Source organism: Homo sapiens, chromosome 7, assembly GCF_000001405.40.
Source record: "Homo sapiens chromosome 7, GRCh38.p14 Primary Assembly".
Lineage (NCBI taxonomy): Eukaryota > Metazoa > Chordata > Mammalia > Primates > Hominidae > Homo > Homo sapiens.
Window position 1 is genome coordinate 86,601,960 of NC_000007.14, and position 523,061 is coordinate 87,125,020.

Here is a 523,061-nt window from a genome sequence, read left to right on the forward strand (position 1 = left end):
CTGATTGGTGTACCTGAAAGAGATGGAGAGAATGGAACCAACTTGAAAATCATATTTTAGGATGTTAGGCATGAGAACTTCCCCAACCTAGCTGGAGAGGTCAACATTCAAATTCTGGAAATGCAGAGAACCTTAGTAAGATACTTCACAAGAAGACTATCTCCAACGCACATAATTATCAGATTCTCTAAGGTTGAAATGAAAGAAAAAAAATTAAAGGCAGCTAGAAATGTTAGGCTACATACAAAGGGAAGCCCATCAGACTAACAGCAGACTTCTCAGCTGAAATCCTAAAGCCAGAAGAGATTGGGGGCCAATCTTCAACATCTTAAAAAAAAAAAAATCCAATCTGGCAAAACTAAGCTTCATAACCAAAGGAGAAATAAGATCAGTTTCAGACAAGCAAATGGTAAAGGAATGTGTTACTACCAGACCTTCCTTACAAGAGTTACTGAAGGAAAAACTAACTATGGAAAGGAAAGCCCCTGCAAAAACACACTAAAGTACAAAGACCAGTCACACTATAAAGCAACCATATAAACAAGTCTGCAAAACAACCAGCTTAACATCATGATGACAAGATAAAAATCCATACATATCAATGCTAACCTTCAATGTAAATAGGCTAAATGTCCCAATTAAAAGACAAAGAACGACAAGCTGGATAAAAAATCAAGACCCATTGAAATGCTGTCTTCAAGAGACCCATCTCACATGCAGTGAGAAACATAGGCTCAAAATAAAGGAATGGAGAAAAGCCTACCCAGCAAATGAAAAACAGAAAAAAGGTAGGGGTTCCAATCCTAGTTTCTGATGAAAGAGACTTAAAAGCAACAAAGGTCAGAAAAGACAAAGAAGGGCATTATATAATGGTAAAGGATTCAATACAAGAAGATCTAACTCTCCTAAATATATATGCACCCAACATAGGAGCACCCAGATTCATAAAACAAGTTCTTAGAGACCTTCAAAGAGACTTAGACTCCACACCTCTATGTACATAAACTAGAAAATCTAGAAGAAGTGGATAAAATTCCTGGACACATACACCCTCCCAAAACTGAACCAGGAAAAAATGGAATCCCTGAACATACTAATAATGAGCTCTAAAATCGGGACAGAAATAAATGGCCTACCAACCAAAAAAGTCCTAGGACCAGACAGATTCAGTTGAATTCTACCAGATGTGCAAAGAAGAACTGGTACCATTTCTACTGAAACTATTCCAAAAATTAAAGAGAGGGACTCCCTCCTAACTCTATGAAGTCAGCATCACCATGATACCAAAACCTGGCAGAGATACAAAACAAAATAAAAAAAAAAACTTCCAGCTAATATCCTTGCTGAACATTGTGGAGAAATCCTCAACAAAATACTGGCAAAGTGAATCCAGCAGCAAGTTGAAAAACTTATCCACCATGATCAAGTAGGCTTTATCCCTGGGATGCAAGCTTAGTTCAACATACACAAATCAATAAATGTGATTCATTATGTAAACCAGAACTAAAGACAAAAACAACGCTATTATATCAATAGATGCAGAAAAGGCTTTTGATAAAATTCAACGTCCATTCATGTTTAAAAAAACTCTTAATAAACTCTGTATTGAAAGAACATACCTCAAAATAATAAGAGCCACATATGACAAACCCACAGCCAACATTATATTAAATGGGTGAAACCTGGAAGCATTCCTTTTGAAAACTGGCAAAAGACAAGGATGTCCTCTCTCACCACTCCATTCAACATAGTATTGGAAGTTCTGACCAGGGTAATCAGGCAAGAGGAAGAAATAAAGGGCTCCCAAACAGGAAGAGAGAAAGTCAAGATCCCTGTTTGCAGATAAAGTGATCTTATGTATAGAAAACCCTATAGTCTTATCCCAAAAACTTCTTAAGCTGATAAACAATTTCAGCAAATTGTCAGGATACAAAATTAATGTGCAGAAATAACTAGCATTCCTATACACCAACAACAGTCAAGCCAAGAGTAGAATTAGAAACAAACTCCCATTCATAACTGCCACAAAATAATAAAATACCTAGGAATACAGCTAAAACCAGGGATTTGAATGATCTCTACAAGGAGATCTATAAATCACTGCTCAAAACAATCAGAGATAATTCAAATAAATGAAAAAACATTTCATCCACATGGATAAGAAGAATCAATATCGTGAAAATGGACATACTGCCCAAAGCAATTTACAGATTCAATGCTATTCCTCTTTTTTTATTTGTTTAAACTAATTCAATTCTCATTTTATTTTATTTTATTTTATTATTATTATACTTTAAGTTTTAGGGTACATGTGCACAACATGTAGGTTTGTTACATATGTATACTGCGATTCTTCACAAAACTAGAATAAACTATTGTAAAATTCACATGGAAGCAGAAAAGAGCCTAAATAGCCAAAGCAATTCTAATCAAAAAGAAGAAAGCTGGAAGCATCACACCACCTGACTTCAAACTATCCTACAGGGATACAGTAACCAAAACAGCATGGCATTGGTATAAAAATACAGACAAAAACCAATGGAAAAGAATAGAAAACCCAGAAATAAGACCACACACCTACAACTATCTGATCTTCAACAAACTTGACAAAAACAAGCAATGGGGAAAGGATTCCCTACTCAATAAATGATGCTGGGATAACTGGCTAGCCATGTGCAGAAGACTGAAAATGGACCTCTTTCTTACTCCATATACAAAAATTAACTCAAGATGGATTAAAGACTTACTTAAATGTAAAAGCCAAAACTATAAAAGCTCTGGAAAACATCTTAGACAATACCATTCTGGCCATAGGCACAGGCAAAGATTTCATGATGAGGACACCAAAAACAATTGCATCAAAAGCAAAATTTGACAAATGGGACCTAATTAAAGAGCTTCTGTGCAGCAAAACTGTCATCAGATTAAACAGACAACCTACAGAATGGGAGAAAATTTTTTGTAAACTATGTATCTAACAAAGGTCTAATATTCAGCATCCATAAAGAACTTTAACGAATTTACAAGAAAAAAAAGTCCTATTAAAAAGTGGGCAAAGGACATGATAAAACTCTTTTCAAAGGAAGACATGCATGTAGCCAACAAGCATATGAAAGAAAGCCCAACATCACTGATCATTAGGGAAATACAAATCAAAACCACAATGAGATACCATTTCACACCAGTCAGAATGGCTGTCATTAAAAAGTCAAAAAAAAAAAAAACCACCCAGATGCTTGTGAGGTTGTGGAGAAAAAGGAACACTTATACACTGTTGGTGGTAGTGTAAATTAGTTCAACCATTGTGGGAGACAGTGTGTGATTCCTCATAGACCTAAAGACAGAAATACCATTCAAACCAGCAGTCTCATTACTGGATATATACCCAAAGGAATATAAATCATTCTATTTTAAAGATACAGGCATACATATGTTCACTGCAGCACTATTCACTATAGCAAAGACACGGAATGACCATCAATAATAGACTGAATAAGGAAATGTGGTACATATACACCATGGAATACTATGCAGCCATAAAAAAAGAATGAGACCATGTCCTTTGCAGGGACATGGATGGAGCTGGAGGCCATTATCCTTAGCAGACCAACGTAGGAACAGAAAACCAAATACCACATGTTTTCACTTAAAAGTGGGAGTTGAATTATGAGAGAAATGGACACATAGAGAGAAACAACATACACTGGGGCCTGTCAGAGGGAGAAGGGAAAAGATCAGGAAAAATAAATAATGGGTACTAGGCTTAATACCTGGGTAATGAAATAATCTATACAACAAACCCCATGACACAGGTTCACCCATGTAACAAACCTGCATATGTATCTCAGAGCTTAAAATAAAATTAAAAAAAGAAGATTCACTACAAAAAAAAGAAAATAAAGCTGCAATGTGCACCCTTGTAGACATACCTTTACACACATTTAAATGTTCTTATAAATTCCAGGGTTTTAATATTTAAGACAGAAGATAAGGCATTTGTTTGTTTGTTTGTTTGTTTGGAGACAGAGTCTCTCTCTATTGCCCAGGCTGGAGTGCAGTGGCGCAATTTAGGCTCACTGCAACCTCTGCTTCCTGGTTCAAACAACTCTCCTGCCTCAGCCTCCCATGTAGCTGAGACTACAGGCACATGCCACCACGCCTGGCTGATTTTCTTTATATTTTAGTAGAGATGGGGTTTCACCATGTTGCCTAGGTGGTCTCAAACTCCTGAGTTCAGGCAATCCGCCCGCCTTGGCCTCCCTAAGTGCTAGGATTACAGGCGTGAGCCACTGCACCTGGCCTGACATTTTTAATTTGGTTTGCATAGTTCCACCATTTTTCTACTCCTTATAGAAGTGTGAGAGTGCCCATTTCTAAGAAATCTATGAAATAATATTTTTTTTTACTTTGTCAGTTTTGTTGGTAAACATTTCAACTCATTAATCATTTTTAGAGAGTAAAAATGTAAAAGAATTAATCTCTACTATAAAAAAATTAAAAGAATTTCTATAGGCCAAAAGATAATGATATCACATAGAAATCTAGTTTATAAGAAAGAATGGAGAACAGCATAAAAAGTAAATTGGTCAGTAATTATTAGCAGCCCTTGAAATTACTTCTATACTTACACATATTTTGTTGTCTTCCTAAAGATAATTAACATTTAAATAAAAAATAATAACAAAAATATGTTTATAGAATATTTAGAAGTAAAATATCTGACAACTGAAAAATATATTGTCATAAATTTCTTAAATTTTTATGACATAATAGGATTTTTTAATATAGACTGTGAAAAATTATAAATGCATATTTGTTATCTAAAGAAACACCACTGGAAAACAGAAAGAGGAATGACTAAAATGAGATAAAATGTGTACTTACAAAAATTAAATATAAACATTAAAGCATAAAAGGTTTGAAAGCTAAAGGATTTTTTAAAAAAGATTCATTATGTAAACAGTAAGCATAAAAAACCTGGTACAGCTATAATAATACCTAGCAAAAAACTTGAGGATAAATAGTATTACCTAGAAATTAGAAAACATATTTAATTGGATGATAATAAATGCACAACAAATTAAAATTAGTGAAATGCATCTAACTCAATTCTTAAAGGAAATGTATAGTTTTAAATGTAACATTAGATGAGTAGAAAGGTATAAAGCAATGACTTTTGTTTCCAAGTTTAGAATCTTTGAACAGTAAAAATAGAACCTAAAATAAACATAATAAACAAAATAATAAAATTAAAATAGAAAAAAGAAACACAAAAATAATAGAGAAAATCAACAAAACCAGAAGTTAATTCTTTGATAAAATTAACGGAATTAATAAGTCACTAGAATGACTTTTAATAAATGAGAGAGAGAGAAAGACCCAATGTAACACAAAGAATGAAAAGAGGAACTTCCTCAGAGATGCTGCTAAAACTACCAGTCTAATAATGGAATATCATGAACAACTTTATCCCAATAAGTTTAAAAACTTAGATTAAATGAAAAAAATTATTAAGGCATAAATCACCAAAACTGATTAAAGAAAAAATAGAAATGCTAAATAGCCATCTAGCCAATAAATAAACTCAATTATAATTAAACAAATATCCTCAGCTCCCCTACACACACACACACAAACACACACATACACACACACAGAGGAATAAACAAAAAATACTTTAGGCCCAGACAGCATCACCAGCAAATCTCAATAAACATTTAAATAATAATCCATACTAATTGTATACAAAAATTTCAGAAAATACAGAAGAATGAACATTAACAACTCATTTACTCATCTTATGAGGCCAGTATTTCTCATTATCAATACCAGACAAGAACATTACAAGAAAATAGATTATTGACAAAATGTTTTTGAAAAATATATTCAGAAATTCTTAAAAGTATAAATCAAATCCAACAATATTTAGAGCTCAGATACCATACTCAAGTTGAGTATATCACAGCAACTCAAGATTAGTTTAATATATGATAATCTATTGATATAATTCACTGCTTTTGTAGCTTAAGGCCAAAAATGTTATATAAATATTTAATAGATGAAGTTGGCATTTGACAAAAAAAGCCCCTATAATTTCCAAGCCTCTTAGCAAACTAGGAACAGAAGGAAACTTCTTCAATGTGATAAGTGACAATCTACAAAAATTCGCATTTAATATATTTAACAGTGAAATATTAGATATTTTCCTTCTAAGATGATGTAAAAGGGAAAGATGTCTGACCTAGTGACACCTATTGAACAATCTATCAGAATTGACAATATTTTGCTAAAGAGAAATAAGAAAATTATAGCAATAAATGCAGAAAAATAATAAAGATCTCAAATCAATGCCTTTATTATTCACCTAAAGAAACTAGTAAAAGAAAACAAACCCCAACTTATGCAGAAGAAAGCAAAAATAAAGATCAGTGTGGTAAACAACAAAGGGGAAAACAAGAAAATCATAGAAAAATCCAATTAAAACTTTGAGAACACCAATAAAATTGAGGAACCTCTTGTCAGACTAATCATGAAAAAAAGAAAACACAAATAACAATGTGAAGAATAAGAGCAGTGACATCACTAAATTTTTTTTAAATTTTTAAATGGCAATCAAGGAATACTATGAATAGCTTTGTGCCAATAAATTCAAGAACTTTGATGGAATCAACAAATTATTTGACAAACTCAAATTTCCAAAGCTTAGTCAAGAATAAATAAATAACTTTAAAAGCCCTATATCAATTAACTATTGGAATTTGCACTTAAAAATATTTTCACAAAAAACACCTTAAGCAGCACAAAACTTCAATGGTGAATGCTAGCAGAAACTTATGAAAAAATATCAATCCCAAAAATTATAATTTAAACTAAAACTAAAATTTAAAGAGGAAGAAATTACTTTCCAACTTATTCTTTGATCCAGCATTACTGATTCCAAATCCAAAGTCACTACAAAACAAAACTTCATGCCAACATCCCTTTTTTAAGAGAAACAATACACCATAACCAGGTGCAGGAATAAACACCTGGTTTAACATTTAGAAATCAATCAATATCAATATATAATTCACCATATTAAAATACTTTTAAAAAAACCCAAGTAATAACATCAATAATTGAAGACAAAGCTTTGGACAATGTCTCACAGATCTAATAAAACTCTCAATGAACTAGGCATATAAGGAAACTTTCTTAACCTCATAAAGTGCATATACAAAAAAAACTTATTGTTTACATCATACTCACTTATTGTGAAAATTAAACACTATTTCTCTAAGATTATGAACCTAGCCTGAGCAATAAGACATAAAAAAGAATCAAAATTAGACATATTGGTGAGAAAGAAATAAAAACGCTCATATCAGGAAATGATCTGATCATCTATTTAAAAATCCTATGAAATCTATAAAAAACTATTAGAATAAATGAATTTAGCAAGATCAGTATATAAAAAGTATATTTCTGTATACTAACCATGTAAAATTAGAAATAGAAATTAAAAATCAATAACAAATAGCATCAAAATTATGAAATACTTAAGAGTAAATCTGACAAAGAAATGGAAAGCCTATACTATAAACTATAAAACTATAAAACATTGTTGAGAGAATTAAAAACCTAAACGAATAGATGTAGTGTGCTTATAAATTGCAAGTTCAAATATTGTTAATGTAAGAACATGTATGAAGAGCAAATATGCTCATGAAAATTTGCTTAACTTCATTAGTGATTAGAGAAATGCAATCAAAACCCAAAAGATACACTATTACACACTACTAGAATGTCTGAAGTTGAAAAGACTGACTATATCAAGTTCTGTAAAGGATGCAAAAGAACTAGAACTTTCATACACATAATCACTTTGGAAAACTATTTGGCAGCTTCTAAAAACTGAATACATTTACCTACCACATGATCAGACATTCCACTTCTAGGTGTTTACTCAAAAGAAATGAAAGTATGTGTATACACACACTTAAACGAAATATTCATAGCTTCTGTAAAACTAAAAACTGAAAATAATCCAAATGTCCATCACCAAGTGGATGGATAAACAAATTGTGATATATCCATACAATGAAATTCTACTCATCATTAAAAAGGAATGTCCCATTGATATGCACATGAACATTCAAGAATTTTAGAATAATTATGCTGAGTGAGATCACAAAGTGAAATGAGAAAACTTTGCAGTGAACAATACTTTTAATTTCTTGATTGTAGTGATGATTTCACAAGAGTCACAACTTAGCAAATTATACACTTCAAACTCGTGGAACTTATTATTTCAATTGTACCTTAATAAAGCTGTTAAAAACTAAAAGAAAATAGATAAGTACTAATATGAGAAGATGTATAAGAAATATCAAGTAAAAAATATCAGGGGAATAATATGTATATTATGATCCTAATTTTGTACAAAAATGATACATGTACATGTTTGCATAAAACTAAAAATCTAAAAATAGAAATTTACACTCACAGTGGACCACATAAGAGAGGTAGAGAAGGATTAGGGAATAGCAGTAAGTAGGATTTTTGCTTTATACATAACACATTTTCACAAAAAGCAAACTATTAATTTGACATTTAATTTACATAAATAATGGCCTTAAAGGAATTAGGACTCCCTCATATATATATGTTATAACTCTTTCTGTCTCATTCCTGATTTGTATTTCACCAAGAAAAATTATTTTTTATTTCAAGATGTGCAGCACAAAGTGAGTGTTTGCCTTTTCTAAGGTTATTTTTTAAATTTTAGACTTTAGTCTTGTAGTTTTGGCTACTCCAATATATGTATAGAGATATAGATAGATATATATTTAAATTAAAAAAAAAACTTTTGAACATCAGGTAAATAAAACCAAAATTTAAAATGATGATAAACTAAATCTATATAGAAATATGTTTTTCATTCCAACTAGTAGTAAATTAAAATCTTTGTTAAATATTTAGACCCTGGTATATCTACAGATGGTCTCTCTGTGTGAGTGAAATCTAAAATAAACAGAAGAAAATAGCTAAAACAGTCAAAGTGGCAAACTTAGGACTCAGAAATCTGGCTGCCTCTAGGGGATAATTGCATTTCTTTCCAGGTAACCTCTCACCTTGAATTAATGAGAACATGTAGATATTGTTTTTTAACTTTATCTCTATTTTGTATATAACAGATCAAAAGAAAAGAAACCACCAAAAAAAAAAATGCTCTATGAATCTTTACCCATAACAATCCTAGACTGAACATTTTCATAGATAGGTCAGTTTAAGGACACAACAAATTCTTTACATCTAAATAGCCAACATTTCAAATGGATAACAGCCTGATAATGTTATATAATTCTTATAAATTAATAATGAGATTTAAATGTCAAAACCCCCTATAGTCAATAAAAGAAACCTATGGTAAAGAAACCTATGATTCCCACCTAGACATGTTGTTATAGAAATCATTTTTTACTTAAAATAACCTTGCAACATGGTAAATTGCCAACTTAACAAATGGTTTGTAACAAATCGTTTTTGTTCTAAAAATTCATTTGCAAATCTTATTATTTGGAAATTGAAATAATTTATTTGTTTAAAAAGCAATGCTGGATTTGGTTCCAGGCAAGATACTAAGGTTTAACATTACATAAAGTTTAAAATTACTAAGCTTATTTTAGTGCCTAACATATGTACAGCATATCCTGTGATTGCTAAGGAATAATAGAAACACCATTTCAAATATTGATTTTCATAAACAACATAATCCCCTCCTAAAGTGGTACTGAGGAGTTCCCATTTTCTACATATTCTTCTTTCTGACATGAAGCAGAATCAAAAACAAAACTATAAAATGCCTTTATAAAGCAAAACAAACTTCCTGTTCAAGATGGAAGACTGAAAATATTCATTAATTTCATCTGCCTGTGTAGATCTATTAAGATGAAAATAAGTTAAAAGAGCATTGACTCACTAATATTTCGATTTCAACAAAACTCTGGAAAATGGGAAGAGGTTGAAAAGAAGTCAAGCATAACAGAAGAAACATAAACTAGAATGCATTCTGTAGTAACTTCTTTTGAGGGAGGAGCCAAACTGTCTACCAAACCCCACAGAAGCTCTGCACTCAAAAATGGTGAAACACTATAGATTGGAAATAAAAATTAGGACTGAAACATAGTTTATTTAAAATTCTGTATACTGACATGCAACCCCCACACAGAATGACTGACAACCAGGTATTTATTTTAAACTAAAATTCAGGGGGTTCTTTGTGCTGCATAAAGCAGGTTAATTTGCAGTTAGATGAGAATAGCTCTGTGAGTATCTCCAGAATGCCTACCAGTGAGATATAAATGACCATTCATTAATTGTGCCATGGTTCCCCTGAAACCAAGATATCTTGTACATATCTTGATAGTTTGTAATGTGAAAATGAAGCATGTCCTGTGCAACTGAGAAAATATTCAAGTGTGATGCAACTTTGCCTGCATTTTATCTCTTCTGTTATACAGAATTGCCCTTACTTTTTTATTAAAGCCTTACCTGAGTATACCCTGTGTAGTCTTAAGAGTCCTTTCAACTATCTGAACTTGAGCAGTTTCTGTATTTACTAAATGAATGGAATAAAATATATGGACAGAAGTTGGCAAATTACTAAGGGTGTGGCATCCAAAGTGATGTACTCCAATTTTTACTGCTTAGGGTCTCATAAATTAATGTACACTCACTCTAAAGTAAAACCAGCCAGTTTACAAATCCCTACTTATACAAAGCATATAATTCTTTCACTCTTAAATGAATTAGCAAAAAGGAATCGCTAGACATTTGTGGGGGGAAATATACTTGACTTGAAACACAAATAATAAGATAAATAAATAAGAAAACTGACCAAGGAGGAAACAGATATAACCTAAGAAAACAATATTCTAAAAAATCACCATCCTCAGTGAGACTCAAGAAAATACAATAAGTCAAATTATAATACTTTGCAATTAAGTCAAATGTTTGAAAATTAAAATTACTATATAATTTTATATAGTAATTTTATATATTACTATAAAATATTATATTTTATATTTATATATTATATAATATTAAATATTATATAATATATATCAGCTCTCAGCTTTCCCCCAGGGAGGGAAAGTATTGATCCATGTATCCAATATCCCAACTTCTCTGGGATGCCTAAAAACCTGGCAACATACTTGTCATTCTTGAAACTCTGCTGGGTTCAGCACAGATTAACCACCTGGGAGAAAATGAAGATGATATCTTGGGATGGTATATCCCATAGCTCTGCACCACTGGCTGAGTACAGAGTAAGCAGACAAAAATCAGCTACCTGCTGATTTTTGTATGTTGATTCTGTATCCTGACATTTTACTAAATGTGTTAACTCCAACAGCCATTTTATAGAGTCTTTAAGGTTTTGTGTATATGATTATATCTTCTGAAAACAGGAACAATTTATTTTCAGTTTGGATGCCTTTTATAATGCACTATAAATGAACTAACTGAATAGGAAATTTTTTAAAAATCACATTTATATTAGCACCAAAAAGAATAAAATACTAAGGAATAAGCTTAATCAAGGAAGTGAAAAACTTGTGTACTGAAAACTACAAAATATTAATTAAATTAAAGAAAAAACAATTAGAAAGAAATTCTGTATTCATGAATGGAAGACTTAATATTGTTAAAATATCGATACTACTCAAAGTGATCTACAAATTCAATGAATTCTGTACTAAAATACCAATGAATTTTTTTTACAGAAATAGAAAATCAATTCTACTGTTCATATGTATTATAATCTGATAGGGTTTGGCTGTGTCCCCACTCAAATCTCATAATGAATTGTAATTCCCATAATCCCACGTGTTGTGGAAGGGACTCAATGGGAGGTAATTGAATCATAGGGGTGGTTTCCCCCATGCTGTACTTATAAGAGTGAGTGAGTTCTCACGAGATCTTATGGTTTTATAAGAGGGTTTTCTCCACTTTACTCAGCACTTCTCCTTCCTGCCACCATGTGAAGAAGGACGTGTTTGCTTCCCCTTCCACCATGATTGTAAGTTTACTGAGGCCTCCCCAGCCATGCTGAACTGTAAGTCAAATAAACCTCTTCCCTTTATAAATTGCCCAGTCTTGGATATGTCTTTATTAACAGTGTGAGAACAAACTAATACTTAGTCTGAATGCTTAACTCCTCCCAAAATTCATGTTGAAATTAATCACTCATATGATGGCTTGAGGAGGAGGGGCTTTTTGGAGTTGAGGATGAAGGCTTCATCAATGGAATTAGTGCCTGATATGGTTTGGCTCTGTGTCCACACCCAAATCTCATCTCAAATTGTAGTCCCCACGTGTCAAGGGAGGAACTTGGTGGGAGGTGATTAGATTATGAGGGTGGTTTCCCCCATGCTGTTCTTGTGACAGTGAGTGAGCGCTCAAAAAATCTGATGGTTTTAAAGTGTGGCACTTGCCCTTTGCTCGCTCTCTCTTCTGTCACCATGTAAGACTTGCCATGCTTCCCCTTCAACTTCTACCATGATTGTAAGTTTTCTGAGACCTCCCCAGCCATGTGGAACTGTGACTCAATTAAACCTCTTTCCTTTATCAATTACCAAGTCTTAGATGGTATCTTTATAGCAGTGTAAAATGGGCTAATACAGTGCCCTTATAAAATAGACCCATAGGAACTCGTTCACCCCTCCCACCACATTAGGACATAGCAAGAAGGTGACATAAATGAAACAGGTTCTCACCAGACACCAGATCTGCCAGCAACTTGATCTTGTACTTCCCAGCCTCCGTAAATGTGAAAAATAAATTTCTGTTGTTTATAAGCTGCCCAGTCTATGAATTTTGTTATAGCAACCTGAAAAGACTAAGACAATATGGAAATACAGAAGATCATGAATAGCCAAATCAATCCTGAGAAAGAAGAACAAAGCTGGAGGCATCACAGTTTCTGATTACAGGGTATCTTAGAAAGCTTCAGTAATTAAAACAGTGTGGTACTTGTTTAAATGCAGGCACACAGACTAGACTAATGTCATGGAATAGAGAGCCTAGAAATAAATCCAAATGTATACAATCAATTGATCTTCAAAAAGCATGTCAAAAATACACAGTGGGTGAAGTATAGTATCCTCAACAAATGGTGTTGGGTAAACTGGAATATGCAAAATAAGAACATTGCATCCTGATTTTATACCATTACAAAAAACTCAAAGTGGATTAAAGGCTGAAATGTAAGACTTAAAAATGTAACCTCCCAGAAAAAAAACATTAGGAAAATCTTTATGATATTGGCCTGGTAAATGATTTCATGAATATGACACCAAAAGCACAGGCAACAAAAACAAAAATAGACAAATGAGACTACATGAAACTAAAAAGCTTCTTCACAGTAAAGGAAACAACCTACAGAGTAAAAAAGCAACTAGTATAATGAAAGAAAATATTTCAAACAATATATCTAACAAGAGGTTAATCTTCAAAATATCTGAGGAATTTCTACAACTCAAGATCAAAAAACTAATAAATTAATTAAAAATGGGCTAAGGATGTGAAAAGATATTTCTCCAAATAAGTCATACAAATGGCCAGCAGGTATATGAAACATGCTTAGTGACTAATAATTTAGGAAATAGAAGTTAAACTCACAATGATATATCACCTCAAACCTATCAAGATGGCAAAAGACAGTGTTGATGAAAATGTGAGGAAGTTAGAATCTTTGTACATTGATATGGTTTGGCTGTGTTCCTACCTGAATCTCGTCTTGAATTGCAGTTCCCATAATCCCTATATGTAGCGGGAGGGACCAGGTGGAAATAATTGAAACATGGGGGCAGTTGCCCCATCCTGTTCTCATGATAGTGAGTTAGTTCTCATGAGAGCTGATGGTTTTATAAAGGGCTTCCCCCTTTGTTGGGCACTCATTCTTCTCTCTCCTGCCACCATGTGGAGAAGGACATGTTTGCTTCCCTTCCACCATGATTGTAAGTTTCCTGATGCCTCCCCAGCCATGCTGAACTGTGAGTCAATTAAACCTCTTTCCTTTATAAACTACCCAGCCTCAGGTATGTCTTCATTAGCAGCATAAGAATGAACTAATAGAGTAAATTGGTACTGAGTAGTTGGGCACTGCTGTAAAGATATCCAAAAATGTGGAAGCGACTTTGAAACTGGGTAAGAGGCAGAGTCTGAAACAGTTTAGAGTGCTCAGAGATAGGAAAATGTGGGAAAGTTTGGAACTTGCTAGAAACTTGGAGGGCTCAGAAGACAGAAAGATGTGGGAAAGTTTGGAATTTCCTAGAGACTTGTGGAATGGCTTGACCAAAATGCTGATAGATAGTGATATGAACAATGACATCCAGGCTAAGGTGGTCTCAGATGGAGATGAGGAACTTGTTGGGAAATGGAGCAAAGGTAACTCTTGCTGTGCTTTAGCAAAGAGACTGGTGGGTTTTTGCCCTTGCCCTAGAGATCTGTGGTACTTGGAATTTAAGGGAGATTATTTAGGGTATGTGGTGGAAGAAATTTTTGAGTGGCAAAACATTCAAGAGGAAGCAGAGCATAAAAGTTTGGATAATTTGTAGCCTGAGGATGCAGTAACAAAGAAAAACCCATCTTCTGGGGAAAAATTTAGGCCAGTTGCAGAAATTTGCATAAGTAATGAGGAACCCAATGTTAATCACCAAGACAATAAGGAAAATGTCTCCAGGGGATGTCAGAGAAGTCGTGGCAATCCCTCCCATTACAGGCCCAGAGGCCTAGGAGGGAAAAATTGTTTCCTGGCTCAGGTCCCCAGACCTTCTGCTGTGTGCAGCCTCAGGACTGCCTCCTAGCAGCTTTAGTTATGGCTAAAGTGAGCCAAGCTACTGCTCACATCATGGCTTCAGAAGGTGCAAGCCCCAAGCCTTGGCAGCTTCCATGTGGTGTTGAGACTGTGGGTACAGAGAAGTCAAGAATTGAGGTTTAGGAACCTCCACCTAGATTTCAGAGGATGTATGGAAATGCCTGGATTTCCAGAGAACCTCTCCTAGGGCAATGTGAAAGAGAAATGTGGGGTCAGATCCCTCACATGGAGTCCCCACTGTGACACTGCCTAGTGGAGCTGTGAGAAGAGGGTCACCATCCTGCAGACCCCAGAATGGTAGATCCACTGACAGCTCATGTGCCTGGAAAAGCTGCAGGCACTCAATGCCAGCCTGTGAAAGCAGCCAGGAGAGGGGCCATCCCTGAAAAGCCACAGGAGCAGAGCTGCCCAAGGCTATACAAGACCACATCCAGTGTGACCAGGATGTGAGGCACGGAGTCAAAGGAGATCATTTTGGAACTTTAAGGTTTAATGATTGCCCTATTGCATTTTGGGCTTCCATGGGCCTGTATCTCTTTGTTTTGGACAATTTCTCCTATTTGGAATGGGTGTATTTACCAAATGCCTGTTACCTCCATTGTATCTAGGAAGTAACTAACTTGTTTTTGATTTTACCGGTTCTTAGGCAGAAGACACTTGCTTTGTCTCAGATGAGACTTTGGACTGGGACTTTTGAGTTAATTCTGGAATGAGTTAAGGCTTTGGTGGAATGTCGGAAGGGTGTGATTGTGTCTTGAATTGTGAGGACATGAGATTTGAGAGAGGCCGGGGACAGAATGATATGGTTTGGCTGTGTCCCCATCCAAATCTTATCTTGAATTGTAGTTCCCATAATCCCTATGTGTCATGGGAGGGACCAGGTGGAGAAAATTGAATCATGGGGAGAGTTTCTCTCATCCTGTTCTATAGTAGTGAGTTAGTTCTCAAAAGATTGGGCGGTTTTATGAGGGGCTTCCCCCTTTGATGGGCAGTCATTATTTTATCTCCTTCTGCCACGTGAAGGACGTGTTTGTTTCCCCTTCTGCCATGATTGTAAATTTCCTGAGGCCTCCCCAGCCATGCTGGACTGTGAGTCAATTAAACCTCTTTCTTTTGTGAATTACCCAGTCTCAGGTATGTCTTTATTGTAGCAACCATGGAAAACTATATGGAGGTTTCTAAAAATATTAAAATTGTCATACCATGTGATCTAGCAAGCCCACATATAAGCATATATCCAAAATAACTGAAATCAAGATCTTGAAGAGACATATGCATTTCAATGTTTATTGCAGCAATATTCACAATAACCAAGATGTGAAAACAACTTAATTGTACATCCACGGATGAAAGCATAAAGAAAATGTGATATATACATTCAATGGAATACTATTTTGACTTTAAAGAAAGGAAATCTTGCCATTTGTGATAACGTGTAACTTTGAGGGCATTATGCGAATTGAAGTAAGCCAGTCACAAAAGACAAATACTATGAGGTGTCTAACTAAAATAGTCAAATTCATAGAATCAAAGTGTGCAATAATGGTTCCCAGGGCTAGAGGGAGAGGAAAAATAGGGAGTTACTTTTTTATTAACCATTTTTTATTTATTTTTAATTGAAGCTAAAAAGTGTATATATTTAAGGTATAAACATGATGTTTTCATATCTGTACACATTGTAGAATGGCTAAATCAAGTTATTTAACATATGCATTACCTCACATCCTTATTTTTTGTGGTGATTAAAATCTATTCTCTTAGGAATTTTCAAGTATATGATATAGCATTATTAACTGTGGTCAACATTTTATACTATAGATCTCTTGAACTTATTTCTGTCTACATAAAATTTTGTTCAATAATAATTTTATTTTTTTAATTAATAAAATCTTTGACTAATATCTCCTCACTCCCCCCACTCTCCATCCGCTAGTAACCATCACTTTACTCTCTGTTCCTAGGAGTTCAAATTTTTTTAACACTCCACAATAAATATGATGTAGTATTTGTCTTTCTGTGCACCTTAGCCTCCCAAGTCACTGGGACTGCAGACACATGCCAGGTCCAGCTAATTTTTCCTTTTTTTTTTTTTTGGTAGAGATGGGGTTTCCCATATTGCACAGGCTGGTCTCGAACTCCTGAGCTTAGGTAATCTGCCTGCCTTGGCTTCCACGAGTGTTGGGATTACAGGCGTGAGCCATTGTGCCCACCCCCCTATGTTTTAACATAATATAATGTTCAGGTTTGTCCAGGTTGTCACAAATGACAGGTTTTCCTTCTTTTTTGAGGCTGAATAGTATCTCATTGTGTATATATTCCACATTCTTAAATCTAGTTATCTGTTGATGGACATTGAGAATGATTCCATATCTTGGCTATTGTGATTAATGCTGCAGTGAACATGGGAGTCCAGATACCTCTTCCACATACTGATTTCATTTCCTTTGGATATATACCCAGTAGTAGAACTGCTGAATCACATAATAGTTCCATTTTTAATTTTTTTGAGGAATGTACATGATGTTTTCCATAACAGCTATACTAATTTACTTTCCCTCCAACAGTGTACAAGGGTTTCCTTTTCTCCATACCCTCACCAACACTTGCTCTTTTTCATCTTTTTGATAATACCCATGCTAACAGAAGTGAGGCAATATCTCATTGTGATTTTAATTTACTTTTCCCTGATGATTAGTAATGCTGAGCATTTTTTCATAAACCTGATGGCTACTTGTATGTCTTTTTTACAGAAAGGCTTATTCTGTTTCTTTACCCATTTTTTTAATTGGGTTATTTGTTTTCTTGCTAGTGGGTTGTTTGAATTCCCTATCTATCTTGGATATTAACCTCTTATCCAATGTACTACTTGCAAATATTTTCTCTCATTCTATAGGTTATCTCTTCATTCTGTTGATTGTTTCCTTTGCTATACAGAAGCTTTTTAGTTTCATGTAATCTCATTTGCCCATTTTTGCTTTTGTTGCCTGTGCTTTTGGGCCCATAGCCAAAACATCTTTGTTCAGACCAATATTATGGACTTTTTACCTTATGTTTTCTTTCTTTTTAATTTTTTTTTTCAGAGGGAGTCTCACTTTGTCACCCAGGCTGGAGTACATTGGAGGCATAAACCCCTCACTATAACTTCACTATAACAGCTCACTATAACCCCTACCTCCCAGGCTCAAGCAATCCTCCCACCTCAGCCTCCCAAGTCCCTGGGACCACAGACACGTGCCACCAAGTCCACCTAATTTTTTTTTGTTGTTGTTAGAGATGGGGTCTCACCATGTTGCCCAGGCTGGTCTCGAATGCCTGAGCTTAAGAATTCTGCCCACCTTGGCTTTCACAGGTGTTGGAATTACAGGCATGAGCCACTGTGCCCACCCCCCTATGTTTTCTTCTAGTAGTTATACAGTTTCAGGTCTTGTGTTTAAGTCTTTAATTCATTTTGAGTTGATTTTTGTATATGGTGTGAGATAGGGGACTAATTTTATTATTCTGCATGTGGATATCCAGTTTTCCTAACATACTTTATTGAACAGACTATCCTGTCTCCAGGAAATGGGGAGTTACTAATCAACAGGCATAAATTTTCAGTTAAGCAAGCAGAATAAGCTCTAGAGATCTACTGTACAACATTGTACCTATACCTAACATAATAATGTATACTTAACATTTTTTAAGACGGTATATCTCATTTTAAGTCTTCTTACCACAAGAAAGTAATACTTTTTGAAAAAAAGAAATAAAATGTTCAATAGGAAGGGTAAAATAAAGATTTTTTTTAACTGAGAGAATTGATAGGATATCTAGTGGTTTAATCCAGGAATTCAGCTACCCTGTTAATATTACTTTGAGGAAGGGAGAAGAAATACAAAATCTTTGAGAAATTAAGCAAAGAAAAAAAGACAAAAACATTTTGGAGCTAATTAGAGATGAGAATCTTCAAGATATATATTCTAAATTCCAACAAGGATGGATTTTTAAACTCACCAAAATAAATGTATTATTGTGAACTTTCAGACCACCAAGAATAACTAAAAGTTTTCAAAACAAAACAACAAACATTATAAAACAATGGATCACTCAAAGAATAAGGAGTTAGACTGGCATTAGAATTTTTATCAGCAATATTAAAGGTCAGACAACAATTATATCAATTCCTTTAAAGGTCTATGGGAAAATAATTTTCAGTCTAGGATTCCAGCCAAATTCATTAACAAGTGTGAGGTTAAGATTAAAAACATTTTTATAAATAAAAATGATCAGATGTTTTTTCTGCCATGCACACCATATTGGGAGGCTATACCTGAAGGTGTACAATGGCAATATTGGATTAGAAATCAAAAAAAGAAGAAATTATAGAATCTAGGAAACAATCAAGCACACAATAGGGACAGTGATGCAATAATACAGGATGGCAGGTTCTAAGCCACTTTAAATCACAATCTGTCCAGTACTAAGTAGAAAGACTGAGTGAACTACAGAGGCAGTTCTCCACATAAAAAGAAAAGGAAAGTGTTTGAATGAGAAATTCTGATGTAAAACATACAAAGTGAATGAGAAGCAATTAGAAACGTCAATAACCAGAAACTATACAGAAGCCAAGGTTCAAATATTAGGAAATGGTTTTAAATTAGATTTTAATTGGGAGGCTTTGATTGGGAGCCTGCCCATCTCGTGAATCATTAAGTCAGTGGACTTCAAAAAATAAATAGTTGCCAAGCATGGTGGCTCACAGCTGCAATCCCAGCACTTTGAGAGGCTGAGGCAAGAGGATCACTTGAGTCCAGACAGTCAAGGCTGTAGTGCGCCATGATCATGTCACTGCACGCCAGCTTGGGAAACAGTGAGACATTGATTCAAAAAACAAAAACAAAAACAAAAACTCACAGCTTCTAATTAACCCCAAGTTATTTTAAGATATGTATTGCATTTATTAAAGCAAACTAAATATAGCCCTTCTCAGGCTATATTTAGCCTGAGAAATACAGAAGGACTTCGTACTTCTATGTTTAAGTCCTTGTGGATGAACCATCACCTACATTAATAGGTAGACAAGATCAAAAACCTAACTTAAGAGTATGCGCTTGTAACAATAGCTGAGTCTTGACCAACCCCATCAGCCAATCCCAAATACTCATACACTGCTGAGTGTTCAAACTGTGTTCAAATAAGGCAAACACCAACCTGTAACCCATCCAGCTGTTTCTGCACCTCACTTCCAAATTCTGTATGTCACTTTCTTTCTTTCTTTTTTTTTTTCTTTTTGTCTGTACATTTGTTCTGACCACAAAGCATCCCTGGAGTCTCTCTGAAGGCATCTCTGGAGTCTCTCTGAATCTGCAGTGATTGGGAGGCTGCCCAACTCATGAATCATTTTTTTCTTGCTCAATTAAACTCTGTTACTTTTAATTTGTCTGAAGTTTTAACACATTCAAGCTAAAAAGTTTCATGACTATATATATCTTTGTATTAAAAAAATTTTTAAGAAGTATTGCCAGAAATAATATTAGGTCAGAAAACATATTGTGACATTATCCACTTGCATGTTTGTACCATTCATATCAGGATTCTTGAACCCTCATAGTGAGGGAAAAAAAGGTGCAAAGTACAAAGAAAACACAAATAACTGAAAGATCAAAACCACAGATAGCATCTATAGGGTAAACTCAAGATCAGAGAATGGTTAATATCTTCAGTTTATTTTAACAAATATCCTTTGAAAGGGAACTACAATATACTACGATTTTACTTAAAATATAAATAATTTTTAAAAACTTAATATGAATTATTCTACTTTTATAAAAATAAGATTTAAAATTTAATCCATTAAAATTATTGGCTTTGGTGTTTTTAAGGATATGAACAAAACTTTATTCTAAGGAAAATATTTCTGACCTCTTTCTTTCCCTTCCTGGTCTTTCAAAGCCAGATTCTCAAAACTTAAATTATTTTCAAATAATTCTTAATGAATTCTATCTTTTGAATGAGGATGGGAGTTTCACTGCACTTCTCAAAAATTATAGCAATATAGCAGTTTCAACAACTAAGAGTCTTTAAAAATATATCATGAATGAAATGATTTAAAATTGTTTTTAATGGTTTGTGCCTGAAAGTAGCAAAGTTACCCGTATCTGCATTCCTATAAACATGCAAAACAAATGTTTAGTGAGATACCGTAAGAGGAGAGGAGAAGGTCAGTCAAATGTAGATAAAGGGCTCTGACTTGGCTCTTAGTAAACTTATTGTCTAGATCTTGACAAAAGATGGCACTCAGGCCAATATAACTAACAATATTAAAGCTAGAGGTGAAGTTTCAGGACCCACTCAATATTGAGGATACTGAGAGACTTTAGAAATAAAAAGAGAGATTGTAGCTAAAGAGACACTCTTTAGAAACTATGAATCTGCTTTTTAAAGTGCCTTGAGATGAAAAATATTTTTAAACAGATATTTTTATGTATTTTAGTATATATTTTATACAATTATGTGTCTAATATGTATATTCTAGATTATATAAAAATAAACTTATTTCCTGTATTCCTACTTTCCCCATATATATTAAATAATATATTATTAAATTCTGTCTTCAGTACTTTTTCATTTCCCACTAGGGCAGAGTTGCTAGCTGCTCTGGTAATGGAACCCCAATTTGGCTGGGGCTCCCAAAACACACCATCACTCCATTTCAGTTATTGTGAGATGCTTAGGCATGCTCTATCCTCAGGTCTTTGCAACTGATATTCTCTTTGTCTTGAACGTCACCCCCCACTCCCAGATTTCTGCATGATTTCGTTGAAATCTTTACAATAAATTCTCTTGATAAGCTATCTAAGACATCAACGCATTATCTCTGTCTCTTGCCTTTTTTCTTATTATTTCTAGTTATCTAATATACATGTAGTTTATTCACTTATTGATTGTCTTTATCTCTCAATAGAATGTAGCTTTCAGGAGGCCAGAGGGTTTGTTTGTATACTGTCAACTCTCTAGAATAGTGATTGACATATAATAGGCATATGGTAAACATTGTTTAATAAGTGGATGTTTATAAAAATAATTCTGCTTTTATATACCCTTCCCTTTGTATCCATCCCAAGACATAGGTGCATAGGTGTTTAACCTGTTAATCAGAGACTTGGTTAATACTTGATTCTAGTTTGCAATTCTAAAAGAACTGTCTGACCTAGGGTAAATAATATAGAGCTACAGGGGTCAATAAATTCTGCACATGTGTCTGAAAGCTGGAACTCTTATTTATCAGCAAGCAGGGTTTGGAACATAAGGGTAGATACTGGAGTGTCAGAAGCGTGCATATTGAGCACCAAATTCCCCCAAGCTGAGAACTGTAAGGTCATTATTTTCTGCTTCTCACAGAAAGTAGAGCTGATGCCTCCCAACAGTCCAAACACTGGGATACAAACATTCATGTACTTTCAACTCCAGGACAGGGAGTAATTCCCTATGGAATAATTGAGAGGTGGACATGTAGCACCCGGTATGCAATCAAGAAGACCATACTTCCAAAGAAGAACTTCCTGAAGTGGAAAAAAGCTGGAGACTGTTAGTTGATTACATTATTCTCACCATAGGAGAGAGGCTGGAGCACCGAAGAACTGTGAGGAGACTGGCAGAGTACATGATGCAGAGGAGAGTGATGTGCTGGCTCAGGGCCCAAGAGAGGATGTGGTAGTACCCCAGGAACAAGACCACAGCAGATGCTGTTGGGAAGTACAGCACACATTGATAGTCAGTTGAAATGAGAAAATTTGGCCCAACTGTATCATAAAATTTAATTGTGATACAGTTGGTTGTGTCCTCCAAAAGTATATGGATCCCGGATAAGGAGCCTGAGGTCATTTTTCAAAATCAAAGCTAGGTCAGCAATAGAAACTAGAGGTTACATGGAAACACTTTTAGGCCTTGGTATATTGCATCTTTTTAGGTCCAGCTCTCAGAGGTATGGCTCCATTTCACGACTGGGGTAGAAACACATGTTGGGAGGAAAACCTGACCTCAGGACATGTGACCTACATTCACACTAGGTCTGGGGACTATTTATAAACACGATCACATAAGTATTGTAAATAGGGCTACCAAATGAAAGGCAGTCATTAGGGTCAGTGGGAACTTTAAGCACTTGACAATTTGATTTGCCCTTTCTTATGCTTTTGTAAATTTAATTATTTTTACATGTATGCTGCCAAGAAGAACACAGGTAAATTTTATTTAACAAATATTTATTAAAAACATACCATGTGCCAAGCACTATATTCCTGTGCACTACTTGGATTTTATTTGATTTTGATATTTTTTTTTCTTTTAGAAACAGGGTCTCACTCTGTTGCCCAGGCTGGAGTGCAGTGGTGTGATCACAGCTCATTGCAGACTCAATCTCCCAGGCTCAAGTGACTCTCCTGCCTTGGTCTCCCAAGTAGCTGGGACCACAGGCCCTCGTCATCATGCTCGACTAATTAAAAAAAAAAAAAAAAAGTATTTGTAGAGAGCTTGTCCCTATGTTTCCCAGGCTGGTCTCCAAGTACCTGGATTTTAAAAACAGAATTTTTAAAACTCTATTTTTAGGGATAATGTGTTGATGTCTTAGATAGCATATCCAGAGAATTTATTGTAAAGATTTGAAAGAAGAGAAGTAGTTGGTCATACAGAAATCTGGGGGGAAATGTCCAAGGCAAAGAGAATAACAGTTGCAAAGACCTGATTATAGAGCATGCCTAAGTATCCCAAAATAACTGAAGTGGAGTGATGGTGTGTTTTGGGAGCCTCCAGCCAAATTGGGGTTCCAGTACCAGAGCAGCTAGCAACTCTGCCCTAGAGGGAAATGACAAAGTACTGAAGATGACTGTTTAGAGTAATCATGGGATACTTCTTTTGCCTTACAGACAGCCTAATGTCTAGTTTTGTGGGGGAGAGCAGATGTCCCTCACACAGGAAACTTGTTTACTCTTATGGCTCTTGACTGACTCATGTCCAGTTTATGCCTGCCTGACCATCACTTTGGCACTGGGAGCCCGAATTTGTGTTCCTCCATGAATCCAGGGAGAAACCCAGGCTGGGGTAATTCCTGGTTCTTCAGATGGAAGGCACCAATTTAATACATCACCCCAATTAGAAACTAGTCCAAATATATTTAGTTATATAGATCCTGGGCAAAGGAGGGCATAATGAGTCAGGAGAGTAGTCATTCATCCCCAGGTCATGTGAAGCAGGAATGAAGAGTCAGGCAGAGAGAGAAGAGCACATGGCAGCTAGCAGTATATGTAAGGGAATAGGGTGTGGGTCACTTTAGGTTCACAGGCAAATCCATGAAATATCTCTTTAAAAATATGAACAGCAGGAAAGCAGGGAGCCCAGTTTGCTAGCCTGAAGTGATGCCTCTAAATTCTTATCCCTGGCCACCAACTTTAGCCATTTGATGTGATGTAAAACTGGAAACTGTCAAGGGTGACTGAGCCCTGCCTCTGGTATGAGAAAGTTAATCCTGCATTCAAAGATGGATACTGAGGCTATATAAATTTATAATCATTCACTAGATGGTGGAAGGCAGTATTTAGAGTCAGAGAGATAATTTGGGGTGGTAGTGTAACTGGAAGGGTAAAAACAGGGCATACAGAGTCTTGTTGGCCATAGTTAAAACTTTAGGTTTTGCTCCAATTAGAGGAGAAACTTGGAGATTTTTGAGTGAAAGAATGACATCATGTGACCACACAGGGCACTGGATTGACATCATCTAAACATGGGCAAAAGCAGAACCAGGGAGACCAGTGGTGATGATGAAAAGTGGCTAAATTCTGGTTTTACTTTGAAGATGGAACTGATAGGGGAGAAAGACAGGAGTCAAGTATTAAATCAAAATTTTCAGAATAAAAACTGGAAGAATGAATTGCCATTTACTGAGGTGTGGAAGACTCAAGGAGAAAAAGTAGTGGAGGAGGCATGTCAAGAGCTCAGAAATACCTGTTTAGAAAAAATTATTTTTAGATAAAAACAAATCATATTCATATTTTCACTGTGGTGAAAATCTGAATCAAAATATTGTTCCCTATTTTGTTAGATAAAAACATAATCATTTTGAGATTTCTGAAATTATTAACAGAATCCATTTTTAGTCATTTGCTAGGCCCATATCTGGAGGATTCTTCTCCTATCCAATATATGTATTACAGGAGAATATACCTGTAATTGAGTAATTAGGCCTGGAAACGAGCAGTTCATTTATTTTGGTCCTGAGAAAATATCATTAATCAAATTTATGAATGCAATGAAATCATTTCTTTCATGTTTATTAAAAGACATTATGAAAATATTATCTCTAGTCTCAGCTGACAGTTCTAAACTTAATGTGACTTTTAATCAATGGCAACAAAATCAATTATGTCGCCACTGGGGGCACCTTAAGAAATGTAAATTACTACCAGTCAAAAAGTCTTTCCCTTTGGATTTATATCGTCACAAATTTCTTTTAAAAGAAAACTAGGAGCATAAAAAAGGAAACTAGAACCATGTTTTTCAAGGATGTAGTGCTGTGTAGTGGAAAGTGCCCTTGTTTAGGAGAGAAAAATCAGTTTGTGATTCATTGTCCACTGTATACTAGCAGTGTAATATTTAAAAAGTCAGTGATTTTATTAAGTAGCAGATTCTTATTCTTTAAAATACTTTCCTATAGCACAATATAAATGTAAAATGGCATTGTTAATCTTTTTTCTTTTTTTCTCTCTTTTTTTTTTTTTTTTTTTTTGAGACAGAGTCTCGCTCTGTCGCCCAGGCTGGAGTGCAGTGGCGTGATCTCGGCTCACTGCAACCTCCACCTCCCAAGTTCACGACATTCTCCTGCCTCAGCCTTCCTACTAGCTGGGGCTACTACTACTACGCCTGCTACTATGCCAGGCTTTTTTTTTTTTTTTTCTGTACTTTTAGTAGAGACAGGGTTTCACCGTCTCGATCTCCTGACCTCGTGATCCGTCCGCCTCGGCCTCCCAAAGTGCTGGGATTACAGGTGTGAGCCAAAGAGCCCAACCGGCATTGTTACTCTTATGTTACATTTAAACATTTTTATAAGTATAATGATTTGCATTTATCACAGAACTCATTCATTTTTTTACTCATTCAAATATTTCTTCCTTGCTTAGTGCCAATCAAAGCTTGAAGTAAGATCTTTATTTGCTTGGGAAGCATAAGGCATGTATTCAAGGCAAGTGAAGGATGGATGGTTGGGTGAATGAACAGACAGATGAATCAATCAAATGATAGTGTGTTTCATAAATTTTAAACTATCATTCCAATATTGAGTTTTAATAGATGGGTAAAGTATCCACCTGCCATCATAATATGCTTTCTTTTCTCCACAATAATGGGAGATATTTTGGATTTTAAATGTCTTGGCAATGTTTTAATTTCAAGCCACATTGTTACCTTATGAGAAAATTTGGTACATTTTTCTATTCCCATCCCAAATGATGTACAGACATGATGTTTAGTACTTCTCATTAGAAGACCTACAATATGATTAAATGACATTAAGATTATCTAATTATAAAATAGAACTACAGATATGTCCCAATCTAAATACAACTCTCATTAAAATTTCCTAGTAGGAAATTACAGTATAAAAACAGAAATTTTCTTGTAACTTACAGTCAAAAGAAATTAAATTTTATTCATCGTTGTGAGTTAAAATCTCCACAAAATTAATAACCCAAAATGTATTCTCCTCAATGTGTTATTCCCCTCATTCTCAACAGGGTGGATTCTTAATGCTGGGGAGAAGGAGCCTTCAGCAGCTCCAACCTTGGTAATTCTTTTGGTAACTTAAGACAGAATATAGTTATTGGTAAGTCTGTCATAAGCTACATTTTTTAAAGATCAAAAAATTTAATAAGATACACAATATTATCACAGTATTTACCCTATATCCATGGAACTTAGAAAACAAACCATTATTCAGCTACTAGAAGTTATCACAGACAAAACTATGTTTTGAAACTCAACACAATAATGCCAGATATCACACAAGGTCTCAGAGACATCTGAGGGAAGGAAAGTTAACAGAAAGAATCTTTGTGTCAACCTTGCTAAGATGTCAGTCAATCTATGAGAGATATGCCAAATTTTCCACCTGTGAGAATAAACTGAATTCCACAAATGGAATAACAGCAACAAGTTTGTCAGTTTTGTACTGGATAGAAAAGTCACCAAATTATACCGTTTCATCCTCCATTTACTTTTTCTGTGTGTTTTTGTGTTGTTTGAAAAATTGCAATAGTGGCCAGCTCAATCATGGAAGGTATCTGTCCCTTTTAATATATTTGAACGCTCTTAATTTTTATCTCTCCTTTGAGCCCTGAATTTCTGCCACCCTAGTGTTGAATTGTCAGCATTATTTAATGATGCAACCTCCATAATGCTTGCAATGAATATCTTCAGTCCTATGTCTCAGTAACTATTTCTATTGCCTCTTCTTATAGGCTACTTTAAAATCTGTTTCTTAAAAAGAGGGCCTCCTTTCCCACAGTTGTTTTAGATAAATAATAATCATCAGTGAACTTCTACATTATGGTTGCTATCAATACTTGTTCCGGGCCCTTCGCAGCCAGCCGAGGACCAAGAGGGCTTCTCAAAACACTGTCATTCCTAACATTTCCCTTTGCAATTGCCCGAGGTCTTATCTTCTAACAATTCAATTGTTTTACACAAACCTTTTTATTAGACTGGTTTGAGATTTAAAGTTGTAAAGATGTACAGTTTGCATGTACCCATACCCAATTTCCCCTAATATTACAATCTAACATTAATGATTCATTTGTCACAATTAATTAATCAATACTCATACATTATCTAAAGGCCATGCTTTTTTACATGTCTTTAGTTTTTACCTAATGTCCTTTCTCTGTTCCAGGCTCCCATTCAGGATATCACATTACATTTAGTTGTCGTGTTTCTTTAGGCTCCTCTTGGCCGTGACAGTTTTTTAGGTTTTTCTTGTTTTGGATGACCTTAGCTGTTTTAAGGAGTACTGGTAACAATTTGATTTTTACTTAAGTTAATTTCTTTCTCTACTAGATGTAGGACCAGTGCTGTTTACTGAATTTCAGTGACTTGTTTGTTTTAGTTATGATTTTCTAGCCGAGAAGCTTGTTTTACTAATATACTTCTTTAGATTTTATCTTTTGGAAACTGGCATAGTGAGAGAGATAAAACTAGTGAGTCTGGGTCTATCAAGAAAAAAATATTTATCTTCCCTTGTTGGTTAATCCCAACCTATAGAACATCCTCTTTAGACTGATGTAGAGATAAAGCCCCACTATATTATCATTCTGCCTGCCTCATTTTGTTCCGCCTTCCAGTAGAATATGAATTCATAAATTCCTCAAGCATGTTCCCTCAGGACAATGGTAATATATGACTTCCCCCTATAGTAACTATCATTTTGAAACTCACTAATGATTTGAATATTTTGCAATGATCATCCTAATTTTTTCCCTTGAACATGTCCAAGTTTTCTTGTAACCAAATGTCACAGACATCCTAATCTTCTAGGTATATTTACTCAATTATTCTTACAAGGGATCTTCTATTTTCAGCTTTCAAAGATAACCTCCATAGTCATTTTTGGATCCTGGTTCCTTCCAGCACAGTTATTCAGTCCTGCTGTCATTATTTCTGTCTTAGCAACAACTAAACAAATATCTCTCCTTTTCTTCTATCTCCTTAGAGCTGTTAGGCCTAGTTCAATTCTTCTTCCTTCTATATCTGACTGGTATTGTTTGTCAGATATAAAAGGAAATACTTGTCTAGTCTGCCAACTAAAATATCATTTTTTCCAATAAGCAACTCTCTTCGGCTTATTTAGTAGTCTTCTTTTATTTTGTTTTTAACTAATAATTCCAGTTGCTGTTCAATTTCCTGAAATAACTTGATTCTAGAGTTAAAAAAGTACAGGCTTTTTTTTTTGCTAAGAATGTTTTCATTTTGTTTTTAATTGATACATAATAATTGTTCAGATTTATGGGATACTGTGTGATGTTTCAATACACGCATACATTGTTTAATGATCAAATCAGAGCAATTAACATATCTTTCACAACAAACATTTATCATTTTTGTGGTGAGAACACGCAAAATCCTCTCTTCTAGCTATTTGAAATATACAATACAGTAGATAACCACTGTTCTACTCTCAACTTCTATGAGATCAACTTTTATAGATTCCACACGAGTATGATTGTACAGTATTTGTCCTGTGATTGGCTTATTTCACTTAACATAATGTCCCCTGGGTTCATCCATGTTGTGGAAAATGGCAGAATTTCATTCTTTTTTATGGCTGAATAGAATTTCATTGTGTATATATACCATATTTTTTAATCCATTCATCTGTTAATGGACACTTATGTTGATTCCATATCTTGGCTATTGTGAATAGTGATATAATAAACACAGAAGTGCAGATATCTTTTGACATTATTGATTTCATGTCTTTTGGATATATGCCCAGTGTTGGGATTGTTGGATCATATGGTAGCTCTATTTTTAATTTTTTCAGGAACCTCCATATTATTTTCCATAATGGCTGATACAGGGCTTTTCAACTGCCTTCTTAGACTGGGTTTGCAACAACTGAACTTTGAGCTCTGTTTACTTCATCTCAAGAGGATAGCATATTCTGTTCATAATAAGGGCTTTCATTCATTATTATTTGTTTATTTATAAAATTCTACCACACATCTCTGGAAAACCCATAACATGGGTCTCTGAAATTGGGATGTATAGCCAATGTTTAGTCACTTAACACAACTCTATCCAACTTGAGGCCACATAGTTTATTCCTTCTACACTTATCTCTCTTTGTCTTAAAGTCAGGTGACATGACATGAAGATGAACAGAATGTGAAACAGCTGGAATAGCACTGCCTACACAAACCTGGTACAAACTGCAAAGCCAGAACCTCATTAGTATTCTATAGAATATGCAAAACTCAGCTGCCTTGCAGTTTAAAAGTAACAAATGTTATTCCTTACGAGTACTAAAAGGACTAATCTCAACTCAGCTTTACCTGAAATACCAGGCTAAGCTGAGACTATGAATTTTCAAGGTCTTGCTGTCACAGTCTCACCTAAAGGTATCTGTATCCAAGATGCTGAGGTCACCTGTATGGCTAAAGTTTGTCTAAGGCACAGGTGCTTGCAGCCTTGCCTGAATAAAAACTGTCACTTTCCTAGGACAAAGTTAATATGCTCCAGTGACCCATCAAAGTCAAAATCCCACCTGGCCAATTTACTAAAGCCTGAGGCCTAATGCTACCCACCCAGGGTGCATGAGCTAAAAAAAAATAATAATAATAAATTGTAAAAAGTAGCCATATGGCAAGCTATAGAAAGTTACCACCTACCAAAGTAAAAAAAAAAAAAAAAAAAAAAAAAAAAAAACATGACTCCCACTTCTATTCCTACTTGGTGAAACAAAACCCCGAGGCCATTCTTTTGGATCACTTAGGGTCTTGCTTCAACAAGATGCTTCAATCTCCACAGTTCCCTTTCTTACCAAATTCTGCTCCTTATCTATTGCCAAGTTGGCTAGTCCAATATATGAGATTTGAGGGCTTAAAGATTTAATATACAACACTCTTCTCCTCCTGTTGAAGTTCAGAACCATCTGATAGCTGATCAAATGAGTCAGAAGTATGGAGATGCCAGTTTTATTACTGAGGAAGCTGTTGGTGTCACAGCCTAGATATGTAGCCAGAAAGCCTTCCTAATACAGCCCCCATAGTCAGATCATCTACCATATATTAGAGATAAAAACAGAATACCATATTTTATCTAATAAATGACATCAGGTTCATAAGACCTGCCATTATTTTGTGCACCAAGAGAGAAATGGACCTTCCCTGTCATTTAAATTAGGACCTTCCATTAATAAGATACATGCTTTGTGTGGGCAGATCCCATGCGAAGTAAGTAAAGAGAAGCAGTTAAGTTGTACAAGCCCTGTTCATTCTCCCATGTATGTTAGTTGTATGATAATTGACTCTTCTCCTGAGGAGCAGTGAATGAGAGGGCAAACAGGCCAGTTAGTGCTATGCTTATTCTTGAGTGTTTGGAAATATAAAACAAGGAAAAAAGAGATTCCCTCGCCCAATCAAAAATTAATGTTGTATTTGAAAACAAAAAAGAATGCAACACTAGAGAAGATTACACTTAAAATAATCTCTAAAGGTTTTTAATTGGAAGAAAACCTTGTCTTTATAGAATAAAAGTTCCACAGAAAAAAATTCTAAGTATGAAGTAATATTTGTTTTAAAAAACTGAAAACCTTATTACTAAATGGAAATTTCAATTTTATGAGAATAATTAAAGCTAGTAAACATTTTGGAACTACAATAAGCAATTTTCAGACATTGAATCAACATTTTATATAGTCAATGGGAATAGGATCTAGAACTTGATTTTACCAGAACAATACAATTTCATGTCTTGCCTAATAAGATTAGTCAGTCTTGACTATTTGTTTGTCTGAATTGTCTCATAGCACCTTTTCTTTTAGATCAGAGATATTACACTTTCAGTATGTATAACAAAAGCAGATTGCTCATTTTCTACTTTGTATTGACTTTTAAAAGCATGCTTACTTAGCATTGTGGACAAAAGGACATTCAGGGGCCCAGTGAAAATCAAAAGCAAATTAGTAACCAAATGATGAAGACTGAAGGACTTGGAGGTATAATATAAAGGAAAGACCATAGCTGTTGAGGGCACCATCTTTGGAGTCACACAGACCTGAGCCCTAATCCTCCCCCAGCATTTATTAAGTGGGCAAGCTACTTAATCTCACTTCACTTCAATATTTTCATCTTTATAAAAGTAATAATAATAATCATAATACTTCCCTCCCAGGGTCATTGTATGAATTAATGAGGCAATATATGTAAGCCAATAACACAGTGCCTAACCCATAGAAAATGGTCAAATAATAGAAATGCTTATTTTTCCATTCTGGGATAATACATAACACAGAAACAGCTCCCACACAAGATGAACACTGTTTTACCATTGTATCAATTCATTCGTGTTTTTCAACACTTATTTCAGGCTCTATGTCTTCCACACACAGCGTAGGATTGCACCTCCGACCTCTCCACCCACCTAATCCCCTGAGTGGTGGTTGCTGGGATTCATTATGCTACTGAGTTGTACATAGAATCTATGAGTGTCTCTTCCTGGAAAGAGTATTTAAGTGCTGATGTGAGACCCTGTATATCTTTTGTTCCCTTTGCCACAGCTGGCAATGTTTCAGATGGTGGCTGCTCCATCAGCCTGGGTCCCAGACAAAGAACAACATGAAACAGTGCTCCAGCAAACCCTCAATCAACAAGTAGCAGGAGTGTTGTTTTAAGACAAGAGATTTGTTTATTGCCACAGCAGAATTTAGTCAGTTCTGACAGATACACCTAGTTAATCTCACCTCTAATACATAATTACATTATCACAATTTACATTTCAAACTTTATATGTTCTACAGCATCCATCTGTGGTGATAATCAAGCAGGGTATCGGCAATATTGTTGAAATTCACTCATTCAACAAACATGTTTCAGATACTGCACTAAGTTCCAGGCAAAGAATATTGAATAAGTGGACATGATACCTTTCCTCCTAGTTTACTATGAGGTTGATTAGATCATGAAGACAGGAAGATATTTCTCAGTAATGATATTACTACTTAAAGTTAAAACTAACCATGAAGAGGTTACCATTATCTGGTTAAGTCCTTAGTAGAGATGAGTTTATTTAATAATACTTTTCTTTTCACTTTATATGTTATCTTTTATTTTTTTCTTTCCAACTTTTTATTTTAGGTTTGGGGGTACACATGCAGGTTTGTTACATGCGTAAATTATGTGATCACATTTTTAATACATTACAAAGCTACTAAAAGTTAAGCCCTGTGGAAAAGATATGCTCAGCAGAATTCTGAGGCAGGGGGAGGTTTGGGTATAAAAAACAATCTAAATATAGAGTGCCCACAAACACAGAGTGGTTTGTAGTTGGGATGGATGCAGTCAAAAGGTATCATCCAGTGAACAGGGAGCAAGAGAGGTAGGGGGGAATATTGGAACACATACTGGATTAAAAATCAATTCACTTGATTGAAGTTCTGGCTTGACTAACTTTGCCATATGACCTTAAAGCCATTTATTAAGTCACTTAATTTCTTTTAGCTTTAAATTCCTCATCTAGAAAATACATAGAGTATGATTTTTCTCTTTTTGAGACAGGGTCTTACTTTGTCACCAGGCAGTGGTGCAGTGGTGTGATCTCGGCTCACGGCAACCTTCACTTCCCAGGCTCAATTGATCCTCCCACCTCAGCCCCACAAGTAGCTGGGACCACCACCATGCCATCACTGCTGCCTAATTTTTTTGTATTGTTGGAAGAGACAGTGTCTCACTATGCTGCCAGGCTGGTCTCAGACTCCTGAGTTCAAGCAATCTGCCCACCTTGGCCACCCAAAGTGCTAGGACTACAAGCGTGAGCCACTGTGCCTGGCCAATAGGATATGGAGATATATATATATATATATATATATATATATATATATATATATATATGTATATAATCTCAAGGAGTTTTGGTAAAATCTATAAGTGAAAGCATTTTGAGAGCTGAAAAATGCTATTCAAAGGAAGAATATTAATAATGTAAATATGGAAAGGTCTCTGAGGAAGACCATGAACTACAAATTTATCACAGCTATTCCTGCAAGAAGAAAAAGAATAGAAGAAATTAGCATTTTTATTTTTTAATGAAGTGACAACGTTTTTGAATGTTTTACTTTGCCTGAATGTTTTACTTTCTATGTAAACTATCAGGGATACAAGGATGTTCCTAGAGTGAAGTTGCTCTTATTCACCTGCATTCTAATATCCTCCTTTAGTAGAAGAAAAAGGAACAGAATTACAGATGACCATAGAATTCAAAATAACTCCAGATATACCTTTGAGAATGACTACATCATCAGCCATGAGTTCTGGGCAGAAAAAAAAAAAAAGGTTGAGAGGCACTGTACTAGCTGACTTTTCTGTTAGCTGTTCATTGTTCTTATTTTGCAATTTTCTGATCCATACCTGTTTCTCAAACATCAATTTATGAAATCATACCCTTCTATACAGATAGGATGGGTAAGAGCAACTTTATTATTGGAGAAGAAGAAGGGCATTTGCATTTTCCTCCCTGCAAACTGTAAGAAAGACAACTTCTCATTATACTCTAGTCATTGTAACTAATGAGTATATTTATTCTGCAACTTTTAGAATCAAAATAATTATGTTTTAGGAAAAATAATGAATCATCAAAGTGAAGATATGTGACTAACACATAATTTTAATAAATATTTCCCCGGAACTTTAATCCAATCCTTCTTTTCAGCCTGAGATATTCTCATTTGAGCAGTATGTATTTTTAAAAAATTTTGTTGAGATAGTAGAGCCATCATAAGTCGCTACTAATTTGACACTATATCTAATTGAAGTATCATGCCCTCAGTGACTAAATATCCACTACTAAACTAAGCTAGACAATAGAAACAATTACCTAATTAAGGATTTTACTCAATTACTAAGATCATTTAAACTAAATATGCTTTTTCTGAGAAAAACACTTTCCTGAAATCTTGAATTTATTCTATTGAATTCTGGTACAGAAATGATAGCAAATTCTAATGTCTTATATTTACATTTATATGATTTCTCCACCAAGAATCTTTCTTAAGATATCCTTGCACTAGACAAGAAAAGAAAATTTCTTCATTATTAACAAACTTGATTTTCCCTGTGGCAAAGGTTTCCCAATTAGGTACATTCCCCTTCACATTGGAAAATAGATTCATTTATGAACCTGGAGAACGTATTAAATATTGTTTAAATATATGAAATGTTAAAGAAAGAAATGAGGAGATGGGGAATGGGAGTTTTTTTGTTTTTGTTTTTAATGAAAAGAATATTTTCAAAGTACCAAAAAATATCAAAAAGCAGAATATTGTGAATTAGAGTAAAATTATCTGAAATACAAAACTAAGTGCTTGTGACATCTCCCAGTCATAAGGGCTGTGGTTGGAACATTCCTAAAATTAAAGCTCCATATTGATTGAAAACATTTCTCTGGCTGTATGTTCCATTATACTGAGAACTAATCTATCTTACATACCCAGAATATAGTACATTGCCTGGTACAGAGTAGGCCCTCAATAAATATTTATTATTGAATGAAAACATAAGAACAAAACTAGCAGAGGTATCTCAGTGTGCAGTCATGCTTTAGACATCAATATCTAAATATGGGCTAGAAAACTATCTCCAGTATAGAAAAGGTGTAAGAAGAGCTAAGTAGTGAGATTACTCCCTGAGTCAGACACTACTGGCTGGCTGGCTCAACAGCCAATCCCATTCACTCTCTTCTTTGATGCCTTGAACTAAGAGGTTAAAAAACTATTTACACAGTTTTCCAACCTAATTTGCAACTATAAGCAATCATATGAACTGATCTGGCCAGTGAGACATAAACAATACTCTGCTATGTGATTTTGAGAAAGATTATGCATTCTTGACACAAGGGGCAAATATAGCTTACACTGCTGGTCCTGTTTATTTCTGTCTCCTGAAGTGATGTGATAGCTGGACCTATAGTAGCAATGCTGTGACATAAAGGAAAAGACAGAGATGCTGGCCTTGACAACACTGAGCCACTGAAGCAATCTCAAAAGCTGCCTACTTTCATAGTCTTGGTCTGTGAAAATAAAGCTAGAAGACTACTATTTGTTTAAGTCATTACTAGTTGGCTTATGTGTTACTTCCAGCCAAAAAGCCCTCTTAATCATACACTCCCTTTCTCAAATACACATATTTCAAAGTTGAGTCTTGAAGTAAAGCATTCATGAAACAGCAGACTCTTGCCTTGGGTCATCATAATTAAAGGCCATTTGAGCTCAGGAGTTTATTTTGAGTTCTTTATAGTGGCCACTTGTACTAGGTCACTCTTCTTCATAAAGGACCTCTCTTATATATTTCATCATGTTACCTTTTTAAAAAATTGTTGACATGTCTACTTCGTATTATCAGAAGAGAAATATTCAAGGGTAAAGCTCTCCTCTTATCTCCTTGGTATCCCAGGTACTTGGCATAGTGTTTGGCCCATGATCATCTCTCATGACTATTACTTAAATACATATGCACATAACTAATCAGATATTACTTTCAGATGAATGGCTGATTTAGAGATGATACAATTAGTAAACCATCACTTCTGGGTATGAAAAATAGATTTGAATTGTCAGGAAGAAAATAATCAATATAAGACCAAAATAAATACCATAAACATGTTATATCTAAAATATGCAATAAAAACCTATCCCGAAATCTCTGAGAATAAATTTTTAGGTGGAAAAGCAAACCCAGTTAACATGCTTTCCTGTCTTCTGAGCTCCTTCAGTGTTTGTGCTCTGCATAATTTATTTACACTGGAGTCACAAGCCCAAAGTAACAGCAGTGATTCTAACACACATCTGTATGAATTAACCCCTCCAAGCAATGACTGTGCTTAGAGGATTTAACTCCCCTACAATGCTGATAATCTTTATCAGATCCTATTATCCCACCCCCAATCCTCAAAACAATTATTTGAGAAACCTAAAACTAAAAAGAGTTTGCATATTATGAATATATAGTTTGAGACAAAACCCCTAGAAAGGCCTTTCAGCCATTTAGTCTTTCATTCATCAGATGCCTACTGAGCTCTACAGTTTTAGGCAGTCAAGATAGGTAGATGGGTAGCACAAACACACCCCTCCTCCTGAAGTTTACAGTCTGATGAACCAGACTAACACTTCTAAACTTCTCCTATATAGAAATTCAGAAATCCATGCTATGTCCACGATTCCGTTTCCTCAATAAAATATGTCAAGGTGAACTTTTAATCTTTAAAGTTTAACTCATTCACTCCACAAATGTCTACTGAGCAAGCTTTCCCTCCTCACTGCCATCCTCATCATTTCCATAAGCACAGGGGTTATAAGGAAAAATATAACAGTCATAGTGCCTGCCGTCATGAAGCACCTATGTTATTTATAGAAGACAAATACACAAGTACTTCTATTACTGGTGATTCTTATTATCAAGTAATCCCCAAATTATATTAATATTTATTTACATTTATTTTTATTCATATTTGTTTATAATCAAAAATTAAAATGTCCCAAAGCAGCCATTTATGGGCTATAGGTACTTTAATATTTGAACATTCAAGTTTAGAACTAACCTTAATTCAGGTGTTAACTGTACAATATGCAGAACAGAAACCAAAACAAACAGTAAATAGACAAGGGCTACTCCTTTTATTTTTTCCTTGTGAGAATCAGGGGGAAAAATACAAAAGATCCAAAGCACTGATCAGAGCATTTATATACCTAACAACTGAGGCTCATAAAGCACCACAAAACAATTTTATTCTTTCCCCCCATTGCCCCTGCATATCCAGCCTATAGGGCTTGTCCATCTCTATTCCCTTGGATGTAACTGAAAATCAGTGACTCGACTTTCAGATTGTTCCCAGATAAAACATTCCTTCTTTCATTTCAGTAGAAAAAAAGAAAATGCTACAGACTCAAGTAAAATCAGGTCTAAGGCAGAGTAATAATTAAAACTCCAGTATCCACCTGAGCTAATGCTTCTCCCCTCACCCAGCCTTGGAAGGCAGCCAGATGGCAGCCTGCAGTAGGACCTGGCAGGCTCTTCTTTCTGCCCAGCCGGCTTCCTCATCCTCATCCTCCCTCCACCTTAATCAGCAGCTGGAGCTTTTGATCTCTCTGAATTGAAGAGGTCAGAGATAGAAGGTATAAGGAGACATGAAAAATCTTATTTGTCTAGCACTGATCTAGCATTGCATTTTCCTGGGCTTTGCAGGTGTTCAAAGTTGACTTTCCTGATCCCAATTTCCTCAGTTCTTTGAAGACCCTCAGGCTCTGGGGATCTCTCACTGCAGACTCTGACCTGATTCTGGCGAGGCATTCATGACAGGCCACTGACTACCCTACCCAAAGCCTCTGGTTGTCTGCATTTCTCCTTCAGCCTTCTACTACCACCCTTTATGTGAATTATAAAATGGTGGCACCTCCAGGTTGATGAAGTATAGACAGGTGCCCTCCCACCATGTTGATACAGCCCTATGCACAAGCCTGGGCAAGCAGCTCCTTCTCACCTCTCAGCCAGGAGCCTTTGTGCAGACCACAACCTACAAGGTGACATTACCACAGCCCTGTGCCCTTCACAGACTGTCTACTGGAATCACAGATTCTCCACCAAGTACTTCTGGGTAGGGGCTAAGAAAACACGTCTCCTGCTCTGTGCTCACTCTACCCAAATAGAGTACACAGGAAACCCATCCCTTTTGCCTGACATAAGGGCAAGTGCAGTCACTTGCCCTATTTTATTTTAGTCCTCTGAAAGACAGATTCAGACACAGTGTTTTATATTTCTCTGCTGTGAAGCAGTTCACTACATCACCCTAACTCCAACGGAACATAGCAATGGTTTTCCTATAGCAGCAGCACACTTCATTAGAGTTGAAGCAAGGAGAAAGTATATAAACCCTCACCCTGGGCTTGCATATTTAAAAGAACACCAAAAACTCTCTATGCTTGTATTCCCTACCTTTCTTTTAACTCTCTTATATTCCACATGGATTAGGGATACTCCACTCGAATCCAGCACAGGGGGTGTGACAACTCTTACTTTGGAATATGGAGTAATTGGCTCCTCTTTGCATGGAGGCTTCAGTCAAAAGCAAGACTAGAATACATTTATTTTTATATATTGCAACAGTAATTAAAATAAGAATTTACAGATGTTCTAAGGAGAAACGTATTTTTGAAAGAAGTTGAAAAGTGAATGAGGGATGCTTATTAGCAAATTAAAGAGAATTTTAGTATTATATATTTACAAGGACATATGTACTTTAAGTCCCCAGAATAGATCAGTCAATCCTATTCTTTAAAAAATTATACAGAGGAATTTACAGTCACAGGGCAGATGAAGCAAGTAAAGGCTGAAGCAAGAGGTATGGCCAGATGACTAGAAGGTTTAGGTAGCCATATAATTTAATGCCCAAACCTGACACTTTGAGAAATAAAATGAAGACTATGAATACATTCAGACAACAGATGTAAACCAGAACTGTTCTGCATAAATTGGATGCCTGATTACCCTATGTGACCAAAATAACAGTTCATTCCTGACTGGTAGTAGAAGGCAACAATGAAATTGATCTCTGAAGAAAAACAGAGGTTTGCTTCAAAGAGAACAGTGCATTTCTGACTGGTAGTAGAAACCAACAAAGAAATTGATCTCTGAAGCAAAATGGAGGTTTGCTTCAAAGAGAATGCTAGTGAGAGTAAACTATGGATCAGCATGGGGACATGGAAGCCATTTTATTTGTAATTAATGATGACAGTACTTCCATTTTCAACGTTTATTCTGGATGAAAGATGGGACACTTTACAGGCCATATTTATTTGTTTTTTGTTTTTGTTTGAGGTGGAGTTTCACTCTTATTGCCCAGGCTGGAGTGCAGTGGTGTGATCTTGGCTCACTGCAACCTCTACCTCCTGGGTTCAAGTGATTCTCCTGCCTCAGCCTCCCTAGTAGCTGGGATTACAGGCACCCACCACATGTTCAGCTAATTTTTTGTATTTTTAGTAGAGAGGGGTTTTCACCATGTTTGCCAGGCTGGTCTCAACCTCCTGGCCTCAGGTGATCCACCCACCTCAGCTTCCCAAAGTGTTGGGATTACAGGCGTAAGCCACCGCCCCCAGCCTACAGGCCATATTTAAAAAATCACTGTAAAGAAGTCCAAGTGTTAATGGTAAAGACTCCTAAGAAAAAACATCATGATTTAGTTACTCAAACAAATATAGATGAATTAGTGAAATTTAGATAAACTAATAAAAATATGAGCTACAAGGAGTGATCTAGATGCCCAAATACATGTGTTTCACTTGAAAAATATTTGAGAAACTTGATACATCAGATGTAATTAAGAAAAGGAACTAGGATTGTTTAGAAATGGAGCCCAGCTAGAATACTTGGGGAGGGTGTGAAGAGAGGGATAATGTAATCTCTTAATTGACATGTTACTTAGTCAGAGGTTTTTATTTAGACCTATCCCTTGAGGCTTTTAAAAGTAACTCGAAAACACACACACACACACACACACACACACACACACACACACACACCAACAAATAAACATTAAAAGCCAATCTATATTCCCGATCAATGACGAATTTAAACAGTGAAGACTAATTGCTTTCAATTAAATATGCTCAACAATTAAAATACCATCAGTTAACTATTATATAAACCAGGGATTTTTAATAGTAACTAATATTTATATGCTTCTTACATGGATTTACTAATCCTCAAAATAATTCTGAGGTATGAGCAATTGTTATTCCCATTTTACAGATGATGAAACTGACATATAGGCAGGTTAAGAAACTTGCCCAAGTTCACGCAGCTAGGAAGTGATGAAAATTCAGGATTCACATTGAGGAATTCCTTTGTGTGTATGGCGTAACGTGGGAGAGGAAAGAAGTGTCTCATCAGGCAATATCTGATAACAGACTGATAATTTGCCTCAGCATTTCAGCCTCTACTCACCACAAGCCTTAGTTAACAGCTAGATACAGACTATGGAGTGCAGTTTATCAGCACTTTCCGTTGTGCAAACATCAGCTACTTTTGTGTGTGTGAGACAAAAACATCAGCTCTCTTCTACTTCTCTCAATCCCAGCTAATTCTGATAAGGTCTTGGAAGCGCAAAATGATGTCTTCTGGAACGTTCTGAAAGAGACCAAAATCTACCCACACAGCTTCATGAGGATCTGAAGCCTTGCAGTGTATAAATCTTTATCTTTCTCATGTTCATGTCATTGCCCCTTGATATACAGTTGTCTATTGGGCAGACATTGTTAAAAGTAAATAAATTCTTAAAATTAAAATTAAATTCCTATAAAGATCTTTTTTTGGTGAACAATTCATGCTGGAAAATACTAATGAAACACAAAGGAAGAGGAATTTTGCTTGTACGTGGTCAATGCTATTGCATTCCAGAAAGAATACGTTGAAAGGGGGACTTCTAAAATTTTAGCATTTCACTATATAATAACACTTTATTTTTTAATATATTCAAATTTCTGGATCTAGTGGAGTTCACAATGAAATATATATATATATATATATATATATATATATATGCACATGTGTCTTTTAAATATTGCTGTCCCTCTAAAAGAATCAGTAGGTAAAATTATTTCTGTAGTTTAAAAGTTCTGGCTAGGTTACAAAAGACAGCAATTGTTAAACAACTTAACATTAAATATTAAAGACTAAATGTAGCATTTAAAGCATTAAGTTTAATTGTGTCTGGCTTCATATAATTCAGTCCTTGGTTAATACAAAGTTAGTATATTAGAGTACAAAAATTAATGAAGTTTCAATTTGGAAATTAAACAGTATGTGTTTCTAGACATAGAAAGATGCCTGGAATTTTACCTTTAGGATTTTATCTGTAGCTGGCAGCCTATTAAAGCTGTTTCCGCGTGCCTTTTTCTCTTTTGTGCCTACGTCACCGATTTAAGGTTCCTATTTATTTATTTATTTTTAAGAAGAAAGAAGAGGTTCTGTAGGAAACATTGACTGTATCCGACAACCATAGCAGGACTAGAGAAGGACCAATGAGGGGGTGCTGGGGGTAGCTTTAAGAGGCGAGGTGGTAGCAGAAAAGGATAAGAAGAAAGATAATTCAGCAGTCCCCTATAATCTTATTCCACCCAAGAAATTTGGGAGAATGCGAAAAAGCAGCAGCCCAGCATTCCCGGATGGGCGTGGCTTTTCTCCAGGGGCTGTCCAATTGAATTCCTTCAGAGGGAGAAGATTGATAAGGGTTGCTAGGAAACAGGAGCGTCTGCCTCCCGCCTGACCCAGAGATTGTTCTGCACAAACCCTCTCCAGGGGCTCGCAGTGTGCAGTTGAGTCGCGAGTACGGCTGAGCTGCGTACCGGCCTCCCTGGCTCTCACACTCCCTCTCTGCTCCCGCTCTCCTAATCTCCTCTGGCATGCGGTCAGCCCCCTGCCCAGGGACCACAGGAGAGTTCTTGTAAGGACTGTTAGTCCCTGCTTACCTGAAAGCCAAGCGCTCTAGCAGAGCTTTAAAGTTGGAGCCGCCACCCTCCCTACCGCCCCATGCCCCTTCACCCCACTCCGAAATTCACCGACCTTTGCATGCACTGCCTAAGGATTTCAGAGTGAGGCAAAGCAGTCGGCAAATCTACCCTGGCTTTTCGTATAAAAATCCTCTCGTCTAGGTACCCTGGCTCACTGAAGACTCTGCAGATATACCCTTATAAGAGGGAGGGTGGGGGAGGGAAAAGAACGAGAGAGGGAGGAAAGAATGAAAAGGAGAGGATGCCAGGAGGTCCGTGCTTCTGCCAAGAGTCCCAATTAGATGCGACGGCTTCAGCCTGGTCAAGGTGAAGGAAAGTTGCTTCCGCGCCTAGGAAGTGGGTTTGCCTGATAAGAGAAGGAGGAGGGGACTCGGCTGGGAAGAGCTCCCCTCCCCTCCGCGGAAGACCACTGGGTCCCCTCTTTCCCCAACCTCCTCCCTCTCTTCTACTCCACCCCTCCGTTTTCCCACTCCCCACTGACTCGGATGCCTGGATGTTCTGCCACCGGGCAGTGGTCCAGCGTGCAGCCGGGAGGGGGCAGGGGCAGGGGGCACTGTGACAGGAAGCTGCGCGCACAAGTTGGCCATTTCGAGGGCAAAATAAGTTCTCCCTTGGATTTGGAAAGGACAAAGCCAGTAAGCTACCTCTTTTGTGTCGGATGAGGAGGACCAACCATGAGCCAGAGCCCGGGTGCAGGCTCACCGCCGCCGCTGCCACCGCGGTCAGCTCCAGTTCCTGCCAGGAGTTGTCGGTGCGAGGTAAGGGTCCCAGAGGAGGACGTGTCCCTCTGGAGGGCGCCCAGCCAGGGCGCGGAAGCTCGGGTGCCGCGTGGGGCAGGCGCAGCCGGGAAAGTTGAGGTAGAGCATGGACCAGTCCCTACAGTCCTGACTGGAGTGGGAAGGGTGGAGGGCAGAGGCGATGTGGGTGTGCATGAGTGAGAGTTTGTGTGTGTGCGCCCACGTCTGTGTCTGGGAGGAGGGAGATTTCAGGGCATAGATCTGCGGCCAGGGTGCGAGAGGTGAAGGGACGAACTAGCACTCGCAGACCCCAGAGAGACCAGTCTCATCAGCCAACCACCTCCATCTCAGCTCTGGGCTCAGAATTTGTTTCTATTTGGGGGCTCCCTAAGGCTTTGTGCACAGGAATCCGTGGATACGGGCGGTTTCATGTGGGTGTGGAGGTTGCAGGCAGAGGTGGGCAACGGTCAGCGAGACCTGGTCCATGCAGCCCAGATAAGCTCCGAAGCCGGAGGCGGCCAGAGGTTTGCCCTCCCGCAAGCAGGGTTGGAAAGGAGCCTTAACTCACTGCCCTTTGCTCCTTTTGGCTTGAGTGAAAAATCGAAAAGCCAGACAGGGAGCATATCTTTTCATCGACCCTGTTCCATTTTCTTATCTGACAGTGAGATAACTCAGAGAGGGCGGGAGATTTGCGATCCAAAAATAGACTAGGTGATATATCCAATAAGCTTGTTTCTTAAGGATTTCATTTAAATTTCTTTCTAGTTATTCCTTGGGTTATCAAAGGTGGACAATTCTCTAAGGTACAACACTTTTAGGTAAATATATTAAGGAAGGATTCTCCCACTTTAAGTATTTTAGATATTGTAAATTTTGAAAAACAAAACTATACACCTCTAAAGATCTTTGGTTAAGGACTCAACTAATTTGCTTATAAAAATATTTCTACTATTTGAATAGTAATAGATATGTTTGGGGTCTATATGTAGGTACATATTGGAATATTCAAAGTTGAGGTTAATGTGAGTTGAGGTAGGTGTGAGTTAAGTACCAACAATAGTTCCTTAGAGTTTCTTTGCTTGAATTTCTTAGAACTGTCCAGCACAGCTACAGTATGTTTCTTTGTGGTGGGCGGGGGGGTGGGGGTGGGGGGGTGGGGGGGGGTGGGAGGGAGTTTAGGGGGTGGAGTCTGCTTTGGTTTATCTGATCACACACTTTAAGATTCCTCTCTGAATTCTAATTGTTTGCAGAAGTATATTCAATATAGGCATTACTAAAGTAATCTAGATTGCCACTATGCTAAACTATGGATAACAGTTCCTAACAAAGATGCTTAGGACACTCTAATGAATAAATATGATTCTATATTCCTACGTACCTTGTTTCTAAAATCAGCCCAATAGAATTTGAATATATTTGGAAGCTATTGTATGCCAGAAATTATTGTAATACTTTTCCTTTCACAATGGGTAGTGTTTTATATTTACAAAGATTTCTTACACCTGTAGACTTTAGCTGTCAATCTTATTGGGTTTTGATCACCCAGCAGGAGTACATAGATATTTTGAATATACATGCCCAAAGGCTATCTTATGTTCAGAGTAACACAGGAGCTCAGGATGGAAAATGAGGAAAGGAAGTCTTGAAACCTATACCTTAACAAATAAAACAATGAAATTCCAGAATATCTACCTTTATTAGATGAAAAAGAATATGGCAACAATACCTTTTAGCATTGAAACCCCTCCTGCCCCTAGATACTATATATCTAGGTATAAAACTGTGGTTTTATGAGTTAGGCCCTTACCAGTGAAATGTGAAACCTAAATCATAGAAAATTATGCCAGTACAATGAATAGGCCACACTTTGGAGCTTGAAACAGATGTCTTTCTATTTATTTAAATTGAATGGTATTTTTCAAACTTCAGGAATATATGATCAGTAACAAGAAAATGTGTGGAAAGCCACACACACAAAAAAATCTTATAATTAAAATATACTCTGTGACCTACTTATTTTTGCACAATGGGCTTTTTAAAAAGTTGTGGTATACATGTGAAAAGGAGTATAAATCCGATGATTTAACCCACAACTACACATATCAAAATGATGAGCTCATCTTTAATTTTATATCACTGTAATTAAAATTGGTAAGTTGAACAAATGCAAATATAACGAAATTGATTGAGCTTTATGTTTAAGTTGAAATTAATATTTGTATTGAATAAAAGAATGGGGATAATTGTCAAAAGCTCACTGCTTCACTTCTCTATGACAGGTGATTAGCTGGAATCACACAATTGAAGATGTTCTTATTTTGAAAGATTCTCAGCAATAACATTTTACAACTTCCCTGGGTACATTTTCCTCACTTTTATTTCATGTCGAACTATCTTTTTGCCAAATAAAACTGTTGTCTTTCTTGTCCATTCTTCTAATAGTGATCAGTCGCAAAATGAAGCATGAGGTTTTTCCAGGATACTAGCTACCTCCTGCCAAAATGTAGCACATTGGCTTGGGGGTGAATTTTCCAATTGTTTTCCTGCACTAAACATCATCCCAATATTCTACTAAACAAAAGAAATGAAAATGAATACCTAATCACTATTGTAAAACAAGGAGGGCAGGATTCAGTTACGCACACTGGAATGTGGCCAAAGTTCCAGCGTGAGACTTGTTTTCTCCAGGAGTAATTCTCAAAAAAAGGAGTACGTGTTTACTCACAGTTGTCTCACTTTGCTATTTTAAACTGAGTTTATTGTGCATTCTCACATCTTTTGAGACTCCACTAAATGGATCCAATACTGCATTAGATGAATTTGTTGAAATTGCTCCCAAGGAGGAGCATAAAATGATAGAAGATTATCTACCAAGTCTGAACACATAAAATGAGTATCATCATAGTAATCACTGAGACGGCAAAAACTATTAGCTCATACCCCTCCTTCTACTTCTAATGTAGGCTTGGTCCCCATAGCCTACTGTATTTTGGAGTACTTCAGTCCAGTCTGACTTTAAATGGATCACGTAATGACTTCTTCCAGAGTCTTTGAAAGACTATTTCAGTCTAATGGTTCTCCCTATTAAGAACTTTGTTGTGATATTCAGCTTAATTTTCTCCTGATTATATTTTATCTTGTTACTTAATTCCTATTATAAACCTTCTGGACTAGTTCATCCTCTTGTCTGATTCAGATTCTTCATCCAACATTTCTCTAGGACTTATAAAATACAAAAGCTTCACACAGTTACAGGAGAGAATACAAAGATGGCAATTCTATGTCCAGACATCTTTGCTAAATGTTTAAGACATTTTTTGCACACTTATATATGTGTATAACTATATGTTCCTAATAATTTAATTTACTAATGTAAGAATTAAGAAATTACCTTTTCTGATGTTAATGACCTATGTGAATATTAAGGTGGTACTTTCTGAGGAATGTTCTATGTGGATGCACATTATGAGACATTTTCATTGCAAATTTGTTTGCAACAGAACCCTGTCAACGCCCACACTACAAGGGAATTTTGTGACATGCTGGTCTGATGCTCCTCTGAGCCCCAGAAGCTGTTGTCATGTAAATTCCACTATTGAAATGAAAGTGATGTCCATAATTAATAGAATGTGCTAGGAATGTAATAGTGTATATAGTTTAGATGTGTATGTTAACAAAACATAGTAATTCTGTTAGGATTGGCAGTAGCCCCTTTATACTGAAACAATCTAAAAAACCCAGTGGAATTAAGGCCAAATTATTCACCGTGCTGCATTATGAAAAGTAAGCTTACATCATGCATATATCAATGTGGAATGTATTTCGATATATATGGAGGTACCATATGTGAAGGTTACTTTAAAAATAGAAAAGCCTGAAAAAAAAAACATAAAAAAACAGGTTTTCACTTTGTTCACTTGAAATCTTGTTCCAAGACATCCGTGTGTAGGCTTCTTTAAGATTCTTAAGCAAATATCTTGGTAGACTCACCATCCCACTCAATTGTTTCTCCAAGTTCCAGGCATTGAAATACAAGTTCTGCTAGACAGTAGAGGAGTAAATGATATAAATCAGGAAATAAGTTCCTAGGTTACACTTAGCAAGTCAAGAAAATATAAAACCAGAGGGAGGTGAATCAGCATCTAAAAACACCATTTAGTGCTATCTTACTGCTTGTTAAGCATTCGACGGTACATGGAAACACTCACGTGGATTAGGTTAAGAAATCAAGGAGGAGACATCTTTCCAAAACTTATTTTTAAACAAATAAAATTAGACTGCACGAAATAATTTTTAAACAAGTACTCTCCCTCCTGAGGTCCCAAAGTATTTTTATAGTGCTATTCATCACATAGTGGTGAGCACCCTCCAAATGATTTTCCTTAGAAACAAAAGGAAAATCAATTTTCTTGGTATAGAAAATGTAGGCCATTAATATACCTATAGCTTCTCTCTGGAACAGCAAGGCATCCAAAGAATCTGTGCCTACACAGAGTAAGTATTTCTTCATCATATTGAACAATCTTTTTATTGAACTGGAAATTGTACACTGTACTTTAAGGAGAGAAATAAACTTGGAAAACATTCTGATATAATCTACGTAGGCATAGATTAAGGCACCAGTTTGAAAATAAAGCCATATATAGAGAAGGCACCTCCACAAAAAGCCCAAAGTAACTCTGATCTTTAATTTCTTATCAGAATTTACTTCACTACTTCACTATCATTGACTGTATAACTACACACACACATATTTGAGTAAATTCAGTTGAAAGGGTATAGATATCTAAACAGATTAAAAAAAATCAAAACCATGATGCTAGATACATAGTTTGAAAAAAACTTACAACCTATATATGTAGCATGGGAATATTAGGAGTATAAAATTTGAGAAGATTCCTCTAAGAAAGAGTCTATCATCAGAAAGAAAAGGTAGCTAATAGGGAAACAATTAGTCAATAAATATTTATTAAGTACCTATTTTGACCAAAACAAAATATAGGACATGCATTGGGAACACAAAAAAATGTTCACACACAAAGTTTCACAAACATGTGTAAAGTTGAAAGTGCTGCAAAAATCAAACTTGAAATTTGAGAGTAGAGAAAATGTTACCAGAATTATCAACCAAATGAAAAAGTCTGTTCCTTAACAGATGCATTCATATTTAGGATTTTAAATGTGTGTATATATTCTGATGCCTTGTGGAGACAGTGTTGTATGCTGTGAGGTGACAAAACTAATAATAAGTCAAAATAATAGGTGATAATTATTAACCAACTTCCCTGTGTGAAGAACTCTGCTATACAAGAACTATACAGTACCTGTGAAGTAGGTACTGGGATCCTCATTTTATACAGAAGAGGAGATGGAGGCCCAGCAAGATAAAGTAACTTGCCCAAGTTCAGGTAGTTAACAAGGCTGCAACTGGAATTCAAAACCTACTTTCTTATTCTAAGACCTATTTTCTTTACTACCAATATTGCCTCACAATTTTTTAATTTATTTATTTATTTTAATTAATTTATTTATTTTACCAGGCTTCATTGCATTCAACAAGTGTTTTCTGAGCTCCAAGTAGAGGGACATGCTTTGGTAAGGAGGGCAAACAATAATCAATGAAAGGGAGTCTAGAATAGACTTCCCCAGGCTCAAGATCTTTCTCCACTCCAGACACTGTCCCTTCTGAGAGGCAGAGACATGCAAATGGAAGAAGTAAGCTAAAACATTATTTATAATTGACTAGGACTAAGGATGAAATTCTAAAATAGAAAAGTCTATGAAGATTATAAATGAACAAGCTGAGAAATAAACACCAGGTCTGAAAGTGTGAGGAAAATATATTTCTTGGAGTCTGATTTCAATGACCATTATCATCTGTAAAACTTAGTACAGTGGCAAGAATATAGTCTCACAAAAAGCCAGGATAGAGGTGAGTAGGATTTCTGCTGAGGCTAAAATGCTGATGTTTCTCTCCTCTTACAACCTACCTACTTCCCACCAGGAAAACAAGCTGGTAAAAAAGTTTTGTAGTATAGTAAAATTTTCAAATTTCTTTACCCTGCTGAAGTAGTAATGGTTCATCTTTATGTTAGAAAACTCTCAGCATTTTACACATCGGGACATTTATCCATAATATATACAACAGCATGAAACTGGAAGGGATCAGGGATTATGAATTTTAAACACACTAAGAATAGGAGATGCAAAGTGACCTGCTGGAGATTCCAAAGACTGTTGGTAGTGCTGCTCCAGGAAAACCCACATCTCATTATTCTCTGACCTCAGTGCCTTCCCACAGACAGGAAACCTGCTGTCTTAATTGCATGAGCTTATACTTCTTTTCACACTTCTTTTCACACAACCAAAGGGCTGAAACAAATCTTTACTTGAGGGTCTTTCTCTGATTTGTGATATGTGCTAGAGTAATTAATGGACATAAAAAAGGAACAGATATCACAGATCGCCCCTCCATCTGGTGGAGGCTGTTTCTTTTGATTGTTAATAATAGATAGCAGATAGATTATTAGTAATATTTGCTTAACAGTTTCAATGAACCATGTCTTGGTGAATACAACATAATGGAAGCTGCTTTTACAAAATATGTCAGAATACATGCCAATCTGAGAGATGGCACTACAAGGTCAAAAACGTTGGAATTTATATCTGCCTCAAGGAGAAAAGGATATCTAGAGAGTATAATTAACTTTCTACTTTGGAACATCTTGTTTTTCCTGAAAAAGCAGAGACCCTCTACATGCTTATGCATTAATCCCAGTGATTTCTGTGGAATCCACATATATGGACTGGTGACCAGTCCATACTATATTGGTCACTACTACACTGGTAGCCAGACCATACCTAACTTCAAAATTGATTAGTAGACAAGACATGAACTTAGATGTCTAACAAATCTCTTCCATAGATTTTGTTCAAGACGTCCCCTTGAAAAAAATGTTTTGAGGAATGCCAAAAGTCCCACTTCCCCCAACACCCAAAATATATTTTTCACTACCTTCCTTGGTTCATAAAATTTTCCAAATTTTAAACTGAAGTATTTCATCCAAGAAGTACTAAAGAACATATAGTTCTAGAACCACATAACGTACTAACCCTCCAACACATTCTGAATTTATAGGCTCATTTTTCAGAAAAGGTAACTTTACCAGTTTAGTAGGGAGTAGGTAGAATGAACAATTAATTTATTGAATTTTTACGTACTTCACGACCTTGTCTAAGACAAGCCCTTCCTTGGCTATGGTTTCCTAAACACTCATAATGCAGTAATTTGAAAGGAAACAAGCCTTCTCTTAGTTGTTGAACAAATGAAGCCCTGGTAGGAAAAAGATTGAGGTGTTAGAGTGCTCACCCTCTACTTTTTTTTTCTTCTTCTAAGGTCCTAAATTTGTGTTTGTTGCTATGTGATATAACAAGACAGGAAGGAAGATAATTTTTGTTTGTTTTTTGTTTTTGTTTTGTTGTTGTTGTTCTTTTTTTGAGATGGATTCTAGCTCTGTTGCCCAGGCTGGAGTGCAGTGACGCAATCTCGGCTCACTGCAACTTCCGCCTCCCGGATTCAAGCGATTTTCCTGCCTCAGCCTCCCAAGTAGCTGGGATTACAGCCGCCCGCCACCACGCCCAACTAATTTTTGTATTTTTAGTAGAGATGGGGTTTCACCGTGTTTGCTAGGCTGGTCTTGAACTCCTGACCTCATGATCCTCCCACCTTGGCCTCGAAAAGTGCTGGGGTTACAAGCATGAACCATGGTGCCCGGCCAGTAGCCGATAGTATTAGGTCCACTTCTCATATGGAAAATGCTGGAACATTTGAAGTAGGAAAGGGTAAGAAAATTGAAAAACGAAGAATAGTTAACCTCTCCCTTTCCTTTATACTCCCCCATGTATTGAACAACAACAACAAAAATCATCTATTTACCTCTGCTGTAAATAGTCTGTGAAATTATTGCCCAGAGAGCCTGCATTAGAATCACTTTGAAGTTTACTTAAAATGAAGAATGCTGGGACACATGCATCCCAGGCTAATTGAAACGAATGTCATATAGATTGAAGTTTTGGAATCTGCATAGTAAGTAAACTTCTGATTATTCTTGGGATTTGAGAAACATTGTTGTCTTAGTCTGCTCAGACTGCTATAATGAAATACCATAGACCAGGTAGCTTAAACAACAAACATTTATTTTTCACAGTTGCAGATGTTGCGAAGTCCATGATTAAGATTATAGCAGATTCAGTTCCTGGTGAGAGTCCTCTTCCCAAGCCACTTTTTTACTCTGTGCTCCCATAGCTGGGAGGAAGAGGAGGTGCTCTGGGCTCTCCTCCTCTTATAAATACATGAATTCCACCATGAGGGCCAAACTCTGATGGCCTTTTGTAAACCTGATCATCTCCCAAAGGCCCTGTTAGTAAACGCAATCACATCGGGAGCTAGGGCTTCAGCATGTGAATTTTGGAGCAACACAAATATTCGGTCCATAACAATTACATGTAGAATGATGGTCATACACAGAATATCCAGTGAATTTCTTTTACCAAATTACTTTCCACAGCAAGTTCATTCTAATTGGATTAACCAGTTGTATAAAGTACATTCTACAAGCCTGAGTACTAATTAAGCTCAACTAATAAGGCACAGTTTCTATAAGTTGTATGAATAGATTTTCTAGAAATGTCCTATTATCTTCGTTGTAAAGGAAGTTTTCCTGTTACCTATAGTAAGTTCCCATGAGATATGCAAACACATATAATAATACACATCTTTTGGATATTCTTATTCGGAGACTTCCTCATTTTTAATCTTTTATCCTGTATTTTATCATTATATTAATATTAATATATTAGAAAGAGAAGTTACTGGTATTTGAAGAAGTTACTGATATTCTTATTAGAAAACCTTCTCACTTTTAATATTTTATCCTATATTTTATCATTAATATTAATATATTAGAAAGATAAGTTACTAGTGTTTGAAGATTATCATTAATGAAAAGATTATTTCTTAGAAACTCTCCTCGATTTGAATAACTGCACTCTTAAAATTCAAATTGTCTTTATAGTTATGCCCTTATGAGCTAGGGGATGTGGGAAAACTTCTGTCACAACTCTCCCCACTGCCCTCTAGATCTGCAGCGTGGGGGCAGGGGAAGGACCTCATTTGGCAACTTACACATTCTTCACTCAGCGTCCACTTCGTTCAAGTGAATGGTTGCTTAGCTAAAGCCGGCAATCCTCACAAATACTGCCAAAGATAGTTTCCTAAGCAGCGTTCAGAGCCACATGGGAAAAATGCCGAACAGGAAGTGAGGGACTGGCAGCAGGGAGGGGGAGGCTCAGCCTGGGCCACCAGCTTTACCTCCCAGGGGTTTTGTGCTCCCTCTTTGCCTTCACTGGAATGCTACACTTAGTAGCTGACTTCATGAAGAGAAAAGCAATAAAAAACAGAGCACACCCCCACTCTCCCAAATATTTTAATGGTTTGAATTTTTTAAGACTCAGGAATCTCAGAGACAAAACTGTTAAACTGTTGAAAGTTACACCGTGTCTCAGCAGAGCCTGGCTTTCTTGACCGTTCTGATGGTTACAGTACTTCTACCTGATGATGTCACTTCTACTGGACTGTCCCACTCACACAGCAGTCTCTACGTATCTAAAGCCAAAAGCCCACTGCCTCCCCCAACTAGCAACTTATTTTCTGATTCTAAGAGAAACATGATTATTTCTCCATACAATCATTCAAAATTGTGGAACTGCCCATGACATTTTTCTTCTGTTTAGTCCTCTGTTGATTCCTTCCTAAATGATATGGCAACTTCTTTATTCTCCTACCACTGACAAAACCTTAGCCCAGGTTATCATCACTGTCCTCTCAATCTTTAACCATTTATCTCCTTCGTTCTCTCTCTCCTTATACAATTACTTATTCATCAGAAATTTAATGAGTGCCTACTGTGTGTTCAGTCACTGTTCTAGAGATATTATAGCATGAACAATAATGTAGAAATTTTTTTTATATTCAGCTTACACTAAATAGACAATAAACAAGAGAACAAATACAGTGTGAAGAAAATAGAATGAGGGATGTACAAAAGTGAGAGAAGCTGGAAAAGGAAGTATTGCCACCAGATTAAACTTGATGAATAACTGGTTTTTCCAGGTGTTAAAAGCATTAAATATAAATATCACTTAAATGTAACTTCCCAGCGTGGCCATTAAGCATTTTACAATCAGGTCCCTGGTGTATCTTTCCAATCTGTCATCCTCAACATGAATATCTAGTCTACCCAGACCTTTCTGTTTGCACCAAATACACACCTGAGTGTCTTTGTAGTATGATTTCATTTAGAATGTGTTTTCTTCCTCCTTTCTCCAAACCTATATTTAAGTCCAACTTCAAAGTTCTGCTTAATCTAAGTTCATACTAATGATTTTTTATCTGTTTTACCAAAGAAATTTTTATTCAAAACATCCATGTGGTCCTTACTGTAGGTAGGCCTGATTACTAAAATATTGCTTTGGCATAAGTAACAGGTAGGTAGATCAGTAAATTGTGGAATAAAATAAAAAAGCAAATTTATTTTTATTTCTCACTGCCCCTTTAAAAGGTATTCAGTAAAATATATTACATTTGTGTAATAAAACAACAAACCCTAACTTGCAAACAGTCTCAATTCAAAAATTAGTATGCCTAGACCAATACAATAATTGAAACTTTGAGCGCTAAAGTTGAATCTTTTCTCTATCCCCAGCAGGAGCCTCTTTCAAGTAAGAAGCTGAAAAAGTAAGCTTAAAAGTCTTATGGGTTTCATCCACCCTTCTTTGTCACTCTTACTAACTCAAGTTCTGAATCCTCCAAAGTTAGGGGTGGAAGGTAGGCGAAAACAAGATGGTTATAGGAAAAAAGTTCCTACCTGACAAACTTCACACTAGACCCCAAGATTTTTAAGGCTAACTCTGTGTGTGTGTGTGTGTGTGTGTGTGTGTGTGGGTGGGTGGGTGTGTGTGTATGTGTGTTTACTTCTCTCACTATTGCTGAGGGTCTCTCACCTCAGTTTCCTCGACACAAATTTTCTTTCATCTGACCATACCTCCTCCGTTCCTGCTCTTTCAGCAGCTCACTGCAACAGACTCTTACTTTGAGATTCCCATTTCCCTTCCAGGCCTTTCAATTGGTTTGATTCCTTTCAGTAGTGACTGACCTTCAGTCCACAGGAAACAGTGACATAATATTACAGGAAAAAATTCTTAGCATGTGGGCCAGTCCAATGCAGCAATCTCTCTTCTTCACTTCTCCACTGCCAAAGCATCAAAGATTTAGCTGGTCCTTCTCTCATCCTTCATTATTTCCTAGCCTGGAGTAAGGCCCAACCCATTTTGTGACACTATACTATGTTCTTTTTTTTTTTTTTTTTTTTTTTGAGACAGAGTCTTGCTGTGTTGCCCAGGCTGGAGTGCAGTGGCACGATCTCAGCTCAGTGCTGCAACCTCTGCCTCCCGGGTTCAAGCAATTCTCATGGCTCAGCCTCCTGAGTAATTCAAATTACAGGCATGCACCGCCACGGCTGGCTAGTTTTTGTATTTTTAGTAGAGATGGAGTTTCACCATGTTGGCCAGGCTGGTCTCAAATTCCTGGTTTCAGGTGATCCACCTGCCTTGGCCTCCCAAAGTGCTGGGATAACAGCTACCTTGACTGGGCTTTGTGATGCTATATTCTTTGGTATACATAATTATTTCCAATTTTTGTGAACATATTTGGACTACAGGACATATGAAATGTAATACGCTCACTTGCTTAGATACCTGTTGTTTTCTACTTGACTAACACCCAGATTTAGCAAAGTACCTAGTTTCTAATATATTTACTCATTGAATGTATGAGTGTAATAATACAGCTTAAGTTTAAAAAATTACTTTTTATAACCAAGAAAAATGTTTCTATAGGGGGCTACCTGTATAAAGACTTATAGGAATCAATGTCTACAAAATAATATAAGATGTGGCTAAAACATTTGCTGGTTTTTCTGACTAGAATTAGCTCCCAACGAATAAAGATCTTGTCTGTCGTTTTTAGCAGAGTCTATAATAATGCATATAATAATGCATATTTAACACATATTTAATGAGAAAACATAAATTATCATGTTAATATCTTCCATTAATATGTTGTACTTTAGGAATTGTGATAATCTTAATTTTAATCCATAAATGGTGCTATTCTTCTGAAGGCATTTTCGATCTCAAATAGAATAACTTTATATAAAAGTTTAAAAATTTAGCTTTAAAAAGTGACATCAACCTAATGACATAAATCTTTAATGAGCATCTGCTACTTTCAAGGCACTGGGCAAGGTACTGAGGAGGACAAAGAAAAGAATAAAACACTTTGCCTGCCCTTAGAATGTAAAATCTTATAGGAGAGATGAGATATGTGCATGTGTACCTACAGTAACAAGAAAATTCAGGAGCTTGGCTGTGAGACCCCTAAGTGGATAATAATATTTCTGTTTGACATAACTGTAGAAGGTATAATGAAAAATTTACTTCTGTCCTGGGCTCTAAAAAATTAGGATTTCAGGAAGTGGAGGATTTCATTCTAGACCTATGCAAAAGCAGAGAGCTAGAATGTGGGATTGAATTGTGGAGCATCATGTAATCTAGCTTAGTTTAAGGTTAGAGTGTATGGGGGTCAGGGCAGAAGATAAAGCTCTCAGAGCAGATAAAATGATGGCTAACATTTCTCCTGTAGGCAGAGGAAAATCTCTGAAGACACTTGAGCAGGGGAATCTGAAAGCACAATGTGAAGATAAATAGGAGGAAATAAAGGTTTGGGAGGCAGAGAGATGAGTTGGCAGGTTATGGCAACAGTCCAGGTGAGAGGTAATGATGGCCTAAACTAGGGCAGTGGCAATGGGAATAAGACACATGGAATGAATCTAAAAGACATAAAGATGAATAGTGCCTGGTAGGTAGGAATTAGCTTCTGGGCAAAAAAATACCAGCCAAAACAATTAAGCTAATCACTTTCCTTCTTCTACAATAGAAAAGAGCATGCTGCATAAAATCCTTAGTTTAATAATGGAAAATGTGGGAGTTGTCTTTCTTTTAAGCTATTTTTCATGAATTTGGGTTACAGGAAAATGTAACAATCAAAATTCTAACTCTCTGAAAATAAGACTTACAAAACAAATCAATATTTTCTATGTGGCTATTATTTGATTGCATTTATCTGTAGATGGGAGGTTAAGCCAACATAGTCTCTCTCCAGGGCTCTGCAAGAGCCACCTACTGGCTTCCTTGACCTTCGTCTTATACCCACCTCTAAGTTCATCCACATGGCTACAGCCAAAATTATCTTTAAGAAATACAAATCTAAGCATGTCATCCTTGCTTAAAACTCTCCAAAGATTTTTTCTTTGCTCTTGCTATAATTGAGACATGGTTTACCTGGCCCACAGTGATCTGCATGTGTGTCGAGATTCATGTCTCATCCCTTTGCCCTTACACTTGTTGTTCCATCCTTCCCTCTCACTCCCCAGGCCTTCCCACAGGCTGTGAAACTTCCTAGTGCACTGGTCCACTCCAACCCCTTCAGGGCTCAGTTTAAATTCTATACTACTTCTGACCTTCTATAGTAGGTTGGTTCTTCTTGCTATGTACTCCCCAAACTCTCTGTATTTTCCTTCATCACACTTTATTATAATTGTCTCTCTCCCCACTGTAGTCTATAAGGGGGCTAAAAAGACAGAAGTCATGCCTGCTCACTTACAGGTGTATATTACCCAGCAAAGTAAGTACTGCATACAGAAAATCAATAGCTTTTTATGGGGTAAATTGAACAGGGGTTAATTAACTCACTCTGGAGCAAATTTTCCTCATCTTTAAAACTGGGGTATTGTGTTTTATATTCCTTTTAGCCATATATTTTTATAAGTAAACTTAAAGATAAAATTCAGCATCCCAAGTCAGAGTCAGTACCCTGTTATACTAAAAAAAAAAAAAAGTAATTAGGTCTTATTTATACATTTAAATTGCTGTTTAATAGCAAGGTTATTAATAATGTTAGAAATGTGTTTTGTTATTCCTCAACCTGTCCGCATTTTGAAAACATTTTATCTGTTCATCTTAAGCCATGTGGTATGAGTAACAGGAAATAAACATAACCATAAAAACGGAGTTGAGTAAATGCCCCAAGAAAGTCAACATTGAGGCAGATTTTGTCCTTTCTGAATTCTGATAAAAGCACATTTCAGACATTTTCATAGAAGACGATTCTTGAATCCCATTTGTTAATACTAATTCCTACTAGTGCCAATAAATAACACCCCAAGGTATTCCATTAAATGCAGTTTGTGGCAATATTTCTCAAAATGAATGCGGTTAACACACATCCTCTACACCATTTTTAGAAGAATGAGAAGATATTGTGAATAACAATAATTTTTATTGAATGTTTACATATGCCAGGCACCGTTCCTTTTGCTTTATCTATGTTAACTCATTTAATCTTCATGGTAGCCCTATGAGGATTATGCTATTATGATCCCTATTTTATGGAAGAGGAAAGTGAAGTACTAACACAAGGTAACATAGTAAGAGGATAGCTAGGATTTAGATCTGGCATTTGGCTCCAGAGCTTACGAATTTGACCAGTTGAATATATTGCTTCTCTCAGGAAAGCATCCCAAAACTGAAATGTAAACTATGCAAAAAACAGTTGGAATAACTGTCTCATATTCCTTGATTTGAAAATGAGAAACATGTTAATAAAGTGACATTGAGCTCTTTTTTAGAAATGGAAGTTAGTAGTATAGTCAAATATTGTATAGGTTTTTGAGCAGAGTGTATCTAATTACTTATGCTTCTTATTTTAACATAAAATCCTCTCATTTCAATAGCTGGAAAGTCAGCTGTCATGATAATAATTACATTTTAAAGCTTTATTTCTTTACAAACTATTTGTTCTTTTGATCTCCAGAATTTGTCCAGTGCTTGAAGATATTTTAATCTTCACATTAAAAGAGAAGAGGGTGAATTTGAAGCAAAAAAACAACAAAAAATCACTTTTCCCAGAAACAAAAAGTCTCAGATTCCTTTGTGTAAAACAAAAATGATTGACACGTTGGTGAAAATCATTGGTCAGGAAAGAAAACTGTCCTACTTTATTCTTTTACCTGTCCATCTAGCTATCAGAATAGTATATTTGCGTGTAGCTAATCCTTGAATTGATTTATTAAGCTATGTTTACAAGTTAGAAAGAAAGAGGTCCTGAGGAGATAATTACAGGAATACAAATCAGAAGAGACAACTTTGAAAGAATAGTAATTTTGCTTCTTGAAACTGACCTTAAATCCCTAGGAGGAGAACAGAACAGCTTAAAGCAACCTTTTCTCTCTATTCAGAAATGATTGCGAATTAATTGTGCAGTTTAGCTGAACTTTGCCTTTCCTTGTATCCTAGGAGAAGAGCTCTAATAGACTGGGAATTTTTGCTTGTTTGTAATGTAAACTCAATATCTAGAGATAGTTCTTAACACCACATGGGCTCATTGGAAAACTCTAATTCCCAAAACAAACAAAGAGGAAAAGGTTAGCAAAATAATCCACCAGCAAAAGGAAAACAAAAAACAGAATGCTTGATAATCTTTATTTTGATAATTTGGTTTTAAATAATCCTAAAGAAAGATCCCTGGTGACATCAGAATTCTGACTGCAATATCCAAACTTGCTCATCCATGAAGATGTATAAGGCTTGTGGGTTACATGGATTCATTAGTTGATAAAAAGCACTTAGTAAAAATTATATCTATTTTGAATATCAACTAGGCTATGCAGTTCTAGCAAAGAGGAGGTTTAAGCATTTGAAGATTAATCATGATGCTAAGTATTAATTTTGATAGTAAAAATTAAAGCATACTCAAATTGGATATCCCCATACACATATATACTATTTCAGTTAGCTAGTTAATGTTGACTTCTTGATCTTAATTCCAATAGCTTCCTTTATTTAGCCATGCCATTTTTGATTCATTCATCCAACAGGTGTTAATTGAGCACACATATTAAATTTGGTATTAGCTAGACACTGAGTATAGAATGGCAAGCAGAAAGCCAACAACAAATGAAAAATAATTCCTGTCCTCAAAGATCTTTCTTTACAATTTTAAAACTACATTTGAAGATTAGAAAATGGAGTATAAACAGCATCATGGTCTCTTATCTAATGTTTCAGGCAAAAATCAGTCAATAAAGTCTATAGGAGAATGGGCTTCCTTGGCTTCCCTGAGACCATGGACAGAGGCCTAAGAATCACCCCGAACAAAGTACTCTTTCTATTCTCTTAGTAACTAGATTTGCTTAATGCTTTTTGAAAGAAAAATATGATGCAATGTATGACACAATCATGATTATTTAGGGAATGCACTGGGAGTAGGCTACTTAATATCTTCACACATGTAAAAATGTCTTCATTTACTTTAACTTAGTGTACTTTGGTACATCCATCGATCCTTCCCAGAAACTTTTACTAAGCACTTTTTGTTATGTTGGGCCCTGCGGTAGGTGCTGGGGATCTGTCAATCTGTAGCTAATAGTTCTGTTGTACAGAAGTCACAGAAAATAAGCGAGGTATAGTGTTTAACTTATTAATGATCCTGTGCTTGGGATTTTTAAAAATTTACAAAGTACTCAATGGAATGTAGACTTCAAGAATCACAACTTCAGTGTTCTTTTCCTAAGGTTAGAAAAATATATAATTAAAGAAGCAAAGCATTCTTGGATAATTTTTAGAAGAAAAAATTACTCTGAATCAAATGACACTGGAAAATGTAGATGGGACCAATTCAATTTTTACAGAATAAAAAACATTTTTTCCTGCCAATGTTGTTCTGAAGTTAATTGCAAGATGTGTTTTTTAAATGACTTATCAAAAAACATGAAACCAATCAATAAGTCAAACAAGGCTAGAAACCAACATTAGCTAGTAAATTGATTTACTATTTATTATAATTCCTCCATAAAGCATAATAGGCACTTTACTTTCACAGTTTAATGCTTCTGTAATTGAGATATAATTCAATTTATTTGCACATCTTATATAATAATATTTTTTCCCAAAAACCTACTCATATTTATGGTGAATCTTAAAATGAATGGTATCAGGGTTAAAAAAATATTAGTTGCAAGCACACAAACTGCCTATCTTATTAACTATGTATTCCAAAAATAATTGCAAATGTCTTAACCAAATTTACTATTAAATGCTTCTTTTTTTGCTACAAATGGAAAGAAAAACTCTATTTCATGTATTTTTTTAAGTTCAAAATCACATGCTTTGAAAACACCTCATTAACAGAACCACAAATTATCTTTCAGTATTTTCATTATCCCTGCTTGAAAATAAGAATGGTATCTTATTAACCTCTGTACATTTACTGCAAGAAAAGCCATGTCCTGGTCATTTCTTTATCACTGAAATCTATAACAGTGCCTTAAAAATAATGACTGTTGAATAAGTAAGTAAAATAATGGAAGAAGGAATGAAGGAATAAAGACCTTGGACACAATGAACCCTCAATAAATATTTATTAGATTATAATGAGCAGGGCATATTACCATATTTCAGTGATAAAATTTTAATATACTTCTATAGTGTTTGCCTTTGTATCACCAAGAGGAAATTAATAGATTTTACTGATAATAAATTATTTTAATATTTGGTTTTATGTATATCTAAGGTCTGTATATTTATAAGAGTCTTATAATGTCAGTCATCGGCTCAAACATTTTTCTCATGTAACCAAATATTTTCATGATATTGCCTGTAATATATCTCCTTAATACTTAACTTTTAGAAATCAATTTCTGAAGCTATGAATTTCATATGAAACACAACCTTCTTTAGTAATTTGTCCAAACATGTTTGAACTTTTGTGTATCCATGTCTTTATTCTTTAGCATCAGCATACCTAACCCCAAATACTGATGAGAGCCACCAAATGTAGTATGAATTTTTAAAATGAACTTCTCCATTTAGATTTTTTTTTGCTATAGCTTCTTATTTCTCTTGTAGTCTTTTCTCTAATGAGTTAAAGCAGCACATTAAATTTAAAAAAACTGCCCCAAATTTGAGGCCAGTATAAAGAAATATATCTTAATACAATTGATGAATATGAAACTTTTTTTGCAAATCCTTAATGACCTTTTACTAGAAATTCAAAATTATTTATAAACTATTATCTAGTAACAGAGACCATTTTACTAGATCTCTCAGGGTATACATGAGAATAGAGAATCTCAAGCTGAGCCCTAGGGTACTTCTACTTATAGTTACACCTAGAAGTTACAGTCCAAAGAAACAGCAGTGGCCAATGAGGTAAGGGGTAGGCCAAGAGAAAGTGGTATCATGCAAATAAAGGGAAGAAGGTTTTCCCAGAACAAGGCAGTGGTGAACTCTACTGATGCTGCTGGAGGGCAAGTTAGATAAGAAAATTGATGATATCAGGCATTTAGAATCTTGATTCCAAAATCTGAGGTGATCAATGTGTTTAGCATCTTGTAAGCCATTGGAAGTTGCTATGGAGTAAGGAGACAAGCTGTTTGGAGGTAACTGAGAAAACGGGATTCTAAGTAGAAATAGTGAGTACTAATTTGTGTAGTTTTGCACTAATTGTGGCAAGCCAATGGATTCTGCAGGAAAACTTGGGTCAAAAGAGAATTTATAAATATTTATTAAATTCAACTGAATTATGTCTTTTTTTTGTTGTTGTTGGAGATGAGATTGAAGAAGTAGTCTTGGGGGCAGATCAGAAGGCTTTAGATACATCGTTAAGAAGTTTGTAAGATTTTAGGCTCAGAGCAATGGTAAGCCATTTAAGCCCCTGCCCATGTGGAGCTCATCATCTTGTGAGGGAGACAGAATAATCATATGTCTCAAAGAAATATTAAATTGAACTTATACATACTAAAATTAAGAGATAATGTTGTGAGAACATAAAATAAGGAGTTTGATATCAGTGACATCAGGTTTTCATGGGAAAAATGACAACTAAAGGATGAGTAGAGTTAACTAAGTGAAGAGAAAGAAATCAAGCTGTATTCAGTGACATGAGCACAGATACTGTGAAAGGAGAGATAATGGCACCTATGAGCAACTGAAAGGTCAATGTGGCTTGGAACCTTGAGAACAGAGAGCAGCACTATATTATGTTGAGGGTTGTTCTTATCCAAGAACAACAGAAAATCATTTTAGTACTTAAAGTAGAAATAAGAGCATCCATAATTTTTCTTTTTTTTAAAAAAGACCCTCACTGGAATGTGGAGAATGATGGGGGTTGAGGGGTCAGAATGGAACAGGTAGACCAGTTATGGGATTTTTTTTATTGTCTACAGAAGATGGTAGCTTAGACAAAGATGGTAGACATTGAAATAACAGGTGAATAAAGAAAAATTTTAGTAGTTAAAAATTGCAATGACTTGGTGGTATATCGGTTAGGAATATTAGATACCATCTTGATGTGTTTACAGTTGTTCAGGACATATATAATGAATCAGTTGAGCACTCAATAATAAGCATTTATTTTGAGTGCCTACTATTATGTCAATATATCCTTCCTTTTAGGGGAAGCTCAAAATTATTTATGTGTTAGAAGTAAAGATCAGATTCTAGACATTGTTTATCTCAATTGTTTTTGACACACTAAGAAAAACAAGCCAGTGTTGATGAATTTCTATTGTATCCTAGGGATTTTGTAACAAAGAATCCATTCAGAAGCTACACTAGGCTCATCCAAAAGAGATGACAGAATTTTCTCTACCCAGTACAGCTTGCACAAGGCTGGTGCAAGCAGATGATGGTTACGTTTGGCTGAGAAGCTCATAGAGGGTGATTCACCAACACAACTGCAAGATTCAACTGCATACCCACCTCCTCTTGACACATGTGTGCTAGTAAACCCAAAGTCACACATACCATTAATTTCACTCTTAATTAAACCTCCCAGGCCTAAGGGGTAGTGACAGCCTTAAACTTGGGAAGTTCTGGCCAGCATTATTCAAATACCAGAGAGGAGATTGCTTTTAAGATATTATAAACATGAGCTTTCTTATTTCTTTTTCTCAATTCTGAGAAGGATAGCTAAGATAAATTTTAGTCTTGCAATACAATAATTTTATTCTAGCTATCATTATTGATTGTAGTAGCTGTGAAAGTCTGCTTAGAGAGATACAGTTTCTATTAGTCAAACTATTACCTGCTACATGAAGAAATCTATTCTTTTCGTTCCGTTTTATTCCACTGTTACCAAATTGAATATATTTGAGAAAGAAAATGAGGTAAAGTAAATGAACATCGCATGTGCTCTGGGAGAACGTGTTATGAATCTCAATTCTATCACTTATAAGCTATCCTATCCTGAAAGTCATATTAAATTTCTCCAGACTTCAATATACTATCTACCTCACAATGTTGCTCACATGAAAATATAAGTATAAAAATATATTTGTAATATGAACTATAGAAGTACCGACTAGGCTCTGGCACTTGATAGGTGCTTATTAAATATAAACTGATTTCTACCAATGCTAAACCAAATGTGCACCTAGAGTAACATCCACTGGCATAAATTTCTTTTTCTTTGCCCTAGTAGTAACAATATCTTACTATCAATCACACTAATTCAACTCTTTCATAATCCCGTCTGCATGTTAATTAAAATACATCCATTAATCAAATGCTTTCTACTTATTTTTATGGAATTTTCCTTCTAGATCCTGCCATGCATATTATAGTCTTCTCTATAAACCATATGTTATACTTCTTCTGTTTATGAAGATTCTATGTGTGATCTAAAAGTAAGAAAATGAGAATTTTATATAAATTATCATGCGTTATAAGGAAGCCAAATAATGCAGAAAATTTCCTGGCTTCTTTTATGCTGAACTGTTGTAGCTTTAATAACTTCTGCACTGCAGTGATTATGAAACTAAAGCATATTTTTAAATGTTAACTCAGAGTGTCAGACGTTTACTTACATTAGGCAAAATCTTAGGAAGAACAAGTTTTAGGACTACACAATAATGTGGGCTGTTAGACACATTTTCTGTCATTCACATTTTGTGAATATTCTTACCCTCTAATCATTTTTATCTAAATTATATTGTAATCATAACTTTCTGAGAGTCATGAAGTTAGAAATAAGATGTTAATCTTAATTACAGGAGCAAGTTGAAATGTATTTTAACAAAAGCATGAGTTATTGAAAGTCAAATAATCCTTTAGAGGTTTTAAGCTTCACTTAATAAGCAGAAGAACCTAGGATAAAATTTTTGGAATAACCCATTTTATAGAGGGAAACAATGTTGTATCTCACTACAGAAAATGACCTGATTAGCTTCCCTTTTCTCAATATTAACTTCGGAAAATAGCTTACTTACAGAAGCAAATGGAATGATACTTCAAGAAGCCATGTTGCCTTTTCAACAGCCAAAAACTTGACTTCATCTACAAACCATCACCTTTTTCAGGATTAACATACTTAACCTTAAAGGTAACATAGTCTTTTAGAACTAATATGTGGAATCATGAATATGTTTATGGTATTTTATCAACTAAAAGCTAAGTGATGTTATGTAAGGGATTTTTATATTTAAAAGTAGCTATCCCTCTCTGGAAGTTACATGAAACAGAACTTGATCTTTTAAAGCCAGATGTTTTTTGTTATTGTTTATTTGTTTTCATTATTCAGATTCTCCAAATAGCTCTTCAAGTTTCAGAACGCTTTTTTTTCTAATGAATTCTAGGATCCAAACTAGCTATTTTTTTAATGAGAAAATTGACTTGTTTATGAAGCACATCTTACTAAAAAGATAGATTGAGGCACTGATGAGCTTAATGATATTTTGTTTGGACAAATTAGGAAACTAATTCGAGATGCAACCCCTGGTGAGCAGGTTCTTACCTGTTCTCATGACTTCTGTTTATCCCATATGGATACCTGTTCCTGGCAAGTTATCCAGTTAGTGAATTTCTTGCCAAAATTTACATCAGATATTTTGTTGTATAACTTAACTACCCAGAATAAATCTTTGACGCTAAGGTTGTCATAGGCGACTATGAAATAATATGAGTGGGAACATTTATATAAAGCATATTTCTTTCTGGAAGTTTGATCTCATTTTCAAGCTCAGTACCTCTGACAGGAAGGAGGCAGCAGGAAGCAACTTATCAAATCAAAGACTTGTGGATCTTCTCTATTGCAAATATCAAAATCCCTGAAAATTATTTTGTAAAATGACTGATGTTCTACATATACCAGGTAACTAACAATGCAGTACTTGCACATCTGACCTAAATAGTAGAGTTGCCTGACTGGCCCAGATTGTTGCAGAATTAAGGGCATAGAATAGTGGATGATTCAACCAGGTCCCTAAAGCAGAGAGAAGGGAAATACCTGTGGCTTAAGATATATAATATTATGTATTGATTGCTTTGCTTTTAGTTAAGAAATACCAGTGTATATCACAGTAAGAATCTCAATTTATCCTTTAGGATTGTTTTTTAGTTCTGCATTTTTCTGATTTTATCAAGTAGAGGTAGGCTATTACAATAAACACTAAGCAAAGCTTTTACTCATATTATCTCTCTATGTGACTAAGTTTTCAACATAGTCACAGCATCATATTCCAGCTACTCTTGGGAAGAATGGGGGTTCACACTGCATTATTTTGCTCTCAAGATATTCCCTGGAGTGGGGATGGACAGCAAAGGTAAAACTGAGTATGCTCTAGCAATAGAGCATAATAGGGCTAACAATCATTCTTGTGCATTGGCCCCAATCTTTTATATTAGTCACCTCTGCCCAGGCCCACCCTCCAGGAAATTTTGAAGAAACATTTCGGCCCTTCTAACGGTGTACTCTTGAGAAATGCTGGCTGGTGCACAAAGGCACAAAATCCTGTAATACCAACTAGCATGTCTTTTGGGTTGCAAGCCAATACAATTACCTACCAAACCTTCTAGTCACTTTCACCCACTCAATGAACAGAAGGCTCTTTAAGCAGACACCGGAGGGAGCCAAACTGTTGACTTAAAGGGAGATTTTGGGTAGCTAATCAAAGCTCTCTCCTGCTCTCCTTCCTACCCACTTCCACCCCAGTCTCCTGCAAGTCTGACCCCGTTTGGTGGGAAACTTTTGTCCAGTTTATGGATATGAATTAAAAGTGATTTCATTAGATTCTTAACTCAGGTGTGCCTAATCTTGTTGCTCTGTTTTGTGTATCTTCATTATTTCAATTGTTGCTATGCTAGTAAGAGTAGCATGTTATAATATACTGTTTCAGATATTCTCCTTAGCCTGCCGTGCTTCCTTAGGATTCTTCTGGTTTCCAAGGAACAGGTGAAATGTCAAAATTTTTTTTTTTTGTTATTTAGGCCATCATTATGAACAAATTTAGGTAATCAAGTCTATATTCACATGAAAATGTACATACATTCACTCACTTGCAGGCTAAATAGCTACTAGGGAAATAATTCTTCTTTCATTCACATTGGCTTTAAAGTGATTTAAATTAATTCTAACCACCCCCTCTATCCACCCCATTGGACTGATTTAACACCCTTTGATCGTGTTGTTTGGGCTTTTCTCTCACATGCTAATGAGGCATTCTCTTCAGCTACCACAACTTCATATAATCCTTGGGCAATTCTCACACTTTCTAATGACCCCGTCTTTAGAGGGCAGAGAAACTTGGAGGGAAGGAGGAGAAGAGGAAAGTGAATTACTGCCTAATATAGACTTACCCTGCAAATATATTCCGAAAATAGAATTGTGGCTGACTGCTCCTACCCTGGAAGATTAACTGTCATTGAGGAAGAGGCTCATTCCCACCTGCCATGCATAGACTGTCTACCCAACCAAAAGCAAACTATTGTCGTTTTCCCTGCAGTTTGGTTGATCATCAGGTGGTGATTTTAGAAATGGGAGGAAGTATATCTTCTGGGAACCTTGCTTTATCCTTAGATTTCCCTTGAGCGTGAAATTTACAAATGTCCAGAGAATAAGCTCCTGCTAGGGTTTGCTTTCTCATAACTGTGGGTGAAAAGCCTGGATTAAGCTGGTTAAAAGGATAAATAAATGGAAAGTTCCTGTCTTACTATCCCAAGATAGTAAGTATTTCTCCATGGAGTCATCTAAGACTCAAGACTTTAGCTGGTGACCATGTCTTCCTCAAGCAACCTACAGAAAATAACTAGATGGAATATGTAATCAAATCGAAGCCCAAAGTGAATGTGCTGAAACAGTGGTTCTCTACATTGGCTGCACATAACATCACCTTTAAAAACTTTCCATGCCCACACCTCACCCCACTCCAATTAAATCAGAATCACTAGGGCTGGGGCCCAGTCATCAGTATTTTTCAAATCTTCTCACATGATTCCAGGGGACAGCCAATTGAGAAACACTACACTAAGAACTAGGGAAAGAACAGGTGTTAAAAACTCTGAAACAACAATAGTTAGCTTCTGCTATCAAGAGCGCCTCTGCTCAGACATGTCCATAATCATGTCTCTTTTTCTGTGACAAGATTTCAGCCAGATTTAAGACTGGAAAATCTTCACATTTTTCTACTCTTCACACAGTACTGTTTTTCAATGTTTTCCTATATCTCACAAGTAGATCCTTTTAAGACTTAGCTGTGAGTTCCTGTCTTCATTGTAGAAGTATTATTTTGTTTTCCAAAAGTGCAACCATAGTTGGTAGTAACGTTGAATGTGGAAACAATAACTGACATTTCACAACAAGTATTTTCTCTTATATATTTTGTTCCATTCCAAGTCCTTCTCTTCTGTCTAAAAACATGCCCAATATTTTAATTATATAAAAAAATCTTCCTCAAACTGCATATTCCTTCAAATCCCTGCTCTCTTCTTACCTTTATGATTAAGCTTAAGAACAGAATACACTTAGTCTCTCAATGAAGTATCTCAACTTAGTCTCACAATCTATTTACTCCTTAACTCACTCTGTAGTTTCATTTCTGTCCCCACCACACTACTGAATATTTTCCTAGTCCTAGATCAGCAACACATTCCAAATCTAGTGATCACCAAATCCAACAACTTCTCCTCAGTTCTCAGACACTTGAAACACTCTGTAGCTCTAAATATTTCAAAGCATCTTCTAAAGCACCCTCATTACCCTGGTTTGTTTTCTATCACTGTGTCATCTTTTCCTAATTCTGTTTCCTTAATGTAAGTATTTTACAATGTTCTTTTGTCAGCTCTCTTTTCTTTTGATACCAAGATATTTTAAACTAAGGCCTACAAAAATTTGTGCCTGTGTGTTTGCACATTTTTCTGGCAAGGAAATACATAGCTCTCATCATATTCACAAAAGAGTTCATAACTCAAATAGGGTAAAGAACTCAAGATAAACTCAGTCAGGAATCTTTCCTACTCATGTGGCTCCATCTATCAACATCTAAGCAGGTAACTGCTAGTGCTCTACCTCTAATCATGTTCCCAAATTCCAAGTTCACATTTCCAAATGCCTGTCAATTTCTCGTGTCTTTTAATGGGACTCTCATTTTCTTATACATCCAGGAACATGACCTTGGAAAGCCAAAAGAATTTCTGCCTGCATATCTTGAGTCCACAAATCCAATTGGTTCCATTTCCAAATGGCATTTTGAATCCACTCCTCTTTTCAATCCTCATATTCACCATCTTGCTTTAGAACTTGATTTCTTCTTGACTGTTGTATTACTAGAGTCTGACTGATTTCCTTTTGTGTTTTTCATCTTAATCGTCTTGTACATATCAATCAGATCAATCTTCCTAGGCTTCCACTCTAATTTTGTTTTTCCCCTGCTTAAAACCTTCATAGTTGCCAATTTATTATTCAGGCTTTTAAGTTCCTTCACTGGGTGGCTCTAATTTACATTTTCATGCTCATCTTCTAATTTCCTTACACATTCTCTAAACTGAAAGCTGGACAACTCTCTATTCTCAGAAGATATACTGTGTTTTCTTGACCTTTAGATGTTGTTTATATTACGTCCAAGACAAGGTATACTCTCTCCCATCAATTCCTTCAAAAATCCTACTTGTCCTTGAAGGTTTATCTCAAATGTAGCTTTCATGAAATATGTTTGAACTACTAACTGAAATATGAAACACATTTTTGTTTTGGAGACAGTCTCATTCTGTCTCCCAGGCTGGAGTGCAACGGCACGATCTCCGCTCACTGCAACCTCTGCCTCCCAGGTTCAAGTGACTCTCTTGCCTCAGCCTCCTGAGCAACTGGCACTACAGGTGCCTTCCTCCATGCCCACCTAATCCAAGATAAGTTTTTTGTTTTCCCCAGTTTCATAGATGTGCCCTTCCATATATTTCTGCAACCATTTTAATAGCACCTACTTACTTCAGTGTATGGTAATTATGTAATCTCCATGTATGACTCTAATATGGTTTAGATGTTTGTCCTGTCAGATTTTTAATATTCAAGGGTAAATAACTGTTCTGTTTCATTCTTTATGTCCTGAAGTTAGCACATCTAGCACATAGTAAAAGCACAATGTTGAATGTCTCTCAATGATTTTATTTACCAAATTCTGTGCCCATATTTTGTTTCCAGTAAAATGCATATGTATTCCCAACAAGCTACTCATGAGTAGGCTCCATCTTACTCACCACCTATCTATTAATATCTACTGAAATGAATTATTTCAAGTTATTTGAGAAAACTTAGGATGTGTCAACATTGGAAATTGCTTTAATCTAGAGGTCTGACCACAACCTCCAGTGCTTTTGATTATCTCACTTTCTGCTTCTCATGTCAACTGCTCATCAACTACCTGGGCATTCCAACCCTTGATTCAATTCTCTCAGATAATTAGTCCTGCTTTGACCTCACTTCATTTGATTCTTTACTCAATCTAAATTTTATCCTGAATTATCTGAACCATACTTCTACTGGGACCCTTAATTCCCCAGTCTCCTTATCCATTTACTGACCTTGAAATTAAAAAGGTCCATTGGACATCCAGTCAGTGTAGCACTACTGGAAACCAACCAGCCATAAAAAAGCCCACATTATTCTTTATTAAACAGGTTCGACTCAAGAAGAAACTATAATTTTCCTGTTGCTGCCACTTCTCTGGGGGTTTTATTTTTATTGTTTCTTCCACTGTTTTATTTTTTTCCACTCCTGGATAAAAACTCAGCCAGGTCACATAAATTAAATCAATCTTAGGTGATAAAAAGTCTACTCCATTCTAAAGAGTATCCAGTCTAGTGTAGTGGGAAATCAGTTAGGCAAATGTAAAGTTTTTTTGTTTTTGTTTTTTTCCAGCTCAGGATTGTTGACTCTTAGGAAGCCTGTAGTGGAGAAGGGATTAAAACTAGCATCTTATCTTTTCCTACTTTGCCTTATCCTCTATTCCACAGATACTGCCTTGGCCCCTCCACAATTGGGATAAGGTAGGGAATATTGAGAAAAGAGATAAATGGGCAATAAAAGTCTATCTTGTCAGGCACAGTTGTGACATTCCCTCAGTTCCTTCTGTGCATAATATATATCCAAAGGTGACTTATGGGGCACGTTTATATTGTCTTCTTGCCTAGCTTCCCCTCTCTTTGCAATAAGGGCATCTATAGTTTTCTAGATTTAGCAGTGCCTTTCCTCCAGATACGACCTCATCTCAAGTGGTTGCCTGGGGCAGGGTTTTTTTGTTTTTGTTTTTGTTTTTTTTTTCAGGAGACCATGGCTGGCTCCCTTGTGGGGGAACACATCCGGTGTGTGTGAAACACACCTTTACCCCCAGTGGTAGATGCAACTAGCTCTCAAAGCATCACATTGTCTTGTTCTGCCAGCTCCAGCCAGAACCTTAGCTTTTAACCATGTCCCCTAAACTTTAGAAGACTCATGTCAAGCTTTCCATGTAGTTTTCACAAATGCTTTTCTCTGACTTTGCTAAAAATGCACAAAAGCATCCCCTCCCCTCTCTATGAGTGTGTGGAAAGTGGTGAACATATAGAAAACCAATACTCTCTGAAAGAGTACCTCTTATTCAGTATCTTTTAGATCAATATTGACTCCTCTCTATACCCAAAAAAGGTAATGAACTAAGGTTGCAAAACAAACTTTAAAATCTTTCAGTATGTCTTACATAGATAAGCTGTTATCTATGGGATTGTTATCAGGTTTAGGGCTCCAGGTGATCTGGAACAGAAAGATTCCCCAGGTATATATATTATCATATTTCCATATTGGTATCACTTACATCAAAGGCATGACTGAGCACTCAGCACAACCTATCCATTCCCTAATTGTCCTTGCTTACTTTGTTCCTCATTCTCCCCTTACAGCTAAAGACTTTCCTCTCTACTCAACTGGCATCATCCTTATTTGTGGGGGAAGTAAGTGTAGCAAGACATCTTTCCTCCTGTTACTTCATCTGGAAAACTAGTAACTATCGAGAATGATTCCTCTCAATTATCCAATTATCTATCCACTTCAAAACTCACCAGAACACCCATTCTTTCCTCCTTCTTACCGGTGTCAGAGAATGCAGTTTCCTATCTAATGCCTAAAACCAAGCCTTCTGTCTACATTTTCAAGTTTCTCTCACTACCTCTTCTGGTTTCCTTCATATCTTCCTGCAATATCCTGTTTATGCCAACTGCTTCCAGATTGCTTCCTCAGACAACTGCTTTTCTCACTCTATATTCTTTCCCTAAATGACATATATGTTTATTATTTCAACTACCTCCTCTATGCTGATGATTCCTTAATCCCTATCTCCTCATTGGTACATCTATTCAAGACATTTCACCTGGACATCTCAGACAATTCAAACTGGATCTCCCAAACTGAATCCATTCTCTCTCTAATACGCTCCTCCTTTGTATGTCAGCAACACTCTTACCCTGGTTGCCCAAGCCAGAAACATGGGAATCAACATTGACTCCTTCTTCTATAACCATACTTAATCATTCTCTAAGTTCAAGAAATTTTTGACTCCTACACTTTTTATATATTTTGCCTCCTACCCACCTTTACCTGCCCTAAACTAGAACTTCACGACTTCTAACCTCACCAACTATAGCAGGCTCCTAACTTATCTGCCTGCACTAAAGTCCTGTTCCCATCTAAAACCAGTATATTGATTATCTACTGTTGTCTAACACATTGCACCAAAATGTAGCCATTTAAAACAAGCATTTATTATTCTTCCTCATGGTTTCTAATGATCAGGAATCCAGGCGTAGCTTAGCTGTGTGGTACTGGCTCAGGTCTCTCCAAAGATTGCAGTTCAGCTGTTGGCTTTCTCTAATGTCATCTGGAGGCTTGACCAGGACCAAAAGATTCACCCCCAAGATGTTTTCCTCATATGACTATTGTTAGAAGTCCTCCATTCCTTCCACATGGGCTTGTCTACAAGTCTTTCTGAGTGTTCTTACATGGCAGCTGTCTCTCTCAGGGCCAGAGATCCAAGAGAAAGAGAACAAAGAAGAAGCCACATGACTTCTGTGATCTAGTTTCTGAAGTTATACACCATCACTTCATTTTATTCTCTTTGTTAGAAGCGAGTCATTAGGTTCAGCCCACATTCAAGGGGAGGGAAATTAGGCTCTACCTTCTAAGAGAAGGAGCATCAAAGAACTTGCAAATAGATTAAAATCACCACAGCCACTATCCTTTACAACTTTCAGAAAAATCTGTTAAAGCTATAAATCTATTAATGTCATATCACTTAATGAACACCTAAAAGATATCTCCCATTATGCACAGCTACAGTCACAGTTTCTTTACATAGCTTACAAGACTCAGTAATCTGATCCCTGAGTATGTTTACAACTTTAAGTCCCCATTACTCCTTACTCATATATGATTTTCTAAAACACTGAAACACTGAACTGCTTGTTATTCACTATATACTACTGTTTCTTGACCCCAAGATTTTTCTCAGACCTATACTTTCTGCATAGAATTTCTTGCCCTCTGTGAGTGACTAAATTATATTCATCTATTAAGTCCCAATGCATTTATCACCTTTGCTTTGCAAGATTTCTCAGAAATATGACTCCTAGCCCTAGGCCAAGGACTCATCTCTTCCTTGCTTCCTAATATATCTGTAAAATAACTTTTCTATTACAATAACTTGCACATATTCTCTTTATACAAACTGGCTGTAAGCTCACTGAGGGCAACATATTATTCATTTTGTATCCTTATATAAATTAGTATAGCACTAGTTGTTATAATAGTACCCCAAATCAAACTTCATATCTACATTTTCATGACATATTTCATGTTTAGGGCTTCTTGGAGAACCAGTACTGTGATCAAGGTGGTCTGACAGTTGCTAGATACACTTTAGTTCTTTCTGGAATGATACCACCATTTTCAAGTAGGATTTATAGACCCAGGACATCCCCCATAGGAGGTCAGAAGTGATAAGCTATGCTTAAGTTATAAGTCTTTAAGGAAAACACCATATCCCTGCTTCCAAAGTATTCTGTGTCTGTTTTAGTTGGAAGCCTCAAGACAGCCAGAAATTAAAACACAAGTAATCCTAGCCTGAGAACCAGCAAACAAAATCCAAGTACAGTGAGAGCCAAGAACCTACCAGTTGTCTTTAAAAAGTAACACTAACACAGAGAATAAAGCTCCCAGTTCTATAGCCAGATCTGGACTTAACATGTTCTTGGAGAGCTTGCAAATAGGGTTAGGAATGAAGGTGAACTATTGAAAGCAATGCTCTGAAACCATTATTCTAAAGAATTATACTGCAAGTAGAATATTGATCTGATTTATCTCTAGTCAAGTTTGTCTTCCCCATTTTCTAGGCAAAGACTTAAATCCAAAATAAAAATGAGGAAATCTTTTGCAAAATTCTTCTTGCTAAAAGAAGCATTGCATGTATTTTAAAATTTTCCATAGATTCAAATGTCTCAGAATTTTTTTCTCTGAAATATGTTCAAGAAATAAAAATACCAAGAATAATTCACAGTGTAGACTTTTTAAAATATTTAAGTTCTCAATAACTTTAAAACTATCTTTATTCTGTTAATTCTTTCAATAATAAGAAAGATGTGAGAGATAAGTGGAAAGAAACCCAAGCAAGAACAATAAATAAGGAAATAAATATCAAAAGAAGGAAATGATTGTATTCGTCAGTGTATTGTCCTATTAGGGGAACAAACAAAAAAAAACCAAAAATACCTTAAAGCCTTAGGCTTTTTTTTCCCCTCAAGCTAAAGCTCTTAGCAGAAGCTACATGAATTTCATCAATATGTTTATATAATTCCAAGCCAAGAAATTCTATAAAGATTACCAAGTATTTGATGTAGCTTCTGGCAAGAGATGAAGTACATCTCACAAGAACTAGAAAAAAATATCTGTTAGAAGAGTTGCTGATCTGATCAAGAAGATTTTAGATTAAAATCAGAGGAAGACAAAAAATATCTCAATAAAAGTGTAAGACTGAATACCATGAAAAACAATTCCTATACTAACAAAAAAATTAACAAGGTAAAATACCAAATAATTCTCTGTAGAAAAGCAGCAGGATAATGGGGACTGTGAAAAATACATCCTCAAATTAATATACAAAGACAGAATAAAACTAATAGACATAATAAATTGTGTTTTAAGGCAGATATAATCTCATAAGTATATTCTAATTTAATGGTATAATCAGTGACTAAAATATGTAAAAGTTATCTATGTTCAAACATTAAAATGGGCCCGATATTAGCCTCTCTTTTAAGAAGATGTAAATAATCACTAAAAATCATAAACATAACTACAGCAAATTTATTTGGTGAAAGAGTAGCAAAATTTGGGAGGGTAAGCATAAAGGAAAAGAAACAAATACTGTAGGAAGTTGGGCAATAATGCAGGCCATATATGTAGATGAAGTATATGAATAAAGCTTTTCCAATGGACCCTTAAACAGAGGTGGGGTAAAGTAATGGTATTTAACCATCTTTTCATCTGCTATTATAGAGACTTCTTTTGGCCAAATTAGAGGATTGAATATAGTCATGCTTTGATTTTTGGTTATTTGTACCTTTTCTACAGTTTAGTCCTTTACAACAGTAGGTACCAAGGCCTTAAATCTGCATTCTAAGCCTCATATAGTCTTTAAGCCAATCTTAACTGAGGCATATCATGTATATTAAATACAAACCCACCAGTAGCCCAAAATCCAGTGTTGGTATAACTGTTTGGAGCCCTAGGCATCTATCTACCTGCTTTATTATCCCTGAGTCTTCATTAGCCCACTCTGCATTTTCTCATTTATATGACTTGACTTCCACTTAATTTCCATTTATCACTAAAGGCCTAATTAGAACAAGATTCCTAGCTTAAGCACTAATCCACTTGGCACCTTGACACCTTTTTAAAAAAATGTCTGTTATGAGAAGTAGTTCCAGAACTCTAGATTTCCAGTTGCCAGCTGATGTCCTGCCTAAGTCTAATAAGCTGATCAGAACCACACTACTCTCCCTACCATCATCTTCTGGAGACCTTCTTCCCATCACCTGACAAAACCATGTTTTCTACTTCCAGATTTCTCTTTGACCTGTTGGCTTTCTGCTGAGGTCAAGCATATTTGGTCACCAAACCTGTGCAAGATATGTCACTGTGCTATTAATTTGCTCTTTTAGAAGCCCAAAGAAAAGTAACATTTACCTGAAAACAAGAGTATCATGAAAGAAAATTAAGATTTTTATTAATTCTAAAACTTATTAGTTTCAATTTTCAGTCTGGCTAAGAAGGAAGAACTTACTAGGAAATTGACAGGTGGCTTGGGAAAAGGTAAATATGCCCACCTAGCCAAATAAGTATAATCTAGCAAAGATTTCTAAAAGTTCAAAAAATATCAAGGAGACTTTAAGATGGGAGAAAATGGCCCGCAAAGAATGGGAAACTAAGATTAAATTATAGCTAATGATCACATGAGAAATAATAATCTAAATAAATTATCGGAGCTGGTTAAAGAACCATCTGATAAGGAGATTTGAAGCATAAGACTATTCAACACAATTTTACTTGTAACAGCAAAAAAATTAGAAGAACCTAAATTTCCCAAAAAGGAGACTAGTAAATAAATTGAAATGTAATAAAGTATTTTGAAATAATTAAAATTTTGTTCTATAAAAATATTGGATGTCATGGGAAAAAATCTTACAAAGTAAAACTTAAGGATAGAAATATGAATTTGGTTCTAACTTTAAAAAATATACCTGCATAAAAATGAAGTATATTAGACTATGAATAGTTATTTCTAAGTGATGGAATTTTTATTTTATTCTTTACACTCTGATATCTGGTTTTCAAATTTTCTTTAGTAAATATATCTTTCATAAACAGAAAAATGATTAAAAGTCACCTACAAAAGATAGATAAAGGAGCACACAACTATGAATGTCAGAATTGCAGAAGAACTCAGGATTATGAATAATGCTAAGAAAGATGAAAATAATTTTTAAAGTTATATTTAAAACAAGAAGAAAAGAATAGGCTAACCCCCATTCCTGCAAGGAGAAAAAGTTACGTTAACGCCGCCTCTCTTTTTCTGTCAAAGCAAATCACATTGGAAGTAGAACACATGTCTTAAGGGTGATTCCACGGTGTCTAAGAATACTGTAAAGGAGCACATAATTAAATGATTTTATGTCTCTAAGCCCAAGGGATTTATATGCTAGTGTTTGGAAGGAATTTACAGATATAATTATGATATTTCAAACATGATATCTGAGAAATCATAGCAATTAGGAAAGGTGAGAAAAATCTGCACATGGACAAGTACGTATCCAGTTTTCCAACAAGGACATCGAGATGTGTTAATGAAACTGTAATCTACTGATCCTAACATTATTTCCAGAATGGACCTTTAAGGAAATTTTGATCCCTTAGAAGGTAATACAGAGCTCTTGAGTCAACATATTTGCAGTGTAAGGCATTTCTGCTTTCATGATAAGGTTAGTAGTTAGTAGATCAATATTTTTTCCAGGGTGAGAAGGCTATGGTACATGGTTTTTAGGCTTCTAATTCTGAAATTTTTTGATAGCAAGGGTTTTTGTGATTTCACATAGCTTTTGGAAAAGTCTTTTTTTATCACTATGGTCAAGATAGACTGTGTAGATTGATGAATAGGATAGAAGTACATATTAATAGCTAGGTAAATGGCCGTATCGTATTGATTAATATGTCATGTAACCCTTGATTCATCTTTTTCTCTGCAGTGATTTGCCATGGAGCTGTAATCTCTTGTCTGACCATCTTATTAGTGATCAGGATAATGAATACATAAGTGACAGGCATATCATATCTGTAGATGTGATGAATTTGTAGAAGGAAATATTTAAGTAAATGAATTTGGGTTATAAAAGATTTTGATAAGTTATGCGATAAAACAATATACATACACAAATATATTTTGATTAAATATAAAGAACTACACTTTTAAAAGGAGTAAGTTTGACAAATACAGGAAGAAGAAACCACCTTGTTAGCATTTCCTGTGGGGAAAAAAGACCTATTAATTTTCATTATCTGTAAGTTCAATATAGCTAAAATCGTTCTGGGTGATCACACTGAGTTATTCAGAGGAATCGAGGATAAAGGGGAATTAGCCACTTAGCCTAATCCTACTATACTCACATGGGAAAATAAAATTAAACACAGCCAACGTTTTCAAAAGGAAGAGAGATCTCTTTATTATGTACATCAGACTAGGAAGAAAATAGGAGTATCTTCATTGGCATCTGCCGCCCACAACCCATTCCTGTCCTCATTCCTCCTCGTTCTCTCACTCATCCCCTTGATCATCTCCATCAGAAATGGAGTCTTTTCTATGGGTCCTTTTTCCCCACAGCTCATACTTTATTGGGTCATTATTTCCAAAACCTGCCCGGGGAGGTTTGTTACCTAAAAATAAGAATCATTTCAGTGGCTATATCAGGATACCCAGTACAGAAAAATTTCTAATTTGTTCACTCAGAGCCATGAATTTAAATAAAAAATATATTCAACATGAACTTTGTTTTCTTTCTTGTTGTTTACAAATAAGACAATCACAATATTCTTTAGGAAATTCTCTATAATCCAACTGGAAAAATAAATCAAAATATAGACTTGTCCTTCACTAATTGAAATCAAGCGTGCAGAACAAGGAATGTACCAGGTGGTCTGACTGTCCTTTGCAGTATTCCATTGCTTTGCTAGAGTATGCTGAGAAGTTCAGCCTGTCACATTCTGAAAGGCACATGAGGTTCTAGAAATGAGCAATCATGATAAAGCGCCTAGGAACCACAAAGCATGAGGATTACTGAAGGGACCATGGGTATTTTGAAAGAAAATATTTAAGAGGACTACTAAAATTGGAATAACATATTTTAGGACTCAGGATGTGTATTTATTATTGCCTTTAGTCACAATATTTCCAAAAGGATTAATTTGTGTTAAAGAACAAAACTCATAGGGAAGTTGTGAAGAACACTTTCAGACAATATGGCATACCTTAATAAAGCTCAAATTTCTAGTATTTTGTCCTGCAGACACTGGGACAACTAACACTACTACCTCTATCTTCCTAAGTTTCACCTTACCTCCACAGTTTTTACTATAGGTTGCCAGCTGCCTCTACTATGCAAGTGTTGGGTTTTCTCTTCCCATTTTAATACATCTCACTTTAATGCGCAATACTGGACAAAAGGACATTTTGTCCTTAGTACCCTATAGCATAATTTAGACAAATTCAAGCTTTCAGTAAGACTTTGTTAAACACTAAATGATTGCAGGGGAAGAATGATCCCAGACAGTGCAAGAACTGTATAAATAAGAAGCCCAAGTTTCAGAGCTCACATAGCTGACTTGTTCTTAGAGCTCCCAGCCCCTTCCCATTTCACATGCTCTCAGATATTAGCTACACTTTAGCCACCAAGGACAAACACAATTTCATAGGTACTTCTTTTTGACCTCTCACAATTCCTAAATCCTGGCCTGCCCACATGTAATGTACCATTCCCCTTGGCAGCCCAAATCAAGAGAAACTAAGTTCTTTCTCTTCTCCAGCTAGGATCTCTCTTCCTACTCTCTGGCCCAATCCACAATATAGTTCAATGTTCACATATAACTTAAAGCAGCACAATTATCACAGCATTTCTATAGCAGGATTAACAACACACCCACACAGTAAATAGGATGATTTTCTTCTCACAATATTTGCAAACACTTGATGAGAATGTCTACTATCACTCCTTTTATTTAAACTCGTACCGTAAGTCCTGGCCAGCATAATAAGACAAGGAAAAGAAATAGGAAAAAATGTCTTCAAACAATTAGAGCTGTAACAAAACTGATACAGCAACTTCATCAATGGAGTTTTTCAGCATAAGTGATGGAACCCACAATTCAGTGTCTCAGAGGGGATCTCCATACTGGCCAAGGGGATTGGGCCATCTAGGTTAATTTTAATATGCCATCAGTTTCTAAGATTAAAAGATACTATATCTCATTCACGTTTTCTTTTTCCTCTTTTTCTATATCATGTCACATTAATGAAATTAAATAGAAAGAATAAGACATTAACTGTGTCCTAGCATTAATAAGGAATGAATATGCTCTTTTTTCAATGTGTCTACATTATTCATCAATGGCTCTGTTTTTTAATTTAGCAAAGACTTTGGTGGCTGGGGGGTGAGGCGGGGTGTGGAATTCATGCCAACAGCAGCTGGCAATCATGAGCAGATGGAGCAACTATGCCTGAGGAAATAGTATAACGTCTCTGGTATATATTTGAATGCTGAGGTAACATCTCACATATGGGTTTTCCTGGTTTGAACCCTATCATCTCTTCATACTCTTATATTTCATCTTCATGATTTCAACAAGCACAGAAACACTGATAAAGATGAACTAAGTGTGGAACTAGTCTTGCATTTCAAAGAAATAATAACCCACTTAAAAGTATAAACTTAGGTTGTATTCCTGAGAAAAAAAGTTCTTGTGATATGTGGGTGGTGTATAATATTCACATCCCTGTGTTAGAAGTGAAGATTCACAGGTACTGACAAAGCAAGCTTCGTAGATCAGTTACGTTGCCTAAAGTATATACCCCACACTTTCAGAAGTTAATTCATTAATTCTAACATGGGATTCCAGTGTTGGATTTTTCAAATAATCACATGGAGAGGTTAAACAATTCTTATCCTTAAACAGTGCATTTGCAAAGCAGAGAGAAAATAACACCATCGGATTAAATAGACAGATGATAGACCGACAGACATATTTTTACAAGTTTTTCACAGTACAACTTAGTTGTTTCCATAATTTTAATTTTTCCTTCACAAAGGATCATAAGTATGTAAAATAAAAATGTCAATAGAGCAGTATTTGATATTATTTTAAAAATTACAGAAGTAAAATATGGTACGTGTCATAATCTTGTACATATATTATTAGCACTTGTATTTTATGCGAATGCCACTGCAATACTAAATAATCCAGCTTGTAGGGTTCCAAGTCTATGTACCCAGTAAGATAAAAATAAATTACAAAGAAAATGATGACCACTAGATTCATGTTAGAGCATACTTAAGAGAAATTCTGCTTATTTATTATCATTGGTTTTACATTATGTTTTGGTTTACACTTGTATTATTTTTTGTTTGGAGATAATTCTGGCAGAGCAGTGATGAAAATTAAGAAATAAAAGGTGTATTGCCATGAAGTAGAAAATCATCCAGCATGCCCCAAATCTTACCAATTTCAATTTTCACATTAAGAGAGGTGAATTATTTCTTCTCAGCCTTATTTTTAGTTACTTTTCAAGCATTTTTTTAATCCAATCATTCAGCAACTATTTATTGAGCTCTTGCAATGTGCCAGAGAATGAGCTAGTCATTATGGTTCAGAGATAGAAAGCAAGATTTCTTTTTTCAAAATATTCTTATAAGAGTGAATATGCCAAGGAACAGAAAAGCACAATTCAATATGGACAGGACATTGGTTTGAAACAAAGACAGGCAAGAGATAAAGTAGAGAAAAAGAGGCTGTCCATAGTTACCATGCTGAGGGGCTTAATTGAATAAGAATTAAGAGCCAAGATATTGAAAGGGAGAGCATTTTCAGATTTGAACTGAACAAATCATTCTGGACAGCAGTTTGAAAACATTGGATCACAAGAAAACAAGCCTGAAGTCAAGGAGACTCTGAGGTGATCTAGATGAGCCATGGTAGGTTTTGAACTCAAATAATGGCCATGAAAATTTATGGGAGCAAAGAGGTTGAAGAACTATCTCCTTGACTATGACAGAACTTCATGACTGAGTAGATGTAGATAAGCAAGGAGAGGAGAAGAGGAAGGAGTCAAGTGGCCTGGGTATCTGGATGGTCCTGCTCTTAACATTCACTGCAACAGAACATGTAGGAAGAGCTGAGAGTCTGGAGCAGAGGAAATAACAAGTTCAGTTTGAGACATGCTGACATTAGAGTACCTGTGCACCACAAAGATGGAGGTATGTTGTACACATCAATTCAGAGCTCAGAAGAATCTATTCATTGAGGAGACATCAGCACGTGGACCATAACTGAAGTTATGAGATTTCATGAAGTCCTTCAACAGGTCCTATGTGAGAGGCAGATGTCAGGAGATTGAATACACTGAGGACTCCACTTTCTTGCCTAAGAGAGCCTAAAGAGTATCCAGAGAGATTGAAAGTAGCCAGGATAGCATTGATATCACCGACACCAAGGGAAATGAGATCTTGAAAAGCCCCTGCTATGTCACAGGCACCATGCCAGACATGGTGGGGACCCATTAAGGAATATGTCTCTGCCTTGAAGGAGGTCTTAAGACAAAGCATATGCAAATTTAATCACAATATGAACTGGAAAGTGCCAGGTGCCTTTAATAGAAGGTTTAAATAAGAGTAGGGAACAGCCATTTCTATATCTAGTACAAAAGTGATACTATAGAGACTATTATGTGACACATGATCATGGTGTACAGTTTATATGGTATCCTACAAGTCATAAATGACCACTTTCCCAGGACGGTTTTTTAATTATCACAACAGAATGTAATCTCTCCCTCCTTTGAAGCTCTAAATATTATATCTCAATCAAGGTATGTATTGCATTCTTTTTACTATTAGATTTATATTTGCTGGGGATTTTTTTTTTATCCCTTTACAAGATTGTAAAGTTCTTCGTGGTCTGAAACTGTTTCTTACCCTCCGGGAACTGCCACTCCCTCCCCGAAGTCTTAGACCCACACCCTGCAACATTATAGCCTTGCTCTTGGAGTCATTTAGTTTTCGGCTCAAAGCCCATCTCAGTCACTTGCACAGCCCTTATCTCCCACAATGCACAAATTATGAATGTCCACTAAGCCACACAGTTTCCTCAACTGAAAATAGGAGTAATAATACATTCCACAGAGGGCTGTTGCATTAAATGTGATAATGTTTATAAAACTACCTAGCACATTATTTGGCACATGGTAAATATTCAATGATATTTTTCTTTCAATGCACAATGTAGTAAATAAATGTCTACAGAATAAACGATTTAATGAATGATCAGATGGCAACAAGTCTATGTTTCTAACCAATTTTCAGACTGCTTTATGATTCTCGAAACTTTCACAACCTATATAACTAGTAATCTTCCATATCCTTAATTTCCCTCTTTCCCCTCAAAGCTTAAAATTCTAAGAAAATGTGTCTTCCATTATCCCTCTTGCTCTTTAGCAGTATCTGAAGAATATATTGTAAAGTGAACTTAGCAAAATTTCTAGCTAGTGTTAAAATCGAAAATATGGTAACAGTGTTTAATCACAGAATCAAGGAATAATGACATCCTATTCTTCAAGAATTCAGGTTAATTAAGATTTCACTGAATATTAAATAAAGAGTCCAACAGCCGGATTTTAAATCTCATCTCTGCCACTTTCTAGCTTTGTGACCATGGGCAATTTATTAGACCTCCCTGTGCCTCAGTTTTCTCATCTGTTACATGTGGATAACAAGATGACCTATATCAGAGAGATGGTATGAGGATTAATTGTGTAAAGTACTTATAGTAACTGAGAAAAAGGAAGCATGCTATCCATGTTATCACTAATTACTTCCTATTTGTTTGTTCAGACTGTTACTTTTGTTTTCTTATAGATTGAAAATTGTTGCTAGGTTCAATTTCTCATTATTTAAAATATCTCAATATCCTCATATTTGCAGCATGACTTCCATCCTCAATTAATGAACTACAAAAAATGAAATAGAAAACAGTTAAAGATGTATTGAATTATCTGAAGTTTTTCAAGTACCAATTAAAGCACCAAAGACAGTTGGTATGGCATACATTGTTCCCTTAAAGGTATTCCTAAATAAAGCTTTGAGAACATAGTAAGTTTTGTTTTTTTTAAAACTGCTGTATCATATTACCAGTAAAACTTACAGATTGGTTTCTAACCAGAAACAAAATAAGTCTATGTAGACAAGGCATCATCGATTAGAAAAAACAGAAAAGCAAGCCCTGGTGTTCTTAGTGAGAACCTGAAACAAGCTCTGGCACCTGTGTGTGTGAGCAAGTGGGCTTTCTCTCTTGCTCAAGATAAAGGACATTCACTTTCGAAACAGCATGATGTCACCTTAGTGTCAGACAGATCTGGATAAGCAGCCAATGTGACCTGAACTAGTTCATTCTCCTTTCTCAGTTTCCTTATCTATAAAGGTATAAATGGGGGCCGGGCACGGTGGCTCACGCCTGTAATCCCAGCACTTTGGGAGGCCAAAGCAGGTGGATCACAAGATCAGGAGAAAGAGACCATCCTGGACAACAGGGTGAAACCCCTTCTCTACTAAAAATACAAAAAATTAGCCGGGCATGGTGGGGCGCACCTGTAGTCCAAGCTACTCACAAGGCTGAGGCAAGAGAATTGCTTGAACCAGGAGTCGGAGGCTGCAGTGAGCCGAGATCGCACCACTGCACTCTTAGCCTGGGCAACAGAGAAAGACTCTGTCTCCAAAAAAAAAAAAAAAAAAAATACTAATAACTACACCAAAGACCACTGTGGGAATTTAATGAGATAATACAATTAAATCCTTGAGCACCGTATCTGGCAAATAATGAATGCTTAATATATGTAGCTTAAAATAATAATTATCAGTTTAAATAATGAGCAAGATAGATTAGTTATGTCAGACTCTCACACTATAAACCATTAAACCCCTGGACAAAATATAAAAACTGAAATTGAAGTCTCTAAAGAACTATGAAAATAAGCAGCAAATTAAGCGGCTATGATCCTAAAGGAAGACATATGCTTTCAGTGGGTATTTCTCCATAGACACGCTCCAGTTTGGCATGGGAGAACAGAGCTCAATCAGAATGAAAGTCTCTTGCTTCACTGAAGAGACAAATATAAGAGTTTAGAGCTGCCAGAAAAGTGAGAAGGGGCAAAATTCAAGCAAGAAGGTAGCCCCAGATGAGGGAACCCTAAAACATGGTTCCAAAATTTTTCTTGTGTGATACACAGGGCAAAACTCCAAAAAAGGAAACAATATAAATCACCAGGGGGTTGCAAAGATATTTCAGAGACGTTTTTAAGGAAAAACAGTTTAGTATTTGAGTGCCTCAAAATTACAAAGGTTTGGTAAAAACTTCAAGCTTTGAGTTGAGAGTCTATAAAGCCTCACTCAAGTGTAAGGGCAAATATTATGTAATCAGCCCTAACAAAGACTAAAAGCAACCAACTAAAAGATCAAGATAAAGCATTACTGCTATAGCTGACAAAAAACAAAACAAAACAAAAACTTGATATTTAACTTGTCTATAATATGCACATTGATTCAAAACATACAAGGCTTGCTAAAAACAAGCTCATCAGCAAATAAAAGAAACGCAAAAAATAGAAACAGACACCTAGGTATTTTAGATATTAAAATTATAAAATATATTTTTAAATAGCAATGATTAATATATTCAAATGGATAGAGGAAAGAATGGAATTTCAGTGGAAACCTGAAATTCATAAATGCATCAAACTGAAATCCTGCAACTGAAAATATAAAAATTGAAATTAAGAATTTAGTAGATGGGTTTAATAACAGATTGGAAACATCAGAATAGATAATTTAGTGAACTAAAGACATGTCAATAAAAAGTGCTGTGATTAATCCCTATAAAAGAAAAAGTAGAAAATCTAGGAAAAAAGTCAGGGAAATATAGGATTCCATGAAAAGCTCTGATATACATGTAATCAGAGCACTAGAAAGAGAGAACATAGAATGCTAGAACATAAATGATTGAAAAATACTGGCCAGAAATTTTTCAAAATTGATGAAAAATGTCTGATTTTATAGACATAAGATCCAAAAAGCTGTCCAAACACAAAGCACAATAAAGGTGAATAAAACCACACTTAGGGACATTATGGTAACATTATTAAAAAACAAAGCAAAGAGCATTTAAAAAGTGCCTGGGGTGTAGCCAGGGTACATGTTATCTTCAGTTTAAGAAAAACTAATTTTGACTACCAATTCTTCAACAGAAAAATAGGGAAACAAGACAATGGATGGATATACTTAGATTCCTGAAAGAAAAAAATAATATTATCAACCTAGAATTCTGTACAAGTAAAAATATTTCTCAGAAAAATGAAAGCAAAATAGACATTTTCAGAAAAACAAAAGCCGAGAATGTTTTTCTGGGCAGACCTACACTACAAGATATACTAAAGGGACTTCTTTAGGTTGAAGGAAAAATGATCTCATAGACATATAGAACTTTAGGAAACAGTGGAAAAGAAAAGATAAATTTTGGGGTAAACGTAATTGCATATGGGCTAGTAAAACAATATATAATGTCTTACAGAATTTACAACATGTAGAAATATATTGTAAGGCTAGTACAAAAGGTCGAAAGGGAATGATGAAATTAAATGATGTTTTGCATGTTTAAATAATAAAAATGTATTGTAATTAATAATGTAACACTGAGGAGTAATAAAATATAAAATTAAAATCTAAAGATTTTAAGGTACAAATGTCATAATGTAATGAATAAATAGGAAGCCAGAAAAGAGAAATAAAGGATAAAACAGGATAATGTATTAATAGCAAGATAACATGTTTAAAAGAGCTGAATCAGTGATATTTAAAGTAAATGGAGTCAACTCTCAAAATAAAAAAAATCTGCATTTCACTCTGTTTAAGTATATGAAAACATAACATTTTACACCTCGAATATAATTTGTCAATTACACCTCAAAACTGAAAGAGAATTCTAAGCAAGTAAAAAATAAAATTGTACCTAAAAACACAGAATTTGTCAGACTTGAAAAAAAATGCAGTTTTATTCTGTTTACAGAAGTAACATTGTAAGCATATGTATGAATACATAGTTAAAAAGGATAAAGACAAAAATAAGTCTACCATATATTAACAAAAAGAAAAATTATGTGGTTAAATTAACAGTGAAAAAAGTAGATCTTAAGTAGAAGTGCAAAATATAAAGATGTACATTTCAAAGTCATAAAAGGGTTAAGTCCATAGCAAGCTATAAAATCACAAAGTTTTCAATACCTAATTAGCACAAAATTTAACTGTATAAAGCAAAAAGTTGAAAGAACTAAAGGAGTCATATACAAATCTACAATCATAGGCTATGACCAATTTCAATAACTAATAGAAAAAGCATACGAAAGAAAAGGATACAGAAGTTTAGAATGACATTAACCAAACTGACCTAATTTGGCTTATAGAACATTATATCCAACAATTGCAGAGCACTCTTTACCATGTATATCATATATATATATGAGAAATATGATATATATCTCTTACATATATGATATATATATATCGTATATATATATCTCTCACATATATAATATGTGATATGAGAGATATGATATATATCTCTCACACATATGATATATATATATATATATGTGTTGACTTTTTAAGGGTTTTAAAATTAAAATGAATATCCTAAGTCTTAGATGTTCACAAAGGGTTAAGGAATACAAATTTTAAGTCATTCTTTCCAAGGCTCTGGTGTCACGAGACATAGTCTTGGTCAATTAATTTATTATATATTAATTTATTATATATTAATTATATATTCAAAACCATGAATTCTTAGGAAATAATTCTGAGTCATTGCCATTATCCTCATCCTGACAGATATTGTAAGACTAGTACAAAAGGTCGAAAGGGAACCAAGACATTAAATGATGTTTTGCAAGTTTAAATAGTAAAAATGTATTGTAATAATGTAACACTGAAGAGTAATAAAATATAAAATTAAAATCTAAAGATTTCAAGGTAAAAATGTCATAACATAATGAATAAATAGGAAGCTACACTATATAGCTACACTATATAGAAAGTTGCCACAAACTACTAAGCTCCTGAGGTTAAAATGTGGGGCAGCGAGCAGTAAATAGATAATTCATTTATTCTACAATTAGTCCCATTTTCAGACAAATGTTATCCTATTGTAAGATTAAATAAAATAATGAAATACAGCAGGAAAATAAATCATAAATAGTAACAAGAGCCTAAGGATAAATTCCTAATGTAAAAAGGAATAAGTTATGTCTCTTTATTCTCAAGAAAGTGTTTCCTTACCATGTAACTTTGTCTTTGAAGGTTTTGAAGCATAATAATTCTGCTGAAGCAGCATAATGTTAATATTTTGCACTTATTTAGAGAAACAGTTTGGGACAGATGTACTAAAATACAAATAGAATTGGAAAAAAATATAAGATACTGGCCAATAAGAATGTGAATAGCTATAAGAAGTAACTTTTGAATTAAAAGAAGGATACTGATAAGAGCAATAAGAATTATTTTACATAGATGCCTTGATGGACAAAACATTACAATATAAATTAGAAAATTTTGAAGTTTAAACTTATTTAACTTTCTCTAAGAAGTCCATCATTGGTCTATTAGATTTTCATAAAATCCCCTATATATTTGCTTATAAGTAAATTTTTGCTTATAAATAATTGTAATAATATCATTATGGACTATGCCTTGCAAATACATCACCCATTCCTTCAGCAATCACTCACTAAGGGTCTTTCCTATTCTAGGATTGAGCAAAAGGCTGGAAATAAAATGATGAACCAGCTTTGCCAGTGAAGTAAATAAAATGAAAGTAACAGAAATAGAAGGATAAAAAAGTTTCCACGACAAACAATGACAGGCAAGGGGCCTGTTTTAGACAGATGGGTCCTAGGGGCCTTCACTTCGGAGGTGATACTTAAGTGAGAAGAGAATGGAGAGTTCCAAGTAGAGGGATCAGGCCTGGAGTTAGGAGGGAAATTACAGTTTCCAAGAACTGAAAGAGGCCTGTGGGACCTGAGCATGTAGAAGCAAAAGGAGTGGAACAGATGAATTTGGTGAGGAAGGTGAGGTCTTGATGCCAGGCTGAGGAGCTTAAATTTTATCATAATACAATAGATGGCAGTTGAAATGTTCTAAGAAGAGAACAGACATGATCTGCTTTATATTTTAGGATTTCTGCTGGTTGTTAAATAAAGAGTGAATTTACAAGAAATAAGAGGTGAAGTGAGAAGATCAGTGAGAAAGTGAGAGATAATGCTTGCCTGGACTGGAGTGAGCCTTCACCATGAAATTAAAGCAGACATATGTGAAATACAGAGGTTGGAAATCTGCCTTACTTATGTATTGTGTATAAGGGGTTCAGGGGCAAGGGAGAAATCAAGATGATCCCATAAGTCTATCTGGGTAGATAGTGACACCATTTACTGGGATTGAGAGTGCTAGTAGTGAGAGAACAAGAGAGAGGACAGCTTTGCCGAGTGGGAATCAAGAGTCTTGTTTTGGATATATTATACTTAAAATTTGGAGAAAAATGTTAAATTTAAGAATGAGGAGGTTTGAGGGGGAAGCTTGAAGAAGTTATCTGAACACATAAGATGAGAAATCATTCTAGGGATTTCAGAAGACATCATGTATAAAGAGCATATTCATAATTATAGATATTTGTTATGTTTAAGATTTGCCTGGTTGTTGCAAAAATAAACATCTTTACCATAAGGAAATTTGCCAAAGAGGTATAAATTATGTCTAAAATTAACATAGCCAAAACAGATCTTTTAAGTTTCTTTAAAAATTCTGCTTTTCCTCTACTACCATTTCCTAGTTGCCCAAGCAGAAATCCTAGATTCTTCTCTGAATTTCACACTCCCTAGCCATTCAATCTTACATTCCCTAGTCATTCATCAGCAAGTCTTATCCTTACCTCCAAATCAGATATAAAATCTAAATAATTTTCATAATTTCCACCACTACAACCTGCCCAGGTCATCTTGATCATTGCCATTGCCTGGATCTCTTTACCATCCTCCTCATTTGTCTTCCGGTTTCTACCTTGGCAAATTCTCCCTCATACTCTCACACACTGCATTCTCCATTAAGCAGCCAAAGTGGGCTTTTTTTTTAGCATGTCAAAGCATATAATTTCCTAAATGCTAAAACCATAACTCTTATGTAAATAAAGAAGACATGTCAAAAATGTTTAACTCATCAATGAGAGAACCACAAGGATTGTAAAGCTAGTTCAAAGGATAATTAAAGAAATAGGGCATATAGGAAAGGCATATTAAAATAAGTTTGTTGAGTGCCATGGTTGCATATGTCCCTCAAAACATGTTTTGGAAACTTAACCCCCAAAGCAACAGTGTTGGGAAGCAGGGCCTAATGAGAAGTGATTAGACATTAGAGCTCTTGTGAATGGATTAATAATGCCTTTACCATGGGAGTAGATTTGTTATCACAGGAGTGGGTTCCTTATGAAAGTATAAGCTTGGCCTCCTTTTGCCTCTCTTGCCCTCTCTTTGCCCTTCTGCCATGAAATGACTTAGCAAGAAGACCCTTGTCAGATGCTGGCACCTTGATCTTGGACTTCCCAGCCTCCAGAACTGTGAGAAATAAATTTCTTATCATTAAAAATTAGCCAGTCTACAGTATTCTGTTATGGCAGCACAAAATGGACTAAGATGCTAAGAGACAAACTGATTAATGTCCTACAGGCAATAAAACTGTAATCTTCAGAGTTATTTTCTCTATCTTTTCTGCAAGTTAGAAATGATTTGCCTTTCTAACAGACAAAATCTACAAGTTAACATGTGATTTCACAGAGTCTGGGCCCGAATCAAAAATAAAGTGAATGTCAAACAAAGGTACTTTCACCTAGAGAATTAAATAATCCTTGGAAAGGCCAATTAGACAATGTTCTAGTGTAATAAAGGATGACACACATAGCCATACTTTGGGCTTGTTTCCAAGTACATAATAAGTGTTCTCAACAAGCATAAGTCAGTTTCTAATCCTCTGTTTTCAAACATTTTTTCTCTTAGAATAACATACAAATTTTCTATCATAGACTATAGAGTCTGTCTACATAATCTGGCCCTTAACCATCTCTTTGACTCTCTCTTTTTACTATCCTTGTCAATCATTATGATCCTACCACACTGATCTTGCTGTTCTTCAAACATTCAAGGTTCTCCTTCAGACCTGTTAGTCTTTTCTCACTGCCTGCTGCTATTATACCAGATTTAGCAATGGCTTATGCCTTCACGTCATTCAGTTATTTGCTCAAATCACACATATCCACCTATGCACCTGCCACATCTCTCTCTCTCATCACTTTGCACTTTTCTACATAGAGCTTATAGTATGACCCAATAGTATTTCTTTATGTGTCTACTTGTTTTTATTGACCTCTTTTATTAGAATATTAAGGAATTTTTGCCTGTTTTATTCTTGAAGCTATCTCTGGTATTTTTAACAGTGCCTGGTACATACTAGGCACATAAAATATTTTTTGAATTAATAATCAAAGTATATAAACACTAGCATCTCAAAGTGAAAATGTTGTTTTCTTAAAATAGTTTCTGATTTTATTAGAGAAAAGTATTAAAGAAGTAATTCAAAAAACCAATAGTAAAGCAGGTGTCAGGTATGGGGCTCAGGACATGAAAAGACATTTTATTTTGGAGAGGAGGGGAAGGCAGCACATCAGTTCAGGACCTACAGACTGGACAGATCCGTCATGAAATGGCAAAAAATAAAGGCAGTTTTCAGATGCTGGTAATATGAGCAGGTCCAGATAGGTGGATTTTTGTCATCAAAAAGGATTGTCTGGCAATAGGTAAGTAATGGATATTATAGAGGGTGAACACGGAATAAGGTTAATTGGAGGGCAGACCACTATCATTCATTGATAGCTTGCTCTATGTGAGACTCTATACCAGGCACTTTACCTATGTCATCTCATTTAATCCCAATCAAAACCCTTTGAGGCAAGTAGTATAAGACTTACTTTTAAATAAGGAGACCATTTCTTCAGGAAGTAGAAGTTGCATACAATTAGTAAGTGGCAAAGCCTACCTTAGGACATGGGTCAGTTAGAAGCCCATGCTCTAATACTGATCTTTGCTGCTCCCTAATGCCTCCCCACACACAAACATAGCAGGAGATAGGTGCTCAAGTAGGAAGCTTTAACATGAGTAAGCCCACCTAAAGATTGCAGAAACAAAGACACATGGACCAGGATTCAATAGAAGAACTCAGTGAAACTGGGTGATTAAAAGAAAAAGGACACGCTTCTAGCTAACAAATCATCAGGGCCAGGAAAAATGGCCAAATCGTAGGAAAATAAGAAAACAGGATCTTAAATTCTATGGAGACAACATTCTTATGTTTTTAATCATAATTACCATAATGTTAACCATAATCTCATGGTGTGAGAGAGATTATCTCAGGTAGCAGGTTATCTCGAAAAGAAAGAGTCCAAAAAGAGAGCTAGAGCCGAGCCGCTGTTATAGAAACTCAATTCATTGCAATGAGTATTTATTGAACACCTTCTCTTTACAGAATACTGTGTTAGATCTGGAAGTACCAGAAAGTAAAAACTATCTCTTCCTTTGACCACGGAAGAGCTTTGAACTTGAAGAGCACAGCATTTAATAACTGCATTGCCTATTTTCAACTCAGGTTACACTGGAAATGAAAGATAATCTCCTTTTTACTACAATTTCATGTTTCATACAGGCAACTATGTATTAAGTTCATAAATCACTTCCACACTATTAATTCCATAGCTTTTCATTAACACTGGGTTGTAGAAGACAACTGAATGTTAACTCAGTATGGACTGTGGAGGTGAGAGGTTAATTCTGTTTGGATTGACACCAGAATTATTTCCCTCACTTAGATGCATACAGTTTTGAAAATAAGAATGGGAAATATCTCTAACAACTGACCAAATAACTCACTCAGAAATGAAGTACAAACTCATTCTTAAAAATCAAAGAGAAAGGCCGGGCGTGGTGGCTCACGCCTGTAATTCCAGCACTTTGGGAGGCCGAGGCGGGCAGATCACGAGGTCAGGAGATCAGACCACGGTGAAACCCTGTCTCTACTAAAAATACAAAAAATTAGCCGGGCTTGGTGGTGGGTGCCTGTAGTCCCAGCTACTCGGGAGGCTGAGGAAAGAGAATGGTGTGAACCCGGGAAGTGGGGCTTGCAGTTAGCCGAGATGGCACCACTGCACTCCAGCCTGGGCAATAGAGCAAGACTCTGTCTCAAAAAAAAAAAAAAAAAGAAAAGAAAGAAAGAAAAGAAAGAAAGAAAATAAAAAAAGAAATCAAAGAAAACCGAACCTCATTCTGATTTCTCTTACAAGTTTGAGGGAAAAAAAAGAAAGACAAAGCATTTAATAAATTATATAAAAGGTATTAAATACTGATCCATGGTATATTTATTTTAAAGTATCTGGTTTCACTTAACAAGTGACTTTTTTATTTGGCCATGAAAGTTAGGTCATTTTTCAGGTTCTGCTGTTTTCCTGAGGAAAATTGCTAATGCCAAGACAGCGCTTATTGTTTGACAAGCAACACAATGACTGGTGCTCTATGGATTGAAGGAGAAATAACTCTTATTTTCGCTTCCTCACATATTATGTTGTTCACAGTCTACTTTCATGTTAATTCTTTTCAGAGCACTTCTGTTGGGTAATGAAGGAAGATCAAGGGTTCCCTTTCAAGACTACAAAGTTAATTACTGCAATCAGAGAGCATTTGCAATAGTGGTTTGTACCAATGCTTATCAGGCCCTTAAAAGTAGTCATTTGCTTGATTCCTGGACAAATCACATAAAATAAAGGAGTCCATAAATGTACTTCAATTACCTTCCTGATTTATTTATCCCTTTCTTTCTCAACTGAAGTTCATTGAACTGTAGGCAAAAAAAGACAATGAACTGTGGTAGATTAAAAATAGAGAAGTTGTCATGGAAAATGATCCATTTCCTTTCTCCTATAAATAGATTTAAGATTTTAGAAAGGTGTTCATTATGAAAAGAGTATCTGATTTGATAGCTTCTTCAGCAGATTCTGCTTCAATTCTGAAAATTAAAGTTATATAATCCCTAGAATTAAAATCTTTCCATAATGTTCAGTTTCGAATATATATATTTCTTATATCTGATATAGTAACACCAATATAGGGAATAGGATAAAGAGGCCTAGAACCTAGTCCTGCTGTTATTTAATTAGCAACTTAATCTGTAACAGGTAAATGCAGTCATCCACTCTATTAAGGCCAAACATTAAAGGACGGGAAAGCTGAGCTTTTGCGTCAGATACCACATGGCTTCAAATCATGAACTCCCGTTTACTTGCTGTGAAACTGCAAGTAAGTTACTTAAGGCTTCTAAACTTTAGTTTCCTCAACAAAAAAGTGAAAGTAACAATGTCTACCTCAAAAAACTATAAAGAATATTAAAGGAGATAATATTAAAGGAGATAAAGTGTTAGATAATTTTCTAACACTTACTAGGAGTTTTTAAAAGGTGGCTAGCTTCCCCTAAAACTCACAATATCTAGATCTAAGGAAGATGTCATTTAGACAATGATGGTGCTTTTTTAAGTTGTAGAAAAGCAAAAATGTAACTCCTAAGAGACAATGATATCACTCATGATGAATAAAACTTTTCATATAAAAATATATTATCTGGAAAGGTACAGTTTACCTTAGCTTTTACTGATAAATAATAAACCAGTTGCAGTAGGAGTTCATTCACTTTGTTTCCTGTCAAAGGTGGCTAACCAATTCTTTCTGTAAACACTTGCTACTCCTCTACAAGTTAATTCCTGGCCTTCTATTGCTTTCTAAACATGCCTGTTTCCTTTGCACCAAAGTGCTCAGTCTGTCTGTAGAAGGCTGAATAATGCCCCCTATAAAAGATGTTCACCTCCAAATCCCCATAATCTGCAATTGTTACCTTGTCTGGCAAAAGAGACTTAGATATGATTAAATTAAGAAAGAGTGATGGGAGATTATCCCGCATTATCCAAGTGGGCTCAAAGCAATTACAAGGTTCCTTATAAGAGAGAAACAGGAAGGTCAGAGGTAGGAGAAAACAATGTGACAATAGTAAAGATTGGGGGGATGAGGCCATATGCTAAGGAATCCCCAAAACCTCTAGAAGCTGGAAGAAAAATGAAACAAATTTTCCCTTACAGCCTCCAAAAAAGAGGATAGCCCTGCTGACACTGGTTTTAGCCCTGGACTTATTTCAGACTTATGATCTCCAGAACTGCAAGAGAATAGCTTCATATAATAATTTCTTACACCACTAAATTTGTGGTAATCTGTTAAAGCAGCAATAGCATACTAATATACCATCAGTACCTTCTATGCTGTTGATAGCTCATCTGTTTTATAAAGGTGAAGAGTATTTTCTGCTTTTGGTTCTTCTGTAGTAATAGTGGTGGTGGTGGTGGTGGTGGTGGTAGCGGTGGTAGCAGTGGTAGCTCCTGCTACGTGTCAAACACTGGGTTAGATGTCTTACCCACATTGTCTCTTGTGCTTTCCCAACTCTGTGCTATGAGGGAACCTCTCTTAAACCCATTGTACAGATGAGACAACTAAGACCAAGATTCCAACCCAAAACTATCTGTTGCCCAAGCCCATTGTCTTAACTGCTCTACTATTCTGGCTCTCTTGACCCTATCTCCCATCTTTTCTCCCTTGTTCTCAGATTCCTATCCTATTGGGAATATGGACGGTAAAAGATGTCTATTTCTTATAGTTTCTTAAAAAGCAGGCTCTTCTAGAGAAAGAATGCTTTGACTTATAGGTATGTGTTAAAAGAAAATAAAGCTATTAAGAAACTGCCTACATAGAGAAGGAGAAGGGAAGTAGGAAAAAAGAGAAACAAATAGGGAGGGAATGGGAGAGAAGAATCTTTGAAACCACATACCCAAATTCGTTGTCTCCTAACACACAGGGGCTTTGAAAGTTGAGAACATCTTGAAGAGAGGAAGAGAAGTAAGGACAATTATAGTATACAATTAAACAAAAGCAAAAAAAAAAAAAGATACAAATATACATGGTTTGTACACAGAATCAGTGAAAAGACCAGCCTGATCCAAGGCTCAAATCTGAATTAGGAAAGGATGGAAAATATTTACAATAATAAAGCAAGGTCAGTTTTTGGAGACACTTAACTGTCAGGGAGTGTTCAGACCTGGTTTGTCGGAGGATGGAAAAGACTTTGTTCCTTAAGAGAGAATTACGAAAAACAGAGAAGACATTTTTTCTGAAATTTTTGCTTTTTTTCCCCACGTTATCAATTTTCCTAAAAGTGTAAGTTTAGAATTAATTTCAAAAGGAAGGTAATTTTCAGAAATGTTGACATAAGTCAATAACCATTCTAAATTTTTAAGTTTATAACCTAGAGGTAATATTACTAATTTTGAAATGATTTCCCTAAAAAAAAATTGAAATCCCTTTGCAAACTTACTTTCACAGACTATTTACGGTGTATTACATATTTACTCAGCTCTAAGAGGCAATAATTCCCTCCCTGGTGTTCTAAAGCTCTTCTAAAAGAGATACCAGAACCCATCTCTTGTGTAGGAAATGTTTGAAGATGGAAAAGCAAGGAACTGACGTGCTGACTTGAACTCTTTTAGCTACTTTATCTCTGTCTTCTCATTAATCCTGAAAATCCTATGGGGTAATATTTTTAATCTCCATTTTATAGATGAAAACTCTAAGACTCATAAGACTTAAATAAGTTGACTGGTCTTACAGATATTAAATAGAAAACAGTCTGAGCTACAATGTTGTCTATTCATGGGCAAGGAATTAAACTGAAACAGACATTTTAACAATAATATCCTTTTACCCGTCCATTTTCTATAGCAGCAAACATTCCAATTACATGGAAAAAGCAACTGAACTGGGGGATTTACCAAGGTTTCAATGTCCTCACCTCTTTGAATCAAGTATTCCTTGACATTCTTATGACAAAGAACAACTGTGCCTGCAACACAATTTGCTGTTAATAGTCTGAGAGTAAAGGATCCCTCAAAGAACCCTTTCAGAGAAATCTTATTAAAGAAGTCCCTTCCTTAAAAGGTAACTTAACTCTTTGTCTGGGGCTCAGTCCTTTGGATGTTAATCTGACTGGGCCAGTGCACCTAAATAATAAATATCCTCCTCAACCCCCCACCACAAATAGAAATGTTTCCTCCCTTTCCACAGCCCTTTTACCTGGTATAAAGAGTCCCATGTCTAAAAAGTATTTATATATATATATATATAAAATACACATTATTATTATATATATAATTATATATATACAATACACACACACACACATATATATAAACACTATAAAAGCTTGGAACCCCAATGCACAAATGCACAACTTTCAAGTTCAATTTTCTATTTAAAAACTGGAAAAAGTGGTGAATGTCTGCTGAGATGTTAATATCTGATTAAGACAGAGAACAAAATGGGTTACCCATGTGAATCTGAAAAGCCCTTAAGAACACTTTCCCAGAAAAGGGCCATAGCAGCAGTAGCTGCCTCATCTGAGTGTCATAAGCCATTTCCATTTCACATTCCATCCTGTCTTCCTCATTAAACCACGTGTCTTAGACAATTTGAGGTTTAGAAAAACATGGCCCCACTAGCAGTATGTATTGTTACTAGGAAGCTGTTCAGTTTTGCACACGTATTGATGCTATACTCCAGAGGCTATACTCCAGAGAGGGGTGACTAATGAATTTCCCACAAGCCTCTGAAGATCTTAAATCACATGTACAAAACCAGAGATTTTAAAGTAAAAAATTATAGTTTAACCATAAAAAAGAAATACAGGGAGAGAAGCCATTAGATTGTTTCAGGAACCAGACGTTTGAGCTTATTAATTAGGGAAGATTGAAATCCAGAAAGAGAAAATTCACTGAAATCGGATCAACTACCTTAATAAAATAAATTCTCTCAATTTATTTGAATAGCAGAGGTTAACACCTACCAGCTTATGTAGGAAATTAGAAACAATACCTATTAGCTTGAAATTTTCTCTATCCACCCCTTGTGAGTTATAAGTCAATCCAGATGCAGAATCTGGATGGTTCCTGCACTGTTTATTGTGGTAGTTAAATAACTTGGCAATTATTATTCTCAATGGCTATTCCTAAAACATCACCTTCTTTTCTAACTTTATTGTATTTCCCATTGATGGACAACACATATTGATAAGAGCAATTAAACTTAACACTAGTCATAAGAAGCAAGCAATATTTTTAAAAAGCACAGAATACCTACAAGTCATGGTATTATAGGGAACTTGTGTTTTCTTCTTAAAATATTCTTTGGTTTTCCACATTTTGAACATGTCTTATTTATTCAATCACAAAAAGTTTTAGCATGAATATAAATTATACCTTCTATCACATACTGAAATAGAAAGCCAACCGATCTCAGTACAGATTTCATCCAGAAATTAACAAAATGGTTTTGAAGTAACTTGGTCAAGAAGAAAGTTCATTGCAGAGAAAAAGTTATGCGTCACCAGATGAGGAGAACTAGCTTTTCCCAGGAGGTAAAGGGGAAATAAAAGGTCACACTTGTTATTATCACTATCCTTGCTCTGGGATAAGAAAAACTTGACCTGCATCCATGTAAATTTGATAATTTTGAGAGATCTTAATGAATGTCTATTCTACAAAGATCTCTGGTTAATGAGTCATTAAGAGGTAACCCACACTAGGCTTCACAGCATGCTCGTCTTAAACTTCGTGAATTTTCCACAGTCCAGAGGCTGGTAATATTCCTCAGATATTTCCAGCACATTGAGAACAGAACCATCTGTCAGTGAGATTGCCATTAACCAAGCTCATGAAACTGATATATAATAGTCTGAATTCCATTTTATTGACTTGCAATAAAAAATAACGATCTTAGAGACAGGAATACCTAAATCTGCATAACTAGCCAACTACTTATTTTAGATGGATCTAAACAGGAAGCCAATTCATAATCAAAAAATAATTTGAAAAGCATGAAATTACAACTGAGAGTTAAAATTAAGGGAATTCATTAAAAGGCAGTTTTCCAACACTCTCTGAAAGCCCTTTGGTTTCTGTTAAAGCATTCAATATGGGAGATTTTATTTCTGATTTTTAATTGCGAGGTGAAATGAGAGCCTACAATCTTACTTTCAAATTCTCGGAAGAAGCCTCACATCAGTCCCCAGCTACTAACCATGACTTTCATTTTTTCACTGTAATTTGCACTGTATTTTAATTAATAACCCTACACCTGTCTTGGAATGTGTTTTCTACCTTCTTTAGCATGAGCAAAAATTGCCCCACACTATTATTACTGAAGTCAGACAGTTATCTTAGTTATGTCCCAATATCTTTACACAGAAAACAATTAAGGAAGCCAGAAAGAGAAATACTATGCCATATCAGGATCCTATTCCTGATGTTTTACAGAGAATACAAGTCATTTATATAAAAATGCAATGTGAATGGGGTCAGTTACTTAAAAGAAATTATTGTTTCTGCTGTCATGTGTTCTACTTGGTGGCTGGAAATGATAAATACTAATGTTCTGAGATAGACTTATAAGCATTCAACTTACGTTAATAGCATCAGTACCATTAACTTACCCTCTACTAATTAGAAACGTATCATTTCAAACAGATTAATTGATGTTCATTGTAATTTTAATGAAAGTCTAAATTTAAATATTCTACACTTTTAATTTTTCATAATCCCAAACATAATCCACATTAGCAAGGCTCTACTACTGTTTAAACCACAATTGCATTCTGTTATCCAGAATTAAACTGGAAAACACAGATTTCCATTAGTACTTTTTTTTAATAACAATAACCTTTAGCCTAATAAGAAACTAAATACAACCTGAAAAAGATAAACGATGTCCAACCGAAGAATATTTTATTACATTTTTATATATTGAATATCATGCATGGTAACTATTAACTAGAATATTATAATAACCAGAATAAACACCTGCTAGTCTATTAAGTAAAATAAACTTTACTGTACTTGAGAAGTTATTCAAAACAATAAATTTAGGGGTCTCAACATAGAATCCTAATATTACAGGTAAAAATCTAAATTATTTTTTAGAAAGTATGACAAATTCCTACTGGCAGAGATATCAATAATAAAAAAGTTGAGAAATCTCTTCTGATAGTTTTAAAGATTAAGGCATTTAAGTTTGGTTTCATTATACAATGTTGCTAAAACTGTTTCTCCCTTATTTTCAACATATATTTCCTTTGTTTTAAACTAAATTGAAGTAATTCATTGTGAATCATCCATAATTTGCCCACCTATTAGATTTTATTAAATCTAATTTATTCAAAGGGTAAAAGATATCCAGGTGTAACTACTCAAACTTATTTATTGACCTTCAAGTTTCAGACCCAAAAGGAATACTCTTATGGGAAACAAAAATTCATACATCTATAAATATTTCATAATTTCTAAGAGTGGCTTTTTTGAGGGTATATAGGCTAAAGCTGAGGCAAGGGTTGGCTTCCCTGAATTTGCAAGTATCATTCATTTTATGTAAAACTGATACAATCTCATATTTCAGAATTTCCCATGCATATGATTGTCACATCAGACCTTTACAACAATACTCTTAAGGTAAGCATATCAGAGTCAATCCCTACTTCATTACACTAAGGAAGACACTGACAAGCAGAGAGATTCAGTGCTTTGTCAAAGACCACATGCCAGGAAATATCTGAGAGCCAAGACTAGACCTACATCATCTTAAGAAGTCCTTTTTTATTTATTTATTTCGTTGTACACATGTACCCTAAAACTTAAAGTAAAATAATAAAAAAAGAAGTCCTTCTTAAAATTCTCATTCTATTAAACAGAAGATACTAAGCTTACCTGAGTGTAAGTGTGAGGCCATACAACAGAAAATGAAAAGGAGACAAATTCCTTCCTAGATAATCTGGGGATTATCTCAGTCCTTCACTTTACTCCTTGTCTGAGACATCATAGCCCTGTGGATCATCAGGGTTGATCAGCCTGGCTGGTTAGTCCTGCATCTCTTCATCCCTTGCTGCATCTTCTATGGACAGAGTGAACAATGTTCTTAAGCCAGGCTTTCCTATGTAGCTGCATATCCCTGCTAGATGCCCACAACAACCAGCTCTATTTAAAATCACAGAAAACACAGGGTTATCACATTTTCAAGAATCTAAGATTCTAAAGTAGTGCTTCAAAGAGTATATGGCTTATATTCCAATGAGATTCTGGAAAAGATCAGAAGTATGAGCTTAAGTTCAGCTCTAGAATCCCTAAAAGATCCAATTATGATTCCATCATTCTCTTTTTGTCCTTATTCTTTACAAAATTTTACCTTCTTTACACTGCAAATGAAAGACTGGGCAAGAGTAAACAAAATGATCTCTATCTTCAGTTTACCTCATTTTTCTTTTTGTTGTTTATAACATAGTATTTTGGCCCTGGCAAACATTTGAGTACCTAGCAGTTCTAACACCTGAACACAGTTCTTGATTTAGACCAGAAGGAAGAACACAATGCCAGGGTCAAAAGTGAGCCTGTGTGTCAAGAAGTAGCTGATCTTTGAGACGTTAGAGTTACCCTTAATGAGAAAAAATACACAGAACAAACGTAAAAGAAAACAAATCACCCATGTTGAGTCCTAGGAGATGATTTCCCACAAGCTGTATAAACTTTCTTCAGTTAAACAAATAATCCTAGAAATGAAGTTTTGTTTTCATGCTTTGAGGACACATAGTAATGATTACCTGTGGTTTTTCTCACTGGAAACCCTGACAATGAGACAAAATATGTTGGGGTTTTTTTTCCAGATAAATGTCTTAAAAAGACATTTCTAGAATATGAACATTTCTTAAGTCAATGTTTTTCATTTAAATTTAAATTTTATAATCATCATATCTGACTTTATTCAAAGCACAAATCCTAGAGACAGGCAAAGTTTTTATTGGTTAAGAACCATTTCACAATATCCCACTCACTAAGATCTCTTGCTTACTACCTCAAAGAGGTGGGGGAACCTCCGCTGTATGAAATGTAGTGTGAAAGGTTCATGGAATTTCTATATATTCTGAGGACTTTTTTTGGAAGCAAACCTTTGAAATTCAATCTCAGATAAGAAAGCGCAGAAACTGAGTAGACAGGAGAGAAGTGTCCAAGAAGAAGTAGCTTGCATTCAAAGGTAATTGAAACACATCAGAAGAGTGTGTTAGTGTCTAAGTAAGACCTTGGGCCTAAATCCATATGGATGTGTAAATGAGGATTATGTAATACTCATATCCTGTATTACAATTGCCAAAAGTATATGAGAAGGGAAATTTTCACTTTGTTCTCTAGGAATGTGTATTCATTCATTCATTCCCATCTGCCTTTGACTAAACCAGAGCTCAGCGAAGTGGAATGATTCATCAAAAAAGAAATGGAAAGTTGACGGCACAGTCAGAACATCAGAGTTCCATTGAGTGTGTTCCACTGAAACACCTCAGTCCCTTTTAATTAAAGCAAATGAAACAGTAAAATGGGCTTATAACTTTTTAAGGTCCTCTCTAATAAACCTGCCCTAGACACTAGATATATGTTCAATGACCTTTAAAGTTAAAATAAGCTTTGAGACTTCTATGAAATGCTGCCTCCCATTCCCCAAAAAAGCCCATTAAAGTTTCAGATATGCCTGTATTAATAAAGTTGTTTAATCCCATTATTTTATCTCTTTCTGTTGGTCTTAAATCATCTCTCTACTTACCTCAGGTGATGATTGAAGTTTTTTATGTATTCCCTTAGTCTATTAATCCTGACCCTGCTAATATTTCACATGGCAGCCTCATTTAAATAGTACAACCAAATATTTTCATATTATGTATTACTAAAAAGTACTAGCGTTTTTCTCATTTCTTCATTGGCATTCAAACAGTTTTAAACTAAGTCTCTTCTTTATAGGTACAGATAAGAAAAATAGAATGAATTATTCTCAAGTTTTGATTAGATGCTTTCTGGGTTAACTAGATAGTTATGATTTATTCATAGGAATACATTAATGATCAATGATAGCAACACCAATATTTTTCCATTATCACCTAAATAATTCTTTAAAAATTCAGAACCTAACACTGGACCACAAAAGGAAATCATCGTTTCTAATGCATTTTTACTATGAACAAAAACATACTTAATATCTTCCTTTGTAAGTCCCAAAATATATGGCAGTCTTTAAATACTGTTCACAAACACACCACAGACAACATCAAACATTTAGTAGTTTGCAATACACCAAAGGAAAAATGATGATTTATTCAACTTTAATCGGCTCAATATTAATTTCATGAATTTTACACCTAGAGGATTCTGATTGCTGTAGTTCTTACCATGAATAAATTTTGCTCTTGAAAACTGGTAATTAATTCTTACACCTTGAAAGACTGAAAAACCTAGGCCTCTGAATACATTTACATGGAAATTAACATTCTTTTCTACTGTTTCTTTGAAATTTCTTTAGAGATTACCTTTCCTCGTTCTGTTCAGACTGTATCAAACATCCATTAATATAGTTCCTTTTTCTTTATATTCTCAAAGGCTTGGGGTTTAGAGAAACTTCAAGTGTGCAAAAATCTCAAAACTAAGGACAAGTCAATCAATGTTAACTATGAACTAATTTCTTTAATCTTGAGAATGGTGTTGAATGCTGTATTGTTAGGCAATACTGACATAGGCATCTAATTCACATATAGCTCTTCCCTTTATATAGCATTTTTTTGAACATCCAAAGGCAGTTTTAATAAGGGAACTTATGTATAATATAGATTATATTTTGATATGAAAATAAAATCTGGTAGGTAATGCTAAAATATAAATGAATGTTATAAAACTATTCCAATGAGACATTCCCAACAGCTCTCTATTTTTTCCTTCCTTCCTTCTGTCTTTCTTTTAAATTACCTGCCTTTTTCCTTCAATGTCATTTATTTTTCAATCTTTGGACCACTTATTTTCTCATTAAAGTGAAACACAAAGAATGGCTTTCATTACAACTCAGAGAGGTGAAGTACCAGTCAATTGGCACCAACATATAGTTTCCCTCACTGGAGAACTGAGAGAGTCATCTCTATTTCTCAATTTTGAGACAGACTCTTCACAATGAATAAGTAATTTGAAAATCAAAAAGACATTTTGATGAAAAACGAAGCTGAGGCTGAACTAGCTGCATGGTTTAAGTCATCTATAGGCTGAGTTGTGAGCAAGTAGACAAAGCTCTAGAAGCCTTTTAAATTTTTTTGTAAACATACTGACCCATGTATGCATACACTATAAAATCTGGCATTAAAAAGAGCACAAGAGTCTTTTCCTTTGTTTTGCATACATAATTTTGAGAAGCACTTTTTTGGATCAAATGCTGCAAACAAAAACAAAACAAAAAAGAAACAGTTTAGCCAAGTTCTAGTTTTTATTCTTGGGCTCTCTAATAATAATTTTATATCACCATGCTTATAGGACATAAATGTTGCCTGATCAATCTCATCTCTCCCCTTTGGAAAAACTTGTCTTTGAACCATTAATTTTTATATCATGTTTAAAGATCACAAAGCAAGATTATGCTGATGAAGTTTATTAAAAAATTTGGAAGGCAATTTTATAATAGCAAGTAAACACAAAAGTGTCAAAGCACCAGAAATACAGCACCAGACTTTTAGCCCATCTGCAGATAATCTGTCTAGGATGATAAAACTTGTCCTTTGTTTATACAAATCCATAGACTATTTGAATAGAAATTTTATAATATACACTACATTTCTAATTCTAAGGATAAATGAAAATTACTAAGAGACACAATTTATAATGAATTCATTGAAATATTAGACCATTTCAATTCTGACTTTCCTATAGTTTGGAAAATTCCTTTAGCCCTGAAGGTCAAGGCACAGTTTAGTGCTAAAAATACCTGTTAGAGTTTAAAGTAGGGTGAGTAGAGCCCATCCTTTTTCACAATTTGTTATCTCCATAAACAAAGCTATATTGAGAATTTCCTCTGCAATTTGTATGGTATGATAAAAGATGCTAAATTCAGCAGAGACCAGGGTCTCAGCTTTACAATCTAAAAGAACAGAGAGGATAGACACACAATAGACCACATATGTCAAATGGCAACTACAGATAATAAGCATTCAGAATAGGGGAGGTCACTTCCAGTTGGTGTTAGTCAAAGCAGGCTTTATGAAAGGCTTTGTGGTGGGCAGTATGCTGATGTGCAAGTGGTAAAACAGAGGACACTACAAATCAAGGAGATGACACTAATGGAAATGTAGAGTCAAAGGAGTGCAAGGCTCACATGGAAGCATATGGATCCGGGAGCTAAGAGCCAAGTGCACAGTTGTTGAATGAGGGAGAGAGGAGAGGTTACTCTAGTATGCCAGGCACATGATCTTGAACTAGGAACACTGACCATAGATTGGCATTGACAAAATGGGTTGATTTTTTTTTAAGTTGACTTTAATTAGCAAAAAAATAGCAATGTTAAAATAAACATTTCATAATTCACAATTTCATCATATTAACAAAGCAAGTATTTTTATTACTTTGTATTTCCTTACAGGGATTTGTCCATATGGCTGAATATTTTTTCCTAGAAGTTGTCATACAATTTTGCACTTAGATATTTTTCAGTGAACGTTATAACATCGAACATATCTCTGCTGCTTTTTAAAATTTTCTTTGAGGAAATATACTTCCCTAGAATACTAAATTAGACCGATAGCAAGAGTAGCTAAAAACAGAAGTAATTTCTTGATGAGTTTTTATAAACACACTTGTTTGGAAGGTCCTTGAGCATATCTACACTTTCCACATCTTGAATTTTCCAGACCAACCCTGATAACATTTTTTCCTATAGTCCTCCCCTCTCTATGACTGGTACACTCAGACAACAGATTTTTGTGATATATATTAATTTTATTCTGTAATTTTAGCAAACTGATTTGGATCACAAATATCCTTCACTTACTTGCAGTGTGAACTTAGGCAGCTTGCTAAGTTCTCTAAATCTTAGTGTTGTCCTCTACAAAATGAGGCGAATAATGATACCTCCTCCTAAGATTGCTGTGATGAATTAAGGAGGGCTTCCGTGACAGAGAGTGTGGACTGTGGTTAAGAACAAAGACTCTGGGACCATTTTGCCTGAATTCAAAATTTAGTTCTACTCCTGGCTCTGGGACCTTGGGCAAGTTATCTGACATCAACTTGCTTCATGAGAACAATGGGGATGATGATAATAATAGACATATATGTACTCCTGTCAGGGTTGATGCAGGGAACAAAAGAGCAAAGTGGATAAAGTGGCTTGTAATTGTGCCTGGCAGATGCATGTGCTATGAATGGGTTCATTATTATTACATAAAATGGTTGGCATAGTATTTAGATCATGGTAAGCAGCCAATAAGTGGTAAAAAGTAATTATAGATGTTACTTTTTACTCAAGCAGAATGCTTTTATCATCTCTCTTAATCAATGTTTGTTTTCCTTCCACTAAACCTGGGAGACATAAACCTAGTTTATTTAACAAACGATTATATAATATTTACCAAATGCCAGGCACTGATGAAAGCACTTTACAAATAGTTCATTTAATTTTCATTAAGAACCCTATGAAAAAGGTACTGTCATGATTCCCACTTTAAAAAATGAGAAGCGTGAATTACATAAAGGTTATATAATTAGCCCAATGTCACTGAGAGACTATATGTCAATTAATCGACTCCGGTACTAACAACAGATAGAACTGGGATTCTAAGCCAGTCTCTCTGGCTCTAGAGCCTACACTCTTAATTAACTATGGCACTGTGTGGTTTCCAAGAAAGGAAAACTTTCAACCCATAGGCCCTTTACTCATGCAACCTTCTGGGCCATATGCCAAGCACCATAAGCCCCCTTCTTGACACTTGAAGATCTATGGGAACAAGGCCTATAAACATTCAGGCTCCATGCCCAGTGGTCTCTATAGTTTGTATCACCAGTTCTCCAATCACCACCCCAAACACACATCCTACAGTGGCCACACATAGAAGCCTAACAGTTCAAGAGATGTCTGGGAAATTCCAAAAACAGAAGGCAGATGAGAAGCAGCAGGGAATTTTATCCATGAATGTCTTCACAGAAGAATCTAAATGCTGATTGAGGGCATGTTGCCCTCCATTGAGGAGAGACCAGCCCCTGCTGGCAGGAAGCTCAGCGTTGACAACAACTACTGAAAAGAAGGCGGAGAGCTTTGCCAGCTGGGGATAGACATCTGGCAAAGGATCAGAGGGGTGCCACGTCAACGAATCCACCCCAGAGCTGGATTTAAACACATTTCCTCTTGGTGCTATGCAAGAGCTTACTGAGTCCACTATTGGAAGAATAGAGCTAAAGAAATTCACCCAGAAGCAAATCAGTTTCAAAGTAATGAGGGCATAACTCCTAATTATGCATCATTAGAGAGCCCTCCTGACCAGAACATAACTGAGGCTGGCCAGAGTCTAGTCTGAGCATACCTTTAAAGTTTAAAATATTGAGCAACTAGGTTTTATTTAAGATTCATGTCTCCATATAAGCAAGGTGTAGGAGAGTTCCTTCACAATCAGCTAAGTAGCTCGAATCTCTGTCACACACATACATATACACACACACACACAAACAGAGTTAAAAAAAATCTTAATTTTTAATCTTAGAAAAAAGTTATAGAGACTATTTCACTTTGACACCTAAATTACAACCTACATACTCAAGGTTTTTTTTCATTTATAGTCAAAGTAATTACAAGCTTTGATTTCCCTATGTGCCCTTGTTTGAGTGCATTTAAGTAGCAATGAAGGCTGGGTTTGGCCCTGAACTCAAACTTTCAGACCGTGAGTTTTTAAGCCCAATTGTATTTTGCATTCCTAAATTTTTCAGTTATTCCAATTCTCTGTCTTCCTTAAGGTCCCCGTAACCGCAATGAGTTCCCCTAATTCACCCAACTCCACCACACTGCTCCATGGCTCTCCCCAGACAAACTTGCTCCCTACCCATCCTACTCCACTGCTTCATAGTTCCCCCTCAGCCAGCTAATCACTCATCTTATAGGAGGCTGCTTCTGCACCCTCATTCTAATGGCCCAAGTAAATTTTATTCTCTTGCATATCTACCTAACCAGGCTTCTCTTTGATTGTCAGTTTTGTATGGCCCCTTTATTTCAACATTCTCTCAACCTCAGGTAAGAAATGCCTCTTCCATCAGACCCAGCCTTGTGGTACCTTCGGGGGGGTGGGGGTAGCAAATGGAACCACTCTGCTCTCATCCCCAAAGATGGACACCTGAGATTCTCTGCTATCAGCTCACACCTGTCAGTGAGTCCAGTTTTCTTCTTTCCTAAGGGGTTTAGACCTTGAAATGATATCATATTAGTAGATACCAAAGTTCTATAAATTGTACAGATCTAGGAATGCTGAAATTTATAAAATTAGGATACACATCTGAGCCTTACCATAAATGTCTGTAACTAAAAAATGTATCAATATATATCCTAAGACTTAGTAGATGTAGTGAGACAAGAGTGGAAGAGAGACATGCAAGAAGTGTGAATTATCTTTGGATGACTTTAAGGAAACATTTGTCCTTGTAGGGACAATTGCAAAGTTAAGCAATGGGAATAACCTATTTGAGGAACCAATATGATGGCATGTCTTGCTATTAAAAAATGGAGCTAGCATTTCACATTATGCTCAAATTAAAGCGAGCATTTTCTTCTATCTCAAAGCCAAATTTGAGTATGACCTTGTACCCACAGCCACACAATAATCAAGAGACTACTTGTTCATAAGAAGAATAGGCTGCAAATGTAACTTCTATTGTCTTATCTTTTCATTTTTTCATAATGCAAATATGACCAATTAAAAATGTAAGTAATATAGTCCACTTATTTCTTTTCTATGAACTCCCTAACTTTGAATTTAGTTAGTTAAATTTAAAATGCCTATTTTTTTTCATTTCAACTCTAGAATTCTTATGCTCTCTTCTGCCATTCTAAGTGGTTATTCCTCTTCATGTTTTTCCTAAGTCTTCTAATACAAATGACTGTTGTTTTGAAATTTCACATTTGAATAAATTACGTTTATGTTTTATATTTACTGGGAAAGCAGATAGCCCAGGAAAAGTTAAAAAAAAAAACTTGTATAAAATAACTATAGAAGACTGAAGTACTTGATGTGCTTTTCTGAATTTCTATGTCCAAAAGTAAGCTGCTACTGTGTGTGTGTGGTGGGGGGTGGGGGGAGGGGGCGGGTGGTGGGGAGAGAGAGAGAGTGAGAGAGAGATTTCATTAACTTGGGGAAAATAGTTTTAAAAACATCCTAAATTTACAGTGGAATGAAGAAAATAAAGTTTCTTTCTCTGTAATTCCCAACTCTAGTAAACAGTGTATTTTCTCAGAGTCTGTAGAAGACAATATAGCCCAGTGGCTAAAGTTTGGACCTTACAACTAGATAATAACATGTCTTTAAAGTGTTACTATGTGTCAGTCAAATATAACAATAAACCAAAAGGTAGATTGTTATTATTATTATCTACATTTTACAGATGAGAAAACTCAGGCACAGAAAGGGTGCCTGAAGTCACAGTGTTAGAAAAGTGTTAAAGCCCCTGTTCCTCCTATCCAGGTTGTCTGGCTCCATTATTCATGCTTTGAACCACTCTTCATGTTGCTTCACTTAACTTGTAATCCTGGCTCTACCATGTAGTAGCTGTGTGGCCTTAGAGAAGTACTCTCTCTGAGCCCCACTTTCCTCATCTATAAAGTAGGGACCATAATAAAATATATTTCTTGTAGTAGGGGCTCAATATGATTTGTCTTCTCTAATTTAATTTAATTTAATTTAATTTTATTTTATTATTATTATACTTTAAGTTTTAGGGTACATTTGTGATAGAACAGTTGCCTGTAAAACATATATGACAGCTTTTGTGAACATTTAATAATGGACAATTTTGCAGAGCAAATCCTAATACGGAACAACAGAGCACTGCATGCACATATGTATATAAATATGTATGCATATATTAGGCCATATTTTCCTGAATTATTTTTGCAAAATATTTCCACAATATTATTTGGTGGCATGTTAAATATACTAAGCACTTTTCTACCATTTTATATACTTTTCCAGAATAAATTCCTTCATCATTTCCTTTTTACTTTCTCTTGTAGTCTCTGTTCCACTCCCATCATTGCACAACAATTACCCTATTCGTGATCATTGATATCTTTTAGCTGCCAAATATACTGGTCTCTATTGGTCTTCATCTGGCTTAGCTTTTCAGCTAATGGAAGATGATGTATAATGGGTGTTCAGTAACAATTCACCATCATCACAACTTATAGTTAATTAATTACACATAATTAATTACACTGTCCTAAGCCAGGCACACTCTAAAGCTCTTTTTGGTTTGCTGGATTCATCTTTTTCCACCTACCTCCATTACACATATAATTCCCCAAGGTTCTGTCCTCAGTCCTCTTTTCATTTCACTGTTTTATTTACACTTAGGGAACCTAGATCCATCTCTTCTATTAGGGTACATATACTTTAAACCTGACCTAATCCTGAATTCTAGACACTCAATTCCAAACCTCTGGACATTCTACATGAATGTTGAGAAAATACCTGTAATTCAACATGACAAAGCAGAATTCACCTCCTACAAAACCTGTTTCTACTTTTGTATGCTCTTTCTGTTAGTGGCATCCTAATATTCAGATCTTCCAGAAGAAAACCTCAGAGGTAGTCTTAACTTCTCTCTCTCCTCAAAGTCTAGTCCTCAAATTCTGCTTACTTTACCTTTGACTTGCCCCTTAACCTCCTCTTCACTCCTGCTCTTCTCTATAACTGGTCCTAATTACTTTTCATCTGAACCACTGTAGCTGTATTTGTAAGCCATTCTTCCTTCCTCCTGTCATCATTTTCAGTACTTTCTGTTTGCTGCCATAGTGTTCTCTTCCTAAAACTCCTTTAGCGTTATGTCACTTCATCACTCCTCTATTTAAAAACCTTTAATAGTTTCATTTAAAATAAAGTATATTTGGGGGGAGGTACATGAGATAATTTAATTCATTCAAATAATGTACAAAGATCAAATCAGGGTAACTGTCATATACATCACCTTGAATATTTGACTTTATGCTAGAAACATTTAAATTATTCCCTTCCAGGTATTTTGAAATGTACAATAGATTATTGTAAACTATAGTTACCCTATATATCTATAGAACACTAGGTCGTATTTCTTTTTAAAACTGTACATTTGTATCCATCATCAACCTCTCTGCATGGCCTTACCCCTCTACTCTTCCCAGCCTCTGGGGACTGATCTATTCTCTATCTTCAGGAGATCCACTTTCTAGCTCCCACATTTGAGCGAGAACATGCGATATTTGTCTTTGTGTGTTTGTCTTATTTTACTTAACATGATGCTCTGCAGTTCTATCCATGTTGCTGCAAATAACAGAATTTCATTATTTTATATGCCTGAATAACATTTCATTGTGTATATAACATTTTCTTTATCAATTCACTCATTGTTGGGCACTCAGTTAATTTTATATTTTGGCTATTGTGAATAGTGCTGCAATAAACATAAAAATGCAGATATCTTTGATATATTGATTTCCTTCCTTTTGGATATATAACCAAGAGTGGAATTGCTGGATCAAATGGTGGTTCTATATTTAGCTTTTTGAGGAACCTCTATACTATTCTTCATAGCATCTGTACTAATTTGCATTCCTACCAGCAGTGTACAAGGGTTCTGCTTTTTATATAGCCTCATCAGCATCTATTAGTTATTCTGTGACTTTTCGATAAGAGCCGTTTTAACCGGAGTGAGATGACATCTCATTTTGGTTTCAATTTGCATTTCTTTGATGATTAGTGATGTATATATTTTCATATACCTGTTAGCCTTTTGTATGTCTTCTTTTGAGAAATATATATTCAGATATTTTGCTCATTTTAAAGTCAGATTATGTTTTTTGCTGCTGAGTTATTTGAGCCCCTTATAGCCTCATATTCAAAGTGCTCCACAGCTTAGCTCCTCTTTGTTAATTGTGTTCAACTTTCAACCTATGTCTCATGTAACTATCACCTTCCTCCACATATCCAGATATCCTGTGCTAACAGTTTCCCCATGAAAGCCCCATATTTTCTCCCTTCATACCTTTGCTCATGTTATTGTCTCAGTCTGACACAACCTCCAGGCCCCTCCCTACCCCCCGTCAAACCTCACCTATCCTTCAAAGCAAAATGCAACTTAGAGCTTGTTTCCCTGTTCTTGTAGGATGCCTTTTTCTGTACTTCATTTGGTACAAAATACAGTCTCTTGTTTGAATTACATGGCCAGGGCAGCAGAAATATGTCTTAACTATCTTTATGTTTCTTACAACTTCTAGCAAAGTAGTTCTATGTACATAGAAAATGTCCAGATATTGAATTATTGAATTATTAAATTAGTATATATGACAACAATAAAAATGGGGCTCACAGACTTCCAAATATAAAGAACGTAATTGACCAAGGGCCCCTACTACTGGGTTCGGAGCTCTATGCTGCATTTGTGCTAGGTCATGCCCCTTAGAGCTCCTTCCAGCCCATTGTAGGATGTGACAGGGACACTAAGGCAGGTCCATTCCTAGGAGACAGGAGGACTTATCTGACAGACAACTCTGACATACAGCTATGCTGAGCCTCCTTACATCACACAAGAGTCAAGGGCACATCCACACACCAGTCTCTACTTCTCTCCCTTACTGCTGCTCTTCCTACCAATGTCTGGCATCATTCTCATGCTCTCCTAGCTTTCTCCAGTTATCTCTCCATTTTTCTCACACAGATATTTCCCCTAATAAAATACTTACAAATTTAATCCCATTTTGGCTCTGCCTCTAAGGAGACCAGGACTGACCCAATTTCATGTGATGTAACTATACACTTTTTCTGAATTTTTTTAAACCCTGTGCTACGTAAACCTTGCCTTAGTCACTACTTTAACAACAAGCTCAAATAATAGTAATAATAATAGCAACAACAATTAACCTTTTACTGTATGTGCATTTTCTCATTTGTCCACAATGAGAAAAATGTGACTATTATTCCCACCATACAAGATGAAAAAAGAGTGAAAGAGGGTAACTTGCCCAAGTCACCCAGTTAATAAAACAATGGAGCCAGGACTTAAACCCATAAAACCTAAGTCCAGAATATAATACATCTTTTTAAATACTACACTATGCTGTTAAGTAATTGACCTGCTAAATCAACTATGTTGATATAAGTTTGAAATCTTTGCATCCATTTAAAAAGTTATAAAGATTCAATTTATTATCTACATAGCTAATCCCAAAGTGCTCCCAAACTCCCAAACAGTATAGGATAAGCATGGACATTATATATAACTATGATTCAGGAAAATATTTTTGCTGCTACAGGCATTCATTCATTTATGAGTGACAACCTTGTGCCAGGCAAGGGTTATGATAATAAAGGGCACTATTCTCTCTTTAAAGAGGTGAAAATTATAAAAAGAGCTCGATTTAAGCCAATATCCAACTTTAAAATGGTTCTAAACATCTGATTACCATTTACCATGTGATTGTCACAAAACAACTCTTGAATAAAAATTTCACCTCTCTACTCATTCCTGTATATTTTTTCTTGATTTAAAAGCATTGCTTTTAATAAGTGTCCCTCTGTCAGGACCGTTATGATTTCATTGGTCAGAAATGGCTAATTAGAACAGAAGGTCTCAAGCATATCTCCACCTTCTGGCAGGTGTCATTCTGTGTTTGTCAGTCACCCACATTAGGAAATGGAGTGGGTCACAATAAAGGTCAAATATAAATGCAAAATGACTGTTGTTAAAATCTCAAACACCAATTACCATTTCCTGGTTACCTTGGTTGCACTCATGCACATATCAAAATATTCTATTAACTCATGAAGTAGCAGAGAATAGTGCAAAGATGGACTTTAACATAAGACATATTTGGGTTTACATCCTATTCTACCACTTACTGACTCAAAAGATAGGCACATTTCTTAACCTCCCTGAGCCTCTGTTTCCTTATTTGATATTTATTGTGAGAACTAAATGAGGCATTTTAAGGAAGGTGTCTTGCATTATAAGTAGATGCCCAGTAAATGCCTTTTACTATCATTACAAGTCTATCTCCCTTGCCAGGCTGGCAGCTCCTTCCAGACCCATCTTAAGGTCATATATCCTCAGAACCTGACACAGCACCTAACACAAATAGATGTTTAATAATTATTCATATAATGAATTAATGAATTATTTGTGCTCTAGATAGTGGACTCTAAAGATACAAACACATGGGTAACCTTCTGGACCAAAGCTACCTTCAGCCATGATTCATAAAAGCAATTCTAATAACTCTTGAACCTAATTCCAAAATGCTGGCTTACTCTAAAAGGTCAATATGCACAAGTTTAGAATACAAAGAGAAAATTTCTATCTGTCATCTTGCAATGGCATTTAAACATAAAAGGCCTGGAAAGTAAGGGTGGGGTAGAGTATGACAAAGGGAAAGCTAGGGAAATTATGAGAAAGAGACAAAATATGTAAAAGCAATGGTGATTTCATCTTTAGGAAAGAACTCACCTGAAGCACAGATTAATAAATGATAGTAGCAACCACCTACGTGGTACTTTTCATCCTCAAAGCTCTGGATCAACAATTAACATACCTTCTTTGCATGTAAATGAAGTACACAGATGTCATTTGACAGGTGGATGGTGGATAAGTAGAGATAAAGATCCTCAAATGTATTCCCAATGTCATCTAGAAAACTCCTAAGAAAGTCAAGGTGGGGCTCAGGGTTTATGGTCATCACACTTGACCTTCTTTAATGATAAGATGATGTAAAGAAAAAAAATAATTCTATGACAGAGTATGACAAAAAGAACGGAGAGAGGAGAAAGACAAAGCAGAGATAAAAAGGAGAGAAGAGAAACAAACATTTACTGAGTTCTTATGTTACTTAGTATACGTATTATTCCACTTAATCCTCAAATCAATCCTTGGTTTGGATTTATCGTCAGAAAACTAAGGATGAGAAATGGTAAGAAGTTTGTCCAAATCAGGCACCTGGTAAATGAAAAACTTGGAATTCACGCCCAGGTTTTCCTGACTCTAGAGGTCAAGATATCCTAATATCCTTATCCACAAGGTATCCACAAGGTAATGAAAGGAACCTGATGCCAGGAGGGAGTGAGCACATATGCAGGTATCTGCACACATGAGTCAAACAAGATCATGGAAGGGAAACACCAAGTGCAATAACCCAATTGGCCACTATTCCAGTTATATGCAAAAAAAAAAAAAATAGTTTCTGCTTATTCTTTATAAATTACAGAATTATAAGCCCAATTTGAGGCTTATAATTTACATAAGATTATAAGAAAAACTATTTCCCTTGTTGGGATAGTTTGAACTATCCCAGGCAGGAAAAGTAAACATTTTATTTCATCTTCATATCCTCAGCACTGTTAAAGGGATCAATGACTATTTCAGATTTATAGATTAAAGATTGATTTTTCCAGTGCAAGTAGACACCAGAACATAGTACTCTGGAGTTGGACTACCTGGGTTCAAACTCTGACTCCTCTACTTATTAACCATGTGTACTTGAGCTAATTATTTGATACTTCCTGCCTCAGTTCCCTCAATAGTAATATGTGTGTCAGGAGATAATAATGAAGATTGAGTGAGCCAAAGAATGTTCAAATATAAAATGTTAGCTATTTGTCCCATTATAAAATGCATCACTCAGTTTTTAAGTCTGGTTCTCTTATCACTGGACTGTGCTAACTCCCCATGTAGTTTTGTTACCCTCCATAGAACAAATAGCACTCATTTTAGTTTTGACCAAAAAGAGATGTCATTGCCAAGAAATGAACTTGATTGCTTTTAAATGTCATGTCCTCACAGTGAGATATACCAAATTGCTCCCTCTTACTTCCATTCAAGTATGTGTGAGCAATGACTTTTATTTAAATTCATAATGGCATTTACTGCCTACAATATGATAGATACAGACAGAGCAGAATGATAATCAGCAAGTGGCTATCATTTGATCCTGTTTTATTCTGTTCACTTTCCTTCATCCATCTCTCTTTACAAATAAGAATCTAACTTTGTCACTGATAAAAATTTACGAGACTATTACAAAGGTATTCTGAAGCTTATATTGTGCCTTTAAAATAATAAACAATAAAAAAGTATCAAATTCCCTAGAAATGATGCAGATGGTAGCATGTGGTTAGCCATTTTAGAGCAAGCCAAATGCCTTGCTCTAAAGGCAAACCACAGAAGTGGGAAATCCTCCGTGTTACTTGAAGACGTGAAACATAAGGGTTTGTCAAGGTTTACTAAACTCTAAGTGAAAAGATGGGCATCGAGGAAAGGGCTTTTGAAATATTAAAGAACAGGTAAATCTCTGCAGCACTATTGATTTCAAAAGCACGTAGGGAATATTCAGAACAGGAAGAAAACATGAAAAAGTCATTGTGAAACATTGTGCATACCATCTCCACTGTCAGTGACTTTAAGTAGAAAATACAGTATCAGCTTTAAAAAAAAAATGCCTCACTAAGGGTATTTTATTGATGTGTGTTCATTTACTAGAGGCCTCTTAATTCTCATGGGTTCCTAAAACTCAGAAATCCTACAAGTGTGAATAGTGTTTTATAAGCAAAATTAATGTCTTCATTGCTGAATGTGATATTTTAGCCTTTAAATGTGCCTTATTAGCAGGGTTTTATAAAAATGGAAATGTAGATCTGTTACCATTTACATACTTCAGCTTGGCTGACCTTAAGATATTATTTCAGTCTGGCATTTATCTTGGTATCATAAAGCAAGCACTCTCATCCATGCATGAATTCCACATCACAATTTATCTAAACTAGCCACCACCTAAGATTTGAATGTAAAGACCTAGTCAATTAAATAAACACTGGAAAACATTATACTGTTTGCTTTCAGATTTATTATAATCTGACCCATTGAATAAGAATGATACATGTTGTGTGTGTATGTGTGTGTTTGAGACAGAGAGAGGAAAGGCAGGATTTGAAAGGATACTCTGCCTTTTCTTGGTTAATCTCAGACATCATTTCTGCTAGAAATAGTCATTTTGTTTCCAAACACTTGAAGCTAATTGCTGGTTTGCTAGGGGAGGATAGGGGTGTTATTTCCAATGACACTGATGCTGAGCACAGTTGTTTCAACATTCTCTCACAGTCACCACCTGCCTCTGTAAGGCAAGTCTGCATAGTGGGAGAGATGGTGTAGAGAAAAGAGTGTCAAACTAGAAATCAGAACACCCGGGTGACAGTAGCATTAACATTTATTACTTAATTTGTGGCCAAAAGCAATTCAACCCCTCAAAACCTTGGCATTGTACATTAAATACAGAAAGTTGAAATAAACATTACTGAAAAAAACTTACAATTCTAAACTTCTCTTGTAAGAATCATTTGCTTGGCAGAAACAGTGAGGCCCACCTATATTTTATAAATGAGATTAAAACTGAATCGCCACTGCTTTTGAGCTCTGAATGACACTGACTGTCTGGCAAGGTAGAATTGAAAACATTTCTGAATTCATTTGGAAAGAAAACGACTTTAATATCCTGGACCTTGGAACAATACCTTTAATAAACAAGGCTGTTCTACTTTGGACTGACCAAGGAAAACATTTCAATAAACTACTCATCTATATAAAGAAGGTTCTGATCCAAGCAGTTCTGGGGGAAAAAAAAGATGTAGTGAAAAAATACTTGCTTTTCTTATTTAGGGTAATACAAATATACAGAAAAAACTGAATTCCAGAAAGAGAGTATGAATACTTTAGTTATTTAGTATAAAATCAAAGTCCCTAAATATTTTCAGTCTCTTGAAAATTAAGAAACCAGTAGGCTATAAACAAAGTTTTTCTACTCTCCATTCTCTGGGAAGTTTCTTCATACATCTATTTAGCAAAATTTTGATCATCTCTAATATTTCTGACAGTGTACCAGGCATATAAAGATAAGTCACATGTGGACCTACTCCTAAAGAGCTGACAGTCCAGGAAAGCAGACCTGTGAACAAGAAATTATTGTGCAATGTAATAAATGCTTTGATAGGCATTTATACAAAATGTAATAGAACACAATGGATTAAGGTGGACTTATTGGGTCTAGAGTTCTCTAAGAATGTAACATTTTATAACTTGAGAATAAATCATAAATCAATTGTGGAAGGAAGGAAGAAGGGGATGCTATTCTTTCAGTATGACATAGCACTGACTATGTGTCAAGGAGTGACAAAGACAAATACTGAGCAACTAATTATAAGAATGATGAGTGAAGCAAAAGAGAAGTATGATAAAAGAGCATCTAACAGGACAATCTAGTTAGACTGGGAAATCATAGAGGACTATTCCATGAAACCTTACAAGCTGCCTTAAGGAGGATGAGTAGGACTTAGCTGGTCATAAAGCCAATGACACTAGCATGACTGAGGTCCTGATGTGTGAGGAAGGATGGCTTGCTCACAAAACTCAATAAAGAATATGGTGGCTGTGGAGTAGATTACAAGGATAAAAGTAGTATAAACTATCAGAAAAGTCAGCAAGCACCAGATCTGGAAAGACCTCATAGGCCACAGGAACATCCTACAGATAATAGATTGGGATAGAACAACCATGGAAAGAGATCAGTTATCACAGTAGTCCAAAGGAGAGATGATGGTGGTCTGGACTAAAATGGTAGAAACAAGGATAAGAAGATGATGATAAAGTCAAATAAGTCAGAAAACAGATCAGACCTTGGTAATTGAATGTGAGGGATAAAGAAAAATGAGGCTTTTACGATAATTCCAGGGTTTCTTCAATGAGAATCTGGCAGGACACTGAGATAGAGGCTACTGGAAGAAAACTACAGATGGAAAGGAGGTAACATCAAGTGTATCATGTGGGGCATGTTGTACTTCAGGTACCAGCAAGGCACTAAAATGAGGGTACCATTGAGCAGTTGATTAAAATAGCTTTAGACATCAGAAGATGAATGAAAGTTGGAATAGTGATAAGTAAAGTCATGGGAGTGGATAAGAGTGAATTTGAAACTGAAAGTGTAAAACACATTTACATACACTGATATAGAATACCAGGAAACTGGAGAAAGTTAGAGAGGCAATAGCCTAGATATCTTGGCCGTGCCATGAGATATGACAGAGTCCAGAGCCTCCTTCTGAATTCATCTACCCTATACCCTTACTACTTATCCCCTTCTCAATTTTCATTCTGCCAGAGAGCCCCACAGAGCAAAGCATCAAGGTAAATCAAATATGAACTAGCGCAGTGTATCACTGTGTAGATCACAAATATTCAATGCCTTAAATACGTCCACTTAGAATTTGTATGAAAGTGTTCACTCATTCATTTGTTCAACAAATATTGATGAAGCACCTAACTATGGAGCAAGCACTGTTTTAAACACTAGAGATAGAAAAGTGAGCAAACTCTGCCTCTGAGAGTTTACATTGAGGTAGAGATACTCAGACAACAGTAAACAAACAAGAAACAGAGGATGAGAGTTCTCTGTGTACTATGAGAGAAATAAGCAAGGTAACAGGAGCAGACAGGAGGCTGATTTAGGTAGCTTGATCAAGCCTTTGCTTGCCTCAGGCCCCAAAGGGAAGCTAATACTACCATATCACCTGCCTGGGCCGCTAACACACACCTTGTTTATGTGATCCCATTCTTTCTCACTGGTGATAGAGACAGCTGTCCTCTCAAGAATCCCCATTGCTCAGTACCAAGTTGGTAACAAATTAATCTACTGAGCAGAAGAGTTCAAAAGGGGTTGTACAGGAGCATAGTATTTAACAGATGAAAGCTTTTAGCATCCCAGCCCTCACGCTGGTTTGTTGATGAGTTTTTAATTTCTTCCTCATGGCTTCTAGGATGAAATACCAAGTAAGAGAAAAAGCAAGAAAGTCATTCATTTGACCCCTAAAAACCTGGAAATTTTTACCCTTCCCTGACACAAATAAAAAAGAAATCTCATCAAATAATGCCTAAGTATTTCTATAGCATATATTCTTCCATGGAAAGAATAACCTATTTCATAATAGACAATTGTATTATTGTTCTGGAATTCCAATTTGGAAATTCAGATCTTAGGCCACTGGATTAATACTAAAGTTAAACATGAAAAAATATGTAAGTACTTGGGTTGGAGTCCAACACTGTGCTTTATAATAAGATCTGAGAGGAATCACAAAACCTCTCTATCATCGAGCCAAAGGGGTTAAATGTTCACCACTAGACCTTTGTTTTAGTGTTATCTCCATAAGATCTCTATTAAAATGTATTTGTTACCTTGTCAAGGGGATGATACCAAGAACCAATGCATTTTGAGGCAAAAGTGAAAGGCTGAGACAGCATTGGGAGGCACTTTGTAGGCAGAACAGATTCAGGTGGCAAATGCCACAAACTGTGACAAGGCAGTGTGATGTCATTGGCACCTTGAAGAAGGAATATCACTAGGAAGCATGGAAGATACCAGGAGAAACATTGACTCCTGGAAACTAGAATTGGCAGAACCTTAAAGTTGAGAAGGTCAAGGCTCTTTCTTGAGGAAAACTGGGTCCCTGGGAGAAAAGGTATTTTAGAACATAGAAACTGAAAATTGAAAGAAACTCTTGAGATTGGGCACAATTCTCAATATTACTCAGTCATAATAGACCCCAGAGAGGCTTCTGAAAAGTACAGATTCCCAGACCCTTCCCCTTCCCACCACCAGCAACTTTGATTCATTATATCTTGGGTTATTCTCAGAAAACTTTTTTTAAAAATTGAAATACCATTTGACCCAGCAATCCCATTACTGGGTATATACCCAAAGGATTATAAATCATTCCACTATAAAGACACATGCACACATATGTTTATTGCAGCACTGTTCATAATAGCAGAGACTTGGAACCAACAAAAATGCCTGTCAATGATAGACTGGATAAAGAAAATGTGGTACATATACACCATGGAATACTATGCAGCCATAAAAAAGGATGAGTTAATATCCTTTGCAGGGATGTGGATGAAGCTGGAAACCATCATTCTCAGCAAACTAACACAAAAACAGAAAACCAAACACCACACGTTCTCACTCCTAAGTGGGAGTTGAACAATGAAAACACATGGACATGGAAGGCAGGGGGGCATCACACACTGGGGACTGTCGGGGGGTGGGGGGCTAGGAGAGGGATAGCATTAGGAGAAATACCTAATGTAGATGACGGGTTGATGGGTGCAGCAAACCACCATTGCACCTGTACACCTATGTAACCTGCACGTTCTGCAGATGTATCCTAGAACTTAAAATATGATAAAAAAAATCCACATATAAGCAAAAAAAGAAAAATGACTTATCTAGCAAATTTGAGAACAACTCCTCTTTACGTTGTAAGAATTCCATCTATTCGGTCCTTTATTCATCATGCAGCCTTTGGTAGTCTTAACATGCTAGTTCTAAGGTCACAGAGCTCACTAATTAGAGGGCTGGAATTTATGATCTTAATATAACATATTTATTCCACCTTTTCACTCATTTCAAATATATCTGGAGTTGACAATTCTTAGTGCAGCCCTAATAGCCCCAAATGATATAAATATTAATATTACTCATACTATGGAATTTGATTTTGTGCCTGGTAAAATTTGTTTTTTTAAATGACAATTAGAATTAATAGATAATATAGAAACTGTATTTCCTGAATGAATCTCTAGAAGGTATTTCATTCCCTTATTCTCCATATGGGCAGAACCCTATGAAAAATAACATCTCCTCTTGAGTTCTACATCCATAAAAAAAATATAGAATATAGCTCAGGTGATAGATATAATGATGATTAAAAGGAAGGAAAATGACACCTGTGAGAAAAGGTAACAGAAATTGGAATTACCTACTCTAGAGAATGCTGGCAAGTGATATTCTTCTAGTACATAGAGAAATATTATACATAATGGTGACTGGCTGAGCCCCATTTTAACTGCCAGAAAATTTTTTAAATGGGCCTGATACTCATTTCTTTCTCTGAGCTAAACTTAAAAAGAATTAAATTGATGGTAAGAAAATGTTGATAAACATATGATCTGATTAGCAAAGATGAATTGTCATCCACTAAATGATTTTTTACCAAACGAGTTAAAAAACAAGAACTAAACTAAACTAAAATATATTTGCAGCTCATTGTGATGATGTAAGTTGTGAGACTATTCAGTGGCTGAGGCCACAGGGCAGTTCTTTGAGGGAACATGATGGTGTTGCCTGGGACACTTAACAAAACTGATTACAAAATGTCATTTAATTAAGCAAAGAGAACTCTGAGGACTTTAAAGTTTTCTCTGCCCCTAGTTGCAGTCTTCACCTTGTTCCCCAGCTCCACCCTCATACTAATATGAATCATAGGAGGCATAGATTGTACCAAGCTGTAGTAGTTTGTTGAACCCTCCTGGCTGAAGCACAATGCAAGATTGGTGTTAAAGACCATGGTAGTAACGAATGCATTTCAAATAACATGTGTTTACAATTATAGATAAGCACTGCAGGCTCATTAACTATAAATGAGGTAAATCTGAGGAGAAATGTAGTTTTCTTCTAGACTTCCTGGAAGAGGTGTTTTTGTCACCATTTCATAGCCTTTGCAGCTATTACTTAGAAGATAAAAGTGGGATCACTAACATTTCAATTAACGCTTTCCAATAACATGAGCAGACAGACACTATTGTGTATAAATCAACTGTATCTAAGATGATGTGTAGATAAATAGGTTAAATAGAATGCTCTTATCATTCTTGAAAATAAAATAGTAGGATGGTTGCTGATTCCCTTTACAAACACGACATCTATAAAACTGCTTTCTTCCTGAGGATTGTTCAATAGGAGTGCCTGGGAAAGGGCTAGGAAATAACTTTCCAGGCAAGGCACTAACAGTAGAATTGAACTTTCATTAGTGCAGAGTGTAACCACAAGGCTTCAGCTCATATTGTCTAACTTTACAGCTTCCAAAAGGCCTGAATTGAAGACTCAATTTCCATATTGCAGAGTTGTTTTCCTAGGAGCCCTTTACATTATTTATTTTTACAGTAATACGCTGGAGAACTCAGTAGCAAGTAGACCAACTGTCCCATGGTTGGAAAGTTATCCTAAATGAGTACCAAAATCAGCTGAATCAGTGTTCCTAACATTCTAATGAACATCTGAAACACCTGGCAATATTGTTTAAACTATAGATTCTGATTCAATAGGCCTGGGATGGAGCCTGAGAGTCTGTGTTTCTAGCAAATCCTAACTGATGTCTCTGCTGATTCATAAATCACACTCTTGAGTGGGGAGGGTTAGATTATTTGCAAAAGCCTATTCAGTTTAGCACTCACTTGATGATCACTTACTCTTTGCCAAATACTTTGGGTGTGGTCTTCTAACGTTGCCTCATTAAAAGACTACAATATTATTTACAGAATATACTTCAGTTTGTGTGGTGGAGTTTAATAGTATTACTAAACTTCCCACATCAAACAAACAAAAAAAATCTCCTGAGGTTTATTTAGGGTGATTTTGTGGAATTAAGGTGGATCCTGGACATTAGCATTACCAGATAATTCTTATCATTAGCCTGGAAACACTTCTTACTATTACCAGGGGATGTATGCATTGGAGTTGCCAAGACCTTGATTTGAATCCTCATTCTTTAATTTCATGGCTATAACTTTAGGTACATTTCTTAAGTTCTCTCTTCTTTGATTTTCTTATCTAGAAAACTGAAGAAACAATACTAATCTTTAAGGATTGATTTGAGGATTCAGCAAAATAATGTACATAAAAGCCTAAGCACAGTGTCTGACACATAGTAGGTGTTCCAGTTACTATTGCTGCATAAAGATCACCTCAATCTGAATGGTGTTGAACAACCAATCTCACAGTATGCCATGGATTCTGAGAGCCAGGAATTTGGAAAGGGCATGATAGCCTCAGGGTAGTCAGACTTTTGATGTGATACCTCAAGGCTTCAAGCAGGAGTATGACAATGACAGGCGGAGGCTGCATCTTTCATAACCTAGCCTCAAAGGCCACATAGCATCACCCTCACCACATTCTATTTGTTACAGCAAGCCCTCCTATAGTCAGGAATAGGAGAATCAGACTCCCACTATCAACAATACAGCAGCAAAGTCTCATTGTAGAAGAGCATGTAGGACAGCTCTCTTTGGAAAATAAAGTCAGCCACAGTAGGCAAACAATTTTCTCCTCCTTTTGGATGGAAAACTTTCTCTTAGTTGGCTTGGGCTGCTGTATTACTATAGACTGGTTGGCTTATACAACAGAAATTTATTTCTCATGCTTCTGAAGACTGGGGAGTCCAAGAATAAGGTACCAGCCAATTAAAGTTCTTATAAGGGCCATCCGCCTGGTTATGTCCTCACATGGCAGAAGAAGGGGGAAGGAGGAAGAAGAGGAAGGGGAGAAGGAGGGATCTGGTTTCTTTCTCTTCTTAGAAGGACACTAATCCCATTTATAAGACACTGCCCTCATGGCCTAATTACCTCCCAAAGGCCCCACCTCCAAATATCATCACACTGGGGATTAGGCTTCAACCTGTGAGTTTTGGGGTCACAAACATTTAGACCATAGCATCTATCAGATAGTTGTGCTAGAGTGACATTGTTCAGTATCTTTGCCTGGCAAAAACTATCTTGGGTCTTTGGTCCTCCAGAGGTCACTCTTTTTACTAATTGCATTTCTGTCTAGCTCTTAGTCCAAGAACACCTCTAGCAGTTCTTAGTTTACAATCATGACTAAGTATATTCACAGAGGTGTTGGCCCTCACCCCAAAGTGTGGGCAGAGGCCATCTCCTTCAGTCATGGGACCTTGTGGTCATTACAGAGATTTTTTAAAGCAAACAACAGCTCTTTTTCCTGAGGCTGAATACATCTAATTTCTCTGGATAAGGGGAAATGATGGCAAGCTCCCTGATGGCAAGAGACCTAACTCTGATTATCCTCATTTCTAGATTGAAATTATATTGCAATATATAGTTCAGAGTTAGTACTCAATACTGTTTCATGAATTCAGTTCAATTCTTTGTGTTCTCATACAACTTTCTTTCCTCTCCAAATTCTTTTCTGAATCTGGTTCACCATCACTAACCATTTCCCCCATATTTCCCCCAGTTGGACCTTTAAACAGCCTATTTCCATTACTCAGAGCCATATAGAACAACCACAGAAGTACCACTTTTCACTCATTTTCCTCATCTCAAATAAGTTACTTTTCAAGCACATAGTTAAAAATGAAAGCACTAAGAACTTCTTTAAAGTCCCATTAACTTCGCATTCACTGTTCAGCTAATCTGAGAATCTATTGCCAATTAATACAGTCACTTCCTCTTGTAACACTATTCTTAACAGAACTGGTCAATCTCCGTCATTCAAGAGTGATAACTATCTGTCAGGAGAGGTCTCAGTACTGGCAATAAGGAACAAGTTTGAAATGGACAACTTTGACATTGCAGCCAGGATAGAGGCAGGGGGAGAAAAGACCCAAGTGGGAATCAAATACAAGTAATAAGCAAGGTCCCAAGACCCAGTCAGGGATAGAAACTACAGATTAGGAGACAATTCAAGTTAGAATAAGACACAGTTCTCTTTCCTAGGGAAATTAAATAAAATGGGCAGGAGGAAGATAAATACAAGATAACTATAACACAAGACAGAAGATGATATAGTGCAAAAAGAGACAACAGAGTCATAGGAAATTTGTGGAAGATCTTAATGGAAGAAATGTCATTTTAACCAAATATGACCCTATCCCTCAGGAGAAAAGAAAGCTCTTTAGAAAGACATGCAAAGTTCATTGTGGTCTACTCCCTAGCTATAGCTCCTCTCCCAGTTCCCCTACCCCAGCCCCATTCATATATATTCCATCTACTTTTCTCCTCTGGTTAACTCCCAAATCCCAAAAGTTCTTGAAGACTCCCTTCAGTTATCTCTTTCTCAGAAAAGGGAATTAGTGACTAAGTCTCTGTTTCTGTCAGCCTATTATAGCTGAGCATAAAGCTCTTCTGGCACATAGTACAGAACATTTGTATTTACCATATTTACTCATCTTATTCACTAGACAGTAAATTTCTTGAGGGCAGAAACCTTTTTTTATCTTTATCCTTGTATGTTTAGTACAATGCTTGACAGATTATAGCACTGACCAAGCAGATGTTTAATATATGAATGAGAATCTGAAGTCAAATCAGAAGTTAGATCAAGTGAGAAATATTTTAGCAAAGAAGATTCAGTGAGAACTTACTGTTTTTCAGTCCCCATATGTATGAGTGTAAATGTGTATGATCTAAACCAGGAGTCCACAAACATTGGCTTTTGTACCAAATCTGGCCCGCCACCTGCTTTTACACAAACTTGTAATGGAACACAGCTACACTCCTTTGTGTGTTTTCAATGACAGCTTTCATACTACTAGGTCAGAGTTGAGTAGTTGATACAGAAACCATATGGCCTGCAAAACTTAGAATATTTATTATCTGACCCATTACAGAAAGTTTGCCAACCCATGAGCTAAACATCAAGAGGTGGAATATTTAAAATAAAGTGTATTGTCTCTAAATAATATATTCTGTAGACAATTTATATTGGCTCAAAAAAGACCATTTTTTTCCTGTGAATATCCCTCCATGTACTCTCTACTTTTTATTATTACCACATTAATACAAGGCCCAGCTCCATGCCTGTCTCCCCCATTGCTTAGTCTCCTACAACAGATGCTGTAAAATAGCATGCACAGGAGCCTAGACTCTGCCCTCTAGGAACTTAGAATTAAGACAACAATGTAACTGGCAGGAGCATTCTCCATCCTGTAAACCACAGACTATCAAAGACAGTATATGTAGCAGAGGGGCCTATCCCATGGAATACAGAGAAAAACATTAAGGAAAGTCAGATATATTTGAACTATTCATAGTTTTGGACCATCACTTTCTTAGTCTACTAGAAAGTTTTAAAAAGCTTGACTGTCTTAAGAACTTAGGAAACTATAGTCAACTCAGCCTCATCCCTTCCTTCTCCAGGCAATGGGGCTGTTAAGTAAATCAATGAATTAAACCAGGCAAATCAGGTATCACATTTGAAATCTTCCAAAGTCCTGGCATGGTGCTGTACAGCTGAGTAACTGCCCTTCACCTCATCATCTTCCCTCCTCTTGACAGGCTTCTGTTTGTCCTACCACTTTGGAGTACTCAGGTGTGACTTTCCCCATATGTTTACTGTCCTTCATTTGCCACACACAGAGCAGGGCATCTATGTCCATATCTGATATGTTGGTTGGGATTTTATCATTTAGCTAGTGAGCAGGTAGTGAAACTGGTAAAGTAACTGCAATGAAGTCAAAGCCTCTCACAGTGAAATCAGTGGTAAAGATACACAATGATTGTTACAGGGCTTGTGGTGATACACAGGGTCCAGAGAAACTTAATTCCTTTATTTCCAGGGGAGTTTTTGTTGATACACCAACTTTTCCTAGTATAAAAAAAGCACCTTCCAAGATAAGGAGTTGACACTTGACTTGGTGAATTTATCCCCAAAGAAGGGGGCACTCTTTTGTCTGCTTTCGTTCCACCTTTGTAGAATGAGTCCAGATGCAATCACCCCAAATTACTTCTGATTAGCTTCCTTTTGTGAGATAATTTCAAGCAGATTTTTTTTTTAGTTGAAGAATGCTGATGACCCTTAGATGTAGTATGGTGCAATGGTTAAGAGAAGGATTCCCAAGCTGGACTGTCTGTTCAAGTCTCTCCTGACTATAGCAAAGTAATCTCTTCTTATCTTTGTCATCTGTAAAGTGATGATGATAGTGTTTACTGCTTGAGGATGTTGGAAGGATAAAGCGAGTTAATATATCTAATCTAACATTCTTAGAATAGTGTCTGGTGTATAACGTGTTCCATTTTTTTAAAGAGAGTATTATTGTGTTACATGTTATTCAGCACAGAAGTGACACTGTCCTATTAATAGCAGAAAAATATTTTTGAACAAAATGTTAGTTTATGCTTCTAATTCCAAACACATTCTTTACTAACATGGAGGAAAGCTAATATTTCTAAATTGTTAACTTTACCATTTTTCATTAGCAATAAAGGAATTCACTTATGGCTTATGTATTGGTTGTAATTTAAAGAAAATTAATATATACGCATATGAAATTATGTATGTACATACACAAACTTTTCTAACAGGATCTGAGTGAATTATTTGTATGTTCTTATAGAGTAACAAATAATTTACAAATCACACAGAAAAAAAGTCCCATATTTCTCACATTGCTTTGATCATAAAGGATTAATTACATTCTTTCAATAACCCAGCATAACTACATTACTATTAAAAATGGCATAACTCGGCCGGGCGCAGTGGCTCATGCCTGTAATTCCAGCACTTTGGGAGGCTGAGGTGGGTGGATCATGAAGTCAAGAGGTCGAGACCATCCTGGCCAACATGGTGAAACCCTGTCTCTACTAAAATTACAAAAAATTAGCCGGGCGTGGTGGCAGGTGCCTGTAATCCCAGCTACTTGGGAGGCTGAGGCAGGAGAATAGCTTGAACCTGGGAGGCGGAGGTTGCAGTGAGCCGTGAGCCAAGATCACACCATTGCACTCCAGCCTGGGCAAAAAGAGCAAAACTCTGCCTCAAAAAAAATAAAATACCATAACTCAGCCAGGCACAGTGGCTCATGCCTGTAATCCCAGCACATTAGGAGGCCGAGGCAGGCAGATCACTTGAGGTCAGGAGTTCAAGACCAGCCTGGCCAACATGGTGAAACCCGCCTCTACTGAAAATACAAAAATTAGCTGAACATGGTGGCACATGCCTGTAATCTCAGCTACTCAGAAGGCTGAGACAGGAGAATCACTTGTAACCGGGAGGCGGAGGTTGCAGTGAGCCAAGATCGTGCCATTGCACTCCAGCCTGGGCGTCAAGAGCGAAACTCTGTCTCAAAAACAAAAGGCATAACATAACTCATAGCCATAGAGGAAAGCTATTAAGAAGTGTAAAGGGCTTCACTAGAAAGGGATGGCCCAGCAGTTGACTTCTTAGGAGCTCATTTTTCCAGCATTGCACCTGTTACTTCATTTATTTTGTGCAAGTTCATAAGGAAAAGTAGCTTTTCAGAAACATATTCCCAAATTAACTTCCAAAATAATTACGTAACAATTATTGGTCAGACCAACTTTCTTCCAACAGTTTTAGTCTCCTAGATCTTAAAAATAGGCCGTTTTGCATGCTAACCTACATTCCTTGCTTTAACTCTTTCGCCATTTATTTTCTAAACCTTAGCATTATGTTTTCCACTGCAACTAATACGCAGGGAAAAGGAAACTTTGAGGGTCACTTCTAATCTTCTACTTGCCAAGTACTCACAAAATGGCCTTTTCTCTGCCCTCATTTTCACGGAATCTGCTAAGACAATTTAATAGGGTCAGCTATCACTATGTCTTGACAAACCTCCTTCTATGACTACCCTTTTTTGAATGTCCCTGCTCTGTCTCCTAGCCCGGCTGTGTTTTCTGTATGTCCCCCTCAAATCTAGGCATTCTTAAGTTTCCATCCTTGGCTGCCATCTGTAAAATGCCACCTTTCTCAATGAGCTCAATTAGTGCTATGATTTCAATCATTACGACAAGCTTGACTCCCTTCCTAACCTCTGTAGAGCTATGACCTGTATTTCCATCTATCTTTTGGATTCTTTTGATTGAATATTGGCTGCTCGAATTCTACTACTGAATTCATCATATTACCTTTTCCTTTCTCAAACAAGCTCCTCCTCCTAACTTTCCACTTTTAGTAGTTCTTTCTTTTAGTCACCTGGGTTTAAATCCTAGGAATCATCTTTGATTTTTCTCTCTCCTTAGTCATTACACAAAATCCATTACCAAATTATCTTGTTCCTTCACATGAAATGGCATTAAATTCTGCCTCCATGATTCTTTCCATGTCCCTGCAAAACTACATAGATCTTGCTTTTATTAAACTCTATGAAAATAACAATATTCAACCAGTTTTGATGAATAAAAAAGCTAATTTTACATGGTTTAACCTAATATACTGCCGGATTATTTGGTGTTATACAGATTTGCCTTCTCATGTGATCTTGGACAAATTATCCCTTTCATTCTTAATTTTCTTATTTAAAAATATTGTCAGATTGGATTGGCTATACCTATCTCCTAGGATTTTTGAAAATAGGTTTGAGAGTGTAAAGGGTAACAGCATCATGTATGCTAGAATGTGAACATCTTGATGGTTACCTGTGTCATGTTCCAGGAATAATTATTCAGCTGCCCCATGAGGAACATAATGGTATTCAAGTAACTATTAAATGACTGAATGACTGATTCAATGAACACATCTAAGAATCTGAACCCACATCTTAATTTTTTTTTATCTTAAATGACCAAGGCTAGTGACTGAGTCTGCTTTTTATTTTTTATCACCAACGCCTAATACAATGGCTAGCTTATAGGAAATAATATGTATTTGTTGAGCTTAATTTAACTGTATTTTTCTAAGGTATTGAGGATTGGTAATTTATAAACACTGAATAAACCTAGAAGTAGAAATAAAAATTTTATTTCTAATAGCTACTTTAACGAAGCACTGAGATGTTAAATTTTAAAGATGTGAATTATATTCTATATGGACTATCTTTTGCTTATTCAAAATATATGTATTAAGAGCCTTCCATTTTTAAGAAATATTGGGAAACACAAGAGTATAAATGAAAAAGTTTCTGACTGTAAAAAGCATATGAGTTAGCAGACGAGAAAAAAACAAATAAATTTTAACCCAATGTGTACTAAGTGCCTTAAAAACAGAAATATCTAAGGCCTGTATTATCAGGACTCAAGCACATACAAGTAAGAGGCAGATCCAAGGTAGGGCAGAGGAAAAGTCTCAGACAGATTAGAGTGGGGGCTGGAAAAATGAACCTGGCTATAGAGGCAGTTGTTAGTGTTCAAATAGTATAGCAAGTTCAGATATGATTCAAGCAGAGATTTTAGTTCAGAGACTATAGTTCAACCAATACGGCACAGTAATAATGGTGTTAAGAACAAAAACAATAATAACAGCTAATATTTTTGAGCATTTACTATGTGGCAGGCAATGTTCCAAGGATTAACTAAGTTCATCTTCACAACAGTCCTATAGACTAGATATTAACACTATGCCAATTTCCACACAAGGAACGTAAGGCTTAAAAAGATTCAATAAGTTTCCAATGGTCATAGGGGTAGCAAATGGAGGAGTAAGTGGTAGGTGGAGACCAGGAATTAAGTACCAATTAAAGTGAAGTGGAAAATAATTCTGGAATATCATTTATTTCACAGAAGAATAGAGAGGTAGCCAAAAAACATTTAGCACCTCACACGGCAAGACCAAGGGACTGGCATGATCTAGATCAGTTCTACAGACTCCAAACATAGTGTTGGAATACAAACCCAGCAGGAAAGTAAAATTCTAAACAGCAAAACTGAGGCAGAAAAGCGCTATATATAAACAGAGACACTGTGGGGGAAGAAGTGATGGGGAGATAAGAAAGGCTGAGATGGCCGGGCGTGGTGTCTCACGCCTGTAATCCCAGCACTTTGGGAGGCTGAGGTGGGTGGATCACGAGGTCAGGAGATCGAGACCATCCTGGCTAACATGGTGAAACCCCATCTCTACTAAAAATACTAAAAATTAGCCAAGCATGCTGGCAGGCATCTGTGGTCCCAGCTACTTGGGAGGCTGAGGTAGGAAAATGGCAGGAACCCAGGAGGTGGAGCTTGCAGTGAGGCAAGATCATGCCACTGCACTCCAGCCTGGGCAACAGAGCGACACGCCGTCTCAAAAAAAAAAAAAAAAGAATGGCTGAGATATAGAAGCTCTCCCTAGACTACTGGATTCCCATTGACAAAAGAAGGGCTGAGCTTAGACTCAGAAAATTATGGGCTTGAGGCTCTTGTCATTCTTCCTTCCTGAAGGTACCAGGAGGACTGGGCATGAAGATAGGGAATACCTGTAACTCCAAAAGGGATGGGCCAACTCCAAAATTTAAGAGTGGACAAATGTTGGAGTATAAGAGGACTTCATGGAGAAGATAAGAGTTTATTTGAGTCTTCAAGGAGTAGGAAGACTTATAAGGACAGGGAAAAAGGTTTTTGATGAAGCAAAGATGCAGCAGCGAAATAGGGAGTGTCAGGTTCTAACAGATCTGGGGGGAGTTGGTGGGTGAGTGGCGAATAGCTGGAAAAACACTCGAAGAATCATGGACAGTTTCAACATGACTTTACCCTCTCTCTGGGCACAAGCGAGCCTAGGTGCAAGTGAACCCAGACAACAGCCTGGGCACAGGCCATATGTACAGCATTAGCAGGGTAATTACACCTTTTACTGACACTAGTGGCTCCAAGCGAAGCACGAGCTCATGTAAGTGATCATCTAATACTCCTCAAGTGATGTGGTTACATAATAAGCGGAGCTGTGTGCCTGCACTCCAAACTCGCTGAGTCATGCTGAACCAGATGTCTGCCTTGGCCTATTCTTGACTGCAGCACATCCATTTTCCTTACAGGGAGTATCCAGTTTTACTGAGACTGTGTTTATTTAGGAAAGTAGCCAAAGAAAGTAGGGGGGAGAAAAGACATCAGACTGGGGACTCCAAAGAATACCTGATAGGCTATAAGGAGCCATATTTAGTTCTGAGACAGTGGGAAGGTATTTTCTTCTACTTCTAACTGTCCAAGATTGAAAAAAGAATGTGTTGAAAAATCAGTTAAGCATCAATATACAGTGTATATTGTTCTAAGCCATTTTGATCCCTCCATCATCCCCACTGCTCACTGGTTTTGGCCATTCATTGTTGAATTAGTTCCTTTTCTGGGAGAAGTATTAGGCAACACTCAGTCTATCAGTCCTGCTACTTATTAGCAATTCTGCCATTTGAAACTATAGGTTAAAATGAAATTTGGAGATTATTTCTGGATCCCATATCTCTTCCCTATTTCTGCACTTCAATAACATAGAATTAGTCATAAGCCATTAATCTATTCAGACATGTTAGGGTTACATAATTCAAATATTTATTTGTAAAGAATAATATCCTCATATTCCCATAAATGTCACACAGGAAGTCTCTCAGCATGCAGCCTCAAACCAAGCAAAGGCCTCTGACAATATAAATGTCCTTCACAGACAAACATACACACAGACAGATGTACTTCTATCCCCTGCTAATTTTAGAAACCTGATGAAACCCTTATTACACTTGTCCTATTTTCCTGTATCTTTCTCTGGCCTATCATTTTTATTTTCATTTCCACTTCCATAGTCCCCTCCTCATCCTCCTCTATATTCCCCCTTCATCACATACACCAGCTTAGTCAAATGAAGTCACAATTTTTTCTTTTATACACGCACCCCAATTTTTTTCTACTACACTTGATAGAAAATATGTAAATATTGTAAAAGCTCTTTTCTCAAATTTAAAATGTGTGAAGGCTTATTATTACTATTAGTAATGGTCTCACACATTTTGTTAAAATGGTTGGAAGGAAGGCAATAAATGGAGCAAGGAGAATAGTCTTTATTTGCATATGAAGCTGGATAAAAGTTTAAATGTGATAGTTAAGCTTAATCCACAAGAGACCATGCCTTTGAAGAGATTGTCTTAAAATAGCTGGAATGGGAAAGAGCGACTAGATGTGGTTAATGATGACAGGATCTTCTTTGCTGTTATTCTGCTTCTTCAGCCTTCAGTCCTAACTTATTAACAGCAGATATACCTGCTGTAGATCTCCACACTCCTCAGTACAAATAAATGCTCTATGCAAAACATTTGTTCTAGACCTCACATAGAATTTGTAAAATCAAGTAGAAATTTTTGAAGTCAGACAAAAAAAAATCCCACTTGTTGGCATTATACTTTCTAAGAAGCTTTATCTAACCACCAATTGACTGTGACTTCTAATTCTTCATTATTAAGTTTGTCTACTCTCTTATCTCCATTGTTAAATATTTGCTAATATGCATGCAAACAGTTACAACTACTGGAATGATCTGACCAGCAGGTTTTTAAAATATATTAATTATATTTTTCAGTGCTCCATTTATAAGCACTCATTTGGTTTTCATAACAACTCTGTAAAGTGGGTATTATTGTCCTAAACTTATAAATAATAAAACCATGTCAAGGAGCTACTAGTTCATACAACTACGAGTGGATGAAGGATCAAATAAAGCTGTCTACAGGTTTGTTTTAATACACAACACTGCCTTTCACAAACAAAAAGAAGTCTTTCATAATGGGACTAAGTACCATTTTACCATAAAGACTTCAATATTCGCATTATTACTTTATATAAATAAAGTTTAAAAACCCTGCAGAGCACTTTCTAATTCTTTGAAAACACTCAAATTGTATGTCTATCCTCAAAGCATTAGAGAGAAGCAGCACAGGAATTAATCACATTTTGCAGATGAGAAAACTGAGTTCAAGTGAAATATAGACTTGCCCAAGGCTGTATGGTCATTAAGCAATGAGACCAGAACTAACCCATGGTCTTCCTAGCTGACTTTTTCCACTGTGTTTGAAGAAGTCAACTTTGAAGTGCTGAGCTGAATTGTGCTTCAAATTCTGTCTGAAATGTACTAATATATACAGAAAAATATTCATATGGTACCAGAGAGAGCTGGTGTAGGGGAGAAAAGCTAACGGATACATGGTGATTGTTGGGGAAGGTGTTGTCAAGATCCTCATGGGAAGGCAGGTAGGCAAACGAGGAAAAGATCCAAAGTGATCTTCAGGGGCCAGATGCTAGTTCATTCTTCCTGCAGGTGGTGTGCCTTAACTCAAAGTGGGTGAAAAAGGCAAGAATTACTTGTTCAGTTAAATGCCAATGTGATTAATGTAGCTGCCAAAGTTCATGAAACATTTCTCTATTGGTTTGTAACAAACAAATCCCAAAATAAATAATGTCTCAACACAAAAGAAAGTTACGTTTTGCTCAAGCAGATTCCACTTGGGGTTTTGAGACAGAGTCGTGCTCTGTTGCCCAGGCTGGAGTGCCACTTGTGTATTTTTAAGGGAAACGTAGCAATTCTTCAGGCATAATCCAAAGAGACCAGGTGCTTTCCATCTATGGCTCTGCCATCTTCCACATGTGGTTTCCAAGGCCTTATGCTTGTCAGCAGTTCAGCCAGGAAAGAAAAAGAGCAAAGAAACCTTCCAGGGGAAGGTTTACATGAGACATATTCCGCTCATATCCCACTGGTAGAATCAGTCACATGGCCACATCTCTTTGTAAAGAAGGCTAGGAACTATGATCTTACTGCATGCACTCAAGAAGAGGAGAAACCAGATTTAATGAAGATCTAACATTCTCCCACAGCTCTGCTCATAGTGCTCTCTTTCATAAACTAAAATTTGCAGATGTGTGTTTCCTTAAAATTTAACCCATATCTAATGAGATTCTCCAGACAGGCTCATCAAAAAAAACAAATACATTTATTTTTACCATTGTGTCAGAAGTCCTACATCACCAGTCCTAGGGGCCATAAAGAAAAAAAAAACATCCAACTCCACTTCAAAAATGATCATTGGTATGATCGCTTTATAAATGGCCAAACTCAGCTGCTAGGTAAGATTTTAATTCAGCATGAAAACAGAAATAAGCAAAACCTTGAGCTTGAGGGGATGGACATAGGAGATAAAGACCTAGGTCTGAATCCTCACTATGTCTTTTGTTAGTGATAGCTAATGTTTAATAAGTGCTTTCTAAGGGCCAAAACCCAGTGCTTGCACTTCACATGCACTATCACAGTTAACCTTCACAAATTCACTTTGAGAGTGAATTTTATGAGTGAGGAAATAGGCTTAATATTTGTTTCACTTCCAAGAACACAAGAGGTTACAGAAGTAGGCTCTGACCTAGGTCTAATATTCCGATGCTATGCTGTTTCTGGAACTGACTGAATCTCTCTGAACACTGGCTACTGCATTTGTAAAACATGAATAATTATACCTTTCAGATTTGTTGCAAGCAGTAAATGACAGCAGGAATGAAACGTAACACAGTACCAGGCACATAATGAAGTACTCAATTTGTTACGGTTATTATTAAACACATTAAATACCTATTTTCTCAATACGTGCTTTAGTCTACCATAGTTTACCTCCAAAAAATACATCTGAAAAAAATTATTGTTTGCCACACATCCATTTTGGACACATATCTCTGGAAATTTATCAAGGGGCAGCTTTGCTAGTGATTAATAAGGATTTATATAGCCTCTGCAGGGGCAGAATATAATACAAAATAAATATGATCTGTAAAGCAGCAAAAAAAAAGGAATGAAATATAATGGCAAATTCATAATGAAACATCCCAGCTATCAATCTATAAGCTGGCAGACAAGAAGGATAAATACTCTCATTATGATTTTAGCATGCCCCACTTAGATCTATATGAAATCTATTGTGCACATTCCCCTCACCATTTAGATGTTCCTTTGCCAGATTTGACATGAAAGCATTTCCCAGATTTAGAGGTTTCACTCTGTTGGGGACATTTTGTAGGCAGCAGTGTGGACGCACAGTTACTGGCCCTGGTTGAATGACAAGGAGAGACAGGCAGGAAGGGGCTGTGTATTTATTTCCTTGGGATGCTCCATGCCACCATAGGGATGGACAGCAAACAGTGATTCAGGAACTAGTGATTTAATATAGGCCGTGTATCCACAGTCATTTCCCCTCTTCGACTAACTCCTCTGCTCCCAGAAAGAACAGAAAATGGAGCTAGACTGGAAGATGTCAAATTCACACATGGCTCAGCAAGTAAAAAGTATGGATGCTTTTGAACAAAGTCAAGGAGAACAGAATGGCATATTCACAGGATTGTGAGGAAGAAAGTCTGACAGAGACAGAAGTCCCTTTGGAGGATGTGAGATACAAAGCTGAATTAATTGTGAGGGCCAGATATTGACAGCACTTGGAAGTCAAATATAAAGCCATATTCTACTCTTACATTATCTCACTCAACTTATTTAATCTTCATAAGTTTCCTGTGAAGCAGATGCCATTTCCTCATGTTACAAATGAGGAAACTGACACTTAGGCAAGTTAAATGACATGCCAAAGATCACACACTTTATGAATATCAAAGCTCAAATCATTTTTACCCTGAATCAATTCTCCTGATACAGTAGATACTGGGATGCAATGGAAGGGTTTTTAACTGCTACTGACTTGATGAAAAGAGATACTTGTATAATAAAAATGAAATTGAAGTTTAAACCCAAGTAATTATTTTTAATTGATAGATAAAAAATGATATCATGCACAACATATAGTTTTGAAATATACATTGTGAAATGACCAGATAGAGCTAATTAACATATCCATTACCTTATATACCTGGTTTTTTGTGGTGAGAACACTTAAAGTCTACTTTGTTCGCAATTCAAGAATACAATACATTGTTATTAACTATCATCACTATGTTGTACACCAGGTCTCTTTTTGTTTGTTTTCAGACAATCTCACTCACTCTGTCACCCAGGCTGGAGTGCAGTGGTGCCATCTTGGCTCCCTGCAACCTCTGCCTCCTGGGTTCAAGCAATTCTCCTGCCTCAGTCTCCCAAGTAGCTGGGACTACAGGCACCGCCATTATGCCTGGCTAAGTTTTCTATTTTTAGTAGAGATGGGGTTTCACCATGTTGGTCAGGCTGGTCTCAAACTCCTGACCTCAGGTGATCTGCACACCTTGGTCTCCTGAAGTGCTGGGACTACAGGCATGAGCCACCGCTCCCAGCCTACAACAGGCCTCTGGAAATTATTCCTTCTACCTAACTGAAATTTTGTAGCACTTGACCAACATCTTCCCAACCTTCATCCCCCTCCTTCCAGTAACCTTCCAGTAACCTTCTACTCTCGCTTCTGTGAATTCAACTTTTTTAGATTCCACATATGGGTAAGATCATTTGTCTTTCTGTGCCTGATTGATATATAAAAACTTGTTACTTTTGGATGGAATTACCTACGTAGAACGGCCTTACCTCTACCTGAAGGGAATGAACTAAATCAGTGGTTCTCAGAATTGTTCCAGACCAGCAGCATCCACATCAGCTGGGAACTTTCTGGAAAGGCAAATTTATAAAGACTGCCCCAATCTCCTTAATTAGAAACTCTCTGGGTGGAGCCCACCAATTCGTAGTTTAACAAGCCTTCCAGGTGATTCTAATCATGCTTAAATTTGAGAACTATTGTAACAAGCCAAACTGAATGCACCTTTTGGAAACTTAAAAGAAGTAAAATCAGAGCAAAATGTCCATTTAGAAGACAGGAAAGAAAGATTATCTAAGGCTCAAGAGTAAAATAATTAAGCCCTTTCTACCAGTTTTGTGATCTTCAGCAACTTACTGATCCTCATTTTTTCCTTCAGTTTCCTCATCTCTAAAATGTAAATTTCCTCTAGCTCACTGGGATATTGCAAGGATTAAAGAAAACAGTGCTTGTGTTAATAAGATGTGCGTGCTAAAATTGTGAGCATTCAAAAACATTAGCTATTATATATTTAAGTTAACACCAAAGGCAAAGCTCAACAAAATGCCCAAAGCAATAATTGAACTTAAGAAAACTTACAAATCAGAAGAAAAACCAACCAAATATAAACTAGGAAGAACAGCAAACCAAATGTAAATGAGAACATTTACTAAATGGAAAAAAAAAGTTCCATTTGTGAAGTAATTAACAAGAGAGGTAGTTAATGAAATTGGATTACTATTCCATAGGCCCAACTTCCATTTTGAGGAGGAAGAAGTAAGTGTATCTAGTCCTTAGAGTAAGGCATTCTGGGGATAATATGTGTTCTCTTAATCCGGAAAATCTGGAAAAGTCAAGGCTGGGGAGAAAACAATGAGATAACAAGAAGCCCAAAGCAATACTCCCTTGATTCAAAAAAAAGGCAACCAAGTCAATTTAAAAAACAACTGTTTGACAAAAGAAACATTTCAAAGAGCAAGTCTGGCTACCAGTAAGAAAATGTAAAATAAGCCTAACCAGAATAAAAAGATTAACTTATTTGCCAATTCAAAACCTAATTTCAGGATAATGTAAACCCAAAACCAACTAAATTTTTAAAAATCCATAAGAAATTCTCAAGAAAATATTAAAGATTTAAAAGTCTAATTATGGTAGAGACAGGCTGAAAGAAAATTTCTGTGAATCAAGACCCTCTTAAAAATTCTCGAGTCATTTCAAAAATTAAGCTGATAACTTGAAGACTAAAGCAGAAAGAGGCCCTTGGCAAGGACTTCCAACTCACTTCATTTCATACAAAACCTGCGTTGGTTGGTCTGTCATCTTCCTACCAGAGTAATGGAAATAATTTTCACCATATCCATTTTTTTCCTGTGGTAGTCTATTACTTAGCACATTGTGGAGCACGTCCGCTGAAGATGTACAGATCAACCTGTATGCATCATGTCAAATTCAACCTTTGCAGGCAGATGAAGGAAGAACCATATATATGTGTACATAGACCTTGGCAGTCAGGCAAAGAGAAAACCATCATCTCTCTCCCACCACGTTTTCCCATCTAAAATGTTTTCCTGGACCATCTCCACCCAGACCTTATGAAAGCATGGAGACATTTTATTAACTTTAAAAAATAGAGTCCCCGTTTTGGGATGTTGTGTTTGACCTCTACTAACTCTAATATGGATGGTACTAGGTTCAAGAGGCTGAAGAAGAGACCTGGAGCCAGTGAATGAAACATAGGGTTTATAGAGGGGAACTTACATACACGGTATTCCAGTGGCGGTGGGCCGGACAGGAAAACCACAACTGCTTCTAAAAAACATTCAGTTTATATAGCACTTTCACTTAGCAATCTCCCCCAGCAACCTCCACATGGCAACTTTAATTTCTTAAGTTATTGCTCTCAGGTGGATCTTCCACACATGGGGCAGAGATAAATGGGCTATAGAGTTAGCTTGAAGAACAGGTGGTATAAGAAGTTAATATTTATAGTCAACTATATTGGGTTATCTAAAGACAGGTGTTTTAGATGATGAACTGGTGTGAGCTACTGAAGAGCTGAGTGCCAGTTTCAGCTCACTAATTTGCTACCCAAAACAAGTTAATTCCTGCCTCTGTGCCTATCTCTGCATCTTTAAGTTTGAAAGATTAAACTTATCAGATGTTTCCAAAATTCTTGGACACCACCCCAGAACTTTTAATAAGAATCTCAAGAAATAGGGCCCAACATATCTATTTTCAAAATATCCAGCTCTGGAATAGTTTGCAAATTGCTGGATTAGATGATTGCTAAGGACCATTTTTGTTGCATATGTTTTGTACCTAGCATTGATATTTTATTTACATAAAGAGCAGAGAATATATGGTTTTTAGCCTTAAAAAACTTTAAATATAAATGGAAAGTAGTACTTCTCAGTTGTTCCAGTTATTTATTGCTTAGTAACATACCACACCAAAATTTAATGGCTTAAAATGATACATTAATTTTCTCATGAAGCTGCTATTCAGGCAGGGCTTGGTGGAGACAACTCATCTCTAGCCCACTCATCATCATCTGGGGCAGCTCAAGACTGGTGGCTGGAATCATCTAAAGGCTTGTTCACTAGCATGTTTAGTGATTGATGCTGGATGTCTGATGGAACCTCAGCTAGTGCTGCTGGCTAGTGCATGTGCCTCTCTATATGGTTGCTTAGTTTCTTCAAGGCATTTTGGTTCCAAAGGTGAACATCTTTAGAAAGAAGCAGCAGGATCAGGAAGCCTCGCTGCTTTTGACAACCTGGGGTCACTAGTTCACATTCAGCTGGCACTTCTACTTCCTTCTATTCATGAGGAAATCAAAAGTCCTGTCCAAGTTCAAGGGGTAGGAAAATATACTCTATCTCTTTTTTAACTGCTTTATTGAGGTATAGTTGACAATTTAAAATTACATATATTTAAGATGTACAACCACTTCTCTTGAAGACAGAGTGAAAAGGTCCTGAAAGAGCATGTGGAATGAGAAATATTTCTGGAAAATACAATCTGCCATACCAAGGAATAAAATAGAAGATGTAAGAGGAAGGATAAAGGAGACAGTAAGAAATTGGGCTGGATTGGTACAGTTTACAAGATTATAAAGGAACCTGAAAGTCGGGTGGAAGAGTTTAGATATATTTAGGTAGGAAATTGAGCCATTGAATGGTTTCAAGTAAAGATTTTTCTTAGCAAAAATTCTTATTGAATCATATCCCAATAAGAAGTATATTGTGATTAAAGGTGACCTTTGCAAAGCACTTTAGGGAAAGTACTTCACAGGCCTACAGCACTGAGCTCTAATTCTCCTCTGTGACATTTTCACATTTTCTATAGTTATAAATTTTAGAACGAGGATAATGAAAGCGCTTCGAGGTATTTACTATATGTGACTTGGGTTTTTAGTTCATTATTTTATTTAAGCATCACAAGAGCAATAGGAGATTCATATTATTATTCTCACTTTACAGATGTGGAGACCGAAGCTCATAAGTATTAAATAACTTCCTCAAAGTCAAATATCATCTGATTCATAAAGCTATTATTAAAACCCAAGTCTATCTGATTACAAAGCAAGCACTCTTCTCACTATGTTATATTACATGATCGTATCTCTTTGAAGATGAAAACTATATAGCATGTTTTATGTGAAAATACAAATAATATAGTAATCTCTCAATATATAGGTTTCAATATCAGGTATGGAGAATGGAAGCAACAGTTAAGATTCAGATAATACTCTCTGATTTAAACTTGCAATAAGGACTTTTTGGGAGAAATTGGAATGTTGGTAGCTATATCCCATGATATCACAAAATATCCTCCCCCAGCCACACACAGAAACATACCTAAACAGCACAATAAACATAGTCTCTGAAGAACTGAAAGAAAACCTCAATAAAGTGGGAAAAATTTATGGAGATTTTATGGCCCTTCCTTCTTCCCTTTCTATTTTAAAACATTTATCTATAAGGGTCCAAGGTTTATATTTCTTCTCCCTTGCAGCTGCATATATTGTCCTTATTCTGAGATTTAATCTGAAACCCTAACCCAAAGCCATCCCTGTGACCAGGGGAAAATTGTGAGATTGACAATATAGGTTTTCATACCTCTTAGATTCTAGAGTGTCCTGTATTGATTGAAATAAAAAAGTTTCTGATATTATACTTGTCAGAGGAATTTACATTACAACAAGGGCCTGTTGGTATAAAGAAGAGTAGGATTGCAAACCTAGTGAATGGCTGGAGAGCAAGATCTCTGTGGGCTAGAAAAGAGTGTTCAGCCCCTCCTCCAAATCTATCATGTATACACTAATGCATTAACTTCAAGTCTGACTCAAACCACTTCCATATGTAATTCCTCAAGAAGAGAGCTGTGTGAGACTATGATAATAAGATACTACACTGAAAGGTTTTATATCCTTTACAAAGCACATTCACAAGCATTATCTCAACTAGGTTCACAAATGACATTCTGGGGTAGGTATTATTAGCATCATCTTACAGATAAGAAAACAGAGATGCCAAGAGCTGTTCAAGACCCTAAAGCAAATGGGCAATGTTACCTCTCTAATCTAGCTCCTCTCCTTATGAATCCACTATACGAAGCATCCCACACCCAGGTCTGGGCATTGCTCTCTTGTGCCTGACCATCAGCATAACTCACACTCCCCTCTGGGAGGATACTTATGACAGAGTATAAGTATAAGTAAGACTATTAGAGAATGTGGAAGCTTTACATGAAAGAGTGTGCAGCAGACAGGCAGTGCTAGAAACACTTGCCCTCATAAGTTTTTGGGATACAGCCCTCCGCAATTATCTTAAGGGGTCCAGAATATTTGGGAAAGATGTCATATTACTATCTTTCCCAAATATTCTGGGCCCCTTAAAATAATTGCAGAGGGCTATCTTACAGATTCTACTCTATAGTGGAGAGCATGAAGAACTTTCCAAGACTAGGCCCCACCAAGAGGAAATACTATCCACAGGAGCATGAGGTTCCAAGGCAGGAGTAGCAAAGATTCCCCAACAGGCCACATGTCATGGGTCGCCCCTAGGGTGTCAGGGACGCTTAAAACCTTTTGCTGCCATATCTACAATGTGAGGTTAGTGTGGGTGAGCACCACCATCTCAGGTAAGAATAAACTCCTACTATATATGCCGGGCAGTCTGTCAGCATTCTGATGCATGAACAGGTGAATAAGGAGCTGAATATACAAAAATAGTGTTAAGAAACTTACAGGAAGTCCAGCATGGTGGCTAAAACCAGTGCTGAGATAGATTCTCTACCGCATGGAATATGATATGCCTGCCTTACAAAAGATACATGAAAAGCACTCCTGGAAATATGTAGAAAGGCACCATCAGAAGCAGACATGGGCTTTCCTTTGTTCCTCACACCCAGGCTCTTCGACTCCTAGCCAACAACCCATGCTGGTCCCCCTTGCTGTAGTCAAATCTAGGTACCTTAGTTGTCTTGGCATTTCATGATCTAGTGTGATAAATGGCTGATTTATGATGTGGAACAAAGTTGGGCTTTCACATTTACATATGTTACCTTACGGAAATTTCCCTTCCATCTCATAACTCCAGAGCTGGCATGTGGGTCATTTTCTTTTCCAGTTGGCTTTGTTAAACAGCAGCAAAATGTCTGGGCGTTTGGCCACAGCAGAGGGGCAGGCAATGCTTGACTGAGATAAAGCCTGTTTGACTTGGCACATGTGCCAGAAACCCCTGAGGGCAGTGGGAGGTATGCTTTATCTAATTATTCATGGCCATGCTGCTGAGTGGAATGTGACATTGGCCAAAGGATAAAGATAGCAGCCTCTATCATCTTAGCATAGCCCACCTTGGAAAAGGAAGGCTCAGATTTAGAATACCACCCTCCAAATCTAGAAACATGGTCACCAAAAAATCTTACTTAAACATCTGGGAAGATGAAAACAATATAAGTAGAAATCTTCCCCGGTCACCTTCAGACAGCTTGGATTCAGGGCTCAAGGCCACCTCACTCTCTGACCTTGGAGAAGCCACATAGTCTCACTAAGCCTCCAATTACAACATAATGTGAATGACTTCCTGCAGAGCTTCTCATGAAGAGCTTAGGAGAATAGGAAATTGGGCTTTGGGCTTTTGGAGTGGAAAAATTTTAGGTGGATTATGCTATATTATCATTATAGTAAAATGTATACATGCCTAATTTTTCTGTCATTCATGGCTAGGAGAAATTTTTAAAAGAAGGGCCACATCTCCAGAGTTTCTAAAAGAAATCTAAAGATTTACAAAACCATGGGAATTTCTTTTGTCTAAAGTTGAAGATAAAGTATCTACCTGATTAAACGAGCTCACTGAGGACAAAGACAGATGTAGTCTCATTCACCTCTGTATCTTGAGTGTCTGGCATGTAAGTGTACAGATTAATATTTGTTTTAATGAGTTAATGATGGAGAGAAAAGAATTAAAACTAAACAGATGTGTCTAATCCCATGCCTAGGAAAAAAATAGGTTCTTGATAAGTATTTTGTTTCCCCTTTTCTCCTCCCTTCCTTTTTATCCAACTTTGTCAAAGATACAAAGCTTCTTTCAGGTAGGCATCAAGCATTAAATATCTTTCAATAGTATTAACTTCCTAAGTAGATTTTTCTAATGTTTTCCTCATCTGGCTCTATAATCTTTATTTTGTGAGTACTTTGTTGATGTTCTGTTCTTAAGTGGAGGCAGGGAGGATGGGTAATGGAAAAGTCAGAAAGAATGGCAGGATAGGTCAAATATATCCATACCACTGAGAAACAAAACTCAATATATGACTAATAGAGGGTCAGTCATGTATTATATATATATATATATATATATATATATATATAATCACTTCAATAGAATTCTGTGCTGCATTTAAGAGGAGACAGGAGTGTTTTGAACTTAAGTGGATAGACTGCTAGAATTCCAGAAATATTTGTCAATACTGAACTTAGAATGAAAAAAAAAATGTGCAAGTTAGAGGATGCCTTAGGGATCATTCAGCTCAACACCTTTATTCTACAAATCAAAAAACTAAAGCTCAGGGACATTCAAAGTCCACATAGCTCAGCAGAATCCAGCCATGGGCTTCATCACCTCTGTCTCACCTTTTAAAATTGCATAAATTCCTAGCCCGATGCATTGCTAATGCCAAAATTCAAGAAAGCTGATTTCACGGGGCTTATATATCACTTCACTCAAAAGAAATATTGGACAGAGATGCAGTGGTATTTTTAGTGATTCTTGGGTACAGCAGCCCATTTGGAATCAGCTTTTTTGAATAATAGGGTTGGCAAATGCCACTATGGCCTGATAAAAAGTAGAAGAAGCCAAGGGCCTCATACTGGCTTCAGATTTGAAAGTCAACTCTGATTTTGCAGATCATGTGTAGCAAAGATGATTGACACCTTTCAGTATGGACAACATGTTCAAAGAGGATTTGGGAATCATAAACTTAGCTCTAGTCCTGGCTCTGGTCCTGGTAATCAAGTCACTTAAAGATGTAGACAAGGCTATTCACTGCTCTAAGCACTCATAGGAGTTGGAAGAGACATTTTATAAGTTCCCTTCCATATGTAAGTGTCCATGATCCCATTATACATTTAATTAGCCTGAGAAAAATTTAAGCAGAGAAGCCTTGAGCCATGCAGCGAAGTTAGCTGACACATCAGCTTTACTATGTTTCAGTATACTCAACAAAGCATGTTTTATCTGTAAAATTTTCTCTTCATTACAGTTTCTAAACCCTCACTAACATGTATCAAAACAGAAATGATAATAGACTTTCTAATACCTTCAGGGTAAAAGGGATTTCAAAGCCATTATTTTCAGAGAAAATTGATGAGATTTATACTTTACATTTTAAGCCATATTTTCTATAAGCTCATTTTATTTTATAAAAAGGTTGTTACATGGGCAATGGTGATATTTAATATCTTTAATCTTATACATAAATCAAAGCCTTTGTTCTCTTTATAGGTTTTATATTGTCTCTAAGCTTCTGCCTAAAATACATTCAACAGGGTCCAGTTATAATCTTCACCAGAAGTACACAAACAGATCAATAAAGACCTTGGGAAGACTCAATTGGGATACCTTGGCACCATCAGTTCTGGTTGCCTATTTGACTGAATCCATTTCCTGCTTCTGCATCCTTACACTGGTAAACATCCAAAATGGTTAAGATCTAAAATACCAACAGAGTAAATGTAACTATAATCAGCTGTTTTTATTAATGATTTCTTCAAGAACATAACACAGTCCAATAAACATGGAGTTGTTCAATGTGGTTGTTCTAAAAGCAGCTAATAGCAGGATGTAATTTGAAGCAGCTTCGGCTCACTTACAGAACCCTTGCTCTGTTAATTGTGATTTCACACCCCACTAAACAGCACAGCCTGGAGCTAACGTTTGCGCAGGGAACAGTTAGTATTCTGTAGTTCAGTTCTCTCCACTGTTGTTCCTCCTGTCTCCCTGTGGTTAACTTCTTCTTTTTTTAAAAGCTTAGTAGACTGAAGTTGTTCCCTTTCACAAGGAAACATTCTTTTTTTCCCTTCACCTGGCAGGAGACAGCCTGTGGATATACCTATTATTTCGCTTTTTGCTTTTGTTTTAATCTTTCACCTTTTCACCATTGTTCTCAGAGCATACACTTTATGTTTCCTACAGCTGACCATCAATCCCTGTTATTAAACAATGGAATATATATATTTTTTGTTTTGGCTCATCCACACTAGTACCCTTGACTCTTTATTTAACTAACCATCCCCCTCAGGAAGTAAGAATATTGTCTAATGAAAGGAAAACGGCTGCAGGAATTCGAAGTCATTTGGAGGCAAGTAACAAGTCTCTGACTAGAAGAAAAATATATATTGGAAGAACCAAGCACAATATGTTACATCCACAGATGTTCCCAAAGAGGCACCACATGCAGACTAGATTTCATTCAGGGGAAGAGCTTTTAAATACATTTTAGGCAAGACCCTAAAATAGAAATACCTGAATAATCCCCTTCCCCAGGGACTCCGATATTTCGTAAGAAAATTAAGAAGATCAAGGGTCAGCCTGGATGATACCGGAGGCTTTCTTACTAAAACATTTTATAATCTATAAATACTCATATTTTAAAAACAAAAATTTAGTTACAGTGCAGGGGAGAGTGGCTATTTAGAGAATGGAGCAGTGGGACTATTACATTAAAAGGTATACTGTGAAATTTTTCATAGAATAGGGCTACTGTCCTGTTGTTCACTGATGGTCATGAAATTAACTCAAAGTCCTCAAAAGAATACTTATCTTCTCCTTTTGGCTTACCCATGTCGAAGATAGTGTCATTGTTCTTGACATTCCATATGTTAATCCTCCGCAGTTAATAATAGTGAATTCCAAGACAGAGGTCCAGAGTAAGTGCTGAAGAAGAATTTGTTTAAATCAATACCCAAAGATCATTCAAAACACACCCAGATGCTAACACCTTAGTTAGATATTTTATGCAAAGTTGAGGCAACATTAGTAATATTGAAAGAAACTTTTGTGCTCATTCTTTGTACAGCTTAAAATAACATATAAGGTGATATTTCACATGTAAAAAATCAGGGCTTATTTTCTAATTCTTACTACTGGCATAGTTTTTCTAGCTAATAAAAATAGCTTTTAAACAAAATCTGCTTTTCCCCTGATCTTCAGCTTTCCTCTGGGTGTCATGTGAAACACCATCCTTTGGGTGACATCTTGTGTGCCCCACCACAGGTCCTATAAAGTGGCAGCCCTCCCGTGGTGAAATGGGTTACTTGTAGGCTGTGAGAAGGATGCTTGGGTAGTTCAGCATCTACACTACTGAGATAATTTTGGCTACATTTCGCAGGAATTGCAGTTCAGGGCTTTTGAAATTCCCCAAGGTTATTACCCCATATGTATGCTAAACGGCAAAGTGTAAATGTCCTGTGCTAAGCCACAAGTAAAAGAAACATCTGGACAGTGGATAGAATCAGCACCAAACACGGCCTTGATGAGAAGGCTAATGGATGCCAGATGTGGAAACAAATTCATGTACAAAGGTCCCCTCTCTAGGCAGGATCATTTCTAAGTGTCGTGACCTAGAAGAAAAGTTCTCCTGAAACTGAAATGAAGCATGTATAGACTTCAGAAAAAAGTATTTTTGAGGCAATAATAATGTAGGAATTTAAGTTAAGCCAACACAAATATGTTCTAGGAAAGAGAAGCACCAGATAGACAAACAAGCTGCTGGAGGTGCCTAGATTGTCACATCTTCCTTACTGCTTTTCAGAGTCCTCTGAGACATTAGGACACAATTCTCAACAGATGGGAGTTATAAAAGGAGTTATCCCCAGTCAAAAACTGGGAATCAGATAATTCTATTCCACTACTCAGTGACTGAGGAGTCCTGAGCAAGTAGCACTTAAGTTTGCCCCTAAGCTAGTTTTACTCATCTATTTATAGCAGAAATCTTGGAAAGAGTAAATGAGCATATGTAAAGCAACTTGCATACAAGTTCAAAAAAAATTGGTTACTTTTCCCATTCAAGAATGAAGAAACTAGTGAAAAAGAAAGCTGAGGTTTGTCGTAAAGTGATAAAAGGAGAAAATATATATTCATTAATTTAGTCAACAAATATTTATTGCACACCTAATATATGCCTGGCAATGCATTATATATCAAAAAGAAAGATTATGCTAATCTACACAGAATTGCTGCAGCTCACAAGTTTAGCTACGCTAACTAATTTACACAAAGCTTTCCAAGTATCTTGCACTACAGTTTACTTTGTGACCAATAGCATGCTTGTGTAATACAGACTATGACCAAATATGTAACACCAGTTTTGTCTAGAATAATGCAACTTGGACAAATCAAATGATGTAGGCTTTACTAGTTCTATGGGCTAAGTAACTGAATTAGCTTGCCCAGACTTGGAAACATATGCTGTGTTAGGAATGAAAAGAAAAAGCATGAGGAGTTATCTTAGTGTTTCCTAGCCACTAAAGAAATTGGGCCGTAAAAGAGAAAAGAAGTGAATGGATAAAATCATTGAAACTGGTGCTGCTAAGATGAAATTTAGAGTGACAAGAGATATTTGCATCGTTCAAGTGACCACAGGTGAAGAATACAAGTTTAGAGCAATATCTTAAATAGACTAAAGTAGATTAAAAAAAAAAAGTGTGTGAAATCTGAATGGAAGAAGGTTGCAACAATCAGAAACAAAGATCAATAAAAGATTGATGTTATCTAAAAATAGCAACAGAGAAAAGAAAGCCAAACTTGGAGCTACTGTGAGCAAAACAGCAACTAGGACTTGGCGAAAGCTTGAGTACAGAGAAAAGAATGTATACCTAAAAGGTCAGGATAGGGAGGATAATTTAAACCAACTTTCAATACAATTTGTGTGAACATTTTAAATATGAGAGTCCACTGTAACTAGAAATATAGGGCATAAGGAAAATAATAGAAGTGGATATATGAAATATATTCTTATGACTGCCACCTATTGATATTTTAATCTTAGACCAGTGAGTTGATCTCTGCTGTCATCAATTTCCCCATTGTCTGAAATGGCATCAGGTATCACCGTGGGCAAGACAGCCACATTCAAAGGTTAACTGCATCTGGAAAGAGCAGTAGTAATCCGAAGCTCTTAAGCTCTGCCATGCAGTTTGCCCATCCAGTTGGAAATGGTAATCTATCCCAACCTTCATGGTAGAAGCAACCAATTACGGCAATGAAGGAGGAGGCTGTGGCCCTCTTCAGATGTGTCACACTGGAGTGTGCTGCCAAAATAAATTTGAGTTATGTTTTGTTTAGCTGTTAATTGTTATCAGAGTCCCAACAAACTTCATTTACTGTATTTTGCAGAGATGCCGTCCTACTGCTCCTTGTATCTTTAGAACCTACCACAGGGCCTGGCACATAATAGACATAATAAGCAATTTTGTTTAAATCATTGAACATAATTTTTTGAACAGTGGAACATAGTAAAACCACAGTATAATTTCATTCACTTTTCAGAAATCAAGCTGTGAAAGTAACAGTTGCCTGACTTAGAATCTTCTGATTGGAACTCACTCTTCACCTTTCTCTTCCCATGCAGCCTAAACTATAAAGTTGCAAGTTCCAAATGTCAGGCAGTGTGTCACTGGTAGTATTTGTCATTTACACCCAGACTCATGGTTTCTGCTTGTGTACAGAAAGGATAACAAAGTGACTGGCTTGCTATTATAATGAGAAGGAGGCCTCTGCACGCCCATCACTCACTTGCAGTGAGGTATGGCATCTCATCTTCCTCTAGGACTTCTCACCAGGCATTAGAGGATTCTCTCATCAGAGTTAGTGCTGTTAGTAAGCCCACAGTTGCAAATTCATGTCAATACTCCTGTGACCTATTTGTTATATACTGTCATTTTTAAAAAATGCACAGCCACACTAGCCATTCTTTTTCACTTCAGACCTGCTTTTGTTATTTTAAATTTTCATTGAAGTGTAATATACATACAGAAAAATGCATGTCATAATTGCACAGCTTTATGACTTTTCACAAACTGAACACACCTCATGAAACAAAAGTCTGGATCAAGAAACACAAATTTGCCAGCACTCGAGAAACCCTCTCAGGCTTCCTACAAGTCAGTAACCTCTCATATTCACAAGAGTAAAATCTGTCTGACCTTACAATACTGTAGATAACTTTGGTATGTTTAGGCTTTTATATAAATGGATTCATGCAATACGCACTCTTTGGTGCCTAGCTCTGCCTTTATTACTTGGAGAAATGGGCCCTTGTGTAACATACACATGCCATAATTTTATGCCCATAATTTGAGTATAATACAAAGAAAGGAAAGCAAACCTAGAAGCTGTGTTATATGAAGGCTTTGTGTTATTCTTAGTCTTTTTAAAGCACAGGTAAAATCAGAACCAGTTTAAAAGTTGAAAGCTATACAAGAGATATGTTAGTCTTGTTAGTTGAAAATCTGTCTCAAATTATATCTGTGTTGGGAGATTCCTACATTGAAATGTGTACAACAAGATAGTAGGGGTCAATATTCCCTGAAACTCATCAAGGACAAGAGGGCAGAAGACAGCCCAGACTTGCTGTCACAGGCACAGTAGTTGCCATGGAATTTAAAGACTAATAAGTGTTATAGAGGACCCAAACCTCCTATAACTAAGGCCTCTATTGTGATGGGATAGTGAAAATTAAGTCAGAAACAACTTGGACACCAGAATTTTAGGAAATATTCTTCTTTTGACATTAGGGGTCAGTTAATGTCCTAGTCCAGATTGACTCAGGATAAGACGTGCCCAGCCCCCTTCTAACAAAACTCAGTACAACAGGAGAGGATCAAGGGAGTAAGGATGCTAACATTTTCTGGAGAAACAGAATATATCAACTGAGTGTGAGCACATGTGTCCTTTTGAGGAGAAGGAGATGATCACTTTCCATCTTCTCCTGGCATATTATGGTATTTAGCACCCATAAACACTAAACAATTCAGAATTTACTGGAGACCTTGGAACTTTGATTCCCTCATTGCATCATCCGCACAGCCAGCAGTTCCCCAAGATCACACACCACCTTACACCTCAATGAGAAGAAAGGCAGAATGCTAGCTGATGGGGATCATTTGGAGAGTCCAGAACACCCCCAATTTCATTAGAGTCATTGATAAATTATCCTCACTCCAACAATTTTAATAATAGCTAACAGTTATTGAGCTAATGTTATGTTTTGTTTCATTTAATCCTAAAAAAACATGAAATAGGTATTGTTCTTGTCTTCATTTTACACATATATAAAATGAGAGCCAAAGAGGTGGCCATGTGCTGACATCATGAAGTAGATTCAAACATTTCACTGAAGAGGCCAAACCCTAACACAGTGGCTTTCAAAATGTTTTTTTAACATGTCCCAGTAAGAAATTATTTTACATTGTAACCCAGAATAAATATTCATATACACATGCATACACACCAAAATATCTTAGAAAATAATATTCACCCTTTCTACATAAATGCCTTATATTCATATTTTGATATTTTTATTATATTTTAAGCTCTTCTATTTCCTTTTAAAATGCTCGCTGTGATTTGCTAATATGGATTATGACACTTGAATAGGTTGTGAAAATTTGATCTGCAGTTAGAAAAACTCTGATCTAAGGTACTATACCATATTGCCTTCCCAATCAATTTCTACTTGATTTTCTAGGAATGGATTTTATAAGAGCATTGTTAAATTTACCACCAGTGGTGTGCTGGTAAATATTTAACAATCAAATCTTGGGAACTTATGGAGGGACTGATTTTTAGTGTTTGCTGATTTCTGTGATGTAAGCGCTCTCACCACGGCCAATTTTAAGGTGCCAGCATGGTGACACTGAACACAGCCTTGGGAAGAGATATGTGTAATTGGTTTTTGAGAGATGGTACCAGCCAACTACTGCATACTAATGATTGTCCACAGAATTTTCCAGCTAAGCAGAACTGAAAAAATATGTTCTAAGGTCACTTAAATGATAGGAGAGTTCCATTACGCCAGGTTTAACTTATCAATGGCATTTAATTGTCTATCTGATGAGATCAGGATTATTCTAAGCCTGAAATCTCATAGTATCTGATATACACAAGTTGACTTCTATTTGAGTATGGGGTTCATACATGCTATAACTTGAAGAACATCAGTTAGGCCTTGATACTTTACTATCTGTACACAAAGGTATCTACAATTCCATGATTAAAAATGTCTCTCTCTTTAATGTTTTAACCCTGTGTTTTGGGCCATTCAAAAATTTGATCATCCCTAAATGGGTAACAAATTAACTTGCATTAATGTGCCAAAACTGGTGGTTTAATATATCAGATGACTTGATTGTGGTAAGAGAATTGAGAATATGGGACTTCTGATAATAGCATAAAGAAAAGATGATTCTGGAGTCACTGAATTTCTGGAAAGAGCTGTCATTAATACAGTAGCACAGTGGGAGCCATCATGAAGCCTGTGGCCATCTGAGATGGCATCTATATGTAAGGGTATAAATGGGATAAAAGTTATGGGATTAAATAAAATAATCTATGTAGAACATTAACCATAGTTTTAGCACATAGTAGGTGCCCAATAAATTTTATTATCTTTAATGTAAAGGGTATGGGAAAGACAGAGAGAGGCTATTTGGGAATCTTTTTGGGCAAGTTATATAAAACCAATTTCAAACTGATTTCAGCAAAACCAAAAGGGAATTTATTGTCTCATGTTACTGGGAAATTTTAGATGGATTAAGCAGCACGGGTGTCACTATATCCCCATTCCTTGGCTCTGCATTTCTCTGTGTTTATTCTCAGACAGGCATTTGTCTCATGGTGGTAAGATGCCCACCAGCAGCTCCCATACTTACAAGAGCTTACATGCATTCTTTTAAGCCACTCTACCAGAGAGAGGATGTTTTCCTCCTAGTGGTTCTGAAAAATTTTCTTAAATCATCCTGCTTGGCAATGATTTGGTGACAGGCTCATTCCTTAACCAACTGCAGTAGCCAGGGACATTTGACTCTGGTTAATCAGGTGTGTCATAAGCCACCCATCAAGCCAGGAATGAATTCACCTCACTTTAGAAGCATATGCATTGGTTCCCGAAGGAAAACTGTGGTGTAGTTTCCAGGAAAAAAAAAAAGGAAATGGATGCTAATCTGTCAGACCAAAATGGAAAAATTCAGCTCTGTTTTAGCTGATTGGGATTTTGCTTAAAAGTGAAACTTCCCAAATGTTGAAATTTTATTCAGCAAGTCAATTCAGGTATGACATTCAAAAGGCTTAACAACTAGTATCAAGTTATCGAAATGGGCAGTAATCATAACCTTGGAAGTGGAAACTAAAGACCCTACTGTGCCAGAATCTAACCCTTTAGTTGCTGGGTCATAAGGAAATATGGGGGTTAAGGATGGGAGAGGGTAGGTGGAGATATGCCAGAGAGGGGACCAGAATAGCCAGAAAGATGGAGAAATGCTCAAAGGGCTTGGTAGGATTGGCTATACACCAACTTGATGGAAATATTTAAATATTTTAACAACTGGTATGGCTGTACCAGTGTGTGCCAGCTGGGTTTAAGCCTTGACTAAATCTATTAGCAGCAATAAAATTAAAGAAAAATATTCTCTCAAATGCTACTTTCAGAAACATGGCTGTTGAATTATGGGGATGGCTCTTTTAGTAGAAGGCTCTAGAATGCCTAAGGGGGTTTCCAGCAAACAGGATATAGGATGAAGGCAAACATATATATACAGAGAGAAGTAAAATCAAACCATAAAATAAACAAAATGGTAGTGGAACTTTTCTCACTTTTTAAAAAAATTTGTGACAAATATAGCTTTTATGAAATTAAGCTAACAATATCTAATGTCTAGACTTACAGATTTTCTTCTGTATTAACCCACATATTGACCATTTTGGTATTGTTCATTCCTTCTTGTAGGTTTGATTTTCCATCTGGTGTTGTTTCCTCTTACTTTGAAGTAATTCCTGTAGCATTTCTTTGTTTGTTTGTTTGTTTTTGTTTCCTGAAATGGAGTTTAACTTCTGTGCCCCCAGACTGGAGTGCAATGGCGTGATCTTTGCTCACTGCAACCTCCTCCTCCTGGGTTCAAGTGATTCTCCTGCCTCAGCCTCCCAAGTAGCTGGGATTACAGGCACACACCACCAAGCCCAGCTAATTTTTGTATTTTTAGTAAAGACGGGGTTTCACCATGTTGGCCAGGCTGGTCTCGAACTCCTGACCTCAAGTGATCCACCCACCTTGGCCTCCCAAAGTGCTGGGATTACAGACATGAGCCACGGTGCCTGGCCCTCCTCTAGCATTTCTGATTGTGTAAGTCTACTAATTGTGAAATGTCTGTTCTAATTGCCTATAAAAAGTCTTTATTTCAACTTCTTAAAGTATAGTTTAACTGGATAGAGAATTCTGTGGTGCTTGACCAGTTTTTCCCCAGAACTTCAAAGGTGCCATTTCATTAAGTTATTTTTTCTGATAAGTCAGCTATCATTAATATTGTTGTTACATTACACATATGTGCTGCTTTATTCTGATTGTTTTCAAGGATTTTCCTTTACCTTTACTTTAATCAATTTGGCTATGATTTAACTACATATGGTTTTATTTATATTTATCCTGCTTGAGAATTGCTGAGCTCCTTGGTTTTGTAATCTTATGTTTATCATCAAATTTGGGGAATTTTTTGGCCATTACTTCAAGTATTTTCTCTCATTCATCTCTCCTTCTGAAACATTAATTTTGCATGTGTTAGACTACTAAATATTGTCCAACTGGACACTGAAGATTTGTTGAATTTCTTTTCTATCTTTTTTCTCTCTGATTGGATTAGATTATTTCTTTTGGTCCATTTTCAAGTTTATTATTTTGCCTCTCCAATCTGTTGCCTCCTGTCATGAAATCTTTATTTTAAATATTGTACTTCTGAGTTCTAGAATCTCCATATAGTATTTTTATAGTTTCCCTTCTCTGCTGAGATTCCCCAACTATTCATTCATTTTGTTGTGTTTTCGAACATATTTATAATAGTCCAAGTTCTTGTCTGTTAATTCCAAAATGTGCACCATTTCAGGTCTTATTTCAAATAATGCTTTCTCTCTTTGCTCTGGGTGCTGTTTTTCTGTTGTCTTATATGTCAAGCAATTTATACTTACATGCTGGTTATTATAGGACATATATTTGTAGGCAGTCTGAATTATGTCATCTTTCTTTAAGAGTTTGAGTTTTGTCCTAACAGGCACATAAATAAATACTGGTGGATCATTTTACTTTTGTTAGACTTAGTTTCATTCTTTATAAGGACAGGTCTGTTTTATACTTAGTCCTATGACATGGCCCTAATTCCAGAGCTTGGCCTTTACTAATAGAGTACAGCCAGTCTTTCTAAGGTTTTAATAAAAAGCACAAAGTGCCTAGTTTGATCTCTGCACTCCGGCTGGCTTGGAACTCTAATACCTCTCGGATATGTCTGCCAGGCCTCACTGAGTCTCACCCTGTGGATGACCACTCAGATCTGCCCACCAACTCCATGCAGCTCACTGCCCCACAAATAGCAACCACTTTAGCAGCTTAGAATTCTATTAAATAATCCCTGCCTCCTCAAGTCAGAAAGACTGCCACTGCTACATGGCAGGAAAGTGCCCTGTGCAGAATACTGGGGAATCTATGGGGTAACCATGGGGTTTCCCTCATGTGTTTTTTTTTCTGTCAAAGATCATAGTTTGCTTCATATTTTTTCTACAATTTTGTAGTTATTTTCAGCAGGAGGGTAAATCCAGTTAACAGTCCAATATCTGTACTTGACTTCTCCTAGTAACCATGTCATAGGAATGGTCACCAGGAATATGTGAATGATAGAAGTGATATCTTTGTAAAGACATGTGTGACATATGTTCTGTTTTGTAGACTTGTTGGAGCAATAATGGTAACGTCTTCCTAAATCCTAATTCTGTATTTATTACTGCTGACTACCATCTTGAGCAATTTGCTTTACTCTTTCTCTCAGTCCCTCTCTCACTCTCTACTTAGCAATAGATGATATAATTATTTCTTACCAGGAAACAGAAGAGTTAATTCACTATGCAGAATACTCTGAAATTATATAAAAAGGGACTGTATACATCTAGGAAATTATTAATAATAGCCACTTGATGGGTCATATTGCCAATTGGTAAAAATATCCTCCTAAAAATGGTATTCCTCCATTTCTGCTCCTTCACCATTTTGTCCAGAGCTAGAGAGAAAGCTTTTGAGAAATCCAGTTTCTACACTCGGTTTATGCTGACAAACCTGAAACTTCTATTAGACTTTGCAGCTTGGAAGAGGTAAAGGACAAAGGTGGATCACAGGGAATTTGGAGAGGCTCTAATTCAGAGGCTTTGTAATGAGGGTAAGGAACTTGAGGATGCTAAAGCAGCTGAAATGGCAACACACACATGTGTACGTGCACACATACCATGAAAATACTGTGCATTTTGATGCTTAGGAAAATAAAGGTTTACTTTGAAGGGAAGCGAATAAATCTGCAATATATTCTATACTGAGTCACTCAACAAAGTGAATACTATTGATGGGAAGTAAATTACCAGCATTCACCAAAGTTTAGGACAATCTGTTTGCCTACCTCATAAAATCATTTTCCTCTAAATTCAGAAGATAAAGAAAATAGGAGATGAATAGGAGATGTGATTTTTATTTTTTAATTTACCTTACTTAGTTTTTTTGGTCAAGGTCGAATAGTGAAGTCGGCCTTTCTTCTTTTGGCCTCATCACCATCCGTTTCTCAGCTCCAATATGCCGACTGGCAACGTCCCTCTCTTCAACATACCCAGGGTTCTTGGGTGTTTTCATTTTATCTATTAATAAAATAGGTTTATATAAGAGGGTCTTATCAATTAATTCCCATGATTTGACCTAATGTTTTTGTTGTTTAAAATTTCACACACATTGTGGGATTTCAAACAGCCTTAAACTCAGAAAATTTGAAGGAAAGCAGAACTCTTCTCCCTAACTTTAAATCTTAGTGCATAAGCCTGGCCTCCTCTATTCTGCCCCGTCCTTCATACTTTGAAGGAACTTAACCTGTCATTTGATGTATTGTTTTCCATTCCTCCTAACCCCTCTCAGACCAATAACATGTATTCTAATTCTTTTTTCTCTAAATGCTCTCAAAATTTCCAGTTTTAATTTATACTTTTCTTCCTGTAAAAAATCAACCGGCAATTCAGCATCACAAAGTCAGATCAAAGATATTTGGGTCAAATTTATCCAGGGCCAAAGTTGAATTTTGCCCTACTATAATGTCATTTTGAAAATGACAGATCTTTTTAGCAATCTTTGTTATCTGAATGAAATTTCCAAATTATTTTTTCAATCTCCTGATCAATCTTTCTAAAACTTGCATGCTACTGGGAATTTATTATTTAACCAACTTTTGACAACTGTGTGTGAGGCACTGTGGAACATACAACAATATCTAGAGTATGCTCCTTGATATATAGTAGTTTACAAACTAATGGTAAAGTAAGAATAATTTTCAATTTAAAAACTTTGCAAATAAAACACAAGACAAAATATGATCCTCATGATAAACATAGCACAAAGTATATGGGAATTTAGCAAATGAAGGAACCCCTTACAGTGGAGTAACATGGAAGGCTACAAGGAAAAGAAATTTTAAGGTAGATCTACTAAAAATGATTGGGTTTGAAATGATGAGCTACTCATAATAGCTTCCTAAGACTTCTGGGGAAAAATACCCTTTTTCTCTAGTAAAAGAATTACAGTCATGCAATGGCATATCTCCTATTAAAAATGCCAATATAGCTACAGCGTCTGTTTGTTTACCCAGCTGAAAATGGCAGTCTAGAGCAACGGCTATGCCTTTTGTTGCCCATAATACTGACAGCTGAAAAATTACAGAATCATAATCAAATTGCACATACTAGGACTAACCCTAACTTTGTTCCAGATTGATTGAGTGTGCAGGATTTGAGCACTCTCAGAAACCCTTCAGCAACTTAAGGATTTATTTCTGGGAAAGAGTATGTATGGTTTCTGGCATTTTATCTCCCAGGTAGACCCTTTCCTTTCCCTGGATAAACTACTTTTGTATTGACTGAAAGTGCATTTCATTTCCGACACCGAGTCCCTGAGCAAAGAATGGATGAAAAGACATATTATCATATGCAGAGTACAGAAATGCTTTCAGTTCATATATTGCAGGGGTTATATTCATAGCAAACATCTGAGATTCTATTAATGCATGAATTAATAAAACATTGGTGAGCAGGTTGCCTACAGAGAGGGCTACACATGCTTGTTTACAGTTGACGCATCACTCATCATCCCCGAATGGAGAACTTTGACTGTAGAGATGCAATTCTCCAGCTGCATATGAATGTGGCTGCAGTAGGGAGCCTGTTTATCTGAGGAATGTGCTGCTGGCTGATTTATAATGAAAAGAACCGGAAAAGAGGTGGTTGGTGCCCTTTCACACAATCCGATAAACTGTTACACAGAGATAACAGTGGCATTGAATTAAACATGTTTGTCTATTTTTCAATGTTACTTTTTTTTTTAACTTTCTTAGGGCTTCATTTTAAACAGTGCTAATTGTCTCTGATTATGCATAGTGCTACAGTATTAATCATTATAAGTTCTGCTATAAAGAAAAAGTAAATAAAAATACAGTGTATTTAAACATTAATTGATTTTTGATTTGTAATTCTCTAAAATGACATTAAATGTTACTTAGATATGCCCTGTCACAGAGCTAAAAGGAAAAAATATTTTACATGACATTGTCATCCCCCAACTTATTTTTATGGTCTGCATATCTAATTTTTAAATTTATATAACACATGTAGTATGAATAAATCAGTTTTTGAGTATAGCACTTAACAATTATCATGTTGAAGGAAACCAATGGTATACAAACTTTCAAGATTTTCACTAATGATGAAAATAGTTCATAAAAACAGAGATGCATACTTTTCTATCACTCTTTATATAAAAATGTGTAAGCATTTAGAATGTTATTTGACAGCAGGGATGATGTTCATTTGTTTACAACTAAAGTATATATCCTGGGTATCCAACCCATAGCCTAGTGCACACATAGTGGGTGTTCAATAAATATTTCATAAGTGAATGTGTCTCTGAGGCTTTGAGATAGAAGAATGTGCATATTCCTTATTTAGTATTCTCCTGACCAAAAACTTAAGCAGTAAATGTAGGTCAGTTCAGGTCTACATCTCTCCTGGCTTCCTAGATGCCAGTCTCAGTTGCAATATTCAAGTACAAAGGCAGTATTTTTTCTTGCATGATACAAATTCATTACTATATTTCTACCTGTTGGTGACCCTACCATCAAAGAGTGCAATAGGGGAAATGCATCTGATGTGACAAGGTAGGTAATGAAGCAAAAATAATGTATTTCTCTTATTTAATTCCCATTTCCCATACCATAAATAAAATAGTAAAGGGTCATGTGCAAACATAGATATCATGGATGTCTATATTCCTTCAAGAAACATTCGTTGAATTCTTTTACTATACCAGAACGTAAACAAAGAGAAATAAAACACAGTCCTTACCTGTGAAACAGGTAAACTGATAGACACTGTTGCCTTCTTTATCATTTTTGTTCATATAATTTTTATCTCTTTATGAATTTGGTAACAGGCTCTATTAATCTGTTCCTTCCCTATTTGAAGGACAGGCCAAAGATCCAGTTTGGACAGGAGAGACTATTTCTTTCAGCGTAATGCTGTGTTTCATTTGAAGTCTTTTTTGGCTAAGAGCCCTTTCCCAACAGAGAATTAAGCTTTCTATAGACTATAAGGTAATCTTTATTTGAGTAGCCAAACTTTCTTTACATTCAAAAGATGTCTACACTTTTTGCAAAGACACATGGTCAGCCTGTGTTGATGGCCTTCTTTTAATTAGCTATTCTGTTTTACTAGGCACATAAAACAATTATTTTATAGAGAAATTTCTGCATCTTTATCATTAGCGATAATGATCGCAGTGTCTTTTGCCTTCCATGGCAGTTTTTCTTCAAAGGGAATTGCACGTAAAGATCAAAGAGACCAGAAATTGATATGAAACAAAAAAATTCTACTACAGTATCAACTTTTTAAAAAAATTATTATTATTAGACTTTCTGGTACCCTGTGGCAGATCTCCCAGGGAGGCTCTGAGTTAATACTGAGCATTCCAATGGCTGCTGCCATCAGTGCTGAGATTCACACCTAAACAAACAGACAAAACATACCCCAGCTGACTCTGTGGCTCAGGAAAACAGCCCATCATTCGCTGCATGTGAAAGGAACAGAAAGTAAGCAGAAATCTGTGTTTTAAAGGGCACTGCTAATATGAAAAGGGAGAAATGTCAAAAATGTTGAAGTAAACACTGGACTAGCTCCTGTCTTGCTTGTTTCATTGAGTTTTTTTCTTCCTTGGCACCTAAAAAATTCTAAATGCTGTGCCATTTCATTAATTCTCAATGAGCACACAAGAAAACAAATATAAATCAAAATAGCAATAGCAAACATTTCTTGAACAAACTACAACAGGAATATAAAGCCAGAAGTCAACAGTTTGATTGGGGAAGGGAGATAAGACAGAATACTTGATCTTTCCTGGTAGTAACTGTTGAGTCTTAAATTGGTAAGTGGCTATTTGCTGGAGAAATTGGTATAGAAGGACATTCTTGGCAAAAGGGAACAGCATGAGCAAAAGCAAGGGGTCATCAACACCCTAAACACCTACTGAGTGCACATAGTTCAATATATCTGCAGCTTAAGATCTGAAGGCAGAGGTAGGCCCATGCAGATAAGCATGGTGAGCAGTAGGACTTTAGAGCTAGCCAGGGACAAGATCATAAAGCACTGAGAAGAGATTTATAATTAGTTAATTCTTAAATCTGTGGGCAAGGGAAACTCAGTATACATTGATAGAAGATGGGCTACTCTGAATAGTAATTGAGATTGTGCATTAGAGTGTCTCCCCCAATGAGACATCATTCAAATTGCTAACATTTGCTAATTTATCTGAGAGCACATGAATAGTGTGGCTTTTAGGCATCTTGATTGAGTCTTGGACCAGCTAGGAGGGCCCTTCCTTCATAAAACCCTTCCAACACACAATCATGTGTGAAGGTTGAAAAGCAGACAGGCATGCTCAACTAGAACACACAAGGGCATGTGGCTGCAACCTGTCAGAAGAATGCTCCAGGAGTCTGATGCAGTCAGATCTCTCACTTGACTCTGAAAATAATACGTTCATCTTATCTTGGGGGATAGAAGTAAGCAGGCTGTGTGAATGTGCTGACCAAGTGTTTGCTCTAGTGCTAGAAAGCTGAGTGTCAAAGAATTCAACAGCAGGTACATAGGTTCATGTGTGCATGCAACTAGACTACTCCACACCAGAGTTTTGGAAAGCTCTCTAGAAAGATCCCAGACTACTGTCCAAAACATGATCCTCACAGCAAGGCTTTGCCTGATTCCCAATAGATTCATACGTTCTAGCCTAGAATGTAAAAAGATGCTCAATTCACAGTAGCTACAGTCAACTGTGTGCACCCCAGCACTGGCATTCATTGCACTACCTGAGATGTGACGACAAAATGAGGAGTTGCCTCACTCTGGATAGGGGAGGCAGCCACCAGCAATCACACTTGCCCCATCATCTATAGTTGTACAGGTTATACAACAAAAAGTTGAGAAATCATGTACTTTTAAAGGGGGTATCTTTGTCTAATGCTCAAAACAGTGCTTTGGGGGGTGGTAGCAGCTCTCTAGGAATTTATTGCTAGGGTCCTGCTACGAATTACAAGAGCTCAGCATAGTGGGGATAAGGAAGAAGTGGTAGCTTTGGGAGATGTTAAGCGGTTAGATTCTGCAGGGCATAGTGGCTAATTGAAAGATGGTAGCAGGGGGTGAAGTGGAGAAGACTCTAGGGTGCAGATTTCTGGCCTGAGAGCCTGGAAACAGAGAAGATCCATTCATAGACACGCAGACTTTGAGGTGTCTGAAGGATGTGTGGGTAAAGCTGTTTAACAGGCAGTTGACCTAAGAAGTATGGAGCTCATTTAAGTGGTAGTTGAAACTGAAAATAGATGAGTTGGCCCAGGGAGAGGTAGTGGGAGGATGGGGGAAGGAAGGTGTTAAACAATGGAATTTGAGATGTTGTCAAGATGAAGCATGATAACAGAAACCTAGGAAGTTGTAATAGGTAGAGAATAGTCAAGATTTCAATTAAGGTCAAGTAAAATGAGAACTACAGTGAGTTTATAGTTTATTCAATTTAGAAATAAGTAGCAGCTTTTTCCACAACACTTTTGTTAGAGCAGTTGAGGCAGACTCTTAACCTCAATGGGCTAGGATAGTTCATCTATTAAGGGAGGGACAGAGATGCAGTGGTAGAAATGCAGAAATGGTAACAGAGTTCATTGTGTTTTCTTGTGTTTTAAATGGAAAGGGTAAGAGTCCATAAAAAAGGTAAGTTTACAAATGCAGCTTAAAGAGAAGGGATATAAACTCACATCCACATTGCTGCCCTAACAAAAACAAAGTAAATGACTCAGTAGAGAGAGTACTGGACTTGGCTTTCAAAAGAAAAAAAAACAAAACACAAAAAAACTGGAGTCCAAACCCAATCTGCAATAAGTACACTTTGTAAGGTCACCTCCTTGACCCTCTGTGCCCATTTCTGTGAGATGGGACCACTAGGAACTACATCATAGAGTGTGTAAGGATGGGGTGAGAATACCTGTGAGAGAGTGCCTGGTGCTGTGGTGTACTGTGTGTTTAGTAAATGGTTTTCTGAGTCATCCCATTAAAGGTCTGATTGGGCATGATCGATGTAATCACTGTTGCTTTCTTTACCATTTTTGTTCATATAATTTTTATCTCTTTAGGAATTTTGTGACAGGCTCTGTTAGTCTGTTCCTCCCTTATTTGAAGGACAGGCCAAAGATCCAGTTTGGAAATGAGAGAGGACTAGCATGACACATTGGCTCCACCATTGATATCTCCCAGAGGTACAGAAACAGGATTCATGAAGATGTTGACAAGACTGCAAGTTCTTACCTTAGCTTTGTTTTCAAAGGGATTTTTACTCTCTTTAGGGGACCATAACTTTCTAAGGAGAGAGATTAAAATAGAAGGTGACCTTGTTTTAGGGGGCCTGTTTCCTATTAACGAAAAAGGCACTGGAACTGAAGAATGTGGGCGAATCAATGAAGACCGAGGGATTCAACGCCTGGAAGCCATGTTGTTTGCTATTGATGAAATCAACAAAGATGATTACTTGCTACCAGGAGTGAAGTTGGGTGTTCACATTTTGGATACATGTTCAAGGGATACCTATGCATTGGAGCAATCACTGGAGTTTGTCAGGGCATCTTTGACAAAAGTGGATGAAGCTGAGTATATGTGTCCTGATGGATCCTATGCCATTCAAGAAAACATCCCACTTCTCATTGCAGGGGTCATTGGTGGCTCTTATAGCAGTGTTTCCATACAGGTAAGATTGGCTAATGCTATTGCTAAAAGGCTGTATCTCTTTGCTTTTATGTGTTGGGGGAACAAAAGGAAAATATCATAATAACGTCATCAACGGATTATATCAACAATGCAATTATTAATTTTTCTAGTTATAATTTGATAATATAGGTTTGCAGGCAGAAGATTTTTCTACCAATGAAAATTGTTTAGAAGCATATCAGGTAGCTATTGCAACATTAAACACTACCCCCAAAATTCAGTGGTTCAAATAAGAATATTATTTATTAGTTTACAAGTCTAAAGATCAGATGCTGTGAACTAATGGAGGCTGGGTTTCACTGGGGGCAGCTCTGCTCCAGGTTGTCTCTTATCCTCCTCCTGGAATCGATCATCTAGCCCAGGAATGTTCTCTGAGTGATGGCAGAGGTGCAAGAGAATGCAAACTCAGCTGTACAAAGCTCTTTCAAGTTTCTGCTTGCTTCGCACCTGCTGACATCCCATTAGCAAAAGCAACTCACAGGGCTCAATCCAGAGTGAAGGAGCTGGTAAGTATGCCCTGCCCACAGGACAAGTGCTGCAGTTATGCAACAGACTATCAAGGTAAGATGAAATAATAATTTGAAGCCACTGATGCAATCAAACACAGGAAGGCATAATGTCATGGAACTCCATTATTCCCACTAATTTTTACTAAAGCATTTTTTTGTTCAGAGATAAAATACAAATAAAATTTCTCAGGATATAAACCTAAAAATGTATGCAGAGAAGCCAGAGGATTACTACCATTAAAAAAAAAAAGGAAACATTTAACACATAACTTAAACTAAATATAAAGCTAATAATTGGCTGTCATAATTTTGTTGGGAAAGAAGAAATATACATACTCTTGCAATCCTTACTTATAAGGTTACTAAATTTTATAGAAGTAAATAAGTGAGAAATCATCTAGCTTAACTTCATCATTTTCCCAATCCCCAGAAAGATTGGTTTCATGAAAACTCCCACTGGTAGAAAGTACAAGAACTAGAACTCAGATAGATCTTTTGTACTTCTGTGTTCTTTTAACTACCCCATGTGATATTTATATGTTACTTTAAGTTTAGTATTTTTTCTGATTAGAGCATTAATGTCACAGTAATAAAAGTCCATGATTCTAAGAGTCATACACTTTGCCTCCCACCAAATTACTATAATCAAAGCCCCAAGCACTAAAAGAAACTATACCACACTCATGTTGTCTTTTTATGTCATGAACCACTTAAATTGGCTATATTTGCGTTGGAATAACCTTCTTTCTCTATCTCACATTTGTGGCACTTAAAATTCTAGGTATAGGCCAGGTGCTGTGGCTCATGCCTGTAATCTCAGCACTTTGGGAGGCTGAGGCAGGCAGATCACCTGAGGTCAGGAGCTTGAGACCAGCCTGGCCAACATGGTGAAACCCTGTCTCTATCAAAAATACAAAACATTAGCAGGGCATAGTGGGACACACCTGTGTTCCCAGATACTCGGGAGGCTGAGGCAGGAGAATCACTTGAACCCAGGGGGCAGAGATTGCAGTGAGCCAAGATCAGGCCACTGCCCTCTAGCCTGGAGCAACTGAGCAAGACTTCATCTCAAAAAAAAAAATGTAAATAATGATAAATATATAGATAGATACATAAAATAAAATTCTAGGTATAATTCTTTGTGGTTCTCTATGAGCTATTTGAAATTTATTTCCTTCTTCAGATTACACCATCATGTTATGAGTAATTAGGATAACTGGTTTTAAATAAACATCCTTAGGTTTCACTAGATGGATAGAAAATATTGCACATATGAAAGCACATCATGTTAATTTTGCCACTCTTTCTATACTTGGATAAAGAGAGATGAAAAATGCTATTTTATTTGAGGAAAGAGTATCGGTCATACTTCATATATATATATATATATATATATATATATATATATATATATATAAATGAAGTATGAAACATTTCATATATGTGTATATATATAGTCTGCCATACTTCAATCATAATTTCCAGATGAATGCCAGTCATTTCACGAATTTATATTATACCCAATATTACCACTAGTAAGGGCTTATATATATGCGCTTTTTCTCACCTTAGTTTCTCCTAGTGCAATAAATGGTACTCTACAGCAGATGTGTAAATATCCCACTTATCCAAAGTAATTGAGAAACTGTGCCCTGCAAATGGCCTTTTTACAATCTAATTTTACTCTTTTACTACCTATTTACTTCCTGGAAGAAGTCAGACTAGTTTAGAGGAAAAAATGTGGGCTACCAAAACCCTGTACTAGTTAGTTCTGAAGGTCAGAAGCCACTTCTTACTCATTGAAAGACCTATCTCATTAGGTTTTTTTCATTTATCTGGTCAATATCACCATGAAGTCACAAACATTGATAAGGTTCTTATCTTCACAGCATAAATAAAAGACCCAAAACTATCATGCTATAATGGAAACAGTGTAGATTTTGGCAACAGAAAGACCTGAGTTTGAATTCCAACTACACCGTTTTCTGGTTAATCTGTAAAATGAAGAAAATATCATCTACCTCAAAAAGTTGGAGAGAAGATAAATTAAGAAAATCTGTGGAAAATGCCTCACCAAAAACTGACAGATTCAATAAATGGTAACCTTATGTCCCTAAAATTATAGGAAAGGTCAGTGGAAAGCCATATCGAAAGCTAATTATGTGGACTTCTCTGGTGCCCAAGCAGTCCCATGAAGTCATTGCTGGTTTCCCACATGGTTAATCAGCAAGTCAGTCTGTATTAAGCTCCTACTGTGTGCACTGCACTGTGACAGGAGTTAGAGCAAACACTAAAGTCATATAGAACACAGCCCTGATCTCAAGAAACTTAAAATCTGGTTATGGGTACAATGTGCTCTGAAATAACAGTAACTATAATTCAGAATATGTTCATGTAGCTCACAAAGTAAGAAATGACCTTTAGAAAGGTTTTGAGGATGAGTAAGAATGAAAGTTGCATTGGAGAAAGGCTAACAGGGTGACAGTGTAAATGAGATGCTGGATCTGAAGAGGCCAATCAGAAAACTGTGGGAGACGTCCATGTACAAGGGGATAAAGGCCTTGACATGAATAAGAAGGAACAAGAGAGAAGGCTCCATTCCCTCCTCCATGGCTCCAACATTTCCTGACTAGTCAGACTCTGATTAGGCCACAGACTTGTCCAGGCCAAGTCAAGCCAGGAGTTGGAGCAATTAGGCTATACACTGACCCCCATGCCCCCTTCCAAGGAACCCTTCAATACAGGGTCCTGTATTCAGCTAGGCATCACAAATAATAAGAGTTGTTAGGTGGCTGTTATGTAGCTAAGAATTAAAGTGTGTTATTCCTTTGAAACATATATGTCCTTTAATAAGAATTCTAAAAAATATAGTCAGTGGTAATCCAAAGCCATAAATTCCTAATGGTGAATTTAAGGCCCTCTTTTACACTAACGAGGGAAACATTTTTGGAGAGAAGATTTCTCTGGGTACCTCTGATACTCACATGCTCCTGCTCCAGTGACTGATTCTGGTCATACACCTGGTGTGTGGTAACCGTGGTGACAGTGTGCAGCCTGTAGCATTGCCATCCATTTTTAACTACTTTTGACTTCCTGCATATGTACTGGAAATTGTCTTTTCTTGAACTGAGCCGGGGGAAAAAAGAGGGTGGAAGAAATAAATGAGTATGAACCTGTCACATAATTTTAAAAATTCCTGCTGTCTGATTATAACATCTAGTCCCAAACCAGGGCTCAGGGGTTTTCCATTGCAAATTGCCTGTTGAGAGAGAACTTTAGAGAATGACAGCATTTTGTGCATCTTCCCTTTTGTGGTTGGGTCAGTTTAGACATTGCAATCTCCCCATTTGGGCCTGGATTCCTTTCTCTGCTGAATTGCTTCAGGAAGTGCTTTCTCTCCAGCTTCCTCTTCTTTTCTTATCTTCCCACTAAAGGATAGAAACTTTTCCGGAAGGCAGCATAGGAGATATGCCATGCTGTGTTAGTTCATACAATAGGCAGTGTTTGCTGATAGGAAAACTGCATGGAGGGGAATTCTTAATGACTTGCTGGGTTAAGCTGTATCACCATTGATGAAGAAACTGGATAATTATTTTCCCAATGCTCTTATTAAGTACAACAAGCCAGTCTGCTGTGGTCCCTTTTATAAAACAACAGTATTGATTTCTTAATTCAGTAATCAATGAAAGCTAACATCAAAATCCTTCTATATTAGCAAATATATGTGGGAGTCTATTCACTCTCCCTGGAGAATAAGTTTCTTTCAAAGCATTTTTAAGACTGTATCCTGCACTTCTCCATAAGCCTGCAATCCACCCACTTCAGGGAAAACAGTATTTATATTTATTCAAGAAGAGAATCAAGTTGGTTGCTGTTAGGTGATTGTCTACATGGTACTTGTTTTGAAACAATGATAATGCTTGTGCTTTTCGAATAGACTGTAGTTAACTGCTAAGTTGTTCAATCAAAAATTTTCCTTGAAATGATCTTCACTCTTTCCAGAGAACACATCATTTCTTCAGTTTTTCTTGCCTAGATGGAGCAAATTTTAATTAGAACATAGCAGATATAAGTTGACCCAGTTATTGTTTTGTCCCTGAGTGTTAAAGCGACTTCAGGAACAAATGAAGATTTGGCTTAGATGGCATGTAAAAGTTAAGCTCATAGAAAGGGCAGAAGAGAGCCTTGAAAGGACCTTCCTATCTCTTTCCCATCCCTGGTATAGAAATTTTCCAGAATTTCTAGCACTATCCACATCCCAGGAACACTCTAACTCAGGAGATGGTTACTATCACATAGTATAACATGACATGACATGACATGCATTGTTCACATTGTACCCCTGAGAAGAATAACTCCTGAAATTAAATCCATTGCAGTAAATTTCACAGGTTTTAGCTATATGGGGAAGAGGGAAGAGCATATAAAGACATCCCTCTATTATACCCCCTTCACTCAACTCCACAGTGCTCAAGGGGACCACCGCTGGTCAATTTGTATTAAGCATTGGTTTCTTTCAATGATTCATTCCTCCTTTAAATTCAAATGTTTTGAGGAAAAGTCACACATTAATTGCCAGTTTTCTTATAGGAGCATAGGAAAAATAGTTGCAGAACTTGGGAGTGTAATAGCCTTCATATAGTTAGCTGTCTCCAAGTATCTGATAGACAGCTGAATGGAAACAAGTACACTCTCTCTGTGGACAAATAGGTTGACTCTAGAGCAACCTTGGCACTATTGCTGTTTTGGGCTGGATATAAGGCTGTCCTGTACATGGTAAGATGTTTGGTAGCATCACCACCCTCTACCCATGAGATGCCACCAGCACCCCAAGCTTTGTCATCTAAAAATGTTTCCATACATTGGCAAGTTACAAAATTATCCCCTTTCCTCACTGAGAATCACTGATCTGGAGCAAGGTATATTTAGAGCCAACATAAGGAAGACTTCTTAAAAAGGAAATAGCCTGGAAGGAGAGGGGTTGAAGGAAGTGAGTTCTCTGTTTCTGGAGTTATTCAAGCAAAAGTTGGCCTGTTACTGAGGAGACTGAAGCCATATATTAGTATTTGAACTACAAGGCATTTAAGGGTATTTCTTAACATTATAATTATATGTCACTTTATGAAAATACTCTACTATTAGGGTTTAAGTAATTGCAAAGGAAGTATTTAAAATATGGAGCAGAAAGTTTACATAATGGGCTCTTTTATATCGGGATCACTTTGAAGCAGTAGTCCAGTCAATTGTTATTTCACTTGATTATATTAGTATTTTTGCAAATGCCATGAATTAAGCATCTTATTTACCTATCTATTATAACTAGGGTTCTCATATAAAAGCATTTTTATCAGAAAATAAGCATTTATTAAGCATGTATACAGTAGGCACAGCAAGAACAGTATTCCATAGAACATTATTCTATAGAACATTATTCTATAGAACATTATCATGTAGTCTTGACATGGAGTAGAGGGAACATAAAATACAATTTTAAAATAGTAGATATCTTACAAGCTTCTGAGGGATATAGAAGCAAATTGAAATATCAAGACCATACATAAAACAAGTCCAAGTGTAGAATCTGAGTATCAATTGGCAACATAAGTACAGGGAGATCAGAAAGAAGAATAGAATTAGCAGACAGGAATAGAATTGAACAGGGGAAAGACGTCTAGATATACATAAACAGAAAGCCTGCCTTCGAAGCCTTCCTGGAAAGTTGCTTTCTCATAGTCTACAGAAAGATGTCTGCACAGTCTTTCATATATGAGGGAACACAGTGTTTCATCCACCTAGAATGCAGTGTTCTTCAGCTGTCTGTATGCCTTGCAAATCCTACTTTCCTTCAGTCCTATCCCTGTGAGAACCCTTTCCCAAGTACTCACTTCATGTACATGCCCCTCCATTACTAAGTAAATATAACTGTTCATTTGCATATTTATTCTTCCATGAACTATAAGCCACTTGAGTTTAAGAACCACATTTTTTGTCTTTATATTATATTACTGATACCTAGAATAGTGTCTCAACCAGGTAGAGAGTAAGTCTTTGTTGAATGAATTGAAAGAATTGATTACCTATGTACAGTTGATAAGAACTGAAAGATGTTAACCTGCTATACTTCCAGAAGGCTCAAAATCTTTATGGGAATCTTGGATTAAGGGTCACAACCATCACCCACCTATTCTAGATCAGTCTGGATGCTCATAAATGAGAAATAAGCATTTCTCTGCAATGGAAGACTTGTTTAGATATAAAAGACAGACAATGTTGCAAGGCGAGCATGTGGGACAAAATTGCCCCCATCGTCCTCACTCCCATTCTTTACACATGTGCCACAGATGCTTTGATTTGAGAGCAGCTCTAGGGGTTCCATTCCAATTGTACTTAGACCAACTATTCCAGAGAAGACTATCCAAGGCTCAACACAACTAGACAGTCAGGGCCATTTTGAATGTTAGAGCCTGTCCTCTTATCTAGCTGTCTGCAGTCTCTCCACGGGAAGAATATGCAGGGAATATTTTTATGCCAGATGCTGTGCTTGTAGCTAATGCAAAGGCAAAGAGAACATCATCCTACCCTCAAGAAAAGCAGAGTGACAGGATTAGAAATCCATTCACTACTCTATCACCAGTATCTCTATCACTAGAATAGTAAAAATGATAGTTGCATTTAGGGAGTTTAGTACTGCAAATACAATGATTATAGCATGGATATGTTACAATTGTACATTTTTAGTATGCCTTTCTTGAAAAATTTCAACACAGTGATTAAAACTCTGTGCAGACTGACTAGGATTCACTTAACCCTGCATTGTCTCTTTACTCATGTCTAAAACTGAGTTTTTTTTTTACGATTTCAACGTTTATTTTTGATTCAAGGGCCAAATATGTAGGTTTGTTACATAGGTATATTGTGTGTTGCTGAGGTTTGGGGTACAAATGATCCTGGCACCCAGATAATGAACATAGTATCCAGTGGGTAGCTTTTCAGCCCTTGAACCCCTTCCTACCTTCTCCCCCTATTAGTTCCCAGTGTCTACTGTTGCCGTCTTTATGTACATGTGTACCTAGTAATATGGGGATATTAGTAGTACCTCTCTCATTGGGTTATTGTGGGAATTAAATAAGAAAATACATGAAAAGTGAGAAAATGGTACCTTGTATACTTAGCAGTCAACATTTTAGTAGATATTATTATCCATTACCTTTTATTTATTTATTTATTTATTTATTTTACTTTCAACATCTCCAGCCCAAAAGGAACAGTTTCAAGAGGAATTGAGACTCACAGAGGTCAAGTTCCAAGTTCAAGTTTTTATCACTTTACAAGTAGCAGAATCAACATGAGAATCCAGATAGCTTGCCTCCCACACCAACCACCCCCTCACATAGTCTAAGCTGCAGAAAAATCTGACTCAAAAGTTATCTCAGACAGAATCTTTTCATTTATTTCCTTCCCAGACTTTTCATTCTAAAGCAATCTCACAACACTGATTGTTTTGAAACCTCCTTCCATTGCTCCTGCTTCAACTCCTCCAAGAAAGGGCAATGCCATTCAAGGACTTCATCACAGGGAGGGAGGCACCAGCAACAGCAATTAAAAATGCTTTTGTTAGCATTGCTTCATTGTAGAAATTTCTCATCAGAAGTAATTATCTGATATGCTACTATTTTTTTCCTTTGCATTGGGGTTAATTTGTTTCTTAATTAATTCCCCTTCTGTCATGTATTTATTTGGAAACTACTCTACCGAAAGATAAGAAGTTGCCGTCAGGACCACTGTTCACAAGGCAATAGGATGGTCCAGGCTTACACTGCAGGTCAGGTGTCTATGATGGAGGTCACGCGATAAAAAGCAAAGAATACAGACATTCCTAAGATAGCAGCAGTGTTTTATGCTATGATTATAGATTAATAGGTAAATGAATTGAAATAGGACTGCTGACACTTCTGATTAAACCTATGATATTTTGCCTTAATGACACAAAGTTCTCTTTCCAAATTACCATTAAATATGTGCCTTTTTCATGGATTGATATGTACAATTTCAGTATTTCAATATGGAAAGAGCAGCGGTTAGCAGTTTATAATAATGAAGGTCCATGGATTTAATGTAGTAGAGGTGCTTCTACTGATCTATGGAAAATGCAGTTGAAAATTCACAGATTACCTTTCTAATTAGCAGACTTTGGGAATTTAAGAATAGTGTTCCAAAAACACCTGCAGTTAAACTCCAAACAAACGATCCTCCAGGAGGTTTATCAGTGGGACTTTGAACACTAAAAGTGTAGTGTGACTATTTTTGACAACACCACCTGGTATATTGTGGAAATCCCTTTGTTACTAGTAACAAAGTTTTGATTCTTGCCAACACTTTGGCTTCACATTCCAATAAAGCGAACTGCAATACAGGGGAGAATTCAATAGAAGCAACACCTTCAAAAATTATATTTTAAACATAGACCAGATTTCCTTGCCAAGTGGTCAGAATGGCAAAGCATCTTGACAGATTTGCCATCACTTAATAGGGTTGAATTGTCAGTGTGTTTACACAAAGGACTAGTAGTTTTTTTCCCAGGCACAGTGCCTCCAATTTCGGTAGATACCATAAGGTTCACAAATGAGGCCTCATAGAATGCAAACCAGGCAATTAAGCTTTTCCAATAAGGAAAACAGATGTGGTTGAACAAATGATCTAAAATTTGTTCTGAATTTCTCAATAAAAAAGTAAATTCCATCTAAATAAAAATATACATGTGCATTAAGTCTATATTACCTAAGTTTACAAAGTAGTTTTAAGAAAGATTATTTATACAAGATTTAAAGGAATGTAACATCAGACAATATACCCACATAACATATATGTACATGTAACTCCTTGATCTAAAATTAAATTAAAAAGTAAAGGAAAGTAACAATAAATGCAGATAATCCAGAAAATTTCAACTGTTAACAATGTTTATTTAACTGACTCTCAGCTCTTATTTTTACATTAAATAAAGTTTTTGTGTTATCTTTTCTAAGATGCTTCTAGGAATTTAAAAGTTCTTCATCTTTCCTAGAGACCTTTCTCCAACAACCATTATTATTTATGACCTGCTTTTTTCCAGGAAGGATTCAAGGTGACCTGTAATGACAAAAAGAGGAGAACAAATAAAAACACAAGTACTTAGGTAATTACTACCAATGAAATAAAATAGTTTCAAGTAGGCTCCATTTGTTTTAAAGCTCCAATCTTTATATTTATATTATCAACTTACTCAGCATTATTGAGATGACATCATCCCTAGCTTTCAAGAACCCATAGCCTAAGTCAGAATGGGTAGTTTGTTCATCTGATTGCCCTTCCCTGATTCATTCCTTTCAAGTTGGATATCACCAACTCTCTTTTTAAAACATAACTTTGGTCATGTCATTTCCTTAATAAAAAAAAATTAATAGCTTTTTATCTCTTAAAGAACAAAGTTCAAAATACTTATAATTGTATATAAAATTCTTAGTGGTCTCACCACCATCCCTCTATCCTTCTTTACCTTCTACTAATCCCTGTGAGGCCCTGGGTATTCTGAAAATAGGGAACTACCTACTATTAAAGCAAATATGTACTTTCTCATCTCTGTCTTTGTGTTCTCTCTTCTATGTAAAAACCTCATTTCCTCTTTCTCTGCCTGGAAAACTTCCACTTATTCCTCAACATCAAGCCTATATGTTACCTCTATATGGAGGTCTGTGATGAATCATCTGAGTGTAATTAGTTGCTCTTCACCTGTGTTTTTGTGTAAGTTTGTATTCATACATACCTTAAAATTGTATCCTTGGCTATGTTTCTTTGTCTCCCATCAAATTACGACTTCCTGGAGGACTGTAGGGGTACATTGCTCATCCAGGAAAAAAAAAACAAAACTAGATTTTAGAATAGTGCCTTGTATAATCGACATCAGTCAAAGTTTGCTGAATGAGTGATGACAAATTAGCTATTATCACCCTCTCTATTGCTTCTTGAGCATTTACTACATGCCCATCAGTGAGTTAAGTGCTTCATATGTTTTCATTTAATCTTTACATGACTTCATAAACCATGGATTACTATCCTTTTCTTTTGACAGATAAAGAAATTGCAGCTTAAGGAGTTAAAATAACTAGCCGAAGGTCACACAGCTAGTGAGAGGAGCTGAGATTCCAATGCTGGCCTGATTCCAACCCTGTGCACTGTTTGCTTCTTTTGCTTCAATACCATTTGCTTCTTTTGTGTCTGACAGCTCTGTTGAAGTAAAGAGTAGTTAACAAGAAAACAATGAATAACACAATTCTGTTTGCTACAATATGGTGAATATACCTTTGCCCTAAATTATTGCCCCAAGACCTCAAAAGTAAATGATAATCATTTAAGGAAATATTAGGCTATAGCCCTCAGCTATCCCCAAGCATACCCAACAGCTTTTGTCCTTTGGTTAACAACTGACAAAGATTGGCATGCCTTTTGTTATTGATAAGGCCATATTTCTCATATTATTGTTATACAAGTGACTTCAGGGACCACAGAAAAATATAGATTAGCTCAACTTGTGGCTCTGTTAAAACTTCAAGAGACATTGTCAAAAATCAATATCTGAGGTACTAAACGATGTGTTTCTAACAGGTCTTTTGATGTCAAGTCACCCTGGAAGTCATGCTTTCGCAGGTGTTGCTGGCAAACACAAACACTCTTGACACCAGATATGACACAGACTTTTTGATCCTGTTGTTAGGAACTGGAACATGAACCACTTCACTTCTGTGATTTCTCCTGAAAACTAATGCATGGGGGAAAAGGGAAGCAAAGAGCAGATGCAGACTAATTCAGTGGGCAAAATACCTTCTTGTTTGTCTTGTAAGTACCTGCTAAATCTGGATGGAAAGAAAGTTATTCCTGAGATAGTTCCTTGTTAGTAAGGGAACAAGCTAGATATCTGAATGTGGAATAGCATCGTGATGGTGAGAAATATGACATGTCTTTTAATACCAGTCTCCTGAAATGATAGGATTCGAGGAATCCTTTGTGGTCTGCATATCACTTCAACCTAAATGATGAGTTATGAAAATGCCAAAATGAATAACCTTACTATTTAAGAAGTCCTTCAGTTTCAAATGAAGAAAATAAAAGTGTGTGACAATCCTGGTTACAAACTACAGGAGATGAGTGCAATGATTTTCAGAGAGACTTGGGATGGAAAGCAGGGTGACTTTGAGCAATTTTTGAAGGTTTCCACTATGATTAGGGAGTCCTTTGTTTGGAATGTCCATGTGAAATCACTGGTACTGAGCCATGCTGTTGAATGGTGATAACCAATATGGATCTTTGACTCAAGTGTTTTTGGGGCCCATGGCATGTAAGAGTTGTTGACCTCTTCATATTATACTGCGTACACTGGTATTTGCTATACTTCATTATACGATTTCTAAAATCAACATTAATTCCTGGTCTTGGGACATGGGCATCAATTGTTTTCATGCAAATTGTTCCCAGATGTGCTACAGGTAATGTGGCCAAAACAAAACAAAACAAAAAAAGTTACTAATCCTTTTAGCAATAACAATATGATTGGACTCCTTTATGGGCAGATAACTCATATGATGTGAACAGCTTGAATTTCTCAGGCAGTTTTGTCAACTATATACCACCTCCAGTTCCAGTTTAAAATACAAGCCAATCTGGGATTTTGTACAGCTAATAATGTAACTTGAACAAGCTGAATAGGAGGGACACTGAGGTCTCTAAACATCACAAATTCTAGAACTTGTTTTTATGTAATAACCTGTGCTATGAGGTAACAGATGGTTCAAAGTGCAGCAACTCAATGGTTCTCTTCCAGGCACATATATAAGCATTTAATTAAAAGAACTAAACAAAACATTCAGCACTGCATGTGTGACAAAGCAATTAAAGGTGTAGACTTATTCTTAGAAAACAGCCCCAAAAAGATAGGTGAACAGCAGAGAATAAACATGAAGGTTATTATCAAGTCTCCTGATTACAGGGCAGTAGCAATGGTTTATTTTTTAAATGTATATAGTTCAGCTCTGTAAATAACATTCTTCTTGGAAGTGGGCATTTGATGCCTCTTTGTCATCTGGAATTTTTGTAGCTAAGTATAGATCCTCATAAAACTATTTATTATTGTTCCCTTTAATGTATTAGCACAAATTCAGAAGCCAATAACTGTAAAACTTCTGAAAATAATTCTCATAGCACTAAAAAATCACTTTAGTGGGAAACTTGTTTCTACCAGATTCTACATGTCCACAGTCCTTTTGTCTTGTGTTGAAAAAAAAATATTTGGCATTGTGTCAGCATAGAAGGCACAAAGCTCTGTTTGAAATTGATACATCATGTATATCCTGAGTAGAAATAGTAAATAAGGAACTGATGTGGGGGCTCACAAGTGACTGATATTTTCCAGTTCACATTCTCTTTTTTCACAACAGGAAAAGAATAGAGTAAACTGCCTGAGATCTTTCTCATAGCTCATATTCTTTTGCTCCCATGATCACAGCACCTTTCATGATAAGCAATGCACAACATGTGATAAATCAACACACAGAAATAGAAGAAAACTATGTCAGTGTAATAAAAAGCCGTATACTAAAAATATACAGCTAATGTCATACTCAGTGCTAAAAGACTGAAAGTTTATATTCAACATAATATTGGAAGTTCCAACCCCCAGTACCTTAGAATGTGACTTGATTGAAAAATGGTGTCATTGCTTATGTACTTAGGTTAGGATGAGGTCATACTGAAGTAGGGTAGGTTCCTAATTCAGTATGACTGGTATTCTTACACAAAAGCAAAATTTGGATACACACACACACTCATCATTGAAATAAAGCATGGCACCTGGGATCCTAAAAAGAAGGCTCTATGCCTTGTTAGAAAATATCATGAGAAATAAAACTTCCAAATAAATTAGTATTGAACTAAAAATTCCCATCTGTGAATGAGTATGGCTTGGATGCCTACTGTAGCATCATTCCACAATTGGCTATTGATTGTGAAAAAAAATAAAGTTTTAAACATTCCTAAAGCAAGAATAAGGGAGCAAGTGGTGTGAGTTGATTCCTGAAGGTCTAAATCAATTCCTTGTCTTATGTGTCATCTCGTTTTAATAAAAAAATGAATATGACTAGTTAAAGATCCACATTGCACAATAAAATTGTTTATCAGTCATATTTCAGAGTGGCTTCATATTGCCTGCTGGTGGTCAGCTTCCCCGTCGTGTGTGCATGTGCACACGTGCGCACACACACACACACACAAACCCATCATTATAATTAGAAAAGGTTACATGGTAGAGCAGCAAAATATCAATTCCCTCATCAATCCATTTAACAAATATTATAGAGCACCTCTATACTCTGTGAGGCATTGAGAATTCAGAGATTAACGAGAGTTCTCACTCCAGTGGAGAACTTAGTGAATAATCTAGAAATCACCATATATTTTCATTAGTACCATGAGAGAAACACATGAGGGAATGAAAGAGGCTCAGAGAATGGGCACACAAGTCATTCTGAAGTCAGGCATTAGAACGGTTCCTTAGAGAAGAAGCCCTTGAATGGATTAGCTGAGCAGACAAGTGGTAAAGGTCATTCTAGACAGAAGGAACATCACAGTAAGTCAGAGATTCTCCATAAAGTTGAGTTTATTTGGAAGAAAAAAATATATTGGGAAAATGGTGGCAGATATTTAATAACATTTAGCAATGGTTTGTTAGACAACTACTGCAAGTAAAGCCCATTCTAAATTACACCAGCTTATAACTACAACAATGGGGAAAAGACACAAATACTAATTTTTTTTGTCCTTGCAATAGTTTGCTGAGAATGATGGTTTCCAGCTTCATCCAAGTCCCTACAAAGGACATGAACTCATCATTTTTTATGGCTGCATAGTATTCCGTGGTGTATATGTGTCACATTTTCTTAATCCAGTCTATCATTGTTGGACATTTGGGTTGGTTCCAAGTCTTTGCTATTGTGAATAGTGCCGCAATAAACATACGTGTGCATGTGTCTTTATAGCAGCATGATGTGTAATTCTTTGGGTATATACCAGTAATGGGATGGCTGGGTCAAATGGTATTTCTAGTTCTAGATCCCTGTATGCATATGTAACAAACTTGCACATTGTGCAAATGTACCCTAAAACTTAAAGTATAATTAAAAAATACCAATTTTATAACATTGCATCTGCTGGCAAACATAATCATATCTGGCCAAGTCCAGCATTTCTTCTTGAGCAAAATTAATCACATCTGTGACTTGATAACCTGCAATGAAAACATTGCAACACCTAAGTCCTGGATAAATTCAAAACACCAAGAAAATGGGTACCGCATAATATCTGAACATTGAAAATAAAATGACAGTACATGCTACACATGGAAAGAGATTCTGCTAAACATAACTTACTTGCATGCCGCCTCTCAGGCCCTAGGAACTAATGGGTTCTGCTATAAGGCCATTGTGTTTCTCACATAAATCAGAAAGCCAAATCTGACTCTGATATTTATAGCTTGAAGCTTTCATTGCCCCCGTGGAAATTTCCCAGTAGACTCTTAGACTATCATTGTTATCTCTGTTGATGGCCAGTCAGTAAACGAATGTTTATGGAGTCACCACAAAGCACAGACTGACAAATGAAAAGCATACTTTTGATAGCAAGGGATGATTGGTCATGATCCTCAAATAAAGGAGTTTATGGCTTCAGAACAAAAAAACAGACAAACATTATACCTTGAAATATATCATTGCATCATTATAGTGAGAGGAATCCATTACGAGCTTGGATTGCAGAATGGACTGGATAAATATGACAAAAGTGAGTACAGTGAGTGGTCCCAGAATTCCTACCACTTATGGGTTCCTCAGTAAGATCTCTATGCACTCTTTACCTTAGTTTCTCAAGCTATAAAATGGGATAATGGTAGTATCTACATCATAAGAATGCCCTGAGGATTAAATGAGAAAACACATCTGCAACAATTAGAACAGTAGCTGGCACAAAAATATTAGGACTACTGAAAATACTAGGGATCTTTAAAAGGCTTCCCCAAAAAAGCCTTACCCAAAAAAAAAGGTAGTCTGAAAACAGTAACTTAGAGAATAGGAAAACTGAAATAGCTCTTCTTTGTTCACTTCTGAGGAATTCTGAATTGGAATCTAAACAGGATAAACCACTTAATAATCCGTCTTTGACTTTAGCCACCCTTAGATTTCTGGCACTTGCTGAACTGCAATATTGAATTTTGCATTTATAATTTCATTTTTTCTAGTTTTTTCTTCTTTCTTCACCTGTGTAATTTTAACTTAAACTCAGGAATTTACATCTCTTCCTATATAATATCACCTTGTTTCCTGAGAGGGAAACTAGTCCTTTGAGAAAATCAAGAGACTGAGCTCTAATCTTAGGCTTTCTGCCTATTAGTTGTCTAAATTTTGAAAAGTCACTTCACCCTGTGAGATTGTTTTCTCACCTATAAAACAAAAGGTTTAGATCATCTTCACAGTTTCTTCTATCTCTACAATGTAAAGATCTTATTGCTTATTTATGCTTTTTTCAATGGCATTAATACAAATGTAATTTTATTTGGCCACTATAAATATAGAAATATAAGACTTTATATAAGACTTATATAAAGACTTGGAATAAATATAAGACTTTCTTCCAAGCTGCTGTCTTTGAGTACGTTTAACTGTATTATCCAACTCCTATCACTTTCTCTTTTCCTCAAGAGTCCAAGCAATGTCACCAATAACTTATTAAAGTCATGGTCCTCCAGGCTGCAACTCTTCCTTATATAATGTTGAAAAGATGGCCCCCTGGTAAAATTCACTCTTATTAAACCCATGCTGATTCCTAGTACTTTCCTCGTTCAGTTCTAAGTGTTTCCATGCTCTCTGTTAGCAAACTTTGTTCTAGAAGATTACCAAAGCACATCATGCTTATTCATTTATATTTCTTCTTGATTTATATATCCAGAATTTGTCCTTCCTCCTTCCCTTTCACCCTGTCCCTTTCACCCTGTGGGAGTCCTCCATTGTGTGTTTTTCAAGAATTATTGATAGTGATTTCATAATGTAATCTGCAATTTCTTCCAGAATTCATTACTGGGGACAAACTCCATTCATCTGATTATGGGGTGGTTTTTTTTTTTTGTATTCTCTCCTACTTTTGAGTGTGATAACCTTTTTATATTATTTGTACTGCCATTTCCATGTTAGAAACCATTCTCAATGGAGAGAATGAGAAAGTAAGAGGGATGGAGCAGCATCTTTCTTTTATTCATATAGAACCAACTTTCCCATTTGATGATTCTGTATCTTCCTGCCACATCTTCTCCTGAAACATAATTTCAAATCAAAACAATAGCAATGACAAAAATCACTTTGATGCATTTTCACATTCTGCGCTTTAGCGTCCCTTATTTTTACAGGCTTATGTCAATCTTCTATGTTGTATATGGGGACGCCCCCAACATACATACAGACAGCACCCATTCTGTGTTGCTGGTTCTTCTAACACCAAAATCCCCCAAATGCAGCCTAGCACCCAGTGGATTCTTTAGAGTTTTCATCTTCTCTTTCTTGTTGAGACTATTCTGTATTGTATGAATTATTTTTATAGTCCTCCTGTATTCCATTTTAGAGTCTTAATTTATGTGAAGCATATCTCTTTTAAAGTATTTTTTTCCAAAGCATATATAACTACATCCTGTTTTTCCTTCCTCCACTCTATCTAATAATAACATAATTGGGTAACTTTCTTCCAAAATTTTACATTACTTCTCCATTCTAAAACAATTTTTCTTTTATCATTCAAAATGATGTCCAGTGTAGGAGTTCCTTTATTTCTTTATGCTTTCTCAGAGAAACCATATGGCCAGTAAAGTAAGTCAAGAATATTCCAGAACCAAGCTTTTAGACAAATGAGACAGGAACCCAGTTAACAACTACCTGGATATTCCCCAACCCTAGTTTTAAATTTATGTTAAAAGGAAAGTTCCTGCTAACAGCAACTAGGCAGTCTATGGTGTATACCATAATATTGCTTCTGTTCCTCTTGTTCTTTCTACCTGGATGCCTTTCTGTGTTTGAAGCCTCAGGTTTATAGTCACACAGTAGAAGGTAGAGAGGAAGCTGTGAGGGGATAGCCATAGTCCTTGAAGTCAAAACACCTGGTTTTACACCTTGATTTCACCCACACATTCTAACCATATGGCTATGAACAAGTTTCTTCACCTAGCAGAACTGTTTTTGCATATCTAAAATAGAGATAATAATATCCACCATAAAAAGTTATTGTGACTATCAAAAGAGCAAAATATGTTTGTGTGTGTGTGTGTGTGTATGTACATACCCAGTACATTGGTACTTGGTTTTACAACAGAATAAACACATTTTTTAAATGAATAAACCAAACTAACATTCTTCTTTACAAATAAGGCTGAGGTGGATGAGAAAGAGAAAGGAGAGAGACTTATAATCTATTGCCTCCCATGGTGTTTACTTTTAAGCATTTTAACCCTTTTAATCTAAAGAAACTAATTTTAAAAGGAGCAGCTCACTGTGATAAAATTACTTCAATACTTCACTCCATGATTCATTTGTATTACATGTGTTTCTAATGTAACTCTGAATATCGTAAGTTTGACTATATTATCACCCCATGCTATTCAATATAGGTGATACAATTGAGATAATACTTACTATGTTCCAATTTCACGTTTCAACTCACCAAATGTGCCTCCTTTTTCTAGAGTCAGTTGTGGTCTCCTCATTAAACACACACACACAGAGGAACATAAAATTATTCTTAAAATGTTGGCAATAGTTGCTGTTTTATTCTAGCCCACAGCCTTCCCCAAAGTTACAGCTCATTGTGCCCCTTTCCAATGCAGAGAATCTTTCCCACATTGCTGTTATTCTATGGCTAGTTCGTTCTCTTGCAAAGCCTGCCTTCATTGTAAATTATTCTCGTACATCCTGGAGAGTTAGACATGAAGCCTATCATTGAAAAACAAGAACTTTTTTGTTTTTTTTTTGAGCAGTTTCTCATTACTCCTACCCCTATGGGAGAGGAAATTTCAGCAGTTTAGGATTGTTTCACTGTGATTCTTCGCTGCCAGAAAATAATGTCCAGATATTTTTTAGGTCCTTTCATTCTCTGTCTCCCTGAGGGGTTCAGGTCCTGATTAATATAACTTGAAGATGAGAAAATCATTGTATCAAGAAGAGATGGCCTCTCCAGTGCTAGCCAGAAACCTCTTAACAAAGTCAAGCTATGCATAGACAGGGCTCCTATCACCAAGCCTTCCATAGTGGTACATAAATCCAGTGGAAGCCAGGCACTCATTCTAGAAGTAATGACAGTACCTGTTTGGTGACACCTGCCATTTCAGTCAGGCTGAGTGAAGCAATATTCCTATGCCTAAATAAGTCAGTATAGGCCATTTTGTCCAGAGTCTCCTAGTCCTGAGAAGAGAAGAAATAAATAATATATTAGCCTTTACCCCTTCATCCACCCATTCACCTCCATTCCCCTGGATTAAAGAATACTAAATGCAAGAAAGATTTGGGGTTTTAATTTTGCATTATATTGTGTGTTAAGCCCCAGATTTCTAGCTGTTTTATTTGTGGTTGAGAGGTAGCAGGATTGGAAAAGATATAGAAGATATTTTTGATAGCTCTGGACTATATCTAGTGTTGATTTTAATAGCAGGCCAGATATCCAAGAACATGCTGTGTAGCTGTGTATGAACTTGGCTGTTGGTTTCTCTTGCCAGATGAAATTATGATTAATCGGGGCTCAGATGTCAGTTGTTTTATGTTGCTTGTGCTCTTTGCTAACAGCTGCCTATTTCAAGCTGTGCTTGCTACATGTCAAATATAAACGTGAAACCACAATTTCCAAAAGGAAAAATTTCAAAGTACTAATATTCATGCCAATGTAGACAGAGCATACTGTAATAGTCAATGTCATTTCTGATTAAAATCCACTTAGTATGTTACATAATTTAACTTAAGTCAGTATAGAGAAAGAACTCTCCTACGTGAGGTAGACAGGAGAAATTATTTTTAAAAGCTAATTATTCAGTATGCATATAATCTGTTTAGATATTTGTAAATATATATCTCTTCAAATACTGTATGCATAAAATGCTCCTCAATAAACAAGTGTCACTTTCCTTTTTATTCTACAATAAATAAAAATGATAAATATTGTTGATAGTCAATTATAAAAAATTTAAATATTTGATTCAGATTTAGGTTTAAATACTTGGAAGTAAGTGGTCTGTTCTTGACAAGGTCCTCAATACCTTTTAATTTTTTTTAATCAAAAATGATGTAAGAATAGAATTCTATATTATTTCTTTTCACATAGTCCAAGCAGAAAAATATTTTAAAAAGAAAAAGAAAGTAAAGAAAATATTGGTCAAGATTTTCAGGAGTTTAGAAAAGCGTATGCCTAAAATGTTGGGTGGTGGACTAAATAGAATTGATTTTTTTTTTTTTTTTTTTTTTTTTTTTTTTTTGCTTAACCTAGATGATAAATGTCTAATCTGGACTGCCCATGTGGCATGCAGTTCCCAAATTAAACTCTTTCAGAGACTGCCGTTTTTAGCAAAAGAGGGGGAAGTGAGAATTAGACAACACCCTTGCTCTTTCTATACAAGTGCAGTCAAAAACCGAGTTTGGCCAATTCACTGTAGTTCATTGCTTGAGCTATATATAGCAGGACCCCAGAAACTTAAAGAAACCTGAGAGCCCATGGACAGGTTTTATCCTAGTCTAGAGTCTAGCACAGAGTATAGAAGAGAGTGTGGTGCCCTTCTCATTTCTCTACTCTGCCCTTTCCTGAAGCACACACTACCTGTGTGAGACCTGCTTCCTAGTGTCCAAAATACAGTATCCAAGGAAGCATCTGGTATTCATCTCAAGAACTAACAGAAAAATGTAGCCATCTAGAGTAGAGGGAAAAGGGAGTCAGTAAAAGGTGTGGATGCTATTATTCATTTTCATGTCCAGTCATCTACCTCGGGGTTTCTAACAAAGGTCCTTCTTCTCCCTCCCCTAGGTGGCAAACCTGCTGCGGCTCTTCCAGATCCCTCAGATCAGCTACGCATCCACCAGCGCCAAACTCAGTGATAAGTCGCGCTATGATTACTTTGCCAGGACCGTGCCCCCCGACTTCTACCAGGCCAAAGCCATGGCTGAGATCTTGCGCTTCTTCAACTGGACCTACGTGTCCACAGTAGCCTCCGAGGGTGATTACGGGGAGACAGGGATCGAGGCCTTCGAGCAGGAAGCCCGCCTGCGCAACATCTGCATCGCTACGGCGGAGAAGGTGGGCCGCTCCAACATCCGCAAGTCCTACGACAGCGTGATCCGAGAACTGTTGCAGAAGCCCAACGCGCGCGTCGTGGTCCTCTTCATGCGCAGCGACGACTCGCGGGAGCTCATTGCAGCCGCCAGCCGCGCCAATGCCTCCTTCACCTGGGTGGCCAGCGACGGCTGGGGCGCGCAGGAGAGCATCATCAAGGGCAGCGAGCATGTGGCCTACGGCGCCATCACCCTGGAGCTGGCCTCCCAGCCTGTCCGCCAGTTCGACCGCTACTTCCAGAGCCTCAACCCCTACAACAACCACCGCAACCCCTGGTTCCGGGACTTCTGGGAGCAAAAGTTTCAGTGCAGCCTCCAGAACAAACGCAACCACAGGCGCGTCTGCGACAAGCACCTGGCCATCGACAGCAGCAACTACGAGCAAGAGTCCAAGATCATGTTTGTGGTGAACGCGGTGTATGCCATGGCCCACGCTTTGCACAAAATGCAGCGCACCCTCTGTCCCAACACTACCAAGCTTTGTGATGCTATGAAGATCCTGGATGGGAAGAAGTTGTACAAGGATTACTTGCTGAAAATCAACTTCACGGGTAAGCCAAGAGCCTTTAAACATCTTCTCAGATGCAAACAAGTGAAATAAAATAGGAATCAAATGCCTCTGTGCCCAATTCAGAAATAATTATTTCAAAGCCATAAAAAGGGTTCAAACTGTTAACCAAATATTCCAGGATGCAATAGGATGGTTCTCTAACATTCTTACTCATTTCTGAATGAACATCTCGGCTGGTACACGACATGGCAATGAAAGGGGCCCCAGGCAGGGCTGACAGCCCACTGTGGTAGCTCCCTAGATTAGGGCCAGGCTAGATTTGAGCTCTTTGTTGATGTTGGCTGCAGGATTATGGCATGTGTGATATGGGCACTTAATCTTCTTTAGCAGAATTGGCACCTCTCTAGGGAACATGAACTTCCAAGCCTTCTTTGTGGGTGACTTGAGCAAAAGAATCTCATAACTTTCACAGTGGGTGACAGAGAGAGAGAGAGAGAGAGAAGTCACTGTTCTCCCAGAGCATAATTAGGGGCAAAACAGAAAAGATACCCAGACCCTAGTGATTTCTAGGCATTCCGTTTATTTTTCTGCTATACCAAAACATTTATATATTATTAATAGTTGGGGATTTTCTCAAAATATGTTATGAAATGAAACTCTTTTTCTGGGAGCTTGACTATAAGCAGGTTGAAGACTAATGGAATTCATTCTGATACAGTAGTGAACATCATACAAAGGTGTATTCAAAGTGAAAAGTGATTTTTGCTGCCTCTTTATTTCTAAATACAGTCTAAATATTTCTCTAACTATAGTATTGCATTGAATGCATTACTACGTAAAAAGCACAAAATCTTTAGGTCTACATTCTCTACTTAGGTACATGGGATATCTGCTTATTAAGGCACTTGTTCTGGGTAGTATAGCTTAATCCCAAATCATAAAATATTAAGTAATATTTGGGGCACAAAGATTTTGATGCCAAAAACATTACAGTGATAAAATGCTTTCATCAACCTGAATTACTAATACCTCTCATGCCACTCAGGCATCGTTCCAATCTGCACAATGTCTAGTCTGCTTCCACAGAAGTATCATCCAAGACCTGAAAGTTTATATGCTCAGATCATACTACCATTGGCGCAAATGGCAGTTCTCACATCTCCCTTATAAGTGGTCACTCAGAAGTCAAGTGGTCTATGAAATCACAGGTAATAATGAAAAAAATGCCTCATGACCATTGGCTTCTATTCCATAATTCTTACCTGCAAGGCAGCCTTGAAAATAAGCACAAAAATCACCACACTGCATGTTGCATAACTTCTTTACTTTCCCCAGAGAGGGCCGAAAGTAGTCAAAATCAATTATGTCAGTAATTCCTCCAATTAATCTGATGGATACCACTTCTTATCATTAGAATGACTACTAAAACTGGTAAAGATTAAACTTTTTCTGTGCCCTGTATTCCCATGAGTGTATTTCATATAGCAATAACAAAAATAAATAAATAAAAAGAGTAATAAATGAGCATTCATCTTCAAATCCCAGGTTAGTTCCTGTTGACATCTCTAAAAATTGAGAATGGACCTTGGAGTCAGTAAAAAAAGAATATCTTTACTCTAAAAATAAATTAACTCTCAGGTATTCGTAAAAGGTATCTGCAATGCACTTAATTCTTAAAGATGAATAAGAATTCAGCACATACTCCCCATCAGACTACCCTTCAGGGTATTATTTATCTTTACTCACCACATATATTAATTAACTTTGTTATTCTAGTTCCTTTCTTACTTTTTAGTATGCAAATATACAAATATATTCACTCATCAACAGCTAAAATAAAATGAACGCTTAGAATTCAGAGAGCCTTTGCAAGGTGTTTTATGGAACCAAAACATGTTCCTTCATTCCAGTGACTTCTTGGGTCTTAAAAGGCAAAGAAAAGTAAAGAAACAAGCCCATTATTTGGATAAACAAAACAAAAGTATCCTCTTTTTGTCTGTCTTGTTCAATTACTCTTTTCAAGTCTACCGTTCAGTTTGGCTGTGCAAACCTGACCACAAAGTGCTATTTTAGCCTTCTCAATTTGACAGACATTACCAGTCATTCTCCATCTCTGAAGAGAGTAGGAGGGTGAAAAACAGATTTAAACTACATAAAAGAGAGGGAATTTAGACCAGCCACAAGGTAAATATTCTCAGCAGTGAGAATTGGACAAGAAAATACATTACTAAGGGAGGATACCAAAATGCTAAGTTAGCTAACTAGTACATTTAAAAAATAAGTCAAAGAACTAACTATAGTAATAGAATGCAGATTTTAGCTTACAGTAACCTGTATATGACTAAATATATGTATATTTTTAACTTAGAGCTAGGTAAAAGATTATAAGTATGTATGCATTATTACTGCTTTAAGCTTGAGATGCACTATGGAATATTTTTTCCTAGCTATTGAAAAGCAGATTTGTTTTACTTTTTTTCTGAAACAGTATCTTTGTTTTTTCTAACTTGAATATTGTGGCAATAAACTAGGCACAATAGTACACACTTAGCAGACACTAAACAGTCTGTTCAATTAGGCTGAAAAAAGTCTTCTTCTGGCTATTTGCATGTACTCAATACATTTACTCCAAGATTCTTCTGACAAGGGACACTTTTAGCCAATTCCCCAATAGCTCTCATCATTATAGGATTAAAAAACTAGGCCTCCTGTGAATTTAAAAATAGATTAAAATACTCCCTGGTACTCAGATGTGTTCCCACTAGCTAATTCCAGCATTGGTCAACATGGATCTTGTTTGAAGCTAACCCAGTTTAAATATTCCTTTTGCAAAACAGATTTTTAGAGCTATGCCTTGCTAAAGATTCTTCCAAATAGTAATCTCTCCTGGCACAGGAGCTAACCACTGCCCAGGTCTCTAGGCTCATCTCCTGCTGTACACTCCACATTCACTCTTCCTTCCATTAGCACTACTTGCAGTTCCCCAAACATGGCATGCCTCTATTTTTGCCTGCATACTTCCTGTGAATGCTATTTCTTTATCTAGAAGATTCTCTCCCCACCCCCACCTGCCTTATCTGGCATCTTCAGTGATTCCTGTGTCTCTTTGAGATCCAATTTAATTGATAGTTCCTTTAGGAATCATTCCTATACTTCCCAAACTAAGATAAATGCCCCTTCTTATGCCCATATCCATCTGGGATTTTGCCTTCCTTCATACTTTATATCCAATACACCAAAATCTCTTGTTGGCTCTACCTTCAAAATAGATCCAGAATCTGATGACTTATCATCTTCTCAACTGCTACCACCCTGGTCCATACCACCATCTCTAGCCTACATTTCTGTGATAGCCTCCTAGTTGATTTATTCTTACCTACTTCAACCTAGCCTCCACAATCTATTCTCTACATGATAGCCAGGATGCCCTTTTAAAATCTAAGTCAAAGTCCTTCCTCTACTCAGAACCACTTGAGTTCCCTTGTTTCACTCATAGTGAAAGTCAACAGCCTTACAATGTCCTGCACACCACCCTCCCTGCTCTGCCCCTACCTATCCTGACTGCTCTCCTGTCCTCACCTTTTACTCTCCTTCTTTCTCACTTCACTCCAGCCACCCTTGTTTCCAACATTAGGGCTTTTCCACTGCCAGTTCTCTCTGCCTATATTGCCCCTAACCCAGATATTTCTGTGGTTAATCCATTCCCTACTTCTTTCAAATATTCATGTAAATGTTATCTTCTCAATGAGACCTACTCTGGCCATTCTTAACAGTGTAATGCATTACCCCCAACCCCCACTACAGATGCCCCTATTTCCCTTGTACCCTGCTCTACCTTTTGTTTTTTCACCCCATGACATTTTCCCCTTCTGTCATACTACATCATCTATTACTTTCATATTTAGTCTTTATTGTTTGATCCTCACACTAGAATATAAGCTCCACAAAAAACAGAAATCATTATCAATTTTGTTCACAAATGCATCCCAAGCATAAAAGGTGTTCAGTAAGTGTTGATTTTGAATAGCAGTTAACCCAAACTTACGTTTTCTTCTCTACCTTTATTACTAGCTTGTGGGCTCTTTCAAGGCATGGTACATATATTTCATCTCTGATCTCAAATACTCAGCATGGTTTCTGGCATAGAGCAGACATTATGTAAATGTTTACCAAAGGAATGAGAAATTATAAAAGCAAGCAATCAATTTATAATATGATTGCTTTGAAAAAATTTTAATATATAAATTTTGTTCATTAACAAATGAATGTCAAGAAAGGAAAGTGTATGACTTCTAGAGTGGCTTGCTTTTTTACCTAAGTACTCTCTTTTAGTTATATTCTATCATTTCATTTGAGATAAATGTAACCAAATATCATTAAAGCTGGAAGAGACCCATCACTGTTTTATAGATGAATCCCAAGAATTGAAAGTGATTCGCCCAAGATCAGTCAGCTGGTTAGTAACAGGGGCCAGGACTGTTAGCTCGTTAGTAACAGGGGTGAGGTGAAATTCATGTCACCTGACCCAGTGCTGCTTTTGCATGTGCACGAGGACTCTGGGAAATTGATGTATTTGATCCCAAACATCTACCACAGTTTCTGATCCATTCTAAATATTAATGAAATGCTATTGAAGGAATGAAAGATGATCAATAGGTTTATAGTATGTTTCCTTTTTTTATTTCTTTTTAAGATACCTTTAATGCTCCTGGTCTACTTTTTCAGTTGACACAAAGGTGGTTCATCAAACACCCAAACTTTGAACGCTGAGCCTTGGATTCCAAACCTTAGTATATTTAAAAATAAATAAAGTTTCAAATCATTTTTTAATTGTTCAGTAAAATTATTTCCATGTGCAAGAGTTATGTCATCCAGAATCCTAAAGTAAATATTTAAATGAGAATTATGTTTGGTGTCATGTGAATTTTCAAACTTACTTTGAGTAAAATTTCAGAATTTATGATGTAAAAGAAAGCTTAAACTATGCAATACAGTTAAGAAAAAGGAAGTCGAGAGGTCTATGAAACATCTAAAGAAATGGAATATCACTGTGATTGTGTTCACAGTACAGTACATTCTTTCTCACTTTTTATCCTGAGACCAGTTCCAGAAAGTCGAATAGAATAAAATCATAGAGTTACAAAAGGCCTTCCTCAAAGATGAGCTTGCCCCTACTTCTCACTTGACAGAGGTGAAAATTCAGGATGTCAGCATTATTATCTTCACTTACTGAAGCACATAAAAATGAACTCAACTGTCAGAGTGATGTGGTAACTGGAGTATACCCAATTTGAAGGAAAAAAGAAAGAGCTTCCATTTGCTAAGCATAACTGCCAGAAGTGCCCCAAGACACATCCAATGTCACGTAGGCATTATCTCAGGAATAACATTTATGCCATTCCTCTCTGCAATTCTTAGGGTTAGGCTAAACTGTTTGAGAATGGAGAAATTGAGAACTTGACACAAAAGAAAATTCATCCAAGTTCACATAATGAATAGGTGACAGAGTAAATGCCAAGGTCCTGATTTAGTCATTCATTCCACAGATACGTTTAGATGTCATGCTGGGACCTGAGGACCCAACAGTAAACAAGGCAGATGCAGTCCCTGCTTCATAGAGCTTACACAGACATTTAACCACCAAAAACAATTCTAAAGTATAAAAGCATGATTATTATGGCTTACAATGTTAGGGTGTTGCCCTAGGATTTTTGTTCTGCTTTGGTTTGGATTGGGAAATTACTATGTATCTTACACCCAGAAAAGATCTAGGATCCCTGAAGAAATCTTACTCCCAGGGCTTCACTTATATGTGAAGAGGACAATTCCCTGTTACTGATGGACTCATCATAACAGGACTGAATAGTATGTACAGCTAAGCTAAGACAGTTTTCTTTTTTATTTGTTTGCTTGGTTGGCTTAGTTCATTGGTTGGTTGCCTTTTTTTTTTTTTTTTTTTTTTTGCTACCAGTGAAGAGACAGACTACTGGGATCAGAGACCTAGAGCCTGGTGGAGACAGTCCAGCCTTCTTCTTATGTTTACAATTCTCTACACCTGGAAGAGGAGAAGAGGCAGAAAATGGGTAGTCCAGCCTTGCCACCCTACTCACCTCTGTGTCTGATTCATCCAATAGGAACAAGGTTCACTCCTGGTTGGGACTATAATCACAGAGCACAGGCCAGGAAGGGCAGATTTTCTGGGACACTGCACTCCAAGGAATAACGTTTTAGCTGGCCCCAACCCAGCAAGGCTCTCCTCTTGAAAAGTACAGGGCCATCCAAGGCACAGTGAGGAAGCCAAAATGGTAATGGCCACATCTTTAGATGAATGGGCTTTGAAGTCCCTGAAAGAGCAAACTGCTCTTGATCTTGCTTCCTCCCCTGGAACATTTGTAGTTCCCACAAAAGCACAGAAACTTGTTCCAGCTCTGCTGATCAAAAGCATTTCCAAAATGTAAAGATAAATATCCTGTACTTCTTTCTTCCCCCTTCTCTCTGGTCAGCTTCCTGGGGTCATAAGAATAAGATTTTAAACCCCCAAAGGGCACCACTAATGTGGTCACTTATTTGTTTATGCACCGTGCATCTGTGCTTTGGTGTCTTAGAGGCTTGAGAAATGATTCCCATTTTAAGGTCATGCTGTGGAGAACAGGAGCCTCTAGGAAACCTAATTTTCCACTTAGGCTTGTGCTTTCTGCTGCTGCTGCTGCTGCTTGTTATTTTTACTATTATCATTATAGTTGTTATTATTATTGTCATTATTATTTAATAATCCTTAATTTATTATGAGTCATTTATACATCCTGTGAGGCAGAAAAAAGTAATGATCCCCAATGAAGTATGAAAGAAATGGATCATACCACCTTGCTAGTCAGAAAAAATTACAGTAAAAATACTATTTCCTTGATGTTTCCAGACTTTTTTGGATACTGTGGTATGTTTACAGGAATATCACTTGCAAAGGTATCTGGAGATTGGAAAAAAATATTCTAAGTATTTTTTTTTAAATGTAACTAAAATCCTGTTTAAAAATCAGTTTACCTTATCTATGTCCCTTTCAAGATAGCTTGTATTATCCCAACAAGAACATAGTCTTCTAAAGGTTTCTAATCTCTGGAAACTTTGTCATAGTAGAGTTAAAAACATAGTTTTTTCCACTTCTGTATACCTTTATGCTATTACTTATCCTGAGCAGGACACTGAGAAGCCAACATACATAAAGGAACTATTTTCAGTAGGTTCAGAAAAGCTATCAGATTGCTGTACTCACCAGGATAGCAATCACATACTGAAATAGAGGAATGTTCTCTAAAGAACTTCAAACAATTATACTGTTATCCAATGGACCATGAGTGTATGGGAAGCTATCCTAAAGTTGAGTTTAGTAAGCCTTCACAGAAACATAGCAAAATTTTCATAATGCCTGAGCAATGAGCATACATCCTAAAGATTAAGGATGCTGATGTTATACTCTGAGGATCAGGCATTGAGAAGGATGGCTAAAGAACTTGAAAACTAGTCACCATTTTCACCTGCCTCTTACCAAAAGCACTTAGCAGGGGTCCACAATACTTCTTATCACTTTATGTGACATCAGCAGGCAAGGTTAGCTAGTCAGTCTATGTTTCTTCCCTGAACCCCTAGCATGGTTCCTGGGGCTACTGTACCTACACTCCAAACTATGATAATCAAAGGATTCATTCCACTGTCTAAAGTATATTAGAATTTGTTAACGTGGCAGAGTCCTCTGAAGTCATAGTAATAACATTCCAGAATATTCAAAGATTTCATTCTCTTTTGTCTTTAAAAAAAAAAAAAACAATTTTACTAGCACAGAGTTGACCATAACTTAAATTTACAAAATAACATCTCAACCACCAACTACAAAATCATATTCATACACACAAAGCTGCTGGACCAAGTATGATTAGATAGTCTAAGATTGCCATTAATATTAACCTACTACTTGTCCATTCATTCTCCCTAGCACACAAGAAGTAAAGTAACGAAAGTTTCTCAAATGTATGTTTTTTTTTTAAATTAAGGCAGTTTAATGTATTACTTTAACCAGCCACTTTGGAAAAGATGATTATTTCTCTTTTACTTTTAGAGTGGGGTTAACACATACAGAACCGAAGTATAGGAGGATAAGTTAAGAGCCATTGGTCTAGGTTAGTTTTTATTTTATTTTATTTTATTTTATTTTATTTTATTTTATTTTATTTTATTTTATTTTATTTTATGTTCCAGGATACAAGTGCAGAACATACAGGTTTCTTGCACAGGTAAACATGTGCCATGGTGGTTTGCTGCACCTATCAACGCATCATCTAGGTATTAAGCCCCACATACATTAGCTATTGATCCTGGTGTTCTCCCTCCCCCTGCACCCCGACAGGCCCCAGTGTGTGTTCTCATTGTTCAGCTTCCACTTATAACTGAGAACATGTGGTGTTTGGTTTCCTGTTCCTGTGTTAGTTTGCTGAGGACAATGGCTTTCATGTCCATGCAAAGGACATGATCTCGTTCCATTTTTTGGCTGCATAGTATTCCATGGTGTATATGTACCACATTTATTTTTATCCAGTCTGTCATTGATGGGCATTTGGGTTGGTTCCATGTCTTTGCTATAGTGAATAGTGTTGCAATGGACAGAATGATTTACATTTCTTTGGATATATACCCAGTAATGAGATTGCTGGGTCAAATGGTATTTCTGGTTCAAGGTCTTTGAGGAATTGCCACACTGTCTTCCACAATGGTTGATCTAATTTACATTCCCACCAATAGTGTAAAAGCATTCCTATTTCTCCAAAGCCTTGCCACCATCTATTGTTTCTTGACTTTTAAATAATGTTTATTAATAAGTTTAAGTTCCTTGTAGATTCTGGCTTTGTCAGATGAACAGATTGCAAAAATTTTCTCCCGTTCCGTAGGTTGGTTGTTCAGTTGAGAAGTCTCTTTTGCTGTGCAGAATCTCTTTAGTTTAATTAGATCTCATTTGTCAATTTTTGCTTTTGTGGCAATTGCTTTTGATGTTTTAATCATACAATCTTTGCTCATGCCTATGTCCTGAATTGTATTACCTAGTTTTTCTTATAGGGTTTTTATAGTTTTGGGGTTTACATTAAAGTATTTAATCCATCTTGAGTTAATTTTTGTATAAGGTACAAGGAAGGGATCCTATTTTAATTTTCTGCATATGGCTAGCCAGTTTTCCCAGCACCATTTATTAAATAGGGACTCCTTTCCCCATTGCATGTTTTTGTCAGGTTTCTTAAAGATCAGATGATTGTTGATGTGTGGTCTTATTTCTGAGATCTCTATTCTGTTCCATTGGTCCATGTGTCTGTTTTTGTACCTGTACTATGCTGTTTGGGTTACAGTAGCCTTGTTGTATAGTTTGAAGTCAGGTAGCATCATGCTGCCACCTTTGTTTTTTTTGCTTAGGACTCTCTTGGCTATATGGGCTCTGTTGGTTCCATATTAATTTTAAAGTAGTTTCCCTAATTCTGTGAAGAATGTCGATGGTAATTTAGTGGGAAAAGCATTGAATCTATAAATTACTTTGGGCAGTGTGGCCATCTTCACGATACTGATTCTTCCTATCCATGAGCATGGAATGTTTTTTCATTTGTTTGTGTTCTCTCTTATTTCCTTGAGCAGTGGTTTGTAGTTCTCTGATACGGTTTGGCTGTGTCCCCACCCAAATCTCATCTTAAATTATAGCTCTATAATTCTCACATGTCATGGAAGGGACTCAATGGGTGGTAATTGAATCATGGGGGCAGGTCTTTTCCACGCTGTTCTCATGATAGGGAATAAGTCTCATGAGATCTGAAGGTTTTATAAAAGGGCAGATCCCCTGTGAATGTTCTCTTGCCTGCTGCCATGTAAGATATGCCTTTGCTCCTCCTTTGCCTTCTGCCTTGATTGTGAGGCTGCCCCAGCCATGTGGAATTGTGAGTCCATTCAACATCTTTTTCTTTATAATTACCCAGTCTCAGGTATGTCTTTATTAACCGAGTGAAAATGAATTAATACAATAAATTGGTACCAGTAGAGAGGGGTGTTGCTCTAAAGATACCTGAAAATGTGGAAGCGACTTTGGAACTGGGTAACAGGCAGAGGTTGGAACAGTTTGGAGGGCTCAGAAGAAGACAGGAAAATGTGGGAAAGTTTGGAACTTCCTAGAAACTTGTTGAATGGTTTTGACCAAAATGCTGATAGTAATATGGACAATGAAGTCCAGCTTGAATTGGTCTCAGATGGAGATGAGGAACTTGTTGGGAACTGGAGCAAAGGCAACTCTTGTTATGTTTTAGCAAAGAGACTGGCAGCATTTTGTCCCTGCCCAAGAGATTTGTGGAGCTTTGAACTTGAGAGAGATGATTTAGGGTATCTGGCAGAAGAAATTTCTAAGCAGTTCAAAATGTGACTTGGGTGCTGTTAAAGGCATTCAGTTTTATGTACTCACAAAGATATGTATTGGAATTGGAACTTATGTTTAAAAGAGGAGAGCATAAAAATTTGGAAAATTTGCAGCCTGACAATGCAATAAAAAAGAAAAACCCATTTTCTAAAGAGAAGTTCAAGCTGGCTGCATAAATCTGCATAAGGAGTGAGGAGTCAAATGTTAATTGCTAAGACAATTGGGAAAATATCTCCAGGACATGTCAGAGACCTTCACAGAATCCCCTCCCATCCCAACATCCCCTCCCATCACAACTCAGAAGGCCTAGGAGATAAAAAATGATTTCCTGGGCTGGGACCAGGGCCTCAGTGCTTTGTGCAGTCTCAGGACTCGGTGCCTGCATCCCAGCCGTGGCTAAAAGGGGCCAATGTAGAGCTCAGGCCATTGCTTCACAGGGTGCAAGCCCCAAGCCTTGGTGACTTACACATGATGTTGGGCCTGCATGTGCACAGAAGACAATAATTGAGGTTTGGGAACCTCAGCCTGGATTTCAGAGGATGTATGGAAACACCTGGGTGTCCAGGGAGAGGTGTGCTGCAGGGGTGGAGCCTTCATGGAGAACCTCTGCTAGGGCAGTATAGAAGGAAAAAGTGGAGTATGAGCCCCCACACAGATTCCCCATCTGGGGACTGCATAGTGGAGCTGTGAGAAGAGGGCCACCATCCTCCAGACCTGAGGATGGTAGATCTACCTACAGCTTGCACTGTGCACCTGGAAAAGCCGCAGACACTCAACCCAGCCCATGAAAGCAGCCAGGAGGGGAGCTGTACCCTACAAAGCCAGAGGGGTGGAGCTGCCCAAGACCATGGGAACCCACCTCTTGCATGAGCTTGACCTGGATGTGAGACATGGAGTCAAAGGAGACCATTTTGGAGCTTCAAGATTTGACTGCCCTACTGGATTTTGGACTTGCATGGGTCCTGTAGCCCCTTCATTTTGGCCTACTTTTCCCATTTGAAATGGGTGTGTATAACAAATGCCTGTACCCCCATTGTATATAGGAAGTAACTAATGTGCTTTTGATTTTACAGGCTCATAGGCAAAGACACTTGCCTTGTCTCAGATGAGACTTTGACTGTGGACTTTTGAGTTAATGCTGAAATGAGTTAAGACTTTGGGGGACTCTTGGAAATGCATGATTGGTTTTGAAATGTAAGGCCATGAGATTTGGGAGGGGCCAGGAGTGGATTGATATGGTTTGGCTGTGTTCTCACCCAAATCTCATCTTGAATTGTAGCTCCAATAATTCCCACATGTCATGGGTGGGACCCAGTGGGAGGTAATTGAATCATGGGCTGATGGTTTTATAAAGGAGAGTTCCCCTCTTCTTGCCTGACACCACGTTTATGTGACTTTGTGTTCATTCACCTCCTGCCATGATTGAGGCCTACCCAGCCATGTGGAACTCTGAGTCTGTAAACCTCTTTCCTTTATAAATTACCTAGTCTTGGGTATGTCTTTATTAGCAGAGTGAGAGCTGAGAGCAGACCATACATACTCCTTGAAGAGGTCCTTCATTTCCTTTGTTAGCTGTATTCCTAGGTATTTTTTTCTCTTACTAGCAATTGTGAATGGAAGTTCATTCATGATTTGGCTCTCTGCTCATCTATTGTTGGTGTATAGGAATGCTTGTGATTTTTGCACACTGATTTTGTATCCTGAGACTTTGCCAAAGTTGCTTATCAGCTTAAGAAGGTTTTGAGCTGAGACGATGAGGTTTTCTAAAGATCATGGCATCTGCAAACAGAGAAAGTTTGACTTCCTCTCTTCCTATTTGAATACTCTTTATTCCTTTCTCTTGACTAATTGCCCCGGACACAACTTCCAATAATATGTTTGATAGGAGTAGAGAGAGAGGGCATCCTTGTCTTGTGCCAGTTTTCAAAGGGAATGCTTCCAGCTTTTGCCCATTCAGTATGATATTGCCTATGGGTTTGTTATAAGTGTCTCCTATTATTTTGAGGTATGTTCCATCAATACCTAGTTTTTTTTTTTAGAAGGAGTCTCACTCTGTCGCCCAGGCTGGAGTGCAGTGGTGCGATCTCCGCTCACTGCAAGCTCCGCCTCCTGGGTTCACGCCATTCTCCTGCCCTAGCCTCCCGAGTAGCTGGGACTACAGGCGCCCACCACCAAGGCCAGCTAATTCTTTGTATTTTTTTTAGTAGAGACAGGGTTTCACTGTGTTAGCCAGGATGGTCTCGATCTCCTAACCTTGTGATCTGCCTGCCTGGGCCTCCCAAAGTGCTGGGATTACAGGCGTGAGCCACCATGCCTGGCCAATACCTAGTTTGTTGAGAGTTTTTAACGTGAAGGTATGTTGAATTTTATTGAAGGCCTTTTATATGTCTGTTGAGATAATCATGTGTTTTTTGTCTTCAGTATGCTTACTGATTTGTATATGTTGAACCAGGCTTGCATGCCAGAAGATTAAGAAACTCACTCAAAACCACACAACTACATAGAAATTGAACAACCTACTCCTGACTGACTCCTGGGTAAATAATGAAATTAAGGCAGAAATCAAAAAGTTCTTTGAAACCAATGAGAAAAAAGAGACAATGTACCAGAATCTCTGGGATGTAGCTACAGCAGTTTTAAGAGGGAAATTTATAGCACTAAATTCCCACATCAAAAAGCTATGAGGATCTCAAATCAACACCCTAACATTGCAACTAAAAACTAGAGAACCAAGAGCAATCAAACCCCAAAGTTATCAGAAGACAAGAAATAACCAAGATCGGAGAGGAACTGAAGGAGATAGAGACATTTAAAAATACCCTTTACAATATCAATAAATCCAGGAGTTGGTTTTCAGAAAAAAATAATTAAATAGATAGACTGCTGGCTAGACTAATAAAGAAAAGAGAGAAGAATCAAATAGACACAATAAAAAATGATAAAGGGATATCGCCACTGATCCCACAGAAATACAAGCAACCATCAGAGAATACTATAATCACCTCTATGCAAATAAACTAGAAAATATAGAATAAATGGATAAATTCCTGGACACATACATCTTCCCAAGGCTGAACAAGGGAGAAGTTGAATCCCTGAATAGACCAATAACAAGTTCTAAAATTGAGGCAGTAATAAACAGCCTACCCACTAAAGAAAGACTAGAACTAGATATATTTACAGGTGAATTCTACCAGAGGTACAAAGAGGAGCTGGTATTATTTTTTCTGAAACTATTCCAAACAGTTGAAAAGGAAGGACTTCACTCTAACTCATTTTATGAAGCCAGCACATCCTGATACAAAAACCTGGCAGAGATACAGCAAAAATAGAAAACTTCAGGCCAATATCCCTGATGAACATTGATGCAAAAATCCTCAATAAAATATGGCAAACCGAATCCAGCAGCACATCAAAAAGCTTATCTACCACAGTCTAAGTTATTTAAGTTATTTAAATTGCACTTTGAGACAAGATTATACTTTCTACCCCTATAGTAAACAAGTTGGCTAGCAACTAGTCTCATCTTTTATGTTTTACCACGGCAAACTTCTTCTTTTTTTTTTTTTTTTTTTTTTTTGAGACACAGTCTTGCCCTGCCACCCCAACTGGAGTGCAGTGGCATGATCTCAGCTCACTGCAACCTCTGCCTCCCGAGTTCAAGCAATTCTCCTGCCTCAGCGTCTCAAGTAGCTGGGATTACAGGTGCATGCCGCCATGCCCAGCAAATTTTTGTATTTTTAGTCGAGACGGGGTTTCACTATGTTGGCCAGGCTGATCTTGAACTCCTGACCTCATGATCTGCCCACCTCAGCCTCCCAAAGTGCTGGGATTACAGGCGTGAGCCAGTGTGCCCGGCCACCACAGCAAACATCTTACAAGTTTGTTCTTCATGATAAAGCAAAGACAGAATTTGGAATTGAGTGTTTTAGAGCTAGTGCTGCTAGAGAATTTTCCTTTTTAATATGGAGGGGATTTGTGGGCAATGGTGACATATGTACATAGAAAAAAACAACACAATGCTATAATTATGAAACTTTTCAGAGAATCTTTAGTATTCAGTGTGAAACAGTGTCAGGTACTACAACAGATGAGATTAAAAGAGAAAAAAATTCTTTCTGCCATCAAGTATCTTAGCAACTAGTAAGGGCAATAAGAGAGTAACTTTTACAATACACAGCAGTTCATCACTGGCCTCTTAAGAGAGCTATAAGTTGCATAGTATTTAGATACAAAAGAGGGACCATAGTGAGCAGAGGGTCAGAAAAGGCTTCCTAAAAGTTATAATTTTTAGAATACAATCAAGATTTCATTAACAAATTCAGAATTCCTTGGGAAATTAAAAATTAAATTGGAACCGTAAAGTGTTGTTTTGATTTTATAGATTAAATATAAAATGTGTGTTTTAGTCCCCTTGTATAAAAAATATATAAACTTCTCTAAAACCACATTGGTTGTGATCCTTGGTCTATCATTTTCACCCTGAATTTAAGCTAAAACCAATTAAATTTTAATCTGAAAGGAAAAGAAGAAAAAAGAAAACTAGCATTTATTGATTGCCACTGGCCTGACATAACCATTTTGTATATTTTATTCATTAATTCTCACAAAAATCCATCAGGTTGGTAGATATTATTTCCCTCTATTTTATAAGTTTAAATGTGTCTCAAAAGTGTTAAATGTCTTTCTCCAATTTGCAAAACTAAGTGGCTTTGGAGATTTGGAGACCCAAGTCTATCTGTTTCCTACTCACACATTATTTTCCGCTCCTGCTTCCTAAAAAGAAAAGAAAAAAAAACAAGGTTTGTATTTAGAAAAAGGATGCAGTCTCATTGTCATTTGGCTCAGCTTACCTATGTGCATTCACAGTAATAATAAAATATTGTTTCCAAATCTGAATAATATAAGAAGGTATTTGTTAACTCATTAGTTGTTATAATGTAATTGTTATAATGATGTCTTTAATAAAGAATGACTCATAGGAAAGGCCTCCAACTACATACTTCACTCCTTCCTCTGAGAGCATCAGATTGCGCCAGATCAATATTTGCAATATCATACTGTTATTTCTGAGAATCAATAGTAAATTGAAAAAAAAAAAACGTAATCAGGCTACAGATCACCATGTCTTCAATGCTGTTGAAGACTACATTTCTCTTCCCTATCACACCATTCTCTCACTCTAATTACAAACCTCCATATATTTAATTAAAAGTAAATTGGTTGAAGAAATGAGAAAAATACTGGGTCTGAAACCCTTCTAGGTTTCCATCCAAGACCATGATAGTTTTGTGGGTTTGTTTAATGTGTTTAAAAGCTTTTCCTGTTGAATTCATGTTATTAAGGGGTGGTAGTAGTAGTTGTTTTATAGCACACATCACAAATCAAGTTAAAAATTTTAAATGCAATTAATACCTTCATAAGTTAGAGCATCTTCAGAGTTTTCTATCACAAAGTTTTGTTTACAGGCTATTCAGTCACCAATAATCACATTTTAGCAATATACCACTTTCTTAGGGTACTTAACAAAATCTTTATCTCTAAAATGCTTATAGTCTAATAAAACCTTCAACCATGATTTCTCAATTGTAATAAAAGTAGAAAACAAAGAGAATTTATCATTTCTCAGTCATCAAAAAGCAAGCCTTTAGATAAAGAAGACATTTATATCTTCATTTCTATTCACTATGTGTAATCTTCAGCAATATTTTAAACAACAGATATACAAACAAAATATATCTAAATGTAAAGCCAACATCCAGAGATGAGTTCCTTATCTTTTGCCTACCTCAATTCACCCTTAAAACTTACCCTGTTATGAATCCTTCCTCAATTTGAATCCTTTCTTTTCAGTAGAGAAATTTGTCACATTCCTTTTCTGCCTTTTTCTGTTGCAAGGGTCTTTTAAGGCTGAATTAATCCAATGGCTAAACTGTAGAAAAGAAAAAGGAAAGTATACTTTGTTTTCTTTTTCTTGGGAGCATGATCTCATGGTTTTATTTAAAATATTGTAGCAATATTTAGGATGCTGATAGACACTTTTAGAAATAAAGTAAGAGTAATTAATTTGACAGCAAAACTAGGAAAACCAGAGGCTGCCCTCCCAGCCTTCTACTTTTTGCTGCCACTTACAGTTTAAGTTTAAGTCATCCAAGTTACTTGGCTAAGGATTGAATTAACTAGCATGATTCCCTGAGTGCAGGCACAGCCCTTTTTTCGCATCCCAAGCCCCAGTGTGGCAAGAGGTGTTTGTTTGTTTGTTTGTTTGTTTTTCCCTCATGTTTGATGGCCCACCACAAAAGCTCACTCAGTCATGAAGCTAAAATAAAGAAATTGTCAAAAGTTCAGAATCCTGAAATTTTAGTAATCGTTGTGAAGATGTATGTCAGTTAACGCTTTATCATTTTTAAATTGCTTTTGATCACAGTCATTTGATCCTTACCACAATCCCGTGAAGGTGGTCAAGCAGATATTATTATTTACCATTTTATAGATGAGAATATAGAGAATGAGGTGGAGTGACTCAACTACGGTCAAAGAAAAAGAACCCCTCCTGGAGTAGAATTCACATTCTTGGATCATTGCACAGTGATATGTTCCTTCAGCTTGCAATGTTATAGGCAGTAAAATGATTGTTATCTCATAATGCATAAAAATTGCACTGGAGGCAAAACCAGTCTCCAGTTATGATTGTCACTGGAGATTCTTGAGAGAATATTGCCATGAATAAGAGTAAGAGACACTGAACCAGTAAAGATCATATTCATTCTAGATCTGCCACTGCATGGCTCAGTGGATTAGGGCAAATCTCATCGACAACCCAAGATTCATCTGCTAATATTTCAGAAGCACAACCCATATGCTGAGTACCAAATATTAATAGAATTATCAGATATGGTATTTTTATTTTTATTTCTTGAGATGGAGTCTTGCTCTTGTCGCCCAGGCTGGAGTACAATGGCGCAATCTCGGCTCACTGCAACCTCCACCTCCCGGGTTCAAGCAATTCTCCAGCCTCAGCCTCCTGAGTAGCTGGGATCACAGCTGCCCATCACCACGTCCAGCTAACTTTTTGTATTTTTAATAGAGACGGGGTTTCACCATGTTGGCCAGGCTGGTCTCGAACTCCTGATCTCAGATGATCCGCCCGCCTTGGCCTCCCAAAGTGCTGGGATTATAGGTGTGAACCACTGCACCTGGCCCAGATATGATATTTTTGTCCTTGCTTTTCATATGACAGGTGCTTCTGTTTCTGGGGAAAAATAGAGCGGATTTCTATTAGTGATAATAGGATATCCTTCTGCATTTAAAGAGGATGGTAGGTATGAGTGTGGTGGCTCATGCCTATAATCCCAATGTTTTGGGAAGCTGAGGCTGGAGGATTGCTTAAGCCCAGAGTTCAAGACCAGCCTAGGTAATATAGTGAGATCCCAACTCTACAAATTTTTTTTCTTAATTAACTGGGCATGGTGGAGCATGCCTGTAGTCCCAGCTACCTGGGAGGTTGAGGTGGGAGGATCACTTGAGCCCAGGAAGTTGAGGCTGCAATCAGCCATGATCACACCACTGCACTCCAGCCTGAGCCACAGAGTGAGACCTTATCTCCAATAAAAATAGAAGGGAAGATAAAGAGGATGGTAGTATACATTCCACTCACACTGAGATTTCCTAAAGGAAATTGGATTAGAAATGGACTTTGAAGAACCAGGGAAAATTTATGTGTTGTTCAATATATATTATAGACCTTTTTTTTATTTTTTAAAACTAGACTTTATTTTTTTAGAGCAGTTTTGGTTTCAGAGCAACATTAAATGGAAAATACAGAGAGTTCCCACATACTCCTCCCTGACCACATATACACAACCTTCCCACCATTAACATCCCAATCAGTGTGGTGCATTTGCTACAGTTAATGAACCAACATTGACACATCATCAACCAAAGCTCATGTTTTACATTAGGGTTCACTCTTTTTGTTATGCATTCTATATGTTTTAAGTGTAAAATAACATCCATTCAGCATTATAGTACCAGAGAATAGTTTCACTGCCCTAAGACTCCCCTGTGCTCCACCTATTCATCTCTTCCTCCTCCTAAACCCCTGGCAACCACTCATCTTTTCACTGTCTCCACAGTTTTGCCTTTTACAGAATGACATATAGTTGGAATCATATAGTATGTGCCTTTTCAAGTTTGCTTCTTTCAATTAGCAATATGCATTTAAGATTGCATCATATCTTTTTTATTATTATGATTATATTTTAAGTTCTAGGGTACATGTGCACAACATGCAGATTTGTTACATATATAAACATGTGCCATGTTGGTGCGTTGCACTCATTAACTCATCATTTACATTAGGTATATCTCCTAATGCTATCCCTCCCCCCTCCCCGCACCCCACGACAGGCCCTAGTGTGTGATGTTCCCCACCCTGTGTCCAAGTGTTCTCATTGTTCAATTCCCACCTATGAGTGAGAACATGTGGTGTTTAGTTTTCTGTCCTTGTGATAGTTTGCTCAGACTGATGGTTTCCAGCTTCATCCATGTCCCTGCAAAGGACATGAACTCATCCTTTTTTATGGCTACATAGTATTCCATGGTGTATATGTGCCACATTTTCTTAATCCAGTCTATCATTGATGGACATTTGGGTTGGTTCCTAGTCTTTGGTATTGTGAATAGTGCCACAATTAACATACATGTGCATGTGTCTATATTGCAGCATGATTTATAATCCTTTGTGTATATACCCAGTAATGTGATGGCTGGGTCAAATGGTATTTCTAGTTCTAGATCCCTGAGGAATCGCCACACTGACTTCCACAATGGTTGAACTAGTTTATAGTCACACCAACAGTGTAAAAGTGTTCCTATTTCTCCACATCCTCTCCAGCACCTGTTGTTTCCTGACTTTTTAATGATTGCCATTCTAACTGGTGTGAGATGGTATCTCATTGTGGTTTTGATTTGCATTTCTCTGATGGCTAGTGATGATGAGCATTTTTTCATGTGTCTGTTGGCTGCATAAATGTCTTCTTTTGAGAAGTGTCTGTTCATATCCTTCACCCACTTTTTGATGGGGTTGTTTGATTTTATTCTTGTAAATTTGTTTCTTTGTAGATTCTGGATATTAGCCCTTTGTCAGATGGGTAGATTGCAAAAATTTTCTCCCATTCTGTAGGTTGCCTGTTCACTCTGATGGTAGTTTCCTTTGCTGTGCAGAAGCTCTTTAGTTTAATTAGATCTCATTAGTCAATTTTGGCTTTTGTTGCCATTGCTTTTGATGTTTTAGTCATGAAGTCCTTGCCCATGCCTATGTCCTGAATGGTATTGCCTAGGTTTTCTTCTAGGGTTTTTATGGTTTTAGGTCTAACACTTAAGTTTTTAATCCATCTTGAATTAATTTTTGTATAAGGTTTAAGGAGGGGGTCCAGTTTCAGCTTTCTACATATGGCTAGCCAGTTTTCCCAGCACCATTTATTAAATAGGAAATCCTTTCCCCATTTCTTGTTTTTGTCAGGTTTGTCAAAGGTCAGATGGTTGTAGATGTGTGGTGTTATTTCTGAGGGTTCTGTTCTATTCCATTGGTCTATGTCTCTGTTTTGGTACCAGTATCATGCTGTTTTGGTTACTGTAGCCTTGTAGTACAGTTTGAAGTCAGGTAGCATGATGCCTCCAGCTTTGTTCTTTTTGATTAGGATTGACTGCAATGTGGGCTCTTTTTTGGTTCCATATGAACTTTAAAGTAGTTTTTTTCCAATTCTGTGAAGAAAGTCATTGGTAGCTTGATAGAGATGGCATTGAATCTATAAATTACCTTGGGCAGTATGGCCATTTTCACGATATTGATTCTTCCTATCCATGAGCATGGAATGTTCTTCCATTTGTTTGTGTCCTCTTTTATTTTGTTGAGCAGTGGTTTGTAGTTCTCGTTGAAGAGGTCCTTCACATCCCTTATAAGTTGGATTCCTAAGTATTTTATTCTCTTTGAAGCAATTGTGAATGGGAGTTCACTCATGATTTGGCTCTCTGTTTGTCTGTTATTGGTGTATAGGAATGCTTGTGATTTTTGCACATTGATTTTTTATCCTGAGGCTTTGCTGAAGTTGCTTATCAGCTTAAGGGGATTTTGGGCTGAGATGATGGGGTTTTCTAAATATACAATCATGTCATCTGCAAACAGGGACAATTTGACTTCCTCTTTTCCTAATTGAGTACCCTTTATTTCTTTCTCTCGCCTGATTGCCCTGGCCAGAACTTCCAACACTATGTTGAATACGAGTGGTGAGAGAGGGCATCCCTGTCTTGTGCCAGTTTTCAAAAGGAATGCTTCCAGTTTTTGCCATTCAGTACGATATTGGCTATGGGTTTGTCATAAATAGCTCTTATTATTTTGAGATAAGTCCCATCAATACCTAGTTTATTGAGAGTTTTTAGCATGAAGGGCTGTTGAATTTTGTTGAAGGCCTTTTCTGAATCTATTGAGATAGTTATGTGGTTTTTGTCTTTGGTTCTGTTTATATGATGGATTACATTTATTGATTTGTGTATGTTGAACCAGCCTTGCATCCCAGGGATGAAACCAACCTTATCCTGGTGGATAAGCTTTTTGATGTGCTGCTGGATTCATTTTGCCAGTATTTTATTGAGGATTTTCGCATCGATGTTCATCAGGGATATTGGTCTAAAATTCTCTTTTTTTTGCTGTGTCTCTGCCAGGCATTGGTATCAGGATGATGCTGGCCTCATAAAATGAGTTAGGGAGGATTCCCTCTTTTTCTATTGATTGGAATAGTTTCAGAAGAAATTGTACCAGCTCCTCTTTGTACCTCTGGTAGAATTCAGCTGTGAATCCGTCTGGTCCTGGACTTTTTTTTGGTTGGATATTGCAGACCTTTTTACATAAGTCCCAGCCTTAGACTCTGGAAATTAAGAAGCGAAACCTAGCAATGGCCCCACCCTCTTCTGTAGCTTTTTTTTTCCCCCACAAATAAGCTAGTACAGATATAGAATGCCACATGCTGATCCATACCATGAAGAAAAATATAGCACGCCAAGTGGAATAAGGCATCCCAGGTAGAGGGGTGTCTGTGTGTGTTTGTGTTTGTATGTGTGTGTGTTAGAATTGGGGTGGAGGGGGTAGAAGTTTAATGTTTTATATAATGTAATCAAAAGAAACCTCACTGACAGTTTGAGCCAGAGGTCAAATGAGCAGAGACCTGAAGAGGTGAGGGAGCAACCCATGAGGAAATATGGGGGAGAGCTTCACAGCAAGGAATAACAAGGCATAAGGTGTGAGCCACCTGTTTAATATGTTTAAGGGGAAGCAAAGAGACCAGTGTGGCTAGATGGAGTTAGCGTGGAAGAGACAGAAGAAATAAGGTCAGAGAAGTGGTGAGAGCCTTGTAAGGATTTTGGACTTTACTCTGAGTGAAATTGGAAGCATTGAGAAACTCTGAGAAGTGACAGGAACAATATCAAAGATTTCAAATAGGGAACATTTTTAAATTATGATTATATATCAGAAAAAGCTAATAAAGAAACCTAAAGAGACTTATCAATGTTGACATTCTAATACATATCTTCTATAAACACTGAGGATTCCCCCGCCATTTAAATTTTCAGAGAAAATAACATGTTTTAAAGTCTCCAAGCCATTCAACTAGAACGAGAATCAATTCTCTATTATACAATCCAAATTAAGCACAGTTAAAGTTACTTCTCATGTTAAATTGTAATTTTTATATTCAAGACTCAACTAAACTCAAATACAGTACTTACCAAAATAATAAAGTGTTTCTACAGAAATCTGTATACTTCCTATCCAGACTTCCCATCATACAATTGTGGATCATGTTTTAAAAATTCACAGAGGGATATTTGCTGAGCCCTGAATGTCATGGTGATAATAGGATATTATTCTCTGTGTAAATCTACCTTCCTCACAGCAAAATGTCTCTAATCTAATTGTGTGACTTCAGGCAATCCTCGGGTTGCTCTAGCCTCTTGCACATCCTGTTCATAATAGGGATAGCAAGGTGGCCTACTTCTTTCCCCGTAATAATTTATTATTAATGATAGGACCATCATGAAACATTGTGGGCTTCATTGATGAATGTGTTATGTCATTTCACAACAATTATTGAAGCATCATTCTTATGTCAGACATTGGGAAGAGTACAAAGGAAAAGTTTGTTGAGGAGACTACCCTCCAACAAGCGCTAGTCTCCTGGGAAAGGCAAGCGTGTATTTTGAAAGGTAACATGATGCAGAATGCATTACGAGCTGTCACAGGAGTATTAGGGCAATAAAATTATCTGTTTGGTACTTTAGATTTAAAAAGAAAAAATTCTTTCACATACAGCATCTCATTTAATATTTACACCATTCCCAAACAAACAATGCTTCTTAAACATACTCAAAGGGAATGTAAATTTCAACTAACGATTAAGGAAAGAACAGGAGTAGCTCAAGGAAGACCTCATGACAAGAACATGAAGGATAAATTATTTTAAAATCGGATGAATATTTGCATAAGTGTAAAATGTAGTAAACTCTAATGATCCTCAAAACTAGCACTGTTGCCTTTTCACCCGAAGGTGGGATCTCCTGCTCTTTGGTTTGTGATGACCTTAAATCGTCTTTATTCCTAAAGAAAACCACATAAATTCTATCCCAGGATGGTTTACTCAATCTCATTCTTTGTCAAAAGGTCAAGAAAATAGAAACTTTCGTTCAATATTGTCAAAGAAAGAAAATACTGAAATCCATTATACAGTTGTGGTCATCCTTAATATTTAGGAACATAGCAAGCACAAACTTTTTAAGAATAACATGGATATGATATTAAATGAAAAGATGACATTCTGCTAGAAATTCATGAATAGTTACTGCTTTTATTCTGAAAAAAAATGTTGATATACCTCATGTCATCGGGAGTTTTATACTTTCGTTCCACTTCACTGAAAATAACAAGGTAATCTTATGTGGTTCCTCCAAATTGGAAACCACTTCACATAATATATTGACCAAAAACATTCCCTCTATAAGTTTAAAACTGTCTTCTTTCTTGAAGACAATCTTTGCTTAATGGCTTTGCATAGAGGTAACTCCAATTCAAGGTAACTTGCATGCAGCCCAAGTATTGCAATATAAATAAAATACACTGGACAGAGAATCAGGAGATGTGAGGTCTGCCCCAAATGGTTGTATTGACTAGCAAGTCACTCCTGTTATTTAGGTCTCAGTTATGCCATCTATCAAATGAAAGAATATTTCTTAAAAAGACTTTTGTTTTTTCTTGAAAATTTGTGTTTAAAACACTCATTTGTGATAGACATATCTACATACACACATTGCATACAAATATACCCAATAAAATAAATTCCCATATTTTTTCACTAAATCACCATGGATCATTTTTCCTACTTCATCAAAATTTCATCTAGTCAATAATGTTTCTTGACCTGGGGGACCATTTTTAATTGACACTGGCCAAAGTGTCATTTTTCCTGTTTGTTTGAAGCTCATAATAAAATTTCCCAAAACATCAATTTTCATGTGGATTTCTCCATAAGAGAAACATCAGGTAAAAAGTAGGGAAGGCAGAGCAGGAACTGAAAGCAACTCATGTGAACCATAAATTTTTGTTTACAGCACATGAGGTATCATCCAATTGCTTCATAAGCCATCATTAGAGTAAAAGTTGAAGATAAGGAACAACAATAAAGTTTTGCTGAAGGGCTGGAAAAAACATTTAGCTTTATTTCTTTTCACATTTTTTTTTCAGATTGCTAATATAAAGAGTCAACTTTTGAACCTTAAGCCATTTTTAGACCAGCCCTAAAAGAAGCAATAACAACAACTAAATCACTTCATGGACCATTTTGTTTTTCTCCATCCTAGGTGTATGATTTTCCTTTCCTGCAATGTTTCCACTCACCAGGAAGTATCATCTCTAGGAGGACCATTCAGCATAGATGAATAGAGATGCAGCAGCTTAGATGACACTATTTTACCCACCATCAATGACAAATATTCCCCAAACCCTAAACTGTGCCCTTGTTGTAACCTCACATCCATCTGACCCCATACGCTGAGAGGCTTTCAAAGAGCTCATTGGATGCAATATTTGGGCAAAATTGAAAGGAATCTTAGAGATTACTTAGTCAAAGCTTGAAATCTATTTTTTAAAGTAACGTAACAATTTCTTAAACAACATTATATTAAGAATTAAAATATTTAAATCTGATAAAAGTGGAGTCGCTTTGATTGAATTCAGATGTGGAAAACCTTGATAATCATCTGTATAATCCTCTTTTTCTTCTCTTCCCCTTCCTCAACCTATTGTACTCATTTGTTAAATGAGAAAGCTAGTGTGATATTTCTATCCATGTAATAGAAAGTTTATATAATAGATTTATAATTATCTGTTGATATATAGCTTATAATTTCTATATAATAGAAATTATATAATAAGTTTCTGTACTTACAGACTGTACACTCAGTAATGATAAAGAACAAAAATTCTACCCACTCTACTGAACCAAATGAGGGTATGAGCAATTGTCTGTAGTCACGGCATTCACAACCATTGCAGTTTATTAGTTTGAAATGTTTTTATGAAAATTATGTACCCCATTATGAGAGGTAAAAGTAATGAGACTGTTAAAACTGCAAGTAGGAAAATACATATGACTATCAGAGAAAAGAGATGTGAAATAATTGTAAGTGCTGAGAGAAGTGATGAATTTTGCAATGCATATATTAGATTAAGTTTTGGAGAGCTTAGTTAATTCTCAAGGCAAGGCAAGGGATTGCCTGATACAGTGTGGGACAGGCCTATGAAATTGTACAGATGTGCTTGTGCATTAAGAGACAAGAAAAGCAACTGAAAAAAAGGGAGAAACTTTAGAGTATGTGGCTACAGAATCAGTATTAGTTCTGACGCCTGTTAACCAGGTGTTAATTCCAAAAAAAGGTTAGGATTAACGTTAAGAATTTAAAATCTACTCTCAGTAAAAATATTACTCCTGAGACTTTTGTTCCAAGCCACTGATGATCCATTGGTTTCAAAGCCCATTAGAATCTGAACACAATTAAAGTGAGCATCCAGGTTGTGAAGGAGAATATAACTGCTGAGAAATTCCTCACAGCATTTGCCGGGCATATCAAAGGTAATTGCATCTCAGCAGATATTTGTTGTGGAAAAATTGGTCTATTTGGGGAGAAAATAATATTCTCATTTTACCACTTTATGTTTTTAGTGGAAATGATAGGATTGTTGGCACAAACTCCTCTCAGTCTCTTAGGACTTAGGAGCAAAGGGATATATGAATAGCTTTTTAGAGGCCAGTTCATTCATATCTAGAGACCCAGTTTGCTCTATGTAATGAACAACTAAACTTCTCAGTAACACCACAAGTTTCTTATCATGAATGAGTTGGCCTATTTGGAGGGCACTACACTTAAATTTTTATTTTCCTTTAGAGATATAATATGATTGAGAGAATGATGTCTAGTCACAGTGCCCCTCATTATCATCAGAACTTCTAGAGTTATTTCAGAGTTCCAATATTGTTTTTAATCTTCTAATTTAAAAGTACAACATAAAAATAAATTGTATTGTGTTTCAAGTAATAAAATCTATACCCATCAGCTAAATGCGCAAAATTCTCCCTGTAAAGCTAATTAACTAGATAAAAGGTTCATATCAGCCTTTTAGCAGTTCCTGTCTCTAAGGGCCTAACTCAGTAATTAATTATGTTTCTGGGAGTCTCTGAAAACACTTTTCCAGCTTCATGGGTCTTTAGAAATGAAGCATCTTGCACATCATCCAAAATATCTTAATCTCTCAATCTGTTTAGAGTCCAGTCAAGTTCCTACAAGGAGCAGAGTTAAATGTCCTTGGAATGAAGCCTGTGTATTCTCATCACTTAAGCAGTCATTTACCTCAGGATACAGAGAACAGCAGTTGAATTTTTAATCAACTTTTATTTTTAAAGCGTTATTAACATTAGCCTGATCATCTGAGTTCACCTTAGCATGCTAGCTTGGTTGAAATCAGAGAAAGTAATGAAGTATGAGTTAAGCACTGAAGGAAGTTTACAGGAAAAATGTATAATACTACACAGATGTGTTGTTTAACAGGCCACACATTGGTTCCTATTAATGTTCCAGATGTTAGCTAAGAGGTGTATGGATATGTCATGGTGGCCAGAACTCTTGGGCATCATCACCTGCTATACGATCATGTTAATTTTATTCCTCTCTTAAGGAAAATACCTTGGCAATTTAAGACCTCCCAAGAGAGGTGACATTTTACCAGCTAGAACCCTAATTGAACAAGACTTGCTGAGAGCAAGAACCTAAAGGATGCATGCAGAGACAGGGTATAGAGGAATTGGCACCCAGGAGAAAAGGCTAAGATCATCTTTCCCACTAAATCATTTGGCTAGCTTCCTACCTGGAGCTTATCCTCTAACCCCCAATTTTCCAGACTAGACAGCTTTTTAAAAAGTCCTTGAAGGAAAGTAGACTATAAATCATCTATAAGCACGATCAGAAGATGTACAGAGAAGACACCGATTCTTCATAAGCCTATGCCTTAGAGTTAGCACCCCCAATTTAATGGCTCTGTTGCGGTCACAGTCTGAATGTACTCACCTCCTGTATATGCAGTCTCCAGTGATGGATTTGAAAATCCTTCAAGCTATTCTTTTTTCTTTAATTTTATTTTTCCATAAGTTATTGGGGTACCGGTGGTATTTGGTAAGTTCTTTAGTGGAGATCTGTGAGAACCTGGTACACCCAACACTCCAGCAGTAGACACTGCACCATATTTGTTGTCTTTTATCTCTCGCCCTCTCCCACTCTTCCTCCCAAGTCCCCAGAGTCCAGTGTATCATTCTTATGCCTTTGCATCCTCATAGCTTAGCTCCCATATATCAATGAGAACTAAAAACCAAGGGTAACATAAACTTCAAAAAAAGACTACTAGAGGATGTGGTAGACAATATCAGAAGAAATACACTCTCTTGAAGATATAAAGCTAACTGCCATGGACTTTTTTAAATGAGGCTTTCTTCACTTTTTCTTGGAATTTTATAGTGTCACTCTAACAAAGCTGAAGAGGGTCGAAATTGTTAATTACACATTTTCTTTAATTACAGGCTCCTTTGCTATATTTACCAAATAGCTAGTAGCCCTGAGGGTGGAGTTAGGCTCTTTAAAGTCATGTTTTAATCTCTTTATAATTGCAATTTGATTGCTGGTGTAAATTATCTAGTAGGCTTGCCACTTTCAGCGCCAGTCATTTCCCAGAGTGCATAATTTTGAATTAAAAGGCTGATATCCATCCAAAAGTTTCCCAGAATGTTTCATGGGCTCAGTGAATTATGCATTAAACAGAATTCTTTAAAAAGAAGGCAAGAAGTTTCTTTGATGTCAGCTGGGTTTTTCATCATATTATGGACTATTAATTTCTAGACTCTTTTAACGGTAGTTTCTTGAAATCTATGTTCAATTTAGGACTTATTACTGATCTTTCTCTAACCTTTATATTTTATTTTAACAGCATCATATGTCACCCTGAACATGGCAGGTTCTGGCAGAAACCTGGTGGTTAATTTCTTAGGGGGAAAAGGAGGGGGAACGGGAAAAAGAACAATTTGCGTCAAATGCACCATCTGCTGGACAGAACACGTATCTACTTACAGGAGCTTGCCTTCACATTAGGAAAATGCTTTAGAAACCTCATGAGGACAAAACCAATGAAAGGGCTGAGATACACATATGGAAGCTCATCTATGGATACCTCTACATCATATTCAAATGCCAATGTCCCCCTTTGATGATTTTGTCAAGCCATGAAAGAGATAACCTTTGACTGGTATGTTTGATTTTGAGCTATGTTCCCTTTGCAAATGTAACCCTATAGATTGTTAAGGAAATAAATACCATTCCCCCAACTTATACAAAAGAAAGTAAGGGTAGTCAAGTTTCTACCATCATATGCAAATACAAATTCTGGGGAAATTATTTACATTATACACAATTTCATATTACTATTCTCCTTTTATATTTTCAGTACACAAAGCACTTCGAAATTAGTCACAGGCTGTGTTTTACTACACCCTTATAGATTAAGTGAACATATACTTTATCATCCAACCCAGCCACTTATGAGAGTGAAAAGAAGCACTATGAATAACTATGCCAGAACATGCACAGACTAGTATTTTCTTGGGCAAACCAGACTTTATCCTGTCTCCTTGTTTTATGTCTCTTTATTTATAGGTAATCAAATATCAGAAACAGAAATCATCTCTTAGTCTATCCTACTGCCAACTCATGTTACAGAAGAACAAACATAAAAAGATGAAATGATTCAGTGTAGTAGAAAGATTCCAGACTGGGGCAGTGAGGAGTAAGATGTGGTTTTCATTGCAAATATGCTCAGCATTGAGATTATTTGACTCTATTATTCGTATAATAATTCATTCATGGTTAAGTACCATAAGAATGGCCAGGTAAAGTTTCATGAGTACCTGGAAGGTATAAGTCATTCTAGCTAAAAGAATACATTGTTTCATGGAGAAGGTGGCCTCTGAATTAAGCATTGACAGAGAGGTAGCATTTGCAGAGTAGGCACTCCAGCCAAGGCAGAAGCATTCAGAAATTAAATGGGTAAACAAAGAAAAATATAGTGCTTCCCCATCCAGTGGCTATTATTGCCTTTCAACAAACATTCCTTGAAGCTTACTAAGCGACAAGCACTTTTTTTTTAACCTTTATTTTAGGTTCAAGGGTACATGTGCAGATTTATTACATAGGTAAATTGCATGTCACAGGGATTTGGCATACAGATTATTTCATCACCCAGGTAATAAGCATAGTACTCAATAGGTAGTTTTTTGATCCTCTTCCTCCTCCCAGCATCCACCCTCAAGTAGGCCCAGTACCTGTTGTTTTCTTCTTTGTGTTCTATATGTACTCAATGTTTAGCTCCCACTTGCAAGTGAGAACATGCATATTTGGTTTTCTGTTTCTGCAGCAGTTTGCTTAGCATAATTGCCTCCACCTCCATCCATATTACTGCAAAGGATATGATCTCGTTCCTTTTTATGACTGTGTAGTATTCCATTATGTATATGTACCACATTTTCTTTATCCAGTCTACTGTTGATGGGCATTTTGGTTGATTCCATGTCTTTGCTGTTGTGAATAGTGCTGCGATGAACATATGCTTGCATGTGCCTTTATGCTACTCCAGACATCAATTCCTACCTTCAAGAATTTACAGCCTAATAAGCAGTAAGATTTACGAGTCTGTATTTGAAAGGCCATTTCTGAATTAGAGATAAGTGTGGGAATTAGCAGTGTATTTAAACTGACAGGAAATAGATTAAGATCATTCAGGGAAAAGATGAAGAAAGAGAAAAAGGCACAGAACAGAACCCTGAGGTTCTCCATATTTAGAAGTAAGAGCAAGAAATTCTCAGCCAAGGAAACTGAAAAAAACAGTTGGTATGGTAAGAGTAAAATGAAAAGAAAAATAATCTTGTTATTTTCTCCGATTTGGGAATATGGGCAGAGCTTAGGGGAAATGAAGCTTGTCAAGGTGTAGATCAGATTTAACTTTAAGCTTCTTCATTATCCAATAATTATCACAATAATTTAAAAATTATAAATAGCTTTCTCCAAGAAACCTTAAATGCTTTACATGTCCCTTCTAATGTTATCTCCCTAGAATTGTTATTAAATTATAAAATGATACATTATTGAAAGTTAAGCAAAAACACCATTATCATCTCTGCTGTATTCAGTTTTAGATTTCCTGTAGGGAAATACTCAGTTCTCCCTTTTCACTTCAATGAGGCGGATCAAAGCCGAGCTACAATTCCAATCTTATTTATGAATATAAAATTAACTCAAAATATAGCTCATTTTCTCCAGTTACATCCTATATAGGGTACTCTGTTTTGTTGTCCATTATTTTTTAAATGAATGCTATTCAATGAGCTGTTTAGGGCTAGCTTTTGATCATTTTTCATGTTAACTATTATGGAAAATTTAAAGTACAACTAAGGCTGAAGGTCAGTGCAAAGAAGAGAAAATATTTCTCAGATTTTCTGAGGCTTGTCAAGTCTCAGCTGTCATCTGGTTGGGTTTTGGAACTCATTTATCCTTGCAGTAATATTAAAGCACATACTACATGTGAGGCCCTATACCTTCTAGCCTACATTAAAGCTAGAAAGGTTTCAGCTCTGCCTTCATGGAAGTTACAATCTGTTAGAGAATGCACATGAGTAAATGAAATTATCAATACAACACCACTAAATCTATCCAGAAGCAACTTATACCACAAAAGCAACTACCTGAGGTGCAATCTAGAGGCAGAAAGAGAATTTGAATCTACTGCAGTAGATCAATGCAATACATGCACACACACATGCACACATATATACAACATACGCTGAGCCTACCTCCTTAGACATTATCTTATGTTGCAGACCAGAGCATTCCTTCTTGTCTGGATCACTGCTTTGTGTGGTAACAAGAAAAATGAATTCCTTCTCAAACGATCCATCTATAGAAATCCTCACATCACACTGCGTTCATCTATTTTGCCTGAAAGACCAGCTCTGCTTGTCATTGCTAGTTGTTCATTCATAATGCAATTAGTAATATGCTTAGTATGTGCCTCTTATTGTGCTATATATTGATGATAAATAAAACATGGTCTCTACCTTCAAGCCAACTAAATCAACATGTGATAATGACTATAGTACATGAACTCACTTAGGGCCTACTGAAGTACCAGGAACAAATACATAAATTAGACTGGGGATCTAAGAATTGGAGTAAGGTAGAATAGAACACACCATAGTTAAGAACACAAGTGCTGGAGTCATGTAGACCTGAGTTTGATTCTGAGACTTTCACTTACTAGTCACATGGCTCCACCTTTTCTATGCTCAGTTTTCCCATCTGTAAAATATCAGTAAGAACCCATTTCATTGGGTTAAGCTAAATGAGATGATGTATGTAAAGCACAAGCACTGATACATAGTAGGTACTCAAGTAGATGCATATGCAGCAATAATCATACATATACCTTATGATTTATTCCTTATGTGATTAGAAGGAACAATTGGGAAAGTATCCAGTAGACTAAAGATATTATTAAGTAAAAAATAAAAGTGCATATATACCAAATGTGTCAATACCCAGCAGATACCTATAGTCTTAGTTACTTCCTAGCAAAATTCCCCAAATTCCCAAAATTCAAGAAAGTAAATACAACAATTAGCAAGGGAAGAGAAATATCTGATCCAACAATGCCACACGATGTGGGCCAATTTCCTGGACATGCAGATGTACGCTGTTGACCTTAAACTTCTTTTCTGGGTTCCAAATTTCAACCTCCCTCATCAGATCTCTAATCAGAAGTGGGCAGAGAGGCCTCATATCTTTTCCAGTTGTCAAACAGTGAACCTCTAACTTCCATCTCAGACATCTTTATTGTAAGATGAATTCGCTTGTAAAATGTATCCCCACGGAGTCCTGACAGCTCCAACTACTTCACTTGAAAGAGTACTTCCCTTTATACTGCAATTATCACAGCCAGAGATGCTTGAAGCCATTTGCTGAATTCATAGGATGAAAATAAAAAAGAAAGAAATAACCAACATTGTTTGTATGTCTTTGTGTGTGTGTGGTAAGCCATAAATCTATGGAAAGCAATAGTTTTTCACCTTTCTCCTTAATTCTGCAACAAAGTTTTTGCAAATTCCTTCCTTCTCAAATCACACATTATCAAGGAAAGCTTTGAAAAAAAGGATTTTACATTTATTCCAATTGATGTCCTAAAACTGTTATTGCTTGTGCTTGTACTTCAAATGAGTTGCCATATAATGCATTCAATAAGGACAATCATAACTAAAGCCAACAAAAGAAGTGCTCCAAAGACAATTTTGAAACTGTTTGAAGAAAGGTACTGAAAACTGGCCACTGTAGCAGCAACAATCAGAGATGGAGAGCCCGAGTTGAAACTAATGCCATGCTGCCCAGCAGGCCTAGGGGGACAAGCACATCACAATGGCTATGATCAGCAACCAAAGAATGGACTCGTGTCAAAACTGCAATTTCTGCAGTGCAGTTTCTCAGGGGCATTTGATTCAAGATGTATGATGTTCTAATCCATGAATGCCAGAATCACAAACCATCTCCTTCTCCTTCAAAACTTGTCCTTCCCTAGTCCTAAATGGGAAAACAGTTGCTACAGTGAAAATAGTCAAAAATTCTCTTTCCATTTTACAGAAGGTACTGTGAGATCAAAATAAAATGAGAATAGAAGTTGGATATGTAAGGTTGGTGTCTGCCAAATTCTAGGTGAACCTAGGTATGGGGAAGACTCCGTGCTACCCTCGAATATATCCTTTCTACCTTTCCAAAAAGCTTCTGTTCCCAGATGGCCACATTGAATTCCACTAACTAGAACAAAGCTTTCATTTTTGATGGTATGAATTCAGACTTTTACAAATTGAACCCATACTTGACCTCTTACAGTGATTTAAGTTTATACTCTGGTCTCTATAATCAATTATCACACTGTAGTTTGTGGGCAGCTTTTGATGTAGAGAAGGCATCTGGCTCATAGCATATAGAAAGGATGTCAATATTGTGGAAAAGGAGACTGGATATTCGAAAACCAAATATCGAATGGTTTTGCCTAGAAATAGCTGTGAGTGTGTCTTTTCATGGTTGGAATAGCCCATACTTGCATTTACAACAGACAGGGTGCACTCTTTGACTTCCATCAGGATCTTGGATCACAGTGCTTGGGTAGAGAGGTGAGAGGACATTACTGTTACCTCTAGGTCATTATTTTTAAAGAGATAATAGAACTGAGTACCTTAGCTTATTTCAAATAAATGCAGCAGGTAGTACATATTGAGTACCTTATATAAGTGGACAATTTACTTCACTTACAAATGTTTTTCAGTTTTCTGATGAAAGCTTTGTAGTATTAACCCCAAAGGTACTGGGTCCCTTTAGAGTGTTATGATAATATTTATAGCACAATGTATTATATCTTTATAAAAATGGCATTAACTTAGAATATCAGCTGATATTTAGGGAGGCTCCTTGCCTTCAGTCTCATATTAATCATTCCTCCAGCACACATTTATTAAATGCTAGGCATTAGAGTTAAAATTAACAACACAAAATCCCTGCTATCAAAAATCTTTTATGTTCCCTGAGAGGAAAAAAAACAGGAATAGAAAAGCATGTTCAAGCTTCTTGAGACTGGCAACAAAGTAAATGCTTCCAGCCTCCCAGGCTCTTCCCCTTCAACGTCACCCAGTGCCCATCTTCCAGCAGAGATGACCCCCAAGGTGGAGAAATGCAAAGTCACAGGTTCTTTCTTTCTTACTTCAAAGCCAAAAATATGTCCTGCAGACAAATTCCAATACTTCTTCACTACTTGTAGCTTTTTACTTGTGTGTATGTTTTGACACACCCCTGTAGCAGAGGTAATAGTCACGCAAAACTTGGGGGTGGGGTGGGGCTCAGTTAATTCACAAATGACTTGCAAAAGTTATAAGGGGACAATATTGCAGATAATGTGCTCCATGGAAAAAGGCTGAATAAAGGGTTTTTTTTAACTAGAAAGAGAAAGATTATGTCATAAACATGTAGTTTAATTTTACTTAGTCTAATTTAGGTAAATGAAGTCTGCAATATAAAGAACTGCTATAGCTCATATAATTCTGTGAACAGACCTACACCATTAACTAAAGCTCAGAAAACCAGCTGACTAACAGCACAGTGGTTACACAGTGGTGGAAACAGAGTCACTCACTCACTCATTTATTAACTCTTTCATTCAATAAACGTTTATTGAATACCCGATAGATGGCAGGTACTCTAGCAGTCAAGCTAAGAGTTATCAAACACTTTCTACATATTAGACACTGGACTAATCACTTTTAATTTAACATTCACAATAACCCTATGGGTAAACAAGACGCGAAAAATGAAGTGGACAGTACATGGTAAAGCTGAGATTCCAACTCAGGCAGTCAGACTCCAGGGGAAAATGATGCGTGACAGCCCCAGCCTTCAAGGAGCTCGCAGTCTAGACAGGGGACCCAGAGCAAATAAACGATTCCTCGAAGGTGAATCATATTCTGGTGGAGGTGTACAACAAAGGTCCTGAGACCCCAGAAAAGAGATTGTTTATGGTCAAGCATCACTTGTTTACTAGCATTCTTTGTCACCACGCTTCCTTAATTTTTCCCTCTCCTCATTTTTACAAGAAAATCAAATTTAAAAATCGTTCCCTTCATAATTTTCTAATTAGTGGGATTTTTCCCCATCTTCTTTGATATTTGTGAAATAATTACATCTGGCTTAGAGCAACTTTTTTTTTTTTTTGAGAACAGATTTTGTATAAAACATTGTTCAAAGAAGTGAAAATTCAAATAAGTCATCAAGCAGGTTGATCTGCTTCAGGTGGGGACCAGGCTAACTACAACGCTGATTGTGCCTATGTTGAATAACAGCACAGTGGCACCAGATCTTTCTCTCTCTCAAGAGAAAATGACATCTATTTTTTTTTCTTTCAATATTTTACTAAAGCACACTAACGCAGATATTTTGAATATACGGTGCAGGATAAACAAAACAATTCTCAGGATGAATTTCACTTATAGCTCCCAGGTTACAATTTCTGTTTGAAAAATAATAAAGTTCTATTTGTGCCTTTAAGGAGTTTACAATATAGTGATAAGAAGATAGTAATAATAAGATATACAGAAAAAAATATATAATGTGAGAGAAAGATAGTAAATGCCAGAGAAATGGAATGCGGGATCATGGTTAGCAATTTCAGCTGAGATACAAGGGCAAGCAGAAGCAATATTTGTGCTGGCCTTGAAGGATGTGAGTGATTTTACAGGTGGTACAGAGAAGAAAGGGCATATAAAGCAGAGAACAAGATGAAAAAAAGCACAAGTGGAAAAAAATGCATGTTGCATGTGAGCAAAGAGGAAGGGAGCACTTAGGTTCTGTCATGGATTGCAAAGGGATAGAGCGAGAGATATGAATGGTGAATGGGAAGTGGGCCAGATTGTGTGGGACTGTGAAATTCATACTTTGTGATACTTTATTATGTAGGATGTAGTTCCATGATACACCAATATAGTACATGTTAGATATCTTTTTTAAAAGTAAATCAATTAAAATAAAATTTGATAGTCCAAAAATTGGGAAAGGCTACATACCATATCAATCTCTGGATGATCCTCAAAGCTGACTCACAAAGTAGATTGTCTAAGAACTAACCCCTATTCAGTAACGAAGTTACTGTTTAGCTTTGTTAATCCAGCTTGTTATATTGCATAATTTTTGTCTTTTCTTAGAATATTGATTTTTATCCTAAGAACAGAAATTTCAGCTAACATCACTAAATGCAACAGGAGAGCCACTGAGACCTTCATGCAATGAAGTGATGGGATGCTGGTAGCTGTGGTACCTTAGACGTTTTTAGAGAATTGTGAACCAGAAAAGAAGGGGACAGACTAGGAACAGAAAATCAGCTGCAAGGCTATCACAATAGCCCATAGAAATAATAATGGCTTCCTATTACACAGCCCTGCCAATATGCTGGACATATTTGAGGTGCTGTTCATGTTGTATATGTTTTGTAATGAGAACCAAAATTGGGATAATAGCAGCAATCAATATCTAGTTGAGAGGCAAAGATGGACAAGCCAGCATCCACCATCCCCATTCTCAGCATCCCAGATTCATCTCCTTTTTTTTTCCTCTTCTCTGTTTTCTACTACCCCTGCTTTTCTTTTGTTGAGTCCCAGTATATATGCCCTACAACTCCAATTTAAAAGAAAACAAACTTGAAATTTGAATGCTGCCACTAAATCACTTTTCAATTATTTGTGCTCTCTGCCCTTTTCAATTATAGTGCAGTGCTCTCTGCCCTTTTCTAAAAAGAAATGTTATTAGCTAGAACTAACAGAAATTCAGCGGTTAGCTGTGTGAGGTATTTTTTTTTTTTTTTTTTTTTTTGGCGGGGGGGGATTAGTGCATGCTGGGGGCTGTGGGATAGGATTTAGTGCCCAAATCCTACTTTCTCCTTTTCTTTTCCCGGGTTCTAAACATGTAAGGATCAATAGCCAAGCAGAAACAAATTTCAATTCTTGTTAACAACTGAGCTAGTGCCTGATCTTTCCCACCACCCTCCCTTAAAAAGACTTCTCTGATATGACAGCTAGATCCCTAGTGTAGGCCAGGAGCCAAGAAAGCTTTGGTTTCCCACAATCTGTGACTAAATGTCTGCATCCTTAGAGCAGATTTCAAGCCTACTTACCCAGGTGTCCTTATGTATGAGCAGTGAATGGCAGATCTTCCTTCCCCACCTGTTGCAGTGGGGAGAGAGAGCCTGGAGCAGGGGCAGAGCTGCTGAGGCAAGACCCACTCAGTCTGTATAGCCTAGAGACTGGAAGTGCAAAGGAGCGCATGAAGACGACCAAGGCCAGTTCTGAGAAGCTAGTTCCTCTGTCAGTCAGCCAGTGAAGGTAGAACTCCTGCCTTATCTTTTAATAGCTATGATTCTGCCCATTAGGGAGGAAGGTTCAGAGAATGTTAGATTCACCAGTCAGACCTGCTGCTTCTCTGAGGGGAAGGAAAATAAGATGGTGGGAAAAGAAGGAAGTTAGGAAGCAAAAGTTCCCTTTTCATGGGACTGAGGCTAAAACTTGATCTAAGAACAAAAGTATTCCTACTTCTTCAAAGTATATCATTTTAGGAAAGCAAGACAAAGCTCCTGTCCAAAATTCTTTCTGCACTGAGATATCAGATCCCATCATCAATAGTTTATTTGTGATGACATTTGATATTGTCCTTTGACTATGATATCTTTTAATATGACTGTTCCTGAGGGGGGTAACATATACAGTATGTAGTACTTGGATGAGAATTTGTTTTGCTTGGGGCTACAAGAGAGGAGTGGGTTTCAGGAACAAGAAGGTAGGCTAAGAAAAAAAGAAAGTGGAAGAGCCTTAAAGATAACTGTGTCTGCTTCATAATTACACACCTAGTTGGATATGTGATTACCATAATTCTCACATGTACTACTAACTTTCTCCATCTATTTCAAGGATGACTGTGGGTGAAGTTTTGGATGTTAACAATGCCCCATCTCCTGGTTTTTCAGTAAAAATATATGAGAAATGTGGAAATTTATGCAACAAATTTATATATATATGTGTGTGTGTGCACATATATATACAGATAGATAGATAGATACACCCATAAGGTATTATGTTAGGGTACTATAACCAAGTCAATTTTATCTATCTTATTAATTGAGCACAGTTGGAAGAATAGTGAGACTCAAATGATTTCTGGGGTTGATCAATTTCCAGGGAGATTTTCTAAAAAGGGACAAAATAACCAGTTTATCATAACCTTAACAACATTATTTTCAGGTTAGTTCAAAATAGAAATTATGGGACAGAGGAGAAAATTTTTATTCTTTTCATTTTTTTGAATTTCATCCTCACCCTCCTCCTGCCCTCCACCTTCTAGTATACCCTGGTGTCTCTTGTTCCCCTCTTTGTGTCCATGTGTACTCAATGTTTAGCTCCCGCTTATAAGTGAGAACACATGGTGTTTGGTTTATTCTAAGTGAATTAACCCTTACGTTAAAAGGGAGAAAAAGAGGAGAACATTTTTTAAATCATAACTTCTTAAATTTTATTTTGTCACCTCAATTATTTCCAGGGGAATAGAAACCCTTTCAGGATGATGTAGCTTTGGAATTTCTTAACGACGTGTGGATATGCTTGAAGATTTGACAAGTTCACTTGAAATCTTGTGGTTCAATAAGGCAGCCTTTTCTGTGGAGACAGAAGACTAAGCTATGCTACAGTGGCTTAGGAGACACATGACAACTTAACAATAGACCAGCACGCTGGCAGGAGAAGTCATTTATTTTACCTTGTATTCTCTTTACGTGATAGTACACAGAAAGTCAAATGCATGTCCATGCATTCATAAAACAACAAAATAGAAATTAATTTGCCTTACCCATGGAAATTTCAGTTACTGCATGCTTAGCTGCTGTGCTTGTCTTCGGAAAGTTCATCCTTGAAGGCTGAATAAAATTTTCCTGTTCTGCTTCTTTATATAAAGAAGTCTATGGTTTGCTTAAACATGGGAAAGCTCGTTTTATTAAGTATCCTTGATACTGTGATTGCATTCTTCAGAATATTAGCTCTGCTACCAATTTTCAAATACTTTTTAATAGTTTGCACGGTTGGCTTCTGAGAGCATCTCTGAATGGGATTTTCCCAGCTATTTTCACACCTTATGTCCATATCACATTTCACTCTTCTGCAGCACTTAGATCTTCAGCACAGCAGGTGGAAAAGTGATTTAAGGACAGAACAATGGGATGTTTATGCCTTTTTAAAAAAGTCATGGATATGCATTTCTAGCCAACTTTGTTTGGGGAAAGCCTTTTTGCCCCTTTTTAAGACATTTTAAAATCTTTGCTGTACTATATGACAGTCACATTAAAAAACAAGAACAGATTAAATTGGTCATCAGAATTCACAATTTATCTTCACAAAATCGGAAAATTTTGGAGACTGTTGCAAAGTCACATAGTATTCTTGGGCGCTCCGGTTTGTGCTGGGGATAGAAATTAAATGGGAGAAAATTTGCATTCAGACCCCACTTAACTCTCACTAATAACAGACATTCTTGCTTGTGAGTTAGCTCTAGAAGACTATATATCTCCTGCTCCTGCTGCAGACAAGAATTTGCTTCTTTCCTAAGAGCTGATTGAAGAGGAGATGTGCAGCTGGCTGACTGGTTTCTTAAAAGGGGAGAAAAGGAGACTGTGAAAATCTGTGTGTAATGGGCCTGTAGTGACTGTTGGGGTAAGGTGGGAGGAATGAAACATAATTGAAACGGCTGATGAACGGGGAAAGGAGAGGACTCCACATATTCAAGGAAGTGTATAAGCTGGAAATGACTATAGTGAGAAAACAAGACTAGGTAATAGTAACCTTAATATGGTGACACCATAAGGAATTTATCAGGCATAGATATTTTCCATTTTCATAAAGGGTTGAGCTTTTCAAAATATATGTAGAAATACAAATATTTATTACCCTAGACCAAGGTTTCTCAACTTCAGCACTATTGACATTTTGGGCCAGGTATGTATTTGTTCTGAAGGTGTGTCTTGCATATTATGGGATGTTCAGCAACATCCCTGGCCTCACCTGCTAGAGGCTGCAATTCCCCCGCCCCCTTGGCTACATAATAATATATGCAAGTGTCAAGGCCCTTAAGATTCACATTTAATTGGCCGGTATTATGACTCAGGCATTAGCATGATTTTTAAGTTCCTGAGATGATTCTAATAAGTCTAATTGTTTAGGAAACAATGTGTCCAGTGTTCCTTAATGAGAGTACAAAGTTGAATGAGAAATCATCCCTGTTCTGGAGAGGCTTAGGAATAGCAAAGAGATGGGCACACACTGAATATTTTTCCAACATATTATAGTCCATTTCCTTAAGGTCAAACGCACAATACACTATGTCAGCACAAAAGGAGAGCTGATACCTTAAAGATACAATATTCTTCTGAAATGTTTTTCAGTACCTGAAATCCTCACATTTTAGAATTATATATTTGTAATCTTGAAATAGGTAAAGATTTCTTAAACAGAATGCTGAAAGTCTTAGCCATAAAGTAAATAATTCATAAATTGGAAATTGGCATTAAAATTAAGAATTTAGGGGCATTAAAACTAAAGACTGTACTGGGCATTAAATTTTAGAATTTATGTTTATTGGACAAAACTAAGAAGCAGGTGAAAAGGTAAGCCACAGAGTAGATATTCACAACACATATATCTGAAAAGTAGTCATATCTGGAAAATATAAAAAACTCATATAAATCACTTTTTTTTTTTTTGAGACAGAGTTTTGCTCTTGTCCCCCAGGCTGGAGTGCAATGGCCCTATCTCGGCTCATTGCAACCTCTGCCTCCCGCATTCAAGCGATTCTCCTGCCCCAGCCTCCCGAGTAGCTGTTATTACAGGCGCCCACCACCATGGCCAGCTAATTTTAGTATTTTTAGTAGAGAAGAAGTTTCACTATGTTGGCCAGGCTGGTCTCAAACTCCTGACCTCAGGCGATCCACCTCCCAAAGTGCTGGGATTACAGGCATGAGCCACCACGCCCACTGTCAAATTTTTAAAAGAGAGAAAAATCCAGGCCGGTGCGGTGGCTCACACCTGTAACCCCAGCACTTTGGGAGGCCAAGGCGGGCGGAACACAAGGTCAGGAGATGGAGACCATCCTGGCTAACACGGTGAAACCCTGTCTCTACTAAAAATACAAAAAATTAGCTGGGCGTGGTGGCAGGCACCTGTAGTCCCAGGTACTCGGGAGGCTGAGGCGGGAGAATGGTGTGAACCCGGGAGGCAGAGCTTGCAGTGAGCCGAGATCGTGCCACTGCACTACAGCCTGGGCGACTGAGCAGAACTCCGTATCAAAAAAAAAAAAAAAAAAAAAAAAAATCCAATACAAGTGGACTGGAAAAGGTACTTTATAAAAGGGTATTTATAGACATTTGATTGACTTATGAAAAGGTGCTCAATATTATTAGGCATTGGGGAATGCAAATTAACTACCAAAAAAATCACAACGAGATACCGGTACATTTTCACTCAAATATCTAAAATTAAATGACATCATTATGAAGCATATGAAGCAACTGAAACTCACATACAATTTACTATTATATACAAATACATACACACTATATACACACTTTTGCACATACACATATAGGCATATTTCAGAAATATTTTACATTCAGTTCTAGGCCATTGCAATAAAGCAAAATTCACGATAAAGCAAGTTACATAAGTTTTTTGGTTTCCAGTGCATATAAAAGTTATATTTACACTATACTGTAGTTTATTAAGTGTACAGTAGCATTATGTATTAAAAACAATGTATATACCTTAATTTAACAATACTTTATTGCTAAAAAATGCTAACAATCATCCCAGCCTTTAGCAAGCCATACTCTTTTTGCTGATTGACGGTCTTGCCTCAGTGTTGATGGCTGCTGACTGATTAGGGTGGTGGTTGCTGAAGACTGAGGTGACTGTGGCAGTTTCTGAAAATAAGAAAACAAGGAAGTTTGCCACAATAATTGAATCTTCCTTTCACAAGATTTCTCTGTAGCGTGTGATGCTGTTTGACAGCATTTTACCCACAATAGAACTTTCAAAATTGGAGTCAGTTCTCTCAAATCCTGCCACTGCTTTATCAACTAAGTTTATGTAATATTCTAAATCCTCTCTTGTCATTTCAACAACGTTCACGGCTTCTTCACCAGGTGTGGATTCTATCTCATGAAACCACTTTCTTTGCTCATCCATAAAAAGCAACCCCTCATCTGTTTTAGTTTGATCATTTAGTTTGCAGCAATTCAGCCACATCTTCAGGCTCCACTTCTAATTCTGGTTCTCTTGCCATTTCCACCTCATCTGCAGTGACTTCCTCCACTGAAGTCTTGAGCCCTTCAAAGTCTCATGAACCATCCTCTCCTAGCTTTTTCTTCTGCAATTCCTCAGCTTTCTCAGACTTCAAATAATTGAAGATAATTAGGACCTTGAGCTGGATTAGGCTTTGGTTTAAGGGAATCTTGCGTCTGATTTGATGTTCTATCCAGACAAGTAAAACTTTCTCCATATCAGCAATAAGACTCTTTCACTTTCTTACCATTTGTGTGCTTGCTGGAGTTGTGCTTTTAATTTCCTTCAAGAACTTTTCTTTTGCATTCACAACTTGCTTAACTGGTGCAAGAGGGCTAGTTTTGAGCTTATCTCAGCTTTCAACATGCCTTCCTAAGCTTAATCGTCTCTAGCTTTTGACTTTAAGTGATTCTTTCTTTCACTTGAACACTTATAGACCATCATAAGGTCATTAATTGGCCTAATGTAAATATTGTTGTGTCTCAGGGAATAGGAGGCCTGAGGTGATGGAGAGAGATAGGGGAATGGCCAGTCAGTGAAGCAATCAGAATCAGCAATCACAACATTTATTAAGATCACCATCTGACCTGGGTACAGTTTGCGGCACCTGAAAACATTTATAATAATAGCATCAAAGATCACTGATCACAGATCACTATTACAGATATAATAATAATGAAAAAGTTGAAATATTGCAAGAGGAGTTGCCAGAAAGTGACACAGACACATGAAGTGAGAGCATGCTGTTGGAAAAATGGTACTGATAGACTTGTTCGATGCAGGGTTGCTACAAACTTCCAATTTGTAAAACAAAACAAAAAAGGAATATCTGTGAAGCACAATAAAGCAAAGTACAATAAAATGAGCTATGCTTATATATGTATATCCCAAAATTTATATACAAGAGTCTTCAAGGTAGCATGTAGAAAATGCTGTCAGTGCCTCACTTGTATCTTCTTACCACTCACTATTCTCAGACATGCCAATGGCTTCTCAATAGAAGTATCTGTGACTCTCTGCCAGAGAGCTTTGTCTGGTCAGACAGCCTCTACCTATAGAGAACATACCAAAAATGCCATGAAGTTACCACTCTACCATAAACCAATGACAAATGAGAGTTGTCCCATCCAAGCTGATGAGTAAGCTGGGGTTTTATGTCCCAATTTCCACTCCACTGTCTCCCACAAGGCCCCAGTGAGGCTGAGACCCACTTGCCCTCAGCAGTAACTTGGTCACTGACACATCCTGTATTGGATTCATTCCTGTTTGTCTTATTTCTCCATTGCCCTATAACCTCCCAAATCAACTACGTGAATTCAAATTTAGTCTTGGGGTTTGCTTCTAGGATAACCCAGCTAAAGATAGAACATTGTTTATATAAGTTAAAAATTGAAAGAAAATTTTTTTAAAAATGTCCATCAACAAAAGAATGGATAAATTGTGGCACATCATATGATAAAATACTATGCATCAATAAAAATAAACTAGAGCTCCTCATCACTACATGATGAATGAATTTCATAAAGCTTAATTTTGAACAAAAGATGTTAGATACAAAATAATACATACTTACATTAATATAAAGTTCAATATCAGGCAAAATAGTCTGTGGTTGTTATGAGTTGAATTGTGTTCCCCAAAAAGAGATATTTTGAAGTCATAACCCTAGTATCTCACAATATGACCTTATTTGGAAATAGTGCTTATACAGGTAACCAAGTTAAAATAAGGTCATTAGGGTGGGCCCCAGTCCAATATGGCTGGTGTTCTTACAAAAAGGGAAAATATAAACACAGAGACACAAGGAGAACACTGTGTGAATGTGGAAGATCAGAGTAATGCATTAACAAGCCAAGGAACACCGAAGATTGCCGGCATACCACCAGGAGCTAAGAGAGAGGCATGGGAGAGATTCTCCCTCACAGTCCTCAGAAGAAACAAACCTTGCTGACACCTTGATTTCAGGCAGACCATGAGACAATAAACTTCTGTCATCTCAAGCCACTCAGTTTGTGGTACTTCGTTATGGCAGCCCTAATACACTAATACAATGGTTGTAGAAAGTAAGATAGTGATTGCCTTTGGGGCTGAGGAAGGGTGGAATGATAGGGACGGGAACAAGGGAACTGGTAATGCTCTGTTTCTTAACAGTCACAGTGTTACATGTGTGTGTTCACTTCATGATAACCCACTTTTTCAAAATGCTTTTTTTTGTATGCATTAAAACTCAATGAAAATTTTTACAAATCTAAACACTTATTAGAGCAGATGAGAAAAAAGCAGTACACTGTGTAATGAAGAGGGCAAGAGTTGGGGAAAAGAAGGTAGGAAAAAAATGTGATAGTATCTGTAGTTCACATTAAAGAAGGTCCCTAAGCAAAGATTCAATGACCACTATGGACTTTCAGCTCAAATAAATCAGGTTAGCCCTGTCCCCTGAATTGCGGGTAGGAGGATTGGAATCTCCATAATTTCCACTCATTTCTATTTTCCCTATGCCCCTACCTCCCCATTCTTCCTTCTTAGTCTGAGAGTAGATTGTTTCTGAGTTGCCTAGAGTATTGACAATTTCAACAATAATACGTAGAATCTAGATAGAAAAACCAGTAAAATTTATAATGAAGACTAACCATGGTAACATTTCAAGGGAACTGAAGAGAGTCCTCTTCAAAAGTCATAGCACCGTTAAAAAAAAAAAAAAAAAAAAAGCTATTTTAGTATCTTTTCTCAAACATTCACTTTCTCTGTGGCATGTTACGTATTTACTGAGTGTTTTCCACACGTAAGACTGAGTACTGAAGACATCTAAGTGGTGCTTTGTCCCAGCTGTTATACTCAGCTGATGACTGTGAGAAAGGCTTCAGTGATTTTGTTCCTAATCAGTAAGTAAACTAATTACTGACAGCCAGTGATTCATTCTTATTCTTTCCTATCTTCTTGCTGCATGAGGTTCGTAAAATATTTTGTTTGCTCTAACCAAAGGATTTTGGTTTCTTTACCTCTTGACTTCTAACATAGTCTTTCCAGGGAGATGACACTGTCTTTCACCTATATCTTAATTCTGATTCATCAGATTAGTTCACAGAAACATTAATGAGGCCCTGGTTGTAAAATTGGAGCCATGTTCCTGCTTGTAGCCTTTTTTTTTTTTTTTTTTTTTTGAGTTGGAGTTTCACTCTTGTTGCCCAGGCTGGAGTGCAATGGCGCGATCTCAGCTCACTGCAACCCCTGCCTCCCGGGTTCAAGCGATTCTTCTGCCTCAGCCTCCCAAGGAGCTGGGACTACAGGTGTGCCACCACATCCAGGTAATGTTTTGTATTTTTAGTAGAGACAGGGGCTTCACCATTTTGTCCAGGCTGGTCTTGAACTCCTGACCTCAGATGATCCGCCTGTCTCAGCCTCCCAAAATGCTGGGATTACAGGAGTCAGCCACTGCGCCCGGCCACTGCTAGTAGCTTTTGCAATCTTTATCAGTGTTTATGAATGCGAACCCAAGCAGTGGAGGTAATATTCCCTTTACTGAAGGCCTAAGAGCCACACTATTCTCTTACCTTAATTGGACTTCTGTCTGAGAAGAAAAAAATAATGAATTTAATCTCTCCTGCCATTGACTTATGATATCTTTAAGGTATAGACTTGCTGCCTCTCTACCAAATGATTCCTAGGAGGACTGGTCACCTTGGTATTCAAGCCAAGTTCCCATTCGAAACTGGGGTCAGAACTAATTGGATAATAAGCTAACCCGAGAAATGATTCTCCTGACCCAAAGCCACATCCGACTCCTTCTGAAAGTGAAGACCTGATTTTGAAGCACCCGAGTGATGAGGAGCTTGAAATTAGAGTTTGGAGAAGGTTGTAAGTCTTTTATAAAAAATTCTTCCATCTTCCTGGTTGTTCTTTTTCTTCCCCTTCTAGTTTGGTTTCTTTCATGCTGTTGCAACACCAGTGAAAGGTGAAGTGATGTATTTTTCCATTTCTGATGATGCTTACTCCCATGGTGAGACTTAACTTGAGAAACAGCAAATTCCCTGGAGTTTCTTCACGCCAAAGAACTATGCATATTCTCACTCACAGGTGGGAATTGAACAATGAGAACACATGGACACAGGAAGGGGAACATCACACTCTGGGGACTGTTGTGGGGTGGGGGGAGGGGGGAGGGATAGCACTGGGAGATATACCTAATGCTAGATGACGTGTTAGTGGGTGCAGCGCACCAGCATGGCACGTGTATACATATGTAACTAACCTGCACATTGTGCACATGTACCCTAAAACTTAAAGTATGATAATAATAATAATAATAATAAAGAAAAAAAAGAACTATACAACTGATTGTTGGAGAATCATGGTTTCAGTTCACAGGGTTCTATTTTCCTAGTGAGTCATTTGACTTAGAGGCAACTCTAAATGCACCAGGAAGGCAACAGGATCAATACACTAGGGCTTCAAGCTCTCTGCCACTTGAAGCCACTCCAGCAGCACCTAAGAGCTTGCTTTTCTTACTTGCTTCCTCATTACCCAGGTCAATATTGCCATTGCGTTCGAAATAACCGTTCAAGGACAGGATTTTTTCTCACATGTGGAATATTTGACATATGTGGTTCACCTTTTTCTTCTTGGTTCTTATTTCATTCTTTCCCATTCTAGTACAGACAGAGCAACCTAAGGATCTTTATTACAAGCTAAGGAGCAGAGCATTTCTTCTCAAAATGGCTTTTTTTTGTTTAGAATTTGTAATGTATGCATTTGAAGTAATTTGTTTTATGTATTTGAAGGATGTAGAAACTAGACTGAATTTTGTTACATATTTTACACATTAACAAAACAAATTTAGTAAAAGGTAAATGTATTAAAAAATAACATTCCACCAAAAGTAGCATTTGTTTATTCACCACCCACTTTTCAAGCAGTTGTTCCAATATTTGTAGCAGCATTATTTTTGTAATTTATTTACTTTAAAGCTACTCTGCCTGACCTTGCTTAATTATCTTTATACTATTTTAACTTTATAATTTCTTTTTTATCAAAATAATACATGTACATAGTTTTTACAGGAATATAAACACACTTATAAGAAATCAGAAAAGTTTCTTGCTTCATCCTTCCCCAAGCTAAGTCTACTCTTCACTGGTGTTCACTTTGCCTTTCAATAATGTTTACTCTCCATTTTCTCTTTCTGGAACTCTTGTTGGTTACATGTTGAAATTCCACAGAGTAATTCTTTTCCTGTTGTATTTTCTACTTGCCATCACAGCATTTTGGTCAAACTTTGAGATTTTTCTCAAATTTATCTTTCAGTCTTTATGTTAATTCTATTTCTGCTATTTGCCTTCCAAAAGCTCATTCTTGTTCCCTGAATATTCATTTTAAGGATATCTTGTGCCTACCTCATGGATGCAATATCTTCACTTATCTCTCTTGAGCATATTGTTTTGAAGACTTTGACTTCACATCCTGCACTGCTCTGCTTTCTCCATTTTTTTTTTTTTTTATTTTCTGGTTGTTTTAGTCTCTTTCAATCAGTTTTATTGTTTGTTAAGTACACTAATTTTAAGAACTTTATATTCAAAAATTGCTATGAGAACAGTGAATTATTTAAAGATATAAAACATATTACTTTAGAAGTGCTTACCAGAAATTATCTAATAACATCAACTGAACATTGGTAGAGGTTGGGTGCATACTTGATAATAATGAAATTAATAACACAGTAAGAACCTGAGGGTTCTTATTCTTACATCTGATATCAAATGAGTTAAAATATTCAATATTTTTCTTATTTGTAACATGAAAGGAGTTCCTAAAATTCTTAATGAACTTTCTCTAATCATAGAATAAACAAATTTAGTTTTATGTGACATAAGAATTCTGATATTGATTACTATACCTGAAAATATAGTAATAATGTTTCAACTCCTGTGTTCACTTGTCCTAACCAATACTAAAATTTAGTATAATACTGTGGTAGTTATAAAATGACCATACAACTGTGGAAAGAGACCAAGAGAAACAAGAAATGGTATAAAAATTTGGGTATCAGGGGATTTAATATATGACAAGTATTATAAATCAGTGGAAAATTATTAACTTAGTACTTTATAATTTTCACTTATAAATTATTGTATGGTAATATACATTTTAAAAGGTGTACGATATTTTATTATTTAGTATTTAAATTGTTAGCCATTTGAGAAAAAAAATGAATTGAAATCCTAACTCATACTTTAAAGTAAATTTGAAGTGCATTAAATTTTTGAATATAAAAAGGAAAGCCATAAAAGTAGTAGAAAAAGGTTTAGATAAATATTTTAATAATCTTGGAGTAGGAAAGGATTTTTTGGACTGATAAGTAAACTAGTAGTTATAAGAAAGAGATGGATAGAATCAGTTACCTAAGGTTTTAGCAATCTGTTTGGGAAAAAGCACAAAGTTAGAAGAATCTTTCCAACATATATATATACATATATGACAAGCATTTAATATGTTCAGTTTATATACAGCTCTTACTTTTTTAATTTTGAGATGGGATCTCACTCTGTCACTCAGGTTGGAGTACAGTGACACAATCTTGGCTCACTGCAACCTCTGCCTCCCAGACTTAAGTGATCCTCCCACCTCAGCCTCCTGAGTAGCTGGGAACACAGGCATGTGCCACTACACCCTGCTAACTTTTTGTATTTTTGGTAGAGATGAGGTTTCATCACATTGCCCAGGCTGGTCCTGAACTCCTGAGCTCAAGCGATCCACCTACCTCAGCCTCCCAAAATGCTGGGATAACAGATATGAGCCATCACACCTGGCCTACATATTAATTTTTAAAAACATATAAACATCCCAAAAGAAAACAAGCGAAAAATGTGTGAACCAGAAATTCACAAAATAAATACATATAATTTTTAAAAATATTAAGATACAACCAGACCCTCTAAAAGTCAAAGAAATAAATACAGATTAAAATAAGATGTGTTTCCTGTCAGTTTGTCAATTATTAAAAAGATAAAAATACCCAAGGTTAGTAAGATTGTGGAGAATGGACATTCCCATACAATGTTCATGGGAGTATTAGTTGGTAAAACAAAACCAAACAACAAACAAAAAACAGCTTTCCTTGGCAAGCCAGTAATCTGTAGCTAAATTTTTAAAGAACCTACGCTTTGACCCAACAGTTTTTCTTCTATGAATTTGCTCTAAGTAAATAACTAGATAATGAGGTTTATAAAGGGAAAACCTTAGAAACAACATAAATGTTAAAACTATAAGAATATTTAAGTAGCTTGGTACTTAGCTACAAGATAATAGTATACAGCTATTGAAAATAAAGATAATTTATTAAAAGATTAATTTTTTAAAAAATTCTCAATATTTCACTAAGTAAAAATATACATTACAAAACAATAGCTAAGTATAATCATGCCTACTAATGGAAGTGTGGGGAAAAGGATGGAGGAGCAGGCTCTGAATTGGGTCAGAAGTGAGGTTTGGATAAAGCAGTAGGTAGAATTGAATAACATCTCCCTCCTCCCATCTTCTCCCTCCCTGTCCCTCAGTAGTTCTCACTTTTATGAGCAGCTTTCCTTTTTCATGAAGTTCTTTTTATTACTTTTATTATCATTATCACTAACACATATGTTAAGTGCTTACTGTGTGGCAGGCATTGTGCTTAACATGTTATATGATTTATCTCATCAAATCGTCAAAAGAACTCTTATTCCCAATTTGCAAATTAGGAAACAGAGTCAGAAAGGTCCTTGCTGAAGGACACACAATTATTAAAAGACAGAAACGAGAATCACACAAAGTCCATCTAACCCCAAAACTACACACTCAACTACTACATCACCCTGTGTTACAATGAACTTGAAACCAATTCACAACTGGAGTACAGACACAAAGAGATATATGTGATGGGTTTGTGAAGTGTGGTAGAAAGGAGGTGGAGGTTGGTAAAGTCAAATTGTAGGGTGAGATAACAAGAACACTACAAAGAAACAAATAACAATAAGTGAATAATAAATTGGGCATATAATATTTATAATAGAACTTGATTCTGGTATGAGGTTTTATTATAAACTACCCAGCCCAGCCCTCTAGGGGCACCTATATCCTTTAGACAAGAGAGGGCTATTTTGTAAAATATAAAGTCCTCTTTTTACCAAGAGCCCAAGTAATTCATTGAAGGATCCTTTTAGCCCATACAATAACTGGATCCAGTTTTCCCTAAACAGTGTTTCCTGGACAGCGTTTCCCTGTAAGTTAGAGCAGCCTGAGCCTCAGAGAAGGTGGAATGAAGCTCGCAGGGGAGGCAACAAAGACAGCCAATACTCACAGGGTCAGACACTGCAGCGTCCTCTAAATTCCAATCTCTTTCCATAGTATGGAAGTAGCTGAGCACATTAGCTAAGCTACATTTTTACAGCCTCTTTTAAGGTTGAGTGTGTCCCTGTGACTAATTTCTAATCAATGAAGTATGAATGGAAATATGTGCCATATTTATACTATCTGCTTCTGCTGGGTGGATGCTGATGAAGAGGAGGGCCTAGGCAGGGGCACAGCTTCACTAAGCAGTGGCACAGCTTCAAGATGGAAGGAATCTGGGGTTTTGAATCACAATGTGAAGGACAGACACCCAGCAACCAAAATCTTAGACTGCTACATGAGGGAGAAATAAACAATTTGGGGTCTATTTACCAACACAGGCAAGCCTACCATGAGTAACAGAGTTTCTCTATGTGTCACATAGGTATCAGCAACATTTGTCTTCTAATTCTAAGAAAAGAGTAAAGATTGGCAGTGAAATAGAAGCACACAGTAGTAGAACAGAGTACGTGGCATAGAAATGGGTGATCAGAGGGGTGGTGTATGTTGGCAAGACAAACATGATGAGCAGCAGCTGGAAGAGAGGAAGCATGTATGCTCAGAGCTTCTGCTCTTAGGGACTTGCAGAATCCTGTAAAAAAGAGACAGGGTTGAGGGTGGCCCACTTGGCTGAGTGCTACTGACCCTGTTCACTTAGGAAATTTCAAAGTCTACTTACGTAGATTCTACATACAGCTAGGTTGTATGTATTTGTGTGAATATGAGCATGCTGTATATAGACACAGGCATATATGTAGTCAGAATTAATGTCAATATTAAATTTAATATCCAAAATATTAAACTATCAGAGTTGAAGTATGATAGGTAGTTTAATTTTTTTCTTTCTGAATCATCTGAACTATTGAAAAGAATCATATCATGCATCTGTAATGCAAAAAATGTTCTTTATTTTGAAGCAGAAAAATTCTTCCTGTTTTATATTTTCATGAAAATATTTAAGATGGGAAACATTTTATTGGCTGTACATAAATAAATACGTAATAAGAATGAGACACAATGTTTTGTCCAATTCTTATCATGAAGTCTTTCAAGAAGGGAATACATGCCCATCATAAAACATATGACTACATGTTTGTAAATCCCCCATTACATAATAAGCATTGTATTGTATTCATGATTATCACCGGTACTTGGCACCCTTTGATACTCAGTAATGGTAAGTGAATGAATGTATAAATGCATGAGCACTTTAGTAGCTTTTGAAGTGTAACTTTCAATGGTAACTGATAAATTATTTCAGCCTTGGAATCACCATTTCCTGTTATTTCAGTGTATGGCATAAAGTAATTGACTAATCACACGTAAGACACCTAAACAAGTGTTCTTTTTTTTCTTTCACTTTACATATCACAGCTCCATTCAACCCAAATAAAGATGCAGATAGCATAGTCAAGTTTGACACTTTTGGAGATGGAATGGGGCGATACAACGTGTTCAATTTCCAAAATGTAGGTGGAAAGTATTCCTACTTGAAAGTTGGTCACTGGGCAGAAACCTTATCGCTAGATGTCAACTCTATCCACTGGTCCCGGAACTCAGTCCCCACTTCCCAGTGCAGCGACCCCTGTGCCCCCAATGAAATGAAGAATATGCAACCAGGGGATGTCTGCTGCTGGATTTGCATCCCCTGTGAACCCTACGAATACCTGGCTGATGAGTTTACCTGTATGGATTGTGGGTCTGGACAGTGGCCCACTGCAGACCTAACTGGATGCTATGACCTTCCTGAGGACTACATCAGGTGGGAAGACGCCTGGGCCATTGGCCCAGTCACCATTGCCTGTCTGGGTTTTATGTGTACATGCATGGTTGTAACTGTTTTTATCAAGCACAACAACACACCCTTGGTCAAAGCATCGGGCCGAGAACTCTGCTACATCTTATTGTTTGGGGTTGGCCTGTCATACTGCATGACATTCTTCTTCATTGCCAAGCCATCACCAGTCATCTGTGCATTGCGCCGACTCGGGCTGGGGAGTTCCTTCGCTATCTGTTACTCAGCCCTGCTGACCAAGACAAACTGCATTGCCCGCATCTTCGATGGGGTCAAGAATGGCGCTCAGAGGCCAAAATTCATCAGCCCCAGTTCTCAGGTTTTCATCTGCCTGGGTCTGATCCTGGTGCAAATTGTGATGGTGTCTGTGTGGCTCATCCTGGAGGCCCCAGGCACCAGGAGGTATACCCTTGCAGAGAAGCGGGAAACAGTCATCCTAAAATGCAATGTCAAAGATTCCAGCATGTTGATCTCTCTTACCTACGATGTGATCCTGGTGATCTTATGCACTGTGTACGCCTTCAAAACGCGGAAGTGCCCAGAAAATTTCAACGAAGCTAAGTTCATAGGTTTTACCATGTACACCACGTGCATCATCTGGTTGGCCTTCCTCCCTATATTTTATGTGACATCAAGTGACTACAGAGTAAGTCTTTGATTGTTTCTTATTTTTCTTGTTCTTTCTCCTCCAGTGTTTCTTGTGTAGTATTTAAAATAGACTCCTTTTATTTCATCTCAACGAGTTGGGTAATTTCAAATGCCATGATGAGCCTGTATATTGTATGTTAAAATTAATTATGTATGTAGATAGCATTTAATTAGTACCTACCACATGCAGAGCACTGTGCTAGGCACAGAGGGGAAGAGAAATATAAATGATACGGTCATTTACCCAATTTATAATCTAGTGGGAGATAAAATGTAATACACGTACACATAATGTTAATTAAACTTAAAAAGCGATTGACAATAGAATAAGACATAAACTAAGAATCTAATTGTGAATCTATTTGAGAATACTTTAAATTAGATATAGGAGGACTCGGCTACCATGGATCAATCTGTAAATTAAAATACACTTGCAATATTAAGCCAGGATAAGTTTAAAGATAGAAACTTTCACTCATGCTTCATTATTTCTCTAAAACAGATTAAAATACAATGTTAATTTGCTATGTCTTTTCTATAGCTTTAGTTATATGTACATATATATTTTTCTTTAACTAGTTAAAAATTTTACTGTACATATCCAGGTAACCTAATTAACATATAATAGGGTATTAGTAATATACAGTTCAAATTTATGGGCTCCCTTATAATTACCATCTCTTTTGAAAGAAACTTCTTCATTCCATTATAATATTCCAAACTGTTAAAATGCTACATAAAATGTAGCATTTTATAATTCTGATTTCAGTATCTTACAATGAGTGAGTATAAGAATGTTTCTCTCTTCAGGTATTTGTTTTTTATTCTCTATGTTTCTTAAATTGTCAGAGATTAAAGTTTTCCAGAAGCATAATGGTTTACTTGCTGCACCATGATTTCACAAAATGAAGTGCCTCCATCAGTTGTAAAAATCCTCAAATCTGCTGTTTACCAGCAATTCCTACATCGCCAAAATCTAGAAAATTGCAGCCCAAAAAGAAGACAGAGTAGATACAAAATTTCAGTTAGATAGGAAGAATAATTCAAGAGGTCTGTTGTATAACATGGTGACTACATTGTATTCTTAAAAATCACTGAGGGTCAATTTCTAAGAGCTTTTAGCATAAAAAATGGTAAGTATGTGAAGTAATGCATATGTTAATTAGCTCTATTTACCCATTCCACAATGTATACATGTTTAAAACATCATGTTGTACATAAATGTATACAATTGTTCTTTGCGAATTAAAATAGATAAATACTTTTGTTAAAAAAAGGCAAATCTGTTTAAAGCTTGGAATCAAGATGTTGGCAAAGTATATTGTATCTATTCGCTGTAAATTATTCACAACTATGTAACTGAAACCTATGGGCTACATTAAGGGATGAACAATAAAGATGAAGAAGGTAAGTTCAATGTTGTGGGGCAAGACTACCTATAAAAATTTTGGAAAATTTTAAAAAGAGGAAACATCAGAGCTGATCGGCAAAGTCAAAGAGTGGAGTATATGAACTACAGGGGAGTTGGAGTGTTAGAATTTGAGGATTAACATGGAGAACTATAGTTAATGTATTGTAATGCCCCATCTCTATCTTTTGTCTTTATATATACATCTAGTCCCATATATCTGTAGGATTTTTTTTTAAGTTTTTAGGAAGCCACTGTTAGCAGACATGATTTGGAGTACTGGGACTGCAAAGTAGTTATAATACTAATTATTTTGTCCTGGACATATGATTTGAAACTCTTCATTCTCAAAAGAGCTGGTTAAAAAAATGACAGAGCAGAAAATACTACTGAGAATAAACATAAATAACATTATAAAAATTTAATTTTATTGAGTGAATTAGCATTTACTTCTAAGACACACAAAAAATGACTTTCTTCTTTACATGATAGCAATAGAGTAGAACAACTGACTGAATGGAATTAGCTGAAGACACCAGAACTTTCACCACATAGAAGAAGTCATAAGGCAAATGAAATGGGACAGAGGTTGTGGAATAGAGTTTTTTAAGGTCCGTGATAATTAAGGTATCCAGTGATGCTAAGATCATTTAAAGTCTCAGAAATAATGCCAATCCTAAGTTTACAAAAGAAATGAGAAAGGTAGACTGAAGCCTCCAATGTAGTGGTTTTCAAATTTGGCTGCATATTGAATCAACTGTGTAGCATTAAAAAAATATTGATACCTGGGACACAGCCTCAGAGATTCTGATTTAATTGGCCTGGCCTGTGGCTTGGGCATCAGGATTTTTCAAAGCTTCCCAGGTAACTCTGATTTGCAGCCAGGATTGAAACCCTCAGCTCTAATAAATCACATGCTCTTCTTATCCCACCAATATGTCTAGTTTTGCCTGTACTGTTTTGAAATAGTTGTCAAAGTTAGAAACTTGAGAAACTTTACATAAATATCCAGATTCTTGGTTTTTCTTAACAAAGTAAAAACGTAAGCCCAAATTCCCATACTCAACAATTAGCTGGACCTGAGTAGTGCTCACCCCTGAAGACAGAGCACTCTTATTCCTGTTGCCCCTATCTCCCACTGATCTCTGAATTCTCACACCTGGTCCCTTTCACTTATGAACTTTCATAGACCCTATAAGCATTTGAACTTGGGAACCTTGCTCTAGAAATTCCAGAACAAGACTGAGATTTAAAATTTCCCAGAGGAAAATCGTGTGGTTCGGACAGAATTAGCAGCAATAATTTAAGAGCAGCTGAAAAAATTTTGAGCATCAGTCAACAAGGTTTATATCTCAGTACTTTGCCACCCATTGTGAGTTATAAATAAACATAAGGCATGATTCCAGTCTTCACAAAGTTTATATCTCAGCTGGAAGAAAGATATTAAACAAGAAAGAATTCAAGAATTATAAACACAGAATAGTTTATAATTAAATTGATGATATAAACTCTAAATACCTGTGGGCTCCATAAGAGTTATATGGGTAACATCATGATCTTTCCAGGATCACTTCTTGAAGATGGGATTTTTACCCCGTAACCTTGGCAGGCAAATGCAACTAAGGTATTTAGAGAATATAGGGAATATTCTGGAGACAGGACAGGAAAGAACCAACCAGAAGGAAGCCATATCAGTCTTACTCAGTTGGAAAATGGGCCGGGGGCAGGGCTGGTTCATTTAGATAATGTTTAAGGGCTTTGAGATCTTAAGTTTGTTTTGTTTTGGTTATTTGCTTGGGCAAAAAAGTGACATGATGAAAGGCAAGAGGGAAACAAACCTTCCTGATCAACTGACTCTGCTAGATGCTTTAAGTACATGAGCTCACTTATCTTCATTTTGATAAAATTTGGAAGTAAATTTTATTATCCATTAGAAAGATGAGTAAACAGAGCATAATGACCTTCCCAGGTGGCACAGTTATGAAATAGTAGTTTTTCTGATTCAAATCCATGCCCTTCATACTGTACCACAGACGCATCCATAATATGAAGGACGGATTTGAAAGGGTAGAGTCTAAATCAAGGAGGACTAATTGAAGCTCTTATAGGAATTCAATACAGAGCAAACAAGGAATTCAGTCAGAAAAAAATTTCAAAGGATTTTTGAGAAACTATCCGAGTCATCTCCTGCTGTATCACAACTAACCATTCTCAGATAGTTTAAGAATCAAACACTGAGTCATTGGGATCTAATACATAGCTTAAATTGTGTAAATAAAAATTCAGCCATGTTTGAGTGGAAAGTTATCCATAAAGGAATTCATTTATAGTAATTACTGAGTGTTTTGTTCATGTCTTCCAAAAAATATTTGAGGACTTATTATAGGCCTTGGAGATACTGTTATCAACATAGGCAAGTCTCTCCTCTTTTGTAACTTACAGTCTAGTGGAGAATGAGGTGAAGATGGAGATGGAGCATAAATAATGAATGAATGAAAATGCAGGCTTATTCAGTAGTGAATGCTGTAATGAGATTTTTAAAAAATCACCTTGAAAAGCGGGTTACTGCAGTTTATCTCAAATTTTAACGTGCATGCAAATCACCTGGGGATCTTGTTGAAATAAAGATTCTGATTCAGTAAGAAAGGATGAGGACCAAGAATCTCGATATCAGCAAGCTCCCAGGAAATGGAGATGCTACTAGACTAAGGACCATACTTGGAGTGTCAAGACTCTAGATTCTTTTGGGGGTTGGAGCAGATGAAACAATTTACCTAGAGTAGGCAGAGTCTTGGGAATTGACTCTAGAATTTTGACAAGGTTCAAATACTTACAAAGAAATTCCTATTTTCCCATGTTGACTATTTTGAAGATTCAAAAATATATATCTCAAATTCTTTAAAAAAATTTGTGTCACCCCTACTTTGCTGGTACCTATTTCATAATATTCCACTGAAGAAAATATTCCACTGAAGGGAGGCAGCCAGACATTGGAATTCTATGTGCTATGCAGATGAAACAGCAAGTTCAAACACTCTTAAACAAAAATATCTTAGAAAAGAAAAGCATATGGCTACAGTTTAATGACTAAATGGAAGAGTGATTTGATATGAGAAATAGGCAGGAGAGTTAAATCATGTAGGACTTTATAAGCCATAGCAAAGAGTTTAGATTTTATTCTATATGGAAAGGAAAATCACTGAAAGATTTTTAAGCAGGGGAGTTTATGATCTCACATTTTAGTAGAAAAAATCAGGCTGCTGTAAAGACTCTATTACTACATGGCAAAAAGGCATAAATGAGGAGACTGGTTAGGAAGTTGAGGTGGGTACTGGGGTCAGAACCATCCCATAGTAGGATGTTAACAATGGAGATGGTTAGAAGTAGAGGTAGAACCTGTCAAGAACTGTGAAAGGTTTTTACCCTGTTGCAATCTACCAGGTTAGCCTGCCACAGTTTCAGAATCCTTGTGTCAGAAGACATGAGACTCCTGATTCAGAAACAAAGAACTTTATTACTCATAGCCATAGCAATAGCCAGAGTATCAACACTTCTGTACATTCCTTGAGTCCTGATTTCTTTTTTTTTTCTTAGATGGAGTTTCGCTCTTGTCACCCAGGCTAGAGGGCAATGGCGTGACCTTGGGTTCAGGCAACCTCTGCCTCCTGGATTCAAGCGATTTTCCTGCCTCAGTCTCCCAAATATCTGGGATTACAGGCACATGCCACCACACTGGGCTAATTTTTGTATTTTTAGTAGAGACAAGGTTTCACCATGTTGGCCAGGCTGGTCTCAAACTCCTGATCTCAGGTGATCTTCCCACCTCAGCCTCCCAAAGTGCTGGGATTACTGATGAGAGCCACTGCACCCAGCCTCGTCCTGATTTCTACAAGGCAACGCAGAGTGGGCTAGGACACCTGCATAAGCAGTACTCAAAAGAGGATCAGTGTTACTTACTTTCTTTTTGCCTTAGGATCAAATATACAACAGCATGGTGCTGTTATTGATCCTATCCTTATTTAAAAAGTTGACATTGTGTTCATCATGGGCTTAGCATTTTTGATGTTTTAAATATTGCATTATTGTCTTGATTAATGCATTTTTGATGCCTCCTTAAATTTGTATCTCAGGCAAGTGCCTCACTTGCTTCACACCAGCCCCAGCCCTACCTTTCCCCTAATAAGTTAGGATGGTGATTTGGGTGTCTGTCACCAACAAGGCATAAAATTTTGAGTTCCTCCCCTCTCTGAAGTTCCTCAGCATACTTAGTCTGGTGTGTATGGACTTCACCCACCCTTCAGGATGGGGAAATTTTAATCTAGCCTTAAGTAATATTTTCCTTAATCAGCTAAAATTAGGATGGGGGAGGGGAGTAGAGCAGCACAGTGAGAGAGCAGCTCCTTGCCAATAAATAAGACACATTTGTTTTCAGTTTTAAGCACTCAGCAGCTACCTATGGCTCAACCATATGAGGTCCAATATTTTTGTGCACCTAAAAGACTAAATTATGAAATAAGATCATCATTACTGTCACTATTGGCTTCAACTTTGATGACCCATTGACTAAGAAGCCAGAGCCTATAGCTTTCTGGCTGGAACTCATGGCTTGTTCACTTAACTAATTTGGCCTTTACTCACACACCAAGTGTGTTTTGCTTCTTTTTGATACAAAATTAACAGAGCATTTGCTCTCTCATCATGATAATATCTCTTAGGGTCTTGCCTTCTTTTAACATAAGGGTTGGGGAAGTTTTCCAGGGCTGTCGCTGATGGTAGGAATTTGTCTAGATTTCTTTGCATACCTTTCTCATTCTTTGTCAACACTGTAAACCAATCCAGGTGAGTAAGCGCCCAAATACAAATCAGTGCCTCATCTATATCTTCCCAGAAAGCTAAGTTCCACTGAAAAACAAACAAAACAAAACTCTGAATCCTTTGACTGTCATCTTGGAATGAATCTAAGTTTGGAATAAGAAACTACAGCTGGGGATTAATCCTTCAAGGGCCCAGCTGTTGCCATTCTTCCTTAACAAGCGTATGTGTCTTGTTGTCTCAACCTCCCAAGGAAACCAGTCAAAGTTTGAATGATTCACCTGGCTTCTACCTTCTCTGAAAGTCTCTCTCTCTCTCAATGCTCAGTGAAGGTACATGTCTCTGCAATTTTTGTGTAAAAGAGAGTGGAATTTTCTGCCTACCCAGGACAAATGTTAGTACTAGTTATTAGAATCAAGTGAATCTGAATCCAAATGGGGAGGAAATTCACCCCACTCTACCCTCCAGAGAAGAGTTAACAACAGCCAAGGCATCAGTCTAGCAGCTGAGTTTGAACATAATTCCTGTTCCTCAAACTTCGACCACATCTCCAAATCCTTCTCCTTAACAGGAAATAAAGTGGAACACTATTTATTCTTGGTTAATCATACAATTTGGTCAACATGTTTGCTAGTGATTCCCACAGACTTCCTCAAATTCTGTTAATCAGCCCCTGAAACGCTCATATTTTCTTTCTGAAAAAGCCATGTGTCTGTTGGCGTTTCTTCCTCATTGTCAAAACTGTCAAAGACTGTAGTGCCTGAGATTTTACTATACTTACAAGGCAACAAGTTAGCCTACCACAGTTTTACTAATGCTAGCAAAAACCTTTATGACTCACAGCAATAGCAGTAGCCAGAGTGTCAATATTTGCACAGGTTTCCTGAGTGCCACTTCTCACAGGGTTACACAAAGTAGTCCAGGTGACCCCTGTACCATCAGTGGGTTACATCACAGGAGAGGAACTCTGAGACTAGGGAACCTGAATCTTTTATAATGAATAGTATGCTGCCCTTTGTTCTAGAGGTAGGCACTGTCTCTATCTTCTAAAGCTCTTTGCTACACAAAATCCTTGAAAAGACATTCTGGAACAAAGGCAGTCAGAGCCTTGCTCACAAAATAACATGAGAGGCTCATGTAGAATAATTTCCCAACAGAATTTGCTGTTGGACTGGATGTGTAAGTGTAAAGGCAATGGTAAAGTCAAGGATGGTCTTTGGCTTGCACACTGGGTGGCATTTGGTGCCACTTAAACAGTGACACTTGGGGAAAGGGACCAAATTTTGATTACATTATTACGATATGCCTATTTCATTACCAAAAGAATATGTCATGGTGGCAGTTGAATATTTAATTCTAGAAGCCCACAGTATAGGTCAAAACCAGTAATAATTGATTTGGACATCATCAATATTTAAGCCATGAAACTCAGTGGGATGGTGAAGAAAGAGAGTCCACAACTAAGCTCTGGGGAACTCCAGCACTTAAAGTTCAAGTAGAATAGATAACTAAGACAAAGAACAACCACTGAGGGAAAGATGTGTCCAGGAATCCAAAAGGAAGGAAGTGATTAACTGTGTCAAGCATTGCTGCGAGTTCGACAAAGATGAAAACAGAGCATCGTAAGCTGGTAGTATTCAAAGGGTCAGAACACAGAATTACAGATAAAAACAGACTTTTAATAGTGTGACTTACTGAAGGAACTGGATAACTGAAACTATGAGACTGATATTTGGGCTTTGTAATAAATAAAAGCTATTTCAATTTTATAACAGGTATACTGAATAAACATGGTGCACAAACTATGATAAAAATGCAATTTTAGTGCTCCTTCCATTATCTCTTCAGTATTTAGCAAGGGTAATCATCCCCCACCTTGGGATGGAAATTCCTGTGCACGTATTCAAACACCAAATGTTCACTACATGTGAGGCTCAGTTCTGGTGCTGGGGATAGCACAATGAGAAAAAACATCCATGACCTTGGTAGGCCCATGAATTTATATGCTTTTAGGTAACATAAGGTACTACCATCATTTTCAATTGAAAATTGTCTTTATTAAGAAATTAAAATATATAGTCCTATGTAATGATCAAAACTGTGTCTTCACATTCAATCTCATTTCCTCCTGAGGTCTGGCCTGTCTTAGGCTGAGAGCCTGCAGTAGTTGGCATCTTCCTTGGTGCTTATGTTCCCCAATCCACCAGTTGCTACTTCCCTCTCAGCGCTGATTAAAGAGTAATAAGGAAGCAGTTGGACAGTTCTTTGTGGCTAGATGACTTTATGATCTCTAAGTCCACACATGGAAAGATACATCCTTCAGATGCCTGGAAGATGACTAGAGGGCGTTTTCATCTTTCATGTGATCTTTAGAAATTACCCTCTGGCCTTTTCCCCTGCAGGACCTTGAGTGAGTTGACTGGGAGATCTCTATTTTGATTTGTCTCTGGTGGCTCCATTCCCATTCTCAGGGCATCCAGCTATCCTACCCCAAGCCTCTTTCTGTGAAGGTCTCCAGGCCAAGACATAAGCCCAAGACCATGCATAATGGTTTTTGTGTGGCCCATCTTGTCCATGCATACCATTCACATAACCTTTGCTTTGATAAATTCTCAGAACAAAGGACTACCTCAAGACAGTAGCAAGTTTTATGCAATGCCAATAGAGCAACTAGCCTTTTCCTCACCTTCTAGATTTCCAAGGCAGGAATCAGGTCCCAATTCAGGGCATCCTCTTCCTGCAGAAACACCTGACTTTTTGTAAATGGCCACACTGAAGCACTCCTTGCTAGGCTTTCAGCGAGGAGACAAAAATCACAGTACAGCTTTGCCCAAGATCCCCTCCTCCTAAAAGCCTCTCCTCACCTCTTCTTGTAATGTCTTAAAGTGTGTGAGTAGTTTTAAGAGTTACAGAAATGCTTTTAGAAAAGGTTTCCTGGAAATTTTGCAAATTTGGATTTGTCTCCCCCTCCCATGATCTCTGATATCCTTCACACTGGCTTCAGAGTCATAGGCAGGAACTGAGGCAGAAAGAGGACAATGCTAACATCATATTATACATATACGTAGAAAACAAATTGTCCCAGATTCAGATTTATGAAGGCTTTTGCATCACAGAATCAGATAGCAGCTTGTTTTCTGAGAATTTGACAAGAAAGGAGCCTGCAATTAGGGGTCCCAAGGTGGAGAGCACTGGACTAGTTAAGAGAGACAAGAACTTTAAAATGACGAGGATGGATTATGCTTTCAGGATTCAAAGTAAGCAAGGCCTAAAGAATTATGCCACAGGGCAGGCTGAATTTTTTTTAAAAATCAAAAGTAAAATGAAGCATTCTAAAATTATGTGGCTTCTCCAGTTATGTGTTCAGTCTTCAGCTTTCCTTGATTAGAGAGGAAGGTCAGAGACTTTACAGAAATGTTTTATAGATGCCTAAAGTCATTTAGGACATTTGAAATTATGCTACTTTATAATAGCATGTGCCTAAGGGGAAAGGAAAAAAATCTAAAGTTACTCTGGGATGAGAATGAGAAGACATGATAAACCCTGGTTCTGAGGAACTTTCAGGGTAAACAAAGAGGGAGAAGTGAAAATTACCTGTCAAGAATGGGTGTATAGAAGCCTAGAGAACATGAAGATTGAACAGTTAGTACCTGATGAATCAAAATTCCAGAGATGCCAATAAGCAAAAGCAAAGGTACCACAGAAGAAAGCTGACAGTGATCCCCAACAAAGAATAGGGAAACCAGTAGCTGATAGGCAGAGCTTCCAGCAAGCAAGGGAGATAGAAGAATGTAAAAAACAAACAAACAAACAAACAAAACAAATTTGTTTATAATAACCTTAAATCTTAAAGAAGCCAAGTTCATAGACTGAAATCATCAGCAATCTGGCCACTTCATCATTGAATATGTTTTACTATTTAAGATTCCACCTTCTGTGGCTTTGCAGAAATATCTTTATAAAAATATAAAGAAAACAAACAAGAAAATCCATGTGAAGTCTTGGCAAGCATTCAGAAGCACCCCACACAAATGGTGTTTGCTTGCAAATCCTAAGCAATATTTCCAAGACTACCCCAAACATAGAAGATTCAATATAATTACTGTATTGATTTGGCTACAATAAGGACAGAGCTGTCAATTATTCTGGATTTTTCATTTTGGTCTTATTTCAGCACTCTCTTTAGTTGGCCACTTGACTGAATGTACAGCCAGACACTTACTAGCCAACCTTCTCTTGTAGGTGCAGACGACAACCATGTGCATCTCTGTCAGCCTGAGTGGCTTTGTGGTCTTGGGCTGTTTGTTTGCACCCAAGGTTCACATCATCCTGTTTCAACCCCAGAAGAATGTTGTCACACACAGACTGCACCTCAACAGGTTCAGTGTCAGTGGAACTGGGACCACATACTCTCAGTGTAAGTATGGAACTCAGCACTAACTCCTTCATACATAGCATTGTAGTCAGGACCAGCCTGCCAAGAACAGGCAACACATGTCTGTCCCCATGAACAATCTCAATTCGATTTTACTAAGTATGGATTTAAACACTGTGAGTCAGGTATTGTGCTAAGTGCTGGGGATTCAGTAAGGAGCAAAGAAGTCAAAGTTTCTGTTTGGGCAGCACATACAGTCTAGCAGGGAACAAAGACATTAAATACATAGCTGCAGTGAGGGGTTTGACCATGTTGTGGGGTTAGATAACCTGGTCTCTCGTCCTGTTCTGCACTCAATTTAATAGATAACTTCAAACAAGTCACTCTATTGCTTTCTGCCTCATTTTACTAATTAAAATAGGGGACTGGGCTAGATTGGTGTTTTATAAAATATATTATATGTCACACAGATGCCAAAGGAGCTTCATGAAAAATTAAAAGGGGAAGATAATAAAATACAATGAAAAGTGCTACATTCCTAATTCCCCCTTGGAAGTTTACAGTACTTCCTTTAACATGAGTGTGTTATAGGTTTTGAGAATCTCTATGCAAGAAAACCTGTTTAACTTTGTTAAAAGTTAAAATACTTTTAAAAATATTTTATCACAGTAAAACTAACATCCCGTGGAACACACCTTGGAAAATGCTGGAATAGATCTTCCTCCTACTTCAATGACACAATGTTTTCTCAGCTTAGAAGGCAGTGTGAACTGAAGGATACTAGGATAGTTCCCAGTCCCTAATTCTCTCTGCTACTGGCCTGCAAATGTCTGAAACACTATCCTTAGAGAATCATTGATTTAATTCTTTAGAGTTCTCTAAAGCACAAATGTGCCTGAAGGGGATAACCTTTTAAGCCATTTTCAGCTAAATTGTGGTATGAAGTAGAAGCAATTCACTGACACTGGATGAGGGGGAAGAAAAGAACTGGAACCATGAGAGGGGAAGGGAGGACAGAAAGTGACAGAGACAAATGACTGCTTCACAATTTTGCCTCGAGTTGATCAGAAAGGATACTTCAAAATAGCTCAGCATCACAGGGTCAGCAATCACATTAGCGCCCCAATTTCTCTACCAAAGTACAGAATTTAACAGGGCAGCCCTTCCCCCAGGAAACTGAAGGAAGACTGACAGTCTGAGAGCACATGTTCATGGATAGGCTGCACATTCCTGTCTTTCCAGCTAAACTCCAACGTGTCACAAAAGTTGAGCTTCAGGGCATGGCAAAGCCTGTGAGGTCGTTTTCCATGGATCTTAGAGAAATATGTTGATTTCTTGAGCAAACAAAGCTCTTTTTAGCAGACTAATCTTAACAGCTACCTAGTCCAGCCCAGAGAGAACTGTCAATAACTAATAAAAATATTAACAACAGGTAACAGGAACTTTCATTTGTTGAGTGTTTTTCATATGCTGGGCACCATGCTAAATACTTTACACACATGTGTGTATGTGTGTGCTGTCTTATTCAATGCTCCAACCCCTTAAGGTAAAGAAACTCACCCAGGGTCACACACTTTAAAAATGGCAGAAACAGAATTTAGAGTCAGTTCCTATGATTTCAAAGCCAGTGCACCTAACTACTGTATCGTGCAGCCTCTTCCAGACAGCAAGCTGGGAAAGTTCTCATGGCCAGGCTTTGCAGAGAGAATAAAAAGAAGGTTATCCAAGCAAAATTGTCTCATTGCTAGCTCAGAACTTTTGCTTGTTATTAGAACAATTTAGCAGAGTCCATAAGTCTTCCATAGACGTTATTCAAAATTGCGTATATCCAGACCTCAGTAATTTAGAAATGGCAGAATTTTCTAATGCATATGCTGGGAATTAACAAATTCCAGAAGGGATAGCAAGGGCACTTTCTCCAATCAAGTCTCTTGTTAGAAATTCAGAAATATCCATCTACATAAAAACAATGTACTGCAACCACAGCAGACCTGTTAAACTATTATTCAGTATGCTAATCTGATAGTGACCCAATTAGTACTTCAAGACAGGTGTTTGAACATTGTTGGAATGTCTTGTTAATAAAATTATAAATAAACTTTTTTTTAAAAAAGGTCTAAATTCAGACCTCATTGTTTCAGCAATATTTCCCTAATCAATACAAATCAATGAAGTAGTACCATGTAACAAAGTGAAGATTTTATATAACATCTCTTGGCATTTTAACGTGCATAAGTAACAAATACATTCACCTGTTATTTGCATTTTTACTCTTTTATTCAAAGTAGTTTTATATTCATGAACTCATTTTATCCTCATGAGTACCAGATATCACAAGTTCTATTTTATAGGTAAGAAAATTGAGAATTGAAGTTACTTCTCAAGGATATACAGTGATACAAGAGTCAAGAGTTGAGCCTGATTTCCTGACTTTCAATTAAAAACTTTCCCATTTTAATAAGTTGGAAGTATTTCATATCAAGAAATTTATTCATTCATTAAATTATTGAGTACCTACTACACACCAAAAATTTCTAAGCACTGTGTACACAGTAACGAATAGGACGGAATCCCTGGCCCCATGAAGCTTGGTGTCTAGGACAGTGGTTTTCATACTGTAGACTGTAAGCCATTATTGGGTCATGAAATTTAGTATCTTTGGCCAGTGCTTTTTAAAAGAAAAAAACAGAAAATCTTAAGAGTGCATTACATGTAATAAAGGTAAGGCATAAAAGGTAAGTCATGAAGAGTTATATGTATATGTATACCAGGTCCGGGTAAAATGTATTTATTTCTATAGATCACAATCAAAGATGTTTAAAGGCCAGTGGTCTATGGAATTGAGTTCTGTGTATGAACATGTTACTGACCCACTTTGGTAGAATTGAAGCAATTATTTAATATCTTAGTGTCTGTTTCCTCTATTGTATATTCAGCTCAATTTATATCCATTTCCCTCCTAAATACTTGGAAGTATGTTGCTTTAGAAATCAAGAACATTCCTTAAACTGCTCTGCGTTCATTAGATAAAGCATATGTTTTTCTTGGGTTGTACATAATTCACGTTCTTCCAGTGAGTATAATGTTAGCACTTTATTTCATTGGGCGATTGTTAATATTGCTGCTGGTTTTCTGACTTTCTCTTCAGAGGTAAAACAAAACCCACTGTAGAGATGAGAGTAAGCTAATATGGAAACAGAGTTATCGCGTTTCCTCCACTTTATCTATTCCTGCATAACAAACTTCTCCATAACTTAAAGGCTTAAAACAATACCTCTTTATATGATTATCTCTTACAGTTTACAAGTCAGGAATTCAGACAGGGCTTGGTTCATCTGCTCCATGAGGCTGACGTTCTTTCATGGTTTTAAGCAGAGACTGAGCTGATCTGGAAGATCCATGATGCTTTCACTCTTATTCCTGGCATCTTGGCAGGAAGCCTGTCCATGTTGGCTCCTAATGAGCAAGTTCCATAAAAAAAGGAAGTAGAAACTGGCTTGGCCAGGAAACTGGTATAGCATAATTGGTACCATACTTATTTATCGAAGCTCAGATTCAATGGGAAGTGCATAGACCCCACCTCTCAAAGAGTCTGTGATTATTATAATTATGCCACACTTTCCAAATCGCCAATTAATCCATTACTGCATCTTATCAAGAATTACAGTGACTTGACACAATCTCGTATAATACCAAGAAGTCACCCCAACTGGAAAGTACAGCCATATCAATTCCAAGTTAATTCTCTGTCAAGAGAGTAAGAGAAATACCACATTACTTTGGAGTCTAGGAGAGCCTCCTGATGGCAGCCAAGGTGGTTGATAGCAGAAAGAGTATTGGTATTGAATTTTTAAAGCTGACCAGTTGCTCCACAAAACTGGAAAAGCATGACCACACTCAGTAGCAGACATGAAAGAATGAACATGGTTAACAACATCTTGGAAAACTGAAAAGTTTTACATATTGCTATGTGCAAAAGAGTACAATTAAAGTTGTGCCTAATTAATTATATACAGTAGAAGTAAGAATAATAAATGACACCTTAATTTTTCTCCATTAAGAATACCCATGGATCAATGATTCCCAGATATTTGTATATGAAAAATAACTCCTTTGAAATGGAGATGCCCTGGTCCCACCCATAGATATTCTGATTCATGTGGTCTGGAGCAAAGGCCAGAAATCTGGTTTGTAACAGACACCCCAGCTGTTTCAATAGAAGTGGTCCAAAGAAAATATTTTGAGAACCTCTACCTAAAACCATCCTTGTCTGCTTCATCCACTGATATCAGTGCAGTCACTGCAGGGAGGTTCTCTAGCCCATCAAAGAGGAAGCAGGGTTTCAGAGAGGGAGTGACATTCTGAATTTCCACCCTTTGCTTCATAATACCAGTGGCCACATCCACATGCAGTGATTTCCCAGGCTCCCTCTGGAACTTTCAGGGAAGTCATTTCCAGCATAGAAGAACCTGGCCGCTCAGAAAACATTTACTAAAAGTGGGCATTCTCCTTCTAATGGCAGTATAACTCACAGACCTTGAAATCCTAAACTCGTACTTTTAATTCTACTCCCACACCCACACACATAAGCAAACATCCTTTGTATATGGATGAAAAAGAGGTCATTTTTATTCTCTTCTGCTCTAGAAGCAAAAGAGATTCCCAGAGTTGGTTCCTAAGGACAGGCAATCAATAACATATGTTGGGAATGTAAGTAGAACTGCATAATATTTAAAGAGACAAGCTGGAAGTACACATGAAGTTACATAGCATAAAACCCTATAGGAGTCATGCAGGTGAGAATATTGGCACTAACATGATTTTGTATCAGCATAGACTGGGGAGAGAAAGGTGAAAAATGAAGTGTGCCCCATAGTCTTCAGAGCTATTATACCCAGACTTGGTCCTATAAGGATATGTGTCTCTTGCTCATGGTAATTGTTCAGATGTATGTATGTCATTATCATGAAGATCAGCCAAGAAACTTCGACTACCCAATGATGCCCAGATTTTGGTCCCCAAGGAGCTGTAGGCATATGGAGATTGATTTTCTCTGCCAAGACAGTCACTTGTCTAGGTGGTAATGTGTGAACTGTTCAATTAATACAATTACTTATTATCACAAAGTTTTTTCGCATTATAAAAAGAAAGTGGTAGTATAAAAAGATTAAGTGAACACTCTTCTAGAATCATGGCATCATTTTCCATACAGCTACAACCATAGAAAGCAAGCACATGAGACCAGACTCTGGCCTAGTTAGCAAGGGGCAATGGCCTAGTTAGCAGGGGGCAAGCCATTGTTGAAGTCTGAATATGACTTTATAAAATAAAAGCATAACACGTAATGCCCAAGCTTCTTCTCTATAGTTCAGCCCCCGAAAAACAGCATCATGTGCCTGTAATCTAAGCTCAGGGAACCCCACATGACACTATGTACTAGCCTGGCCAGGAAAATTAGCAAGGTATTTGGTAATACAAACTGAATTGATGGTCTTTCTTGCCACAGGTATATCATACACGTAAATCTTCAATGGGCAGTGCAGGAAGAACTAGAGTATTCAGCAAGTCAAGCCAGCTGCTTTCATGGAGAATATACCCAAAGCATCTAAACCAGATAAATGTTAATCTATTTTTCCCTTTAGAAAGTTCACAGAAAAGAGGCCAGTCACAGTGACTCATGCCTGTAGTCCCAGCACTTTGGAAGGCCAAGGCAGGTGGATCACCTGAGGTCAGCAGTTGAAGACCAGTGTGGCCAGTATGGCGAAACCCCATTTCTACTAAAAAAATACAAAAATTAGCCAGGCATGGTGGTGTGCAGCTGTAATCACAGCTACTCATGAGGCTGAGACAGGAGAATTGCTTGAACCCGGGAGGTGGAGGCTGCAGTGAGCCGAGATCATGCCACTGCACTCCAGCCTGGGAGACAGAGCAAGACTCCATCGCCCTCTGCAAAAAAAAAAAAAAAAAAAGTCCACAGAAAAGATAACTATTGGGTACTGGGCTTATTTCATCACTTGAAATCTGTGCAGCAAACCCCTGTGACACACTTTTACCTATGTAACACACCTTCACATATATCCCCAAACCTAAAATAAAAGTTAAAAAAAAGAAAGTCCACAGCATTCCTGAGAATCTCATTCCATTCCCTTTTACTCCCTTTGTCATTGTCAATGGAAGAATAGAGTCTCCAGCTACAATAGGTAACTCTACATGTATTAGAGAATTGATGTTTAGTACCTCTCCTTTCTTCTATGTAACACTTTCATTGTGTTTGTCTCACAACTGCTTTTTTCCATCCCTTAAATCATTCTCTCTTTATCTCTAATATGTTGCTAGGTTTTCCCCTAGTAAATATAGCCCACCTTCTTTAATAACAGTGACCACAAATATCAGAGCTGGGAGGGCCACTTTGGAACATTTATTCTAATAACCACATTTCTAGATGAGAAAACTAGGGCCCTATCTACTAGATACTTTAGGAATTTGATAACTAGAGTTATAGATGAAACTCTCAAAGGCTGCTATATTGTTCCTCTGGCCTCCCTGAATTTGCCGCCTCAGCTCAGTTACAAAATTCAGCTCATAGACTATTCTGACAATGAGAATGTTAGCATCTGCAAATTCAATGGTTTTTTTTTTTTTTTAAGTTAAAAGCTTACTTTTCAGCTCTATACCTGATGGCATCTTGTTCTATCAGCATGGGTACAGACTCGTTCATGTAGTCCCATAATGTTCATGGAGTCCCATAATGACACTACGTAGTAGCCTGGCCAAGCAAGTTAGGTTTGAATGTGGCTAGAGGAAGATGAATAAAAGTGAGAATAAGAGGCGAGGAGAACAGAGAGGCATTATAAGGATATTTACTCTTTGACTGAAAGAAATGAGAAAGTACTAGAAGGGTTTCATCAGAGTTGTGGTATGACCTGACTTTAAAAGCATAAATTTTGGCTGTGTGGGCAAAATATAAAAGAGGGAGCAGCCAAAGAGATCATTTAGGAGGCATAGTCCAAATGGTGGTGGTTTAGACCAGAGTGAGAGATAGCAGTAGAAGCCAATAAAGTGTTCTGATACTGTACATAACTTAAAGGTGAAGCTAACAGGATTAGTTCCACAGAAAGGAGACTAAAACTAATTTTATTAGAGTTTAACACTTTTGGTTTTAGACTTTTGTCCCTAGGCATAGTAGCACATGCAACTCATATTAGTTATCTGAGCCTCAGGGTGAAAAAGTTTCTGATCCTTGTCTGAAAACATATTTTGATAGAAAAGAGGAGAAACCAGTGATGTTGGGCAACTAAGAGAGTGAAAAGAATGCAGGATTGGTAGAAAAGCACAGAAAAATGATCCTTTTCATTTACCAATTATTTATTGGGCATCCCTCTTTATACTTTTTGAGGGAAGGAGAAGAGAGTAAATTTTTATTTTATTTTATTTTATTTTATTTTATTTTATTTTATTTTATTTTATTTTTTGAGACGGAGTCTCACTCTGTCCCCCAGGCTGGAGTGCAGTGGCACAATCTCGGCTCATTACAAGCTCTGCTTCCTGGGTTTACACCATTCTCCTGCCTCAGCCTCCCAAGTAGCTGGGACTACAGGCACCCGCCACCACGCACGGCTAATTTTTTGTATTTTTAGTAGAGACGAGGTTTCACCATGTTAGCCAGGATGGTCTTGATCTCCTGACCTCATGATCCACCCACCTCATCCTCCCAAAGTGCTGGGATCACAGGCATGAACCACCATGCCTGGCCAAGAACATGATATTTTAAAGCAACATGATGTGGCAACAATGGAGGGAAGTATTTAGTTGAAGACTGATGGTTTGAATGTGTCCTCCAAATTTCATGTGTTGAAAACTTAATCTCCAAATTCACATCCTGATTGGAGGTGGTGTCTTTGGGAGGGAATTAAGATTAAATAAGGTGATCAGGGTGGGGCCCCCATGATGGGACTGATGGCTTTCACAGGAGAGGAAGAGAGACCTGAACTAGATGCTCACTCTATCTCACCATGTGATGCCTCTCACCATGTCATGATACAGCAGGAAGGCCCTCACCAGACGCCCAGTGCCATGCTCTTGCACTTTCCAGCCTTCAGAACCATGAGCTAAATAAATGTCTATTCTTTATAAATTACCTAGTAAGTGATATTCTGTCACAGAAACAGAAAATGGACTGAGACCAAGTGCTATTTCTGTTGGTAAAGTAATGGGTCATTAAAAAGGGTCATGACATATCTTCTTTTTCCATAAATCTTGTCTCACAAGAAAAGAATCATTGAATGAAGAAGTCACTGCTTTCATACAGTTCTACTCCCCATTTGGAAACTAAATCTTGGATTTGCAGATTTTTATCCCACAGTATAATGAATATGATGATCTTAAATCTACTGTTAACAGTTTAAAACCATTATTTGGGTCATAAAGAGGAAGCAGTCACTGAGAATTCAGTCTATGTATTTTTTCTTTTTTCTTGTTTTTGAAGAGACCTTTTTCACTGACAGGATCTCATTCTGTCACCCAGGCTGCAGTGCAGTGACATGATCCTAGCTCACTGAAGCCTCGAACTCCTCGGCTCAAGTCATCCTGCGACCTCAGCACTTGAGGCACATGCCATCCTGCCCAGCTAAATTTTTTTAGAGATGGGGTCTTGCTACATTGCCCAGGCTGGTCTCAAACTCCTGACTGGCCTCAAATGATCCTCCTACTTTGGCCTCCCAAGGTGCAGAGATTTCAGGCCCAACCCACTGCACCAGGCCCAGTCTATATTTCTTAATAATGAATTATTTGCCTTCCCCTGTGAAATCTCTGACATAGCAAGAATACCAAACCAATGGGTAGTAGTAGTGTCTTCATCTGCCCAGATAACATCTATTATTCAATCACCAGATACAATTCTCCTGAAATGGAACCAAGGGACCCTAGCATAAGTAAAATTAAGATGATGAGTAAGAAAACAGATTCAATGACAAAGCAGGACACAAGACAACAAACAGTTGGTGGAAACTGGATTCCATGACCATAATAGTAAAATATCTAAACAAACAGACTTCCTGGGAAAAAATTATTTGGGGTCATCAGAAGCAAGGAAATGGAACAGATGGAGCAAACTGGAATGTCTGTTCCGTTGAAATGTTTATTTTTTTTCTGAGACTGATGCAAAGTAACACTGCTAAAGTAACACTGACTCTCAGCAACCAGTCTTAGCCACTAAATTGACTAACAGACTTGGCATCCATAAAAATCTATTAAATAAATATATTTAGCATTGATTGAGGGTCCAATTATCTGAAAAAATACAATAATTTTCTCCAAAGTCTGGCTAGCCCATGCATTACTGGTGGAAGAGAAGTGGATTTTGCAGAGCAAGACAAAGCTGCCACTTGGTTACACTGATCTTCAACGTTTCACCAGTTTGTGAAGCAAAATATGCCTTTTGATGGCTGTGAATTACCCTTTTGTGATCAATAGTGGAATTTATAAGGTCCTTTTCCATTTACCTTAAATTTTCACTTTGAATGGCAAAAGCACACCTTATCCTAGAGTATCCAATAGTTACTATTTACCCCAAGTCCCAGGAAAGCCAAAAATAGGGCTACATGCCTCTTATGTCTAGTAGAAAGGATGATTATAGAAATGTGCTTAACCACACTTAAGAAAATGGGCTAAACTTACACCATTAAAAATCTCATGAGGATTTCATCAGAATAACAGAAAAAGCTCATCACAAACATACACACAGAAATGATAGTACTTTGCCCTTCTACATATTTTATTACCTTGGTGAATAACAGACGGGCTAATACAGGAGGCATATGTAAAATATTTATGAAAAGCAAAGTAATTGAGATAATAAGCTCATAAAACAATAATTTTCCCTACTATATTCAACAGCATGTGCAAAAATGAGAATTTTCTTCATAATAAAATGCACCAGCAGAAGCTACCGATGAAATAATAAAAGAGAAGCAGAAAAATATAAGTTAGAGTTCCCTTCGACACATTAAAAAGTATTTAGGGGAAAAAGTAGTTGCAAAAACAGTCTTGTGGGTATTTTTTGCTGTTGCTATTTCTTGTAAGAAGACCTTGAATTTGTATTATCTTCCTCTCAAAGAGTTTAGACATAGGTTGCTCCTTTGAATGTCCCTATGAAGGGGGTAGATGAAACAAAGTTGTTCTATTAACTTCCATGATGATGTCCATGGGGTACATAGTAGATGACTATTTTATACTAGAACTTGAGGATTTTCCATGCAGCTATCTTTTGCAGACTCTGTCCTCCTTACCTAGGCAAGATATACCTAATTTTTAAGAAATTAGAATGCAATGGGCAAGTTGACTCTAAGAGTGCACTCCAAAGCATAGCATTACATCAAGTTCCATAAGAGGACAGGGAACATCAGAGTAGGTTTCAGATACAAACTTAAGAGGGGGTATTTGAATCCTAGGCCTTAGTTCTCCTAGACTTATCCCTGTGACACATTATTCCTCTTCAATCGCTAAAATTTCATTTTTAGCATGCACAGAAATAATACAACTTGATCCTGGAAAAGATAAAGAGATTAGTTAAAATGTCAAAGGCAGCATGCCTGAATGGGAGCTCACAACCTGAGTCAGTTCTCTTGGCAAGGGTAGTTGATGGTCATTGTCACAATGTGGCTTGAGAAGCAAAAGCCCACCTGTCTGAAAATAAGGCTGCCCATAGGCTTCATGTTTGCTGGTCATTTCTTTAGTTTAAAAGATTATTTCCTTCTTGAAACTTCCATTGGTTTCCTGATTCTTTGAAATGCAAACATTTATATGATAATTCAGGAAATATTTATAGACAGTCTATTCCATGACCAGCACTAGGGATAAAATAATGAAACAGATAAGTAAAACCCCTGCATATTTTCTAGTCAAGGGTATAGGATGCTACACCAAAAATAATAATAAGCAAGAAAAAAGGCAGCAACAACTGGGCTAGGCTGAGTTTCAAAACTGGGTGATGTGACAGTAACTGATTGGCTATTATTTTAAATTAAGTGGCCTGATGACTACCTCTTTGAGGTAACATTTCAGATGTGGATGACAAGGAGGAGCCAGACATGAGTAGATCAGAGGGAAGAACATTCCTAGAGAGGCAAAGGCTACTGCAAAGGCAGAAAGTTGAGAAACAGATTTGCTGTATTTGAGAACAAAAGCAAAAAGAAGGAAAAAAAAATTGGAATGAGGTGAACACAAAAAGGGGGACATGGTCCAAATTACGATGGGATTTATAAGCCAGAATAAAGAGTTAGAGCACACAGGGAAGCCACTGGAAGTGCATATGTAGGTGACTTGTATTTTAAAATACTCTCACTGCTGTATAGAGAATATATTGCAACAAAAAAGCAAGAGTGGAAACAGACAGGCCAGTGGTGCAGCTCTTGCAATGATCAGGAGAAACATCATGGTGGGTTGCCCCAGGGTGGTAGATGCAAAGAGAACTGGTTAGACGTAAATCTAGAGGTGAGTGAAACTGATGATAGGTTTGACATGGGGCAGGGTCGAAACAAAAAGGAATGAAACATACATTTTAGATTTTTGGTTTGGGCAATTGGCCAGATGGCAAAACCATTCACTGAGGAAAGGAAAGCTAAATGGAGGCAGGTTAGGGAATCAAGAGTTCAGCTATGGCCACTGATTTTGAAGTGGCTTTTAAACGTACACACAAAGATGTCAAGTAGGCAGTTGGATACAAAAGGCTGCAGAAAAAGCACATATTGAATGACCTAGAGTGCTCTCCTAGGTTTCCAGTAACCCATTTTGAATCTCACTTTGCCTTTCCCTTTCTCTTACCTTACCTACATTTGATGAAGCTGGAATTAGGTACAATATATGGAAATAATTTTTCTAATTAAAGTATTTATAAATAATAAAGCCCTCACATTTGGAATTATGATTATGACCACTTTCCATCAAGTATTTATCTGGCACATACTGTGTTACCAATTTCTTCATTGTAGCAGTTTCAGGAAATGCATATGACACCGTACCTGCCCTCAGAGATATTATAGCTTTTAATGGGCTCGTATTGTAAAGAAAATTGAACCTGATCCTAATAAGAAGAAGAAAAAAATCTCCAAAAGAGTTAGCATGTTGCATGACTCCAGTGTAACTTGAGGTAGCCACACAAACTTGACTTCATAGATTTTTCTTACATACCTAGCCAAGCAATCAATGTAAAATTGAGGGGCTGTAGATTCCCTAGTGGTGGACCTGCTGATAGACTTCAGTGCCCCAAGTATAGTGAATGCTCCCCCACTGAATGCCATATAATCTCACATTTCATAAATAGTTGCTCCTGTTTAAGGAAATTAATAGGAATTTTGCCTAGGTAAAATGAAAATGTAGGGGTCAATTATATATCCACTATCAAGCATGGACATTTAAACATGAAGCCAGTTTATCTGCAGGTTAACTTTGAGATATGCTCTTAAAGAATGGGACAGATGGCTGGTCAATTTGATCTGGGCTGTGATCAAGTACCCCAGAGGATCAGCTCCTACTGGTCAGAGTATATACAAATAGACAGGCCAAGGGGTTGTATGAGAGAGATCTTAAATGTAATGGAACACCATCTCTTTAACCGATTCTCTCGGCTACATGGTTTCAGTCCATAGAGAATGGGGCTCCTTGCTTTTGTTCTCATTCAGTGAAAAGAAAAAGCATTAAGGGTGAAATATATATAACTTATCTGTACCTAGATTTCTCATGAAATAAAACTTTACCAACAACAAGTTAATAGCTAAGAACTGTATCTAGGAAAACTGAGTGCCATAAAAAGAATGAGTATATATATCCATACTATATAATATGGCTAGGGAGTACTTTAGTTTCCTATGACTGGTGTGAGGAATTAGCACAAACTGGGTGTCTTAAAACAATAGAAATTTATTCTCTCTCAGTTATGGAGGCTGAAAGTCTGAAAGGAAAGCATCAGCAGGGCCACACCATAACACTGTTGTCACTATTTGTCATTAACAAGGGCACCATCCCTTTGGAATATCTTTTCTGAGACCCGTTATGAAACTGAAGCTCTTAGCAACCCAGCCCTTACTAGTGTTTTTACTGAGGTTATCCACTTGAACAATGAAAATATATCAAACCAGTCTCTAAGGCAGTGGAGTTCACAGATGACTCACGGACTATATAAGGCTCATCCCTGTATAGACAGAACAAAACTAATTAAGGTACTGAAAACAGTAAATAATTTAGTAACCTATAAAAATTGCAGTGAGCTTTTGATTTTGCACATTGTATTTAAACCAGTTTATAGATTACCAAAGCTAATTTTCAACCCACAAGTGACTTCCTTCAACAATGATTATACTTACAAATTCCCCGCCAAGAGGTATAACGTTAGTGGAGGTATGTTCCAGGTTGCAAACTAATTTGGAGCAGAACATATTTAGAAATTGACCTACAATAGCATTTTAACCATTTAGCACTTTCCAAAGCCAAATTAAAATGAGTTTTTAATTTAATTTTATTTTTTTTCACATTTTTTATTTCCATGGGTTTTTGGGGAATAGATGGTATTTGGTTACATGAGTAAGTTCTTTAGTGGTGATGTGTGAGATTTTGGTGCACCCATCACCTGGGTAGTATACACTGAACTCCAATTTGTAGTCTTTTATCCCTCACCTCCTTCCCACCCTTCCCCCCGAGTCCCCAAAGTCCATTGTATCCTTCATGCTATTACCTTTGTGTCCCACTTGACTAACTTTGAGTTTTCTGTCCCACTTTGTTTTCCAGCCTCTGCAAGCACGTATGTGCCAACGGTGTGCAATGGGCGGGAAGTCCTCGACTCCACCACCTCATCTCTGTGATTGTGAATTGCAGTTCAGTTCTTGTGTTTTTAGACTGTTAGACAAAAGTGCTCACGTGCAGCTCCAGAATATGGAAACAGAGCAAAAGAACAACCCTAGTACCTTTTTTTAGAAACAGTACGATAAATTATTTTTGAGGACTGTATATAGTGATGTGCTAGAACTTTCTAGGCTGAGTCTAGTGCCCCTATTATTAACAATTCCCCCAGAACATGGAAATAACCATTGTTTACAGAGCTGAGCATTGGTGACAGGGTCTGACATGGTCAGTCTACTAAAAAACAAAAAAAAAAAACAAAAAAAAAAAAACAAAAGAAAAAAATAAAAATACGGTGGCAATATTATGTAACCTTTTTTCCTATGAAGTTTTTTGTAGGTCCTTGTTGTAACTAATTTAGGATGAGTTTCTATGTTGTATATTAAAGTTACATTATGTGTAACAGATTGATTTTCTCAGCACAAAATAAAAAGCATCTGTATTAATGTAAAGATACTGAGAATAAAACCTTCAAGGTTTTCCAGCATGGTGGATAATGGTTTGTTCTTTTTGAATAACTCAAGGTAATTTGAATATGACTTCAAATCATTTCTACATTTAATATTAGAAGAAACTGTCTGACTGTGCTTCTGTTCCCATCTATACATACTTCAAACTCAAGTTGTTACTCTGCTGAAGAGTTGTGAGCAGGTTCAGACTTCTCTATGGTCCACAATGATCAGAAATTGACTGGTAGCAACACCATATATATCAGACCATTTCAGTGACAATACACATTTTGGTTTTCTAAAGCCACATCTGGGGGGAAGCCGAGAATTGCCCAGATAGAGATATAAGACAATGAGAGAGTTGCTATGTTCAGAATATAGAGACTGTGGCTGCCAGGGAAGATTTGATGGCTCTCATTTCCAAAAACAACCTTAATTACTACGAAATTGGCAGAATATCTCCTTATTCCACTAGAAAATCACTCTCACCATTCACTGCTGAATGAGGCAATAAAATGCAGGATATCTTGTTTTCTAATTTTTTTTTTCAGTAGCCATGCTCAGGCACATCGGCTTGTCACTAAACTTTAATATTTTATTAACCTACATAAGGGAGTGAACAGGGAAAGCATGGATAAGCTAAAACTGGCTTATTCTTACTAAATACTGTCCTATTTTTATCAACCTTTTACTCACAAATCATTTATGAATGTAGGAAAATTTGCTGAGAATATATGTGTCAGATCCTGTGCCAGGGGCCATGGCTAGGGAGTGCTTTAGTTTCCTATGGCTGGTATAAGGAATTAGCACAAACTGGGTGTCTTAAAACAATAGAAATTTATTCTTGCACAGTTATGGAGGCTGAAAGTCTGAAAGAAAAGTGTCAGCATCAGCAGGGCCACACTCTCTCAGAAGCTCTAGTGGAGGATTCATTCCATGCCTCTTCTAGCTTCTGGTGGTTGCCAGCTTCCTTGGCTTGTGGCCACATCACTCCAATCCCTGCCTCCATCTTCACATCACCTTCTCCTCTGTGTCAGTTTTGTCCTCTGTGTCTCTTACAAGGACACTAGTTATTTGATTTAGGGCCAATCTAGGTAGATACTATAGGATGAGTTCATCTCGGGAGATGAAAAAAGGCACGGCCCTTTTTTCAAATAAATTAACATTCTCAAGTTCCAGGGATTAAGATGTGGACATATCATTTTAGGGGCCACTTTTTATCCCACAACAGAAAAAAGAATGAATAAGTTGTAGTGCCTGCCTCTAAGAAGCTTAAAGACTGGAAAATATTATGATGAGAGGATGTTTGTGACACAAGGAAGACAGTGAGAGGAAAGATGAGGAGAATCAGGATATGAAGTATCCACAGGCTAAACAGTCAAGGCCTGAATAATCAAACACAATTATACTATTTTAAAATGCCTGAAAATAAGTAACAGGTACACAAAAAGCCAACAGGACTGGCTTTGGAGGAAATAAAAGAGTCAGATGTTAGAAATTCTTCTTTTTCTTCTGGATGCATTTGAATCAGCAACCTAATCAAGCAATCCAAAACTCACCAGATGCTCAAAGACAATAGTGTTCACCAGTGTCTAATTCCCATATTCAAATAAGAACCTGTAATCTGGGGAGGGGAGCTTAGATTGGATAATAGATTCAACAGCACTAAATGACAAAAATGAATTCTGCTGTGACTGAAACTGGCAGGAGTGCTAGATAAGTGTGTTAAGAATGAGCATTGCTCAGGATAAAGGCTGAGGCAAGGCTGATGGGAGATAAACTCAGTCCTCTGATGGAATGTGACAGTCTGAAGAAGGCAATATCAGATGGGTTGTGCAGAGACATGGCTGATGCCTCAAACAATCAAACTGATTATGTATCTTTTCAAACAAGACAATTAGGCGTGTATATAAATCTTCAGAAAACTGTGTTTTTGAGAGGGCTGGGTTTTGATCTATGCCCACTGTATTTCATGCCCTGAAGATATAATTTCATGCATTAACTGACAGCTCTTGTCATTTTCTTTTTCCTTGCCACAAGCTTTGTTTCCAATTGGAAGTGCATCATCTAACATGTGATCTTTGGAAATATTTTTTAAAATATTCAACATATGTATGAAAAATAGCAGCTACAAAATCTTTTACATAAGCTATTTCAAGCAAATAAGTTTTTGGTTGATTTTTTGCTCCAGTAACATTTCATCAGTTCACAATATGAAACTGGTTGAGCCAGTCCATCATTGCAAAAAACTTCCTGAATTTAAGAAAGCCAAGCAAAATGATATATCCCACTCATTAAAAAAAATATCAAGGTGACATCAGGAATATGGCAGAATAGGAAGCTCCTGCTTCTCCCTCTACCCACGAATCTACAAAAAAAAAAAAAAAAAAAAAAGCATCTATTCACAGATCAATTCCCTCTGAGAGAAAGTTAGATACCAGTTGAGAGACTCCTACCCACCAGGCAACTGAGAAAACACCCACATCAAACAAGTAGGCACACTCAGACACAGAGTCTCCCCAGGCACTGAGCCATAAAATCTTGAACGGAATCCCCAACACCCAGCTTCTCCCTGTGGAGAGGAGGATTTGGACCCACATATAACACCCTAACTCTAAGAATTCCCTTGGCTTGACACTTAATTCACCAATTCTGGGAGCAGAAGGGATTAGACATAAAAGTCTCGCTAGACCACAGTGAAAAAGCATCAGTGTTACGCAAGCAGGCAAGCACTTCCAATGGCTTCATGCCCCAGGAGAGGTGCAGAAAAAGGCTTAAAAAATGTAGCCCTTTGTCTCCCTGGAAGGGACACATTCTCCCAGTGTTTAATTGGCAGCCTGACTTGTAACTAACTTGCTTCAGGGAGTTAAAGAACAAATAACGCACTGGCAGTCTGAGAAGCAGATCAGCATTTCTTAAGGTTTCCCCTCAGTTCACACCAGCAATAACTCCAGGTCTATTAATCTATCCTGGAAGGAATTTGTTCACACACCGAGCACCCCAACTTTTACAGCTTTCACCCAAGGGACTACATCCTAAACCTTCCAGCTCTGGGAGCAGAGGGGACTGGCATATATGTTTCTGTGGACCAGAGGAAAAAGGCAGTGTTTTATACAAGTATGCAAACATTTCCAGAGCCTTGGTCCCACAGGAGCAGTGCAGAGAAGGGGCTAAACTCAGCCCTGTTTCTCTCAAGAAGGAGTTTAGAGCATACTTTTCCAGTGGCTACTTGGCAGCCTGGCTTCCAACTAACTTGCATCAGGGAGTTAAGGAGGCAGATAAATATTAACCCACCACCAGCCTGAGAAGCAGATTGGCTCTTCTGGAGTCTTCTCTCCAAGTTCACCACAGTGATAACTCCAGTTCTATTAATTTTTCCTGGAAGGAGCTTGTCCATGCATTGAGTGTCCCAGCTTCTATCCAAGGTACTGCATCCTAAACATCCTACCTCTGGGAGCAGAGGGTACTAAGTATATGTGAGTCTACCTAGACCAAAGAAAAAACTGGCAATTTTATATACATGTGTAAGCACTTACAGGGGCTTCATTCCCTAGAAGCAATGCAGAGAAGGGGCTCTAAGCAGGCAGCTCTTTGTTTCTTCCTGGAAGGGGTTTATGCCTTTCACTGAGTGCCCCAGCTTTTACAGCTACCACCCAAAGGATTCCATTCTAAACCTCTTAGCTATGGAAAAAAGGGGACTAGGCATATTCAAGATTCCATAGATCACAGAATAAAGAGGTGTTTTTAAGTGAGCATGCAAATACTTCCAGGGGCTACATCTCCTTGGAGCAATGCAGAAAAGAGTGAGAACATGCAGCTTCCATTTCCTCTTCAGAAGGGGCTTATGGCACACAGTGACAGTGGCTACTTAATGGCCTGGCTTCTAATGAACTTGCACTGGGGAGTTAACAGGGAAAAAAAAAAAACAGAGTAGCCCTCAGCAACAACCAGAGCCAAAGCCTGAAACTTCATATGCCTTTCCTCTAGCTCACCCAATAATAAATCCAGGTCTACTCATTCTTCTTGGAAGGAGTTTGGTCATGCACCAAGTGCCACAACTTCTATATCCCACTCAAGTGACTGTCTCCTTAATGATCCAGCTCTAGGAGCCAATGGGGCTTTGCATTTATGAGTGGTCCTAGACCACAGAAAAGAAAATGGTCAATATACAATGGGCCTACTTTCAGCAGCTATCTCCCCAGAATCAGAGAGTGCAGCCTGAATATGAGTTCAAGCATTTGCCACAGATCCTCTCCCTGGCTTACTGCAGAAAGAGTGGGAGATAAATATCCATGCCCAGCTTCACAGTGAAGAGAGAAAAAACTAGAACATATATTCAAATTCAACACCCTAACCTTTCCAGGTACATCTAGGGAGTCTGGATTCTAACTTACTTGTCTCAGAGTACTGACAGGATATGACATATCCTAAGCTCCAGGGGCCACCAAAAACACCGATAGCAGTCTGGACAGACGCATAGATTTGAGAGGTAACTTAATATCTCTGGCTAGATGGACTGGTGAGGTACTTCTACAAGAAGCCAATCTGACACGACTTGGAGAGGTAGTTGTTTTATCTCATGTGCAGATACCAACACAGAGGGTCAAGAAAACAAAGTAAAGGTGAACATATCCTAAATAAAAAAACAAGATACATCTGAAACTGACCCAAGTGAAGTGGACGTATGTGATTTACCCACAGAGAGAATTCAAAATAATGGTCATAAAGATGCTCATTGATGACAGGAGAACAATGCAAGAACAAACTGAGAATTTCAACAAACAGAAAATATTAAAAATTACCAAACAGAAATCAGCAGAGCTGAGGAATACTACAGCTGAATTGAAAAAATTCAATAGAGGGATTCAATAGCAAAATAGATCAAGCAGAAGAAAGGATCAGCGAGAACTTGCACAATCTGAGGAGCAAAAAGAAAAAAAAAATGAAAAAGAGTGAAGATAGGTTAAGAGACTATGGGGACACCATCAAGTGTAAGAACATGCAGATTATTGGTGCACCCAAAGGAGAAGAGACAGAAAAAGGGAAAGAAAACATATTCAAAGAAATAATGGAAGAAAACTTCCCAAGCCTGGGACAACAAATAGAAATATAGATCCAGTAAGTCCAAAGGATACCAAATAAACTAATCCAAAGAAACCCACACTGAGACACATTATAATCAAAAGTTGAACACAATATATTTTAAAATAACTTAAAAAGTATAATTGGATTATTTGTGACTAAAAGGATAAATGCTTGAGGGGATGGATACCCCCATTCTCCATGATGTGCTTATTTTACATTTCATGCCTGTATCAAAACATCTCATATACCCCATAAATATATATATATATCTACTATGTACCCACAAAAATTGAAAATAAAATAAAAGTTAAAGACAAAAACAGAGTGCTGAAAGCAGCAAAGGAAAAGAGAATTGTTACATACAAGGGAAACTCCTCCAGATTATCAGGGGATTTTTTTTTTAGCACAAATCTTGCAGACTAGAAGAGAGTAGAATGATATTCAAAATGCAGGAAAAAAATTTCAAAAATACGCTACTCAGCAATCTTATCTTTCAAAAATGACAGGGTGATAAAGACTTTCTAAGACAAACAAAAGCTAAGAGTTTCTCACCATTAGAGCTGCCTTACAAGAAATGCTAATAGGAGTTCTCCCAGGTGAAGGAAGAAGATGTTAATTAGTAACATGAAAAAATATGAAAGTATAAAACTCATTGGTAAAGATACGTCCATTGTAAAATTCAAAACCCTCTAATACTGTAATAATGGTGGGTAAACAATTATATCTCTAGTATAAAAATTAAAAGGCAAAACTATTAAAAATAACTAAAGCCACAATAATTTTTTAAAGATAAAAACTTTTTAAAAATGCAATTTATGATATCAAAAGCATAAAAGTTGGTAGAAGGGGAAGTAAAAGTGTATACAATCAAATTTATACATTATCAGCTTAAAATGCACCATTATAAGATGTTTTATAAAATCCTCAGGGTAACCACAAAGCAAAAGTCTCTAATAGATAAACGAAGCCAAAAGAAAGGATCCAAAGCATACCATTATAAAAGTCCTCAAATCACAAGGGAATAAAGTAATAGAGGATGAAAGGAACAAAGAACCTACAAAACAATGAACAAAATGGTACTAGTAAGTTGTTATCTATCAGTAATTACTTTGAATGGAAATGGATTAAATTCTCCAATAAAAAGGCATAGAGTGGCTGAATGGATTAAAAAAAAAAATAAGACCCAAGTATATGCTGCCCACAAGAAATTCACTTCACCTTAAAAGAATACTCATAAATTGAAAATGAAGGAATGGAAAAAGATATTCCAAATAAATGGAAACAAAAAGAGAGCAGTGGTAGCTATACTTATTTCAGACAAAATGAACTTTAGGTTAAAAATTGGAAAAAGAGAAAAAGAAGGTCATTATATATTGATGAAGGTGTAAATTCATCAAGAGGATATAACAATTATATATGCACCCAACATCAGAGCACCTAAATATATATATATATTTTTATATATATATACTTATATATATATTTATATATATACTTGTATATATATTTATATATATATAAGTATATATATATTTTTATATATATATACTTATATATATATATATAAAGCAAGCATTAAGAGATCTAAAGGGAGACATAGATTGCAACACAATAATAGTAGGAGATGTCAATACCACACTTTCAACATCAAACAGGTAATCCAAAAAGAAAATCAATAAGGAAACATTGGACTTGAACTACACTTTAGACCAAATGGACTGAAAGACATATACAGAACACTTCATCCAACAGCAACAGAACATACATTCTTACCAAGTGCACATGGAACACTGATCTTACGGGTCATATTCTAGGCTAGATTATATATTAGGCCAAAAAACGTGTCTTGACAAAAGATACTTCAAGTATCTTTTCTGACCAAAATAGTATGGAGCTAACAATCAATAACAGGAAGAATCACAGAAATGTAACAAATATGTGGAAATTAAACAATATGCTCCTGAACAATTATTGGGTCAAAGAAGCATTTAAAAGGGAAATTAAAAAATACCTTGAGGACAAATGCAGTGGCTCATGCCTGTAATCCTAGCACTTTGGGAGGCCGAGGCAGGCAGATAGCTTGAGCTCAGGAGTTCAAGACCAGCCTGGGCAATGTGGTGAAACCCCACGTCTACAAAAAATACAAAAACAGCTGGGTGTGATGGTGTGCATCTGTGGTCCCAGCTACGTGGGAGGCTGAAGTGGAAGGATCGCTTGAGCCCAGGGGGTGGGGTTGTAGTGAGCGGAGACTGCACCACTGTACTCCAGCCTGGATGACAGAGTGAGACTCTATCTCAAAAATAATAATAGTAAAGAAATAAAAATATAACTTGAGACAAACAAATATGGAAACACAATATACCAAAACATAAGGGATGCAGCAAAAGCAGTTCTAAGAGGGAATTTTGTAACAATGAACACCTATATCAAAAAAGAAAAAAGATCTCAAATAAACAACCATGTTACACTTCAAGGAACTTAAAAACAAAACAAAACAAAACAAAACAAAAAAAGCCCTAAGCCCAAAGTTAGCAGAAGGAAGACAATAACAAACATCGAGAAGAAATAAATGAAACAGAGACTAGAAAAACAGTAGAAAAAATTTAGGAAAGCTAAACAAAACGGACAAACCCTTACTTAGGCTAAGAAAAAATAGATAAGACTCAAATAAATAAAATCAGAAATAAAAGAGGAAACCTTAAAACTGGTAACACAGAATACAACTGATCTTAAGAGGCTACTATGAACAATTAGACATGAACAAATAGAACAATCTAGAAGAAATGAATAAATTCCTGGAAATATATAACCTTCTGAGACTATATCACAAAGAAATATGAAATCCAAACAGACCAATAATGAGTAAAGAGATTGAACCAGTAATTTAAAATCTATCATCAAAGTCCAGAACCAGATGGTTTCACAACTATATTCTATCAAACATTTAAAGAATTAAGTTTGAGTTCTTTCTCAAACTCTTACAAGAAAACAGAACAAGAGGGAATATTTCCAAACTCTATACTATAAAGCCAGCATTATCCTAATACTAAAGCTGGAGAAGGACACTACAAAAAAAAAACTACAGGCCAATATGACTGATGAACACAGATGCAAAAATACTCAACAAAATACTAGCAAACTATATTCGACAATATATTAAAAAGATATTTCACTATGATCAAGTAGAATTTATCCCTGGAATGCAAGACTGGCTTAAAGTATGCAAATCAATAAATGTGATTCACTATATTAACAGAATAAAGGACAAAAACCATATGATCATCTCAACAGATGCTGGAAAAAAATTAGAGATTTAAAAAATGTTCCTCAACACAATAAAAGCCATGTATGACAAGCTCACAGCTAACATCATACTCAACAATGAAAAAGTAAAAGGCTTTTTCTTTGTGATGAGGAAAAAGACAAAGATGCCCACTCTCAACACTTCTGTTCAACATAGTACTGGAAAATGCTAGTCAGAGCAATTATGCAAAAGAAAGAAAAGGCATCTAAACAGGAAAGGATGAAGTGAAAGTATCTCTATTTGCAGACGAAATGACCTTACATATAGAAAATCCTAAAGACTCCACCAAAAAAAACTGTTAGAACTGATAAATGAATTCAGTGAAGTTGCAGGATACAAAATCAACTTACGAAAATCAGTAGTGTTTCTATATACTAATAATGAATTATCTAAAAAAGAAATTAAGAAAACAATTCTATTTACAATAGCATGAAAAATGTGAAATACTTAGGAGTAAATTTAGCCAAAGAAGTAAAGGATGTTCATACTGAAAAACTATAGAACATTGATGAAAAAAATTGAGGATGGCACAAATAAATGGAAAGATATTCTGTGTTCAAGGATTGTAAAAATATTGTTAAAATGTTCATACTATCCAATGTGATTTACAGATTTGATGCAATCCCCACTAAAATTCCAATGTCATTCTTCACAGAAATAGTAAAAAACAATTCTAAAATTTGTATGAAACCACAAAAGACTGAATATCCACAGAAATCTTGACCAAAAAGAACAAAGTTGGAGTAATCACTCTACACGATTTCAAAATATAGCACAAAGCTATAGTAATCAAAATGGCATGGTATTGGCATAAAAACAGGCACATCAACCAATGGATTAATATAGAGAGACTATTAACAGAAATAAGATCACACACCTCCAGTCTTTTACTTTTCAACAGAAGTGCCAATAACACACCATGAAGAAAGGACAGTCTCTTCAATAAATGGTGTAGGGAAACCTGGATATCCACATGCAGAAAAATGAAATTAGGTTCTTATCTCACCTCTTATACAAGAATCAACTTAAAATAGATAAAAAACATAAATTTAAGACCTGAAACTGTAAAACTACTAGAAGAAAGCATGACGGGAAAGCTCCTTGACACTGGTCTGAGCAGTGATTTCTTGGACATAATCCCAAAAATATAGGCAATGAAAGTAAAAATAGACAAATTGTATTGCATCAAATTAAAAGCTTCTCCACAGCAAAGGTAACAATTAATACAGTGAAGAGATAAACCACAGATTAGAAGCAAATATTTGCAAATTATTCATTGAATAGAGGTTAACATCCAAAATATGCAAGCAATTCAAACTACTCAAGAAGAAAATAACTCTATTACAGAATGGACAAAGGATTTGAATAGACATTTCTCAAAAGAAGACATACAAATGGACAATATACTCAATATCTCAAATTATAAGAGAAATGTAAATTAAAATCACAATGAAATATCACCTCACACCTGTTGGCTTGGCTACTAGCAAAAAGATGAAAGAGAAGTGTTGGTAAGGATGTGAAGAAAAGGGGAACTTTGGTAGTACTGTAAATTAGTATAGCCATTTTGCAAAACAGTATGGAGGGTCCTCAAAAAATGAAAATTAGAATTACCGTATAATCCAGCAGTCCCACACTGGGTATATGCCCAAAGGAAATGAAATCAGTATGTCAAAGAGATATTTGCATTTCCATGTTTATTGCAGCACTATTCACAATAGCCACAATATGTAAACAACCTAAGTGCCCATCAATGGATAAATGGATTTTTAAAATGTGATACATATGCACACACACACACACACACACACACACAAATGAAATACTATTCAGCCTGTTTTAAAAAACGGAAAATTCTATCATTTGTGACATGGATACACCTACAACATTATGTTAAGTGAAATAAGGCAAGCAAAAAGAGACAAATACCATAGATTTCACTTATATGTGAAATCTAAAATAGTCAAACTTATAGAGGCAGGGAGTAGAATGGTTGTCCCCACAGGCTAGAGTGGGGGTGAACCAGAAAGGAGAGAAATTGGTCAACAAGTAGAAAGTTTCAGTTAGATAGAAGTTCTGATGTTCTATTGCACAGAACGGTGACTACAGTATAGTTAATAATAACGTATTGTATATTTCAAAATGGGTAAAAGAGATTTTAATGATTCTCACCACCAAAAATGATAAACATTTGAGGTGATGGGTAAACTAATTGGCCTGCTTTGATCATTCCAAAATGTATACATGTATCAAAACATCACATTGTACCCCATAACTATATGCAATTGTTTTTTGTAAGTTAACAAGAAACTTAAAAAAGATCAAAACCTTACTACATGCTTGATTTTCTATGGTATTTTTGAGTATTTACAGCTTCTGAGGTGCTCCATTTTCCTGTCCAGTTTAAATATTAGATTTTCCAGCCTGCTCATGTTTATCACGGTAAAATAAAATGGTTCCTATTTTTAAACTGCGAGGCCAGCTGGCTTGTAGACCACAAATAGGAGAGATTAAGAGAGTGGTTGAGAAAGGAGGTAATTTAGCCAGTGTACCTTCACAGTCTTTGGTTCTGCGCTTTCTCTCAGCAATCCTCGCTTTATTCACCCACCCACCATGATAGCTTTGGGCCCCAGAGCTCTTTAGTCAAGCGCTGTGAGCATGGAGAAGCCAAGCAAAGTGAGGTGCCAGGAAGATGGAACACCAGCATGGATTATAACCACAGCTCTACAAAGGCAAAGCCTATGAACAAGGCAATTATCACTCCTGCTCTGTGATAGGTTTACATCTGCATAATTCCCACTGGTTTAATGCTTTTGTTTGAAAAGCAATCAAAGGTAATCTGAAATCAGTCATCTAAGATAAATATTGCCCCTCTAAGCCAAATTTACCAATATCCACACGCATCATTAATAAGATGAAGAAAACTTCAGCAAATTAAAAGCCTTACTGGGACCATTTGTTCAAGGAAATTGATCTGTTTCTTGAAGCACCAGTCACTAAAGGAATTCTAAGTGTCTTTTGCAGCTTAATCAGTCTTAAAATAGGATTGTTGGCAAATGTATAAGGATTGAGGTGTGCCCTGACTAAACAAATGCAAACAAAGAGACTGTATTCAGTGCTGGGGCTGGAAAACCTATGCTGAAGCTACTTTCATGCATCAACATTCCATACTTCCATATGGTTACTTTAAATGAATCTGCATTTAAGACTGAGTATCTCCAAATTCAGTTACTTTACCAATGAATATTATCTAAACCCCAATGAGAAAAGGCTTTTAAATAAATCTTGCTAATTTACTTTTAACCAATTCACTGGCTTTAATTTTATCCTTTGCAACTCAGGAGAGTATCTGGCTTTGTATTGGGTAAGTGATTAAATCATCAAGTGCACGTGATGAGTTATTTTCTTTTTGAACAACTCTGAAGACTTGACAAACTTTTTAGGTGCTAAGCTTCTAAAGGGAAAAGAACCTGTGTGCAAACAGATTCTTCTGAATAGTCTGTGGTAGATTACAGTGATCTAAACCAGGGGTCAACAAACTATAACCATTAGGCCAAATCCTAGCCCATCACCTGTTTTTGTAAGACCTGAGAGCTAAGAAGGCTTTTACATTTTTAAATAGTTAGAAAGACATCAAAAGATTTCATGACACATGAAATTTAACTGAAACTCAAATTTCAGTGTCCATAAATAAAGTTTTATTGGAATGCAGCCACGCCCATCCATTTACATTTTGTATGTGGTTGCTTTCATACTACAATGGCAGAGTTGAGTAAATGCAATAGAGCCCACATGCCCTGCAAAGCCAAAACTATGTACTATCTGACCCTTTACAAAAAAAATGTTTGCTGGGCTCTGATCTAGACAAGTGTAATCATAATAGCGAATAATATCAATTATAATAGTAAATATAATTCTCTTTTCAATTATTCATTCCCATCTTAAAGTTTTACTTCTTTCATTTATGATTCTAAAAGGAACTCATGTAAAAATGTTAAAATAAAAGTAAAATCCAGCAAGAGAATAATCTGTAGCCAGTTAGTATGAAGATGAATTCCATTTTAGCTTCCAACGAATGAGTCGGGTGTTGAGATTTCTAAAAGTTTACTCCTCTAAGGACATTTTCTTTGGGCAAACTCAGTTTAGGAGTTGGGCCTGTCAACTGCAATCATATTCATGATTACTATAAATAGATATGAGGGAGGTTTAGTTTCTCTGAAGATCAACTCTACATACTCTTAGTGTACAAAGATAAACGTGAGCAGTACACTCACTTTAAACATGGCTAATGAAGTCATCCTCTCACAGCAACCCCCAGAGAAATTTATTTCTATGAGGAAGAGAGAAATTATGTACACATTAGCCTCCCATTAGAAATAACCATGTGCCACAGGAAGTAGTTCTATTGACAGACATCAAGTGAGAGTTGGCAAGATGGGTCTTGAAGAAGCAGTCAATCATGACCCACCTGGGGACCTGGAGACCCCAGATGCTAAAGACTGGACCCAAGTAATTCTTCCACATAATCAATTTAAACAACCTTTTTTCTTTGGGAAGAAAATAAGGACAGACATCTACACAAAAATACTATGAAATATTTTTAATCCTAGAAAGGATGTGATTACTAGTAACTAAAGAGGGGAAAAGTCAACAATAATGAAATTCAGGTTTTTTAATTCAGTGAACACATATCAAAATGCTCAATGTTGTTAAATGACATAATATAATTTATCCACAGAAGACATGTTCTCATCCATTGGAAAATTGATTTAAATACGTTTTGACGAGTGCTAAGAGATGTTATAGGCAACAGTTGACTTAATGAAGTAGTTAAGGCTTCAAAATTGTGCCTTTTAGAAAAATAACAAATAACTTCTTCTACCACTTAGGGGGGAAAAGGAACAAGTGTCAATCAAAAGTCACAGAAACATGATTAATTTATTCCTTTCAACATTTCACTGAGCTTTGCAAAGGCCAGGCATAAAACTAAAGGAAATTTTATAGCCAGGATTGGTCTAAATATTTTCCCCATAATATTCTTTCTGTCATACTTCTTCAGTGCTTGAAATAAAATGACAAACCACTGGAATCCAAGGGAAAAAATCACCTCCTTCCCAAAGATGGGACTGTGCTGACAAAATATATTTAATATCTAAAATTAGAAATAAAATAAATTCTCCAATATCAACTACATTTTCGGAGAGTTCATTAAAATTTAAGGCATTTTTGACATGTCAGAGATTTTAGTCCAGTGACAGGAGAAGAAAGAAGCTACCTGGGAGAAAATCCCAATTATCTCTATGGCTTGGAACATACATATTGAACACAGTGGAAGATGAGGAGAAAGGTGACAGGTGGCTGTGGAAGTTTTCTCACTCTGTCCAGTCTATACAGCTTTGCCAGGGTTCCTCTGAAAGGGTTCATTTCAAATGTATTTTCACTCTTCTGTTTAAATTTTGATCAAAATGCAGACATGCTCATAAGCACTCTGTTGGCAGGATAAAAATGAAGAATGCCAACATAATGTCTTCTTTATAAGAACATTCAAGAAATTAAATGCAAAAAAAGGTTTATGCAAAGTGACTCCCTCCCTGAATCCCAGAGCAAACAATGACAACCTCACCTATACTCATATGTGCAACAGCAGAGATATACACAAAACATTCATTCAATAATAACAGAATGGTCTAGTGTATTACCAATCAGCCAAATAAACACAATTATTCATTTTTCTCCCATTTTCCACAAAAATAAAGACACCACCTTCAGACACAAAAGTTACAAGTCATACTTCATTGGAATGCTTGGGGCAAATCATTTCCCTACATATATGCCCTGCCTCTCTCAGCCAATCACAACTATTTTTTTAAATCTGCATTAAGGTCTATAAAGATTACTGTTTATTGGAAACAAATAAGAGCACCTTAGATCAGCAATGGCCAGGAAACCCCCCTCTTTCCCAGTTTTAAATCAATTAAGGTTTACACGAAATTGGTCAAATCCAACTTCATTCATACTTCCTTCAACAAATAATATCCAAGTCGTGCTAATACCAGTAGCCCACCATAGAAAATATCACAATTATCTGGATCACTTTTGAATAAGAACAATAATTCTTTCATAACTGCTTATGAAATAACCACATTCTTATTATGAATACAATTATATGTAATTTTTCAAAACTGAATTCCTGCCTTATTGGATTATTTTTTTAAAAAGTTTCTGAGAAAGTCAACATCCTCAAAGTCTTGCAGCAGAAAAATAACCATATAACCTCTGGTGCTTGACAAAGAACAAAAGTCCCACTGACATTTTCTGGAGACCATGAAATTACCCCAGTATTTCATACAGTCATCTGTACTTATAGACAAACCTTCTCACTCTCTTCTTCATGATTTTGCCAGTGATTTGATTGACAAGCTTTCCTATTTACTTTAATTATACTTCTAGCACTACATAAACTGTTTTAAGTCATTTGACTTCTATGATACTAGCAGCTAGTTTGCATTAATGGAGAATTAGGGCTTCTCGTTACCTTTCTTACTTTTTTGTTTTTTAGATTCCTTCAAACTTTCAGTCAAGCCCTTCTTACCAGCTCCAACGAGGATGGAATTTCAAAGGCAATTATAAATCTAGATAACCCAAGCACATGCTAACTCTTCCTGAAATTTAAATCAAGAGAAGATAACCTATGGAAAAATGAAAAATTTATTGTCTTCATTGCTCACCATTTTTTAGTAGAAAAGCTGTTTTAAGGTCAGGAAAATAAATAATGGGAAAAATATACCTTAAAAAAATTTTAATTTTCCCCAAAATATAAACAAAGAAAAAACATAAATTGGATCATAATGCATATGCTCACATGTGCCTTCCAAATCACACTTGTTATGTAGACATCATAAAGAATAAAAGTTACCCATTAATTATATGGCATGCATCAGCAGTGCATTGGTGGGCTTAAACTTGGTTTTCAGTTATGTGTATATACAGATAAATCTCTTCCTGAGTTGAGCTTCATCTTCAGTTGAGACCCAAATCATTTGCTTTCCTTTATTTGGCAAGGTACTTGACCATGTGATAAGGCAATCAAATGTTTCAATCTCCTTCCCTTTTCAGCGGCATGGCCCTCCTCTGTGAGATCACCAATGTGACAGGTATGAGGACAGACCCTAAAATATGGTCCTGTAAAACTAGAGCAGGTTTCTTTGTTCATTAGTCTCAAGGCTACAGCACTGTCTCTTCATATATTTGGGGATCTTGAGGTTTTCAGTTGAACAGATTCAAAATGGTCTTCTTTTTCCTAAGAAAAAATATTAAAGACAAAATCAACTCACTGAAATTCTCGTAAGATTTTAGGATCTTACATGTCCAGAAGGAAAGTTCCAGAAATCATTTTAACCTATCTAGTTGCCACTTGTGATTAGGATTTTACAGTTAAAATTGGGTGGCAGATATAAAACAAGTAGCATGCCTACCCTGAAGGGCACTTTTGATGTCCAAGAGATAAGACAGACAAATTCAAAATAGAAGCAAACCCATGATTGCAATAGATACCAAAAGACATAGCTGTGATCCCTGCAAAGAAACCACTGAGACCCTTCCTGGGGACATACCTGACCTGAGTGCTGAAATCAATGACCTAGCCATGCTAATTGTGGGCAAAACAGAACTGACTAAATATTTTCAGGATAATATAGGCAGAATAATAAGAAAAAGGACAGCAGAAATAAATAAGGAGAATGCCAACAAGACATTAGATCAGTTGAGTTCACTAATATGTTTTAGGAAAATCTTTTAGGTATATGCCTATTAAAGATATTAAACAAGTCATCTTTGATAATAGGTCAAAATTTTCACTCAAATGTATCATTGCTGGCATTATATAAAACATTCAAAATGTAGACTATTAAAATAAATTAGTTTTCTTTAATGAGGAAAGGAGAAAGAGGAGATGGGATTTCTTCCAACCTTTTATTGTATTTTTGAGACAGGGTCTCTCTCTGTCACCTAAGCTGGAGTACAGTGGTGTAATCTCAGCTCACTGTCACCTCTGCCTCCCAGGCTCAAGTAATCCTCCCACCTCAGCCTCCCGAGTAGCTGGGACCTCAGATGCGAGCAAGCACGCCCTTTTTTTTTTTTTTTTGAGTCAGAGTTTCGCTCTTGTTGCCCAGGCTGGAGTACAATGGTGCAATCTTGGCTCACTGCAACCTCTGCCTCCTGGGTTCAACCAATTATCCTGCCTCACCCTCCTGAGTAGCTGGGATTATAGACACCTGCCACCACGCCCAGATAATTTTTTGTATTTTTAATAGAGACGGGGTTTCACTATGTTGGCCAGGCTGGTCTCGAACTCCTGTCCTCGTGATCCGCCCACCTCGGCCTCCCAAAGTGCTGGGATTACAGGCATGAGCCACTGCGCCCGACCACCTAATTTTTATATTTCTTTGTAGAGACAACATTTTGCCATGTTGCCCAGGCTTCTTCCAACATTTTAATTGTTAGAGAAAGCTTTCTGAAGGCTGCTGGAATGGGATAGGGAGACTATGCTAATAAAGAGAATAAAAATGAAGAGAACTATGACTATTTTTTAAAATAAATGAAATAGGAGGCCAATCAGTCTCACATGCAAATAGATGTATGTCTAAAGTAGAATAGTGACATGAGAAGATAATAGGAAGTCGACATTGAGTAGCTGTCAGGAAGGGTAAGTTTGCTTTTGTGTTTGCTTTCATTGGGGTGGATAAATCCAAGAGCTTTAGGGCTACAGGGACAGGATTATAGAAAAACATCATAGCATACACACAAACATATCAGTTTTTCCCTGCCTCTGCTGAGCTGACAAGCCTCTGGAAGAGCAGACTGTAGATCTTCTCAGTGCTCCTGCTGACTGGCTCTGTGAGAACTGGCCTGAGGTCTCATGTTTAACAGCCTTAACAATTTTTTAGAATAACCATTAGCAGTTGAAATATTTGTTAAGCACCGTCTCTGTTGCAGGACCATGACTAGACTTTAGGGATACAAAAATGAGTACAGCAAGATGTCTTCCCTCAAGGAGTTCATAGGATATTAAAGGAAAGAGCTCTAGGGTATCAGCCATAAACTCAAAAGAAAACATGAGATTTCTGCAGCCTTTGCTTGAGAAAATTTGATTCAACATGGTGTTGTGGTGAGGGAAGGCAGAGACCTGTTGGTTATCTTCAAGGTAATATTTAAAGTAAAACACTGAAAATCCTTTATAAAATCATGTTGAGATAATAGGGCTTTAATAGCCCTGTCCTCTGCATTTGCATGGGATTGTGCTCCTATTGCTGAAATGGTGGGATATACACACATACACATGTGTATATAATTAGGTAGGTAGTGCCACTAACTGACTGGGACTTCCTAATGGCAGGAACTCTATATCTCATTCATTGTTTAATTCCTAAGATATGACCCAAGTCCTACCACTTGGTAGGTTGTCAATCAATGGTTATAAAAATCTATTGAAATACCACATTGGAGAAGGAAAAACACTGGATTGGAACTTGGGAGACATGACTTCTAATTCCTATCTAACCCCTTTGGACAAATAAGTGAACCTCGCGAGGTCTCAATTTACTCATGTATTAGACAAGGGTTCCAAACAGGATGATCTTTTTCAGCTCTAAACCCAAGAATCTTCTCCAAAGCCAACTTCCCCCAGAAGGTTTTCCTCACCTTGTCACTATCTTCCCTACTGCACTCCCTTCTCCCCAATGCTGCAAGACACCCTACTCTTGTTCTTGACATACTGGATGATCGTTTGAAAGGGGTGTGTGTGTGTGTGTGTGTGTGTGTGTGTGTGTGTGTGAAAGACATGTGTCCTCCCCTAATATTCTAGTTGGTGTCTGAGTTGAGAAATTGTGTCTAATTTGACGTAACACCCAAATTTGGCAAAGTGTCTTACAATGTCCCATAAATGGTAGTGAAATAAATAAAAGAAACACATAAAAATTGATTTAGTTTTAATTGCTGAGAAAAGTCAAGAATAATAAATCTATACATAAACCCGAGAATTGCAGTGCAGTGCTAGGGAAATATCAAATAAGGTATGGCCTTTAGAACATAAATGAGCATATCTAAGATAAAGCAAACCCTATATGACATAATAGTTAATGAACATAAACATTTTTTGCTCTCTGAAATCATGTATAACAAACTTCTTAAAAATAGACACACAATAAGATATGTGCAACGATATTTATAGTAGCTTTATTCATTGTCAAACACTGGAAATAGCACAGGTATCAATCAACAGACTGGATAAACAAATGTTGGTATATCTACACAATAGAATACTACTCTGGAATACAAAGGAATCTACTTCTGTTAACACGAGGCGAATGAATCTCAAAAATATCTTTCTGAGTAAAGTAAAATGTACACAAAATACTACAGATACTGTGTGATTACATTTATATGAAGTTCTATAACAGATAACACTAACCTATGGTTTAAAAAGATCATTACAGTAGTTTCCTTTGGGAGATGTGGGATTGACTGCATGTAAAAATACATGTTACTCTCAGGGGTGAACTAGTGTTCTATATCTTGATAGGAATTGGGGGTTATAGATGTATATTCATTTCTCAAAATTCATTAAATTGTATATTTGTAATGTGTGCCTTTCACTTAAAACAAACTTAAGTATTGAATTATCATCAATGATAAGTTCCCTGAAGTGTTTTGGGGTGAAGTGTATTGAAGTCTGCAATTTACTTTGAAACCGAACAACAGAAAAGAATATGGGTTGATGAAAGGATGGAGGGACGGATATGTAATAATACAAATATAATAAAATTTGTATGGTGGGCATATGACTATACCACTGTATGATTCTTTCAACTTTTCTGTACTATTTCAAAATTTCATTTTTAAAGTAAAAAAATCATTACGCTAACTAAAATTGCTATTCAAAACAAAATTCACTACCCTGAATCTTCTCAGGGAAGAAAACTTTTTTATACTCTAATTGGAGAGGTGACTGCTTGTTGAGTACTGACTGGGAAATGGGTTAAAGAATTCACAGTTCACCTGCCTCAACAGTGCCCTGGATGCTTTAATTATCCTCTAGCCCGAAAGACTTCCTCATTCACCAGGCAATCAGCCTTAGGTATGCCCCATGGTAAGAACTACAGTTGACCTTTGAACACCACAAGTTTGAACTGCACAGGCCTACTTATAGGCAGATTTTACAAAACTGAACCCGGATTGAAAATACAGCATTGGTGGGAGGTGAAAGCCACCTAAATAGAGAGCTGACTTTTCACATAGGCTGGCTCTGCAGAGCTGACTGCAGGATTTAAGTATGCTTGAATTTTGGTATACTCAGGGGCCCTGGAACCAATCCTGTATGACCGTACAGCTAAAATTCATCCTGGTAGGCAAAGGAGGTTTCACCCTCTTTTAGATAAAAATTACAGAGACATGCATCATCTACAAGGAGTACTAAAAGGGAAAAATGGAAATCATTTATGGGAAGAAACCTGAGAGATTACGAAAATTTTGACTGACTCACTTTAGAGATAATTTGGCAGGACTCAATGACTGTTTGGTAAGCAATTCAGAATGACAAGCAGGTGGGCCATTTTTGGGCTCAACACCTCTTGCAATCTATCATGCAAATTTTAGATATATTCATAGATGACAGTAAAAAGGTCCCAGAGATTTTGAAGTGGGTCCTGACTACAATACAGAGAGCTTTCCCTGAGACTGATTCCCATAGGAAAACTTAGTGAAGCATTGACTCATATTTGGACTCTTATTGTCGCAGATTGGGTTTACAACGCGGAAGAAGTTCACTAGAGAATGAGAAACTGATCCAAAGGACTCTAGATAAATTAGTATGGTCAGGTCTACCTGGAAATTTCCCCTACTTTTATGTTAAAACCAGGAATTACATTAAACATTATTAACAATAGCAAGAAATACTCTGGATTAAGATAGATTCTTTAAACATGTCTCCAATATGCAAGTCAAGTACAAATCAACAAAAGGACATAAAACCTGCAGCCTCAGAGAAAAAGCAATATGAAAGTGGCCTCTAAGTTAAGGGGTCCCCAAAGCTCAAATAAATGATGTCAGTAAACAGAACCTTGCTGTTCAACATAGGCCTTTGGGTAGACCAAAAACATTGAAAGCATTGGAAGTTGGTTGGATCATTAGCAGCTGATATGCTGGTCAAAAATAAAAGTGAATGCAAACATCTTGTCTACTGTCAAAGATTCTCTCTCTCTTCAGTCTTAATGCCTCCCTCCCAAACTACCCCAACTTCAGCTGCTTCAAGAAAAAAGATAATTAGAAAGGGGACTAAAGTTTTCCTGTTACCAAGAGGGACTGGACAATACACACCCATCTGAATCTGCTAGGAAAACCTGGAGAGGGTTTCTTAAACATTTACCACTCTGTTGGTTGCAGGCACTCAAGTCACCATCATACCTACTCTCCTGTGGGAAAAGAGGAGCATACAAATAAGAGGATTTGAGCAAGGTTTAGAGTAGAAAAGGGAAAATAATGTGATCTTTGGAGGGATTCTATGTGTCCATTCAAGATAGTGTTGTTGTTGCTTCTACATCTGAATATACAGTAGAACTTGATGTTATATGCTTGTACTTCCCCATCTCATACATGCTAAAGGAGATCCCTTAACCAAGAACAGCTACATGTAGAGAAGGGCCAGTAGGCAGTAGGATACCCCAGGAGTTTCCAACTGCCATTTGCAACAAATGGTGAGTCAGGGTTTCACACAAGTTCCTTTACCTTCTGATGCCCAAAACAGTCACTATATAAATTAGGTCCTTTTGGTGTCAAGTCAGAAGTCTCCATATCAACAGCCCTGATTGAGTTATGACACTTCTACTTACAGAGGTGGTTGATAAACCCCCAAAACATTCAGGGACCTGCTACCTAAGTAAAGTTCATTGGAACTATGTAAGCAGATTTACAGTGCTAAATCTACCCAGCAGTTAAGGAAAAACAGCCCAGCACTTTACTTGACTCTGCTATTGGGACAGTGTTGGACCGCATTTGAGTATTCTACTTGTTCTTTTATATCAGCTAGCCTACAAAATAGTATCCTTTGAATTGGACCCAAACTAACAGGCTATGTTAAAAGCTGTCCAGAAAGCTGGGGCACACTCTTTACCTTTATGGCCTCACAATCATAATGACAACTTTGTGATACAATTCTCTATAACTAATGATTTTGCCAATTGGAGACTCTGGCAAGAGGAGACAGAGGTACCCTTTGAGGTTTTAGACTCATTACCTCTTGATATGGCTACCAGCTATAGCCATTAGTTGGTCACTGAACTAGTCAAAACTAAATTTCATTCCCATGCCCCAGATCTTGTGACTCTACAGCTTGATAGTCCCATTTATGGTCGCTCAACAAGGTAGAAAAGGCTGAATAAGCCTCACTTGTCAAATACGAATGGCATATATTCAAGAATGCAGTTGGTCTTGCCCCAGTGGCATGTAGGCCTCACATAAAAATGTGGCAGCATACCCTTTGGGGGAAACTTTATCCCCTACTCCACGGCTCAAAACAAAACCACTGACTCAATAGGACCCTCGATTTATCGAGGTTCTACTACATGTTGGGCCTGGTTCACTGATGATTTGGTTGAGCTGAAGCCCAGTGGTATCCACTGGCTGCTACAGATATTCAATCATCTATGAATAACTGAAAACCAACAAGATTGCTCAGCTCAGTGGACAGAACTCAAAGGCATTATCAAGACCTACACATTACCTCCCTTGATAAACTTCATTATATTTTTCTGACTTACTGACTCAAGCTATTGCCAATGGCTGGCTGTTTTGTCTGCCACTTGGAAAATTAAAGACTGGCATTTCAAGGTTACCCTTTTTGGATACCACTAAAATAGATCTTAGTTTTGGATTAAAATATGTGTCACTCATGTAGATGCCCAGGTAAGGATCCTTCTTATGAAAGATGAAATTGAATCAAGCTCCTGATAGAGACTAGACAAGACAGACTGTCACAAATGGTGCATGGGTCCATCATCTCCCCCAACATGGCAAAGCATCTGCCATCATAGACTGGGCACAAGGGCACATATTTTTCTTATGCAGAGGTTACTGCAGATGCCAGACTTGGGACTCATGCCAAAAGTTGACCAGTTCTTCCTGGGCAAATTGATTACAAAATACCTTTGACCACCTCTTTGGGCTACTGGTGATGCCTCACCACTATTTACAACTGTTCAGGGTATGGTGTTGCTATTCCAGTCTGATCAGCTAACTCTACCCATACATTGTGAACCTTGAAACAAATCAGTATAAAGTTGGTAGCTTTAAAGACCATTTGCTGTCTGACAATAGGACACTTTTTATCACAAAAGCTACCCATAAATTAGTTGAGAGTAGAGGTATTCAGCGGACCTTCTACATTTCCTACTGTCCAAAAGCATATGGTACTATTGAGCATTGTAAGACCTTCTCAGAAAGTGACTCAAAAAGATTTCTGACTCTATCTCCCTCACCTCCTCCTGATCCACACATCTTAATACAGCAGTTTGGTCATCAAATATGGCTGCCCATGGAAAGGGATCATCTCCTTTTGGCCACTTCACAGATAATGATCAGGAAGAACACACATACACATACATACACACAGACAGACACACATATACACCACTACATAAGGTTATTTACACTTATCTGAACATCCTGGATTCTGCCTCACCAATCTAGGGCATGATGTGTTATTTACTCCAACAGTAACCTCAGGCTTCCTGGGTACAACTTCTAGTGATAGCCCACCCAGAAGGGGATCTAGGAAATTCAAATATAATTCTGGTTTAACCACCTGTATTGTTGCTTTGTTGGCTGTCATGATTATAGATAAGAGAGATAATGACCACCTGATGAGTGCACTGCCCCCCAAGTCCCCCTATCATGGCCCACATGGACAAAGCGGGGGTACACACTGAGTCTCTATATGTTTCTATAAAATGCCTTTATCCCTCTTGCACATGAATGTTCTGGATAGATATGGGTAGAAATAAGGTGAAATTATAGTTACTGAAATGAGACAAGCTGGTTTTTTAGCACTGGAAAGAGACAACAACACAGTCTGATAATGGAGGAGACAGCTTAGACCCTGAGAAGTATGGGGAAATAAGGGACATTAAGAATCATATGATTTTTTAGGGTCACCCTGTCACCTTCCTATGAAGAAAAATGCTCTGATGTGGCTCTCTCAAATCATGGCAAAGGCCTTTAATTTAACTAACTGCTGGGTCTGCCATACCCACCACATGCTCTCATCACAATTCATTTGCCATTCCCCTTAAACTAACTGAGAAATTTATCCAAAAGAGCAGGAAATGGCCTCAGCCCCTGCCCCAGAGTAACACCAACATCTCATTTCCATAGCCATTATTTAGTCATTTCATGAGGTGAACAAAAGTCACTAGTTTGCAGTGTGGACAAACAGGGAGAGTTGAGCTGACTTCCCTCAAGCAGTCTCCCTGAAGACAAAAAGGAGACATCATTATATGAGGTGAATTGGAAACCCTAAGGCTTACTAGCCAGCAAAGAAGCCACTTACAGGAACAGTCAACCTGTGCTGCCTGCACAATGTAGGTCCCACTTCATGTACCCCACAACTGTGAATAACACTTTCTTTGCAGAGGCACCATGTGTACCTCCAGGACTGCACTTCTTGTGTAGAAGTCAGACACTAACTTGCTTCCTCACTAAAAACATGATAACTTACACCTTAGGAGTAGTCATAAGAGATCTTCAACTGTTTAGGAAAATACCCCTACTGTTATGGATGTTAGAAAAGGTGGTATAAAATTTGCCTTTGACCTTAGCTTGAAGTAATCAATTACACCACCTCAGCCATCAAAGGCATTCAGGTCAACATCAACTCACTGTCCATACATTGTTATTCACAATATAATTACCCTATACTTTCTCTTTGAGAACCAAGACAAAGTCTGTGCAATCACTAATATATCCTGTAGTACCTGGATTAATGTATCTGGATTGTCTTGTTGGATTGCCATGACCCTAGATCAAAAGGATAGTAACCACTTGATTGAGTTTACTGCTCACCAAGTGTGTGACAAAAATCAGAGATACAGTACCCCCCACCCTATTCCCAGGGGATACATTCCAACTCCCCCCCAGCTCCAGTGGATGCCTGAAACCAAGTATAGTATCAAACCCTATAATACTGGTTTTGTTTTTTTTTTCAATCTGATAATCAAAATGACTACTAAGTAACTAACAAGCAGGTAGTGTATATGGCAAAGATATGCTAGATAAAGGGATGATTTACTTCCGGGGGGGACAAGGCAGTACAGTAGGAGATTTCGTCACACTATTCAGAGGAGCACACAATTTAAAACTTGTTGTTTACTTCTGGAATTTTCCATGTAATGTTTGCAGACCACAGTTGACGGTGGGTAACTAAAACCACAAAAAGTAAGACCATGAAAAGTGAAACTGCAAATAAGGGAGGACTTCTGTATATTGGGTTTCTGTTAAGATTTTGAAAATTTCCTTGTCCCCTTTTTGTCCAAATCTTATGGAGGAAATATCTGAGTGCCAGTGGAAAGGTCAACACAAGAAAGCTATCTAGCTTTCTAAGGTAAACCCTGATGGTTCATAGCATTTGTTCAGCTAGTTGAGTCTGGGACCCTGAGGGTAGGGTTGAGGTTAACAATACAGATTGGCCTCATCTTGGTGAGATGACTTCTGCTTGGTGTCCTATTGGTAGTAGCTTTATTTAAATGCTGTATAAAGCAAATTGATCAAATTTGATCCCAGCTTCAGTCAGTCATATTAATCAGAATGGTGCATGGAGTGGGGAAATAAAGGGAAAATTCATCAGAAACCAACATGGTATAAAAATGAGGTTTGGATGTTGTTGGAGACAATTCTCCATGGTTCTCTTTCATTTCTGTACATCTTAAAAGTGAGAAACTGATTACCCTTTGTTCTAGACTATCTTTTCAAGAATCTTTGTATAGAAAATTTCCTTGGAATATAAAGATATATTGTCTCCTTCCTGAGCAAAGGGTAGGCTTGCTTACAGTCTTGGAAATAGTGTCTCCCAGAAGCAATGGACAGGTATGCTACCTGTCCAAAACAATAAAGATAATAGCCCCCTTTGAGGCAAAGGATGGGCATGTTTACTGTTCATTATGAACATTCAGGTTCCTAAGGCCTAGCATCCCTTTCCTGTAATGCAACCAAGTGATATCATTTCCTCTGCAAATAGCGCTGTGGGAACACAGCCTTGTGGGCTACCTGTGGCTTTGGGAGCTGGTATAAAGGTTATTACTCTGCTAGCACTACTCTATGAATACGAAACTGTCCTTCATCTCTGACATGACTCTCATGTCTTCTAAACTGTCCATGAAACTGTAGCAGACTCACTTGTTAGCTTGCAAGTAGGGTAAAGATCTCCGATCTTAATAATCACTATTTTTTTGTTATTTTATGGCAATAGTACCCTCCTTACATCTTCATATTAATAAAAGGAAAAATTAACCATTAGTAGAAGGGAAAGACGGTTTATTCATTTTTACTCTTAAATAATTCCCTATATTTATGTGCCTAAATTAGGAGAGTACAAGGAAATGGTTACTATTACTCTTTATAAATGTAAATTTTGTCTCTTGTCTATCCTGTTATAAATCATTTGAAAGTCATCTTCTTTCTTCTATTTCATTCTTTTTTAATCTTAAGTAAGCTGATAATTTCTCATCTTTTAAGTCAATGGTGAAAAATATCAAATAAAATGTCTTTTCAAACAATGTATGGTTTCATGTTATGTTTGGATATGGTAGTTGTTCCAAAATCCAAAGCCAGCAATATTTTACCTCACATACCTCAATAATTTATATAACTTTTGTTTGCTCTATGTAAAACAATCTTGTCATAAAAAAGGAACAGTATGAATGAATGTAATATCTTTTATTAGCCCCCACTTTTATATTATAAAATAGTATCTTTGTGAAAATTCCAATATCACAAAAATGTATTGCTTTCAAAGACTAAACACTCTCATTAGTTCACTATTCCCAAAAGGCAGCCACTGTTAACAGTTTGCTATGCAAATACAAACATAAATGTATATTTAATATAAATACAATAGTCCATTTGTTTTCACTCTATCTTGGACCTATTGATTTATCAGTACACATAGCTATCTCAATCTTTAACAGCTGCAGAGTTGCATAGTATTCTATCACTTTGACAGATGAAAATATCTAACTCCTTACTGATGATGTTTGACAACCAACGAAAACAATGCTGCAGTGAATATTATTGTATCTATATCATGTGCTTCTAAGAGTATTTCTGTTGGATAAATACCCACTGAGATATAAACATGCAAAATAACAGCTTGCGTGAATGCTATTATTAGGTTAATATGCCCTCTACTTTATAAACACCCAGTAACACCAGGTTAAAATTCTACTCTCACCTTGGTTGCCAAAGATTTGAGTTTTCCTAGTAGTGACTGTTTATTGGAATATACAACTTCCTCTTCATTATCTTCTCCTTCCATGATAGCACAACTGTCTGCAGCCGGGAGTTCACACTCTTTTGAGTTAGTCGTCATTACTAACTTGGAATATTTGTATTCCAGTCTAAATAGTGATAAAATAAATAAACAAATAAGTATCCATTTATGTTAATATAAATAAATACTTATTTTAGGTGGTAATATACCAGCTCATTAAATTGACTTGGAGTATAATTGCTCCACCAACAAATTTCCCTAGCCTATAGCCATAGCAATATGTGTGTTATCATGTATCTACCATTTACAAAGAAATATTTCCCAGGATGTCAGAAATCAGTTCAATAGAGTTAATTCTACCACTTTACATTGAATTGTCCAATAATGAAAAAATTGGGGGGCAGGGACTTTTAGGCCTGAATGCATTTTCTTAACATGAATATTTGGAAGCCAATTCACTAAGGTTTTCCCAGTATTTAGTTCGTAAAGATGAGAATATCAAACAGGCAAGTAATTTGGTCTTTATCATCTCTCTATATTATTTATTCCTTTATACTATCACCCCAGATATTGCAATTGTCCCTAGATATTACAATATAGGAGTTCCACAGTCCCACTGAGGTGTAAATCATTCTAAAAGATTCAAGTCCTATAAGAGATCAAAATACATTCAGGAATTAGGCTCAATATTCAATTCCAGATACTTGAAGACCTGGAGTAAATAAATGTGATATTTGCCTATACACTAGGTCTGGTTTTTTTTGCAAATGTCTTCCCACAAGAAATTTTAAAAGAAAAGGTGAAGGAAGAAGACAGCATTATATCATTTTTAAAAAAGGCAGACACTGAGAGAATACCTGCCTTCCAAATCTCAGCTCTGCTATCATCTACCTGAATAACATGGAGCCTCTTGTTTTCCTTGTTTTCTAATAAATGACTCTAACTCAATGATCTCTAATGTTCTATGATCTTTCTACTGTCAGAATAACAATCGTTTCCTCTGCTTGCTTTCTCAAGGCCTTTCCTATGATTTCTTCGCAAGGAGAAAATTCTTGTGTCTCTGAGAGAATCTATTTATTGGATATAATGATCAAGTCTAGAATTTTCACAACAAAATAGGCCCTCTAGCTCTCTTGTGATCATCTCAGAGGGTACTTACTTTTGATTCTTTTTCCAGAAGTAGCAGGTCAGAGCCACCAGCAAAACGGCAGTAAAAGCTCCCACACCGGCTCCCACCTTCAGCCAAAAGTCAACCGTTTCACAGGTTGCCAACTTTTTCTCAGGCAAAGAAATTCCTTTAATGCACCATTTAGGTTCATTCCACACATACAAGGTTTCCTTTAAAAAAAAAAACATAAAACCATAGAAGACATGAGAAATGAAATTCAGACTCAACTGTGAAAGCTAGATTTGTCACTGGTCAATTTCTTACATAAAAGAAGAAAGGGTTTTGCTAACCCTTTACTTACAGTAGGCATAGAGGATTATTCAGCATTCATTTAATAAAAGCTCCAGAAACACAGGAAAAAAATATATGTGAATGAATAAGGAATTAATGAATGAAAAATGTAAAAACCAAATAAAGACATGGATTGATGGATTGCCACCTGAGAAGGATGCAGTACAGTACATGCCAAGGAGGTTGAATAAAAATGGCTCCATCTGGACATACCTTCTGGGCTATTTTTTTTTTTAATTTTGATGCCTTTAAACATCTTACTCATGTTTTTGAATGAAAGCTTAGGTTGCTTAATCTAAGAAATGGGTTGCATTCACCCATCATGTAAGCCCATTTTCCCAATAAGCCTGTCCTCCGAATGGAAGAACAGACCCTAGACCTGGGACATACAGGTGCACCACGGCTGGGTAACTGGTGTAAGTGGGCACACAGTCTACACCCTTCTTCCCCATGCCAAAATAAGGAGGGCATTATTCTGGGTCATCACTACCCACACCAGTTACTTTCATCCTCCCGAAATAGATGGCAATTCCTTTAGGGCAATGTTTTTCAAACTGCAAGTTACAACTAATTGTGAATAATAAAATATTAATATACTGGGTCTCAACCAGGAATTTTTTAAAATAGACAGATCAAATAGGCAGATCAAAACAGAAAATCCAAGTACAGCATATGGTTCGTTATATATTTCAACATGTACGGTGACCAGTAGCAATTTGCATGGTGATTCTATCCACCAACATTAATAATATAGGCACTAATCTTTTAACGTGTCTCATTAAACTTTCTGGTATATGATGGTCATTTTATCAACACTCTAACAGAGGAATAACACCATAATGTTAATTTTTATGATTTAAATACACAAACAATTTTGCAGTTAGTCATGAAGTGAAAGGGACATGAGACTCTTACTCACTTTGGGGAAAAGTTTGAATCAAGTTTTGGATAGGAAATTTCAGCATGTTTTTTAGAAAGGATATTAGTGACTGGATTTTTTTGTTAGTACATTATAACTGAAACGTGTTTCCTAAACTTAGTGCAAATCAATTTCTTTTTAAGTGGGTCACATTATTTTTTATAAAAATGGTAATGTGGGAAATGCTGAGGCATGTTCAAATTCATCTGCTGCATCTCTAAGTGTCAATAATGACAATACAGAGAGAAACAAATTCGTCAGCAAATGTTGACTTTATTTCAAGTGCATTCTAACAAGAAAAAAAGACTGTACCATCTTTGATATGGTTTTATCAAATGTGCAATGCCCAATGAGAACAGCAAGCTCTACTGTCTGATGACAGTCTTATAACAAAATCTTAAAACTTCAAAATTAAAAAAAAATACTTGCAAACCAAGAATGCTTAACTTTTCAATAAGTGTCTCAAATACCGACATGGAAAAAAATCAAGCTATTGGCAACTTTTCTTAGTAATTCTATAACTATTAATTAGAAAGTCTTATTCATTCAACCACACATCATTGGAAAACAAAAAATGGCTGACACTGCAGCTGAAAAATTTATTCTTCTAGTGTGTAGAAATATCTTGTGAGCAGGGTAAGATAAATTTAAAGATAAATTTTAAGACAGTCCCCTTAGTGATAACACAGTATCTCTTCAAATCTTTAGTGCTGCATGACATATAGAAGTAATGCTTAATACACACTTAGAACCCAGTATAGATTTTGGAGATCCAATTTGATAAGAGCACTTCTATCACAAGTTGTGCGGCTCTTTTTGTTTATATCAGCTGTATGTGGAGGACTTGTATAAATTTAACATACGCGCCTGTATTAGATATATTTAAAGAATTAGAAAAGTGCACGCTCAATCAACATAAAGTAAAAAATTGTAAAGATGGTGTCGGAAATAGGACTGAAACACAACGGGATGGTTAAAAAATGTAAATATACCCATTGCAATATTTTGCAATAACTATTTTTCTTCTATCACGAAGCTTTGGTATCCAAAGAAATCCACATATATTCACTGACAATAAAAAATGCAGCAATATTTGTCATTTGTATATGAAGCTCACGGAGGAGTTGACTTTTTAAAATATTTTATTCAGTGATCGAGGTGGCTATTCCCACTTACTGTATCATACCAATTTTTTATAGTTGCAATGGAATACATTAAGTAAGGTCTATGAACTCAGGAATGACATTCATAGTTTTGTAACTGAAGCTCAAGCTCCTTGGACAAATATTTCCAAAACTGGTATCTAAGCATAACAGAAGGATATATTTAACTACTTCCAGTATTTCTCAAATTAAATTTGTAACTATAGGGGTATGTTATAAATTTCAACATGTCAAGCACATCAAAGTGATCCAAAAAGTATCATTTTAAAGGCAAAAACAAATACTAAAGAATCACACAGCAACTATCTATTCTCAACAATCTTATAATACGTTGAAGTGACCTTACCAAGGAAGAGAGTTTGAATGAAATAAAATTAGAGAATTTGTTGCAAATTTACTGTCTTAACCTTCTCATCATTCATTACCTTCCAGGAGAGAAATATTAAAGAATGTTTGGATAAAAGATCATTCAGCTATTCAAAAACCCTTGAATTAAACTTGGTAGCCAAAGGGAGTGCAGCTTCGTTTTTCATTTACTCTAAAAAACAATTATAAGATAAGCAGTTTATCAAAATTGTAGAGTAAAGGTAAAGAAGAATTTCTATTGTGAAGTAGAAAAAGCATTATCATTATTAAGAGGATTAACAAGAAACTATTTTTGTGAATCTGGAATTTTTATCCTTGACCTACTTAAAAATATTAAAAAGAAACTGTCTCAGCAGTGTGCTAGCTGAGTGAGCGGCACTGACCCTGTGTGCTCTGAACTGAAATAAGCCATCTACGAGGATACACATTTGACAAATTAAATAACACATTTCCTAATTTTTGTTTTTGTGTTGTCTGCTTATTTTTTGTATAATGCTTTAAATTATTAATAAAAATATACTTTACATTAACTCTATGCTTGTACTTTATCATAAAATATAAAATAAATCTTGCTCCTTAAAACTTTATCTCACTTTTAGGCATATTTCTGTGTGTCTAATTTGTGTGTGTGTGTGCTGGGTTTGATGTACAATATAATTCTTAATATAGTTTCACTGCCGTTAAAGTTTGAAAAACACCAACTTAGAGAATAGTTCTCTACGGTTTTTTCCTAGGGGTGAGGTGAACACAACTGCTGCCAAATACTTGGAATGCATGGGATTGGGCGCAAGCATCCTGATTTCATTCCTCTCAAGCTCCTGCCCTTCATCCTGCTAACTGCAAGCTCTTCAAGACCTTCCTGGGCAGAACTGCTTCCCCTCTCTGATTCTCTGGTGCCCACTCTCCCTTCAGGTTTCCAGGATTAGTGTTGATTTATTTTCCTCTGTGCTTCTTTATTATGATTTTAATGGAATTTGGGCATGGAGTGATAGTAAACAAGTGGTCTTGAAGCAGATTAAGTTTGTTTTTTTCATATGATACTACTCAAAGCTAGTTCAGTGAAGCAGGCTCTCTCAAACACTATTGGTGAAAGTGAAAATGAAGTGAAAGTGAAAATTGATATGATCAAAGTAATTTGGTAATATGTATCAAGCCTTAAAAATATCCATTATTTTTGGATTCAATTAATCTCTTTCTAATAATAAACTAACAAAATCAAACTTCCTTCAGACGTTTGCTACAGAGTTATGTACAAAAAGATTGTATTCAATTTTCTCTCAAATGTCTAACAAAGGAATTATTTAATACCAAATTATATAAAAAATAAAATATCTATCAATAAATATGTTTTTAAAAATATATTTAATGAGAAGGGAAAGTTTTCATAATGTATTAAATATAAAATGGAAACAAAAAATACTTAAGTATGAATGCACAGAAGCTATAGAGTAGGATCTTGATTTTATATGTATATGCTTTACTTTTTAGGCATGCTTCTTATAGTGAGTCAGTTATATTATCCCCATCTTAATTACACCTATACCTACATTATGTAAATCACATCTTGGTTTAATGATGTTATTCCCATATAATCCAGGTAAATACTAAAAGCCTGTGACTCCCTTATCATGATTCATTCTCCTCAATCCCAGTGCACATCTGCAGCTACCCTAGCATCTGAGAGTTCAGCTGCCAAACTTGATTTTAAATGCCTACCAATGTAACATTAAGTTAAATACAAGCTTTTGCCATACTTCTGGACCTGAGTTTCTATGATTTGATGCCAGATTAACCAACTATAATGCCGAAGCTCTGCCTTGAGAGTTTATCCCTTACCTGAAATCCTCTCTTGCAGGCTCCCTCAATCTCATGGAAGTCATGCTCCGTACACAGAGGGCAAGCTTCAGCACTCTCCCACAGGAAATAGAACGTACACCCATCACAGGTACCTGCTGGGCACTTGCTAAAATCATAAACAAAACCAAAAACACATAAGTGGCAGCTTTTTAACCCATTCAATCCACTCTAATCAACACCAGAATACCTATCACATGCTGGGGAGCACTGTGTGGATGCTGAAGAAACACAAGTGGAAAAAAGTCTAAAAGACACAAACCACTATGAGATAACAGTTTGTACCTAGTAGGATGGCTGGAATCAAAAAGATAATAACAAGTGTTGTCAGGATGTGGAGATATTGGTGTCCTCATGCATGCACAGCTGATAGGAATGTAAAATTGTGCACCTGCTTTGAAAAGTTTAGCAGTTCCTCAACCAATTAAGTATAGAGTTACTATTTATTCCATCAAGTTCAGTCCTAGGTATAAACCCAAGAGAAATGAAAACATATCTCCACACAAAAACTGGTACATCAATGTTTATAGCAGCATTTTATATAATAACCAAAAGGTGGAAACAACCCAAATGTTTATCAACAGATGAATGCATAAACAAAATGCAGTATATCTGTATAAAGGAATATTATTCAGCCATAAAAGAAATGCAGTAAGGCATACCACAACTTGGAAGAACCTCGAAAATATTATGCTAAGTGAAAGAAACCAGTCACAAAATTTCACAGATTATATGATGCTATTCATATGCTATTCAAAGTCCAGAATAGAGAAATCTATAGAGACTGAAAGTAAATCAGTAGTTGCTCAGGGCTGGGAAGTGGACTAGGGCATAGGGGACTGAGAGCTAAAGGATATGAGGTTTCTGTCTGAGGTGTTGAAAATCTTCTAAAACTGACTGCGGTGGTGGTTGCCCACATCCCTGAATACTCTAAACACCACTGAATTATATGCTTTAAATGGCTGAATTGTATGGTAGGAGAATTATATTTCTATAAAGGTTTTTGTTTTTAATTTAAGAGAGAGACACAATGACCAAAAAAAAAAAAAAAAAAAAAGGCTCTGGAAATGCTTCTTGGTAGAAATGATACCTAAGCTGAGTCTAGAATATTTGGTAGGAGTTAGCCAGAATAGAAAAGAAGAAAGCAAAGAAATTCCTGCAAAGGAATGAACAGGTATGATTAATTGGCAGGAAATTACATGTGGGTCATTATTGCTGGAGTTTCAAGAGCAACGCAATGAGTGAGTGCTGGGCATATGGAGAGAAACTAGGTAATGAAAGGCCTCATATGTTACAGAAGTTGTAACTTCTGTTTAAGGTAATGTACTTAGGCGAGGTACTTTAGGGAATAGAATGCTGCACAGGACCCTGGTCTTTTAGAGGTAGGAGAAAGACATCATCACAAAATTGTCTGAAGTGAAAAACAAACCAACCATCAGGTCAACATGCAATGAAGTGATGCAAATAGCGTTGCAATCTTGGGTTTCCTTGGCCTAATGACAACCTGAAAAGGTGGTTACCTTCACTACTCTGAAGATGATGGATGTGGATGGGGCTTAGACACAGGGATAGGATCACGAAGAACTAACCACTAGGGAGGCTCTGGAGACTTTTTGAAACTCTTCTTTCTAGCGGGTGTGCCCATTACCTCAGCTTGCCTCTTTCATTCTGGGACAGGTAAACATAGCATGGCTGAAAAATTAATGGCTGCTATGGTGTACAGAATCCTTACTGATTGATGCCGGAAGCTATTTGGACAGATTTTAGTAAGAACTGCTGTTTTGTTCATGAATTCATTAAAACTAGAGGAATTTAAATTTGTCTACCACTTTCGGCTTCCTTAAGCCACATAAATATAGGCTTTGCCCTGAAAACCTCCTTTAGACCTCAGCTGGTCCTGAGGACAGGTGTCCTGAAACCCTTAACAGCAAAAGGATAGCCACAAAATAGTAAGGGAAATTTAAAAAACACTCTTTTGAAGTTTTAACTTCAAATACCTTTCCAGTGATACATGGTTCAAAACTATAATATTCAGTCTAACAGCAAAGTAAAATTTCATACTGTTAGTTAACTAAATATATTCTAAGACACCCTAAGATATGAACACTAAAAAAAAAATCTACATGTCTAAAAATTGACTGCATTTTTACATGCCTATCTTTCCAAAGTGTCTGTAGACTAAGCAGAGGTGGTGGGATGTGAATAAAAGCAATGTTGTTTATAGCATGCTGTAACTGAGGCCCTATGCCATATGTCAGGGCTAAGAACAATGACAAATAGTGACTCTGGGGAAAATGGTTTAATTCTTATCTGCCTTAATTTCTCTGTTTTTTTTTTTAAAGAGTAATGAATATATTCAGACTGAAACAAAGATAGGTGGTTTTTTTTTAAAGTAAGTACAATAGATGAAAACCATGCCACATAAAATATCCATACTTTCCACCTTCTAGATTAGTAAAAAGCAACTCAAAATTTTTCTTTCTTAAAAATTAGGTAAACAATGAGAAAAAATATCCAAGAATACAATTTCCTGATCATTTAGTGAAAATAGCAAAAGTGCTCTCCTGTTCAAATCTTCCTCCCCAAATTATCCTACATTTTGTTTTCTAGCACAGTGGAGTTTTGAGTAAGGAAATAAAAAACAGTTTATCTTGGGAAAATAGAAGAGAAAGTCTGTTAAAATCTGAGAAAAATGAACTCAATAAATGAAAAAAAAAGGAGAAAACTAATCAAAGTTGCAAAAACTTCTAAAGAAAAGATCTGGGTTACAATTCTAACTGGACACTCGAATGATTATGTTTTCCTACAAATGACTTAACTCCTTCTTTCCCCTGCCACATTTTTGTAATTTGTCAAAATCAAACGTCTGCTATACTGCCTTCACGGGGTAGTTATAATGGATAAAATGAGTGAACAATTTTGGAAAGTTTAAAGCAATGCAAAAATATAAAAGACTATTAGCAATGCATATCACTTTCTAAAGAACTGCTAGAACCACAGAAACTGCAACAACAAAAAAAAATCACGACACTGATTTAATTTATAAAGCTGCTGTTAGGTGTCAAAACACTATAGTGCCTTTCCTTGGCAGACTTCATTTGTTAAAAGATACTCTTAGCTTAACTCAAAATAGTTTACCTTAGAGTCAATTATTTGATTCCTTTAACCTGATGAATCACTTAAATTGTGGAACATCCAAATTTAATTGTTATAAACCTAAATGTCATAATTTAAATCAGTCCTTCCGTGTGAAACAGGGATGTATGAACCAATAATAATTTGAACAGCACTTATTTTTAGTATGAAAATAGAAAAAAAGTACAAGAGAAAAACAAAAAATACTTTCTCCTACCAAGAAAACAGAAAAACAAACAGTAAAATAGATAAATGTTTTATTGCCAAGTACTTGAAATACTTTTCCCTTTGATTACTTGTCCTATCATCATCTCCAGCCACCTCCCCCAGCTTTTTAAAGCTGGAATGCAGAGGTATCACAAATCATGCTTCTTTTATAATTTTTGGTTTATGCAATCACCATAGGAACCAGTGAATAAATGCCTAAAGAGACAGTACACTGTCATGGATAGCTGGGGCATGTCAGGCTAGGATTCTACAGGATTACTGGATGTGCTGTGAAATCTAGGTAGAGCAAAGACCTATTCAAAGCACAACCAGGTGGACCTTGATTTGGCTTTCTTGGTAAATGAATAAGAGACTTCCCAGTTTCCTTATTTTACTTCTGGGATTGCCTTATGAATCTGGATGGCCCTGGCAATATGTAAGAATTCACATTAACCTTTTTTAGGAAGTTAGGTCTTGAATTCTAAAAGGGGATACATTCTCTGAGAGATAACTGGACTGAGAGATGAGCTATTAGTGTCTTCTTTTAAATAAATCTTTCCTAAAGTAGGATCTAATTGGTTTGTATTATGAATTCATGGAGAAGAATCTTTTCTTATGAACTATTATGACTTAATACTGATCCTATTATTAACTTTTTGCACAGTTTATAATTCAGTATAAATACGTTTTGCCAAAATAGAAAATACAAAGGTTAAAATACATTTATCCATATTGTCAATATGTTTCTGATCCCTCTGGATTTTGTCTGAGGAGACTGAAGGGAAAGGCCACAGTTTTGTGTACCTAGAAAATTTGTCAGTTGAGTTATCCTCCAGGATAAACTATTGTTGCTAAGCTGCTTTCGCATGGGGCTTTTGAGTGAGCTCCCCACGTTGGGGTATTCAGACTGGCATTAGTGCTGTCTGCTAACCTGCTGCTGGTAATTCCTCTCACCTTTGGCATCTCAGGAGAATCAGACTTTCTCTGCTGAGGATGGCTTGTCCCCTCTTGTATGGGGCCCAAAAAACACCACTGCATCTTGCTCCAAAATTTTTTTGCCCTGAGGCTAGAGATTACAAATTGTTTGTGAATGTGTCTTAGTCCATTCAGGCTACTATGATAAAACATATTAAATTGGGTAGTTTATATATACTTCTTATAGTTACAGGCTGAGATGTCCAAGATCACAATGTCAGCAGATTCAGTGTCTGGTGAGGGCTTGCTCTCTGCTTCATAGATAGCACTTTTTTGCTGCATCCTCATGTGGTGGAAGGGGCTAGCTAGCTCTCTGGAGTCTTTTTTTGTTGTTTGTTTGTTTGTTTTGTTTTGAGACAGAGTTTCCATCTTGTTGCCCAAGCTGGGGTGCTATGGCGCGATCTCAGCTCACCACAACCTCCACCTCCTGGGTTCAAGTGATTCTCCTGCCTCAGCCTCCTGAGTAGCTGGGATTACAGGCGCCCGCCACAATGCCCAGCTAATTTTGTATTTTTAGTAGAGACAGGGTTTCTCCATGTTGGTCAGGCTGGTCTCAAACTCCTGACCTCATTTGATCCGCCTGTCTCGGCCTCCCAGATTGCTGGGATTACAGGCGTAAGCCACTGCGCCAGGCCTGGAGTCTCTTTTATAAGGACACTAATCTCATTTATGTGGGGAGAGCCACCATGAGCTGATAACCTCCCAACACACCATCTCTTACTACTATCACTTCAGTATTAATGGTATTTCAGCATATGCATTTGGGGAGACACAAACATTCAGACTGAGACAGCCAAGTAAAAAGGGCTCCACAGAAAACCTCCAATCAGACTGGCACTGGAAGAATGGGGTGGGGCCTTGGGAAGTTTGCACCCTTTGCAGGGGGAGGAGTCTGGCCCCTCTTATTCCTGGGTGGCAACCTAGGATTCAGTCTGTGAGATGGGGGCTTGCTAACAGGAACCCCTCTCACTTGGCTGAGTCTTTTTCCTTTTCGCCCAATAAATTCCATAACCCCTCACCCTTCAAAGTGTCTGCAACCCTACTCTTTCCTGGATGTGTGACAAGAACCCAGTGTCTTCTACAAGAATATCACAACAGATTGAATATGAACATAAGATTTTTTATGCATAGTTCTTAGATCCAGGTTTACAAAATTCTATCATTCTCCTGCAAAACCTCCCTTTCTAAAGACTCTATCCTGAGTTAACTACCAAAAGCCAGCATCAGATCAAAACCGAGACAAACTAAATTAACTGACATTCCTTAGTTTTCTCTTCAGATTATCTTGTTTAATGAAATAAAATAATTATCATCCTTATCTCAAAATTGATCTGAAAATTTTAAGAATGGTTTGTGATTTTTATATCATGTCTTAAGAGTACTTATTAGTGTCTGAAGTATATAATTTTAGCAATTCTGTTTTAGTTTTTTCATTTCTTGATCAAAATGGATTTTAGCTGTTTTCACTTATGCTCATAATGCATCTATATGCCTTTTTACTTTTTAATATTCTAAGAACGTATTTGGTTTTGGTCTTTTGAGTTAAATTGCCTTTTTAATTTAACTTGCACAGACTTACATATCTATTATCTGTCTATAAATTGTTCTAGGGAAAAAGAAAACAAGGGAAGTCATTTTACCAATCATCCTTCCATGTCTCTTAAGAACTGAAAATGGATACATATTTTGGTTTTAACAGTCCTTCCCCAAAGACCAAAGAAAATACTACATTAGCATCCAATAGATCTGATGAATTTGATAGAGAGACTCTAAATTGGAATCTGTGAAATAAACCCCTGGAGTGTTTGACCCTTGAATATAACAGGACAGAACTGTGAAGCGTTCCTTTTGTGAGATTCAATATTCCCAGAGGCTATACTGATAATGGAGATGAATTTGGATTTTGAAGGAGGTTTTGGCAAAACAATTTTAGGCTGATTTATAAACTACTCAAGCAGTTAAATATAGTCAGAAGTTGACAGAGAGAAAAAAATGATTTTCCTCTAACTGGTGGCATCAATAAAGACCCTGTTTGAGGAAAGATGACTCATTTAAAAGAAGGCACCAATAACTTGTAAGTCAGTTGAGTTATCCTCTGGGGTAAGTGTGATATTTGCCTCTAACTTAGTGTGCTTCTTTGCAAATCTCTGCCCATGAGGAATTGGATGAAAAAATGGCAAGATGAGAGCATTATGGCATGAAAAAACCACACAGTTAGAAAATTATTCCATCGTGACTATGCCACACTGCAGCTATACAACCTGGCGCATCAGTGTTTCCTGCTCTGTAAAGTCAATGTGTTTGACTCAAGGATCTTGTGGATGCTGTGGCACCTCTATTATCAGAGTAAAAATGCTTCTCTTTATCTGCTTTTTAATAAGGCCTTTTTATACCATTTTCACTAACAGAAATGTCTCATGTTTTTAAAAGAACCCTTTGGACACAATGCTTAGGTCTAAATTCTTCCCAATAAAAGGAGAGCCTTCAGTTCCTCTATCTCCCTGAGATAATGATTAGAGGTTTGGGAAGCCTTTTAGGCAAAGGCTAGAGGGCCATCTATTTAGGGGCATCTATTAATATTTAGGAATATCAGCAGCCTATTGTGCTAGCAGTTTATTCTCTGCTCAAGGTGCAAACTACACTAGAAAATCTCGTAACTTCACTCCAGCTGTCAGATTACATCTGCCACAAACACTGTACCGTTTTTATCTAAAATGTTTCATACCCTCCAGACACTTTATGGAACTAGAAGCCAACTACATTTGCCAGACCAAATAGACAGCTTGGTGTTTCCAGCTGCAGATGAGAAGGCAGCCCAGATAATTTGCTGTTCCCTCTAATTTCTCAGGTGATACACAAAGAACACATATTTCCCCCTTTCTCCTGCCCATTTCACTTTCTATTAAGACTTTCTCACTTTCCCAGGTCTGGGGATCTTATGACATTTTCCCAGGACACCAAGATATAAAACCCCAACCAACATTGCTACTGCTAAAGTAAACTTTTGCCTGGCTTGCCAAGATTTTTGGCCAAGAAATGAGATTTCCTGAGGGTGGCATTCCTTCTGCACTACCAAAGTCTCCTTCTGAGACTTTTTGGTCAGCTTATGAAGCTTCTCAAGGCAAGTGTCTGGTTAGCATCTCCCTCCCTCCACTCTGGAAATCTTAAAGCTGAAAGAATGAATGAATGAATGGATGAATGAATGAATGAATGAGAAAGACAGAGAGAGAGAAGGAAGGAAGGAAGGAAGGAAGGAAGGAAGGAAGGAAGGAAGGAAGGAAGGAAGGAAAGAAAGAAAAGAAAAGAAAGAAGAGAGAAAGAGAGAAAGAAAGAAAGAGAGAAAGAGAGAGAGAGAGAGAGAGAGAAAGAGAGAGAGGAAGAGAAGAGAAGAAGTCCTCTTAAAAAATAGCCTGAGAAACTGGGCTATGTTGACTTTTTTTTTTTTTCTGTCAGTAGGAAATATTTATTCAACCTCACTGCTAAAAAAAAACCAAAACAAACAAACAAAAAAACCTAATAATTTCAGGAAAGCTGCTGTTTCTCGTGTTCTGATCTCCGAGCTCCCCCTTGTGCCCTGATGGGAAATTGATTCAAGAAAGAAATAAAGGTCAGCACATTTAAGCTGTAGTGTTCAAGCAGCTCCCTAAAGTAGTGGTCAGCACACTTCAGTGCGCATCACAACTCTAAATGAAGATTTATCAAACATGGCTGAAGGACTACACCCTTTAGACTGTCACATTTTAAATTAGCTTTTCATAAAACTAAAATTTGGAATACATTTTGAGAATCTGTCTCAGAAAAAAAAAAATCCAAAATGTGAGTTAAGAAAAAATCTGGTTCACAAATTTCAGTAGACATCAGAATTGCCTTGTGGTTTTTAAAAATGTTCCTATGCTCAGCATCTAAGATTCTATATTTTTAGGGAAGGCCCAGAAATTAATTTTTTAAATAGATACCCCAAGGTATTCTGCTGCAGGTCATCTTGATAAACCTGGCAAAGATAGTTTACTTCCCTAAGTGGCAGATTCCTGGAGGTCAAAGGAGAAACAAGTTTTCCTCTCCAAATAGGAAAAATTCAGTTTCTACATGCCATCGCTTAACTCCAGGAGACTATTTTCCTTATTACAATTAAAGCATCAGAACACACCTTACGAGAGTTAGAGTGATGTGTTTCCTAAAGGACAGACCTAATCTTCATTAACATCATCTACTTGAGTTAGAGGCCTGGAGGAGGCTTTGGAAGCTATTGAAGTAGACTCCCAGAGACTACAGGTTAATTGTTAGGTTCACAATATGGCCCCCAGATGTGCTGTAGTAAATAGAATAAGCACCTGAACTCAGAACTGTATGATGGCATATTAGAAAATGATGAAAGACACACTCTTTTATTGCTAGAATCTCTGACCACACCTTTCCTTGGAGGGTGGCTTGTTGCCTTGGTTCTAGCTTGGAGGCTGGCAGAGGGATCCTCTACCACAGGATGCCCTTTTATTATTATTAGGTACTACTCTTGTTGCATCCATCTCTCACCTTGAACAGGTAAAAAGAATAATTAAATCATAGGTCTATGAGAAGTGGAAACACGCAGTTGGTGAAAAGAGAATGTCAGTATGCCTTTATGCCCAAAAATAAGCCCAAAATACTGTGTTACCCCTGTAACTATTTTTAGGATACATAAGTAGTTGAAGCAATGCTTACACCACTGATTTCCAATCCTGATGTGACATAAGCAGGACAGGTTAAAATCTCCCAAGGGTTACTGTGAAACTATCAAAAACAAAATTAATATAATCATTTTCTCTTTAAAAATATATACTTTTGCTAATTTGATAGAGAAAAAAAATCTGCAAATCAAGCTATGATCCAAAGGTATCTTAACTCAGCAAAGATTAGAAATAAATAATCTGGCTGGGTGCAATGGGTCACACCTGTAATCCCAACCCAGCTTGGGAGGCTGAGAAGAGAGTCACTTGAGGCTAGGAGTTTGAGACCAGCTTGGGCAATGTAGGGAGATTCCCATCTCTACAAAAAATTTAAAAATAATAATAATTTTTAAAATAAAATATAAAGTAATAAATAATCTTCATGTTGAAAAATGAATATCTGAAAAATAAAACTGAGGAGGCATTCAAGTGTCACTCATGCTATTAAAGCAGTCTGTATTTAAGTTGACAATTCTGAGCCTACAAAATTGTTTTCTTGTTGTTTTCCCATCCAAAGCGAACTGCATTATTCAGATCTTCACTATAGAGGGCTATTGCCTTAATGCTAATTTGTGTTAAATGAAGCACATTATGTATTTTATAAGTCAGACTTACCTTGGTGATTCTGCCACCATTAATCAATAAACTGAAGAGCTAGAAATCGATAATATAAATTACCCTGGCCCCCATACCCTTCCAGAGAAAAAAGCTATGACTCAGAGGTTAGATTACTTAATCTTGATCACCCAGCTAGTTAATTGTTGATCTAGTACCATAATCAGGAAAGCTACTAATCCAGCTCTCAAGGAAATTCAGGCTAAACAATAAAATAAATACAGGGATACAAGCAATATAATTAATTTTATATTTCTTCAAGAGAATTAGACACTTAACACAAACAGGACAAGAATATGTCATACAAGAGGCTAGGAAGTCTTTAGATTGTACAAGGACCTATTTCTCTTAATACACACTCAGCACATTCCCTACAAAAAAAAAAAAAACCCTACAGATTGTTCTGTTTTCTTTCTGCTTTATGTTCATAGAGAATATGTTTTAAAATAGTAACATTCTGGAGAGTTTTTCTTCCTCATGGTAAACACAAATCATATGGAAATAAGGATACCTGGGGACTGAAATCACTCCTGCTCCAGATTTAGTAGGATTACACCTCATTTTCACAGCAGTTGATCGGCCATTAATACAAGATGTTGTTGCTGTAGAAGACCTATTGTAAGCCAAATAACATTTTTAAAAAACAGATATAATACAGATTACAAAGACAAAAATATGGGAATAATTGCTCTCAGACTTCATGAACAAATGAAAAAGAAAAATGTATTAAAGTTCACTAATTTGTAATTTTAATACAAATTCAGCTCATTTACTTTCATTGCCTATGAAAAGTTGACTACTTTCCCAGGTAAAGTGATATGTTATCATCAAAGTATTTAGTAAAGATATAATTTTAATAAAAATTATAATCAAAAATATTCTTAAGGGAACAAAGACCATGTCTACTTAGGCCAATGCTTTGATATATGAATTATAAATAATTATTGGCGAGACAATGAAATAGAGTCTCTTTACTGCCAATGTAAGTGAATACACACACACACACACACACACACACACACACACACGAGAAATTATACAAGGCTTTCAAAATATTCCATGTTTCCTACTTTTTACTATCCTTCATTTAAGAATCAGTTACTAATTATTAAGTATAAGCTACATTCTAGGAATGCTCAGGTGACATAGTTGATCTTCTCTGCCATAAGAACTCACATCTGGTATATGATTACATACCCATAATTATAAATATATGAGTATTGGTGTTCCATATATATAAGTTTCTTTTGGTTAAAATATAGTCAAGGGAAACAGCATCTTCACTTACTTATAAAAGAAATGCACATCTGGTATTTGGCTTGTTGGAACTGGGAACATATCTTCTTTTATATTAATATTTTTCAATGTGGTTTCAACTGTGACTCCTAGATGACATTTAAAAAGAAACTATTAAGCAATATGGAAAATTAGTTTTATTTGGTCTCCGTAGTTTTGAATAGAAAATAGCTTTAATGACTGTCATTTTACAATATTTACAGAAATGCTGTATTATATTAATGCATTCATGGTAAAAACAAGAAATTTTCCAAAGTCTCCAGAATGAAAGAGAAAAGATTCTACTCCCTAGTTTTGTAATTTTGCTTAAGTCTTTTCACTTCCCTGGGTCTTGTTGCCTGAATCTAATGCAAGCAGTAATTCGATAATCTACGAAGTTCGTTTCAGTTCTCTAACATCTCAAAAGTCTATTAAAATTTTCATTCTCCAGTGAATTTTATCGAATGAGTTAGGCTACTTTGCTAATACAGCTTTTTACTCATATTCAATATAGACATATTTGACAAAGCAAAAAATTTTGTGCCCTAATAATTTCCAGAAAATAACTCTGAAATTTGCTTAATCTAGTAAGCAGAAAACTAAGGCTTTTTTTCCCTGCCTCTTGTAAGCAAAATAACAGAGCCAAAACACAATAAGAGCAAACTTTGCTTCAGAGTTCCCAATCTGAGCAACCCCCACCCCAGTAACTGACCTTGGTGCTGAAAGTCAATGCTAAATTCCTCTGGAGTCTATACTATAAGCAATGTTCTCAAATCTGGCCACACATCCGAATCACCTATGAAGCTTGTTAAAACCACAGATTCCTAAGCCCCACTGTAGAGATCATAATAAATTTGATCCCTAAGAATCACCCATTAGAGAGCTAGATTCTTCTTGAAACTTATCTATGACCTCCAGGACTACAGAGACAAAAAGGGAACATGAGGAATCAAACTCAGCACCCTCACCTTTGCTGTTTGTCACCTGCTTCCTTTTGGTATGAGAAAAGGTGATGGAAACTGGTGGCATATAAATAATTTAGGTGTAGTTGTGTTTGTTTACTATTCCTATTTTGTTTTTAGTTTTGATTTTTAAAATTGGTTTGCCTCTTAAAGTTCTAGAAAGTCTGATGACAGGCATAGACCCTCAGAAAATGTCATACTTATATATGAATTAATACATAAATGCAGAAGCTTCTCAGAGACTAATCAATAGTCCCCACTAGTAGGAGCTTTTTAACCATCTTACAAAGTGACAATTTAAAATTACCTGTGGGGGCCTTAATCATCTATAGCAAACACCAATACAATGACAAGTTATTCATAGCATAATTTAAGAATAAATGTATGCATGCATATATGAACCAAAGGAAGCTTACCTATGAATGTATCTGCCAGAATGATGGATTGTGATGATAAGGCTGCTCGGAAACCCTTACTTTCAGAAGGAATAATTGTTGACTGGCATACAAATGCCCCTACCAAATTTGTGTAATCATCTGACCCTGCCACTATTTCTTTTACTGTAAAGTCTGTTATATTGTTGGTACAGAGAGCCATCTTCTTCCCCTAGGAAAATAAAGTCATAAAAGAAAGGTTTTATTGGATGTCAATCTCTAAACTTAATCTTGACTAGCTAGTGACCCTAGAAGAGCAGTGGCTCTCTCCTCACTGCAAGGATTCTGATTTAGTTGATCTGGTATGAGGCCTAGCCACCCATCAGTACTTTTTAAAAGCTCTCAAGGAAAGTCCAATATTCAACCAAACTTCAGAGTCTACAGTTATAACAAATACAGTAATTCAAGACTATACTGCTCTTCCCAGTACAAGCATCATTTGTGATAAATGAAAGTCATCAAACTTGAGAAAATAAAAGTAATCTATGAAATGTTCAATTCATAGAGTAACAATGCATGCAAAAAGACCAGAAAACTGCTGATGAAAGCTTCAGTGTCAAAGAAAAAGTGTTGGTCTTCCTTTTCCTTTATGACCCTATGTGTAGCAGAAAGGTAATGTGAAGGCTAAAGAAGAAAGCACAAAAGTCATACTGCAGCAAAATTCTAGAATAACACCTGAATTCTAAATAATTGGTCACTACAAGTGTCTTTATTAACCTACTCTTAGTTTCAATGATGTGTATCTGTTCAACTGTATAACAAGTTAAAGGTAATAGAGAGATTAGCTTTTTTAATAATTTTGAAAATAATTGGAAGATATAACTTATAAAAAATGGAAAAATTGTTTAAATATAATATGTTTAAATTTACTGTAGTCCTACTGCAAAAGACTATAGCTTGCTCCATAATTTCTACAAAGTAAATGTAAAAATAATACAGGAAAACTATTTCATTGGTGTTAGATATAGAGTGTACACAGATGTGTAAAAAGAAAAGTATAAAAGTTTATCTTTCTTAATGCAGCTAGCAGACCTAACCTATAAATTTTTCTCCTGCTACCAGGCCTTCTGACAATAGGCCTTCTCACCAGTATATTTTTTTTACTAGGCTTAAATTAAAATGTTGAAGCCAATAAAAAATAATGGAAAAGATCAGAGAAAAGGTACTGGGGAAAGAAAAAGGAAAATAGTGGAAGCTAAAAGGAAAGAAACAAGAATAAAAAGGAAGGAAAGAGATAGAAGCTAGAGGTGAAGAGAAGAGAAGGTGGAAAAAGAGGTAGTGCTAATGTACAATAAGATTGTGATAGAAGTATGGTAGACAATGGAATTAATCTTATTCACTGCTTCCCACAGTATCTGGCACATAACAGGTATTTAATTTATATTTATTGAGTGAACTGAGTAACCAATCTAGTGAGTGTCTTGGATCACCCCAGGTAAAATCAAAACAGGACAGCTGTCATACTATGTAAAATTTTATGGATCTTTTTGTTTGAAAACTTCTGTGGTCATCAGATCTCTTTTTGTTTCCTTTGTTCAAAGCTTTGCACAGTATCTCATAATGAAGACAATTGAAAATATAGGAGTTAATATGGGAAGTGACATGGAGGAAATGCCTTATCCTGTTCCTACTCTGTAGGTATATACCTATACATACTTCCCAACCCTAACCTCATATGTCCATTAAAATATTGGGCATCATGGTCCTGTAACCTCTCCCCATTGCCAGTATCAATTAAGATTCCTCTTCTTCTCACAGCAAATAAAATCCCATTTGTATGATTTAAGCCTACCTTATCAACTGATATTTGGCCCTGCATGTCTCCTTTTTATTTTGGACAAGCTTCCTCTTGAAAGTCTTTTTCTTCTTAAAACACAAAATTGACAACATAAACAACAGTAAAACTTTCTCAAATAACTTCCTGCCTAAAGAGGTAAGATTGACAACCCTGACCCATTTTTATGAAAACAAAACATCCTCAAAGCACTTACACCATAGCTCCAAGCTTCAGGTTTCAACTGACTGCATAAGTGATTTGATACACTGAGAACCAGACAAGGTTGCCCCTGGTGGAGAAATCTGCCAATATTCTAGGCAGCAATAGAGGATCTAAGCAATCAAACCTCAGTTTCTGACACTTGGTTGATATCCATAGAGAATTTATTGGTCCATTAACACAGAAAATATCAACTTGATCGGAGCTGAAATATAGGTCCATCTCACCTTGACAGCCAGAACTCACCTCATGCCCACATAAACTGATATTGAAGAAATGGAAGTATTTTGTTCCTTTGGAGGTGAAGCTGGGGCCATTCATTAATGAGCCCACACTGCTGAGGTTGCTAAAGTCATAGTGCAAACTCTGATTTTCTTTTTCATGGTAGAAAAAGCAGTCACTATAGCAAACCGAATGGTCCTTTGATTAAAGATAAAGAAACAATATAGCAGGAAAGAAAATATTAGCTGCTACTAAAATGTGTTTGAAAAAAGTTCTAGGTATAAAAACTATTCCAGTAATTTAGTCTTAGCTATAATATACTTTACCATACTAATATAAAGAATTTCTAAACTCTAACTAGATTTTTCTAAACAAAGTTCAGAAAATTCAGAATCTTTTAAAGACAGAGTAAAGTTATCCTCAAGTTTGTTCCTTGTAGAAAGGTATTTTAAGAAATAGCCAAAATTCTGTTACGTAAATTTAAACAGACAGTAAAAGTGCTTTGTCCTTCACTCATAATATGGCATCAATCTTTGCCATTCAAAATTATAAGAAACACTAGCTGTTCCCAGATGACTGCTATAGCCAGCCTATAGATAGGTAGTTTATTTGCTGTACCTAAACAATACACAAGAAATCAGTTTTAATATTTTGGAAAAGCATTCTTATTTGGGAGCTTTTAATATTTTATGTCACCAGTAACTAGTACTTTCATAGCATACAGTAAGTGTTTAATAAACGCAAGAAGGGAGAAAACAGAAATGGTAAGTAGAAAGTCTTATTTCAGAATAAATAGCAACCTCATAGCTCCCAGAGAAACATTAAGGAGAACGCTTGAATTTCTCTATTAAAATGTGCTTTCATGGGGATACCTGAAATGCAGACCCACTTACCTGATTGTTTTTACTCCCAGGCCCGCATGGAATACAAGCCTCTTTGCCATAGACCTGATGTATGGACAGGTAGGTGTCAGGTGGACATTCCTTGCACTGGTTGGTTTCTTTCTCAATGTAGTGGCCTGGAGGGCAGGGGACACACGATGAACCCGACTGTTCAGAACCGAGGGCACAGGCACGGCATGAGGACGCCACCCCATCAACTGCATTAGTGGCTGTGATAGAATAAATCTTCACCATGTCATTGATGAACCGTCTATTCTAAAAAAAAGAGCATAAAGTAATGACTTCTGCCTTGGGGCTTAGTTGTACAACCAGATTATGTCTTCTGTTGACATCATCAAAATAACTAAATAGAGTGTTCCAGCCTAATAGTTTGTAATTGACAATAGATTAATATCACTGCTATTTGGTTCTTCTTTTAAAAAATCTTAAATCTTGATACTAGAAACTAATTTCTGCAATAATATAGTTCCAGGAGTTTTGCCACAATTACTGTGAGATCTGTCACAATTAGTATAAATTAGGATGCAATTATAGACCTCATATCTAGAAGAACTAGTATAGTTTAAGAGAGGAACAGTTTTTATCTCCCATCATCATTTATTCACATCTTAGCCTAAATCAAATGATACAATAGGAGGTTGAAAGTGCGGCAGGGTAGAAATGCCTTGGAATGGGGATGAGAAAATCTTGGAAGACTAGGACCTCTAGTCATACACAAACATTAACTGTGCTAAATCAATGCAATCACACCATTTCATTGAGTCTTCCTTTCCTTCTCCAGTCCTTTCCCTAATCAACATACAGAAAAGATGTGGACTAGAGAGCAAAAACCTGGGTCTTATTATGTTTTTCCTCCTTGTAACACTGAGTCACTTTAAGGTCTGGTTTTAATTAAGCAGTTGGCGTCACTCTATCGGTACAGAGCAGTGTTACTCCAGACTACTTAATGCTTTTTGTCTGGGACAAAGATAAATGGAAGGCAAGGAAAGATTCCACAGCATGTTCACGCCCCACAGGATGGTTATCTTAACCTTCATAAGGAATAACTGGAGTCAAGTACAATCTGGGGAATTTATTCCCCACTGAAAGCCTGAAGAGAAGAAGAGAAAATGCCATACATTGCCACCATAGCATTACGGCCACTTTTGAACAAGTGGTTTATCTTGTTCTCACCTTGGGAAGGTTACATCTATAGAGATCCACAAAATAAGTCCTGCTACTATTGAAACATATGGTACAATGGATATACTTAGGGGAGGAATAGGTCTATTCTGGCAGGGAAAATAAAAGAAAGGAAATGATTTTGTGTGTTAACTCAATGGTGGGTACATACACATTCTCCAGGCTGTAAAAGGAAATATTACTGTAACAAAAAAATAAAATGACACTAGTTAATGGCTCTTAAACATTAGATGACTCAGATGAAGATGAAGAAAGTTGCCCATCTTCACAAAGCCTCAGAAAGCTTTAAAAACAAGTTATTTTTAGAGAACTGCAAAATTAGATTTTCCTTCTCATAAGTTTCCAAAAACTGTATTTGTTCAGAGTGAAGAACAATTCAAAGACATGTTGTTATTTTATTCCATACATTCTTACTCTCAAAAAATAAAAAATTATCATTTTATACCACTGAATCTATAACCAGATTATTCATTCCATATTTTTTAAAAAGCAGTCCTTTCTTCCAAATTTGAGTTATCACTTTGTATGCATCTCCACAAGGGGGCATCATTAGTGTGTTTAAAATTTTAAAAAAAAGTGCTTGGAACTTACATCTTGACCCTGATTAGTTCTCTGGAATGCCCATGTAAATGTAAAAGTTGCATTCTTGAAGATGATATGGGTGTAAGCTTGTTTTTCTTTGGTTCCACCCCACGATTCTACCACATTTGTACTTTTTCTATTAATATCCTGAAATATAGTGGAAAAACTATATTCAAATAAAGCACAAACTCAACATTAATATACCTGTGTATATATTACAAATGTATTCATATTTAAAGTAAACCCATTACAGTTTATGACTATTTACAAACAGAGCATGTAATCCCAGAACTCTTAAAACTTGCCTTCAAGTCTGCACAGGCACCTCACTCAGTAATCACAATATATCAACCACATTGTTCATATAACTTGAAAGAGGTCTCAAATCATAATATGTTTAAGGGTTGGGGTTTTTTTTGTTTTTATTTTCTATTTTTGTTTCATGTGTGTGATCTGGCTTGGGATATATACTTAGAAGAGGAAACATAACTCCTCAAACTTCTTACAATAAACTTCTAAAGTTATCATTGAATGGAAAGCCTTCAAATTTTTTATCTTTTTCCTTCAGAGATTCTGATAGGGAGCTCTTACATAGGAATTCCAAGTTCCCCTGAATTATACTTGCAAGTTCCAGGGTGACTTTATCCAAGTGCATGTTAAGCAGAATGTTATTTAATGTTCATGAAATCCTCTCTTGCTTATACTTGACTTCCAAAAGGTTTAATTTATATTTTATTTATTATTTATTTAACTAAATTCAAGATAATATTAAAATCACACAAATTTGTGATATTCCAACTGATATGCTGTCATTAACATGACTGGAAAGCAAATATTAATAAGTTGACCAGATAATGTAACATACATCTAATTTATATAAAAAGAAAACCAAGCCTAAACTCTGAATTTTCTAATTTTCCTGGCAGAAATCCTGATAGATCACTTAGGAATTTGGATGGGCTTCCATTAGTTATCTGGGATGCCGGCAATAAGGTTTCATGAGCTCAAGACAAGTCTCTTTGTTTTTCATCCTTTGATAATACAGGAATCAAACATGTGATAAAGTAACCAAATATGCTCTAAAGAGACACATCCTGAGTTCACACCACAGATAGGAATAACAGAAAATGCTCATCATACATTATAGAAATCCTCATGTAACCAAACAATGAAATCATCATTCCCAAAAAGCAGTTCATAATATATTGATGGTGCTTCATTAAACATCATTATGGGTTATAATAATTGAAATTTAATGCATTAGTGCACATAATATCACCTTACATTTGTGAAGCACTACATGATATTCAAAGCATTTTATATATTATTTGGTTTGAGATCTCCAAAAGTCCTGTGAGAAGATCATCACACAAAGAGGAAAGAAAATGGCAGACTTTGCCAAAAGCTGAAAGCTCTAGGATTGATTCCTCAATACAAATATCATAAGATCCCTACTCTCAGGGATGCCTGGTCAAGTGGGAGAGACAAAAACATAAATAAGTTCACATAATTAAAGCAGGGATTTTTCAAAGGGTTTTAGAAGCACACTGGAGAGAGTGGCTAACTTGACTGAAAGGAGTAAGAGAGAGCTTCTGAGAAAAGGTGAAGTTTGAGCTGCTACTGAAGTATGATTGGAGTTCATCAGACAAAACAGCAAAAGGAAAAATGTCATTCTAGCTTAGAGTGTCAACACATAGGGAATGAAAAAGTACAGAGTGTTCCACTAATACCAACAAATTCAGGTGACTAAAGAAAGGTGAGTCATAAAAGCAGGTTTGGAAACAGAGGCTGGGGAAAGAAAGAGCCATAAAGACGCCATGTTACAGAATTTGAAGTGTATTCAGAGGCTGTTGGTTCTTAAACTCTAAAGTATTTCAGAACCACCCACAATGCTTGCTAAAATACAGATTGCTGTGACCACAGAGTTTCTTATTCAGTAAGACTAAGCTGAGACCCAGAAATGTGCATTTCTAACAATTTCCAAGGGGACCCAGGTGGTGCTGGTCCAGGGTCCACACTTTAAGAATCACTGCTATAGGCCATAAAAAGCACCAAGGGAAGGGATAGCTTTGTTGTTCAAGCCTCTACTGTTGAATTTTGGGGTGTCTTCTTTGTTTTGTTTTTGAGACAGGGCCTGTTGCCCAGACTGCAGTGTAGTGGCATGATCATGTAGCTAGGATTAAAGCTCCCAAGTAGCTCAAAGTAGCTAGGATTAAAGGCATGCGCCATTGTGGCCAGCTAATTTTTTTTTTTTTTTTTTTTTTTTTTTTTGGGTAGAGATGGGGTTTTGCCATGTTGCCCAGGCTGCTCTCAAACACCTGGGCTCAAACAATCCACCCACCTCAGCTTCCCAAAGTGCTGGGATTACAGAACTGAGCCATCACGCCAGCCTCTACTGTTCCTTTTATGTTTAAGGATAATTTTAGTTGGGCGCGGTGACTCACACCTGTAATCCCAGCACTTTGGGAGGCCAAAATGGGCAGATGACCTGAGGTCAGGAGTTCAAGAACAGCCTGGCCAACATGGTGAAACTTCATCTCTACTAAAAATACAAAAATTAGCTAGACGTATGGGGCATGCCTGTAAATCCAGCTACTCAGAAGACAGGCAGGAGAATCACTTGAACTCAGGAGGCAGAGGTTGCAGTGAGCCGAGATCGCACCACTGCACTCCAGCCTGGGCAACAGAGTGAGACTTTGTCTCCAAAAAGAAAAAATAATAATTTTGACAGCAGTATAGATGAAAGAGTAGAGATGAGAAGAACGTATAGGAGACTACTGAATAATCCTGTTAAGAGATAATATTAGTCTGCATTTCAGCAATGGCACTGAGTATGAGAAGAACAGACTAAAGAAATAAGGAGGCAGACTTGGGAGAATTGAAGACTTACGGGTTATTTGTGATATAGATGGCTGTGTTGAAGATTATTCATGATCTTTTACTGCCACAAAGTGGATACTTTTTTTCAGAAACAAAGTCTGCCTTCATTTAAGCTATCAGTAATCACAAATAAATGTTTAAGTCTCCTCACATTTTACATATCACGGAGAAAACTGTTAATAAACTGTTAACTGGCTACTAAAAGGTCATTGGGAAAAAAAAACACAAAAACAAAGCAGGTCTGTGAAGTAACTATTTAATTGTAATGTTAAACTCTTAGCCAACAAACTTCTAAATCTCACATAAGGTCTTAGCAAATTTCATGGTGATACTTTCCTCAAGCTAAGAGTAGAGATTTGTATGACATCTAGAAAAGAAATGGGCAAAATTATGACATGAGCATAGTACTCTTTTTCTAAATGCTCTCTTCTCAATGTTCTACATCTCCATTATTTTCTGCTCTTACTTATTAGTACAATGTTTTTTCTTTCCGGATAGTTCAAATAGCTGAATGGTTATCAGGTGAGAATTTTCATTCTGCTGGTGACGTTTTTATGAAGGAATTTTTTTTTTTACCAGATTAATATTCCCTGGCCTCTATCAGTCACCCAAGCTCCCTCACTTAGTCTTTCCCATGAGGAATAAACACTTTATTTGTGGACTTCATTGCACAATTCTTAATTATTTCTTCAGACATTTGTTAATGTTTGTGAAAGGTGCTAAGAATAGCAAAAAAAAAAAAAAAAAAAAAAAAGGAATTCTTATCCCAACTTGCCACAAATAAATTTACACTTGAAGGAGAATGCTAAGCTTAGAAATCTGCCTTTGAAAGCCGCCCGTCCACTTACCACCATGAAGTACAAAACACAGTCAGCTGAACAGAGGGTCTCAAAGACAAATGTTATTCTTCCTAGTTCAGAACCCGTGGCTCCAGTCATAGATGTTGGTGGTCTATTTGACAGATTAAAATGGCAATATTTATACTATGTTCTAAATACAATTTAGAATAAAATTAAGCCACTATTTTTATTAAACTAAAAGCCATGCTCTTCTCTTCCTCTAATCTACCACTTCCCTCACCCACAACTCCTTCCTCACTTAATCATACCTGTCCACACCCTTTGTAGACATTGAGTCCACATAACGATGGTAATATGCTTGAACCTCTTGCTGTAAATGATACCATCCATCCTAAAGGAAAAGATTCCTACTGGGTAATTTCAACACGGGGAACTAAAATGAAATGGGATTAAGAAATTTCTAACATACTATTTTACCAAGAGAACTGAGAAAAAATAGATAAATAAACCAAAAGATACTCCTGCAAACAACTTGGACTGACCTCTTCATTAAGCATCCAAGAATCAAAGTTATGGTAGCATTTGGACACACTATTGTTTAAATTTTTCAGCTTTATCTAAGTAATATATAACTAACATTTATAGTTTCTCAATCACTACTTCTACAGATATTCTTCAATATAATACATTACCCTGTGACAGCTTGTTATTTACTAAGTATTTTTGTAATATTAATATGTTCCATAAAGTAGCCCTACTTCTTTATTTCTGTGGGGAAACAGGTGTAAGGATTCTTACAGAAAAGAATTAGAATTGTTTTCCTTACTTAAATCCTGGGATATGCAAGTTTAAGATCAGGTAATCATTGTCAGAACCTCCAGCCCCACTCTGGATATGATCTCCAGCCACCTCCCAACCTAGAAGTAATAAAAGTCATTTTTATTAATAAAAATTCCATTAATGATCTCCAACAATCTGTTTAAATAAGGTAAAAATAAAAAGAAGCATTAGTGTTTCTGTTCAAAGTTAGAAATGCTACAAATGAATTCCCTATTTTTAATCACAGTCGCAAATTTCATCCCGAGGTAGATGTTCCAAGAGGAACCAAGCAATGCATTATTTTGAATAAAAGATACTTAATGGGATAACAACAGTTTTCTCAATGAAGCATGATTTGTATTTTAACTAAAACAGATGGTCTCTATCTACTCTAATATATTGAGATGAACAATCCTAGTCTTCAGGCAACCAATGTGCAATAGAAACTTCAAATTACTTAACAGAAAAGATTTGGGACCTGAGGTTCATTCTTACAGTTTGCTGTACTGTTGTTCCCTAATTTAACCCCTGTTCTGCATTCATTCACTTATTTATTCAACTAGCATTTACTGAGTGCCAAGAACTATGACATGCACTGGGATAGGAAGGTAAGACAAAGTCCCCCTCACTGAGGAGTCTGTAGAACATGAGAGACAGACACAAACAACTGTCAACAGTATAGAGCTGTGCACAGAGAACCATTATGAGGTCCGTCTTCTGCAAAGTAACAATCAATATAAACTGAAATGGCCACAGTAAAATGAGGAAGAGAGAGGCCTCTCCAACATAACATCAAGCAAGGTTATTAATTAATGGCAATACCTCAGCATTGGCATTTCCATCTCTAAAAGAAAATATCAGTATCTGCCACTGCAAGAGGTAAAAGACAGAAATTAAGGAAGAGCCTGGTTCAGTGCTAGACTGACTTGGCGATTTTTGAAATGTTATAATCAACAATTTATACAGAGATGATATGTTGACTATACATCAGTCAAGCTAGTCTTAAAAATAATATGTACTAATCTACATACTTATAAGACAGATGTCCATTGTTTGGCTATCTAATGTGGTTGAAAAGAGAGATAAGCAGGTATAGAATTCTAAGAGTTGAATAGCCATAAAGCAGTCTGACCCAGTGGGACAACAGGCCCTTGACTGCAGTATAAGCAATATGAGAGGCACTTAGGTTTAAAGAGACTGTAAACTTCCAGTAGGGATAAAAAGCAGAAGGATATTCCCACATGGAGCAATTCTATACCAAGAAAGGGAGGACTTTATGAAATGTTTCTCTCAGAACAACTCCTAGTGTTCAGAAAGGCATGAGGAGGGATAGAATAGCAGGGAAGGGCAAAGAAAAGAAGGCAGTACAAGGATGGTAAAGAGAGCTAAGTTTGGAGGATTAATACCCTCGCAGGAGGAAACAAACATTTCCCATGTTTGAATATCACTTGTTGAGAGATCCCCAATGTCCTCCACTTTTTCCTCTGTCCTGAGAAACAGAGTGTCTTGACCCCTTTGAGACCTGGCCAGTGGCATGTCCTCTCCATTACCTGCAGGCTTGACCCCAAGCCAGGGCCTTGAACATTCCCAGGCACTGATAGAGGTGTTTAGGTTGTTGTCTAAAATACTGAAAGAAACTAGCCCCAGCCTTGAGCCAAACTCCTCAAACCCTCATCTCAACTCTACAACCCGACTCCCCTCATTCCAGACACACCTCAGTAGAACATTCCTTGTCTTACTGTCCATTGTGAGGTATGTTACAGGCCTCTCTGTAGGTAAATTCCCCTAATAAATGCTTTGGACTGATCACTGTGGTGTTCAGTGCTTCTTTTGTTGAAATCCCAACTGACCCTGTCTCAGGACAGTTTAGGGAAGTTCCTTTTGGGAGCACCCCTGCCAGCCACTTTTGGAGCAACTCCAGCCACAGGTTTGGCTGAACAGAACACTTGTTGTTATGCATTGACTATGTCCCTAAGAAAAGATATGTTGAAATCTCCACCACCAATACCCATAAATGGGACCTTATTTGGAAATAAAGACTCTATAGATATAATCAAATTAAGATGAGGTTATAAGGATGGGCCTTAATCCAAAATGACTGGTGTCCTTATGAGGGGAGGAAAATACGGTCACAGATGTAGACACACAGGGAGAGGATCATTTGAAGACACAGAGACACACAGACCCAGAGGGAGGACGGCCCTTTGAAGATGGAGGCAGAGACTAGAGTTAGGCTGTCACAAGTCAAGGAATTCCTGGGGCTACCAGAAGCTAGAAAAGGCAAGAAGGGATATTCCCCTAAAGGCTTCAGAGAGAACATAGCCCTGCCCACACCTTGATTTCAGACTTCTGGCCTCTAGAACTCTGAGAGAATACTTTTCTGTTGTTTGAAGCCACCCAGTTTGTGGCACTCTGTTGCAGGAGCCCTAAGAAATTAAACACTCATGATACCCTTAGCAGGAAAAACACCAAAGAAAAGAAATAAAAGAATCTACTGCTCTGAACCCCCTGACTCAGAACTCCAGACTGCCAACGTGAGAGCAGAGCTGTATGTGGAAAGACACACGCAGGGTAATGTACTGGACAAGAAATGCAGGAGGACAATGGCGTCAAAGGGAAACCAGATGGCTAGTACCAAATCAATATAAGTGCCTTAAGGGATAGACCACTGCTATCCAATTGAGAAATATGTGAGCCACACCTGTGAGTTTAAATGTTCTAAGGACCACATTTTATAATGTAAAAAGAAAGAAGTGAAATTTTAATATATTTTATTTAACCCAATATACACAGAATATCATAATTTTGACATGTCATCAATATAAAAATTAAGATTTTTTTTTCCTATCAACCAGGGCATATCAAAGTCAGTAGAAAACCTAGGAAATACTGCCTTTTACTGTGCCCTGGTTGTTATTTTTATCCTTTCTCAAGCATAAAAACTATATGGAACAGTGTCAACCAGAATGTTGATTTCAAAAACATTTACTTCTAACCTAACACCTAACAGCTATTATAATTTTTATACATTCCCTTCTAGTCTTTGTCCATAGGCACAGTTTAATAATGGTATACATAATTTTGTATTTTCTTTTTTCCATAAGAGTGAATCTCATATTTTCCATGTTTCTGTGTATATTTTATATTTTAAGATTATTTTGTATTTAAAAATCATACTTATATTTATCATAAAAATTTTAAATTTTAAAGACAAATTTAAAAGTTGAAACCTAAAATTACTTATAACTTCATTACCTAGAAAAAAAACACCATTAACATGCTGTGATGTTTCTTTTCACTTTCTTTCAACGCATACATGTTTTTACATCACTGAGCTTTTATTATAGATAATTTTGTATCATGCTTTTATAAATTAACATTATTTCATAAGCACTTTTATAAATACTTCATAAACATGTTAATGACTGAAATAATATTTTATTATTCAGCTAAATATAATTTGCATAATTCACCAAATCGCTCCCACTACAGGACTTATCTACTGTTGATTACACATCCATTTTAACCATTTGGTTTGTTTTTACCTTTAAGTAACATAATATAAACTATAATAAACATATTTTTGTAAAGCTTTTCTATATATTCAATATTTTTCTAAAAAGGAATACCAATAAAAGAGTTATTGAGTCAAATGAATATATTTTTAAATCAATATTGTGTTACTATTCTGATTTTGAAAGCAATGAGTGTCTATAAGGAATATTAAATACAGTAAACCAAATTTAAAAATAAAGTAATTCATATTTCACATAAACCTCCCATCTCCAAGGAATAGCCTTTTAACATTCTTTTTAGTATTTGTCTAGTGTATACTTTTAAAATATATAACTTAGATTTTACTATATAATCTATTTCCTGTTTTTCTTTCATTTAGCATGGTCTTCTGATTTTTCTGATCATCATTCTATGAAAAATATTACCCCTTTGAGGTAAATAGCAATTAGTTAATGGGCGCAAAAATACAGTTAAATACAAGAAATAAGATCTAGTGTTCAATATACAGTAGGGTGTAGTTAGTAGTTTTTTGTGTTGCTCAAAATAGCTAGAAGAATTAGAATGTCCCCAACATTAAAAAGATTGTTTGAGATGATAATATCCCATTACCCTTATTTGATCATTCCACATTTTGGAATATATCAAAATATCACACGTACCCCCAAAATATATAAAACTATTATGTATCATTAAAAAACCACTAAAAATCCTCTGCACATCTAATTTTAATAACTTAACAATGTTACATAGCTATATCATAATTTTATTTAACCATACCCCATTATTGAAAATTTAGTTTTCTCCTATTTTTCACTCTTATAAATAACTCTAAAATTAATATTTTTTGTGCATAATTTTTCTTTACATCACACTGTTTCCTTGGTATAATCCTCATAAGTGGTATTTTTGGCTTGGAGAATAGGAACTTTCTAAATTTCTGAAACTTTGCCAAATTGTTTTCTGTACAACTTGCACATAATGATTGCATAATATTTCATTCCATTAGGGTAATATAACTTTTGTAAACATTATCCTATTTTTGGATATTTCAATTATTTCAATTTTTGTTGTTATAGATAAAGCCCAATGAACATCTTCATGAATAAAAACTACTTGTCTCCAGCTTTGAATTCCTCTTAGGCAAATTTTAGCACATGAAGATTTGCTTCTACATACCTGTTCTGTAACTGTGTGAAAATCAGACCAAGACTACATGAATCTCAAAGCACTCCAAATCATACAGTCAAGTTGGGCAAAGCACACTTGCTTTAACTCCATGCCTTAGTGGGTGACTATCCCAGGGGACAGGCTGCCCCTGTGCCTCTCCATTTCACCCTCGTTCTTGTGAGTGCTGCTCCTCACAAGGTTGGCTACTGGACCAGCCAGTCACAAAATATACATCACCTTTTATCTTTGTAGTTTTTACATTACTGTTTACCATTTCAATGCCACACACTAATACTGCAGAGATTTATACTTTTCATTTAATCATTGATCATTACTGAAAACTAAGCAAAATTTAAAAATAGACTCTCAGTAAATGAGTAAGCAAGTGGGTAAATCAAGTATTTCCAGAGTTTAAGCTATGAATAAGTCCTCTATAAGATCCAATTAAAGTTTCAGGTAATCTTTACTAGTAAGTGAATACACACACACACACACACACACACACACACACAAATGTATTAGTCCTTTTATAGAGTTATTCTATACCCTTGCCTTCCCAATCTTATTTTCCCAATAGGACTTAATTTTCTCAATTTAAAATTCAATTATAGGACATTTTAGGAAAAAAAAAACCTTCAGGGTCAAGTAACAGCTATTATATCTTATTCTTCTTCTCTCTGAGGATTTTTTAAGTGGGATTGTTGGTCAATAATGAAGACTAGCTCACATTTAATATATATACTGAGGCTTTGTCTTTTCCTCTTTCACTCATCTGTTTAACATTATTCAAAAACCTATTATTTGTCAATCTCTGTGCTCATGTATACACCTCACTTCCTATGACTCAAGCTTTTTTTTTTGAATAGATATTGATTTAAAACGTATGTGTTAAAAAGCACACACATACGTGTTTACAATAATTAAACATAATATAGAGAAAAGTGAGCAGATAAAAAATGCCAGTGAGGTTATAAGTAAAGGATGCATTTTAGTGTAAAGGTCTGGTATATACAATACCTACCCGTAGCATAAAGTTTAAAAATACATATATTCATTCAACCATCACATACTGCAGAACAAGTAAATTCCAAGCCCTCTAGGCACTTAAAAGGTAAGAGCAAATACAAATCAACAACTGTTCTGTAGAACTCTGCCACATTTTCAAATTTTCAATAGGTAGAATTCATATATACTTTGTAAATACAATCATAGACTTGACAGGCAAGGGGAATTTGAAGTTAGTTAACCCCTCACCAGGGCACAGTGCTGAGCCAGACTAATCAAGACAGAAATCCCATCATGCTACTCTTTAAAATGGTAAAGAACATAGATTTCATCCCCCTCCTTGGTAAATCTATTCTGGCATTTATACCCATAAATGATGATTCTCAGCATCTACTTCAATACTGCCTAAAAAAAATGCAAAATTAATAGTTTGTTCTTCTATGAATGTCACCTGGCTGTGACACCACATTTACTATTTTTATGGTACAACCAGAAGATGGGCAAGCAGCCAAATGATAAGATTGAAGTTCCTCATACCCATACTTGGTATGTTTTAGAGAGCTAAGTTCAAGAATGAATGATGTCTCTATTGCTGAAATACATCAAGTAGGCTGATTTTGAACTTACCATTCATTCCATCGCACTTTGAATTCCCAACATTGAAGCAGGAAGTTTTCATGTTGCCAGGAAGGACATTCCACCATTTATATTCAAAGCCAAGTGCAGGCTCCGTTCCTGCTGGACATGGTCTACATTCTACAGGAGACAAGTAGGGTCAACAATTAAAATTAAACTGCATATGGACAACTTCTACTTTCTCTGTTCCAAACACACTACATTACAATTAGCAGGGAGAGAAGTGGAAAAAAAAGATATTGGACTACCAGTTCCCTCAGGATGTACTAACTTTTTCAAAAGAAATCTGAAAAGAACAAAATTCTAGATATATTATACATACATACATATACTTGACTAAAATGAAAAAGGAAAAGGACAGAAACAAAATCTTTAAAAATAATTTTTTCCTTCACATCTGGGAGTAGCTGCTAATACTTAATTACCCTCCATAAAAAGAGTAACTATGAAACAAGTTCAAGTTCTCCTGCATGTGACCTTAGAATCAGTTCTTCCACCTTATGAATAAAGAAAGATTTCACTCTTCCTATTGGTTATTCAACTTAACAGAATATTAATACCATTTATGAACTGATTAATTCAAATTCAAAATATTGACTATGTTGAGAATGGTTGGGTGTTGAGGGGCTGGGAAAGTGCTGGGTTTATAAATAAGCCTGATTTAAATTGACATCTGCAAAATTGAAAGAGAAGGGTCTTTTCCAACCATTTAGAAATGTAGCCACTTCGCATCATCACATCAGTAAGAAAAGGAGTAGGGAAAGAAAATATTTCACAAACATTTATACCTGCTGCAAAAGTACTACAGAAGGCATGTTTAAATGTCCTTCTCAATGATGATGAGCCAGATATTATCCACCATCCTACAGACAAGAAAATTGAGCTTCAAAAAGTTTAAACAACTTGGATAAATCACACTATTGGTAGCATGGGGGACATAGATTCAAATCCAAGTCAGTTTGCCTTCAGAGTCCTTTTTATGCTATCTCTCAAAGGCTCTGGATAGTAAGTATACAACATGGCTATATTCAAGCCATCTATCTGCAACTAAAATATTACAGTTGACTGCAATTTTTGTCTACTAAAACTAAAAGAAATTCTGTAACCACTTTCCATAAAAACAATTTAGAAAATGGTCACAGTAGTCCAACAAGATCATTTTGCTAAAGGCCCAGTTATTGGACCAATTGACATCCTACCTTTGGTTCCATCTGAAAATGTTCCAGGAGGACAGGGATGGCAAGAAGATGATCCATTGTTATAAAATCCAGGGTTGCAAGGCGGACAATCCTTCTTCTCTCCAGAAGGGGGCAATCTAATAGCATCTGTGAGATCCTCCCGGCAGATTTTGGGCTCTATCCACTTGTACATTATCTGTGTCTACAAAAAAAAAAAAAAAAAAAAAGCAACCAAGTCATATAACATGCTTATAACAAAAATCTTAAACTGGCAGTATAGGAAAAGTACAAATGGTGACAGAATAGAAGGGCCAGCTGACAGAATCTAAAACATCAGTGACAAAATGAGAGAAAAGAGAGAACATTGGTGGGGAAATGACTGTTACTTCCAAATGCTTTTACCCTAAGCTATAGGTGGCCTTCCCTCGTACACAGCATGTTCCTCATCATGAAATAACTCTTTAAAATGTAGGTAACCTGTTTATCACCCTTACTCTTCTATCCATTCATTTACTTTATTCCATAGCTGACATAAGTTTCTACGCAGCAACTTGCTTTTTCATTTTGAGACTTCCACTAACCTCTTCCTTTCCTCCAACAGCACATTTCATTATGCTTTGCACATAGCAATCACAAAAAGGTTATTTTTCAGAAAGAATATATCAAGATTCACATTTCAATCCTGCTAGTTCATAATATTGGTAGTGGTTCTCGGAGTCTTTTTCAATAACCTGATGTTAGACTACAAGAGCTGTAGCTAAAATGTTTACCCCAGAGGCTTCTAGGTCCTGATCCATGGGCTCTGAACATCATGATTAAGACAACCTCTGCCTTCAAGGAGAGCAGTCTTTTAAACTCTGCCCTTTTATTCTCTCACACTCATTCATTCACCCCCACACAAAGCAAAATATAAGAAAACAGCTGTAACTCAGTCAAACCCCAAAAGCCATTATTATCAAATTTTTATTCTCATTTTTAAACCAGAGATACCAAATGGGTTAGCCATTCGAAAACAAAATTGGTATGTTCAGTGGAGGAAAACAGAAAAGGAATTCTAAATGCAAACATAAAAATAAATCAACTATTTAATAACTAAATGCAGCATTTTTAAAAGAGACTAAAAGTTCCTTTTCTTAAACATATAATCTGCTAAAAGTATTTTTTCTCCTTTAAAACAACTTCTGCAATAGGAAGTCTGCTATTAAAGCTGGGGAATCAAAATTAAAGGCGATTGTCCATAGCTATTTCCAGTTAGTAGAAAATCATGTATAATAACTCCTTTAGGCTACCCAATTTTATTCTCAAGTATTCTTATGGAAGAGTAGATTAACTTATCTGAAGAAGGAGGCTTAAGAAAATGATTTAAAGGTAAATGTCTCAAAATAGTTATAAATAACATTTTTTCTTTTTACAACTCTCTTTTTCCATATTCATTTTTATGAGTTGCATCATGATACACTTTAACCAGCCACTTCACACACCTGCCTTTCTTACCATCTGTAAAATAATGGCTGCTCCTGCTGGGGATTCCTAAATAATTGGAAAAATAAAGGGGCTCTCAACTCCCCTTAAGAAAAGCAATATAAAATTCAGAGAATCTAAGCAAATGAAACATCATCATATTGGAGAGATTACTTTCTTAAAATTCTGGTTTAACAAGCATAGAAAACAAATTTCAAATCCTACTTAATTCCCTAATTTGCTGATTTATTTTGACATTAATACAAATGGATTGCGTTATGTGTGAGCTACTGCACTAGTGAAAGTAGTTGGTTCCCAGGTGGGAGTGGCGGGCGGTGCTGACACCCTGTACTATGTAATCTTCTTAATCACTTTGAGAGGTAGGTATTGCTATCCTCAAGTTTATAAATGAGGAAACACTCCAGATTAGAGCTCTTAATTTGCCCAAAAGTCAAACACAACTAGTAAATGGTAAAGTAACACCAGTCAACAAGAGTCAGTTTGGTAAGGGTAAAAATAATAAAATATGCAAATATATTGTGAGAAGTCAGCTAACCACATGACTTTCAATACATGCAAACTTCTTAAAAATTAAAAAATATACACCACTTTTAAATACTTAAAAATGTAGAAATCAAATTTCAAATGCTCTATAGTAAAAGTTTTATTTACAAAGCCTCTTGTTTCACATGGCAGATTGATTCTGTGCCTCTCTTTCTAATGGAGACAGATGCTTTCAAGTCTGGCTGACTAGGTAAAGATAATAATTAATATTAATAATACTTAGAACCAGAGGGCTTCCAGTGCAGATGAAAAACCAATAATCAATTCATTCTTTGGCAAGTTGAGATAAAACTATGAAATGTCTTATAAAACCAAAACCCTAATAAAGCAAAATTTACCAGTTTATTATTAAGATTACAAAAGAGATCCAGTGTCTGCATTCATATACAGCATGAAAAAAAAACCACATTTTTAAAAACACACAGAGGTATCAACTGAAAGCTGATTCTCATATAAAAACAGAACTCAGAACTGGGAGGACTACAATTTAGGCAAATTTTGAGACTGGCTTTGTCCATGGTTGTCTGATTTATTTCAGTTGTCACTTCACAAATGCACTAAGTCTTTATAAATTGGCTCAACTCATCAGGGCTAAATTACATGTGTTTTTAAAAGGTCTACCAACTGACCCTAACCTAACTGCCTTGTGCTCCATGATGTTCTGGCTCAGGTGGTCTCAGCCAAGCAGGCAATTTCTTATCTCCCAGGCTGTCTCAAACCTTGATCTTTTCCAGTTGCAAGCCACTGGGCACTCATCATTTGTCTCTCTTGGAATTACCCACACCATGCTGCCAACTTGTATCTGACTCCTCCTTCAAAGCCATGCTCAACATGTACAGTTGTGTTAAGTAGGTCGTCAGCCTGCCCAAATACATATCAGCATTCACCTACCTTCCTTTTCTATGACGGCTTTGCTGCTTTTCTCTTTTCCCATGTGTTTACCTCCTTCTCCTCTGATATGTTTTAGATTTCTGTCCCCATGCAAGTCTTATGTTGAATTGTAATCCCCAGTGTTGGAGGTAAGGCCTGGTGGGAGGTGATTAGGTCATGGGGGCAGATTTCCCCCTTGCTGTTCTTGTGATAGTGAGTTCTCATGAGATCTGGTTTAAAAGTGTGTGGCACCTCCCCCTTCTCTCTCTTCCTCCTGCTCTGGCCATTTAAGACATGCCTGCTTCCCCTTTTACCATGATTATAAGTTTCCTGAGGTCTTCTCAGCCACGTTTCCTGTACAGCCTACAGAATCGTGAGCCAATTAAACTTCTTTCATTTATAAGTTATCTGGTCTCAGGTACTTCTTTATAGGAGTGTGAGAACAGACTAACATATCCCCTAAATACTTAACAGCTTTGACCATCTTCTGCCTTTATGTGGAAGACACCATGGAAATTTAACATTTTACTGGCAGTTCAGGGCTTTAATCAAGAAAATGTTCTAAAATTAAATTGTGGTGACTATACTGAAAACACTGAATTATACTCATTGAATGAATGAATGAATGATATGGTATGAGAACTATATCTCAATAAAGCTGCTTTAAAAAAAGTGTTAAAAACAGACTATTAGAAAAATTTTATTTTAAACAAATTCAGAAATCCCTAGTCTCTGAGACATTCCATGTTCTCCCATCTTCCCAATTAAGAAACATAAGCTCTAAGTACATTTGACTTGCTTAAATCCTGTGCACAGAAAGGCAGATCTAAAAACTGAATCCCTTTATACCCTATTTTTAATATCCTCTATATCTTTGTCCTGCTATATAATTTAGAAGTACTGTGTTACAGACATTGAGCATTTGGAATAATTTGCAACACTGAAGGTCATTAAAAGGCAAATAAAATATAAGACATTTGAATATCAAGCCACTAGCAAAATCTCTGTGATCCGCAGTTCACCTCTTCAGAGATGAAGAAGTTGTATAGCCTAATGCCTCCTTCGAAGAAGGCTCCCTTTTAAAACATCCTCCCTACCAGGCACTCTTTGAGCATCAGCAGAAAGTTCCCTAATTGAAAAAACATGTCATTCCAGTATTGGGCAGCTCTGTTTGTTAGAACATCACTACATCCCACTGGAATTTACCTTCTCTAAGTTCACCAGAGTTCTTCTTTTCTAAAATTTCCCTTCAAATACTTGAAATACCCTATTAAGGAAATTCTCACTGAGTACCTACTATGCACAGGACAAAGTACCATGGGAGATTCAAGAATTAGGCAAACTGCTCTGAAAAAGGTTGTAGTCTAATAGTGATAAGACAGGTTCACAGCTACTATAACGTAAAAACTGAAAAACATGAAGGGGATACAAAGCACTACATTTTGAAACAGACTATTTGAGTTAGAATTCCAGACCTAAGACTAGCGATGACTAGCTATGATCATGGGGAAGTTACTTAACCTCATTAAGCCTCAGTTTTCTTATCTGAAAACTGGGTACAGGAATGTCTAAATTACACAAATGTTGAAAGAAATTAGAGGCAATGTTTGAATATGTATACACATATATATACACACACATGCACATATGAAGAGAGTACGTTCACAAATATGGAAATGATAGCTGCTTGTGGTATTAACACTACCGTTACTGTCTCATCATCATCTTCTCCAAAAGAAACACAAAATGCCATGAGTGCCCAAAGGAAAGATATCAAATCTCTGTAAGACAAGTAGAAAACATCACAAAGATGATCATGATTTTCCATCCTTTGCTGTCTTTCCTTCTACCTGAAAAAAATATTTCAATCATACTTTATACAAAATATCCTGGCCTCTGTCCTCTAGATTCTTCCCCTTTTGTCAAAATTTTCTCATACCGTATGCCAAAGACAGAACACAGCACTCAAAATGTGATAATTACTCATTCATTTACTAAGTCTCACTAATTCAACAGACGTTTCACTACCTTCTATGTGCTAGGTACTATACTAGGCTTAGAGATTTTTTTTTTAATGAGTAAGAACCAGTCCCTGTATACAGGAAGCTGAGAATCTGGTAATGGAAATGATTAAGTATTTATGATAAAGTGATCTTTTAATCTATAATCACTATGTAAGTATCAAGAAGGTATGTGCAAATTTCCATGAAAATTCTCAGTATACCAAGACAATCTTGCCAGACCTATTTATGATATTTAAGAGCATATGATTTCTATGAACCTGTGAAAAATCATTCTCTTTTTATTCTGGTAACTGTAACCATCTTTTTCTCTTTGGGAACTGATCTGTGTGATGCTGAAAGGAACTGAGAATTACAGTTTGGCCTCCCCAGCTACAGGAATTTGCAGGTGAACTAAGACATCCAATCAAAGTATCCAACACTCCTGGAGAGAATTATTGGTTGGCTATGGGCTCATGATTCAAGCAAGGCCAATCAGAGTCTTTTCCGAAGCTTCAGTCAGTGTTTGTAGTATCAAGAGCTGTGAGGATACTAGTGGCTTGGGTGGAGATTACAGTGAGCATCTTGCAACACCGGAAAGGGCTTGCCTGAGAAGGAAATCAAATTGAGCCAAGAATATTAGCATTACACAGCAAGAGAACATCTTAAAATAATTTGTTCTATATTGACTTCCCAGTTAAATGAGTCAACAGGCTCCTGCCTCCTCCCCTCTCCATTCCTCAGTTTTACATTGGTTTGAGTCAGGGCTCCCATCCAATTTCTGAAACATATTTTTAAAATTCATTACTAGAGAATGTATAATCATCCCCAAGCACCCATTGAAAGGAAACATGTGAATCATGTCCCACAATAGGAGGGTGGCGGGGGGAGACAAACACTGCACAGGTTACTCTGCCTCAGTGTAATACCCAAAATAAATAAAATCTTAAGTCTTTTCTGTTTACTAGCTCCCAAACAAAAACAACCTTTTCTCCACTCCCTTTTGTAGTGGATATGAGACAACTTTTGTGGATATGATAAACAAATGAGAAACTTACTGTTTTTAACCATGAACAGCTTAATTGAAAACTATTCTTTGTATTCTTGTGGGGGAAGGATTTTCCCCACTTTAAATAGCTGTCGCATTTTTTATTTGGTGAGTTAGGTCTTTTAAAGCTTGGATTTCCCTGGAAATCTTCTTTGCAAGTAATTATTTTCTCTTTTCTCAGTGCTTTTATATCTGAGAGTTTCTTTCACACAAATAAATTTTGATTTTACTAATTTGAGCTCATTGTTCAAACACACTGGAGTCTTTCTGAATCTTAATTATATCATTTTTATCTTTATTGATTCACAAATTGATATACATATTCTTAATGTCTTTATGAAGTTAATCATTTTTAAATAAAATGTTGAAAATAACTCATCTGACTTATATTCTTCTTTGTGTGAGTTACAGTATGTATAAATGACTTGCTATATTTATATTCCTATGGCAAATATGTATATAAATATATCAAATATATATATATACAATACTATACTCCAAGTTGATATTGATTTATCAAATCAAACATTTTATGTATGATTCTTCAATTAGTCATATATCCACTTAACCATATCATTTAGTCTACAATTCTTTATCTTATCCATAAGGAAATCATGAGATGCTCTGTCAAATATCCTGCTAACATTAAAACACATCTTCTCTTAACTCTTGCCCAGTGTCACTGTTACCTACATAATATAGCTGAATTTCCACCCTGCCCTAATTCTGCTTATCTTTAAGAAACAGGATGCCTGTGATAAAAAGTTCCCTTTGTAACCAGACCAGCTGAGACTGGTTAGAACCAAGATAGATGACCAAATGACTTTAAGGATCTCAGGTTTCGTTATAATCTCACAATTTTATTTCCATACTAAGTGGCACTCCCACCAGTGCCATGACAATGGCCATGACAATGGCCCAAAGAAGCCATAAAAGGACAAAAAGGAAGGCAGCACTCTAGTTCCAGGATGTTTACCGCCGATTTCTGGAAAACACATAAATATTCCTCCCCTTGCTTTTCATGTCCAACCCCTTCATTAGAGAAATCCTATATTTTAACTCCCTCACCCCTCACTAATAGAGAAATTGATTTTTGAGCCATGCTCCCACTTCTCAATTCCATGACCCTCGAATAAAGCTTGCATTGCTTGACATTCACTTTCAGCTTCATGTATTTGTTTCATGACACTCAACAGGGAAAGATTCCATCTTCTAGGGGACTAGGTTTGTTGGTAAAATCCCTGATCAGTATTCTTTTGAGTTCAAACATCAAACACTGAATTTGTATATGTGCTTGTGTGCACCTATATAAGTGTACCTCATTTTATGTAAGAAGTGGGCACTAATTGTTTTAAACAAAACATACATAAAAATTTCAACTCAGTACTTAAGATAATTTTGTAGTGAATGTTTATTGAGAAGTGAATATTCTTTAATTTATCTATGTTATACATCTCTGTTTTGCATATACTAAGCTTTAATTCAAGTAAGCCACATTTAGGAAACCTCATTTATTTACCACCGGGAACAATGTCATATAAAAATGTGTTGTCTCCTTGAGACTTTCATAACCTAAGCATGGGCCAAGAATACCTAGTAATTCTCCATGTTTGTTTACTTCTCTGCATCTGTATAGTGCCTTACACAACTTGATATGTAGTAAGCCCCACAAATATCTGGTGAGAGAATGCCTTACTGTATACATTAGAAGATTTAAATCCTTGTATCTCTTCACCCAATTCAACCTGGTTTCCATGTTTTAAAATGGCTCTTTAAAGCCACCATTTAATTCAATGTTGCCAAATCCAATGGATACTTTTCAGCCCTCATCTAGGGTGACTGTTCAGGAGTATCAGCCTTCTTAACCACTCTAATTTCTGCAAATACTCTATGGCAGTAACTCCCTTGGTTTCTCCCACTTCTCCAGCCATTTTCCTCAGGCACCATCCCTGTTCATCTCTCCTAGCATTAGCTTACTTCTAAGCCCACTCTATGATCTCCCTGCAAACTTTTACCCAACCCCAAGGCTTTAATTGCCAGCTATTTGCTATAATTCTCAGATTCACATAGCTAGCCCAGATGCTCTACTGAGCTCCAGACTGATGTACATAATGGCCCTTCCAATATCTCCTCTTGCCCCATCTCACAACTTGGTCAAAACTGTACTCATGGTCTTTCCTTCCTCGCCTCCAGACCTTCTCTCTAACCAAATAGTACCTCTACCAACCCACCTTTAACACTTTCCTCCCCCTCCATCTTATCAACCATCACATTTTGTGAATTTTACTTCCTATTTCTCTAATCCATATTCTTCTGTCTATTCCCTTTACCATCATTCACTTCCTTCTTCTCTCACCGGGAGAAGGGCATTATGAGACTTCTAAGTGTTCATTCATATCCTCTCTAGTCCCCTTCTAATCTTGTATATAAAACACTGCCAAAGGGATCTATATGAAGTATAAATCCAATCACATTGCATCACTCTGATACCAAAAAACTTGCAGTGATTTCTAAATGCTCTTAGGACAAAGGCCAAAATTCCTAATATGGCCCTATGAAACCATGCCTTTTCTAGCAATAGCTTATGTCATTAACTGCACCTAATGCAATCCCTTGCCCACATCCCCACATTCTAGTCACACATCCTTTTAGTTCTTCAAATACACTATGCTCCTTCCCATGTCAGGTCTTCACCATCCCGCTCCCTCTATCAAAAATGCTCTCCTTCCTTGGCCTTGCCCAGTTTTAAAAACAGACTGAGGCCTTCCCAGACTGGGTAAGAACCTCATAAAATTCAAACTTCTCTGCTGTAGCACTAATCCCAATTGGAAATAATAATTCATTTTATTTGATTGACTGTTTATCTCTTCCTCTAGAGTCTAGACCAGTGGTTCTCTAAGTGCTGAGATCCTGGACCAGCAGAATCAGAATTACCCGGGACCTTCCTGGAAATGTAAATTTTCAGGCCTTCCTCCAGACCTACTAGATTAGAAAATCTGGGACAGGGCCTTCCAGGTGAGACTGATGAACACTAATGTTTGACAGCCACTGCTCTACATCTATGGAGAAATTTACGTTTTTCTTCTATCCTTAGCTCTGCCCTCCTTACCCAGTATTCTGTAAATAACCAGTGCTCAGTAAAGATTTACTAAAAGTATGAATGAGCAAGCCATTCCACATTTTTCATGATGTTTATAAGAATCTCTTAATTAGGATTAGAATAATTTCAATTACCAATTAAAATTTTCCTGAAAAACTTCCCCCACAGGCAGAAAGAAATCTAAGCAATCTATTTTAAACTAAGATTCAAAATAAATACAGAAAACTTGTAACACTCCTATGTCATGTCGATGGTAATGTTTGGAATCTATATGCCTCAATAGCTGATTTCCTTGTCAATCAACTCGATCCTCTCCAAGTAGGGCAAAATAAGATCAAAGAGAACATAACAGGACAGAGAGAACCAAAACATAGTCATTGAACAACCCGAGAAACATCATTAAACCACTGGCAAATCACCAGGCTATTCTCAGCAAGAATAAAATATCTATTTATGTATTTATATAAAGAGACAGGTCTTGTTACACTGCCCAGGCTGGAGTACAGTGGCTATTCACAGGTGCCATCATGGCACACTGCAGCCTCAAATTCCTGCCCTCAAGCAATCCTCATGCCTCAGCCTCCTAAGTAGCTGAGACTACAGGTGCATGCCACTTTACCCCACTAAAATGCCATTTTAAAAGATGAAACCAAACAAATGAAAATGTTACCACAAAAAATTTCAAATTCACATATGCAATCTAAAGTTCATTACATATATTATTTCACTAAGTCCCCATTGCTTTACTTCTGAAGCTAGAAACATTTATCTTGAAATGTCTTAAATCACTTTTCTTAAAAAAACACTGAGTTTATAAAGTACTAGCACATTGTTTTCTTCTATACCAAGAACATGTTCAAATTTCACTCAGACACAACAGAAAAACATAATTTGTGTGTATGTGTGTACACCGCATGCCTGTGCATACACCCATATACATATATGTGTCTATGCATATGTGCGTATTCTGCATATACATTTAATATACGGTCTTGCATCCATTAGGCCCAGGTCAAACAGATTTTGTCACACTACTTACTGCCATTATACTCATGGATGTAATTAACTAATAAAAATACAGCTTTTGCATATTTTCATTGTAGATAAGACGAGATCCTATTTTACATTAGATCCCATTCCTTTAACCCTCAGTAACGATGAACTGATTATTACATAAAATAAACTAAATTGACTTTTGCCTTACTTATTAATAAGGCAGGTTTAGCCAAGAAAAGTTTATCTAAACAAACATAATCCAAATTACTTTTCAATTCACCTTAATGGTACCTCTCTGCATATATTTTCTAAAAAATAGCCCTTATTTGGCATTATGATAGGACTATCAGGACCTTACTTTACAACTCCTTGTCAGTTAACAGCTGTTAGTTTGAGTTACTGTTCTTACTGAAAGTAATAGTTGTACTTCTTATCATTGCAATTTGCCACTAATTTAAACTAGAATGTACTTGCTCTTAACAATTCAAAGTAATATTCCTTAAAAAAACTTAAGGACCTAAGATAATATTAATATAACAATCTAGATTAGAATCTAGGGATGCAAAAACAAGAGAAGAAAGTAATAAATTCCCTGACATCTATATATGCTTTCCAAACTAAGTCAAGAAAATAAATGTCATTATTTCAAAGATGCAAACATAAAGAAGCAACGCTCCATAGCAGCCACTTTGATCTCAGTTTCCTCTCACTGACACAGGCTGCTGTAGGCTAATTCTTTAATTAAGAGGAGAGCAGGTCAACTGCAGAGCTCATGTGTGCATTTTTCCTCTGGCTATGTGCCATTTATATGGTACTTACTTGCATTTTCTCAATGCAATTACACAGTAATCTGCCATAACCGAATAGCCCATGGCTGCATGGTTTTTACTGACAAAACATACTGAGTAACCAAATAATTAAAGAGAAGTTATAAGAACTTTCCATCCTGTGAGTCACACTACACATTTTAAGGCTGTGCTCTCTCTCATGTTATTACTTCTGGAAAAAATGTAACTGTTAAAAGTAGCAGTAATTTATTGAGCACTATGTGACAGGCACTGGGCTAGGAACTTTACATTAAATATCTTGAATGTTCTTATAGCAGCTTTATAAAGTAGGTGCCAATATCATCCATATTATACAAATAAAAAAATTGAGGCCTAGAGACATCAAATAAGTTGCCCACAGGACTTAATGGTATATGTGAAATTCAAAGCCAGGAAGGCAGACTTCAAACCCTAAACTCTAAAATTTCCTCTTTACACTTACATACGTGTGTCATAAATATCTCTCACGAACAAATTAGAGTCTGCTCAAATTGGAAAGAAGGTTGCAAAAATATGGGATGGAGTTGATGCAACACTGCTGGTACCTTTCCTTCTTCATCACATGGAGTATGGATCTGGAAATAGTCTTTTGTGGTACAGGGAGGGCGCTCTGTACACTCACTGGATCCTTCCTCTGCAACATAAAAAAAGCGTTTCAGAAATGGGTCAATTATTTTGCAACTCTAAGAAAAGGCAAAAAAGCAAAACAGAAAAAGCAACTAAAAAGTACAAATAAACTTACCAGGGCAATTTAGGTAGAACTACCTAGGTCTAAAGAAAATAAATGCCTACATTTTTATTTTCCCTAGAGCAATAAGTGTTTCTATGATACACATGGAGTAGTATATCACAGTTTTTCCCAGAAGATATTAGATTTCTTCCATCATCACTATACATTGGAAATTTGGAACAAATTAAAAGTTTCTATATACGTCTCTACACCAACAAATCATGTAAAAGTATAAACATTTTTAGATTAGTATAAACATATCCATAGCAGCTACCTGTGGGGTGTGGAATAGAAAAACAAATCACAGACCTATACTGGGGAAAGTCATGCAGAAACGGATAAGATGTCATATTTTATCCATTCAACATCAATTCACTCCAGCACTTTGGTTTCAGGCACCACTGCTGTCATACTTTATGGGTGACTTCTGGTTTATAAATGTACACTTGACCAACATACATTTAGAAAGAAAAAAGCAGAGTATAAACTAGTTCTACCTGAAAATTGAGAGTCGTCTTTACACCTTATACATTCTTTGGCTCCTTTCTCAGAATAGGTGTTTCTGGGACACACCTGGCAGTTGAATGAACCTGGTTTGTTGCTGAATGTGCCTGGCTTGCAAGGAAAACATTCTGATGTGTACGCCACCCCTGTGCAGTAATGAAAAACAGAGCATGGGAGGGGGACCCAATACCAATAAGCAAATCAGCACCTACTTCTGCTTCTACCCAGAAGTGAGGGAGATATATGAACAGTAAGGTCAGCCCAAATCTTTTATCTTATTCATCCAGCACTAAGAAAGCATTTATTGTGTACAAGGAACTGCACAATCAAGTCAGCAAACAAATAAGAGATGAAGATTTCATAGAGGTATAATACTTGTATTAACTGAGCAGTCAAAAGACAACTCCACTAACTCAAAAATGAGATAAACCCTAAGGTTCCCTCCAATTCTATAGGGCTATAATTATCTGATCCTTATGGTAACCTGTTCCCTTTTTTTTCCACTGCTTATTAAGTCACAGGTAAGACCTAGGAATGGCTTGACTTCTCCTCTGGTTTGTAATTCCAGTCTTTGCCAGCAGATGTCCTAGTGACTAATGAGTTAACACATTGTTCACAGGAACAAGCCCACAATGAACATATTAAAACGTAAGCCAAAGTTTAATAAAGGAGAATCACTGCTTTAATGAAAAATACTCCTAATTGAGAATGAACCATGCCAGGGTTCACCGACTGCTCTCCTGGGCCAGAAATTACCCGGTTGGCTCAGAGAAGCATAAAAGGTTTAGGAAAGAGTCAGGTCAAGATGTTTATTGTTATTTTTATGGATATAGCAGTGACTAGGTCATCAGTTCCCTGGTAAGCCCAATGTCTGGCACAACAGACATTTCTTGGAGGAATAATGGGGTCTTATTAACACAGAGACATTTTGTTTTTGTTTACAGACATCTAAAATTGTCATCATGTTTACTTTTTTTGCAATGATTAAATAATTTAGTTCAAGGGTACAAGAAAAAAAGAAAACAACTGTCGATTTCTTGGGAGTAAAACCAGGGTCTCCAGACCTATATGATTCCCTAACATATTAATTTCTGTTCTATAAATCTTTGAGCCAGCCAAACCAAAACTTTAATAAATATTTTAACTAACTGTAAGATGTGACTGGTGACTACTAAAACAGAATGCCATGAAATACCTTCAATTGTGATATTTTTTACCAGCACAGGCTTGACCGCCTTAGAACCCATAAGGATGCCTGTAGTTCTCCAGTAGAGTATGTTTGTGCCTGATTTCAGCATTACCTATAAAGAGAAACATAAAGGCACTTAGGGCAGATAAGCCATGCCATTTCCAAAAGCTACTCCCTTACATACTTTTTCAATCCATATAATAAAACACCATTAATTTAAAACCCACAGATTTAAGTCCACTGTTAATTCTGACCTAACCTCCGCTGAAGTTTACACTTTCTTAAAAGAAAAAAAATGGAGTTTGCTAATCCACAAAATACATTAAACAGAAAAGAAGAAGAAATCTTCAAGTCTAAACAAACACAAAAAATGATTCTCAAACCATCTGCATGAAGTCTTAGTTTATATTTAAAAGGAATCCATTTTAGAGGGTGAAAGTCCCTCAGCCCACTTGTATATTTATAAGTTGCCACTATTTATAAGATCTTTGAGTTCTGAAAACAAAAGGCAACAGAATGAGTTTGTTTCTTTTTAAAAATATATTTAATAAAAATACTGCTACAGTAACAAGAAAAAATAGGAATGTTCTTAGGGATAATCTGATTTAACTCTCTTACTCTAGAACATTAATAATACTATATGTAGTATTGGTTTCCTTTGCTACTGGAATATTTTGCTAATTATAAAATCAAACTAATTTTCTCATAAATTTCATGTTCATACAGGTAAGTGAACTAATTTTAAGAGTTCCTTGCTTTCTTATTTACCCCCCTTATTCTTCTATACAGTCTCTGGCTGGACAAATTCAAGCTGTATAAAATTACAATCCACCCAACTATTTCAGTGAAGCAGTACATTAAGTAAAAGTAGTGCATTAAGCACTTTCCCTTGTATTAAGCCTTTTTAAGTAAAAAAAGTATATTTATTTTTAAGGGTTACTTGTACCTTCAAAGCCCAGCTGACTGGGTGTTAAGGTATACGGATCTTAAATGTTATTAATATTATTCTCAGGTATACAGATTTTTAAAAATATTCTGAAAGGGTATGTTGTATTAATCACCCAAGGATGAGGTACCTGCTACAACCACAAAGACAAGGATTGATGGTCACTTATTGAAATAGAGCTTGATCTATATTGTAGGCACTATATTAGGCCCTTCCCACATATCTTCTGATTTAATCATGCAAGATTTTTCCTATTTTGCAAATGAAAACATCAGACACAAAGAGATTAAGCAAATTGCCTAAAGAAACACAACTATAAACCGGAGTTAGATATTAAATCCATGTCTCTCTCACTCCAAAGAGATGGTGCCTCAAATAATAACAGATTCACTGAATTGTTACCTGGTAATTGCCTTCAAGCATTTAAGGAGCTGTCCTGTAAGGAAGCAGGCAGTTACTTTACTTCATGTAACCAGAGAAGGTAGAATTTTAACCAATGTGTGGCAAATAGGTAGGAGGCAGGTTGAGGCTCCAAAGAGATATTTTGTGATAAACAGAGCTGTCCAACAAATGGAGACAGCACAGTACCCAACAAAACAAGCTTGAATATCACTTGTTGGGCACAGCGCAGAGAAAGATAAAAGGAATTCACAGATCCTTCCAATGAAAAGAGCCACTAATTCGATCACATATGACAGGCACATTTGTAAACTTAGAAACTCAAATGTTTTGTATATTAGTTTTGAACAGCCTTCTTTCTCATGGATGCCCCTTTGAAAGGGAGGAAAATTAGACTACAATGGGAAGGGGAAGGAAAAGGAAACTAAGAAGAAAGAAAAAGGTAGGAAAAAGACCCTGAAAATTGAAAGCTGAGTCCATGAAGCTAGGGGTAATTTTTTCCGTAACCAGAAATCATCTAAATTAATAGTTAATTTTGATATTTTTTCTTAAAATATACTTTTCTTAAAACGTTATGAAAGGAAGGGGAAGTTGGGAAAGAAGAAAAGGTTGGGGAAAAAAAGAAGAAGGAAAAATTGGCAAAGAAGAAGGAAATACAAAGAGACTTACAGAATGAGAGCCCCATTCTCCATTGTCTGTAAGTTTTACCCACTTGTCAGTGGTGGTGTCCATCTCCTGGCACTGATCATTTTGAATCTGTGGATTAAACACAAGAGCCCTAGTAAAGTGTCTTGAATAACAGCTTTAATTAAATTCTGTACCCAGCACAGACTGCAAGAACCTCGTTCAATACCTTCTAAACAATGGCCATGAGTAATTCTCAATAAGTAAACATACCGAGACCTCTGGAGCCTAAGTGACAACTGCATAAGACTGAGAGGTTCTAAGTAAACTATCTTCATCATTGTAACAAAAAGCCTAGCTCATTAGAGAGAGGAATGTGGGAGAACACTGACAATGCACACTAACACTGTGACTAACACTGACAATGCACAGAAAGGAGACAAAGTATAAAACAACTACCCAACTTACCCAAACTTTTTCATAGCTTGCATTCACCATGCAGGCCCAATAGTATAAAAATAAACAAAGCTGTTCTTTATAATATTTGCAGCAGTAAAATTTTAAATTAAAAATAAATAAAGTCCACTTTGTTTTCCATTCCCTAGGACTTAATCCAAATGCAAAAGTAAGTGGCTATGGCCAAAGTCAAAGTTCCAAATTTTTATTTGGGGGTAAATGGTAATCATTTGCCATGCCAATTCAAATGATTACAGATATCTTTAACACCAAACACCTTTTGCTTTCCAGGCAATTCTTCCAAAATGTCAAGGGGTTGGGACACTACTTTTCCAGGTCTACAATGAATACAGAGACATCAAAAAGTTAGGCCACCTTTCCAATATTGCAAAACAGCAACAGAGTAGAGTTAAAATAAGATCTCATCATCTATATTCCCACCAAAAGAAATGGTTCTTCCTTTCATCTCTAAATCATTTTGTTTCTTCACTCCTCTTCCCAACCAATTTACAAATATTAAAATGTTCTCCTTAAGAGCTATTCCCTAAAGACTTACTAACTAAAATATAGACCCTATTGCCATCCAAATACCAGAGAATATCAGCTACTGAGGGTACTTACTTTAATTGAATTTAAGTGTCATATTCACTTTATAAGCATAAGGACCATTTTAATGCAAGTGTTAAGCTACTTAAAAGCAGATGTGGACCCTGAATATACCTTTAATGGTCAACGTGTAGATAAACTGAAAGCTTTTTTTATCACTGAAAGCAGACGTCATATGTTATCTTGACATTCTACTGGCATTCTGGAGACCTGTAAAACCTAAGTCTAATCACTTAGTCTCTCTAGGCTTCAGCTTCATCATCATTTAAAAAAAAAAATAGAAGGGCTGAATGAAAGTTTCATATAGTTCCAAAATTAAATACTTTGTTGCTGTCAATTATGCAATGCCCATATGTACAACTCTCAGAGAACAGCATATTTCAATCTACAAACACTTTCTTTCCATTAACCATTAGTATGATGACCATGAAGTTTTGACCTTCTGAGTCAATAAATTGCAACCTCTAAAGCTGAAACATCAATAGAAGAAGGAACATGAATTTGCCATCCCTTTTCAGATTATAACCAGAACAAAGGCATCGCTGACAGGAATTAATGAAACTTTATGCCTTAAGGGTACCTTTATTGACATCTCTCAAAGAACTTATTGGGCAATACAAATCTAAACACTTATTCTCACAATTAGATAACTGCTTTGCTTCTTAACTTTATTTCAGTTTTAGCAATGTTGCCAAAAGTATCCAATGAAACAGGGAATTGTTCACTCTCAGAAGGATTTTGCAAACTAAATGCAGGTTAAACATAAATCTGTTTGAATGTTGCTTAACATTTTAAACTCATCAAAAGATATTAGTACTAGGAGACTCCTTAAAAGATATTGTCACATAATCTACTTTATAGAAGTGAATGCTTAGTGCCGGAAGGTTCACTTAATTGCTCAATAACAGTGTTAACAATTACAGAGTTGGAACTAGAGCCAGAATCTCTTGACTTCAAATCTAAAGCTCATATTTCCATGAAAAATCTCTCTTGCTACCAAACTTCTGATTTAGAAATTCCCATTTCCAACAATACAAATTTGTTTTAAAATTTTTAGTACATTTGTTTCTGAAATCTGGACTGCAGAAACATTTTTCAAGATAGTCTCCCATCTATAAGCACAACACACACTTGGTTTGGTATAAGAAGTCAATCTGAGAACATTTGCTCAAGCATTTGTGTCATGATAAATATTTGCTAGATTAGATACTGTTTATTACTAATGGTTAAGTAACTTTAGTGGTAACAGCTTATTTTGTTAGATGATTACTTTATCTTATCTTCCGTAATGTTATTTAATTTCTTTTCAAAGACATCAAGTATCCCATTCATTGATGTTTTTAGACTGTACTAAATTCACAGAATCAGAAACATGCAGCCACTTCTACTTCTGAAAAAAAATTGCTCATAAATACACTTAAATAATTTTTGTTAGCAAAAAAATACTTGAAATTGCAAAGAGAAAAAAAACTTTTAAGTGAAAACTAAAATTGGTTTAAAAAACACAGTTTTGACAGAATACTATCTGTAGCTACTAAAAGTAATGTAAACATGAATCTTGGAGGAAATATTTGTCACACAAAAAGTCTAAACCAAATGGTTATATAATGAGCATAACTAAAAGTTAACCAAGCCCAATGTTATGCTGCAAGGTGAGATCTTGGAGGTAAAGAAACAATATTAACCAGGAAACAAAATATTATAAAAAGAGATTAAAGTTTTCTTTTAACATCAAAAGGTTCAGTTAACACACACACACAAAAAAAAAACTGAGGAGGAATAAAGTGGAATGGGAACAACTGACTAAGGGAAATTTACATGAATGTCCCTTAAAAAGTAAATTCCAGAATACAAAAGGTCTTACAAAGAACTCAAAGAAGATGTTGTTGTCGACATACTGGTACTCAAAGAAGACATAGCCTGACTTCTTAAGGTGCACAGCATAGATCAAAGACACCGTGCAGTCATCACGATTAGATTCTATGTAGTTTCCACGAGGGATCCAAGAAGAGCTGTGGAAACAAAACCAAGAAGCACTTTACATTAATGTTCTGAAACCTCTTCTATTCACAAAACTATGTAACTCAGATTCACGAGTAGTTCCATCAGCAAAGTACAGCAGAAAACACCAGAAGCTTTTCCAGACTCAAAGGCCAACTTTATTACTGAGAAGAGGTCCATTTCTTATGGCAAATAACTTCGTAAATCTTTTTAAGGTTATATGATTAATCTGCTAAGAAATTGTTATTTTTCACCCAAAATTTGATTACCAAATAGATGATAACTAATTTTAGTAGCCTTAGATGGAATTATTCTTTCAGATATCTGCAGTTTTATTTGTAAACCCATACACATGGCAAATCTATGGAAGGGGAGAAAGAGCACCATTAATGATAAATACGTAGATTAACATATAAAGCTATATTTTTTCACCTTAATTTTTTAGGAAGCTGTGTGTCATGTGAAATGAACTTGTCAGTGATGGACTTGGCTTTGAGTTCCTAAATCTTTGTAAGGTTATTTTAAAAGCAACTAATTATTTAAAACATAATACCATTGTATTGTAGGGTTTATAACATGTTTCTAAATATATGGCAATAGTATGAAGATAAGGGTATAGATGTAACTATGCTGTTGTAAAATTTAACATTATATAAAGGTACAATAATAACTCTATGTTACCATAAGGATGCATACAGTAATTTCTAGCCTTTGCAACCTGGGGTTAGCAAAGATATCCTAACATATGACCACAGCAGAAAAAAATAATAAATTGTATTCTTTCAAATTTTAAACTTCTGCTTATCAAAGGACACTATTAAGAAAACAAAAAAGGCAAAAACCACAAATTGGGAAGAAGTGTTACACACACATGGAGACGTGTGTATGTGTATGTGCACATACTATATATTTATTATATAAATATATACACATAAGAACCCATGCCCAGAATGTACAGGAACTCCTTCAGCTTAATAATCAAATGACCAAAAAAAAGTAGAGAATGGGCAAAACAATTTGACTTCACAAAAGTTAATAAACACATGAACAATAAACACATGAAACATGTTTGACATTATTATCCAGCAGGGAAATGCAAATTAAAACAAAGGGATACCATTTCTCACACACACACACACACACACACACACACACGTGTGCATACACTGGAAAGCCTAGGGCTAGAACAAAACAAGACTTAACAATACAAATGTTGGTAAACATGTAGAATAACTAGAACTAAAATATACTACTGGTGGGAGTCTACAATGATATAACCATTTTGAAAAGCTCAGACTTTTTAGAAAGTTCAACATACATCTCCTATATGACACAACTAATTAAAGAGAAATAAAAAGTATGCAAAAGTGGACGGAGTTTTGCTCTTGTTGCCCAGACTGGAGTGCAATGGTGCGATCTCAGCTCACCGCAACCTCTGCCTCCAGGGTTCAAGTGATCCTCCTGCCTCAGCCTCCAGAGTACCTGGGATTACGGGCACCTGCCACCACGCCAGGCTAATTTTTGTATTTTTAGTAGAGATGGGGTTTCTCCATGTTGGTCAGGCTGGTCTTGAACTCCCAACCTCAGGTGATCCGCCTGCCTCGACCTCCCAAAGTGCTGGGATTACAGGCATGAGCCACCGCCGCACTGGCCCAGACTCAAATTTACACTGAGAAAATTACACTAGAAAACACTACATTGAAAAACTTCCGCTTACTCGATTTCTTTTATGCATAAACTATTCCAGGCAGAAAAAGAAGCCTTGTCAGTATCTCCTGCCCACCAAAACAAAGATCTGAGGTCCCACAACATCCTACTAGTACCTTCCTCTAAGGAACTCTTTTACTTAAAACACACACTCTCTCAAGGAAATAATCCTATTATCGAGAGATTAAAATAAAGAAATTGGCATCATTTGGCAAAAAGACAGCTAGAGTGAAAGGAAGGAAGAAAGGAAGGGAGGGAGGGAATGAATATGCCTTTCAACACAGCTAAATAATTCCCCAGCATCCTTAGCTTATGGTAAAAATGTGGGGTTCCTGAGAGGCTACTCTTGTCAGGGGGTAGCCAGAGCCCTAAAGTTGAATTCTCCTAAGCAAATCCATATGAAAGGAAATGTTACATAATTAATACAAGGGAACAGGAAGGGATATAGCTCAAAGACAAACATTTTGTTTTGTTTTTTTCAAAACAGTTTAACATTTCTCCAGCTTTGTCATATGCAAAGCTAATAATCCCCTATAAAAGAGGTAGGAATTAAGCAAAGGCGCTTTCCACCTTAGGTACTTAACCCACTCTCTTTTATAGGAGATAATCAAGTGTCTAAATGAAGGTTATGAATTCTTCCTGTCAGAGGAAAATAAAAAAACCTGAAAGTATCTGTTAAAAATCAGAAAAAGGTTAGTAGAAACACCAGTGGCTTAAATGTAGTTATAAATATGAGAAAATTAATTTGCTTCTCTAACAGCTTTATTGCATTTTTGCATACAGTGTCTATTATATCCTGAGGGCAATGATTTTAACCTCATGAAAACTCATTGCAATGACCGTCCAAAAAACATGATTCTTTGCAATTAGCTTATCTATCACCACAAACAGTACCAAGATTATCCTCATCTTCTTTCTGGAAAAGAGCAACTACTTTCTTCTCAAATATTCAGTTAAGAGCCAAAGGCTGCTTTGGATTCTTACTTGTTACAGCCGTCTGGCCTGCTGTCAGAAGGGCCCACCACAGTGTCCATGAATGTTGCGATGTTAGAAAATCCTGCCGGCAATTCATCCCATTCATCAAATTTGATGCCACTGCCCAAGGAATAGGTGCCTTCACCACACTTACTGCATACCTGGTTCTTCATTTCTAGATACTCTCCAGAAGCACAGGAGAAAGCTGGAAGGCAGAAGAATGGACAACCCATTACTTACCCTCCCATCAATTTCCTCCCCTTCATGCTGTCACCAGAATTATTTTTATAAAACTCTGATTGTGCCACACTCAAACGAAAGCCTTTCAAATTCCTCTTATCACTACATGCATTTCACAATCTGGTTCCAACCTATTTTTCCAAGCTCACCCTTTGCCCCACCCTCTTCCAGCCAAAACAGAATTCCTATCATTCCCAAAATATTTCATCCTCTCTCCTGCTGTTGTGGTCTTCTTTCCTACAAGATAGATGTTGGCCAATCCTACCTTCTCTACATGGAACACTCCTGTTCTCAACTCAAAAACCACTCACTTCATAACAGATCCCTTCCCCTGGCCCAATGGGCAGTCAGTTGTACCTCCCTTTATGGTCCTACAGTGCACTTGTTATAATACCTCCATTAAAGCACTTAATTTATGCTAATCAGTGGATAAGCACATATTAAGACCACTTATAAGTTGATGTGAGATTTTGAGCTTTAAGAAAACAAGGATCATTATTTTTGGATTCCTAGCTGTATCAGGCACATACTAAGTCCAGATAAAATGCTGATCCAATGAGTGACAACTAAATATAAAAAGGGAAACAGGAAAGCAGTGCAATAGTTGAACAGGTTATCTCCACTCTGAAACCATGAGCCCACTTTTTCAATATTCACACCAACCTAGTCATCTCTACCACCTATATCTTATTTCTGATGTCAAGCTTTCTGCAGACTCTGAGAACTGTACCCAGAGATACTAGATACGACAATGTGAAGAATAGTTGACACACTACAAAAAAAGAAAGCTAAGTTATTATTCCTTCAACAAATGCAAATCAACATCCTCCAAGTACATGGCTATGTGCACGATGGTATTAGTGACTCCAACCTTGGAAAAGGGCTTTCTAATCCTTTAATCAGGATATTAAAGAAACAAGAACAAAATGAGACCTCCAAATTACCCAGTGAAGAAAAACAAATCTCCCAGCAGAGTGTAAAGCAGCAAAGTCTCACATTTAGGTAGATTCTTCTCTTTTAGAATACATTAGAAAACTTAGCCAGAAATAAAAATCAGCTGATTTTTAAAAACTAATTAAAGAATTAGAGCTAAAATCCACACACATCTACTTATTCGCTGAATTAATATAATGCTTTCCTTGAGAAAACCTTAAAGATGCTGTACAATGAACTTCTACATTCAAATCAACATCCCCAAATCAGTAAAACATGAGAAAATAAAAAAAGATTATGCAAAGAATGTGGCATGCTGGCTACATAGTCAAAACTGTCCTAGGACAAGGCTGTACCACTTCCTAATTCTATGACACTGAGTGAGTTATTTCACCTCTCTAGGCCTTAGTTTCTGTCTCTAAAAAATGAGATAACAATCACAATAGGTACCTTTAAGGGCTATACTGATGGCAGCAGCAGCCAGCCTGGAGTGACCACTGCCATGAAGCCGGCTACTGTGGGGGAAGTGCGGACCAGGCAGCACGTTCCATGGAGCCATTGGGGCGGGAGGAGGCAGAGCCCCGTCCTCCCAGGCAGACTCAAGCTTCCCTGTGCTCTTGGGGGCCAGGAGCAGGCAGGAGCTCCACCATCCTGAGCACAGCTGCAGCTACCCAAGCCATGGCTGTGGACCAGGGCATCTTGGCACTCTCAGGGGCCCAGGAAGAACCCCTTCCCCCACAGGCTTGGAGACGTCTGCTCCCCCTGCCTGGCCTCTCCCCACTCCTGGCACCCCTTCCAATCTCAGAGCAAGGTTGGGGCTGAGCCTGGGCACTCTGCTAACATACCAGCTTCCTGCCACCTCAGCCTCCTCCAGACTTTGGCCACCAACAAGCACAGGAGAGAGACTGAAGCAGGGGCTGAAGGCAGCTTGGCACTGGCCTGCAGGCACTCCTTGACCGAACAGCCTGGGTGCCCAGAACAGTGGCAGGAGGCATAGAGTCTCCTGGATGGAAGGGGATGGGTCCCACAAAGCCCCACCTTCAAGCCAGGGAGGCTCTGAAGCCTGGGGGCTGGGTTGCCAGTCAGTGGGCCAGAATGGGAACTTGTGGTGCTTTTTCCCCCCAGACTGCCCATGGCCGCCCATTGACCAATCAGCACACACTTCCTCCCTCTGGCTGGCTGAGGCCCAGGCCCATAAAAGCCCTGGACTCGGTTACCCACTCCAGGGTCCCCTCTCTGCTGAGAGCTGAACAGTAGCTGAGACACCCTGCTTATGAAGAGGAGCTAGTCACTGTGGGTCTCCTCTAAGCTATTCTGTAGCTCAATAAAGCTCCTCTTCACCTTGCTCACCCTCCACTTGTCCACATACCTCATTCTTCCTGGATATAGGACAAGAACTCAGGAACCACCAAATGGTGGAGCTAAAAGAGTTTTAACAAATAGGGCTGAAACATGCTCCTTGCTTGCCACGTTGCAGGTGACAAGAAGGAGAGAAGAGCTGTGGCCCTTTGGGGATACCAGACCTGGAAGCTCCCCAAGTCAAGGCTGTAACAGCCTCTTTGGGGCTCTGTAGTTCCTGTAACAGCCTCTTTGGGGCTCTGTCTCCAAGCTTCTGGGTGCCACCATATTCCCCGGTGCCAGCACAGAAGCTGCTTGTGGCATGCTTGGTTCAGCTGCAGCCTCACAGGGAACCAGTGCCCATGCTGTCACCTGGAGTTGCTCCCCCCACCGCAGCTGTCATGCCTGGCTGTGCATGGTAGCCTGAACCCCATGCTCACTCACACACCCCTTGCCACTCTGCACCTGGCTAGCCCTTGGCCAGCGTGGGACCCAGGCCAGTAGAGTGAGCCAAATGCAGCCTGGCAGGCCAAGGAGGCAGAACAAGCCTGGTGGGCCTGAGCAAAACTCAGGCAAAGGTGCCACTGGCCACAGGGGTTTCCAGCTGGTGAAGTGACACCCCAAGAATCCTGTGACCATACTGAGAAAATAAAATATAGTATAAGGTGGTTAGTGCCTGGCATATAACAAATGCTCATTAAAGCTATTATCACTACCAGCACAACTAACAGAAAAACACAGTTATGGAAAACTGCTTATTTTCAATGGTCTATGGATCTTCTAGCAAACTCAGAATCAGACATTTGCCTAATATGATAAATAATAATATCATAAACCAAGACCCTACAGTACATTAAATCAGAGGTGAGCAAACTACAACCTGCAGGGGAAATCCAGCTCACTACCTGCTTTTGTAAATAAAGTTTTATTGAAACCCAATCCCGATCATTCATTTACCTACTGTCTATGGCTGCTTTCACACCACAATGGCAGAGTTGAATAGCTGCAACAGAAACTGCATTGCCCACAAAGACAAAAATATTGACTTCCTAATAAAGTTATCTTGGAAGACAGTTTAGTGTCCAAAATGGTATTTTAAGTTGATTATCTATAACTTAATAAAAGGTAATATTTTATGATATGTTGTTATAAAGAACTCTAAAATATAAAAAAGAGAAGAATTGCGTTTGTGAATCTTGTCTTCTAAATACAATGATGCCATTTTGGAATGTTCACTGCCCTGTTAATTAAAATCATAAAGAATATTCCCATTTCTTTCCCAAGTGTTTCCATGAAGTCAGAAGGAAAACTAAGAGATAAAGTTGAAAGTGAATATAATGGATATTTGGTATATACCAGGTGCCATGCTTGATACTTTACAAACACAGTAAATTCTTGTTATTCGCAGTAGTTGTGTTATATGAATTTACCCCAAACACTAAATTAATGAATACTGGACCATCACTCTTATGGAAAATACAGGGTTAGGTTCCTGGGAACCTTTGGTCACATCACCTTTGTCAACCAATCAATACCTAACCTTGTTTAAGTGTATTTCTTTTTAAAAACATCTGATTTAGTATATGTTGTTAATTCGTTAATGTTGAACTCATGGCCAACAGAACTATAACTCATGCCTGAATAAAGCTTATCTAACACATGTATTTTTCTCTGAAAGGCATAGCACAGCCCTCTTGTACTTAGGAACACTAGCCTTCACATTGGCACTATACTTGGAGGGCCATTTTAAGCAGCAAAATCACCCAAAAAAATAACTAAAATGCTAAACACATAGTACTAAATAAACCACCAAAAGGACACTTGTTTACAGTATGAGAAAAGCAGTAAGAAGTCAAAGTGTCACCTTGTTCATTCATGTAGTTGGGTGACTCAGATATCTCACCACTCTGCATATGTCTGCAAATAACTATGAAAGCATTGAGTGTATTAATTTGGGGGTTACAAATAAATTTTAGCAAGTAGTCAAATTTGCAAATATTGAATCCATGAATAATGAGGATTAACTGTGTTTATAGTAGACTGGTGAGGGAGGAAGGGATTATGCCTATATACCAGATGAGGAAACTGAGCCACAGTGCATTTAAATAACCTGATTAAAAAGGTTAACTAGTTAACAGTTAACCAATGGCAAAGCTGAAACTCAAATTCTGGTCTGTCTGATTCCAAAGGTGGGGCCTCAGAGAAAATTCAGTTCAAAAAATTATTACAACCAATACAAAAAGGGCAAACAATTCCAACCAAATTAATCATCATACATCACATCATTCTTCATTCCTATCCTGAACTGTTAATGTTCATGTGCATTATACAGCAATAACCATTTTAGCAATAACCTCATATTTCTTGTGGATTTTTAATGTACTACTCCTAAAACATGCATTAAAAATATTTTAGCAAGTTTCTATCTTCCATAAGTCTAATGACTTTGCCTATAAAAGGAAAATAATAACAATAGCTATCTCAATGAGTTGTGGGAATAAAGGAGATATATCATATAAAGCATTTAGCATATTACCTGGCATGCAGCACACAATAAATATTAAATACAATTATTAATAGTTTAGGCTGGACTCAGTGGCTCACACCTGTAATCCCAGCACTTTGGGAGGCTGAGGCAGGCAGACTGCTTGAGGTCAGGAGTTTGAGACCAGCTTGGACAACAAGGTGAAACCCTATCTCTACAAAAAACACAAAAAGTTAGCCAGGCGAGGTGGCGCACACCTGTAATCTCAGCTACTTGGGAGGCTGAGGCATGAGAATTGCTTGAGCCTGGAAGACAGAGTTTGCAGTAAGCTTAGATCATGCCACTGCACCCCAGCCTGGGCAACAGAGCAAGCCTCTGTCAAAAAAAAAAAAAAAAAACCCACACAATTATTGATAGTTTAATTCAGGGACATGGGACACACATCTCTATAAGAACTCTGCCAGTGGATTACATCCTTCAGATTAATTATGCAGTCAAATTAGTTGAATAAGTATAGGGCCTTTAATAATACAGAGGAGCTAGTAAGTCTAAAGCTTTTCATAGTTTAATCATTTGCTACTCCTCAATCTTTTTCATCCTGGAAGTCAGGCTTAGAGACACCTGTCAAAGGAAGAAAAGAGCCACACTTTCTTGGTAAACACTGTTTACTCCACAAGACTATGTCAACAGAGTTAGCACTGCTGACTTCCTTTGATGGCCACCAAAACTACCTGCTTTTCCTTTTATCTTCCATCCTAGCCTCATCCACTCTCTATGTCAACACTGCTACCTTGGCATTTGTTCTTTAATTAGATCATCAGGTTTTTTAATAATCTTAAAGACTGTACTATTTTCATTCAGTTTTTTTAGCATACAACATAGGAACCCTTCAACAAGCAGTATGATAGACAGTTATTATTAATAGCTGTTGTTAACTGTTGTTAGCTGTTTTGAACATGAATTTACCGTATTTAATTTGAATCAATTAGTCATTTCTAATTTTTCTTCTTCAACAACCTTGAAATCTTAGAGAAACTGAATTAAAGATAGGCAAACTCCAAAGTTTTTAATGAGAACAGAAAGACCTTATTTGCCTAAGGTCTTAGGCACTACTTAACAGTGGCCTCAAGTATTTCACAATAGTTTACCTAAGCACCCAGTGAAAGAGTGATATTTAAAAACCCAACATCTTGAAGTCTAAACTGTAACCAAGAGGTCATTTGCTGCACTCACTGTTCTTTTTATCAGCCTTATGCCTCTTCTTTTCTGACATTTATTTCTGCTACTGTGAATCTGTAAAGGTTTAAATATGCAGGTGTGAATAATCAGATACGGAAAAAGCATTTATATTAGTCCGTCCCCAAGTAGCAAATATCTTAGGCAATTTACTTAACCTCTGTGCTTATTCACACTCCACCATCCCCTTCTCCCTCCTAGGACTGCTTATAATAATCCAATGTGAGACTCTGGAAGCCACTCTGAAAATAAAGAGTGTTGAAAATACAAAGCACTGCTATGATCATGCAACTACCCAGCACAATATGCCAAATAACTGTTACTGAATTGAATCATTTATATGCTGATTATCATCTATGATTTATGCCTAACAATAAAGAACATCTATTTTTAATCATTGTACCACAAGGCCACATAGTTTTGCTTTTTCTTCCTCCAGAGACCTCATGTTTTGAAAGACTATGGCTGTCAATTACATTTATTCATAATTTACTCATTTTTGCTCTTTTTAATCAAAGTTTTTATTACTAAAATATGTTTTCTAAACAGTGAACAGCAATAGTAAGTAATAATAAACGGATTTTCAATTTACTTGTTTAATGAGATGTTAATGATATAGTGAACCTATGCAAACTTATTACAGATAAATATCTGGGAACAACATTGTGGCTTTCTCAGAGCTTCCATGATAGTCTAATCTAGACTGATCTTCCTCAAAATAAATCAAATTTATATCTCACTAAGTATAAATTCATTGTAATCCATCTTGTCAGTTAATATCAGCTAAGTATAATTATATATATTTGTGGGGAAATATAAAGTAAATCAATTCCAGGATCAAGACAAGCCCATATGTCTATTTTTCTTCAATGGGTTAGTCTTATTTAAATAAGATGAATAAGGTTCAAACCATAGACATTCTTATATCGACGACACGCTGATGCTCTTGCAACTGTTCTTACTATTACTCACTGCCATTAAGGATAATACAAAGAAAGAGAACAATGCTTAGTGTGTGAACCTCACAAATAAGTTCTACTTCCATCTCTCATGTAGCCAATTAATTATCATTATCAGATAATTAAAACTTTAAGTGCCTGCCAGATTTATTATCATTCTTTTCACACACCAAAAAAGCAGAAAATGGCATCTAAGAGAGACTGAACAGCATATTGAATCCAGCAAATCTCAGATCTTCTTCCTCCTTCAGTACCAGTGATAAGGACAGCACTTGAACACCATCCTTTTAAGCTGTTATTTGTGAAATTCTTAGAGAAGAAAAAGTAATCTATAATTCTCATTTTATGAAAATAAAAGTATGATAGGGAAAGTCAAACAGTACATTAAAACAGGCCATTTCTTGCTGATATTCTCTTAATCACAGTAAAGCAGATTTTTTCCCCTGGCTGAAGGGAATTCTTGTTCTCTCTAATTGGGAATTTTTTTTTTATCCTGAGGGTAGTTTTCATGTCAAAACATACAAGGCAACAATGAAAGCTGGTTGTGAGTACATCAACTATCTGTCATGTTCAATTTAAGGCTGGAAGAGGAGAAAGGAAGGTAACACTGTCCAAATACTAATAGTGGCAGACATTGCAATATTCCTATCAGAAGAGAATATTCATGAGCATTAAGAAGATATATTAGTATTGCACTATAATTCACAGGTAATGTGATTTGAGGCATGATTTGATCACAGAATGAATAAATCTGTGATATGTAATAATAACAATTAAAATAATCAGAATCACCAAAAGAGACCTTTGAGATTATCTGATCCAAACCATCCCAATTCAGATTCCAAGTTTCTTCTTCTGTGTAACCATAAGCAACCAAGTTCAACTTTTCTACTGTTTCTAGTGGCAGACTTTCTAACAGACTCCATGACTCTCTACCCAATAAACCCACGGTTACCATGCAGCCAGAAGATTTTAGTATAACTAAACTGAGAAAAATCCACTGTCTTCAAGTGAAAAATAATAGCATTAGAAAAGAACTCTGCAAAAAACAAAAAAAAAAGGAAAAGAAAAGAAAAAGAAAAAAAGAAAACAAAAATAAAAGGGGAAAAAAAAAGAACTCTGCCTTAAAAGTCACAGGATGTGAGTTCTAGCTCCAGCAGTGTCACTTAGCCATCTGAAGTAACAGATGCAAAGCTGCTATGTCAGCTCTGAAGTGGCATGATAAAATTATCAGAACTGAAATCTTGAAGCCCAATCCCACCAATAACAATTTTTAATTTTTCACTAAGAGTTGGCGGTGAAGTTGTAGGACACATGGATATACTTTGTAAGTTACTTGTGAAATTCTCAGAGAAGAAAGAGAAACCTGTTTTCATCTTTCATTTTACAAAACAAAAGTGAGATGGAGACACACAAAAGAGTACAGTAATATGAACCCATTCTAGCTAGCATTTCCTAACTCACTGTTCCCTGAAAAGATTATTTAGTGAAAAGTACTGCCTTTATATTTCTGAAAACTAATTTCACATCCAACATCCTTTCCAGTGGGTCTTCACATAGCCCTATCAAGTGGAACTGTATGACTATCACTGCATTTCTTAGGACTTATCAGCCAGAAGCTTGATAATTTAAAAGTAGAAGTCACCTCCTGGCAAGAAAACTGATACGTGTGACACCACAGATAGTAATCCCCGTTAAATCAGCAGAGGCTAGATTTAAAGTTCATATCTTTTTATAAGAAAAGCTAACTAAGGAATGTTTAATCTCTGAAAGAACAAAACAGAAATGTATTTTATTGCAGCTTCTTGACTTCAATGTTTGATGGGGGAGGGGAGAAATCTCAGTTCATTGGGCACAGGATGACACAAGGCTTACAGAAAAAAGACAATAGTGAAGGTCAAGGGAAGAAAAATGTTCAGAGTATGTGATGAGGTCACCCAAGGGGGCAGAACAATACATCCGTGAAATCAGTTTTCTCAACTTTCAATTATGCCCTACCACTTCGATTCTTATCATCCTAAACTTTTCCTCTTCCTTAGAAAGTGTCAGTCACCTTCTACTTCTTGATAGTCTCTGACCTTGATTCTGCAGTTTTGAGGGCTGAGTTTTCTCATCTCCTCATAAAACACTTTTTTCAGAGAAGTTCCCCCAACCATAGCTCCCATCAAACAATACGATTGACCTAAAGTCTGATTTTCAGCTTTTCTCAACTGTTTTCATCTCATCTCCCAATCTGATTCATTCTAACCTTTCAGCTATCACTTGTGTGTTACAGAGGAGGTTTAACTTTGTCTTCGCACACCTGGAACTCAATGTAGCAACATTCCAAACTAAGCCTTCTGAGGACAAAATATTTGACAGCATTTTGTATGTCAATTTGTCCCTTTATGTATAGAACAAATTTTTACAAATCTGATTAGACCTTTGTGTTTCACCTACAAAAATAAAACACTAAAGTCAATCTCTAATTTGGTGGCACAAAAGTTACTCAATCTACAAACATTCCAGTGTTCTGCAGCTTTCTTAGGAGCCATGAAAGGATTATATATTCTGTCCATGAGAGTTTACTCTCCTCTAGGAAGAAATTCTATAGTTGAAAAAAGTGTCATTTTTTTCCTAATACCAATTAAACAATGAAAACATATTCTATATATCAAGTACCAAACAATATGTTAAGTATGGGGAAAAAAAACAACTGGCTAATCAACTTATCATTGCATATGAGGATATAGCAACAAACATCTCCTAAATTCTAAATGTTACTCTCTCATCTTTTTGAAAAATATAGACAATTAAGAATAAAATCTACTACCAGGTATGATGTTAGGTACGAAGCTACTCAGGAAGTGGAGGCAGGAGGATCACTTGAGCCCAAGGTTTTGAGACTATAGTAAACTGATTGTGCCTGTGAATAGCCACTGCACTCCAGCCTGGGCAGCATGGCAAGACTCATCTCTAAAAAATTTATTTTATTTTTATAAATCCTTAAAAAATGAGAATACAATCTATAAAGAGAACATTAATCAATTAAAAATGACCCACAAAACAACATATCTGAGCCTTTAGATGCCATCTTTTAAAAAGTCCATTTATCTCTCCAGGATATTAATTTGCATCACATTTCTATCAAGAGGTAAATGTTAGGGGTGTGCAGATGCCTCAGGATGGGGATAAGCACTTGTTCAATATATACTAGCAGTGTATTCCAAAGAGACAGTCCCATAGACATTAAGAACATAGACCCAAATTCTAGGCTTCCTGGTTTCAAATCTCAGTTCCCCCTTTGACCTGAATTTGTGACTCTGAGCTATTGTTTTAGTTTCCTAATCTGCTTTTTATAAAGGGAGGGGGAAAGGCAAATTAATAAAAATTTCTACTTTACAAGGTTGTTGTAATGACTAAATGAATTGGAATGAATGCAGGTAAAGCATTTACAATTATACCTGGCATATAGCAAGTAAAGATTGGCTATTATTTTTTATTATTATTTTAGTCATTATTACTGTTGCTATATTATTGTATAATTATTATTCCAGGACTGCAGATCACATTTATCACCTTATTTAACCCCCTTAACCACCTGTGAATGGCTGTCTCCAGGTCAAAGTCCAGAGTCCTTGGTAGGACAGAGAGCAGCCGGCCGATTGAGTTGCCAGAATCTCTGGCCCTTCCCACATCCTCCCTGAGTGCCAGCCATTCAGATCTCACAGAGCACCCAGGAAAACCAGATGCTGCTCCACTTGGCACCTTCATCCTGTTTCCTATACCTGGAATGTCACTTGCATCAGGTTAAAGAACTTCTTCCTTCAGAATTCACCTCAGAGAGCCTCAGAGAATTAACATACATGGCTCAGAAAGTGTGATGCTTCCAGCTTTGTTCTTTTTGCTCAAAATCGCTTTGGCTATTCAGAATCTTTTGTGGTTCCATATGAGTTTAGGATTTTTTTTCCATTTCTAGAGATTCTTGAGGTTTTAATAGAGATTGCATTAAATCTGTAGATGACTTTGAGTAGTAAGAATATTTTAATAATACTAAGTATTCCAATCTACGAGCATGGGATAACTTTCCATTTATTTGTGTCTGCTTTCTTTAATCAGCGTTTATCATTTTCAGTGTACAAGTCTGTCACCTTGTTTAAGTTTATTCTTAAGTATTTCATTATTTTTGATGCTATTATACATAGGATTGTTTTCTTGATTTCTCTTTGGATAGTTAATTATTAGTGTATAGAAATGCAACTGTTTAAAGTTTATTTTGTATCTTACAGCTTTGCTGACTTTACTAGTTCTAACGGGTTTTTGTGTATGTGTGTGGAGTCTCTAGGGTTTTCTAGACATCAGATCATGTCATCTGCAAACGGAAATAATTTTGCTCCTCCTTTTCTGATTCGTATGCCTTTTATTTCTTTTTCTTGCCTAATTGCTTTGTCTAGGACCTTCAGTATTATGTTGAATAGAAGTGGTGAAGGTGAACGGGATCCTTGCCTTATGCCAGATCTTAGAAAAAAAAGCTTTCAGTTTTTCACAACTGAGTATAATATTAGCTATGTGCTTGTCCTATATGGCCTTTACTGTGTTGAGGTAATTTCCTTCTATGCCTAAGTTAAGAGTTTGTATCATAAAAGAGTATTGAATTTTGTCAAATGTTCTTTCTGCATCTATTGAGATGATCATGTGGCTTTTGTCTTTCATCCTAATTATGTGGTATATCACATTGATTGAGCTGCATATGTTAACTCATTCTTGAATCCCAGTGATAAATCCCACTTGGTCATGACATATTCTTCTTTTAATGTGCTATTAAATTCAGTTTGCTGTATTTTGCTCTAATCTTCATTATTTCCTTCCTTAGGCCAGTTTTTAGCTTAGCAGTTTATTATTTTGCTAGTTCCTTGACTTGTAATGTTAGGCTGCTTGAAATATGTCTTTTCTTAATGTAGGTACTTATTGCTATAAACTGCTTTTGCTGCATCAAATAAGTTTTAGTATTTTTTGTTTCCATTTTCATTTGTCTCAAAATATTTTCTAATTTCCCTATGATTTCTTCTTTGACCCAATGGTTGTTTAAGAGTGTGGTTTAATTTCCATGTATTTATCAACTTTCCCATTTTCCTTTTGTTGTTGATTTCTGGTTTCACTCCATTGTAGTCAGAAAAAATACTTGGAATGATTTTAATCTTCTTAAATTTGTTAAGAATCATTTTGTAACCTAGTATATGATTTATCCTGGAGAATGTTTCATGTGTTTGAAAAGAACATGCATTCTGCTAGTTTTGGGTGAAATGTTCTGTGCCTACCTGTTAGGTCCATTTGGTCTATAAAGCTGTTTAAGTCTGCTGGTTTTGTTTTTGTTTGTTTTTGAGACGGAGTCTCACTCTGTCGCCCAGGCTGGAGTACAATGGCACAGTCTCAGCTCACTGCAACCTCTGCCTCCCAGGTTCAAGCGATTCTCCTGCCTCAGCCTCCCAAGTAGCTGGGACTACAGGTGCACGCCACCACACCTGGCTGATTTTTTTGTATTTTTAGTAGAGACGGGGTTTCACTATGTTGGCCAGGCTGGTCTCGAACTCCTGACCTCATGATCCACCAACCTCGGCCTCCCAAAGTGCTGGGATTACAGGTGTGAGCCACCACACCCAGCCTGCTGTTTCTTTACTGATTTTTCTGTCCACGTGATCTGTCCATTATTGTAAGTAGGATATTTAATTCTCCTACTATTATTGTATTACTGTCTATTTTTCCCTTTAGAACTGTCAATGTCTGCTTTATATATTTAGATATCCTGATTTTGAGTGCATATATATTAATAATTATTCTCTCTTCATGTTGAGTTGACCCTTTTATCATTATGTAATTAACTTCCTTGTCCCTTGTGACAGTTTTTGACTTAAAGTCTATTTTGTGCAGATAGTGTAAGTCTGCTTATTTCTTAACGTCCATTAAATATGGGTTATACCAATAGATTTGAGAAAAAAAAAGTCTGTATTTGATTTTTTTTACTTGTCTGCATATAGCACTTTATCTAAAACAACTAAATATTAGAAGTTTATAACCAATTATTCAAATTCTAGACTATAAATACTTATATGCATAAATATATAAAAGTCATGTTTGAAGCCACATTAATTCGCTATACTCTGTATGAGAAATACAAAAACTATACACACATATATACAACAGACATTATACATACATATATACACTTCTATATACATCTATATGTATTACTTCATATGAATTATTGATTCACATATTCTAAATACTAAAGCACAAGATTAAACAAAGTCCCTAAGACTATGACTGATTTGATCCTTTCCTAAATTAAAGATATCTTAATCATCTTCATTTAGAAAGTGGTGTGTTGTATAGCTGAAGAACAAATTAATGGAAAAAATAGGAAAACAACATGGTATATTAAGGTTGTACCTGAAGTTATGGACTCAGATATATTTTAAAGAATAAGCAATTGAAGAGCTATACTCCCCAAATAAGAGAATATAAAAGGGAGAAATACATTATGTTTATTTCCCCTTCAGAGTTCCAGATTGTCTGAAAAATATGTAAAGGAACTCTCTCCCTACTTATACCCCAGATCAGACCTTTATTTCTAAGGTTTGGTTTGAAGCAAAAGGGCTTTGTCCCAAATGAGAAAGAAAGAGAGAACATAGCCCAGGAAACTGCTCTATCCTCTCTGATGATCTAAGAACATCCAGTGAAACTGAGAGGTTCAAGGAAAGATTTTAGAAGCCATTGTTCTTCAAGAATAAATGAGGAGAATGACCCAACAGTGAAGAAGATATGGATTGGAACAGGGGTTACATCCCTTTGGTCTGAGATTAAAACAAAGAGTGTTGTGGTTCAGGAATGGCATGCTACTTGCAAGACCTTGAATGATGGATGATGCCCACAGATGCTAAACTCTTGGCACCAGGGCCTTAAGAGAAGTGCCAATGTTCCCTGTGGCTGAGCCTGGAGCTAGCGGAGAGGAGGAGAGAGATGAGATCATCTCAGTGGCCTGCCCAGAGAAGCACTAAGCAACTGATGAGTTCTCCACAGCAGAGAGGACAAAAAGACAATGGGGATCAGTGTCAATTAACAACCAGAAGCCTCTTCATGCTATTTCCTGAGCCCTGTAAGCTTCAGAGTCACATATACCCCAGGGTTCTAGAACAACAAAAACTGATACCTGACTTCTCATTAACTTCACTCAGAGGAGCCTTGCAGCCAGATCTTATGTAATCTTTAAAAAACAAATATATAATATAGCTTGCCAATCAATTATCTGAAAAAATTTCCAACTGCTTCATAAACATTCCTATAATCCTTTTCCTCAGGAAAGGCCTCCCCCACTGCTTCTTTCTGAGAAAGAAGAAAAGAGATACCCAATTACATTTTAAAGAATTTTTAGCAGTTCCCACAAAGGCCAAATTCTGGGTTTCATTTTATTTTGAGACATTTAAGATCTGTGAAATCATGTTCCACACAATCACTCTCCTAAATATTCGTCACTTACTTGAAGTTGCCATGTTCTACTACTTAATTTTCTTTTTCTGTATGAGTCAATTGGTGGGTCCACCACTGAGTTTTATGTCCCCCTTATGGAGACCTGGAAGCTTCTCCAGGCTGCTATCTTCGAGTGGCAGGTTAACTCAGTGGGTAAGACACAGGCTCTAGAATCAGACATGTCTGTCTTTGAATCCTAGACCTGCCGCATCCGGGCTATATGACATAAGGTAAATTACTTCACCACTTTAAGTGTGAGTTTCTTTTTTAATAAAATGGAAACACTGATCCTAGTTATCTGAGATGGCTGTTGTGAGGATACAATGGGATAACGACATAAAGCTCTAAGCACAATGTTTGGCACATAATCAGTACTTGAGAAATGGTAGTTATTATTAGCAATAGAAAATCTAAGCTCCTGAAGGAATATCCAGTTACTATGACACTGCCTTCAGCAGCCAAACACTAATGAGTAGTTTAAGTGACACAGTTAAAGTTATGAACTGTGCTTCTAAGTTGCTTAAGCCTATTAACTTACTTGTGAGTTTTAAAACAATTTGTCTTTAACACAAGAAAATGTTCACAAATCTAAGGCCAGATCGACAAATTCCAGAGCAAATGTAAGTATACTATAAGGGAATACTTGGAAATTCAGACTTCAGACAAAACACAAAGATAAAAAATGTCCCAGCCAAAAGTATTATTATTTTTGAAGTATTATCAGAAAAGTATTATCATTTTTAAAGCAAGAATCACTTTTAAGGCAAGTAATAACTAATAGTGACCTGATTAGTAGTCAGAATTTTTAGAAAAGTGCTTGCTAGAGTGTCATATTCCAAATGTTATCTGTGGAACCTTATAGTATATAATGAGCAAAAATGTCTCTGGCAACACTTAACTAAAACCGATTCCTATGCAGGCATCAATTCTGTAACAGATTTTTGACCCCTAGCCAACAAATGTAATCAGTGCTATGCTGATAAGTATTTAAAATCCAGCTCCCAAGGGAAGGGATGCCCTTGATTTGTAGTGTTTGCCAGTTTTCATGGATACAATACTCTACAATGACCCATTTCAAACTAACAATCAGTTCTCAAAAGCCAGCGCTAGCCAAGACCACCATACCACCTAGATATGAAGTTGGCATTCAAAATGGTTAGGAGTCCACTTGAATAGGGTTGTTACAAGAAAACCAAGGAATTAGCCCACAAATGAAAAGTAAACATAGATAAATGATATATAGATTTTTCTAGGCAAGTGACTGAAGCAAATTTACAGTGGGCTAATTACATAGGTATGATTCAGGCTCTGTTTCCCTTTCAACCACATTCCTCTGTCACTGAGAGCTCATCTGCCCTCTGCACGAGTGGTTTCACACACTTGCATCAACTTCTTCTATACAGATGCTCTTGTCTCTTAAGTCTTGTCTCTTAAGACTGTTGCTACACTGAAGCTTTCACCTGCCCACTTGAGGGGCTCTCAGGTTCTCCCTGAATTCACTCATTAATATCATTCACCAAGAAATAATGGTATTTTTCCCTAACTTTCCTCATAAGATTATTGCAGTTTCCCTTTTATCAGTAAATCCACCAATTATGCTAAAACTCCTCCAGCTAGTGACAGAGGAATGCTCTCTATGAATAGAAAGAGATTAGTTATCCAGTTAAGAATTTGCTTGCCTGATCTTTCATTTGGAAACAGAAAAACTAAGCTTTTAGGAATACCACTTGGAAGACTGCAGGAAAACCCAAATACACTCCCTCTCTTTTATTTCCAGCTTCAAACTTTAGTCTACCCTCTCGACTATTTTGCTGCAGGAACCCCTAACTCACTAAATTAACTAAATTAACGATTTTAAAAAGTAAAGTTTTAAGTGAAAATAAATTTACATTTACATTTATTTCATATTTCTCTGTTATTTTATAATGTTGTACTTCAAACCTCCCAAAAGACAAGCTGTTGAATGTGATATCCAGCAATTCTATAATCTCTCTGTAGGTTATACTAAAAAAAATTAAGTTATTTCTATGGCTAAAAAAAATATCCATTGCAAGATGAAAGATTTCTGTGGATGGATTGTGGTAATGATAGTAAACAATATGAATATATTTAATGCCCCTGAACTAGACACTTAGAAATGGTGACGATGGTAAATTTTAAGTTATGTGTATTTCAACAGAATTTAACATTTTTAAAATAAGAAAAAATCCATTAAAAAGAAACTTTGCCACTCTGCCCTCCCATGGTTTCAAATAAGAAAATAGATTTTAAAAAAAAATAATAACATTCTTTAATATTGCCTTTGTCTCATTACAGACTTGAGATATAAGGACATCTAGTGATGAGAAAGGCTGCATTTATTCTGCTGGTTATCAATGCCATATGCTCATTTTTGTAAGGTCTCCTACATTCATTATAATTAACATCTAGGGCTAATATGAAGAGGTAATTGTTTAATCAAGAAAACAAATGGTCAAAATGACAAAACATACTGCATTCTTTGCCTCTCACTGGGTCAGGCAGGCCAGAGCAGTCCACTGCAGAATTTGGAATGGCAACTCTCCACCTGGAGCCACTGCTATCACATTCCGTATATTCAAAGTGATAATCTTTCTGCAAACAATCACAAAAACAAGCCTTTGTTAGAGCCAGTTCTAACGGGACAACTGTGCTTTCTCTATCACCCCAAGCCCCTGTTTCCAAGCTGTACCCTCTCCTTGATTCTTATCCCTCCCCCATCCCACCCACACCAAGCAGCTTATTGATCAAAGAGGTATGGTGCTAGACACAGAGTAGGTGCTGAGGAGATGATGCAGGACAGGACAGTCAACGCTGTCAGGTTGTGACCATTATCCTTTCATCTCACCCATCCAGAAAAGCTACAGCACACTTCCCTATCTCTTGCAGGCTTTTTAAGCTCTAAATAACTGATAGATGTGAGTAGGAGAAAGAGCAAAATAACACTAGGAATTTGACTACTGTCATTGTCCCATGTGTTTCAAAGAAAGAAACAAGAGAACTACTTCCATTGACCTAATTCTCACTCTGTTTAAAATTTAACAGAAGGTGTAAAAATTAATCATCAAATACTAATAAAAGACTACAAGTTTTTAAAGCAGCTCTCCCAGGCTTACCACACATGTACCACAGCAGGCTGCCATCAATTACGGACTATTAAAATTGACCATTAATTACAACTGCCAAATTAAAACCAACCCCCAACCCACTTGTCTCCAGCCTTTGATTGTTTTGAAATTCTCACAATGACCTCCCTTGGTCAGAGCACATTACACATAAGTGATATTTAAACTGAGAAGAACCCAAACAAAATATTATTGGAGCATTTTAAGAATGTGAGAAATTCCAAATCTACCCCAAATTGTTTTCAGTTCAATACCTTACTTATTCAGTTCAAAATCCTGGTTGTGGTTATTCTGCTGCATCCACACTGTTTTGCCTCCCTCACTGTGTCAATGACAAGTGAGAATAGAAACATCAAGCCACATCACCATGCGGACATCAGGAATGAGAAGGCCATTGTCTTTGACCTTCTCTGCATAGCACACTTTGCTAACAATGACTGTCCTAATTTTAACATTTTTTGCAATCTAGATAAGCTGAGATTTCCCAAATCATCAAGTCTGGGTTCCCGTTTATTTAACAGTTCTTCCCTCAATGTATCTTGCTTCTCTCATAATTACTATAAGCAACAAGAAGAACCCAGGCCATTCCTTCAGCACTTTGCTTGGAAATCTGCTCAGCTAAATATCCAAGCTCATCTTACAAGTTTTGCTTTCCACACAAACATAGGACCACAATTCTGCTAAGCTTTCTACCACTATATTAAAGGGGTCACCTTTCCTCCAATTTCCTGGAGGAAACATTGGAATAAATATTTATTTATTTATGAGATATTCCTCTTTTCTTTCGGGGCCCTCACTAGTATCACTTTCAATATTTTTAAAAATATTCTGCTTATGACAATTTACATATTCTTTAAGATGATACAGACATTTTCTGCCATGCTTCTCACTTCCTTCTGAGCCTTCACAGGCAGTCTCTAAAATCCACATTTCTACCAACAGTCTGTTCAAGGCCATCTAGACTTTACTAGCATGCACCTCAAAATTCTCCCAGCCTCTGCCCATTATCCAGTTCTAAAGCCACATTCCCGCTTTTAGGTGTTTGTTACAACAACACTTCCCTTCAAGGTACCAAAATCTGTATTCGTTTCCCATAACAGCCGTAATAAATTAGCAGAAACTTAGCAACTTAAAACAACAGAAATATATTCTCTCACAGTTCTGGAGGCTGGAAGTTCAAAAGCTGTATTACAAGGCTGATCAAGGTATCGCCAGGCCACACTCCCTTAGGCAGCTTGAGGAGAGAATCCACTCCTTGACCCTTCCAGGTTCTGGCGGCTGCCACCATTTATTGCCCTGTGGCTTCATCACTCCAGTCTCTGCCTCTGTGGTACCATTGCCTTCTCCTCCTCTTGTGATAGCATTTAGGGCCCATCCCAGTAACCTCACTTTCTCAAGATTCTCACTTTAAATCTTCAAAGTCCTATTTTGTCATATAAAAATAATATTTACAGGTTCTGGGGATTAGGACTTGGATTTTTTGGACGACAGGGGCAGTAGGAAGGAGTATGATTCAGCCTACCACACCCTCCCATGGTAGAATAGCCTTGGCCTGCCATGTATTTGCATAATTGCTTTCTTGTTTCTCTTGTTCCTTGTTATTTGTATTAGAATGTATGTCTTGGCTAGGAGCTGTGCCTCAGCCCTGTAATCCCAGCACTTTGGGATGCCAAGGTGGGCAGATCACTTGAGGTCAGGAGTTTGAGACCAGCCTGGTCAACATGGCGAAACCCTGTCTCTACTAAAAGTACAAAAATTAGCCGGGCGTGGTGGTGTGCGCTTCCCAGCTACTTGTGAGGCTGGGGCATGAGAATCACTTGAATGCTGGAGGCAGAGGTTGCAGTGAGCTGAGATTGAACCACTGTACTCCATCCAGCCTGGGCAATGGAACGAGACTCCATCTCAAAAATAAAATAAAATAATGTCTGTCTTATTTCCATGTTCCACTGAAAAGATTCTGGCCCCTATATATAAAATTTAGGTGATTTCTTATCATCCTAGCAAAATAATGATACTGTGAAGTCATATGAATTTCAAATAAAGCAAGGCCTCTGAATAAAACAGGTAAGCTCCAAAAAACTTTCCTCCATCACTGCCTCTGTTATTCAGCCTGCCAGTTATGAGATGAGAACAGCAATCAGAACATGGAAAAGGTATTGTGTTTTCTGGCTGTAATGTTGGATGTCATGTGCCAATTAATTTTCCTAAGACTCCTTTATCCTATCTGCCTTCTCTAGATTACTCAAGGACTCTAATTAGAAAGCTACAGCTACTATTGTTACCAAACTCTTAGGAGTTCAGCAGGAAGCTTTAATTTATTTCTTTACAATTTAAAAATACTGAAATGCAAACCTATTTCATGCAGAGGGCAGACCTTGGGGTCAGGGATTTAGATAGTAGCCCAAATCAAATGGGTTTTATTTTAAATTATTTAACAGGCTACTTCATTTGGGCTGGTAACAAATAATAAAAAACAACAAAAAAAAATCTGCTTCTAAAGTCAATCCTTAAATCCATAGAAAGATCTAAGAAACAGTGTGGTACAGTAAAATTGCGAAAGGTACGATGTATATTTTCCAAATATTCTGAATGGCATTCAGGGTACTGAATAAAGAGAATTACAGCACATATGTTTTCAGGTTTATAGGTAACACCCCAAAACTCTAACCACAGATGCAAGTAAACATTGAGCACTTAAAACTGGCCCCTTGGAAACGGAAATTTTCAAAGGATCATTTAAAAGAAAAAGTAGATTATTTCTCATACAAATAGAAAATTAATACATGTCAAAAATTTTGTCATTATTTAGCAAGTCAACCAGTAAGATGTTATCACCAATTCAAAGGAGAATTCGAAGGACATACCAAAACAGGCAATTAGGAAAGTGAAATGAGTTTATTGGGAGATGCAAAACTGGTAAATATCCAGAGGGTAATAATCAATTGCATTTCAAAGGATAAAATACATTTTCATTTCTATGGACAAAAATCATTTGTATTATTATCAGTTACCTACAACTCAGCATTCTAAAACAGTCCAAAGACAATGAAAGGTGCAGGCTGCTATAGAAACTGATCATTCTGAAAGGTGCACTAAAAAGCACATCCAATAATCTTTTCTGCCTATTTTAGCATGCTTCACAATTTTTCCTGAAAAGGGGAAAATTCTTGACAATTTTCCCTACACTTCAGGGCTTCTGACAGTTTATCAACAAACACATTGATATGAGTCAGAGCACACTCCAAACAACAGAACATCAGCTCACAAGCCACACTCTCCAAATTATAAACTGGAAGAAGTGCCTGGGCCCATGCCAACTCAAAGGATGGCAGTTATTTAGACATTCTGCAAAGCACAGAATGCTGGGGTGTGGAGACACTGCCCCAAATAATAAAACAATAAAATTCCCTATAAACCTTGCATTGTAAATATATGGAAACCAGGAAACATCCCAAGAAGAAATAGAACATGGAATTACTCCTCATCACAAAACATGTAAGGAAAAATTACCCTTCCATATAAATCATGGCACACTACACAGGCACGAACTTGCACACACTGACATGCACATTCACAAATCAAAGTACAGATATGAATCCTTGAATAACAAAAATTCAAATTGTGTTATCTTACACCAAAAACACAAAAATTCAGGATACATCCAAGTAAATACTGGATGTCATGGTACCCCCTCAAACACCAAAGTCATCCACACTACAAAAGCTGCATGGTGCTCACTGAAATCCCCAGGGAATCATCTCCCAATTCTCATAACAATACTTACAGTTAAAATATAGACTAGATAATTTTTCAAATAAAATAAAAATAATATGTATATATGTTGACACATTGACCATATATATTTTTATATACTGACATTAACATATATTGCATCTTAAATATGATTTATGCATATAGCAATATATCATTTTCATTAATATATATCATTATTTCCTGGCACTTAATTATTAAATAATTATGATGGCCTAAGGGTTATGGGAGAAATTTTAAGTAAAACATAGTCCCTGTACTCAATAAGCTTATGATTTTGTTGAAGTAGACAACACACACAAAAAACATAAATTTATAAGAAAGCATAAAGAATAAGGGCTCAAAGTGGAACAGTGACATCACAAGTCAGTGCCCAAGTAAAAACTCTTGTCAAAATTTCCAATAAAATTCCTTAACTCTCAGATTTTCTAAGGACCTTTAAATGTTAGAATCGCATTCAGTAGAGTATGTGCGGAAGAGTATACAAAATGCGACCCTATTTTATTATGATTTCAAAGTCAGAAGAAAGCTCTGTGAGCTGGAACAGTGAGAAAAGGCTTTAAGGAGAAGACCCTGAAATATGGGAGGATTTGTAACTATATTAGCACTTACCAGTTCCTTTGAAAATAGCTAGTTTGATAGGATGTGGTAAGCAGCAAGATCAAGCCTGATGAAACTATGCCTAGAGCTGTGCAGTGAAATACATCAGCCTCAGCCTAGGGTGGATGAATAGGTGAGTGAGTGAATGTAGTCTCCGGGTCTTCTATACTCAGATTAGCTCACATTAGTAAACTGCCAATGAGAAAATCAGCTCCCTGATTGCTCCCTGTCTATCTTCTGTAGGCAGTTAAGAGTTGACTGCAGTTAATTATCAAGATACAGCAGATGACCACAAATTCTAGTACAGAATCAAAAGCAGCAGAGGCAGTAGAAAGCCTCTATCTTCAAAGCAGAGAAAATGCTGGTACCTAGAACACACACAGATGGAAAGGACAAAAAGAAGTAAATGTAATTAATTTTCTTCATTTCATTTTGTTCATGTAAAATTCCTTCTCTTTGAATTTTTTAATGTGAAATGTTGAGAACACCATAACCTTGTATTTGATGAGACCGCAAATCCTCTGGGAGAAAGGCTTCCGAATTTAAGTGCTCAGCAAAGAACTTGGCACACTTATTTGAGAGAGCAAAATGGCAAGAGGAAAAAAGGGAGACAACAAGAGATTGCAGTGGCACAATTATTTCAATTCCAGTTGCAATGAGTGTGCATGCCTCATTCTACTATGTGGAAAGGCCAAAAGCAGGAGAATACTTAATGCAGAAATACATGCAACTTATACGAGCTCCTTTAGCCTACATTATTAAGTACATGAGCACAGAACTGTGCAGCAATATTTATATTCAAGTTTTTCTTTTATAAAAGGAACATGATGTTACCATGGAAACCTGCTAAGTAATATGTATCTGATCTATTTATGACACATCCTTTTCACTGTGGCCACTGTATTTCTTTTTAGAAATTATTTTGGAAAAAGTTCATATTTTAAACCTGAGTTCAATGTCTATCTTTGTAAACAGGTGCTCAATTCATTTTTGAAATTATTTATGTTTATTGAGTACCTCCCATATGCCACTGTGTAGACTCTGGGGATACAGCAGTGAACAAAATATCCAATTCTCTGCTCTCATGGGGCTTATATTCTAGTTTTAATGAAAGTACATAAGGTTTCTTTCTTAGAAAGATCCAGCTTAGACTATTTTCTTTCTATGGCTCTCAATCGCTGTAAAAAAACAGGCAATGAACTGGTAACAACAAACCTAGATCCCAACCTCACCTCTGCCATTACTATATTTAAGACTAAGTGACGCAACTAACTCTTTGAACCTCAGGTTCCTTTGAATCTTTGAAAGAAAAAGCTATGCTTCACATCTTATGGTCTATGTTCCATATTTTCACTGTTCTTGATAAAGAGAAACCAACCACATTCTGTAACCATGTATTTCTCAGGAAATTTTCAAAAAATGAACATTCTAAAACATACCTACATATGAATAAATGAAAGAAACATTTCCATTTTCTCAAGAAACCTGCAGCTAGACATTCTACAATAATATTAGAAATATGAACTAAAACCCTCATCGAAGATAATGAGGAAAATGTTTTTAAAATCAGCTTTCTCACATTTAAAGTATATCTTATTGTATAAGACAGACTTCAAGCACATGCATCGTTCTATTATCTAATTACATTTAAACTTATTGAATTAAATATATGTTTATCTCTGCTCCTCACCAACCTGCAAAAGAATGGAGTTTCTAAAGAGAGCAGAGTAAAGGATTAAAAATACCAAAGAGAAGTGAAAACAGCAATAGATGCAGGTGGCAACAATTATTTCTGGAAGATGAAAAGCATAGGTGAGTTCTAATTGACTTATCAAGGCAAGAAAAGCCGAAAGCTAAGGGTAACAGAGATGGGGATTTAAGCTGCAGAAAGACTCATAATTGAAGGTACCAAAAACCTCAGAAATCAGAGGTGAAAAAAAATCTATCTAGAAACAGAAAGACTGGTTGAAAATCTGTTTGAGAATTGTTAAAGTATGCCCCAAGCTGACAGACAATATGGACTCCCTGTGGCTATCTGAGGTGGTCAAAGTTTAAAAAGAACCAGGCAACCATGGCTAGGTGAAGAAGCAGTCATGCATTCTGTGTTCTCAGAAAGATGTAAAAGTGTTAGAGGACCTCGCTTTCTACAATCAAGCCAAACCATTTCTTATTGTCAGTGCCAAGATAAACCATGGCCAGAAACCACCACCCCACAAGCCCACTGGAAACAAATACCTGACAGAGACTTCTGATTTGAGGCTTGGAACCAACCAATCAAAGCTCTTTTGCCCCAGCCAATCAGAGCTTGGTTGTATCGCTCATCAGAATTCAGCTGCACCACCCAATCAGAACCAAGACAGTGTCAATCCTTCATTTGCACAAATGAATCTGATTGGGAACCCGGGCAGTGAGTTTTGCTATAAAACCCTAACCCTCCTTTGTTCTCAGGAATGCAACTTCCTTTTCATTAAAGGCTGCACCTCCCTGGTTTGCAGACTCTTCACTGGAATAAACTCTCCTCCAAATTCCTTTTTAGAGAACTTTTGCTCACAGAATGTAAACCTTTCAGTTTCCCTTCCACATCATGACAAGAGAAGAGTTATTTCCTCTGGGAAAAAATTGAACTAGGGAGGTTACAGATTCAGGGACATCAAGTAAGAAAAAAAAAAAGTTTTTTGTTTTTTTTTTTTTAAATGGAACTATGTAAACAGCTAAGTAATGAAAGATGAGATCCACCTCGGGCACACATCCCCAACACTGAAACCCAAGTCAAGCTACCTCCAATGCCACTGTCCTTTCCGCTTGAACCACCACCCCCAAAGACTAGCAGAGCCATCTTCCTGCCTTCCCAAAGGTGCCTTCAGTGGATGTTATACCCTACACTGGTACTCTTTCCCACATCATTTCAGCTGATTTTCACACTTGCTTACCTTAGAATTGAGATTAGCTGGAATGTAATCTTTATCCATAATATGATCATTACTATTGTCATTAAAAATATTAACATTTGCATAACTCTGTAAGCTTTCCAAAATAATTTTCATGACATTAACCCACTTGAATTTGTCCACAGTATGGTCCCACATAGTAGGCAAGGGTCATCCTCATGGCTACTGACCTATTTCAATCTCATCTCCTGCTGTCCAGATGAACACCACCATCAGCCTAATGGGCCTCTTTGCTTCTGCTCTTGCCCACACCTACTACACTCCACAGCCAGTTCTAAATGGAAGATCTCATTATGTCATCCTTGCTCAAAACCCCAGAATGACTTACCATTGGCCTGAGGATAAAGTCTACAATCTTGGATTGCATAAAATGCCTTTTTCAATTCATTCTCGATCTGCTGCTTGAAGCTTCATTTCTTAACATTATTCATATATGAAATATTGAAACTACAGGATCAAACATGCTATACAATTCCTTGCCTCCAGACCCCAGCATGTAAGTGACTTTTTCTCTGCCCGGAAGGCTCTTTCTGCCCACATCTTGAAATAGCATGTGGAAATCTGTATGATAACAAATCACTGTGTAACAGGTTCTCTTTCAGGTCCACCCCTACTCTTTGCAGGACCAAGGCCAGGAGCATAAATCAATGTGCCTCTTCCTCCTCAATACCTATCCTGCACCCTGAGAGGTCTGCTTCACATACAAAAGGCAACCCCAGCCTGCACATCCAACTCTGGTAAGTGTTCCTGCACAATGGTATGGTCTATTAATACATCAGGAAGATGGACCTGGGAAACCTCACAAAGGACCTGGAAGCAATCTTGGATCTTTTAGGCAGGTAATTTCAAAGTCATGTTAGCAGAGTATGATAAAAAGAAGGTGGGGCATGACATCCAGGTGGCCACAGCTCCTTGGCCCACAGACTGTAAAGCAACAAGAGGAACACAGCTAGAGGAGGACCCTCTATAGTAGAGACCAAGGCAGGGGCCCCTCTTGCCTGGTCTAAAGGTAGTATTGGTTTCTATTATATGACAACATCCAAACATAAGAATAGCAAGAAAGATAGCTACCACTTTATAAACTAAAATTTAAAATTTCTTAGAAGGGAGGGAGGATCCCTCCCTCTACCTCTTGAAGGGTCTTCACGTAACTGGGTAATAGTAATTTTCTTTTTTTTTTAATTCCAAACCCAAATTAAAATCACAACGGTATATGAAAGTATAATTTTCCAAAAAGGGAAAAGCAAAATCCTTGGAAACCCATTTGTTCTGTCTAATTATATATGGTTACAAACTTAACTGTATATAAGCTAATAAATTCTTCTAAATTAATCAGGCTGAAACTAAAAGGGCGTCTTTGCTTTTGCAAGGTTTCAGCAACTGCTTACTATTTAATAAGCACCAAGAGAAACTACATCAAAATTTCCAAATATATTATATATACCCCGTGATACCTCAATTCCACTTCTAGGCATGTAATCCAAGGAAGCCATGTTTGTATCATAGCATTATTTAAAATAGTGAAAACTTTAAAACAATTTAACTGTGAAACAATAAGAGACTGGTTAATAAATTAGGGTACACACATAATAAGATTTCATATAGTCCATTTTAAAATAATACAAAGGTATATTTAATAACAAAATTATTTATGACACATTTAAGTGTTAAACACAGGTTATAAAGCAATATATCTGAACCCCTGTAGTGTGTGTGTGTGTGTGTGTGTGTGTGTGTGTGTGTGTGTTGGATACATGAAAAAAGACTATAGGCATATATACCAAAAGATTGACAGTAGTTAACTAAGTGATGTGACTATCTTTATTCTATATAATTATGTATTATCAAAATTTTCTACAGTTAAAATATATTTATTTCCCTCAGTTCAGTTAACTGCTTTGCCAAGACATAAAAAAAAATTCATATTTCTCCTTACTTTAGGATATCTGGTGGGACATGGGAAAATTCAAATGGTACCACTGAAGGATTATTCCATAACATTCATTAGCACCTCAGTCTAAATCACTTTCCCTGATGGGTGACATTCACCTAGCAAGGCTTTAAAGGCCAGGTCATAAGTAAGACACAGGTCAGATAAGTTCTGAAGAAGGGAAAATCTAACGCTTAAGTACTTTCGAAATGAGCAGATACAAGAAGGATTCTGCTACAGAGTGGATAAAGAAAAGTGGGAATAGTCAAACGAGAGAAAAGAGAACAAAGAGATGATGGAGCACAGACAGCACAGTTCGCTGACTTCAAAATTTGGCTTCAGAAGGGATAACTCCACATCTGAATTCAGCTAAGCCGCTGGCAGATCTCAGACAGAAAAAAAATTATAAAAATTCAATTTAAATGTAAAAGCTGATTCTTGCCAATGCTGCCACTTGAAATTGAGCTTTACTTTGTACAGAAATAGTATAAGTGATAAATGGCTCTGAACATTAAGACATCCAAAATTATGTTTTTGTTTGCAAATTGTGAGATAAATAAAAATAAGTGAGTTATTTAAGTTCTTTTGCACTCAACTGACCCTGTAAGAATCTCTTAAATCAATAGATTTTTTAAAAAATAATAATGTAACCCTAATAATACCTCTGTCATAACTATACTTTCTAAAATTAACCTTAAAACATCTATTAAAAGGTTTTCTTCTTAATCATAAACATTAGACACCTGCTGTTCTGTCTGCCTGGCATGGCTTTCCTATTTCTTTAGGTAACAGCATGCCCCCTGCTCTCATTACACTTTGCAGTTCTGAGTGGGCCAACCCCTGGCCAGGCCCTAATATGGACATGCTATCTGGACAGTCACAATAAACTATTCACACTGGTGCTAACCAAGATGGAGAAAGTCCGCTACAGTTTCTTTTTCCCACTCTGCCCAAAATATAAAAGCAAGACTCTGCAAAATAAACAGCAGGTAGTCTGAATAAGAAAGTCAAAACTTTCTAACAGCTAATACAATGGTAGGGAGTTACCGGGCTTCTTTTCTTTCCTTTTTCTCCTTGAGCTGAAGGTGGGCCAAATCAGGGAATTGCACAGTGGGTTCAGAATGCAAAAAACTACAAGAGAAGCCCATTTTTCTGGCCAGAAGAATAAGAAAAGAGATCCCTGTGGTTGGAGTACTGGGAGAGGGGAAATGGGATCAGAAAGTGAGAGGGATATCCATGTGCTTTTTTTCTTCTTTTTCTCTTCCAGTCCTTCCCCACGGCCAGCACCAGCTTAGAACAGCACTGATTCCACAACAACCATGCAAACACCTAATATGCCAAGAGAAAACCTCTCTCTCTAGATAAGATAACTAGAACAGGGACTTCAGCTGTGCAAAGAGCTTAGGAGAAAATCCTTATTATTCTTTTTCTTCCTTCCTTCACTTGTCACTTCATCCCAGGCAAGTAGAATTGCACAAAAACATGCAGGCTAAAACTATACAATAATCCATCTTTCTGGCCAGAGGAAATATAAAAAGCAGTCCTGAGAAAATATTCCAGAGAGTAATAGAGAAGATAATCCTCTGGTTCAGTCTATGAAGTAACAGTCCCAGGCTCACCTTCAAACTGTGCAAATATGGAATATACTCAAAGAAGTATAGCAAAGGCATGGAGAGCTGAACTACAATATAAACCACTATCTGAACTAAACCCTGAGTATTGAGCAAGGGGCAGATGATCCTGCCCCTCACCTGCCCCCTCCACACACACAAAAGATAAAAACAGCCAAAGTTTTGAAAACTGAATAGACACTGGAAGGAACCACCACACATAAAAGGGAGAAAAAACATGTGGTCTGAACCTAACCAGGTCAACTGGCTGCTGAAACAAACCAACCGTCTACAGAGGATTTTATAAGGATCTAGAGATTCACAACATAATATTAAAAATATCCAGAATACGATCAAAAATCACTTGGATATACAAAGAACAAGGAAAATCCGACTAATGCTCCAGAGAAAAGACAATCAACATATAACACCACCAAAATGTCACAAATATTAGATTCTCTAAAAAATGTAAAGCATCTATTACAACCATCATGCATAAGGTTAAGGTACTCTAGGGCCTGGGGTCCTCAGAACTGCCCTGCATAAGTTCTGTGTTTTCAAGCTTAAACTGTGTGAGTCGGGTTGCTGTCACTGCAACTATGGGTGCTAACAGATACTTGAGATAGGCAATAATTCTATAATACCAACTCATATTTATGTATGTCTCAAATCTCAGTCAAGGTTGATGAGTGTGGTGGTGATGATAGCTGCCACTCATTAGTGATACATATCAATCATTGTGCTAAGTTCACAATATCTTAGTGCTGTCGACCACCTTGTAAGGCAGAGTTTTTACAGATAAGGAAACCAACAAAGATTTAAGTAACCTCCCAATGTCATAGAGCTGATTTATAGGGGTTCTGGGATTAGAATCTAAGTGCCTAACTCTAAAGCCTGTCCTCATGACCATTATAGTTCCCGTCCTGGATCCTAAGAGCTAATGTTAAATCTAAAAACTTCATAAACAGAAATCAGAATAAAAGCTGATGCCTCATTATTCCTCCCTGTACATCACAGAAAGCAGAATTTGGCTAGCAACATCCCCTTTCACCCAATCTCTCCCCGTATCTCTCAATATCATGTCTCTCCCTATATCATACCTCTCCCTGTACTCTCAATACCATAACACCACCCTGTCTCCTGAGGAATCAATAACCTCAAAGTAAATTTTAAAATAATTCTTCACAAGTTATCTGTTCCAAAATAGCTTTACTTTCTACCACGTCTTCTAATTCCTCAGCTTTGTCTGTTTTCCTACATCAGTTTCAAAACAATATTTAATATTTTGTTTTCTGATTACAAAGCAATACATATTCAGTATGAAGAGTTTAGAAAATAGTGAAGCACATAAAAACCTATCATAATATCATCAACCAAAAATAACCACAGTTAGGATGCCAATCATTTTTCTAAGCACATTTATTTAAAAATTAAGATACCCTTTATCATATCAAGTTTATATTTTGCAAGTAATAAGTATTAACATTTACTTGAGAAAATTAGAAAATATGGATAAGGATGGCTTTTCAATGGCATTCTCTTTGTTCATATTTTTAAAAGTTATATATTAATATGTCATGGTCACTTCCTGATATGGTTTGGCTCTGTGTCCCCACTCAAATTTTACTTTTAATTGTAATCGCCATAATTTCCACCTGTCAAGGGTGGGACAAGGTGGAGATAATTAAATCATGGGAGCAGTTTCCCCATGCTCTTGTGATAGTGAGTGAGTCTCGTGAGGTCTGATGGTTTTATAAGCATCTGGCGTTTCCACTGCTTGCAGTCATTGTCTCTCCTGCCACCCTGTGAAGAGGTGCCTTCCGCCGTGACTGTAAGTTTCCTGAGGCCTCCGCAGCCATGTGGAACTGTGAATCAATTAAACCTTTTTCCTTTATAAATTACCCAGTCTCAGATATTTCTTCATAGCAATATGAGAACAGACTAATACACTTCCAGTAAGAAAATTAAACATTTATCTTTTCACAAAATATAATACACATCTCTTCATCTAGGAATAAATTAAGAAAAAATATAAGACACACTGGTTGGGAATTATAAAGCCTATTTGCCTTGCTCTTTTCACCAGTACTTATGGATATCTTTCTTTTGTGGGAAAAATAAAGGAACATTTTCTCAGTGCTCTCAGGCCCTTCTCCATGATTCACTGCAGAAACTTCAAGCAGGCAGATTGTTTATAGTCTAAGAAGGAGGCTGAGGCAAGAACTTGATTATCATCCCAGCACCATCATTTTTCCAACTGTGTGCCTTAGGAAGGGCACTCAGTGTCTCTGAACCTCAATTTCCTTGTCTATCTGTAATAAGATTGTAATGCCTTACACCTCTTTATCTTGTAAGGCTATAGGAATAAATATACATGGTAATATTTAGGCTTGAGTGCCAAGAAAACTCTTAATTATTGTGTTTCAGGTCATAAACTATACTAGACACCAGGAAATAATGACTATAACTGTATATTTTTTTGTTTGATCCTTGTGGCAACACTGTGAGGCAGGTACTGACACATTTCCTCAATTCTGAAATGCAGATTTGAAGACTTTTGAAACCACATCAAAAGAAACTTGTCACTAGCTTTGCAGAATAAGTGTCAGAGCCCATGCCTATGCAAATTTAATAGGCCAACTATGCACTCATTTTGTTATCACTTCAGTTACCTGTATCACAAGAGTTGGATTTACCTTTAACTTTCTTTATAGCATCTGAATAAAGATTGCACAATGATGCAGCAAAGAGACCAAAAGTTAATGTATACAAAAGATTACCTCTGCCACAAGAGGTAATATAATTAAGAGGACAAAAGTTGCCAACTCCCCGAGAAAAGACCACGTTAAGTTTAAAAGCTAGAACACAACCACTTCATGCATCTTGAAGGACTGTCACTCAGATACTATCTGCCAAACACTTCTGAATAACTCCTAAGAGACATAGTTTAACTACAGGTGACAAAATCGTAAGTGTAACCTAGTAGAACAAAGAAGCTTTTAGGGGTATTTATAAAAAGAGCTCAAGTTATTCACAGTAGGGAAATATAAATTAAAGCCTAACAAACAAAAACAATAATAGGAAATGAGACACCAGTCCAGCCCTAACTTATGGGATGCTGTTAAAACTAATTGATTAAGTACATTAATTGGCAGATGCCTAAACCCAACTAAGCTAGAGCATGAGCTCACAAAAGACTTGACATGAGTAAAGCCAGAATGTGGAGAGAATGCAAGACAGGGTATAGAGTAATAAAAGAAGAAAATTGGGGAGATACTAATATGGAAGGCAAGACAGAGGTAGTATCAGGTCAAGCCAATGCGAGCTAGGATCCCAAGCACAGGTTTAGAAAAGAAACATGTCACCCAATCTCACAAACTGCCCACGGACAGAAGTAGCTCAGGAGACTCCCAGGGGTGTCCAAGGGAGAGAATACAGTTGTGGGTTCTTCGTTTCTGTTTCTGGTTGGGCCAGTAAAGCCCCTTTCTCATCTCTTTTTTCCACTTATCACTAGAGACAGAAACTAAAAATCATGGTTTCAGGCTGCTAAAAGCCTAAAACAAAACAAAACAGAACAACAACAAAATAATGTGGGCTGGACAAGCTTGCTAGATATTCCAGGCAAAAGCACAGACTTGGTCTTTGACAGAGATATTAAAGAAGAAATTATACAAAATTAAGTGGATACACTTATACTATTGTCGGTTGGAAAAAATTATTGTACATTTAACAGAGTGGCAATTTCTCTCACTTACCAAAAAAGGTAATAAAACTCTGGTACGTTTTAGAATAAATAGTGCCTTTGAATTAAGGAAATATGGTATTGAGAGAAATCTGAGATTCCAGGTTTCTGACATCAAACAGTATGTGTGAGGCAAAGCCAAGTGCCAAAAATAGCACAAGAACAATTCTGTCTTTGCTGTATTACAGTTACTAACCTTAGCAATTTACTTACTAACATACATTTGAGGCAGTTCCCTCTTTTATTACTTGCTTTTAGTACTTCAGCACTTCCTATCTCAGCTGGATCCCCACCCGCTTTCTGCAGTCTTTACGGACACCTTCCCTAGTCAGTTCACCTTCCCACTCTCCTCATGACAATTCTAAAATTGTTTCAAGCTCAGTCCCTTCACTCTCTACAAATAACCTTGCATTCTACGTTGACAAGAATATAAAAGCTCTCTAGGCATTAGTTTCCTCAAATTGTCTCCCATCTTCTGTTTGGGCATGCACAGACTGACAAGCATGCCTCCTTCCTGTGGGTCTCAAGTACTAAAGGATCCTTCCTACTCTCCAAAACAAGTATCTCTGCCAGTTCTTCCAATCTCCTCCTCTCCTTAAACGTGTTCCTTTCATTCCATTAATTATTCTGCCTCTTTCTTGCTTTGGTAATGCCTATCTCTCATCTGGCTCTCCCCTCAACAAATAAATGATTAACGTTTCCCCCATTATTAAGAAAATAAAACAGCATCTCCACTGATCCTGCATATTGGTGGCTCACCATTTGCTCTTCAGATCCAGTCTCCAAGGCAGGCCTGGAGAGGCTGACCTTTCTGGACTGTATCACTCAGGCTCCTTTGCACTACAGATTCTGGGTGTTCATCTGATGGGAGGCATCAGCAGGAGATTAGAGAGAGTTCTCTATCTCCTTTCTGCCTTCCACAGCCACTGAGCTTCCAGAACACCATTTCCTCCACTTGCAGAAGAGTCAGATCTACAAGTGCTAACCAGTTGCTGCTAGCTCTTCACACTTCTGTTGTCGGTTCCCTTAAATTGGTCCATACCTCCATAAAAAGTTTCTTCATTAAACTCTATTCAGTTGAACTTTTGCATAAGCCATCTGTTTCCTGCTGGGACTCTGTGATACATCTCACGCCACTCTCTAGCTCCTTTCCATTTCTTCCCAGCTGTGCTTCCTGAAAGACTAGTCTGGGCTCACTAACTGCCATTATCATCTGTCATCTACACTTCAACTAACTGTGATCTGGCTTCTGCCCCCTCATGAATCCACTAAACTGATCTGTCTACTGTGGTATTCTAGATCATTTATGATCTGGTCCTAACTACCTCCCAGCTATTCCTCCCACCATCTGCCATTAAACCATGTGCTCAAACCATAACAAATGTTTCTAGCTGTCTTGGAGGATCTTACATGGTTCCCTCCACTTGGAGAGTGCTTCTCTGCTTCAGGCAACTAATGAACCGCTAGTCATGTGCAAGCCTCAACTCAGGAAGCACCTCCTTCTGGGAATACTTACTTCCCTTACTTTCTTCAGTTCCAAGATAGCCAAATAGGAACAGCTCCAGTCTGCAGCTCCCAGCGTGATTGACGCAGAAGACGGGTGATTTCTGCATTTCCAACTAAGGTACCTGGTTCATCTCATTGGGACTGGTTGGACAGTGGGTGCAGCCCACTGAGGGTGAGCCAAAACAGAGTGGGGTATCACCTCAACTGGGAAGCACAAGGGGTCAGGGGATTTCCCTTTCCTAGCCAAGGGAAACCATGACAGACTGTATCTGGAAAATCAGGACACTCCTGCCCACATACTGCGCTTTCCCAATGGTCTTAGCAAACGGCAAGCCAAGAGATTATATCCCGCATCTGGCTCGGCAGGTCCCATGCCCACAGAGCCTTGCTCACTGCTAGTGCAGCAGTCTGAGATCAAACTGCGAGGCGGCAGCCTGGCTCGGGGAGGGGCATCCACCATTGCTGAGGCATGAGTAGGTAAACAAAGTGGCCAGGGAAGCTCTAACTGGGCGGAGCCCAACGCAGCTCAGCAAGGCCTGTTGCCTCTGTACATTCCACTTCTGGGGGCAGGGCATAGCTGAACAAAATGGAGCAGAAACTTCTGCAGACTTAAATGGCCCTGTCTGACAGCTCTGAAGAGAACAGTGGTTCTCCCAGCATGGTGTTTGAGCTCTGAGAAAAGACAGACTGCCTCCTCAAGTGGGTCCCTGACCTCCGTGTAGCCTTACTGGGAGATACCTCCCAGTAGGGGCCGACTGACACCTCATATAGGTGGGTGCCCCTCTGGGATGAAGCTTCCAGAGGAAGGATCAGGCAGCAATATTTGCTGTTCTGCAATATTTGCTGTTCTGCAGCCTCCACTGGTGATAACCAGGCCAACAGGGTCCAGAGTGGACATACAGCAAACTCCAACAGACCTGCAGCTGAGGGACCTGACTGTTAGAAGGAAAACTAACAAACAAAAAGGAATAGCATCAACATCAACAAAAAGGACATCCACACCAAAACCCCATCTGTAGGTCACCAACATCAAAGACCAAAGGTAGATAAAACCACAAAGATGGGGAGAAACCAGAGGAGAAAAGCTGAAAATTCTAAAAAACAGAGCACCTCTTCTCCTCCAAAGGATCACAGCTCCTCGCCAGCAACAGAATAAATCTGGAGGGAGACTGACTTTGACAAGCTGACAGAAGTAGGCTTCAGAAGGTCAGTAATACCAAACTTCTCCGAGCTAAAGGAGGATTTCAAACCCATCGCAAGGAAGCTAAAAACCTTGAAAAAAGATTAGATGAATGGCGAACTAGAAAAAACAGTGTAGAGAAGACCTTAAATGGCCTGACGGAGCTGAAAACCATGGCACGAGAATGACGTGACACATGCACAAGCTTCATTAGCCAATTCGATCAAGTGGAAGAAAGGGTATCAGTGATTGCAGATTGAATTAATGAAATAGAGCAAGAAGAGAAGTTTAGAGAAAAAAGAGTAAAAAGAAATGAACAAAGACTCCAACAAATATGGGACTATGTGAAAAGACCAAATCTACATTTGATTGGTGTACCTGAAAGTGACGGGCAGAATGGAACCAAGTTGGAAAACACTCTTCAGGATATTATCCAGGAGAACATCCCCAACCTAGCAAGGCAGGCCAACATTCAAATTCAGGAAATATAGAGAACACCAGAAAGATACTCTTCGAGAAGAGCAACCCCAAGACACATAATTGTCAGATTCACCAAGGTTGAAATGAAGGAAAAAATGTTAAGGGCAGCCAGAGAGAAGGTCGGGTTACCCACAAAGGGAAGCCCAACAGACTAACAGCTGATCTCTCAGCAGAAACTCCACAAGCCAGAAGAGAGTGGGGGCCAATATTCAACATTCTTAAAGAAAAGAATTTGCAGCCCAGGATTTCACAGCCAGCCAAACTAAGCTTCATAAGTGAAGGAGAAATAAAATCCTTTAAAGACAAACAAATGCTGAGAGATTTTGTCACTACCAGGCCTGCCTTACAAGAGCTCCTGAAGGAAGCACTAAACATGGGAAGGAACAACTGGTACCAGCCACTGCAAAAACATGCCAAATTGTAAAGACCATCGATGCTAGGAAGAAACTGCATCAACTAATGGGCAAAATAACCAGCTAACATCATAATGACAGGATCAAATTCACACACAACAATATTAACCTTAAATGTAAATGGGCTAGATACCCCAATTAAAAGACACAGACTGGCAAATTGGATAAAGAGTCAAGACCCATCAGTGTGCTGTATTCAGGAGACCCATCTCATGTGCAGAGACACACATAGGCTCAAAATAAAGGGATGGAGGAAGATCTAAGAGGCAAATGGAAAACCACAACAACAAAAAGCAGGGGTTGCAATCCTGGTCTCTGATAAAACAGAGTTTAAACCAACAAAGATCAAAAGAGAGGAAGGCCACTACATAATGGTAAAGGGATTAACAAGAAGAGCTAACTGTCCTAAATATATATGCACCTAATACAGGAGCACCTAGATTCATAAAGCAAGTCCTTAGAAACTTAAAAAAAAGACTTAGACTCCCACACAATAATAATGGGAGACTTTAACACCCCACTGTCAGTATTAGACAGATCAATGAGACAGAAGGTTAACAAGGATATCCAGGACTTCAACTCAGCTCTGCACCAAGCTGACCTAATAGACATCTACAGAATTCTCTACCCCAAATCAACAGAATATACATTATTCTCAGCACCACATTGCACTTATTCCAAAATTGACACACAGTTGGAAGTAAAGCACTCCTTGGCAAATGTAAAAGAACAGAAATCACAACATACTGTCTCCCAGACCACAGTGCAAACAAATTAGAACTCAGGATTAAGAAACTTACTCAAAACCACACAACTACGTGGAAACTGAACAACCTGCTCCTGAATGACTAGTGGGTAAATAACACAATGAAGGCAGAAATAAAGATGTTCTTTGTAACCAATGAGAACAAAGACACAATGTACCAGTATCTCTGGGACACATTTAAAGCAGTGCGTAGAGGGAAATTTATAGCACTAAATGCCCATAAGAGAAAGCATGAAAGACCTAAAATCAACACCCTAACATAACAATTAAAAGAACTAGAGAAGCAAGAACAAACACATTCAAAAGCTAGCAAAAGGCAAGAAATAACTAAGATCAGAGCATAACTGAAGGAGATAGAGACATAAAAAACCCTTCAAAAAATCAATAAATCCTGGAGCTGGTTTTTTGAAAGATCAACAAAATTGATAGACTGCTAGCAAGACTAATAAAGAAGAAAAGAGAGAAGAATCAAATAGAGGCAATAAAAAATGATAAAGGGGATATCACCACCAATCCCACAGAAATACAAACTATAATCAAAGAATATTATAAACACCTGTACACAAAAAAACTAGAAAATCTAGAAGAAATTGATAAATCCCTGGACACACACACCCTCCCAAGACAAAACCAGGAAGAAATTGAAAATTGAATCTCTGAATAGACCAATAACAGGCTCTGAAATTGAGGCAATAATTAATGGCCTACCAATCAAAAAAAGTTCAGGACCAGATGGATTCACAGCCAAATTCTACCAGAAGTACAAAGAGGAGCTGGTGCCATTCCTTCTGAAACTATTCCAATCAACAGAAAAACAGGGAATCCTCCCTAACTCATTTTATGAGGCCAGCATCATCCAGATACCAAAGCCTGGCAGAGACACAACAAAAAGAAAATTTTAGACCAATATCCCTGATAAACATTGATGTAAAAATCCTCAATAAAATACTGGCAAACCGAATCCAGCAGCACATCAAAAAGCTTATCCACCACAATCAAGTTGGCTTCAGCCCTGGAATGCAAGGCTGGTTCAACATACGCAAATCAATAAATGTAATCCATCACATAAACAGAACCATCGACAAAAACCAAATGATTATCTCAATAGATGCAGAAAAGGCCTTCAACAAAATTCAGGGCCCCTCATGCTAAAAACTCTCAATACACTAGGTATTTTTTTTAATACTTTAAGTTTTAGGGTACATGTGCATAACATGCAGGTTTGTTACATATGCATACATGTGCCATGTTGGTGTGCTGCACCCATTAACTCATCATTCAACATTAGGTATATCTCCTAATGCTATCCCTCCCCCCTGCCCCCACCCCACAACAGGCCCCAGTGTGTGATGTTCCCCTTCCTGTGTCCATGTATTCTCTCAATATACTAGGTATTGAGGGAACATATCTCAAAATAATAAGAGCTATTTATGACAAACTCACAGCCAATATCATACTGAATGGGCAAAAACTGGAAGCATTCCCTTGGAAAACTGGTGCAAGACAGGGATGCCTTCTCTCACCACTCCTATTCAACATAGTGTTAGAAGTTCTGGCCAGGGCAATCAGGCAAGAGAAAGAAATAAAGGGTATTCAATCAGGAAAAGAGGAAGTCAAATTGTCCCTGTTTGCAGATGGCATGATTGTATATTTAGAAAACCCCTCACGCCTGTAATCCCAGCACTTTGGGAGGCCGAGGCGGGCGGATCACGAGGTCAGGAGATCGAGACCATCCCGGCTAAAATGGTGAAACCCCGTCTCTACTAAAAATACAAAAAATTAGCCGGGCGTAGTGGCGGGCGCCTGTAGTCCCAGCTACTTGGGAGGCTGAGGCAGGAGAATGGCGTGAACCCGGGAGGCGGAGCTTGCAGTGAGCCGAGATCCCGCCACTGCACTCCAGCCTGGGCGACAGAGCGAGACTCCGTCTCAAAAAAAAAAAAAAAGAAAACCCCATTGTCTCAGCCCAAAATCTCCTTAAGCTGATAAGCAACTTCAGCAAAGTCTCAGGATACAAAATCAACGTGCAAAAATCACAGGCATTCCTACACACCATTAACAGACAAACAGACAAATCATGAGTGAACTCCCATTCACAATTGCTTCAAAGGGAATAAAATACCTAGAAATCCAACTTACAAGGGATGTGAAGGACCTCTTCAAGGAGAACTACAAACCACTGCTCAACGAAATAAAAGAGGACACAAACAAATGAAAGAACATTCCATGCTCATGGATAGGAAGAATCAATATCGTGAAAATGGCCATACTGCCCAAGGTAATTTATAGATTCAATGCCATCTCTATCAAGCTACCAATGACTTTCTTCACAGAATTGGAAAAAAACTACTTTAAAGTTCATATGGAACCAAAAAAGAGCCCACATTGCAGTCAATCCTAATCAAAAAGAACAAAGCTGGAGGCATCATGCTACCTGACTTCAAACTGTACTACAAGGCTACAGTAACCAAAACAGCATGATACTGGTACCAAAACAGAGACATAGACCAATGGAATAGAACAGAACCCTCAGAAATAACACCACACATCTACAACCATCTGACCTTTGACAAACCTGACAAAAACAAGAAATGGGGAAAGGATTTCCTATTTAATAAATGGTGCTGGGAAAACTGGGTAGTCATATGTAGAAAGCTGAAACTGGATCCCTTCCTTACACCTTATACAAAAATTAATTCAAGATGGATTAAAGATTTAAATGTATGATCTAAAACCATAAAAACCCTAGAAGAAAACCTAGGCAATACCATTCAGGACATAGGCATGGGAAAGGACTTCATGATGAAAACACCAAAAGCAACAGCAACAAAAGCCAAAATAGACAAATGAGATCTAATTAAACTAAAGAGCTTCTGCACAGCAAAAGAAGCTACCATCAGAGTGAACAGGCACCCTACAGACTGGGAGAAAATTTTTGCAATCTACCCATCTGACAAAGGGCTAATATCCAGAATCTACAAAGAACTTAAACAAACTTACAAGAAAAAAACAAACAACCCTATCGAAAAGTGGGCAAAGGATATGAACAGACACTTCTCAAAAGGAGACATTTATGCAGCCAACAGATACATAAAAAAATGCTCATCATCACTGGTCATCAGAGAAATGCAAATCAAAACCACAATGAGATACCATCTCACGCTAGTTAGAATGGCAATCATTAAAAAGTCAGGAAACAACAGATGCTGGAGAGGATGTGGAGAAATAGGAACGCTTTTACACTGTTGGTGGGACTGTAAAGTAGTTCAACCTTTGTGGAAGACAGTGTGATGATTCCTCAAGGATCTAGAGGTAGAAATACCATTTGACCCAGCGATCCTATTACTGGGTATATACCCAAAGGATTATAAATCATGCTACTATAAAGATATATGCACACTTATGTTTATTGTGACACTACTCACAATAGCAAAGACTTGGAATCAACCCAAATATCCATCAATGATAGACTGGATTAAGAAAATGTGGCACATATACACCATGGAATACTATGCAGCCATAAAAAAGGATGAGTTCATGTCCTTTGCAGCGACATGGAGGAAGCTGGAAACCATGATTCTGGGCAAACTATCACAAGGACAGAAAACCAAACACCGCATGTTCTCACTCATACTTGCGAACTGAACAATGAGAACACTTGGTCACAGGGTAGGGAATATCACACACCAGGGCCTGTCGTGGGGTCAGGTGTGGGGGGAGGGATAGCACTGGGAGAAATACCTAATGTAAATGATGGGTTGATGGGTGTAGCAGACCAGCTGTATATGTATACTTATGTAACAAGCCTGCACGTTGTGCACATGTACCCTAGAACTTAAAGTATAAAAAATATTCAGGAAAAAAATTAAAAATAACAATTCCACAGTAAAAAAATGCAAATAAATAAATAATACAGTATAACAACTATTTATGTAGCATTTACATTGTATTAGGTATTATAAGCAGCCTAGAGGTGATTTAAAGTACATGGAAGGATGTGAGTAGGTTACATGCAAATACTATGTCATTTTATAGAAGGGACTTGAGCATTGGAGGATATTGGTATCTACTAGGGGTTCCGGAACCAATCCCCTACAGATACTGAGAAACAAGTGTATCCTAGGCAGTACAACGATCATAGTAACTGCCATTACTCCTACAAAACAGTTTAAAGACAGTTTTCAAAAAGTATGTGTCAAAACGATAATAAAGTATTCTTGATATGTTTACCTTGAGTGTGCCTGACCCCCTCCCCTGGAGAATCTAAGCAACCAAGAGAAAAGACAATGCCATCTCTTTCTAAATCTCATAGAACCGATCATGCAGCCTTAAACTGCACACAACTGATTCACAGTACATGTTTTGTTGCATGAGACAATGAACAAAAATATATCCCACTCATCCAAAAATAAATTTATCTCAAAGTTTAAAAAAGACAAAGTGAAAGCCTAATGAGTAAATTTACTTTTCTTTCATGCATACCAAGCAGTTCAGATAGAAACTGACCCAACCTAACTTAGAGTATTATAAAACCATAAGTAACTATAAATAAAAATTGCAAAGATCCTTCATAAATAATAAAATATTCTCATGCTATTAAAATAAAACAAACACATGAAGACTAACCAATCATCTATTTTTATAAGTTTATCATTAGTGAGCCACCAGATTATAGACTTTTTTTAAAGATGCAATTTTAATCAACATTGACTTTATTTCCCTTTTAAATTAAGCAGGCTGTATGTGCTAGGCTCCAAATCTCTGTTTAGCTATAATAAAGAGAGTAAAATATGCACATACAAAATACGTGCATATTTAGAGATTAGAGATTCTTGCACATTGGCTTTTGTCTACCTTGGCTCACAATTTCAGAAAGCCCAGAGCAGACAGGTGCAGTGGGCTATAGACTGCTATTGCTTCTCCAAGTGTTCTGAAGAATTGTAAACGTAAACAAGTATACAAGAATAGAGAGTGACATTTTAAAGGTAACATTTGCACGTATTTTAATCCTTTATATTTAAAGAAAACAGCCGTGCCACTGCCAATGTGACTTACTACCACTTATGCAGAGTGGCTGAAATGAAACTTTCGAGCCAGATTTGATTTTCGTTTTTAGCCCACACTTGATCTCCACATGGCAGCTCTGGCCACCATTTCTGATGCTTGTTGTCTGCGGCTGCGTCTTCGCCTCAAGTTTCAAGTGGAATCCCTTTATTGAGCTCTGTTCTTTAAATTGAAATCTTAAGGAGCAGAAAATTAACAAATATTGAAATATAATAAAGATACAAATTTTTTTATTTTTATATTTTTTATATTTTTATTAGTGTAGAAAAAAATTATAAGTCCCTAAAATTCAAAGTTATTAGCCTCTCTATTCAGCATTAGGCAAAATTAAAGGAGGAACTTTTGGTCAAATAGTACCCTAAGAGTTGCTGCTATGTTTGTTCCCTCCAAAACTCACACTGAAATTTAATCCCCACTGTGACAGTATTGAGAGGTGGCGCCTTTAAGAGGTGATTGGATCATGAGGGTTCTGCTCTTATTTTTTTTTTATTTTTATTTTTTTTGAGACAGAGTCTTGCTCTGTCCCCCAGGCTGGAGTGCAGTGGTGCCATCTCGGCTCACTGCAACCTCCGCCTCCTGGGTTCATGCCATTCTCCTGCCTCAGCCTCCTGAGTAGCTGGGACTACAGGCACCTGCCACCACGCCCAGCTAATTTTTTTGTATTTTTTAGTAGAGACGGGGTTTCACCGTCTTAGCCAGGATGGTCTCGATCTCCCGACCTCATGATCTGCCTGCCTCGGCCTCCCAAAGTGCTGGGATTACAGGCATGAGCCAGGCGGGTTCTGCGCTTATGAATGGATTAATGGGTTATCATGGGAGTGAGACTGGTGGTGGCTCTATAAGAGGAGAGACCTGAGTGAGCATGTTGGCACACTTAACCCCCTTACCATGTGACCAGCAAGAAGGTCCTCACCAGATGCCACCCCTTGACCTTGGCCTTCCCAGCCTCCATGATTGTAAGAAATTACTCAGTTTCAGGTATTTTGTTATAAGCAACAGAAAATGAACTAAAAGAGTTCATTTCTTCACATGAAGAAATGATCCTTGTAAATCTTAGTTTCTTAAGAATTCAAGGTATTGAGCTAGCAGTTACTCTTCTCAGGAAGATTAAAAAAATGGTTCAGAGATTATTTTTTCTGAGGACCACAAGAGCACACAGAACAAACAGCAAAGTTAGAGAAATAGCTAGTGGGCCAAGAGCCTTATTTCAGCTTAAACTTATACAGTTTGTGATTCTCATCATAAAATATTCCTTTCTTCAGTGTTCACAGAAAAGAAGCAATACGCTCTCCAACTGCTAACTACAAGAATTTATTTAATCTCCTTGGGATATATGCTTCAACTGCAAAGCATCTTATGGCCACAAAGCTTGGAAAGCAGGTCTGTCAAAGGAAACTGGGGTTGTTCCTTTAATCTATATGGTATGTTTGCCACTAAAAAATTGAATTTATTTATCTGAGCTGTAAATGAACACACCAGCACTGTGTTTATTAATCTATCATTGTATATATGGATGGACAGATTTATTTATAAATGTATATTTATATCCATCACATATAATAACAAGCAATGAGCACTACAGGTAAGATACAGATTAAGGGCTATCAGTCCCAAGAACTACCAAAGTGCCTTCACAGACTTGGCACAGAGCAGCTTTGTGGGTGACCATATCAGGTGATTGATGTATCAGGTGAATGTTGATGATTTATTTTACAGTTGAAGGAACAAGCATATCCATGTTATTTAATAACTGTGTTACTGAATAGCTGGCCAGTCAAACATTCCACTGGGTCAAACATTCCAAGACACCTTGCTCCCAAGGCTGAGGTCTCATCTAGTATACAACATTGTTCTCTTTCCAGTAAAATTGGTTCTCACCTCCAGATTTCTTTGTTTCTAGTGATATTACCATCATAGATGTGGTCTACCAGAAGAATTTACAGTCTTCTACTTTCAAAACACACACACACATGACTTTTCTGATTATGAAAGTAATTAGTAAGTTATTGTTGACAGTTGAGAAAATTTGCCCCAACTCTATTATACCAGGGCAGTCACTGGAATAAGCCAGGCAGTTCAGAGCCAGTTTGTTCAAGCAAGAAACAAGCAGTCCAGAGCTTGTTTAAAGGCTCCATGAAGTCATGAGGCTCCTTCTGTCTTCCTGCTTTATCTCTCTTGGCTTCCATCCTCCAGGTCACCTCAGCATCCAAGGTGGCTGCTAATGTTCCAGCCATTATATTCATGTGACAGTCAGCAAGACAAAATTAACTAAAGAGAAAGTAGAGAATGTGTGCTCTCCCTCTTTTAAAGAGCCTTCTTGAAAATCCCATCTGAAGCATCTGTTTACATTTCATTTGCCAGAATTTAGTCAATGACCACAAGCTATAAAGAAGCCTGGGAAAGGGTGCTTTAACTAGGCATGTTGCCCAGGTTTCTGTCACTAAGGAAAATGGGGATAATAGATATTGAAAGCAAATTACATCATATGCTTTTTCCAATGCATAAATCAAAATAGTGTCATCAATACAGGAAAGGGAAGTAAACTGCTGCTACAACAGGAAGCTGATTTTTTTATGGCTCCTGGCTAGGCCTGGTAGCTAACATCTGTAATCCCAGCACTTTGGGAGGTCAAGGCGGAAGGACTGCATGAAGTCAGGAGTTTAAGACACCCAACCCCCAACCTGGGCAAAACCCTATCTCTATGAAAAAAGTTTAAAAATTAGCTGAGCATGGTGGTACATGCCTGTAGTTCCAGCTACTTGGGAGGGCTGAGGCAGGAGGATTACTTAAGCCTGGGAGTTTGAGGCTGTAGTGAGCTATGATCGTGCCACTGCACTCCAGCATGGGCAACAGAGCAAGATTCTTGTCTCAAAAAAAAAATAGCTCCTAATAAATTTCTTAAACTGAGTATTCCAAGATATCAAAAAATAGCTCCTAATAAAAGAAATTCCTAAAACTGAGTTTTCCAAGATATAATTCTAGAATCTTCAGTCGAGATCAAATCCAAATAAAATGGATATTTATCATTACCTTATACTAAATAAGTTGGACCCACATTATTTCCTAAACTACATTCATATGAAAAAAATAGGAAAAAGCAACTTTAACTAAGCTCTAATCTGTCCTCTCTGTCTTTCCCAGTAGAGTCTGATCACATTAAATGAAAAGGTGAATTTATTTCTATTCATGCTACTATGGGGACAAAATTATAAAAAGAAGTTTGTCAAATGTCTTAACTGATGTTCTGATTCAAAATAGCTAGAATGTTCAATTTTGGAATCCTTCATCGATTTGAAAATAGTTAAGGAATGTCATGATCATGATCCTCTATCATCTTAAAAAATGCAACAACTATAAAAACTACAGAGATTCACTGAAAGTATAAAGAAAATCTTGCCGGGCGTGGTGGATCACACCTATAATCCCAACACTTTGGGAGGCCGAGGCGGGTGGATCACGAGGTCAAGAGATCAAGACCATCCTGGTCAACATGGTGAAACCCTGTCTCTACTAAAAATACAAAAATTAGCTGGGCGTGGTGGCGCGCACCTGCGGTTCCAGCTACTCAGGAGGCTGAGGCGGGAGAGTTGCTTGAACCCGGGAGGCGAAGGTTGCAGTGAGCCAAGATCGCACCACCGTACTCCAGCCTGATGACAGAGCGAGACTCCATCTCAAAAAAAAAAAAAAAAGAAAAAGAAAAGAAAAGGAAAGAAAAAGAAAAAAGAAAATCTTACAAAATGAAGTGACTGGAACCCAGAACTGAGTTCACTTAACCATCCTGCAGTAATCACATACCACACAATAAGCACTAGGAATATGACAGTGAATGAGACATAGCCCTGCCCTCTAGAGGAACAAATAGAGGAATCAAAGAGATGAGTTATTTCAATACAATACAATACCATTATTACTGAGTGAAGAAATCCAAAAGGAGGAAGAGAATTAGCCATCTAGGTTATTAAAATAAGAGGAATCTTACAAATATTTGGAGGACAGCAAATTACCTACTGATGCTGATAAATCTCTTTTGAAAGACTGTTTTACATTAAGGTTGAGTTAAATTAGAATTATACTACTGCCTTTCATTTTCTTTTACCAAAAATGGATGATAAAACTGTAATTGAAACTGTTAATGTCCAAACCACTTGCTGATCATTCCAAATCCTCTATAATCTAGTCCTGAAAGCCTTCTCAAAATCCAACTTGTACACAATCCCAACACTCCAGACAAACTAGTTTAATTACTAACTTCTAAATGAATCACAAGTTCATGTGTTCCCTCTATTATGGACAAGTTTCCTCTACTCACCACATACAACACACACATACAGCCCATTCAGCTAAATTACTCTCTTCCTATGAACCTATTCAATACCTCTCCTCAATTGAATCTTTTCCAAATCAAAATCTCTCTTTGATCTCTTTGAGCCTTTTAACCTATGCCACTGACATCATTCCTCAGATTTCCTTTCTTATTGCAAAACTTATATTCCTGGCCAAATTTTAATCTCTTTGGGAGCAGGTATTTAGTCTTATATCTCTTTGTAATCCTCTAAGCCTAGTAGCAGATCTGTTTAATGAATATTGATACTTTCAGTAATTATCTGTCATATCCCTTTACTTTATACACAGAGGGAAGGGCAAAAACATAACCTCAGAAATGAGATGCCCACTTGAGAAATGAAGAAACAACATTAGAGTTTCCTTTCTTCCAAACACACAGAGTTGACAAAGATAAGCTTAAAACAGTCTCTTGATTTAGGAGGTATAACAATGAGTAAATAAAAGTCATTTATCAAGTGCTTCGGAATTTCTAGATAAACATTGTCAAGTTAGTAATGTATAAGATCATCATCAATCATCTTAGATGCTTAAATCATGTGGCAAAATGTAAATAAAATGCACATCCCTGAGAAACAGCCCCACTAACACATATACTTTTTAAAAACTGAGTTGGTTAAACAATCCTTGTCTATTGTCTAAAATATTATGAAGTTTTCATTTATGGTTCCTTAACACCTTATAACAAGAAAGCCATTTCTGAAAAATTTCTCCAGTCACTGAGCTTGGGCAGGGTGGTTAGTTTCATTGCTAAGCCAGTAAAAGTAAATTGATTGGTATCTTAGGAATTGATTGGAGGAGTGGTGGTAAGAAAAAGTTGACTTAGTACTTTAGCTGGTACTAAGAAGATATCTTAGTTTTGTAGACACATATAGGAGTAATTCAGCCTAGAAATCAACCCCTCTATGACCCAAGTAGAAGAGACAGGGCTACACTTCCTGACCCATACTTCATTCATTCTTTAAACATGATAAGTATCAATGTATCTGTTAGAATACCTTAGGTTACAAGTAACAGAAAAAATCCCACTCAAAATGGTTTTAAAAAGAAAACCGAGCTTTTTTATATAACAAGAAATTACCAAGATAGGAGAGTTTCCAACACTGACTGATTCAGTGGCCCACAGATGTCCTCAAGGACTCAGATTCTCTTTTTCTTACCAGGGCTAGCTTCATCCTTAAACTGGCAACAAGACAGCTGTAGTAGTTTCAAGCGTCACCTTCAGGCAAGACAGTAGCCAGACAAAATAATCACCTCTTTCAATTTTTCTTATGATTAAGAAAACTTCCCCTCACTTCTAATTGGCCAAGATAGGGTCATGCTCACCTCTAATCACTGTGAAGGAAAAGATCTCAATGATTAGCCTAGACCAGCTGTCAGCGAACTATTACTTAACTCAGCCATTCTAGAGGGACAGATAATACATAAATGAATAAGAGTGGCTGTATTACAACTTTATTTATAAGAACAGGTAGAAGGCTGGATTTAGTTTTCTGTAGTTAGCCGAATTCTAGTTTAGACTAACAGAAACTACTAGAGTTGTGTATAAAATATTTTCCCAGAAGCACATAGTAGACACATAAACAAAATTGAGGTAGAAGAAAGCAAGCTGGAAGGGCAACTGGTTTTGCTATTAATATAACGCGTTTTGCAAGCTATATGATGCAATAACAACGTAAGACCTGGCTCCCTGTTATCCTCCTGTGATTTATTTTCCTCTTTCAAGTGTTATAATAAAAATATAAAGTGACTTACCCTAGTGATCTGGAAATGGGACAAGAAGAGTGGAAGGTAAGGTTAGATTCAAGAAAAGTGATATAACAAGCGAATAAACTTGAAGGATAGGAGAGGAGTCATTAAAAGAAATTCCCTCCCCCAGGAGTTTATTTTTATAGATTACACTATTTTTTGAAGAAATATTAAGTATATATTACTAGTTAAAATTCACTGAGTACTTACTAACATGCTAGCATAGTGCCATATGATTTACATGTATTATCAAATTTAATTTCACAATTCTATAAGATATATTCTCCATGTTACAGAAGAAACACAAGTAACGTGGTCACAATGATAGTGCAGGGAAGCCAAGCCATCTGCTTCCCAGAGCCAAAACCTTAACACAATGAAGCCAGCCACTGAGCTAAATGCAAATGTGAGGGAATTGAAGGAGAATAAGAGAGAAAAGATCTTCCCCTTTGGGAAACTTACATCCTAGTTAAAGAGACAAAAAAAAATTGACAATTAAAATAACAGATTACCAAGCTATGATACAAATTGGAAACAAATTAGGGTGCTCTGAAAGAGAAAAGAAGGAGAGCTCTACTTTAAATAGGGTGCCCAGGGAAGGAGGTATTTATGATATGACCTGGAAGATGAGATGGCACCAGCCATGGTTGGGGAGGAGCTGTCAGCATAGAGGAGAAATGGACCAACAGGAGGAGAAGCCAGCCACAGAGAGAAGGAGCCCAAAGAAGAGCATTCCCGGCAGAGGGGGCAGCCACTGCAAAAGCCCAGAAAAAGAGGAATGGATATTTGAGGAACAAAATGGCAGCTAATCTGACTACAGTTTTGGGGAACAAGAAGAGTATCATGAAATGAGAAGTGGAGAGGCCAAAACATGTAAGGCCTTAGATATCTTAAAACGGAGATTGGATTTTATCCTCAGTGAAATGGGAAGCCATTAAAGAGTTTGAAGCAGGGAGATAATTTGAAATAACTCTCATTTCTTAAAAGACCACACTGGCTGCTATACAGAGAACAGAAGTGGAGGTATGAAAGTAACGACACCACTTAGGGGGTTGAAACAGTTTTCTAGGTAAGAGATGTAACTGGCATGGCCTAGGCTAGTGGATTCCAAATGTATTCTGTCTTAGGAAACCCCTTACGCCATGGCTATCACTCCTCATCTCTCCTTCCTCCCATGCCTGGCAAACACTAATCTTTTTATCCTAGATACATTCTGAAGGTAGAACAGAGAGAAGCCCAGGACCAGCACCTTAAGTCAGAAGTTTTGATTGACTAAATCCCGAAGTAGTGCCAATGTTAAGTATGAAACTAACTTCATCAAAATCCAAAGTCACAAATTTACCTGTAGGCAGTGTTTACTTTTATAAGGCTTCTAAAAATCACTTATATACTTTACATGTCCCTCTCTCTGATCCTGTCACTAATTTTTCCAAGTAGATATCTATCCCTATGTTTAAGGAAGGGGAAAAAAAGCTTAAATTTTTTGCATGTTTCATGCTTTGTGTAGATTTAGAATAAAGTATCTGGAGGATTTTTGAAAAGTTGTTATCAAACGAAAGAAGCTGGCAAGTACCCTAAATACATTTAAATAATATTCTCCCTGCTGAATGGATGGCATTCATATACAAACTTAAATGAAAGCAGATGCCCATCACAAAAAGAAGCCACTATGGTTCTCCAGAGATTCTCATATAAGTGCTAAATCTGATTTCAACTTCAAAAGAAGATATCAGAAGCTATCAGCCTCCGCCTCTGTTCATCCTCCACCTCTCATACGGAATTACCAGACCTAAAGAGCCCCAGGAACAATTTTAATGTTCAGCATTAAAACATTAGTAATATTAGATAAGCATTACTTATCCACCAATTTCTCCATACTTTAAAAAAATTTAGGCAGAAGCAATTCAACTGGCATGGGAAGATGTAGAGCCATTAATAACACCTTCACTTAGCCTGCAAAGGTGATAGGTTTTCAGATCAAGTCAAGAAATTCAGATCTTCTCCAAAACTGATTACACCCCTGAGTCTGACTCCAGAACCATCATGAGCATCCATTCCCACCATGGTCTCCGGACCAAGGGTATCTTTGGTTCTGTTCTAGATCACATGTGTTCTAGATCCCTCACAGGTTACAGAAGTATCTCAGTCAAGTGTTCTTCTAGTCAGTTGTATCACAAAGTGATTTGCCCTATACATCCTAACCTGAGTGGTTAGCTATGGTACTGAATTACTGTTTATAAAAAGCCTTTCGTATGTTTTCACATAGGAAACACCATGTATGCGATGGGCATCCCAAGAAGCAAATTAGAGGGTAGCCAGACCCACTCTCTGGGAGCTGAAAGAATTACACAACAATATGTAAAGGTAGACAAATAAAAGATTAAATTATCACTAACGGGAAGTCTAGAAAATGCATGTACATATTTATCAAAAAAAAGTACTGTTTCCTTGTATACATGGCATTGCACTTGAGGATATAAAAGAAATGTAAGTATAAACCCTACCCCTCAAGAGATCACAGATGAATACAGAAAGTTCTGAATTCATCAAGAAGGTATTCTAGTTAAACAATGGTAATATGAAAACACTCAAATTTATCTTATTATATTCTCACACAATTTGCACATACCCTTCCTTTAGCATTTAAAGTATTTTATCATCCATTAGCTCACAGTGATCTCCACTGCAAGTCTTAAAAAATGGTGAACGATTAAGAAGCATTTTCTGTATTTTTATGAAGAAAGACATGAGGTTCACCGATGTCAAGCGATTTAGCTTAATGATGGTTATAGAGTAGTGGAGCTAAAATTCAAATCCAGGGCTTCCTAACTTCTGCATCTAGTCCTGAGTTTCTCAACAGTGAAATTCTTGCATTTTGGGGCAGAGAGTTTGTTGTAGGAGGGTTGCTCCATACATTGAGGATGTTTGGCAGCATCCCTGGCCTCCACCCACAAAATACCAATAGCTGCATAAATTTCACCCCGGTCATGACAATGAAAAATGTCTTCAGACATGTCAAATGTCTGTGGAGCATCCTCCGAGTTGAGACCTATTCAACTAGTTCACTTTCAGGGTTCTGTTCAAAGTAATAGAAACTATGCATTTGCCATATATGGCAATTCTGATCAATTTTTCATAAACCAAATTTTTAAAAAATCTATTCTACCAATTCTTTTTAGAATTCCATAAATAGTTCCTTGTTTTTTTTTTTCAAAGAACCTGAGAAACTGTAATGCCTCGTATCAACAGTAACATCAAGCTATAGATATAGGAAAATGGCAATTAATAGAGTTTCCATTGATGGAGAGCTATGGAGCTTTCAAGGATTAAAACAGCCTTTTTTTCTTAAACTTATTTATATATTAGGTAAAGAAAAAAGTATCAAACTGGTTTCTTCTCCACTCCATCTCTTCCTATTTCAGGTGTTATACATATTTTATAGCTGCAGAAGGGAGGTAAAAGGAGACAAGTTACAAATTACCCAGTCAATATCACCCAAATGAAAAAAAGAAAAAAAAAGATAAATCCCCGTGCTTTCCTTGGCATTTTCTAGTGGGCTACATAATAACATCAAACATGTAATCCACTTAATTTGGGCAAGGTATTCCGTATTTTGATCTGCTAGAATTTTTTTAAAAATTAGTTTTGTTTTAATCATTCTATTATGTATTTTGCTTTGCTGTAGGAACAAAGAAACCTTTCCAAGAAAAGCCCTAGAAGGGAAATAGTAAAATTAAAAATGTAATACCCCATCAGTAATTTTTCTAGGGTAACTCTTAACTAATCTTAAGTGAAATATTCTATAAGTTATCATCTTGACAATTCAACTACAAAAATGGATTGGGTACATAAAATGCAGAGTAAAGAATAAAAATGATTTGAAGTAGGAAATTAGGTCAATTAGCAAATAGACCATTCTGCTTCTATTCACTAGAATTATGCAACAGCTTCTGGAGGCAGCATACTCAGATTTATCCATAACATAAAGTGGATAAACCCTCTTTAGGGAAAATTAAGCAATAACTAGCTTTGTCTATGGTAGAAACATTCAGTGCAGTTTCAGCCCCATATTTTACCTGTATTTTAAGAGGATGAATCTAGAGTATATTGAACAGATTCTATTCCTCCATGTGAACTCATCTGTGGCTTGAAATCATTTGATGGCATAAAGCACTAAGGATAAACTCTTTGCATTTCATAACAAAGACCCATACACATGAGATGATTCTCATGCATATTTCATCTGTTTTAAAATCAGACTAATTTCGGGTCTAAATGTCAACACCTAGAAAAGATGATGCAAGAATAAAAACAGTGCCATATGGAGCCCCCTGAATTTAACTGAAAAACACCTCCAAAGAGCCAGATTAACCTCACAGAACACACCTTACTGTCCATAACCAAAGCAAAACGCTGCATGAACTGTGGAAAGTTAAATGTGACATTTGATGACCATCCCTACAAGCCATCACACCCCTCTTTGTGAAACTATCCTGGTTAATACGCATCATTCCTCTTTCTTAGGAAAGGACATCTTTAAACACACACACACACAAAAGGAGACGTATGCAAATTAAGCCATAAGGCAAAAGTGTCACATCCAAGGTAATTGCAGTCTTCATAGCTGGCTATTTAGGAAAAGCCTTTCCCTGCTCTCAAACCATAGACTGAGACCAAGCCTTTCCTCTGGGTGGTTTTCTACATCAGAAAAGAGAAAGTTCCCAAACCCCTTTCCCAGTAAATATTAAGGTGTCATGTAAATACAATTCCTGCCAGAGATGCCTGAAGTTGTCTAGAAGAGCAGCCTGGATTTATCCTCTGGCCCAGACTCTGCGTCTGACTCAACCCTGCAATGTCACCAATTTGCTGGGGATTCTGAGCCAGGCATTTATTTTGCTGCTGCTGCTTTCATTATTCTGCCTTTGCTATTAACCTAAGCAAGTGCCAGCTCCACTCCATGTGTTGTGCTGAATATACAATATAAGACAAACCCCACATGCTGGCTTCACATCACAAGCTTCAGTTTGTTAAATACAAACACAGGAAAGGCATTATCATTTCAGTGTTTTCAATCACAAAAACAAAACATCATCTACTGACCCCTATCAAAAAGTAGCTATGTTGCTAAATTTCTGGCAAAGCTGGTGTGTCCTACAAAGAGAGCTGACCTGGAACAGTTGCACATTCTGGAGAGAAGAGAGGGTAACAGAACAGAATGAGACATTTAAATCTCAGTTCTGTCTCTGACTAGATGTATGACCTGGGAACTTTACTTCTCTGAGCTTCTTCTAAAAATGTTTCTTCATTTATAAATGGAAATATTGTAACTCAGAACTGTGGGGAAAATTAAATAAGATCATGTGTATCAGGGATAATACTGCATTGTGTATTCTTATCCTCCAAAATGAGGTTCCCTGGAAACCATCCTAACATAAAGGAAACCTTGGTCCACCCGGAAGAAGTAGAAAGCCTACTACATTAGACCTCCAGCTGATTGTGAGGAAGAAAGGAGGGAGACAAGCAAATAGTGAGACACGTGTGTTTAAATATCCCTTGGTTAAGCTAGTCCCAGAGAGAGTAGAGGTGATATTATAATGGTTGAAGGATAAGCCAAAAGTACTGTGAAAAGCTCCTGCCTAGCTTCCTGTTCAGGACTCTGGGATGAATCAGACCATTTCACCAGTCACCCCCACAATAATCCAAGAAAGCCGTGAGGTCAGTAGGAGAAAATGTCTAAACGTGCAAGCTCCAGCCTACCTGCACTTCTGTAAGGCATGGAAAATATTCAGAAATCTGAGAACAGACATGGAAACAGCTCAGTTTCTGGCTGGAGAACTTGCCAGAGGAAGTGGCATAGTGAGGGAGTCAGCCAAACCTCAAAGATCCACAACATCAAGCCAGGGTGAGGTGGAGCAAAGCCAACAAGTAGGATCTCTGAGCCCTAATAAAGCAAAGTCTTCCATTTTAGATGCTCAGAAGGGGCAATGTTGTGCTATTGGAGCCACAGAATACAAGGGCTGTTCTCATAGAATCTACAGCTTCTCTTCCCCTCCACTATGAGGTTCCCTAAGCCCTGCTCAATTCAAGTTCACCCAGATGCCTCTACAGAGAACAGCAGAGGATCATATCAAAAAGAAGAAATGTATAGCCAAGAAACCTGAGTTACCTAAATTTAAATTTGCAAAGCAGACTAAATTTATCTTTATGTTCTGAAGTTAGTCCACTGTCCCCTTTAATTCAGTGGACTAGGGGCCTTGTAGGGAGACTCAGTTATGAAAAATGAAGCTCTATTTTCCATGGACATCTGAGCTTAATGGTGTAAAATGTGATCCACCAGAGCTACAAGTCAATGCTGTTCTGCTATTGTGTCAGGTATGGCTGCAGAGTCTCATTCACAGTACTTTACATTTTTCATTAAGTATTACCAATGGTATGTCAAGGAACCCAGCCAGCTGGGCAGCAAACTTTAACTTGCCAATTAGAGATATCTCAGTCCAAACCAATAATGTTCCTAGCCACCTTCAGTTTAAATTATAGCCCAGTCCAGTTTAAAGTCACGGTACCCCTCTAGCATGGATTACACTTATGCACAGTTACTAGTTGTGGCCTGAGGAGGGGAGAAAGTGGCCTGATCTCTTTCCTCTATGCCCATGCACTGGCTCTGTTGAGGAGAGCAAGGAGAAAGCAATGGGGTAGAGGGAAGATAGGGCACAGTTGGCTTCTGCAGCAGCAGTCTCCTTCTGGTGGCCATTGCTACTTCTCCATCTGATGCCAGTGATATATAATTGTTACCATGAGAATGGTTGGCTCCCTCTATATGAGTGCTTAAATACTAAAGCCTTCTACCACTCAACTTTTCTTAGAGTAGGCAAAGGATGCTACCAGGCATCATTTCCTCCATGAAGGCACACAAGATTCTGAGAGGGGAATTTCTGTGACTCTTCTAGACCCCAGCAGGGGTAGGCAGAACACTCCCTCATCAGGCATGTGTCTCCTCACTTCATTGGGGGTAGAGTTCCCAGGGAAGCCCACCAATGCCTCCCACTCAACTACCTACTGTATCCTTAACACTGAGTACTTCAGGAAATTACAGCCCCTCACTCCCAGTCTTTCAGGATTTTGTGAAGCTTTGGCACATGTTGGGCTAGATACCCCATCCCCCAGCACTTCACTGTAGCAGAGCATGGGACACTTCTGTGAGTTGCCAGCCAACAGTAACTGCAGGTGAGAAATGAACCACACTCCTTCAAAACCTCCCATGCTACATCCTGGACTAGACATTCCCTGGCTTTAGGGCTTGATTTTGGAGAGGCAAACAGGATGAATGGCGCTCCTAAGAGGAGGAAGAAGGTAATGACTACATCATAAATTTGCTCTCCCAGAAATTCTTCAGTCCTTAGATGGGTAGACAGGTAGAGTCACACAGGTTCTACAGGTCTGCCATCTCTTAGCAAGCCCTTCTTTATGGGATTGATAACACAAAGAGCATTTCTCTGATAAGGAAGAAATAAGATGTTAAAATAACCCTGCCCTACATTTTTACCAAGGCAAAGACAGGCTAATATTGCAGGGGTCAGCTAAACCCACACTTTTCCCAAGGCCATAATGTATATGGTACCAGCCAAGAACCCCTTTCCTTGGATCTGAGAGCTTCTGACATTATGGCTTGGGATCTGGTTTGGCTCTGTATCCCCAACAGAATCTCATGTTGAATTGTAATCCCCAGTGTTGGGGGAGGGTACTGGTAGGAGGTGATTTGATCATGGGGGCAAATTTCCCCCTTGCTATTCTCATGATAGTGAGTTCTCACAAGATCTGGTTATTTAAAAGTATGTAGCACTTCCCCCTTCGCTTTCTCTCCTGCTGGCCATGTGAAGATGTGGTTCCTTCCCCTTTGCATTCTGCCATGCTTGTAAGTTTCCTGAGACCTCCTCAGCCATGCCTCCTGGACAGCCTGTGGAACTGTGAGTCAATTAAGCCTCTTTTCTTTATAAACTACCCAGTCTCAGGTAGGTCTTTATAACAATGTGAGAACGAGCTAATACAACTTGCAAATATGGCTTCCAGAATCTCAACATTCATCAAGGAATGTAAACTTATAGCACAAGAGTGCCTGAAAGCTTATTGTGGTTCAAATGCCTTATTTTAAAATAAAGAAGCTCAGCCTCTGAGAATAAAGCATTTTCCCAACAATGCAAAGAAGCCACATGAAGTAACTTAGAAAGCAATCTCTGTCACTTTGGCAGAGTCAGACAGGAATAATGGTGTTGAGAAAATAAGCACTTCGCTTAGCTGCTGTGAGACTTGAACATGGCTCAAAGGAAGCCTGCACACTCCCAGGCTTCCCTTTTTGCTGCAGAGGTTCTTATCTACAAAGCCATCTAAAAAGTCAAGTGTGAGGTACTGGCTGTGCCATGAGCTCACTAATTAAAACATATTAACAGCATCGAGTCCTATTATCCTTTCAAAAGGGAGAGGGCCAAGGCAGGCCTGCAGGAGCCGAGAAGATAATTAAGTAAAATTGTTTCTCACAGATAAATAATGGATATGACAACAGATGCCTCTCTTTCCTGGATGGGTGGGGGACAACAAAGGGAGAATGTGCTTGTTTCCAAAATGAAGGCAAAATAGCCGCAGGCTAAAGATCAGCCCCCATTCAAACACCAGAGCAGAGAACAGGGTTGGCCTCTGTGCCCCAGTATGAAACAAAATCAATGTTTCTATACACGTTACTCATTTCATTACGTACTTTCACTTTGCCTTACAAAAGAAGCTAATACAAATTCAATACATGTCCACACACCAAACATAATGCTGCTGCCTTGTCAGCCATGTGGAGCTCCCACCACAAACTCTAAGTGTCTTTGACAGGCTGTTGTACACAAGATGCTGCAGAAAGCAACTCTTCATAGGAGTTTTCAGCCTGCCTGCCCTGTCATCTGCCATTATTCTTGCTCAGCTGTGGTGGATTAGAGATAACAGCCAACCAACACTTTTTTTCCTAACACTTACATACTATCAAGGTCACATGCTGGTGGCTACTGGAGGCACGTCATCAGCTGCACAGCTAATTACAGACAGTGCATTCTCATCATGAAGGCCATCGGACATATTAACGGAGAAGGAGGCCCTAAACTGCTATGCATAAAAGAGAAAGAACAGAGAAAAATGATCTACAACTTTAAGTATCTTTCTCTAAAGAATATCAGACCCCAAAGAAAATTGCTAACCCTGGGAAAATAAATCCTACATAGTAAGCAGTAGGAAGGAGAGCTATGACCCCTCTTTGCAACTGCCCAGAGCTACCAATAATGAGATCTCCAAGGCAGCTTCCTAATCCTTTCAAGGAGTAGGAGAAGGGTTCCTCTGTGCATATTGTATGGGCTGAGTGCAAGGTGCCCATTATGGCAAACTTTGGTCCTGTCTATGTGCTAAAAGGTCAGCTAGCAATGATTTATGAAATGTGACCACAAAAAATGAATTGTCATTAATCCTTATGGGCCCACAGTGAGACAGTTTATAATGGAAGCTCAATACGTATACACCAAACAAATGAACAAAAGGAAAAAAAGAAAGGCATGTCAATTGCTTTTACTGTATTTACTATAAGCATCATGGCACATAATGCTTTGATAAAAATGAAGCACTATTTTATGACATTAAAGTCTGTGTTTCCTCAATAGGGCTAAAAAAGAATTACCCAGGAAGCCTTCTATATTGGCAAAAGGACAATGTTGAGAGAAGAAAATGGCATATGTGCTAGATCCACACATGACATATTTCACCTAACAGCAAAAAACACAATGATTTGTCCTGGCATTTGAAGGAAAGAGTATTCAGAACACAACAGGATTTCCCTAGGTAAAAGCTGAATGTAGGTTTTTATGAATACTGCTTGAAATATAGAGTAACAGTTCAATGAAAATCAAAGCCATATTTGTAATTAAAATTATTCAGAGAACTCTCACTGATGTGGACAACTGATTTTCCAAAATGGTGCCAAAATAATTCAGTAAGGAAAGAAAAGATCTTCTCAACAAATGGTGTTGGAACAACAGAATATCCAAATGGAGAAATAAACTTCAATTCCTACTCTCATACCTAGGTACAAAGTTTAATTCAAGGTGGGTCATAGGCTTCAGTGTTAAAGTTAAAACTATAAACATTTTGAGGAAAACAAGAAACTATCTTCATGATCAAGAGTAGGAAAGATTTCTTTGACCAAATACAGAATGCAATAATTATAAAAGAAGAAAGAAAGGTAAATAAGACTTTACTGAAATTTAAAATTCCTGCTCACCAAAACATGACATTAAGAAAACAGAACTGGCAAGTCATAGACTGGAAGAAAATATTCTGAAAACATACTTCTGGCAAAGAATTTGCACTCAGAATATATTAAAAGCTTCTACAATTCAATTAAAAATTGGCTTTTTGTGATCACATTTCATAAACCACTGCTAGCTAACCTTTTAGCACATACACGGGGCTAAAATTTACCAGAATGAGTTTTAGAATTTAGAATCAGCACAGGACTTCAACAGAAACTTCCCAAAGAAAGATATACAAATGACCAATACACACATTAAAAAGTCATTTAATAATTTAATTAATCAATTACAGAAGTAATTTAATCATTGGTTGCCAGGGAAATGCAAATTAAAATCGCGATGAGGCACCACTACACATCCACTAGAATTGTCACAATAAAAAGGCCTGTTGGGGGGTGGGGGGCTAGGGGAGGGATAGCATTAGGAGAAATACCTAATGTAGATGACAGGTTGATGGGTGCAGCAAACCACTATGGCACATGTATACCTATGTAACAAACATGCACATTCTGCACATGGACCCCATAACTTAAAGTATAATTTAAAAAAGAAAGAAAGAAAGAAAAAGACTGAAAACTCAGGATGTGGACAAGGATGTGAAGCAACTAGAACACTCATCTTGCAGATAGGAATGAAAACAACTTGGAACAAGTGTTTGGTAGTTTCCTATACAGCTCAATAAACACCTATCCAATGGTCCAGCCATTCTACTCAAGATTTTACCCAAAAGATATAAAACCATAATGTCCACAAAGCAGACTTGTACAAAAATATTCACAGCCACTTATTATATTCAAAATAGCTGAAAACTAGAAACAACCCAAATGTCCATCAACAGAAAAATAGGTAAATTGTGGTACAGTTATACAAGGGAACACTGCTCAGCAATAAAAAGAAACAAACTGCTGATATGCATAACAATGTGGATGAATCTCAAAAAACATGATGTTGAGTGAAAGAAGCCAGACACACACACAAAAGTATGTACTGTATAATTCCATTTATATAAAGTTCTAAAACCAGCAAAACTAAACTGTGGTGAAAAGAGTCAGAAAAGTGTTTGCTTCTGGGCAGCAGAGTTGGAGAGAGAATTAACTGGAAAGAAAATGGAGTGTTTTGAGTGATAGAAGTACCCTGTCTTGACACAGATATGTGCATGTGTCAAAGCTGAAACTGTACACTTAACATTTGTGCATCTGATTGTATGTACACTGTACCTCAAAAAAGTAAACAAATACAGAACCCTAGTTAGTAGGTTTGCTTTCTGCAGTGGTATGGGCCAACAATTCTGAAACCAATTTCCATGTATTCTAGACTTGAGCAAATGAGTATATACACTGAGTATAACTGAAACCAGGTTTCTCATTGTTGGAGAAAGTAGTTACAAGTATAAAAAAGATAAAGACATGAATGTACACTGTGCTGTTCAAGTGGAATTAATGTTACCAGCACAAACTTGTAGTTTTTAATATGAACAGATATGGAATGAAATAAGATAAAGAGGTAGATATGCACACGTTTATATGCAGACATAAACACACATTTTCTAGATTTATCTACTTGGAAGATCTAGGGGAAAAAAGAACACTCAGTAGAACAAACATGCTTGGTTCCCAGATGTCAGTTTCTAAATATCATCTTTGGTTCAAGGAATCAGGGCTTCTTGGAGAAGAGAATAATTTGAGGGATGGGCAGGAAAAGTATATGATAAGCCTAGAACGGCTTGTGCCAAAAAGTAAAGAAGTGCTCAAAGAATGAATGAAACAGGTAAAGTAACATGGCATCTAGCTCGATGGGGCTTCCAATAGCTGAATCTAGGCCAATTTGTGCATCAAAATAAGTAATCAAAACTATTAACTAAAATAAGAATCCATCAGTGCATATTGACATAAATAAATGAGGAAGAAGGGAAAGGCTTTCTTTTCAATAGAAGGTCAATTAATATGCAGAGAAAGAATGACAAAGTTAGAAACCCATTAAAGGGTTGCCAAAACTAGTGATCGAAAGTTTAATGAGGACCGGGATATTTATACAGTCTTACTATATCACCCCACAAATTGCTAATTATTACAAAGCGAAATCAGTAATTTTATAGTGAAAGTCCTGTCATACTCAACCAAATGATAAAAAATTACCTTCACCAATAATGGAACACAATGATATCACATGCCTCCTGGTATCATGCACTGGAAAGAATACTACTGTGTTATTTGTGTCAAAAACATATAATGTCAATCTAATCGTGAAGAAACATTCCACAAACCCAACTGGACAGACATTCTACAAAATAACAGATCTATACTTTTCAGAAGTATCAACATCAAGAAAGACGTAACTGAAGAACTATTCCAGACTAAAGGCTAAAGAGACATGATAAAGAAATGCAATGTGAGATCTTAGGCTGCATCCTGGATTGGGGAGAAAATAGTTATAAAGGTCATCATTGAAACACTTTATAAAATTTGAATAGGGACTACAGACAGAAATATGCATCAAAGTAAAATGTTCTGATTTTAATCATTGTGCTATTGTTCTGTCAAAGAATGACCTTGTTCTTATGGAAAGATGTACTAAAGTATTTTTATTTACTTATTTAGAGACAAGGTTTCACCATATTGGCCAGGCTGGTCTCAAACTCCTGGCTTCAAGAGATCCACCTGCCTTGACCTCCCAAAGTGTTGGGATTACAGGCATGAGCCACTTCACCCAGCCTAGGAAATATGTACTGAATTATTTAGTGATGAAGGGCCATAATGTCTCCAAGTTTCTCTCAAATAGTTCAAACAATGAGACAGAGAGAGAGAATGAGAATAAGAAACTGGAGCAAAATGTAAACAGTGAACCTGGGTAAAGGATGTGCAGGAGTTCCTTGTACTAGCCTTGCAATTTTTCTTTGAGCTTAAAATTTTTTAATGAAAATTTCCTACAAAAAAGGAATCGGGGAAACATAAGTGAGCCACAAAAAAAGCTATTTCATAAGTGGAAAACAATACATAAGAAACAGTTGTACACTGGATTTATGACAATTTGAAGGAGAGAACATACCTGAATTCACTGACTGATGAATTTAAAAAAATTAGATCCCTAATTTTGTTAAGCAATGCTGAGCAAAAAACAAAACAACGACAACAAAAACCACCTATGAGACATGGTATGTATCTTCCTTATAGAATAGATAAGACATAAATGCAACTAACCATCAAGCAAGGTGAATTTTGATAATTACTACAAAAACCGTACAAAGTTTAAAGGGCAAAGAGCACATTTAGCTCAACCTGGGAGATCCCACAGTGGCTTGGAAGAGGAAGTAGAGATTCAATCTATGGAAAAGATTTCAATATACATAATAGAAACAGGGAATGAACCACAAAGGTGTTTTACACAGACAGAACATTAGGAAGAAGGACACTAAGAAACAAATTACAGGATTTATCACAACAACTGAAAAGAGACAGTTTGCCTTGGGAATAGAGAGTAAGAGAAAATACTTGAAAAACAGTTTGAGGCCAGATCATTGAAGAGTTTTGAATGCCAGAGGTACATAAATTTAATATAGTCAGTGGAGTACCCCAGTGTTTTGGGATTAGGAAAGGTAGTGAAATAATGGCTATTTCAAAAATAAAATCAAGTAAGAGGCTAACCCAACAGTACAGAAAAGCAGGAATAAAGATCTGCACCAAAAGGAAGCAGAAGAAGACTGGTGTTTCCAAATCCTTTCTCTGGCTTTCTCACCTCTAGCAATAAAAAGGCCCAAGGTAACCACTGGTTGTCAAGCAGGCTAATAAGTATTTAGAATGCTCACAAAGCATTTTACAAGTTCATCTTTAAAGAAAGCTATTAACACCCTCCACAGTACAACGAGGGTTATTTGTATGAATTTATTAGCTCTTCTGTTTTTCTCCAGTAAACCTAAAAAAGCTTTAAAGAACATCCTTTAAAATCTGTATATAAAATTCTTTTTATAAACACTACCTTTGAAGGTCTTTCCAGGTAAACTCATTACGAAAGAAAGAAAGAAAGAAAAAAAGTCCAAGTTCAAACCATTCTATTTCTCTAGAGGTCTCTTTTCCCAGTTTCAGAAATAAAATCTGTGCCTGTGGCTATTGTCAAACTTTACAGTGGAATTTACATTTAATATTTCCTACAAAGCTTCAGTCTACAACTGATTATAATTCTTAGAAACAAATACATTGTATTCCAATGGGAGAAAAACTAAAAGCAAAATTCTTAATACTCTCCACCCACACCAATAGTTTTGTCAGCTTTCCAGTTGGAAATCTTTGAAACTGGGATTCAAGTAGAGCTAAACTGATTTAACAGATATAAATGGAGTCAAATAAATCTCCAACGTAGGAAGTGAAAATGTACTATCAGAAGTACTACCTATGTCTTTCATCAGTGTTCATATTAACACAGAACTAAAATTATAGGCTACATAGGGGAAGACTAAGCATCCTCTAGCATTTCAGAAAAAAACAATGAATTCTGATACATTTCTATGCATTTCTACTGAAGGATCACTAAAAACTTTTAAAATGTGAGTTTCTCTAAGAATTTCTATTGTTTTTTAGAGCTGGCAGAAGAGATGACCCTTTGAGTAGAACAGAGAAGAGCCTTGTTCTGCTGCTGTCTTTACCATTTCTCTAGGGATATTATAGCACAATCTGCACAATTCACAGACAGGTACTATTATAGTTTAAAAACATAAAGCCAGTGAAAATTCTATGTTAAGACAATACCTGCACTGTTTAGGGAATAATGACAAGAAAAAAATCCTTACATGTTCAGGACAGATGCCATTTTTTTTTTCAAATAGTTTCAATCTGAGGTTGGTTGAATCCACAGATGTGCAGCCCACAGATACAGAGGAACCACTATATACATAATTTTACATTGTCCAAGTTTATATGAGTAAAATGTTACTTTTAAAATAAAGGCTTTGGAAAATAAAAAAATGTCAGCACTGTCCTGGATTAGATAAATTTTTAAAAAGAAAATATACCGACCAGGTGCAGTGGCTCACACCTGTAATCCCAGCACTTTGGGAGGCCAAGGCGGGCGGGTCATGAGGTCAAGAGATCGAGACCATCCTGGCCAACATGGTGAAACCCCGTCTCCACTAAAAATACAAAAAAATTAGCTGGGCATGGTGGCACGTGCCTGTAGTCCCAGCTACTCGGGAGGCTGAGGCAGGAGAATCGCTTGAACACGGGAAGTGGAGGTTGCAGTGAGCCAAGATGCATGGCGACAGAGCGAGACTCCATCTCAAAAAAAAAAAAAAAAAAAGAAAAGAAAAAGAAAATACACCACCACAAAACATGTTTGCAAATGAACAATTGACTTCATGCTGCATTAAACAAAGTAATAAAGGAGAGAACCTTTCCTAGACTGAATCCATGTCTGTATACCTGAAAATAGCATCCAGCTTTTTAAAACTCCTAATACTACTGAATGCTCTGGTAATATTCGGTTCTTATTGATAGTAACAAACTTTAAAATAATTCATACTTGAGTAATAATTGCAGATATTTATAACTCTTTTTAATACAAATACTCAGTACAATTTTTCCGTTTCAGTGAGTTCACAAAATTGCCAACTGGCTTAACATTGTTGTATAAAAAATACAGCCTTGTTTATCCAGCTTTTACCAACTTGGTGTCTTGGGAGCTTTCACAGAAGCACATAACAACCACCTATAATGAGAAATGTGTTGGTGGGTCACTAGGGAGTTGATCATTGAATAAGCTTTTCATATTTCTTTACTTTCTAACAATATTAAAGGTATATTTATAGGAGGGGAAGAAAGATGACAGAAACAAAAGACAGGGTCTATATGTTTTAAATATTCAGCATAACATCTGTACCAGCTATATATTATATACTTCTGAATAGAAATATAAGCTATAAATGCAAGTCACATGTGTAATTTTAAGTTTTCTAGTAGTCACATTAAAATGATTTTAAAAACAGGTAAAATTAATTTTAATAATATATTTTAACTTGATACCATTTGAACAGTAACAATATAAAAATATTAATGAGAAACTACATTCTTTTATTGTACTAAATAATCTAAATCCAATGTGTATTTTACACATATAGCACACTTCAATTTGAAATAGCCACATTTAAAGTGGTCAATATCTGGCCGGGCGTGGTGGCTCACACCTGTAATCCCAGCACTTCGGGAGGCCAAGGTGGGCAGATCACAAGGTCAGGAGATTGAGACCATCCTGGCCAACATGGTGAAACCCTGTCTCTACTAAAAATACAAAAATTAGCTGGGCATGGTGGCGCATGCCTGTAGTCCCAGCTACTCGGGAGGCTGAGCCAGGAGAATTGCTTGAACCCAGGAGGTGGAGGTTGCAGTGAGCCGAGATTGTGCCATGACACTCTAGCCTGGTGACAGAGTGAGACTCCTTCTCAAAAAGAAATTAAAAAAAAGTAGTCAATATCCACAAATGGCTACTAACCACAGTATTAGTCTAGTTCTACTCTTTCTACATTCAGTCAGTATGTTTTTATTCAATTATATCATATCTCTCCTAAGCTAGGGATCATTTTTGCATTTAGGACAGGCATTACACAACAGATGTCTGTACACAAAGTATCTGTACTTTCTGTTCACATACTTTTTAGAAGTACTTTGTTCAGTACTCTGTTCGGTACTTTTCAGAAAGTATCTGAACAGATACTTTCATTGCAACAAAAATAAAATAGGAGTTAATCTCATGTTAGCAGGGCTTAAAAGAACATTCCAACTTGAATGAACAAAGTATAACAAAAGTCATATCTTCCATGGGTCCTTTGGCAGAAGGTAGCTTTAAATCTGCAACTGTTCTAGAAGAGAAGAAAGTTCACACAGCCTGCCACTGCTGTGTGACCAGCAAAGCACTATTCTAAAATCCAAGAAATTTAATGACTAGAAAATCCTCTAAAAAATTGACCATAAAAAATGTTAAAGCTGGCCCAAATAGGTTGGAAATAAAGCACAAAATCATGCTATTGCAGTAACAAGCCATCAAATAGAACACAAAGAAGCACTTTGCAAACTTCCTCATCATTTCTGCTATTACTCTAAGATATTTATCTTGTGTTTCCAGACCTCAGTCTCCAATCTTACAAAATGAAGATAATATACCACAAGAATATATGCAAAAATGGCCAAGAAGGGTCTACTTTATATCACAGTTTATATTCAATTTCAATAGAAGAGAATGAAGCTCAAGATATTAACCCAAGCTTGCTCAATCGTTCCCAGTGATCTAGTGGCAAAAGCTCTAGCACTATAAATCATCTCATACATACATCGGGGTAAAAAATGTTAACAAATACCCTAAAATCAGAAGGGAAAATACTGTCATAAAGACAATGTATTCAAGTCCCTCATACTAAACTTGAGTTTAACTCATATCAAAAAGCTATTCTTAATCATATAATGAGCTTGTTTTCTGATTATTTTTAAAATGCCCAGGGTTTTCTTAGGTAACATGAGACAGCAGATTAGGCAAGCAAGACAGGGTGAGGTGAGTGTTAGATACCTAAAAGTTGCCACATTGAGAAGTACCAGCAGGGATGGAGTGAGGAAGGAGCAGGTGGTGAAGAAGATTATGGTGAATTATAAGGGACACTGATGTAGAGTCAAACACACCAGGAACAGCAATGACAGACTCTCAGTAAATGTTGGATTCCCTTCATAAGCATCTCCACAATGATTAGCTTACATCATCAAATTAACTTATGTTCAATTTTATTTCATTTTATTAAATAGAAAAATTTCCCTCAAAAACCAGCCAGTCGAGACTTATTATTGGTGATTCCATATTTGCAAATTTTACTTGCTAAAATTTACTTATCACCACAAAATCAATACTCAGTAATTTCCTAGTTATGTGTGAACATGCACAGTGCAGTGAAATATTGGAGTCACCTGACACACACATTCCCAGCTGAGACCAACAGGTGATGCTCTGCCTTCTTGTTTCAGCTCCCATACTGTCACTGAGTGTCCTTTTCCCAGTATATTTCGTGCCATGTTTTTCACTTTTTTTTTTTTTTTTTTGCTTTATGTTGCTTTAAAATGGTCCCAGAACATTGTACTGTCTAGAGTTCCTAGAAGGCTTTGATGTTCCTTACAGAGAAAATACATGTTAGGCAAGCTTCCTTCATGTATGAGTTACGGTGCTGTTGGCTGTGAGTTCAACATTAATGAATCAACAACATAGATTAAATAAGATCTCTTAAAATGGAAACACATGTAAAACAACATTATATTTCAATCTGCTGACAAAAATAAGACCAGAGGCTCTTGTATTTTTTTCTAGGACCAATTGTTCAGTATTGGCTAATTCAGTCTTCATGGCAACTTCACAGATCATAACTACTATGAATAATAAGAATTAACTATTTATGGTAAAAGCTTCAGTGCTTATAAAAGTGACATTTCCAGACAATTACTTAGTAATACTGGATTTTGTGAAGATGAAGCTATAATACGAAGCAGAATGTAATGGCCAAACACGGGTTTACACACAGAATTTCAAGAACACCTATGTCAACACCACATCCACTCTATCAATAAACACAATCACAATGTGAGTCACAAAAAATGTGACGCTTAAAGAAATAACTAAAAACCAATTTTGCCAGATTAAGTGAAGCAAATATGAGTGCATATTTTAAAATTTAAATTTTGATTTATACAATCAACAATTTAACATAAGAAATTTGCAAAATTTTTCTCTTACCCACTATAGAGAGCTCTTGATTCCTGTAATATAATTACACAAGAACACACTAAAACACTCCATAAAAATGAAATATTGTTCAATTCACTTCAAAAAACAACTGCTATGGGAGGAAGTTTTTGGCAATAGTAAATATGTTTATTATTATGATTGTTATGATGGTTTCACAGGTGTATGCATTTGTCCAAACACATCAAATTGTATACATTAAAGATGTGCAGTTTTCATATATAATTATATCTTTATTGATTTCATACCAGTAAAGCTGGTAGAAAAAAAAAGAAGTGGTGCGCTGCAGGAAAAAAAAAGCAACTGCTATGACTATAAATTATCACCATATAATAAATAAATTTGCACATGCTAATAGAATGACAGATTTATATTCACAAGAAATAACCATTTAGAATATTACAAAGTCTGTCTTTAATTTTTTGCAAATATTTTTGCACTATATTCAAAAAGTGCCTTTTAATTTTAATATTTTATCAAAACAATCTTTATCAATATTCTCTATCAAAATATAAGACCAAAAACAAAGCTGATAAATCTGTTGTGAACTGCAACACTGTCTAAAGGTCGTTTCTTATTGGACACAAAAATAAGTTATTGGCTTTAGACATTATCTGACACCAATTTTAATCCTAGCTCTTTCCTACTCTCCTGCCTAAAATTTATTCAGCAAATATAAACTATTTTTAATTCCTCACTAACAAAAATTATAAAACCTTTTTACTAAAAGGCTTTCTGTTTTAAGTCCTTCAAAGATGAAAAATCTGGCCAGACATGGTGGTTCACAGCTGTAATTCCAGCACTTTGGGAGCCAAGGCAGGTGGATCACATGAGGCCAGGAGCTCGAGACCAGCCTAGCCAACATGGTGAAACCCTGCCTCTACTAAAAATACAAAACATTACTTGGGCATGGTGGCGGGCACCTGTAGTCCCAGCTACTCGGGAGGCTGAGGCACGAGAATTGCTTGAACCAGCTACTCCCAGCTACTCCCAACTGCTCCCAGCTACTCAGGAGGCAGAGGTTGCAGTGAGCCAAGATCACGCCACTGCACTCCAGCCTGGGTGACAGAGCAAAAAATATATATGTTTTTCTAATGATAATGATATTCCTGTATTTCATATTTCAGATTGGGCTCTTTACACAACAAATTTTCTTAAAGTAGGTTGTCAGTTAACAGGCCAGTTTCTTAATTAAAGCACTGGAAGTAATGCAGCAGTTTCCTTTCCAGGTAACAAATCTCTTTCTAAAGGTGTGATTACCTTCACACTCTCAAGTCTTCCCTAAATTAGTGTTGTGTCCTTTTCTGTGCTTAGTGATTCCTGTGAAACTGAAACCTGAGACAAACAAATCTAAATACTTGAAAGCAAACAGAAAATTCTTAATCTTCAAGACAGAGAAATGGGTCATCATTTCTCAAAGACTTTTATAAATGAAACTGTTCTGTATGTTAGTGTTTATGTGTATAGGGATATTTTAGACTCAAAATGTATCTCTGTTTTCAGAATGAGATTATTCATTGCTGATAAAATATAAAGCTCTAGGTTAGAAAGTTTTAGGATTTACAAGTAAGGGGATGGGTAGAAATAGGGATGGACAAGACTCCATCTCAAAAAATATATATATATTTTCTAATGATAATGAATATTCCTGTATTTCATATTTCAGATTGGGCTCTTTACACAACAAATTTTCTTAAAGTAGGGTGTCAGTTAACAGTCCATTTCCAGTGCTCTTAATTAAAGCACTGGAAATAATGCAGCAGTAAGAGGATGGGTACAAGATGGGTAGAAATCACAGGAGAAAAGAGCAATGCCCCAAAAATTTACAGGTAATGTTGCAATTGCTTTTATCAATGATGTAAGAACTGACCATACTGAAGTATTTGCCACATCCAGTTCCGTAACTATACGGAGTATAGTAACTATTATATATATATATAATATATAATATAACATAACTGTAATGAACCAATCTTCTCTCTATACCTGTAATCTCGCCCAGTAACTACACAACGTGGGTTCTGAATGTCCATGGAAAAGGAAAAGGTAAAAGTTGATAACAAGGTGAGTCATCATCAGCAAACAGCAGCACCCAAAGTAAAAAGTTCTCTAAATGTCAAAACAACAGACTAAGCATGATCAAATAAAAGAAATCTCCTTTCCAAAAACCTGTCTTCAAAAAGTAACCAAAACCCAACTTTCCAACAAGAATAAAGATAGAAAACAAGTCTTTTAGATTCCTATCCTACTCATTCTCTTACATTCATTTTCCACAGTTGGAAAAATAAATTAGAGAGGAAGATGAATTATCACAGAAAAAGAAAAAAAGATAAATGCCATAATGTTGAAGACGAAATTTGTATTTGATTTTATGTATTAAATTTGAAAAGACATCCAATCCTCAGCTTTTACATTCCTGGCAATCTCATTTCTCTCTCCAAAAACTTGTAAGATTCAAAAATTAGATACACTCCATTTTGGGGGAATTTATCCAAGGAAATATCTAAAAATAAATATCTAAATACAGCAAAGATTTTACTATCACATTGTTTATTATGAACTGTAATGGCAAGAAGTAGAAAACAGTCTAAATGATCAACGATGGGGAACTGCTGAAATATATTTTGATATATCCACACAGTGGAATTCTGTACTTATTTCAAATTGTATACATCTGCCCCTGACTTGGAAAAATGCTCATAATAGATGAGTATAAAAATGAATTTTTATTAAATGCGAATGAATGCATACATATGAAAGGGGAATGAATATATGCTAAGGTATTAAGAGTACTCAGAATGCTTGGTTTGCTTATATTTCCTAATTTCTTTTATAATAAACACATATTTTTGTTTGTTTGTTTGTTTAAAAGATCTATCAGAAGTAAAACACAAAAATAGGCTGAGCGTGGTGGCTCGTGCCTGTAATCCCAACACTTTGGGAGGCTTAGGTGGGCAGAACACTTGAGCTCAGGAGTTTGTGACCAGCCTGGACAACATGGCAAGACTTCGTCTCTCCAAAAAATACAAAAATTAGCCGGGCATAATGGTGTGTACCTGTAGTCCCAGCTACTCAGAAGGCTGAGGTGGGAGGATCACTTGAGTCTGGGAGGCAGAGGTTGCAGCGACCCAGGATCTCACCACCTCATTCCAGCCTGGGTGACAGAGTGAGACTGTCTCAAAAAATAAAATAAAATAAAATAAAAGCAGATAAAGATTAATAATTGTCATTAACATCATCAGCCTAAAGTAAACAGAAGTTCCATTTCACACTGGCAGAAAAGTCACTTCTTTTGTTTTTGTTTTTTTTGAGACAGAGTCTTGCTCTGTCGCCCAGGTTGGTGCCAGGCCCAGTACAGTGGCGCAATCTCAGCTCACTGCAACCTCTGCCTCCCAGGTTTAAACGATTCTCCTGCCTCAGCCTCCCAAGTAGCTGAGATTACAGGCGCCCGCCACCATGCCCAGCTAATTTTTGTATTTTTAGTAGAGACAGGATTTCACCATCTTGGCCAGGCTGTTCTCGAACTCCTGACCTCGTGATCTACCCGCCTAGTCATCCCAAAGTGCTGTGATTACAGGCGCGAGCCACCACGCCCGGCCAGAAAAGTCACTTCTAATTCTATATTTAATGAGAGAAAAAATGCTAGATACTCACATAGGTTAGTATCAATTCATATAACTTATTTCCCTGACATGTAGGAATATTTTGCCTATTTATAATAAAGGCAAATGATTTGGATTGTCTAAGAAATGAGGCATTCTAGCTAGATGATTTTCAAAAGGTAAAAACAATTTCACCCAAAAATGAACAGGTTCAATTTCCTGTAGGTAAATGGAGTATGATGAACAAAATTTAATACTTATTTGATGAATGAGGATCTTAGTGCCCGAAAGTTCAATGCAAGTTATAAAGCTGTGGACACAGACAAATACAGAGAGAAACTACATGAATGAGTTTGGACTCAAGCATATATTGTGGAAATGGGTTCCCTGAATAAATCCCAGACATGCACTTGTTTTCTTGTGATATGTGTCTGTCTCTGAGCTTACGGTTCAAATTCAGATCCTAAACTTAGTGTACTAGTAGCCTTGAGTTAACTGTAGTTTTTTTATAAGTCACTGGAGAAAGTTATGTAGCAAAATAAATACTAAGACAAGCAGTATTCCATGTTCAAACAAGACAATATTAGAATGTTTTGCTCATTATCAAACATATACACCAATCACCTAAGGGAGACTTGGAAAAACATGTGAGCAAGGCAGAAACTTCTAGAAAAAAGCAAAAAATGACAGAGATCACTTCGTTAAGACATTTAACTTCTCTGTGACCAAAATACCATAGATAAAATAAGACAAACAGCAACATAGAAAAAAATATATTTCTAACAGATTGTCAAGATTTACATCTTCATTGTATTTTTGTATTTTTGTTTATTTATTTTTGAGACACGGTTTTGCCCTGTCACCCAGGCTGGAGTATTGTAGCACAATCGCAGCTCACTACAGCCTCAACCTCCCAGGCTTAAGCCATCTTCCTGCCTTGCCCTCCTGAGTAGCTGGGACCACAGGCATATGCTACTACACCAATTTAAGTTTTTGTATTTTTTGTAGAGACCTCATTTCAGATGTTGCCTAGGCTGGTCTTGAACTCCTGGGCTCAAGCGGTCTGCCCACCTCAGCCTCCTAGAATGCTGGGATTAAAGGAATGAGCCACGATGCCCAGCCCATTATATTTTTCAAAAATCTCTTCTGGTCATTAGGAAAAAGACAAAACTCACTAAAAGTCATTAAGCAGGCATTCACAAAAGGAAGAAAACAGTATCTGGTAATGTTTTATATAAATAGAAATTTTAAAATATGAACTGGACACTATTTTTGTTAAAGTAACAGTGATTATGAATAAAAGTATATTGGCAATCAGAAGAAGAAACAGACACTCAAATATTGCTGGTAGTATGTAAATCAGTATAACATTTCCATAGGGAAATTTGGCAGTGTGTCAAAAGCCTTAAAAGTACACACTTATTGACAAAACATTTCTATTCCCAGGACTCTATCCCTAGAAAATAATTAAGTAGTATTCTATATAAAGGGATATTCATTGCACTTAATATAGAAGTCAAAAGCTAAACTTTTATCACTTGATATTGGTAAAATAAATTCTGTTCATTCAAAATTATGTTACACCAATATAACATATTTTTAGTTTTTCATTAAAAATTATTTTATACCAATATAGCATATACAATATTTTTAGTTTTTCATTTAAAATTATGTTATACCAATATTTTCTTATAACACATCAGAAAGTGTTCAGAAATGTTAAACAGTAAACAGTGCAAGAAAACAATGTGTACCATCATCCCAATTGCTCTTTTAAGTATATTTTTGTACACAGCTATGGGTTTTAATACATATATATGCACTTACATACACACATATGTATATGTGTGCATATTTTAAAAGACTGAAAGTACCACAGCAAAACATAAATTTGAAGTAATTGTAATTCTGTATTTTCTAAATTTTCTATCTTAAATATACAGCTTTGATATCAGAAGAAACTATTATTAATAAAAGCAAACATCTGTTCATAGCAGCACTCTTCACAACAGCCAAAAGGTGAAAAGGACCCAAGTGACCATCAATGGATGAATGTAAAACAAAGTGTAGTATATACATAAAATGAAATATTTTTCAGACATAGGAGTAAAGTACTGATATTACTATAATGTGGATAAACCTCTAAAATACTATATTGTCAAAAAAGCCAGGCTCAGAAGGTAACATATTCCAGAATTACATTTATATGTAACGTCCAGAATAGATAAATCACATAAAATGCAGATTAGTGGTTGCCAGGAGCTGCAGGGAGGAGAGAATGGAAACTGCCTTATGGTTACAGGGTTTTACTTTGGAATTATGGAGATGTTTTGGAGTGTTACAATGCACACTTTATACATATCCTAAATGCCACTGAGTTTTCACTTTTAAATGATTAATTTTATGTTAAATGAATTTAGCCTTAATAATTTTTAAATTTAAAATTTAGAAATTGTAAAGAAAAAAGTAAACATCCAGTCATCACATTCCTCTTTAAAATTTACCAAATCATTTCAATCGCTTGAGACCATTTCCTCTACCAGTAGATTCCAGGTATGCTAGTGTGTCTGTTTCTCTTGCATGTGCTACTTTTATTACAAAAATAATAAAGTCTAACATTAATATAGTAGCATGAGCTGTTCTAAAGAGTTCATATGTATTAAATATGTTTAATCCTCACAACTCTATGGGGTAGGTATTATTAATTTCTATTATGATTATCCCTACTTTACAGATTAGAACAACACAGAATAAAGTGACTAGCTAAGGATTACACAGCTAGTAAGTGATAGAACTGGGATTTAAACCCAGCCAGACTGAGTTCAACCCTCTCAACTGCTTTAACTGTTATGTTTTACTTCCTCTCAAAGAATCCATGATCTCTGTAGAAAAACTAGAAATAGAGCTTTATATGTGAAATAAAGGATGACAAGACATACATAATCTTGCCACCCAGGGATAATCACAGTTAATTTGTTGCACATTTTCCCAAATAGATACACACGCATATATACCTACACCAATGTCTTCATAAGATGTTTTGTATTCTGCCTAATATATTGTAAATCTCTTCCATGTAAATAAATATACTGCCATATCAACACATTTAATGACTCATGATATCCATATCATAAGGAAACAATATATTTAACCAGTCACCTCTTAAAAATGTGGGTTGTTTATAAATAACACTAAGATGAATAACAACCTTCTACGTATACCACTGTTTAGTTAACCAATTTACTTAAGATAATTACAGAAATAGATACAGAATACCTGGTAAGAACATGTATTTTAAAGCTCTTGATAAATATTACCCAACTGTTTCCAGACAGTCTTTAATCATTTATACTCTCACCTGTAAGTTATGAGAATACCTCTCTTTAACACATTTATTTTTCAGCATTTTCCCAGCTAATCTCAGAACAAAGTCTATCTTACAAACCTGAAGAACATTTAAATTTCTAACTTACACCTTCAACAGATACACATTCCCAAGGAGGCAAAACTATATTTGGATTGGGGGCTATTCTTTTAAATGTACAGATTAAAATGAGGCAAACAGACATCTTTACAAAGTTGAGCTTTTGCCAGCTCAGAGTGTGATATATCTCTATTTAGGAATAATTGTCTTATAAAACATCCCTGTGGAATATGATCATTTTCAAATGAGTAAATAAGGCCTCAGCAGTTGACAGCCATAGGTTAGTGAATAAACTAAACTAAAATTTATTTATTTATTTATTTTGTATTATACTTTAAGTTTTAGGGTACATGTGCACAACATGCAGGTTTGTTACATATGTATACATGTGCCATGTTGGTGTGTTGCACCAATTAACTCGTCATTTAACATTAGTTATATCTCCTAATGCTATCCCTCCCCCCTCCCCCCACCCCACAACAGGCCCCAGTGTGTGATGTTCCCCTTCCTGTGTCCATGTGTTCTCATTGTTCAAGTCCCACCTACGAGTGAGAACATGTGGTGTTTGGTTTTATTGTCCTTGCGATAGTTTGCTGAGAATGATGGTTTCCAGCTTCATCCATGTCCCTACAAAGGACATGAACTCATCATTTTTTATGGCTGCATAGTATTCCATGGTGTATATGTGCCACAATTTCTTAATCCAGTCTATCATTGTTGAACATTTGGGTTGGTTCCAAGTCTTTGCTATTGTGAGTAGTGCCCCAATAAACATGTGTGCATGTATCTTTATAGCAGCATGATTTATAATCCTTTGGGTATATACCCAGTAATGGGATGACTGGGTCAAATGGTATTTCTAGTTCTAGATCCCTGAGGAATCGCCACACTGACTTCCACAATGGTTGAACTAGTTTACAGTCCCACCAACAGTGTAAAAGTGTTCCTATTTCTCCACATCCTCTCCAGCACCTGTTGTTTCCTGACTTTTTAATGATTGCCATTCTAACTGGTGTGAGATGGTACCTCATTGTGGTTTTGATTTGCATTTCTCTGATGGCCAGTGATAATGAGCATTTTTTCATGTGTTTTTTGGCTGTATAAATGTCTTCTTTTGAGAAGTGTCTGTTCATATCCTTTGCCCACTTTTTGATGGGGTTGTTTTTTTCTTGTAAATTTGTTGGAGTTCATTGTAGATTCTGGATATTAACCCTTTGTCAGATGAGTAGATTGCAAAAATTTTCTCCCATTCTGTAAGTTGCCTGTTCACTCTGATGTTAGTTTATTTTGCTCTTTAGTTTAATTAGATCCCATTTGTCAATTTTGGCTTTTGTTGCCATTGCTTTTGGTGTTTTAGACATGAAGTCCTTGCCCATGCCTATGTCCTGAATGGTATTGCCTAGGTTTTCTTCTAGGGTTTGTATGGTTTTAGGTCTAACATTTAAGTCTTTAATCCATCTTGAATTAACTTTTGTATAAGGTGTAAGGAAAGGATCCAGTTTCAGCTTTCTACATATGGCTAGCCAGTTTTCCCAGCACCATTTATTAAATAGGGAATCCTTTCCCCATTTCTTGTTTTTGTCAGGTTTGTCAAAGATCAGATAGTTGCAGATATGCGGCATTATTTCTGAGGGCTCTGTTCTGTTCCATTGGTCTATATCTCTGTTTTGGTACCAGTACCATGCTGTTTTGGTTACTGTAGCCTTCTAGTATAGCTTGAAGTCAGGTAGTGTGATGCCTCCAGCTTTGTTCTTTTGGCTTAGAATTGACTTGGCAATGCGGGCTCTTTTTTGGTTCCATATTAACTTTAAAGTAGTTTTTTCCAGTTCTGTGAAGAAAGTGATTGGTAGCTTGATTGGGATGGCAGTGAATCTATAAATTACCTTGGGCAGTATGGCCATTTTCATGATATTGATTCTTCCTACCCATGAGCATGGAATGTTCTTCCATTTGTTTGTATCCTCTTTTATTTCATTGAGCAGTGGTTTGTAGTTCTCCTTGAAGAGGTCCTTCACATCCCTTGTAAGTTGGATTCCTAGGTATTTTATTTGCTTTGAAGCAATTGTGAATGGGAGTTTACTCATGATTTGGCTCTCTGTTTGTCTGTTGTTGGTGTATAAGAATGCTTGTGATTTTTGCACACTGATTTTGTATCCTGAGACTTTGCTGAAGTTGCTTATCAGCTTAAGGAGATTTTGGGCTGAGACGATGGGGTTTTCTAGATATACAATCATGTCATCCGCAAACAGGGACAATTTGACTTCCTCTTTGCCTAATTGAATACCCTTTATTTCCTTCTCCTGCCTGATTGCCCTGGCCAGAACTTCCAACACTATGTTGAATAGGAGTGGAGAGAGGGCATCCCTCTCTTGTGCCAGTTTTCAAAGGGAATGCTTCCAGTTTTTGCCCATTCAGTATGATATTGGCTGTGAGTTTGTCGTAGATAGCTCTCATTATTTTGAGATACGTCCCATCAATACCTAATTTATTGAGAGTTTTTAGCATGAAGCGTTGTTGAATTTTGTCAAAGGCCTTTTCTGCATCTATTGAGATAGTCATGTGGTTTTCGTCGTTGGTTCTGTTTATATGCTGGATTACGTTTATTGATTTGCATATATTGAACCAGCCTTGCATCCCAGGGATGAAGCCCACTTGATCATGGTGGATAAGCTTTTTGATGTCCTGCTGGATTCGGTTTGCCAGTATTTTATCGAGGATTTCTGCATCAATGTTCATCAGGGATATTGGTCTAAAATTCTCTTTTTTTGTTGTCTCTCTGCCAGGCTTTGGTATCAGGATGACGCTGGCCTCATAAAATGAGTTAGGGAGGATTCCCTCTTTTTCTATTGATTGGAATAGTTTCAGAAGGAATAGTACCAGCTCCTCCTTGTACCTCTGGTAGAATTCGGCTGTGAATCCATCTGGTCCTGGACTTTTTTTGGTTGGTAAGCTATAATTATCACCGATCCCACAGAAATACAAACTACCATCAGAGAATACTATAAACACCTCTACACAAATAAACTAGAAAATCTAGAAAAAAGGGATAAATTCCTTGACACATACACCCTCCCAAGACTAAACCAGGAAGAAGTTGAATCTCTGAATAGACCAATAACAGGCTCTGAAATTGAGGCAATAATAAAATTTATTTTTTAAAATAAAAAGCAAGTATCACCCATGCCTGCCTTACATCACTGACCTAAGAGTCTTTTCCTACAGAAAAAAAAAAAAAACCATAGGCTGTCATGGATGTAATTTATAAGATTATGATTCCTCCATACTGTAGGTCACCTGATAAACCAAGTCAGAATTATAGAAGGCTAAGACATTCTATGGTCCCTAAACCTTGTCTTGAGGAATACTAAGTATTTCATGCTAAATGTCTAAATTCAATTCGTTTAGATGACTAAATGAAATTGTAGAAGCAGTCATCTGTTGGCAGATTCACCAAGCCCTCTTGTTGACTATTTTCAGACAATGCTTATTTTCTAAAAACCATCAAGCTACATTCTCTGCCCAGTATGACCATATTGGACAGGAAAAATCCCCCTTCAGTCAAGAGTATCGAACAAAAAGCAAAGACCTAATTCCTATTTTATCTAAAAATATAAAACAAGAAGAAATAAAGTCATAAAATGTCAAGCTTGGAAAGGACTTTACAGATGATCTAAACCAGTCTCTTTCTTTGCCAAATGAGAAGATGGAGTCCAGCAGAAAGCAAGTTACTCAGGTCACACAATTAATGACAAGTAAAATCTTGTAACTGGGTCTCTTGACTCACAGGCCAATGCTTATCCCACCACACTCTGGTGCACACATAACCAATTGAGCATTACCTGCCAATCAATTCACTTCCAAAAAAAGTGATTAAAAATTTTTCTTCTGGATAATTAAAATTAGATTATGCTTTTCAAGCTACTGTAAATTAAGGCCAATTTTTTACATAATATTGAAGAACTATTAAGCCTCTAACATTAAATAATTTTACTAAATTTAAAACATTTCAAGTAAAATCAAATTTGAGCATAATTCTTCAAAATTCCTCAACATGTTAGACATATGTTATATTTTTGAAGGAGCTAATTAATTCAATGAAAAAAATTGTCAATTAGAAATGTTTATCAAATAGTGTAGAAATAAAGGTGTATATTTCTGGCAGGCCAAAAAAGAGAAAAACCAGCAACTGGCACAAAAGCAAACCTTAAACAAACATATTCTCCTGTTGTATTTGCTTGAATAAACCAGTCTACCAAAACACAAAATCAAGACCTACGCATATATCTACTTCCATATGCTGTTTGTATTTTTATCAGTACAGTCACTAAGAAAGCACTGAGAAAAAGATGCCTTTCCAGAATAGCTGAACATGAGAAAGTAAGGGGGAAAGCTGGAAGAGTTGTGATTTCATGGGTGCAGAGGAAGATTGAATTTAGGTTTCATTGAGCCGTGGTCATCAGTGAGATAAACTGTGAAGCCTGGACATAAACCTATCATTAATAAATTGTATGTTTAATATGGTTAGTATGGGAACTATCACTAGGTTTTATCTGTGAAGAAGCCATGGAGAATATGTTTACTATTTTCTCTAGATTAAAAAATCTAGTCTCTTGTTGAATCACTTTTTTCATGTTTAAACAACATGAAATTTTTAAGAAATTATTTAAAGTATACAAAGTTAGGAATTAAAAAAAAAAAGACTCTCTCAAGAGAGTCATTCAGTGGCCATTTTAGGGAACTGCTGAACTTTAGAATTCCCAGTTAGAAAGTAATTTGGAAAACATCCAAATTTTATTGGATATTTTATTTAACACTAATTTTTACCACAGCTGTTTTGTTCTTTTTAGATCTTGTATTCTGCCGTAAGCCTATAAAGGAGTGATAGGCCCATAAAAATACATTTTCTATTCCACAGTTAAATTTACATTATTTCTTATTGCACTAAGAACTTAGAGATAATGGGGTCTCTACAGTCATTAATTATGATCTGTATTTTACACTTTCTAAATAAAATCCATAATAAATACGATCTGTATTTTACAGTCTCCAAATAAAAGCCAACTGTTTTATGAGGATGCATCATAATGGCCTGTATCCCAATTAAAACCTCATGCTGAAAAAGAAGCAACTCTTCAGGGAGAACGGGATACCCAGAAATTAGCTGAAAACATTTACTTGGATCGTACACCTAGATATACAAATATGAGCCAATTTCTATAATATTTTTCTTGGTGCAACAACAAAATTTCTTCTAATAAACCTAATTTCTCTCTATACTAAAGGTGATATACTGTGGGGTCAGATGTTGGCCTTTATTTAGAACTAGGCTGTGCTGCCATCTTAATAAGACCAGGGAGATGGTACATATATTTAATGTAAGGTTTTTCCCAGAGAAGGCACTTTGATTTATCTCTTCTTCCCAAAGTAGACATAGTTTCCTTCTACTAGCTTGCTGGTTCTACTGTTTTAAACATGAAATTAAATGAGAAATCTAAGAAAAGTCTGACATCATATTCATTATAATTTGGCAAGTGTTCATTTTATATCAGAAAAGCCACCTCCCACCCCAAATCATTTCAAATGACACATACGACTGGATTGAGTAACTGGTAACTGTGCCTAAATATCACCCAGCAGAAAAATTTTAAGTGTCATTAGAATAAAACTTCAGAAATAAGCCTATGGGAAAGTAAAGTGTTATGGGTTGAATTGTGTCCCCAAAAAATTCACATGCTGAAGTCCTAACTCCTAGTACCTCTGAATGTAACCTTATTTGGTCCTTTGCAGAAGCAATAGACTTAAAATGAGGTTATTATGGTGAGCCAAATCCAATATGGCTGCTATCCTTATAAAAGGGAAATTTGGACAAAGAGATAAGCATAGAGTGAGGATGGATGTGAAGAGACACACAGGGAGAAGATGGCCATCCATGCCAAGGAGAGAAGCCTGGAACAGATCCTTCTGCCATAATCCTTAGAAGGAACCAAGCCTGCTGGCACCTTGATTTTGGACTTCTAGCTTGCAGAACAATAAATTTGTGTTGTGTAAGCCACCCAGTTTATGGAGCTTTGTTATAGCTGTCCCCAGAAAAGTAATACAAAAGGATATCCCCAAACTAGAAAGAGGGGGGAAAAGTCATGTGCTGTAAAGAAAATGGATGAGCTTGATCAAAATGTCTCAAATTAAAAGACTGAAAATTATAAGTATGCCTCATTTTAAGAGACTCTTAAACAAGACATCATAATAAAACAACAGCTGCTATTCTTAGAACAAAATCTTGCATTTAGAAGACATGTTGAAGTATACTTTGTTCAGCATTACTCTTACCAAGTAACTATTTTCACTTCCCCCTTCAGTTACTACCACTTTTCATCCCTGACTAGCAAAGCTCCTCAAAACAAGTGTCTGTTCTCACTGTGTTGCCTCCTTTCTTCCCTTTCCTGAACCCATTCCAATCAGGTTTTTACCTCTCTCCCTCAGTCAAAATTGCTTTTTTCAAGATAATTGAAAAGACCTTCACCTTGCTAAATAAAAACACCTGTTTCAATATTCCTCTCACTAGATCTAACAACTGTGTTTGATTTCATCCATCAACCCTCTTCTTCAACACTTTCTTTATTTGACCTCTGGGACACCATCGTCCATTGGTTCTAACTCTCCTGATGTGCCCTAGCACTTGGTCCTTGACTACTTCTTTTTAGCTAAACTTGCTCCCTAGGAGACCTTAGAAAAGCCTATCATTTCTTCCAAAATACATATATATAAATATATTTTATGTACAAAATATATAAAAAATCCAATTTCTTCTCACCATTCCACACCTAACACCTTAATCTAAGCTGCCATAATGCCTCACCCATATTTTCGTAATATCCTAACTCCTTTGTTGTTACCCACATCTCTGGCAGTCTATTTCCCACATAGCAGCTAGTTTGATCTTTTTACACATAAATCACATCAGATTACATCTGTGCTCAAAAGCCTCTAAGGCCTTCATCTCATTCAGAATAAAAGGCAAAGTCTTTCACACACCCTAAAAGGCACCATGTGATCAGCCACACTCCACCCACATGACCCCTGTGGTCTCAATTCCTGCCACGTCCCTCTCACTCTGCTCAAGCCACAGGGGGTCACTCTCCTCTGAACACTTAAAGTGCATGATCATTTTAGGGTTTTTGCATTTGCATTTGTTATTCCCTCTTTCTGGAAGATCCTTCCCCAGATGTCTCCTCTTCACTCAGGCATTATTCAAATGCTGTAACATCCAAAGCCCTTTTCTGACTTTTTAGATAGACACACATCCCTATACCCTCAGCTCCCTTATTTTTCTTCCTACATTTATCACCACTTCTCATGTATTTGTATAATGTCTATCTCTTTTTACCATTTCATAATCTCCATAAGAATGGAAACTCTCTTTTTGTTCTCTGATGTGTTCCCGGTAACTAGGCCAGGGGTAAACATAAAAGAAGGGCTGAAAAAATATTTGTTGAAAGAACAAATGGATACCACATGGCCTGGCATAGAGTAGATATTAAATAAATGGCACTTTGAAATATAGCCATTACACAAGGGATTCTTAACCCTGGCTATGCACTGGCATCTGGCTCCTGGACCCTGTCCTCAGATCCCTAAATTGGAAATAAATTTTTGGTCTGTGATTCTAACTTGCAGCCAGATTGAGAGCTACTTCACTGGACTATGAGTTCCTTAAAGAAAGGATTGTGCTTTTTCGCAATTCTTTTTATAATTTAAGGAGCCATAAATATTATTTTGGAACTTGATGGAAAACTATGCAATGGAGGTTGGATTTTAGAGTCATTTAAACAAAGGTTGTAGGTAAGACAAGCAGTTGGATAAGTAATGTAAATAATGTAACAATGGTTTTCCATAGGTGTTATGGCAGGTGATTTTCATTCTTGCTTGTTCAAATTATTCAAATGGTTTATAATAAGCATGTTTACAGAAAAATAATGAAAGAAATATGGATAAGATCACTCAGACAGGATATCTACAATGCAAAAAGACAAAAAGCAAAAACCTGGGGCAATCGAGATTTACAAAGAGGTCATAGAAGAGTAGCTAAAGAAATAAGGACATAACAATGAGTGACACAACATTACAGTATAAGAAAGCAGAAGCCTGGAAGTAGAGTCAAATGCCTCAGATGGAATAGGATGAGGATTAAAGACACCACTAATAATTAGATGATTACTAACCATGACAAGAGATTCAGGAAAATAAGTGGGATAAAAGCCTGACTCTAGTGAATTGGAAAGAGAATTGAGGAAATAAAGGTAAACAATCTGATTTTGAAGAGATCAGGAAAACAAAGCCATAGCTGAAAATTTCAGGTTAAGGATTAGCCTGCCTCTGTCATAGAGAGTGCAGAACTCACTACTATGATGCCAAGTAAGTCACATTTATTCTCCCTGTCCTGTTAGGGTGATCACCTACTGCTACAAAAGATGGATTCTAAGACGAGATAAGCCTAAATGGGACATGTCAGTCAGTCACAGTACATACCAATACCTTTTCTCTTCCTGGAACAATATAAGAAAAACATAAGCGTCCTCAAAACTTGCAAAAACACTATTAGTCTAAAAGAATGCTTATCTTGTTCTAAATGCAAACATGTTAGTCAACAGAATTCTCATCAGCTCCCACCAAAAGAAAAAAAAAGAAAGAAAGAAAAAGAAAAAATACAACTAAACCTAGCTATCTTGATGGATTTGTGATTTATGGCATTAAACTGAATTAAGTTTGGCCTAAAGCTGCCACCGTACATATTTTGAGTTTGGCATAATGGTTTCTCCATACATTATGAACTATAACCTAACTTGTGTAAACAGACTGTAATTTCATGAAAAGTAAACCCTTATAACAAGTAGCTGAGTCTCAAATCACAGTAGCTGCAGACAACCAGAGGCTGAAAGCTGCCAGATTACACCCAAAGAAGGTACATGCCAGCTGTACCAATCAAGTACTCTCTGTATGTCATTTCTTATTTTCTCGTTATATAGTCCACCAGGTTTGTAGGTGGGGGTACTCTGTTACCCCATGGTGTTGATGAAGACATACCCAAGACTGGGTAATTTATAAAGAAAAAGAGGTTTAATGGACTCACAGTTCCACATGGCTGGGGAGGCCTCACAATCATGGTGGAAGATGAAAGGCACATTTTACATGGTGGCAGACAAGAGAGAATGAGAGTCAAGTGAAAGGGGTTTCCCCTTATAAAACCATCAGATCGCATGAGACTTATTCACTACCACGAGAACAGTATGGGGAAACCACCCCCATGATTCAATTATCTCCCACCTGGTCCCTCCCACAACATGTGGGAATTATGGGAGCTACAATTCAAGATGGGATTTGGGTGGGGACACAGAAAAACCATATCACCACCTTCATCAGGAATGCTGTCTGGTTCTAGAACTTTTTTCTTGCTCAAATGTTAAATTTAACTCCTCTCAGTTTTTCTTTAACAATAGAAACATAATTTCAATTAGGAATGAATATATTTAATTGTTCATCCAACTGAACACACACAAAGACTGTTTTCATTTCCATACAGTATGTCAATGCTCATTACCATGAACTAAACAAAGTCCTCATTTTAGCCTCTGAATGAGTGGCATGAGATCCACATTTCTCACCTGCACTCCCAGAGACATGCATTCATTAATTGATAGTTAAATGATCTACAGACAGGCAAGTAAGTGAAAATATTAATAGTTCTAACAGCAGGCACATCTAATAGACTAACTGAATGGTTAGCTCCAAAAATCAAGATTTATCAGAACAGCGTTAAATACTGAATGAAACAAAGAATCACCTACAGGAATATCTCAGAATGCCAAAAATCCTTTAGTACTTACACTTACATGTTTAGACTGCTGCGGCTAAATTTTATAAAGAACTTACTGGAGTACTCACTAGTTAGTATTTAATGATCATAGATTACATTATCTTATTGGAGCTTAAGAATATCAAGTGCTATGATTACAACTATATTATGTTAAAAATAGGTATATTAAATAACAAATTGTGTATAGCCATATAGTAGACTACTACTCAGCAGAAAGGAACAAACTTGATACACACCACAATGTGAATAAACCTCAAAAATCATTATGCTAAGTGAAAGAAGACAGCCCCCCACCCAAAAAAGAGTACATGCCATACAATTCCACTTATCTAAAATTCTATAAAATGCAACTGAATCTGTAGTGACAGCAGATCAGTGGCTGCCTAGGGACAGAGTGGAGGAAGGGTTAGATTACAAAGAGAAACAGGAAACTTTTGGGGATGTTGAAAATGACTATCTTGATTATGACAATAGTTTCATGAGTGCTTACATATGTCAAAACTGATCAATTTATATACTTCAAATATATGTATCTGAGTGCACTTCAATTAAGCTTCCATAAAGATTTGTTTAAAGATTGAGGCAATGATTTAACTTCTATATAAAATGTCTGAATATCACTTTAAAGCAGCATCATTTGCTTATGAATGATGAATGAACTAATAACAAATGATTGCTATTAAGTGGGCTAATATCTGTAAAACACTTACAGCAATGCCTGAGCCATATTAACTGATAAGTCTTAAAAGAAAGAGGTGTAAGGAAGAGAACAAAAACAAAAAGATGTAAAATGACAGAATTACACATCAATTTGTCCATCAATTTTTATTCTGAATTTTCTTTGGAATATAGTTTTCCAACAACAGAAAAAGGCCATCTGTTTTTGAAGTTTTACAGATTTCTGGTTTAAGATGACATCAGACTAACAAATCTCACTCTCACCTCTTCACGTACATCCTTCACTCCCAGAAATGTACAGATAAAAACAGAGGCAGAAAATGCCCTAGGTCCAGTACCTATCATGTGCTTCTTCACATAGAAGAACCACAGACAGCTCTGTTTCTTTAAAACATTCTCCTAATCGAGAATCTAATAGACAGAATGAGATCCTCAAAGTTCATCAGCATAGCATAAAAAGGAAGTTTCTCAGACAACAGAAACTGGACTAGGAACTCTGCACAGACATGCTATCAAGACAGGAGGACCAGTGGCTACCTACACACCTTGTGTGTGAGTAAAACACAGCAGTACATAAAGCTTTCCTTGTGAAAATGTGGAATTAACATCTACCTTGGAGGAGACGAAAGATTTCTGAAACACATGAGAAAAGGATCTCTACCTTGAAAAAAAGAAATCATGTGAAAATGATTGGCTACTGGGAAAAACTGTAAATAGCTGCCTGGTACACCTAATAAGATTCGATCAATAGCCTCTAAGAATCAGTCATGGAGAGCTGTAAGCATAATAGATCAGTTCTGTGTAGGCAGAGTGGGAGGTAGTGGAGTTCAGTGGAAAGTGAGCTCTCTGGAGACAAATCTATCCCAGCTTTATGGCTCACTAGCTTTGTCATCTTTTGTAAGTTATTAATTGCCTTTGAGCTTCAGTTTCTTCATCTCTGAAAGCAGAGGCATGGACTTCTGTGAGAAAAGTGTTTCACACATTAACTACTCAATAAATGGAACTTGTTATCAAAAAAATCGAAGATAATTAACTGACAAAACGTTAGAATTAATAAGACAGCCCTGTAAGAAACTAGATACACAATTAATTTCTAAAAACCAGTGGCTTTTCAACATATCAGGGAAAAATCAATTAAAAGGTAAAGTGGTTGGCAGAAAAATGTCATGGAAAATAGTAACATAAAATAGTTCAGAATACAAAGATTGTGCTAGTGAGAAATACAGAATGCCTCAATAAATGCTAAAACAGACTGTATGTCTTTAAATGTGAAGATAATACTAAAAATATGACATTTTTTCCAAATAAATGGGCGAACTTAAGAGAATCCAAAAAAAATTTTTAACTTTTCAAAATTATTCTGAAGTTGAACTGAAAGACTAAATAAGTGAGAACAGCTGAGAATGAAAGAAAATTAAGTGCCACCATATAAAACTATATTATAAAACTCTGCAATCTGTACAAAAAAAATCAATAGTGTAGAAAATAGCTCAAAAGAAATTGAATAAATGTGCATATATATAATATAGCACATATTATATATAAAACAATAGCTTATAAATTTTTATATATCCACATACACAATAGATGGTATAGAAAACAGACCAACAGAAAAAGGATGAATTATGGATTGTTCAAAACACTATTTGTAAAAACTGGTTATTCAGGGAACAAAGTCAGAGACATATCAAGTACTTAATAAAATTCTTGAGGAATCAAAATAGGGGAGTAAGTTCATGTCATATTTTTAAATGCCAAAAAACATTACCAAACTATATGTACATAATATTACCATTTTGTAACCATATGTGTACACTGATAATGAAATACATGCAAAGGACTTTTGATATATGTAATAGAGGCAGTATAGTCTGATGGTGAAAAGTATGGGCCCTGGTGTAGCAGCTTGGATTCACAAGTAACTTAAACATGGGGAGAAGATGCGGCGGTTCAAGCTTACCAATTAGAGTTAGGGAGATGAGTGAGTTAATAAATAAAAATGCACTTAAAATTTTACCTGGCTATTGTTATTATTTATTATTCATATTACAAATACTAAGATGTTAAAAGTGGCATGCTTATTTAGTGAGATTATGGGTGTTTTTATTGCTGCATTTTTCTGGAATGCATATATTGCTTTTAACTTTAAAAGGTGACAAATGTAGAAAAAAATGAGATCATTAAAAAAAAACCTCAAGTAAATGATCTTAATATTTATCTGCTCTTTAGATAGGGAAGCACTTTCCTAGCATAACAGGCTCAGATATGTTTAAGCATCAATTATTATTTTGGTTCAAGTTATTTCCTGCTATGCATTATTTATATGCCTAAGAATTATCAAGTAGAAGTCTGCATTACATTTTCAAGGGTCAGTTCTTTCTGCTCTTAACGTTAGGAGGTAGGGTTAAACACCAAAGGGCACTGTGTTTTTACACTGTAGCATTCTTAGAATAAAGTGCTAAGTAAGACAGAATAAGAATGTGTGTGGCCAGGCGCAGTGGCTCACGACTGTAATCCAAGCACTTTGGGAGGCCAAGGCGGCTGGATCACCTAAGGTCAGGAATTCGAGACCAACCTGGCCAACATGGTGAAACCCCGTCTCTACTAAAAATACAAAATTAGCCGGACATGGTGGCGTGTGCCTGTAATCCCAGCTACTCAGGAGGCTGAGGCAGAATTGTTTGAAGCTTGAAGCAGGGAGGCAGAGGTTCCAGTGAGCCAAGATAGCACCACTACACTCCAGCCTGGACAAAAAAGAGTGAAACTCCGTCTCAAAAAAAAAAAAAAAAAATTGTGTGCTAGCTACGACTAATGCATCAAGGTCAAATATTTATCTTCTCACCAGTTACAGTAGGTATGGATATACCCCTGAGCAGTCATTGAACTGCCCCTTAAATCCAGCATAGTGAAATTGTCAAAGTTCAGTAAATTAGAACTCATGGCTCCTACACATGGAACCTAGGTTTGCAATCCATCCAAAGAAGCAGCTCTGCAATTTTCAGAGTATAAAGACAAAGCTCATGGCTTCTGCATATGTAAAACACCTTCTAAGATGAACTAAATTCTGCATCCTTTTGTCTACTACCCGCTAATCCAAATCTTGTCCTCTAAATGAGCATTATAGCAATTATAGCATTATGACTGCACTTAATATATTTGAAGCTCATGTCATGGCCCCCTCAAGTCTACTCTAAGCTAAACAACCCCATTTCCTTTGGTTAGTTTCCCGTGACGTACTTTCCAAATAACTAATCTTCCTAATTCACATCTCAAGCCAATGTCACCCTTTGTCAATATCCCTCTTCAAATATTGCATCTAAGTTGAACTAATGACCTAATATAAATGTCTACCTTCCACAAACAAGGCATTCTTCTCATATAAACAGAACTCAAGACCCTCCATCATTGCTTTTGCAGCCATATGACAGCTATGGCTTCAGAAGTACTTTTAAGTAAAATTTTCCCATTCTATGCTTGAACATCTGATTTTCAGAACCAGAAAAGAACAGTCTACATTTAAATCAATTATGTTGGATTGCCCATTATTCTAGCCTTTTGAAATCATTTTGAATCCCAATTCTGTTTTCCAACTCATTAGGAATCCTTCTCAGCTTTCTGACTTTACAAAATTTGGTTATGCCGTCTCAAAACCCAAGTATTATTTAAAATGGTAATAGTAAAACAGTAAAAGGACAGAAATTAGATATTAAGCACAAAAGTATTGCATTGGAGATGTTCTTTCAGTTTAGCATCACATACATTAATAATCTTAGTATACATTTGTTCAAATAGCCAGGAATCTGCCTAATATTCCGTCATTCATCATATACTATGCATTTTGTCAATAATGATATGACAATTCAAATGTCTCACTGTAGGCCAAGCATGGTGCCTCACACCTGCAATCCCAGTACTTTGGGAGGCTGAGGTGGGATGATTACTTGAGACCAGGAGTTCAAGACCAGCCTGGGCAACAGGGTGAAACCCTGTCTATACAAAATAATAATAATAATACAAAAATTAGCAAGGCATGGAAGCATGTGCCTGTAGTCCCAACTACTCGGGAGGCTGAGGTTGGAGGATCACTGGAGCTCTGGGAGGTCAAAACTATGTGAGCTGTTATTGTACCACTGCACTCCAGCCTGAGTGACAAGGAGACCCTATCTTTAAAAAGGGTTTGCTGAACTATTCACAATAGCAAAGTCATGGAAGCAAGCTAGGTGACCATCATTGGTGGATTAGATAAAGAAAATGTGGTACATATACCCCATGGAATACTATAGAGCCATAAAAAACAACAAAATCATGTATTTTGCATAAACATGGATGTAGCTGGAGGCTATTTTCCTAAGCAAAGTAACACTGGAACAGAAAACCAAATACCGTATGTTCTTACTTATAAATGGCAGCTAAACATTGGGTACTCATGGAATTAAAGATGGCAACAATAGACACTACAGACTATTAGAAAGGAAAGGGAAAAGCAGGGGCAAGGGTTGAAAAACTGTTGGGTACTATGGTCAGTACCTGGGTGATGGGATCATTCATATCCCAAACCTCAGCATCATACAATATGCCCAGATAACAAACGTACAAATGTACCCCAATCTAAAAGTTGAAAAATTAAAATAAGAAAACACCCTGAATATTAAAAATCACCCTGCCTATATCATACTCCAGATTTACGGGTCTCCTTCCCATCAACCTCCAGTCTGCTTCTGTGCTAATGCTAATCCTTCTCTACTGGCTGTACCTTCTCAGTTTCATCCTCAAATGCTTCTCACTCTGCTTGCTTCTTAAATGCTGTTGTTTCCCTAAGCACTCTCCTCAACACAGTGCTCTTGCTATATGCTCAGAGCCTAAGTGACCTCATCAACATCAATGGCTTCAATTACCTCTTATGTACTCATGGCTCCCAAGTTGTCTCTCAGCTGCACTCCTGTACATCCACCTGTCTTCAGGAGAGCACTGTTTGTGTGTGCCCAGGGTACTATAAACTCAGGATGTCCAATGCTGAACTCATCCTATTTCCCGCCCCCACCACCACCTCCTCCTTTTCCTTCTCTCAATTTTTTTATCTCAATAAAAGACAGCAGCATCTACTCAGACCAAAAACTTATAAGTCATGGTAGACTGAAATGTATCACTCGGTTGCAGACTCCTGAAAATAAGATGTCTTTAATAGCTGTAAAATCCATCTATTCTCTCCCTCTCCATTCATACTGTCATGTGTTTAGTTCTGTTAGTTATTTTCTCCCCGTGAGAGAGGCAAGAGTCTCCTAACTGATCTTCCTGCGTCCAATGTGATTTCCCTTTTATGTTCCTTCATTTGCCAACAGAATAATCTTTCTAATTTGATGTTAATAGCGCTTCATAGCTTGCCTCGCAAGACCTTCAGTCTCTGACACTTCTGCCACCACCACCCACGTGCCCTTCAAGTTGGCCCTTGAAATTATAATATTATTTAATTCCTCTTTGATGTTATACATGTTATTTTCTTTGACTGAGATGTGGTGGTCTCTGTGCATCCTGTAAAGCACTACTATAAATCCTTCCAAACTCAGCTGAAACATCACTTGCTCTGACACCAGAGTTTCTTTAGTCTGATTTAGTTGCCTCTTCTCTGTGCTTCTATACAGCCCTGTGAATGACTCCATCACAGCACTTAACCCATCTGTACTATCATCATAGACTATCCTATAATTTTTTCCTGTGAGATACATGCTAGATGAGCTAATAAACATATGAATGGCAACTGAAAAAGAAGTAACAGAGAATGAATAGTCATGAAATATCTAAAACACACTCTTAGAACCAAGAATACCAATCCAAGTGCAAGAATTCTTGGTCACTTTGTAGCTGCTTCCATATTTTTCTCAAACACCTGAAAGCCTTCATATATTGTAATGATTTAATAAGGTATTATGTACCAAACATTCTTTTTGGAAATTAAGATGTATTACAGTTTGATATGTTAAGGGAGGTAATTCCATATACCTTTTTAGGGACTAAATAATTGCTTTCTCTGGATATTACATATCTCAAAACACACAGATAAGAAAAAGTCTAGGGAAATATATATTATCCTTATTATACTAAAAGCTTGTATACATAACGATGCAAACACCTAAATAGGAAATCTCACAAAAAGTGAAATACAAAAAGCTAAGTGACACGAAAAATATTGACCTTCATGAGTGATTAAAGAAATGCACATGTTAGGTCACAAAATAAGTCTTAATACATTCAAAAGACTGAAACAATATCAAGCAGCTTCTCTGGCCACAGTGGAATAAAACTAGAAATTAATAATAAGAGCAATTTTGGAAACTATACAAATACATGAAAATTAAACAATATGCTCCTGAATGACCAGTGGGTCAATGAAGAAATTGAGAAGAAAATTGAAAAATTCCTTGAAACAAATGGTAATGGAAACACAACATACCAAAACTTATGGGATACAACAAAAGCAGTATTAAGAGGGAAGTTTATAGCTATAAGTGTCTACATCAAAAAAGAAAAAAAACTTTAAATAAACAATCTAATGATGTATCTTAATGAACCAGAAAAGCAAGAGCAAACCAAACCCAAAATTAATAGAAAATAATAAAAATCACAGAAATAAATGAAATGAAGAAAATACAAACGATCAATGAAACAAAAAGTTAGTTTTTTGAAAAGTTAAACAAAATTGACAAAACTTTAGCTAGACTAAGAAAAAAAGAAGATACAAATAAATAAAATCAGAAATGAAAAAGAAGACATTACAACTGATACTGCAGAAATGCAAAGGATCATTAGAGGCTACTATGAGTAACTATACGCCAACCAACTGGAAAACCTAAAAGAAGTGGACTAATTCCTAGACTCATACAACCTACCGAGACTAAACCAGGAAGAAGTCCAAAACCTGAACAGACCAATACCAATGAAATCAAAGCCACAATAAAAAGTCTCCCAGTAAAGAAAAGCCTGGGACCCAATGGCTTCACTGCTGAATCCTACCAAACATTTCAAGAAGAACTAATCTCGGTCCAACTCAAGCTATTCTGAAAACCCAAGAGGAGAGAATACTTCCAAACTCATTCTACAAGGCTAATATTACCCTGATACCAAAACCAGACAAAGACACATAATAAAAAAAACTACAGGCCAATATCTCTGACGAATACTGATGTAAAAATCCTCAACAAAATACTAGCAAAATGAATTCAACAACACATTAGAAGGATCATTCATCATGACCAAGTGAGATTTATCCCTGGGATGCAAGGATAATTCAACATACGCAAATAAATCAATGTGATACATTGGATCAACAGAATGAAGGATAAAAGCTACAAGATCATTTCAATTGATGCTGAAAAAGCATTTAATAAATTTCAACATCCCTTTATGATAAAAAAAAATTTAAAAACTAGGTATAGAAGGAACATACCGAGGGAGGAGCCAAGATGGCCGAATAGGAACAGCTCTGGTCTACAGCTCCCAGCGTGAGCGACGCAGAAGACGGGTGATTTCTGCATTTCCATCTGAGGTACCGGGTTCATCTCACTAGGGAGTGCCAGACAGAGGGCGCAGGTCAGTGGGTGCGCGCACCGTGCACGAGCCAAAGCAGGGTGAGGCATTGCCTCACTCGGGAAGCGCAAGGGGTCAGGGAGTTCCCTTTCCTAGTCAAAGAAAGGGGTGACGGACGGCACCTGGAAAATCGGGTCACTCCCACTCGAATACTGCGCTTTTCCGACGGGCTTAAAACACGGCGCACCACAAGATTATATCCCGCACCTGGCTCGGAGGGTCCTACGCCCACGGAGTCTCGCTGATTGCTAGCACAGCAGTCTGAGATCAAACTGCAAGGCGGCAGCGAGGCTGGGGGAGAGGCGCCCGCCATTGCCCAGGCTTGCTTAGGTAAACAAAGCAGCCGGAAAGCTCGAACTGGGTGGAGCCCACCACAGCTCAAGGAGGCCTGCCTGCCTCTGCAGGCTCCACCTCTGGGGGCAGGGCACAGACAAACAAAAAGACAGCAGTAACCTCTGCAGACTTAAATGTCCCTGTCTGACAGCTTTGAAGAGAGCAGTGGTTCTCCCAGCACGCAGCTGGAGATCTGAGAATGGGCAGACTGCCTCCTCAAGTGGGTCCCTGACCCCCGAGCAACCTAACTGGGAGGCACCCCCCAGCAGGGGCACACTGACACCTCACACTGCAGGGTATTCCAACAGACCTGCAGCTGAGGGTCCTGTCTGTTAGAAGGAAAACTAACAAACAGAAAGGACATCCACACCAAAAACCCATCTGTACATCACCATCATCAAAGACCAAAAGTAGATAAAACCACAAAGAGGGGAAAAAACAGAACAGAACAGCTGGAAACTCTAAAAAGCAGAGCGCCTCTCCTCCTCCAAAGGAACGCAGTTCCTCACCAGCAACGGAACAAAGCTGGATGGAGAATGACTTTGACGAGTTGAGAGAAGAAGGCTTCAGACAATCAAATTACTCTGAGCTACGGGAGGACATTCAAACCAAAGGCAAAGAAGTTGAAAACTTTGAAAAAAATTTAGAAGAATGTATAACTAGAATAACCAATACAGAGAAGTGCTTAAAGGAGCTGATGGAGCTGAAAACCAAGGCTCAAGAACTACGTGAAGAATGGAGAAGCCTCAGGAGCCGATGCGATCAACTGGAAGAAAGGGTATCAGCGATGGAAGATGAAATGAATGAAATGAAGGGAGAAGGGAAGTTTAGAGAAAAAAGAATAAAAAGAAATGAGCAAAGCCTCCAAGAAATATGGGATTATGTGAAAAGACCAAATCTATGTCTGATTGGTGTACCTGAAAGGGATGGGCAGAATGGAACCAAGTTGGAAAACACGTTGCAGGATGTTATCCAGGAGAACTTCCCCAATCTAGCAAGGCAGGCCAACGTTCAGATTCAGGAAATACAGAGAACGCCACAAAGATACTCCTCGAGAAGAGCAACTCCAAGACACATAATTGTCAGATTCACCAAAGTTGAAATGAAGGAAAAAATGTTAAGGGCAGCCAGAGAGAAAGGTCTGGTTACCCTTAAAGGGAAGCCCATCAGACTAACAGCGGATCTCTCGGCATAAACCCTACGAGCCAGAAGAGAGTGGGGGCCAATATTCAACATTCTTAAAGAAAAGAATTTTCAACCCAGAATTTCATATCCAGCCAAACTACTTCATAAGCGAAGGAGAAATAAAATACTTTACAGACAAGCAAATGCTGAGAGATTTTGTAACCACCAGGCCTGCCCTAAAAGAGCTCCTGAAGGAAGCACTAAATATGAAAAGGAACAACTGGTACCAGCCGCTGCAAAATCATGCCAAAATGTAAAGACCATCGAGACTAGGAAGAAACTGCATCAACTAACGAGCAAAATAACCAGCTAACATCATCATGACAGGATCAAATTCACACATAACAATATTAACTTTAAACGTAAATGGACTAAATGCTCTAATTAAAAGACACAGACTGGCAAACTGGATAAAGAGTCAAGACCCATCAGTGTGCTGTATTCAGGAAACCCATCTCACGTGCAGAGACACACATAGGCTCAAAATAAAAGGATGGAGGAAGATCTACCAAGCAAATGGAAGACAAAAATGGCAGGGGTTGCAATCCTAGTCTCTGATAAAACAGACTTTAAACCAACAAAGATCAAAAGAGACAAAGAAGGCCATTACATAATGGTAAAGGGATCAATTCAACAAGAAGAGCTAACTATCCTAAATATATATGCACCCAATACAGGAGCACCAAGATTCATAAAGCAAGTCCTGAGTGACCTACAAAGAGACTTAGACTCCCACACATTAATAATGGGAGACTTTAACACCCCACTGTCAACATTAGACAGATCAATGAGACAGAAAGTCAACAAGGATACCCAGGAATTGAACTCAGCTCTGCACCAAGTGGACCTAATAGACATCTACAGAACTCTCCACCCCAAGTCAACAGAATATACATTTTTTTCAGCACCACACCACACCTATTCCAAAATTGACCACATACTTGGAAGTAAAGCTCTCCTCAGCAAATGTAAAAGAACAGAAATTATAACAAACTATCTCTCAGACCACAGTGCAATCAAACTAGAACTCAGGATGAGAATCTCACTCAAAACCGCTCAACTACATGGAAATTGAACAACCTGCTCCTGAATGACTACTGGGTACATAACGAAATGAAGGCAGAAATAAAGATGTTCTTTGAAACCAACGAGAACAAAGACACAACATACCAGAATCTCTGGGATGCATTCAAAGCAGTGTGTAGAGGGAAATTTACAGCACTAAATGCCCACAAGAGAAAGCAGGAAAGATCCAAAATTGGCACCCTAACATCACAATTAAAACAACTAGAAAAGCAAGAGCAAACACATTGAAAAGCTAGCAGAAGGCAAGAAATAACTAAAATCAGAGCAGAACTGAAGGAAATAGAGACACAAAAAACCCTTCAAAAAATTAATGAATCCAGGAGCTGGTTTTTTGAAAGGATCAACAAAATTGAATGACCACTAGAAAGACTAATAAAGACAAAAAGAGAGAGGAATCAAATAGACGCAATAAAAAATGATAAAGGGGATATCACCACCGATCCCACAGAAATACAAACTACCATCAGTGAATACTACAAACACCTCTACACAAATAAACTAGAAAATCTAGAAGAAATGGATAAATTCCTTGACACATACACTCTCCCAACACTAAACCAGGAAGAAGTTGAATCTCTGAATAGACCAATAACAGGAGCTGAAATTGTGGCAATAATCAATAGCTTACCAACGAAAAAGAGTCCAGGACCAGATGGATTCACAGCCGAATTCTACCAGAGGTACAAGGAGGAACTGGTACCATTCCTTCTGAAACTATTCCAATCAATAGAAAAAGAGGGAATCCTCCCTAACTCATTTTATGAGGCCAGCATCATTCTGATACCAAAGTCAGGCAGAGACACAACAAAAAAAGAGAATTTTAGACCAATATCCTTGATGAACATTGATGCAAAAATCCTCAATAAAATACTGGCAAACCGAATCCAGCAGCACATCAAAAAGCTTATCCACCATGATCAAGTGGGCTTCATTCCTGGGATGCAAGGCTGGTTCAATATACGCAAATCAATAAATATAATCCAGCATATAAACAGAGCCAAAGACAAAAACCACATGATTATCTCAATAGATGCAGAAAAAGCCTTTGACAAAATTCAACAACCCTTCATGCTAAAAACTCTCAATAAATTAGGTATTGATGGGACGTATTTCAAAATAATAAGAGCTATCTATGACAAACCCACAGCCAATATCATACTGAATGGGCAAAAACTGGAAGCATTCCCTTTGAAAACTGGCACAAGACAGGGATGCCCTCTCTCCACTCCTATTCAACATAGTGCTGGAAGTTCTGGCCAGGGCAATCAGGCAGGAGAAGGAAATAAAGGGTATTCAATTAGGAAAAGAGGAAGTCAAATTGTCCCTGTTTGCAGACGACATGACTGTATATCTAGAAAACCCCATTGTCTCAGCCCAAAATCTCCTTAAGCTGATAAGCAACTTCAGCGAAGTCTCAGGATACAAAATCAGTGTACAAAAATCACAAGCATTCTTATACACCAACAACAGACAGAGAGCCAAATCATGAGTGAACTCCCATTCACAATTGCTTCAAAGAGAATAAAATACCTAGGAATCCAACTTACAAGGGATGTGAAGGACCTCTTCAAGGAGAACTACAAACCACTGCTCAAGGAAATAAAAGAGGATACAAACAAATGGAAGAACATTCCATGCTCATGGGTAGGAAGAATCAATATCGTGAAAATGGCCATACTGCCCAAGGCAATTTACAGATTCAATGCCATCCCCATCAAGCTACCAATGACTTTCTTCACAGAATTGGAAAAAACTACTTTAAAGTTCATATGGAACCAAAAAAGAGCCCGCATCGCCAAGTCAATCCTAAGCCAAAAGAACAAAGCTGGAGGCATCACACTACCTGACTTCAAACTATACTACAAGGCTACAGTAACCAAAACAGCATGGTACTGGTACCAAAACAGAGATATAGATCAATGGAACAGAACAGAGCCCTCAGAAATAACGCCGCATATCTACAACTATCTGATCTTTGACAAACCTGAGAAAAACAAGCAATGGGGAAAGGATTCCCTATTTAATAAATGGTGCTGGGAAAACTGGCTAGCCATATGTAGAAAGCTGAAACTGGATCCCTTCCTTACACCTTATACAAAAATCAATTCAAGATGGATTAAAGACTTAAATGTTGGACCTAACACCATAAAAACCCTAGAAGAAAACCTAGGCATTACCATTCAGGACATAGGCACGGGCAAGGACTTCATGTCTAAAACACCAAAAGCAATGGCAACAAAAGCCAAAATTGACAAACGGGATCTAATTAAACTAAACAGCTTCTGCACAGCAAAAGAAACTACCATCAGAGTGAACAGGCAACCTACAAAATGGGAGAAAATTTTCACAACCTACTCATCTGACAAAGGGCTAATATCCAGAATCTACAATGAACTCAAACAAATCTACAAGAAAAAAACAAACAACCCCATCAAAAAGTGGGCGAAGGACATGAACAGACACTTCTCAAAAGAACACATTTATGCAGCCAAAAAACACATGAAAAAATGCTCACCATCACTGGCCATCAGAGAAATGCAAATCAAAACCACAATGAGATACCATCTCACACCAGTTAGAATGGCAATCATTAAAAAGTCAGGAAACAACAGGTGCTGGAGAGGATGTGGAGAAATAGGAACACTTTTACACTGTTGGTGGGACTGTAAACTAGTTCAACCATTGTGGAAGTCAGTGTGGCGATTCCTCAGGGATCTAGAACTAGAAATACCATTTGACCCAGCCATCCCATTACTGGGTATATACCCAAAGGACTATAAATCATGCTGCTATAAAGACACATGCACACGTATGTTTATTGCGGCATTATTGACAATAGCAAAGACTTGGAACCAACCCAAATGCCCAACAATGATAGACTGGATTAAGAAAATGTGGCACATATACACCATGGAATACTATGCAGCCATTAAAAATGATGAGTTCGTGTCCTTTGTAGGGACATGGATGAAATTGGAAATCATCATTCTCAGTAAACTATCGCAAGAACAAAAAACCAAACACCACATATTCTCACTCATAGGTGGGAATTGAACAGTGAGATCACATGGACACAGGAAGGGGAATATCACACTCTGGGGGCTGTTGTGGGGTGGGGGGAGGAGGGAGGGATAGCATTGGGAGATATACCTAATGCTAGATGACGAGTTAGTGGGTGCAGCGCACCAGCATGGCACATGTATACATATGTAACTAACCTGCACAATGTGCACATGTACCCTAAAACTTAAAGTATAATAAAAAATAAATAAATAAAAAATATATATAAAAAAAGGAACATACCTCAACGTAATAAAAGCCATATAAAACAGGTCCACAGCTAGTATCATACCAAATGGGGAAAAACTGAAAGCCTTTCCTCTAAGATCTTGAACACAACAAGAATGCCCACTGTCACCACTGTTATTCACCATAGTACTGGAAATCCTAGATAGAGCAATCAGATAAGAAAAAGAAAAAAAGGGCATCCAAATTGGAATAGAAGAAGTCAAGTTATCCTTGTTTGCAGATGACATATCTTATATTGGAAAAACCTAAAGACTCCACCAAAAAACTATTAGGACTGATAAAAAAAATTCAACAAGGTTGCAGGATACACAAATCAACATACAAAAATCAGTGGCATTTCTATATGTCAACAGTGAACACTCCAAAACAGAAATCAAAAAAAGTAATCTCATTTACAATAGCCATGAATAAAATACCTAGGAATCAACTTAACCAAAGAAGTGAAAAATCTCTATAATGAGAACTATAGAACCCTGATGAGAGAAATTCAAGAGGCCACCAAAAAATGGGAAAATATTCCATGTTTATGAATTGGAAGAATATTGTTTAAATGTCCATACTGCCCAAAGCAATCTACAGATTTAATGCAATCCCTATCAAAGTACCTACGATATTCTTCAAAGAAATAGAAAAACAATACTAAAATTTATATGAAACCACAAAAGACCCCGAATAGCCAAAGATATCTGATACAGTTTGGCTCTGTGTCCCCACTCGAATCTCATTTCAAATTATAATCCCCATGTGTCGACGGAGGGAACTGTAGTCCCCACATGTCAAGGGAGGGAGGTGATTTGATCTTCAGAGCAGTTTCCCCCACCCCATTCTCGTGATAGTGAGTGAATTCTCATGAGATCTGATGATGTCATAAGTCTTTGGAAGTTCCTCCTTCACTCTTCTCTCTCCTGCTGCCTTGTGAAGGTATGTGCTTCCCCTTCACCTTCTGCCATGATTGTTAAGTTTCCTGAGGCCTCTGCAGCCATGTGGAGCTGTGAGTCAATTAAACCTCTTTCCTTTATAAATTACCCAGTCTTGGGCAGTCCTTTATATCAATGTGAAAAGAACTGATACACTATCCTAAGCAGAAAGAACAAAACTGAAGGAATCAAATTACCAGACTTCAAATTATACTACAAAGCTATAGTAACCAAAATAGCATGATACTGTCATAAAAACAGACACATAGACCAATGGGAACAGAATAGAGAATCCAGAAACAAATCCACACACCTAGAGTGAACTCATTTTTGACAAAGGTACCAAGAATATACACTGGGGAAAGGACAGTCTCTTCAATAAATGATGCTGGAAAAACTAGACATCCATATGCACAAGAATAAAACTGACCTTGATCTCCCACTGTATACAAAAATCAAATCAAAATGGATTAAAACTTAAATCGAAGACTTCAAACTAAGAAACTACTAAAGGACAACATTGGGGAAAATCTCCAGGATATTGGTCTGGGCAAAAATTTCTTGAGCAATACCACAGAAGCACAGACAACCAAAGCAAAAATAGACAAATGGGATTACACCTGGTTAAAAAGCTTCTGCATAGCAAAGGAAACAATAAACAAAGTGAAGAGATAACCTACAGAATGGGAGAAAGTATTTGCATCTGACAAGGGATTACTAACCAGAATATATAAGGAGCTCAAACAACTCTGTAGGAAAAAAATCTAATAATCTAGTCAAAAAATGGGCAAAGGATTTCAATAGATATTTCTCAAAAGAAGACATGCATGTGGCAAACAGGCATATGAAAAGGTGCTCAATATCACCAGTCATTAGAGAAATGCAAATCAAAACTACAATATCATCTCACCCCAGTTAAAATGACTATCCAAAAGACAGGCAATAACAAATGCTGGTGAGAATGTAGAGAAAAGGGAGTACTTCTACACTGTTGATGGGAATGTAAATTAGTGCAACCACTGTGGAGAAAAGTATGATGTTTCCTCACAAAACTAAAAATAGAGCTACCACATAAACCAGCAATCCCACTGCTGGTTATGGACTCAAAAGAAAGGAAATCAGTATATCAAAGAGATATCTGCATTGTGACGTTTGTTGCACAACTGTTCACAATAGCTAAGATTTGGAAACAACCTAAGTGTCCATCAACAAATGAATGGATAAAGAAAATGTGGTACGGCTGGGTGCGGTGGCTCATGCCTGTAATCCCAGAACTTTGGGAGGCTGAGGTGGGCGGATCACAAGGTCAAGAGATCAAGACCATCCTGGCCAACGGGGTGAAACCCAATCTCTACTAAAAATACAAAAATTAGCTGGGCATGGTGGTGAGCACCTGTTGTCCCAGCTACTCGGGAAGCTGAGGCAGGAGAATCGCTTGAACCTGGGAGGCGGAGGTTGCAGTGAGCCGAGATTGCACCACTGCACTCCAGCCTGGCGACAGAGTGAGACTTCATCTAGAAAAAAAAAAAAAAGAAAATGTGGTATGTATACCCAATGGAGTACTATTCAGACATAAAAAAAGAATGAGATTCTGTCATTTGCAACAACATGGATAGAACTGGAGGTAATTGTGTTAAGTGAAATAAGCTAGGCACAGAAAGACACACATCACACGTTCTCATTTGTTGATCTAAAAATCAAAACAAGTGAACTCATAGACAGAGAGATTAGAAGAACAGTTACCAGAGTCTGGGAAAGGTAGTGTGGGGGTTGGAGAGGGAGGTGTGGATAATTAATTGGTACAAAAAAATAGAAAAAATAAATAAGTCCTATTATTTGATACCACAACAGTGTGACTATAGCAAATAGTAAGTTAATTGTACATTTTTAAATAACTGAAGGAGTGTAACTTAATTGTAACACAAAGGATAAACGCTTGAGGGGACAGATAACTCATTCTCCATGATGTGATTATTTCACATTGCATGCCTGTATCAAAACAATCTCGTGTACCACATATATATCTACTATGTACCCACAAAAGTTAAAAATTAAAAAATGTTTAAATGTCAATTGTCCCAATGAAATAGCATTTTTACCATCAAATTAGTAATGATCGTAACAGTTTTCAGTGTTGTCCAGAGTATACAGTTTATGTCCTTCAATCTAACTTTTCTGCTACAAGTAATCATCTCAATTAATTAAAAATCCAGACACTGTTTTGCATTGTTTTTGATCATAACAAACATTGATTATAACACTGTTTTGATTATACAACAGAAAATTTAAAACAGCCTATGTGCCCAAAATTAAATTTACACATTCATTCAACAAGCATTTATTGAACATCTACTAAGTGCCAGGCACTCTTCAATGTGCTAGGGATATAGTAGTGTCTTGTTATCTATATGAAGCTTACAATTTATTGAGGGAATGTGAAGTCATACAAACCAAATAAATAATTAAAATATACATTATTATGGATGCTAAAAGGACTATAGAGAAAAACAAAAGCATGAAATGTAGATTGAGAGGAAGGGATTGAAATTTTATTTTATTTATTTATTTTTTTTTGAGACCGAGCCTCGCTCTGTCGCCCAGGCTGGAGTGCAGTGTCCTGATCTCGGCTCACTGCAAGCTCCGCCTCCCGGGTTCACGCCATTCTCCTGCCTCAGCCTCCCGAGCAGCTGGAACCACAGGCTCCCGCCACCATGCCTGGCTAATTTTTTGTATTTTTTTGTAGAGACGGGGTTTCACCGTGTTAGCTAGGATGCTCTCAATCTCCTGACCTCGTGATCCGCCAGCCTCGGCCTCCCAAAGTGCTGGGATTACAGGCGCCTGGCCGGGATTGCAATTTTAAATAGGTAGCCAGGGAAAGCCTTACTGACAAAATGACAATTGAGTAGAAACCTGAAGTGCATGAGGGACAAAGCCAAGTAAATACCTGAATGAAGAGAGTTCCAGGCAGAAAAGATCCAGTACAGAGGCCTTGAGAAAGGAGCATGCATAACACATTCTAGGAAGAACAAGTAGACTGGGACTGGCTGATGCAAAATGAAAAATGGGGACTTCTATGGTTTGAATGTGTCCGTGAAGGTTGATATGTTAGAAACTTTATCCCAAATGTGGTGATGTTGGGAGGTGGGGCCTAATGGGAGGTATTGGTTCATGAGGGCTCCATCCTCATATATGGCTGATGGCATTACTGCAGGAATAGGTTCCTTATAAAATAGAGTTCAGGCTCCCTCTTGCACTTGTTCTCTTTCTCTCTCTTTCTTTCTTGCCCTTGGCCTTTTACCGTGGTACGACATAGCAAGGAGGCCCTCACCTGGATCTTGGACTTTCCTACCTCCTAAACCTGGAGGCAAATAAATTACTGTTCATTATAACTTACCCAATCTATGGTATTCTGTTATAGAAGCACAAAATAAACTAAAAGAGGGAGAGTAATAAGAGGTGACATTAGAGGCTTCATGGAGGTCAGATTAGGTTGGACCTTTGATATAGTTTGGATATTTGTCACCACCCAAATCTCATGTTGAATTTTAATCCCCAATGCTGAAGATGGGGCCTGGTGGGAGGTGTCTGGATCATGGGGGCGGATTGCTCATGGCTTGGTGCTATCTTTGCAATAGTGAGTTCTCAGGAGATCGAGATCTGGTCATCTAAAAATATGTGGTACCTGCCCCTCCACTCACTCTTGCTCCTGCTTTTACCATGTGATGTCCCTGCTCCCCCTTTGCCTTCCACCATGACTGTAAGCTTCTTGAGGCCTCCCTAGAGGCCCAGCATCTGCCAGCACTGTGCTTCCTATAAAGCCTCCAGAACCATGAGTCAATTAAACATCTTTTCTTTATAAAGTACCCAATCTCAGGTACTTTTTTTACAGCAATGCGAGAACGGCCTAATACAGTCTTGTATTAATGAAGCCTTAGAAGGGTGTTGAACAAAAGAATAACAGTTTTAAATTTATATTTTAATGCTATCTCTGAGCTGCACTGTGACATCAAGATGGAAAGTTACAGTGATAGTCCAGGCAAGATACAATGGTAGTATGGCCCAGAAATTACAGGAGAAGTGAGAAGTTCTGATTCAGCTATTGGGAAGAGGATTTGCTGATAGGATGGATGTAGGATGTAGGAGAAAAGACATCAGTGGAGATTGCAGAGTTCTAGATATGAGCAACTAGAAGAAAGGAGTTGCCATTCAATGAAATGGAGAAAACTATACAAGGAGTAGGTTTGGGGAAAATGTCAGGAGTTCAGTTTGGTACCTGTCAGATTTAAGGTACTTATACAAGTGGTGACACCAAGGCTATGCTTGATAGGATTCCAGGGGATGGTCCACAAAGGAAGTGTTAATTTGGGAGCTATCCACATATAGGTGATATTTAAAGCCAAGAGACTCCCGACATCACTAGGAGTGTAAGGATGACAGAAAAGACAGGAGGGCCAAGAATAAATCGCTGGAACATGGCAATGTCAAGATGTCAGGAGAAACTGGCAAAAACTGAGAGAGATTACAATGGATTAAGAGAAAAACCAGGAGAGTTTGGGGTGCTTGAAGCCAAGTAAATTTCAGTGATGACAGAACAATCAACTGGGTACAATGTTTCACAACGTATAACTTTTATAGTTAGAAAAAGTACTCCTATAAAATATTTTTGTAAGTAAACAAATTTACCTACCCATATCCCAGATCTTTCATACTTCAATGCACCTCCTGAGAAACACTATTCTTCACTACATGAGAATAATAACTGATATTGGCGACTGCATTAGAATTTACAAAATGCTTTCAAATGCATTAGCTTGATCTCACAGCAATTCTAACATAGATAAGACAGGTTTTACTCTGTCCATTTTCAGACAAGAAAAGATTTAAAGGGGTTAATTTGTTGAAGGTCACATAAACCAGTGGCAGGGCTCACATTTGCATTAGATTCTTAAATACCTTCAATACTGCTTGTACTATAACAAGACACAACTTTGCAGCTGGACCAAAATGTAAACATCACTCCCCCATAAGTAGCAAACATTGGAAAACATTTACCAAGAAGGCTAACCATACTCTCTTAATATTACCATGTTTTTCTATTTTAATGTCAATCTCAGAAAGAGGTGCTTTATTAATTTCCATATTTGTGTCTTCTATCAGGCTATGATCTCCTGGAGAATGATGACAATATTCTCTGAATCCTGTTTTATCACCAGCATCTTGCATAATTCCTGACATATAAAAGATAATTAAGAAATGCTTGCTGGAGTACTTCATGGTAATGAGAGAATCTCATGGTCCATTTGATGTGATTATTTAAGGAGTTTCTAAGACACCCTGCAGAAGCAGGAAGTAAGCTAGGGTGACAGTTTAGGGAATTTTAGCAATGAAATGGGTCCCTGGATTTCAGGCAACTAAACTGTATTCCTGTGTCGGTCCATTTTCACACTGCTGATAAAGACATACCCAAGGCTGGGCAATTTACAAAAGAAAGGGATTTAATGGACCTATAGTTTCAGTGGCTAGGGAGGCCTCACAATCATTGTGGAAGGTGAAAGGCACATCTCACATGGCGGCAGACAAGAGAAGAGAGATTGTACAGGGAAACTCCCCCTTATGAAACCACTGGATCTCAAGAAACTTATTCACTATCATGAGAACAGCATGTGAAATAACTGCCCCCATGATTCAATTAACTCCCACCAGGTCCCTCCCACAACACATGGGAATTCAAGATGAGATTTGGGTGGGAACACAGGCAAACCATATCAATTCCTTTCTTTATACTGAGCGCAATGGTTCTTGCTGGGCTTCAATCCCAGGGTTTCCATTTTAGTAGGTTGTGCACAGGAACCAAGCACTTATATTTCTAACAACTTCCTAACTAATGTTGACACTGCTAGTCCTAGGAGCTCACTTTGTGGACTACTAACCTAGAGAAAAGAGCTCATAAAAGCAACATTTTGAATAAGGGTAATAAATGTACTTCCAACTCGAGTTGTAAACTGAGTTGAGAATCAACTTCAGTATATTCTGATCACAGGGTTTGTTTTCTTTTGTTTTGTTTTGTTTTGTTTTGTTTTGTTTTGTTTGAGACAGGGTCTTGCTCTGTCACCCAGACTGGAGTGCAGTGGCACAATCACAGCTCCCTGCAGCCTCAACCTCCCAGGTTCAATCAATTCTCCCACCTCAGCATCCCAAGTAGCTGGGACTACAGGCCCATGCCACCATGCCCAGCTGATTTTTTTATTTTTTTGTAGAGACAGGGTCTTGCTATGTTGCCCAGGATGGTCTTAAACTGCTTGGCTCAAGTGATTTACCTACCTCAGCCTTCCAAAGTGTTGGGATTACAGGTGTGGGCCACCTCGCCCAAACTGACCACTAGGGTTTATTTCAGGGTCTTAAATCTGGCACAACCAAGAGGATATGTTGATTAGAATTAAATGTACCATAAAGATCAATTCCTGTTTATAACTGAAAAAGCAGAAACTATTCACTTACTATATTTTTAAGTCAGTGATTAGTGCTCCCAAAGAAAAGGATATATGTCTTACTCATTTTTAAAACCCCCAAAATGCCTTAAATGAAAGATAGTACTGTTTGCTAATAAGATGATACAATCCTTGCCCTCAATGAACATATCATGTACTAGGGGAGAGATAACATTTGTGTATTCAAAGCCTCTGGTAAAACAAATGGTGCCTTTGTGTGATTTAGAAAATAGTGACCCCCTCTGGGCATATGAACTAGAAAAAGGTATCCCTTTTTCCAGGTAAATGCAGACCTGTGCCAGGACATATAGCTAAGCATGCTGAGAAATGGGTGGATTCTTCTTCTTACCCCTTTAGCTGGGTGCCCTTGGAGAGAGCACAACTCATTCATCTATATGGGGTGGGGGGCTGTGCGTGCAAAACACTTGTGGGACAGCATATATGTGTCAGAGAGTAAACAATAGGCTGTGACTAGAATTCAGAGAAGAGAAAAGATCCTTTGTTTTTACTAGTCCAGGAAAGGATAGGATATAGGGATGGATCTAGGTCAGGAGGCTTCCTCTGTGAGAGATGTTCTCTCACCATCACCCACAACCTGCATCCAGCTAACTCCTACTCATCCTTTAGATCTTACCTTAAACATCTTTTCCTGGTAATCCACCTGCTCCCAGCCCCTAACTAGGATGGCTATTCATTCTCACTGCACACGGAAATTTTCCGTCACTGTACTTATGGCAAATGTAATTGCATGATGTGTGGTTTTGTTTTAAACCTACTCCCCTGAGATTACAAAGCTCCATGGAGCAGGGGCCTATGTTTTGTTCATCCATTCATTGTCAATACCTGCTATATAAGTACATGATAAATATATGTATATATACATATTGAATATTGAAATACTACATAGAACACACATGATGAAAGGCAAAAAGGAAAGAGAATAATCTGTGGTTTCTTCAAGAGAAAAGAAAAGCAACCAAAATGTGGCTAGTGTTTTCTGACAATAAAGAATTATTATAAGATGCAAGACTCTGCTGGAGAAGACACTATGATAGGAAAACGTGCCACTCTATACTATGCTCTGCTATTTCCATCCCTTGTGCTAAAATATGACACTTCACAGATCTGTCAACTCTTGGTTTTACATTGTAAATATTGATGGTGTGAATACTTGCTCGCATTTGCCTAAAACATGAGAAATGATTCTAAGCATAAGAACTGGAAATGGAAAATTCACCTCCACAGGCATTAACAGGAAAGATTAGTTACGTTAACTGCTTGAAAACAGAGGCTGAGTCCTAACTCCTTCAATAACAGTGTGACTGTAGAACCTTTGACAGCTTCACCCATAGCCCATGGCCTTCAGGGACTTCCTACAGAAAGGATGTTTCTCAGCTGTGCCCATCAAGTTCTGAAACAAAAAACATGACCATTACAGGTCTTGTGGTTTACATGGATTTTGAAGACCCAGTAGCTTACCAAATCTAGGAAGGCTCTATAACACAATTCCACTCCATCACCACCATCTCACCTCCCAGTTAACACTCAACCCATCTCCACCATCCCATAGGAAACACTCTGGTGCTGAGCACCAGTGACCTAATCACAGAATTCAATCTTCTCTCTTCAGTCATCATCTTATTTGGATTTCATCGGGCAACTGACACACAATGAGCCCTATCTTCTTCAAAGGCTTTTCTTTTTCCCACAACTCCACACTCACATTTCTTCTTTACCAGCCATTGCTACATGTCTCCTTTGTGAACTCCTCGGTTTCTGTCCCCTTTCATGTAGGTAAAACCCAAGTCCTATCTTCAGCACTTTGTTCTCACTCCCTGCATGATCTCAACCAATCCAGTCATTTCAACAATGTCTTCCATTCAAGTTATTCCCAGGTCACCACACCAGCCCACACCATGCCCCTGAGGAACAGGGCCTAATAATACCTAACTGCCTACTCAACAGCTCTACATAAAGTCACTCCTTCCAGACAGAACAAGCTCCTTATCCCATCTTCTTCACATTTCTTCTCAGGGAGGTTAAGAGGCACCATCCTCTAATCAAGTTAGAACATTTCATTCTCTCACCCTCTGCATCCACTCACTGCCAATTCTATCTAAAGCATACTACTCCTCTTTTTGAAGTCCTACTACTGCATCCTATTGCCTACCAAATGAAGACCAGCTTCTTAGTGTGATATAAGGTCCCTTATGATAGGCTCCTGCCTGCCTGTCAGATTCATCTCTCATTAAGCTTCTCATTGCATGCTGTACTTCAGTTAGAACCAATTACAATACAATGCTGTTTCATGTTTCTGCCCTTTTTCAATCTGTGCTCTTCACCTGAAATGTCTTTCCCCCAAACTAGCCTACACTCACATCTGACCCTTGTCTGCTTGGCAAATTCCTACTTATCAATTAAGTCTCATTCACTTCCTCCATAGGGCCTTTTCTGATCCCACCCCCCTCAGTAGATATGATGGCCCATTGCTTCTTTCATGGCTTCAAATCACTTAACTGCAATGTTTGTTTACATATCTGTCTCATCCTTATCCAATTAAATTATATTCTTTAAATTACTAATTTCATATCTGACATTTTGTCTAGCACATGGTATAAACTGAATGTGGAACAAAAACTGTTAGCAAAACTCATCATTCAGTAGTCAGGGAGAACAGCAGAATTGCATTATGCAAGATTTTACAGCAGTGAACTAAGAATCAGCTATTTTGTGATTTAATTTACCAAATGTAAATAATACAGACATAATCCAATTAGTTCTGTTCTTTTTACTCTCATGTACTTTTCTATCTTCTGATACCTTACTGCAACTCTGAATTATCTGTTGGCCTTTATATTTTTTTGCTCTGGCAGCCCCATTAAGTCCTATTATTCACTGAGTCAAAAATGTCATGCCAAGTCTTGGATGGGCCTATCCTAGGAACCTCTGGAGTCTCACTGTAGACTCTTCCCAAAATATCAGGATCTAGCTCTACTAATCTAGCAATAATCAGCCCTCATATTTATATTTCTCCTTTATCTTATATTAATCTCATTTCATCCTCATAATACAAATAATTGGTCATGTTTCATTAATAACATTTTATAAGTGAAACACAGGCCAAGAAACCCAAAGAAGATTTACCTTTTATAAGTTCACCCCATACAAAAACCTGAGGAATTCTATACTTTCTGATGTCCAGGCCTCATTTATTTCCTTTGAATACCATTTTCCAAAGTCACATCCTATTCTTGTGCTTCATCTGCCAGCACTTTGACTTTCCTTTTATTTCTGTCTCCCAAATGATCGCTTCCTGTTTGTGCGTGTGCTTCCACACTGCTGATCTGATCACCAGCTGAACATTCCAACACAATAACTTTTCTCCCCCTTTCGACTTCATAATCCAAAGACTTTGACAAAGGAATATGTATTTTATGAGTTTCACCCCAGAGTCCATTCCTCTGCAAAAATCTAAATGTAACTTTTACCCATAACCTAGTTTTTGAAGGGCCTTTTTTCTGAACTCAGGCAATTATAACTGGATGACTCCCAGGCCAGTTCTCTGCATTTGTCTTCCTTTAGTTGCTTTCCTCTAAAACCAGGCAGGAAAATCAGAGTTTATGTAACTTTGTTAAACATGACTACTTCTACAAAAATATTAATAAATGAGGGTGACACAAACTACTGGGGGGAAATGAGGTTCAAAATGGCCTATAGCTTTTTCTATACTCCTCAACATTCTCTCACATTGAGAGTTGGTTTTAGCTCTCAGCCTGAAAATTCCTCACTTTAACTGCCCTCACTCTGTTCCCCACTGCATAGTCTGTCCTTTGTGGCATTTGCCTCCTTTAATGTTAACAAAAAGTGGAAAATGATAAACGAGCAGGAGTGAACACAGAGTAGTTACTTTAACTGTGTCTTTATTCACAGGCGTTTAGCCCACAATCCCATAACTGTATTCAGAGGAAAGGGCTGAGCTCAAGAGGATACCCTTTCCCCACTCCCAGCACAAACATTCCTTTACCTTCAAAGTCTGAAAATAACTTGCCCTCCCCACTTTCCTCTTAAAAACAATGTCAGAGAAAAACAATGACCAATTCTGTAAATTAGCTCCACTGGTTAGACCAGATATCAAACAGATTCAACCCCTGGGAGGTCACTAGGCCTCTTCTACTTCCAAGAACTTCTAACTCCCATTAGTTCCTCTTACTTGTCAGTCATCAGGAAGAACATAAATGGATCTGTGCATTAACATTTATAAAAACATACAGCCAAAGGCAGGCTCAATAGCGTCCTCCTATATATTTTATTTATTCTCATTTTTCAGAAGGAAAATGTAAATTTCAGATCTCAACGGATGAGTCACATGCAATTTCTAAAGCCAATGCAGTAAGGACCTGTGATCAAGTGAACCCAGCCTTCCTGAACCTTCTGTCATCTCTCTGCCCCTCCTTTCAATCTTTGTTTTAGGTTGCAGACTCTTCTTTCTAGGTATACATGTGTAGGACATGTGTTCATCTAAAAGATTAGTCTAGTTGTAGAGACCAAAGGCATCACTTCTATTGACCCTGACCTTCGCCTACTTCAAGCAGATTTTCATTACTAAGAATCGATGTTATCAGAAGCTTAAGACTTTTCAGTTTAGAAAAATATATTCTGCATATTAGAAGTTGGGGGCTGGAGGATAAAGTTTATCTTGTCACAACTGTTCAATCTGAGATGTCCAAGAAGCAGCTTTCTGTGGAAACCTGGAATAATGGATTATTCCCAGGTGATATGTAAAGTTGTAGAATATAGATTAAGCTCATTATACTAAAAAGCCCTAAAATTAAACACAGCTGTTTGTTGAGCTCTTGCCCTGATTTCCCCAATTACAACATTGCTGTGTGTTCGCACACAAGCCTTTGATCCGATTCTCTTTCATTTCAGTCTGTCCTGGGACCTGTACTGTAGGAGAGAAAGACGAAAATCCATAGATGATGGATGATGTGTAGAACACAGATACTCTGTAATTCAAGTCTCGGTAAAATTCAGAAGTTAGAGCAACATACACAAACAAGAGGGTCTGGCCTTTCTTCCCAGAGGGGCTATTGGCTAACCTATTTTTGCTACATTAATTAAAACGACCCATCGCCCTGATTCCTAACAATCTTCCTAAAAACAGTATCTATTCCATATATCCTCCCAACACAATCAAAGTAGGTCAGAAATGTTGCTTCCTTCCCCTCATTGATTTTCATTAAGAGGATGCACTTTCTGAACACTAAATGGAAAGATAAACACCCAATACAAGAACCAATGACACCCCCTGTAAATTTTTGGCACACTGTCTCGTTCTTCTAAAAGCCAGATAAAAATCTCATCTCCCATAGTTTATCCTTTTTGGCTGTAAAACAACAATGATTACAAGCTATAAAATACACCGCGGCAATACTTCAGCCAGGTGATAAAGCACCTCCCAAAAGAAGCATATTCACTGTCTTTTCTAATTTTCTCCATCATCAACCTGCATCTTCTCTACCAAGTACATACTCCTTTTTTTTCCCCCCCAAATTCAAATCCACATTTTGTCAGAAGGATGCTAAGTGACACCATACATTGGCTTAGCAAACCCACAGGGCCTTAATCAGGAAGCTGAGGGCAGGGGAGTAGGACGAAGGCGTTTGCAGAGACAGGGGAGTGGAGACAGGGGGAGGAGGAGCGGGAAATCCTCTGGTGTCTGTGTCTGGCTCTCTGGAAAAGCTGTGATGAGATGGTTCTTCAAATCCCACTGGTGGGGCTTCCCCAGTCTCCTCCCCTTCCTGAAATCTTTCCCTCGACCCCAGGTCCTCAAACCTGGCTGTCCAAAAAGGACGCCGCAAAGTCCTGCAGAGCCCCCAAAAGACACAAGCGCGGACAGAAAAGCATCCCCCGAGAGACAGCGAAGCCACACACCCTCTCCGGGCCAGCTACCAGGGCGGGCAACTTCACCCCTCGAAGCAAACGAAAGCCCCTGTTCTCCAAGCAAAGGAAAAGGGGATGGCAAACAGAAATAAACAGGAACCGCTCTCAGCCTTCATCTTCCGCGCCCTCCCCCAGCAAACTCCAGGTAGAGGACCAGGTGCTGCTCACCTCCTGGCAAGGAGGAAGCGGGCGGCTGGAGGAGGAGGGCAGGTCCCCAGCCCAGGCCGCCTGGCAGCCGGCGAGCGCCCAGCAGCAAATCCAGGCGGGGCTCCAGGGCGGCGAGCGCCCGCGGCGGGGAGCCTCCGCCGGCCGCCCCCAGCCCCTGCCCCGTACCGGCCCCCGGGCGCGGAACAGCATCTTCGTCCGGCCGCGGTCGGCGGGCCGGCGGCAAGGCAGCCTTCCCGGGGTGCGGCGGCAGCTCCGGCTCCCGGGCCGCGACTGCTGTGCGCTCGTCTCGCCGCTCCGTCACCCGCTGCCCGTCCGCCCGCTGACAGCTCTGCTGCGCTCGCGGCCCGGGCAGCCAGCGCCGATGCTCCCGTCACGCCGGAGGGAGGGACCGCGGGGCGCGGGCGCGGCGCGGGGGCGGGACGCGGGGCGGGGACGCTGGAGCTGGGGAGCAGGTGGCGCGGGCGGGGGCTGCGGCCCAGCCCGGCGGGTCCCCAGGGGCTGCGCGGCGCTCGCCTCGCGCTAGAGGGCGAGAGAGGCTGGGGACCCCGTGGAGTAGCCTGTCTCAGGTCCCCGTGGCCCACTGGGAGGGGCGCTCCCGGGATGAAGCCAGAGTAAATACAGGACATCAGGACATTGTTTTCTGGCGGTGGGTCTTTAAAAAGCTCGCCACTTTCCTCATTGCACACAAACACGCAGATGTGCCCTCGGAACATCCCTTGTAAGGATCCATGCTGGCTAGCGTCAGATCGAATTTCTAGTTAGGGTGTGCATGAAATGGCGGGGAAGAAAGAGGACTGAGGTGTAGACGTGGTGTGTGACTCAGTTTTCTCACCTATTTAATGAAAATAATACCCACCACGTAGGATTATTATGAGGATTAAGTAAGTTGATGTACATAAAGCACTTGGAAGAGTGCCTGGCACACAGTAGGTGACATGTGTTGGTAGTAGTAGCCATAATTATTGCTGCTATTGGTGTTATTTTGTGGAGATGTGTAACATTGGGCATTAAGCCCTGTGTTTTCTGGAGGAAACAGTTTCTCCATCTGTGCGATGATTGAGGTGCTCTTCGTTTTTTCTTTCATTCAAAAACATACTGAACTAGGTGATGGTGAACAAGATGGACATAAGGCCTTCCTCAGTGGCAAGGATCTCAAGATCCCTTCTTGATCTCAGATTCTGTAAATGGGTGAGTTATTGTGTTTTTCAAAAGAAGCATCCAAATTTCTGATTATTGAATATCTGGACAAATCCACGTGGCCCACTCATTATAAGTTGGCCTGTGGCACATTTGTTTGTGGCATTATCTCTAATATCCTTTTAACAAAATTTCCACATGAAAGTCTCTGTATATGTGTGTTTGTGTGTATGTATACACATATAGATTTGTGTATCACACCTATATTCTGATTATAACAATATATGTTATTTGTAAACATTTTGGAAAATATTGAAAAGTATCAGGAAGAATATAAAAATAACTAGAGATCCTACCACCCAGAGATAACATTGTTAATGGTATTAACATGTTGAGGAATTTCCTTGCTTTTTTTTTTTTAACTCTGTGTGTACTGCAAAACTGGAATAATAATTTGTAACCTGCTTTTATTTTTATTCTTAATAACATAAATATTTTCTCAAGTCATTAAAGTCTCCAACAACACAACTTTAATAATTGTAAAATATTTTCTACTCTTTAGATACATGTAATTTACTATTAGATATTAGGCATTGTTTAAGGATTCAGTGTTATTAATAATTCTGGAAAGAATGCCCTTGGAACATAATCTGTGTGCATCTTTAAATATTTTATGATAACTTTCTAGAAGTGAAAACATTGGATCACATGATATGTGTATTTTTAAAGTTTTTGACGAATAGTGTACAAATTCCTTCCAAAAAATTTGTAGCAATTGTTACCAGCAGTTTATGAGTATTTATTTCACATCACCCTAGATTATAATACTTCAGATATTTATCATTTTGGTAGAAGAGACAAAAGCTATTATTTTTAAAATGTATTTTTATCATTGGTGACATCGAGTGATTTTTTATATATATCTACTAGCTATTTGCATTTTTCCTTCTCATGTCAGGGTGTGAGAATTTTTCACTGGCACACTTTAGCCATTTTATTGAAGTTCCATTTTTTATTGATTCGTTAGCAATCTTCATAAGCTTTGTGTATGTTTATCATATATCTTACAAATACTTTTTTGTAGTCTTTTAAATTTACTTCTGATAGCTTTTCTGGCAGAAGCTTGTCATCTTTAGGTATTCAAATGTAGCAACATTTTCTTTTGTGATTTCTTCCTTTTTTATATCTAGAAGTACACGTATCTCTGCAAAATCATACAGATGCCTATGTTTTCTTATTTTGTTATATTTTGTTATTATTTCCTTTTTATATGCTTTATTCTTTAATTCATGTGGAATTTTTAGGAGTCAAATTATGTTATGATTTTTGTCATCTGAGAAAGAACTAACAACATGACTATTAAATTGAAAACAGCTTCTTTCCTTATAAAAATAAGAGTCGTCCAGTCAATGCACTTGGATCAAATGACAATTGTAGATTTTCCAGAGTAGGACAACTTGCCACTTTCAATAAATACTTTTCTCATAGTTGTCCCATCCATAAAAAAGATCTTGACCTTGGATAATTAAAATCAGCATAAAGGCTGACAGAGAAAGGAAATTTCAAGAAGACTCTAAGGTCCTCTTCTACCTGTTATTTTAGGATGTAATAGCAAATTATTCAAAGTTTGTGATTATCTGATCAATAAATTTACTCTTAAAGATAGTTTTATAAAAATATACTTTAATAGAAAATTCATAATGAAATTTTTGCAAGAATGGGTTGAAATAGCTTACAATCACTAGGTAATAATCATTTTTCCACTTTATTTGTGCAGTGTATACCTGAAAATTGAACTGAATTTTGTTAAAAAGTCAACAAAAGCCTTAGCTGTATCAACAAAAGCCATAGCCAAAATGATGCTATATAAATAGATTTATTTTCTTTTTTAACTTAAATCAGATTGTGGTATAAATAACCCCAATTTTTATTTATTTTATTTTTATTTTTATTTTTATTATTATACTTTAAGTTTTAGGGTACATGTGCACAATGTGCAGTTTAGTTACATATGTATACATGTGCCATGCTGGTGTGCTGCACCCACTAACTCGTCATCTAGCATTAGGTATATCTCCCAGTGCTATCCCTCCCCCCTCCCCCCACCCCACAACAGGCCCCAGAGTGTGATGTTCCCCTTCCTGTGTCCATGTGTTCTCATTGTTCAATTCCCACCTATGAGTGAGAATATGCGGTGTTTGGTTTTTTGTTCTTGCAATAGTTTACTGAGAATGATGATTTGCAATTTCATCCATGTCCCTACAAAGGACATGAACTCATCATTTTTTATGGCTGCATAGTATTCCATGGTGTATATGTGCCACATTTTCTTAATCCAGTCTATCATTGTTGGGCATTTGGGTTGGTTCCAAGTCTTTGCTATTGTCAATAATGCCGCAATAAACATACGTGTGCATGTGTCTTTATAGCAGCATGATTTATAGTCCTTTGGGTATATACCCAGTAATGGGATGACTGGGTCAAATGGTATTTCTAGTTCTAGATCCCTGAGGAATCGCCACACTGACTTCCACAATGGTTGAACTAGTTTACAGTCCCACCAACAGTGTAAAAGTGTTCCTATTTCTCCACATCCTCTCCAGCACCTGTTGTTTCCTGACTTTTTAATGATTGCCATTCTAACTGGTGTGAGATGGTATCTCATTGTGGTTTTGATTTGCATTTCTCTGATGGCCAGTGATGGTGAGCATTTTTTCATGTGTTTTTTGGCTGCATAAATGTGTTCTTTTGAGAAGTGTCTGTTCATGTCCTTCGCCCACTTTTTGATGGGGTTGTTTGTTTTTTTCTTGTAAATTTGTTTGAGTTCATTGTAGATTCCGGATATTAGCCCTTTGTCAGATGAGTAGGTTGCAAAAATTTTCTCCCATTTTGTAGGTTGCCTGTTCACTCTGATGGTAGTTTCTTTTGCTGTGCGGAAGCTGTTTAGTTTAATTAGATCCCATTTGTCAATTTTGTCTTTTGTTGCCATTGCTTTTGGTGTTTTAGACATGAAGTCCTTGCCCATGCCTATGTCCTGAATGGTAATGCCTAGGTTTTCTTCTAGGGTTTTTATGGTTTTAGGTCTAATGTTTAAGTCTTTAATCCATCTTGAATTAATTTGTGTATAAGATGTAAGGAAGGGATCCAGTTTCAGCTTTCTACGTATGGCTAGCCAGTTTTCCCAGCACCATTTATTAAATAGGGAATCCTTTTCCCCATTGCTTGTTTTTCTCAGGTTTGTCAAAGATCAGATAGTTGTAGATATGCAGCGTTATTTCTGAGGGCTCTGTTCTGTTCCATTGATCTATATCTGTGTTTTGGTACCAGTACCATGCTGTTTTGGTTACTGTAGCCTTGTAGTATAGTTTGAAGTCAGGTAGCGTGATGCCTCCAGCTTTGTTCTTTTGTCTTAGGATTGACTTGGCGATGTGGGCTCTTTTTCGGTTCCATATGAACTTTAAAGTAGTTTTTCCCAATTCTGTGAAGAAAGTCATTGGTAGCTTGATGGGGATGGCATTGAATCTATAAATTACCTTGGGCAGTATGGCCATTTTCACGATATTGATTCTTCCTACCCATGAGCATGGAACGTTCTTCCATTTGTTTGTATCCTCTTTTATTTCATTGAGCAGTGGTTTGTAGTTCTCCTTGAAGAGGTCCTTCACATCCCTTGTAAGTTGGATTCCTAGGTATTTTATTCTCTTTGAAGCAACTGTGAATGGTAGTTCACTCATGATTTGGCTCTCTGTTTGTCTGTTATTGGTGTATAAGAATGCCTGTGAGTTTTGTACATTGATTTTGTATCCTGAGACTTTGCTGAAGTTGCTTATCAGCTTAAGGAGATTTTGGGCTGAGACAATGGGGTTTTCTAGATATACAATCATGTCGTCTGCAAACAGGGACAATTTGACTTCCTCTTTTCCTAATTGAATACCCTTTATTTCCTTCTCCTGCCTAATTGCCTTGGCCAGAACTTCCAGCACTATGTTGAATAGGAGTGGTGAGAGAGGGCATCCCTGTCTTGTGCCAGTTTTCAAAGGGAATGCTTCCAGTTTTTGCCCATTCAGTATGATATTGGCTGTGGGTTTGTCATAGATAGGTCTTATTATTTTGAAATACGCCCCATCAATACCTAATTTATTGAGAGTTTTTAGCATGAAGCGTTGTTGAATTTTGTCAAAGGCCTTTTCTGCATCTATTGAGATAATCATGTGGTTTTTGTCTTTGGTTCTGTTTATATGCTGGATTACATTTATTGATTTGCGTATATTGAACCAGCCTTGCATCCCAGGGATGAAGCCCACTTGATCATGGTGGATAAGCTTTTTGATGTGCTGCTGGATTCAGTTTGCCAGTATTTTATTGAGGATTTTTGCATCAATGTTCATCAAGGATATTGGTCTAAAATTCTCTTTTTTGGTTGTGTCTCTGCCCAGCTTTGGTATCAGGATGATGCTGGCCTCATAAAATGAGTTAGGGAGGATTCCCTCTTTTTCTGTTGATTGGAATAGTTTCAGAAGGAATGGTACCAGTTCCTGCTTGTACCTCTGGTAGAATTCGGCTGTGAATCCATCTGGTCCTGGACTCTTTTTCGTTGGTAAGCTATTGATTATTGCCACAATTTCAGATCCTGTTATTGGTCTATTCAGAGATTCAACTTCTTCCTGGTTTAGTCTTGGGAGAGTGTATGTGTCGAGGAATTTATCCATTTCTTCTAGATTTTCTAGTTTATTTGCATAGAGGTGTTTGTAGTATTCTCTGATGGTAGTCTGTATTTCTGTGGGATCGGTGGTGATATCCCCTCTATCATTTTTTATTGTGTCTATTTGATTCTTCTCTCTTTTTTTCTTTATTAGTCTTGCTAGCGGTTTATCAATTTTGTTGATCCTTTCAAAAAACCAGCTCCTGGATTCATTAATTTTTTGAAGGGTTTTTTGTGTCTCTATTTCCTTCAGTTCTGCTCTGATTTTAGTTATTTCTTGCCTTCTGCTAGCTTTTGAATGTGTTTGCTCTTGCTTTTCTAGTGCTTTTAATTGTAATGTTAGGGTGTCAATTTTGGATCTTTCCTGCTTTCTCTTGTGGGCGTTTAGTGCTATAAATTTCCCTCTACACACTGCTTTGAATGCGTCCCAGAGATTCTGGTATGTTGTGTCTTTGTTCTCGTTGGTTTCAAAGAACATCTTTATTTCTGCCTTCAGTTCGTTATGTACCCAGTAGTCGTTCAGGAGCAGTTTGTTCAGTTTCCATGTAGTTGAGCGTTTTTGAATGAGATTCTTAATCCTGAGTTCTAGTTTGATTGCACTGTGGTCTGAGAGATAGTTTGTTATAATTTCTGTTCTTTTACATTTGCTGAGGAGAGCTTTACTTCCAAGTATGTGGTCAATTTTGGAATAGGTGTGGTGTGGTGCTGAAAAAAATGTATATTCTGTTGACTTGGGGTGGAGAGTTCTGTAGATGTCTATTAGGTCCACTTGGTGCAGAGCTGAGTTCAATTCCTGGGTATCCTTGTTGACTTTCTGTCTCGTTGATCTGTCTAATGTTGACAGTGGGGTGTTAAAGTCTCCCATTATTAATGTGTAGGAGTCTAAGTCTCTTTGTAGGTCACTCAGGACTTGCTTTATGAATCTGGGTGCTCCTGTATTGGGTGCATATGTATTTAGGATAGTTAGCTCTTCTTGTTGAATTGATCCCTTTACCATTATGTAATGGCCTTCTTTGTCTCTTTTGATCTTTGTTGGTTTGAAGTCTGTTTTATCGGAGACTAGGATTGCAACCCCTGCCTTTTTTTGTTTTCCATTTGCTTGGTAGATCTTCCTCCATCCTTTTATTTTGAGCCTATGTGTGTCTCTGCACGTGAGATGGGTTTCCTGATTACAGCACACTGATGGGTCTTGACTCTTTATCCAATTTGCCAGTCTAATAACCCCAATTTTTAAAAGACTAAGCACAAACAAAATCAGAAAAAAATAATCTGATTGAATTCAAGTAGCAAATTTTTAAATTAATTTTAAACCATCAATGAAAACATCAATGTAACGTGTCTTCTGTATCAAATTAGCAAAGAGATAATAATTCTGGCAAATGTATGCTGTGGATTATACACTCAGGAGAACATATATTTCTGGAGGATAATTTGGCAATGTGTATTAACTGCCTTTAATATGTTTATGCCTTAACCCAGTAATTTTTCCATCCAGGACTCTAAGGAACTGGTAGGTAAGGAGCACAAAGTTTCTGTACAAGAATACTCACTATCCTTTAATATGATTAAAAATGAAGTAACCTAAGTGCCCCAAAGTAGAGGAATGGTTAAATAAATTGTACTGCTTCATGTGGTAGGATTATGTATGTATTAAAAGTTACATTTACTAGAGAATGGTAAATGAATTGAGGAAATATGATGATATAATGTTAATGGAAAAAGCTGGAAACAAATCCTAATAAACATATATCCTCCACAAAGGCATAAGAGTGATGTAATGGACTTTGGAGACTCAAGGGGAAAGGTTGGTAAGGTGAGGGATAAAAGACTATATATATTGGGTACAATATACACAGCACAGGTGACAGGTGCATTGAAATTTCAGGTATCACCACTAAAAAACTTATCCATGTAATAAAAAACCACTTGTACCCCCAAAACCATTGAAATTAAAAAGTAAAATAATAAACAGTGTATCCTCAAGTATGATGTGCAGGGGGTTGGGGAAGAGTTTAAGTGTGCTTTATGGAAGGAATATCACTAGAAGGAAATAAGCCAAACTGTTGGCAGTAATTATCTTCTAATACTAGCATAACAGATATTTTTCCTTTCATTTTTACAGACTCTGTGTTTTTGATTTTTCCATAATTACATATTATTTTTATAATCATTACAAATTACTAAAAATGTTTGTATTCTTTGATGCCAATCAATTCTACCTGAAGAAATCATCAAAGATTTATACAAATATGTAAGAACAATATGCAAGGACAAAATATTCACCCATGTTTTTTGTAAAAGAAAATGAATGAAACCTAAATATTTAATACTAGGGAAAGTAAATAATGTATATTATCCTGACCAAAGAATTATTTTATGAAAGGTGTCTGACAGGGAAATGCTTATGAAAATGCTTTCAGTTAAATGGGGGAAATCATGATACAAAATTTATACACAATTGATACATCCAATGTAGTAAAATTATAAAAACATGGACAGCAGGATACAAACCAATTTCAGAATACTGATTGCTTCAAGGAGAAGAAAGGAGAATAATATTGGGAAGGAATGTAAAAGGGGCTTCACCAGCATCATTAATACTTTATTTCCAAAAGGAAAAAGGATGAAAGGGATGGAGAAAAGAAGAAAGAAATATCTGAAGCAAATTTGAATGCTGTATCATTGTTTTGTTGTGAGTGTTGAATGGCAGTTACAATAGCTAACATTTATTGAGCACTTAATATATGCCATTGCTGTTCTAAGATGTTTACAAGTTCTACTTCATTTAACCCTCAAAAACAACCCTATGTGATAGGTACTCTTATCTCCATTTTACAGATGAGCAAATAAAGGCACAAGTTTCTCAGAAAAGATAGTGTTGGGTTTCAAACACAGGCAGTCATATTCTAGGGCTCACCCCCTTAGGGAGTTTTATTACCCTCTTCTATTTTTTTTAAATATCATTTAAATTATTAAATAGAATATAGTCTTAACTAGGTTTTAAAAATCATATTTGAAAAACTGAGGATAGGCCAGATGACTAGCAAAGATGGTGTTTTCTGGACAAAATGTATGGATTAGTTTTTTTCTATTATACTTTTCCATACTTCCGAATTTTTTTAGAAAATATATATTAGTTCAATTTTTAAAACAAGAAAGATGGGACATATCAAAAAGAAGTATGATACTTCTACCTTTTGTACATCCATTTGGTCACCATATTTTAAATAACTGTAGGGAAAGAAGAATGGAGAATTGAGGAGGATAAATAGGATTCTAAAGAAAACAAAAGAATGATTTCAACAAATGGAAAATGGGTCACATGAGGAAAGGCTAAATTCAGGTGTTTTGAGTTGCTTTCTCTGAGTCCATGAAAGCCTCTCACCAGAGGGATTTATCTGCCTTGCTCTCCATTTTCCTCAAGGATCAAAACAAAACTATTTATAGTTAAAGGAGAAAAAATTTCACTTGGATATAGAGTTTAACCTACTGTGAGAGGTTGTGGAAATATTCAAGAAGAATGTTGTATTAGTCAGGTTTCTTCAGAGGGACAGGACAAATAAGATATGTGTGTGTGAGAGAGTGAGAGAGAGAATTGGCTCACTCTATTATGGAGGCTGAGAAGTCCCATAATCTTCCTTCTGCAAACTAGAGACCCAGGAAAGCCAGTAGTGTGATTCAGTCCAAGGCCAAAAGCCCTGAGAACCAGGGAGTTAGTGGTGTAACTCTCAGTCCAAGACTGAAGGCCTGAGAGCCAAGAGCTCTGAGGGCAGGAGAAGACGGATAGCCCAACTCAAAAAGAGAGACAGCTGGTTCTTCCTCCACCTTTTTGTTCTATTCAGGCCCTCAATGAATTGGAGCATGCCCACTCATTTTGGTGAGGGCAGGTCTTGACTTAGCCTACTGACTGAAATGCTAATCTTTTCCAGAAACACCCTCAAAGACACACCCAGAAATGTTTTGCCAGCTATCTGGGCATCCCTTAGCCCAGTTAAGTTGATGCATAAAATTAACCATCACAAACGTGATGTCAGACAAACCTGCATTTTAAATTGAAACTCCACTTACTTACTGTCTGCGTGATCTTGGGAACATAATCACCCTTGACTTAAGTTTCTTCACCTGTAATTTAGAGCTAAAAATACTTGTCACTATAGGGTAAGTGTACAATGAGTTAATGTGTTAATACATAATGAGTTAATGTACCTAAAGCATCTGGCAAGTTTATTGGTATATTTCTATATATGTTCCCTTCCTAAATTATTTAAGCCAGTATATCCCCAGTAGAGTCCGAAACCGCCAAGGAGAGGATGCACCTCCAGCATCTTCCTAGATCAGGAGTTTTCTCTGAGAACTTTTACTAAAAGTGGGATGGAATGAGTATAAAAGAAACAAACTGCAGGCTGGGGAGGGTGGCTCACACCTGTAATCCCAGCACTTTGGGAGGCCAGGGAGGCAGATCACTTGAGGCCAGGACTTCGAGACCAGCCTGGCCAACATGGTGAAACCCCATCTGTACTAAAAATACAAAAATTAGCCAGGCATGATGGCACAGGCCTGTAATCCCAGCTACTCAGGAGGCTGAGACAGGAGAATCACTTGAACCCAGAAGGTGGAGCTTGCAGTGAGCCGAGATCGTTCCACTGCACTCCAGCCTGGGCAACAAAGTGAGACTTTGTCTCAAAAAAAAAAAAAAAAACCGAATCAAACTGCAATTCTGCAGCACTTCACCATTTTGCTACTCAATATACATAAACATTCTTATTCCTGCATTCAAATTTCCATATCTGCATGATGTTCATTTCTCTTCTAGTTCAGTGACAATCCATCTGGATATTCTGAAATCTATTGGGTAAATTATGAAGTTCACTATCACCAATCCATCCTATATTAAAAACTAGAGATTTGCAATACTATTCAGCAATAAAAAGGAATGAACTATTGACACACATTATAACTTAGATGCATCTCAAAGGCATTATGCTAAAGGACAGAAGCCAATCTCAAACTGTTACCTACTGTATGGTTCCATTTATATGGCATTCTCAAAAAGACAAAACAGTGCTTCAAATCAATGGTTGTCAGGGGTTGGGGTGACAGTGGAAAGATGTAACTACAGAGAGATAAAGGAAATTTTTAGAGGTGATAAAACTGTTTTATATCTGAATCGTGATAGTAGTTACCACGTATGTTAAAATTCATAGAATTGTATACCAAAAAGTTAATTTTACTTTATATTTATTTAAAAATTAAACATTTAGAAAAGAAATGAAACCTAATGAATACTAAAGTTGACAATATGTTAGGTTTTGTAGGCATTAGGAAAAAGTAGGAAAACAAGGGAGGAAAATCACTAATATAATTATATGCATAGAAGAACCAGGAAGAAAATTTGAGCAGCTACAAACATTTTCATTTGTGCGATTGCTTTTGAGATCATCTTTGGTATGATAACTTTCTTCCCTCATGGTCCCTTTGTGTTCAGCTAGCATCTCACTTGGTCATGGTTCTTTATCTGGTGGGATTAATTGCTGAGTGGTCTGAGTCTTGGTGGACCTAACTAAAGGGGTTGCTGTAGTCTTCCCTTAACTTTTTTTTATTTTTTGAGACAGGATCTCCCTCTGTCACTCAGGTTGGAGTGAAGTGGCACGATCACAGCTCACTGCAGCTTTGACCTCCCAGACTCAAGTGATCCTCCCACCTTACCCTCCTGAGTAGCTGGGACTACAGGCATGCACCACCATGTCCAGCTAATGTTTTTAATTTTTTTATAGAGGCATGGTTTCACTGTGTTGCCCAGTCTGGTCTTAAACTCCTAGGCTCATGTGATCCTTCTGCCTCAGCCTCCCAAAGTGCCATTAACTTTTATCACTGTTTGTTACAATACTAGGTGGTGCTCCAGAGGAATCCCTGAGCTCCATCATAGAAAATCATAGTAAATCATCACTGGAAACTGTTTTTTTCCTTCCTGGCCCATTGGCAAGAGAAACCCCAAAAGGCCAATTAGCTCACTCAACCTCCAGTTCAACTGTGTCCCCTGATGAAGCGTTTCTCCACTGAATACTATGACCTCCAAACTAGCAGAGTACAAAGAAATAGATTTGGAAAGCAAAAATGTTATGCATTGGTCAGTCAGTGTTAAAATGAGAAATACCACCCCACTTCACTCCTCAGTTTCTGGCTTTGGGAGAAAGAGCATCATATATTAGTCATTAGTTCAGATAATGTACTTTATTCTAAAGGACAACTCCCTCCCACCTCCCGAAGTCAAAAGGTGTTGTTTCCCAGCCGGCACAATAAGTAAGTCTTCCTTAGATCATTCTGCTATGCCATAAGCCAGCTGTTTTTGAGTGAAGGTTTTCTGGAAATACAAGGGAAACCCAAGAGCATTGGTCTTAATTATTTTGCTGTAAAATGAGTCTCTTGATTGATTAAAAGAAAATAGTGTGAAAATGCATACTGTAAATAAGATATCCATTAAGTCAACAGAAGCAGCATGGTAGCCCAAAAAGAATGCCCTGCCATAACTAGTTTGATTGTGACCCATACAAACCATATGCAGATTAAGTGTTTATTTCAGTGAGTACAAAATACTGTTCACTCCATAATGGAGGGGACCCAATATAATCAACCAGAAGGCAGGCTGGTCCCCTCATTATATCATACACTATTGAGCATTCACTATTAGTCTCTATTGCTGGCAGATCGAGCATTCAGCCATGGTAGCAGCCAGGTTGAAGAGAGGCAAGTAATTTGTTACTGAGGCATGCACAGTCTTCATTGCTGCTATGATGGAACATCGTTTATGAGCTCATTGACACAGTGAGGTGAAGGAAGAAGTTGACTGACATCAACCACATGGGTCATCTGGTTGACCTGATAGTTGAACACTTGGTGAAAATTCACATGGGACACTAATATTCTCACACTGGGCCCATTTCAAGAGGTTCAGTCACATAATTTTTTTTCCAATCTTTCTTATCAGCAAGCTGACAAGCCTATTCCTTCAAAGTCCTTTGCTATATGGAGAGACATTTAATTTCTACCCAGGAATTGGTATAGATTTGACCTTCTTCCAGGCAAAGTACACCTGGTTGTACCCATTAGAGGACTTCCCTTCTCCATTTTCCTTCAGTGCCACTCATGATTTATTCATTTATATATATAAAAACAGGGAAAAATTAAACTACTTGGAAGCAGAATGCTATACTGAATGCAATAGTAAATATCAATACAATTTTTTCCTATGACATACATTGTTCAAAGAATGCCCTGCAATGACTAGTTTGTGACCTATGCACCCAATATTTGCATGTCTATTAATTAATATTGACAGTCGGGATAGGAACATTATGGGATATTAAAGCTGAGCCATCAGAAATCCTGTAACCTGACAATTCTTTAAGCATCTTATCACCTTCCCAATTTGTAAAGGAAATGCAAGCATGATTGGCATGCAGAGATTCTGCAAATCCATTTACCCGGATATCTCAGATAAGAGCAATGAAGGAAATAAATATTAGCCCTTAAAGGTCAGGGATATTCAATTCTTACTTAGTGTGGAATATTTCAAATAATCTGAAAGAAAAGGGTAGGTGACTGGACACAAGTTTTGCAAAAGGTTTTAAATGTTAAGCATTGTGAGGAAGTCAACAGCTACAGAACCACAGAACCTTAGAGAAGGATTGGCCTTTAAAGATCACTGAGCCAAATCCCATCTCAAATCCCTGAATCCTCTCTGCAACTCTCCATCAAATGGCTTTTCAGCCTTAAAAAAAATTCAGTGACTAAGAAATCATTATTTTCCATGGCAGTCATTCTAACTTTGGACAGCTCTCAGTTTAGGGAAAAAAAGTCTTTTTTCAGAGGAGCCAAAAACCTGTCTCCTATTGTCATAATTCTCACTCTAGGGTCCACAGAGGACAATCCTCATTTCTCTTCCAATGATGATCCTTTGGAGAGCTTCCTCCCTTCTTAATCTTCTCTTCTCTAGGATAAACATCCTCCATTTCTTCCATCATTTTTCACATGATTTGATTTTATATGCACCTCAATTGTCTAATATTCCTCTTAAAATTTACATTCTGACGTAACAACACAGCTTTAGTCTGTAACAGAGTAGAGTAGAAGTATAATTTCCCTTATTTTACAGTGGTTATAGCTCTATTTTTGCAGTGCAATGTCAAGGTGGATTTTCTAGAAGTCACACTAATGTTCAGTATAATTGCTAACATTCATTAGGAGCTCCCCAGGTGCCAAGCACCTCGAAGATGCTTCACATGCATCATCTCATTTAATTCTCCTGACAACCACCTATGAGGTAGGTCCTATTTTTTATCCCCACTTCCAAATGAGAGAAATAAACCTGAGAAAAAATAAGCACCTTACCCAAGGTCAAATACCCCATAGGTGGCAAAATTTGGATTCTAGCCCGGGATTTCTGAAAAACTGGTAACTAACACCTATTGAGCACTCATGTGCCAAGCACCTCGAAGATTCTTCACATGCATCATCTCATTTAATTCTCCTGACAACCACCTATGAGGTAGGTCCTATTTTTATCCCCATTTCCAAATGAGAGAAATAAACCTGAGAAAAAATAAGCACCTTACCCAAGGTCAAATACCCCATAGGTGGCAAAATTTGGATTCTAGCCCGGGATTTCTGAAAAACTGGTAACTAACACCTATTGAGCACTCATGTGCCAGCACTGTGCTGAGCCCTTACTTCTAATGGGAAAAATTATTATTCCCATTTTATACAAAGGGAAACTGAGGGAACAAGAGGTGTAGTAAAATGGTTAGAAATTAATAACTAACTTATCCGAACAAGGTTACTTTATATACGCAGGTTCAGGATCTTATATTTATCTCTTACAAAATTAATCTTACTGCATTCAGTGCATCACTCTACCCTGTCAAAATTTTTAGATGCTGATTTCATCATCTAAAGTATTTTTATCCCTGCTACTTTTTTTACAACTGCAAATTTCATAAGAAAGTCTTCCATGTGTTCAAGTTACCAACAAATTACACCACATGAAAGGTGGCCTAGGAAAGATTGATCCACAAGCCACTAAAAACCTCTTTCCAGGTGCCCTCAATCCACTCATCAGACCTTAGGAACACAATCATTCAACCCCTAATACACTATCATCCAGTCCATATTTCTCCATTTGTCCACAAGGATACAAGGAATTTTTTAAGTATCCTACTGAAATATAGATTTGTCATCCCAGCTCACATATGGTAACTCTATCAAGAAAGAATATCGTATTAATGTGAAGTAATTTAGGGATAATATTATAAATCTATCGTGGATATTAGTGATTGCCATTTTTCTTGTACATATTCATTATGTTTTAAGAAACAAAACACTAAATTAGGTATACATTAAATTGTCTCCATACTCATGATACCATGTATTTATTCATGTAATTATGTATAACACTTTCTGCATTTTCAAAGTCAAATTTTAGTTCCAGTATCTTCCCACTCAGTCTTACGAGTCGTCTGAATTGATTTCGGTAGGCAGCATGACATGTTGCTTTCTGTAATCCGTGCTTGTGAGATTGACCTCTTGGGCATCTTTAAGATCAACAGTATTATTGTTAGGTTTTGTTTGCATTTCCCATTTAGTTAAACTGAGTTTCACTTTTTCCTTGATTGAATTATTCATCAGTGCAAGTGAATTACCTTCTCTTGAAAGTTATCCAGAAGCTTTTGATAGATAGATGTTTGGCACCTGAATAATAATCCTTTAAGACCACAAATCTGTCATGCAGTCTTTTCTGGCTTTGAAATGCTATAATATAGACAATAGATTTGGCAATTTTCTACTACCTTTGATTTCATTTTTGGCATTTACTAGCTCTTCTTTGTACAAAATAATGTCTCCTTTCAGCTCTGCATTATAATGTTATCTCTCTGTAAAACAGCTAAAGCAACATTAGGGATTCAAACTTAAATGCAAGCATCTGAATGCTACCGCATAGGACTGTATTATCACTTACAAAGATAACGACCACTAAGAAGCACAGAAGCTAGGGCATGGGTTTTTTTGTTTGTTTATTTGTTTGTTTGTTTGTTTGTTTTGACATTGCTTCCTGGGAAACACCCAGATGTCAGGTATGTCAAAATGTGAAAATACATAACTCTGACAATTGAAGAAATACAATAGTTACACATATTATTGAGGAGTTTAGGTCCTAAATTGTGTCCATTTTTCAAAGCAGTATCAAATTGACAATTTTCAACAGTAGATTTCTGGTCTCCATTCCCTATCTACAACCTAAAACAGAAGATGAAGCTGTTTGATTAAGAAGAAATAAAGGTCATACATCTAAATCAACTATTATAAAATATTTTGTTTAAAATACTTTATATTTTCTAACCGAATACCAAATTTCCCCCAGGTATTTTTGTAAAGCTGGTGTTACCGCTATTGTCCTGTCCCAGTTAGTTTTATTTTAAATATATCTGTAGTGCTATTATCCCCCTGAGAGATAAAAAAGGTCACTTTCCTTTTAGAAAACACAGAATTATTCAACAGAGCTTAATAACTGCACTGCTAATGTAATTCTTGCTATACCTCTGAAAGAAAATGCTTCTTGAGACAGATTCAGACCAAGTTTCATTTGTAATGTTAATGTATTTTGCCTGAGAAAGATTCAGCTGTGTCACTTCTTCACATGTTGGCCAGATCCTAAGAAGGTTTTGGTAATAGAGTGGAGAAAGACACTCGTTCTCATTTCTCATCTCAGTCTAGAAATAAAATGACATTAGCCACTTGTAGTATGCCAATTCATGTTCCTTTGATTATTTTATGACTCCTTAGCATTTATAAAGTAGTCCTTCAATTTTGATACCACATATCCTGATTGGCATTTAATGATGTTTTTGTTGTTGTTAACAAAATGAGGTGGCCTAAGAAGTTTATTAATATTATAACCTAAAAAAATAAAATTACCGAAATGATTTGAGCAAGAGCCAGCCCACCTCTTTCTTTTTAAGTGGAGGCTGGTGGGGAAAGTACCTAAATGCTTGTGGTTTTAGGGTAGCAACTCAGTTTTGAATCTTACTCAGGGAAAGAAAGAACAAGATGTGTTTTCAAATCTATTCAGGAAATAAATTTTTTCTAAGCAATATAAGAAAGTAATTAAGTAAACAACATGAAGCCATCATCAAAGATGGAGGTTATTCATAGAAGAAACTGAATAAAACAGTTTTTACACAGTAGTAAATAGTTATTATACTTGTTTCACACTCCCATACTTCATCCCATTCTAATTACCTGTTTATAATTGCTAGGTTAACTGATAATAGTTTAACTGATAGTTTTGATTCTACTATCAGTCTTCCATAAATGACATGTTGTAGATTGCATAAAACTGACAGGTTTATGCAGCTATGGATAACTCAAATTATTATTAAATAATATTATATTAAATATATTTATTTTAAAAATACATTAAGTAATAAATTAGTTCCCCTACTAATTCAACTTCAAATTGCTTAGCCTAGAATTCATGGCTCTTTCATGCTGTAGCCTCAGTCTGGCTTTTTATTTTTATCATTAACTATTTCTTTAAAATCACCTACAATTCAGCCAAACATACTGTTCTCTAAAGTCAGTCCATGTTTTTTTACCTCTATACCTTTGTTCATGCTCTTTGATCCTTCTACCTGGAATGAACTTCTACTCATCCCCCTGTGTCTATCCCATAGATTGGGATAAAATATCATCTTTTAAAAAAAGCTTTGCTTTATTTCCCCAGTTAGGTGTGCACATTTAATTTACACCATTTTACTGAATTGATCACTTATATCATTAAAGTCTTTGAAATCCAGAAACTTTTCAATGTACTTATTGGTATCTTCTGCAGTATAACACAACACATCACATAATAGAGTGCCTAGTAAATATGTAAATATATATATATGAATAAATGTCTAGTCTACAATCTTGTATTTATACTCTCTCATATTCATAAAGGATCCCCTCATTCTTTCCATGCCAATCTTAAATTTATTGTAGGAATAAATTATATTCCAAGACTCTAAAATTTCATTTTCTGGTAATATGACACATTTACTGGAAATGTGACCAACCCTCCCACTGAAAATAATTAAAATAATAAAAAATATGTTTAAATACATTGATGTGTTAGAAGGAGAGGACTCTCAGAAGTGAAAAACTATTCATATTGCATGCCTTATCAAAACATTTCGTGTGTCCCATAAATACATATACCTACTATGTACTCACAAAAATTAAAAATTAAAGAATTTAAAAAATAAAAAGTAGTGAAAAACAAATTGAAAATAGAAATCTAGAGAGGTAAGCTGAGCTTTCAATCTGATTTCACCTTAAGGACATTTGCCCATGAAGGTGAACGTGAGCTTCTGTATTCACAGGTAACAGGAAATAAATCCTGAGAGGAACATACCCAAGATGAGGAATCTTAAAAGAGATGCCTTAATAAATCAGGAATCTCAAAGTCCTAAACCCTCAAGGTACATGTAAACTAGAAATAAATCCAGGGAACAGCAGGGAAGATTGTTTATTACAAAATATGGCGTTGGGTAGAAGGAAACATAAAATTGCCCCCTTGGGATTCGTTTGCACAAGCTGGCCCTCACCTGAGCTTATAGCCCAACCTCATACTACCTGGGGATATTCAAAAAACCTCAGAGAAGAAAATTTAAAGTGTTTCTGTGTTGGTAGACTCCCTTCCCCCGGCCACCAATGTTCAGCAGAAGCAAATGCAAATAGTCACTGAGGTATAAATTGTTAATATAGGGCTCAGAAACATTCAACAGATAAAATTCCAAAAACTAAACTAATAGTTAAAACTTACAAAATGCGCAGAGAAACAAGTCATCTTGGGTGAGAGGTAGTAGAAGCAACAGATAGCAAAGTTAGATACATAAAGACTTCAAATGTTGGAATTATAAGACAAATGATGAAAAATATATTTAATATATTTTAAAATGTAAAAAACCCTGAAAATATAAGAGGAAAAGAAAAGAATATAGAAAAGACAAATTTCATTTTAAAAAAAGAAACAGAGAGAGAGAGAAGGGAGGAAGTGAGAGGGAAGGAAGGAGAGGGAGAGGAAGGGAAGGAAGGGAGTAAGGAAAGGAAGGAGGAAGAGAAAAGGAAGAAGGTCAGAACATTTAGGAATTTAAAATATAAGGCTGGGCGCTGTGGCTCACACCTGTAATCCCAGCACTTTGGGAGGCTGGCCGGCAGGTGGGGGGCAGATCACTTGAGGTCAGGGGTTCGAGACGAGCCAGGCCAACATGGTGAAACCCCATCTCTACTTAAACTACAAAAATTAGCCAGGCATGGTGACTAATTTCTATTAGCTATTTGGGAGACTGAGGCAGGAGAATCACTTGAACCTGGGAGGCAGAGGTTGCAATGAGCCGAGATAGTGCCACTGCACTCTAGCCTGGGCGACAGAGTGAGACTCTGTATCAAAAAAAAAAAAAAGGAAATTTAAAATATAATAATTGTATTAGTCCATTTTCACACTGCTGATTAAAGACATACCCTAGACTGGGCAATTTACAAAAGAAGGAGGTTTAATGGACTCACATGTCCACATGTCTGGGGAGGCCTCACAATCATGGCAGAAGGTGAAAGGCATGTCTCACATGTTGGCAGACAAAAGAAGAGAGTTTGTGCAGGGCAACTCCTCTTTGTAAAACCATTAGATCTCCTGATATATATTCACTATCACGACAACAGCACAGGAAAGACTTGCCCCCATGATTCAATTAACTCCCACTGGGTCATTCCCACAACACGTGGGAATTCAAGATGAGATCTGGGTGAGGATGCAGCCCAATCATATCAATAATAATGAAATCCAAAACTCAGTATATTCTCCTTTTCCATTCTTTATCTCTTTCCTTTGGTCCAGGCCAAGAATTCAGGGTTGATTTTTTTTAATTAAATAAATGTCTTTACCTGATGTGGAGGATCCACAAAAATAACTACCATTGAACATTATACTTAAGGGTAAAAACATTCATTTTCAGATCAGGAAAATTATCAGAATATCCATTTTTTCCAACCTTGGGTTGGAGTTATTAGCCAACACCAAAAGGGGATAAAAGGAATAAAAGTAGAAGAATAGAAGACAATGAACTAAATTATCATTAGTTGCAAGTGAAATTACTTTGTTATAAAAAGCTTCTGACAGGATCTACAGAAGATTTTTAGAATTAAGAGAAGAGTTTACTACGTTTGCAGAATATAAAAATCAACATGTAAAAATCTATTGCATTTCTGTATACCAACAATACAGAGTTGTACAGGAAGATTTTCAAACTAAAATAAAAGTCTATAAAATACTCAAAATAAATAAAATAAACTGTGCAAAACCATTACTGACAAAAATATAAAACTGTAACTGAAATTCTGTACATTAAAGAAGGCCTAAATAAATAGAGGTATACAATGCTCATGAACTAAAGGACTCAATGTCATAAAGATGCCAGTTCTATAATTGATATGTAAATTCAATGCAGTGCCAATAGGAACTTCAACAGGTTTTTTTATCCTGTGTATGTATGTGTACAAATTAATATGTTGAGTCTAAAATTTATATTTAGGTTCAAAGATCAAAAAATTGTTAAGACATTATTCTATTGAGGAAGAAGAAAAAGATGCTTTGTGCATTTTCCTTATTAGATTTCAAGATTTATTATAAAATTAAAGAAATGAAATTCAAGTGCTACTGACATGGATTGATAATTAAAGAAATGGAATAAAGAGTTTAGAAACAGACTCATACATTTATTACTTAATATATGACCAAAGTGGTATTAGAAATTTGTGGAAGATAAATAGACTTCAATAGATGGTGCTGGGACCATTGGGCATCTATGAGGGGGACAAATGATATTGTGTCTCTAATACCATAAGCAACAATCAATCAACTTCAGTTTTATTAATAATCTATATGTGATTGCAAAAAAGCTACAATTAGAATACAATCCAGGAAAATATTTTTGATGGCCTCCCTATGGAAAAATTTCCTTAATAAAATGCACAAACATAAAGGAAATTATTGATAAAATGGACTACATAAAAATTACGTACTTTTGTTCCTCAAAAGACACCAAGAAAAATATTAAAAGTGAACAAACACAAAGATACAAACCAGAAGAAGATATTCCTGGGAGAAGGATTTGTATCCAGAATATGTAAAGAGTTCTTTTTTGTTTTTGTTTTTGTTTTGTTTTGTTTTGAGACAGAGTCTCACTCTATTGCACTCTATTCACTCCCAGGCTGGAGTGAAGTGGTGCGATCTCAGCTCACTGCAACCTCCACCTCTTGGGCTCAAGTGATTCTCATGTCTCAGCCTCCCAAGTAGCTGGGATTACAGGTGTGTGCCACCATGCCTGGCCCAGAATATGTAAAAGAGTTCTTATAAAACAATAAGAATAGAGAAACCAGCAACGTTTTTTTAAAAAAAAAAAAAATCCCTTCAACAGATTTAACTTGTTAACTACATACAAATACTTCCTAAATCTCTATTGCAATGTCCTGTAACCACATTAATTTTAATAAATTTAAAATTGAAATAATCTTTTTCCTAAAGTCATCTGTCTCAAACCTTGTAGTAATGCTTAGCAATTAAGTTACTTTGCTTTCCACATTCAGTTGTTCACAAAATACAGTCAGTTCTTCCTCTGCAAAGTTTCTCACATTTTTGTCCTTTTTATTCCTATGTCACTGTCACCATTCAGAGTCTCATTTTCTTGAACCTCTGATAAAGTTCTAACTGGTCTCCCTGCCTCAAATTTCTCACTTTTACACCTTTCCTGCTTCCTGCTCACAGATCTAGATTAATCCACATTTTGTGTTTTAGAAAGCACTCTAGGAAAAAATAGAATTAATCCACTTTAACACAATTTAATTTCAAATTAAAACATGTTTAATCATAACCATATAATAAAATATTATTAAATGTGATCTAAGAATGGAGAGTGGCTTTTTGGTTAAAAAAGTCACGAAACGATATATTACAGAGTTAGCAACACAATGTGGTGAAGAATATATGAACTCTAATTGGTTAACCATAGGAAAAAAATAAAATTATGTGTGTTTTATTAGGAACATAATAACATACAACAGTAAAAATTAAAGAACTACAGCTACATAAAGCAACATAGATGAATCCAAAGAACATAGTTCTAAACAAAAAAGCAAGCTATACAAAATGCAAGTAGTATAGTTCTATTCATATAAAGCTCAAAACATGTACCACCTATGTGGATTGTTTTTTAATTTATAATACTGCTGGTTCTTTACAATCTGAAGGCAAGCAATTTATTTAGGTAGAAATTTGAAAATAATTTTATTACATTATGAATTTTCTGGGGCTCAGCCAAGGAGTTTTCATCAGTCCTTTTTCAGAAATTGGTGAGATATAAATTAGAAAGGAAGAAAAAGAGAATAAAATGTGAAAAGCAGAATGAGAGAGGTATGCATATTTTTCTCTGGTGCCAAAATGAATACATTTTAACTTTTCAACTTCACCTTTCTTTTACCTTTTTTCAGAGCTCAAGTAAGCAATCTTTTATTCTGCCTTGCATGCCTTATAAAATGCTTAATATATCGACCAGAGGATACAATAATCAGTTATATTAATATCAGCATTACTATGTAAAGCAATGAACCTTGTCCAAAGACCTGGTTTCTACATACACTTCCACAATTTGTTCACGTATCCTTCATCAAGTCACATAACTACACTGGGCCTCAGTTTTCCCTTCTGTTAAAACAGAAATTATCATGCCTGCCTCAGAATATCCTCCTGAGAATTAAAATAGTAAATACATATTTTTGTAAAGTTCCTGTGTGGTACCCAACATGTGATAGGCATTCAACAAATATAAGTTCCCTGCAACCATTAATGTGCTACAGAATCATCTGAGTCATTTAAAAATAAGAAGGGGAAGGGGCAAAATTGGACTTCAGAAGGCAAGCAGCTGCTTAATTTGCTCCCATTCCATAATTATGAGGTCACTAAATCTGTTGAAAATATATTTATTTATAAGTCTTTTGTGACAAAAAAGAAGTCATGGTAATTCTAACTTTTGTTTGCTTTTCCTTAGCTAGTGATGTCACTATGTGTTCAGTATTCCCACTGGTTTATTTCCCTCTTTATTTTATATAACAGTCCTTTGCCAATTTGATGACAACCAACATGTCCTGTCATTTGTTTCCTGTTCTTTTATGTAGTTTTCTCATGACCCAGATCCCAAACTACTAATCCCATCCTCCTTTAAGTTGCCTCTGACTGGTGAATATGCAGTCTATTTTTATGCTTATGAAAATAATTAACCTGTTATTGGTATATTCAATTTCCTACACTGTTGAGGCCCTCCTTCTGTTGCTTCAGTTGTTGAACATGGAGGACTGTCTGCAATTGTCTATGAGGAATCCGGACATAAATTTGAACCCAGAAAACATGCAATGATACATACCATAATGTATACATTATTCCTGGGGTTAAACCCTAGGAATGACTGCCCCCAATGACTTACTTAACCAGAATGAATCCAGACTTCCTGCCTTAATCCATTTTCTCTATCTGTGCACGCGAACTTTTAACTCTGTTTTTACTTTCACAATGTCTAATACAATGATATGCACCAAGCTGATCATCAATAAATCTTGTTGACTGACAGATTCCTTTTAAAGAATGTGACATAGACAATGGGAAGGTCACATTTCCCCACCTTTTGAATCTAGGTCAGGCCATGTAACCAGTTTGGCCAATGAAATGTAGGGTGGCGATACACCTCACTTTCTGGCCTGACCCCTGAAACATCCCATGCGGTCTTCCACACTCTTTGCTTGTCAGCTGGTCAAATGAAGGGCACTCGGTGAGGGAATCTGGAAGTTTTCCTGGAAAGTAGAAGCACCCAATGGAAGGAACCTGGGTCCCTGACTCAACACCGGGGAAGAAAACCCCTAGGAGAGCCACCTGGTCTCTTTTGGTCTGTGACATCAATAAGAAATAAAACATTCTGTATTAGGCCACTGCAACTTGAAAGCCGTTTCTCATAGCAGCTAATGTTAATTAGTGTGTCGAGTATCATGAACCACCTTACTACCTGACAGTTTACATGTCAGAATAAAGCACAAGATAAAGCTATGGAATCTTTTCAAAAGTAATTTTGATAATTCAGATAATTCCCAAAAGTAATTTTTAATGGAATTGTTCAGATTTTCTATTGAAAACTTAGATTTAGTACATAAAGCCCTGAGCCTCCCTTAACTATTTCATATAATCACTTTCAACTTTATTTATTTATAACCAAAACAAATCTGCATCCACTACTTCTAATAAATTATATTCTAAGAAACATAAATGTTCTTGAGAAAAAAGAAACTAAACTATCCTCAAGAATATTTTCTCATATATTCTGGCTCTGATCTGTCAGTATAATTTAGATTGTGATTGGCCTAGTCCAGTCAAAACCATACCTGTGTGTTACAAGCATCATGTAAGTGTGACCTCTCTAAGTATTAAATACTAGGAAATACATAAGAATGAAAATCAACAGATAGTTTGGGCAATATTGGGGGAACGTCAAACCGATTTATTTTATTCTTAATAATCTCTAGTTCCTAGGCATTCCAAAGCTCTTAGAATAGCTAGCCTTTTGTTATAGTTGACTTCTAGCATAGTTTCTTTCATAATGTAAAAAGAATATCCTTCTTACCCTTAACTATAAGTTGTGAAACTTAGAACTTACAGGTTAAGAATATGTGTGTTTGGAGACAATTCTCCATGAGTCTTTCATGTTTCTTTACATCTTGTAGAAGGAGGCTGACAGCCTTTCATTCTGCACTGACTGTTGAAAGATGACACATAGTGAACAGTTTTGGAAAGCAGAGATAGTATGTCCTTCTGAAGCACAGAGTAGGTTTGCCGTACAGTAAACTAAAAATAATGTCTTCGTCTGGTTAAAAGTTTGTGCAAGTTTGAGGTTTTTAAGTTTAGGGTTCCTCAGCTGTAACGTAAATCTACTGTGTGCACAGCACCCATCTAGGGCCATCGACATTGCTCCATGGGACTTGAGGGACTTGGAGAATGGGCACTAACATGAGGCCCATGCTGCCTCATGTGCCATGAGTAATAAAGTCCTCAGTATGACTCAGGAATCTCATGTCTTCTGCCAGCCCCCATGAAACTGTAACAAGCTAACTTGTTAGCTTGAAAGCAGGGCAAACCTCAGACTTTTCATAATCCTAGATAACATGATATAGGAGATGTCTACTCCAAAAAAAATAAGCAAATAAATAAAAAGACAGAGAGAGCCCACGCCTTCCTGTTCAGAGAGAGTGTAGAAAATAGAAATGACAAGGAAATCCAAAAGTAAGATCAAATGACTATGCCTTTCCGTCCTCTCTCAGGATGGGATGCCTAGACAGAACAGGGGGAATGGAGATACATGCCCTGATAAAGGTACCTGAGGTGCTGAGAGAGCTGGAGGACAAGCAAAAGCCTGAAGTTGGGATTGTGAGGCTGTGATCTTCACATCTAGAAACATATGACTGGGATCAGGTATATGCCAGCCTAGTGTCCAAATGACCACATAGGCCCAAGTACACCTCACTGGACACTAGCCAGAATAGCCAATTCACAGCAGAGACCGGCTAAAATTTAGAGATGCCTGTCTCCTCCTACAATCATGTAGTCACTCAGCGTCACCCCCAAATACACCCAGATACCATTTTGGAATGTTATTGAAGGAGGTTAAAGAAATTTTAAATCTAAGAATCAGAATCATTCAGAATAGATTATTTTAAAAAGATGATACTGTTTACTGGCAAGTTTAAAGTCTATGTCTCATCTCTTCCTCCCCCATTTCTGCCACAAGAAGGTACAGGAAACTTTAAAGTTACATTTTATTGGCCTGTTATATGAGTAAATTTATAATCATTGATAAATATAGGGCCACAGCAATTGCATAAAGAAAACATCTGATTTTTAAATCCTGATATCTATAAATGATAGTATAGGTACAAAGAACTAGAAAGTACATGACTGGTTTGAAAGTCCTCTGATCCAATAATATGAATTCTAAATTGGCCAGACTGTCACATACTTGAGAATGGCAACTGAACTTTACTTATCTTTGGATCCCTCCCTCCCTCCCTAACTAGCATAGCATATAATGAAGAAATATTTGAATATAACTTACTGGTTAATTCCCGATCATTTTAGAATTTAGAGTTCCACTGTGTCTTTAAGTCTTACTTTTCAAAACATTTTGATTACATGAAAATACCTTCAGAAGAGTTATTTCTTTAGCTCTTATAACAAAAAGACCTTATCAGGATTAGTATAAGACTGGAAGTAAGAGAAGTGAGCAGAGTTCTGAGAAATAATAAAGAGTAGGAGTAAAGGGGAAAAAATTGACAGGTCAAACAAAATTCTGCTTCACAATTTTGCCCTGGACCAGCCCTGAAAAAGAGTGTGCAAGAATAGTCATTTTCCTCCTGAAAGGCATTTTATTACTCTAACAGCTAAACTAGTAAACTAGCATGATTGAGAAATAGCAAAAGGAAAATGGTATCTCCCCAGTGATTCTTTCTCATTTCAGATACTATCCACTGTTCTGAGTTAAAGTATTTGAGAAAAACGCACCCCTCCCCTCTAAAGGTATCCATGTCCTAACCCCCAGAATGTATCAGTATGATACCTTACCTGCCAAAGGGGACTTTGCAGATGTGATTGAGTTAAGACTCTTACAAGGGGGAGAAGGGAGGAACTATCTGGAATTATCCAAAATCCCAATGTAATCATAAGGAAACTTAAATGTGAAAAGGGAAGCAGAAGAGTCAGAGTTAGAGTGATGTGGTGCAAGAAAGACTCAACAGGACATTGCTGGCTTTGAAGATGGAAGATGGAGGTGGGAGACCCTTAGAAACTGGAAAAGGCAAGAAAACAGAGGCTTCCTTGGGGCCTCCAGAAAGGAGCGTAGCCCTGCCAGCCCCCCGATTTTAGCCTAACGAGACCCATTTGAACGTCTCACCTCCAGAACTGTAAGATAATAGATTTGTATGGGTTTAAGCCACAAATTTTGAGGCAATCTGTTATAGCAGCAATAGGAAAGTAATACAATAGTCATCAAAAGCTTCTTTTAAAATGTAAATATTGTGAGAGGGAAGCAAGACTGAAGTAAGAATCAAACCATTATTCAATCAATATATTTGTTTAATCATGTGAGAAAAGGCTTTTGAAATCTGCCTTAAGACTGGCACATTTTCAGTTGTTATGTCCATCAGGAAGAATTCAAACATGGCACGTCCTCTCCAGTGGACTAGGAAGCCAGGATGCAGTTCTGTAGGGAACGTAAGAGCTAGACAAGGGCATGGGGTGACTGAGGCACTGAAATGGAGAAGGATTCCAGGAGTTTTTTATGTTTCTGTTTCCCTGAGAGGTTCTTAAAACATGAATAGTAAAAAAGAAACACAGTAGTAAATATCCAGGCTTGTGGGATAATGAAAAAAATCAATCATTAAACAACTTCATCTCCAGGATGACTTCAGTAATTTAGGAAGTAATGGCCTGTCCTAGATATGAGTATGTTTCTTGATTTTTGGAAAATAGATACAACCTTACATTCACACCAAAAAAGAAGTAGATGGCAAGTAATTATTTGTTGACTAAATACAGTATAAATAGTATATTAGAGGCTAAGCTAGAAATAATTTGAAAAAGGTGAATGCATCAATTTTATTTACTTAGAATTTTTAAAAATTAAAATTAATGCTAAGAATGAAACCAAATTGTTAACAATGGTTGTCTTTAGGTGATGAAGCTAAAGAGTTATAATTTTTTCTTCTTTTTACTTTTTTATATCTTTTTCTAATTTTATATAATGAACATGTACTACTTTAAAAATTATTTTTGTGGTAAGAGCAGTTAACATGAGTTCTACTCTCTCAATGAATTTTTAATTATACCATACATTATTGTTACTATAGGTACAATGATGTATAGCAGATCTCTAGAGCTTATTTATCTGGCTTTACTGAAACTTTATGCCTGTTGATTCATAACTCCCCATTCTCCCTTCTGCTCAGCCCGAGATAACACTATTCCATTCTTTGAGCCTATGAATTTAATTATTTTAGATAGCTCATATAAGCGAAATCATGCAGTATTTGTCTTTCTGTGTCTGGCTCATTTAACTAGCATAATGTCCTCCAGATTAATCCATGCCATCACATATTGCAGAATTTCCTTCTTTTTTAAGGCTAAATAATATTCCATTATGTGCATATAGCACGTTTTCTTTATATATTCACCAGTCAATTAACATTTTGGTTATTTTCACATGTTGGCTACTGTGAATAGTGCTGCAATGAACATGAGAGTGCAAATATCTCTTCAGGAACCTGATTTCAATTCTTTTGGATAAATACCCAGATCTAGGAATCTTAGATGATATGGTAGTTCCATTTTTAATTATGGGGGGAATCTCCATACTGTTTTGCATAGCATCATAGCACCTACACCAGTTTGCATTTGCACTAACCATGTGCAAGCGTTCCAGTTTCTCCATATCCTCCTCAACACCTGTTATCTTTTGTGAGATTTTTTAAAATAATGACCATACTAATGGGTATGAGGCAATATCTCCTTGTGGTTTTGATTTGCATTTCTCTGGTGATTAGTGGCATTAATATTTTTTCATATATGTGTTGTTCATTTGTCTGTGTTCTTTGAATGTGTATTACTCTTAAATCTGACAAATTAATAGACCTTTAAAAATTAAGGTCGGCCGGGCGCGGTGGCTCACGCCTGTAATCCCAGCACTTTGGGAGGCCGAGGCGGGCGGATCACGAGGTCAGGAGATCGAGACCATCCCGGCTAAAACGGTGAAACCCCGTCTCTACTAAAAATACAAAAAATTAGCCGGGCGTAGTGGCGGGCGCCTGTAGTCCCAGCTACTTGGGAGGCTGAGGCAGGAGAATGGCGTGAACCCGGGAGGCGGAGCTTGCAGTGAGCCAAGATCCCGCCACTGCACTCCAGCCTGGGCGACAGAGCGAGACTCCGTCTCAAAAAAAAAAAAAAAAAAAAAAAAAATTAAGGTCTTCCTTCACTAATTTTTTTTAGTGCAGGAATGGTTTTTATAACATAGTGAATGTTAACAATTGAAAAGGAAAGTTACAGCTTTACATTCAAAAAAAGAACTTCTTTTTTTGCTTTCATGATTTTTAGTTGACACATAATAATTGTACATATTTTTAGGTACAGTGTGATATTTTGATACATGTGTATAACGCATAATGATCAAATCAGGGTAGTTAGCATATCCATCACTTTAAACATTTATCACTTATTTATGTTGGGAACATTCAAAATCTACTCTTCTAGCTATTTGAAAATATACAATAAATTGTTTATAATTATAGCCAATCTATTGTGCTTCCTCCTATCTAGCTGGACTTTTGTATCTGTTAATCGACCTTTGGCTACTCCCCCAAACTCCTGTCCTTCCCCTGCCTCTAGTAACTATTCTATTCTCTACTTCTGTGAGATCAACTATTTTGGCTTCCATATATTGGTTAGATCTTAATTAATGGTCAAGAGGCAGCTTTGCATTGTATCAGTGACCTGTAAAAGTTCTCTGTAGTAATTATAATCTTTAAAGTACACCTTTGAGGAGGATGCAGAGGAAAGGGAACTCCGATAATACACTGCTGGTGGGAATGTAAATTAGTCAAACCTCTATGGAAAACAGTATGGAAAATTTCTCAAAGATGTAAAGATAGAACTACCATTCAACTCAGCAGTCCCCACCACTGGGTATCTACCCAAAGGAAAAGAAATCAACATATCAAAAAGATACTTGGACTCGTATGTTTACCGCAGCACTATTCACAACAGCAAAGATACAGAATCAAACTAAGTGTCCATCAACAAATAAATGGACGAAGAAAATGTGATACATATATCTCATGGAATTCTATTCAGTCATAAAAAGAATGAAATTATGTCTTTTACAGCAATATGGATGGAATTGGAGGTCATTCTTTTAAGTAAAACAAGCCAGGCACAGAAACATAAATATCACCAGTTCTTACCCATAATTGAGTGCTAAAAAATATGTTCACACAGACATGGATAGTGGAATGATAGATAATGGAGACTCAGAAGGGTGAGGGAGTGAGTGGTTGGAGGATGATGAGAAATTGGTTAATGAGTACAATGTACGTTATTTAGGTGATAAATAAAAGCCCTGACTCGACCACTATGCAATCTACACATGTAACAAAATTGCACATGTACCCCATAAATTTGTAAAAATAAAAAGGAAAAAAAATACACCTTTGAAAAGGGAGGCCAAGGAGCCACCTCCTTAGGAGAGTCATTCCAATCTTTTAGGAAATTTGCTCATCTTCCCTAGCAACTAGAGAAATGGTAGATTATTCAAATCTATAGGTAATCTACAAATATTAAAACATAATATTATAGAATTTATACTGACAAAAAGAGGACTGATCTCAGGGAACTTAAGCTTTACCTGCAGTGTTTTTATTTTTCAGAACAGCAACAGGCAAACTTTTTCTATGTCAAGCCAGATAGTAAACATTTTAGGCTTTATATGTCACAAGAATTTGTTGCAACTAAACTCTGCTGTTGTAGCTTGAAAGCAGCATAAACATGTAGTTACTATAATGAATTGCAATTTTTGTTTTTTTATGTTAGAGTATCATCCCATTATTTTCTACCCATGAATCATATGTGAGAGAAAGAATAAGTATGCATGAATATAAATATGTAAAATCAATGTGGCCTTGAAAATTGAAGTACAGACAAAAGCAATCTGATGGATTTGGGCCTAAGTAAAGTACAGACCAATCAATGAAGGGGAGTCTCAGCCTGGAAGTTAAGAGATTGGGCGCTGGTTCTACCAACAAACTTAAATTTGAGGCTGCTCAGTGTCTTCCTGAGTAAACTTAAAGCATTCTGATTCTACTTTATTTCTCCTGCCACCTGTAAGAGTTGTGCTACCTTATCTCTGGTGGTTAAGTACTGCTAACAACCCTCTGCGTTTTTAGGATACCATCATCCCCACTATTTCAATGGCAGCATCTCTCACTATCATCCCAAGCCTCCAGAGAACAGCCACCACAATTTTTTCATGGAGGCTGGAACTCCTCTTACTAATATATTTTTTAATGACTTAGTGAAGGGAGTAATTGCTAAGAACTCTGCAGTAGTATAGTGGAGGAGATAGGGTAGTGCAAGATTCCATATGATTAAGCTACACCAATATTCCTACCTCTTTAAACCCTTGAATTCCTTCCTCAATATTATGCTCAGAAGCTTTACCATCTCAACCTCATTGAATGTAGACCATCACTAAGTCCAGATTTTAGTCAACAAAGAAAACTGTTATAGCTACTTGCAGCTACTCAAGCTGATACATTAAATCCAGACTCCTTATGAATTCATATCAATACATTTAGGCTAATACAATATTATATTCTAACTACCTTCATCTAACAACCAGAAAATCCATTCACACATAAATTCCACAGGTTTCTGCCAACATATATATTAGCAAAATCTTGCAGTTATTTTGTGTATACATTATGCCCTCCTACGTCATACCTGGTATTTAATCTGACTCAGGTTATGGAACTGCAGGCCACAGGAGATGGTGCTGATGGATCTTCACAAGACTAGATATTCCATTGTAAAGCAACTGCCTCATGCAAGTTTATTACAAGATCTTCAAATAAGGGAAGGCCAGTCTTCACAAATACAATAGGAGGAACTGATTCTGCTGCAAGGGAGGTTCAGAAAAATTCAGGGGTTCAAGACTCTCAGCTCTGAGCCCACTTGATACCCCATTCCAAGTCTCACTCCTTCCCAATCAATGTCCTAACTTTCAAGTAACAGATTGACAAATCTGTAAGTTTAACTTGTAATTCTGCAACCTACACGATTAAGTTCTGGACTGACCTGCAAAGTCATCTCAGTGGCTACAAAAAGTAAAAGGTTCTTGTATGGCTGCTATAGAAACACTCTGGTTTTCCTACAATGTCTTTAGTTGAGAGTTTAAAGACCTGAACTTGTCACCTTTTCTCTGTAAGCTCTCCAGTGCAGTTAAAATTGGTTACCCTAACCTCTAGTTTTTGTGGTTTTCATTACTACCAAAAAGATATGTATGGCTATGCCACTTTATCTCCAAGGAATTTGCTTCAGTAAACACTTCATCACAATCAGCCACAAGAGATCATTTAATTAATTATGATATCAATATATGTCATGGATTATTAATAACTCATTTTTATTAGCAAAGGGTTGAGCAGTACATTTAAGGCTAAGAACATAACTGAACCAATTCTAGAATTCTATCTTTGAAAATTTGCTTTCTGGGACCACTCCTATTACTATGCATTAGAACCTGTTAAGAAAACAAGCACTATAGTATTTCAACAGAGAGGATTAAATACAAGGAACTGGTTATACAGGTATTGGTGACCTGAAAGAGCAAAATAGAAACAGGGATGTAACCCAGAGATAAGTACAGCTAACATCACTTTCGCCAGGAGAAAAGAAGAGTTTAGATTATCAGAACCTAGAAGCTCTAAAAAGGTGGGATCTGGCTACTCCAAGTACTCCTGAGGAGACAAATGAGGCTAATTATGCAAGTACCAAAAGCAACAGGAGCCTGAAACAAAATGCTGTTGCTAGGATCTCACTGATAAGAATAACAAGCAAACAGGATGAAAATCCCTTCTCTCCTCTGCCTAACTTCCAATCTAGCTGTAGGGCTAGCTACTGGCTGAACCTAGCAGAAAAAGAATGCTAGGAAATGTAGTTTGTGGAGTCCCAACTACATCATTACACTGCAGAGTAGAGATGATTTGGAGTGAAATGCCAATAGCTAAGTAACAGGTGCACTGCCAAAAGATGTTTCTCCTTTTATTCATTGGCCAGAAGTAAGTCACTTGGCCACATCCTACCTGCTAAGAAAGATGAAGAACATTATCTAAAATCTGGGCATCTTGTGTCCTTCTACAAAGAATGGGGAAGTAAATGTTGGGGACAACTTGCTGTTTCTGTCACGAAAGAAAACCCATGTCTGGCAGGCAGGTTCTGTTCCTGATTATATCCGACAGAAGAACTAGGTTACTAGAAATTGTTAAAATCATTCACTTTCTTACTTAAATATAAGTTATTATTTCTACCCATTGTGACTCTGATTTTTTTAAGGTAGGCCTCTAGTTATTCCATCCCAGGCCCTATAGCAAAGACTTGAATCATTGCCTGGTAAACAACAGTGCCTAGATTTTATGTATAAATCAAATGTTAGGTCATACCCAAATGGTTAGACTCAGATATGAGGCTGAGATAAAACTTTATCACACAAGAAAAACACTTGTATTATTTCTATGTAAAACATTCCCACTAAATTGACAATATAAACTGGAACTCTTAGATACGGAGGCTAGAAGTGTAAAATAGTACCATCATTGAAGGAAACCAGGAGTCTGTTACAAAGTTAAACATACGCCTATGCTGTGACACAGCAATTTCTCTCCTAGGTAATTACCCAAATGAAATGAAAGCATATATCTACAAAGAGACTGTTACAAGAATGTACAGGGACACTGTATTCATAATGCCCAATACCTTAAAACAAACCAAATGTTCATCAAGAGTAGAATGAATAAACATATTACTACTCAGCAAAAAAAAATGTATGCACCTGGTGTGTGCTACATTATTTAACATTATATTGACCAACAACAACAAAACACACATAAAAGAGTGCATATGGTGTGATTCCATTCAAGGACAAGAAATGATGATAGAAATCAAAATCATAGTTTCTTTGGGGTGTGGGCTTGGAGATTTATCAAACATTTAACAGACTTATTGAATTGTATACTTAAGATCTGTGTTTTTCACAAAATGTAAATTTAAATTCTCCTTCAATTAAAAAAAATGGCATCTTAAACATCAGAAAATTAACAAACATCTTTAAGAGATTAAAAATATGATGTACTTTTTTTGCTGCATTATATGGTTCTATATACTTCCTTTTTTACATAGTAAATGTTTTACTCTTATAATTAAAAATATATAATAAAGTTTTCTAGAGGGAAAACATGATTTACAACTTTTCTCCTGCAATAATATCTTAATGGCAATAATTCTTACTTATAAATGATCTAAAAGATCATTTTTATTTATAAATTATCTGAACAAGATCTGGGAAAAAATACAGGTTCATAAGCATATTCTTAAAAATCTACTTTCTTAGGCATATAGCAATGTTTTTATGTCTCCACCAGGTAGTAAAGCCAGCAGACCAACCCCCACTTACCTGATGGATTTGTCACAACTGTAAGTCTGGTCCTGTGCCTTGTACTCAGGGACCTGACAAGCCATCATGCTGAGAGCACAGCCATCTCCCATATAGACTTACATTAACCAACTCAAAAGACGGATGCATGAAAACCCTAATGCCAACTTAGTATTATAGAATTTTTTTTAATTGCATTTTCTCCACCTAGGTTCTGTTGGCTCTGTTAGAGAAGGGGAGAGCATAGGTTGCAGGGTCTGTTGGCTTTATTGGGGTTGGGAGTAGAAACACATGAGAACTCTAGCTCTGTGGGTAAAAGAAAAAAATTTGGAAGAGGATCTTCTAAAATCTAAAATCAAGGAATCATAATAATAACTGCTAACACATATAGTATTTACTATGTGTCAGCCACTGTTCTAAGTATGTTATAAATATCAATTCACTTAATCCACACAAAAAGTTTATCAGAAATCCTGGGTCCCTCACTGTTATGATTTGAATGTGGTTTGTCCCCTCCAAAACTCATCTGGAAATGTGGTCACTAAGTAACAGAATTAAGAGGTGGTAGAGCCTTTAAGAGGTTTTGGGGTTATGGGGGCTCCACCCTCATTAATGTCATTCTAGTGAGAGTAAGTTAGTTCTAGGGGTAGGGAGATTGTAATTACGAGAGTGGGTTGTCATAAAAGTGAGTTTGCCTCCCTCAGTCTTCTCTTGCTTCCTCTCTTGACACAGGATACCTTTCTCCATGTACTGAAGCAGCTCAAAGCCCTCGCCAGATCTCAGCACCATGCTCTTGGACTTACCAGCCTCCAGAACTGTGAGCCAAATAAACTTATTTTCTTTATAAATTACCCATCCTCAGTAATTCTGTTACAGAAACTAAAAATAACAGAGGGACATACTTATTAATACTAACTGTAGGACAAGGTAAGTCCCCACATATCACTGAACATCAGCTATAAAATGACAATAATAAAGTTATGGACCCTATGACTCATGGAGTTATTATGAGGATGAAATATGAAAATAAATAAAACATTTGGACCTGCGTGACACACAGTCAGCACAAAAAAATTATCATTCTAAAAATAAGTCATCCAAATATATTTTATACTGGCCAGATTAATTTTTTCTGTAAATCCCCACCTCTTTCTCGTATGATTTGTACACCCTCCCACTCCCCACAGCTTCCCCACATTTCTCTTGGGGTCTTGCCCCCTGATAAAGGGATGGCAAGGGGCAGGGGTCCTTTTGGGGCCACAGTAGCATTGAAGCTACAGTGGAAATTATGACAGGAAATCATGTTATCAGGAAACAACTCCAGTAATTGAAAATATTTTACAAAGAAAAGACTTAAGTGTGTATAATATTAACCTATAAGATTTGATTTTGTCTGTGTGGCTACAGAAGATAAGTTAAATTCTAATTCAACAGATATTAATTGAATATTTCCTTAGTGCTAAGATCTATGCCAGGGACTTTTATATATGTCTTCATTTGATTAATTTAATTCTCATTTAATGTTATTCTTACTACAATATTATGAAGTAGGTGTTATTGTCCCTATTTTACAAATGAGGAAAGTGATGTTCAATGGAAGTGGAGTATTTTGCCCAAGATTAAGTAACTATTTGTTAGGGAAATCAAGATTCAAAACAAGTTATTCCAGGCCCCACATTAAGTGTTCTTTCAGTAACTCCCTCCATGAGTGAAAGACATAAAAAGGCATATTTGAAAGCTTATAATACACACACACACACACACACACACACACACACACATATAATCATTAGAACTTGACTGAAAATGGCATGAGCAGTCATGGGATGTAGTTAGTTCTCCGTTATTGGAGGTAATCAAGTAAAAGCTAAATGACTACTTAACAAGAATATTATAGACAGGTTTCAATGTCAGACAACACAATAAATGGCAGATATCTTGAGTTTCTTCCAACTCTGAAACCCTTAAGTCTATAACTTTAAGTACACAAGTAGATTCTGTAGATTCCACTCAATTTAAAAATAAATAAATACACAAGTAGAAAGTTAAATAACACAACTAGTCAGCATACAGTTAAGAACCAAATATGCCAGTGACATAGGAATTTTTAAAAGGAGAGAGCTCCATGGACAGTGTGCTCCAGAAATGACTCCCTGGAGGTACCTCAAGGAATGCAAAGAATGACTTGGATTTGGACAGAGCATTTCAGGGGAGAACAGCATGCTCAGAGGCACAGGGGCAAGAAGGCATGTTTGGGAGACAGTGATGATATCAGCCCATCTTGAGTAGAAAGCTTTCTACACCAATAAGACTGAGTAGAAAAATAGAAATAGCTAGAGGGTTCTGGGAGTTTTGTTGTTGTTTTGTTTTTGTTTTTGTTTTTAACAATGGAGAGTGTTTGGAATACTTTTTTCAAGGGACCACATGAATAATATTTTAAAATTTTAAGAAAACAAAACAGGTTTCAGCTTTCTACATGTGGCTAGCCAGTTTTCCCAGCACCATTTATTAAATAGGGAATCCTTTCCCCATTTCTTGTTTTTGCCAGGTTTGTCAAAGATCAGATAGTTGTAGATGTGCAGCATTATTTCTGAGGGCTCTGTTCTGTTCCATTGGTCTATATCTCTGTTTTGGTACCAGTACCATGCTGTTTTGGTTACTGTAGCCTTGTAGTATAGTTTGAAGTCAGGTAGCATGATGCCTCCAGCTTTGTTCTTTTGGCTTAGAATTGACTTGGCAATGCGGACTCTTTTTTGGTTCCATTTGAACTTTAAAGTAGTTTTTTCCAATTCTGTGAAGAAAGTCATTGGTAGCTTGATTAGGATGGCATTGAATCTATAAATTACCTTGAGCAGTATGGCCATTTTCACGATATTGTTTCTTCCTACCCATGAGCATGGAACGTTCTTCCATTTGGTTGTATCCTCTTTTATTTCGTTGAGCAGTGGTTTGTAGTTCTCCTTGAAGAGGTCCTTCACATCCCTTGTAAGTTGGATTCCTAGGTATTTTATTCCTTTGAAGCAATTGTGAATGGGAGTTCACTCATGATTTGGCTCTCTGTTCGTCTGTTATTGGTGCATAAGAATGCTTGTGATTTTTGCACATTGATTTTGTATCCTGAGACTTTGCTGAAGTTGCCTATCAGCTTAAGGAGATTTTGGGCTGAGACGATGGGATTTTCAAACTGGATCCCTTCCTTACACCTTATACAAAAATTAATTCAAGATGGATTAAAGACTTAAATGTTAGACCTAAAACCATAAAAACCCTAGAAGAAAACCTAGGCAATACCATTCAGGACATAGGCATGGGCAACGACTTCATGTCTAAAACACCAAAAGCAATGGCAACAAAAGCCAAAATTGACAAATGGGATCTAATTAAACTAAAGAGCAAAATAAACTAACATCAGAGTGAACAGGCAACCTACAGAATGGGGGAAAATTTTTGCAACCTACTCATCTGACAAAGGGCTAATATCCAGAATCTGCAATGAACTCAAACAAATCTACAAGAAAAAAACAAACAACTCCATCAACAAGTGGGCAAAGGATATGAACAGACACTTCTCAAAAGAAGACATTTATGCAGCCAAAAGACACATGAAAAAATGTTCATCATCACTGGCCATCAGAGAAATGCAAATCAAAACCACAGTGAGATACCATCTCACACCAGTTAGAATGGCGATCATTAAAAAGTCAGGAAACAACAGGTGCTGGAGAGGATGTGGAGAAATAGGAACACTTTTACACTGTTGGTGGGACTGTAAACTAGTTCAACCATTGTGGAAGTCGTGTGGCGATTCCTCAGGGATCTAGAACTAGAAATACCATTTGACCCAGCCATCCCATTACTGGGTATATACCCAAAGGATTATAAATCATGCTGCTATAAAGACACATGCACACGTATGTTTATTGCGGCACTATTCACAATAGCAAAGACTTGGAACCAACCCAAATGTCCAACAATGATAGACTGGATTAAGAAATTGTGGCACATATACATCATGGAATACTATGCAGCCATAAAAAATGGAGAGTTCATGTCCTTTGTAGGGACATGGATGAAGCTGGAAAACATCATTCTCAGCAAACTATGGCAAGGACAAAAAGCCAAACACTGCATGTTCTCACTCATAGGTGGGAATTGAACAATGAGAACACATGGACACAGGAAGGGGAACATCACACACTGGGGCCTGTTGTGGGGTAGGGGTAGGGGGAGGGATATCATTAGGAGATATACTTAATGTTAAATGACGAGTTAATGGGTGCAGCACACCAACATGGCACATGTATACATATGTAACAAACCTGCACATTGTGCACGTGTACCCTAAAACTAAAGTATAATAAAAAATAAATAAATAAATGATTCAGATTTGGAAATTCTAAAAAAATAAAAAATAAAAAAAATGAAGTAAATAATTAAAGTTAAAAAAAACAACAAAAAACAACAACAAAAAAAAAACAGGACAGGAAGACTGTCCTGTTAGTAGCGAAACAGAGGATTAGAAAGAAAGATACAGGAAGAATTCACCACAACCCTTACACCAACAGTAATTTTTAATACATAAATAGCAAAAACTGTTCATACCAAAAGAAAATCCAGGTAAATTATTTTATCATCTTGAGGTAAAGGATTTTCTAAGCATAATTAATTCCAAAATGAGAAATAAAGAAAAATACAGACAGATTTGACTACATAAAACCTAAAATTTCTGGTTTGGTAAGTACAACCTGAATAAAGTTAAAAGACAACTAAAAAACTGGAGAAAATATTAGCTATATATATAATTAACTGAGAGTTAATATCCAGATAATAATCTTAATAAAACGCCTCTTAAAAAAAAAAAAAAAAAACACTGAAAGAGCTGAACAATCCCCAAAAGAGAACCTACAAAATGGACACGATAGTTAATTCAAAAAATAAGTGAAATATTCAAAAGATTAAATGATACTCAGGAGGAAGAGACACTTCTGTAACCCAATGGTGAATGTAAAATTTTGTTAATTGAGCAGTAAGTATCAAATGAAATGTGTTCATTTTTGGCCCAACAATTCCACTTCTAATAATTTAGCCTGAGGAAATTATCAGGCAAGTGTATATTTACAAAATGTTCATTGTGGTATTGTGCATAGTAGTAAAAAATAGATATGGGCTTAACATTCTATTATATGAAAAGACATTGCTTAAATGCACTGTAGCACGTTCATTTATTTGGATTCTATGAAACCATTAAAAATCTTTTGTAGATCTAGATGTAGTAACATGAAAAGATGTCCATAATTAACAAGATAACTAACAACATGTTAACAAGGTAAGATTACCAAATAGCACATATAACATAATGCCATTTTTTGAAAATATATTTTCAAGAACAGATATAAAGTATCTGGAAGACTATACACTGAAATATCAAAGAAGGTATCTCTGAGATTACTGATAATTTTTTATTCCCTTCTTTAGACTTTCTAAATATATGAAATTTTATATATCAATGTATTCTTGAATATTTATTTTACAGAAGGACAATAAAGCTGTTTTATTTCAGAGCTAGAGAAAGAACTAGGCTGATTAACAACTGGGTATGAGTGACAAGAAAGACAGCAGAGTTAAGAATGATACTGAAGTTTGACCCATAATTAATTGGAGAATAACTGAAGAAAGAAGGACAGCAAAGGAATCATTTTAGAATTGAGAGCTGAGTTTTATATTAATCCTTGTGTCTGAGATGACATGAAAGTCCAGAAGAAATATCTGGCAAGCACTCTGTCTTCACTTTGTGGCCAACAAAGTAATAAGTGTTGGAATCACACAGGTTTCAGCCTCCTGTGTTTTGGGTCCTAGCCTCAGCTGGTTTTGAAGCAGAATAGGGACTAGGGTGAGGCAAGTTAGGTGTTCACCTCAGGTGTAAAATTTAAGGAGACCAAAAATCGCATTCATCAACATAAATGATAATTTTGTGCAATATTTTAGAAAATAAAAATTAAGACAAAAAATCCATGATAAAATATCAAAAGCTTAACTAAGGACAGGATCTGTATTATTAATTTTTTATTACTTTTCACTCATCCTTTAATATGCTCAGCAAGAAGCCACTATTAATCCTGACTTTATTTCAAATTTTGATATTTTGATATTTTGTTTGGCATGGATTTTTAGCAAATGCCTCTAGAGCCAGAGCTGTTTAAGAGAAATGGAGATAACATCACCCAGGTAAGCTAGTTTACTAACTAACCCAGGGCTGCTGTAACAAAGTAACACAAACTGGATGACTTAAATAACTGAAATTCATTGTTTTATGGTCTGGTAGCTAGAAGTTTAAGATCCAAGTATGTGTCAGCTGGGTTGTTTCTTTGTGACAGCTGTGCTCAAAAATCTGCTTGATGCCTCTCTCCTAACTCTGGTGGTTTGCTAGAAATCTTTCGTATTCTATGGCTTATAGATGCCCCCAATCTCTGCTTTCTTGTTCACATGACATTCTTCCTCTGTGTGTATCTGTCTCCAAATTTCCCCTTTTTATAAGGACACAGGCCATACTGTATTAGGGGCCCACCCTACTCCAGTATGATCTCATCTTAGTTTAAATCATTACTTCTGCAATCACTCTATTTTCAAATCAAGTCACATTCGAGGGCACTGGGCACTGAGATTTCAGCATATGAATTTGGAGAGGGCAGACACAACTCGACCCATAACATCATGTTTAGTAGAAGTTTGAACACAGTTAATCCCAGAACCTCTATCCTGGACTCAGTGATGAGTGGGGTTGACCTATAGTCTCTGGCTTCCTTTTGACTTCATTTAATTCTATATCCAGAAATGAATATTTTATAGACTGGGATAGGTATTCACCTGAGTACAACCTACTCACCAGTCCATTATTTCTGACTCATAACTCAGGCTCTGGAAGCGAAGGAAGCAAAGAAGAGTCAAGGAGAAGCCAGGGATCAAAACATACCTTGGGAGTATGGGAAATCCTAGGCAGTGTCCCCAGGCTATCTCCTAGTTACACACTCATCTTCCACTCCCTATTACTCATATCCAGTCTTTAGGAAAGAATGGAAGCATCTATGACTTGGATTTTCACTTTCAACTTACATCACTGAAATAACAATGGCCAGCCTTAATCTCACCTTTATAACATGATTTCATTTAATCTTCGCAACAACTCTACAAAGCAATATAGATATGGAATCCGAGGCTTAGAGTTCACACAGACAGTAAGTAGCAGACCCAGGACTTAAACTCCTATCTTGTCTGACTCATAACTTAGGCTCTGGAAGGGAAGAAAGCAAAGAAGAGATGCTTGAAGGTCCACACTGCATAATGGATATAAATCTTAGGCCCATTTCTAGGGCTTTGTCACACCAGGGTAGGCTGATCACTACACAGAAGAGGACCCTCAAACAAACCTCATGTCCACCCTTTTCTGCCTCTTACAAAGATTGCCCACGTGCTAACCTCCCTTCCTTCTACAATTACCTAGAATATAAATTTGGAGCCCTTTGTAGAGCACTCCCGCAGAGTTCAGTGACTTTCTAAAAGAGATGCTATAACATAGATGCTCTTAATAGGAAACTGGTATGTGTCCCCTGGTCAGTGTGAACACAGTTTTCTTAAAGGTCAAAGCCAGAAAGCTCTGGCCATAATCTCACCCAAACTACATTTGAGCGCTAGAGGATTCACTGTGAGCCAACAATTACTGTGGAATTCATTGCTTATTATTTTTTCCAGAGACTATGGCTTTTCTTCTCTTATCAAGATTTTTGTGCAGATGATTGTTCCAAAAGAGTTTGCAAGGATAACATACAAATGTGCAAAAGTCACAAATTATTTTCATGCTGATATAATTTAATGTTTTAATGAAGCCACTAAACAATGTGCAACAGGTAGCAGGACTTGTATCTCTGTAACTCATGATAATTAATTCAAGGGGTAAACAACTGGAGCATTGAATAATGTTGTCCTAAGGCTGAGCAAAAGGGAAAAAGAGGAATGAGAGAAAGAAATGTAAAGCCTGAGAGCTCTCAAACCATGTTATGGTGTCAGTCATATTTTGAGGGGACTTGCAGGAAGAAACAGCAACAAAATTTAGAAGAAATAAAAAATGAGTCCGTCTCCTTGTTATTTATTTGTTGCTGTCTTTTCATGACCACATGAAATTAGACATAGCAGCCCTCAGAAAAACTTGGTCTATGTACTGAGGGAGTCCATGCTTACTCAATTACCTGTACCACTCTGGATTGTGTTAGCTTTGTCGTCATTGAAGTCTCAATGTTGTCATCCTTCAAATCATTATTTCCCAATTTTCTAGAAAACATTTTCCTGGTATTTTCAGGAGAATGAATTGTCCTCACCCTAAAGTACTCTTCTTTCCAGTCACTGTCACCACCTTACAGAGGTTTACAATAGTTGCTTTCCCCTTCCCTTATGCTATCATCTCCCAATCTAATTTTGATCAAAGCTAGAGAATGCTACGTCATTTGGATCATTTTATCACTGTCTGCAGTGATTTTCCAGTTCCTGTCAGACTCTTTGACTCTAACCTTCCAGAGATGCACAATTTGTCTTTTAAACCTTTTAGCCAAATATAAGTTGAGTCATTTTGGAGCTTAGAGCTCCAACATAGAACCAAAATTTAAGCACGAACATATGGCTTTGATGTAGAATCACATTCCTGTTCCCTGTGTACTGTGTTCATCTCTGCTCATTACACTGTATTATTTCTGATGAGACTGCAACCAGACTCAAGAAATATCCTCTTTCTTGGAACAGTAGATCCATCCTTAGACTATTTTCTCTAGGTTCTCTTTGTTTCATACAAGAAGGGCCATGTAACTCAATCTACTCCTGTTTCCTGTAATTTTCACCTCTTTACTACCTTCCTTCTAAGATAAAAGAGATATGATTTTCATTTCCATAGTGGAAACTACTCAGTAAGAGTACAAGTGTATGTGGCTCTAAAAATTTTTTTAAAAAACACACTTGATACAATAAAATGGAATCTTACATGAAATAAAATAATTTACCATAGAGCTTTAATTATGATTCAGCTTACAAAATAACATGTACAAGCAAATGTTCAGTTATTAATGGAAGGAATGTATCTATAATTATGGCAGCAAGGTTCTGAAATCTTCATACCCTGTCCCATCAGCAGCAAGGAAAATTTTTAGTGACATAAATAATTAACACTGATAACAGGTTTTTCATGAAACAAAATTTGATACTCTTTCTTCCTATTTTGAAAGAGAAATGCTACCTCATCATGTAATGACTAGGCACCATTTAAAAAAAAAACAGCAAGCTGGGCACGGTGGCTCACGCCTATAATCCCAGCACTTTGGGAGGCTGAGGCAGGTGGATCACCTAAGGTCGGGAGTTCGAGACCAGCCTGACCAACATGGTGAAACCCCATCTCTACTAAAAATACAAAAATTAGCTGTGTGTGATGGCCGGCACCTGTAGTCCCAGCTACACGGGAGGCTGAGGCAGGAGAATTGCTTGAACCTGGGAGGCAGAGGTTGCAGTGAGCCGAGATCATGCCGCTGCACTCCAGAGTGAGTGCTGGGTGACAGAGTGAGACTCTGTCTAAAAAAATATGCCTATAGTCATAACCACTATCAGAACCAGCTATCTATCTTTTAGTATTCAGGTCCTTCCAGAGTCTTCTGGAATATAAGATAAAAATAGACAAGAATCTGCCAGGTAGAATATTTGAAATTGTTATACAATCCAGTCTACTGGCATCATGGAAATAAGTAATGAGATGCCTCAAATTCAGCCCAAAGGCAAACATTCTAGAAAAGGTTCATTTATAAGTTAAAAAATCTTCCCACATTTCATTATTAGCTTAAAGTTTAACACTACACTCATTACCATTAAACTCTTCCACAGTAACCACTGGGATATAAAAAGAGGGGAGGAAAAAAAATCAAACAATGTGGTGTTCATCTGCAATTCTGAGATGCTGTCCTTGTTGGGGAGTGTTAGCCAGTGACTTCGTCTTCTTTCTGAGGTGTTCTGGCCTCTCATGGACTCTTAGCCATTAGCACTGGAAAAGGTCCCCAGATAGATCAAAACACTACTGACGTCATATCAACAGGTATGTTATTTAGATCTATGTATTGTCTTCCCAAGATCTAGCTAAAAAGTAAAAATTAAAATATATATAAACAAATATCAAAATTACATAAAAGAATACAGAAAGACAAAAAGGAGAGGAATACAGACCAAGGTGGATTCAAAGTATCCTTTATCTTCAGACTTCTGTTGCTTAAACTGAGTTCTAGCATTTCTACATTAAAAAATCTGTTTTAAAACTTAATCCAGATACACAAAAGAGAAAACACATCTGCCGTTCTACCCACTTTATGCCAGCCCCTTTCCTCTTCTCTCCAGGGGAAGAGGAAATGCTAACCAGATTGATAAGGTTCAAAATACTCCTTTGGCCACACTTAAAAGTGCAAGAATTCACTATGCACTTAAAGTGCAATATCTGCACACAGATTCTCTCTTGGCCTTCTTTCTTGGGGCTGAGCATGTAAATCAACCTGGAATTGCCACCAAGGAAAGGCAGGGCCTTCCAGGCCTTTGGAAGCTGGTCATCGTTCTTACTACTGTAACTTGTGCTGCCCAGAGAGTGCTTAACATGCCAAAACAGATATTGGGGTAGGGGGCCCTGCTTAGGTTTACATGAATGCTTTTAAAATAAACACTGATAAATGGAGTGTGTCTGGAGGAAGGTAACCCTTTGAGAATCACTGATCTAGGATATGTGGATCAGATAAATCGCCCTGGATTAACTGCCCCTCCCCTTCTCTCCTCTTGAAAGATAAATTGTAATTCAAGGAGGCAGCCATGGATGAGGCAAAAATTGATTCTGCTGGCAAATCAGACTTGAGTCCTATGTATAAACATTCAGTCCGTAAAAGTGCATTCTTATCCTCATCCAAAAAGCTCAGCTGGAGGAACTGCTTCTCCTTCACTTCCCTGCACCATCCTCAGGTTATAGCCATTTCAGAAACTCCTCCTCATCAAGGCTGCCTGTTTTCTTCATAACTTAATAGCACTAGATAACAGAATTGGTAGAGCAGAGAAGGGGGCACACAGTATAAATTGCCCCAGATCCTGCACCCTCCACCTCACCCCAAAGGCTGCCCACTTCCTAGAACTAATTAGAAAAAGTTCAATAAATAATGCATTAGCCATCCTTTTGAAATTCTTCATGGGTCTGCAGCCATAGGTCCTGCTAAATTTTACACTTGATAAGCTAACCAATTCTTGATTTTATTTCAAAATTCAGAGGAATAAGGAAACTGCTTCTTTCTTTTCCAGGAAATTCATTTAAAAATTTGCACCTCACATACAATAATATCACTCATAGTAAGTCTGAAGCTGAAGAGAGGGGAGCAGGGTTTTCTCCCTAAATTTCATCCTACTAATCTTTGAAAATCCTCAGGTATTAATCTTAATTAATAGTATTAGTACTATCTCCCAGCTGGGCATGGTGGCTCATGACTATAATTCCAGCAATTTGGGAGGCTCAGGCAGGCAGATTGCTTTAGCCAAGGAGTTCAAAACCAGCCTGGGAAACACGCAAAAACCCTGTCTCTACCAAAAAAAAAAAAAAAAAAAAAAAAAGAGAGAGAATATATCTCCGTCTCACCAGCAGTAATGGAGGAAGAAGTCACAGAAACAAAAGTATTCTAAGATACAAGTATCAAGATATTCACTGCCACATTTTTAAAATGGCAAACACCTGGAATCAACCAAAATATCCAGTTTGACAAAGAAAACTATTTTTAAAAAACCTTTGGTTTTTTAAAAATCTGTGGCATTTTGGGGGGGGGGGGAGTATCTTCATGATATATACTTAACATTTTTTATTTAAACAAAAAAGATGGCTCTCTTGCTCCTATTCCCACCATGTGAGACATGCCTGCTCCCCCATCACCTTCTGCCATGATTAAAGGTTTCCTGAGGCCTCCCCAGCAGCCAAGCAGATGCCAGCATCATGCTTCCTGGAAAGCCTGCATAACGAGTTTGGCTCCTCTTTGCCATCTGGTCTCCCAATTATCTCCTGAGGTTTCTAGGACAGACTTCCACTGCTCTAGTGCATACTTGTAGAATGATAGAATGTTGAATGTGGACTGGCCCAGGAAATCTTCTCTTCTCTTCTCCAGTTTTCAAGAGGGGAATCCAAGACATCAAGAAGGAACTGGTTCAAAGTTATTGAGATGGTTCTCAGTGGAGACCTGACTCACCTTGAAACTCCTATAGCCCCTACACCAGAACCCAACATTTAAAACTAGGTGATATAGTCTATCTTGAGATATTCCTGTCCTTGTGCAGAGAAGTCAACTTGAGGAGTTTAATTTATATCCCTACTCAACTTCCAAGGCATTTCTTTGCTGATACAAGGTCTCTTTTAGATTTTGTATACTTCCATCCCCACTGACACTACAAAGAAGAGTCCTTTGGGGTCATCCTCATAGCTGTCACATTGGCATCTGCTGACCTTAGGTTTTTCTTTCACAATACTCTGAATTACTTCATTTACATTCTTTCAATCTTAACGTGTTCTGTTTTTAGTATTAAATGTCCTATCATCTGTATGCATTTTTGTGAGCATAGTTTTTAACATAGCAATAACCAGGAAAGACCTAAACAAGCCCAGTCAGCAAGTCAGCAGCCATGCTACACAGTAATTCAGGTTAGTGCTTGAAATGCTAATAGTAATTCATGTTAGTACTGTGTTCATTTAAATGGAATTGATATAGTTTTGGCTTAACTCTGTATTATTTTGGTGCTCAGCTCCACAAAAACTTTCCCCTTACAATTAATTATAAAAAGTTTTCAAAATATGAGGAATAATTGTATGAAGTATATTTTCAGTGTGGAAAGGCAAGAAGAGTTCATCTTCTATTCATCCTGAGTTGTCTGTCAATTGTCTCCTGTGAAGCCACCAGTCAGCTCAGGGATCTTGATTACAGGCTTGATTCTCAAGCCCTGAGAGCGGCTGATCACATGAAAACACAAGCTTTGGGTTCTAAACAAACCAGGCAGTAATTCTGGGAGAGTTTTAGAACCATTTCTGCATTGCAGACTGCTTCAATCACTTAACCCCCCACTTTTGTTTGTTTTAAGTGTTTCTTCTTATTTATTTAATTTTACAAATTAAAATTGTATATATTTATGATATATAGCATGATGTTTTGAAATATGTATACGTTGTGAAATGGCTACATCAAGCTAATTCACATATGTATTACCTCACATACTTATTAATTTGTGGTGAGAATACTTAAAATCTACTCTTACCAATTTTCAAGTGCACAATATATTGTTATTAACTATAGTCACCATGTTGTATACAATAACAGCCTCTTCAACAAATGGTGTCGGAAAACCGAAAAAAAAAAGAATGGCATGACCCCCAATGGGGTAAATTTCTTTAAGTGTGTGTGTGTGTGTGTGTATTTGTGTGTGTGTGTCCCCATAAAGGTATATCCATTCATTCAACAGACATGTACTATGATCTATTATGTGCCAGACACTGTTCTCTTCTAGATAGTATGGAAACAGAGGGGAAAAAGACAAATTCCCTTTTCTCATGGAGTTTGCTTGTGAGTGGAGGATAAAGATAATAAACAAGTAAACAGATAAATAAGATACTTTCAAGTAGTTATCAATGCTATAAAGAAAATAGAAGAGACTAATTGACAAATCACGTAGATAGGGTGAGCTAAGACCTGAAAGCCAGATTCAGTTGGGGAAGAGTCTTTCAGGCAGAGAAATTATCTGATTAAAACTCTCAGACAGCACAAAGCCGTTGAGGTGAAATATGGCCAAGGGAGATGACAGACAAGGAAGGAGTAGGCAGAGCTAGATCAAGAAGAGTTTTGTGAAGCTGGAGTTCAGGGGAAGGTGACCTAGAATGACTTACATATTTTTAGCAATGCGTAAACATACTCATGCTGGTCCCCTAGGATGCATTAGAAACAGCTAAATATTGAAGGAAAAACTTTTTCTTTATTTTTTAAAAATTACGTGCATACAATTTTTGAATGTTTAATGAAAAGTGTGCTAAGAAGAGGAGGTGGCAAACTAATCCTAAGAATTTCTGTGTGCTTCTACGTTGTTTAATGTGCGATACTTTTTTTTCTAAGCATACCTGTAATGTTATCCTCACCAGACTCTGGACAACGCTAATGTCATATTAACATCAACTAACATTTGCAAGCTTCTAAACTCCCCACCAATTCAGACTGAAGTTACTTTTTAAAGTTCCTCCCTCTCTTCCAGCCCAATCTGAACCAATTACTTAAACTCCCTGCACCCTAGCTTGGGTTTCTTTAAAGGAGAATAATATCTGCCACAGAGGTAATGAGTTAATGCACTTGTCCTCAAACAGGTGTATATTGAAACCGCACAGAAAGTTAATACATGACAGAGAGGCTCAGAGAAATAGAGTTAAGACTCAGCCCTCTCAATAAGTGGCAGTGTATGGTACTGTGTCTGCTTTAGCCTCCCTGTCCCCACCATGGGACAGTGATGTATTGGTGTCCAAACCTGCCTACGCTGTTGGCAGCATCTCCCAACACCACTGGCTGACTCAGCAGCCCAGAAGTAAGGACTAGGCTCTGGCATGGCAGCCATTGTGCCTACTATGAGAGCCATCACAGTTCCTGTGTCCTAGCCAGACTGACAGGACCGTACTAAGGCTCTGGCTCTTCCCTCTAGCTCAGAAGAAGAGCTGCATGGGATCTGGGTCCCCCAGTGCAGCAACCAGGCAAATACAACTCACAAGTCTGGAGAAGATTACATCCTGTGAGAGATGAGATAAAGAAAAGAACCAACAGATAAATTCCTTGCTTTTCTAGTTCCATCCCCTACTCTCTTGCCCACATCCTCAGCCCCAACCAAACCTTCACACTGGATGGATGGTTCTATGATCGGTCCCTAAAGCCATTTTCCAGGTCCCCAAATTCATGCCAAGCCAAAGTGCACTGTTAAAACTGGTTATGAAATATAGCAGACAAAGAGCATACCCTACACCCACGCACTCCAAAAAGTACGAAAGGCTGTGGAACACAGCCCACAAGACAGATATCTGAGAAAACAGAAACAGAGTCTGCTGGGTTGGCAGCAACCTCCTTGATACAACAGAGAGTCCTTGCCACTCTTGACCAACAGGGCTTGATATTTGCTGTGGACCAGTGACAGTTGGATGTTTTTCACTCTGTCCCTTTCCAAATGGAAGCTTATTCTGCAGTTTTTCCTGCTTTTTAATCATTGCATATGATTGTGTTGGGAACCAGTAACTTTTATTTCAGTTTACATGTCATCTGACCCTAGGGAAACACAAGGAGACCTGATGGAAAGGCATGAACAAAGATCCTGAACTTTGAGAAGAAAGTAAGAGAATTAGATAAACAGGAAGAAAAATGTGACATTGGTGCCAAAGAGGTGGATTATGAAAATTCTCTTTACCAGCATGATACAACCGTACTCTAGTTCCTTTATCTCTGCTTGCAATAGCTGCTATTCCTTAATTTTTTTTTAATATTTGCCACTCTGGGAGGTACAAAGCAATATGACAATGTTAATTTAGTTTTCATTTTTATGACTTCTAGTGCATTAGAGCCTCTTTTTAATATATTTATTGGCTATTTGGATTTGCTCTTTTGTGAACTGCATATTCATATCTTGTGTTTATTTTTCCACCAAGTTGTTTGGGATTTTTGGTCAACTTATAAGAGTTCTGTGTATATTAATTATAGTTATAAACCCTTACTAGGTCCATCATCTGCTTTGCAAATATTTGTTCCAAATCTAATAATTGTCAGTTAGCACATTGCTTACAGTTCCTTTTGCCATACAAAATTTTTAGTATTAAATTCTCAGATATATTAATCTTTAAAAATATCTTCCAGGATTCTTTAAATTCAGGTTTTTCTTTCCGCTAGATATTCTTCTAGATTTTTTCTAAAATTCTTATTTTAATTATTATATTTAAGTCTTTTAACTGAAATTGACTTTTGAATATGTGAGATGTAGGAATTCAATTCTTTTTCTTATAAAGGGACAGTCAGTTGTGTCAACACCAATTATTAAATAAACATTTTTTTCCCTAAATTGAAATAATAATGTCAACATCTTAAATTTTCATCTTTCCTGTTGTGGATGGACTATTTGTCTACTCCTATGCCAGTTCCACATGCTGGATTATGGTGGTTTTATGTTCTGATATCTGAGAAATCCTCCTCATTATTCTGCTTCTAGATACATGTATTTTTCTTGGCTATTTGTGAGTATATTTTTCTTCCAGCTGAACTTTAAAGTCATTGTATATAGTTCTAATAAACAAATCCAAGTTAGTATTCTAATTGGAATTGCAAGAAATATATTAATTGAGTTGAGATAATTAGCTTTTTTTTTTAGACAGCGTCTCACTCTGTTACCTAGGCTCACTGCAACCTCAGCCTCCTGGGCTCAAGCAATTCTCATGTCTCAGCCTCCTGAGTGGCTGGGATTATAGGTGTGTGCCACCATGCACAGCTAATTTTCGTATTTTTTGTAGAGACAGGGTTTCACCATGTTGGCCAGGCTGGTCTTGAACTCCCAGGCATAAGCATTCTGCCTGTCTCAGCCTCCCAAAAAGCTGGGATTACTAGCATGAGCCACCATGCCTGGCCTATAATTAGCTTTTTCATAATTAAATCTTATCCAAGAATTTGGTGTGCCTTTCAATTTGTTCACACCTTGATTTTTATATTGAAAATGTTATAGTTTTGTTCATGTCGATCCTTTATTTATTTTGTTAAAATTTTTGATGAATTGATTGCATTAATGACATCACAGGGAGACTACATTTTTCCATCTCATGTAACTTGCTTTGGTCAAAAGAATGCAGAAGTGACAGTATGCTATTTCTACTCCTAGGCTTTAATATGCCTTGTATGTTTCTGCTTGTTCTATTTTACCTTTCCCATAGCCATGAAAATAGCTTCTCCCATAGTTGCTGCCCCTTTAACCTGGATACAGGCCCTGAAACACAGTCATCTACCCAAGCCCAGCCAAGAATTATGGGTGAAAATACCTCATATGATGATCCATGCAAAGGTACCATTTGCCGTTCCCACCGTGCTCTTATGAGGAAAGCAGCTCCCTGTTTTATCTGCATGAAGTTGTTGTGACTTACGCCATATACATAAACTATAACAAACCCTGCCATTTTGATCACAGCAGATTGGAACAGATGTTGTAGTATATTATAAAGGCAGACAATGTAAGTTGATCATTAGGAAGAACTAATCCTTCAAGAAACTTGGAGTAAAACTGCCCAAGAGGGATGCTCTGTATCAGATGCTAACATCAACACAATCCATTCTTCTTGTTAAGGATGAAGTCATATGTACACAGAAGTGAGTCACCACAGCACGATAAGCAATTGCACGATAAGCAATTGCTCCATTTCTCCATGTAACTTGCTCACATGCCTATCTTGGAAGTGCTGAATATTCTCTTTGGGTCTGACCTATGAATGTCAACAAATCTCTACTTTCTCCACATGTCACTTGACTACTGTTTAGCCTTTTATTCTTCAACAACAGTAACTAATCTTTAAAAACATTTACCATATAATAACAAAAATAGTACTGAAGAGTTCCAGTATTTTATGTTTACATGTCTTATTTTGTTTAATCCTAATAAACTAATCTATAAGGTGCTTATTGTTGTCTCCTTTTTACAGATAAGGAAACTGAGGTCTACAGAGGAAAAAATAACAGCTTCGGTGTCACATAGGTTGTAAGCAGAGGAACTGGGCTACAAATCCGGATCTGTCTGGCTCCAAGGCCAGACTTCTACACTTCTATACAGCAGTGGTTCTCAAAGTGTGGTCCCCACACCAGCAGCATCAGCATCACCTAGGAACTTGTTAGAAATGCAAATACAGTCCCACCCAAGCATACTGAATCAAAAACTTTGAGGCTAGGGCCCAGGAATCTGTTTTAACAAATCCTCCTCACTAAGATTCTGATCCCTGCTCAAGTTTGAGAACAACTGCTGTATATCACACTACCTTTACATAATAATATTAAGGGAAGTAAATAAGTCTGTGAGCAGAAATTATCTGAAAGACTTCCTAAAGAAGGTATACTGTAAGCCAAGCCTTAGAGGATAGAGAGAATATAAGTTGGTATAAACAGTGGCACTGTTTCTAGCATTTATTCCTATCTTCTTTATGGTACTATGAACTTTGAAGGAAGTATAATACAATGCTCAGTTCAGTACTGATACATATATATACTCAAGGCATTTTGTTCAATGAATAAAATTTTTGATAAAGGGTACCTAAATATACCAAATATAATCTTGTTTCAGGCCTTAAGTGAAATTGATTTTTACACTTCTGGATAATCTATGTACAGCCAATTATATTTCAATGTTCTTATCTTTAAAGTCTATCTCGAACTCTTAAACCCCTCAGCACAAAGTGTTCAGGCCCTTATCTTATATGGCTCTCAGCATGAGTGCCACGTGCTTCTGTAACACTGTGAAGATAACACGGACAATTATGGTCAATTAGCTTTAACAAGTAGATTATTGCCTGAACAGTTGAAAGAAGACACATCAAATTTAGTCTTGTTAAATTGAGAATTTTTAAGAATGGGAGAAAAAAATTAAATCCTATGAAAAAGAAAAATAATACATTTTGTAGAATATGAGATATACTTCATTCATTAAAATCTGAAGTGGGCCCCATATCTAATATATAGAAGATTATAATTGGTATTTCCATTCTAATTCATACAATGCTAAAATGTTAAGATTGTGAATTCTCTTCTATTAGAGATAGTTCCATTGGTACAGATCACATAATAAAAATAATATATATTTATTTTTCATAGTAGCAAAGCCCTTGCCATAATTTTGATGAGCACTCTTTAGATATGCATTAGCACATAAATGCTTATATAATTTTGAATTCATAGAGTGCTCCCTAAAAGAATCTTATGTCCTAAAAACTTATACCCAAAATGGCCTGAATGATAAAAGACTTTTCACTGTGAGAAATGTGCTCCTCCCCCAAAAGCAATTGGGAAATGAGAAGCAACAAGCAAACAAGAGGCAGATAAGGCATGTCTTAATCAAATATATATATGGAGTCTTAAATATTCTTGCATACTTTTACATTCTTACATATACAGAAAGATTTCTTTAGGAAGATGGCTATTTTTGTTAATATATATATATGTGTGTATCATAACTTCCTCCAGGACACTTTAAAATACGGATCTAATTTGACGGAATCTAGACTGCCGGAAAAGAAGTAGTTCACAGCTAAGATAAATAAAATTTAAAGGACAGAGATCAATGTCTATGGAATTCAAAATGCTTTGAGCCAACATGTAAAAGCTATATTATAGCCTATTGCTTAGGACAGAGAAGTCATACTTACAGCAAATAAAAGCCTGATCCAGGCAGTTAAGGTTTATAATCTCCCTCCCTTCAGTGTGGGCTGGACTTAGTGACTTGCTTCTTACAAATAGAATATGGCAAAAGTGATGGCATATCACTTCTGAGATTTGTTTTCATAAGTTGTGGCTTTCATCTTAGATGCTGTCTCTCACTCCCTCGCATACTTGCTCTGAGAGAAGTCAGCTTGCTATGTTCAGGGCCCACATAGCAAGGAACTGAGGGAGGCCAACAGCCAATAAAGAACAGACACATAAGGCCAACATTCCAAGAGGAAGTGAATCCTGCCAACAACCACAGAAGGGAGCTTGGTAATGCATCTTTCCCCAGCCAAACCTCAGATGAGATTGCAGCCCTATCCAACAGCTTAGCAATAGCCTCACAAAAGACCCATAGTCAAGACTCATAGAAAATATGAGATAATGAATATTTCTTATTTTAAATCATTAAGTTTTAGGGATAATTTGTTAAGCAGTGGTAGAAAACTAAAACAAAGGATGATTTGGAGTCCTGAAGAGAAGCTAAAATAGAACTCACAACTATAGCTCAGCATTGACTCAAACTTGAAAAGGGGAATGTATTTTTGATGTGTGTAATGCAAAGGTCAATCCCTAGGTAAGAGAAAAGATCTTGAGACTCAGGTAGTAATGACAGCAGAAGAGATTGGAAAGATGAATCCAGGTTCTATATCCTTCTCAAGTAACCCAGTAAAATGAGAATTTACTTTTAATTTTCCTTAAAATATATGCCTCAAAATTCCTTTGTGAAATATAAACATTTGGTTGTACATTAGAATTAACTCTTCTGGACTATGTTAAAGAAAAAGGTAGGAAAATGGGGAACTGATATGGTTAGGTTGTGTCCCCACCCAAATCTCATCTTAAATTGTAACTCCCACAATTCTTACATGTCATAGGAGGGACCTGGTAGGAGGTAATTGAATCATGGGGGTAGGTCTTTCCCATGCTGTTCTCCTGATAGTGAATAAGTCTCATGAGATCTGATGGTTTTAAAAAGGTGAATTTCCCTGCACAAGGTCTCTCTCTCTTTATCTGCCGCCATCCATGTAAGATGTGACTAGCTCCTCCTTGCCTTCCACCATGATTGTAAGGCCTCCCTAGCCATGTGGAACTGTAAGTCCATTAAACTTCTTTTTCTTCACAGTCTCGGGTATGTCTTTATTAGCAGCATGAAAATAGACTAATACAGTAAATTGGTACCAGTAGAGTGGAGCACTGCTGAAAAGATACCTGAAAATGTGGAAGCGACTTTGGAACTGTATAACAGGCAGAGGTTGGAACAGTTTGGAAGGCTCAGAAGAAGGCAGGAAAATGTGGAAAAGTTTGGAACTCCCTAGAGACTTCTTGAGTAGCTTTGACAAAAGTGCCGATAGTGATATAAACAATAAGACTGAGGTGGTCTCAGATGGAGATGAGGAACTTATTGGGAACTGGAACAAAAGTGACTCTTGTTATGTTTTAGCAAAGAGACTGGAAGCATTTTGTCCCTGCCCTAGAGATTTGTGGAACTTTGAACTTGAGAGAGATGGTTTAGGGTATCTGGTGGAAGAAATTTCTAAGCAGCAAAGCAGTCAAGAGGTGATTTTAAAGCCATTCGGTTTTATAAGGGAAGGAAAGCATACAAGTTCAGAAAATTGGCAGCCTGACAATGAGATAGAAAAGAAAATCCTGTTTTCTGAGGAGAAATACAAGCCGGCTGCAGAAATTTGCATAAGTAATGAGGAGCCAAATGTTAATGGGGGAAATGTCTCCAGGACATGTCAGAGGTCTTCACAGCAGCCTTTCCCATCACAGGCCTTGAGGCATAGGAGGAAAAAGTGGTTTCATGGGCAGGTCCTAGGGTCCCCATGCTGTGCGGCGCCTAGGGAGTTGGTCCCCTGTGTCCCAGCCACTCCAGCCATGGCTGAAAGAGGCCAATGTAGAGCTTGGGCCATGGCTTCAGAGGGTGCAGTCCCCAAGCTTTGGCAGCTTCCACATGGTATTGAGCCTGCGAGTGCACAGAAGTCAAGAATTGAGGTTTGGGAACCTCCGCCTAGATTTCAGAGGATGTATGGAAATGCCTGCGTGCCCAGGCAGAAGTTTGCTGCAGAGGTGGGGCCTTCATGGAGAACCTCTGCCAGGTCAGTGCAGAAGGGAAATGTGGGTCAGAGCCCCCACACAGAGTCCCTACTGGGGCGCGGCCTAGTGGAGCTGTGAGAAGAGGGCCACCATCCTCCAGACCCCAGAACGGTAGATCCACTGACAGCTTGCACTGTTCACCTGGAAAGGTCACAGACACTCAACTCCAGCCCATGAAAGCAGCCAGGAGTGAGGCCATGCCATGAAAAGCCACAGGGATGGAGTTGCCCAAAACAGTGGGAACCCACCTCTTGCATCTGTGTGACCCAGAAGTAATACATGGAGTCAAAGGAAATCATTTTGAAGCTTTAAGATTTGAGTGCCCTGCTGGATTTTGGACTTGCATGGGGCCTGTAACCACTTTGTTTTGGCCAATTAGTCTCCCGTTTGGAATAGCTGCATTTACCCAGTGCCTGTACCCAATTGTATCTAGGAAGTAACTAACTTGCTTTTGATTTTACAGGCTTATAGGCAGAAGGGACTTGCCTTGTGTCAGATGAGACTTTGGACTGTGCACTTTTGAGTTAATGCTGAAGTGAGTTAAGACTTTGGAGGACTGTTGGGAAGACATGATTTGTTTTTTAAATGTGAGGACATGAAATTTGGGAGGGGCCAGGGTGGAATGATATGGTTTGGCTATGTCCCCACTCAAATCTCATCCTGAATTGTAACTCCCACAATTCCCACGTGTTGTGAGAGGGACCCAGTGGTAAGTAATTTAATCACTGGGGCAGGTCTTTCCTGTCCTGTTCTCATGATAGTGAGTAAGTCTCACAAGATCTGATGGTTTTAAAAAGGGGAGTTTCTCTGCACAAGCTCTCTCTCTGTTTGCCAGCTGCCATCCATGTAAGACATGACTTGTTCCTCCTTGCCTTCCACCATGATTTTGAGGTCTCCCCAGCCACGTGGAACTGTAAGTCCATTAAACCTCTTTTTCTTCCCAGGCTTGGGTATGTGTTTATCAGCAGTGTGAAAACAGACTAATACAGGAACTATAAGAGGAAGAAAAAAAGACTAGAGAGACATTTGACCCTACAAGGTTAGCCTTTGAGAGAGAAAGTTTCCTACTTGGGCTTTCTTAAAAAAAAAAAAAAAAAAAAAAAAAAAAAAGACTCACTATAGCACTTATTTTGTAGTACAATTATTGGTTTATCTATCATATGTACCAGACAAAGAGAAACTTGGATAGAAATTGGGCCTTATTTAGATATGTATTCTAACACATTTTTCAGGGTAGAACAAAGTAAGCATTTATGTATTTAGTGAATAGCATTTATGTATTTAGTGAATAAATATATCAGTGAGTAACTCTAATGGTTAGGGTTCCTTATTATGGTGTCATATTGAAAGTATCAGATTACACAGAATGAGATATCTCAATTTAAGAGATAACTTAAGAAGTTCTTGGTTCCATTTAAGATGGTGTTAAGCCTGCTACACCCTAACTCTCCTATCGTACATCATTGAGTTTACCAGCTTAGACATCAGGGCAGCCCAAATCCTAGAACTGTGCAGCAAGTGTGGGCAGGAAAATCTCCAAAAGAAGTATTATTTTTATTATATCAGAAGACTGGGTAGAAGCATGCCTGAGAGTGTGGAAGAAATCTCTGGGTTTTGGTTTATTTATTTATTTATTGTTTTCTCTATTCCAGCCCTACCCCAAAGTAAGCCCCCATGTGAGGGCAGTGACAATGGTGGTTATACAGATGCCAAAAAACCACAGAAAAAGCACTTATCTATAGCCAGAAGACCCAGGAAAGAGCCCTCTGACCACCCCTGAAGGGCGTGGCAAAAAGTCAGGTTATTCCTCTTTCCTCTTGCCACTGTGTGGCAAATAAAGACTCAGTTATAGGAAAGGCACAACAGTGTGAGAAGGCTAAAACTCAGAGAGAAACTGCAGCTTTCTAGCCAGAGAACTGGGATAAGAGATGCCTGGAAGCTGGGGAAATCACAGAAGAGGTGAAGTGCTGAAGGAATCACAGAAGAGGTGAAGAGCTGAAGAAGAAGATTCTGTAAATTTGTGTACCTCTGTATGAACTGACAGAAGTCTTAGGCTCACCCACAAGATGAACATGCTCAAGACAGGCCAAAAAGAGCAACATGAAGGCTTTAGAACTGACCTAGAGTGTAGACTCCACAGAGGTCCCAGACTGGCACCCAGCGGCACACACATGGGATAGATACAAACAGCTGTAAAGTCTTTAAAAACTGAACCACTGCCTACAGAAGGTAGTCAGAACATGTAGTCTAAACGTCTCTGGGTTGATTATCTACTAAAGCAACCAGAACAACAAAACCAACAATTTCCAGGAGATTTTTACATGACCACAAGGCTCATAACATAACACTCAAAATTTTCGTGATAAAATCCAAAGTTACTTGGCATATAAAGAACCAAGTAAATCTAAATGGATCATAAGAAAAAAGCAATCATGAAATGCCAATTCCAAGATGCCAGAGGTTGGAATGATCGGACAAATATTTTAATTCAGTTATTATAATCATCTTCAAGTATAGTCATCTTTTGCTAATGTGATTGTTGTAATAAACTGTCTTTCATCTTTGACCTGGAGGCTTCATGTTTTTCTGCCAGTATCTATGAAACTGTGACAGACAAACTTGTTAGTTGACAAGTACAGTAAAATCTTCACAATTCCTGACATGAGAGTTTAACAAACATCAAAAATGAAAGAAAGAATATATCACAATTCCTGACATGAGAGTTTAACAAACATCAAGAATGAAAGCAAGAATATCACCACAGGTCCTAAAGATATTTTAAAAAATAACAAAAGAATACTACAAAAAAATGATATGTCCATTAATTCAACAACATACACGAAATAGACTAATTCTTCTGTCTTTCACACAAAAAGGATTCAGTACTATATAAAAAGGACAGTACACCTAGCCAAATGTGGTTTGAGAAATGTAAGACTGCTATAAAATTTGAAAATCAATCAGTGTAACTCACCATATTAACAGAACAAAGAAGAAAATATACAGATCTTTTCAGTAGATGAAGAAAAAGTATTTTACAAAATTTTATGAAAGATTTTCATCCATCTAGAATAGTAAAAGTTTGTCTTAAAGCAAATGAAAAGATTAAAGAATACAAGATCTCTTGTTAACCAATAATTATGCAAATTTATTTGATTATATAAACACTTTCACAGAACCAAGAACCATGAGATGACTATTTTAGATAAGAAAGCCTCTGGGCCAAAAGTAGGAACCCTTAGAAACCATCAAAACCTTGAAATCTGCTCTGAATACACTCACATTCCATGGACACTGACAGCACAGGACAATGATCAGGAACACAGACTCTGATGCCCAGCTGACTGGGGTCCATCCTGGCTCCAATATCCGTCCATCTGCCAACTTTATAATCTTGGGGACACTCAAGTAACTTTTTGGTGCCTATTTCTTTTTTTTTCTTTGTGTGTGTGTGTGTGTGTGTGTGTGTTTATTTTTAGTGGAGACGGGGTTTCGCCATGGTGATCAGGTTGGTCTCAAACTCCTGACTTCAACTTATCCACCTGCCTTGACTTCCCAAACTGCTGGGATTAGAGGTATAAGCCACCACTCCTGGCCTAGTGCCTGTTTCTTAATTTACAAATGGAGATAACAATAGTGCCTAACTTATAGGACTGTTGTGAGGATTAAGGGAGTTAAAACATATAAAACCCTTAGAGCAGTTGTTCGGGAGGCCTTGAACTCTGCAGAAAACAAGGCAAATGGATAGCATTGTTTATTTACTCTTGGGCCCGCTCCTTCCTTTTCCACTCCCTCTAATCATAGTGAACACTTACTGACCTCTTATAATGCAGCAAGTGCTATACTAAATGATGTACATTCATTATTCCATTTAATCCTTCCAATATCCTTGTAAAATAAGTACAATTATTATTTACATTTTTCAAATGAGAATATTGGATTGATTCACTTTATATAGAGACAGAAGTACAAATACAAACATACACACACAAATCACCATTTAGGTTATCATCATGTCTTACTTTTATTTATGAGTCTTTCTGTCTTCTTGGGTAATCTTTTATGTCTGGCTCATCCAGTATATATTAATTTTGTAGTTTAAATCTCTAAGAAAAAAACCTCATTTCATTATGGGTGGCAAACTACTATTTTGCTCACATACCACCTACCTGATTATTGACTACTTTTTACTTTAAATATGTTATTTTATAACTTTTTCCAAGGGTGTAGCTATTTTGGCCTAGCAATGGGCATACTGTGGTATGTGTACAGAAACCCGAGCCAGCAGGGTGCTTACTGCACCCAGGAGTAGGCATTCTTGGAGTCAGTGTGGGAACAGATTTCAGTCATGTCATCATGTATTAATAACAGAAACACAGTATTAATGAACAGATCAAACTCTCCCTGATGGTTTGAAGCAGACCTGACTCTTTTGGAATGTTTTCTTAGAAATAAGTTGATCAATTTTTTCTGTACTTTATGCCAATGGCTGTGTCAGCATGGCTGATTTGGAGGCTAATTATGTGATTTTTATAGCTATTCTGGGAAAACATGAACATACTGGAAATAGAATGGGGGAGGATATGAGAGTGTTGACCTAAAAATGGAGACAAGCCAGAGTGTTAATGATTTCCATGCTGTTCAGCAGAAATCATCTCCCATGGTCTCTGTTGATAGTTTGCATCTAGGGATGACAGATTTCCAAAATACGGTTACTTAAGAAGTGATTATAGGAAGTCATCTCTTCCTGTCATTAAAAAAAAAATAAATCTGGGGCTGGGCGCAGTGGCTTATGCCTGTAATCCCAGCATTTTGGGAGGCTGAGGCGGGCGGATCACGAGGTCAGGAGATCAAGACCATCCTGGCTAACCCGGTGAAACCCCGTCTCTACTAAAAATGCAAAAAATCAGCCGGGCGTGGTGGTGGACGCCTTTAGTCCCAGCTACTCGGGAGGCTGAGGCAGGAGAATGGCATGAACCCAGGAGGCGGAGCTTGCAGTGAGCTGAGATCACGCCACTGCACTCCAGCCTGGGCAACAGAACGAGACTCCATCTCAAAATAAATAAATAAATAAAAAATAAATAAATAAGTCTGTGGTCTACTTTAAAATAGATCATTATTGGGCTGGGTGCGGTGGCTTACGCCTGTAATCCCAGGACTTTGGGAGGCCAAGGCGGGTGGATTATGAGGTCAGGAGATGGAGACCATCCTGGCTAACACAGTGAAACCCCATCTCTATTAAAAATACAAAAAATTAGCCAGGCATGGTGGCACGTGCCTGTAATCCCAGCTAATTGGGAGGCTGAGGCAGGAGAATCACTTGATCCCAGAAGGTGGGGAGCTTGCAGTGAGCCGAGATCATGCCAGTGCACTCCAGCCTGGGTGATAGAGCGAGACTCTGTCTCAAAAAAAAAAAAATCATTATTACCCAACAAACATTTTATTGACCAAATTTTTGCCTTAGTCCTTATGTGAAGGAAGTATAGTAGATTTCACATAAGAAAAATTAGATGTAAGAACATAATAATCTCAGGCAGTCCTTCAAAATTAAACAGGAGGAAGAGGTGGAAGTTAGGGAGCGATGAGAACAGAACTATTTATGAGAGTTAAGGCATTGAAACCGTTCATTTAAGTAGCTCCTTCTCATTCCTAAATTAATATACAGGTGACATCAGGTAAAACTATATATCTATATCCTTTAAAATAATTTAACTGTTGAATTCATTAACAATCATTACATGTGAAAGAAAAACCGGCTCAAATTGGCTTTAACGATAAGGGTATCTATGTCATCAAAGACTCAGTTTCTCTCCATCTCTCCATTTTGCCTTGCATAATATAGGCTTTATCCTCAGAGTCTACATAGTGGCCTTCCTGGGAGACTTTAGGGTTTTCCTGATGGTGACCACAATAAAACCAACTTTCAAGCTATACCTCAACATCTCGGAGAAAAGAGATATCTCCCCTGGCATTTTCCATAGAATAGAATTTTTTTTACCTTTCTTTTCACAAGATAGCTCAGTAATATCACCTTAAATATCATTGTTCTTATCCAGTTACGCACATAGGTCTGCAACAATCACTGTGGTCAGAAGGATGTGATAAACGGATTGGCTCAAACCAGCACGGACCACATATTCTACAACAGATGTGTGACGGACTCAGCTCTGCACTTACGCACCTCCAAGCCTTGATTATCAGATCATGTCCTTCTTCCCTAATGTTTAATTTCTCTTTGGGGGACTTTGAGGACATTCTGTCATTTGTCCTCCATCAGAACTAACACAATCCATTAAAGAGGTGCAGTAATATTGGACCTCAAAAGAAAAGCACTTGCTATTTCAATTTCTACTCTCCCAGGATGTGTCTCTTCTATATAAATTACTCACCTCAGTGATCAGCTCTGCAATACCAAGGGGTCATGGGAGAGATTGTTCATGTAACGCCACATTTCCTCCAAAGAAATTGGTAGCTATTGGCTTTTCTTTGTGTAACCTTTACTCCGAACATAAGTTAATGACCTACCTCTTAAAAGAAATTAGGCGTGTTCACTTTTAACCTTTGTATAAATAGAAAAAAAATAGGGAAAGAGAAAAGTGGATAAGTCATTACTGTACAACTAATTTTCACAAAGTGAACACACTTTGTAATCAGCACTGAAATAAAGATATAGAACATGATCACTGGCCTAATAGTCTCCCCCTCATATACCCTCCAAGTTACTGAAACCTACCCACCAAGACTAATCAATATCCTGTCTTCTAATACTGTAGACTGGTTTTGCCTAGACTGACTTTATATAAATGGAATTATACATAGTATCTGTTAATCTCTTCCCAGTTTCCATAGCTCAACATTATATTATTTTATACAGTTATAGTTTCTTTTATTCTTGTGTGAGAAAGAAAAATAACTGATGAATATATGAGTTCACTTAGAGAAATACACAGGAGGGCCTTCAAGTAATATAAACTTCTTCCAAAGAAGTAGCACTAAGCCTCATTCTAGAGCTCCACAGGCTGCTAGGTAGTAAGATGATAATGAGTGCAGGCCACTCTGTTCAAAGCAGTGATAATAGTTAACATTTATTAAGTGCAGCCAGAAACTGTAGTAAGTGCTGTACATGGATTATTTTATTTAATCCTTACAACTCTATGATGTTTGATGTTTTATAGACTGAAGAAATTGGAGCTTTAGAGAGGGTATCAGATTTGTCTAAGGTCATGGGGCATGATACAGCTTGGATATGAATCCAGAAGGTGTCTCTGGAGTCCAAGCTCTTTGCCATACAGCCATGCTCTTCTGTGAGATACTAAGTGACATAACACTTTCCAACCATTCAATCCAAAGTACAAATTTATCTCCACTACACTACAGATGCTACTTCACATCAGTAATAAAAATAAAAGGAAAATTGTCCTAGATGAATTTCCACTGGTGTTAAAATAATGCCTGTAATTTCAAAGATGATATTTGATTAAATCAATCAACTTATTAAATAACTTATAGCCTTCGTTTTTTATCCTATAGTGGACATTTCCTCTTTCTTCCTCCTCTTAGTATACCACAATTCTCACTTCAATATCCTCCTCCACCCATTCAGTCCATGAGTATTGGTATATACTGATGGGTTTAAGCCAAACCACCCACCCCATCACCTGGTCACAGGAATTAATACAGAGAGGGCACATAATCCAATTCAGGCCAATAAAACAAGAGATGTTTGCTGGAGGCTTTTGGGAAGAAAGCTTCACTATTCTCCTACTGAAGCCTCATTGAAGAGATAATCTTGATCCTTCTGATCAGTAGGACATTTGAATGTGAGGCCTAGAATTGCAGCTGTTTTGCTAGCATAAGAGAAGTCAGCCTGAAGATGAAGCCAAGATATGGAGGAAGGAAGAGCCAAGATAATCACTCATGAATGAGGAGCCCTGATAAAACCATTCCTGAAATCCCCCTCCCAATGTTTCAATTTAAATATTACATAAAGTTTCAAAACTATAATACCAGGGCTATATATGATGAATTTACTCAGTTGCCACTTCCAGTAATATCTCTCAACCATCAGCCACTTAACTGCCCTGCTGGTAAAGTGATACTGTCTATTTCTTCTGTAAAACAGACTTACTAAGGCCCTTGTCACACTGAACACCCATGTCTAATACTCCTCTGCTTTACACCCACACACTTGTGTGCCCATCAGTTAAAGTGTGTTGTCACCAAGTCAGTTGGGTTTGCTCAAACCTGTTTACTCTATTTGAGCATATTATTATAAATATGTAATTCAAATAAAGATCTCAAAAATCAATGAAATATAATTTTTAAAGTTGTTTTAATAAAAACTAACTTAAATGTTTTAGAGAGGATAAGTAATAGAATCATACTATCTCTTAATCATTTTAGTGATTACTGTCATTGAATTAAGTGTTAGCCAGGCACTCCTAAAGATAAGTGAAAAAAAATTACCATAATATAGGAGCTTTCTCCCAGTTTAATACACAAGTATTTTAAACTTTCCATTCCGTTTTAAAGAAGCATAGGTGATAACTATTGTGTATATACATTATATACATATATATGTAAATATATATATAGTAATATATAATGTAAAATATATACACATATGTATTTTTGAGTTGGGGGTCTCGCCAGTCACCCAGACTGCAGTATAGTGGTGTGATCATGGCTTGCTGAAATATCAAACTCTTGGGATCAATAAGTTTGATCCTCCTACCTCAGCCTCCTGAGTAGCTGGGACTACAGGTTTTAAAAAATTTTTTTAGACATGGGGTTTTGCTATGTTGCCCAGGCTGCTCTTGAACTCCTGGCCTCAAGCAACCCTCCTGCCTTTGCCTTAACTATACCTTTTTAAGTTTGAATTACATATATAACATATTAAATTTAAGGATATTCTGTAAATAAAAAGAAAAAATATTAAGAAAAGATTCTAGGTTGTTAGTCACATTGCTGATTAGCCAAGCAGCATCAGTCCTAGTTGTGTCAGGTAAGTACATTTCCACCATTGTTCAAAAACAAGTAAGGTTGTCCATATACCTCTTTCCGTCCCCAGCAAGTATCTTAGGCCCAAAGTGAGATGCAGCAACAAAGTGTGGATTATTACAATTAAATCCAAGCTTATATTGAAAACAATGATGACTTATGGAGTCATGCTGTCTTTTATTATATGTCTAAGAACTGGAATGATATCTCTTTCATAATAGGTGATAAAAATTTCTTTTCAAATAAATATTTTGTTTAGAAGTATGCTATTTTTATTAAAGACTGCCATTTAAGCAGCTGGACATCAGTAAATCATTGAACTTTTAAATCATTCTTCATATTGTACCCTAAGGGGTCTGAGATTTTTTCCTTACCACTTTTTCAAAAAACTAAAGTAGGACAAAAAGCCAACAAAAATGTCTCCTACACATTTACTTTTAATTATATTCAGCCTCATTTTTAGTCATTTGTTTTACCTGGAAATAATCTTTCTAGTGTACTAATTGTTCCAATATACTAAAGGTTCTAATCTCAATGTAATTGTCTCACTTAATATTGAACTATTAAATAGCCACACATTGGTTTGTCTGTATTTCCAAAAAGGTTTCATTTAATTAATTTTTACCCTGAAAGGTAAGGGTACATATAGATAGTAACATTTACTACCATGTACAAATTGCTAAAACAGAACGCTTTTCCTTTATTGTTTTTATCATCTATTTTATGTATTTGCTTTTTCCAATTTATTTAAATAAATTAAACACTTGAGTTAAAATTTTAACTTCTGGGATAATTTTCAAAGTAACTAAGATAATATAGAATAGAATATGAAAAAAGGCAGCTCCTTTA

The 523,061-nt window shown here is 36.9% G+C and overlaps 3 protein-coding genes and 1 long non-coding RNA gene across 25 annotated transcripts, besides 15 other annotated features; 2 read left to right on the forward strand and 2 right to left on the reverse strand.

Moving 5' to 3' along the window:
- The first annotated feature begins 41,949 nt into the window (after positions 1 to 41,949).
- On the forward strand, positions 41,950 to 262,920 carry GRM3 (glutamate metabotropic receptor 3). Of its 4 annotated transcripts, XM_047420268.1 has the most exons (7): positions 41,950 to 42,461; positions 42,781 to 42,913; positions 163,047 to 163,654; positions 184,302 to 185,157; positions 236,880 to 237,946; positions 248,411 to 248,585; positions 262,323 to 262,920. In XM_047420268.1, the coding sequence occupies exons 3-7, from the start codon at positions 163,187 to 163,189 to the stop codon at positions 262,394 to 262,396; spliced, it is 2,640 nt and encodes an 879-aa protein (XP_047276224.1). In that variant the 5' UTR covers positions 41,950 to 42,461; positions 42,781 to 42,913; positions 163,047 to 163,186; the 3' UTR covers positions 262,397 to 262,920. The 4 variants fall into 4 exon arrangements, with proteins under 4 accessions (XP_047276224.1, NP_000831.2, NP_001350451.1 ...); NM_000840.3 differs by having other exon boundaries at positions 41,950 to 42,913; NM_001363522.2 differs by lacking the exon at positions 236,880 to 237,946 and having other exon boundaries at positions 41,950 to 42,913.
- Positions 83,602 to 83,681: an enhancer, noted in NCBI's record as "active region_26222". NCBI's record gives its function as "activates an Ori minimal core promoter by ATAC-STARR-seq in GM12878 lymphoblastoid cells {active_cell/tissue: GM12878}" and the evidence as "EXISTENCE:reporter gene assay evidence [ECO:0000049][PMID:35858748]".
- Positions 106,263 to 106,787: an enhancer, noted in NCBI's record as "OCT4-NANOG hESC enhancer chr7:86337538-86338062 (GRCh37/hg19 assembly coordinates)". NCBI's record gives its function as "activates a minimal SCP1, AML or CMV promoter by ChIP-STARR-seq in naive H9 embryonic stem cells {active_cell/tissue: H9 hESC(naive)}" and the evidence as "EXISTENCE:reporter gene assay evidence [ECO:0000049][PMID:30033119]".
- Positions 158,236 to 158,810: an enhancer, noted in NCBI's record as "OCT4-NANOG hESC enhancer chr7:86389511-86390085 (GRCh37/hg19 assembly coordinates)". NCBI's record gives its function as "activates a minimal SCP1, AML or CMV promoter by ChIP-STARR-seq in primed H9 embryonic stem cells {active_cell/tissue: H9 hESC(primed)}" and the evidence as "EXISTENCE:reporter gene assay evidence [ECO:0000049][PMID:30033119]".
- Positions 169,525 to 201,477, reverse strand: GRM3-AS1 (GRM3 antisense RNA 1). Of its 9 annotated transcripts, XR_007060406.1 has the most exons (5): positions 192,661 to 193,270; positions 191,228 to 191,461; positions 184,311 to 185,580; positions 173,986 to 182,698; positions 169,525 to 173,312 (listed from the first exon to the last, which is right to left on the reverse strand). It is a non-coding gene; the product is annotated as a GRM3 antisense RNA 1 (long non-coding RNA). The 9 variants fall into 9 exon arrangements; XR_007060408.1 differs by lacking the exons at positions 191,228 to 191,461; positions 192,661 to 193,270 and adding an exon at positions 201,361 to 201,477 and having other exon boundaries at positions 184,311 to 185,105; XR_007060409.1 differs by lacking the exon at positions 191,228 to 191,461 and having other exon boundaries at positions 184,311 to 185,105.
- Positions 183,975 to 184,034: an enhancer, noted in NCBI's record as "active region_26223". NCBI's record gives its function as "activates an Ori minimal core promoter by ATAC-STARR-seq in GM12878 lymphoblastoid cells {active_cell/tissue: GM12878}" and the evidence as "EXISTENCE:reporter gene assay evidence [ECO:0000049][PMID:35858748]".
- A 12,026-nt stretch (positions 262,921 to 274,946) lies between the features above and the next one.
- On the reverse strand, positions 274,947 to 457,695 carry ELAPOR2 (endosome-lysosome associated apoptosis and autophagy regulator family member 2). Of its 11 annotated transcripts, none has more exons than XM_011515918.3 (22): positions 457,531 to 457,695; positions 362,945 to 363,065; positions 345,768 to 345,963; positions 342,940 to 343,087; positions 340,059 to 340,145; positions 338,051 to 338,156; positions 336,849 to 337,001; positions 336,167 to 336,255; positions 324,777 to 324,957; positions 323,569 to 323,697; positions 317,261 to 317,351; positions 316,483 to 316,585; positions 312,764 to 312,901; positions 310,982 to 311,245; positions 310,113 to 310,286; positions 307,853 to 308,042; positions 306,488 to 306,584; positions 305,711 to 305,812; positions 295,547 to 295,673; positions 290,963 to 291,141; positions 289,765 to 289,930; positions 274,947 to 278,571 (listed from the first exon to the last, which is right to left on the reverse strand). In XM_011515918.3, exons 1-22 carry the CDS (start codon positions 457,552 to 457,554, stop codon positions 278,512 to 278,514), a joined length of 2,925 nt encoding a protein of 974 aa, XP_011514220.1. In that variant the 5' UTR covers positions 457,555 to 457,695; the 3' UTR covers positions 274,947 to 278,511. The 11 variants fall into 11 exon arrangements, with proteins under 11 accessions (XP_011514220.1, NP_001136221.1, NP_001278919.1 ...); NM_001142749.3 differs by having other exon boundaries at positions 457,366 to 457,695; NM_001291990.1 differs by lacking the exon at positions 457,531 to 457,695 and adding an exon at positions 438,144 to 438,275.
- Positions 347,023 to 347,560: an enhancer, noted in NCBI's record as "H3K27ac-H3K4me1 hESC enhancer chr7:86578298-86578835 (GRCh37/hg19 assembly coordinates)". NCBI's record gives its function as "activates a minimal SCP1, AML or CMV promoter by ChIP-STARR-seq in primed H9 embryonic stem cells {active_cell/tissue: H9 hESC(primed)}" and the evidence as "EXISTENCE:reporter gene assay evidence [ECO:0000049][PMID:30033119]".
- Positions 347,561 to 348,097: an enhancer, noted in NCBI's record as "H3K27ac-H3K4me1 hESC enhancer chr7:86578836-86579372 (GRCh37/hg19 assembly coordinates)". NCBI's record gives its function as "activates a minimal SCP1, AML or CMV promoter by ChIP-STARR-seq in primed H9 embryonic stem cells {active_cell/tissue: H9 hESC(primed)}" and the evidence as "EXISTENCE:reporter gene assay evidence [ECO:0000049][PMID:30033119]".
- Positions 347,795 to 347,984: an enhancer, noted in NCBI's record as "active region_26224". NCBI's record gives its function as "activates an Ori minimal core promoter by ATAC-STARR-seq in GM12878 lymphoblastoid cells {active_cell/tissue: GM12878}" and the evidence as "EXISTENCE:reporter gene assay evidence [ECO:0000049][PMID:35858748]".
- Positions 348,105 to 348,154: a silencer, noted in NCBI's record as "silent region_18339". NCBI's record gives its function as "represses an Ori minimal core promoter by ATAC-STARR-seq in GM12878 lymphoblastoid cells {active_cell/tissue: GM12878}" and the evidence as "EXISTENCE:reporter gene assay evidence [ECO:0000049][PMID:35858748]".
- Positions 348,446 to 348,515: an enhancer, noted in NCBI's record as "active region_26225". NCBI's record gives its function as "activates an Ori minimal core promoter by ATAC-STARR-seq in GM12878 lymphoblastoid cells {active_cell/tissue: GM12878}" and the evidence as "EXISTENCE:reporter gene assay evidence [ECO:0000049][PMID:35858748]".
- Positions 377,077 to 377,166: a silencer, noted in NCBI's record as "silent region_18340". NCBI's record gives its function as "represses an Ori minimal core promoter by ATAC-STARR-seq in GM12878 lymphoblastoid cells {active_cell/tissue: GM12878}" and the evidence as "EXISTENCE:reporter gene assay evidence [ECO:0000049][PMID:35858748]".
- Positions 419,461 to 419,661: a silencer, noted in NCBI's record as "peak6623 fragment used in MPRA reporter construct". NCBI's record gives its function as "represses an SCP1 promoter by STARR-seq MPRAs in K562 erythroleukemia cells {active_cell/tissue: K562}" and the evidence as "EXISTENCE:reporter gene assay evidence [ECO:0000049][PMID:32103011]".
- Positions 456,657 to 457,157: an enhancer, noted in NCBI's record as "H3K4me1 hESC enhancer chr7:86687932-86688432 (GRCh37/hg19 assembly coordinates)". NCBI's record gives its function as "activates a minimal SCP1, AML or CMV promoter by ChIP-STARR-seq in primed H9 embryonic stem cells {active_cell/tissue: H9 hESC(primed)}" and the evidence as "EXISTENCE:reporter gene assay evidence [ECO:0000049][PMID:30033119]".
- Positions 457,423 to 457,492: a silencer, noted in NCBI's record as "silent region_18341". NCBI's record gives its function as "represses an Ori minimal core promoter by ATAC-STARR-seq in GM12878 lymphoblastoid cells {active_cell/tissue: GM12878}" and the evidence as "EXISTENCE:reporter gene assay evidence [ECO:0000049][PMID:35858748]".
- Positions 457,583 to 457,972: a silencer, noted in NCBI's record as "silent region_18342". NCBI's record gives its function as "represses an Ori minimal core promoter by ATAC-STARR-seq in GM12878 lymphoblastoid cells {active_cell/tissue: GM12878}" and the evidence as "EXISTENCE:reporter gene assay evidence [ECO:0000049][PMID:35858748]".
- Positions 466,740 to 466,940: a silencer, noted in NCBI's record as "peak6624 fragment used in MPRA reporter construct". NCBI's record gives its function as "represses an SCP1 promoter by STARR-seq MPRAs in K562 erythroleukemia cells {active_cell/tissue: K562}" and the evidence as "EXISTENCE:reporter gene assay evidence [ECO:0000049][PMID:32103011]".
- On the forward strand, positions 506,672 to 515,778 carry LOC124901689 (uncharacterized). The gene has a single exon (XM_047421158.1). The coding sequence runs from the start codon at positions 512,331 to 512,333 to the stop codon at positions 513,288 to 513,290; it is 960 nt and encodes a 319-aa protein (XP_047277114.1). The 5' UTR covers positions 506,672 to 512,330; the 3' UTR covers positions 513,291 to 515,778.
- Positions 515,779 to 523,061: the final 7,283 nt, after the last annotated feature.

What these genes read in the sequence shown, in the direction of transcription:
- GRM3 (NM_000840.3), top strand. Translation starts at nt 163,187, where the DNA reads ATGAAGATGTTGACAAGACTGCAAGTTCTTACCTTAGCTTTGTTTTCA. An exon ending in GCTGAAAATCAACTTCACGG is followed by an intron (nt 185,158 to 236,879) that starts GTAAGCCAAGAG and finishes TACATATCACAG; the next exon opens with CTCCATTCAACCCAAATAAA. An exon ending in TGGGACCACATACTCTCAGT is followed by an intron (nt 248,586 to 262,322) that starts GTAAGTATGGAA and finishes TTTGTTTTCCAG; the next exon opens with CCTCTGCAAGCACGTATGTG.
- ELAPOR2 (NM_001142749.3), bottom strand. Translation starts at nt 457,554, where the DNA reads ATGCTGTTCCGCGCCCGGGGGCCGGTACGGGGCAGGGGCTGGGGGCGG. An exon ending in AAAGTGCGATGGAATGAATG is followed by an intron (nt 317,352 to 323,568) that starts GTAAGTTCAAAA and finishes TATTACTTCTAG; the next exon opens with GTTGGGAGGTGGCTGGAGAT. An exon ending in GAACTAATCAGGGTCAAGAT is followed by an intron (nt 311,246 to 312,763) that starts GTAAGTTCCAAG and finishes TCTTTTTTTTAG; the next exon opens with AATAGACGGTTCATCAATGA.
- LOC124901689 (XM_047421158.1), top strand. Translation starts at nt 512,331, where the DNA reads ATGTGGAAGCGACTTTGGAACTGTATAACAGGCAGAGGTTGGAACAGT.